The 576,716-nt window shown below is 38.8% G+C and overlaps 4 protein-coding genes and 3 non-coding genes across 13 annotated transcripts in view; 3 read left to right on the top strand and 4 right to left on the bottom strand.

Moving 5' to 3' along the window:
* LOC106081312 (phospholipid-transporting ATPase IF) overlaps positions 1–78,004 on the top strand; it is a 111,577-nt gene extending 33,573 nt beyond the window's left edge. For 2 of the 4 annotated variants that reach the window (XM_013243194.2, XM_013243193.2), the window contains exons 2-10: positions 28,794–29,004; positions 43,350–43,475; positions 49,545–50,506; positions 50,575–51,259; positions 53,964–54,102; positions 54,227–54,729; positions 57,682–58,495; positions 77,349–77,675; positions 77,733–78,004. In XM_013243194.2, the coding sequence (XP_013098648.2) occupies positions 28,794–29,004; positions 43,350–43,475; positions 49,545–50,506; positions 50,575–51,259; positions 53,964–54,102; positions 54,227–54,729; positions 57,682–58,495; positions 77,349–77,675; positions 77,733–77,955 (3,990 nt within the window). In that variant the 3' untranslated portion in view covers positions 77,956–78,004. Of the gene's footprint in view, positions 1–8,406; positions 8,994–28,793; positions 29,005–43,349; positions 43,476–49,544; positions 50,507–50,574; positions 51,260–53,963; positions 54,103–54,226; positions 54,730–57,681; positions 58,496–77,348; positions 77,676–77,732 lie in introns of those variants that run through there. The other 2 variants (XM_013243192.2, XM_013243195.2) reach the window with 2 other exon arrangements.
* A 37,573-nt stretch (positions 78,005–115,577) lies between these two features.
* Positions 115,578–485,317, bottom strand: LOC106081311 (otoferlin). The gene is made up of 26 exons (XM_013243188.2): positions 484,983–485,317; positions 472,647–472,873; positions 348,896–349,347; positions 298,501–298,559; positions 286,835–287,030; positions 254,554–254,624; positions 202,628–202,820; positions 177,594–177,990; positions 157,649–157,879; positions 154,176–154,359; positions 154,051–154,113; positions 148,244–148,328; positions 141,655–141,811; positions 141,309–141,591; positions 140,556–141,239; positions 140,042–140,239; positions 136,329–136,445; positions 135,897–136,250; positions 134,780–135,840; positions 130,921–131,299; positions 130,310–130,854; positions 129,908–130,154; positions 121,215–121,465; positions 120,904–121,142; positions 120,573–120,849; positions 115,578–116,607 (listed from the first exon to the last, which is right to left on the bottom strand). The coding sequence occupies exons 3-26, from the start codon at positions 348,972–348,974 to the stop codon at positions 116,427–116,429; spliced, it is 6,531 nt and encodes a 2,176-aa protein (XP_013098642.2). The 5' UTR covers positions 348,975–349,347; positions 472,647–472,873; positions 484,983–485,317; the 3' UTR covers positions 115,578–116,426.
* On the bottom strand, positions 249,171–249,243 carry Trnar-ccu (transfer RNA arginine (anticodon CCU)). The gene has a single exon. It is a non-coding gene; the product is annotated as a tRNA-Arg (tRNA).
* On the bottom strand, positions 249,648–249,720 carry Trnar-ccu (transfer RNA arginine (anticodon CCU)). The gene has a single exon. It is a non-coding gene; the product is annotated as a tRNA-Arg (tRNA).
* Positions 254,282–254,354, top strand: Trnar-ccu (transfer RNA arginine (anticodon CCU)). The gene has a single exon. It is a non-coding gene; the product is annotated as a tRNA-Arg (tRNA).
* Positions 485,318–510,685: 25,368 nt separating the features above from the next.
* LOC106081315 (TNF receptor-associated factor 3) lies at positions 510,686–522,974 on the top strand. Its single transcript, XM_013243203.2, has 6 exons — positions 510,686–511,012; positions 515,007–515,414; positions 515,472–515,620; positions 515,689–515,966; positions 522,469–522,584; positions 522,646–522,974. Exons 1-6 carry the CDS (start codon positions 510,881–510,883, stop codon positions 522,952–522,954), a joined length of 1,392 nt encoding a protein of 463 aa, XP_013098657.2. The 5' UTR covers positions 510,686–510,880; the 3' UTR covers positions 522,955–522,974.
* Positions 522,975–523,094: 120 nt separating this feature from the next.
* On the bottom strand, positions 523,095–571,694 carry LOC106081314 (annexin B11). Of its 4 annotated transcripts, none has more exons than XM_059367469.1 (9): positions 571,271–571,694; positions 550,735–550,795; positions 538,510–539,127; positions 538,245–538,406; positions 531,621–531,761; positions 531,309–531,549; positions 531,012–531,241; positions 523,774–523,983; positions 523,095–523,705 (listed from the first exon to the last, which is right to left on the bottom strand). In XM_059367469.1, the coding sequence occupies exons 2-9, from the start codon at positions 550,744–550,746 to the stop codon at positions 523,568–523,570; spliced, it is 1,752 nt and encodes a 583-aa protein (XP_059223452.1). In that variant the 5' UTR covers positions 550,747–550,795; positions 571,271–571,694; the 3' UTR covers positions 523,095–523,567. The 4 variants fall into 4 exon arrangements, with proteins under 4 accessions (XP_059223452.1, XP_059223454.1, XP_059223453.1 ...); XM_059367471.1 differs by having other exon boundaries at positions 571,595–571,670; XM_059367470.1 differs by lacking the exon at positions 538,245–538,406.
* Between the last annotated feature and the right edge of the window lie 5,022 nt (positions 571,695–576,716).

Genomic DNA, 576,716 nt, shown 5'->3' with positions numbered 1-576,716 from the left:
CGTTTTTACTTTTCCTTTTTTTAGGATTTGTATTTTTATTTTATATTTTGTAGTTTCACTTTTCGCGGTCAGTTCTAACTTTTTTTAGAGTTCTTTTCGCGAAGTGAACCACGATGGGCGCCAATTATTCTTAATGAAAGTATTAAACTTTATTCATTGAGTATGAGTTTAAAAACTGAGCTTACAATAATGCTGTTACTTAAAACTAAGCCACCACATTATGTTGCGCCGCTGTCGCTCTGCCAACGTTGCCATTGCATTTCTTGCTGACACAGTGGCCCGTGTAGAATATTGGGCTATTAACCTGTAGTGGGGTGTTGAATAAGCGGCTCGTGTTACTTGTGGGAATACGGGAGCATGAAGGTTTCCCATGAATGGTTGTAAGTAGTTGGTTTGGGTGCAATCAAATGAATAAGGTGTCTAGAATAAGGTGTCCAATGCGCTGACTTAGCAGCTCGTGTGGGGTTTTTGGTTGCCTTAGTGCAGCTAAACTGTGGGAATACGGGAACACGAGGGTTCCTCATGATAACTTATATGTAAACCACCTTTCGTCATAATTCGGTGCAAAATGCATAGTTTATGCCGCCATAGCAACTACTTCGAAATATGGTCCGATTTGAACCAAATTCGGCACGGACATTGACATTGGACATTGTAGAACAAAATATTGGTCTATTTTGGAAACTATATCCAAATATAGACCGATCTGGACCATATACGACACGGATTTCGAGAAGCCTAACATAATTCGCTGTGTCTAATTTCAGCGAAATCAGATTATAAATGCGCCTTTAATGGGGCCAATACTTAAAATCGAGAAATCGGTCTATATGGAAGCTATATTCAAATCTGAACCGATCTGGTCCTAATTTAAGAAGGATGTCGAAGGTCCCAACACAACTCACTCTTCCAAATTTTGGCGACATCGGACAATAAAAGGGCCTTCTATGGGTCCAAAACCTTTAATCGAGAGATCGGTCTATATGGCAGCTATATCCAAATCTGAACTGATCTAAGCTAAATTGCAGAAAGATCGCGAAGTTCCTAACACAACTCACTGTCCGAAATTTCGGTTAAATCGAATAATAAATGTGGCTTTTATGGGCCCAATACATTAAATTGAGAAATCAGTCTGTATGGCAGCTATATCCAAATCTGCGCCGATCTGGGCCGAATTGAAGAAAGATATCGAGTGGCCTAACACAACTTACTGTTCCAAATTTCAGCGAAATCGGATAATAAATGTGGCTTTTATGGCCCTAAGACCATAAATGAAATGAAATAAAATAAAATAAAATAAAATTAAATTAAATTAAATTAAATTAAATTAAATTAAATTAAATTAAATTAAATTAAATTAAATTAAATTAAATTAAATTAAATTAAATTAAATTAAATTAAATTAAATTAAATTAAATTAAATTAAATTAAATTAAATTAAATTAAATTAAATTAAATTAAATTAAATTAAATTAAATTAAATTAAATTAAATTAAATTAAATTAAATTAAATTAAATTAAATTAAATTAAATTAAATTAAATTAAATTAAATTAAATTAAATTAAATTAAATTAAATTAAATTAAATTAAATTAAATTAAATTAAATTAAATTAAATTAAATTAAATTAAATTAAATTAAATTAAATTGAACGAAACGAAATGAAATGAAACGAAATGAATTGAAATGCAATGAGATGAAACGAAATGAAATGAAATGCAATGAGATGAAGTAAAATATAATAGAATAAAATAAAATAAAATAAAATAAAATAAAATAAAACAAAATAAAATCAAATAAAATAAAATAAAATAAAATATAAAATATAAATAAAATAAAATAAAATAAAATTAAATAAAATCAAATAAATAAAATTAAATGAAATAAAATAAAATAAAATAAAATAAAATAAAATAAAATAAAATAAAATAAAATAAAATAAAATAAAATAAAATAAAATAAAATAAAATAAAATAAAATAAAATAAAATAAAATAAAATAAAATAAAATAAAATAAAATAAAACAAAATAAATAAAATTAAATGAAATGAAATAAAATAAAATAAAATAAAATTAAATTAAATAAAATTAAATTAAATTCAACGAAACGAAATGAAATGATATGAAATAAAATGAAATAGAATAAAATAAAATAAAATAAAATAAAATAAAATAAAATAAAATAAAATAAAATAAAATAAAATAAAATAAAATAAAATAAAATAAAATAAAAATAAATTAAATTGAACGAAACGAAATGAAATGAAACGAAATGAAATGAATTGAAATGAAATGAATTAAAGTAAAATATAAAACTATTTTATTATTTCATTTTATTAAATAAATATATATAACAAAATAAAATAAAAATAATTATTAATATAACAAAATAATATATTTTCCTTAAAGGAAGTTTATCATTTACCTAAAAGACTAAAATTTTCATTCGGCCTTGCGTTTGAAATTATGAAATCTTAACGAAGCGTTTGACAACAAAAACCCCATTCAACATTTTCATGTATTTTTCCACATGAAAATACAATTAAATCATTCACGGAGAAAACATGTGTCAATAATTCAATGAAAAATCCAAATCATTTAATAAACAAAGCAGTCACATAGAAAATTTCCAACTTGGGTAAGAGTGGGCGCCAAACAAGCACTCCTTTTGTAAAACAAAATAAATAAATAAAATGTGTTAAAATTTCAATCATACGAAAAATATTAAAAGGTACATTTTCAGCACTTAGCCTCGATTTATATAAAACCTTTGCCGCCATTCATGCTGTGAAAAAAAAAACCCTAAAAGAAAAACATTTGAAAATCATAGTGAATTACAATCAACAACATCAATGTGTGCTAATTAAAAGCCCATAAAAAATCATTTAAAGATATTAGCAAATAAATGAAATGAATAGCAGTAACATCCGCATCAAACCTATAAAGGCAACCGGGCATAGCGGCAGACGGACAGATAAATCGATCGCTGGAGGTTTCTGCTGCTCACTCCCCATATGTGTGCAAACAAACGGACCAACAAACCAAGCAAGCAAACAAAAAAAGTACTTCGCGTGTGAATTTGAATATCTAAAGTAAAATCGCACCATCTGTTTTTTTTGTTTTTGCTGTGGTTTTTAACAGATGGAAAGAGGAAGATCTTTGCTACACGGCTACCTACCACCATTGGCCCACATCTCTAGTCAGCCATTTCAATGAATAAGAGCTCTTGCTTGGCTAGTTTTCTTCTTGGAGGGAGCACATTTATTCTAACAAAGGCCTCGTTTCTTTGGGCTCCGTTGGTGGAGCCAAAAAAGTGGTTGAAGAAATGTGTCAATAAATAAAATAAATCGAGTGTGCAAATATTATACGATACCACTCGTCATACCAGCAACGATGACGCTAGTGTCTATGGGCTTGGGGGACCCAAAGTAGGGGATAGGGAAATGACAAGCCAACTTGACGACGAAGAAAATGACATAAACGTCGAAACGCCAAAAAAATGACTAGAGAAACTGTAAAATAATAACAATTGGCATGTAACGCTTTCGTGAAAAAAAACTACACAATGATCATGAGATATTGGAGTGGGTTTCAGCCTCTTTGTGAGAGACAAACAATTATTTAAACCGTAAGGCTATGTACAACAAGAAAAGTTTACAATAAAGCTATATATAACAAAAAAATGGTAGTCCCAAAAAAGTGTTAGCAAAAACAGATTTACGGAAGTTTCTTGAATGAAATATTGACCAGTAGGCATATGGAGTGCAAACGAGTGTCTCTCTTAGATAGATTGCAAATTGCACATTTTGCCCATGAACATTCCACTAAGGAAAAGGGGCAAACTTCTCACATATCAATAAGTGCAATCCGATTTTAGTTTTAAGCTCAATGATAAGGGGCCTCCTTTTTATAGCCGAGTTCGAACGACACCTCTTTGGAGAGAAGTTTTACATGGCATAGTACCTCACAAATGTTGCCAGCATTAGGAGGGGTAAACCACCGCTGAATATTTTTTTCAGATGGTCTCGCCAGGATTCGAACCCAGGCGTTCAGCGTCATAGGCGGACACGCTAACCTCTGCACTAAGGTGGCCTTAAGTATATTAAAAACAAATAAAAATAAAAAGTGTGCTAAGTTCGGCCGGGCCGAATCTTGGGAGCCCACCACCATGGATTCTGCTATAATAGGGGATCTATAACTGGTTATATACCGATTTTTACCATGTTTGACATAGTTGTTGAGAGTCATAACAGAACACTATATAATTTCAGTCAAATCGGATAAAAATAGCGGCTTCCAGGAGCTGAAGAAGTCAACTCGGGAGATCGGTTTATATGGGAGCTATATCAGGTTCTTGACCGATTTGGAGCGTACTGAGCACAGTTGTTGAAAATCATAACAGAACACTAAATGCAAAATTTCAGCTAATTGAGGTTTCCAGGCGCTCAAGGAGTCAAATCGGGAGATCGGTTTATATGGGAGCTATATCAGGTTCTTGACCGATTTAGGCCGTACTTGGTACAGCTGTTGGAGGGCATAACATAACAGGCTTCCAGGCGCTCAAGAAGTCAAATCGAAAGATCGGATTAAATGGGAGCTATATCCAAATCTGAGCCGATATGGCCCATTTGCAATCCCCAACGACCTACATCAAAATTAAGTATTTGTGCAAAATTTCAAGCAACTAGCTTTACGTGTTCGCTATCGTGATTTCGACAGACGGACGGACGGTCGGACATGGCTAGTTTGACTCAGAATGTCGAGACGATCAAGAATATATGTACTTTATGGGGTCCTATATCAATATTTCGAGGTGTTACAAACGGAATGACTAGATTAGTATACCCCACTCATGTGGTGGTGGGTATAAAAAGGCGTTAAGTTTAGCCGGGCCGAACTTTGGATACCCACCACCTCAGGTATATAAGTAAACCACCTTTCGATATAGTCCGGTGAAAAATGCATCATTTATGCCCCCATAGCAGTTATATCGAAATATTGGGTTGCCCAAAAAGTAATTGCGGATTTTTAATATAGTCGGCGTTGACAAATTTTTTCACAGCTTGTGACTCTGTAATTGCATTGTTTCTTCTGTCAGTTATCAGCTGTTACTTTTAGCTTGCTTTAGAAAAAAAGTGTAAAAAAAGTATATTTGATTAAAGTTCATTCTAAGTTTTATTAAAAATGCATTTAATTTTTTTTTAAAAAATCCGCAATTACTTTTTGGGCAACCCAATATGATCCGATTTAAACCAAATTCGGCACGGACATTGAGTGGTCTAATGAGTACAAGTCATTGCTCAATTTTGTAGAACAAAATATCGGTCTTTATGGTAGCTACATCCAAATGTAGGCCGATCTGAACCATATACGATGTCGAAAAGTCTAATATAAGTCACTGTGTCAAGTTGGGCTAAGACTTTAAATCGAGAGATCGGTCTATATGGCAGCTATATGCAAATCTGAGTCGATCTGGGCCAAATCGAAGAGGGACGTCGAGGTGACTTACACAACTTACTGTCCCAAATTTCGGCGACATTGGAAAATAAATGCGCCTTTTATGGACCCAATACCTTAAATCGCGAGATCGGACTATATGGCAGCTATATCCAAATTTGGACCGATTGGGGTTAAATTGAAGAAAGATAACGACTGGTCTAACATAACTTATTGTCCCAAATTTCAACAAAATCGGTCAATAAATGCGCCTTTTATGGGCCCAAGACATATAATCGAGAGATCGATCCATATGACAGCTATATTCAGATCTGAACCGATCTGGACGAAATTGGAAAAGTATATCGAAGGCCTTAACATAACTCACTGTCCCAAATTTCGGCGACATCGCAAAATAAATGCGCCTTTTAGGGGCCCAAAACCTTAAATCGAGAGATCGGTCTATATGACAGCTATATCAAAATCTGAACCGATCTGGGCCAAATAGAAGAAGAATTTCGATGAGCCTAACAAAACTCATTATCCCAAATTTGGGCGACATTGAACAATAAATGAGCCTTTAATGGGCTCAGACCTTCAATCGAGAGATCGGTCTATATGGCAGCTATATCCAAATCTGGACCGATCTGACCCAAATTGCAGAAAGATGTCTATGGGCCTAACACAACTCACTGTCCCAAATTTCGGCGACATCGGACAATAAATGAGTCTTTCATGGGCCCAAGACCTTAAATCGCGAGATCGATCTATATGGCAGCTATATCCAAATCTCGGCCGATCGGGGCCACATTGAAGAAAGATAGCGGCTGGCTTAACACAACTCATTGTCCCAAATTGAAGCGAAATCGGACAATAAATGCGCCTTTTATGGGTCCAAAACCTTAAATCGAGATATCGGTCTATATGGCAGCTATATCCAATTCTGGACCGATCTGGGCCAAATTGAAAAAGAATAAGCTAAGTTTTTAGGACCAGGCCCGAAGGACAACCAATGATAGATGGTAATAAGGAGGGGGCTGTGAGTATTCCAAATCTATGTGACCTAATCTGCTTGGTTAGTTCAATACCAGACATGAATCAACTTAGGGGCATGGCATAGGTGTATGTCTATAGTGGCATGGGGCAGTTTAATATCTGCACCCTCTTTTCAACCTAACCTAACCTTGTCTTGGCATAGGCGGAGCGATGAGGACCACGCCCACTATTGCACTGGAGACTATTCTAGATATCCGACCCATTGACATACAGTGTGAGGCAGCCGCTGCGGCTATGAGACTTAAGGCGATGGGAGAATGAATTGAGGATGGGAGCAGCTCATATTATCGGAAAGCTGGAAGGAAGGGAAGAGGTTTCCGATCGGATACCTGAGATGAACCCTGAAGTCGAGTGCGAGGTACTGCTGCCAGCGGCACAGTCTTGAACTGACGGAAACCTAGTATTGCCATTTGGAAGATCATGTTACAGGGATGGATCAAAGCTAGAGGACAGAGTGGGCCTGGGGGTTTACATTGAGAACCCAGGGACTGAGATCTGTTTTAGACTGCCTGACCATAATACGGTCCTGCAGGCGGAGATCCGGGCGATCACGGGATGCGTGAAGTGGTGTGGTGCTAACGCGAGGACGTCAAGTGTGAACATCTTTACCGACAGTAAAATTGCCATAAGGGCAATAACAACCAGGACGGTGCGGTCGCGAAAGTCTTGCAGTGTAAGAAGTACAATAGATTAACCCCTTATCTGAAGATTGCAAAATCCGCATCGTTTGGGTGCCGGGCTATAATGGAGTAAGGGGAAATAAAAGGGCAGACGATTTGGCGGCCAGAGGACTGCCGCCAATAAACTCAGTTAACCCAAAGCCGTTCGGGTCGACGCAGTCCGAGTTAAGGGAGTGGGCGACGAATGCGCATGCAACATTGTGGAACAGCGAAACGGTCGGTAGGACGGCGAAAATCCTAGGGGGGATTCCAGATCGTGAGAAGACGAGGCTATTACTGAAAGGAAGTAAGAAGGAGGTGAGTATAGCTATTGGTATCATAATGGGACACCTAGGACTACGAGCTTACTTATGTAAAATCGGTGCGGCAAGTGATACCATGTGTAGGGCATGCAGGGAAGATGATGAGACGATGGAGCATTTCCTTTGTCATTGCCTGGCTTTCGCGTCTAACAGATACCGGCACTTAGGTGGAAATACAATACCAGATACGAACCTCTTTTCAATCTAACCTAACCTAACCTTTGTGGCCTAATCTAAACATGTAGAGGTCTACTGCTATGCTTTCACTGGCAAGAACAGACATTGCGTCCGTCATGACAGGTCACCGTCTAATCGAAAAACATGCTGACAGACTGAAGATTGGCAGTAACGACTTTTGCAGAAGCTGTGAGCACATCGATGAAGAAGAGACTATAGAACACCTTTTGTGTGTGTATCCCGCACTGGCAGTCAGAAGGAGTCCCACTTTAGGTTCTCATTTCTTTGAGAACCTGTCTGATATAGCGGATGTGAATATTCGGTTTGTTGAGCTTTTTAAAGCGATCTGGTTGGTTCAATGGTAGGAACTAGAAGGCATCTGCCTTCTTCTGTTCCTGTAGTATCAGAATGGACGAAAACGTCAAATTGAGTCTGATGGCAGACTGCCACTAAAACCTAACCTAACCTAATGATCGAATGTCTACTCTCAATAGGTTGTTTTATCTATGGTATTTTCAACATTTGGTTGTAAGATGTTATCTGCAACCAACTTTGCGTTATGATTATCCAATTATTTTAAGTTGAAGCTGCTGTTGTTGCTGCTGCTATTGTGTTTTTGTTTCCTTGGTTGCCTTTTATAAACGTCGCATAAAACCTAAACTAAAGCAATTTAAGGCAATGCCTTATTTGTAATCAAAACCATGTCTTTGTAAATGTTATCAATTAAAGTTTACAACTACAAATTTTAGCCACTTTAAATGCGCTGAACATTTGAAAAACTTGTCTCTGTGAAAATAACCAAAACCAATACCACTTGATGCTGCAAAATTCCCCCCTGTAGTAGTGGTTTATCCAAATCGAGAAAATTCCTTTTTCAAAAGATTGAAATAAATAAATCGATCAAACAAATGATACGCATAACACGCCTACAAAATAAAGTGAAATTTTTTGCGGAAATAAAAATTTTATTTCAAAATAAAATTCAACTAAAAATCATTTCAATAAATTAAAAACGCATTTCGTATTTAAAAGAGAGAGAGAAAATAAAAAGAGAAAATGAAAAATTCAAATTAAATTTCGTTAATGCTGAAAAATTTATAATCCAGTGCGCTTGTGTGTGTGTGCCTGCCAGCGACACAGTGAGAGTGGAAACCAATCAATTTTTTTGAGTGTAGCTAAAAGTGGAAGCGAAAAATTCAAGTGAAACATGAATTTTATTGGTCGCCACGATCATTTGGGCGGTTATCGGCGTGTGAATAATACCACCTACGGCATACCGCTGTGGACCAAAGATGAAACTCCCAATTTTGTCAAAGAAAGTGTTTCATGGAAGTGGCATAAGGTAAAAACTTTGTTATTACTGTCATATTATGTAAGATAGTAATTTAAATAAATTAATTTTAAATTGTGACTAATTATGCCTTTGGGCCCCCAGGTAATTAACTTTGTAGGAAAGAAAGAGACATTAATGAATTATCATTTCATAACCCTGCTTTGAGCAGCTATGATGGAAAAATACTTTTGGTTAAACGGAAACAACGTAGACGAAAAGGCCAAAGGCAAGACCAAGTGGAGAAAGATATCTTCAAAACTAAGTGTTAGAAATTGGCAAATAAGCTTAATAGGCTCGAATGTGGAGAAGTGTCCACAAGTGAAGAAAGACATTTCCAAAACTAAAAGCGTGCTAAGTTCGGCCGGGCCGAATCTTACATACCCTCCACCATGGATCGCATTTGCCGCGAGTTCTTTTCGCGGCATCTCTTCTTAGGCAAAACAGGATATAAGAAAAGATTTGCTCTGCTATTAGAGCGATATCAAGATAATGGTCCGGTTTGGACCACAATTAAATTATATGTTGGAGACCTGTGTAAAATGTCAGCCATTTCGAATAAGAATTGCGCCCTTTGGGGGCTCAAGAAGTAAAATAGCTAATGCTAATTTTGCCCATGAACATTCCACTAAGGAACAGACGCAAACTTCTCACATATCAATGAGTGCAGTCCGATTCAAGTTTAAGCTCAGTGATATGGGACCTCCTTTGTACAGCCGAGTCCGAACGGCGTGCCGCAGTGCGACACCTCTTTGGAGAGAAGTTTTACATGGCATAGTAGCTCATAAATGTTGTCAGCATTAGGAGGGGAAAACCACCGCTGAAAATTTTTTCTGATGGTCTTACCAGGATTCGAACCCAGGCGTTCAGCGTCATAGGCGGACATGCTAACCTCTGCGCTACGGTGGCCTCCAGAAGTAAAATAGAGAGATCGATTTATATGGGAGCTGTATTGGGCTATAGACCGATTCAGACCATAATAAACACGTATGTTGATGGTCATGAGAGAATCTGTCGTACAAAATTTCAGGCAAATCGGATAATAATTGCGACCTCTAGAGGCTCAAGAAGTCAAGTTCCCAGATCGGTTTAAATGACAGCTATATCAGGTTATGAACCGATTTTAACCGTATTTGACACAGTAGTTGAAAGTAAGAATAAAATACGTCATGCAAAATTTCATCCAAACCGGATAGGAATTGCGCCCTCTAGAGGCTCAAGAAGTCAAGACCCAAGATCGGTTTATATGGTAGCTATATCAGGTTATTGACCGATTTGAACCATACTTGGTGCAGTTATTGGATATCATAACAAAACACGTTGTGCAAAATTTCATTTCAATCGGATAAGAATTGCGCCCTCTAGAGGCTCAAGAAGTCAAGACCCAAGATCGGTTTATATGACAGCTATATCAGGTTAATGATCGATTTGAACCATACTTGGCACAGTTGTTGGATATCGTAACAAAACACGTCGTGCAAAATTTCATTCCAATCGGATAAGAATTGCGCACTCTAGAGGCTCAAGAAGTCAAGACCCAAGATCTGTTTATATGGCAGCTATATCAGGTTAATGATCGATTTGAACCATACTTGGCACAATTGTTGGATATCATAACAAAACACGTCGTGCAAAATTTCATTCCAATCGGATAAGAATTGCGCACTCTAGAGGCTCAAGAAGTCAAGACCCAAGATCTGTTTATATGGCAGCTATATCAAAACATGGACCGATATGGCCCTTTTACAATACCAACCGACCTACACTAATAGGAAGTATTTGTGCCGAATTTCAAGCATCTAGCTTTACTTCTTCGGAATTTAGCGTGCTTTAGACAGACAGAGGACGGACGGACGGACAGACGGACAGACGGACGGACATGGCTAGATCGGCATAAAATGTGGCGACGATCAAGAATATATATACTTTATGGGATCTCAGATGAATATTTCGAGAAGTTACAAACAGAATGACGAAATTAGTATACCCTTCATCCTATGGTGGAGGATATAAAAAGCTTAATAGGCTCGAATGTGGAGAAGTCTAATTCGAAAAACTACCTAAAAATTAGCAAAATGCCTACATCGTCTTAGTATTGTAGGTCCGGAAGTTGACATTTCAATTCGTAACGATTTAATAGTTATATGTAGGTACCTCCACCATTCGGTGGTGGGTAAAAAAATCATTTAAATGTTCATTTCATCCCTTCGTTTCGAGTGATCACTTTAAACGCTGTTTTCATATTTCTCATGATGTATGTAATGAATACAAATCATTTGCGGTTACTGTGCAAAATGTAATAATAATAAACGTAATCAATTAACACTTGAATGCTCTTGGTGCTATTGTTGGCGCTTTTTTATATAGTTTTCAATTAAAAACACCCCATTCACTAGAAACACAATGTGCAAATATACAATACAATATGCTGTATAAGTGTGCTATGGGATAGTTGTAGAACAATAGTTGTGGAACATGGAACTTTTGTTTCTTTTCTTTATAAAGTCACTGTTTTTGTGACCGACGTAGGTTAGGTTGAATGGGTTGCCCACCAAAAGTGAGCTCACCCGGAGGCCACTTTGGCTCATTGTGATATCCTCGAAAGAAGGAGAAGAGACAGAAGATGTGAGACCAGGGCTGCAGGGTCGACTCCGGACATAACAGTAAAAATTGTTTCAACAAAAACAATTAAATTCAAAAGTTTTTTAAAACAAAACCAGTAAGGAAAAGCAAAAGTCGGGCCGTGCCGACTGTATAATACTCTACACCTACTCTTTAAATATTATGTGGGAGCTACATGCAATACTGAACCAATTATGATCGACCTCGGCGGATGTTTTCAGATGGGTTATTAAAGAATTTGTTTAAAATACCGATTAAATATATTTAAACTTCAATAACTACAGTTGACAAATGACAACATTATTGCAAATTAACCAAAATCTGACGTACATATATATGGGAGCTATATCTAAATCTGAACCGGTTTCGATCAAATCGATATTGTGGCAGTAGTCGAGGAAAGCGTTGTGCAACATTTTGGCAAGATTGGTCAATAAATGTGCTTGCAGTGGCTCTAGAAGTAAAAATCGGGCGATATACATATATGGCAGTTTTATCTAAAACTGATCCGATTTCCATGAAAATCTCCGGTAATGTCAAAAGTCTTAAGAAAATCCCTTCTGCAAAATTACGAGAGAATCGGTTAACAAATGAGCATTTTATTGCAATTTTTCTCAAAATCAGGCGAATATATATATGGAAGCTATATCTTAATCTGAACCGATTTATGGTAGTCGTCGAGGAAAACGTTGTGCAAAATTTTGGCAATATTGGTCAATAAATGCGCTTGCAATGGCTCTAGAAGTGAAAATCAGGCGATATACATATATGGCAGCTATATCTTAATCTGATCCGATTTCTGTGAAAATCACCAGTAATGTCGAATGTCATGAGAAAATACTTCCAGCCAAATAACGAGAGAATCGGTTAATAAATGAGCACTTTATTGCAATATTTCTCAAAATCGGGCGAATATATATATGGGAGCTATATCTAAATCTGAACCGATTTCGAGCAAACTTCTCAGATATTGTGGTAGACGTCGAGGAAAGCGTTGTGCAACGTTTTGGCAAGATTGGTGAATAAATGTGCTTGCAATGGCTCTAAAAGTGAAAATCAGGCGATATAACTATATGACAGCTATATCCAAATCTGAACCGATTTCTATGACAATCACCAGTAATGTTGAAAGTCAAGAGAAAATCCTTCCTGCCAAATTACGAGAGAATCGGATAACAAATGAGCACTTTATTTAAATTTTTCTCAAAATCGGGCGAATATATATATGGGAGCTATATCTAAATCTGAACCGATTTCGAGCAAACTTCTCAGATATTGTGGCAGACGTAGAGGAAAGCGTTGTGCAAAATTTTGGCAAGATTGGTCAATAAATGTGCTTGCAATGGCTCTAGAAGTGAAAATCGGGCGATATAACTATATGGCAGCTATATCTAAATCTGATCCGATTTCTATGAAAATCACCAGTAATGTCGAAAGTCAAGAGGAAATACTTCCTGCCAAATTACGAGAGAATCGGTTAACAAATGAACACTTTATTGCAATATTTCTCAAAATCGGGCGAATATATATATGGGAGCTATATCTAAATCTGAACCGATTTCGAGCAAACTTCACAGATAATGTGGTAGTTGTAGCGGAAAGCGTTGTACAAAGTTTTGGCAAGATTGGTCAATAAATGTGCTTGCAGTGGCTCTAGAAGTGAAAATCGGGCGATATAACTATATGACAGCTATATCCAAATCTGAATCGATTTCTATGAAAATCACCAGTAATGTTGAAAGTCAAGAGAAAATCCTTCCTGCCAAATTACCAGAGAATCGGATAACAAATGAGCACTTTATTGCAATTTTTCTCAAAATCGGACAAACATATATATGGGAGCTATATCTAAATCTGAACCGATTTCGAGCAAACTTCTCAGATATTGTGGTAGTTGTAGCGGAAAGCGTTGTACAAAATTTTGGCAAGATTGGCCAATAAATGTGCTTGCAATGGCTCTAGAAGTGAAAATCTGGCGATATAACTACATGGCAGTTATATCCAAATCTGAACCGATTTCTATGAAAATCACCAGTAATATCGAAAGTCAAGAGGAAATACTTGATGCCAAATAAGGAGAGAATCGGTTAACAAATGAGCACTTTATTACAATATTTCTCAAAAACGGACGAACATATATATGGGAGCTATATCTAAATCTGAACCGATTTCGAGCAAACTTCTCAGATATTGTGGTAGACGTCGAGGAAAGCGTTGTGCAAAATTTTGGCAAGATTGGTCAATAAATGTGCTTGCAATGGCTCTTGAAGTGAAACTCGGGCGATATAACTATATGGCAGCTATATCCAAATCTGAACCGATTTCCATGAAAATCACCAGTAATGTTGAAAGTCAAGAGGAAATACTTCCTGCCATATAACGAGAGAATCGGTTAAGAAATGAAAATTTTAGTGCATTATTACCGCAAATCGGACAAACATATATTGGATTGCCCAAAAAGTAATTGCGGATTTTTCATATAGTCGGCGTTGACAAATTTTTTCACAGCTTGTGACTCTGTAGTTGCATTCTTTCTTCTGTCTGTTATCAGCTGTTACTTTTAGCTTGCTTTAGAAAAAAAGTGTAAAAAAAGTATATTTGATTAAAGTTCATTTTCAGTTTTATTAAAAATGCATTTACTTTCTTTTAAAAAATCCGCAATTACTTTTTGGGCAACCCAATATATGGGAGCTATATCCAAATCTGAACCGATTTTTTCCAATTTCATTAGGCTTCGTCTCTAAGCCAGAAAAAATTTATCTGCCAAATTTGAAAACGATCGAATGGAAAATTGCGACCTGTAGTTTGAACACAAATTAACATGGACAGACAGACAGACGGACATATCTAAATCGAATCAGAAAGTGACTCTGAGTCGATCGGTATACTTATCAATAGGTCTATCTCTCTTCCTTCTGGGTGTTACAAACAAGTGCACCAAGTTGTAATACCCTGTACCATAGTAGTGGCGTAGGGTTGATGTAAGCCTCCCGATATCCAATAAATAAATAAATAAAGGCAATAAATCCGCTTTTTGTGAAACTTTTACTTGTATAAGAGTTTTCGGGACCTGAATATAGTGTGATCCAGACAAGCCATATAACTATGGATATGATAGTGGAGTGGACTAAAGTAAAAACGTGCTAAGTTCGGGCGGGCTGAATCTTATATACCCTCCACCATGGATTGCATCTGTCAAATTGTTTGAATGACATTTTCAAATAGAAAAAACAACAGTCTTAGGAAAACACCACCTCCAAAATTTTAGTCAAATCGAGTAATAATTGCTCTCCTCAGATGCTCAAAAAGTCAAACTAGGAAATCGAATCCTGGGTTCGAATCCTGGCGAGACCATCAGAGAAAAATTTCAGTGGTGGTTATCCCCTCCTAATGCTGGCAACATTTGTGAGGTACTATGCCATGTAAAACTTTTCTCCAAAGAGGTGTCGCACTGCAGCACGCCGTTCGGACTCGGCTATAAAAAGGAGGCCCCTCATCATTGAGCTTAAACTTGAATCGGACTGCACTCATTGATATGTGAGAAGTTTGCCCCTGTTCCTTAGTGGAATGTTCATGGGCAAAATTTGCATTTGCAGGAGATCGATTTATATGGCAGCTATATCAGGTTATATACCGTTTTAGACCATACTTGGAACAGCTGTTGGAAGTCATTCCAAAACGACATAAGCAAAATTTCAACCATATCGGATAAGTATTGCGCCCCCTGGAAGCCCAAGAAGTCTAATAGGGAGATCGGTTTATATGGCGGCTATATCAAGATATGGACGGATTTAGACCGTACTTGACACAAATGTTGGAAGTAAAAAAAAAAACACTTCATCCAAAATTTCAGCTAAACCAGATAAGAATTGCGCCCTCTAAAACCTGAAGAAGTCAAAAACCAACATTGGTTTATATAGCAGCTATAGCAGGTTATGAACCGATTTAAACCATACTTAGCACGGTGGTTGGAAGTCATAACGAAACACGTCATGCATCATTTCAGTCAAACCGGATAGAAATTGCGCCCTCTAGAGGCTCAAGAAGTATATTCGGGAGATCGGTTTACAAGGCGGCTATATCAGGTTATGGACTGATTTAGACTATAGTTGGCACAGATGTTGGGAGTCATACCAGAACACTTCATGCAAAAATTGCCTCCTCTAGAAGCTCAAGAAGTCAAGACCCAAGGTCGGTTTATATAGCAGCTATATTAGGTTATGGACCGATTTGAACCATACTTAGCACAGTTGTTGGAAGTCATGCCAAAACTACATTTGCAAAATTTCAACCATATTGGATAAGAATTGCGCCCTCTAGAAGCCCAAGAATTCTAATCGGGAGACCGGTTTATTTGGCGGCTATATCAGGATATGGACTGATTTAGACCATACTAGACATAGTTGTTGGAAGTCTGTGGCGGCTAGCAGAGAAACCCTCAAAAATAGAACGCACCACAATTATTTTTTATAAAAAGGAACTATTTTAATGTTTATTTTACGAAGTTTAAAAGATGACTGAAAAAACAGGCAATGCCAACTATGTTAAGAAATACTTTGGTAATTGAGGTGTCACCACAAGTCTAAACAAAACCCTTCATGCAAAATTTTTTCATTCGAAATGACATTTTTAGGCTCTAGTAGCCATAATTTTGGTCCGATCTTTACAAAATTTCCCACAAGATGTTCTTCCTAATGTTCCAACATGTGCACATAATTTGATCAAAATCGGTTCAGATTTAGATAGAGCTCCAATATACATGTTTCATCCGATATGACATTTTTAGGCTGTAGTTAATATAATTTGGTCCGATCTTTACAAAATTTGGCAAAATGTTTTGTATGTCCTTACCTACAAACGTTATGACCAAATTAGTATACCGCCTTCCTATGGTGGAGGGTATAATAAAATATAAAATCCATATGTATTTAACCCCGCTTCAAGTTGTAAATATGCAAATTCTTTGTTCAAGGAAATATTTGCTTAAATAATTAGAAACTATATACCAAAAAATATGGGCGACGTAAAAAGCGAAAACAAAATTGCAATTATTTGGCATTTAAATAATGACTAAAATTACAAGTGGACCGATAATAAGACTTTAAATGAAATGAACTGTGGCAAAAGCAAGCCAGCAAAAGTATACTCAAAACGAGTATAACATACATTTATGGCAAGTTCTTATTAAAGAAAATTTGGTGTCATTTATTTTTAACGCGCACCATGAATAAGGTCATAGAGCCAATAAATAAAAGCAAAACGAAAAACAAAATAAATTCAGTTTTGCAGAAAATTGATATTGTTCAAACATAAAATTTATGAAAGTCATTGTCATCATTTAGGTACTTGCAACTGATCAAATCTTTCGAGGCAATTACAAATAAAAAAGGCCGTGCCGAACTTTGAATACCCACCACCATGGATATCGCTAAAAATTCGCCTTTATTAGCTCAGTTCGTATTTAAATTATTTTTCAACAATAAAATCGGGAATTGGTGCGGCTATATATATATCACTGAGCTTAAATTTTAATCGGACTGCACACATTCATATGAGAGATATATCCCTTGGTCAAATTTCAGCCAAATCAGGGGAAAATTGACGCCTCTGGGAGTGCGAGAAGTCAAATCCGGGGATCAGTTTTTATGGGACCGTTATCAGTGTACAGACAGATTCGGATCATACTTGGAACGGACGCTGGAAGTCATAGTAATTATACGGGACCTTTATCAGTATATAGACGGATTTGGATCATACTTAGCACGCACGCTGGGAGTCACAGCAGAAGTATTTGTGTAAAATTTCAGCCAAATAAGATGAAAATTGAGGCTTCCAGGGGATCAAGAAATCATTTTCGGGAATCGGTTTATATGGGAGCTATACCAGTTTATTGACCGATTCGGATCTTACTCGGCAATGATGTTCTTGTATCTACAATGATGTTCTTGTGCCAAGTTTTAGCAAATCGGTGTTCAAGGATTTAAATCCGGGGATCGGTTTGTAAGGGGGCTGTATCAGTTTATAGACCGATTCGGATCATACTCGACACTGTTGGAAGTCAGAAACAGTTCGGATGATTCAGCCAAATCGGATGAAAATTGAGGTTTGTAGGCCTCAAGAAGTCAAAACTAGGGATCGGTTTATATGGGGCCTTTATCAGTATATAGAAATATTTGGACCATACTTGGCACGGAAGCTGAAAGTCATAGTCATTATTTAGTTCCTTTATCAGTATATAAACAGATTCGGATCGTACTTGGCACCGACGCTGGAAGTCAAAGCAGAAGTATTTGTAACAAATGTCAGCCAAATAAGATGAAAATTGAGGCTTCTAGGTGATCAAGAAGTTAATTCCGAGAATTGGTTTATATGGTGGCTATACCAGTTTATTGACCGATTCAGATCTTACTCGGCAATGATGTTCTTGTGCCAAATTTTAGCCAAATTGGGGTTCAAGGATTTAAATCTGGGGATCGTTTTATATGGGGGCTATATCAGTTTATAGACCGATTCGGAACATACTCGGCACTGTTGGAAGTCGAACCAAAGTCCTTGTGCCAAATTCCAGCCATTTAATTTCAAGAAGTCAAAACTGGGGATCGGTTTATATGAGGGCTATATCCTAAGCAGAACCGATATGGCTCATTTACAATACCCCACAACCTACATTGATAAGAAGTATCTGTGCAAAATCCTCATTTGTACGAATGCTATTGTGATTTCAACAGACAGACATAGCTAGATCGACTCAGAACGTCAAGGCCATCAAGAATGTAAAGGGCGATTTTTCAGCCATTATATTTTTGCCAACACTGGTTTAAAAAGCTCACGCACGTTTTGTGTTTTGTTTTACTGTCAAACATCTTCAGTTTGGTCTATAATTTGAACATGCATGCAGAAAAAGTCACAGTTTGGTGCGGTTTATTGGCTGGTGGTATCATTGGACCGTCCTTCTTCAAAGATGATGTGAATCGTAACGTAACTGTGAATGGTGAGCGATATCGACATGATATCCAATTTTGCCCAAAATGCAAGAGCTTGACATGCATGACATGAGGTTTCAACAAGGTGCCACATGCATTTTCGAGGTGTAACACACAGAACGACTAGATTCCCCCTTCCTAAGGTAATGGGTATAAAAACGTGTTAAGTTCGGCCGTGCCGTGAACTTTGAATACTCACCACAATGGATATATTAATCATCGTATTTTATTATCACTCCACTGCCATGTCCATAGTTATATTCAAATATGGGCTGGTCTGTATCGCATTTGATTCAAGTCCCGAGAACTCTTATACAAGTCGCAGTTTCAGCGACCGATCCTTGGAGACAAATTTCCAAGGATCGGTCTATATGGCAGCTATATCTAAATATGCTGCGATTTGGACCATACTTGGATTAGACGACAGTAGGCCTAAAACAACTCGCAGTTTAAAATTTTGGCGAAATCGTTACTTACTGTTTCAAATCCCAGCGCCATCGTGTCTTTTACGGGCTTTAGACCGTATGTCGATAGATCGGTCTATATGTCAGCTCTATCTAAATATGGTCCGATCTAGACCATATTCGATCGAATATAGGGAGGTTTAATGAAACTCATTGCTTCTGATTTCAGCGAAATCAGATAATAAATACGACCTGTATCGGCTTAAGACCCTAAATCGGCAGATCGGTCGATATGGCAGCTATATTTAAATATGGTTTGATCTAGACCATATCCGGGTCGAGTGTAGGGAACCTTAATGCATTTCATTGTGTCTGACTTCGGAGAAATCGGAAAATTAATGCGGCTTTTTCGGCTTAAGACCCTAAATCGGCAGATCGGTCTATATGATAGCTATATCTAGGTATGGTCCGATCAAGACCATATCCGGGTCGGATGACGGGAGGCTTAATGCAACCCATTGTGTCAGGTTTCAGCGAAATTGGGTAAAAATTACGGCTTTTATCGGCTTAAGACTCTAAATCGGCAGATCGGTCTGTATGTCAGCGATATCTAAATATGGTCCGATCTAGACCATGTCCGGGTCGGAGACGGGAGGCTTAATGAAACTCATTCTGTCTAATTTCAGCAAAATCGGATCCGGATCGAATGTAGGGAGCCTTAATGCATTTCATTGGGTCTGATTTCAGCGAAATCGGATATCAACTGCGGCTTTTATCGGCTTAAGACCCTTAATCGGCAAATCTGTTTATATGGGCAGTTATATTCCAATGTAGTCGGATTGGGCCATTCAATAACTTAATCTACGTATTGAAGATATACGGATGTGTGAAAATTGTCATCTCAATATCTTAATTTTTGAACGCTGTAGGGTGATTAAGACTTACGGACGGCCAGACGGACATACACACTGACATAGTTAAACCATCTTCAGGCCAAAACCGTTGAACTTTGCTTTTGAGCGTTGCGTTTCAAAATGCAACTCTGCATACGCGTAAAGTCGTGCTTTTAGGGGTCAAAGTTAAAACGCGGCACCGCCCGACTTTTGCCTTTCCTTACTGGTTTTCGTGCATTAAATGATAAAAGGTTGTTCTTAAGGCGCAGTTAGCCCTTGTATTGGGTTGCCCAAAAAGTAATTGCGGATTTTTTAAAAGAAAGTAAATGCATTTTTAATAAAACTTAGAATGAACTTTAATCAAATATACTTTTTTATACTTTTTTTCTAAAGCAAGCTAAAAGTAACAGCTGATAACTGACAGAAGAAAGAATGCAATTACAGAGTCACAAGCTGTGAAAAAATTTGTCAACGCCGACTATATGAAAAATCCGCAATTACTTTTTGGGCAACCCAATATTTAGTTGGGTAACCCTTTCGTGCTCTTCAACTTGGGGAAAGGTTTGCATTTAAACATTTTACCGAACATGGGATATATTTGGCCAAAACAATTGCACATTTTGTAATAACTCATCAGAATTTAAACTTTTTTTCCTCCCCAAAGCTATTTCGTCATCTTTCCAATAGTTTTTTAATGAGGTTTTCAACGATGATCTGAGAGGATCAGGACAGTAAACCTATGTTTTTCGTAGAACATGGTTTAACGCCCCGGGGGGCATGTTTTAGATCATTCTTATGCATAAAAACGAATTAAGCTGCCATATAGTGTTCCGCAAATGCTTTCATTGCATTTTCATTACACCTCTATTCATCTCGGTTCCTCGATGCAACTTTTCAAAACAGTTCCTTTGTTTTTAAAATACCAAAATACAACTATCCCTATTTCTTTTAATGACGGTAACCACGTTTGTGTTGTATTTCTAACTCGATGCCTCAGCTTCACAACAACAACTGCTTTGTTTATTAAAATTTTGTTTCTATTATCAAATTTCTAAAATTATTTGCCATGCTAAACTAAAACGTGATGAAGTCACTTAGAGTGTCATGCGTCAAACAAGCCCCCTTTTTTTGTTTTGTTCTTGTTTCGTTTTTTGGAATATTTTAAAAATAACATTTGCGGTTTCTTTTCTTGCTGACTTTATAGATTTTCTAATGTGTTGTGTATTTTGGGTAATTTAGAAAATTTATGACACTCTTGTTTTGTATTATAAATTGCCAATAATCGTAAAACGTGTTTAACGAATTCAAAAAAAAAGAACAAAAAAATAAAAACAAAAATGCCCAGAAAATTTAAACTTCGCATTGGAGCTTGGGCTTGAAAATTGTATTAATGCTAAATGCTAAACAAAACGCTGCGGGATATTTTGGGACTGAAGTAAAAAATAAAACAAAGTTTAAGGGTTTCGAAATCAACAAGGATAGTTTTACGAGGGTCGTAAATACACCCAAAGTATGAGGGTGAAGTCTACCTCGGATGTGTATTTCGATGCAAAATGTTTAGTAAACGTTTATTATTTGCCCCATAGTAGCATGGGGCAGATTAATATCTGCACCCTCTTTTCAACCTAACCTATCCTAATTATTTGGGAATGTACAGACAAACAATTCCGATCCATTTTGAACTGACCACCTATTGCTTAGAATGTCCGTGGAAATTGGTATCCTCAGCACTAAGACGATGCATTGCACAGTGGGATAAAAAAAATAATGTGAATATTAAATATGCCATTTATCATTGGATGGATATATTCTATAAAATTTGGTATCAGTAGAGTAGTCACCCAATGATGTGCAATTTCAAAACCTAGAACAGCGACAAACTGAAAAGAAATAACATTTAGAATCCTCCCATAAAGCCTACAACTTAACATTAAAAAAAGCAAAACAAACTCTCAACAGCCATCCCAACTTTGCCTTTAAGTCCGACTCGGACCACAAATGAATTGAATGTTGAAGACCATAGTAGAAGTCATTGGGTAATATTTCAGTCCGTTCGGATAAGAATCGCGCCTGGCAGGGGCTCTCAAGAAGCATAATCGGGAGATCGGTTTATATGGGAGCTGTATCAGGCTATAGATCGATTCAGACCATATTGGACTCATTTGTTGAAGGTCTTACAAAATTTCAGCCAAATCGGATAAGAATTGCGCCCTCTAGAGGAGTAAGAAGTAAAGATCTCAGATCGGTTTATATGGCAGGTATGTCAAGTCCTGTACCGATTAGGAATTCATAACAAAACATTTCATGCACAATTTTAGCCAAATCGAATGAGAATTACATCCTCTTGTGGGCCAAGAAGTCAAAATCCAAGATCGGTTTATATGGCAGCTATATCTGGTTATCAACCGATTGGAACCATACTTAGTGCAGTTGTTGGAAGTCATAAGAAAACATCTCGTGCAAAATTTCAGCCAAATCGGATGACCACACCTCTAGTGACTCAAGAATTCAAAATCCAACATCGATTTATTGGGTTGCCCAAAAAGTAATTGCGGATTTTTTAAAAGAAAGTAAATGCATTTTTAAGGTGTTCTGCAAAGATCGAAACAAATAGTAGTCTGATGGTGCAAGGTCAGGGCTATATGGTGGATGCATCAAAAGTTCCCAGCCAAGCTCACTCAGTTTTTGGCGAGTGACCAAAGATATGTGCGGTCTAGCGTTGTCCTGGTGGAATATGACACCTTTACGATTGACCAATTCTGGTCGCTTCTCCTTGATGGCTGTATTCAATTTGTCCAATTGTTGACAGTAAACATCCGAATTAATCGTTTGGTTCCTTGGAAGCAGCTCAAAATATACCACACCCTTCCAATCCCACCAAACAGACAGCATAACCTTCTTTTGGTGGATATCAGCCTTTGAAGTGGTTTGAGTTGGTTCACCATGCTTGGACAATGATCGTTTTCGACTAACGTTGTTGCAAACAATCCATTTTTCATCTTCAGTTATGATTCGTTTTAAAAACGGATCGAATTCATTGCGTTTAAGGTGCATATCACAAGCGCTGATTCGGTTTGTTAAATGAATTTCTTTCAATACATGTGGTACCCATATTAAAATTGACGCCAAACAAACAAATGTAAACAAAATTTCGCGCACTTTTTTCTAAAGCAAGCTAAAAGTAACAGCTGATAACTGACAGAAAAAGAATGCAATTACGGAGTCACAAGCCGTTGAAAAAATTTGTCAACGCCGACTATATGAAAAATCCGCAATTACTTTTTGGGCAACCCAATATATGGCAGCTTTACCAGGTTATGGACCGATTTCAACCATACATAGGACAGATGTTGGAAATCGTAACAGAACACTTCATGCAAAATTGTAGCCAAATCGGATGAGAATTAGGTTTTCTAGTGGCTCAAGATTTCAAAATCGGGTTTTATGGCAGCTATATCTGGTTATGAACCGATTTCAACCATACTTAGTAAACTAAGTTTTCTTCACTCAAAAAAAAAGTTTCTCAAACATTCTGGCAGGAGGCAAGGGTGGTATTTGTACCCAAGCCCGGCAAGGCAAGTTATGGGACACCAAAGGCCTACAGAGCCTAACATCCTTTCTACTCAAAAAGTAGAAAGGAGCCTTACATCCTTTCTACTCAAAACCATGGAACGTATTGTGGACACCATGATAAAGAGTAGGACATCCAGCGAACTTCTCACATACAAACAGCATGCCTATATCAAGGGAAGGTCGGTAGAGACTGCCCTGCACGAGGTTGTACATAAAATAGAAGAATCCTTTGATGCCAAAACCTACACCCTGGAGGAATGCATTGATATCGAGGGGGCTTTTAACAATATGCGGACCGACACACTGATCCAGTCCTTAGACCAGTAGAGGGTGGACCCGGTCCTAAGAGACAGAATAAACCATATGCTTAGGAACAAGTGGATAAATTGTGTGCCTCATGGCATAAATATAAGGGAGAAAGTGGCACAAGGCAAGCCACAGGGGGGTATTTTATTGCCACTCCTATAGGTGAGCAACCATAAATGACCTATTACGGATGCTGACTGAGAAGGGATTTGAGCCTGTCTGCTACGCAGATGATATTATAATACTTCTGAGCGGTAAGTATCCGAACCATCTATGCAGAAGGGCGGAAAGGGTCTTGCATGTGACATATGGCTGGGCTAGACCCAGAGGTCTCAATGTTAACCCAGAGAAGACTGAAATATGCCTATTCACGAGGAAGACGAAGGTGGGCCAATTTAACGCACCACGTTTCCTCAATAAGACGATTTCGATATCTGACAAGGTCAAATACTTAGGTGTGATCTTGGACAGGAAACTGAATTGTAAGTGTCACATTAAGAAGCGTACTGAGAAGGCTCACAGATGTTGGGCACTATTGAGACGGGCCATAGGCCCGAAATGGTGCCTGAATCCTAGGATAGTCCACTGGCTCTACAGGTGCGTGATTAGACCAATACTTACTTACGCCTCAGTAGTTTGGTGGACTGCTATGGAAAAAAAAGTGCAACATAAGGACCATACAACAGGTTCAGAGAACATGTTGTCTTGGCATGGACGGAGCGATGAGGTCCACGACCACTAGGGCACTGGAGACTATTCTAAACATACGACCCATTGACATTAAATGTGAGACAGCCACTGTGGCTATGAGACTTAAGGCGATGAGAGAATGGATTGAGGATGCGAGCAGCTCATACCGTCACGGTATAATCGAGGCGACGATAGGAAACCTGGAAGGAAGGAAAGAAGTTTCCAATCGGTTACCTGAGATGAACCTTAAGGTCGAGTGCGAGGCACTGGTGCCAGCAGTAGAGTGTTGGATTGACGGAACCCTAGTATCTGTAAGATCATGTTACACGGATGGATCAAAGCTAGAGAACAGAGCGGGGTCTACATTGAGAATCAGGAACTGAGATCTGTTTAAGACTGCCTGATCATAATACGGTCCTGCAGGCGGAGCTCCGGGCGATCACAGAATGCGTGAAGTAGTGTGGTGCTAACGCGAGGACGTCGAGTGTGAACATCTTTACGGACAGTAAACAGACCCTAAGGGCAATAACAATCAGGACGGTAAGGTCACGAACAGTCTTAGAATGTAAGAAGTAGATCAACGCCTTCTCTATAGATGGCAAAATCCGCATCGTTTGGGTGCCGGACCATAGCGGAGTAAGGGGGAATGAAAGGGCAGACAATTTGGGGGTGAAGGCCTGAGGACTGCCGCCAATAAACTTGGGTAACCCAAAGCCTTTTGGGTAGACGCACTCCGAGTTAAGAGCGTGGGCGATGAATGCGCATGCAACCCTGTGGAACAGCGAAACAGTCGGCAGGGCGGCGAAACTCATATGGGGGGATCCACATCGTAAGAAGACGAAACTATTACTGAAAGGAAGTAAAAAGGAAGTCAGTATAGGTATTGGTATAAAACGGGACACGTAGGATTACGAGCTCAGCTATGTAAAATCTGTGCTGCAAGTGATACCATGCGGGGGAAATGATGAGACGTTGGAACATTTCCTTTGTCATTGCCCGGATCTCGCGTCTAACAGATACCGGCACTAAGGTGGGGGCACAATACCAGACATGAACCAACTTAGGCGGTGGCATGGAAAATTATTAAGGATTTTGTAAGTAGCATGGAATTCCTAATTTAGATATTCTTTTTCGAGGTTACTTTTTTTTGTATTTAGAGCGCACAACAAGCCGATTACTGGCTTATGTGTATGTCCATAGTGGCATGGGGCGGATTAATATCTACACCCTCTTTTCAACCTAACTTAACCTAAAGCTGTTTTCATTTATTTTAGGGTTTTAGTAATAATTTAGTAATAATTATAACCAAGGATAGCGTCCTTGCAAAAAAGACGTAGTGTGTATATAAAGTGTATATATAAGTACACGTCGTCTTAAAATATAAAATGCATGAATCCTTAACAGAAAGTAATGAATACTAAAATCAAGCCCAAAGATATGCAGACATAAAAAACGGACTTAACGATATTAGTCCCTTTATTCAATAAAAAGAAGTAAAAGCGTGCTAAGTTCGGCCGCGCCGAATCGTGGGAACCCACCACCATGGATTCTGCTAAAAATGTTTACAAATCAAGTAAAAATGTGCTAAGTTCGGCCGGGCCGAATCTTGAGAACCCCGCACCCATATTTTAGATATGGGGGCTATATCTTGTTATAAACCGAATTGGACCGTACTTGGCACAGTTGTTGAGAGTCATAACAGAACACTATATGCAAAATTTCAGCCAAATCGGGAAAATCCAACATCGGTTTAATGGCAAGAAGTAAAATCGGGAGATCGGTTTATATAGGAGCTATATCATGTTCTTGATCGATTTGAACTGTACTCAGCACAGTTGTTGGGAGTCAAAATAGAATACCATGTGCAAAATTTCAGCCAAATCGAAGAAACATTTCGGCTTCCAGGGTCTCAGGAAGTCAAATCGGGAGATCGGTTTATGGGGGAGCTATATCGGGTTATAGACCGATTTTGACCGTACTTAGCTCCATTGTTGGGAGTCATAACAGAATACTTTGTGCAAAATTTCAGCCAAATCAGATAAAAATTGAGGCTTCCAAGGGATCAAGAAGTAAAATCGGGAGATATGAGAGTCTATGTGAGAGCTATATCAGTTTCTTGATCGATTTGGACTGTATTTAGCACAGTTGTTGGCAGTCATAACAGAACACTATGTGCAAACTTGCAGCCATAACGTATGAAAATTGTGGCTTCCATGGGCTCAAGAAGTCAAATTGGGAGATCTGTTTATATGGGAGCTATATCCAAATCTGAACCGATATGGCCCATTTTCAATCCCCAACGACCTACATCAATACTAAGTATCTGTTCAAAATTTCAAGAGTATAGAATTACGCCTTCGACTGAAACCTTTATTCCGGCAAACGGACGGACGGACATGGCTAGATCGACTCAGAACTTCGAGACGATCAAGAAGATATATTGCGTTGCCCAAAAAGTAATTGCGGATTTTTCATATAGTCGGCGTTGACAAATTTTTTCACAGCTTGTGACTCTGTAATTGCATTCTTTCTTCTGTCAGTTATCAGCTGTTACTTTTAGCTTGCTTTAGAAAAAAAAGTGTAAAAAAAGTACATTTGATTAAAGTTCATTCTAAGTTTTATTAAAAATGCATTTACTTTCTTTTAAAAAATCCGCAATTACTTTTTGGGCAACCCTATATATATACTTTATGGGGTCTTAGACGAATATTTCGAGGTGTTACAAACGGAATTACTAGATTACTATTCCCCTAATGGCATATATATCTTCTCAGACAGCCAGGCAGCCATTAAATCCCTGGACACTAAAACCACTCTCGACTGTCGCAGATCTCTTAACGAGATGGCTGAACAGTTCAAAATTCACCTGTTCTGGGTGCCGGGCCACAGAGATATCCCAGGGAATTGTAAAGTGGATGAGCTTGCGAGACTAGAAACTACCCTACGCATTCCAGGGATACTGGAATCTGTGGATATGCCTCTAGCGACATTTAAGCTATGTTTTCAGGACCAGGTCCGAAGGACAACGAATGATAGATGGTCACAAAGAGGGCGCTGTGAGCATTCTGAAACTATGTGACCTAATCTAGACTTGAAGAGGTCTACTGCTTTGCTGTCATTGGCTAGAACAGACGTCTCAATCATTGTGTCCTTCATGACAGGTCACTGTATAATCGTAAAACATTCTGACAGACTAAAGGTTGCCAGCAATGACTTTTTCAGAAGCTGTGAGGACATCGAAGAAGAAGAAGAGACTATAGAACACCTTCTGTGTGTGTGTGTTCCGCACTAGCAGTTAGAAGGAGTTCCACTTTAGGTTCTCATTTCTTTGAGAACCTGTCTGATTTAGCGGATGTAAACATTCGCAAGTTATTGGGCTTTTTAAAGTGATCTGAATGGTTCAACGGTAGGAACTAGAAGGCATCTTCCTTCTTCTGTTCCTGTGGTATCACAATGGACGAAAACGTCTAAGGAAGATAGCCACTTAAACCTTACCTAACCTAACCATGCCCCCATCCTATGGTGGTTGCTATAAAGAAAAATAGATTATTATTTTATATTTTAATAAACCATTGGACAAAAGTATTTTCAGTGTATCAGCTTTTATTTTACTTATTTTTCCCTCATAGTTGTTGAGGCACAAATGAAGGAATGAATATTTCTTAGCTCATGAAATGGTTCAATGATGGCAGGTCTAGAAAACAAAACAGTTTTAAGTTTCTTATAAAAGCAGCAATTTTTAGCAATTTCTACTCTTCTAAAAGCGGAACTCATAAATTCAGAATTTTTAAGTGTCATAAAATGACCAAAACAAAATCTTGAAAGCATGGACCATAACAATGAGGGAGACCAAATTATGCAAAGTCGCATAAACCCATAAAAAATTGCCTCGTTTTCAATTGCTTGGTGAAGAAAGAGAAATACAATATTTTAAAGTAATTACAATGATGTTTATGTTTATTTGCAAAGGGCCCATCCTAGGCTGGTCGGAGCTACTAATCCTAGCAAAGCAAAATTTTTTGACGCCTTCTCAAAATGATGACATTGTTTTGCGTAGCATGTTCATAGAAAATCATCACAAACACATTTGGCCTTTTATACAGCTCAAATGGATATTTTGTATGAAATTTTGTAAAAAGCTAAATCAAAAACTCAATTAAAATCATTTTAATAGCTACATAACTCCATTCACAGAATCGTATTGGATTCTAGACATATGTTATTGTGTGTTTATAATATTACGAGTATGTGTTTAGTTTATTTCAAAGAAATCCCATCTCATTAAGTTGTTAACTATAATTTTTTGTTTTTTTTTTTTTGCTTGATTTTATTTGTTTGCAGGGTTCGCGTGTCAGCACCATCAATGATTGGCTACAAATAAAAATCGGCGGCGATGAGGAGGTCAAAAAGAAAAAACGAAGACAACAGCTGAATCGCATTAAATCAACGAAATATACATTCATCACATTTCTGCCACAAAATTTGCTCGAGCAATTTCGTCGAATAGCAAATTTTTATTTTCTAATTATGACAATCATATCATTGCTAATTGGTGAGTAGTATTCATTTCTAACCGCATGTTGTACTCCAAAGCATTGTTATTTGTGCTAAAATGTTTAAATCGAGTTAAATATGAAAATAAATATTTACCATGTGATCGCAAGGGGTGCCTGTCACGAACAGCAGCTAAAACATTGAGCTAGGTTCATAGTTGGTGAAGGACTGAAAATTTATGATTTTTTGAATGAATGTTTTTTTTTACTTTTTTTATTTTTATAAAAAGCCCAGGATAAAATAAATGTTTAATGTTTTTAACCATCTCCTGGGATAGATAGTTTTCCTATAGTGTTGTAAGAACCTCAAATGGAGCTTCCAGGGCAAAAAAAAGTTAAAACAAGTAAAAGCGTGCTAAGTTCGGCCGGGGCCGAATCTTATATACCCTCCACCATGGATCGCATTTGTCGACTTCTTTTCCCTGCATCTCTTCTTAGGCAAAAAAAGGATATAAGAAAAGATTTGCTCTGCTATTAGAGCGATATGAAGATATGCTCCGGTTCGGACCACAATTAAATTATATGTTGGAGACCTATGTAAAATGTCAGCCAATTCGAATAAGAATTGCGCCCTTTAGGGGCTCAAAAAGTAAAATAGAGAGAACGATTTGTATGGGAGCTCTATCGGGCTATAGACCGATTCAGACCATAATAAACACGTATGTTGATGCTCATGAGAGAATCCGTCGTACAAAATTTCAGACAAATCGTATGCTAATTGCGACCTCTAGAGGCCCAAGAAGTCAAGATCCCAGATCGGTTTATATGAAAGCTATATCAGATTATGAACCGATTTGAACCTTATTTGACACAGTAGTTGAAAGTAAGAATAAAATACGTCTTGCTAAATTTCAGCCAAATCGGATAGGAATGGCGCCCTCTAGAAGCTCAAGAAGCCAAGTCCCCATATCAGTTTATATGACAGCTATATCAGGTTATGAACCGATTTGAACTATACTTGGCACGGTTATTGGGTATCATAACAAAACACGTCGTGCAAAATTTCATTCCAATCGGATAAGAATTGCGCACTCTAGAGGCTCAAGAAGTCAAGACCCAAGATCGGTTTGTATGACAGCTATATCAGGTTATGGACCGATTTGAACCATACTTGGCACGGTTATTGGACATCATAACAAAACATGTCGTGCAAACTTTCATCCCAATCGGATAAGAATTGCGCACTCTAGAGGCTCAAGAAGTCAAGACCCAAGATCGGTTTATATGGCAGCTACATCAAAACATGGACCGATATAGCCCATTTACAATACCAACCGACCTACACTAATAAGAAGTATTTGTGCAAAATTTCAAGCGACTAGCTTTACTCCTTCGGAAGTTAGCGTGCTTTCGACAGACAGACGGACGGACGAACAAACGGACAGACGGACGGACATGGCTAGATCGACATAAAATGCCGCGACGATCAAGAATATATATACTTTATGGGGTCTCAGGCGAATATTTCGAGTAGTTACAAACAGAATGACTATGGTGGAGGGTATAAAAATAAAAGTGGACCGGACAATATGGGATTCACATGGAAGGTATTCGTGAGAAGAATACCAATTTGATATCAACAGTTGAGTCCAAGAACTTAGGGGCTGCCCCGATCCCAAAACCCCTTCAAATAGGCTTATTGGACGATCATGACGATATTGGACTCAAATGAAAGTTATTCAGAGTAGATAACGAATATGGTCAGGAAGCAGCAGTAGGCTATATAATTTGTTGATATCGGAAGGGGGCTCACCCTCCTCCATTGCCCCGAAACACCACCCAAAATCAAAAGTGATCCAATAGGGATAATATGGGTATCAAATGAAAGATATTGGAGAGTAGAATACGAATATGGTATTAAAAATTTGTTTCAAGTAACCAGGGGGCCACAAACACACATATTCGACGTACATATCAATAAGGAACTTAAATGAAAGCTATTCGGGAGTAGACTACGAATATGACACACATTTTAGGTCCAAGAAATTGGAGGTCGTCCCACCCCAAAAAGACCCCCAAATGAGAATTTAATTCGATCATAGCTTGATAAAACTCAAATGAAAAACATTTGGGAACAGTTTACGAATACGACATTAAACCTTGTGTCCATGAGTCCAGCTGGTGCTTTACCTTCTAAAATCGCCTCCAATAGGTTATATGACACATTAAAACAATGGGGGATCAAGTGATAGACATTTCTGGGAGGAGTGCGTAATTCAAATTTGTGCTCAAATGACAGATGGGGTATGGCGCCAACCCTCCCATAGACGCCCTGCACCAAACGGCTGTATACACCAATCATGACAATATGGGGTTCAATAAAAGGTATTGGGGACATAAATATATGTAGGACGCCATACGCCCAAAATTATGACAATTCGTGCAGAGTAATAGGAGGATTTGCAAACCTTAACGTCAAGATGGCTGCCATATTTAGCTCATCGATAAGGGGTCTTCTTTCCCTAGGCAAGTCCAAACGACATGCTGCTGGACAAGACTTTTTTGTTCAAAAGTTTTACATGGTTTAATTACAAAAAACTTCGCGTATTTTCGACAGAGAGACGGACATGGCTAGATCGACATAAAATGTCGCGACGATCAAGAATATATATACTTTATGTGGTCTCAGACGAATATTTCGAGTAGTTACAAACAGAATAACGAAATTAGTATACCCCCCCTCCTATGGCGGAGGGTTTAAAAATTTGAGAAATAAATATCATAAGCCTTATAAATCCACAAATGATAATGAAAACATCCCACCAAAAACTCTCATTACCAAATAACCAGAAAGGTAAGCTCTTTCAAACACTAATAACTACTTATTTTTAGGCATCGCTTCTAATTACTTTTACATGGCGATGTCCTAGGAGAAAAGTCCTTCCGCGCAAGCATACCAATAGTTCATAAATAAGTACTTATGCCTAAGCATACAAGTTGTCAAAAAATAATGACATATTATCTAAGTTGAACATTGCTAAAAAATAACTACTTAGAGTCAATCATGTTCGTGCCTTTCCCCCCAGCATGTTCTTAATGCTCAGTTTCTTTGAAGAAGACAAATTTTATATGAATAATTCAAATTATAAATGAAATTAAAACTTTAACTTGTTCCGCATAGCATATAGCATATAAGCCGATATTGGGCCTTGACTTCTTGAGCCTCTAGAAGGCGCAATTTCTATCCGATTTTATTGAAATTTTGCACGTAGTGTGTTGAAATCACTGATATCACATCGGTCTATGTTTTGATATAGCTGCCATATAAACCGATCTTGGGTCTTGGCTTCTTGAACCTTTAGAGGGAGCAATTCTCGTCCGATTTTATTTAAATTTGGCACGTAGTGTTTTGGTATCACTTCCAACAACTACGCTAAGTATGGTTTACATCGGTCCATGTTTTGATATAGCTGCCATATAAACCGATATTGGGTCTTGACTTCTTGAGCCTCTAGAAGGCGCAATTTCTATCCGATTTTATTGAAATTTTTCACGTAGTGTGTTGGTATCACTTCCAAAAACTACGCTGTATGTATGATTTACATCGGTCCATGTTTTGATATAGCTGCCATATAAACCGATCTTGGGTCTTGGCTTCTTGAGCCTTTAGAGGGAGCAATTCTCGTCCGATTTTATTGAAATTTGGCACGTAGTGTTTTGGTATCACTTCCAACAACTACGCTAAGTATGGTTTAGAATGGTCTATGTTTTGATATAGCTGCCATATAAACCGATCTTGGGTCTTGACTTATTGAGCCTCTAGAGGGAGCAATTCTCATCCGATTTAGCTGAAATATTGCATGTGGTGTTTTGTTATGACTTCCAATAACTGTGCTAAGTATGGCGTAAAGCGGTATAGAACCTGATATAGCTGCCATATAAACTAATCTGGGATCTTGACTTCTTGAACCTCTAGAGGACGCAATTCTCATCCGATTTGGCTGAAATTTTGTACAACAGCTTCTCTCATGACCTTCAATATATAGTCTGAATCGATCAATAGCTTGATACAGCTCCCATATAAACCCATCTTGGCTTCTTGGGCCCCTACAAGGCGCAATTCCTATCCGAATGAAATGATATATTACACAATAACTTCTACAATGTTCAGCATTCATTTATGGTCCGAATCGGATTATAACTTGATATTGCTTGATATAGCATAACAGTTCTTATTCAATATTCTATGTTTGTCTAAAACGAGATACCGCGCATAGAACTCAACAATTGCGATCAATGGTGGAGGGTATATAAGATTCGGCCCGCCCGAACTTAGCACGCTCTTACTTGTTTCTATTATAACAAATAAGTGCTTATTCTTGATCTTCATCCAATGTGGTATGTAATGACATTTGTACTACCGGTAACACAGATGGTATTCCTGTTGCTAACTCGTTATATTTTAGCAGTTAGTAAATCTAAGGATAATGAGTTATCCATTATTGTACATGCCAAAAATAACGACATGTACTTACCAAGTTATTGCTGGGAAAAGACTTTATAATCACTATTCACGTGAGTTTACGTTCCTTAGTAAATTTCTTTATAAGCAATATTTGCTTGATTTTTATGATAAGATTGTAAGAAATCCAAAAAAATTTGGGATTTTGTTAAATCAATTGAATTTTCTAGAGATAACCCAAAAGTTATTTACTTGAATGGTAACTCTGCTAGTACGGCTTTTGAAATTGTTAATTTATTTGCGGATCATTTTAAATCGAACTTTGACCGGAGTGCAAACTCCGCTAGAGTTCTTGAATTCAGTTGAATCGTGCATTGACTATGGCTTTATACAATTGGATGTAGATGATGTCTATCAGGGTATTATGGAACTCAAAAACTGGATATTGATGTGTTTTCACCCATACTTTTAAAGAACCTAGCTCCTTGAATATGTTCACCATTACTTTACTTACTTTAATAGGATATTAAAGAACTTTTGTATCACTAGCCGAACGTAAAATAGCGTTCCAAGCGCCTCGATCTTCTGCGCTCATTCTAAAATCTCTGACGCCAAGTTTCGAGGTGTCTCCCACAACTGGATCTTTCCATCGGGCTTTTGGTCTTCCCGGTTTGCGTGTACCACCGTGTTTGCCTTCAAAAGACTTCTTTACTGGAGCTTCTTCATCCATTCTGACAACATGACCTAGCCAACGCAGCCGTTGTATTTTGATGCGTGTAACTATGCTATCGTCGTCATACAGCTGGTGGTTCATACGTCGCCTATATTCTCCATTGAAGCAAACTGGTCCACACACTTAACGAAGAATCTTTCTCTCAAATACTCCAAGTACTGCCTCTTCTGCTTTCACAAGTACCCATGCTTCAGAACCATATAACAGCACGGTTAGAATCAGTGTCTTGTATAGTGTAATCTTCGTCTGTCGAGACGTGGCCTTGTTAGAAACAACTGCTTACTTAGTCCAAAGTAGCATCTGTTTACCAGTATTATTCCTCGCTTGTATTCAAAACTGGTGTCGTTCGCTTCGGTTACGGCGGTGCCGAGGTAGATAAAGTTACTGACTATCTCAAAGTTGTGGTTCCCAACTTTCTCCATTTTCTTTATCTGCTCGGTTGTACAGGGTGTTTTGGGAGTTGAGACCATCCATTTCGTCTTATCTCCATTTACTGCCAGACCCATTTTCACTGACTCCCTTTCGATTCTTTCAAAGACTGTAGTTACTACTTCCGTTGACCGACCTATGATGTCAATGTCGTCGGCATAGGCGAGTAGCATGTGTTCTCTTGTGATTAGTGTGCCATATCTATTCACATCTGCATTTCGCCTAATCTTCTCCAAAAGGATATTAAAGTGATCACACGATAGGCGGTCTCCTTGTCTGAAACCTTGTTTGGGATTTAATGGTTCGGAGAGATTCTTTCCTATTCTTACTGAGGGACTAATTGGTCTATAACCTGATATAGCTTCCATATATTCGAATCCTGGCGAGTGGTTATCCTCTCGTAATGCTGGCGACATTTGTGAGATGCTATGCCATGTAAAAACTTCTCTCCAAAGAGTTTATATAATTTGTTCTATTTTTTTCAATTATTGTAGTGTTTCTTTTTTTCATTATCTAAAATATTGGTGAAGTGTTCTTAAGACATAATAAAAATACGTCATTTAATTAAAAAACCAAAACAGGTTGCCTAATAATAAATCGTTGCAATTTGTTATCAAAATGATAAAAATCCAAAACATTCGATGGTGTTGAACAGAAACTAACTAAAAAAACTGAATCAACTTTTCTATGTTTTTTGTTGTCCAAATGGAATTTTTCGATTCCTTATTTCTGTGTAAATTGGATATTTTTAGCATTAAGTAGAAATGGCACAGTGGTGTAAATTTTTCTTTTGTTCAATACAATGCTATGGGCTTGTGAATAGGAAATTTCAAGATAGGATGAGTTGCCTAACTCCATGGGCTTCATTAATAGTGTTTTTTGAAAGTCTAACAAACGCATCTTGTTGTAAATGAGTAGGATAGTTTAGGGTTAGGTCAAAGTGGTAGTCTGCCATCAGACTCACTTCGATGTTTTCGTCCATTATGATACCACAGGAACAGGAGAAGTAAGATGTCTTTTAGTTCCTACCGCTGAACAATCCAGATGGCTTTAAAAGCCCAACAACTTGCGAATGTTTACATCTGCAAAATCAGACAAGTTCTCAAAGAAATGATAACCTACAGTGGAACTTCTTCTGACTGTTAATGCGGGACACACACAGTATATGCACTATAGTCTCTTCTTCCTCGACGTGCACACAGTTTCGGCAAAAGTCGTTACTGGCAACCTTCTGTCTGTCAGCATGTTTTCCGATCTACAGTGATCTGTCATGAGCAAAGCAGTAGACCTCTTTAAATCTAGATAAGGCCACATAATTGTGGAATGCTCACAGATATTCGTGTGATACCGGCTGAAATGTTGGAACGAGTATGCCAAAATTGGACTGAGCGGATGGACCATTTGAGGCGCAGTCAAGGTCAACATTTGCCTGAAATAATCTTCAAACATTAAATTATACGGACCGTACTATTGACTCAAATAAAGGTTTCATGCATTTGGTAGGATTCATCATCCTTTTGGTAGGTTGACACAACATGCTGAAAAAACCCTAATTGTCCAAATCGTGTCTTCAAGTCACGATACTCTTTGAAATTAGTATGATTATTTTTTGACCAACTCGGACAATTAAATTTATTTAAATTTGGTATGGATGTCAATTATGTTTAGCAATTATACAACACGGCAATGTTGTCAGTACAATGACATACAAGTACAAACAAGACCGAAAATAAGCCACATAAAAAAAATTATATCCCACAAATTAAACGCACCGCTAAGACTTGAGCAATATCATCGTCATGGCCAGGAGAAAAACAAACTTGAAAAGCCTGGGAATGATCTTGTGTCCGAAAACTTTAAAAATAGATAAATTGTGAATTTAAAGTTTTCATTCTTACATTGCGCATGTAACGCATTTTTCAGTAGGGTTGTTACAAGCCTAAAAAAAAAGGACTGAGCTAAATTTTTATTCTATGCCTATCGGCCCATAAAATAACTTTTAAATCAATTACCCCTAATAGCCATAATTCTTCATCAATATGTTGTCACTGTCACTTAACTAATTTTCGAATACCTTTTTGCGTTCATTCAACCAAAATTCCAGTGTGTGTTTGTGATTTTTAACAAAAAACTAAAACTACAAGTGTCAATTAAGATTTTCTTGACCACTCAAGCGTAAAACTCTTTACCCAACCCCCTAAACAAATATTATCTTTACCTTAACTGGGTGGCATACTTATGCGCAGACCTCTCCCTTGTTTTATGTTTAATAGGCAATCGTTTGTGGCAGTACTTTGTGAATTGCTCACGGTCAAGGTTAGCTTGAAAATCTTCACTCACGGTTCAATGAATGTCTGATGTAGACTTGATTTTGCTTCCTAGAAATATTAAATGAAAACACAACAACTTTATTTTACATTTATGTGCAAATTTAATTTGAACATGAGAAGATGAGGAATATTAAAGCAAAACTTAAAAGACAGACGACGTCAATCTATAAATACAGGAGTGGCTGTGGAAAGTAGATATTTGCATGGTTTTTCTTCTACAAGTAGTGGATTATATAGCGATTTTGAACAGACATTTGACAGACTTTCTTTATGCAAATGCAAATTTTGCCCATGAACATTCCACTAAGGAACAGGGGCAAACTTCTCACATATCAATGTATCAATGAGTGCTGTCCGATTCAAGTTTAAGCTGAATTATAAGGGGCCTCTTTTTTAAAGCCGAGTCTGAACGGCGTGCCGCAGTGCGACTCCTCTTTGGAGAGAAGTTTTTACATGGCATAGTACCTCACAAATGTCGCCAGCATTAGGAGGGGAAAACCACCGCTGAAAATTTTTTCTGATGGTCTCGCCAGGATTCGAACCCAGACGTTCAGCGTCATAGGCGGACATGCTAACCTCTGCGCTACGGTGGCCTCTAGATTTTCTTTTTAGAAATGTCAAATAAACCTATATCAAATATACATTAAATTTTGTGAAAAAGTGCGTTTAGACTTTGAAAGTTGAGAACAAATCTAATACTATTATGTGGGGCAAAGTCTGAATGGCCCCTACATCCAAAAATGCAAGTTTAAATAAAAATTTACACAATTTGTAAATTAGGTACTAAAAAGGTGTGATGCGAACTCTCACCACATTTCGCGGGATAGTACCAACTTGTGGGGGTATCAAGTGGGGCCAAGCCCTTGCGGAATTCTTGCAGTGCCGCAGAATTTACATAGCTGAAGTCTATTGGAATGTGTTTTACACACGGGTCAAGGAATACAATAAGATGATCTGAACGGCAAAATGTACCCCTGAAAGCTTTTCTGCCGCCGCTAAGATGAAGAACTTTCTCTCAAAAACCTATGTCCAAACTGATACATTACACTCATAGAAAAAAGTTTGCTGAAAATAGCAAACACTTAGTAGTTCATTTTACTGCGATTGTAGCAGTAGTTCTGCTACAACAGCAGCAGTAGCAAAACAATAACAAAAAATGCGAGCGAACTCAGCCACATTTCGAAATGTATACCAATGGATGGATCAGGTAGCTTCTAGCTAATCGGAATAAGTAACAGGCAAACATAAAAAAAAAAATAGAGTAACAATTTTTTTCAGCAGATTTTTGTGCTTAAAACTGTAGATATTGTTTGCTGATTTAGCAGACCGAAATGGTTGCTTATACAGCACCCCTATGTATGCTGAAACGCCAGTCATGTCTACTCTCCCATTTTCAGAAGACAAAAACTGCTGTTTTAGCAAACATTTTTGCTGTTTTGTATGGCATGGGAAGGAGAGCAGAGACAACGGAGGACATGTTAAGACTTTTGATGAAGACGTATTTTCCACAGAATACGACGGGACTCACGGAGACACCGGAATCTAGGAATAATGAGGTGATCGAAGGCTGATCGTTATGGAAATTTTGATGAAGGAAGCCTTGGGGAACTTTCAACTAGAGTTGTGCACTTGACTCGTGAGTGGTCGTGTCACCCGTGAGTCACGTGATTCGTGGGTGAGATCCAAATCTAATCACATGATCGTGCGTAAGATTTATTGAATTAAAGTTCATCGTGCGTGAGCGCGAATCACTACCTACAACGCTAATCACGACCCACGAGAAAATCACGAACCACGAGATTCTTTTCTACTTTTGGAAAAGTCGCTATGTTCAATTGTTTCGCGAGTGAAATTTGAAAGCCATCAAAGTTTTTGTTTCCATGCCAAAACTCGTTTTTATACCCACCACCATAGAATGTGGGTGTACTAATCTAGTCATTCTGTTTGTAATACCTCAAAATATTGATCTGCGACCGCACAAACCAATTATTTTCTGGTTCGTCTCGACATTATGAGTCGATGCAGCCATGTCCGTTCGACAGCGGTCAAACGCGTAAAGCTAGCCCCTTCAAATTTTGCACAGATACTTAATATTGATGTAGGTCGTAGGAGATTGTAAATGGGCCATATCGGTTCAGATTTAGATATAGCTCCCATATAAACCTATCTCCCGATTTGACTTCTTCAGCTTTTACAAGCCGCTATTTTTGTCCGATTTGGCTGACATTTTGCTTAGTACGGTTTGAATCGGTCTATAACCTAATATAGCTCCCATATAAACTGATCTCCCGTAGCCATTCAACCAGAAATGAGCCTCATCGCTGAACACATGAATGAACACATTTCGAACCGAACACTGATTTTGGTAATAAAATTCAATGATTTGCAAGCGTTGCTCGTTAGTAAGTCTATTCATGATGAAATGTCAAAGCATACTGAGCATCTTTCTCTTTGACACCATGTCTGAAATCCCACGTGATCTGTCAAATACTAATGCATGAAAATCCTAACCTCAAAAAAATCACCCTTTATAAACCAACCATGACAATATGGGACTTAAATGAAAGGTATTAGAGAGTAGAATACGCATCCGATATCCAGTTGTGGGACCAAGTGTTTGGGAGACCACCCCAGGCCCTAAAACACCCCCAAATTGCACATATTTATCAACCATGGCAATAAGGGACTCACATGAAAGGGAGTAGAGCACGAAATTGAAATCCACTTTCGGAGCCAAGTCTATCCCTTCCTAAAAACACCCCCAAACAGCACATATTTACTGATCGTGGCAATATGGGACTCAGGTATTTGAGAGTAGAACACATATCTAATATCCAAATATGGGACCAAGTTTGGGGGAGGCACCCCTCCCCAAAACATCCACAAAGAAGACAAATTTACCAACCATAGCAGTATGGGGCTTAAATGAAAGGTATTTGAATAAAGCACGAATCTGACAACCACATTCGGGAAAAAGTATCTATGGGGCCAACCAATTCCAAGACACCCCCCAAGTACTTATTTTCTGACCATTGCAACATGGATCTCAAATAAAAGGTATTTTAAACTAGAACATGAATCTGATATATATTTTCAGGGCCAAGTCACTGAGTAGCCGCACGAACTTGATATCGAATTTTGGAGGCGAGTGTTTGGGGGACGCCTCATCTTATAAACACTCTTAAACCAATGGCAATATCGGGTTTAAATAAATGATATTTGAGAGTAGAGAACGATGCCGATACGTCTTCAGGGCTAAGTGTTTTAGGGACCACCCCAATCCTCAAAACACTCCTAAATCGGACATACTTTCCGAACAAGGCATTATGGGGCTCCAATAAAAGGTATTGTAGGTAAGTAGAGCTCGAAATTGATACTCACTTTCGGGATCGAGTTTCTGGGGGTACAAACCTTCCCCAAAGAGGACAAATTTACCGACCATGGCAACATGAGGCTCAAATGAAAGGTATTTGGGATTAGAAAACGAATTTGATATTCAATGTTGGGGCCAAGTGTTTGGGAGATGCCTCATCCCATAAACTCCCCTTAAACCAATGGCAACATGGGGTTTAAATAAATGATATTTGCGAGTAGAGCACAATGCTGATATTTTTTCAGTGCTAAGTTTCCGGGGGACATATATATTTACCGTACATGGGAATAGGGGGCTCAAATGTGAAGGTAATTGGCAGAAGAGCACGGAATGGATAACCACTTTCGGGACTACGATTCTAGGGGTTCACCCACCAACTACCACCCTGGCTGCCTTCCCTCTCCCAGAATCTCCATGAGAATATCAGGCTCAAATAAAGTCTTAAGAACGGGGTACATCTATTTTTCCCAGCACGGTATTTCACTTAAAGCTCTTTTGTTGTCGCAAATAAAAATTCAAAAGATAATTTTGTTCGATATATTGTAAAGGAAACAAGTAAAAAGGCATAAGGTTCGGCCGGGCCGAACTTTGCATACTCACCAACTCGGGTATATATCTAAACCACTTTTCATCAAAATACAGAGAAAATTGCATACTTTATGTCCCATAGCAGTTACATCGAAATATGATCCTAATAATAAGTACAAATCAATGTTCAATTATGTATAACAAAATATTGGTCTTTTCAGTAGCTATATCTAAAAATAAACCGATCTGAATCATATACGGATGTCGAAAAGCCTAACATAAGTCACTGAGTCAAATTTCAGTGAAATCGGATTATAAATGCGCCTGTTATGGGGCCAAGAATTTAAATCGAGATATCGGTCAATATGGCAGCTATATGCAAATCTTGATCGATCTAGACCAAATTGCAAAACTATGTGGAGGGGCTTAACTTAACTCTCTGTCCTAAATTTCGGCATTATCGGACAATAAATGCGCCTTTTATGGGGCCAAAATATTAAATCAAGAGATCGATCTATATGGCAGCTATATCCAAATCTGGACCGATCTGAGTGAAATTGAAGAAGAATGTCGAAGTGCCGAACACAACCCAAAACCTAAAACCGAGAGATCGGTCTATATGGCAGCTATATCCAAATCTTCACCGATCTGTGCCATAATGCAGAATTATGTCAAGGGGTTTAACTTAACTCAATGTCCCAAATTTTGGCGACATCGGACAATAAATGCTAATTTGGAAGATTGGTCTATATGGCAGCTATATCCAAATCTGGACCCATCTGGGCCAAATTGACGAAGGATGTCGAGTGTCCTAACACAACTCACTGTCCCAAATTTCAGCAAAATCGGATAATAAATGCGCCTTTTATGGGCCTAAGACCCTTAATCGGAGGATCGGTCTATATGACAGCTATATCCAAATCTGGACCGATCTAGGCCAAATTGACAAAGGATATCGAGTGTCTTAACACAACTCACTGTCCCAAATTTCAGCGACATCGGATAATAAATGTGGCTTTTATGGGCCTGAGACCCTAAATCGGAGGATCGGTCTATATGGCAGCTATATCCAAATCTGGTCCGATCTGGGCCACATTGACGAAGCATGTCGAGTGTCTTAACACAACTCACTGTCCCAAATTTCAGCAAAACCGGATAATAAATGTGGCTGTTATGAGCCTAAGACCCTAAATCGGAGGATCGGTCTAAATGGCAGCTATATCCAAATCTGGATCGATCTGGGCCAAATTGACGAGGGATGTCGAAGGGCTTAACACAACTTAATGCCCCAAATTTCAGGAAAATCGGATAATAAATGTGGCGTTTATTGGCCTAAGACCCTAAATCGGCGGATCGGTCTATATGGGGGCTATATCAAGATATAGTCCGATATAGCCCATCTTCGAACTTAACCTGCTTATGGACAAAAAAAAAAGAATCTGTGCAAAATTTCAGCTCAATATCTCTATTTTTGAAGACCGTAGCGTGATTTCAACAGACAGACGGACGGACATGTCTAGATCGTCTTAGATTTTTACGCTTTATAGGGTCGGAAATGGATATTTCGATGTGTTGCAAACGGAATGACAAAATTAAAATACCCCCATCCTTCGGTGGTGGGTATAAAAAGTATTTGTGCAAAGTTTTAGGAGCCTAGCTTTACTTCTTCGAAAGTCAGCGTGATTTTGATAGACGGACGGACGTACATGGCTAGATCATGACGATCAAGAGTATATATACCTTATGGGGTCTTAGAGGAATATTTCTAGGTGTTTCAAATGGATTGGCGAAATAAGTATACCCCCATTGTATGATGGATGGTATACTGAGAGGCATTTGAGACGAAAAAAATTTTAGACGACATTTGTTTCTTAATTTAAATGTGAATATACATTTTTGCGAAATTATTTCCCCCAAAGTTTAAATTTGCTTAAATGTCTATGCCAAAATGGCAATTCTTTATTTTCACCATACTCGTATTTCAGCTAATTGTTAAAACTGTCATAATTTTGGCAAAAGTATTTGATAAATGCGGCTTTTGTTTGCCCGAAGTAGACGTCATTAAAAAATTCCGCCAAAAAAACGATTTCAACAATTACACATTTAAAGAGAGTAAGTAGCCTGCCCACCTACCATTAGAACTGATTGAAATTCTAAACATCTACTGTGGAAAGGGTACTTAGGTGTAAAGGTGTATTATTATTATTTTGTTATATCAAACAAAGAAGCAACCATTTATGAATGCAAAAAACAAATCATTTGTCTATTAAACCAACAAATGGTCACAAAAAAAACAGTTTAAACAAAGGCTTTATATTTCCAACTCTGCGATGTGTGGCCCCTAAGTGGTCTATTGACTTAACCACCAATTGCCTTCATTCACTTCAGAAGCGAGGCACAACAAAAGTGTGCTATCATTGTGGTGATGAAGTTCCATTCATTGATAAAATGTTTTGGATTTATTAAACGTTTTTCCATTTAATTTTTTATTTATTTGATGTTTGTTTTGTATTTTCTATTTATACGCTTTTTTCTTTTGTTTTTTGCAGACAGTCCAGTATCGCCAATGACATCACTGCTGCCATTAGTTTTTGTAATTGCAGTAACGGCAGCTAAACAAGGCTATGAAGATATTCTACGTTATAAAACCGATAATATAGTTAATTGCTCACCGGGTAAGTTTGGCCGAAACAAATGCATTTATCTATTGCGTTGCCCAAAAAGTAATTGCGGATTTTTCATATAGTCGGCGTTGGCAAATTTTTTCAACGGCTTGTGACTCTGTAATTGCATTCCTTCTTCTGTCAGTTATCAGCTGTTACTTTTAGCTTGCTTTAGAAAAAAAGTGTAAAAAAGTATATTTGATTAAAGTTCATTCTAAGTTTTATTAAAAATGCATTTACTTTCTTTTAAATCCGCAATTACTTTTTGGGCAACCCAATATTTAAAAAACAAAATGAAAGCCAATGCTGGGAGATTGAGTCTATCGGTCAATTGTTCTTATAAAACCTTGAAAAATAACAACACAACACTTTTGCAAAAGATTTATAAAGTGCTAGCCACTTCTGTTGCAGCTTAAAGTACTTTCAATGTAGATTTGATTAGAATTTGATTCATCGACACTAATGTTCTACGAGTGGATGGAAATCGAAATGCAGTGTTGAAATGAAACATTTTTATACCCTCCACCATAGGATGGGGGGTATACTAATTTCGTCATTCTGTTCGTAACTACTCGAAATATTCGTCTGAGACCCCATAAAGTATATATATTCTTGATCGTCGCGACATTTTATGTCGATCTAGCCATGTCCGTCCGTCCGTCTGTCTGTCGAAAGCACGCTAACTTCCGAAAGAGTAAAGCTAGCCGCTTGAAATTTTGCACAAATACTTTTTATTAGTGTAGGTCGGTTGATATTTTAAATGGGCCATATCGGTCCATGTTTTGACATAGCTGCCATATAAACCGATCTTGGGTATTGACTTCTTGAGCCTCTAGAGGGCGCAATTCTCATCCGATTGGAATGAAATTTTGCACAACGTGTTTTGTTATGATACCGCAACAACTGTGCCAAGTATGATTCAAATCGGTCCATAACCTGATATAGCTGCCATACTAACCGATTTTGGGTCTTGACTTCTTGAACCTCTAGAGAGCGCAATTCTTATCCGATTTGAATGAAATTTTGCACGACGTGTTTTGTTATGATACCCAACAACTGTGCCAAGTATGATTCAAATCGGTTAATAACCTGATATAGCTGCTATACAAACCGATCTGGGATTTTGACTTCTTGAGCCTCTAGAGGTCGCAATTATTATCCGATTTGCCTGAAATTTTGTACAACGGATCCTCTCATGACCATCAACATACGTGTTTATTATGATCTGAATCGGTCTATAGCCCGATACAGCTCCCATATAAATAGATCTCTCTATTTTAATTCTTGAGCCCCCAAACCGGACCATATCTTGGTATCGCTCTAATAGCAGAGCAAATCTTTTCTTATATCCTTTTTTGCCTAAGAAGAGATGCCGGGAAAAGAACTCCACAAATGCGATCCATGGTGGAGGGTATATAAGATTCGGCCCGGCCGAACTTAGCACGCATTTACTTGCTCAAAATGTGTTTGCGCTTTCTTTAACTGGTCTAAAAATCTCATTGAGATTCCTTTGTCCGACCATAAACCATTTCATTCAATGCTTTCTATTCAAAGAATAGCACAGCAGACAACTCTCAAAAGTAAGATAAACTGTGTGATGTTGCTAAAAGCATTTTAACGGCTTCCCGTATCGCGATTTCTGATTCGCCATGAATCTTTATCAGCGGGACTCGCCAAACGGATCATGATTTTTTACATACCAACCCAATTAGAGTAGGTCGAGAGGTTAATAGAAACATATCTTGGGGCAAAGATTCCTGGAGATTGCATATAGTAAAGGCAAATCCACTGAAACAGCCCTTCACGGACTAGTCGGCTACATAGAGAGTTCTCCCGCTGTCAAGGAATATGCAATGGACACATTTCTTGACATCGAAGGTGCTTTCAATAATGTAAAACCGACGTCAATAATGAAGGAGTTGGAGTTTAAAGGCATCAACTCTACCGTAAGAAAGCTTAGCTTACTTACTAAAAGATGCATTACGACAGGCCTGGCATCAGTAGATCTGAAAAGATGGGTCAGTAGAGGAACACCTCAAGGAGATGTACTGTCTCCTCTACTTTAGAGTAAATTATTGTCTCTGGAAGAAAAAGTTGTAAAAGTGGTCGCGTGTGCCGACCTCGTGGCAATTGCGATTAGGGGAAAGTTTCTCAGCACTCTAAGAGATATACTTCAGAAAGCTCTACGTGCAACAGCGAAATGCGCTACAGAAAGTGCTCTAGGTGTAAATACGTGCAAGACAGAAGTAGTTCTTTTCAGCAGCAGATACAAGTTGCTCACAGTTGAACCTGTCTCATAGGGACGAGAGAATGCACCATTTACATAAAGCGCAAAATGCCTGGGTGTTTTGCTAGACAGGAAATTGAACTTCAAATCCAAAATTTTGGAAAGGGCAAGAAAGGCAACTCTTGGCCTATACACCTGCAAGAGAGCCATTGGCAAAAGTTGGGGGTTTAGACTGCGTGTCATGCATTGGGTATATACTGCAGTTGTCAGACCTATAATGCTATATGGTGTTGTGGTGTGGTGGACGACGCTTCAAAAGTCCACCTGCTGATCAATACTTAACTGGATCCAAAGGATGGCTTGTTTGTGCATCACAGCCGCACTGGGGACGACACCATCTGATGCACTGAATTTAATGCTACATCTCATGCCTCTGGACATTGTGGCTACCCAAATTGCAGCGACCACTGCCGTGAGGCTAAGAGTGCTTTCTCTTTGGTCATGTGGCGGCTACGGACATTGTGTTATCCTTAATACAAAATCCCATGTTCCATGCAGTGTGGATTACACCCTACCTGAGCCAATTTTTGATGAAAATAACTGTACCACTATTCCTGATAGAACCGATTGGAACTACTACATCCCAGGTAACAGCAGTTACATAGACTTCTATACGGATGGTTCCAAACTAAAAGACCAGGTGAGTTATGTGAGTCTAGAACTGGTCATATCGAAAAGGTTACCCGACGTCTGCAGTGTATATCAAGTAGAGATCCTTGCAATAAAAGAAGTGGAATGGCTACGATATAATGACATTACGACGATTGGCATAAATATCTTCTCAGACAGCCAGGCAGTCATTTAATCCCTGGAGAACGTATTTCTGAACACAAATTCACCTGTTCTGGGTGCCGGGCCACAGAGATATCCCAGGAATTGTAAAGCGGACGAGCTTGCACGACTAGGAACTACCCTACACATTCCAGGGTTACTGGAATCTGTGGGTATGCCTCTAGCGACATTTGGGCTAAGTTTTCAGGACCAGGCCCAAAGGACAACCAATGATAGATGGTCGCAAAGAGGGGGCTGTGAGCATTCCAAAACTATGTGGCCTAATCTAGACTTAAAGAGGTCTACCGATTTGCTGTTAGATTGGTTAGAACAGAAGTCTCAGTCCTTGTGTCCATCATGACAGGTCACTGTCTAATCGGAAAACATGCTGACAGACTGAAGATTGTCTGTAACGACTTTTACAGAAGCTGTGAGGACATCGAAGAAGAAGAAGAGACTATAGAACACCGTATGTCTCCCACACTGGCTGTCAGAAGGAGTTCCACTTAAGATTCTCATTTCTTTGAGAACCTGTCTGATTTAGCGGATGTGAGCATTCGCCAGTTGATGGGCTTTTTAAAGCGATCTGAATGGTTCAACGGTAGGAACTAAAAGGCAACTTCCGTCTTCTGTGAGCTTTCGCCAATTGATGGGCTTTTTAAAGCGATCTGAATGGTTCAACGGTAGGAACTAAAAGGCAATTTCCTTCTTCTGTGAGCATTCGCCAGTTGATGGGCTTTTAAAAGCGATCTGGATGGTTCAACGGTAGGAACTCGAAGGCATCTTCCTTCTTCTGTTCCTGTGGAATCACAATGGACGAAAACGTCAAAGTGAGTCTGATGACAGACTGCCGCTTAAACCTAATCTAACCTAGGTTGCAAAGCACACACTTGAATTTGAACGATTCAAGTGTGTGCATCAAGTCGTCTGAATTTGAAAGACGAATTTCTCCACAAGCGCAGTAGAAGACAAGTAAACTCTTACTTCCCTTATTCATATCCAACTATACCCAGCCACAATAAGATCAGTGCTGACACTTAGGCCGGTGGTAAGGTTTAAGGCTGTCGATGGAAATCAGTGTTGCCGTTTTTGGTAGGTTCCAACCAAAATTGGATGGCTTTTATTCTCTTTGAAGGTTGGTAGGCTGACCTCAATTTTTGGTAGGTTTTTCCAACACATAAATACCAAATTAATTACTGAAAAAATCGCCGGAGAATCAAATTTACTTCACTTCTTGTCGTTTCTGTGTGTTTCTTAGGAGTGCAGAATAAAATAATGGATGTCGCTACTTTGCGCCTTCTGCCACTCTCTTATGCTATCTGAGCTGTATACTGGCACGATCAGAAAATAAGTCCTGTTTGGGGGTGCTGGTACGGCCTATCAGATATTCCACCCCAATGGGGTTTTCGTATTGGTGCTCTACTGCTAAATATCTTTCACTTGAGCCTTATATTGCTATGGTCGATAAATATGTCCGGTACGGGGGTATGGGGGGCTGAGGCGGACCCCTATATATCAGATTTGATCTCTAGTCTCGAATACTTTTCGAAGATAAACTATATCGGAATATATTTTGATATAGCCCCCATATAGACCGATCTGCCGATTTAAGGTCTTAGTCCCATAAAAGACACATTTATTGTTGTGTTAGACCACTCGATATCCTTCTTCAATATGGCCCCTATCGGTCCAGATTGGGATATTGCTTTCATATAGACCGATCTCTCGTGTTAAGGTCTTGGGCCAAAATTTGGGACAGCGAGTTGTATTAGGCCCTTAGACATCCTTCTTCAAAATGGACCCTATCGGTCCAGATTTTGATATAGCTGCCATATAGACCGATCTCTCGATCTAAGGTTTTGGGCCTATCATAAAGACTCATTTATTGTCAGATTTCTCCGAAATTTGGGACATTGAGTTGTGTTAGGCTCTTCGACATCGGTCTGTCGGTCTAGATCGGTCCAAATTTAGATACAGCTGCCCTATAGACCGAACTCCCGATTTAAGGGTTTGGGCCCATAAAAGGCTCATTTAGTGTCAGATTTCGCCGAAATTTGCGACATTAAGTTGTGTGGCCTTCGACATTCTTCTTCAATTTGGCCCAGATCGGTCCAGATTTGAATATAGCTGCCATATAGACCGATCTCTCGAATTGAGGTCATGGGCCCATAAAAGACGCATTTATTGTTCGATCTCGCCGAAATTTGAGACAGTGAGTTGTGTTAGGGCTTTCGTAGTCAACATCCAACAACTTTTCATTTGATATGCATTTTGTCACGTTGAATATCCATGCCTGTTGTGGGGGTTTTTTGAGGTTAGGTAGGCCCGTTAGACACCTTGCACCAAATTCTTATAACAGATGTGTATCAACTTCCAAATATATTTCCATTGATACCCATTTTGTTCCAATCGGTAAATATGTGCTATTGAGTGGTTTTGAGGATGGGCATGCCCCTCAGACACCAAAAAATAACGTTTCATGTCAGATTTGTACTCTACTTTTAAATATCTTTCATATGATACCCATATTGCCCAAAGCGGTAAAAGTGTCCTGTTGGGTAGTGTTTTTGGGGGGTGTGGGACCCTCCCGACAATTAGGGGGACATTTTTATGCCAAGTTCATACTCTACTCTTTACTACCTTCCCTTTGATACCCATATTGTCTCAATCGGTAAACATTTCCGTTCGGGTGGGTTTTGGGATGGGGCGTCCCCCCAGGTTATTTAACCCCTAAACTTTATAGTTGGAATATCAAATTTCGTAAGACCGATGCACCCATCTCTGGCATTTTTGAAAATGGGGCTAATTCTGAACAGAGTTGCTCGAATTTTGGTTCGGATCCCATCAAAATTGATTCAGAACTTGATGTGGGGTCCATATAATGGCATTGCCCAATTCCCAATAGGGTATGTGTCCTACACATCGGCAACGCCCAACTTTTGCCTCTCTTTGCTTATTTTTCATAGTTTTTTCTGTTTGAGTACGTATTACAATAACATTTGTCTATTTGTTTCTTTTATCAGTGACCGTGATACGCAATGGCGTGGAGGAACACATCGAATCCCAAGAAGTGGCACCCGGCGACTTGGTTTTGGTGGAGCGCGACTGTGATGTACCCTGTGATCTGGTATTGATACGTTCCTCCGATCCTCATGGCAAATGTTTCATAACCACTGCCAATTTGGATGGTGAATCCAATTTGAAGACCCTCATGGTGCCCAGGGACTTGCCCATGGTGGATTTGGATAAAATGCACAAACTGGGTGTAATTGAATGTGAAAGTCCAAAGACTGATTTATATAGTTTTAATGGTAAAATTGAATTATCAGGTTCTGATGGTAGAGTACTACCGCTAACAGCGGAAAATGTTCTATTGCGAGGATCAAGAGTTAAGAACACCGAATGTGTGATCGGATGTGCCGTCTATACGGGTATGACCACAAAGCTGCAGCTAAATTCAAAGCTCACAAGAAATAAGACGGCCTCTAGTGAGGTGTATATCAATCGATTTTTGATCTTCATTCTGGTGACTTTGATTGTGATAGTCACGGTGTTATATTTCCTTAAACGTTACGATGAGCTCTTTGTCATACCTAATTTGGCCTACTTGGGTCCACCAGCCGATAGTTATAGTGTCAAACAATTCTTGCAGGATTATCTGTCATTTTTGATTCTCTTCAACTATTTGATACCCATTTCGCTGTATGTCACAATTGAAATGCACAGAGTATTAGGTGGTCTCTTCATGGAATGGGACACCCAGTTGTACGATGAGGCCACGGATCAGCCTTGCATTGTGAACACCTCGAATTTGAATGAGGAATTGGGACAGATTAACATTTTATTTTCGGATAAAACGGGTACCCTAACGAAAAATGAGATGATTTTCCAACAATGCTCCATAGCGGGTAGGAAGTTTTTGTATAAAAAGACCCGATTGCAGGAGGAGGGTACTGCCTATCAAGTGGACATTAATAAATTTAATGTAAGTGCAACTATTTTACAAAGGAAAATGTTCCAGATTATTATTTTTTTTTTTTACGTTTCTTGCAGAAAGACCAAAAAAACTTTTTCCAAGCCCTGGCCATTTGCCACACCGTACAAGTGGCCGGTGAAATGAACGGCAATGGCACCGCTGCAGCCGCCCCAAATGACAAGCCCAAATCTCCTGAGTCCATAGCAAAAGCCAGTCCTTCAGCTATCCCAGCTGCCCTCATGGGAGGTGTATTAGCCACAAAGTATTCCATATCAGATATCACCGAAGAAAGTCACAATTCTAGTCAACAAAGTGATGTGAATTCCTTGGAAACATCCTTATCAACTGATCCCAATGGTCTACCCATAGCCATGTCCACGCCTACACAAACCACCTCTGATGTCAATCCCTTATTGGATGACACCGAAAAGGTGGAAAGACGCAAACGGCCTCAAATTGTCAAGAGGAGTCCCAACTTTGCTCGAGCCACGCATTCGCGAGTACACCCAATGTCGATGCCAGCGCAAGGCTTTGAAATGGTTAATGGAGGTGATAGAACTGTGATATTTCCCTCATCGCTGCAAAGTATACCCACGGGACGACCATTGTCAATGCAATTTAAACGTTCTACCTCAGAAATGGATTTGCCCGAGTACGGAGGTGCTGCCAATGGCGCTGCAGGTGCGGGTGGTGCTTCTGGTATTTTAGGACATCGTCGTTCGCAGTCTTATGGAGCACCGGGCGCATACATAACACAAGCAGGTATGTTATTCTCTCCAAGGAGTTACACAAATATTCCCAAAGATAATAGAATGCGCTCTAGGTCATTAAATACCCAGAGATTTAAGAGTAAAAAAAGACTTTTAGATAATATTACCCTTAACCCCAAGTGGAAATTGAAACTATGCACCTGGTGTTTTGGTATGATTTCCAACAACTGTGCCATGAATGGTTCAGATCCGTTCACACCATGATATAGCTGCCATATAAACCGATCTTCCGATGTGAATTCTTGAGTCATATAAAATGGTGCTTCGATGTGACTTCGTGAATCCCTAGAAGCCGCAATTCTTGTCCGATGGACCCTCCCCCATACCCGCATTTTCAAAAACGCCAGATCTCGAAGAAGGATGCACCGATTTAAGCGAAATTTTGCATGCCACCTAATGGCCTCATGGTTCCCCAACAACACAAAATTGGTATAAAAATTTGGGGTGAAATAACCTGGGGGGGACGCCCCATCCCAAAACCCACTCGAACGGACATGTTTGCCGATTGGAACAATATGGGTATCAAATGAAAGGTAGTTAAGAGTAGAGTACGAAGATGGCATCAAAATTACACCCTAAGTGTCCGGAGGGTCCCCCAACCCCATAGACACCACCCAAAAGGACACTTTTACCGCTTTGGGCAATATGGGTATCAAATGAAAGGTATTTGAAAGTAGAGTACAAATCTGAAATTAAATTTTATTTCTTGGTGTCTGGGCCTCCCCAAAACCTCCCAGCCGGACATATTTACTGTTTGAGACAATATGGGTGTCAAATAAAAGGTGTTTGGAAGTTGAGTACACATCTGCTATAGGAATTTAGTCCAAGGTGCCTACGAAGCCTCCCCAACCCAAAAAACCCCAAAAACAGGGAATGAATGTCCAACGTCACAAAATGGGTATCAATTGAAAGGTTTTTAGGAGTTTACTACGAATCTGGTATACACATTTGGGACAGAGTCTGGGACCGGCCCACCCTCTAAATACCCTTTAATAGGACGTGTAGTTCTATCGGTATAATATGGGAATTTAAAGAAAGGTCTATGACAGAAGAGTTCGAATCTAATGTTGATATAAGGATTCAGAGTTCACTTTTTACCCCCAAAATGGGAAAGACACAGCAGAATTTCTGGATTTTTAAAAATGTGGTATCGCAAGTGGTAGCTTTGAAATATGATTTTGAATGTAGATAAGCAATATGCTTGACATTTGGGAGCTCAAAATGCTTGTTAATGGTGATATTATGGTGATGGTGATATTATTTCAGGGTCCGCCCCCTCCACTCCTTTTAAAACGGCCGTGTTTGCCTACTATGGCATTAAGGGGCTCACATGTTAGGTATTTGATTGTGGACAACGATTTAGATATCCAATGTTGAGGCCAAGTTCTTGGGTTCGTCACCCCTTGGTTAAACACCCCCTAAAACAATGGCTATTGAGGCACAAATATCAGCACTATGTTGTTATTTTTTTTTAGGACTAAGTGTGTGGGTGGCCGCCCCACTCTACATATTTGTGGCAAACGGGGGCTCAAATCTGATATTCGTTTTATGGCCAAGTGTTTCAGGGACGTCTCATCTCATTAACTCCCCCACAACCACACATATATATGTAGCTCAAATGTAGTTTTTGAGGAGTAGAATATGAATCTGATATTCACTTTCGAGGCAAAGGATTTGGCTACTCCAATACACCACCAAAAACAAAGAGAATGAGGCAAATCGAACATCCACAATTTAATAGGCGGACCCTCCCCCTACCCTTTTTTCAAAAACGCCAGATTTGGGAAATGGCTGTGGCGATTTAAGCGAAATTTAGTTGGTTTATAATATCTCAAAAACAGAAATTTGGTATCCTTATGTAGGGTTGGATATCTAAAGGGGCTGCGCCACCTCCAAAGCCCACCAAATGAAAATATAATCCAATAATGACAATATTGGATATATTCGTTATATTTATCGCCCATAGTAGCAAATTTCTCAAATGGAATGTATTTAGGAGTATAGCTTCAATATGATATCCCCATTGGGGCGAAATATCTTAAGGGCAGTACCAGCACCACCAAACAGGACTTATTTTCTATCCGTGCCAGTATAGGGCTCAGATAAAATAAAAGAGTGAAAGAAGGCGCAGTGGAGCGGGCCCTGTTCAGCTTGTATATAAACCCTCCACGACTACCTTAATATCTAAGATGCTTGCTCGAAATCCGTTTAGATTTAGATAAAGCCGTCATGTATAGGTTCCTCAGATTTTGGGTTTGAACATATTTGCTTGAAATTTGATATGGATTGTTTGATAACTTATCTGAAAACATCCGCCGTGCATCAAAATTGGTTCAGAATTAGATACAGATCCCACCTTGTATTGGGTTGCCCAAAAAGTAATTGCGGATTTTTCATGTAGTCGGCGTTAACAAATTTTTTCACAGCTTGTGACTCTGTAATTGCATTCTTTCTTCTGTCAGTTATCAGCTGTTACTTTTAGCTTTCTTTAGAAAAAAAAGTGTAAAAAAAGTATATTTGATTAAAGTTCATTCTAAGTTTTATTAAAAATGCATTTACTTTCTTTTAAAAAATCCGCAATTACTTTTTGGGCAACCCAATACTTATAGGACAGGTGTCAACGTCGTCAACGCCCGACTTTTGCCTTCCCTTACTGGTTTTAATTAATTTTATTGATATTTCAATTTTCGTTTTAGCTACACCCGGGGTTGTTTATCGCACTTCCAGCACAACTTCAAGAGAATCCTATGCAGCCCCAAATTTCCAAAGACAACCCACTATACTAATTCGAGCCGAGTCACAGAGGAGAAAAAATGAAATTAAACAGGTGGTGCAGTAAGTACAAAACATTTACTACCTTAAACTGTTTTACATTACGCCCTACACTAGCACTTACACTACCCTACATTATCTTCAAAACCTTTACTAAATGTTGTTTTGTTTTGTTTTGTATCTACAGCACCCTAGATTATCAAGCCTCCAGTCCCGATGAGAAAGCCCTCGTTGAGGCCTGCGCCCATTTGGGCTTAGTCTATATTGGTGATGATGATGAAATTCTCAAAGTACGTGTTGTACCTCCCCACATGGACTATAGTCGCCCGTTTAGTGTGGGCAAAGTGAACGAAATGAATTTCGATAGATTGCATGTGCTGGAATTCACCTCCGATCGCAAAAGGATGAGTGTCATTATCAAAGATGAGAATAATGTCAAATGGATTTATACCAAAGGTGCTGAAAGCTATGTTTTCCCCCTGTGTGGCAATCATGCGAGTGAAATGATTAACAAAACGGATGCTCATATCAGTGATTTTGCTCGTTTGGGTTTGCGAACATTGGCCATTGCGAGGCGTAAAATTGGCGAAGATGAATACAAACAGTTTTTGGTGGAATTAAATGAGGCTAACAGTTCATTGGAGAATCGTAAAGAGTTGAGCGCGAAATGTTATGCCAAAATCGAGAGTAGTAAGTATGCAATGAAAGTGAAGTTCTAAGGGAAAATTCTACTCAAATCTGAAAATTTTACAAAAAAAATAAATTCTTGAGACCATAATAATTATGTAAGCAGGGAAGATTTTAATATTGACAAGTAAAGACGCACTAAGTGGCAATTGATCGGTTTATATGGGAGCTACATCAGGCTATAAACCGTTTTGAACCGTACTAGACAAAATTGTGGGAAGTCGTAACAGCCAAATCGGACCACAATTTCGCCTTGTAAGGACTCATGAAGTCAAATCGGGAGGTTGGGTTATATGGGAGTTATATCAGGTTAAAGACCGATTTGGGCCGTACTTGGCACAGTTGTTGAAAGTCATAACAGAACACTCTGTGCCAATTGGATAAAAATTGCGGCTTCCAGGGGCTCTAGAAGTCAAATCGGGAGATCAGTTTATATGGGAGCCATATCAGATTATAAACCCATTTAGGCCGTACTTGGCATAGTTGTTGAAAGTCATAACAGAACACTCTGTGCAAAATTTTAGCCAAATCGAAAAAAAATTGCGGCTTCCAGGAGCTTAAGAACTCAAATCGGGAGATCGGTTTATATGGGAGCTATACAGGTTACAGACCGATTTGGACGTACTTGTCACAGTTGTTGGAAGTCATAACAGAATACTATGTGGAAAATTTTAGCCAAATCTGACAAAAATTGCAGCTTCCAGGGGCTCAAGAATTCAAATCGGGTGATCGATTTATATGGGAGTTATATCAGGTTATAAACCGATTTAAGCCGTACTTGGCGCAGTTGTTGAAAGTCATAACAGAACACTCTGTGCAAAATTCCAACCAAATCTGACAAGAATTGCGGCTTAAGAAGTCAAATCGGGAGATCGGTTTATATAGGAGGTAGTAGCCGAACCAGTTCCGCTCTGCTGCGCATTCTTTAAATCTCTGACATCTTTTTAGGGTGGGGACACTTTGCCCTGAATCTGAATATCGAATTTGTGCCATCGTAGCCTATGTCCGCCTATGACGCTGAACGCCTGCGTTCGAATCCTGGCGAGAACATCGGACGAATTTAAAGCAGTGGTTATCGCCTCTTAATGCTGGCGACAATTGCGTGGTACCATGCCATGCATGGCACATCAGACATTTCGACTCAAATATGGATATCAAATTCGTGCTACACTTCCAAACCCCTTTAATTTAAACCCCATATTGCCATAGTCGTTAAATATGCAGCATTTGGAGGTTGTTTTGGAACTGGACGGTCACCGGTACTTTGCCCTGAAAATAGATATTGCATTTATTCTTTACTCCGAAATACTGTTGATTTAAGCTTCATATTGCCATAGTCCGATATAAAGTTCCAAAATTGGATATCAAATTCGTTTTCTACTCTCAAATGCCTTTCATTTGAGTCCCATATTGTCATAATGCGCCAATTAACCTATTTGACGTATTTTTAGGAGGAAATGCGCCACCTAGACTTGAAGGCAAATTTAATTGTCATATTTGTAATCTATTCCCCAATACCTTTGAGTTCCATACAACCATGGTCGGCTAATATGCCCATTTGGGGGTGGGGCAACCTCCCATTGCTTGGACCTGCATTTTTATGCCATGTTTGTAACCTAATGCCGTTTACTTTTCATTTGAGTCCCATATGGACATGAACGTCTAATATATCTGTTTGGAGGGAGTTGGGGGCCCGCTAGGTACTTGGAACAAAATTGTAATACGATATTCGTTTTCTAGTCTTCAATACCTTTCATTTGATAACCATATTGTGCCCATCGGTCCACTTTTGGTTTTAGGTGGCGTTTTTGGGATAAGAACACTCCCTTACCTCCCGTACCATCCGGTATCAAAAAATTATGTAGCCTATGCTTCCTTCCAGACAAACCATCACAATCTGTGAAAATTTTAAGAAAATTGCTTCAGCCGAATCCCATATAGTCATAAAGGATTTTATGCCCATTTGGGGCGTTTTTGGAATCTGATTTTGTATGCCAAATTGGAAATCTACTCCCGAATACCTTTAATTTGAGCCCCATATTGAACGAACGTCCAATATATCTGTTTGGGGCTGGGGCCGCCCGATGGGTACTTAGACTCAAATTTCAATACCATATTCGTATTCTACTTTCCAATACCTGTGATTTGAAGCCCATATTGTCCCGATCGGTCCACATATTGGCCTTATCGGTCCACTTTTGATTTTGGGCGGTGTTTTTGGGGAAACAGGGAAGGATCCACCCCCTTCCGATATCAATAAATTATAAAGCATATTCCTCCTGTATTGTCATGATCGTCAAATAAACTTATTTTAAGGGGTTTTAAGGCTGGGGGGAACCCCCAGTTACTTCGAACCAATTTTCTTACGAAATTCGTACTCTACTCCTGAATACCTTTCATTTGAATTCCATATTGTCCCGATCGATCCACTTTTATTGTTGGCTAGTACTTTTGGGGTAAGGTCCGCCCCTCTCCCGATATCAAAAAATTATATGGACTTTGTTTCCTTCCAGACCAGCCTACACAATTTGTGAAAATTTCAAGGTAATCGGTTCAGTCATTTTTGAGTCTATTGGTTTCTGCCATCGCTGCTTGCTCCGCCATATGGTCTATCCCTTAATCAGTTCCTACGAAATCTGAAGTCGAAATTTGAGGATAAAAGTCTAGGAACCACATCATCCCGAAAAAACTTCCAAGCAGATTTGTGTATGAATCTTATTTCACAATGTTAGACTAAATGTATGCAAAACGTCCTACCGACAGAAAATTCCCCCAAATCACACGTTTGATACAAAGGAGCACCCACCCCTAAATCCCTAAGTTCGGAAATTTTAAATTTTGACAAAGTTATCAAAATGATTTGTTAAAAATTTTTCCAGGGCAATAAGATTTTGATGACTCATGCTACAAATTTTTTAACAGATAGTTTCAAATTCGTTTTTCCTTTCATTACAGATTTGGATCTTTTGGGTGCCACCGCTGTTGAAGATGCCCTGCAGGACGAAGTAGCCGATACTTTGATTTCCCTACAAAAGGCTGGCATTAAAATCTGGGTACTTACTGGAGACAAAGTTGAGACTGCCTTGAATATAGCCCTTTCGTGCGGTCATATACCCCAAAATGCCATAAAGTATTTCATTATCGATTGTAGCCGTAAGGAGGATATGTTGGTGCATCTTAATGCCTTAGATCGTGAGATTGTCTTTGGCATGGGTCACGATTGCGCCCTATTAATCGATGGCAAAAGCTTGGCAATAGCCTTGACTGAAACGCCGGATGAGTTTCGAGATGTCACCATTAAGTGTACAGCGGTACTCTGTTGTCGTCTGAGTCCTTTGCAAAAAAGTGAAGTGGTTTCTTTGATTAAAACTGCTCCTCAGAATTTCAACACCGCCGCTATAGGTGATGGCGCAAACGATGTCAGTATGATACAAGAGGCTCATGTGGGTATTGGTATTATGGGCAAAGAGGGAAGACAAGCAGCCAGATGTGCCGATTTTGCTTTTGCCAAATTTTGTATGCTGAAGCGTTTGTTACTTGTCCATGGCCATTATCATACAACACGATTGTCACTGTTGGTCTTGTACTTTTTCTACAAGAATATCTTTTTCATGGGTATTATGTTCCTATTTCAATTCCATACGCTGTTCTCCTCATCATCAGTATACGATTCCTTGTTTTTGACATTGTATAATGTTATATATACATCATTGCCGATCTTCTTTATATCGCTGACGGAGAAACCGTACACAGAGGAGACTTTGGCGAGGTAAGTTTTACGGAGTAGATTGCTAGCAGTGATAAAATTTAGTGAAAACAAGTTAAAGCGTGCCAAGTTCGGCCGGGCCGAATCTTATATACCCTCCACCATGGATCGCATTTGTCGAATTCCTTCCACGGTAACTTTTTATAGGCAAACAAAGAATAATGGACAAGAGTTGGTTATGACCCGATTCGGGCTTGGATATTGAAGACAATATTAGATGCCATTGCGCAAAATTTCAACCAAAATGGTGAAGCGAGAGCCGTTGCCCTTGTCTAGCGTTCGAAGCCATCAATACAACTTCCAACAGATGCACAAAATCATGTGTAATACGGAAGAGGTGTAATTTGCCACAGAAAAAATGTCTGTCATTACACAAAAATACATGCATTGGGAAAAAGTACAGCTAATAGACAGGGTTGTCGAGCGTGGTTAATGTAGTAGTTGTATCATAGATGAGTTTTCGCTATTAATACGATTCAAATACAACATACCAACGCACGGCCCTTGAAGCCATCACACCTAATATGGTTGAAAAGTCTTCTAGGCAAAGACGAAACGCGTCCCATAGTGGTTGGTGTGTGTTGTTATCTTTGGCTATCCTTTCCCATTTGTTTCTCCGGTCATTGAGCTCGTCTCGAAACAGAAACAAACAAAAATCGTAAAATTTAAAAAAAAATTGAAAAATTATCAAATTTTAATTCTAATTTTTTATACCCACCACCGATGGATGGGGGTATATTCATTTTGTTATTCCGTTTGCAACACATCGAAATATCCATTTCCGACCCTATAAAGTATATATATTCTTGATCAGCGTAAAAATCTAAGACGATCTAGACATGTCCGTCCGTCTGTCCGTCTGTCTGTTGAAATCACGCTACAGTATTTAAAAATAGAGATATTGAGCTGAAATTTTGCACAGATTCTTTTTTTGTCCATAAGCAGGTTAAGTTCGAAGATGGGCTATATCGGACTATGTCTTGATATAGCCCCCATATAGAACGATCCGCCGATTAAGGGTCTTAGGCCCATAAAAGCCACATTTATTATCCGATTTTGTTGAAATTTGGGGCAATGAGTTGTGTTAGGCCCTTCGACTTCCTTCGTTAAATTGGCCCAGATCGGTTCAGATTTGGATATAGCTGCCATATAGACCGATCCTCCGGTTTAGGGTCTTAGGCCCATAAAAGCCACATTTATTATCCGATTTTGATGAAATTCGGGACAGTGAATTGTGTAAGGCCCATCGACATCCTTCGTTAATTTGGCACAGATCGGTCCAGATTTGGATATAGCTGCCATATAGATCGATCCTCCGATTTATGGTGTAAGGCCCATAAAGGCCACATTCATTATCCGATTTTGCCGAAATTTGGGACAGTGAGTTGTGTTAGGCCCTTTGACATATTTCTTAAATTTGGTTCAGATCGGTTCAGATTTGGATATAGCTGCCATATAGACCGATCCTCCGGTTTAGGGTCTTAGGCCCACAAAAGCCACATTTATTTTCCGATTTTGCTGAAATTTGGGACAGTGAGTTGTGTTAGGCCCTTTGACATATTTCTTAAATTTGATGCAGATCGGTTGAGATTTGGATATAGCTGCCATTTAGACCGATTTCTTGATTTATGGTTTTGGACCCATAAAATGCTCATTTATTGTCCGATGTCGGCGAAATTTGGAACAGTGAGTTAAGTTAAGCCCCTTGACATACTTCTGCAATATCGCACAGATCGGTCCAGATTTGGATACAGCTTCTATATAGACCGATATCTAGGTTTTAGGTTTTGGGGCCATAAAAGACGCATTTATTGTCCGATGTCGTTGAAATTTGAGACAGTGAGTCTGGTTAGGCTCTTCGACGTCCTTCTTAAATTTTGCCCAGATCGGTCCAGATTTGAATATAGCTCCCATATAGACCGATCTCTGGATTTAAGGTTTAGGGCCCATAAAACAGGCATTTATTGTCCGATTTATGTTTAGATATAGCTAGTGTACTTTTAGTATTTGTTCCAAATCGGAAAATATTTTGATAAAGGGTGATTTTTTTTAAGTTAGGATTTTCATGCGTTAGTATTTGACAGATCACGTGGGATTTCAGACATGGTGTCAAAGAGAAAGATGCTCAGTATGCTTTGACATTTCATCATGAATAGACTTACTAACGAGCAACGCTTGCAAATCATTGAATTTTATTACCAAAATCAGTGTTCGGTTCGAAATCTGTTCATTCACCGTAACGTTGCGTCCAACAGCATCTTTGAAAAAATACGGTCCAATGATTCCACCAGCGTACAAACCACACCAAACAGTGCATTTTTCGGGGTGCATGGGCAGTTCTTGAACGGCTTCTGGTTGCTCTTCACTCCAAATGCGGCAATTTTGCTTATTTACGTAGCCATTCAACCAGAAATGAGCCTCATCGCTGAACGGTGAATGAACACATTTCGAACCGAACACTGATTTTGGTAATAAAATTCAATGATTTGCAAGCGTTGCTCGTTAGTAAGTCTATTCATGATGAAATGTCAAAGCATACTGAGCATCTTTCTCTTTGACACCATGTCTGAAATCCCACGTGATCTGTCAAATACTAATGCATGAAAATCCTAACCTCAAAAAAATCACCCTTTATATCTGATATGGGACATAAGGTATGAAATTTTCACCGAATTTTGATGAAAGGTGGTTTACATATATACCCGATGTGGTGGGTATATATACCCGAGGTGGTGGGTTTTAGAATAAAACGAATAAAAGAGTGCTAAGTTAGGCCAGGCTGAATCTTGGGAACCCACTACCATGGATTCTGTTAAAAATTAAAAAAAAATAAGTTTAGTTGAAGGGCATAATTTTATTATACCCTCCACCATAAGATGGGGGGTATACTAATTTCGTCATTCTGTTTGTAACTACTCGAAATATTCGTCTGAGACCCCATAAAGCATATATATTCTTGATCGTCGTGAAATTTTATGTCGATCTAGCCATGTCCGTCCGTCCGTCTGTCCGTCCGTCCGTCCGTCCGTCCGTCCGTCCGTCTGTCTGTCGAAAGCACGCTAACTTCCGAAGGAGTAAAGCTAGATGCTTGAAATTTTGCACAAATACTTCTTATTAGTGTAGGTCGGTTGGTATTGTAAATGGGCCATATCGGTCCATGTTTTGATATAGCTGCCATATAAACCGATCTTGGGTCTTGACTTCTTGAGCCTCTAGAGTGCGCAATTCTTATCCGATTGGGATGAAATTTTGCACGACGTGTTTTGTTATGACATCCAACAACTGTGATAAGTATGATTCAAATCGGTCCATAATCTGATATAGCTGCCATATAAACCGATCTTGGGTCTTGACTTCTTGAGCCTCTAGAATGCGCAATTCTTATCCGATTGGAATGAAATTTTGCACGACGTGTTTTGTTATTATACCCAACAACTGTGCTCAGTATGGTTCAAATCGGTGCATAACCTGATATAGCTGCCATGTACACCGATCTGGGGTCTTGCCTTCTTGAGCCTCTAGAGTACGCAATTCTTATCCGATTGGGATCAAATTTTGCACGACGTGTTTTGTTATGACATCCAACAACTGTGCCAAGTATGGTTCAAATCGGTCCATAACCTGATATAGCTGCCATATAAACCGATCTTGGGTCTTGACTTCTTGAGCCTCTAGAGTGCGCAATTCTTATCCGATTGGAATGAAATTTTGCACGACATGTTTTGTTACGATATGCAACAACTGTGCCAAGTATGGTTCAAATCGGTTAATAACCTGATATAGCTGCTATACAAACCGATCTGGGATTTTGACTTCTTGAGCCTCTAGAGGTCGCAATTATTATCCGATTTGCCTGAAATTTTGTACAACTGATCCTCTCATGGCCATCAACATACGTGTTTATTATGGTCTGAATCGGTCTATAGCCTGATATAGCTCCCATATAAATCGATCTCTTTATTTTACTTCTTGAGCCCACAAAGGGCGCAATTCTTATTCGAATTGGCTGACGTTTTACACAGGTCTCCAACAATGTCCGTGAAGATAAAGTTAACTTTAACTAGCAGAGACACAAACCCATTCAATTAGCAGCACACTGTTACGAGCTTAGCAGAGCTATGCTAACAATTTAACAGAAAAGATCTAGAAATAAAATCAGGAAAAATAATGAAAAAATTCATAAGAAACGACAACAAGAGCACTAAAAGGACCACAAACATTGCGAATTTTGTAAAAAACTATCTAACAAAGTAATAAATGCATAAGAAACAAATCTTCAACACCAAAAAGTCCAAAGCGAAAAGTAGAAAAACTAAGAGGGGTGCCGGGTATCCACTTATAGTGAAGGAAGCTCTTGATGCCTAGGATCTAAATCAAAAAGCAAAATATGCAAAAAGCCGCCAGTATTTGAAATAATTGGCATTTAAAGTTAAAGTTAGAATTAACAGAATGGCCCACTGTGCAAAAACTAAGAGGGGTGCATGGTACCCACTTATAGTGAAGGAAGCTCTTGATGCCTAGGATCTAAATCAAAAAGCAAAATATGCAAAAAGCCGCCAGTATTTGAGATAATTGCCATTTAAAGTTAAAGTTAGAATTAACAGAATGGCCCACTGTGCAAAAACTAAGAGGGGTTCAGGGTACCCACTTATAGTGAAGGAAGCTCTTGATGCCTAGGATCTAAATCAAAAAGCAAAATATGCAAAAAGCCGCCAGTATTTGAGATAATTGCCATTTAAAGTTAAAGTTAGAATTAACAGAATGGCCCACTGTGCAAAAACTAAGAGGGGTGCAGGGTACCCACTTATAGTGAAGGAAGCTCTTGATGCCTAGGATCTAAATCAAAAAGCAAAATATGCAAAAAGCCGCCAGTATTTGAGATAATTGCCATTTAAAGTTAAAGTTGGAATTAACAGAATGGCCCACTGTGCAAAAACTAAGAGGGGTTCAGGGTACCCACTTATAGTGAAGGAAGCTCTTGATGCCTAGGATCTAAATCAAAAAGCAAAATATGCAAAAAGCCGCCAGTATTTGAGATAATTGCCATTTAAAGTTAAAGTTAGAATTAACAGAATGGCCCACTGTGCAAAAACTAAGAGGGGTGCATGGTACCCACTTATAGTGAAGGAAGCTCTTGATGCCTAGGATCTAAATCAAAAAGCAAAATATGCAAAAAGCCGCCAGTATTTGAGATAATTGGCATTTAAAGTTAAAGTTAGAATTAACAGAATGGCCCACTGTGCAAAAACTAAGAGGGGTGCATGGTACCCACTTATAGTGAAGGAAGCTCTTGATGCCTAGGATTTGAATAAAAAAGCAGAAACATCACAGAATTTTCGAAGTGCTATAGCTTTCGTATTTTTTTTTTCTCAAACTAAATGCATACATGTGTTTTAGTAAATTTTTTTTTGTATCAAATATGTAAAATTTTTGTTTTTGTTTGTTGTGTTAATAACTGTGTTGTTCCATAGACAAATCAATGTAAAGACATTAGGAACTTTATTGGTTTAAAAACAAATTTAAAGTTTTGCGTGGATGTTGCCTGAGTTATATTTATGCATATTATGTATTTACATTTGTCGTACCATTTATTTGTCCATGGTTGTAGAAAGAAATTCTCCAATTCTTCCCATATATTCGCTACTATGCCCTAAGAATTCCTTTAAATTGGATTTTTCGTTCTGATTGTTTTCGTAATTTTTAGAGTTTTAATGAATAAATGTTTGTCGGATACCTGGCGGCATTTCATTTTCGTCTTTGCAATTACCATATTCATAAATCTGCATATATGTTCAATAAGAAAAATTGAATATATGATCGATATCCTTTAAATTGGGGTTTTTCCTTGTTGTTTTCTTTCTCGCTGTCATTTCCATGAATTGATGTGAAATGTCTACATCATTAGGGACATAAAAAAGGGGTTTGTCTAATTGTTACAAGATGTCAACGGTCATTCTGTATGTGATATTCAAACGATCAAGAGTAAAATTTGCAAGTGAAAAAATGGAAGAGCAAAAAGTGTTTTTTGGCTAAATTATTTTATTTAAATTTAAAAGAAACTAAGACCGTGTCTTTGAGAGACTTTACCAGTCGGAGTGATGATAATTCATTAATGGATGATTTTTTTGAAAAAGTTAAAAAGTGTAAACTGATATTTGGTAAAAGATCAATCCTTGCATGTTCCCGCCAGAAAAAGAGAGCTTATGCTCGTTTCCGAGCTGCGGTAAGTTTAATGTTTTTATTACAAGTGGAAATAGTTAAAAAAATAAATTTTGTGGAATGTTAGAAAATATTTTAATTTTGTTATGAGGTGTTTTTGGCCTTCCCAAAAGTTAGTCAGTGTATTTTGTAACTTGTTAACTATGTCAAAAAGTAGAAGTTTTCAAACATATACTGATCTGACTCGTTTGAATAACTGACTCAATTTTGTCATTTTCGTTTGTCTGTTTGTGTTTTTTTTTTGTCATTATGTTCCTGATAAAAGTTGCTTTACGATAGTCACTTTTCGGCCAGTTATGAACTCTATTAATTTTTAGTGAACTGGGTTTACATTTAAACAAAGTTATAATACTTGTCTCTTATTCAAAATGTAATTAAATTGTATTTTATCACAATTTTTGCTTTTTATCTAAACTTGTGTTCTACAATCTTAATCTGCACAAAAGATTTTACTCTTGATGTTTCAAAAATGTGTGAGAAATTTCACTGACATTAGATCACATTTCAATATAGGTGCTATATATATCTTAGGTTTAACCAGTTTTTTCGTATTTCCACAATCTTTTTCCCAAATATGTCAAAAATGCATTCTTAAAAAAAATTATTTGTAGCCCCAATAGATTAGTAATAAAATTGCATCAGGGAATTCATACGTTGTATATATTATTCATCCGAAAGGGTCTTCTACGTGTTTACAAGAGTTGTAGGTACATCCAGTGAAGTGGGTTTTTTGGCGGCTCCACCCGATTTTACGTTTCGGTGATACTAATTCATTAATTTATTTATATCTAAGACGATCTACACATGTCCGTCGTCTGTCCGTCCGTCTGTTCAAATCACGCTACAGTCTTCAAAAATAGAGATATTGAGCTGAAACTTTGCACAGATTCTTCTTTTGTCCATAAGCAGGTTAAGTTCGAAGATGGGCTATATCGGACTATATCTTGATATAGCCCCCATATAGACCGATCCGCCGACTTAGGGTCTTATGCCAATAAAAGCCACATTTATTATCCGATTTTGCTGAAACTTGGGACAGTGAGTTATGTTAAGCCCTTCGACATCCGTCTTCAATTTCACTAAGATCGGTTGATAGTTGGATATAGCTGCCATGTGGACCGATCTCGATTTAATGTTTTGGACCCATAAAAGTGGCATTTATTATCCAATGTTGCCGAAATTTGGGACAGAGAGTTAAGTTAAGCCACTCCATATATTTCTGCAATTTGGTCTAGATCGATGAAGATTTGCATATAGCTGCTATATAGACCGATATCTCGATTTAAAGTCTTGGTCCCAAAAAAGACGCATTTATAATCCGATTTAACCGAAATTTGACACATTGAATAATGTTAGGCTTTTCGACATCCATGTTGTATATGAAAAAAAAGACCAATATTTTGTTATACACAATTGAACAATGACTTGTTCTTATTAGTATTTGGTCCAAATCGGAACTTATTTCGATATTTAATTGCTATGGGACATAAGGTATACAATTTTCACCGGATTTGATTAAAGGTGGTTTAGATATATACCCGAGGTGGTGGGTATCCAAAGTTCGGCCCGGCCGAACTTAGCGCCTTTTTACTTGTTTTTTTTTTATTTTCTTGCCAGGATTCGAACGCAGGGGTATAGAGTCATCGGCGGACATGCTCATCTCTGCGCCACGGTGGCCTCCATTCGAATAAGCGTCCATAACGCAATTTTGTGCGATTGCTGATTTTAACAGAAATCAGTTTCCATTTCTATTTAGCCAGCATATATGTAAATATATCGATGCTTGCCTCAAAATTTCTGACAGATACAATTGCATATAACGGATTTATTACGATTTCAAAAAAAGGTATAACAAGATTTTTCCTTCCAGTTACGTTTTTTTATTTGTTTTGAAAAACAAATGTCGGATTAAGCTTGTCTCCAAAGTTCAGGTAGATACAATTGCAAATAACAAATTTATAACGATTTCAAAAAATGTGAAAGTCTAGTTTTTTCTTTTTCCTGTCAAGTAACAAAAAATTGAGTTAGGCCCTTTTCATATTAAGCCATCGATATATTGATCACCTCGAAAGGTTGGCTTTGTTTGGCTTTAGTCCGTACTTACTTATTTAAAATGTTATTTTTTATTTTTTTTTTCAATTTAATTTAAATTTAAACAAAGTATTACAATATTTTCCAGCATTCCGTTTGTTAAAATAAAGAAAAAAAAAACACCTACAGCTTGTTTAAGAAAATTATTCTTAAAATTGCAGGAATTTGGATGTGATTCCTTCAAAGAACTTCTTAAAAAAATTGAAAAATACTGCCAAATTAAAAACTTATTTTCTTATTATACTGAAATTTTATCAGTTATGCAATTAAACCAAGAAAAAAGCTTCGAATCAACTGCGGCCAAAAATCGCATAGTCGATAGGAAAAGCGAAAACCTGAACGTAAGTAAAAACATAGATTTCTATATATAAAATGTAAACTATACATATTTTTATCTTATAATTTTTGTATGCACATTGAATTCTAGGCTTTCCATTCTACTGAAGTTCATGGAAATCCTTTTAAATTAGATGATTTGGAAAAATTCGAAGAGAATTTAAGTACAATTAACGAAAATGTACATCAAAACAAAGACCTTTTGCTTGAAACGGCTGTTATGCCTGAGCTCGATTGCAAGCAGAAATCAGAAATCCCGTTTTATTTATCTACGGCAGCAAGTATCCAGATAGTTCATATGGAACCTCTATCCAGAGCTTTTACCGAACAACCTATAAAAGTTGATGAAAATACAGATGTTGTATGTTTGGATATTTCTGGAAACATTGCTGGTGAACAACAACCGCTGGACGATTCTCTGCTCTTCGATTCTTTACATTTTAATTCAATTCCATCGACAGCTGAAATTGATATTAATACATTAGAGAATATAGTTTTTGGAACTGGTGAATTTTATAATAATTCATCAATAAATTTCGACAACGAAATCGAGCTTTGTTCGACCAAAAAAACTATAGATATCACCACAAGGTCAGAAAGTAAACTGGATGAGCATAAAGTGGTCAGAAAAAGGCAAAAGTGTAGCAAAATGCCCAACAGAGAGGTTAAGTTGATAAAGAAGTCAAAAAAGGAGTTAAAGTGCGGGCCATACAAACCATACGGAGAATTGCATTTTTCAACAGACGATGAACAAGTCTTTAAAAGTTATTTTTATAAACAAAAATTAAAATTTTTGGAGGACTTAGTGCGCCAAAAGTTTAAAATTATCAATAACGTATGTTGCATTAATTTTTCTAACCACAATTGGTGCAAAAAACAATCGAAATTAAATTTGTACGCACGGTGTGTATACGAAAAAGATGGATGTAATAAATATAAATTTGAGATAAATAGCTGTAAAACACCTCTTTCAATATTAGTTTTCTCCACAAAAGAGGAAACAATTCATACAACAAAAATAAAAAAACATCAATTAAGAGGTGTTCGAAGATTATTGGCCAGACAAGAAATTAGAACTTTGAGGGCTTCAAATTGGCGCGACATAAAATTGTGTGCCCGATCAAAACATCTAACTAATGTAGGGAACAACCAAGAAATCTTATCAAAGGAAGCAGCAAGAAAGTTAAAAGCAGAGGAGATGCGATCACTTGATAGAGACAAAGATAATTTTGTTGACCTGGTTAAAATGAGTAGGGACAAAAATTGGAAAGATTTTATTCAATCAGTAAAACTTCCACAAGAAGTTTACCTCTATTCTAAGCAGCAGTTAGAAATGGCGTCCGTAAACAAAAAATATTTTTTAAAACTGAGCCGTAATACAATTTTTTTGGATGCAACTGGAAGTGTATTAAAAAAATTTGACAAAGAAACCAAACGGGTTTTTTTATATGCAATGGTATTACACATACCGAGCACCGGAAAACATCACGGAATATTATTTCCAATTGCAGAGGGGTTTATGTGTAGCCATTTCAGCGCAGATGTGGAGCGCTAGCTTTTGTCAATTAAGATTTTTTGCAAAGAAAATAATATTCCCTGGCCTCTTGCTCCTAGATTTTGCACCGACTGGAGTTTAGCCCTTATAAATGCTATTTTAGGTGTTTTTAACAGGGAAAAAAATATATGCACCATGGAGAGCTATTTAACAAATTGCTATTGGTCTTGTTGGAAGAAGCATAGACCTAAGTTTGTAATAGTCCAAATATGCTGTGCGCATTTCATGAAAATAGTCGTGCAAGATTTAAAAAAACTCCAAGTAGAAGATGAAGTTTTTCATTTCTTTAAATGGCAACTAAGCGTTGCAGTAAATACCAGTAATTTAAAGGAATTTTACGCTTGGCTACAGAATGTATTTATTATATGTGTTAATAAGAATTATACCGAAGAGGTAAAGCAATCTCATAATTCTTTAAAAAAAATTAAAAATTTGGTATCAAATACAGAATTTGTGGCAAGCGAAAAGAGTAATTTAAAAGTGCCGAACGCGTTGTTTAAACGGAGTCCTTTCTACAGAAGAGGAAAAATCATTTTAAAAAATGTAAGAGCTAGGAAAGATACCAAAGACGGACTTATTCCAAATAAGTTTTATTGTCCAAAACTTGCTGATGTTATGTTAGACAAATATGTTCCGTACGCACCACTTTGGACGAATTTAATGGGCAGTTTTGTAGACAAGACAAGGACAAGCGTTGCCAATAGCCCGGCTGAAGGTTATTTCAATTTGGTAAAAAATGTTAATTTAGATGGCGGCGCTAATATACGCGCAACAGAGTACGTCCGTAAATCCCTTACTTACGTGAGAGCAAAGCAAGCCGAAATAGATGAAGCGTTTTTAAAAGGGAAGATTATTCCTAAACAGACAGTTAAAAATAATATAGAATTGGAAGAGGACGTTTGGAAACGAACACCCAAAAAGAAAAAAGTAATTTTTAATAAAAAACTATGCTGCACTGTAATGACACAAAATTTTATTAATTTGCCTAGGAATATTAAACGTAAAAGGAGGTTTGTGGTTTTGAAGTTCCAAAATGTCCACGAAAAATTAGGCAATAATTTCCCATTAATTTCAGAATTAGATGTTGTTGAATTTAAAAGCATTGAAGGGCGAGAAGAGCTATACAATTCAATAGTAGACACATTTATTTCAATAACAATATTATCAATGGTACCTCCGAGGGCACACGCAACCACCTGTGAAGAAGGTTACAATTTTTTCTATGGTTCCGAAGAAACCACAATTCCGATCAACTCACATGAACAAATATTTATCCCAATTTTACATTGCTCTCACTTTACCTTGGTATATCTTAATGTCAATACGAAAGAATTCTCTTATTTGAACCCAGCACCAAGCATAGCAAACGAAGGAGATACTATATTTAAAACTTTCCAACAAAAAATTCAAGATTCGTCCTGGACGCGACTTGTTATAGAACACCCACATCAAAAAGATAATTTCAATTGTGGCGTCTTTATAAGTTACTTCGTGGAATCAATAGTAAACAAAACACAAATGGCGAGTTTAGACCCAAAACAATTTAGAAACCATATCAGAAATGTTCTCATAGAAAATGCAGACGATATGCAGCAAATTTGTTTGCATTGCGGTGCATCTTTACAACCTGAAAACATCTGTACTTCATGCAAGCGTCCAATATGTTCAGGATGTTTAGAATATTATTACACCGAACCCCAAATCAAACCGTTTCAATGTGAACTATGCCGACACTCAAAGAACTAGGTTACTTTAAAATGATAGATTTTAATGATTCCAATCAATATTGAAATAGCTGCGAAAAAACATAAACTAAGTAACATGGGTTCTGGCCATAGCTTAAGCATTAGAACTATTTAGAGGGATATATTTACAACCCTAAAAGCAATCGTTCTAGAAATCAGAGATCTCTAAATTTTTGGTGGGAGTCATTTTAAATGACTATATTACGTACTATAAATATTAATAATTTTAATTATGTGTTGATAAAAAATGTAGCAAAGCTAAATTTTCCACACATCTAATCTATAAAATTAGCTTTAATTATATTGTAATTTTAGAATTTCTGAGTATGTATTTAATTGGGAAACATCAACTTTTTGTTCATTTCTTGAATCAACGACAAATAGGCAAAATCATATATGTTATCTTTTTGGTGTTTAAAAAGTTTTCTAGTAATAAGCTACATTTAATAGTACCTTAAAATTAATAAACACTAATTTAACCGAAATTAATAAGCTTAAGTTGCTTTAAATTTTTATTAACAATCAAATGAACTATATGTGATAATATATATTAAATAGTATTTTAAATCATACCGGCCTTATAAGCACGAATAGAAAAAATGTTATACAAAATAACATACAGGGTGGCTGATGAATATTGCTACAATGATGAATATTGCTACATTTTTTTTTCGGTGTATGGAATACATTTTTCTTTTATTCATGTTAAATTAAATTATTAAATTAATTATTAAATTATTATTAATTAAATTAATTAATTAATTAATTAAATTAATTATTAAATTATTATTATTAAATAGAAAAAAAGTTATTACATTTTTTTTTGGTAGCGGCTTTCATCAGCCACCCTGTATATATGATATATAAGAAAATGTGATAAAATATTAATTTTTGTGGGTCATTCTGTTAATTCTAACTTTAACTTTAAATGGCAATTATCTCAAATACTGGCGGCTTTTTGCATATTTTGCTTTTTGATTTAGATCCTAGGCATCAAGAGCTTCCTTCACTATAAGTGGGTACCCTGCACCCCTCTTAGTTTTTGCACAGTGGGCCATTCTGTTAATTCTAACTTTAACTTTAAATGCCAATTATCTCAAATACTGGCGGCTTTTTGCATATTTTGCTTTTTGATTTAGATCCTAGGCATTAAGAACTTCCTTCACAATAAATGGGTATCCAGCACCCCTCTTAGTTTTTGCACAGTGGGCCATTCTGTTAATTCTAACTTTAACTTTAAATGCCAATTATCTCAAATACTGGCGGCTTTTTGCATATTTTGCTTTTTGATTTAGATCCTAGGCATCAAGAGCTTCCTTCACTATAAGTGGGTACCCTGCACCCCTCTTAGTTTTTGCACAGTGGGCCATTCTGTTAATTCTAACTTTAACTTTAAATGGCAATTATCTCAAATACTGGCGGCTTTTTGCATATTTTGCTTTTTGATTTAGATCCTAGGCATCAAGAGCTTCCTTCACTATAAGTGGGTACCCTGCACCCCTCTTAGTTTTTGCACAGTGGGCCATTCTGTTAATTCTAACTTTAACTTTAAATGGCAATTATCTCAAATACTGGCGGCTTTTTGCATATTTTGCTTTTTGATTTAGATCCTAGGCATCAAGAGCTTCCTTCACTATAAGTGGGTACCCTGAACCCCTCTTAGTTTTTGCACAGTGGGCCATTCTGTTAATTCTAACTTTAACTTTAAATGGCAATTATCTCAAATACTGGCGGCTTTTTGCATATTTTGCTTTTTGATTTAGATCCTAGGCATCAAGAGCTTCCTTCACTATAAGTGGGTACCATGCACCCCTCTTAGTTTTTGCACAGTGGGCCATTCTGTTAATTCTAACTTTAACTTTAAATGGCAATTATCTCAAATACTGGCGGCTTTTTGCATATTTTGCTTTTTGATTTAGATTCTAGGCATCAAGAGTTTCCTTCACTATAAGTGGGTACCCTGCACCCCTCTTAGTTTTTGCACAGTGGGCCATTCTGTTAATTCTAACTTTAACTTTAAATGCCAATTATCTCAAATACTGGCGGCTTTTTGCATATTTTGCTTTTTGATTTAGATTCTAGGCATCAAGAGTTTCCTTCACTATAAGTGGGTACCATGCACCCCTCTTAGTTTTTGCACAGTGGGCCATTCTGTTAATTCTAACTTTAACTTTAAATGCCAATTATCTCAAATACTGGCGGCTTTTTGCTTGCTTTTTGATTTAGATCCTAGGCATCAAGAGCTTCCTTCACTATAAGTGGGTACCCTGCACCCCTCTTAGTTTTTGCACAGTGGGCCATTCTGTTAATTCTAACTTTAACTTTAAATGGCAGTTATCTCAAATACTGGCGGCTTTTTGCATATTTTGCTTTTTGATTTAGATCCTAGGCATCAAGAGCTTCCTTCACTATAAGTGGGTACCCTGCACCCCTCTTAGTTTTTGCACAGTGGGCCATTCTGTTAATTCTAACTTTAACTTTAAATGGCAGTTATCTCAAATACTGGCGGCTTTTTGCATATTTTGCTTTTTGATTTAGATCCTAGGCATCAAGAGCTTCCTTCACTATAAGTGGGTACCCTGCACCCTCTTAGTTTTTGCACAGTGGGCCATTCTGTTAATTCTAACTTTAACTTTAAATGGCAGTTATCTCAAATACTGGCGGCTTTTTGCATATTTTGCTTTTTGATTTAGATTCTAGGCATCAAGAGCTTCCTTCACTATAAGTGGGTACCCTGCACCCCTCTTAGTTTTTGCACAGTGGGCCATTCTGTTAATTCTAACTTTAACTTTAAATGGCAATTATCTCAAATACTGGCGGCTTTTTGCATATTTTGCTTTTTGATTTAGATCCTAGGCATCAAGAGCTTCCTTCACTATAAGTGGATACCCGGCACCCCTCTTAGTTTTTCTACTTTTCGCTTTGGACTTTTTGGTGTTGAAGATTTGTTTCTTATGCATTTATTACTTTGTTAGATAGTTTTTTACAAAATTCGCAATGTTTGTGGTCCTTTTAGTGCTCTTGTTGTCGTTTCTTATGAATTTTTTCATTATTTTTCTTTATTTTATTTCTAGATCTTTTCTGTTAAATTGTTAGCATAGCTCTGCTAAGCTCGTAACAGTGTGCTGCTAATTGAATGGGTTTGTGTCTCTGCTAGTTAAAGTTAACTTTATCTTCACGGACATTCTCCAACATATAATTTAATTGTGGTCCAAACCGGACCATATCTTGATATCGCTCTAATAGCAGAGCAAATCTTTTCTTATATCCTTTTTTTGCCTAAGAAGAGATGCCGGGAAAAGAACTCGACATATGCGATCCATGGTGGAGGGTATATAAGATTCGGCCCGGCCGAACTTAGCACGCTTTTACTTGTTCTGCATACCAAACTTCTGTCAAACCAGCAAAAATGTAAGCTTCTAGAAATCAACCAAGGATGATCGAGAGGCTAGTTTTCATGGGAGCTATATCAGGTTCTTGACCGATTTAAACCGTATATGGCACAGTTGTTGGAAGTCATAACAGAATACTACATGCTAAATTTCAGCTCAATCGGACAAAACTTGCGGCTTGTAAGGGCTCAAGAAGTCAAATCGGTCTATAACCTGCGAGCTATATCAGGTTATAGACCAATTTAGACCGTACTTTTCACAGTTATTGGAAGTCGTAATAGAACACTGCATGCAAAATTTTAACCAAATCGGACAAAAATTGCGGCTTGTGAGGACTCAAGAAGTCAAATCGGAGATCGGTTTATATGGGAGCTATATCAGGTTGTTTACCGATTTGGATCGTACTTGGTGTAGTTGTTGGATATCATAACACAACACCATCTGCAAAATTTCAGCCTAATCGGACAAAAATTACGGCTTCCAATGACTTAAGTAGTCAAATCGACAAAAATTACGGCTTCCAATGACTTAAGTAGTCAAATCGGGAGATCGGTTTATATGAGAGTTATATCTAAATCTGATCCGATATAACCCTTTTGCAAACCCCACCGACCTACATCAATATTAAGCAGTTAGCTTTATGCGTTCGACCGCTATCGTGATTTCGACAGACGGACGGACGTACACACACGGCGAGATCGATTCAGAACGTCGAGACCATCAAGAATATATATGCTTTATAGAGTCTTAGACGAATATTTCGAGGTGTAACAAACGGAATGACTTGATTAGTATACCCCCATCCTGTAGCGGTGGGTAAAAAAATAAAATTATGGCGATAAGCCACCAGCATAGGCTGGTACACCTCCACCCTATGCTGGAGGGTATAAAAAGAGTGTTCGTAGCGGTTGGATCGCCCATAAGGTTTCCAGCATACACATTCCGCATGGTTAGAGATGGGTTTCCACCGGTAAATACCCAATGCTTGGGTATTTATAGGGTAAATACTAAATACCCAATACCCAATGCCTGGGTATTCATTGGGTAAATACCCAATAAATACCATTTTTTTGTATTTATTTGAGTATTTATAAATTTTCAGATATTTTCGTAATGAAGTAATTTTACAAAAAATGTTTTGATAATTTAGTATTCTCCGTATATAAACCTGACCTTCTGATCACATAACATCCGAACTTAGTTATATATAGCCGATATATAGACCGATCTCCAGACTTAATGTCTTAAGGCAATAAATTGGTCATTTTGCATCCGATTTCGATGAAATGGCACAGTGAGTACTGGTTAACCCCTACTTATTTCTGTGAAGTGTGGTCCAGATCGGACCACATTTGGATATACTTGACCTATAGACCGACCGCCCGATGTAGGATATTAAGGCCATAAAAGATCAATTTATTACCCAATTTCGATGAATACTGGTATAGTGAGTTCTGGTAGACCCCTACCCATTCCCGTTAAATGTGGTCCAGATTTGGATATAGCTGCCCTATGGACCGATCTGCCGATATAGAGTATTTAGCCTATAAAAAGGTAATTTTCATACGATTTCGATTAAATTTGGAACAGTGCGCTTTGGTACCCCCTTACATCTTTTTTTGAATATCGTCTAGATCGAACCATATTTGAATATATCTGCTATATAGATCGATTTCCCAATATAGAGTATTGAGCCTATAAAAGGAGCATTTTTCATCCGTTTTCAATGAAATTTGGCATAGTGAGCTTTGGTACCCCTCTACACCTTTTTGTTGAATATCATCCAGATCGGACCATATTTGGATATAGCTGCCGTATAGGCCGATCTCCCGATACGGAGTATTGAGCCTATAAAAGGAGCATTTTTCATCCGTTTTTAATTAAATTTGAAACAAAGAGTTTTGATTAACCTCTTGATAGAGGTGTGGCACTACGGCTCGCCATTGCAATTTTGCAAATTTTTGACAGTGAGATGAGTAAAACCACTCGGTATTATATTAAGATTTGGCTTAGATCGGTCCAGATTTGGATATAACCCGATCTCACGATTTAAGTTCCTGGGTCCATAAAAAGCGCATTTATTGTCCGATGTCGCTGAAATTTGGTACAGTGAGTTGTGTTAGGTCCCTCGATATCCTTCTCGAGGATGGACCAGATCGGTCCTTATAGAGCGATCTCTCGACTTAAGGTCTTGGCCATAAAAAAGCATAATTTTTATTCGATTTCGCTGAAATTTGGAACAATGAGTTGTGTTAAGGCCCTCGATACGCTTCTTGAGGGCGGCCCAGATCGGTCCAGATTTGGATATAGCTGCCATTTAGGCCGATCTCTCGATTTAAGGTCTTTGCCATAAAAAAAAGGAATGTTTTATCCGATTTCGCTGAAATTTGGGACAGTGAGTTGTGTTAGGTCCCTCAATATCCTTTTTGAAGACGGCCCAGATCGGTCCAGTTTTAGATATAGCTGTCATATAGACCTATCTCTCGACTTAAGGTTTTGGCCATAAAAAAACGTGTATTCTTTATCCAATTTCGCTGAAACTTGGCACAGTAACTTATGTGAGGCTTTTCAACATGCGTGTCCTATATGGTTCAGAACGATCTATATTTGGATATGCAAATTGCAAATTTTGCCCATGAACATTCCACTAAGGAACAGGGGCAAACTTCTCACATATCAAGGAGTGCAGTCCGATTGAAGTTTAAGCTCAATGATAAGGGGCCTCCTTTTTATAGCCGAGTCCGAACGGCGTGCCGCAGTGCGACACCTCTTTGGAAAGAAGTTTTACATGACAAAGTACCTCACAAATGTTGCCAGCATTAGGAGGGGAAAACCACCGATGAAAATTTTTTCTGATGGTCTTGCCAGTATTCGAACCCAGGCGTTCAGCGTCATAGACGGACATGCTAACCTCTGCGCTACGGTGGCCTCCGTAGATATAGCTGCCAAAAAAAAAAACCAATATTGAACTAAAATCTAACAGTGACTTGTATTTATTAGACCACTCAATGTCCATGCCGAATTTGGTCCAAATCGTATCAGATTTCGATAAGGCTGCTTTGCGTGCATAAATAATGCAATTTTCACTGGATTATAATAAAAGGTGGTTTACATAAATACTCGAGGTGGTGGATATCGAAAGTTCGGTCCGGCCAGGAACTTAATGCCTCTTTACTTGTTTTTACTAGCCTTACGAAGATTTTACAATTCATCAACGGTTGTGCACAAAATTGACAACAAACGTCTACATTTCAAAGACTAAATTTTTTAAATAGTTTTTGCTACATACCTTTTTAATTCGTTTTTAAATTTTGTTAAATGTGTTAAAATGTTATAAAATTTTTTTACTAGGAAATTAACATTCCATGTTATCAATGGTTGAGCATAAAATTGACAGCAGATGTTTACCTATGTAAATTTCCACATACATAGCTACCATGTTTTATTTGAATTATGAGTTCTGTTTTTAAATAAAGAATGTCTAACTTTTCTGATTTGTTTTCTTTTTATTTTTTCAGAGAACCTGAACTCTACAAAAAGAATACCAACAACAAACAACTACATTGGCCTTTCTTTTTGGCTTGGACTTTATATGCCATCTACCATTCGCTGATTTGTTTCTACTTTGCCTTCTTTATATTCTCCACCAATGATGTTATACTCAATGTTGGTCAAACTGCAGAATTTTCATGCTTTGGAACTTTGCTCATGCAATTGGTGGTGATTGTGGGAAATTTGAAATTATGGCTAGAATCAAAATATCTTAGCTATTGGTATATAGTAACCATAATAGGATCTATATTGGCGTTTATGGTAACCACAGTGATTTACAATGTGATCGACTTGTAAGTATGGCCGACAAAAATCTCTAAAATGATAATTAATGTAATTTCTTCTTACAGCCATTATGATACCGACATTTACTGGGCCTACAACAAACTACTGAGTTCCATACCTGTATGGCTATTCTGTATCTTGACCACTGTTGCCTGCCTACTGCCCGACTTTACATTCCGTATGGCCAAACGAGGCTTAAATTTGCCAAAGCGTAGCTTCTTCCCTGGCAAAGAACGTTTGCGATTGCTGCAATTGCAGCGTAACAAAACTCAATCGACACACTTATAGTTTACAACTAAAACCAAACTGATGAGGGAGCTGATATGGAGCAATATACAAAAATTATGGGTTTCAGAGTATTTTTCCTTGAGAAAGTTTTGGATTTCCTAAAAATCATTCTGCTGCTACCCCATCCAAACTAAGTATTGAATTTTATTTGTTATTTAGGTTTAAATTATGTCTAAGTAGCTTTTTAATAATGTTTAGTTGTATGATTTTATTTTCTTTTTGTTAATAATCCAAGTTAACAAAGTTGTCCAGTGCCAAAAAATAGTCCTTAAGTTTTTAGTGTTAAGTAATTATTTATTTTCTACCATGACACATGCAACAAACAAATGTAAATACTTTTAAATGAACAACAATCAAAACAAATAATAAAAACGTGTCAAGTTCGGCCGTGCCGAACTTTGGATACCCACCACCAAGGATATAATAATCATCCTTTTTTATTATAACTCCTCTACTATATCCGTAGTTATATAATAGGGACTGGTCTCGATCATATTTTATTCAGGTCTCGAGAACTCATATTCAAGTAGCAGACAATAAATCTGCTTTCTATGGGATTAAGATACCGAATTGGAAGTTCGGTGTATATAATATATGTATCTATATAGACTAATCGGACTCATATTTGGGTCGTATGTCGGAAGGCTTAAAACAACGCACTTTTTCAAATTTCAACGAAATCGGGTAATAAATAAAGCTGTTATGAGCTTCAGACCCTTAATCGGCATATCGGTCTGTATGACAGTTGTATCTAAACACAGCCCGATCTTTACCACAATTGGGTCAGATGGCGTGTGGCTTAAAACAACTCACTGATTCAAACTTCAGCGAAATCGGGTAATAAATGCAGCTTTTATGGGTTTCAGACCCCTTATCGGCAGATCGGTCTATATGGCAGCTATTGGGTTGCCCAAAAAGTAATTGCGGATTTTTCATATAGTAGGCGTTGACAAATTTTTTTACAGCTTGTGAGTCTGCAATTGCATTCTTTCTTCTGTCAGTTATCAGCTGTTACTTTTAGCTTGCTTTAGAAAAAAGTGTAAAAAAAGTATATTTGATTAAAGTTCATTCTAAGTTTTATTAAAAATGCATTTACTTTCTTTTAAAAAATCCGCAATTACTTTTTGGGCAACCCAATATATTTATATAAATATAGTCCGACCAAAACCATATTTAGGTTGGATGTCGGAAGGCCAAAAGCAACTCACTGTTTCAAATTTCAGCGAAATCGGGCAATAAATGCAGCTTTTATGGGCTTCACACCCCTATCTGTAGATCGGTCTATATGGCAGCTATATCTAAATATATTCCGATCTGAATCAAAATTTAGATCGAACGTCACGAGGTCCCAAACAACTCACTGTTTCAAATTCCAGCGAAATCGGATAGAAAGTAAAGACTTTATTGGCTTCAGACCCTTTATCGGGAGATCGGTCTATATGGCAGCTATATCCAAGTATAGTCCGATCTGAACCATATTTAGGTCAGATGTCAGGAGGCCTAAGGCTGTAACGACGAGTTTACCTCTGGTTGCTGGGGTGTAGCTCACCGGCGGCAGGGTCAGTCACAGAAATTTATTTGTGTCAGTGACAGAGAGAGAAAATGCCGTTTGTATTTATTTGGTAGGTAGCACTTAATCTAGGAGTTATCGGTTTAGACATAGGTTCTACGAGGAGATCTGTGACCTGGCGATGTCAATCGTGGAGACGTGATTCGCTCACGTCGTGGATATGCCTTTAAGTCACAGTGAGGGGGTCGCAGGTTGATGGCACGAGTGTGCGTTCACGGGTTCAGCAACTCTGACGTCAGTGGGACGAAAGCGGGGTGCTGGCTAAGTGGCTCTCGATGACGTCATTCACTCACGGCGTGGGTATGACACGAATTTACAGGGTAGTGATTGTAGACTCTTGGCACAAATGGGTGTTCGCGTGCTCAGCGGCTCTTAGGTCTGACGGACAAAGGCGAGGTGCTGGCTTTGGTTGTCTCGGGGACGCGATTCACTCCCGGCACGAATAAGGCACTAAGTCAAGGGGTGATGAATATAAACAGACGGCATGTGGACATATTTGCGGGCTCAGCGGCTCTTAGGTCTGAAGGACAAAGGCGAGGAGCTGGCTATGTGGGTTTCGGAGACGTGATTCACTCACGGCACGGATATGGCGCTAAGTCACGGGGTGATGGTCGAAGGCAGATGGCACGAGGGTGTATTCGCGGGCTCAGCGGCTCTTAGGTATGAAGGACAAAGGCGAGGTTCTGGTTATGTGGGTTCCGGAGACGTGATTCACTCACGGCATGGATAAGGCACTAAGTCACGAGGTGATGAACGTAGGCAGACGGCACGTGGGTGTATTCGCGGGCACAGTGGCTCTTAGGTTTGAAGGACAAAGGCGAGGTGCTGGTTATGTAGGTTCCGGAGACGTGATTCCCTCACGGCATGGATAAGGCACTAAGTCACGAGGTGATGAACGTAGGCAGACGGCACGTGGATGTATTCGCGGGCTCAGCAGCTCTTATGTCTTAAGGACAAAGACAATGTGCTGGCTATGCTGGTTTCGGAGACGTGATTCACTCGCGTCACGGATACGGCACTAAGTCACAAGGTGATGGCCGTTGGCAGATGGCACGTGGGTGTATTCGCGGGCTCATCAGGGGCTTCAGTAGCAGGATCACGCAGCCCATTTTCCAGACATTGGGAACTATAAGAGTGTTCAAAGACCGATATGAAACTATTTGAAAAGGGTGTAGAAAGGTCGATACCATCCAATTTTCAAAGAAATCTGTTAAAATATAAGTCATTTATGAAGTCAAGAAGTTCGATCGAGAGATCCATCAATGTAGAAGGTATATCTAAATATGCTCCGACCTGGACCATATTCGGGACGAATGTAAAAAGTACATACCCTTCCGTTCGCTCTCTCTCTCTTTCTCTCTACAGCGTATTCATAACAATTTCAGCGAAATCGGGTAAAAATGTAGCCTTTTAAAAGCTCAAAACCTTAAATCTGGAGATAGGTGGATATGGCAGCTTTATCACAATATGATCCGATCTGGACCATTTTCGAATAAAGGGAGATCGAACGCAAAAACATTGTGTCAAATTGTGAACAAATTGGGTAAAAATATTCGTTTTAGAAGCTGAAGATGTTAAATCAGGAGATCGATCAGGAGATAGATGCAGTTCGAAAATGGGCATCCTTTATCAAAGTAAACCTGTCTATGGATGGAAAAAAAAATCTATACCAAGTTTCATTTAAATTTCTTAATGTTGTTGGTTTAACCAGCTTAGACCAATGTGTTTTTTTATTTCTTGCTTCTATTTCAAAACAAATCAACAAAAATACTTTAAAGAGTCTCAAGATTTGTGGTGTGTTAAATGTATCAAGGGGCTGGCTGCAATGATCGCGATTTCGGCCTTTGCTATGCCACCAAAAGATTACATGCTTCCACCTACCCACTAATTAGTGAGCAGTGCAATGGTAGAAGCATGCCCTCTGAATGAAATGTTGGGTCTTGTTATTCAACCTCTTCTTAGAGCGCAGTAAGAGAAAGTTAAATTCTAACAGCCAACATCTCTTCAAAGAGACATCTAACATCAACAACACACGTAAATTTCTTAATTAAAAAAATTCTAAATTTTTTCATTTTAAAATTATTAGAATCCTGGCGTTGAGAATCATAGGAAGGCTATTTAACTTCTGCGCCAAGGAAGCCTCCAATGTAGTACAGACATTTTTTGTCCATAGGCACGTTGATTACGAAAATAGGATATACCGGGCAATATATTCTTTTACTTTTTATGGAACAAAACTTTCCTTGGAATATTTATTTTCGACAATTAAAGAGCTTTTAATAGTATATCGCTTGACTAACAGTTTAACAATAAAAGTGCCTTTATCTGAATCCCATATGATCTTTATTGGTCTACGAATTTAAGTTTGGATGTAATGTGTACTCCATTCTTAAAATACTTTATTTGAGCCCCATATTCTCATGATATCTGATTTAGGGGTGTTTTCGAAGGTGAGGTGGTCCCCCAGAAACTTGGCCCTGAAAAATTCGTATTCTACTCCCAAATACCTTTATTTGAGCCCCATATTGCGGTGGTCACTCAAAAATTGCTGTTTGTGGGGTATTTTGGGAAAGGGGTAGACCTAAAGAAAATTGGTCCCTTTCATTTAAGCTCCACATTGACATGGTCGGTAAATATGCCCGATTTAGGGGTGTTTTGGGGATTGGGGTGGTCCTCCAAACACTAAGCCCGGAAAATATATCAGCAACGTGCTCTATTCTCAAATATCTATATATGATTTATTTGAACCCCATATTACCATTGGCCTCAAAATTGGATATCAAATTCGTTTTCTAATCTCTTTAAACTCCTTATTGCAAAAGTCAGCAAATATTTCCGGTTTTAGCCCTAAAAACTATAAAAATTTATATATCGGATTCGTGTTCTACTCTAAAAACCGTCTTATTTGAGCCTCATATTGCAATAGTCAGCAAATACTTCCTATTTGGATGGTGTTGTAAGTAGGGTGACTTCATAGACACTTTTTCCGAATATTGATATCAGATTCGTGCTTTACTCCCAAATACCTTTCATTTGAGCCCCATATTGCTATGGTCGCAAATTTGTCCCCTTTGGGGGATGTTTTTGGGAAGAGGCGTATTCTACTCGTAAATACCTTTTATTTGGGTCCCATATTGCCATGGTCGGTAAATACGTTCGATTTAGGGGTGTTTTTGGGTGTTGGGGTGGTCCCCCTAACACGTGGTACGACAATCGGTATGCTTTCTACGTTTTCTTATATTAAATACCTTTTATTTGAGTCCCATATTGTCGTGATTGGTCTAAATATAAGTTTGGTAGGTTTTAGGGTGGGGCGGCCCCCCTAGGTACCCGATCCGAAATTTGGATACCAAATTTCTTTTTTTAGGGTACTATATGAGAGCACCCAAATTTCGCTTAAATCGCACCACTCATCTCTGAGATGTGACGTTTCTAAAAATTGGGTAAGGGGGAGGGTCCGCCCCCTTCAGATATCAAAAACGTAGTACCCTATTTTTATCACAGGATCATTATGCACCATCTGCGAAAATTTGTGGACCGATTTGGACCGTACTTGGAGCAGTTGTGGAAGGCCGCAATAGAACATCGCTTGCAAAATTTCAGCCAAATCGGACAAAAATTACGGCTTCCAGGGTCAAATTCGAAGATCGGTTTATATGGGAGCTATATCAGGTTCTTGACCGAATTGAACTGTACTGGCTCAGTTTTTGGAGGTCATAAAAGAGCACAACATGTAAAAGTTCAGCCTAATTGGACAAAAATAACGGCTTCCAGGGGCACAAGAAGTCAAATCGGAAGATCGATTATGTGGGAGCTATATCAGGTTATAAACCGATTTGTACCGTACTAAGCACAGTTGTTGAAGGTCATAACAGAACACTCTGAGCAAAATGTCTGCCAAATCGAATGAAAATTGAGGCTTCGAGGGGCTGAAGAAGTCAGATCGGTTTATATGGGATCTATATTAGGTTAAATACCTATTTAGACCATACTTGACACAGTTGTTGGAAGTCATAACAGAACACTATGTGCAAAATATCAGCCAAATCGGATAAAAATTGTGGCTTTCAGGGGCTCAAGAAGTCAAATCGGGAGATCGGTTTGTATGGGAGCTATATCAGGTTCTTGGCTGATTTGAACCGTTCTTGGCGCAGTTGTTGGAAGTCATAACAGAACACTATGTGCAAAATATTAGCCAAATCGGACAAAAATTGTGGCTTCCAGGGGCTCAAGAATTCAAATCAGGAGATCGGTTTATATGGGAGCTATATCCAAATCGCAACCTATATGGCACATTTGCAATGCCCAACGACCTACATCAACAAAATTTCAAGCGGCTACCTTTACGCGTTCGACCGCTATCGTGATTTCGACAGACGGACGGATGTCGAGTTGATCAAGAATTTATTGGGATGCCCAAAAAGTTATTGCGGATTTTTTAAAAGAAAGTAAATGCATTTTTAATAAAACTTAGAATGAACTTTAATCAAATATACTTTTTTTAAACTTTTTTTCTAAAGCAAGCTAAAAGTAACAGCTGATAACTGACAGAAGAAAGAATGCAATTACAGAGCCACAAGCTGTGAAAAAATTTGTCAACGCCAACTATATGAAAAATCCGCAATTACTTTTTGGGCAACCCAATATATACTTTATGGTGTCCTAGATCAATATTTCGAGGTGTTACAAATGGAATGACTAGATTAGTATACCCCCATCCTATGGTGGTGGGTATAAAAACAAAAGTTCCGACTACTGGTACGTGCCGAACTTAGGAGCACTTACCCCATGGTTTCTTGTTTTCATTGTGCCATTTTTTTAAATCTATAATTTACAACAGAATAATTGATACGGGGCTCACACAACTCCCCAATAGAAATCGATCAGTCTATAGATAGCAGGTTGGAAATTGGATACAGCGAAAAATTTGTTACGAAATTTACCACATTTCGAATTTATGATTTTTTATTTGCACTAGGTTATAATAACCTGTACCACAGTAATGGCGTAGGAAATAAAAAGCATCGGATTTTGCTTTACAAGTTGTTAAAAAATACATAATTGAAAATTTCTTCACTTTCATTTACCCCATACCTATAACTGTTTGTAAAAAATATTTATTTTATAAAATGTAAAGAAATCTTTCATAACATACCTTTCTTGTTTGTTGCAGGCCATTCTTGTGATTTTTTTCTTCAATTGGAGTCTGATTTTCAGCCAAAATCCGAGCATTTCATTCATTTAAACAGTTTATTAGTATTTCCTTTGCTTGTTGACTCACATTTAACAAGTCAATCACATTTCGAAATCACTTGGCTGTTATTTTGGAAACGGAAAGTATACCAATTGTTATGTTCAAGACATTCTCTACCGTTTAGCTCAATTCATTCTCATGTTTTTGCACAGTTTAACACACACTTGCATTAACACAACTTTGGATTCCACCACATGATTTCATATTTTCTTTTACTTTGTATTTTCATACGGCAAAAACAAAGCTCATTTTTGCATTCCCCTTTTGCATTACTTACAAATACTCTTAAAAACCTCTGTTTTTCTCTGTGTTTCTTTGGGTAGTCTCAATGGTAGCTACAAACTATCGGGTAAATACTTCTCTTTTGTGTTGCTGTTGTTTCTCTTTTTTCTTGCACACCAATGAACGGCGACTAACTTGCCAAACACAATGTTCGATCACCCCTTATTCGCATCGCTGTTTTTTTCACACCACGACACTCGCGATATACCGACTGTCCACAACGTACAAACGACAACTGAACAACCACTTGTCCGAACGAACTTCTCTGCCGGCAAGGGAATCAAAACGTCCGAGTAGTGCTTTACACCTTTCATTCACTCAAGAAGGGGTTTTAAGAACATTTATGTTTTGTGATTTTCTTTTAAAGAAAAACAAAGCAAGGAGGAAGGAAGGTACTGGCTTTTTAATAAGCAACACTTTTAGCATTATCTTAAGCATAAGAATTCTAACAACACGGTAACACACTATTGTAAACACTTTGTTATTTCCCTTATTTTAAAATTTTTAGCAGACTACCCATATGACTATTGGCAATGTCATAGTTTTTATTAATCCGTTATTAGGAAGCACACACACAAATTACACTACAAAGTTATACCAGTGGTGATTGTTGTTGCGCGCATTGCTTTTGCCAAAACTTCTATAGATTATTATCTTCCCTATTATTGATCATCATGTTTACACTTTTCGACCGACTGAACAAGTTGCAACATTTGCTGTTATTCAAGTACGCACGCATTCGAGACCCCGCATAAAGCACCGTTACTCAAAGTTACACTAAACACAATTAGTTTTGCTAATAGTATTTATGGTGGGGGGGGGGCCTTTCGTTGCTGTTGCTAACCGATTTTTTTCCGACTTAAGTTGTTCGCGCACCGACGACCGAAGAAAACTAGCATAAGTGGCCAGCGCCAAAATCCTCAAGACCATTCTTAGCATTCGAAATCAACAACAACAACAAAACTAAAAAACAATCTCCTTTGATTGAGAGAGGGAGGGTTGCCATGCCACAGTTTTAGGAAATGTTTTGTAAGATGTCTTTTTGGAAATCTACAAAATAAGAAAAATCGCCAAACCGAAGCAAAATAAATTAAAAAATAAATTAAAAAAAAAATTAATTAAATGAATTAAAATAAAATAAAAAAGTAAAATAAAATAAATTAAAATTAAATTAAATGAATTAAAATAAAATAAAATAAAATAAGTAAAATAAAATAAAATAAAATAAAATAAAATAAAAAAAAAAAATTAAATTAAATTAATTTATATTAAATGAATTAAAATAAAATAAAATAAAATAAATTAAAATAAAATAAAATTAATTTAAATTAATTTATATTAAATGAATTAAAATAAAATAAAATAAAATTAATTTAAATTAATTTATATTAAATGAATTAAAATAAAATAAAATAAAATAAAAAAAGTAAAATAAAATAAAATAAATTAAAGTTAAATTAAATGAATTAAAATAAAATAAAATAAGTAAAATAAAATAAAATAAAAAAAAATAAAATTAAATTAAATTAATTTATATTAATTGAATTAAAATAAAATAAAATAAAATAAAACAAAATAAAAGAAAAGAAAAGAAAATAAAATGAAAAAATGAAATAAAATAAAATAAAATAAAATAAAATAAAATAAAATAAAATAAAATAAAATAAAATAAAATAAAATAAAATAAAATAAAATAAAATAAAATAAAATAAAATAAATTAAAACACAATAAAATAAAATAAAATAAAATGAAATGAAATGAAACGAAATGAAATGGAATGGAATGGAATGAAATAAAATAAAATAACATAAAAAACTTTCACAAAGTGAATTGTGCGTGAAGCTTTTTTTTATCGAATCACCCTATTTGTAAGATTTTGTCTAATCTTAAATCAAAATCTCATGAAAATATGATGCAGGCAAATGGAGTTGTAAAAAAGTCATCTCCGATTATGTATATGTATATATGGTCGATGCATAGCCCGATATAGCTCCCATAAAAAACCGATTCCCCGATTTTACTTCTTGAAACCCTGGAACCCATACCTATAACTGTTTGTAAAAAATATTTATTTTATAAAATGTAAAGAAATCTTTCATAACATACCTTTCTTGTTTGTTGCAGGCCATTCTTGTGATTTTTTTCTTCAATTGGAGTCTGATTTTCAGCCAAAATCCGAGCATTTCATTCATTTAAACAGTTTATTAGTATTTCCTTTGCTTGTTGACTCAAATTTAACAAGTCAATCACATTTCGAAATCACTTGGCTGTTATTTTGGAAACGGAAAGTATACCAATTGTTATGTTCAAGACATTCTCTACCGTTTAGCTCAATTCATTCTCATGTTTTTGCACAGTTTAACACACACTTGTATTAACACAACTTTGGATTCCCCCACTTGATTTCATATTTTCTTTTACTTTGTATTTTCATACGGCAAAAACAAAGCTCATTTTTGCATTCCCCTTTTGCATTACTTACAAATTCTCTTAAAAACCTCTGTTATTCTCTGTGTTTCTTTGGGTTATCTCAATGGTAGCTACAAACTATCGGGTAAATACTTCTCTTTTGAGTTGCTGTTGTTTCTCTTCTTTCTTGCACACCAATGTACGGCGACTAACTTGCCAAACACAATGTTCGATCACCCCTTATTTGCTTCGCTGTTTTATTCACACCACGACACTCGCGATATACCGACTGTCCACACGTAGAAACGACAACCCGCGTTACAATGAACAACCACTTGTTCGAACGAACTTCTCTGCCGGCAAGGGAATCAAAACATCCGAGTAGTGCTTTACACCTTTCATTCACTCAAGAAGGGGTTTTAAGAACATTTATGTTTTGTGATTTTCTTTTAAAGAAAAACAAAGCAAGGAGGAAGGAAGGTACTGGCTTTTTAATAAGCAACACTTTTAGCATTATCTTAAGCATAAGAATTCTAACAACACGGTAACACACTATTGTAAACACTTTGTTATTTCCCTTATTTTAAAATTTTTAGCAGACTACCCATATGACTATTGGCAATGTCATAGTTTTTATTAATCCGTTATTAGGAAGCACACACACAAATTACACTACAAAGTTATACCCGTGGTGATTGTTGTTGCGCGCATTGCTTTTGCCAAAACTTCTATAGATTATTATCTTCCCTATTATTGATCATCATGTTCACACTTTTCGACCGACTGAACAAGTTGCAACATTTGCTGTTATTCAAGTACGCACGCATTCGAGACCCCGCATAAAGCACCGTTACTCAAAGTTACACTAAATGCAATACAATTAGTTTTGCTAATAGTATTTATGGTGGGGGGGGGGCCCTTCGTTGCTGTTGCTAACCGATTTTTTCCGACTTAAATTTTTCGCGCACCGACGACCGAAGAAAACTAACATAAGTGGCCAGCGCCAAAATCCTCAAGACCATTCTTAGCATTCGAAATCAACAACAACAACAAAACTAAAAAACAATCTCCTTTGATTGAGAGAGGGAGGGTTGCCATGCCACAGTTTTAGGAAATTTTTTGTAAGATGTCTTTTTGGAAATCTACAAAATAAGAAAAATCGCCAAACAGAAGCAAAATAAATTAAAAAAAAATTAATTAAATGAATTAAAATAAAATTAAATAAAATAAAAAAAGTAAAATAAAATAAAATAAAATAAAATAAAATAAAATAAATTAAAATTAAATTAAATGAATTAAAATAAAATAAAATAAGTAAAATAAAATAAAATAAAATAAAATAAAATAAAATAAAATTAAATAATATAAAATAAAAAAAAAAAATCATAAAGTGGATTGTGCGTGAAGCTTTTTTTTCATCGAATCACCCTATTTGTAAGATTTTATCTAATCTTAAATCAAAAATTCATGAAAATATGATACAGGCAAATGGAGTTGCAAAAAAGTCATCCCCTAATACGTATATGTATATATGGTCGACGCATAGCCCTATATAGCACCCATATAAACCGATACCCCGATTTTACTTCTTGAAACCCTAAAACCCGTGAGTGTTATCCGATTTGGATGAAATTTAGCACGTAGTGTTCAGTTTCGACTATAAGTTATCGCGCCTAATATGACCCAAATCAGTAATAACTTTAAATATCTCCTATATAAACCGCATTGCCGATTTGACATCTTAAGCCTCTGGATGCCACAATTATTATCCGATTTGGCTCAAATTTTAAACAAAGTGTTGTGTTATGCCTTTAATATTTGTGGTAAGTAAGGTCCAAATCGCAGCACTCCCGCCATATGATCTTGAGGAAGCCCTAATTGTTGTCCACTGTGTTTGAATTTTTGCGCTCAGTGTTTTCTTATGACTTGACAAGTATGGTCCACATCGATGTATAACGTGATATAGCTCCCATATAAAACGATATCCCGATTTAAGCGAAGCCTTAAGAACTTTCTGAAATTTTTAATGTAAAAAATACGTTGTGGAAATCTGTAGTGTAATCTATGGTGGTGGGTTCCCACGATTCGGCCTGGCCGAACATAGCACGTTTTTACTGCCTCCTAGGGTACACCCAATATCAACTTTTAACTGTATCGCAATTTTAAAAGCTTTAGACTAATCCGTAAAGAAAGCAACATTTGAAAAGTTATGTTGCCTAAATGTACGAATTTAAAACAAAAACCTCCAGTTGGCCGATATGTACTTTCAAGGTGTAACTGTATTGTAATTTTGGAATCTTTAGGTCCATCAGTAAATAAAGTACCATTGAATGTACATATTTAAAAACAAATCTTCTAGTTATCCGATACATACACCATGATGTACCTGTATCTCAAATTTTAGAGCTGTAGCCCAGTCTGCAAAGAAAGTACCATTTTGTACGTTTTAGTACCAAAATGAACGAATATCTTTAGCTCAATCCGCCAATTAAGTACCATTTTGTATGTTATAGCACATAAATGTACATATTTCAAAAAGGAAACGTTTCAGTCACCCGTTACATACAGCCCAGATGTACCTGTATCGCAAATTTCAATTTTGTTCATTTTAGTACCAAAATGAACAAATATCAAAAACAGCACTTAAATGCGATTTCAGCATTTCATATTTGGTACAACTTATCGTATTTTTGTCAATACCAGGTTCATATTAACCATTATTACATTTTAACCGTCTCGGTTCACTATAAAATTAAATAAGCTATTCGTACAATTTAGTACTTTTGGGTATCAAAATATATGATTGGTGAAAAAATCACTTAGTCAGCCAACATATCTTTCCTAGATGAACATACATTTTAAATTTCTGAGCTCTCGTTCAATCCGTAAAAAGGGTCGAAACAGTACCAAATACGGTGCTAAAATACCTCTTTATTTCGCAACAACAATCATTGAAGCCAAATTTTGAAGTTCTAGCTCTACCCGTTCGCCCTATGCATTGTTCTCGTATTTCGTATTTTTTTGGTCCTTTTTTGTACCTAAATGTTCAAAAGTCAAAAAACTCTTTTGCCCTTTCAATTTAGTTTTCTATACCTAGCTCTAGCTCAATTAACAAAAGAGGTAGCAAAATATATCAATGCGGTACTAAACGTACTACTTTTCCTACTTCCAGTACGAGTTTGGGAAATTGTTCTCACCAAATTTAATTTTTTCGAGACTATTTTAATTGAGCCCAAAATCATAAATACAGCCCTGTACTTTTGCGCTGGGTAAAAAGTTTCGATTTCGTACTTTTTTGCACTTAAACAAACGAATATCACAAAATCCCGTCTTATCTCGCGCCTCAGACCTAAACGAGATAGATAGATATAGAGATAGAAGCTAGCATCCCGGTAGTCTGCTTCGCCAACACCGTGGTGTGCGGCATGTGACACCGTCTTGTTAAAATCAAATGTCATGCAAGTCAAGCTTTGCATTTAACACTGGTTACCAAAAAGTTAGTAACTGAAAAATCACCCTTTTTGTGTCCTTCTTGTACCTACGTGAGAAATTTCAGAAATTTCAAAACGTACGAGTTGTGAATAGATTATTTAGTCACCCATCATATTTTTCTTAGTTGGACCTGTATGCCAAATTTAAGACCTCTAGCTCCATCTGCAAAGAAAGTACAAAATGGTACCAATTTTGGTACCAAAATGCATAAATTTTTCATAGATTATTTAGTCATCAATCATATATTTCTTAGTTGTTCCAAATGGTACCAAAATGTGCGAATGGTGTATATATAATTTATCCACTTCTCAATTGTACCTACACACCAATTTTCAGAAATATAGCTTCATCTGAACAGAATGGTACCAAAGTGTATGAATTTTTAATTTAACATTTAGTCACTCATCTTATTTTTCTTAGTTGTACCCAAACGCCAAATTTCAGACCTCAAGCTCTATCTGACCAGAAAGTACAAAAGGTACTAAAATGTTTGAATTTAGAATAGATTATTTAGTCCCCCATCATACATTTCTAGGGCATGTAGGTACGCCAAATTTCGGACTTCTAGCTCCATCTATAAGGAAAGTATCAAATAGTACCAATTTTGTTACAAAAACTCACGAACTGTGAGAAAATTATTTATTGGTCCATCATATATTTCTAAATTTTATCTACATGCCAAACATAGACCTCTGGCTCCATCTGAAAATAAAGTTCCAAATGGTAGCAATTTTGATACCAAAATGTACGAATTTTGAATAAATCGTTTATTCACCCATCATTTATTTCCAAGTTACCAAATTTCCAACCTACATGCCAAATTTCAGACCTCTATCTGTAAAGAAAGTACCAAATGGTATCAATTGCGTTACGAAACGTTCGTTTTCTTCCATTACCATTATTATTTTTCCATTTTTTTCTTTTCACCCTCATGCTTTGCATCATATGTCTTTTAAATCAAATTTTACAATTCTACCTCTATCCATCCGCTCTGTACAAAGTTCGCCTATTTCCCACATATTTGGCACCTAAATGTACAAATTTCCTGAGATTACAATAGTCACCCAAGTAAGGTTGCCGTAGTGTATCTAAGTTTAGCAGAGCTATACTGCTATATACAAAGAATGTACCAAATAGTACCAATTGCGGCACTAAGCGTACTATTTCTTCGACTTCTGGTATGATTTTCCAAAATTTTTGTCACCAAAACTTTTTTCTAAACGTTCTTTCATTTGAACACAAAATCATAATTCTAGCCCTATCCGTTCACACTGGGTAAAAGTCACCATTTCGTACATTTTAAAACCTAAACGTAAGAATATCACCAAAACCCGTCTTACCCCGCACACAAGGCCCAAGACCTACATTCTTACAATATTTAATGATTTTAGCTTTAACCGTTTGGGATGGGCGATGATCAGTCAGCCAGTCAATCACGCAGCTCCTTTATATATAAAAGATTTTTTTATTTTATATGGTTTTTTTCAGTTTAGCTTGTATAATTATATGTTCAATTTTATTTACTTAATTGTAGTTTATTTTATTTTATATTATTTTATTTTATACAATATTATTTTGTTTTATTTTATTTAATATTAATTTAAATTATTTTAATTCAGTTTGGCGATTTATCTTATTTTGTAGATTTCCAAAATGACATCTTGCTTAATATTTCCTAAAACTGTTGCATGGCAACCCTGATTGTTGTCTCTCTCAATCAAAGGAGATTGTTTCTTAGTTTTGTTGTTGTTGTTGATATTGGAGGCTAAGAATGGTTTTGAGGACTTTGGCGCTGACCACTTATGTTAGTTTTCTTACGGTCGTCGGTGCGCGAACAACTTAAGTCGGAAGTGATTCGGAAAGCCCCCAACCAAAAAAAAAAAAAATACTACTTGCAAAACTAATTGTGTTGATTTTGTGTAACTTTCATTAATAGTGCCTTTTGTTGGAGGGGGAGGGTGCTCGACTGCGTTCGTACTTAAATTAACAACAAATGTTGCATTATCGGTCGGTCGACAAATTGAAACATCATGATCAACAATAAAGGAGACAATATTCTAAAGTGTTGGCAAAAGCAATGCGCGCAACAACACTAACCACGGGTATAACTTTGTATTGTAATGTGTGTGTGTGTTTCTTTATAACGGATTAATAAAAACCATGACATTGCCAATAGTAATTTAGTTGGCTGAAAATTGTAAAAGGAAACCAAATAACCACCCATAAAGTGTAACCCATAAAGTGTTGCAAAGCCAGTGCCTTCCTTCCCCCTTTCTTCTTTTCCTTTTAAAAAAAACACATAATACATAAATGTTCTTAAACCCCTCTTCGGTTATTGGTGAAAAAGTGTAAATATGTTAGAAAGCCCTACTCGGTCGTTTTTATTTCTCTGCCGGCAGAGAAGTTTGTTTCGCGCATAGTGGTTGCTCGGTATATCGCGGGTTGTCGTTTGTGCGTATTGGACAGTCGGTATCGCGGGTGGTCATACGCGGTGTGGAAAAAGAAAAAAAGCAAACAAGGGCTGATCGAACATGGTGTTCAAGTGTGTTGTTGTTCATTAGTTTACAAGTAAAAAAGAGAAACCTGAGAACTAACATTGGGACTACACAAAGAAGCAAAAGAGAATAAAAAAGATTTTTAAGAGAATTGGTAAATAATGCAAAAGGGGAATTCATAAGAGTTTTGACCGTATGCAAAAGCAAATTAATAGAAAAAGTGAAAGAGGTTACGGAATGTGGGGAATCGAAAGTTGTGTAAGTGTGTGTGTTAAACATTGCAAATACATCAGACTGAACTGAATAGAATGATAAGAATGTCTTTAACATAACAATTGGTACAGTTTCCGCTTCCAAAATAAAAGCCAAATGATTTTAAAATGTGATTGACTTGTTAAGTGTGAATGAACGAGCGAAGGGAAAACTAATAAACTGTTAAAATAAATTAAATGCTCGGACTTTGGGTAAAAATCAGACTCCAATTCAAAGAAATCAAAAGAAAAGACTGCAACAAACAAGGAAGGTATGTAACGAAATATTTCTTTGCATTTTATAAAGTAAATATTATTTTTAAACAGGTATGGGTATGGGGTAAATGAAAAGAAAGGAATTTTCAATTATATATTTTTTTACAACTCTTTAGGCGAAATCCCATGAATTTTATTTCCTACGCCACTACTGTGGAACAGGGTATTATAACCTAGTCCAAAAAAAAATCATAAATTCAAAAAGTGGTAAATTTTAAAATTTTGTAGCATATTTTTCGCCGAATCCAGATGCTAACCTGCTATCTATAGACTGACGGATTTTTATTAGGGAGTTGTGTAAGCCCCGTATAAATTAGTCCATTGTAAATTATTGATTTAAAAAAAAGGCACAATGAAAACAAGAAACAATAGGGAAAGTGCTCCTTAGTTCGGCATGTACCAGTAGTCTGAACTTTTGTTTTTGAAACTCAAATAACTTACAATATGTAAAACATTCTATTAAAGAATGGTCAATAAACGTCCATACTATCTTCGGCTCACTTTGTGAACAGAAATATTTGAGCTGACATTACAGATTACAACACAAATTCGCTTTTAGTGAGGGAGGGATCCATCAAAAAATGCGAAAGTGCCTGTTTTTAAAAAAAAATTATTTAAATTTTTAGTCGCAAATAATTTTTAATGGAAAAGTAATAAGTGCGAAAGTGCCTGTTCTTAAAAAATGAATTTAAATTTTTAATCGCAAATAATTTTTGATGGTAAAGTACAATCAAAAAAACTTTTTAGTCATAAAAATTGTTAAAAAAAAAAAATAAAAATAGTTCTTCTGCATACTTCAGAAATCGAATTGGCAAATCGGTTTATAAGGAAGATGTTTCAATACATTGTCCGATGTAGCCTATCTTCGAAATAACCCTGCCTATGGACGAAATCTGTACTACGTTGGAGGCCTCCATGGCATAGAAGTTACTTCTCCGCCTATGAATTTCAATCTCCGGGTTCGAATCCTGGCGAGAAAATCCGTTCCGGAAATAATCACGCTGCAGCCTCTATAAATTATTGGGTTGCCTAAAAAGTAATTGCGGATTTTTTAAAAGAAAGTAAATGCAAGCTAAAAGTAACAGCTGATAAGTGACAGAAGAAAGAATGCAATTACAGAGTCACAAGCCGTTGAAAAAATTTGTCAACGCCGACTATATTACTTCTATATTACCGACAATTACTTTTTTGGCAACCCAATAAGAGCTGAAAGTTGGTACAAATTATTTTTTTTACCCAGTGTGAGATTCAGTTCGATTATACAGGCCCATTTTCGAACTGCATTTTTATATTTACAACCCCTTTGTAACCCACCACTTGGTTTACCTTCTTCAGTTCAAATAAAAGGAATACTCATAAATGGTATATTTTTTAACCGATTTCCCTGAAATTTGGATAATTGGGGTAATATTGACCGTTGAACATAGCTTTTATATGTACCGATCTCCAGATGACATCTTGTATCTAATTCTTGGCTCGGTCGAGCTCACGATTTTTTTTTTGTTATTCCCACCACCGAAGGATGGAAATATATTCCATTTGTCATTCCGTTTGCAACACATCGATACATCCATTTCCGACCCTATAAATTACATATATTCTTTATCGTCGTAAAAATCTAGAAGGATCTACCCCATGTCCATTCGTCTGTCTCTTGAAGTCACGTTACCGTCTTTAAAAATGGAGATATTGAGCTGAAACTTTGCACAAATTCCCCTTTTTTTGTCCATCGGCAGGTTAAGTTCGCAGATGGGCTATATGGACTATATCTTGACATAGCCCCCATATAGACCGATCTGCCGATTTAAGGTCTTAGGCCCATTAAAACCACATTTATTATCCGATTTGGCTGAAATTTGTGACAATGGGTTGTGTTAGGCCTCTTGACGTCCTTTTTTAATACGGTCCACATTGACCCACAATTGGATATAGACCGATCTCTAGATTTATGTCTTGGGCCCATAAAAGGCGAATCTATTAATTGATTTTGCTGAAATTAAGCACAATGAGTTGCGTTAGGTCTTTGGACATTCGTAACGTGTTTGGTTACGATCGGTCTATATTTCGATATGACTGTCATATAGACCGATCTCTCAATTTAAGTTCTAGGGCCAATAACAGTAATATTTATTGTCCGATTTCGCTGAAATTAGGTATAGAGAGTTGTGTTGTTCAATACGACCCAGAAGGGGTCCAGATTTGGATCTCCCGATTTTAAGCTTTAGGCCATAATATATGAATTTATTAACCGATTTCGCCGAAATTTTATACAAAGTGTATTATTAGGCCCTTCGACATCTGTACCGATAATGGTCAAGATCATGCTGTATTTGGATATAGCTGTCATATATACCGATTTCCTGAGTTCTTAGCCCCATAAAAGGTACATTTTTTAGCTGATGAATATGGAACAATTTGTTGTTTTAGATCCTTACATAGCCTTTCTGAATATGGTAGAGATCATACATTTTACACCGTATTATGACGAAAGGTGGTTAACATATAAAGTTAGATTTTTTATAGCTATAGGAAAGTTGTTTTTTTTTTAAACCACAAAATTCAGAAAAATGCATTTTATTTTTTTGAATCGATAGTACGGCCCATATTTAATGTTTGAAGATTATTTTATGTCAATGTTGACCGTGACTGCGCCTCAAGCTCTTGCATTTTGGGCAAAAAAAATTGGATATCATCTCATGGCAGCGCTCAACATTCACAGGTACGTTACGATTCGCATCATCTTTGAAGAAATACGGTACAATGATGCAACCAATCCATAAATTGCACCAAACTGTGACTTTTTCTGGATGCATTGATAATTCTTTCAATGCTTCTGGCTGATCTTCACTCAAAAATCCACAGTTCTGGTTATTTTGCGTACCAATTTGTTCCTATATACTAAATTTCAGACCTCTATCTCCATCTGTGAAGAAAATTCCTAAAAGTTCCAATTTTGTTACCAAAACGTACGAATTGTGAGAAAATTATTTAGTGACCCATCATATATCTCCATGTTGTACCTACGGACCAAATTTCAGACCTCTGTCTCCATCTGAAAAGAAAGTACCAAATGATACCAATATTGGTACGAAAACATACAAATTGTGAATAGATCATTTAGTCATCCATAATTTATTTCCAAGTCAACAAATTTCAACCTACACGCCAAATTTTAAACCTCTAGCTCCATCTGTAAAAAAAAGTACCAAATGGTACCAAAATGTTCGAATTTTAAATAAATCATTTAGTCTCCCATCATATATTTCTTAGTTGTACCTACATACCAAATTTCAGATCTCTAGCTCCATCTGTAAAGAAAGTACCAAATGGTATCAATTGCGATACTAAACGTTTGTTTTCTCGCCTGACCAGTCCTATTTTTCAATGTCTTTTAAGTCAAATTTGAGAATTCTACCTCTCTCGAAATGTACAAATTTCCAAATACCCTAATAGTTACACAATTTAGTTTGCTATAGTGTATCTAAGCTCAAAAATTCAGAGCTCTTGTTAAATTTACAAAGAAAGTACCAATTGATGACTAAACGTACTATTTCTCCGATTTCCTGTACGATTTACCAAAATTGTTGTCACCAAATCTTTTGTTTCGAGTCGTTCTTTAATTTGAACCCAAAATCAATTCAAGCCCTATCCTTTCGTCCTTAGTAAAAATTCACCATTTCGTCCTTTTTGGTACTTTTAGTACCTAAACGTACGAATATCATCAAATACCGCCTTATCCCGTGCCTATGACCCTAGACCTACATTCTTGCAAAATTTCATGATTCTAGCTTTAGCCGTTTGGGCTGGGCGATGATCTCTCAGTCAATCAGTCAGTCAGTCACGCAACTCTTTTATATTTATACGATTTTTTTATTTGATTGTTTTTTATTTTATATGTTTTTTTTCAGTTTATCTTATATAATTATTTATATTTTGTTTCTGTTTTGTTTTATTATTTAATTTTTACTCCAATATCCTTTACTTAATATTTCATTTCAATAAATTTTATTGTATATTATTTTATTCTATTTTGTTTTACCCTTTTATTTAATTTTATTTTATTTTATTTAATTTTTTTATATTATATTTTTTTATGTTATGTTATTTTATTTTATTTTGTTTTATTTTATTTTTTTTATTTTATTTTATTTCGTTTTATTTTTTTTATTTTATTTTATTTCATTTATTTTGTTTAATTTTATTTTTTGTTTAATTTTGTTTTATTTTATTTAATTTTAGTTTATTTTATTTAATTTTATTTTATTTATTTTATTTTATTTTATTTTATTTTATTTTGTTTTATTTTATTTTATTCTATTTTATTTTATTTTATTTTATTTTATTTTATTTTATTTTATTTTATTTTATTTTATTTTAATTTATTAATTTAATTAATTTTGTATTAATTTATTTTAGTTCTTTTGGCGATTTTTCTTAATTTGTTGATTTCCGAAATGACATCTTGCAAATGCAAATTACAAATTTGGCCCATGAACAGTCCACTAAGGAAAACATTGCAAAACATTTCCTAAAACTGGAGCATGGCAACCCTCATTGTTGTGTCTCTCCATCAAAGGAGATTGTTTCTTAGTTTTGTTGTTGTTTTTGTTGACTTTGGAGTCTAAGAATGGTCTTGAGGATTTTGTCGCTGACCACTTATGTTAGTTTCTTTCGGTCGTCGGTGCGCGAACAACTTAAGTCGGAAATAATTTGGTATGCAACAACGAAGAAACCACCCCCCCCCCCCCACGAAAAATACAAAAAACAAAAACTAATTATGTTGGATTTAGTGTAACTTTGATTAACGGTGCCTTATGCGGGGGTTCGAGTGCGTTCGTAATTAAATTACTAGAAATGTTCCAACATGTTCAGTCGTTCGAAAAGTTCAAGCATCAAGATCAATAATAGGGGAGATAATAATCTATAGAAGTTTTGGCAAAAGCAATGCGCGCAACAGCCTCACCGCGGTTATAACTTGTAGTGTTATGTGTGTGTGTTTCTTTATAACGGATTAATAAAAACCATATTACTATTGGCAAAGTAATATAGTCGGCTAAAAATTGTAAAAGGAAAACAAATAACTGAGCGTTTATAATAGTGTGTTACCGTGTTGTTATGCTTAAGGTAACGCGAAAAGTGTTGCTTATTAAAAAGCCAGTGCCTTCCTTCCCCCTTTCTTGTTTTCCTTTTAAAATATTCACAATACATAAATGTTCTTAAACCCCCCCTTCAGCACTGTAAAAGTGTAAATATGTTAGAAAGCCCTACACTCGGACATTTTTATTTCTCTGCCGGCAGAGAAGTTTGCTTCGCCCATAGTTGTTGTGCGGTATTCGCGGGTTGTCGTTTGTACGTAGTGGTCATTCAATATCGCGGGTGGTCATACGCGGTGTGGAGAAAGGCAGCAAAGTAAACAAGGGCTGATCGAACATTTTATGCAAGTGTGTTGTTGTTTATAAGTATACAAGAAAAAAAGAGAAAACTGTTAACTAACATTGAGATTACCAAAAGAAGCAAAAGAGAATAAAAAAGATTTTTAAGAGAATTGGTAAACAATGCAAAAGGGGAATGCATAAAAGAGTTTTGACCGTATGCAAAAGCAAATTAATAGAAAAAGTGAAAGAAGTTACGAAATGTGGGGAATCGAAAGTTGTGTAAGTGTGTGTGTGTGTGTTAAACATTGCAAATACATCAGACTGAATTGAATAGAATGAAGCAAAAGTCTTTAACATAACTATTGGTACAGTTTCCGCTTCCAAATAAAAGTCAAATGATTTTAAAATGAGATTGACTTGTTAAGTGTGAGCGAACGAGCACAAAAAAACATAAAGGCTGTTAAATGACTAGATTGCTCGGACTTTGGATAAAAATCAGACTCCAGTTGGAAACCTCAACTATTGACTGCAACGGAGAATAAAGGTACATAATTAAATATTTATCTACAAGATTTTAGAAAATAAATATTATATTCAAATGCATGTTTGAAGTTAGGTGAAAGCGAACGAAATAATTATAAATTTATGACACCTTGTAAGAAGCAATTCGACTAAATATTTGAATATAGGTAACTGAATTTTTGTAAAGCTGTTAGACCAGTTAAAAAAAATATAGACCAAAATATTAAAATGCACATTTGCCCTGTCGATTTTTATAAAAAATATAATGATTTTTTTTTCTACACAAGGGTATTGAAATATATCATTTTACCTGGGAAATGAAATTTTATAGAAAATTTCGTCGAATTTTGATTTACATAGAAGATTTAAAATATTTTAAAATTCATAAACAATTCGTATTTCATCAAAAATTATTCTCAAAATGTTTTTTTGTATTTTTGAAGAAAATTGTCCTACCTATATCAATTAAAATAAAAAAACATCAACGCACAGTGGTATCGAATCGAAAAAGCGTGTTAAAAATTTACGGTCTGAGAACGGGACATTTTAAAAATTTGTTTGGGCTGCAAAAAGTTTTCAAAAATATTTTTTTGCTGAATAGTGCCAAAAAAAAATTTCTACAAAAAAGTCCACTTGTGGTCTACAATATCTATCCAAGTCTAGGGGATTTTCCACTTTTTTTGAAATTTTGACCCAGAATACAAATACAAAGACTATGTATTTTTCGATTTTCAAAGACATTTGGGGTTTGATTTTAATTTTTATGCACGATTTGGATTGGTGATAAAACTTACAATGACTTTGTAGCTAAGAATGTCCAAATCCGATTTCGAGTTAATAGTTATACAGTTTGGATGTCAAAAAATAATAAAAAAAGTCTTTTGCATTTTTAGGTTCAAAAAAGTATTTTCATGGTTTAGTCTCTTTAGATAAAAAGTTTCTTAAATACCTTAGATTTTTCTTTTTGTTTTATAAGGGGGACATGTTAAAGATGTGCTTAAAGTAAAATTTACATAACATGTGTCAACTTCAACGGATGTTATATGTACTACAAAACAGGCAATAATTTATCAAAAAATTTTAAAGTTGCTCTCATTTCTCAAACCGCAGAGCCCAGACCCCCTCATTTGGGTTGCATATTTTATTTTACATGTCCCCTAAACACATGGAATAAACAAACTTGGTTAACCCAAAGCCTTTCGAGTCGACGCAGTCCGAGTTAAGGGCGTGAAATAGCCAAACGGCCGGTAAGACGGAGAAAATCCTAGCAGGAGATTTGGATCGTGAGAAGAGGACGCTATTACTGAAAGGAAGTATGAAGAAGGTCGCTATAGCTTTTGGTGTTATAACAGACAGGAACAGACGTCAAGTCATAGCATGTGTAGGGTATGTGGGGAAGGTGATGAGACTTTTCTAAAGACTACATTTTAATGATTTTTTTTAAGGACTAACTTTCAGCGAAGAACTCTCTAAAGACAACTTAACCTCGAGATTATTTTTAAAACCAAAATTTTAATTTAGCATAAACATTTTTAAAGTTTTTTTATTATGCTTATCTGTCCCGAACAACATTTTGCAAAAAATTTTTCTGTAGACAAATTTCAAAAAATATTTTTAAAGACAAAATTGTAACCCATTACGCCAGACCCTCGATTCCGTTGTCCGATTTTGACGAAATTTTATCTCTACATATAAAAGAGACGCATGATGGAATGATTGGCTGACTGACTGAGTAACGCCCAGCCCAAACGGCTAAAGCTAGAGTCATGAAATTTGGCACGCATGTGGGTCTTGGGTCGTAGGCGCGCCATAAGACGGGGTTTTGTGATATTCGTACGTTTAGTTACTAAAAACTACGAAATGGTGACTTTTTACCCAGCGCGAACGTCTCGAAAAAATAAGATTTGATGAAAAAAAAATCCCAAAATAGTACCGGAAGTGGCAAAAATGGTACGGTTAGTACCGTTATTGGTCCTTTTTGGTACCTTGTTTGTTAATTGAGCTAGAGCTTTTAATTTGGGAATTTAGATATGTCAACCTTAATTGGGATGCCAAAAGAGTTTTTGGGATTTTGGACATTTAGGAACAAAAAAGTACCAAAAAAGGTACGAAATAGGTGAACTTTGCATAGGGCGAAAGGCTACAGCTAAAACGAAATTTGGCTTAAATGATTGTTGTTGCGAAATAAAGGGGGTAGATAGATATCGTACCAGGAGTGGAATAAAAAGTACTTAAGTGCTGTAATTGGTACTATTTAGTACTTTCTTTATAGATTGAGCTACAGATCTGAACTTTGGAATACAGGCACATATTGGCAGTATGTACCGGAAGACTAGAAGATTTTGTTGATTTTCGCGCATTTTTGTACTAAAACGTACAGTATGGCAACTTCTTTATGGACTTGAAATTTTTATTTCCTAAGCCCCTTCACAAAAAAATCATTTTCTTAATATTTTATGTCCATTTAGCGAAGAAAGCTGAATTTAATGATTTTGGCATTTGCGGTCAATAGAAGTAGGATTTTAACCATAATTTTTTTTTGGAAACCATCAAATGCAATAAGACATTAAAACGGATTCCAAAAATCTCACTCCTAAGAATTTTGAGAAATTTTTTCGTTTGATTTTTGGGATATAAAAAATTGCTGTCTTTTGACTAGCCAATTTTCCCCCCAAAAAAATGAGGGGAAAATTTTTGTAACCGGTTTCAGTCGTCTATTTTACGCCAATCCAAATTTCATTACGATACCTCTTTCCTAACTCGAGCTAGAATTTTTCTAAGGCAGCTCTATTCTTGGGTATTTTTCGTCGTTAATGCGAACCTGGGCACACGGAGCAGCAGCAAGAGCCGTTGCCGTTGTCCAACGTTGGAAGCCATTAATACAACGTAGATCTTTCGATTTTGAAAAAATGTGGGGTGGGGTAACGATCATGACAATATGGGACTCTAATGAAAGGTATTCGGGAGTAGATTACGAATATGGTCAGGAAGTAGGAATAGGTTTTATAATTTATTGATAACGAAAGGGGGTGGACCCTCCACCGTTACCCCAAAAACCCCATACAAAATCAAAAGTCGACCGATAAGGACAATATGGGCATCAAATGAAAAGTATGCGGGTGTAGATATCGAATCTGGCATACATACTCATGTCGAAGTATAGGGGGTAACCCCGCCCCCACAAAAACGCCCAAAATGGGTACATTTCCCAATCACGGATATATGGGACTCGGTTTGTTTGTATAGACTGAAAAACGGCATAATCGATTTTCTCGAAGTGTCCGTATATTGTGTAGGTTGGTCATAGGGTCATAGGAAACATAGGTTATATAATTTTTCGGTATCGGAAGGGGGACGGGCCCTTCCCCCTATGCCAAAAACAGAACCCAAAATCAAACGTGGACCGATCGGGCCCATCAAATGAAAGGTATTGGAGAGTAGAATACGAATATGGTATTAAAAGTTGAGTCTAAGTACCCATCGGGCCGCCCAACTCCAAAACTGCTCCAAACAGACATATTATACGTTCATTTCAATATGAGGCTCAAATGAAAGGTATTCGGGAGTAGATTTCGAATCTGGCATACAAATCAGATCAAAGTAAAAGGGGGTCACGCCACTCCTCAAAACCGTCAGTGCAAAGTGCCGGTGGCCGCTCCAGCCCCAAAATACCCTCTAACGGTTCATATTTACCGGCCATATGGGCAATATGGGGCTCAAATCAAAGGGATTTGCAAGTGCCGAACGAAATTGATATCCATATTTGAGTCGAAATGTCTGAGGTGCCACCCTCCCCTAACGAGAACATTACCCTAGGAAGAACATTACCACCAGGAACCGAGAAGGGGCAAATTCTCACACATCAATGAGTGCTTTCCGATTCAACGTTAAACTCAATGATAAGGGCCCTTTTTTTTATAGCCGAACCCGAACGACGTCTCGCAGTGCGATACCTCTTTGCTGAAAAATTTTTAAATGACCATGCATGGCATTGTACCTCGCAAATGTCCCCAACATTAAGAGGGGATAAACACCGCTTTGTCCAATGTTCTCGCCAGGATTCGAACTCGTTACAATGGTAGACAAAAGGCTACAATGGCACGAATTCGATATCCGCATTTAGGGCGAAGTGTCCCCACCCTAAAAAGATATTAGAGAGTTAAAGAAGGTGCAGCGGAGCGGGCCCGGTTCGGCTAGTAGCTCCCATAAATACCGATCTCCCCCTGAAAGCCGCCATTTTCGTTCGATTTGCCTAAAAATTTGTACATAGTGTTCTGTTCTGATTTTCAATAACTGTTTTTAGTACGGTACAAATCGGTTCATAATCTGATATAGCTCCCATATAGACCGATCTTACGATTTGGTTTCTCGAGCCCCTGGAAGCAGCAATTTTTGTTCGATTTGGCAAAAAATTTTGCACAAAGTGCAAATCGGTATGTAATCTGTTATAGCTCCCATATAAACCGATTTGGTTTCTCGAGCCCCTGGAATCAGCAATTTTTGTTCGATTTGGCTAAAAATTTCGCACAAAGTGCTCTGGTGTGACATGTAACAAATGTGCCAAGTACGCTTCAAATCGGTATGTAAGCTGATATAACGCCCATATAAACCCATCTCCTGATTTGACTTCTTGAGCCCCTGTAAGCCGCAATTGTTGTCCGATTTGGCAAAAATTTTGCACATAGGGTTCTGTTATGCCTTCCAACGACTGTACCAAGTACGGTCCAAATGGGTCCATAACCTGATATAGCTCCCATATAGACCGATCTTACGATTTGATTTCTCGAGCCCCTGGAAGCAGCAATTTTTGTTCGATTTGGCAAAAAATTTTGCACAAAGTGCAAATCGGTATGTAATCTGTTATAGCTCCCATATAAACCGATTTGGCTTCGTGAGCACCTGGAACCCGCAAATTTATCTCATTTGGCTGCAATTTTGCACATAGTGTTCGGTTACGACTTCCAGCGACTGTACTAAGCACGGTCCAAATCGGTCTATAACCGGATATAGCTCCCATATAAACTGATCTCCTGATTTGACTTCTTGAACGCCTGGAAGCAGCAATTTTTGTCCGATTTGGCAAAAATTTTGCACATAGGGTTCTGTTATGCCTTCCAACGACTGTACCAAGTACGGTCCAAATGGGTCCATAATCTGATATAGCTCCTACATAGACCTATCTCCCGCTTTGACTTCTTGAGGTCTTACAAGCCGCAATTTTTTCCGATTTGGCTAAAAATGTGCAGGTAGCGTTCTAGTATGGCTTTCAACAACTGTGCCAAGTACGGTACAAATTGGTCCAGAACCTGATATAGCTCCCATATCTCTCGATGTGACTTCTTGAGCCCCAGGAAGCCGCTATCTTTGTCCGATTTGGCTAAAATTTTGTGGAAAGTTTTCTGTTATGACCTCCAATAACTGTATTTACTACAGTCCAAATCGGTCTATAACCTGGTATAGTTCCTGTATAAACCGATTTTTCGATTTGACTTCGTAAGCGCCTGAAAGCCGCAATCTTTGTCCGATTTCCAACGACTGTACGAAGTACGGTTCGAATGGGTGTATAACCTGATATAGCTCCCATATTAATCGATTTCTCGATTTGACTTCTTGAGTCCCTGCAAGCCGCCATGTTTGTCCGATTTGGCTGAAATTTTGCACATGGGGTTCTGTTACGATATATCTGATGTAGCTCCCATATAAACCGATCTCCCGATTTGACTTCTTCAGCCCCTGGAAACGGCAATCTTTGTCCGATATGGCTAAAAATGTGCAGGTAGTGTTCTGGTATGGCTTTCAACAACTGTGCCAAGTACGGTCCAAAACCTGATTTAGCTCCCATATAAACCGATATCTCGATTTGACTTTTTGAGCCCTTACAAGCCGTAATTTTAAAAGGCAAATTTGTCCATGAATAGAGGAAAGCAATGTTTTTCGACGCCTGAAGAAGCAGTTGATGCGTTCATAATGCATGTTTTGGAGATACCTCAATCAGAGTGGCAAAAGTGCTTCGAAAATTGGTTCAAGCGCATGCAAAAGTGTATAAATCTTAACGGGCAATATTTTGAAAAACAATAAAGCGATTTTAGATGATTGCAAATTCTTAAGGAACTGCGGCAGACTTCTCACAAATCAATGGGTGTTGTCCCATTCAAGTTTAAGCTCAATGATAAGGGACCTGCTTTTTATAGCCGAGTCCGAACGGGGTGGCGCAGAGCGACAACTCTTTGGGGAGAAGTTTTTACATGGCAAAGTAACTCGCAAATGTCGCCATCATTAGGAGGGCATAACCACCGCTAACAAATTTTCTAATGTTTCTGTCGGGATTCGAACCCAGGCCTTTAGCGCATAGGCGGACAAGCTAACCTCTGCGCTATGGTGGCTTATTCTATGCTTGGGTATATTTCTATGCATTCGTCGTTAATGGATTAAGTTAGTCTGCCCACATTTGTCTATTTGATGTAGGTCGTGGCTGTTGCAAATGGGTCAGATTGATTTCAGCTTATAGTACTAAAAAAAAATCAAAATACTTAGAAATTATTTTGTTCTACATTTGTGAATACGGACGTTCAAACTGTTCGAAAATTGAGCTTATTCAAAAAACTGGTACAATATTTAATATTTTTATACCCTACACGACTACTGTGGCACAAGGAAGAGAGATAGACCATCCACCTGTCTGTCTGTCCATCGGTCTGTTCGTCTTGAAAATCGAAACGTTTTTTTGTTTTGCTGCTCATAAAAATAATACTTTACTTTACTTTAATTGGCTATGACAGAATATTTGTTCCACTAACCGAACGTAGAATGGCGTTCCAAGCGCCTCGATCTTCTGCGCTCATTCTAAAATCTCTGAAACCAAGTTTCGAGGTGTCTCCCACAACTTGATCTTTCCATCGGGCTTTTGGTCTTCCCGGTTTGCGTGTACCACCGTGTTTGCCTTCAAAAGACTTCTTTGCTGGAGCTTTCTCATCCTTTCTGACAACATGACCTAGCCAACGCAGCCGTTGTATTTTGATGCGTGTAACTATGCTATCGTCGTCATACAGCTCGTGGTTCACCTATATTCTCCATTAACGTAAACTGGTCCACATATTTTACGAAGAATCTTTCTCTAAAACACTCCAAGCACTGCCTCATCTGCTTTCACAAGTACCCATGCTTCAGAACCATATAACAGCACGGCTAGTATCAGTGTCTTGTAAAGTGTAATCTTCGTCTGTTGTTTCTAAACTGCTTACTTAGTCCAAAGTAGAATCTGTTTGCCAGTATTATTCTACGCTTTATCTCAAAACTGGTGTCATTCGTTTCGGTTACGGCGGTGCCGAGGTAGTTAAAGTTACTGACTTTCTCAAAGTTGTGGTTCCCAACTTTCTCCATTTTCTTTATCTGCTCGGTTGTGCAAGGCTTTTTGGGAGTTGAAACCATCCATTTCATCTTATCTCCATTTACTGCCAGACCCATTTTCACTCGACTCTCTTTCGATTCTTTCAAAGGCTGCAGTTACTACTTCCGATGACCGACCTATGATATCGATATCGATATCGTCGGCATAGGCGAGTAGCATGTGCACTCTTATGATTAGTGTGCCATATCTATTCACATCTGCACCTCGTATAATCTTCTCCAACAGGATATTAAAGAGATCACACGATAGGCTGTCTCCTTGTCTGAAACCTCGTTTGGTATTAAATAATACTTTAGTGTAATATTGAAGTGAAGTTCGAAAATGTTGAAGAAAATTCTTTACAAAAAGACTTCTTTTAATTACATTTTGTTCTGCAATATTTGTTTTTATTGAAAAAAGTGAATATAACAACATATATATTTTTGTTTAATAAATTAAGTATTTGGTTCAATTATGAAACTAATTAAGATAATCTAATAAATATAGAATTATTAGATAAAGTGAAAAGATTTTGTATTGATCTCGAATATTCATACTTAAGATCAATACATATTTGAGCAAATGAACCAATCATTGAGATTCTTGTTGTATTTTGTGTGTAATTGTAATAGTTAGTATACCAATTATTGATAATCATATTAAATAACAATAAACTTTAATATTTAAATGCAAAAAATAGTTTGTGACTTAATTTCCCATGCAAAAATTGTTTGTTTTTTTAAGTAATTTACTTTATACATATTTATAATACATATACAATTTAATGTGTTTTTTTTTTGTATTTATTTTAAATATTTCTCTCAATGTTGTGGCACAAATATAACTTTTGTTTTTAGTTTGGATTTTAAGTATTGTATATCATTAGTTTTGTTTTTCCAGATAATAATAGTAAGTTCGATAATAATTTTTTTATTGTTTCATTTCAAGAAATCAATAAGTTCGCACAACTACAATTTTTAATTTTGATTGTTTTTATTTATTTTTTAATACATTGTATAGATTCTTTAGAGTTTAACTGAGTGGGATTCGATAGAACAATTGGTTCTTTTGGAATATGCATAAGTTTTGGTGAAATTAGAATGCTATATAAGAATTTCTTTTCAGGTGGGAAATATGTAAATACAATAGAGTTGTAAAAAAAATAGTTTTTGATTTGCATACACAGTATTGGTAAAATGTCTTATGTAAAGAAGATTTGTGAAGTTGTAATATATGCCTATAAATTATTTAATTTAATATATTGAAAAAGAACATACAATTTGAATTGTTGCACAATGTTGCCTTATGATTTGACAAAGGGGACTTGTAGTTTTAATGCACGAAATAACCAATAAACTTGAAAAAAATCTCTTATATAAAAACATTTTATAATGGTTGCCTATTACGGCTGGTCAATGAATTATATTCTACGTTGTTTCACCCACCCGAGAGTGAGTCGAGCTAATGACCATATTTTTAATCCATCTATGTAGGTTAGGTTAGGTTTAAGTGGCAATCTGACATCAGACTCAGAAGAAGGAACAGGAACAGAAGAAGGAAGATACCTTCTAGTTCTTACCGTTGAACCATCCAGATCGCTTTAAAAATCCCAACAATTTGCGAATGTTCACATCCGCTAAATCAGACAGGCTCTCAAAGAAATGAGAAGCTAATAACCATATTTTGAATCCATCTATGTAGGTTAGATTTAAGTGGCAGTCTACCATTCTGTTCCTGTGGTATCACAATGGACGTTTTCGTCCATTGTGATATCACAGGAACAGAAGAAGGAATATGCCTTCTAGTTCTTACCGTTGAACCATCCAGATCGCTTTAAAAAGCCCAACAACGAATGTTCAAATCCGCTAAATCAGTCAGGTTCTCCAAGAAATAAGAAGCTAATGACCATATTTTTAATCCATTTATGTAGGTTAGGTTTAAGTGACAATCTGCCATCAGATTCACTTAGACGTTTTCGTCCATTGTGATATCACAGGAACAGAAGAAGGAAGATGCTTTCTTGTTCTTACCGTTGAACCATCCATATCGCTTTAAAAAGCCCAACAACTTGCGAATGTTCACATCCGCTAAATCAGACAGGTTCTCAAAGAAATGAGAACCTAAAGTGGAACTCCTTCTAACTGCTAGTGCGGGACACACACACAGAAGGTGTTCTTTAGTCTCTTCTTCTCCGATGTCCTCACAGCTTCTGCAAAAGTCGTTGCTGGCAACCTTCAGTCTGTTAGCACGATTTCCGATTAGACAATGACCAAGTCATAACGGACACAGTGACCAGTCATGACGGAGCCAATGGCAGCAAAGCGGTAGACCTCTTCAAGTTTAGATTAGACCACATCTATTATTCGTTGTACTTCGGGCCTGGTCCTGAAAACTTAGCATACATATCGCCAGAGGCATACCCACAGATTGCAGTTTCCTTGGCATGTAGGTACATTACTACACATTTCTGCGAAAAATAAATCTATTTTTTTCAATCAACGTCAATGTCAATATCGCACAGTGGGCCAAATGGCGAAAACTTTAGAAATAAGTCCACAATTTTTTACCTTTTGATCTGAGCATTAAGAAATGTTCCTGTCGGATTATAGAGAAGGACATAGGCTTTCAGGAAAATGTCGTTGTCGTCTTATACCTTTAATATAGGGTGAGATACAGAGTGTCAAAGTTGAGCGCTTTCCACTTCTCCAACATTCAAGGGGCTATAACTTTTGATCTACTAACCCGATTTGCATAACTAAGGACACTGCATAAAGAGATTGGCGATATTTTAGAAAATGAATAGTGTATCATGCCTTTTCATACCGTTAAAGAGGCATCGTTTTCAATATGAAAAAATTTTTTGTCAAAAATTTGCAAATTTTTCCACTAAAAATACTCCTACTTACTTCATGTTTTCGTAAACTTTGGCCACGGAATAACTATGAGCATCACGCAGGCCGAAACTTTAAGCTCCAATCTTTGTGGAGTTCTTCGTTACCACAAAAAGCTTAGCTGAGAGCTACCGGGCCACGGGATAACTATGAGCATCACGCAGGCCGAAACTTTAAACTCCAATCTTTGTGGAGTTCTTCGTTATCAAGAAAAGCATAGCTGAGAGCTACCAGGCGTCCACAAGTTGCGGATAGTGGAATGCTTCAAACGGAGTAGCTGCAACTACAGTCGCTGACAATCAGCGGTATCGGGTGGAGAGTTTCAGTGAGAGGCTGAGTTGCACCGGCTCTTGCTTAAATACTGAGTACCTATGATGCTCTATACGACAAGGCGAGTTATTGGCGCCTCTAGGTTAGGTTGAAAAGAGGGTGCAGATATTAATCCGCCCCATACCACTATGGACATACACCTAAGCCAGTAATCGGCTTGTTGTGCGCTCTAAAAACTATAATATAACCTCTAAACAGAAAATTTTAACTTAGGAATTCCTTGCTTTTAACTAACCAATGGCCATCATGTTACCGCGGCCATCGGTCGTATAGACCGGAACGAGCTTACTCGCCTATAAGATCTTGACGAGGATCGCCACCTTCACATGCAAGTGTGGCTATAACAACAACTAAAGCATGATCATTTCTTAACATTTTCATTAAATGGAGTAATTAAATGCCTCATTCACTCATTTCGATATCAAACCACCTCATTATCTCAAGACCAATATGGCCAAAGAGGACCAACTTCTCTCCATATAGACCAATTTCTCCCCAAAGAGTTGTCGCTCTGCGAAATGCCGTTCGGACTCGGCTATAAAAGGGAGGCCCCTTTACATTCCACTTAATCTTGAAACGGAACAGCTATCTGTTTTTTTTGATGGAATGTTCATGGGCAAATTTGTAATGTGGCCAAATTGTTGTCTCAATATAAAAAGTTTCACACTGGCAAAAAGTTTCACCATGTATTTTTTTCTTTAATCGGCTATGACAGAACATTTGCGCTCGATGCATGCTTCTTCTAAATATAGGTGTCTCCCACCTCTTGATTTTTCCATCGGGCTTTTGGTCGTCCTGGTTTTCGTGTACCACCGTGATCGCTTTCAAAACACTTCTTTGCTGGAGCTTATTCATCCATTCTGACAACATGATCTAGCCAATGCAACCGTTGTATTGTGATACCTATAACTATGCTATCGTCGCCATACAGCTCATATACCTCGTGATTCATTCGACGCCTATATTCTCCATCAACATAAACTGGTCCTCATATTTAACGAAGAATCTTTCTCTTAAACACTCCATGCACTACCTCGTCTGTTTTTCCCAAGTACCTATGCCTCGGAACCATATAACAACAAGGGTTGTATCAGTATCTTGTAATGTATAATCTTCGTATATCGGGAGTTGGCCTTGTTTCTGAACTGTTCATACATTTTACAAAGAATCTTTCTCTCAAACACTACAAGCACCGCCTCGTCTACTTTTACAAGTACCTATGCCTCGAAACCATATAACAACAAGGGTTGTATCAGTATCTTGTAAAGAATAATCTTCGCCTGTCGAGAGTGGGGCTTGTTTCTAATCTGTTCATATATTTTACAAAGAATTTTTCTATCAAACACTCTATGTACTGCCTCGTCTGTTTTCACAAGTACCCGCGCCTCGGAACCTTATAAAAACAAGGTTAGTATCAGTATCTTGTAAAGTATAATCTTGGTCTGTCGGGAGTTGGCCTTGTTTCTGAACATGTATTTTCCGAAGAATCTTTCACTCAAACCCTTCAAATACCGCCTCGTCTGCTTTCACAAGTACCTATACCTCGGAGCCATATAACAATAAGGGTGGCATCAGTATCTTGGAAACTATAGTCCTTGTCTGCCGAAAGTTGGCCTTGTTTTAAACTGTATATTGGAAAGTTTAATCCTTGTCTGCGGAAAGTTGGTCTTGTTTTAAATTGTTTGCTCAATCCAAAGTATTTAGCATCTGTTTGCCACCAACCACCATATCGCAGAGGTTAGCATGTCCGCCCATGAAGCTGATCGCCTGGGTTCAAATCCTGGCGAGAATATCAGAAAAATATTTTCAGCAGTGGTTATCCCCTCCTAATGCTGGCGACATTTGTGGAAACTGTACCACTTGGTGTGGCAGCCAGGTGTCGCACTGCGTCATGCCATTCGGACTCGGCTATAAAAAGCAGGCCCCCATATCACTGGACTTAAACTTAAATCGGACAGCACTCATTAATATGTTATAATTCCTTAATGGAATGTTAATGGGCAAATTGCCATTTTGCATCTGTTTGTTAGTATTATTCTTCGCTTTATTTCAAAACTGGTGTTATTTGCTTCGGCGGTGCTAAGGTAGTTAAAGTTGCTGACTATCTCATGGTAGTGGTTGTCAACTTTCTCCACTTTGAGATACCATCCTTTTTGTCTTATCGCCATTTATTGCCAGACCCATTTTCATTGATTCATTCTTTCAAAGGCTGCAGTTACTACATCGGGTGACCGACCCAAGATATCGATGTTGTCGCCATATGCGAGTAGCTTGTACTCTGTTGTGAGTAGTGTGCCATATCTATTCACATCTGCAACTCGTATAACTTTCTACAGCAGGATATTAAAGAGATCACACGATAAGCTGTCTCCTTATATGATACCTTGCTATTGAATGATTCAGAGAGATTTTTTCTTATTATAACTGAGGAAAGTGTATCAGCAAGTGCCATTCTGCAGTAATATTATTTCTGCAGGGATACCAAACTCAGATATGGCTTGAAATACCTACGTATAGGGCTATCGAAAGTGGCTTTGTAGTCAGCAAAGAGATGGTAGGTGTTTAATTGTCCTTCTCAGGTCTTTTCCTGGAGTTGGCGCAGTGTGAATATCTGGTCTAGGGTGGATTTACCAGGTCTAAAGCCGCATTGATAGGGCCAAACTATCTCATTGACTTTAGGTTTACATCTTTCACACACTACGCTCGAAAGTATCTTGTGTGCGATGGGGAGGAGACTTATTCCTCTGTGATTCGCATATTCCGTCTTGTCTTATTTCCTGTGTACGGGACATAGTATGCTGAGGTTCCAATCATAGGGAATGCTTTTATTTAGCCAGTTCGCGCAGACAAGCTCATGCATACGCTTTATCATCGGTCTTAAATAGTTCAGCGGCCAACCCATCGGCTTCTGCTGCTTTGTTGTTCTTCAGTCGGGTCACAGCTACTTGGATCTCATTCTGACTAGGGGGTAAACATACACCATCATCAAGGATTGGTTCTGCGGCATCCTCTTCGCTGCCATCATCGGAAACTAGCAGCTGGGTAAAATGTCTTTCCATATCCTCAGCGAACTAACTGTATCAGCTACCAGGTTTCCTTCTTTGCCACTGCAGGAGGATGTGCCTGTACCGGTTTGATTCTTTGGTAGAATTTTCAGACTTCATTCTGACTCCTGTAGATCTCAATTCATTTACACTCACGACTTTCGGCTTCCTTTTTTTTTTTACTGCGGAATAGAGATTTCTCCTCTCTTTAGGAGAATTTCCGGACTTCCTTCTGTCTCCTGTACATTTTAATTGGCTACACTCATGCCTTTCCATTTCCTTTTTCTTTTTGCGGAAAAGACGTTTAGCCCCTTCTTTTCTTCCCATACCTCTCCTTCACCTGGCGCGTTGCTCTGCATGCCGCAACCATGGGAATCTACGGAGAGGTTTCTGGTACCCAAGTACGAATTTCGAAGCATTTTCCTTAGGAGTGGGCAATGGATTGCCACTGCGCCGTTATATCAACGGAACAATAAGTGCTTTCATCAAGCATTTGGGTCAGTCGAATGGAGTATGTCATTGCCATCTGTTGTACTTGCAGCTTTTCAATATCTAGCTTTCGTGCAGTGTCAGATGTAACTTTTCTCGCCATACTCAAAAGGAGTGCCAGCTTTTGCTGCAACAAGTTAATGATCCGAATCTATATTCGCTCCACGGATCGATCGTACATCTGATACGCTGGATGAATGCCTTCCTTCTATCACAACGTGATCAATTTGATTTCTGCTTCTTGGGGTCAACAATTTGGCTTTGAAAAACTTTTTACGTTGATATCTGGTGCTGCTTACCACCATGTTCCTTGCCACGGCGAAGTCCATTAGCCTCAATCCATTATCGGAACTTTCTTAGTGTAGGCAAAATTTTCAGACTGCTGGACAAAAGATGTTTTCCTTCCATATCTTAGCATTAAAATCTCACAGAACGATTTTAATATCATGGGCGGGACAGTGGACATATTCTCTTTCTAGGCGCTCGTAGGAAATATCTTTGGTCTGCTCGCCTTCTGTAGGGGTATGGCGCACATAAAGCTGATGTTAAAGAATTTGGCCTTTATGCGGATTGAGGTTAGCCTCCCATCGACCGTAGTCAAGCTGGAGACAAGGTGTTTCAGTCTTCGATTCACCACAAATGCACAGCCAAATTTATGTCTCGTCTCATGGCAACTATAATTTAGGACGTCACCTCTCGGTGTTGTAGAGCCATTCCCGTACGGCAGTAATGTCTGCCCTGTATTTCTCCATACATCCGACAGTGAGTATACGGCACCCTCTATAAAGAGTGTGGTCATTCCAAGGGAGACATCAACATAGGGGGAATCCGTTTCTATTCTTCTTCATTTTTTCATAGTAACGTCGTAAAGTTTTCCAAGTGATGGACTATTAACCCTACGCCCCAACCCATCATTTTAGAACACTACCTTTCACGGATGTTAAAGAAAGTTACAGGCGATTTTGAGCTAATGAAACTTTATTAAATATAAGATTCCCATGCTAGTTAAGTGTCGGCGTAGTTACTCCCGTTACACCCACTGCTGGAAATGCAAGGGGAAGAGCCACCACCCCTTGTTATGCGGGAAAACATTACGGTGTTTTGCTCCTACTTGGGAGAATTATTGTATCATTCGAAATTGGTCATTTATGTTCATACCCAGCGAACATAAATAGAACCATTAGAACCTAAGGTTGTAAATTGTAAAATTTTTTGTCTAACTGATGTCATTAGAATTCTTGCCCACAAATAGTACATTGACAGCCATAACGCCTAGTCCTTTTAGTCTCAAGTAGTCAAGCAAATAATTTTTTGAATCATTCAAAATTCCGCCTGTTTCAGAAGTTGACAGTGCTTTGTACCATCAGTGTCTCTTGAACTTCCTGTACAGTAAGCACGCAGACTTTCTGTACAGTAAGCACGCAGACTTTCTGTACAGTAAGCATGCGGTGGGAGACCTCCGTTTAGCATGTCCGCATATGACACCAAACGCCTGGGTTCAAATCCCGGCATGAACATCAGAAATGTTGGCTACATTTGTGAGGTATCTGCCATGTTAAATAAAATTCAATTTTAGGTTTATTGTGAACTTCCAATAAGTTCAGAATTTCAGCGTCCTTACGACGAATAATAATTGTCGATATCCTGTGAGTACGCCAATTGATCAATCAAATATTAACCAAATATTGAGCGATTAATGTTCTGTGCCGTAGCATCAGAAAACATAATGTGGTTTGCTACTTGTTGTAGCTGGTGTTTATATCGGTAACGAAAAAAAAACATAGGGAATGAACATATATAAAGTGTGAAAACAATCTTTGTCCTCAACAGTTGGCAACACTGTGTTAAAAAGAGTTTGTGTTCAATTCAACCGCTTACATTGCTACCTTAATAAGTGTAATAAGTTTTTGATAAATGTGTAATCTAAAAATATCTATAATTTGAGCAATATGTATCTTGCTGAAAGACTACACACTAGTCTCCTTTTTTGTTATTTTCTGTCACGCACACTCTCATGCATATAATCTAAAACTCATCAATATACTATTTGCACTATTTGTTTCAATCATCCAAAGATCACTTTTTGTTTAGTTAAGGTACCCTGAAACCCTTACAATCTCATTGTTGTTCATAACGACAAGTGTTACATTTGTATATTCTATAATACATAAATAGATTCTTAACCTTAATCTAGGCTGTAAAGTATTAAATTCCTTAACTAAACTTAGGCCTACAAACACAAACACTCTTAACAAAATCAGGTACAACCCTCTTGTTTCTTTTCTTGTTCAATCAATTTTTTTTTTTGGTTTAATAAATTTTGTAGTAGATTTTGAAGAAAAATGCGCCCCATTTTTGTTTCCTAACTCTGTAGTTTGGTTTATGCTCAGGCATAAGATCTTTTTAGGCACCCAATATGCGTTTGACCGAATAACCGGGTACAGAGTATACAAACAAAATGAAGAACAATACAATGCCACATAGCAGCAAACCCTTCAATATGGCCCATTTGTAGTTGTGCCAGACAATGTAGCGAATTGATTTCAATGGATTTACAAACCACATGAACGAAGCATCTGGACGACTGAAAGTAGAAAGAGATATAAAGAAAAAAATTAAATATCAACAAAAATTTTATTATAAAATCTGGGTATGAATATCGATTAATTTTGTAATTGTTATTAGTCTTTTCTATCTAGACCCCCAACTGAAATATCTTCCAACGTGACGATTAATGACGAGAGCTTCTTTACAAATCTAAAGATAAGATCTAAGCTTCAAATAAAATTTTGGTGTGCTAAATTTTGCCTGACAGCAATGAAATATGGAAAATTGCCTAAGGATCCAAACCGATCCACATTAGTCCTGGCCAAACTAAAAGGTGTTTCTAGTAAATAGTTCCTTTCCATATTTTTATATAAGATTTATGTGATGTGATTCTCGTAATTATTTCCGATTTTCCATATTTTTATACCCACCACCATACGATAGGGTGTATATTCATTTGCAACACATCAAAATATTACACGAATATAAAATGAATTCGTGTTTGTTTGTTTTTTGGTATGTCTGTTCCGTATAGGCTCAAAAATGCCTGAACCGATTTTCGTGGAATTTTCGCAGATGGTGTATAATGTTTCCGTGGTGAAAATACGACATTTTTTGATAACTGAAGGGGGACGGACAATCCCCCTTACTCTAAAAATGCCAGATCTCTGTTTTAGTAACCTAAAACCAAAAATTTGGTATCAAAACTCGGATGGAGTACCTAGGGGGGCCGCCCACCCCCAAAAACCACCAAATATAGTAAGAGACCAATCGCAACAACATGGGACTCAAATGAAAGGTATTGGAGAGTGGAAAACGAATCTGATATGCAAATATGAGGTCAAGTGTTTGGGGGCCGCCACACCCCAAAAACCCCTAAATCTAGCATACTTACCGAATATGGGGCTCAAATAAAAAGTTTTTAAGAGCAGAGCACAAAATTGATATCAACTTTCGGGACCAAGTTTCCGGGGGTCCTCCCCTTCCCCTAAACAGCCAACAAACTGGAGTTATTTACTGACCATGGCAATATGGGGCTCAAATAAAAGGTATTTGGGATTAGAATACGAATCTGATATCCAAATGTAGAATCAAGTATTTGGGGGGCGCCCCTGTCCCAAAACAACCCCAAAAGATGAAAAATTTAGCAACAATTACAATATGTGACTCAAATGAGACGTCCTTGGGAGTAGAGCACGAATACCAACATTTGGTAGAAAATGTCTATATGGCGGTCCCACACCCATAGTAATATGGAGCTCAAATAAAAGGTATTTTAGAGTAGAATACGAATCTGATATATATTTTCATGGGCAAGTTACCGAGTGTCCTCCACGACCCCCAATCGGACATGTTTGTCGACTACGCAAATATGGGATTTCACGGTATTTGGGAGTAGCATACGAATCTGATATCAACATTCGGCACTTACTGTCCAGGGGACGTCCCCCCAATAACAACCCCCAAATAGGACGTATTTGATTCTCAAAGAGAGTGGAGCACGATGTTAATAGCTTTGAAAGTCCAGCCACAAAGCAGCCATAATTGCTGATTATTGCAATAAGGGGCTTAAATGAAAGGTATTTGAGATTGGAAAACGAATTTGATATCCATTTTTGGGGCCAAGTATTTAAGGCATGCCTCATCCCATATACTCCCCTTAAACCAATGGTAATCTGGTGTTCAAACAAATTATATTTGAGAGCAGAACAGGATGCTAATAGTTTTTTAGGACTAAGTATTTGTGGGACCATCCCACTCCCAAAACACTCATAAATCGTACATATTTACCGACCAAGGCAATATTAAGGCGTAAAGACCAAGTTTCTAGGGGTCAACATCACCCCCTAACCCATAAACTACCACCCCGTGGGCCTTCCGACTCCCAAAACTCCCATGAGAGTATCGGGCTCAAATGAAGTTTTTTTTTTATGGAGTACAACTTACATTCAAACTTAGATGACTCCTAGGCCTCCGAGCGAATTCATTGACCTATGAAGGTCATATGGGATTCAAATTAAGGTATTTGTATTGCTACACTCTTAATTAAGCGATATACATATACCATTTTCGTTGCTTGGTATTTCAGATATTTCTTGTTGGTGTAGGTCGTTCCTAATTGTGACTGGGCCATATCGGTTCAGATTTAGATATTGCTCCCAATTAAATCGATCTCCCTTTTGACTTCTTGCACTCGTACAAGTCGCAATTTTTGTCCGATTTGGCTAATGCACGAAGAGTAACGACGTGTAACGACTTCCAACAACTGTGCCCTGTACGGTTCTGATGGGTCTATTACTTGATATAGCTCCCATATAATGCGATTTCCAGATGTGACATCTAGAGCCCCTGGAAGCCGCAATTCTTGTCCGATTTGGTAAAAATTTTGAACAACTGTGCCAAGTAGGTCGAAATCGGTCTTTAACCTGGTATAGCTTCTATTTGACTTCTTAAGCGCCTGGAAGCCGCAACTGTTATCCCATAGCGCTGATATTTCGCGCGAAGTATTTTTCCAATATTTCTATAAACTGTGCCAAGTACGGCCCAAATCGGTCTTTAACCTGTAGCTTCCATCAAAACCGATCTTCCTTCTATACTGGTTCGGTTCCTAGAAGCTTTAATTATTGCCTGATTTGGCAAAAACTTGGTACGTAGATTAAAATTATGCCCTTAAATTTAAATTTATTTTGTGAAAATTCCAAGCAGAATCCATAGTGGTATGTTCCCAAGATTCCGCCCTGACGAACTTGCCACATTTTTATGTGTTTTTTAGAACCCCAACATTCGACCCAGATATGGTTCCATTGGGACGTTATTTGGATATAGCTGCCATATAAAACAATTTTCCGATTTACGACCTTAAGCCAATTACAGTCGCATTTATTATCAAATTTGGCTGAAATTTTAAAATAATTAGTTTTTTTAGGATTTCCGCCAACCGATTTGAATATGGCTCGCACTGGACCATATTTAGATATAACTTCCATATAGATCAATTTGCCGAAATAGGGTCTTCAGCCCATTAAAGGTGAATTAATTAACCGTTTTCATTGAAATTTATTTATTTCTTGGTTCCAGCATATATAAATATATGCTCTAAAGCATTGGCTATTATGGCCATCAGCTTACTCTGCCGATTTGGTGTACTAAACCCACAAAAGTCGAATTGATTATCCGATTTAACTGAAATTTGAAAAAGTTAGTTCCACTAATCCTCCCCTCGAACCATATTTGGTTATAGCTGCCATATAAACTGGTCTGCCTATTTAGAGATCTTAAGACCACAAAAGCCACATTAATTACTTGGTTTCGCTGAAATATGCAACAGTAAGTTCCTTTATTCCTCCCGAAGTAGAAACCGAATATGATCCAGATCGGATTATATTTGGATATATCATGTCTAAGTGACCTGATAAGTATACCGATCGGCTTAGAATCACTTCCTGATTCGAATTAGCTATGTCCATCTGTCTTTCCATGTATTCTTTTGATCAAGGTACAGGTCGCATTTGTTGTCCGATTGTCATCAAACTCGGTTCAGATTTCGATATGCCTTCCATATATCCCACTATATGAAAAATCCGCAACTACTTTTTGGGCAACCCAATATATCTTTTATCTGATATAGACTTTTGAGGCTGTAGAAGCCAAAATTGTGTTCATATCTTAACAAAGTTTTGCGTTAGGTGGTTTATTTGACGTCCCAGTATGTGTTCAAAATTTCATAAAAATCAGTCCAGATTTTGATATAGCATCCATAAATACCTTTCATACTATAAGGCCTTTAAGACTGCAGTAGCCACAATTTAGATTCTATCGTAAGAAAATCCTAAAAGATTCAATTCGATATTTCAATAGGTATGCAAAATAAAAGCTTGAATAGATTTCGATGTCTGACTAGATATGTACGTAGACCCGTTGGTGTAGGATATCATATAGTCGGCTCTGCCTGACTTTTGCCTTTACTTAGTGGTTTTTCAATTAAAATATCGTTTAACTTACTTTGGCTTTTCAAGAGCATCCGGTTCACTGCGACCAAAACCAGCAGGATTTTGTTCTGCTTCTTCCTTAGTTAATAAATGAAATTCAGCTTCCACCTTTCCAGTTAATTCCATCTCTTCATTTTGTTTCTTAATGTAAAATGGCCACCATCCACGTACACGTTTTTGTTTGAAAATATTTACAGTTGGCATGTTGTCGGTTTTCAACATATCCAGAGTACATAATTTAGAAGATTTAGCACCTCGGGGAAAGCGGTTTAAATCCATTGATATGGCCCCTGAAGAAAAATATTCAATAAATAACCTACTTAAAGGGAAAAAATTTTCCTTACCCAAGAAGTCATCGGCAGAGAAATGATCAGCATCCCATACTTGTAGTTCCAAACGAGCTGGTATCTTAACCTCAGTTTCATCCCAACTAAATAGGGACTCTCGTCGAGACAAAACAATGCGTTCTTCCGCAGCCAAGTATTCAAAGGGGTAGATGAAACGCCAATTAAAATTACCCTCACCGGTCAAAGAACGATAATGAATATCTGTCGATTGACAATCTTGGGGACCCTTAAGCCAACTATCAAGTTGAAGAAATTAATATTAAAGATTTTTTTTCAAGTTCTTGCAAAAAATAATGTTTTATACTCACCCCTTGACATAGATATCGGACATTTTTTCACCCGTAAAGAAGGCATCATCCTCTAGTACCACATCATCAGTATTCCATATGACCACACGCAATTCATAGGCCTTGGGTTTTCTTGGTGATATATCAACGGCTGGTCCCGGCAGCGGCATATCCATGGGAAACATATCAACCCACATTTCCAGTTTGCCCTGTTCTATGCCGGGCTTATCAGGATTATAGATGGGACGACTTTCAATATGTTCAGGAACAATCTTTAAAATGGGGTAGTTCAATTCCAAACGCATGTTAATATATGATTTTATAATTGCCTTAACAAAAATTTCGAAAATATTTACAAAAAGTTCAAGTGGAATCCGAGAGTTATAAAAAGAACACCAAATTTTGAGTTTGTTTTCCAAAAATTGTCATATGGGTCATTTTAGCAAAAGTTCTCTTGCAATCATAGCTCAAAAGGAGAAAATGATATAATATTGAGGGAGACCTTTACATAGGCAAATAGTTCGGAATAACAATTCAAGCATACTCAAAAAATACAAACAATTACAATATAAAGAGATTTTTTTGCCATAGCTTGAATTTTGTTCGAAAACACTTATAATGAAATGTCAGTTTAATGTAAAAGAAAATTTCCTCATTGCCGTACAACCAAGATAGGTCTTAAAGCGGTACAAATGGAACGAGAACCAGGAATAGTCCGTTTTTGAATTGGGATGATTTTCGAACCACAAAATGTCCACCAAAGACAAAATACATGTAGACTTAATGCACTGTTGTAGTTTTATACAAGATTAGAGTTTTTCAGGTTTAAAGAAAAACACAAATAAGATAAGACATAAACCAATTTTTTAAAATATTAATCTTAAGATGTTATGTGTTAAACATATTAAAAAAGCCGAAAATATATGGTGGCATTTTAAACTACCAATTAATTTAAAATGAACAAACTCTCGTTGAGTTCGGCAATAATGAATCACATATGGCCTTTGTAGGAGTTTTGGATTGGCAGAAACTTCATCAAGTTTTTGAACGATTCGAACTCAGTATGCAAAATTTCACACAAATAGGATGAAGATTGTGCCCTCCAGGTGCCAAAACATCGGATATCACGACATTTCAACGTGCTTTTCCTTATAAATAATACTTCAATGGAAATTTGTGTAAAATTATTTTTTTGAAGAAATTTCCTTCTCTTTTGAAACTTAATCGTTTTCTCCATCGACACGATTGTCTTATTTAATTTCATAGGGAGCTGAAACGGAATCTGTAATTAAAAGCCGATTCGCCGAAAAGATCTCAAATTTCTTAAGCGATGTTGCGAAATGTATGTCTTAAACTTTTCATCAAAATGTAAACTTTCCATCGTTTGGGTGAACTGACGGGTGTGCATTTAAAAGTCTTTCGGCTTGCTTGTCCAACGTAGGCGTGTTATTTCATTATTTCAATAACCCTTATTAGCTTATACAGCTCATCACACCGATATTCTCCGTATCATATTCCTCTCATATTTTTCAAAGAAGTTTTTTCTCGAATAATTCAAGCACTAACTTATCTGCTTATAAAGTGTCCATGATCCTGCTTTATATTTATAAACGGGTAGTTCAAGCGCCTGGTAGAACGTTATTTTTGTCGTTCGACAAGTGGGGCGAAGCCACCTTGGTCCGCCTTACTAAGTGCAAAGTAGCATGTATTGGTTAACAAGAAGAAGCGTGCTAAGTTCGGCCGGACCATCCATCCATCATGGATTCTGCCTAAAATTTATTATTACAATATTATAAATTATTTTGTACTAATCAAATAGGGTATTGATAGAGGCCTCTATGGTCTATGTTATGGGGTTTTAAGGGGCTTCTATTTATTTATGATCCTATCGGGGTAGATTTTGTTTTAAGTATTGTAGGAGTGTAGTTCACGTACCAAATTTCAGCCAATTCGGCAAAACTAAGTCTTCTAGGAGCTCAAGAAGTCAATTCCGGAGCACGATCTATGTGGTAGCCATTCCTTCATAGGAAAAAGGTGTGATGATAATAGCAGACACTGTGTACTGACTTTAAATAGTTAATTTTGTATCTATTACAGCAGTAGTTCTGCTGTTATAATAATTGCGCCCTCTAGAGGCTCACGAAGTGATCGGGATCGGTCTATATGGCAGCTATACCAAAATATAGACCGATTTGGCCCATTTTAATCCCAATCGACCTACACTAATAAAAAGTATTTATGCAAAATTTCAAGCTCTAAGCTTCAATGTTTCGAGGTATTACAAAAGGAATGATTAGGTTAGTATGCTTCGCATCCTATGGTGGTGAATATATAAAATGTTCTAATGGTCTCACGCCATAACCTTCAAACATTGAGATATTGAATTGAAAATTCCCACAGACCCGTCTTTCTTCCATACGCAGGTTTAGTTCCGAAACGGACAAATTTGTACTTAGTTTGCTATAGTTGCCATGGTTATATTAGTTAAGATTTAAGTGGCAGACCGCCTCAGACTCAATTAGACGTTTTCTTCCATTGTGATACCAAAGGAATAGGAGAAGGACAATGCCTTCTAGTTTCTACCGTTGAACTATTCAGATCGCTTTAAAAAGCCCAATAACTTGCGAATGTTCACATTCGCTAAATAAGACATGTTCTCAAAGATATGAAAGGAAGAAAAGTCGTTATGGACAACCTTCAGTCTGTCAGCATGTGTTCTGATCAGACAGTGACCTGTCATGACGGACTCAATGACTGAGACGTATGTTCTAGCCAATGACAACAAAGCGGTAGACCTCTTCAAATCTAGATTAGGCCACATAATTTTCGAATGCTCAGGACCAGACCACATATTTTGGGAATTTACACAACCCGACATTATGACCGTCTATCAACCGTTGCCCTTTGGGCCAGATCCTAAAGATTTTGCTTACATGTCGCCAGAGACGTACCCACAGATTTCCGTTTCCCTGGAATGTGTAAGGTAGTTCCTAGTCTCGCTATACAATTCCCTGGGATATTTGTGTGGTCCCGAACCCAGTGCAGCTGAATTTTGAACTGTTCAGTCATCTCGTTGACAGTGCCTGGGATATCAGGCATCAAGGATAATACAGTGTCCGTGGGCGCCGTATGACCAAAGGAAAACTTCTTTAGCCTCACAGTAGTGGTCGCAGCAATTTGTCTAGCCACGATATAAAGGTATTTTCAAATATCAAACATCCTGTTAGCGCATCGTGCAATATCGTTAACATACAATGAAAACAGCTTTGAATTCTGTATTTCTTCTCTATTCCATACTGCCGAGTGTGTATTTCGGCAGATCGATTCTATAATTCTTGCAAACTTCAATGATATTCCCATTTCGTATTATTTAAATATCAGCAGATTTCTCAATATTTTATCGCATGCAGCACGAAAATCTACAAAAACGCATAAACTTTCCTCTTCTCTGCAAATTTGATATTAATGATCGATGCTAAGTTGTATATGATTACAGTTGTGAAGAGTTCTTTATTCGAAATACCGCTTGGTACTCTTCATCATTTCTTCCTCTTCAGTCCATTGAACTTACTGCTCATTGAGAATGCCTATGAATATTTTGGCCATCGAATTATTCAAGGATATAACTCTTTAATTAGTTGCTTCCTCCAAACTATTTTTTTTTTATTTTTTATGTATTGGAAAGAACACAGTTTTATTAAATTCTTCACCTATGTTAGCTTCATTATACAGTTTGTTATATATTGCTGTGAGTTGTACCAACAATTGTTCTGTTACGTTTAAAAAGAATTCCTATTGGATATTGTACTCTCCTCCTCCTTCTACCGATATATCTCGATCGAGCATATGATTTGTTACCAATGTAGGCGCTAATGTACGTTCATTGATGTTTGTTCTTCTCTCAATAGATTCATAAAATGTTGTTTTAGTGAGTCCGCCGAAAGAGTACTACTTACGGGATGCTCTTGATTATTTATTAATCTTACTATACCCCACCATTCTTTGCCATTTGAAATATAATCGGGCTTTCCCGTAATTTTCTGATCAAATTGTTGGTTTGCTTCACAAACTTCCTTAAATTTCTTTTTTGCTTTTAAATGAATTTGCTTATCGGTTTCCAGTTGAGGTTTATAAAATTTCGCTAGAAATTGAAAAAACTTTTTTCTTGCCCATCATAGGTATATGTATTTGGTGTATGCTGCTGGGATGCCCATTGTTCACCTGCCGAAGCTATAATTATGTTAGTAAGATATTTGAGGCGGGTTATGCGCCACCAAAGGCCTACAGACCTATAAGCCTTACGTCCTTTCTACTCAAATCCATGGCACGTATTGTGGATACCATGATAAAGAGTAGGGCATTCAGCGAACTGCTCAAATACAAACAGCATTCCTATGTCAAGGCAAGGTCGGTTGAGACTGCCCTGTGCATAAAATAAAAGAATCCTTTCATGCCAAGACGTACACATTGGCGGTTTGCATTGGCATCGAGGGGGCGTTTAACAATGTGCGGACTGGAACATTGATCCAATCCTTAGACCAATACCGGGAAGACCGGGTCCTTAGAGACTGGATAAGCCATATGCTAAGGAACAGGTGGATAAATTGCGGGTCCCATGACATAAATATATGGGAGAAAGTGGAACAGGACACGCCTCAGGAGGGCATTTTATCGCTACTTCTTTGGGTAACCACCATAAATAACCTATTATGGATGGTGACTGAGGAGGGATTTGAGCCCGTCTGTTATTCTGTTATGCAGATGAGATTATAATACTTCTAAGGGGTAAAGTTCCGAACCAGCTATGCAGAAGGGCCGAAAAGGTCTAGCATATGACTGGGCTAGACCCAGGGATCTCAATGTTAACCCAGGGAAGACTGAAATATGTCTGTTCGCGAGGAAGACAAAGGCGGGCTAATTTGACGCACCACGTTTCCTCAACCAGACGATTTCGATATCTGACAAGGTCAAATATTTAGAAATATTCTTGGATCGAAAACTTAATTGAAAGTGTCACATTCGGGAGCGTATTGAAAAGGCTCACAGATGTTGGGCACTATGAAGACGGGTCGTAGGCTCGAAATGGGGCTTGAATCCGAGGATAGTCTACTGGCTCTACAGGAGCGTGATTAGACCACTACTTTCATACGCTTCAGTAGTTTGGTGGACTGTTATGGAGAAAAAGTCCAACATAAGAACCATACAACAGGTTCTGAAAACATGTTGTCTTGGCATAAGCAAAGCGATGAGGACCACGCCCACTAGGGTACTGGAGACTATTCTAGATATCCCACCCTTAGACATACAGATTAAGTGTGAGGCAGCCGCAGCGGATATGAGATTGAAGGCGATGGACGAATGGATTGAGGATGGGAGCAGCTCATACCATCGCGGTATAATTGAGGCGACGATAGGAAACCTGGAAGGAAGGGAAGAGGTTCCGACCGGATACCTGAGATGAATCCTGAAGTCGAGAGCGAGGCACTACTGTCATCGGCACAGTCTTGGATTGACGTAACCCTAGTATTGCCATCTGTAAGATCATGTTACACGGATGGATCAAAGCTAGAGAACAGAGTGGGCCTGGGGGTCTACATTGAGAACCCTGGGACTGAGGTCTGTTTTAGACTGACTGACCTAATACGGTCCTGCAAGCGGAGATCCGGGAGATCACGGAATGAATGAGGTGGTATCGTGCTAACGCGAGGACATCGAATGTGAACATCTTTACGGACAGGCCTTGGGGCAATAACAAGAAGGATGGACGCCTTCTCTGAGGATGGCACAATCCGCGTCGTTTGAGTGCAGGGCCATAATCGAATAAGAGTTAATGAAAGGGCAGACGATTTGGCGGTGAAGGCCAGAGAACTTCCGTGGATAAACTTGGTTAACCCTAAACTTTTCGGGTAGACGCAGTCAGAGTTAAGAACGTGGGCGCTGAATGCGCATGTAACAGCGAAGCAGTCGGTAAAAACAATGAAAATTTTCCCCATGAACATTCCACTAAGGAACAGAGACAAATTTTTCACATATCAATGAGTGCAGTCCGATTCAAGTTAAAGCTCAATGATAAGGGGTCTCCTTTTTATAGCCGAGTCCGTACGGCGTTCCGCAGTGCGACACCTCTTTGGAGAGAAGTTTTACATGGCATAGTACCTCACAAATGCTGCCAACATTAAGAGGAGAAAATCACCGCTGAAAATTTGCTGTGATGGTCTCGCCAGGATTCAAACCCAGGCGTTCAGCGTCATCGACGGACATGCTAACCTACGCGCTACGGTGGCCGGCGAAAATCGTATGGGGTGATCCGGACCGTGAGAAGACAAGGCTATAATTGGAAGGAAGTATGAAGGAGGTCAGTATAGCTCTCGGTATCATAACGGGCAGTAGAGGGTATCATTCGTAGAGGGGACCATTCCAGGCTATAGCATCCTAACGAGCTCACTTATGTAAAATCGGTGCAGCAAGTAATAGATGTGTAGGCCATGTGGGGAAGATGATGAGACGTTGGAACATTTCCTATGTCAGTACACAATGCCAGACATGAGCCAACTTAGGGGCGTGATATTGAAAACAATTTGGTATTTTGTAAGTAGCACCGATTTGCTAACTTAGATTTCCTTTTCTTTTTTAGTATTTAGAGCGCACAACAAGCCGATTACTGGCTTAAATATATGTCCATAGTGGCATGAGGCAAATTAATATCCGCCTGCAGTGTGAGTTTTAAGAGAATTATTTAGATTGAGTCCAAGTTTGTTCTGCTATTATAACTTGCTAGATTCCTTTCAGTACAATTTTGGTAGCAAATTTAGTTTATTCTCGTGCGCCAAGGGCTTATATAGGTTTAATGTTAGGTTAGGTTTAATTGGCAGAGTGCCATTAGATTCACTTAGACCTTTTTTGTCGATTGTGATACCAAAGGAACAGAAGCAGGAAGATGTCTTTTAGTTCGTTCCGTTGAATCATCCAGATCGCTTTAAAAAGCCCAACAACTTGCGAATGTTCACATCCGCTAAATCAGACAGGTTCTCAAAGAAATGAGAACCTCAAGTGGAACTCCTTCTGTTGCCAGTGCGGGACTTACACAGCAGATGTTCTATAGTCTCTTCTTCGAAGTCCTCACAGCTTCTGCAAAAGTCGTTGCTGGCAACCTTCAGTCTGTCAGCATGTGACCATTGACCTGTCAGGACGGATTCAATGACAACAAACCGGTAGACCTCTCCAAGTCTAAACCAGGCCACATAATTTGGGAATTCTCACAACCCCCCATAGATGACCATAAAATCTATCATCCGTTGCCCTTCGTACCTGCCCCTGAAGACTTAGCGTACATGTCGCTAGAGGCATAATCACAGATTGCAGTTGCCCTGGAATGTGAAAAGTAGCTTCTGCTCTTGCAAGCTCGTCCGCTCTACAATTCCCTGAGATATCTCTGTTGCTCGGCACCCAGAACTGGTGAATTTTGAACTGTTCAGACATCTCGTTGAGAGATCTGCGACAGACAAGTGCGTGTCTTGAAATCAGAAATACGTTCTCCAGGGCTTTAATGACTGCCTGACTGTCTGAGATGTTATTTTCGTTTAATGTTAAGGATATTTGCAAATGGTCAGACCAAATTTTTTCTTCAACACAAAATTTTTCCGCATATGGGAGGATATTGACAAATGTCGAACATATATCGTTCACAAATGTGCTGATACTGCTCATGTACGTAAAATTACATTCCTCATCACCTGTCGTATGACCATTGAGCGCAATAGTGTTTTGTTGGTTCCAAAAATGCAATATATGTCCGACCATTACTATTTACCTCCATACTTTCTTTATCCAGTGTAGGCTTGGAAGGATTCCTTATACAGATCCACAATATCATGTTGTATTTCGCCAATTGTAATATTTACATTCCCCACCAATAATAAATTTTCGCATCTTTTTTCTGCAATAAACGCTTTTACATGGAAGAAGACTTTAAGGTTTTCCCCACTGAGGTACAATATTGTCAATTTCCTAATCTTCAGTAACATTTTTACCTATATTGAAATATTTTTGTCTTAAAACAAAAAGACGCAAAGTTAAGGTACTAATATACTACTGTTAAAGAAAAAAGTCTTAAAAATCAAGTAAAAAATCTTCCAACGCAGGAAAATTTTTCTTAAAACTTGGAAAATTGGGAATTTTTTATTTTAATTTAAATGATAAAAAATTATTTTCTTGGTTTATGCCAAATCTTATGCTGTATACATAAAACAAAATTTATTCACATATAAAAGACATATACATATCAAAAATTACAAAAAATATAAACAAATATGAAAGCCCATGTGTCATAATTAATATCTACATCTGTATCTTTCTCGGTTGTACCTCGAATGATTCACCTGTAGATGTCTCATCATTTCCAACATTTGAGCTAGGAATTGAAAAAAAAAACATAAGTATAGAGAAATTTCAATACATCGAGATTGCAAAAATGTGTGTTGCCAGATTGAAAACCAAAATGAACATTGAAAAGAGAGCATTACCATTATGGAAGAAAAAGATTTGAAGATTTTTTTTTTAAGTTTTTGTTTTTCTTTAAATTAGTTTTTGTTGTTGTTTGTTTTTTCTTTGCAAAGTAGCAGAATAATGTAAACATCCAGGAAATAGGAGATATAAAAAAAAGAGAAGACCACATAGACCACAGAATCACGTCGAGGGGACGTAACGTAACCCACCTTACAACCGACATTTGGTATTTCACTCCAGCGATGTAGGACAGCTAAAGCCAAATGCTCATCGCGGTTACGGCAAGTACTGGGACCATTCCAGGCTATAACCTCCTCATCGGAGAAGGTCATACAGTACTTGCCTATAGCCACGCGATCTTGAAAATAATGTGGGGTATCCAACTTATTTTCTTTACACAATTTCGATAGAATTTGTGTAGGTTTCATGGGATCACGCCATTGATTATAACCACAACTGTAGGTTAACGGATCAATTGATTTTTGGGGATTTTTGTTTTTGTTTTTTTTTGGGTGGGGGAGTTGGTAGGGATTAGAAAGAAATTATTATATAGTTGATCAACAATAAATGAGAATGAGAAACTGGATTCTGTTTTAGAACCCTATACTTACTCTTCATAGCGCAGTGCCAGACCACAGGTGGCCCTATGTTTGCTGTAGAAACGATTTTCCAAATCAATGCGTGTCTCGCCTATCAAATCATCTGAGCCCACCAAATCCCAATCGAATATCTGCACTGTCAGCATTGAGTCTTGGGGGAAAGTGGCCTCTACTTCAAAACACTTGCCAAATACCGGATTCAATTGCTTGCTGACATAGTTATCTTTGTCCGATATGCGTTTACTGCCCAAATGCAAAACCACATAAGGGTCTGCTTTGCCATTCAAATCCATGGGATGCAAATCGGTTGCCTTTATGATATAGACACGAACCAGCACATGTATGGGTTCGTTTGCGGGCAAATTCGCTATGGGGTAATCTATACCCTTGGGCGGTGGCAGGCGATAAACTTTGATGGCTCCCTTAAAGAAGCCCACTGTGCGATTATCATCCTCTGTGGAGTCGCCCGTTTTTTTGCCCCGATACAGGGCAAACGAGTGCAGCCAATCGCGAAAATTGTTGAACTCTGATTGGGCCTCCAGTTCGCCAGGATAGATCTGAAAGTGAGGAGCACGACGTGCCACACTTCGAATTCGTTTAGACGAATTCGTTTGTCCACTTACCTGACACAAAGCTGTGGAATTGTTACTGAACGATTTCGAGGGTTTTGATGAATTCGACGATGATATATTTTCATCATTTTTGTTGCTGCTACGTCCCAGCGAGGTCATAGCTTTGGGACTTAATTTCTGAACAAATTTTGAGCCAAAGTTTTTTGCATTTGGTGGTTGTAGTTGCGTATTGGGCGTTAGATATTTATCAGTGGCTATAAGGGCTTTCTCGGCTTTCGTACTATCGATTAATCGCTCATAGGACCAAAAATATTTTGTCCACCAATCGCGACTACATTCATCATCGGGATCTAGTTGTTCGCCAACAATGGAATTTTCTTTGTTCATGCTGCGCGGTGATGATTTCTTTTTCGATGTTTGTTTTTTGACCCTGCAAAGATGGGGAAGAGGAGAAAATACGACATATAAGGCAAAACAGCAAAACATTTTCCCAAGCACTATAATTTTTGTGTGAATAGTGTAGGCATAGCCATGAAGCGCAATTGCTTTTGCGCTGAATTTGTAATTGTCTAAGTGAAGCATACATTGGGTTTTCCAATAAGGACTTGACAACTTTTTTCTTTAAATAGAACGCAAACCATTTGAGATAATTCAAAAATTTTGCTCTCGGCTTGAAGTACAATCAAAACATTTATGAGTGGAACTCGACATCGTTCATGTGGCCACCACGGGCACGTTTGCATCTATCAGTACGTTTGATCCAATTTTCAATGACTCGGCCACTCATTTCAGCCGAAACGGTCGCTGTTTCCCATTCAATCTCGGCTCCAACGTCGTCGGCTTATTGGCATAGACCAATGACTTGCCAAAGCCCCCAGAGAAACCCATTAAGGAAAGGCAGAAGTCGGGCGGAGCTGATTACTGTACAAAGTGGGAGCTATAGCTAATTCTGAACCAATTTTGATGGACCTTGGCGAATGTTTTCAAATGGGTTATTAAACAATCCATATCAAATTACGAGCAAAGCAAATATGTTCAAACTGTAATAACTGTCGTTTTTTGTTTGTTTCTCTTTCGCGACGAGCTCAATGATCGAAGATTTTCTTTGCAAGCGGAAAAGGAAAGCCAGAGATAACAACACACACCAACCCCTAAAGAACGCGTTTCGTCTTTGGTTAGAAGACTTTTCAACCATATTAGGTGTGATGGCTTCAAGGGCCGTGCGTTGGTATGTTGTATTTGAATCGTATTAATTGTGAAAACTCCTCTATGATACTATTACCACAATAACCACGCTCGACAACCCTGTCTATTAGCTGTACTTTTTCCCAATGCATGTGTTTTTGTGTAATGTCAGACTTTTTACCTGCGACAATTACACTACTTCCGTGATAAACATGGTTCTTTGCATCTGTGCGAACATATATCTGAATGCGCTTGCAGTGGCTCTAGAAGTGAAAATCGCGCGATATACATCTATGGCAGCTATATCTAAATCTGAACCGATTTCTATGAAATTCACCAGTAATATTAAGAGCCATAAGAAAATCCTTCCTGCAAAAATTCATGAGAATCAGTTAGCAAACGAGCACTTTATTGCAGTATTTCTCAAAATCGGACCAACATATATATGGCAGCTATATCTAAATCTAAACCGATTTCGAGCAAACTTCTTAAATATTGTGGTAGTCGTCGAGGAAAGCCTTGTACACAATATTGGCAAGATTGGTCAGTAAATGCGCGTGCAGTGGATCTAGGAATACAAATCGGGCGATATGGGAGCTATATCTATCGATTCTATGAAATTCCCTAGTAATGTCGAAAATCAAGAGAAAATCCTTTGTGCCAAATTTCGATAGAGTCGGTTAATAAATAACCACAATATTGCAATATTAGTCCAAATCGGATTAACATATATATGGGAGCTATATCCAATTTCAATACGCTTCTTCTCTAGGCCAAAAACATGCTTGTACTAAATTTGAGCACGATCAGATGAAATTTGCGAGCTGTACTTTTTTCACAAATTAACATGGACAGACAGATGGGCGGACAGATAGGCAGACGGACAGATGGGCGGACGGACATGGCGAGGATAGGTCAAGTTAGATTTAAGTGGCAGACTGCCATCAGACTCACTTAGACGTTTTCGTCCGTTGTGATACCAGAAGATGAACAGAAGAAAAAATATGTCTTCTATTTCCTACCGTTGACAACAACTTGAGAATCTTTACATCCGCTAAATCAGATAAGTTCTCAAAGAAATGAGAACCTTAAGTGGAACTTCTTTTGACTGCCAGTGCGGGACAAACATACTGAAGGTGTTCTATAGTCTATTTTTCTTCGATGTCCTCACATCTTCGGCAAAAGTCATTACTGGCATCCTTAAGTCTATCAGCTTGTTTTCCGATCAGACAGTGACCTGTCATGATGGACACAATGTTTGAGACGCCTGTTCTAGCCAGTGACAGCAAAACGGTTGACCTCTTCAAGTCAACATGAGGCCACATAATTTTGGAATGTTCACGGCCCCCTATTTGCGACCATCTATCATTCGTGTCCTTCGGGCCTGGTCCTAAAAACTTAGCTTACATGTCGCCAGAGGCATACTCACAGATTCCAGTTTCCCTGGAATGTGTAAGGTGGTTGCTATTCTCGCAAGCTCGTCTGCTTTACAATTCCCTGGGATATCTCTGTGGTCCGGCACCCAGAACAGGTGAATTTTGAACTGTTCAGTCATCTCGTTGAATTTTGAACTGTTCAGCCATCTCGCGTCAGTCGTGGGCGCTTTTTGAGTTCAGAAATACATTCTCCAGGGATTTAATGGCTGCCTGGCTGTGGAAAGATATTTATGTAAATCGTCGTGATGACATTATATCTTAGCCATTCCACCACTTCCTTAATTGCAAGGATCTCCGCTTGATACACACTGCAGTGGTCGGGTAACCTTTTCAATATGAACAGTTCTAAATCTTAAGATCACACGATAAAGCCCACCTGGTCGTCTAGTTTAGAAGCATCCGTATAGAAGTCTATGTAACTTTTATTGCCAGGGATATCGTAGTTCCAATCGGTACTATCAGGAATAGTGGTACAATACTTTTTGTCAAAAAGCGGCTCAGGTATGATGCAATCCACACTGCCTGGAACATCGGACATTTTACCAAGGATAACACAGTAGCCGTAGCCGTCACATGACCGAAGAGAGAGCTCACGGCAGTGATCGCTGCAATTTGTCTAGCTATAATGTCCAAAGGCATTAGATGTAGCATTAAATTCAGTGCATCAGATGGTGTCGTTCTCAGTGCGGCTGTGATGCACAAACAAGCCATCCTTTGGATCCGGTTGAGTATTGAACAGTAGGTGGACGTTTGAAGCACCGTCCACCAGACCACAACACCATATCACATTTATAGGCCTGACGACTGCAGTATATACCCAGTGCATGACACGCAATCTAAACCTCCAACTGTGCCAAGGGCTCTGTTGCAGGTGTATAGGGCAAGAGTTGACTGTCATGCCCTTTCCAAAATTGGATTTGAAGTTCAATTTCCTGTCCAGCAAAACACCCATGTGTTTTGCGCTTTCTGTAAATGGAACATTCTCTCCTCCCAAGGAGATAGGAGCTACTGTAGGCAACTAGTATCTCCTGCTGAAAAGGACTCCTTCTGTCTTGCACGGATTTACTCCGCTTGTTGAAAATGTTTGAAAATTATGAAATTATCTTTAATTTTAGTAACTTTTTTTAGCTTCCTAAAGCTTGCTAATCTTAAATTTATTAATTCTTTTTTAAGCTTCCCAAACCTTTAGCATTTTTTCTTTACTGAAATATCTCTTTATTTAAGTATTTCGTATTAAAAATGAAGGAAAATAAAAGATTTATCGCCGACATTTGAAGTTTCTCACTTACATTTTTGTAACACAAGCTGCTCCATACATGGTGAATTGATCACACGACGAACGTCGATTGCCATAGAAATCCTTCATATTGGCCTGCTGCAAAGAATCCATCATTGGTTGCATACCAAAACCATCCACCAAATTATGATAACTCTCCTCGGTAAAGGGCGCCGACAAAATTATTTGACCTCCCATGGTTCTGTACTTCGTTATGTCCTCCTTGGGTGGGGGCTTATACAAATAACGATGTATCGATGTTATCTGATGTGTGCCCACCAAAGTATAGCGCCCAAAAGAACGACAATCCACACAACGTATGGTAATGGGCGGAGCATACATTTCTTCCAAGGGCAATTCCAATTCTATGGACTTTAGCATATTAGGAAAATTGGGATTCTTCTTAGCATTCTGTATGATATTTGAACTTAAAATTTTTCCCGAACACTCCACATCTATGCGAGGTTTATCCACCGACATGAAATGAACTCTCTTCAGATCACGTAAGCCCCAAAAGAGAACTTCCAAACGAAATCTGGACAAATGAGGACGAACTTCTTTGGGCACCGGAAATATGGTATCTTGAGGCGGTAAATTGTTGCGTTCATTGTTTGTTTCGTTCGTAATGGGATTTTTGGGTTCCGTTAGACGAGGCATATCTGGAGAACCCAGTTCTAGCATTTCGAATGCGGCCAATAATTCACCAGCATTATCTGGTCCCCTTGCAATATCAAACCATTCCAAGGTGGGAGTCACATAGGCATTCTCTCTAAGCTTAACACGAGGTTTGGCCATAGCTCTGCCTATAAATTCAGATTTACCCACTTTGTCCTGATCATAGATCTCTATAATAATGGTGGGAGGATTTTTCTTTATTTCATCTTTGGTGCCATAAACTAGGATCTCATCGAAAACCAAAAGTTCATCCCAGGTGGGACTAAGAGTTTCTTCGATGACTTGAGTGGTCTTGGCGTATTCGGTGATATAAACGGTGGCATAGGGATCACTTAGGCCCGAAGCATCAGAGCCAATTAAAGAACGGGCCTGATATATATGAGCTCTTAGCTGGAATGTCTGAAAGAAGGAAAATTGTTAAGAAGATATTGAAAAGTGTTTTAAGCCATCCTTACAGATTTCTCAAGATAATGTATATTATTGGGAGCCATGGCCCCTGGTCTTTCGGCATTTCTTAGCTCATGCGACAGATCATAGCCTATGGGTAGGCCTTCAAAGAAATGTTGCTTGTGGCCCACTGTACCCAACCACATGTATATGGAGAGCTTAGCTTGTATAAACCAACTGGCCGAACCGGAAGCTTGTCTTCCCGGTAAGCGCAGAAAAAGAGTCTGAATTTTTCCACAATGTACTCCGGCCTCTTCTTCGATGGGGGAATAAATCAAATCACGAGCCGACATGCGATGATAACAATAGCGTTTGCCATTGGCCACAAGCCATAGGAATATATCGGGTAAAGAATGTTGAGGCTGTAAAAAGGAAGAAATGAAGGAGTGATAGAGAGTTTTTGTTTTTTTTTTTTTTTTAATTTATTTTTACCAACTTACATCATCAATTAAAAACTTTAACTTGGGCATATAAGTTTGAGCCTGCTTATAGCGTTCCTTTAAGGAGTTCTTAGTTACCAAAGCTCTCAGATTGCGGGCCAAGTTTCCCAAACTTTCCTACAGAAGGGGAGAGAGAGAGAGATATTAACAAGTGAAGCGTGTTAAGTTCGGCTGGGCTAAATCTCAAATAGCCTCCACCATGGATAGCAGTTGTCAACGATTTTTCTTAATCAAAGAATATGGGAGGTCGAAACAGGAAATCTAAAGCTTCTAGGATAATAATTGTTTCTTGGTTTGTATGAGATCTTATCAGGTTATGGAGGCGTCTCGGCAAACCGTGTTGGTAATGTGTCGGGACTATAGACTGCTCTCAACGAAATTTGTAATTCAAAATATCATAAATGTTAACTATTGGGTTGCCCAAAAAGTAATTGCGGATTTTTTAAAAGAAAGTAAATACATTTTTAATAAAACTTAGAATGAACTTTAATCAAATATACTTTTTTTACACTTTTTTTCTAAAGCAAGCTAAAAGCTGATAACTGACAGAAGAAAGAATGCAATTACAGAGTCACAAGCTGTGAAAAAATTTGTCAACGCCGACTATATGAAAAATCCGCAATTACTTTTTGGGCAACCCAATAAAACAACAGTTTTTGTTTTCTGAAAACGAGAAAGCTGACATGACTGTTATTTCAGCAAACAAAGGGCTGCAGTTTTAACAAACAACATTAGTTGTCGCTCAGCTGAGTGTCGGTCCGTGTCAAGCAGTAGTCCTTTTTGCGACACATACATGACCTCGTGTGGACTTCATCGCGTCCCCCGTCGAAACAGTTCCGTCTTATTCATGTATCATGAGAAAACTTCTCAGTTAAAAATCTGGAGATCGGACCCGGAAGTGTTCAATCGCCTATTCTGCAACCTTATCAAGACAGCTTTCTTGATAAGCATTACCATGTGGGCGCTTATATGGCCAATTGCGTAGTGCCCACTTATAACTTCCTTAATAGTACTCATTGACCTCTTATCGCTGGTCAGCAGTTCCTAGGTCTTCCTGTAGGCCAGAGGGTTCTGGCAGTTCGACATAGAACACAGACAGAATTCCAACCTACTGCCGCTTCCGCATGTCCATCCCCTGTTCTATGTTCTCTAGTTGACAAATGGCACTAATACAAGACTTTTGACTGGTTCACTTGCAGTGGAAGAACCCTTCCTGGCTTATTCGAAAGCCTTCCTATTTCCCGGCATATCATTGGAAGCCAAATTAGCGCTGTGCCATAAGTTCAGAGTTAACTCAGGGTCTCCAAACACTCCGGCACTCATTTCAACCTTAATATGCTCGAATCCAAGGTCTTGATGGCCGCTATACTGTCCACATGAATACTGAGTTTCGAAGGCGGTAAATCCCGTTCGAGGATTTTATTTGCTGCAATTGTAATGGCACAGATCTCTGACTAAAAGACAGTACAGGATCACCCACATACCGATGTCGAATATCGCTTAGTACAGACTGCTATTGTAGTGGCACAGATCACTGAATCTCTAACTGCAAGGCAGTACAGACGTACGGCAGGATCACCGACATACCGATGTCGAGTATCGCTTAGCACAGACGTTTTATCATTATACCTATGTCGAGTATCGCTCAGTAGACCACCAATATCGTTTCTGACTCCATATTGGGAATCCTGAAAATCCTATCTCGAATCGCTCTCGGTGCCAGGTGTTCTCAGACACCATTCGGTCTACCCACCATATCCCAAGTATCCAGAATGGTACTGTGACCGTACCCGTTCTCCTTCAGCATGCGAAGTTCCCTCAACCTAAGCGCAACCTTGGAGGCATAGTTTGGACGATAGAGCTCAATTGATTGCATATCCAGCATTGCTTGCAAACCTTCCTGCGAAGTGGACCTGATTCTTACGCAGGCCAGTGTTTGCACCTTTCATAGCTCCCTGGTACGAATCCTTTTGTCCACAGTCTTCCAGCGTACTTATGACCCATGTGTTAGCGTCGGTCTCACAGTGACAGTATACATCCAGTAAATGATCGTCAATCCCATGGCAGCCGGTTTATGTACCGGATTGACCCGATTGATTCCTTCATTGGCAAGGGCTGTCGCCGTCGTCGAATTACAAAGTAGAAATCACACTCCTCCGTATTCCTTTTCCAAAGCAGTTTCGTATCGAGGACTAGGTTTAGATCTTTAGGGTACACCTCAAAGCCCACTTGGTCGTCTAGTTTGGAACCATCATATAGAAGTCTTCTGTTACCAGGGATATCGTTGTTCTATCGGTTCTATCAGGAATGGCGGTACAGTACTTTTTATCAAAAAGCGGTTTAGGTAGGATGTAATCCACACTGCCTTGTATTGTAGATAACACAGTGTCCGTAGGTCGCTTAGCCTCGCGGAAGTGGGCGCATCAATTTGTCAAGCCACAATGTCCAGAGGCATTAGACGTAGCATTAAATTCAGTGCATCAGAATATATCGTCCTTAATGCGGCTGTGATGCACAAACAAGCCATTCTTTGGATTATTGGTCTGACTACTGCAGTATATGTCCAATGCATGACGCGCGGTCTAAATCCCCAACATTTGCTAATGGCTCTCTTGCTGGTGCATAGGGCAAGAGTTGCATTTCTTGCCCTTTCCAAAATATTTCTGTAAATGGAACCTTCTCTCTTCCAAAGAGGACAGGTTCCACTGTAGGCAACTTGTGTCTACTGCTGAAAAGAACTACTTCTGTCTTGTACGGATTTATACGTAGAACACACTTTGCTGTTGCACGTAGAGCTTCTTGAAGTATATCTCTTAGAGTGCTGAGTGCAGCATACGCGACCACTTTTACAACTTTTTCTTTCAGAGCCAATAATATATATTATTAATGGATATATTCCAAAGTAAAGGCGACAGTACACCTCCTTGAGGTATTCTGCTGCTGACTCATCTTTTTAGATCCACAGATCCCAAACCTGTTGTAATGCATCTTTTAGTAAGTAAGTTCTTAATAAGCTTTCTTACGGTAGAGATGATGCCTAGAAACTCCAACTCCTTCATGATTGACGTCGGTTTTACATTATTGAAAGCACCTTCTGCGGGATAGTAAGGCGACAACCACAGCGGAAATTTTTTCTGAGGTTCATATCTGAATTTGAACTCAGGCGTTTAACGTCGAAGGCGGACATACTTTCCTCTGCGCCACGGTGGCCTCCAAAGTGGTTTTCCTGCATAGGTATCTATAATTCCACGATTCAAAACCATGCCATGAAATGCCTTCAGAAAACTTCGTTCAGGTTCTCCTGCACAAGGCTACTGTGGAATCCAGCATCCTTGCAAAAAAGCAAAAATTTAAATCTAACATCGTCTTTTTCTGGACCTATATCAGATTGCATCAGAAATCATTCTGCAAAATTATAGACAAGTCGGCTTTCTCTAGAAGTAAAAAAAGTAAATAAAATTGGGAGATCGGTTTATATTGCAAAAAGCGAATTGGAGTATTCTTGTTTGGAGTAACTCTCGTTTGAAAATTAGAATGCTTTCGACAGACGCGTATACGGATGTACTGACTTGGCTTTAACGGCTTAAAATGTCTTGGTGATCAAAAATATTCACTATGGGGTCTTAGACTTATATTTCGAGGTATTACACCATCCTAAGGTGGAGTGTATAATAACAGAAGAGTGGAGTAGGAGTATTTTCTTGATTACTTACAATTTCCCTTGTACACAATTTCATGCGTTCTTTGTCCAACTTCGTTTTTCCACTGCCTGGTCCCACTCCATTGGCCTTGGTTATTGTTTGATAACGCACACAGGCTGATGCCAATTCCTCCAAAGTTGAACGCAATCGTACTTCAGCTTTAGGATCTTCGTTTTCTATCATGTGACCGGTTTCATGTAAACCATCCTCCTAGATTTAAAAAAAAAGTATAAAAAAACAAATCAAAAAATCTTGTTCACTAGAAAAATTGGGTTTTCTTAGTGGAAAATATTGCCAATAAAAATATTTTCTCTTTGAATTAAAATTTATTACAATTTTCTCTATAAAATTTTATAATTTGCTCTTTAGAGAATATTTTATTGACATTTTATTTGTAGATAAAAAACACAAACTTGAATATTATATTCAGTTCTTCGGAGAACTAAATGCATTGTAGTTTTGTTTATTCAAGTTTTATAGAATGTGGGTTGATTAGAAATGGATATGAATTTCTTGTCATACTTACAAATTTCTCCGCCATTTTTGTCAACATATTGCTGTTATACATTCTTCTTCTCAAATCAGGCAAAGTACATCTAACATCCATGCATGGCTTATAATCCCAATAGGGCAGATAATAATGATTCTTGTCATGTGAAATAGGTTTACAAGAATTTGTGGTACTGCTAAATGATGTGGTATCGACGGCTTCCAATAGGCAACCATCCTCACTATCCTCGGCCAATGTGGTGAAACTTTCATTATGACCATCTATGGAATTGCCTGCGTTGCCCATGCTCAACTCAAAGAATACAGTGCGATCGCTTATTTTCTTATCAATCATGGAGGCTTCTATAATGGAACCAAACAAAAAGAACTCTTCATTGCGTGAGTAAGAGGACTCTGATATCAATTGGGTGGGTTCAAGTTCAACATTTTTCTCGGTGGTCAATTCGATGTTTTCGGTTATCTCAGTGCGAATGGCTATCAGGAGGCGGGCCCTATAACTGACACCTTCACCCAAGCCTGTATTCAAATTGGAATGTTGATCTAGTAGAGTGTAATCCCGAGTAGAGCCATACAAATGTATAAAGGAGGGACCAAAGGTGGGTAGGAAACCTTTTTCACCATCATTCGAAATTTGTTTGAGATCTATGTAATGGGTGCCAATAATTGCAGGTTTCATGGGATCAGCATCTCTCAATTGTATCTGTATTGAAGTTTAAGAAGTATTAGATGTAGTATTAGATAATAAAAGCTTCTTGTGTATGCTACAAACCTTTATTCTTTGACACAGAGGAGGAAACATTTCCGTAAACACCAACTGTTCATTCCACACAGGAGCATAGGCATTTTTCTTCACTGTGGTTTTGCCCGATAGGCCAGCAAATGAGACCTGTACATAGGGACTAACCAAATCTTTGGATTCTCCTGTTAAAGCCTTTTTCACATTGGCCATTATGGAGGAGTTCATGCGTGGCAAACCATCAGCACGATAGATTTTCACAATAAATTTAGCTCGTTGTCTTTCAATAGGAACACCATCGGGTAGTAAGAGGTTGCTATAAACCATTACAATACTGTTAGAAGAAGTCTACAAAGTGGTCTTGATAGAACAAACTTACGCTTCAATATCATCTGGATCCTTTTCTGACTTTTGAGGTACCTTAACGGTATCACCTTTTCCTATAATGCCAATATCACATTTGAGATACCCTTTGGGGCCGCTATAAAAATCATCTGGATCGGTGAGTAAGGCCCATTTATGATAAAATTGATGATCTGTTGAACATATCATCAAAAATTTATTAGTGTTTTAATATTTTAGGACTAAATTGCTACAAATATAACATTTAATAAGAACGCAAGCAAAGAATACAAGAATAAAAGAGAAGAAAACATTTATGAAATGGAAGAATAAGATAAGTGCTAAACATGTGGAGAATGGGAATAACATAAATTCTGTATGTTTGGGTATCATATAGGGTAAGCCATATTAAAAGAGGACTTTTCTTAATATTCTCAAAAAATTCCGAATGCAATTTATGTCTTACTGTTAGGTAATATAACTTCCTGTTTCATGATCTTAAATCGCTAATACAAGCTTTGTTTAGTTTGCTATTTCGCTCCGCAAAAATATTCTGAAACTCAGGCATTGATATTATATGCCTCTCAAAAACATAGCTTAGACCTTCGATATCTGATAGTCTGGTCAACTTTGTTCGCACCTGAAAGAGGAAGTCGCTAAGGTGGTTTTGCCATTTATGTGAGGTGTAACCTGAAAGCTAGGTCTAAGTTAAAGTCTGAATTCGGGGACCAGATAGAAAACGTATTTGTTGAACTATCTCAAAATTTTGAGAAAGTTTTGTTGATTAGTAGATACTACCGTCCGAATGATACGATTGACATATATAGGTTTTGGGCTTCATGATGTACTGAAGTCCGTAACATAATGATGTTATAGTCTGGGAACTGTAAGTCAAACATCCTTATTGACTCGACTCTGTCTGATGCTATGTTGGCGCTTGGCCTGTTCGTCACCAATAATACAAGCCCTACACATTTTACATCAACCGTCATTACACTCTTAGGTTTATTCTTTGTCAATAATTCTTGCATGATGAGATTTCTGTTCCATGTTTCTCTAAATGTTATCTGATTTATCTCGCCTACGATTTTGCTCTGTGGGAGGAAAAGAAGGACATATCTTATCGTGACTACTGGAATTTGAATTATGAACATTTAGTTGGTATGATTTACCAGGTGAACTGGGATGAGATATTTACGCTATTTACTGTCGATAAGCAGACGGCTTTCACAACGGATAACATTTTACTTTTTAACGAAATAACAGTTCCAAGAAGGATTAAAAGGGCTTCAGCCAACACAAAGCCATGGTTCATTTCAAGAATCAACGCACTTTATCTCTTCGGCACTATCGTGAACTATGTCCGACCGTCTGACCGACCTGCAGTTCATAGCCTGTTGTACGTAGAACTTATAGTTGAGGTCATCAGCAGAAATCTTATGTGAAATCTCTCGCCTTTTCTCTGGGCAATATCCCTTCAAACAAACTCCAACTTCGCTTTGGGCTAAATATCACCTTAAACTGTCCCCATGCCTTTGGTAAGTAAGTAGGATCGCTCTGAAAATCCGTTGCAATCATGCCAGAATAGCTTCACGAGACTCCTGTAGTAACGCCGGCATGATTCCGGCCGATTGACCGGAAAGCGCGAATTGCCCAGACTATCTTCTTCTCAACGACAATTTCACAGCCAAAATCTTTTATAGAATTAGCCTCACTGGGTATAAAGTTATATTTATCGCCGACCTCCTTCTGGCTTCCAGGAACATGCGTATCCATCAGGACTTCATAGAAAGAGCATAGAAAAATTGTCCCCATTCCCAAATCCAACGTTGATTATCGGTCGATATCATGGTTTTCGAGAACATCATCGGAATATCTTCACCACGAGTCCTTGTTGTCAGAAAATCAGGCCGGCTTCCGTTCTGGTAATATTTGTATAACTGCGGCACGGTGGCCTCCACAGGATAACGTTCGATAATGGGCTGAGTTAAATAGATTTCGCCGCGCCAAAAAAATGTTAGGAGCTCCAGATTTGAAAATAAAAAAATTCTCAAAGCCACATGGTTGTCCCCAAATCAAGAAGTAAGGAAGCAAATTGATCAGGTTGTGTTACATGTACCATCAATGCGAGGAGCGAGTATAGAGTAGTATCATTGCCTTGTTGAAGCAATCGCTCGCAACCATTTGAACAAGGCGTGAAAAGTACAATCTGACACTTCGTGGAAGCTAGACATTAAAAAGCTGCAAACACAACAGATTGCAACGTCATATTCCACTCGATTGATCCAACTGCTTGAGGAAAGCAATCCATTGCCCGCTCCATGGAAAATGCCGCGAAATTCGTACTTGGGTACAAGAAGACTCCCCCAAGAAATCCATTGTCGTACCGACAGTGTCGAAGTGCTACTGAAGTCAAGAATACGGCGCAAACACTGCAATGTCTTGCAAAGCGGTAGTTGAAGGAGAGGTATCGGGAGTAAAATAGGGAGGAGAAACGTCTATTCCGCAGAAAAGAAAATAAATGGAAAGACAAGAGTGAGAGCGAATTGAGATATAAAGGAGTTAGAATGAAGTTTGGAGCGTTCACCAAAGAATCAGGCATTAAACCGATGGCTTTGGAGCAGGCACATCCTCCTGCAGAGATAAAGAAGGACATATGGTAACTGACACAGATAGCATGCTGAGGATATGGATGGAACATTTTATCCAACTGTTAGTGTCCGACGATGCCGGCGAAGAGGATATCGTAGAACTAATCCCTGATAATGGTATAGAATTTTTACCTCCTAGTCAGAATGTGGTCCAAGTAGCAGTAAAGCGACTGAAGAACAACAAGGCTGCAGGAGCCGATGTTTTATTCGCTGAACTGTTTAAGACCGGCGACGGCACGCTGATAAAGCGTATGTAACAGCTGGTCTGCGCGATCTGGCTAGAAGGATACATACCAAGGATTGAAAACTCAGCATACTATGCCTCCTACATAAAAAAGAAGACAAGATGGTATGTGCCAACTACAGAGGAATGAGTCTCCTTCACATCGCATACAACATACTCTCGAGTGTACTGTGTGAAAGAATAAAACCTAAAGTCAATGAGATAATTGGGCCCTATCAATGCGGCCTTAGAGCTGTTAAATCCACCCTAGACCAGATATTTACACTATGCCAAATCCTGGAAAATACCCGACAAGGACAGGTCAACTATAACCATATCTTCGTTGACTACAAAGCCGCTTTCGACAGCCCTATATGTTCAGAAGTATTTAAAGCCATGTCTGAGTTTGGAATCCCTGCAAAATTAATAACACTCTGCAGAATGGCACTTGTTGACACACGTTCCTCATTAAGAACGGGAAAGAATCTCTATGAACCTTTCAACACCAAACGAGGTTTCAGACAAGTTGAATGCTTATTGTGTGATCTCTTTAATATCTTGCTGGAGAAGATTATACAAGATGCTGATGTGAATAGATATAGCACAATACTCACAAGACAACACATGCATGGGCGACATACCGACGTAACCGATATCATGGGACGGTCACCGGAAGTAGTAATCAGCAACCTTTGAAAAACTAGAAAAACAATCAGTGAACATGGGTCTGGCAGTAAATGGAGATAAAACGAAATGGATGGTATCAACTCCCAAAACGCCCTGTACAACCGATCAGATAAAGAAAATGGAGAAAGTTGGGAACCACCTTTTTTTTCTACCTCAGCAACGCCGTTACTGAAACGAATGACAAGTTTTGAAATAATGCGAAGTATAAATCTGGCAAACAGTTGCTACATTGGATGAAGCAAGCAGTTTACAACAAGGCAACTTTCGACCGACGAAGATTACACTATACACGATACTAATACTACCCGTGTTGTAACATGTTTATAAGGCATGGGTACTTGTAAAACAGACGAGTTGATGCTTATTGGAGTGTTTGAGAGAAAAATTCTTCTTAAGATTTATGGACCAGCTTCCATCGATAGAAAATATTGGTGTCGTATGAACCACGAACTGTATGAGCTGTATGAGGATGTTAGCATAGCTAATGTATGAAAAATGGAGGCCATCGTAGCGCAGAGTTTAGCCTGTCCGCCTATGACGCTGAACGCCTGGGTTCGAATCCTGGCGAGACCATCAGACAAATTTTTAGCATTAGGAGGGAACCTAATGCTGGCAACATTTGTGAGGTGCTTTGCCATGTAAAACTTCGCATTGCGGCACGCCGTTCGGACTCGGCTATAAAAAGGAGGCCCTTTATCATTGGGCTTAAACTTGAATCGGACTGCACTCATTGATTTGTGAGAAGTTTGTCCCTGTTCCTTAGTGGAATGTTCATGGGCAAAATTTGCAATTTGCAATGTATGAAAATACAACGGTTGCATTGGTCCAGCAAAAGAATCTTTTGAAGGCGATCACGATGGAGTGCTATTCTACGTTCGGCTAATGGGACAAATGTTCTGTCATAGCCAATTAAAGTAAAGTAGGTGATGATGACTCATAGTGTAAGTGTGGATTGCTGTCTGACCAATAATGCATATTTTGCTTATTGACGAAGTCATTCAACTAGAAATGAGCTTCATCGCTGAAGATGACTCTTCGATGAGAACCATGAGGCCACTGACTGCGAATTTCTCTAGTAAATTTGATTAATTTCGACTCGTAGGCTCGTATATCGTTCCATCATGAAATGGCAAACCTTACTGTTCATAAAAATATGAACATAATCTATACCTTAGAATAATCTTAATGTAGAGTAATAAAATATCTTAAGCATACTTTTCTCATCAAAGTAGTTCAGTTCAATTGGGTCATTTATCTCCATTTTTCAATAGAAATCAGTTATCTTTTTACAGTTTATGGTTTCTTTAATGCATATCTAATGTAGCTATGAAGTAAATGTGTTTACAAACGATAATTGTTTAAGGTCTTCCTGCCGCACATATGGAAGATGCTAAAATAGTTTATGACCCACTTATCACTTAAAGGGGTCTCTGTAGTTTGGTACTGTTTACTATTCGTCTAATGAGGAAGATAAGAATTTTTCGCTTAGGATAGTTTAAGAATTGGTTGGTAAGATAGTATATAAGCTGGATAAAATGGAATAATAAAATAGATTTGAAAATACAACCAAACCGTAGGGGTGGTTTCATTCATGTTTTTCAGAAATGTCAAAAGGGCGGCAAAAAATATAGGCTCGTTTGCTGTCCCTATCGGTCTACTTTTGTAGCAGCCCTGAAAAAACCCCTTTATAAGCATAGATTAAACATAGCGTCACATTTAGACGTCAGGCATACAACCAGTCTTCTGAGACTGGTTGTATGCATGACGTCTAAGCTTAACCTCCTTGGGGGAGCTTAACCTCCTTGGGGGAGATTAATGCAAGGTCATGCAACTTCTATTGCAGACTATAACAAAAGCTTAACATATTTCATTAAAGGAAACTGAAAGCTGATATTCTTTGCTAAAGTGTCTTAACCTTTACACTTTTTATATAAAAAAACTTTCTATCCCCATCCAAATTACAAAAATTCCAAAACCCTTAAATTCCATATTCTTTTAAATATTCCTTAGCAACACTATCGTAATTTCTGTTAAACTTCAACATAATCACAAACTAAGTTCTTCAAAGCCTCTCTTCACCGTTATCGCATTGTTTTCGATTAAAACTATTAACAAGTTTTAGGTTATTATGGCTTTCTCTATTAATACCCATTTAAGGAAATGAATAGCTTAGTGAAAAACAAGAAGTGGATTTGTTTTGGGTCATGGCTTTTTTGGTGGGTGGTAGGGTGAGTGAGCGCTGTGTTGATGGTGTCGGTGTCGCAACCATCTATTGGTTGTTACCTTTTTGGGTCCAGACCGTTGCTACATCCAATTTGAAATTGCCAATTAATTTATTTGGCCTTAGAACACTTCGACTTTGTAAGACCTTTTTGTTTTTTGGGGGGAGGGGGTCAGAGTTTTCAGTGAGTTTATGTTTGGGTGTACAAAAGTTTTTTATGTTGTTTATTACAATTAAATTTTTGTAAAATTTTGTTAAACAGGTCAGACATTGTTTTTGTTTTATTGGGGGCGCATGTTTTTTTTTTTTGTATTTTTGTTTGTTGAGTGCGTTCAACATCAGGAAGTTTTGTGTTTTTGTTTGTGGTTTGGGTATAGTTGCGGAAAAGTTTGTAGACATTTTTTTGTGTTTCATTTGTTTTTGGGAAGAAGAAAAAGTTGCCAGAATGGGGTAAAAGAGAAAAAAGAAGAGGAAAGAAAAAGAAGTAATGTAAAGGAAACAACATTCATTAACAAATTATACATTTTACATACAAGAAATTCTTAAGTTAGATTCAGTGAGAAATAAAAAAAAAAAAACCTTAAAAAGTTCTTAAAGTAAACATTTTGTTTTTTTTTAACAAAAAAAAGGGTAAACAACTCAAAACATATATTTACACATGGTTATTTTTGTTAAACATTCCTTTTAGAAAAAATTTTTTGTTGGAAATGGGTGTGACATTTTAGCGGTAGTATTTTTGAGTTATTTTTTTTTATTTAGGACATAAACTTCTAACACAAAAGTTTTAACATTAACATAAATTTAAGACAGGCTTAATTTTTATTGAATATATATATATATGTACCCGCAGCATCATACACAGTAGATAGATCAATTTTGAAAGAACCAACTAGAGTTCCGGCTCTTAAAAATTTTCGGGATTGCAAAACCTATAGTTATGTATTAAAATTTAAATAAAATATAATTTGTTTTAAAGTAAATGGTACAAGAAATGAGAAGATTTGGTTTTACAGATATAAAAAAAGAAACATTTTTAAATATTGGGTTGCCCAAAAAGTAATTGCGGATTTTTTAAAAGAAAGTAAATGCATTTTTAATAAAACTTAGAATGAACTTTAATCAAATATACTTTTTTACACTTTTTTCTAAAGCAAGCTAAAAGTAACAGCTGATAACTGACAGAAGAAAGAATGCAATTACAGAGTCACAAGCTGTGAAAAATTTTGTCAACGACGACTATATGAAAAATCCGCAATTACTTTTTGGGCAATCCAATATTTATATCATAAAAACAAGTAAAGTTCGTCTGGGCCGAATTTTATATACTCTCCAACATGGATCGCATTTGTCAAGTTCTTTGCCCGGTATCTCTTTATATGCAAACACAAGATAATGGATAAGAATTGCTATGCTATTTGATCTATATCAGGTTATGAAGCGATTGGGGCCATGCTTGGCAAATCGTATAAGAATTACGCTATCTAGAGGAACAAGAAGTAAAATCGAAAAACCGGTTTATATGGGAGCCAGGGACGTAGCCAGGATTTTATTTTAGGAGCCCACCCCACATATTTCCAAAATCGAAAAATTCCCAAATTTCTTCTGTTACTGTGAAATTAGTATAGATACCTCAATTATTTTATAGAAAACTAGCTGAACCGGGCCCGCTCCGCTGTGTCTTCTTTTACTTCATATGGAAAAAAATTATGCATTGAGTTAAAAAGCCTTTAGCGAAATACCATGCTACGAAAATATATATGTATATCGCTTGACTAACAGTATACGAATATTGCCTTTATCTAAATCCTATATGGTCTTTATTGGTCTATGAATTCGCTCGGGTCATTAACGTTTGAATGTTTGATATACTCTATTCTCAAAAGTCTTTATTTCAGCCGGATATTATCATGATGTCCGATTTTGGGGTTTTCGGGGGTGAGGTGGTCCCCTAGACACTTGGCCCTGACTAACAGTATAAGAATATAAATGACTTTATCTGAATCCTATATGGTCTTTATTGATCTATGAATTCGCTCGGGTCATTAACGTTTGGGTGTTTGATATACTCTATTCTCAAAAGTCTTTATTTCAGCCGGATATTGTCATGATGTCCGATTTTGGGGTTTTTCGGAGGTCCCCTAAACATTTGGCCCTGAAAAAATATCAGCATCGTGCTCAAATACCATTTATTTAAACCCCATATTGCCATTGGTTTAAGGGGAGTTTATGAGATGAGGCGTCTTCAAACACTTGGCCTCAAAATTTGTTCTCTTTGGGAGGTGTTTTGGAAAAGGGGCTGTGCCTCAAATACATGGCCCCTCACTTTGATATCAGATTCGTTTTCTATCCTCAAATACCGTTTGATTGACCCCCACATTGACGTGATCGTAAATATGCTAGATTTAGGGGTGTTTTTTGGGGAGTGGGGTGGTCTTCCGAACACTTAGCCCTGAAAATATATCAGCATTGTTATCTACTCTCAAATATCATTTATTTGAACTCCATATTGGCATTAGCCTCAAAATTGGATATCAAATTAGTTTTGCAATTATTATTGCAAAAATCAACAAATATGGGCCCTAAAAACTATCAATATCGAGATCCACTCCCTTTAACACCCAAATTGTCATGGTGAGCAAATCCGTCCCAATTGGGGGTTGTTATGGTGGTGGGACGTCCCCTATGCAGTTGGTCCCGAATTTTAATATCAGATTCGTGGTTTACTCCCAAATACCTTTCATTTGAGCACCATATTGCTATAATCGTAAATTTGTCCTCCTTTGGGGGTGTTTTTGGGAGGGGAGGCCCCCTAAACACTTTGTATTCGTATTCTACACTCAAATACCTTTTATCTAAGCTCCATATTGCCATGTTCAGTAAAAAAGTCCTGTTTGGGGGGTGTTTTGGGGAAGGGGTGGACCCCCAGGGGCTTGGTTCCAAATTTGAATATCAGATTCGTATTTTATTCGCAAATACCTTTTTTGAGTCCCATATTGCCATGGTCGGTAAATTTATTTATGGGTGTTTTGGGGGTTGGGGTGGTCCCCACTTGGACCGACAATTAGATATCAGATACGTTTTCTTATCTTAAATACCTTTCATTTGAGTCCCATATTGTCATGACTGGTGTCTATATATATTTGGTGTGTTTTGTGGTGGGGCGCACCACCTAGGTGTATGTCCATAGTGGCATGGGACGGATTAATATCTGCACCCTCTTTCCAACCTAACCTAACCTAAGCCTATAACAGGCGCATTTATTATCCGATTTTGCTGAAATTCGGCATAGTGAGTTTTATTATGCCCGCCGATATCCGTACCAACAATGGTCCAGATGGGAACATATTTGGATATAGCTGTCATATAGACCGATCTGGCGATTTAGGGTCTTAGGACTATAACAGGCACATTTATTACCTGACTTCGTTGAAATTGGGAATAGTGAATTGTATCTTGATTCATAACATCTGTCCCGAATATGATCCAGATCGGGCTATATTTAGTTATGGCTGTCATAGGGACCGATTTTCAGCTTCAGGGCTTAACAATCATAGAAGGCGCATTTATTCTCAGATTTTACTGAAATTTGAAACAGTGATTTTATTGCTGGCAGTTCTCTGGCCTGCACTGCCAAACCGTTTGCTTTCTCATTCCTATTGTAGTTACTACGCCATGGCCCGGCACCCAAACGATGCGGATCGTGCCCTCTTCAGAGAAGGCGTTAATCTCATTCTCAAACAGCAGGACTGTTTGTGACTTTATCGTCCTGGCTGTTTTTGCCCTTATGGATATCTAACTGTCGGCAAATATGTTCACACTCGACGTCCATGCGTTAGCACCACACCACCACACGCATTCCGTGATCTCCGCCTGTTGGACCGTACTATGGTCACGCAGTAAAAAACGGATCTCAGTCCTTGAGTTCTTAGTGTAGACCCCCAGGCCCGTTCAGTCCTCTAGCTTTGATCCATCCGTGTAGCATGATCTTCCAGATGACAATACTTGGGTTTCGTCAGTCCAATACTGTTCTACTGGCAGCAGTACCTAGCACTCGACCTTAAGTGTCGTCTCAGGTATACGATCAGAAACCTCTTCCCTTACTTCCAAGTTTCCTATCGTCGCCATTATCGAGGCCGCCATGGTATGACCTGCTCCCATTCTCAATCCATTCTCCTATTGTCTAAAGTCTCATTGCCGCATCGGCTGCCGCACACTTAATCTGTATGTCAATGGGTAGGCCTATGCTGCCTATGCCAAGACAACATGTTCTCTGAACCTGTTGTATGGTGCTTATGTTGCTATTTTTCTCCATAGCAGTCCATAAAACTTCTAAGGCGTAAGTATGTATTTGTCTAATCATGTTCCTGTAGAGCCATTGAACTATCCTGGGATTCAGGCTCCATTTTGAGCTTACGGCCCGTCTACATAGTGCCCAACATCTCTGAGACTTCTCAGTACGCCCCTGAATGTGACACTTCCAATTAAGTTTCCTATCCAAGATCACTCCCAAGTATTTGTCCTTGTCAGATATCAAAATTGGTTTGTTGAGCATACGTAGTGCGTCAAATTGGCCCGCCTTTGTCTTCCTCGTGAACAGGCATATTTCAGTCTTCTCTGGGTTTACATTGAGACCCTTGGGTCTAGCCCAGTAATATACCATATGCAAGACCTTTTCAGCCCTTCTGCATAGCTGATTCGGATCCTTTCCTCGAGGAAGTATTGTAACATCGTCTGCATAGCAGACGGGTTCAAATCCCTCCTCAGTCAGCATTCGAATCGAACTGTTACTTGTACGGAACTTTTCAACACCTGAACCAAATATGATTAAGATCGGACTATGTTTGGACATTAATATGGATGTTATAACAAATGTTGATAATTAATATATTTTCAAAATTTATTATGACACTATAAATGCGTTTTTACTTAGTGAAGTTGTTTGTAACACCCAGAAGGAGGACAGATAGATCCATTGATAAGTATACCGATGGACTCAGAATCACTTTCTGATTCGATTTAACTATGTCCGTCTGTCCATGTTAATTTGTGTACCTGTACGGTCGCAGTTTTCATCCGATCATCTTAAAATTTGGTAGAAGAATGTTTTTCCGCCTAGAGACGAGGCCTATCGAATTAAAAAAAATCGGTTTAGATTGTGATATAGCTCCTATATATATATGTTCGTCCGATTTTCAGTAATAATGCAATAAAATGTTTATTTGTTAACCGATTCCCACGAATTTTAGCAGGAAAGATTTTCTCTTGACTCTCGACATTACTGGTAATTTTTATGGAAATCGGTTCAGATTAAGATGTAGCGCTCATATATATATCGCCCGATTACAACTTCTAGGGTCACAGCAATCTCATTTATTGACCAATCTTGCCAAAATTTTGCACAACGCTTTCCTCGACGTCTACCACAATATTTGAGAAGTTTGCACCAAATCGGTTCAGATTTCGATATAGCTCTCATGTATATGTTCGTCTAAAGTTTTTGGGTAATATGCAATAATGTTGCCATTTTTCAACCGTTTTTATTACAGTTTGAACATATTTGCTCGAAATTTGATAACATCCGCCGATGTCCTTCAAAACTGGTTTAGAATTGGATATAGCTCCCACATTGTACTTATAGGGTAGGTGTGGGGCATTATACAGTCGGCACCGCCCAACTTTTGCCCCTCCTTACTGGTTTATAATTTTACCTTTCCTCCTCAAGCCTCATGTTGATCAACCACTTCAAGAATTTAATTCTTAGAAGAAAATCCTTAGGTTGTTAAACCAACATAACAACAATAGAGTAAATTAAGTGAGAGGTGTTTGCGTGGTAGTGGCAAAAGTAATTATTAAATGTAAAAAGAGCAACTACAGCATTTACATCGTCGCACACACTTGCGAGCGTGTTGCAGGGATAACAAAAGTTTTACGTCATTAGCTGGGGATTAGCGGCCTCCATCAATTAGTTAATTAGATGTTGTTAATTGTCTGTCTGTGATGTTACAATGGTAGGATGGGTTGGAAACCCATTGAAGTGATGCTTCGTTGAAAATTGGCTTTGGCTGTGATTGAGGCTTTACATAAATAGCAAACAGAAACACTTTCGATGAAACACACTTTTTCCCAGAAATGATAAATAAAAGATTTTTTAAAAAGCAAACCATATGTGAGGGGAAAGCTATAAGATAAAGTTTCAGAAAATAGTTGTTCTCGACAATCTAAAACAAGTTTTCAATGGAAAATTTTGTTGAAGTCGATTGATTTTCATTTTAAAAAGAATTAATTAACTAAGTCATGTAAAACTGTTCAGTTAACTTGTTGTATATTTCATAGCTAAGTTTTAGATACAATATCGAAAGAAAACAATGGTAAATTTAAGGATTAAAACTAGTTGAATTTTCTTAAATGTTCATTATAAGTTTGAATCCCTTTCCAAACTGCAGCTATATCAATCACAAATGTCTATACAATATGTTTAACCTTGACTTTCGTTTTTTTTTATTGTTTTTACCAACATGCAAACATAATTAATTACCTATGCCTAAGGGATTTCATTTACAGGAAATATGAATCTTAAATCTCTTGATACCATATTAGAAATTCAATACACACAAATTGGGTAAGAACTTTTTTACGCCTAGGTTTACTTACCGATAAAGTAATGATTTTATCAAATAACATAACAGGAGGCATATGAAAATCGAAAACAAAATACTTTAAGGGAAGGAAGAGAAGAAGTTATTTAAGTATTGATGATATTCTATCAGATGACTTACTTCGTTGTAATAGGGACAGTTAGTGCTCTCTTTAACACTGGTATACTTTTTTTGATCTCCCACTTGTATACACACCACCGGATCCATGTTAAGACCTGGCAGTTGTCGCGCTTCAATGATGGTTATGCAAACTTGAAAGTCTTGCGATTTAAGATGATCTTCGGTGCGGGTCATTTGTTTCATCCTGAAAAAGATATGAAAATTATATTAAAGCTAATTTTCTTATCTAAAGTTTAAAGCGTGTTTGTAATACCCAACAACACCATTGTGGTACAGGGTGTTACAACTTAGTGCTTTTAGTTGTAACACCCAAAAGGAAGAGATATAAGCATACTGATCGACTCAGAATCACTTTCTGATTCGATTTAGCTAGAACTACTCGTTGACACACACTTCCCGGGAAACTCTGCAACGAACAACGTCAACGAATTTATTGGACGAAAGATTTTCATTAGCCAATTTCCATTTTTAATCGATTATAGAAGATAGGAGTCATTGGTAGATCTTTAGGCTGTCCAAATATCCTCAATGTTTGTATTCCATATTTCCTTTTCAAAAACATTTTGTCTATGCAAATCTGGCAATCTGTCACTGGTATGCATTCGGCGGAGGAAATTGTGTCTGAGCCAAAATGATGAGGTATCACCGTTTAAATTACAGACTGTATCTTACAGGCTGCCTCCTTGGCTAAGGTAGATATACTCTCTGCTTGTATCAGCATGTCTTATATACCTATGGAATGGAAGGACACAAAGGCAATTCTCATTCCAAAATAAAAACCGTACCATACGAAAGCGAAAGTTTTCCACCCTATTAATATGTCTTCTCCTAATGCTGGCAACATTTGTGAGGTACTATGCCCTAGTAAAACTTCACTCCAAAGAGGTGTCGCATTGCGGCACACCGTTCGGACTCGGCTATAAAAAGGAGGCCCCTTATCATTGAGCTTAAACTTGAATCGGACAGCACTCATTGATATGTGAGAAGTTTGCCCCTGTTTCTTAGTGGAATGTTCATGGGCTAAATTTGCATTTTGCAAATCTGTCATCCCTCATGCTGAAGACTGCAGAGAAGTCGCTGAAGACTGTGGATATCATCTGTCTCGGCGACATCATGCATATAGTAAGGGCAGGTCCACTGAAACAGCCTTTCACGACCTAATCGCCTACATAGAGGGTTCTCTCGCTGTCAAGGAATATACAATAAACGCATTTCTTGACATTGAAGATGCTTTCAATAAAGTAATACCGACGTTAATCGTGAAGTAGCTGGAGTTTCTAGTCATCAACGCTACCTTAAGAAAGTAAGGTTAGGTTAGGTTGAAAAGAGGATGTGGATGGGGCAGATAAACGTCATGTCTCTATGGACATATTGGGTTGCCCAAAAAGTAACTGCGGATTTTAATATATAGTCGGTGTTGACAAATTTTTTCACAGCTTGTGACTCTGTAATTGCGTTCTTTCTTCTGTCAGTTATCAGCTGTTACTTTTAGCTTGCTTTAGAAAAAAAGTGTAAAAAAAAGTATAAAAAAAAACCCGCAATTACTTTTTGGGCAACCCAATACATCTAACCCAGTAATCGGCTTGTTGTGCGCTCTAAACCCTAAGAAAGTTTATTAATAACTTACTTTCTAAAAAATGCATTACAGCAGGCTTGGGATATGTGGATCTGAAAAGATGGGTCAACAGAGGAACGCCTCAAGGAAGTGTACTGTGTCCTCTACTTTGGAATATAGTCACTAACAATATATTATTATCGTGTATGCTGATGAAGTGCCAATTGCGATTAGGGGATAGTTTTCCAGCACTCTAAGAGATATACTTCGGGAAGCTCTACGTGCAACAGCACCGAAAGTGGTCTTGGTATAGATCCGTGCACGACATAAGAAGTTCTTTCTTCAGCAGGAGATACAAGTTGCCTTCAGTGGCACCTGTCTCCTTGGGAGGAATGTTTCATTTATTGAAAGCGCAAAATACCTGGGTGTTTAGTTGTGGATGAAATTGAACATCAAATCCAACATTTTGGAAAGGGTAAGAAAGCAAATCTTGCCCCATACACCTGCAAGAGAGCTATTGGCAGAAGTCATGCGTCATGCATTGGGTATATACCTATTATGCTATATGCTGTTGTGGTCTGCTGGACGGCGCTTCAAAAATCCACCTACTGTTCAGTACTTAACCGGATCCAAATGATGGATTGTTTGTGCATCACAGCCGCACTGAGGACGACACCATTCGATATTGCTACATCTTATGGCTCTGGACACTGTGGCGTGCCGCAATGCGACACCTCTTTGGAGATAAGTTTTACATGGCATAGTACCTCACAAATGTTGCCAGCATTGGGAGGGGAAAACCGCCGCTAAAAATTTAATTTTTTTTTATGATGGTCTCGCCAGGATTCGAACCCAGGCGTTCAGTGTCATAGGCGGACATGCTAACGTCTGCGCTACGGTGGCCTCCAGTGGTACAGTACTTTTTATCAAACAGCGGCTCAGGTAGAGTGTAATCCACACTGCCTGGAACATCGGATATTGTATCAAGGATAACACAGTGTCCGCAGCCGCCACATAACGAATGAGAAGGCTCGCTTAACCTTAGGGCAGTGGTCGCTGTAATTTGGCTAACCACAATGTCCAGAGCCATAAGTTGTATCATCAAATGAAGTGCCTAAGATGGTGTCGTCCTCAGTGGGGATGTGATGCACAAGTAAGCCATCCTTTGGATCCGGTCGAGTATTGAGTGGTAGGTGAACTTTGACAGCGCCGTCCACCAGGCCACAGCACCATATAGCATTATAGGTCTGATAACTGCAGTATATACTCAACGTATGACACGTGGTCTAAACCTCCAACTTTTGCCAATGGCTCTCTTGCAGGTGTATAGGGCAAGAGTTGCCTTTCTTGCCCTTTCCGGTTTTTTGAGCTTTCTGTAGATGGAATATTTTCTCCTCTCAAGGAGACAGGTTCCATTGTAGGCAACTTGTATCTCCTGCTGAAAAGAACTATTACTTCTGTCTTGCACGGATTTATACCTACCTAAAAAAGAAGACCCCTCCCAATGCTGGTGACATTTGTGAGGTTTTATGCCATGTAAAAAGTACTCCTCAAAGAGGTGTTACTCTGCGGCAATCCGTTCGGACTCGGCTTTATAAAGGAGGCCCTTTATCATTGAGCTTGAAACTTGAATCGGACTGCACTTATTAATATGTGAGAAGTCGGCCCCTGTTCCTTAGTGGAAAGTTCATGGGCAAAATTTGCAAATTTTGCTTTTAGAATTTTGAACACTGAATTAAGACCACTCCATGTCCGTGCCAAGTTTGCTCCAAAACGGATCATATTTCGATATATCTTCTATGCGTTCATAAATGATGCATTGTTCACCGTATTATGACGAAAGGTGAGGTGCTAGGTATCTAAAGTTTAAGTTCTGGCCGAGTTTAAAGCCTTTTATACTTTTTTTTGCTTAACTTACATTTTACCCTGGTCAACTTGCTGCATCTCTTCCACATCGCTTGATTGATTCGAAATTGCACTTTCGGCTCCAGGCGTTGTTAATGTGGCTCCTGTTGTCGTTGTGTGCATCATGACATTGCCGCGTCTCAAGCCATCGATGCCATCATTTCCAGCGGACGAGGCCACATTCGTGATGCCACCGGCAGCAGCATTGGCAGCAGCCATTTCACTGTCAAATATTAAAGGCGATCTGTATTCCCATAAGAATAACAAAAAAAAAAAAAATGAGGGGAAAAAGAGAAAAAACGAAGAAAAGAAAAGAGAATATAAACAATAGCTTTAAGAATATATAAATATTTTCTTATTGTTTTGTTCTGCAAAATTTTGTTATTCTATTGTAATGAGGTATAAATGTTTTTGTGCACTTTTGTTTATATACCAAAAATTACCATGGCCACAACATCATCATTCATGAAACAATTATGGTAATTAGTGAAAATATGAAATTAGTAGCAAAGCTTGTAATGAAATTATGCCATAAAAGCAAAAGCAGACTTTGGTTTTCTTGCCTTAAATACAAGGGGGGAAAAATTAAATTTGCTTTAAAAATAGTCGTATACTTTATAAAGAGGAAGTATTTTGTAACTATGTATTAGAAAAGTTTTAGGTACTAGGAAATTAATACTGGTTAGCTTGGGTTATGTCAGGTTTTCGAATAACGACTTGACAACATATTTTTATTGAATAAAACGCAGTCCGTTTATGATATTTCAAAAATTTTGTTATCGCCCTGAAATACAATCAAAACTTTAATGAATGTCAATACGTTGGACCCAATTTTCGATGACTCGGCCACACATTTCATCCGAAACGGTCGCTATTTCCCGTTCAATGTTAGCTCTGAGCTCTTGCAACATCGTCGGATTGTTGGCATAGACCAATAACTAGACGTAGCCCCAAAGAAAATAATCTAGAGGCGTCAAATTGCCCAAACGAGGCAACCAATCGACTAGGCCATTTCTTGACATGATACGCTTATCAAACTTGTTCTTCAATAAATCAATTTTAAAGTGTGCTGTATAGCTTATGGTACCGTCCTATTGAAACCTCTTGTCATTCAGGTCCATATCTCCCAATTCAGGCCAAAATTAATGAGAGAGCATGGTGCGGTAGCGTTGTCCATTTACGGTAACATGACGATTGGCATCGTCGACGAAGAAGTATGGCCCAATGACGCCGCCAGTATGCAAACCACATCAAACAGTTATTTTTTGTGGATGAAGTGACGCATATTTTGCTTATTGACAAAGCCATTAAGCCAAATATGAGCTTTGTCACAGAAGATGATTTTGCGCTCTTAAAGTAGCACTCATAGACTCCGAATTTCGGTAGTAAATTTTTATGATTTGCAAACGTTGTTCTTTAGTGGACTTTTTCATGATGAAAATGTTGTGTTTAATGAAGAAATTTACTGTGATAGTTGGATGTTTTGTTTAAGATTGCGTTCACAAATTAAATTCAAAGTTGTCAAGCCCCTATTGGCAAACCCTTTACTAACGCTACGCGTGCATTATTACGATGCAACGAATTGTAATACTAAAATTAGCTTTTTTTTGATGGGCTAGCGTAAGTAGGTGCTTCATCTTCTGCATAAAACGTTGCACTCTTATATGGAAGCATTGTTTTTGTGTGTTTTGATATAACCCTCAGTGGGATTGCAAAAAAATGTGTGGAAATGGGTCTACCATTTATGTTCCCGGCGTGAACATCAACAAAATATTTAGCGGTGGTTATCGCCTTACTAATACTGGATACATTTGTAAGGTATCCTGTCATATTAAACTTCTCTACCAAGTGGTGTCGCTATGCGGCACGCCGTTCGGACTCGGCATAAAACTTAAACTTTAATTGGACTGCTCTCATAGATATGAGAGAAGTATCCCCTGTTTCTTAATGGAATGTTCATGGGAAATTTAGATAAGTAAATATATCTTCAGATTATTAAATGGTTATATCTAAAGTGTTAACTTGATTATGTGCTAAATTTCCGGATCCAATAAGGCCCGAAAGCCCATTTGTTGACCTTCAAACTATCTACCTCGGCCCTAAAAAGTGTTGTGCGGGCTGCCAAAAGCGCATTCATGGTTCAATTTCAACTTAACTGAGCCCGGATGGAATCTCTACACTGATGATGAAGAATGGGTATGTTCTGGGAGTGGAGTACCTGACAAAGTTCCTCAATTTGTCACTGAACACTTTTAGCACCCGCTACTAAAGTCTAGAAATAACTCGAGCAATAGAAATTCATACAGACCAATGTCCCTTCCCTTATCAGTAGTCAGTATACTGAGTGGATTACTTTCCCGAGCCTCTTTGCAGAATTTCCATTTGCTGAGCATCAGCATGGATTCCGTAGATTGCGTAGCACTACAACTGCTTTGCACGCCATAAAGGTGCATTTTTGTCCTTATTCTGTTGAACTGACGACCCTTTGATGTTTTAGACCAGTGATGGGCACACTAACACTGTTGAAAAGTCCAAAATTGTGTTTGTGTGAGCATCATCAAACATCAACTTTAATTTAGTTGATGTTTGACGATGGCTGTGAGCATCATCATTAGCCGAACGAAGCCACACGAAGTTGTATGCACTGTCCGTGTGCTTCTGCATGCCCGCGGTCATAGGAGTGTATATGCCGATGTTTATGCTGCCCATCTATGTTTTAGGTTCTTCGACATCCAATCGCATCATATTGTGATTTTGATGTAATATGGACGAAATTAGCTATAAGGGTAACAAAAGACCAACCTCTGCGCCACGGTGGCTTCTATGATTAAGTGGCCACATATATCGATTTCCCAATTTATGGTCTGGAGCCTCTAAATTGCGCCTTTTTTACCCTATTTCAATGTCATTTTATACCCACTAACATAAGAAAGAGGTATATTCACAAAGTCATTCCATTTGCGACACACCGAAATATCCATTTCCGACCCTACAAGGCTTTCCCCTCCTAATGCTGGCAACATTTGTGAGGTACTATGCCATGTAAAACTTCTCTCCAAAGAGGTGTCGCACTGCGGCACGCCGTTCGGACTCGGCTATAAAAAGGTTTAAACATTTCAGTTTGATCTCTAATTTAACCATGAATCGTCTTACAAACGAGCCACTCTTTCCAATTATTGAATTTTATTATCAAAATGCGTGCTCTGGTAAGAAAGTTTATCGCGCGCTTCTTCCATTTTACGGCGAAGCTCATTTTTGGCTCAATGAGTACGTAAATAAGCAGAATTGTCGATTTTGTAGTGAAGATCAGCCAGAAGCATTGCAAGAGCTACCAATGCATCCAGAAAAAGTCACAGTTTGGGGCGGTTTATGAGCTGGCGGCATCATTGGACCGTGCTTCTTCAAAAATTATGCAAATCGTAACGTAACTGCGAATGGTGAGCGCTATCGTGAGATGATATCCAAATCTTTTTTTTAGCTCAAAATACAAGAGCTTGACTTGCATGACATATGGTTTAAACATAATGGTGCCACATGCCACACAACACCCGTGACTTCTTATAGTCATTTTTGGCTCAATGAGTACGTAAATAAGCAGAATTGTCGATTTTGTAGTGATCAGCCAGAAGCATTGCAAGAGCTACCAATGCATTCAGAAAAAGTCACAGTTTGATGCGGTTTATGTGCAGGTGGCATCATTGGACCGTGCTTCTTCAAAAATTATGCAAATCTTAACGTAACTGCGAATGGTGAGCCCTATCGTGAGATGATATCCAACTCTTTTTATACCCTCCACCATGAGATGGGGGGTATACTAATTTCGTCATTCTGTTTGTAACTACTCGAAATATTCGTCTGAGACCCCATAAAGTATATATATTCTTGATCGTCGCGACATTTTATGTCGATCTAGCCATGTCCGTCCGTCTGTCCGTCAGTCTGTCTGTCGAAAGCACGCTATCTTCCGAAGGAGTAAAGCTAGCCGCTTGAAATTTTGCACAAATACGTCTTATTAGTGTAGGTCGGTTAGTATTGTAAATGGGCCACATCGGTCCATGTTTTGATATAGCTGCCATATAAACCGATCTTGGGTCTTGACTTCTTGAGCCTCTAGAGTGCGCAATTCTTATCCGATTGGAATGAAATTTTGCACGACGTGTTTTGTTATTATATCCAACAACTACGGCAAGTATGGTTCAAATCGGTTCATAACCTGATATAGCTGCCATATAAACCGATCTTGGGTCTTGACTTCTTGAGCCTCTAGAGTGCGCAATTCTTATCCGATTGGAATGAAATTTTGCACGACGTGTTTTGTTATGATATCCAACAACTGTGCCAAGTATGGTTCAAATCGGCCCATAACCTGATATAGCTGACATATAAACCGATCTGGGATCTTGACTTCTTGACCCTCTAGAGTGCGCAATTCTTATCCGATTGGAATGAAATTTTGCACGACGTGTTTTGTTATGATATCCAACAACTGTGCCAAGTATGGTTCAAATCGGCCCATAACCTGATATAGCTGCCATACTAACCGATTTTGGGTCTTGACTTCTTGAGCCTCTAGAGTGCGCAATTCTTATCCGATTGGAATGAAATTTTGCACAACGTGTTTTGTTATGATATCCAATAAATGTGCCAAGTATGGTTCAAATCGGTCCATAACCTTATATAGCTGCCATATAAACAGATCTTGGGTCTTGACTTCTTGACCCTCTAGAGTGCGCAATTCTTATCCGATTGGAATGAAATTTTGCACGACGTGTTTTGTTATGATATCCAACAACTGTGCCAAGTATGGTTCAAATCGGCCCATAACCTGATATAGCTGACATATAAACCGATCTGGGATCTTGACTTCTTGAGCCTCTAGAGGTCGCAATTATTATCCGATTTGCCTGAAATTATGTACTACGGATCCTCTCATGACCATCAACATACGTGTCTATTATGATCTGAATCGGTCTATAGCCCGATACAGCTCCCATATAAATCGATAGCTCTTTTTTACTTCTTGAGCCCCCAAAGGGCGCAATTCTTATTCGAATTGGCTGACATTTTACACAGGTCTCCAACATGTGATAATATAATAATAGCAGAGCAAATCTTTTCTTATATCCTTTTTTACCTAAGAGAGATGCCGGGAGAAGAACTCGGCAAATGCGATCCATGGTGGAAGGTATGTAAGATTCGGCCCGGCCGAACTTAGCACGCTTTTACTTGTTTACCCTATTTCAGTGGCATTTTTATTCCCACCAACATAAGAAAGAGGTATATTCACTAAGTCATTCCATTTGCGACACATCGAAACATCAAACATCTTCAGTTTGGTCTATAATTTAACAATGAATCGTCTTACAAACGAGCAACTCTTGCCAAGTATTGCATTTTATTATCAAAATGGGTGCTCTGTTAAGAAAGTTCATCGCGCGCTTCTTCCATTTTACGACGAAGCTCATTTTTGGTAGGGTGCATTCCACACTGCCTGGAACATCAGATATTATATCAAGGTAACACAGTGTCCGTAGCCGCCACATGCCCAATGATAAAGCTCGCACGGCAGTGGTCGCTTCAATTCGTGTAACCACAATGGAGTAGTTGGACTTTTGAAGTGCCGTCCACCAGACCGCAACACCTTATAGCGTTATAAGTCTGACAACTGCAGTATATACCCAATGCATGACACGCGGTCTAAACCCCCAACTTTTGCCAATGGCCCTCTTGCAGATGTATAGGGCAAGAGTTGCCTTTCTTGCCCTTTCTAAAATGTTGGATTTGAAGTTCAATTTCCTAATCAACAAAACACCCAGGTATTTTGCACTTCCTGTAAATGGAGCATTCTCTCCTCTCAAGGAGACTGGTTCCACTGTAGGCAACTTGTATCTCCTGCTGAAAAAACTAATTCTGTCTTGCACCGATTTATAATGAACGGGGCAAACTTTTGACACATTAATGAGTGCAGTCCAATTCAAGTTTAAGCTCAATGATAACGGCCGCAGTGCGACACCTCTTTGGAGAGAAGTATTTAAATGACATAGTACCCCACAAATGTTGGCAGTATTAGGAGAGGAAAACCAGGACTGAAAATTTTTTTCTGATGGTCCCGCCAGGCTTCGAACTCAGGCGTACAGCGTCATGGGCGGACATGCTAAACTCTGCGCTTCGGTGTCATCCAAGAGCTACCAATGCATCCAGAAAAAGTCACAGTTTGGTGCGGTTTATGTGCTGGTGGCATCATTGGACCGTGCTTCTTCAAAAATTATGCAAATCGTAACGTAACTGCGAATGGTGAGCCCTATCGTGAGATGATATCCAACTCTTTTTTTAGCTCAAAATGCAAGAGCTTGACTTGCATGACATATGGTTTAAACATAACGGTGCCACATGCCACACAGCACCCGTGACTTCTTATAGTCATAACAAATACGGTCCATCTATGTCTGTAGCTATTTCCCGTATATTTGAAAATGTCATTCAAAGAACGCGTCAAATGTGATCCATGGTGGTGGGCATATAAGATTTGGCGCGGCCGAACATAACGTGCTTTTGCTTGTTATTCTTAAATTTGTTTTTCAAAAAACCCACTTTATTTCAATCCTCTTAATTGGGATAAATTAGCATTTGTCGTCAATGTTAAAACATCAATGAAAGCCTTAATCAATGAACAGCAACCAATTAATTGCCATATTGGGTTTTCCCGCCCACAATAAATCTGCAGAGATTTTGGGCGGCATTTTAGCTTGATTATGTGAAAGTGTGGGATGTTGTGATTCAATCAACACTTAGTAGAATAGGATTGGTATCCTGTGGCTGTTCAAAATTTAATTTTCAGAGTGATAGATGATTCATAATTGGAATTTCTCAGAAAAATATTTCTTGCCACAAATGTTAGAACCTAAGGACAAATCAAATTCTTAAAAATAATTAGGGCCACAATTCAACACCAATAGATACCAACTATTTTAGCCAAAAAGTTCCTGTATTCGTCTTGTGTTTTCTTTGGTTATGCTTTGAATAACTGTCTATTTACACAATATTTGCCAAATATCAATAAGATATTCACAATAAATTGTTTTGTGCATGAATTAGTTTTTGAACACACCAAAAAGAAGTGCTAGCAGCCCGATAACAAAGAAAATTGTGTCCAAACTTAAAAGTTTCGAGCCAAAAATGCCAAATATGCCCAAAATGCCAGTTTAAGAAAACAGATTTTTGGTGGAAGAATTGTTACTTGACATTGAATGTTTACTTGAGACTATTCCTTGGGTGACAAAATTAATAAATTTAAAGAGTAAAGCTAGGCGCTTGAAACTTTGCACAAATTCTTTCTATAGGTGTAAATCGCTTGGGATTATAAATGTGCCACATCGGTCCATATTTACATATAGCGCTCATATAAACCCTTCTGCCGATTATACTTTTTGAGCCTCTAGAGGGAGTAATTTTTATCCGATGCCATCGTTTGCCCAGTGACTTTTTCTATGACCTGCAACATACTTGCCAAATATGGTCTGAGTCGGTGTATTACCAGATATAGCTCCCATATAAACCTATCTACTTCTTGAGCCTCTAGAGGGCGTAATTCTTATCCGAGTTGGCTAAAAATTTTTACTATGACGTTTTCTATGACATAAAGTGAATTTGATAAGCATGGTTCAAATCGGTTCAAAACCTGATATAGTTCCCATATAAACCGATTTCCTCTTCATGAGGCTCAGGAGGGAGTAATTCTTATCCGAGTTGGCAAAAATTTGTACTATGACATTTTCTATAACATAAAGTGGATGTGCTAAGTATGGTCCAAATCGGTTCAAAACCTAATACATTTCCCATATTAAACGATCTCTCGATTATACATCTTGAGCCTCTAGAGGGCGTAATTCTTATCCGATTTGGTTTAAACTTTCTACTATGATGTTTTTTTATGATATTAAACGGATGTGCTAAGTATGGTCCAAATCGGTTCAAAACCTGATATATCTCCCATATTAACCGATCTCTCGATTATACATCTTGAGCCTCTAGAGGGCGTAATTCTTATCCGATTTAGTTTAAACTTGGTACTATGATGTTTTTTATGACATTAAACGGATGTGCTAAGTTTGGTCTTAATCGGTTCAAAACCTGATATATCTCCCATATTAACCGAGCTCTCGATTATACATCTTGAGCCTCTAGAGGGCGTAATTCTTATTCGATTTGGTTTAAACTTTGTACTATGATGTTTTTTATGATATTAAACGGATGTGCAAAGTATGTTCCAAATCCGTTCAAAACCTGATATATCTCCCATATTAACCGATCTCTCGATTATACATCTTGAGTCTCTAGAGGGCGTAATTCTTATCCGATTTAGTTTCAACTTTGTACTATGATGTTTTTTATGACATTAAACGGATGTGCTAAGTTTGGTCTTAATCGGTTCAAAACCTGATATATCTCTTATATAAACTGGTCTCCCGATTAAAATATCTTAAGCCTCTAGAGGGCGTATTTTTTATCGGATTTGACTGAAATTTTGCTCACAGACTGCTTCTATGACCTTAAACACTTTTGCCGAATATGGTTTAAGTCGGTGTATAACCAAATATAGCTCCCATATTAATCGATCTCCCGATTTTACTTCTTGAGCCTGTAGAGAGCGTAATTCTTATCCGATTTGGCTGAAATTTCGCACAGTGACCTTTGCTATACGTGCCAAGTATGGTCCGAATATATCCGAATTCTGATATAGCTCTTATGTAAACCAATCTCCCGATCTTAACCATACTTCCTTCGGTTCCTTACTGTAACTCAATGTTCCATTCAAAAACTTGACCTGCGTATTATACAAATTCGGATCTGTGCAAAAATTCAGCTCAATATCTCAATTTATGAAGGCTGTAGCGTAATTAAAATAGACGGACGGACAGACACACGGACATTGCTAAATTGTCCTAGAATTTTACAAGGATCAGGAGTTTAGAGGGTGCTTTTTCAAGAGCTATAGGAAAGCTTTTCAAAAAAAAAAAAATACACATAAAATTCAGAAAAATACATGAAATCTTTCTTTGAATCGATAATACGGTCCATGCAATTCAATGTCGTCACTTGCGCCTCAAATGGTCCATCCGCTTAGTCCAATTTTGGCATACTCTAAATAAGAAAAGAACCTCTCCGAACTGTTCAATATCATATGAGGTTTCAGACAGGCGATAGGCTGTCTTATCGTGTGAATTTTAAATATCCTGCTGGAGAAGAGTATACGATATGCAGGTGTGAATAGGCATGACACACTACTCACAAGAGAACATATGTTACTCGACATCGAAATTATGGATCGGTCATAGGAAGAAGCAACTGCAGCTATTGAAAACAACAAAAGCAAGTTTAGCAGTAAACGGAGATAAGACAAAGTGTATGATATCAACTTCCACAAAGCCCTGTTAACCCGAGCTGATAAAGAAAATGTAGTAAGTTGGAAACTACAGGTGTAAAAAAGTCCGCAACTTTATCTACCTTGGCACCGCCGTGACCGAAACAAATGACACCAGTTTTGAAACAAAACGAAGGATAATATTTGCTAACAGATGTTAATTTGGAATAAGCAAGCAGCTGAAGAGCAAAGCCACCACTCGACAGACGAAAATTATTCTATACATGACACTTATACTATCAATGCTGTTGTATGGCTTCGAAGCTTACGTACTGTATACCCGTGCTGTTGTATGGCTCCGAAGCTTGCGTACTGTACTTGGAGTGTTTGGGAGAAAAATCCTTCATAAAATATATATACCAGTTTGCGTTAATGGCAGTATGGGCATTGCACACTGTTCTCTCTCAGTGTATTCGTTGGACAAAAATAGTTAGAGTTAACATAGAGCTCTTGAGTCTCCAGAGGTAGCAATTATTACCCGATATGTCTGAAATTTGCATGATGACATATGTTAAGACTCTCAATAACTACCATAAGTATGGTACAAATCGGTCTATAAGTGGATGCACCCATATAAACCGATTTTCAGATTTAGCATCTTAAGCCTTCAGATGATACAATTATTATCCGATTTGGATGACTTCAAATGACTTCTGCTATGATTTTCAAAAACTGCGTCAAGTTTGGTTCAAATCGGCAAATAACCTGATATAACTCCCATATAAAACAAATCTCTTGATTTTGAGTTCTTAAACCTATAGAAGGCGGTTACTTCAACTTTATCCCTGAATTGTGTTTTCCGTTTTACTGTGTTTTTGTTAAGTTATGGGTTTTGGTGTATACAGGGGACTATAGTAGAATTTTCCGGCGAACATTTTCGTAGAATATTTGAATATGCTAGAATCCCAATTTAAAAAGAATTTTTGAAACAAGTTTTCAAAAAGGGCCGAATAATCACTTTTACAAACTATTCCAAAATATTGAATTGGTGCAAGTTTGTTTTTGATTCAGGACACTTCACTGAAGAACACTGAAAAAGAATTAGGGCGGCCCAAGTCGGTCCTTTTTAGATCCGCTCTGCTAAAAATTTTAATTTTAACAGTTATTACTTTATTTTTGCCTCTTATTTAAAACTAGCGGTACTAACCATACCCATATTTTGGTACCCCAGTCAAAAAAATACATTTTGCTTGCATAAACAAAAATTAAAATTTTTGGGAAAAAATATATGGCTTGCATTTGTTAGAAAATCTCCGTACGAAATCATCGATTAGTTAATGAGAACCTCTAATATTAATATGCATATGTTTTTTTAATATTCTTCTTTGAAGGGCTTCTTAAAGATTAGTAAAAAAATTCATAAATATTTTAATTTCGATTTTTTGCATTTTTGGCCATCGGGGCAACATCGTGCCTCGTTTGAACCACTAGCTGTATGACGACAATAGCATAGTTAAACGCCTCAAAATACAAGGATTGCGTTGGCTAGGTCATGTTGTCAGAATGGATGAAGAAGTTCCAGCAAATAAGTCTTTTGAAGGCAAACACGGTGGTACATGGAAACCGGGAAGACCAAAAGTCCGATGGAAAGATCAAGTGGAGATTTTAGAAATAGCGCAGGAGATGGAGGCGTTTGGAACGCTATTCCACATTCGGCTAATGGAACAAGTGTTCTGTTATGGCCAATTGAAGTAAGTAGGATTTAGGGAAGTTTTAGTCGTTGGCGTTCTCTCACATCAATGAATGCAGTCCAATGAATGTTTAAGCTCAATGATTTGGTCCTCCTTTTTATTGCCGAGTCCGACCGGCGTGATATGGGTCCTTGTTTTTATTACCGAGTCTTAACGGCGTGCCGCATAGCGACACTACTTGGTAGAGAAGTTTTAACATGGCAGGATACCTCACAAATGTAGCCAGCATTATCAAGGAGAAAAGCACCGTTGAAAAATTTCCTGATGTCGAAGCCGGGATTTGAACCCAGACGATCGTGTCATAGGGAAACATGCTAACTTCATACTTTATTTCCAATTACCTTCTATTTTAGTGCTATATTATACAGATCGGTTTTTGTGCCCGTTTTTGGAGGTTTTGTGGTGGGGCGTCTACTTTGGCACTTGATCCCAAATTTTAATCATTGATTTGTGTTTTTTGAATACTCTTAGGATAGAAACAAAAAGTAGTTTAAACTTTTCGCCACCTCATGTATGTTTTGAATACTTTGGCTATTACAGAAAAATGTTTCTCCCTAGCCGAGCGTAAAATACATATCCAAGCGCTTCGATCTTCTGCGCCTCTTTACCAATCTCTGACACACAGTTATAAGATTTTCCTCTCCACTTGGTTACTCCTTCGGAATTTTGGTCTTCCCCTTTTAAATATTCTATTATGTTCGGCTTTAAAGGACTTTTTTACTGGAGCTTCTTCATCCATTCTTACAACCGTCGTATTTTGATGCGTTTCGCTTTACTATAGTCGTCATACAGCGCATACAGTTCGTGATTCATACCACGCCGGTACTCTCCATTTGCACCATATATTTTATGAAGGACTTTTCTCTCAAACACTCCAAGTACCACTTCATTAGCTAAATCTTTTGAATATATCGCAAAATATAAAACCCCTTTGTCATCGAACAAAGCTTTTTAAATAGAAGATCTGTCAACTCTGGATCTTTTGGGGTTTTCTTTTTCTGAACTACTATTGGCATCTTAACTTTCACCCTTTAGATTGCGAGTTAATTGCACAACTTATCATCACACGATAATCCCATTCGATGTTATTCACAACAACAACTTTTTTGTTTTCATTGCTAAGTGTTAATTTGTCTCGATACGCCCTCGACCATACGTAAGCTATGAAAGAAATGTTGCTGATGTTTGCTATGCTATTAGCTCCACTATCTGCTGGGCAGATGGACATTACTGTTCCCCATGCACTGTAGGATGAGCGCCTCTATTTCTGGAATTGCACAATTGCTTTCAAGCAATTACCTTACGGCATGAAGCCAATGGAGGTGTTACTAAAAATGTTTGTCCTCGTGATTGTTTGTGCCTTGGCTTTTTCATACTTTAACAATGTTTTCACATTCATGCCCACACGTTATAGCCGGCAGGAACTAGGGGCCAATGTCAATAAAATTGATAGAATTTTAAATGACCTTAAATAACGGCAACACGAATCACATTAAAAATTATGGAAATTTTTCAATTTACATAGTGAAAACAGTTGCAGATTTCAGCAAAACAAAATTACACCTTCAGGAGAGAACATTTAGAGAAGCTTTAATTATTAATTTTTTATACCAAAATAAACGTTGCGTTTTATTTTGCTCCAAAAGTTTTAACATACTTCTACTTGTTTAAAGTTATCGCGTTACAAACATTGTCATTGAAATGTATATCGTTTTCTTTTTGCTGTATTGAATTTCAAGAACAATTGAGTCTTAAGGGCATAGCAGAGTTACTTTCTCGTTACAAATGCTGTTCATGGAGAAAATTTCAGTTGAACTTTCTACTATTACCAAATTTCCCATGAACATTCCACGAAGGAACAGGGGATACTTCCTCTTGAATGTTTTATCGTTGTTAAATTTCCGTAAATTTGACTATGCAAATATTTTGCCGACCTTCAAATATTAAAATCCAACCATATTCCATTTGCTAATATGGCATTGAAAAATCTATTATTTTTCATTGTTTTATAACATTAAATTTTATTTGCAATAAACAGGTTTTTTTCACAAATTTTATGTGAAGAAAATTGCTTACTAACGGATTTGCCGTATCCCCTTCTATTAATTGCCGATTGCAGATGACATATGGTCCTTTTCATCTGATAAACTGAAGGATTCCGTAGCAAATGGACATATAAATAATATTTTGACGTTTTTCTGCACTAACATTTATCAGAAAACCAATCAGATACAGTCGAAACCACATAACTGTTGTTGTTTTTGTCAATCCGGTACGCACAACCGGCTGCCATGGGATTGACCACATAACTGTAATACGCTTTAGTGAAATACCCCGCTTAAGTGAAACTTAATGAAAAGAATCGTTCAATTTTGTTGTTAGTTAATGCCAACGAGTTCGCTTAAGCGAAAATCGCTTAACTGAAAATACCGCTAAACTGAAAAAGTTTTTACACCCCATATTTTGTTTTTATATGAAACTGAAAACGCTTAAGTGAAAAAGTTATCGGTATGGAAAACTATCTGAAATTAAAAAAAATTGCGTTATCAATAAAATGAGCAAAAACATATTTTAATATGTAGCTTATGTTTAACTCTGACTCTTAAAAAGTTCTACTGAGCATTGCTCCTTTTCAACTTGAACATTCGCTTGCATTTATGCTTAACCGGAAACTAATTGCACTTATCCGAAATACGCTAAAGTGAAACTTAATGAAAAGAATCGTTCAATTTTGTTGTTAGTCAATGCCAATGAGTTCGCTTAAGCGAAAATCGCTTAACTGAAAATACCGCTAAACTGAAAAAGTTTTTACACCCCATATTTTGTTTTTATATGAAACTGAAAACGCTTAAGTGAAAAAGTTATCGGTATGGAAAATATGTAGCTTATGGTTAACTCTGACTCTTAAAAAGTTCTCTGAGCATTGCTCCTTTTCAACGTGAAAATTCGTTTGCATTTATGCTTATATCGCTTAACCGGAAACTAATTGCACTTATCCGAACTACGCTAAAGTGGAAATTACGGATAAGTGAAAACGAATCGATGTATTTTAAGCATTTCACTTATCCGGTTTCAATGTTCATATTAAAAAGTAAAAATCATGTAAAAACATTTTAAATTCGGATGGGCCGAATCTTTGTCAAGTTTAAACGGTTAAACGGTTTTCTTTATAGGCAGAAACTAAACAATTAAAATCGTGCTAAGTTCGGCCGAATCTTGAGTACCCACCACCATGGATTTGTTTTTATATGAAACTGGATTCCACTAAAAATGTACCCTTACTAACTGAGTTTGTATTTGTAATTATTTTGGTCTCAAGAAGTTATATCGGGGTATCGGTACTTAACGGGGGCCTAAACCATATTGACCGATTAGGTTTAAACTTGGCACCGATGTTGTAAGTCATAAGATCTTAAGGTTTTTGGTCGAGGTTATGGTCTTAGGGTCAAATTTCAACCAAATCAGAAGAAAATGTTGGCTTCTAGGGAATCAAGAAGTCAAAACCAGGGATCGTTTTATATGGGGGCTGTATCAGTTTATAGACCGTGTAGGATCGTACTTGGCATGGATGTTGAAAATCATAACACATGTTTTTGTTCCAAATTTCAGCCAAATCGGATGAAAATTGAGTCTTCGACGCACTCAAGAAGACAAAACCAGGGACCGGTTTATATGGGGGCTATATCAGTTTATAGACCGACTAGGATCGTACTTGGCATGAATATTGAAAGTCATAACACAAGTCTTTGTTCCAAATTTCAGCCAAATTGGATGAAAGTTGAGGCTTTTAGAGACTCAAGAAGTCAAACCCAGAGATCGGTTTATATGGGAGCTATATCCAAATCCGATATAACCCATTTGTAATTCCCAACGACCTACATCAATAAAAGTATCTGTGCAAAATTTCAAACCATACTTTGTACATTTGCTGAAGGTCACAAGGTAAAGCCATCGTGCAAAATTGTTGCAAATCGGATAAGAATTGCGCTCTCAAGGTTCAAAAAGTTGAATCCGGAGATCGGCTGTATGGGAGCTATTCCAACCAACCTACAGTTATAAGAAGTATTTAGCAAAATTTCGGGCGCCTAACTTTGCTCCTTCGAAAGTTAGCGTGCTTTGGACAGACTGGCGGACTGGCAGACAGAAGGAAACTGGTAGATCGACCTAAAATGTCATGACGTATAAGAATATAAATACTTTGTAGGGATTAGTCGGAGTAATGCGAAATTTCACAACGGCTAAGATATAATGTCATAACGACGATTGGCATAAATATCATCTCAGAAAGCCAGACAGCCATTAACTCCCTGGGGACCGTATTCCTAAACACAAAAACTGTCGCAGATCTCTCAACGAGGTGGCTCAATAGCTCAAAATTAACCTGTTCTGCTGTGAACATTCCAAAACTATGTGTCCTAATCTAGACCTGAAGATGTCTACCGATTTGCTGTTACTGGCTAGAACAGATGTCCCAGTTATTGTGTCCGTCATGACAGGTCATTGTCTAATCGGAAAACATGTTGACAGACTGAAGGTTGGCAGCAACGACTTTTGCAAAAACTGTGAGGACATCGAAGAAGAAGAGACTATAGAACACCTTCTGTATGTATGTGTGTCCCGCACTGGCAGTCAGAAGGAGTTCCACTTTAGGTTTTCATTTTTTTGAAAACCTTTCCTTTGGGAAATGCTACCTTTACTACCCTTTCCCTTGAGGAAAGGTACTTTTACTAGCACTTCCGTTGGGAAGAGTAGTTTTATTACCTTTGGAAAGGGTGCTTTTTACATGTTTCTTTGGAAAAGTGTACTTTTATAACCCTTTTCCTTGAAAAAATGCTACTTTTTCTACCCTGTTCCTTGGGAAGGGTTACTTTTACAAACCATTCTTTTGGGAAGAGTGGTTTAATTTCCCTTTCCCTGTGGAAATGTTACTTCTTTTTAACTGCGATTTTCCTTTAAAAAGGATGCTTTTACTGCCCTTTCCTTTCCTTTCCTCCCCTACCCTTCTCCAAGGGTACTTTTACTTTTCCCTTGAGGAAGGGTATTTTTACCTTTTCCTTTGGTAAGGTTAGTTTTAGCATTCTTTCCCTTCGGAGATGATTCTTTCCTTTGGGAAAAGGAAGTTTTAAAAGTCTTTCCTTTAGGAAAGGGTAGTCTTAGCAGGGTAGTCTTCCTTGGGAAAGCTTAGTTTTACTAGACTTTCCTATGAGGAAGAATACATTGTGTAGTCTTTCTTTTGGGGAAACGAAGCCTTTTACCACCATTTTCGTTTGGAAAGGGTACTTTTGCTGCCTTTTTAATTGGAGAATGGTATTTTTACTTCCCTTTTCCTTGCGGAAAGGTACTTTTACTACTTTTTTGATGGGTGAATCGTCCTTTACCTAACCTTTTCCTTGAGAAAGTGTACTTTTACTACCCTTTCTCTTGGGGAAGGGTTATTGTTATAGTCTTTCTGTTCAAAAATTGTACATTTAGTAATATTTCCCTTCGGAGATGGTACTTTTAGTACTATTTACCTTAGGGAATGGTACCTTTAGTACTATCATGCTTCGTAAATGGTACTTTTAGTACTATTTTCCTTCAGAAATTATATTTTTAGTACTTTTGCCCTTCGGAAATGGTACTTTTAGTACTTTTTCCCTTCGGAAATGGTACTTTTAGTACTTTTTCCCTTGGGGAAAGGGATAAAGGTTGTATTGTATTCCTTTCCTTTGAGAAGATTGGTATTGTACCCTTTTCCTTGGATATGGGTACATTTAATACCCCTATCATTTGGTACTTTTAGTACCCTTTTTTGAGGAATGGTACTTTCCCCAAGGGAAAGTGCCTTCGCTATAAGGACACTTTAACTACTATTACCTTTTGGCAAAGGTACTTTTGCTTCTCTTTCCCTTCGGAAATGGTACTTTTAGTACTATTTCCCTTGGGAAAAGGGATAAAGGTTGTATTATATTCCTTTCCTTTGAGAAGATTGGTATTGTACCCTTTTCCTTGGATTTGGGTACATTTAACACCCCTATCATTTGGCACTTTTATTAACCTTTTTTGAGGAATGGTACTTTCCCCAAGGAAAAGGGTACTTTTATCACGCCTTCCCTTGAAGAAGGGTACTTTAACTACCCTTTCCCTTGGCGAAGTTTACTTTTAGTACCCTTTCCCTTGCCGAAGGTTACTTGAACTACCCTTTACCTTGGGGAAGGGTACCTTTAATACCCTGTCCCTTAGGGAATGACACGTTTACTACCCTTTTTCTTGGGGAAGGTTGCTTTTTCTACCCTTGACCTTAGGGAAGGGTACTTTTGCTAACCTTTTCTTTGGGAAAGGGTAGTTTAAGTATTCTTTTCCTTCGCAAATAATTCTTTTACGAAAATGGTACTTTTAGTAAACTTTTCCTTCGAAAGGGTACATTAAATACTTCCTCGTTTCAGAAAGGGTACCTTTAGCAGTCTCATCTTTGGGAAGGACTAGTTTTCATATACTTCCCTTTGGGGAAGGTTAGTTTTAGTAGACTTTCCTTTGGGGAAGGGTAGCTTTAATAGACTTTCCTTTTGGGGAAGGGTACTTTTGGTAGTCCTTACCTTTGGGAAGGGTACTTTGTTTAGTCTTTCCCTTGGGGAGGGGTACTATTTTTTCCTTCCCTTGGAGAAGGGTACACTGTGTAGTAGTTCCTTTGAGGAAAGGTGCTTTGTGTAGTTTTTCCCTTGAAGAAGTGTACTTTGTGTAGTCTTTCCCTTGGAGAAGTGTACTTTGTGTAGTCTTTCCCTTGGGAAACTATACTTTCAGAATTCTTTCCCTTCGGGGAGGGTACTTTTATTAGCCTTTTTCTTGGGATAGGGTAGTTGTAGTAGTCTTTCGCTATGGAAATGATACTTTTAGTAGTCTTTCAATTCAGAATGGATATTTTTAGCAGTCTTTCGCTTCGGAAAGGGTATTTTTAGATTACCTTCCTTCGGAGGGTGCACTTTTAGAAGCCTTTTGCTTCTCAAAGTGTATGTTTAGAAGTCTTTACCTTTAGCAAGGCTACTTTTAGAAGCCTTTTCTTTCGGAAAGGGTACTTTTAGAAGTATTTTCTTTCTCTGGGAAATTTTGCGGAAGGGGGTTTTCCTGCTCTTTACTTTCGAAAAGGGTACTTTTAGCAGCCTTTCCCTGGGGAAAGTTTAGTTTAGTTTGCCTCTTCCTGGGGAAAGGTTAATTTAAGTAGCCTCTCCTTTGGGAAAGGGTGTTAAGGTTGGCTTTCCCTTGGAAAGGGTTGCTTAGTTGGCTTTCCCTTGGGATAGGGATTTTTTAAGTTGCATTTTCGTTAGGGAAGTCTAGTTTTAGAGGTCTTTCTCCTTGGAAAGCGTTGTTTTAGAAGTCCTTGCTTTAGGAAAGGGTGTTTTACTACTATTTCCCTTCGAAAAAATGTTTTCCTACTCTTTCCCTTCAAAAAGAGTTCTTTTGCAGTCTTTCACATCAGAAATTGTACTTTAGTAGTTCTTTCAATAGGAAATGATACATTTAGTGGCCTTTACCTGGGGAAATATAGTTTACGTAACCTTTTTCTTGGGAAGTGAAAGTTTAAGTAGCCTTTCTTTAAGGGAAGTATGCCCTTCACAAAGGGTGTTTTAAGAAGTAATTCCCTTTGGAAAGGATGTATTTTTGCTTGGTAAAGGGAAGTTGCCCATGGGCAAGAGTTATTTTAAAATCTCTTGGGAAAGGTTCGTTTTGGAAACCTTTCTTTTCTGGAAAGTTTATTTTAGTACCCTTTCCCTTCGGAGAGGGTATTTTTTTCGTAGAGGGTACTCTTAGTAGCCTTTCCCTTAGTGAATTTCCCTTTAAGTAGGCTTTCTTTCTGAAATAATAGTTTATGTTGCCTTTACATTCGGGAACAGATCTCTTAGAAACATTCCGGGGTTGCATCTGGTGTTTTTTAAAATATTGGCAGTGGGAAGGATCCCCCCTTCGGATAACTAAAAATTGAAAAGCCTTTTATTCCATCCAAACCATTTGACACATGTTGTAAATAGTTCAAGAAAATATGCACAAATTTGGACCAACTAAACTTCAAGAATTAATTTGCCATTTTAGTAAGCTCAGATTAGTAGTTGGGCACTTGTGGGATTGTTTTTCACCGGACTCTTTGGTTTGTCAAGACTATCTTAAAATTACCATTTTAATTATCTGTCTTTATTTTTGTTATTCCATTTAGCTAAGTTAGTAATTAAAGTCCGTGATAACTTTGTGGTATCAGATGTATTTGTGGAAGGCTGAGTGGAGCATATATCATGCCGTCCCAGAATAATTAATTCTTAAATTTCACTCCCTGCGATGATTCAAGACAAAAGCAAAAACAAAATCTATTGAGCTGACAGGTTGTCTTTTTCCGAACTAAAAAATTATATTTCACCTTTGGGCCAAATGTTAAGACAAACGACAGCAAAGAAAACTGACTTTTTCTTATTCTTATTTTATTTTCCCTCTCTTTTGCAACGTTCAAGTTATGGTTTGCTCCTACAAATAACAATCAATTTGTTGTGGGGTTTTTTCCTGAGCAACTTTAACCCTTGACATGTTGCATTGCTTTATTTCATTCTGTTTTTGCACAGTTTGTTTTTTTATTGATTTTGCCATCTTATTTTATTAATCATTCCAGAAGTAAACCATACCTAAACATTTATTTAGGTAAAGCAATAACACAAAGTAAAGAAGCATATGGGAATGTCTTGTTTTTCCCATGAAATTAAAGCTGTGAAGAAATTTTATTAAATTCAAGGTTAACTTTGTTGTTTTTTCTTTCGCTTCTTCTTTTTCTTCATAAAATCATTTTCTTGTTTGTATGTGTGTTGGTATTCTCCTCAAAACCGACTTACCTGCCCTCATCCTCAGTACTGCTATCACGTGTCTGTGAATTATTGCGACTTCTGCCCAAACGCATGAGGCTACGCACTGCTCTCATTGTTATGCGTTTCTCTTTGACGACTGGACTACCGCCTGGGGTACCAGCATCACTGGTCGCCCCTCCAATAGAGCTGCTACGGGATGCAATGTCACTACGTTGGCGACCCGTTATGGGAATGGGTTGTGTTGATGATGTGCCACCACCACCACCACCACCCCCCATGACAGCCGTTGAGGTGGTGGCCGATGTTGAAGAGGATTGTGCATGGGACTGGCTGCTCGAGATGACCCGTTTTAAAAGCCTTCGTTTCGATGATTCACTGCCGCTAGAGGCGGCACCACTTCCGGAGGCTATAGTGCCGCTCGAATCTATTAAAAAAAAGAATATTTAAAAAAAATTTGCTTATAAAATCAAAGTTGCAAGATAGGCAAAAAAACAGATTTGAAAAAATTTTATAAAAACAAATTGAGGTTTGTTGATATGTTCTCTAACGTCAATTTTTTTTAAAATTAAATTTTTCGACTAATTTCGGCAAAATGTACAGTTCTTCAACTAAAATTGTGAGTTTTGAACAGCTTTCGGTAAAAGTCTTATATTTTTCATGGATAGATAGATTTTTTACAATATAAGGTCCATTTCCTACAAGGACACCTAGTTTAGGAGCTATGTATGTATAGTCGTCTCATATTATCATATTGAAATTTAGATTTTTTGGTAACTTTAAGACTCATTTAGCTTTAAACATATTAAGTTTTCAAAGTGAAATTAAGATTTTAATGGATTTTCGAAAAACTTTTAATTTTTTTTTTTAAAACTCTCAAATTAAGGCCCATTTCCTTGTGCGACACATAGTTCAAAAGATACGGCTATTTTAAGTTTTCATACTGAAATTCCGGTTTTTTATGTTCCTGTAGGACGCATGGCTTAGGTGATACACTGCTTTTGAATTTTCAAACTGAAACTTTGATTTCAAGTGATTACCAATTAAAATTTTAATTTTTTGATGAAGTCACGTATTATGGTTTATTTCCCTCAAAAGCGCATAGCTTGGATTTGTGGTGAATTTTGATGGAGTCAAGAATTAAGGACCATTAGCAACTAGGACGTATAGTTTGGAGATACAAACACTTAAAGGTTTCAAAGTGAAATTTCGATTTTTAATGGATTTTCGACGAAACTTTGAATTTTTGATGGAGTTACGAATTATGGCCCATTTACCTCTAGGACGCATAGTTTAGGAGATACAGCCAATTTAAAGTTTTCATAGTGAAATTTCGATTTTTGATGGGTTTTCGGTCAAATTTTGAATTTTTGGAGGGAGTCACGAATTAAAGCCCATTTTCCTCTAGGGCACATAGTTAAGGAGATATAGCCAATTTAAATTTTTCATAGTGAAATTTCGATTTTTGATGGGTTTTCGGCCGAATTTTGAATTTTTAGAGGAGGTCACGCATTTTAAGTTTTCAAAGTGAAATTTCGATTTTTAATGGATTTTCGATGAAACTTTCGATTCTTGATCGAGTTACGAATAAAGGCCCATTTACCTCTAGGACGCATAGTTAAGGAGATACAGTCATTTCATGTTTTCATACTAAATCATCGATTTTTAATAGATTTTCGATGAAATTTTGCTCTTTTGATGGAGTCATGAGTTGAGGACCATTACCCTCTAGTTAAGGAGATGTAGCCAATTTAAGATTTTTAAATTGAAAATTTTTTGTACATTTTGTAAATTTTCGATGAAATTTTGAACTTTAGAGTCATGAATTGAGGTCAATTTCCCTCTATAATGCATTGTTTAGAAGATAACACATTTTTAATTGAAATTTCGATCTTAAATAGATTTTCGAGGAAATTTGTATCCTAGAGGACGAACAAGGGTTCATTTTCCTCTGCGGAGTATAGTTTAGGAGATACAGCTGTTTTAAATCTTTAAAGTGAAATTTTGATTTTTAATGAATTTTCAATAAAATTTAAAATCGTTTGATGTTCTCAAAAATTAAGGCCCATTACACTCTAAGCCACTAAGTTTAGGAGGGAAAGCCATTTAAAGTTGTCTAACTGAAATTTAGATTTTTAATAGGTTTTCGATGAAATTTGGAATTTATTGATTAAGTCACGGATTAAGACCCGTTTCCCTATAGAACTCTAAGTTTAGTCGATGCTGCCAATTTTAAATTTTAAAAGTAAATATTTGAATTTTGGTGGATTTTCGATTAAATGCAAAATTTTTTGATGGAGTCGCGAATTAAGGCCGTAGAACTCATAGTTTAGGAGATACAGCCAGTTTAGCATTTTCAGAATAAAAATTCCATTTTTAATGGGTTTTCAATAAAAATTTCAATATTTTGATTTAGTTACGAATTAAGGCGATGTTTTCCTCTAGGATACATAACTTAGGAAATAGAGCCAAATTTAAGTTTTCAAAGAGAAGATGTGATTTATAATAGATTTTCGATTAAATTTTGAATTTTTTGATTGAGGTACGAATTAAGTCCCAATTCTCGCTAGGACGCATGGTTTAGGAGATACGGAGGCCCTAGGACTAGTTGCTAAGGAGATATAGTCAGGTTAGCATATTCAGAATAAAAAGTGGTTAGTGGTTTTTCAATAAAAATATTTTTTTTGATTAAGTCATGCGTTGCGCTGCATTTTCCTCTAGGATGCATAACTTAGGAGATACAGCCAATTTAAAGTTTTTATAGTGAAAATTCGTATTGTAGTGGACTTTCGTTTAATTTTGGCGGTTTCGATGAATTTTGGTCTGCAGACGCGGTTTGACGCCAAGAACTCGAATCTGAAATCCGTCTTTGGGGCAAACATACCTGGAGACCCTTGGGGCCAAAACCATCCACCCCTCCACGTTTGGCTGAGCTCAATGGATTCGTTCAGCATTGTAATTGGAAACTATGTTTACTAGATGACGGTATAAATGCTAATGCTAAATTCATTGAGAAGATAATTGAAAATGAACTGCTAAATCAAACGACAAAGTTGGTTTAACCAGACATGCAGAGATGCTGTCAGATCGAAAGAGGTGGCATGCAGGAAATGGGCTGGGATAAAAATGCCAATACTGAGCTGCTGATCAAGCACGCAAGATTTTCGTGTGCCAAAGTGCTTAGGCGCAAAAAATTTCTTTTCGAATCGCCCCTACGTACCACGGTTCTTGCTTCTACATGAGGAAGTAAGAGCTTTTGGTCGTTCGTGAAAATGGTAAAGGGTATTTCTTTAGCTATCCCAACTCTTGTTAAGGATGATCAAACGTTCACTGACCCGGTTGATAAGGCTAACCTGTTATCTGATATATTTACAGGGAACTCTTCCCTGCCGGATAGCAATCAATCACACCCCTTAATTGAAAATGTCATTCCCCAGATTTTTTTCTAAATCTTGGAATTAAAGGGGCTCTTGAGAATCTAGTCGTAAATAAATCCCCGAGCCCTTATGGCATATCAACACTTTGTCGTGTTCTTCGACGCTTGCTAGTCCATTAGGCAACCTTGGAAGGTTGCCCAAAAAGGGTGAGGCGAACAACCCTGCCAATTACCGGCCAATTGCAATATGCTCCGCTCTCTCTATGGTTATGGAGAACATGATTAATCACCATCTTGTGAGCTATTTAGAGTTTAATGGCCTTCTTAGCGACCAACAGTACGGGTTCCGCAGAAATTGCTCTACGGGCGACCTCATGGCATTTCTGTCGGAACTTTGGGAATTTGGAGAGAGTAAGTTTGAGGCTCTGGATATCTCCAAGGCATTTGATAGGGTCTGGCACTATCAAAACTTGTCGCAATTGGTTTTCGGTGTTCGATTTATTTAGAGCTTTCTCAGAGATCGCACTCTACGAGTCATTATAGATGGGCTCTCATCCAATGAGCATAAATTGACGGCAGGTGTATTCCAGGGCTCTGTCCTATCTCCTTCTCATTTTCTTATTTTCATCAACAATCTGTTGAGCCGGATATCGAATCCGATCTACTCATTTGCGGATGACAGTAATCTCCGTCATTCGTACTCATACGACCATAGGCCTAGTCTGCTCGAGAGTGAGGACAAAAGGGCGTGTTATGGACGATACACTCTGCCAGGATTTGCTGGCCATTTCTGAGTGGGGTTGAATGAATCGAGTAGATTTTGATGCACAGAAGACTCAGTGCTGCTTGTTGTTACACAAACGATTCGCTGACCCATTACGATCATCTTTGTCTATCAACGGTGTAGATGTTGAGCAATCAGAAGCTCTTGATGTTCTGGACATGAAAATACAAAGTGATGTCCGTTGGGCTAAACATGTATTTGAAGTGTCGAAAGTTGCATTCATGTGTTTAGGTTTCCTTAAACAGTGTAAGAATTACTTACATCTACACCACTTTCATAAGACCGAAAGTGGAGTACAACTCAGATGTATGGGCTGTAGCGCTTCAAAATCATCCCAGGAGATACTGGGCCGCGTACAGAGGAAAGCGATGGCGTTGATTGTGGACAATAGGGCATCCAACTCTATTGCCTCCCTTGAACATTGTTTGGCGTTGTTCTATCGGTACTTTCATGGTGTGTGAATGGGCTTAATCGGATCATCTTTGGATATAGCTGCCTTATAGATCGACAGGGTTGGACTAAGCTCCCAGAAATTCGAACCAAATGTGGTCTAGATCCGATCATTTTTGAATTGACCGGTCTTTCGATTTTGGATCTTGCCCAAAAACTGGCAATAATCGATGACTTTTTCGTTCGGTTATTTTTTACAACTTTGGATGAACTTAATTCAATTCTTGGCGATGAAGCTCCATCAAGGACCACTGTTTATCTATAGTATAGTGAATTTAGGATATATAGAAGCAACATTTCCTTAACTATCTCTACATTGTAGATATAGACATTTTGAATTTCAATCCAATTAAAAGGTTTCTACTGAAATTTCAATAATGTATGTATTTTCCATGAAATTTTTGATGAATTCACTAATTAGGGTCCATTTCCCTCTAGGATAGCCAATTTTAAGTTTTCATGCTGAAATTCCGGTGTTTGGGCGGTATTGATTAAATTGTTGATGGTTTCACAAAATAAGTTCTGTTTTTTTGTAGCACGCATGTAGCACGCTAGGTTTTTACACTGAAATTTCGATTGTGGATGGATTTTCGTTGAAATTTTGAATTTTGTTGATGGTGTCACAAAATTAGACCCATTTTTTAATTTTAAGTTTGTCAGTAGTCTCGAATTAAGGCCCTTTTCTCGTTCCAGTTCCCATTAAAAATTGTATAGAATAGCCGCAAAGAGAGCATACCACTGGGATGATATTATTTGGTTGAAACGGTTGTAAGTCATTAGCATATTTCTAGGCGCAAATGTTTGGTTTGAAGGCAAACAACCGCAGCCATATCCATTAAAATCGTCTATAAACAAATACTCGTACATCATAGCAACGGTTATGGCTGAAGGGTATTTAAGTACGAGTTGGAGAGATAGTCGCATGCCATACCGTTATAGGTGTTGCTAAGACCTTAAATCAACGAGCGGGAAAAAGAGATTAGACATTAGCTTCACACCACAGAAGCCAATAACAACTCGTGTCAATGTTTCATGGTGCTATAAAATGAAATTTGATGAGATTTCAGGTGAAATGGTTCAAATGTGAAATGGAGGAAGTAGAGGAAATAGGAGAAATCAGAAATGTTATGGCGTCGCTGATGCTGCTATGAAAGGACAAGGCATAACATTTTTTGTTATTAATGAGTTAAGTGTCGCATATGCTTGGCATCCGAATTTATTTAAGCTTAGGAAACCTTTTCAAAATATTCCCAGAACACCAGAATGTGTAGGGAAGAGTAGGAATAAATGTGTTCAAACCACCCCCTCAATGTCATGGGAGCAGACGGAGTCAGCGTCAGGTCATTTGAGAATTTCAATCTTAGCTTTAATCAAATTTATTAAAGCATGAATGAATAGGCAAAGAATTTCAAGAATTTATATGAAAATTCGTTCATTTAATTTAAAGCATTTTTTTCATATCCCCTATGCAGGGGTGATGAACATCAAAAGCAACAATTTCTTAATGAAATTGCAGGCCAAGATTTTAATTGTTAAGCATAATATGCTTTTTTAACTTTTTAAATCTGATGGACACCCCAGCGGCGGACTGTCATGCATGACACGAAACACGAAATTGAAATCGGTTTTGCAACTCAGGGTTTACACAATGGAAAAATGTGTAGAAAATTTGTATCATCTGCATAGTAGTCCATTCAGAAAGGCCAGTAATTGAAAAATAATTGAGTGCCGTGCTTCCAAAAATACATGGACTTAATCGAATAATAAAATGATTCTAAGTCTTTCGGTATACTTATAGGCAGATCCTCTCTCTCTCTCTCTGCTGTTCTCATAATTTGGATACCCCTTATCACAAAAATGGTGTAGCTTTTTAAATACCATTTTCCATGTTCCTCTTGCTTGTTGTTTTCATCTTTCATGAATTTTCATTGCTTTATAAAAATTTTCATTATTAGCATTTGTTTCCTTTCCCGAAGAAGAAACTCAACCATCTTGAGATAAATATTAGCCAAGTATTTGTTATATTTATGCATTTTTTAACCTTATGCAAATTAGTCTCATCTAGGAGAATTGTAGACAGGAAAAGGATTTTACCAAAACATTTATTTTAATTTCCCAAAAAATGTCTAATTAAAAGCTCGTTACAAGGGACGAAGAATACCTTCAAGGCAATTTAGGAAGGGGTAGCTAAGAATTGTTGCTTTTGGATATTTCTCGATTAACATCAACAAAGTGTGGGGAAAAGATTTGGATAGCATAATAATTGTCTATCATAGAAGAAAGTTAATGTTTTAATGTTAAAGGAAGGAATGTTAAAGGGTAACAGTTGTTTTTTAAACGGTCATTGCGATTTTTGCGCCTTAGGTTAGGTTAAGTTGAAAAAGAGGTTGCGGATATTAATCAGCCCATGCGGACATACTCCTAAGCCTGTAATGTAAATTGCGCCTAAAAATATGCTTTATTTTTTGTATTAAATTCTCAAGAGCCTAATTGAAAGCTATGATTTTTTTTTCATTCAAGTAACGAAAGCAACAACTGTAAAATTGAAATGTAAGTCATAAACAAAACAAATATATTATTTTCAGTGTTGCCACTTGTTTCTTAAGAACAAAATAATTTAAAAGTAAAGCCATATCAAGCTTCCTTCACGTCGCACAATTTCCTGATCAACATTCCTTAAATTTAATGCCTCAACATCCATCTATTGCCCTAATATTTTTTTTACCAATCAAATATTATAGCCATTATGATTTCCCCCCTAGAGCTGCATCAACATGCGTAAAACAGTAAAATATATGGCATACACTTTTGGGCTTAAGGGCAGCACGTGCCTTCTTTTTGGTTGCATTGTAAAAGTGAATGAGTTTGGAGTATATAATAATTGGTTTTCGTTTTTGTTTGACGATACATGGAAATAAAATACAGAAGTGTTATGAAACTTTGCATTTTAAAACTGACATATTGGTATTAAATTCTATTTTTAAAGCTAATCGTTTAAATTAAAAAAAGACTAAGTGTGTATTCCTTGAAATTATGTGTTTTCGTACCAATATTAAATTTAGCAACTCAAATTCATAGCAACATGAATCATAGCATACTTTTAGGCTTAATTTCATTCTGCAAATATTTGTGATAAGTGTATCAAGCATTTTGTTTAGTTTCCTGAATTTCAATTGGCAAAAAATACCAATTTAAAATTTTTGTGTATGTTAGGTAACCCGCCCAAAAAGTCCTTAAATTGGGTCATTGAAATATTTGCAATACAAAATATCCATCAAACACGCAGTAAACTTTTGGTATGCAATATTTAGAAGCATAACAGCAAAAATTGGGCTTAAAAAATTTTGGGGATAAAAAAAAATGGATGCCTTTTTTTTAATTCATGGGTTTCAAAGTGCGCCATAAAATTTTGCATGAGTTTATGGAGTTTGGTAAAAATTTTAGGACTTAAAAATTTTCCTTAAACACGACTTCTAATTGGGACTCAAACCACAAGAATTATTAAGCAAGAGAACAGATCGTGCTTAGATTTAGTCAGCATGATGAACCGATACAGACCGTGTTTGGCATGCAGGTTAAAGGTCATAGGAGAAGTTATTGTGTAAAGTTTCAGCCAAATAGGACAAGAATTGCGCTCTTTAGTGGCTCAAGTAGCCCAATCAGGAGATAGGCTTTTAGGGGAGCTATATCAGGTTTTAGACCGATTAAACCACTCTTGGCATGGATGTTGGAGGAGGTCATACGAGAAGTCTTTGTGCAAATTTTGAGCGCCCACTGGGGCTCAAGAATTCATATTGATGGATCGGTTAATATGGGGGCTACATTAAAATCTGACCGAACAATCTTCGACGACTTATATAAATAAAAACTACCTGTGCAACATCTTGATTAGTCCAACCGTTACTGTTATTTCCCAGATGGAGGGATAGACGGACATGGCTAGAGGGATAGACGGGCATGGCTACTCAGCATGTCTGGACGATCAAGAATAAAATAGCAAATAAATATTTCATGGTGTAACAAACGCCATGACTTTATAAGTAAACATCCATCTTCCATCTTCCACCCATCTTTTATTTTAAGTAATGTTTTACAAGGTTTTCCTTAAAATATTGTATACAGTAAGGGTGTTTGGTATCTTCGCCCTAGATGCTGAGAAAGGCGGTCCTCTGTAGTGTCTACGAGGAGGGGTAGGATACTTTCGAGCATATGTTGTGCCACTGACCTACAATAACGGGGTGAAGGCATAGAATTACAAGTTAACATCTTTTTATAACTAAACCACGAAATAATTCCGTCTGCATCACTTCGAATCACTTGCTGATCATTAGATCAGAAACCACATGAAGTATACATATTCCTAATCGCCTTGATATTCTAAGTCGATCTAGCAATTATCGTATGACCATCGAAGCGATTAAACCCCTACCCAAGGGAAAGGGTACTTAAAATACCCATACTCACAGAAAGGGGTACTAAATGAAACCCTACCCGAGGAAAAGGGTACTAAAAGTATCCTTTCTCAAGAGAAAGAGTACGACAAGCACACCTAGACAAAGAAAAAGGTACTACCCAAGGGGAAAGGTACTAAAAATACCCCTACTTAAGGGAAAGGGTAACCCAACCTAAGAGAAAGGGTACTGAAAGTACCCCGACACAAGGGCAAAAGTACTAAAAGTATACCTACCCAAGGAGAGGTGTACTAAAAGCAACCCTACCCAAACGCAAAGGTACTAAAAGTATCCCTACCAAAAGGAAAAATTATACAATGTACTTCTACCCAAAGGATAGAATACTAAAACTATCTCTAACCAGAGAAAGGAGTACTAAAAGTACCCTTATCCAAAGGAAAGGGTACTAAAACTATCCCAGCTCAATCCAAAGGAAAGAGTTCGAAAACTATCTCAGCTCAATCGATTGAGTACATGAACTACCTCAACCTAAGCGAAAGATTACTAACACTACATTAAGCCAAGGGAAAGAATACTTAAACCACCTCTACCTTAGGGCGAAGGTATTAAAACTACCCCTACCTAAGGGCAAGGGTGTAAAAACTATTCCTATTCAAGGGAAAGGGTGCTAAAACTATCCCTGCCTATGGAAAAGAGTACTAAAACTAGCCCTACCCAAGAGTAAGGGTGCTAGAACTACCCCAACTCAATCGAAAGAGTATATGAACTACCTCAACCAAAGCCAAAGAGTACTAAAGCTACCCCTCCCAAAGTAAAGGGTACTAAAACTTTCCCTAGCCAAGGGGAAGTTTTCTAAACTACCCCTACTCTAGGGACAGGGTACTTTAACTACCCTAAAGGGTAGGGGTGCTAAAACTACCCCAACTCAATCGAAAGAGTGTATGAACTACCTCAACCTAAACGAAAGAGTACTAAAGCTACCCCTTCCAAAGTAAAGGGCACTAAAACTTTCCCCACCCAAGGGAAAGTGTTCTAAACTACCCCTACTCTAGGGAAAGGGTACTTTAACTATCCCATACTTAGGGAATATGGTAGCCAAGCGAAAGTGTACCAAAACTTTCCCGACCCAAGGGAGAGGTTACTTAAACTAACCCTTAGCAAAGCAAAGGATACTAAAACTAACCCAAGCGAGAAGGTACAAATACTACCCTAACACAAGCAGAAGAGTGCGAAAATTAGCCCTACCGAAAGGAAAAGGTACGGCAACTAGCCTAACCGAAGGGAAAGGGTACTTAAGCAATCCCTACTCAAGGGAGAGGGAACTTAAGATGTAAGGGCACCAAAACTACCACAACTTAAGGCAAAAGGTGTTAGAACTACCCTATCTATGAGGGAAAGGTAGCGAAATACCCCTGCGCAAAGGTAATGTGAACCTTTCCCACGGAAAAGTGTACTAAAACTACCCTTTCCCGAGGAAAAGGGTACTAAAACTACCTTTTCACAAGGAAAAGAGTACCAAAATGAACCTTTCCCACCGAAAAGGGTACTAAAACTACCCTTTTTTTAAGGAAAATTTTACTAAAACTTCCCCTTTCCAAGGAAAAGGTTACTAAAACAAACCCTTTTCAAGGAAAAGGGTACTTCAACTATCCTTTACTAAGGAAAAGGGTGCTACAACAACTCTTTCCCAAGGAAATTGGCGCTAACTAAAAGAAAGAAAAGGGTACTAAAGTTACCCTTTCCAAGCGAAGAGTACTAAATCTACGCTTTTCCAAGAAAATCGGAGCTAAAACTACCCTTTACCAACGAAAAGGGTGCTAAAACTAGTCCCATCTTAGGGAAAAGGTACTGAAACTACCCTTATCCAACGGAAAGGTTGCTATAATTACTTTTACCCAAAGTATGTAAGAAGGAGTTTCATGCACTCATAACTTTAGAACAATAATTTTAGTTTGAACAATATTTTGCTGATATGGTAACATGTCTATTATAAAGGGTGATTTTTTTGAGGTTAGGATTTTCATGCATTAGTATTTGACAGATCACGTGGGATTTCAGACATGGTGTCAAAGAGAAAGATGCTCAGTATGCTTTGACATTTCATCATGAATAGACTTACTAACGAGCAACGCTTGCAAATCATTGAATTTTATTACCAAAATCAGTGTTCGGTTCGAAATGTGTTCAAATTTTGACAAATTTTGTTCAGCGATGAGGCTCATTTCTGGTTGAATGGCTACGTAAATAAGCAAAATTGCCGCATTTGGAGTGAAGAGCAACCAGAAGCCGTTCAAGAACTGCCCATGCATCCCGAAAAATGCACTGTTTGGTGTGGTTTGTACGCTGGTGGAATCATTGGACCGTATTTTTTCAAAGATGCTGTTGGACGCAACGTTACGGTGAATGAACACATTTCGAACCGAACACTGATTTTGGTAATAAAATTCAATGATTTGCAAGCGTTGCTCGTTAGTAAGTCTATTCATGATGAAATGTCAAAGCATACTGAGCATCTTTCTCTTTGACACCATGTCTGAAATCCCACGTGATCTGTCAAATACTAATGCATGAAAATCCTAACCTCAAAAAAATCACCCTTTAGTAACGAGTAACGTTCGTTCCCGATGATTTATGTTCTACATCAGTACGATATAGGCATCCTTCTCATGTGATTTTGTATGCGCATAAGGGGATTCTGTTCCTAGCATTTGGGCTGATGTGGTTTCTTTACACAATTAATTTCCTTTGTCTTTAAGTTACAATAAACACTATTTTCTTTTTATTGTAGGTATGCTGAAGATACATCGGTTCCCGAAATAGGTAAGTCGTTTATAAAGAAACGAACAGACATTTATGGGTTTACTGATTACATGAACATGCTATTAAAGAACAGGAACATCATATGATGTGTAGTTTTATTCAAGTTTTAGCTCAATGATAAGGGACCTCCTTTTTTATGTCGATTTTGAACAGCTTGCGCTTAGCGACAACACTTATAAGAGAAGCATTTTGTAAGGTGATAACCACCGCTGGGTTGGGGATTTGTCGGGATTTGGATGATGAATGTAAGAAATAGTGCTCCGATAAATCCCATATTTAATGTGGCCCCAATTAATTTATATGTCGGGATATACAACTCATCAGTGTATAGGAAAGAAATCATCGAAGAAACCATGAAATTAATGTTTTAATTTTCACTATCAATTTTGTTTCCATATTTTCTTCTTCTCACTTTTATTTCTTTCATGGTACTAGAAACTGCATTATTGTTCAAAATCCAGCCTCACCTTCGATTTTCTACTTAATGAATTCAATATACCTGAAGAGCAGCATAGTTACACCAACACATACACTCGTAGATTAAGTACTAAATTATTCATATCTGTATGTCTACAAAAAAGTTTTCATTCTCCTCAGAGAATGGGAAAACAGTTCATAGAATCAATCCAAACTTCACTAAATAGAATTGCTAATGCTTTGCTGTTTCTGATGCTCAAATCGATGATGCTGGAAACATACAAGAAACTAAAGATGTTAGTATGGACTTGAAAACGGAAATGAATTCGAATTTTTAATAACACCAAGGAAATTCAAAGCAAAGTTTCAAGAATTTCCAAAAAGTTTTCCGTCCTAGTACTGCAAAGAAAAAAATTTAAATTTTTTAATGTAAATTCTGGCATGGCTGACTGACTAGGCAGCAGTACGTTCCGTGTGCAAATTTAAATTTTTGTAATTTGGCTTGACTCTTCGCTCAAGTTGAAATAAAACAAAATATCTAAGCTTTTGACAGCTAGACATCATAAAAGGCCAAGCTCATTTAACCACCTAAAAAAACTCCTTTTAAAGCTGATGTAAATACTTGATGATTTTTTCAATTCCCCTCTTAAACTCCATTTTATAAAATTTGCTTCTGAGAAAACCTCTCCAAATATAACCGTAAAAAATAAATAATCACAATAGAAACACGAATAAAAGCAAAAGGACAATGCAAGGATTGCCTGTGGCATCAAAGAGACCCTTTAATTTGCAATGAAAATTTTAAGCCAACACAAAAACATTTATGAAGTAAATTCTCCGAATGAAAGGTGTCTTGCTGGTATATGAAAAAAAATTTTTAAAGCTAAGCATACATAAAGCAAAGATTTTCTCACACTCAATCGAAGCATACTTTTGGGCGCCAACCACTTTGTAATGCCACTTGCTACCAAGTACAGTAGAGTACTTATTTATGTACTTTTAATTATCAGTAGACTATGAAGGAGTACGACAACAAGAAAGACAACATAATCACCTAAATGAAGTGTAAAAAAGCCAAAAACGAAAATTAGTTCACAATTTGCCCAATCTACAAACGTTGGGTTGTCAACGAACAGCAATTAAATAAATTACAGATAAACATAGACTGTTTAGTCGACTTTCAATGGAGAGTAGAAACACACAGAGTACCTAGAAACTTGAAACATCATTATGGGTTTAAGAATAAACCAAGCATCTACCGAAAGCTTATTTAAATGTGGTTTAAACAACAACCACTTTGGCTTTTATGGTAACGGTGAATTTCATAAGAAATTGGTTTTAACCGCTAAAACTTAGCAGCATTGAACTGAGAGGGGATACAAATTCACAAAAACGAAAATAATAATACTGCTGAAGTTATTCAATTGGCCTTACAGCCACCATGCAAATAATTTTCGATTTCTATTCTACTAAAAAGCAAAATTTATAAAATGCTGGTAAAATAAAAACTGTAGCATAACGTTGGAAGTTTGTGTTTAGTTAAACTAAAGCATAACTTTAGGCGGGATGAAACAGTTGAATGAACATTGAGTGAACGTTTTATTTATTTTCATTAATATTCGAAGGAAAACTAAGTAAATTCATAAAGAGTTTCTTTTTAGGAGGCGAATACTAATTTTTTAAAGTTTTCAAGAAAATTTTCCTATGTCAGGTAAGTGTAGCATATGCTATACGTCAAACGGCAAATAGAAAAGGTCTTGGAGAAAACGTTCAATTAGGAAAAGACTTAAAGCGGACTATTAATAGGGAAAACTTAGATTAGCGAATTCGCAATGCCATATTTTCTCGAGAGAAGGATTTTGAAAACCCACAAAATCGAGGGATCTTAGGTTGGAAAATGAACTAACAGATGCTAAGCCCTACATAGTTAGACGTGGAACCCAAAATGAGGTATTAAATCAGGCAAATCCAACCAATTTTCAGCCACGTAAATCGACCAATTTTGATTTACGCCTCAGTAGAATGTTGGGCAGCGAAACAGAAGAGGTGTAACATAAGCACTTAAAAACAGTTTCAGATCTTTGAACCGTAAGTATACAGCTTAAGAATAAAACGGCCACTACGGCTATGACACCTAAGGCGAAGCAAGCTGTAGCTCATACCGTCAGAGATGACGAGGTGCCACACAGTGGGCCAAACGTCATAAAAATTGGAAACAAGTCCACAACTTTCATACCCTCCACCATAGGATGGGGGTATACTAATTTCGTCATTCCATTTGTAACTCCTCGAAATATTCGTTTTAGACTCCATAAATGATATAAATTCTTGATCGTCGTGACATTATAAGTCGATGTAGCCATGTCCGTCCGTCTGTCTATCTGTCGAAATCACGATAGCGGTCGAACGCGTAGAACTAGCCACTTGAAATTTTGCACAGATACTTTATATTGATGTAGGTCGTTGGGGATTGCAAATGGGTCTTATCGGTTCAGATTTGGGTATAGCTCCCATATAAACCGATCTCCCGATTTGACTTCTTGAGCCCATGGAAGCCACAATTTTTGTCCGATTTAGCTGAAATTTTGCATGCGGTGTTCTGTTACGGCTTTCAACAACTGTGCTTTGTAAGGTCCATATCGCTCAAGAACCTGATATAGTTCCCATATAAACCGATCTCCTGATTTGACTTCTTGAGCCCCTGGTAGCCGCAATTTTTATCCGATTTGGCTAAAATTTTTGACATAGTGTTCTGTTATGACTGCCAACACTTGTGCCCAGATCGTTTAAAATCGGTTTATAATCTGACATACCTCCCATATGAACCGATCTCCCGATTTGATTTCTTGAGTCCCTGAAAGCCTTAATTTTCATCCGATTTCGCATACGTTGTTCTATTATGACTTCCAACAACTTTGCCAAGTACCGTCCAAATCGATCAAGAACCTGATATAACTCCCATATAAACCGATCTCCAGATTTGATTTCTTGAGCCCTTACAAGACGCAATTTTTGTCCAATTTACCAGAAATTTTGTACATAGTGTTATGTTAAGACTTCCAACAACTGTACCAAGTACGGCCCGAATCGGTCTACACCCTGATATAGCTCCCATATAATCCGATCTCCCGATTTGACTTCTTGAGCCCCTGGAAGCCGCAATTTTTGCCCGAGTTGTCTGACATTTTGCACAAAGTGTTCCGTTATGACTTCCAACAACTGTGTCAAGTACGGTACAAATCGATCTTTAACCTGATATAGCTCCCATATAAGCAGATCATCTGATTTGACTTCTTGAGCCCCTGGAAGTCTCAATTTTCATCCGATTTGTCTGAAATTTTGCATGTAGTGTTCTGTTATCGGTTTATAACCTGATATATCACCCATATAATCCGATCTCCCGATTTTAATTCTTGAACCCCTTGAAGCCGCAATTTTCATCCGATTTGGCTGAAATGTTGGAAGTCATAACACATAGTGTTATGACTTCCAACAACTGTGTCAAGTACGGTTGAAATCGGTCTATAACCTGATATAGCTCCCATATTTTAGCAGAATCCATGGTGGTGGGTTCCCAAGATACGGTCCGGCCGAACTAAGCATGCTTTTACCTATTTTTATCTGTTTACGTGACATTTTTTATCTGAATCTTGGCACAGATATAGCATAGGGAGTCTACGTTCGTCCGTCCGTCCGTCCGTCTGTCGAAATCACGATAGCGTTCGAACAAATAAAGATCCGCTTGCAATTTTGCACAGATACTTCTTATCTATGTAGGTCGCTGGGGATTTCAAATGGGCCATATCGATTTATATGTAGCCCCCATACAAGCTGACCGCCGGATTTGACTAAATGAGCCCCTAAAAGCCTCAGTTTTCATTCGATTTGGCTTAAACTTGTCACAAATACTTCTGTTATATCTTCCATCATCCGTGCCGAGTTTGATCCACATCGGTCGACAAATTTCTCGGATTTGAATTTTTCAGTTCCTAGAGCCTCAATTTTCATCTTATTTAGCTACTGGTCCTGACTTGGCACGGAATGACTTCTTATTATTCCCGTACGTAAAAAATTAAATGCGAGGTCAATGTTTTTCGACACCTGAAGAAGTGGTTGATGCGTTCAGAATGCTTATTTTGGAGATACCTCAATCAGAGGGGCAAAAGAGCTTCGCCAATTGGTTCAAACGCATGCAAAAGTGTATAGATCTAAATCGGGAATATTTTAAAAAACAATAAAGCGATTTTCGATGATTAATATTTGTTTTTGTTCTCCAATCCCGAAATATAAAAGGCAACCCTCGTATATATACCTTTTTTGGGTCTCAGATCAATGTTTCCATCTTTTACAAACGGAATGACGAAATTTATATATCCCCATCCTGCAGTGGAGGGATGTGTCAAATTTCAGTGAAATCGGATTCTAAATGCGCCCTTTATGAGGCCATGACTTTAAATCGAGATATCGATATATATGGCAGCTATATCCAAATCTGAACCGATTTGGGCCAAGTTTCAGAAAGCTGTCGAAGAACCTAACACAACTCAATGTCCCAAATTTTGGCGAAATCGGATAATAAATGCGCCTTTTATGGCCCCACAACTATAAATCGGGAGATAAGTCTATATGGCAGCTATATCCAAATCTGAACCGATCTAGACCAAATTGAAGAAGGATATTGAAGGGCCTAACACAACTTACTGTCCCTAATTTCAGCGTTATTGGACAATAAATGCGCCTTTTATGGCCCCAAAACCATAAATCGGCGGATCAGTCTATATGGCAGCTATATCCAAATCTGAACCGATCTGAACCAAATTGAAGAAAAATATCTAAGAGCATAACACAACTCACTGCCCCAAATTTCGGCGACATCAGACAATAAATGCGCCTTTTATGGCCCCAACACCTTAAATCGAGAGATCGGTCTATATGACAGCTATATTCAAATCTGGACCGATCTGGGCAAAATTAAAGGTAGATATCGAAGGGCCTAACACATCTCACTGTTCCAAATTTCGGCGTTATCGCACAATAAATGCGCCTTTTATGGGCTCAAAACCTTAAATCGAGAGATCTGCCTATATGGCAGCTATATTCAAATCTGGACCAACCTGGGCGAAATTAAAGAAGGATGTCGAAAAGCCCAGCAAAACTCAGTATCCCAAATTTCGGCGACATCGGACTATAAATGTGGCTTTTTTGGGCCTAAGACCCTAAATCGTCGGATCGGTCTATATGGCAGTTATGTCAAAATCCGGACCGATCTGGGCCAAATTGAAGAGAGATATCGAAGGGCCCAACACAACTCACTGTCATAAATTTCAGCAAAATCGGATAATAAATGTGGCTTTTATGGGCTTAAGACCCTAAATCGTCGGATCGGTCTATATGGCAGCTATATCCAAATCTGGACCGATCTGGACCAAATTGAAGATGGATATTGAAGGGCCTTACACAACTCACTGTCCACAATTTCAGCAAAATCGGATAATAAATGTGGCTTTTATGGGCCTAAGACCCTAAATCGGCGGATCGGTCTATGTGGGGGCTATGGCTATCAGGCTATGCTCATGGACAAAAAAAGATTCTGTGCAAAATTTCACCTCAATATCTCCATTTTTAAAGACTGTAGCGTGATATCAACAGACAGACGGTCAGACGGACGGACATGTGTAGCTCGTCTAAGATTTTTACGCTGATCAAGAATATATATATTTTATAGGGTCGGAAATGGATATTTCAATATGTTGCAAACGGAATGACAAAATGAATATACCCCCATACTTTGGGGGTGGGTATTAAAATGGAACACAAATGCACAACCATTAACACAAGCGCTTGTATTACGATTTCTTCTACCATGATTCATGAAGAGTGGCAAATAATGCCACTTTAAGATTTCTTTAAAAATCTTTTGTTGTGACATTCTTGATTTTTTTCATGTATGTTTTCTTGACTATAATAACATGATTTTTGTTTTTTGTTTTTTTTTCTGCATTCACTCAGGCAGCAAAACAAAAACATTGAATTCCTCTTCATCGTATTTATAAACGATTATATTTCAATTCCTTAACAAAAAAATATGCTTGTATTTACATCATTTGCACATAAACACACACACACACACATATGTGTATAACCTAAAGGCTTTTCTTCATTTGCCTCAAGCCATCCTTTCAATTATTTTCATTTTTCCAAAAATGTTTGGTTCTTGTTTTTTACTTGCATTTGTCATAGATAGCTATTCTATATCAAAGCTTTGCTGATGTTTGGCAAAAATTCCTGGAATTTCTTTATTTTCATCTTCACAATGTTATTGCTTGTCGCCAAATTGTCTGTTGTTGTGCGTTTCGTATAATCCTTGTGTTGTGCTATGTGAAGAAGTAGCATTGAGAGCATTAATACTTGGCAGTTGTCACAGTTCCCCCTTCAAATGGCATGACAACATTTACCTATGCGTATTACAACTTGCGAATATTTAAAGACATTCAATGAATAAGGAGTACCTATACTTAAGTTTAACTAAGCTCCTATTTGCCATTGAGTACAATTATGTTGCTGGGATTTAATACAAAATAGTGGCTCATATTTCATGGGTTACGGGGCTCAAACAGAAGTTATGGTGTAGTTAGGATGCCAATTGGTAGCACAGCAGACAACTAACTATCTGAGTACGACCGCTTTCCATAATGAGATGGCCTGAGGTAGGAAAACATTTCTTAATTAAAGTAAACGATGAACTGTGTAAGCCAAGCATCAGGCAATGTCAAGTGATTTAAGGCAATATGGGAATAGGTACTTATATCGTAAAGTAGAAGCTTAATCATACAGAAATCAAATTTACATAGGAAATTGTTTGAAGTCTATCGAATTCCTGTTTTAGTGTCAGAAGTTTTAAACTCATTTCTTTTACAAGCTCGAAATTATTAACAAGCAATAACGCATTAAGTTCGGCGTTGCCAGACTTTGGATACCCAACACTATGGATATATTTGGTTGCCCAAAAAGTAATTGCTGATTTTTTAAAAGAAAGTAAATGCATTTTTAATAAAACTTAGAATGATCTTTAATCAAATACACTTTTTTTCTAAAGCAAGCTAAAAGTAACAGCTGATAATTGACAGAAGAAAGAATGCAATTACAGAGTCACAAGCTGTGAAAAAATTTGTCAACGCCGACTATATGAAAAATCCGCAATTACTTTTTGGGCAACCCAATATTTAATTACAACTCTACTATGCAAATAAAGTTTGCACCGTAAAATAACAGGGAGTTATTTACAGGGGCAAACTTCACATAAATCGATGAGTGCTGTCCAATTCAAGTTTATGCTCAATGACAAGGGGCCTTCTTTTAAAGCCGACACCACTTGGAGAACAGTTTTTGCATGGCATGTGTCGCCAATATCGTCAGCTTTAGAAGTGGATAACAATCGCTGAATTTTTTTCTGTTGTTTTCTCCACGATTCGAACCCAGGCGTTCAGGGTCATATGCGGACATGCTCACCCCTGCGCTACGGTAGCCTGCAGTAAATCTACTACGGTTTATATGGCAGCTATATCAGGTTAGTTGTTGTTGGAAGTTGTGACGAAACACGTCATGCACAATTTCAGCAAAATCGGATAAGAATTGCGCCTTCTAGAGGCTCAAGAAGTCAAGACCCCAGATCGGTTTACATAACAGCTGTATCAAGTTATGGACCGATTCGAACCATACTTTGCACAGTTGATGGCAGTGATACCAAAACACCACGTGAAAAATTTCAGTCAAATTGTACTAAAATTGCGCCCACTATTGGCTCAAGAAGTCAAGACCCAAGATCGGTTTAAATGGCAGCTATATCGAAACATGGACCGATATGGCCCATTTACAATCCCAACCGGCCTACGCCTATAAGAAGTATTTGTGCAAAATTTCAAGCGGCTAGTTTTATTCCTTCGAAAGTTAGCGTGCTTTCCACAGACAGACCGACGGTCGGACAGATGGAGGGACGGACGGACATGGCTAGATCGACATAAAATGTCATGACGATCAAGAACATATATACTTTATGGGATCTGAGACGAATATTTCGAGGAGTTACAAACAGAATGACGAAATTAGTATACCCCCATCCTATGGTGTAGGGTATAAAAAGCGATTCAATTAAAAAAATGATTAATAAATACATTTTGTAATTAAAAATTCACGATCATTACTGAAAAAAATCCGAATTCAATAATTTTTTTAATTGAAATCATATTTATTTTCAAATAAATTTTTAAATAGAAAAATTTTCGATTTTTTTTTTCTTTGTAGAATAGGGTATTCTGAACTGGTCATTCTGTTTGTAACACATCGAAATATTGCTCTGTTTGGCTTATAATTCAACCGGTAATACATCATCAGGGCCTGGCGACTTAAAGGAGTCGAAACTTCTTATCGCCTGAAGGATTTTCGGCTCAGACACAATTTCCATAATAACTTCCGACGAGTGCAAACCAGTGATAACCTCTTCTGGCGCCAGGTTGTCCGTTGGAGAATTTCCCGAGAAATGTGTATCAACAAGTAGTTCTGTCTTCTGAATATACCCCACCGTTATAGGTCTAGAGGACAGAATCTTCCTTAGCCTAGAGGCCTCAGATGTATACTCCACGAAGCTGCAGAATTCCACCCAGGAATTCTTTCTCAGCTCGCCCTTATAGTTTGTTATAGATGTCCCAATCGTGTTGTGCTCTTATGGCTTTCGCCCTGTTGAAGAGTTTTCTGCAGTTCTATCTTAGATCATATATTGGATAAGCAGCTCAATCCTTTCGTTGACATCTGAACTTCCCCATATCTGGTGATGTGCAGATGTGCACAGATACTCAACTTAAGGTTTGAAGGCGGCATCTCGGAATCGTGTGCCATATATAGGGAAGCCAGCCAGTAATGAGATTTATTTATTTCTAGGCTGGCTACTACGGAATCTTCAGTACTTAGCGACGGAAGAAGAAAAACATTTAGACTACTCTTTGCATACAGGTTCTGTGTCTCCCATTGAGTAGTTCAAATCCCGGAATTCTTAGTACTCGGACAATTCCACCCATGGTTCCTGGATAAAAACCACGCCAAATCCCCCTGCCATCAGGAGGACCTTTATTGCCGCCGAAGCGGCCTTACAATCGTAGAGATTTATATGCAGAAACCATACCATAGTCAGGATTCAGAACTTCCACCACTGTTACGTTAGCCTCGTCTTCTGATTCCGCCAGGAGTTAATCCTTACAAGATTCATTAGATCTTATCATGATGAGCTTCCGTACGCATCCTGGGGCAGGTGAGAAAGCAGTGGAACCACTCCTTCTCAGGACACTGGACACTTGCGGTGTGGTGGTGCTTTTTTGTTTCATGTTTTACATTTTCATAACGAAAATTACTTTTGCAGTGTATATTTTGCAGATATCACCCCCTAAGTGTAGGAAGTCTGTAGGATCGATCCGCGCTCGGCTTTCTCATCGACATCCCCATCTTCAGCCTCAATCATAACGTCGCCCCCAGCTACGTCATCCCATAACGTCGCCTCATCCCTATTGACTTTATCCGATATCTCCTCCAACTCTCTACTCACTTCCGGCGTCACCCCAACCGAATATTCCTGGTGTTCATGCGGAAGACAAAAGTCGATATAGTCGCATAAACCCCAAATTTCAGGTTACCCGTCCACCAAAGCTTAAAGCGTCGGTTTCCCTTTCTTCGCCCACCCTGATTGCAAAAGAGGTATGCTCGCGGGCCGACCATATCGCTGCTGGCTTGTACTCCCTTAACCCGTCCTGCAGAGGTTGGAGACGTACATGACTCGGGCTATAGCCACGCAGCCCGAATGCCGTCGAAGAGATTGGGTGATATGCGTCTAGCGGCGAAAATATCGCATCAACCTGTCCAGAGCAGGAAGGTTGATCATCATTAGCGTGTAAGAAGGGAAGGCTGTGTGACGAGCAAAGTCGCTTCGCTCGTTTTCTGCCCACATATTCAGTGTCATGTAGCTTTATCTCTTTGAAGAATGAATTATTCCATTGAATTATTAAAGTATTATTGAAGTTATATTGAATTATTGCACTTAGTCCGTTTTGCCGCGAAGCTGAGCTAAGCGGAGTTAAGCTATTCTGTTGAAGCATCGACCCTTTTTGCATGGTAACAACGAAACACCAGTGGTGTTTTGTCAACGGGAATGTAGGCAACAACACAAGAGTTAGTTTCAGCATGTTCAATATGGACAACAACTAAACACAGGCCTTAGCGATAGAGTGAATTGTGTTAAACAAGTTACAGTTCGGTATAAAATGAGCAAGACCAGCTTAAAAAGAGACAGTCAAGTGTGAAGTGAGAATCTTTAGTGTGCTGAGCCTGTAAAAAAACATAGTCCCCAGCGTTTTGCCCATTGTCCACTAGACAAAGCAGCCGCTGAGCCAGTGAACACGCGATTCGCCACCCCGTAATCTAGAGTCGACCCACGCCATCAGAGACCAACGTACCCATCACCTCGCCTTTATCTTTCAGACATAAGAGCCGCTCAGCCCGCGAATACACCCACGTGCCATCTGTCTGCGCCGAATACCCCATGATTTAGTGCCGTATCGACGCCGTGAGCTAACCACGTCTCCGAGACCAACGTAGCCAGCACCCCGCCTTTGTCCTTCAGACCTAAAGGCCGCTGAGCCCGCAAATACACCCACGTGCCGTCTGTCCACGACCATCACCCCGTGAGTTAGCGCAGTATCCATGCCGTGAGTGAATCACGTCTCCAAAATCGACATAGCCAGCACCTCGCCTTTGTCCTTTAGACATAAGAGCCGCTGAGCCCTCGAATAGACCCACACGACATCTGTCCACGACCATCACCCCGTGATTTAGTGCCGTATCTGCGCCGTGAGTGAACCACGCTGCCGAGACCAACGTTGTCAGCACCCCGCCTTCGTTCTTCAGACATAAGTGCCGCTAAGCCCGCGAATATACCCACTCGCCATCTGTCCATGACCATTACCACGTGATTTGGTGTCGTATTCTCGCCGTGAGTGAACCACGTCTCCGAGACCAATGTAGCCAGCACCCCGCCTTTGTCCTTCAGAAATAAGAGCCGCTGAGCCCCCGAATACACCCACGCGCCATCTGCCCATGACCATCACCCCGTGAATTGGTGTCATATCCAAACCGTGAGTGAACCACGTCTACAAGACCAACGTAGCCAGCACCCCGTCTTTGTCCTTCAAAAATTAGAGCCACTGAGCCCGCGATCACGCACTTGTGACATTTGTCTACGACCGCTACCCCGTGACGCATACACCCCGTGAGCGAATCACTTCTTCGAGGTACCCATAGCCTGCACCCCGCCTATATTCTTCAGACATAAGAGACGCTGAGCACTCGAACCCACACTCGTGTCATCGGCCTTCGACCACCACACCGTGACTTGGTGCCATATCCACGCCGTGGGATATCCAGCCCGCAGATTTCCGACTAGGACTTAAGTCTGACCCGATAACGTCTAGACTAAGTACTACTTACTAAATAAAACCTATTGAAACAAATATAAACTGCATTTTCTCTGTCTTTCACTGACACAAAATAATTTCTGTGACTGATCCTGCCCTCGGTGACCTGCACCCCAGCACCCAGAGGTAAACTCGTCGTTACAAATGGTATAAATCATCGATCTCAATTTCTATTTGCTCGCTTTAAAATCCTTTATTTGTCTGTCTAGCCGCTGTGCCTATTTTTCGCACACAACTGTACATTTTATGCATGTATATAGCAAGCCTCGCACACATTTTCTAAAATTTGTAAAGTTTTAGTTGAATCAATTAGTGAAGACGTAAGGTGGTGTTTTCATTCTTCTTTAAAATATCAATAAGACAGCAATACAGTTCACACATTGCTTTCATAAATTCATTAAATTTATATACATGGAATCTCTACCTTTAACATTTTAAGTTTTGGCTAATTAAAAAAATATACAATATTAAGTGGAGTTTTGCTTGTTTTCCACATTGTTTTATGTTATTTAAAAATTTAATGATATTTTTTAACAAACACTTTTAAGATTTCAAAATTTATAATGTAGAATATTGATATTTATCTCCTCCTTGTTTATAAAAATTTCTTTTTTGTTGTTTTTTTTTACATTCATTAAAACATTTACAATGCCTTTGGAAATTCAACTTACACCTGACGGTTCTTCTATTTAAAATCGCAGGAATTTCTCCTCTTGAACTAGCATATCCAGAGCCAGAGGCTCTACCATATTCATTAATATTTTTATTGGACTTCATTTTAAAAACAAATTTATTTCACTCTAACTACAATATATATTTTGCTATATTAACACATTCTTTTTTTAATTTTTCATAAAAAATATATATTTTCTTAAACACCTTGTACTTTCTTTAATAAATATTTTATTTTTGACTGTATGCATTATGCCTTTTAGTAAATCAAAATTCCATCCTTCTTTTAGATCTTAATTTTTCACTTTTCAGTTCTCCTTTGAATACTGACAACAAGTTAACAAGATTTCAATTAATCATTCACTTTGCACTTCCCTAGAAAGAACAAACAGATAGACTACTACGATTTCAATTAATTTCCGCGAATGCCTAAAAGTATGCTAGGCTTTTTGGTAACGCGTACACTTGACTACGATTGAATGGAGCACATACAAGCGAATGATATGGCTTTTATACTACTACCACTACAGCTATTTGCCACTATCTATCTTCTTTTATTTTTCAATTGCTACGATAGGATTTGGGTGCGCTTTTTTTTATTTTACTTTTCATTTGTTCACCTTTATTAAGAGTGCGCTCCAGGTTCGCTATGTTCTGTTCGATGTCAAGTAGCATCTGTTGATCATCGTCCAAACTTTGTGTGCTGCAACTTATGTTGTGCTGCTGCTGTATGGAGCGTACCAAATTGGTTGGCTCAAAGTTACCCGCAGCATCATCGGGAGATACATATTTAGCTTCGAATATAACAAGGACCTGTTGAGAATAAAATACAAGAAGAAGAAAAACAAAACAAAAGAGCATGAGTACCACAATATAAAACAACACAGCGTGTATGAAATAAAACAAAAGAGCATGAAATTATGAACATAGTTGCCAAGGCAATTTATGGTATATATGGTATGTAAGGATGATGGATGGATTCGAAACCATAGGCGGACATGCTAACCTCTGGCCTCCAAGTAGTTTTCTTAATATTTTATGACCGTTAAGCGAAGAAAAGTGGATATTAATTATTATTACCTATTAACTCCGAAAAAATGTCCTAATTTTAAAGATGCAATCCAAAGAATTAACAAACAGATGATAATTTTCTTAACTTTTTAAAGAATTATTTATTTTGGTGAAAAAAATCAAATATTATTATATTTTAATCACTTTATCTGCCTTTCGACTCTCCGATACCGCCACCCACGTCGGAGCTGCAACGATTGGTGGGGAAAGCAAAACAGACGGGCATGTACTAACAGGGTGCGGTGCGAACTCTCGTGGGGTAGTATCACGAGGCCAAGCCCTGGCAGAATTCTTGAATGCTAACGACCTAATAACACTTAATATTGGTAACACCGCTACCATTTTTAATAGTATTTGGGAGGGGATTTACGATCTGACGATATGTTCGGAAAATCTAATCAATGAGGCTCAGAATTGGAGGGTCTCAATAGAGCACTTCTTCGCTACATTAGGTTAAGAATAGCAAGGCCAGCTCCGAATCCCATAAACTTCCGGAAAAAGTTGATAGCCAACTGGACAAAATTCGGAAGAAGAAGACTTGGACAAGATAGTTTAGATTGTTCAAGCATAGAAGATATTGATGAAAATAGCAACAGCATTACGACGGCAAAAGTGGGATCTTTTGAACATAGTTGTCCTCTTAATCGTCACCCCCAAAAAGAAAAAAAAAGTCTGGCATTACAAAAAAAACCCATGCATTGGGAAAAGTACAGCTAATAGACAGGGTTGTCGAGCGTGGTTAATGTTGTAATTGTACCATAGAGGCGTTTTCGCAATTAATACGATTCAAATGCAACATACCAACGCATGGCCCTTGAAGCCATCACACCTAATATGGTTGAGAAGTCCAAAGACGGAACGCCTCCCATAGTGATTGGTGTGTGTTGCTATCTCTGGTTTTCCTTTTCCATTTAAAAAGAAAAATCTCCAATCATTATTGAGCTCATCTCGAGAAACAAACAAAAAAAACCCTGAATGACCAGAAAGATTCGCAACATTGGGAAAGAGGTCCGCAGATTTTATAACTGAGCACGTCGTAAAAAAGCGGAAGAATATTGGGATGTGTATTACACATGGCACAAGTAGATAAGATTACCAGAGCGGCAAAACGTGCTTCCTGGAATTTATTCTGCGACAAGGTCGATAGCGTTAATGACGTCGCCAAGATGAAAAAGTTTCTCTCAAAAACCCATGTCCAAACTGAAACGTTAATAGACGATATGGGAGTGGGAGCAGAAGCAATGGAGGACATTTTCCACAGGATACGACGGGACTCACGGAGACACCGGAATCTTGGAAAAATGACGTTGAGCGAAGGTTTATAATCACGGAATTTATGGTGAAGGAATCCTTGAGGAGCTTCAAACCATATAAGTCACCCGGACCCGATGGAATATTTCCGGCGTTACTACAGAAAGAGGCAGACTATCTGGCGCCTCGCCTGGCCAAAATTTCCATAGAGTGCCTGGGACTTGCATATACTCCTAAAGACTGTCAGGAGGCAAGGGTGGTGTTTATACCCAAGCCCGGCAAAGCAAGTTATGCGACACCAAAGGCCTACAGACCCATAAGCCTTAAATCCTTTCTACTCAAAATCATGGAACGTATTGTGGACACCATGAAAAAGAGTATGACATCCAGCGAACTGCTCAAATACAAACAGCATGAATTGTCAAGGGAAGGTCGGTGGAGACTGCCCTGCACGAGGTTGTGCATAAAATAGAAGAATCCTTCGATGACAAAACGTACACCCTGGCGGTATGCATTGACATCGTGGGGGCTTTTAACAATGTGCGGGCCGACACACTGATCCAATCGTTAGACCAGTACAGGGTGGACCCGGTCCTTAGAGACTGGATAACCCATATGCTAAGGAACAGGTGGATAAATTGTGTGTCCCATGGCATAAATATAAGGGAGAAAATGGCACAAGGCACGCCACGGGTGGGGGCATTTTAACGCCTTTTATATGGGTGACCACCATAAATGACCTATTACGGATGCTGACTTAGGAAGAATTTGAACCCGTCTGATACATACGATGTTATAATACTTCTAGGTGGTAAGGATCCGAACGAGCTATGCAAAAGGGCCTCCAAAAAATGGCACAAGGCACGCCACGGCTGGGGGCATTTTAACGCCTTTTATATGGGTGACCACCATAAATGACCTATTACGGATGCTGACTTAGGAAGAATTTGAACGCGTCTGCTACGTAGACGATGTTATAATACTTCTAAGAGGTAAGGATCCGAACGAGCTATGCAGAAGAGCCGAAAGGGTCTTGCATATGGCATATGACTGGGCTAGACCCAGAGATCTCAATGTTAAACCAGAGTAGACTGAAATGTACCTTTCTCGAGGAAAACGAAGGTGCGCCAATTTAACGCACCACGTTTCCTCAATAGGACTACTTCGATATCTGACAAGGTCAAATATATAGGTGTGATCTTAGACAGGAAACTGAATTGGAAGTGTCACATTCAGGAGCGTACTGAGAAGGCTCACAGATGTTGGGTATTATATAGACGGGCCATAGACTCGAAATGGGGACTGAATCCGAGGATGGTCCACTGACACTACAGGAGCGTGATTAGACCAATACTTACTTGCATATCAGTAGTTTGGTGAACTGCTATGGAGAAAAAGTGCAACATAAAGACCATACAACAGGTTCAGAGAAGATGTTGTCTTGGCATAGGCGGAGCGATGAGGACCACGCCCACTAGGGCACTGAAGACTATTTAAGATATCCGACCCATTAAAATACAAATTAGTGTGGTGCAGCCACTTCGGCTATTAGACTTAAGGCGATAGGAGAATGGGTTGAGGATGGGAGCAGCTCATACCATGGCGGTATAATCAAGGCGACGATAGGAAACCTGAAAGGAAGGGAGGATGTTTCCGATCGGATACCTTGGACAACACTTGAGGTCCTTCTTGGACTGACGGAACTGTAGTATTGCCGTCTGGAAGATCGGATGGATCAAACCAAGAGAACAGAGTGGTGCTGTGGGTCTACATTGAAAACCCAGGCACTGAGATTTGTTTTAGACTGCCAGATTATAATACAGTCCTGCAGGCGGGGATCCGGGCGATCACGGAATGTGTGAGGTGGTGTGGTGTTAACGCGAGGACGTCGAGTGTGATCATCTTTACGGACAGTAAAATGGCCATAAAGGCAATATCAATCAGGACGGCAAGGTCACGAACAGTCTTGTAGTGTGAAAAGGAGATTAAGGCTTTCTCTGAGGATGGCACAATCCTCATCGCTTGGGTGCCGGGCCATAACAAAGTAAGGGGGAATGAATGGGCAGACCAATTGGCAGTGAAGGTCAGAGAAATATCATCCATAAATTTGGTTAACCCGAAGCCTTTCGGGTCGATGCAGTTTGATTAAGGGGGTGGGCGACAAACGCCCTGTGGAACAGCGAAACAGTCGGAAGGACGGCGAAAATCCTATGGGGTGATCTGGATCGTGAGAGGACGAGGCTATTACTGAATGGAAGTAAGAAGGAGGTCAGTTTAGCCTATGGCGTCATAACGGGACACATAGGACGACGATCTCATTAATGCAAAATCGGTATGTAGGGCATGCGGGGAAGATGATGAGACGTTGGAGCATTTCCTATGTCATTGCCCGGCTTTCACGTCTAACACATGCCGGCACTTAGGGGGAACACAATACCAGTGGGGATTTTATAAGTAGCTCGGAATTCTTAACTTAGATTTTCTTTTTCGAAGTTACTTTTTTAGTATTTTGAGCTCACAACAAGCCGAATACTGGGTTAGGTCTATGCCCATAGTGATATGAAACTGATTAATAGCATACCCTCTTCCTAAACTAACCTAAGACATTTAATCAGCAGATTTGTCTTTATGGTAGCTTTATCTTTATCTTCCAAAACCGATATCCGAACCCGATATCCGAACCCGATACCCGAACCCGATATCCGAACCCAATATCCGAACCGATATTCGAACCTATTATAGTAATCGGTTCGGATATCGGATAGCCCATAAGCACATAAAAAGAGGATTTTGTACTCGTTTTGCTGAAATGTGGAACAGTGAGTGGGGCTGGTCCAACCGTTAATAGTCCACCTTAGACTTTGGATATAGCTGCGGTCAAGTCCGATCTGCCGCTAATAAAAAAAAATTTTAATTTTTTTTTTCTGAAATTAGAGTCTATAACGTGTATACGGCTTCTCGGTATGTGAACCAAATATGTCCAGGTCGACCCAATATGGATATTTTATAGTTGTTAATATGATAACCAATATGTCTGTTTTGATGGGTACTTAAAGCGTTTTTACTTGTTCCGAACTTAAAGCGTTTTTACTTGTTCCATTTTTTTTTATTTTATTTTGCTTTATTTTATTTGATTCTTTTGTATTTTATTTATTTTATATATTTTTTAATTTTTTTTGTTTATATTGCGACAAAATTCTGTGAAAAAAAATTTAGAAAGCCAAATTTCGAAGAATTTTCCCTTGAGATAAACATGGAAAACTCGAACGATTCTAGGACAAGAAGTGATTTTAGTTCAAAACTCCAACATTTTCGGACACATAGGTAACTCTGATCCCAAAATACATCACAGACCCTTGACAAGAGGGATTTGTAAAAGGTAAAATGCCTGAATAGTAATGTTTTACATTGAAGGTAACCCAGTAGTCTTACAATTGGGTGGGGCCAGGGGATGGGGTTGAATCAACAGTTTGTTTACATTGCGCACAACAAGTGTTTGTCTTGTGCTCTTTCCCCAGGACATCCTTGTACAGTGTCTCTTTTTCGCTCTCTCGTGTTATGTGGAGTTAAGGTATGCCTTCTCTTAAAACCTAGCATCGTTTAATGGACTCCACAGGCTGCCAGTTGTGTTGTCGTTTTGTGCTAACATGCTCCAAGTTGTAACATCGTCTATTTTAATTTTTGCCGGGATAAGGTCATTGTAAAATGTATGTTGTTTTGCTTTCCTTGACTTTTTCATTAACGGAAGGAAATTTGTTTACATACTCACTCGGCTTTAACTCCTAAAGGCCGTATTACAGATGCAATAGCAATGGCATGTGGGAGTAGTGGTCGTGAAAGAGGAGTTGCGGCATGGAAGTATACTTTTTGTCCTCACATATTTCTTCCGGGTTTATTGGTTGGCTGAATGTTGAGGTCGCTTGTAAAGCAACAGGTTAGATGTTAATGATAATTTGTCATAGTTCAGGCTAATTGTGATTCCTGCCTTCTATGGGACTTAGTGTTTGCTCGCTGGTATATTTTGGGACCAAAGGCCATTTTCATGATTTTATTTATAGCGGAAGGTAAACATAGGATAGAAATGTTGGGTCTTATATTTCGTCTACTAAAGGAACAAGGGGAGAGATTTTAGTGAGATTTTTTTTGATTTTACTTTTGATAAAAACAATTTTCAATTCTATTAAATTGTAATATCCATGGTCAAATGGGAAGAATTGTTATCGACTCCGACGCACAGTGGTATGGAACCGAAAAAAATCTGCCACTTGAGAACGGGTAGAGATAACTCTTTGCAACGTTGAATGGTTAGAGCTTAGGTGTTATAGATATCAAGGGTGGTTCGGGCTGCCAAATCTAAAAAAAAATCCTAATTTAAAAAAGAAATTAAAATACAAGTATGATGAAGAATGAAATTATATTAAAATCGAAATCAAAAATACAAGTCGTAGAAGAAATATAGATGTCGAATTTAAATCAACACTCTATAGAAGAAATAGGCACACTGTGGTTCCCCTTTAAAGGAAATATAAATTTGATTATTTTTCCTCATGATGCCCCATTTTTCAGTGCAAATGCCCCACTGTGGCCAACTGGGAAATAGTGCGCTAAAACCACTTACAGGATATATAAAATGAACCACGTTCTTTACGAATCTATCCAATTGGGATCTCTAAGTATTAAAGAAACCAAGATATTGGCCATTTGTCGCAAAATTGGGTAATTTTTCCTTATGATGCCCCATTTTTCAGTGTAAATGGCCCACAGTGGCCAACCGGAAATAGTGGGCTAAAACCAAATGGATCACGTTTTTGACAAATCTATCCAATTTCTCTAAGTACTAAAGAAAGCAAGATATTGGCCATTTGTCGCAAAATTGGGTAATTTTTCCTTATGATGCCCCATTTTTCAGAGTAAATGGCCCACTGTGGCCAACTGGGAAGTAGTGGGCTAAAACCGTTTACAGGAAATATAAAATGGACCACGTTATTTACGAATCTATTCAAATTGAATCTCTTAGTACTAAAGAAACCAAGATAATGGGCATTTTCCGCAAAATTTGGTAATTTTTCCTTATGATGCCCCATTTTTCAGTGTAAATGGCCCACGGTGGCCAACTGGTAAGTAGTGGCCTAAAATCGTTTACAGGAAATATAAAATGGACCTCGCTCTTTCTGAATTTATCCAACTTGGAGTTCTAAGTGTTAAAGAAACCAAGATATTGGGTATTTTTAGCAAAATTTGGTAATTTTTCTTTATGGTGCCCCATTTTTCAGTGTAAATGGCCCACTGTGGCCAACTGGGAAATAGTGCGCTAAAACCACTTACAGGATATATAAAATGAACCACGTTCTTTACGAATCTATCCAATTTCTCTAAGAACTAAAGAAAGCAAGATATTGGCCATTTGTCACAAAATTGGGTAATTTTTCCTTATGATGACCCATTTTTCAGAGTAAATGGCCCACTGTGGCCAACTGAGAAGTTGTGGGCTAAAACCGTTTACAGAAAATATAAAAATATAATTTGGCAATTTTTACTTATGATGCTCCATTTTTCAGAGTAAATGGCCCACTGTGGTTAACTGGAGTTCTAAGTATTAAAGAAACCAAGATAGTGGCCATTTTTAGCAAAAGTTAGTCATTTTTCCTTATGATGTCCCATTTTTCAGAGTTAATGGCCCACTGTGGCCAACTGGGAAATAGTGGACTGAAACCGTTTACAGGAAATATAGTATGGACCCCGCTCTTTCCGAATCTAAACAATTTGGAGCCCTAATTATAAAGAAACCAACATATTGGCTATTTTTAGTAAAATTTGGTAATTTTTTCTTATGATGTCCCATTTTTCAGAGTAAATGGCCCACTGTGGTTAAATGGAAAATAGTGGGCTATAACTATTTACAGGAAATATTGCATGGATCTCGTTCTCTCTGAATTTATCCAGTTTGGAGTTCTAAGTGTTAAAGAAACCAAGATATTGGTAATTTTTAGCAAAATTTGGTAATTTCCTTACGATGCTCGATTTTTCAGAGGTAATGGCCCACTGTGGTTGAATGGAAAATAGCGGGCTATAACCGTTTACAGGAAATATTGCATGTACCTCGCTTTTTCCGAATCTATTCAATTTGGAATCTTAGGTATTAAAGAAACCAGGATATTGGCCGTTTTTAAAAAAATTTGGTGTTTTTCCTTATAATGCCCCATTTTTCAGAGAAATTGGCGCACTATGGTCAACTGGAAAACAGTGGGCTAAAACCCTTTACAGATAAAATAAAATGGACTACGCTCTTTCTGAAACTATCCAATGTAGAGCTCTAAGCATTAAAAAAGCCAAAATATTGGCAATTTTCGGCAAAATTTGGTAATTTTTTTTGATGCCTCATTTTTCAGAGTAAATGGCCCTCTGTGGTCAACTGGGAAACAGTGGGCTTAAACCCTTTACAGAAAGTATAAAATGGACCACCAATCTGTCCAAATTGGAGCCCTAGGTATTAAAAAACCCATGATATTGAAAATTTTTGGCAAATTTTGGTACTTTTTCTTATGATTTCCAATTTTTCAGAGTAAATCGTCCACTGTGGCGAACTGGGAAATGATGGGCTAAAAGCCTTCACAGGATATATTAAATGGACCAAATGGCCTTTAGTTTTAAATAAATTAAGACATTGGACATTTTCAGAAAAATTTTGTAATTTTCCCATATGTTGGTCCATTTTTCAGAGTTAACGGCCCACTTAGTCCAACTGGGTAATAGTGCGCTAAAACCGTTTACAGGAAATATGAAATGGACCACGGTCTTTCCGAATCCATACAATTTGGTGCCCTAAGTATTAAATAAGCCATAAAATTGAAAATTTTTAGCTAAATTTGGTAATTCTTCCTTATGATGCCCCATTTTTCAGAGTAAATGGCCCACTGTGGCGAACTCTAAAACAGTGGGCTATAACCATTTACAGAAAATATAAAATGAACAACGCACTTTCCGAATCTATCCAGGTTGGGCCCTAGGTAAAAAGGAAACCATGATATTAGAGATTTTTGGCAAAAGTTGGTAATTTTTCCTTATGAGCACCTTTTTTCAGAGTACATGTCCCACTGTGGCCAACCTGGAAATTGTGGTCTAAAAGCCTTTGCCGGAAATATAAAATACACCTGACTCTTTCTGAAGTGCAATCGGGAGTTCGGTTTTTGATCGATTCAGTCAAATCGGATAAGATTTGCGCCCTCTAGAGGCTTAGGAAGTATAATCAGGAGATACGGTTTATGCGAGAGTTATATCAGACTCTGGACCGATTCGGAACATACTTAACGCAGTTGTTAGAAGTCAAAACAAAACACCTCATGCAAAATTTCAGGCAGTTCAGATAAGAATTGCGGCCTATAGAGACTCAAGAAGTCAAAATCCAAAATCTTCATTATGATGCCCCATTTTTCAGAGTAAATGGCCCACTGTGACCTTTTCTGAAACAGTGGGCCAAAACCGTTTCCAGAAAATATAAAATGAGGCACGCGCTTTCCGAATATATCCATTTTGGAGCCCTAGGTAAAAAAGAAACCAAGATATTAGAGATTTTTGGAAAAAGCTGGTAATTTTTCCTTATAGTGCACCTTTTTCAGAGTACATGTCACACTGTGGCCAACTGGGAAATTGTGGTCTAAAACCCTTTGCAGGAAATATAAAATAGACCAGACTCTTTCTGAAGTTCAATCAAGAGATCGATTTTTGATCGATTCATGCCGTCCTAAGCACATTTGTTGAAAATTATAGAAGAAATCATTGTAAAAAATTTCACCCAAATCGGATAAGATTTGCGGCCTCTAGAGGCTTAGGAAGTATAATCAGGAGAAACGGTTTATGTGGGAGTTATATCAGGCTTTGGACCGATACAAAACATACTTAGTACAGTTGTTAGAAGTCAAAACAAAACACCTCATGCAAAATTTCAGGCAGGTCAGATAAGAATTGCGGTCTGTAGAGGCTCAAGAAGTCAAAATCCGAGATCGGTTTATACGGTAGCTATATCAAAACATGGTATATTTGCAATCCCAACTGAGCTACACTGTTAGGAAATATTTGAAAAATATTTCAAGCACTTAGCTTTTCTCTTCCGAAAGTAAGCATGCTTTCGACTGGCGGATTCACTTTGATTTTGGGCGGTACTTTTGGCGCGTTTTTGGGCTTTTCATGGCTCCCTAGATACTTCGATCCAATTTTTAATATCTTATTCATACTCTACTCCCAAATACTTTTAATTGCAGTCCTATATTGTCCACAACAGTTCACTTTTGATTTTGAGCCCTTCCTTTGGGGCGTTTTTGTATCGGTGGCGGCCTCCTAGATACTCCAAGTATCTCCCAATTGTTTATATCATATTAGTATTGAGCTCTCAAATACCTTTCATTTGAGTCCCATAGTGTCCCAGTCGGTAAATATGTCTTGGTGGGTGGTTTTGAGGGTGGGAAGGCCCTTTCAGATACCAGGGAATACATTTTTATGTCCGATTTGTACTCTACTTTTAACTAACTTTAATTTGATACCCATATTGTCCAAAGAGGTAAAAGTGTCCTGTTGGGTGGTGTTTTTTGGGGGTGGGAGATCCCTCGACTCTTAATGTGACATTTTTCTGCCAAGTTCATACTCTACTCTTAAATTCCTTTAATTCGATACTCATACTGTCCCAATCGGTAAACATGTCCCTTCGGGTGGGTTTTGGGATGGGGCGTCCCCCCAGGTTACTTGACCTCAAAGTTTTATACCAATTTCGTGTCCTGTTTTTTATTTTTAATTCCTTTTTTTTTGGGTAGGAGAGGGGGAGGGGGATTGCACTCCGACACATCCTTTGATTTGAGCACAATATATATTCGGCCGTCCTATATGACAGTTTGGTGTTGTTTTTATTGGGAGGAGATATTTCAGTCCTTTATGGTTGCGATATAAATGTCCTGCTGAACGGCAGGACGGCTGGACGTGACCCAATTTCTTGAATCCTTATGTAAATATTAGATTCGATCTCTACTGACATAGACCTTTCTTTATTTAGTGGGTAGGCCGGTCCCAGACTCTATGCAAAATAGTATACCAGATTCTTAGTCACATCCCAAAGACCTTTCATTTGATATAAATTTTTTTGACGTTGGACATTCATGCCCGATTAAGAGGTTATTGGGGTTGGGGAGGCCCCGTAGGCATCTTGGACTAAATTCATATAACAGATGAGTGGTCAAATTCCGAACATAAAAAAATTTTGATGGCATATTGGCCTCATTGGTGAAAAAGTCCAGTTGGGGGTTTTTGGGGGGTGGGGGATCCCCTGAACAATTTGGGCGAAATTTCTATACCAAGTTCGTGCTTTACTCTTAAATTCCTTTCATTTGATACCCATATTGTCCCAATCGGTAAACATGTTCGTTCGGGTGGGTTTTGGGATGGGGCGTCTCCCCAAGTTATTTGACCTCAAGATTTTATACCAATTTCGTATTTTTGGGGTACTACAAGGTGGCATATAAAATTTTGCTTAAATCGGTGCATCCATCTCCGATATCTGGCGTTTTTGAAAATTGGTGTAAGGGGTAGGGTCCTTCCCCCTTCGAATATCAAAAAATTTAGTACCTATTGCCAATAGGCCACATCGGTTCATATTTAGATATTGCTCCCACATGCCACTATGGACATACACCTAAACCAGTAATCGACTTGTTGTGCGCTCTAAGAACTATAAAGTAACCTCTAAAAAGAAAATTTTAAGTTAGGAATTCCGTGCTACTTACAAAATCCTTAATTGTTTTCAATACCACTTTCCTAAGTTGGTTCATGCGTGGCATTGTGTCTCCACCTAAGTGCCGGTATCTGTTAGACGCGAAAGCCGGGCAATGGCAAAGGAAATACCCTAACGTCTCATCATCTTCCCCGCATGCCCTACACATGCTATCACTTGCCGCACCGATTTTACATAAGTGAGCTCGTAGTCCTATGTGTCCCGTTCTGATACCAATAGCTATACTGACCTCCTTCTTGTTTCCTTTCAGTTAAAGTCTCGTCTTCTCACGATCTGGATCCCCCCATAGAATTTTCGCCGTCCCACCGACCGTTTCGCTGTTCCACAATGTTGCATGCGTCTTCGTCGCCTACTTCCTTAACTCGGATTGCGTCGACCAGAAAGGCTTCGGGTTATCCAAGTTTATTGACGGCAGTCCTCTGGCCTCCACCGCCAAATCGTCTGCCCTTTCAATGCCCGGCACCCAAGCGATGCGGATTTTTCCATCCTCAGAGAAGCCGCTAATCTCCTTCTTACACTGCAAGACTGTTCGTGACCTTACCGTCCTGGTTGTTATTGCCCTTATGGCAATTTTGCTGTCGATAAAGATGTTCACAGTCGAAGACCTCGCCTTAGCACCACACCACTTCACGCATTCCGTGATCGCCCGGGTCTCCGCCTGCAGGACCATATTATGGTCAGGCAGTCTTAAACAGATCTCAGTCCCTGGGGTCTCAATGTAAACCCCCAGGCCCACTCTGTCCTCTAGCTTTGATGCATCCGTGTAACATGATCTTCCAGATGGCAATACTAGGGTTCCATCAATCAAAGACTGTGCCGATGGCAGCAGTATCTCGCACTCGACTTGAAGGTTCATCTCAGGTATCCGATCGGAAAACTCTTCCCTTCCTTCCGGGTTTCCTATCGTCGCCTCGATTATACCGCGATGGTATGAGCTGCTCCCATATTCAATCCATTCTCCCATCGCCTTAAGTCTCATAGCCGCAGTGGCTGCCTCACACTTAATTTGTATGTCAATGGTTCGGGTATCTAGAATAGTCTCCAGTCCCTAGTGGGCGTGGCCCTCATCGCTCCGCCTATGCCAAGACAACATGTTCTCTGAACCTGTTGTATGGTCCTTATGTTGCACTTTTTCTGCATAGCAATCCACCAAACTGCTGAGGCGTAAGTAAGTATTGGTCTAATCACGCTCCTGTAGAGGCAGTGGACCATCCTCGGATTCAGACCCCATTTCGAGTCTATGGCCCGTCTATAAAATACCCAACATCTGTGAGCCTTCTCAGTATGCTCCTGAATGTGACACTTCCAATTCAGTTTCCTGTCCATGATCATGTCTAAGTATTTGACCTTGTCAGATATCGAAATCGTCTTATTGAGGAAACGTTTTGCGTTAAATTGGCCCACCTTCGTCTTCCTCGTGAAAAGGCATATTTCGGTCTTCTAAGGGTTAACATTGAGACCTCTGGGTCTAGCCCAGTTATATCCCATATGCAAGACCCTTTCGGCCCTTTTGCATAGTTTGTTCGGATCTTTACCCCTTAGAAGTATTGTAACATCGTCTGCGTAGCAGACGGGTTCATATCCCGTCTCAGTCAGCATCCATAATGGGTCATTTATGGTGGTCAACCATAGGAGTGGCACTTTCTCCCTTATATTTATGCCATGGGACACTCAATTTATCCACCTGTTCCTTAGCATATGGTTTATCCAGTCTCTAAGGACCGGGTCCACCCGGTACTGGTCTAAGGATTGAATCAATGTTTCGGTCCGCAAATTGTTAAAAGCCCCCTCGATGTCAATGTATACCGCCAGGGTGTACATTTTGGCATCGAAGGATTCTTTTATTTTATGCACAACCTTGTGCAGGGAAGTCTCCTACGACCTGCCCTTGACATAGGCATGCTGTTTGTATTTAAACAGTTCGCTGGATGTGCTCTTTATCGTGGTGTCTACAATACGTTCCATGATTTTGATTAGAAAGGACGTAAGGCTTAAGGAAGAATTATTCCACAACTACGTGTAAGGCAGTCTCCACCGAAATTCCCTTGTCATATGCATGCTGTTTGTATTTGAGCAGTTCGCTGGATGTCCTAATTTTCATCATGGTGTCCACAATACGTTCCATGGTTTTGAGTAGAAAGGACGTATAGCTAATAGGTCTGTAGGCCTTTGGTGTCGCATAACTTGCCTTGATGGGCTTGGGTATAAATACCACCCTCGCCTCCTGCCAGGCTTTCGGAGTATATCCAAGTCCTAGGCACGCTGTGAACATTTTGGCCAGACTGCCAGATAGACTGCCTCCTTCTGTAGTAACGCCGGAAATATTCCATCAGGTCCGGGTGACTTAAATGGTTTGAAACTCCTCAAGGATTACTTCACCATAAATTCCGTTATTATAAAACTTCGATCAACGTCATTATTCCAAGATTCCGGTATCTCCGTGAGTCCCGTCGTATCCTGTGGAAATGGGTTTTCATCGAAAGCATGTCCTCCGTTGTCTGCCGTTGTTTTCACTCCCATGTCGTCTACTTAAGCTTCAGTTTGGACATGGGTTTTTGAGAGAAAATTGATTAGTTCCAGAGATTTTTTTCAATGAACCAATTTTTTCGACTGTATCCCCAGTTATCTTGTTGAAAAAAAAAATCTTCTTGAAATCACAGTTCAGCTTACCCGTAATATTTCTCTTACATTAACACAACCATTGCTCTCCTCTGCTGGTGCTCTCTGCTCTTAAATCAACATATCGAGTCTGAAAAAAGGTACATTTGCTGGTAATACTACAGCAGCATTAACAAATCGAAATGCTCTGAGTGCTGCTCCATACCAAATACAGTTGGAGGCACATGGCACAAATCAGAACAGAAGTCAACAATAACTTCGAACCCCAAAAAATCCAGCACCAGCTGGCTGCCTTTTCTATACTCCTCGTGTTGTTTGCCCCTTCGGCTGGTACAACAGTACACGACAAGGAGTCTATTTTGTTGGCAGCAGCTGTTGGGGAAACATTTAACGATGGCCCTGTGTCTCAATATAAATGTCACGAATGCTCTTAAGCGTCTGCCTTGTTTCCTTGTTTGTTAGCCTGTCTGTCTGGCATTTTAAGTCACCGACAAATTGGCCATGGCCAAGACCATGTAAGCACAAATTGACACATACACATACACCTATAGCAGCAAGTTTACACGACTAAGAGTGTTTAGGTTGTTAAGCTAAGGGTCTGCTCATTTGTGACATTTTGCTGCTGTGATTAAGAAACAAAGACTACATCGTTGATTGCAACATTGTATCTGCTGGTAAACGTAGTAGGAAAAGTCATGCTCCCATTTTAGTTGTTAATGATCCAAGAAACGAACTAAAATTCCCATTTTTCTTTTGTGCAATGACTGCTACGCTTGGATAAGTTAAATATTTTGTAATGAAACCTACAAATCATTGAAGTGAACACACTCAATTTTTCCTGAACTTAAAAGGGAATTTTTGAAGATATTCTTTGGCATTAGCTATACTGATTTTATGGCTTATGGTTTGGTTGGGGTGAATCTTACACCATGGATTGCGATTGGCCAATTCTTCGGATGACATCAATCGATATGAACTCATTTATAACACATTTAAATGTACTATGAAGTCAGACAAGAAGTTCACATAAAATTCGAATAAAAGCTGAAATTTGCAAGGTATGGTGGACAGTGCTTCAAAAGTCCACCTACTGTTTAATACTCTAGCAGATCCAAAGGATGGTTTGTTTGTGCATCACAGCCGCACCCAGGACGACACATCTGATGCATTGACTTTAATGCTACATTTAATGCCTCTAGACATTGTGGCTAGGCAAATTGCAGCTACCACTGCCGTGAGGTTAAGGGTACTTTCTCTTTGGTCATGTGGCGGATACGGACAATGTGTTATCCTTAATACAATGTCCGATGTTCCAGGCAACCAACTTGAGCCGCTTTTTGATTAAAATTACTGTACCTTTATTCCTGATAGAACCGATTGGATCTATAATATGCCTGGTAAGAGAAGTTACAAAGACTTCTATGCGGATGGTTCTAAACTAGACGACCAGTTGGGCTTTGGGGTGTACTCTAAAGATCTAGAACGTGTCATATCGAAAAGGTTACCCGACCATTGCAGTGTGTATCAAGCGGAGATCCTTGGAAGGAAATGGTGGAATGGCTAAGATATAATGTCAGACAGCCAGGTAGCCATTAAATCGCTGGAAAACGTATTTCTGAACTCAAAAATCTCCCTCGACTGTCGCAGATCTCTTAAAGAGATGGCTGAACAGTTCAAAATTTACCTGTTCTGGGTGCCGGGCCACAGAGATATCCCAGGGAATTGTAAAGTGGACGAGTTTGCGAGACAAGGAATCTGTGGGCATGGCTCTAGTGACATGAAACATGAAAGCTTAGTTTTCAGAACCCGTCTCGAAGGACAACGAATTATAAATAGTCACAAAAAGGGGGCTGTGAGCAAAACTATGTGGCTTAATCTAGACTTGAAGAGGTCTAAGACTTCATTCCACCACGATTGACATAAATATCTCTTGAGATAGCCGGGCAGCCATATTATCCCTGGAGAACGTGTTTCTGAACTCAAAAACAAGCTTCGACTGTCGCAGATCTCTCAACGAGATGGCTGAACAGTTCAAAGTTCACCTGTTCTGAGTGCCCGGCCACAGAGATATCCCAGGGAGTTTTAAAGCGGACGAGCTTGCTAGAGTAGGAACTACTCTACACATTCCAGGGATACTGGAATCCGTAAGTATGCCTCTAGTGACATGTCAGCTAAGTTTTATAGGACCAGGCCCGAAGGACAACGAATGATAGATGGTCACAAAGAGGAGGCTGTAAGCATTCCAAAACTATGTGGCCTCATCTAGACTTGAAGAGGTCTACTGTTTTGCTGTCATGGTCTAGAACAGATGTCACAGTCATTGTGTCCGTCATGATAGGTCACTGTCTAATCGGAAAACATGCTGACAGACTGATGATTGCCAGCAACGACTTTTGCAGAAGTTGTGACGACATCGAAGAGGAAGAGACTATAGAACATCTTCTGTGTGTGTGTGTGTGTCCCGCACTGGCAGTCAGAAGGAGTACCACTTCAGGTAACCATTTCTTTAAGAACCTGTCCGATTTAGCGGATGTGAATATTCGCAAGTTATTGGGCTTTTTAAAGCGATATGGATGGTTCAACGGTAGGAACTAGAAGGCATCTTCCTTCTTCTGTTCCTGTGGTATCACAATTGACGAAAACGTCTAAGTGAGTCTGATGGCACTTAAACCTAACCCAACCAAGAAGTCAATTCGAAAAATGGCTAAATTGAGAGCTTTATTAGATAATGAACCACTGTAACTGGGATGAATGCACCTAGTTCAGCTAAGTCGGATAAGACAATATTCGAAATTGGCTGCTCGATTTACGTAGGAGTTATGGGGTGTATTGCGAGCATTGTCTACCGCCAACGACCCACCATACAGGAAACTCAGAAATTCCAACTGGATCCGCTATGCGAAGAACGTTGAAACACAACTTCAGCCCATAAGCACCTCGTTTACTGATAGAAAGGAGCTGGAATTGGCAGCGAATCTGCTGACAGCAATCATGTTGAGTAGTTATGGGAAGAGGCCACCGTGGCGCAGAGATTAGCATGTCCGCCTTTGACGCTGAACGCCTAAGTTCGAAACCTGGCGGGACCATCATGAAAAATTTTTACTCGGTGGTTATCTCCTCCTAATGCTGGCGACATTTGTGAGGTACTCTACCATTTGGTGTGGCAGCCATTTAAAATCTCCTCCACAAAGAGGTGTCGCACTGTGGCACGCCGTTCGGTCTCGGCTATAAAAAGCAGTACCGTTATCATTGAGCTTCAACTTGAATTGGACAGCACTCAGTGGTATGTGAAAAGTTTGCCCCTTTAATGGAATGTTCATGGGCAAATTTGCAGTTATGAGGAGAACTGCCCTATAACATAACCGGGCCCTATAACATAACCGGCACACAAACCCAAGCTGCGTGCGGACTGGAACCCGTACAGGGAGTCCCTAAACAAGTACAAGAGCGAGGTTTAATTGTTTTCGTAATTCGATAGAGGGAGTGAATGAGTCCTCCAGGCTCCGCAGATTGCTCCCCAGGATTCGGAAAACTCTTGGAAGCATTCTAAGAAATGACAGAATTTGGACGGAATACAACATTGAGACGCTGGAGCTACTGGCTGATATGCATTTCCCTGGATGCTCGGATTTGGCAGCTGGGCCAATGCCGAGTCACTGCCCGTGGGTGAGGACATGATACCCTACAAGTCAACGGATCGTTTACTGCCTGCTATGCTGCAAAGGGCAGGATTGATTGTCCTACGACTCCTTGAGATGATTTTTAGGAGCTGCGTTTTGGTGGGCTATGTACCGACTAGGTGGTGGGTGGTTAGGGTGGTTTTTATCCCGAATGCGAGGAAATCAAGACATTCTCTACTTAAAGACTACAATCCGTCATTGGCTCATCCTTCATTTTGAAGAGGTTCAGAAACTAATCCTCATATGATTTAAAAACCGTTTTGATCCCTCATTGGTAGGCGGCTATCAGCATGCGTACATAGAGTGTCGGTCGGTTCACAATGCCCTTCATGATGTGGTTGGCTACATCGAGGGGAATTTTGGTATGGGCGGCTTCACTTTGAAAGCATTCTTAGACATGTAAGGTGTTTTTTTAAAATGCGCTCTGGTGGACATGAAGGTCCCCCTCTTTTGTCAAATTGGGTTGATACAATGGTGAAAGGCCGGATTATCAACGCACCATATGCAGAGGGCTCGATAAGGAAGATTGTGACTTGAAGAACTCTGCATGGAGGGTTTTATCTCTCCTACGGTGGCTTTTGGTGATCAATGGGATTCTGAGGTCTTTCGAGAGTGAGAGGGTGAAGGTGAAGGTGCCTACGCGGATGACGTCGTCATCATGGCGGTTGGCCATTTACTCTCTACTATTACAACCTTCATTCAGGGAGTTTTGAGAAAGCTGTCCGGATTGGCGACGGCCAACGGGGCAGATAGACTAAACTGGTAAATTTCACCAGGAGAAGGATGCTGGGACCTGCCATGGCTGGCATTAAACAAAATAAGCTTGTTGCTGTTTTTGCACATTTGAATACCTACACGATATTTCTTTATCGCGTATATGATATCAAGCAAAGTATGTGCCTTAGAAATTCTTGTTGTGTTTTCTTGTACATGGCAGCTATTTGTGCTTTGCTCTAATGATTTTTGTCATTTGACATACCAGCATTTTTGTACTGAAACATTGAAAATTGTCACTTTCCGAGTTTGCCATGCGCACTCGTCCGAGATGCTCAATTTAAAGACTGTCCTTTGCTTATATGCAAGCGTATGGGTCTGCTTGGGAGTTTTTTTTTATGTACCTACAAAGTAAAGAGCAATAGAGCGAGTAAAGAGCAATAGAGCTAGTAGGAGAGACACAAGAGTATATATATTGGTCCAGAACACGAAAATCATTTGCGGCTGTCGAAGCACTTTTGCAACTAAAGAGTTTTTGCTTTTACAAAAAAGGAAGGTCCTTTTACCGCAGACGAAGCTGCTAAAGGGTTTACAACAAACAAAGTTAATTATGTTCAATAATACTACGTTTATGGCTGACGTTTCATATGTTGAAGCGAAACGTTGCGAGGTTACAATAAAAGCAAAACTTCGTTATAAAAAAATTTTTTGTTTGTCATAAAAATTTTCCTAACGTTTTATTCTTGCGTGTAGTTTCGTGGGCAAAGAAAACTTCACCGGTAGAAGGCGCTGAATGCCATTTTCGATCTAATGCCCTTGTACTCATATGTTGGTTTTGTGACAATAACCATATGAGACTCAGGAAGTCAGGTAAATAGCGTATCTCGAACTTAGGCCATTCTTCTGTTCTGTGGGGAAATGGTAGTGGGTGGCGGCAAGCTATATACGGCGCGACTGATTATATATACCAGGGAAGTTCTTCCTTGTTAATGGGTTGAAAGTCGTTTTCCCGAAGAACGATCTCTGGGTTGTTGGGGTATACACGGATGGGTCTAAACTGTCTTCATTAAATTCCTTGGAATCAGACAATCCTATAGGCTTCTGGATAAGTGCAGCTGCTTTCAGGCGGAGGCTTTCGCGATGCTGAAGGCACTGAAGACATTTTTGATACGGGAGCGGCGCACAGTGTTGCCTCTTCATACATTCGTTGGACAAAAATAGTTAGAGTTAAGATAGAGCTCTAAAATTTTAAATACATGTATATTTGACTTAAATTAAGAAAAACATTAAGTATGGACCAAATCGGGCTATATCCTGATATAGCTCCCATATAAACCGATCTCCCGATTTGACTTCTTGAGCTCCTGGAGGTCGCAGTTGTTATCCGATTTCGCTGAAATTTTGCACAAAGGCTACTGTTATGACTTTCAACATCCATGGTAAGTATGGACCAAATCGGGCTATATCCTGATATAGCTCCCATATAAACCGATCTCCCGATTTGACTTCTTGAGCTCCTGGAGGTCGCAGTTGTTATCCGATTTCGCTGAAATTTTGCACAAAGGCTACTGTTATGACTTTCAACATCCATGGTAAGTATGGTTCAAATCGGACTATGTCCTGATATAGCTCCCATATAAACCGATCTCCCGATTTGACTTCTTGAGCTCCTGGAGGTCGCAGTTGTTATCCGATTTCGCTGAAATTTTGCACAAAGGCTACTGTTATGACTTTCAACATCCATGGTAAGTATGGTTCAAATCGGACTATGTCCTGATATAGCTCCCATATAATCCGATCTCCCGATTTGACTTCTTGAACCAATGTAAAGCGAAATTTTTTTCAAATTTATTTTATTTAATTTTTTATTTCATATTTCTTATAAAACAACATAAAACATAATAACACTTCAAAAAAGGTATCAACATTTCTTTGTATTGTTTTCAATCTTGCTCAATATAATATTGAATATCATTTAAGTTTTCGGAGATATTTCTATTCTTTTGACTTAAAACACTAATGGATGGCTCTGAGTGTAAAATCATATATACAAACAAATCTTTATTAGTTTTTTCTCTGTCGCACTTTCGTGTATGCTCTAGTCTTGCCTTTCTGATTATTTTATGGCATGACTCCATTGCCTCCTCTGACAAAATTCCAATAGGAATTGAGAAATATTTTATGAATCCTATTCCATGGACAAGTACTTTGTGCACCGTAGCTGGCATGAAATACCAAGCATACTTGCTTAAATACAAATCCCTTGTTTCCTTCAAGAGCGTATCGAAATTTTCTATATTTATTTTTGATCCACTTGAAATAGTTCGCAGTATTATTGAAAAGTTTCGTATTAAATTGTTATCAACTCCAGTTATTTTCGATGCAATTTCAATATTTGAGAAAAATGTTCTGGCGCTATTTCCATCGTTTGTTGTGCCATAACCATTTTTAACTTTATCTACTATTAATCCTAATTGTTCTTTAATTTTTTTTTGAATCTGTGACTTAGTTTCAGAAACTACTTGTTTCTCCTGTTCTTTTGAAACCCTCCATTTTCTCACTTTTAACTTATACGCAATATGGAGTATACATTCAAAAAACTTAATTCTAGCATGCAGCGTCGAGAGTCCATATTTATAATGCTCTTCATTTACATCGCGTTCAGACACTGCAGTTGAGTTCATTTCGGTAGGCTTCGCCCCACAAATACAACAATTTGAACTGCTTTTATTATTCGTAAGAACATTTAAGACAGCGCCATCTATCATAGTTAGCTTCATAGAAAAACTAACATTTACGTTTTTTTCTTCATGGTGAAAGCTGTTCAAGCTTTCGATTTGAAGTGAAATATTCCGTTCCACATCTCTCACCAAATCAGGGTTTTCTTTCATAAACATGAATTTTATTGGTCGACAATATCTGGGTGAGGAATGGCGATCGTTTTCCCATAATGTTGTGGAGGTTTTAGGATCAAAAAATCGCAATGGTACCAGAGATGCCACAAATATAAACTCATCATTAATTCTTGGGTTCGAAAATTTTTGTTTATATACGCTGTGGTTCGAACTTCCATCGAACCCCCATTTACATTCTAATGTAATATCTTTTTTGGGGCACAAGTTATGGGAGTCCATCAAGCTTTTTGCGGTTTGATTTAATAGAGACTGCAATGGAATTTCTGCAGAGCTCTCTGTTACCTCGATATCATGTGGTATAAGTTCTTGTTTAGATTTGAATAAAGCCTTATACGATGGGAAACAATCCTTATGAAATGAATTTACTAAATTTCTCATCATATTGTATGTTCTATAGGACAAATCCATATCAACGTACAAGCCCAAAGCCTCTTTAACTGATATGGTGCTTTGATTACTCAGGATAGTTAGCTTTTCCGCAGCTTTTTTAATTAATTCTGATGAATTCGATGTAACTAACTCATCCACTCGCCTTCTCTTTGTTCTATTGCACGATTCTTCAAAGGACTTTCGTGGTCTTCCTCTACTGCCACTAGTACTTGGTTCCTAATTTTAAATATTTTTGGTCATAGTGGTGATAAGCTTTAAAAAAAATGTTTTAATTACCTCAAAGAAATCATTTACGCCCAGACGCATGTCGGTATCCAGCCAAATATTATTGGATGATTCAAACCTTAGTTTCATACGGGAACATTTAACCCATTTTTTGTTGAACTTCTTTAAAGTTGATTTTATTTTTTCTTTGTCTTGTTCATTCAGTAACTTGTTGCCATTGCTTTCGATTTTGTTTATTATTACTTTGTTTACATGCGTTGGGTTTACTGCTTTAACAGACAACCAAATATTATACAACTCACGCACTTTCATTTTAGCTTTAATATAATATAACACTATATACGCAAATGGTGCAAGTTGGTGCAGCTGAAATTTAGCCTTTTTGATTCAGGACACTTCACTGAAGAACGCTGAAAAAGAGTTAGCGTGGTCCCAGTTGGACTTTTTTAGATCCACTCTGCTGAAAATTTCACTTTTGACAGTAATTGCTTTATTTTTGCCTCTTATTTAAAAGTAACGGTACTAACCATATGTTCATGTCAGTGACACCTTACGTTGACAAATGTGCTGTCAATTATGTCCTCTTTAAGATCTTATTCTATTTTGGTACCCCAATAAATAAAAAATCAATTTTGTTTACATAAACAGAAATTTTAATTTTTGGGAAAAAATATGCATCATCCATTTGTTAAAAAACCTTCGTACGAAAACGCCCATTAGATGACGAGGAACTTCAAATATAATTATTTTTTTTTAAATTCTTCATATTTGAAGTGTTTTCTAAAAGATTAGTAAAAGATTTCATAAAAATTTTCATTTCCGATTTTTGCATTTTTGTCCACCGGGGCAACACTGTGCGGCGGCCCGATCAGACTAATGGCTCTGGCGTCGGACCGTGGGAGATCGAAACTGCTTAGAAGATGCAAAGAGCTTCTTCGAACCATTGGAAAGGCTGTTTTAGCCCTGCTGGGTCCCAAGCCATCAAGGTGTGGTGGGGAACTAAACGGCCGACGAGCTGGCTATGAACAAAGCGGTCGCTGATTGCCGCAAATCTTGCTATGGAGTCAAAGAGCCCTCAACTGTTCGAATTTCTTGGTAGGGTGGACGCCTTCTACTATAACTGCGCGAATAAGGTAGTCAAATGTCAAATGTCAAATGTAGGTAGTCAAAGGTCCTGTGGTCAAGTATTTCGCTAAACAGGACGTCGCGCAATGATAGAAAATCGTAAAAAACTAGTAAAAAATATGCCGTGTGAGAGCGGGTAGATATATCTCTTTGAAATTAGAAGTGGTTAGATCTGAGGTATTTGCGAGATCGTGTGTGTTTTGTACCACTCAGAATTGGCCGTCTTACATTGTTCAAGCGGAATAGCCGCTACATGACCACTTTTGCCGAAGAAACAGGCGACCATTTGCTTCGATGTGCTTCATCCACGACCAACTGTCGTCTTCAACGACCCACATGGTGTATTGTTGTTTTGTTTCGACTGATACCTATATATCTACGATTGGTCACCTGTGACGATCTTCTAAACGTGTTTCGAAGTAACACGATCGTATTTTCTTACCCTCCATCATAGGATGGGGTATACTCATTTCGTCATTCAGTTTGTAACACCCCGAAATATGCATATAAGACTCCATAAAGTATGTAAATTCTTGATCGTCATGACATTTTAAGTCGATCTAGCCATTTCCGTCCGTCCGTCTTACAAATACGTGCTATCTTTGGAAGGAGTAAAGCTAGGCGCTTGAAATTTTGCACAAATACTTCTGATTAGTGTAAGTCAGATGGGATTTTAAATTGGCCAAATTGATCCATGCTTCAGTATAGCTGCCGGATAAACCGATCTTGGGTCTTGACTTCTTGAGTGCGCAAGTCTTAACCGATTTGGCTGACATTTTGCACGTGGTGTTTTGGTATCACTTCCAACAACTGTGCTGAGTATGGTTCAAATCGTTTCATAATCTGATACCACTGCCATTAAAACCGATCGCCCGATAAGACTTCGTAAGCTTCTAGAGAGCGCAATTCTTACCCGATTTGGATGAAATTTTGCACATATCGTTGACGATTTAATTCCAATATGTGTACCAAGTATGGTCTTAATAGGTTGATAACCTGATAAAACTGTCATATGAACCGATCTCCCACTCTGGGCCAATGTAGGGCTCAATTTTTAATCGATTTGCCTGAAATTTAGGAGTTGGTAGTTTTCTATGACTTCTAACGGCCATGAAAAGTACGGTCCATATCGGTCAATAACTTGATGTTGCTCAAATTTATATTGACAGGACATGTTTATCGATGTTCTGCAATATGGATATCAAATGGCCTTAAGTATATGGATGGCGGCCCCTTCCCCCGAAAACCCCCATATATACAGACATTTTCATCGATACTGAATGAGGATACAGGCCACCCCGTTTTTCTGTCCGCCCGTCTGTCCATCCGTCTGTCTATACTTTTACTATGTCCAACTAACTAAGATATTGAGCGAAATTTTATTATAGATCTTTTTTTTTAATATACGCTTTTTTTTACTTTGAAGATGGACTTAGTATGGTAGATCAAGACCCATCTTCGATTTATCTGTTTGAACTAATTTTTCATATTTGTTAAGGAGCTACAAACGTAAAGACAAACGTATTACACCTACAGCGAAGAGCGTTTGAGACAGGGATTTATCTGCTTAAAAAACAAGTAAAAAGTGATTTAGTTCGGCCGGCAGAAATTTGGATATCCACAACCTCGATTATATATGTTAGTCATCTTTCGTCAAAATCCGGATAAAAATTCATCATTTATGAAACTATTGCAACCATGTTTAAATATGGTCCGACTTGGATTAAACTCGGCACGGACGTCGAGTTTTGCCAAGCATAGACCAATCAGAACCATATAAGACACGTATGTCGAAAAACCTATAACCAAATTTCAGCAAAATCTAATAATAAAAGCCCCTTTTATGGACCCAAGACCTTAAAACGGAAGATAGCTCTATATGAAGGTTATATCCAAATATAAACCGATGGGAGGCATATTCAATGCGGATGTCGTAGGGCATCGCTCACTGCGTCACATATCAGCGAAATCGGGTGATAAACGCTGCTTTTATGCGTCAAAGGATTAAATTTAGGATATCGTTATATATGTGGCATCTATATTCAACTATAGACCGATCTGAACCATATATGAAACGGATGTTAGAAAGCCTAATATAGATCCTTCTGCCAAATTTCAGCAAAATCGGGAAGCAAATGCACCTTTTATGGGCCCAAGACCCTAAATCGAGAGATCAGTCTATATGGCAGCTACATCCAAATATAAACCGATCTGATCCATATAGGGATCGGATGTCGAAAAGCCCAACATAGGTCACTATGCCAAAGTTGAGCGAAATCTGATAATAAATAAGGATTTTATGGGCTCATGACCTTAAACCGGGAGATCGATCTATAGGGTGGCTATGGCGAAATAAAGGCCGATGGTGGTCAAATTGAACACATATGTTGATGGGTCTAACACAGCCGACTGTGCAAAATTTCAGCGAAATCGGATAATAAATGCTCCTTTTATGGGCCCAAGACCTTAAATCGGGAGATCGGTATATATGGCACCTATATCCAAGTATAGAACGATTTGGACTATATAGAAACCAGATATCAGAAAGCCTTATACAGGTTCTTCTGCCAAATTTCAGCGAAATCTGGTAATACATGCGCCTTTTATGGGCCCCAGATCTTAAATCGGGAGATCAGTCTTTGTGGCATCTATATACAAATATAGCCCGATCTTGACCAAACTCAGTACGAATGTCGACGAGCCTAACACAAAACATTGTGGTTAATTTCAGGGAAATAAATGTGGCTTAATATGCCTAAAACCTTAAATCGGATGATCGGTCTATATGGGGGCTATATCCAGATGTAGTCGGATATAACCCATCTTTGAACTTGACCTGCCTTTAGACAAAAAAAAAAAAAAAATAATGTATACAAGTGTTTGGCTAATTATATTAATTTTTAAATCCTGTAGCGTGATTTCAACAGACAGACGGACGGACAGATATGGCTAGATCGTTTTAGATTTTTATGACGATCAAGAATATATATACTGTTTTAGGGTCTGAACTTGATATTTCGATGTGTTGCAAACGGAATGACACCATTCCTTAATGGTGGGTATAAAAAAGAATATTTTCTCCTGGATGTGCCAAATAAATTGGCAATTAAACGCTTTAATTTTTGAATCCTAATTAAAATCAATAACATCCTAATAACAGTAAAATTTTTGTACCAGACAGTTACGTATTATCAACAGACCATAATTAATTTGGGTAAAAAATAATCACCATACATTGCCCCTTAATATCTCAATATGTTAAATTCATATATCCCATGTTTACAATGAAGGATATATTCCTTTAACTTCATCATGAAGCTGTTAATTTGAAAAAGTTTACAAAACCTTCAAAGTAAAATGTAATGAAAACTCCACATAGACATATCGATCAAACTAACGTTGCAATTAAAATTTCCAACCATTTATAAACATAAACTGTGGTGGATCTAAATTTTTCCTCCTATTTTTATGGCTTCCCTGCCCCCACAAATTTCATGGCATTTGAAAGAAAAAGAAAATATTAAACTTTGTTAATCATATAAAGTTGAGACCTTAATGTTCAAAGTTGCTTTTGTTGTTGCTGCTCCTTTTTGATTCCCAATGCCGCATTTGTTTGATGTTCTAAATCGGTGGCATGGGCATTGGTAGCTCTGCAACGTCATGATAATCCTTGGAGAGTTGCCATTAGTGTCAGTCATTTAACAGGCGCAACAGTGCACAACATTATCTTCATTACCTTAGCGAAATAACCTCGTTATGATGTCAACGGCAGGAGAAATTTCCGCCTTTCAGTTTCATTCATGACAAACATTGTGCCCAAGTTATTTTTCCATTGGCTGGCATGGAGTTTTCTTTTTGAAGTTTAAATTTAACAATAAACACATGGGTCAAACTTTTAGGAGAAGGCCGTCAACATAGAATTGGTGATAGCTACCAAAAAATGTGCCGCTAAATAATAAATGAAGCTATGCCTTTGGGCTTACTTGGAAAATATGACAAGGAATTGTTTTTTTTAGCCTGACATTGAAGTTAAGTAATGGGTAGATAAAATTGCTGGAGAATGAAATAACAGATATATTAAAAGGGCCACGTTAAGACAGTGTGTATAAAAAAAACAAATAAAAGAGCTCGATAGATTTAGAATAGTTCTCTAGTCTGTTCCTCTGAGCTAAATGCTGGAGAACATTTAGGTTAGATAGGTTGGTGGAAGATTTCTTTGGGGAAGGGGCCCTGCTCTAATTCTTGACCTTTGTGGTTTTCATGATTTTAAAAAACAACATCGTGTCTCGTAGATGAATGAAGTCACCGAGTTAAACGAAATTGGTACAGTTATGGTAACCATTTAAATGAATTTAAAAAAAGAGTGCTAAATTCGGCCGGGCCTAATCTTATATGCCCTCCACCATGCATCGCATTTGTCGAGTTCTTTCCCGGTATCTCTTTTAAGACAAGCAAAGAATAAAAGAAAAAAATTGCTATGCTAATTGAATTGAATGTTACCGACCACAGTAGAGTCTATGTGTATATTTTCAGGCAAATCGAATAAGAATTTTGCCTTTTAGGGGCTCAAGAAGGAAAACAGGGAGATCAGTTTACATTGGAGCTGTATCAGGCTAAAGATAGATTCAGAGCATATTTTAAACGTATGTTGGAGGTCATGGATGAAGCTGTTGTACACAATTTTAGCCAAATCGAATAATAATTACGCCCTCTTGAAGCTCAAGAAGACAAGATTCCAGATCGATGGATCTGGACCGCTTTGAACCATATTTGGCACAGTTGTTGGAAGTCATAACAAAACAGCTCATGCAAAATTTTAGCCAAATCGGATAGGAATTGCGCCTTCAAGTGGCTCAAGAAGTCAAGACCCCAGATCGGTTTATATGGCAGCTATATCAGGTTATGGACCCATTTAAGCCATACTTGGCACAGTTGTTGGAAATCAAAACGAAATACGTCATGAAAAATTTCAGCCAAATAGGATAAAAATTGCGCGCTCTAGAGGCTCAAGAAGTCAAGACCCCAGATCGATTTATATGACAGCTATGTCAGGTTATAGATCGATATGAACCAAACTTGGCAAATCAAGATCCCAGATCGGTTTATATGACAGCTATATCAGGTTGTGAACCGATTTAAACCATAATTGGTACAATTGTTGGACGTCATAACGAAACACCACATGCAACATTTCAGCGAAATCGGATAAGAATTGCGCTCTCTAGAGGCTCAAGAAGTCAAGACCCCAGATCGGTTTATACGACAGCTATGTCAGGTTATGGACCGATCTGAACCATAATTGGCACAGTTGTTGGAAACTATAATAAAACACCTCATGCAAAATGTCAGCCAAATTGGATAAGAATTGTGCGCTCTAGTGGTTCAAGAAGTCAAGACCCCAGATCGGTTTATATGGAAGCTATATCAAAACATGGACCGATATTGTCCATTTAAAATCCCAACCGACCTACACTAATAAAAAATATTTGTGCAAAATTTCAAGCGGATAGCTTTACTCCTTCGAAAATTAGCGTGCTTTCGACAGACAGACGGACGGACGGACAGACATGGCTAGATCGACTTAAAATGTCACGATGATTAAGAATATATTGGGTTGCCCAAAAAGTAATTGCGGATTTTTCATATAGTCGTCGTTGATAAATTTTTTCACAGCTTGTGACTCTGTAATTGCATTCTTTCTTCTGTCAGTTATCAGCTGTTACTTTTAGCTTGCTTTAGAAATAAAGTGTTAAAAAAGTATATTTGATTAAAGTTCATTCTAAGCTTTATTAAAAATGCATATACTTTCTTTTAAAAAATCCGCAATTACTTTTTGGGCAACCTTACATTATGGGATCTTAGACAAATATTTCGAGGAGTTGCGAAATTAGTATACCCCCATCCTATGGTGGAGGGTATAACAACTAAAACAAGTAAAAGCGTGCTAAGTTCGGCCGGGCCGAATCTTATATACCCTCCACCATGGATCGCATTTGTCGAGTTCTTTTCCCGGCATCTCTTCTTGGGCAAAAAAGGATATAAGAAAAGAGTTGCTCTGCCATTAAAACGATATCAAGATATGGTCCGGTTCGGACCACAATTAAATTATGTGTTGGAGACCTGTGTAAAATTTCAGCCAATTCGTATAAGAATTGCGCCCATTGGGGCTCACGAAGTAAAATAGAGAGAACGATTTATATGGGATCTGTATCGGGCTATAGACCGATTCAGACCATAATAAACACGTTTGTTGATGGTCATGAGAGGATCCGTCGTACAAAATTTCAGGCATATCGGATAATAATTGCGACCTCTAGAGGTCAAGAAGTCAAGATCCCAGATCGGTTTATATGGCAGCTATATCAGGTTATGAACCGATTTGAACCTTATTTGACACAGTTGTTGAAAGTAAAAATAAAATACGTCATGCAAAATTTTAGCCAAATCGGATAGGAATTGCGCCCTCTAGAAGCTCAAGAAGTCAAATCCCCAGATCTGTTTATACGACAGCTATATCAGGTTATGGGCCGATTTCAACCATACTTGGCACAGTTGTTGGATATCATAACGATATACTTCGTGCAAAATTTCATTCAAATAGGATAAGAATTTTGCCCTCTAGAGGCTCAAGAAGTCAAGACCCAAGATCGGATTATATGGCAGCTATATCAGGTTATGGACCGATTTGAACCATACTTGGCACAGTTGTTGGATATCATAACAAAACACGTCGTGCAAAATTTCATTCTGATCGGATAAGAATTGCGCACGCTAAGGCTCAAGAAGTCAAGACCCAAGATCGGTTTATACGGCAGCTATATAAGGTTATGAACCGATTTGAACTATACTTGGCACAGTTGTTGGATATCATAGCAAAACACGTCGTGCAAAATTTCATTCCAATCGGATAAGAATTGCACACTCTAGAGGCTCCAGAAGTCAAGACCCAAGATCGGTTTATATGGCAGCTATATCAAAACATGGACCGATATGGCCCATTTACAATACCAACTGACCTACACTAATAAGAAGTATTTGTGCAAAATTTCAAGCAGCTAGTTTTACTCCTTCGGAAGTTAGCGTGCTTTCGACAGACAGACGGACGGACGGACGGACAGACGGACGGACATGGCTAGATCGACATAAAATTTCACGACGATCAAGAATATATATACTTTAAGGGGTCTCAGACGAATATTTCGAGTAGTTACAAACAGAATGACGAAATTAGTATACCCCCCATCTTATGGTGGAGGGTATAAAAACATTAAGTTCGGGCGTGCCGAACTTTGGATACCCACCAACTCGATTATATATGTAAACCACCTTTCGTTAAAATCCGGTGAAAAAATTCATAAAAGGCAGCTATATCCAAATCTGAACCGATCTGGACAATATAGTACACAGATTTCGAATAGCCGATCATAAGTCACTGTGTCAAATTTCAGCGAAATCAAATAATAAATGCGTCTTTTATAGGACTAAAACTTTAAATCCAGAGATCGGGCTATATGGCAGCTATATGCAAAACCGGGACCGATCTGAGCCAATTTAAAAAGGTCTTAACACAACTTACTGTCCCAAATTTTAGCGAAATTGGACAATTAGTGCGCTATTTAAGGCCCCAAGACCTTAAATCTACAGATCGGTATATATTGCAGCTATATCCAAATCTGGACCGATCTTGACCAAATTAAAAAATTATATCGAAGGGCTTAAAACAACGCACTGTCCCCAATTTGAGCGAAATCGGGCAATAAATGTATGGCCCCAAGACCTTAAATCTAGAGATCAGATTTAATGGCAGCTATATCCAAATCCGAAATTGAAAATTTAATGTCGAAGCGTTTAACACAACTCGCCGAACTTTGGATACCCACCAACTCGATTATATATGTAAACCACCTTTCGTTAAAATCCGGTGAAAAAATTCATAAAAGGCAGCTATATCCAAATCTGAACCGATCTGGACAATATAGTACACAGATTTCGAATAGCCGATCATAAGTCACTGTGTCAAATTTCAGCGAAATCAAATAATAAATGCGTCTTTTATAGGACTAAAACTTTAAATCCAGAGATCGGGCTATATGGCAGCTATATGCAAAACCGGGACCGATCTGAGCCAATTTAAAAAGGTCTTAACACAACTTACTGTCCCAAATTTTAGCGAAATTGGACAATTAGTGCGCTATTTAAGGCCCCAAGACCTTAAATCTACAGATCGGTATATATTGCAGCTATATCCAAATCTGGACCGATCTTGACCAAATTAAAAAATTATATCGAAGGGCTTAAAACAACGCACTGTCCCCAATTTGAGCGAAATCGGGCAATAAATGTATGGCCCCAAGACCTTAAATCTAGAGATCAGATTTAATGGCAGCTATATCCAAATCCGAAATTGAAAATTTAATGTCGAAGCGTTTAACACAACTCGCTGTCTCAAATGCGCCTTTTATGGGCCCAAGACCTTATATCGTGAGATCAGATTATATGGCTGCTATATCCAAATCTGGATCGATCTGAGTCAAATCGAGAAAAGATGTTGAAGGGCCTAACACAACTCACTGTCCCAAATTTCGGCAAAATCGGGCAATAAATGCGCATTTTATGGGCCCAAGAGTTTAAATCGAGTGATCGGTACATATGGCAGCTATATCCAAATCTGAACCGATCGTGGCCGAATTGAAGAAGAATGTTCGGCGAAATCGCAACGAAACGCATGACGAAAGTCTTTAACAAGCAAAACCAAGAGTTAGCCGTGGAGAAATGGGAGATTTTCCACAGGGAGGAGAAGGAGGAAGGAACTCTACTTGTGGTGGGTATTGATCAAATCTCCGTGACAAGTTTGGCTTAAACTAAAGAAATGGCGGACTACGGGGCATGGCCGTCTTTTTCAAGATTGGGAAGGATAGGTAAATATCCTTATGTTGAGCCATCAGGCGGTGCAGTGGCGGGACACTCAACAGCGCCTAATGGACAGGAGGCCGACGACGAGATCATCACTGAGGATAACCAAAGATCCTTATACCAAAACATCAGGCAGTGCAGGGGCGAGAGACCCAACTTTACTTGCTAGCTGCAAGATCAGACGCTCGCCGCCAGCCGCCCCTAACCTGGGAACAGACGCCGATGTTGGCCATTGGTTATTTGAAGGCGCCAATAACTCACCTTGTCATCTCGAGTATCATTTTCACTCAGTATTTAATTAAGAGCCAGTGCCACCTGACACCTCACTGAGACTCTCCTCTCGAAAATCGCTGACTGCCCGCGGCCGCATTTGCAGCTACTCCGCATAAAAACGGAGCTTTCCACCTTGCGCAACCTGTGGACGCGCCCGGTAGCTTTCAGCTAAGCTTCCCGTGATAACGATGGGCACCACACAAGTTGGAGCTCAAAGTTCCAGCCTGTGTGGTGCTTATACTCATCCGTATCGGCCGGGCCGACGACGGAACTATCAACGTTTTTTTCAAGATTTGGAAGTCTAGGATGGATAAAGATCCTAATGCTGAAGCATCAGGGAGTGCAATGCCACCTAACGCACAAGGAGCCGACGATAAGACCATAACCTACTCCCATGATGTTCAATTACTCTGTCCGTCCGTCCGCCTGTCGAAAGCACGCTAACTTTCGAAGGAGTAAAGCTAGCCGCTTGAAATTTTTTTGCACGAATACATCTTATTAGTGTAGGTCGTCTGGGATTGTAAATTGGCTATATCGGTCCACGTTTTGATATAGCTGGCATATAAACCGATCTGGTGTCTTGATTTCTTGAGCCCCTAGAGGGCGCAATTACTATCCGATTTGGCTGAAATCTTGCTTGAAGTGTTCTGTTATGACTTCCAACAACTGTGCTGAGTATGGTTGAAATCGGTCCATAACCTGATATAGCTGCCATATAAAGCGATCTGGGGTCTTGACTTCTTGAGCCGCTAGAAGGCGCAATTATTATCCGATTGAGCTGAAATTTTGCATGAGGTGTTTTATTATGACTTCCAACAACTGTGTTAAGAATAGTTCAATTCGGTCCATAACCTGATATAACTGCCATATAAAGCGATATGGGGTCTTGACTTCTTGAGCCACTAGAGGGCGCAATTATTATCCGATTTAGCTAAAATTGTACATGAGGTGTTTCGTTATGACATTCAACAACTGTGCTAAGAATAGTTCAAATCGGTCCATAACCTGATATAGCTGGCATATAAAGCGATATGGGGTGTTGACTTCTTGAGCCACTAGAGGGCGCAATTATTATCCGATTTAGATGAAATTTTGCATGAGGTGTTTCGTTATGACATTCAACAACTCTGCTAAGTATGGCGCAAATCGGTTCATAACCTAATATAGCTGTCATATAAACCGATTTGGGGTCTTGACTTCTTGAGCCACTAGAGGGCGCAATTATTATCCGATTTGGCTGAAATTTTGTACAACGGCTTCTCCTATGACCTTTAACATACGTGTCGAATATGGTATGAATCGGTTTGTAGCCTAATACAGCTCCCCTATAAACCGATCTGCCTATTTTACTTCTTCAGCCCCTTAAGTGCGCAATTCTTACTAGATTTGGCTGATATTTTACACAATGACTTCTACTATTCTTTTATCCTTTGTTTGCCTAAAAAGAGATACCGAGCTCGACAAATGCGATCCATGGTGGAGGGTATATAAGATTTGGCCCGGCCACTTTTACTTGTTTTATTCTAACTTTTACCAAATATTTTCCACACATAATATAATCCTCATATTTCTTCTCTCTCTCTCTTTTCAGGTAAGAAATTTGAACAAATATTGGCATAGCATCAGCTAAGAATGTGTTAGCGAAAAAAATTATTATTCTAAATATTTTTATACTTCATCGCCGAGCACAAAATGGCACGTAAGTCAGCCCATAAAAAAATCTGTTAAGTCACTTATGTAGAAAATCCCTTAGAACTACTGCTCATGCCACTTTAGCCTAGTGTTAAGAATCTGTGAAGTCATTCCGCAAACACAAAATGCGCTCTATTCAATTTCAGTTAGTCTGACTGTGGAGGAATTTTTAAGCAAAGGAATTTTTGGGAGGCACAAATTGGTAGATTTAAAATTCTGCTCATACATCCGTAAAGGAAATGCCAGGTAGATGGAAAGGGGAAGAGAAATCAAATCAGTTCTTGCTGGGGCGATGTCTGCATAGATAAGCAGCATTAATGTTGGTCTGAAAAATGTTTTCCCTCCCACATGGTAGAGATGAAGAGAAGCATTTATGAAATATTCAACAGCAAAATGAGGTTTAACGCAAAAGATTCAGAAGCACCAGAAAAGTTAAAGCTTAACGATTCCAGGATTCTATTAAAAAGTCTTAGAATGGATGTATTTGTCTTGGAATGTTAGAGAAACTTAGGTTCATGGTTATCTTTATTTAGATCTTTAATTTTGGGATTTGCTCTCCTTTTTCTGTTAGAAGATTTATCTCGGTTTTCTACTTCATTCGGAAGCAATAAAATGCATATTTGGGTCATTAAGAAAACATATTTGTAATCTAAAGGTAAAAATGTTATCCTTACACTGGTTTTGTATCTTTACTTCTTTCTGTTTTGTCACGGTAAGGCTTAAAGCACTCTTGGGCTATATGGTTAACAAAAGACAGAACAACTAAATATCAATAATAATGTCTCAGAGGCAAACATATTTTCTGTTTATTTGGGCATTAAGAATAACATTCGTCCGACAAAAGAATAAAACATGGATTGTGACAAAGAGAGGCTAAGAATATAAGACTACACACAAAGGGGTCACTACAGGTGAGGGAAGAGCTTTTGGGATTTACGAGTATGTGGACAGCCACAAGTAAACACGTGCCAGCTCAGCTTGAAAATCTTGTGTGCGAGAAACATAGAAAAATCATTCCAAACCAGGAAAGTAGGGTCTTAAAGGCAGGGTTGCCGTTTAAAGAAAAAATAAATGTGGACCAAAGAGACTTAAAAAAAATGCGATTTTTTTTAACACATATTTGAGCTTTTTTTTCTGTAAAATTAAAAATTCTATAAAATTTTCTATGAAAATTAAAATTTTTATGAAATTTTCCATTAAAATCAAATGTTGATCAAGATTATGCTGAAAATCTAAATGGTGGAATTTTCATAAAATTAACATTTTGACAATATCCAGATATTAATTTTATAGTTCGACCTGTGCGGTTTAGTCAGATTTGTTTTGATTGAAACTTCTAGCTTCAAGTCTCAGTCAAAATAATCAGATTTTGCAAAATCTTGTAAAGGGTACATTTTTAGCTATTATCTTTTTGGCAACACTGGTTTAAACGCACGTTACGTGTTTTGTTTCATCGTCAAACATATTCAGTTTGGTCTTTAATTTAACCATAACTCGTCTTATAATCCAACAACGCTTTCAAATTATTGAATTTTATCATCAAAATGTTAAGAAAGTTCATGGCGCGCTTTTTCTTCTTCAGTGACAAAGCTCATTTTTGGCTCAATAGGTACGTAAATAAGCAGAATTGTCGATCTTGGAGTGAAGATCAGCCAGAAGCATTGCAAGAGCTACCAATGCATTCATAAAAAGTCACAGTTTGGTGCGGTTCATGGGCTGGTGGCATCATTGGACCGTACTTCTTCAAAGATGATCTCCATTTTTTTTTGCCCAAAATGCAAAAAGCTTGACATGCATGAAATGTAGTTTCAACAAAATAGTGCCACATGCCACACAGCACAAGCGACTTATTGAGTGGCGAGTTCGGTTAACATTTTATTGCACGTTCGGGACCGGTCAATTGCCGCTTACATCAGCGGTTTATTGCCTTTAGACTATTTTTGTGGGACTAAGTTAAAGCTCATGTCTACACAGACAAGTCAGTTCCAATTAATGCATTGGAAGCCAACATTGAAGCATTTATTGGTGTAATACTGGCCACAATGTTTATTTGTTGTGCATTTATTTGTAACGTCTCACAGTGGGAGAAAATCGAAAAAACTAAAAAAATATGCCCTCTTTGAAATTTGGAATAGTTAGAGCTGAGGTGTTATCGAGATCGTGTGCAAAATTGCACTAGGTGGGCTGGACAGGTCCCTAAAGTTGGTCACCTTGGTACTTCGAAAAATTGTTCGGGCCGACCCCGAAGATCCTAGGCCAAAAAAAGCCACACTTATTGTCCGATTTTACCAAAGTTTAGGATGGTGAATTGTGTCAGGCCCTTCGACATCCTTCTGCAATTTGCCCAGGATCGATCCAGATTTGAATATACCTGCCATATAGACCGATCTCTCGAGTGAAAGTTTTGAGCCCATAAAGGGCGCATTTATTGCCCGATGTCGCCAAAATTTGGAACAGTGAGTGATGTTAGGCCCCTCGACATTTTTCTACAATTTGGTCCAGATCGGTTCAGGTTTGGATATAGCTGCCATAAAGACCGATATCTCGAGTTAAGGTCTTGACCCATAAAAGGCGGATTTATTGTCCGATTATTGTGGTTCGATTTCGTCCGATTTTGAAAATGAGTTGAGTGAGGACCTTCGACATCCTTCTTCAATTTGGGGAAGATCTGTCCAGATTTGAATATAGCTGCCATATAGACCGACTTATTTATTTTCCGATTTCGCAGAAATTTGGGACAGGGAGTTGTGTTAGTCCCTTCGACACCCCTCTTCAATTTGGTCCCCTGGGCTGGAAGGCATTTATCCAAAAATGCTGCAAGAGGCCTTTGACCTTCTGTGTCACGAATACGTACAAGTATTCAGGGCATGTGTAAGATTTGCCTATGTTCCCAAATCTTGATGGAAAGTTAAGGTGGTTTTTATACTGAAGGCAAGTAAGCTGCAACACAGTTTGGCGAATGACTTTAGAGCGATTAGTCTCTCCTCTTTCCTTGTCAAGACTTGGATCTTCATATCAGAAGGAAGTTGGGGATGTCTTACTTTTCACGCTGCCAACATGCCTATATTAATGGCAGATTCGTCGGCTCGGCATTGCATGATGTAGTACATCATCTTAAGAGACATATCGATGGCGGCATTTCTGGATATTGAAGGAGCCTTTAACAACGTAAGCTCCTCTGCCATAGATGCGTCACTTAGGGATGCAGGTCTGGGGACAGTGTGATCGCTTGAATAATGAATATGCTATGGGTCAGAAATATATCGGCCACTATGTATGAGCGTGAATGTCACTAGAGGAAAACCTCAGGGAGGGGTGATATCACCTCTGCTCTGGATCCTCGTGATGGACGGTGTTCTTAAAAGACAGGGGAAGTTGGGTGTTAGAATATGTGCGTACGCAGATGATCTGGTTATTCTCGCCACAGGGAAGTTTTTCGACACGGTTTCGGAAGATTTTGATGGTGCACTTGGCTGCATTGCTACTTGGCAGAGGATTGTGGCCTGGGTGTGAATGCGGGGAAGACAAAATTGGTCCTGTTTACGCGTAGGCGGAGAAAACCGTCCTTTAGACTACGCATGCTGCCGGGGATGACACCCCGCAAAGTTTTTGGGGGTGATTGCAGACAGCAAATTAGATTGAAGGCTGAACATGGGTTCGAGAATTAGAAAGGCGTTTGCAGCATTGTATTCGTGTCAGAAGCTCGTAGAGAGTAAGTGGGATTTAAGGCCCAGGCTTATGCACTGGTTGTTCTCGGCGGTGGTGAGGCCAGTCCTGGCATATGGCTGCCACGACTGATGGAAGGTGACGGATTTTACGTCACTTGCACGAAACGTTAACAGGGTGAATAGAGTCGCACTAAGATTTGTGTCTGGGTCTGTGGGAACCACCGCGACTGGATCATTAGAGGTTTTATTAGGAACTCAGCCTATGGACTTGTTTATATAGTAGGTAGCGGAGTGGACTCTTCTCAGATTGTCTCAGCTTGTCTTGATTCGGGGATCACCGGCAAGAAATTTGCGAATATAATAATAATATCTTGGCAGTCTCTCAGACAGATTTCAGAATGAACGTGATGGATAAAGGACTGCGGATAAAGTTACCTATCCTGGCGGAGTGGCAGAAAAGGGCGGGTTAGGTTTCAGGCATTCACGTTTTTAAAGATGGTGCGAAAGTGGAAAATGGAACGATACCGATATCAATGCATCTTTCAAGCAGAGCTGTATGCGATGGCTATAGCAGCGGAATTTGTATTGTCTATGAATATCTAGGGATCAGAAATTCATATCTTCAGCTACAGTCAAGCAACATTGAAGGCGTAAAATAATACGTGTGTGAGATCAAAGGTCCTGGGCCGCTGTCGCGAGTTAATGGTGCGTCTACAGGAATGCCATGCATTGATCCTATGCTGGATGCCGGGGCACAAGGACATAAAGGGAATTTAGAAAGCCGATGTACTTGGTAAGTCTGGAGTGAATATCCCCCTTGTATCGGTAATGGATGTGTATCCTTCCCTCTCGCAAATACTTTATGGTAAACATCTGTCTCGCATATGCATTAGAAATGATGATATCTGCCGCTGGTGTCATGATAAAGATGCTATAGAGAGAACTTTTCATTTCCTATATCAATTCCCAATTCCAATGGAGGCCACCGTAGCGCAGAGACTAGCATGTCCGCCTATGACGCTGAACGCCTATGTTCGAAACCTGGCGAGACCATCAAAAAAGAAAAAAATTCAGCGGTGGTTTTCCCCTCCTAATGCTGGCAACATTTGTGAGGTACTATGCCATGTAAAACTTCCCTCCAAAAGAGGTGTCGCACTGCGGCACGCCGTTCGGACTCAGCTATAAAAGGGAGGCCCCTTATCATTGAGCTTAAACTTGAATAGAGCTGCACTCATTGAAATGTGAGAAGTTTACCCCTGTTCCTTAGTGGAATGTTCATGGGCAAATTTTGCATTTGCATATCAAGTACCTGCATTATCCCAACGTAGAAATAGGATACTTGGTCCTTTTTTTTCTTTCAGGCATTAGATGAACTCAGAGGCGTTAACCCAGCTAAATACAAGGCCTTCATCGAAGCGGCAAAGTGGTACGAGGAAGTACGTTGAATTCTGTCTTCTAGGCAAGTCTAACTGCTGAGAGAAGAGCAATAGTTTATGAGGAATCACAATGGGTCACAAGATGGCCTACCTAAAAATCTGGGAGTCATCCTCTTCTAACCTAACCTGACTTAATATGTTTACACTCGAAGTCTTCGTATTGACACTACACTATCTCATACATTCCGTGATCGTACCTCTGGCTCCTCAATGTCCAGAATTACATCAAAACAAAACTGGTCTGGTGGCAACAGTATCCATACCGATCCAAAATCTCTTCCCGTCAGGTTTCCTTTTGCTATCTCGAATATCCCACGATGGTACGCTTGTATCAATGCTAACTTATAACTCTCTTTAGTATGGTGGACGGCGTAAGAGAGACTTCAGACGAGGGGATGGAAACTCGCCTTAAGTCTTTTTATTGTATCATACTCATGTAAAGCCAGTGGATCATCTTTGAAGGTAGGCCCCATCTACACGCGTCTATGGCGCGCCTACATAGTTGTTGTTGTTGTTGTAGCAGTGTGTTATACACTGAGGCGGCAGCCCCTGCCGATGAAGAGCTCCATCGGGTCAATCCGGTACGTACAACCGGCTGCGTTGGGTTTGCGCCTACATAGTGCCTAACATCTGTGAGCTTTTTTAGTACTCCACTGAATGTGACACTTCCGGTTCAGTTTCAAGACCATTCCCAAGTATTTGATCATGTCAGATATCCTAAATTTTCTTTTGAGAAAACAAGGGGATGAAGTTGACGTACCTTCGTCTTCCTAGTGAACAGGGAAAGTCCAGTCTTCTCAGGAATTACTTTTAGAATCTTAGGAAAACCTGTTGTCAAGGCATTTTGGTCTCTCTGCATATTTGATCGGACTCCTGGCCGTAAGAAACATTATAACGTTATCTAAGTAACAGACTGGTGCAAATCCCTCTTCAGTTTGGACTCGTAGTAGGCTATTTATGGTCACCCTTAGGAGTGGCCATAAAATGCTCTCCACGAATACACACGACCAGTGTATACATCTTGGCATTGCAGGATCCTTCTGCTGGCCGGCCTCCACCGAGCATTCCTATTGTATCAATTTTCAGAAATTACTACCCTTTATTATATTGTCCGCTACATATGATCCATGATTTTGAGTAACGACCGTAGGCTAGTTTATAAATTTTTTTCTTAATCCCAAGTTGGCAACTCTGTTCATATCTTTGTATTCCCAATATCTCACAAAACACATTAATCTAGCATTCATATCATATATCCTTTGAACTGTTCACTGCACTCTCAACTCGCCTTGAGTTTTCTTTAATAATCGCAGCATTAAATTTCCTCAAGTATTTGTAGGTGGTCTTTCTTTGATTGTTCAAAAACTTTTTCAATTTCTTGCAATTGTGAGGCGGACACACAAAAATTTTGCAGTTACTTTATTTTTCTTTTCCACCCCCCATTAAGAAACCTTTTTACAGACAATTTAACGCGTGAAAAGGGTAGAGAGAAAAGTTTTTGTACAACAACGGTGTTTTGATTAATTCTAGACCAAGTTGTCAAATAAATAAAACATTCTGATAACGAACTCATCAGGTTGATTTAGTCCCCTTTTGACAGTGGCAAAAAAACTCCCACATTATGTGGGAGTATTTTTTTGCTATTTTCATTTAACCTTTTTGTGTTGGTGGCGGGGAGTTGGCCCGAGAAGATGAGTAAGTAAAATTCCATTTTTTTAAAAGGGACAAATGTTGTACATTTTTTTGCTAAGGTAAATATCTAAAGAATTTTTGAGTATTAAAAAAAAAATGAAAATTAATCTCATCTTAAAGTCTGTCGAGTGCAATTTCTTTCTGGGGGATTAAATATTAAAGAGAATCTGTCAGAATATTTCTTAGATGAAAACATGAAAATGCGATTTTTCTTTTTGCTTTATATCAAAAAAAGGTAGCTCAACAGAAGTTGAACAATCATAATTATTAGAAATAAAAAATATAGAATAGAAATTCGTATTGGCCTTGAAAAAAAAAACAAAACTAAATGTATTTTCAAGGACACTCACAATCGGTTTTAGCAAGGCAATGGGAAGAGTTGGACGTCGAAGGACTTAACACAGCGAAATATGTCAAATTCTGGACTATACTGGGTACGAAAACCATTCACTTCTGCTTTCTGCCATTCACTTCTGCTTACTAACAAACATAGCGAAAAGTTTAAAACTATCACCTATTTCAAATTGCAACGAAATCGGGTAACAACTAAAGCTTTTATGGCCTTCAAACCCTTAATCGGCAGATCGGTCTATATGGCAGCATTAATTAAGTATAGGCCGATCTGAACCTTTGAATAGGAAAGCTTTAAAAACTCACTGCTTCAAATTTCAGAAAAATCGGGTAATAAATGCAGCTTTTATGGGTTTCAGAACCTAAATCGGCAGATCGGTCTATATGGCAGCTATATCTGGACTTAGTCCGATCTAAACCATATGTGAGTCGAATGGATGGCTAATAACAACTCACTATTTCAAATCAGGTAATAAATGCATTATGTCCTTCAGACCCTTAATCGACAGATCAGTCTATATGGCAGCTATATCTAAATATGATCCGATATAGACGATATTCAGATCGGATGTCGGGAATCTTAAAGCTACTCACTGTTTCAAATTTCAGCGAATTCGGATAATAAATAAAGCTTTTACGGGCTTCAGACCCTTTATCGTCAGATCGGTCTATATGGCAGCTATATCTTAATATAGTCCGATCTGAACGATATTTGGGATCTATGTTGGGAGGCGTAAAAATTCTCACTGTGTCAAATTTCAGCGAAATCGGTTAAAAAGTAAAGCTTTAATGGGCTTCAGACCCTTAATCGGGAGATCGGTCTATATGACAGCTATATCAAAATATAGTCCAATCTGAACCGTATTTGGGTCAGATGTCGGGAGGCCTAAAACTACTCACTGTTTCAAATTTCTGCTAAATCAAATAATAAATAAAGCTTTTATGGGTTTCAGATCCTTAATCGGCAGATCGGCCTATATGACATCTATATCTAAATATGGTCCGATCTGAACCATATTAGGATCGGATGTCGGGTGGCTTAAAATAACTCACTACTTCAAATTTCAACAAAGTCGAGTAAGACCCTTTTTTACAGATCGGTCTATATAGTAATGCAAATGCAAAATTTGCCCATGAACATTCCACTAAGGAACAGGGGCAAACTTCTCACATATCAATGAGTACAGTCCCATTCAAGTTTAAGCTCAATGGTAAGGGAACTCCATATAAGGATCGGATTTCGTGAGGTTTAAAATACTTCAATATTTAATATTTCAGAGAAATCGGGTAATAACTTAAGCTTTTAAGGGCTTCAGATCCTTTATCGGCCGATCAGTCTATATGTAGAGATGGGCGACGGGTAAATACCCAAAAGGTGTTTGTCCAGTAAATTGGGTAAATACCCGGATATATACCCATTTATACCCTAAAGCTGGGTATTTATAATTTTAACCAATCTCGGGATATCGGTCAATATGACAGCTATATCCAATTGTTGTCCGATCTGGACGATATTCAACAAACAGATGTAGAGGTCTATCAGTACGCACTGTTTCAAATTTCATTCAAATCGGATGAAAAGTTCTCCTTTTATGGGCTGAATACTTTATATCGGGAGATCGGTCTATATGGCAGCTATATCCAAACATGGTCCGATCTGGAGATATTCATCAAAAAGGTTAAGTGGGGTACCGGAACTCTCTCTGCCAAATTTCATCGAAAAAGGACGAAGAAAAGCTACATTTATAGGCTCACTACACAATATTGGGAGATCGGTATATATGGCAGCTATATTCAAATTTGGTCCGATATGTGACACATTTAACAGGAATTGGTAGGGGTCTACCAGAACACCCTGTGCCGAATTTCATCGAATTGGGGTAATAAATGGATCTTTTATGGCCTCATTACCCTATATCGGGAGATCGGGTGGTCGGTCTATAGGGCAACTATATTCACATATAGTCCGATTTGAACCGCACTTCACAGAAAATGGATAGGGGTTTAGCAGAACTCATTGTGCCAAATTTCATCGAAATCGGATGAAAAAATTACCAATTACGCTCAAGACTTTAAATCTGGAGATCGGCCTATATAGCGGCTATATATAACTAAAATCCGATTTTATGAGATCAGTAGCTCAGTTTTTTATACAAAGAATACGAAATGATCAAAACTTGTTTTACAATTTTTTTATCTCTAAGATATGTGCAAAATTATAAATACCCAAATAAATACCCAACCAGTAAGGGAGGGCAAAAGTCGGGCGGTGCCGACTGTATAATACCCTACACCTACCCTATAAGTACAATGTGGGACCTATATCCAATTCTGAACCAATTTTGATGGACCTCGGCTCACAAATGACATCATTATGGAAAATTACCCAAAATCTGACGAACATATATATGGGAGCTATATCTAATTCTGAACCGACTTCGAGCAAACTTCTCAGATAGTGTGGTAGTCGTCGAGGAAAGCATTGTACAAAATTTTGAGAACATTGGTTAAACAATGCGCTTGTTGCAGTGGCTCTTGGTGTGAAAATCTGGCGATATACATGTATGACAGCTATATCTCAATCTGGGCCGTTTTCTATGAAATTCACCAGAAATATTGAGAGTCATAAGAAAATCATTCCTGCAAAATTTCGACAGAATCGGTTAACAAATGAGCACTTTTTTGCAATATTTCTTAAAATCGGACGAACATATATATGATAGCTATACCTTAATCTGAACCGATTTCGAGCAAACTCCTCAGATACTGTGGCAGTCGTTGAGGAAAGCGTTTTACAAAATTTTGGCAAGATGGGTCAATAAATGCGCTTGCTGTGACTCTAGAAGTTGAAATCGGGCGATATATATATATATGAGAGCTATATCTAAATCTCAACCGATTTCGATGAAATCCAACTGTAATATCGAGAGTCAAAAGAAAATCGTTCCTGCCAAATTTCGAGAGAATCGGTTTACAAATGACTATTTCATTGAATTATTACTGAAAATCGGATGAAAATATATATGGGAGCTATATCCAGATCTGCACCGATTTTTTTCCTATTTCAAAAGGCTACGTCTCTGGGCAAAAAAACATGCCTGTACCAAATTTGAAGACGAACGGATGAAAACTGCGACCTGTACTTTGTACACAAATTAACATGGACAGATGGACAGAAAAGTGATTCTGAGTCGATCGGTATACCTATCAATGGGTCTATATTTCTTCCTTTTGGGTGTTACAAACTAATTCACTAAGTTATAATACCCTGTACCACAGTAGTGGTGTTGGGTATAAAAATGGTATTTACCGAATAAATACCCAAGGTGTTGGGTATTTACCCGGTAGAAACCCATCACTAACTATATGGCATCTGTATCTATATATACTGCGATCTGAACTATAATCGAATCGCATGTCGGGAGGCTTAACCAACTCACTGTTTAAAGTTTTAGCGAAACCGGATAATAAATAAAGCTTTCATGGGCTTCAGACCCTTTATCGGTAGATGACCGATCTACCGATATAGCTGCTATATCCAAATGTGGTCCCATTTCGTCCGTTCAAGAACTTAACCTGCGTGCAGCAAAATGGCGTATCTGTGCCAAATTTCAGCTCAATATCAACATTTTTGAGGCTGTAGAGTGATTACAACAAACGGACGGACAGACACACGGACATCGTTAAATCGCCTTAGAATTTTACGACGATCCGGAGGAGATTAACGCCTTATCTGAGGATGGCAAAATTCGGGATGAAAGGGCAGACGATTTGGCGGTCAAGGCCAGAGGACTGCCGTCAATAAACTTGGTTAATCCGAAGCCTTTCGGGTCGACGCCGTCAGAGTTAAAGGAGTGGGCGACGAATGCGCATGCAACATTGTGGAAGAGCGAAACGGTCGGTAGGAAGGCGAAAATCCTATAGCGGGATCCAGATCGTGAGAAGACGAGGCTATTAGTGAAAGGAAGCAATAAGGAGGTCAGTATAGCTATTGGTATCATAACGGGATACCTAGGACGACGAGCTCACTTATGTATAATCGGTACGGCAACTGATAGCATATGTAGGGCATGCGGGGAAGATGATAAGACGTTGGAGTATTTCCTATGTCATTGCCCGGCTTTCGCATCTAACAGATACCGGCACTTGAGTGGGGGCACCATATCAGACAGACATGAAGCAACTTAGGGTAGTGACATGTATTAAGGATTTTGTAAGTAGCAAGAAGTTCCTAACTTAGATTTCATTTTTCGTGGTTTCTTTTTTAGTATTCAAGCGCATAACAAGCTGATTACTGGCTTTGGTGTATATCAATAGTGGCATGGAGCGGATTAATATCCGCACCCTCTTTTAAACCTAACCTAACCATAAACTTAGCTTTCATCTTAAGCGCTTTAGAATCTTTTATTTGTGTGTTTATTCGCTTTCCCGATTTGTTTGCACAATAATTTTGTACTTTTTGAGATCACAGATCAATATTTCGAGGTTTTTCAAACGGAGTGACTAGACTAATAAACCCCTCATCCCATGGTGGTGGGTATAATTGCAGAACAAATGTTGATAATTGGGTAACAATGTCTTAGAGTTCATTTAAGTTCGATATTGTACAGATCGGTGTTTGAGGGATTTCTTTAGCCAGGGTGGCTCGCCCAAAGAAATCCCTCAAACACCGATCTTTACAATATCGAACTTAAATGTACTCTAAGACATTGTTACCTAATTATCAACATTTGTTCTGCAATTATACCCACCATCATGGGATGAGGGGTATATTAATCTAGTCACCCCGTTTGAAAACCCTCGAAATATGGATATGTGATCTCAAAAAGTACAAAATTATTGTGCAAAGAAATCGGGACAGCGAATAGAAATCTAAGAACTTATCTTTAGAAAGGAAAATCTATGAAAACTCGAAAAATGGTAGCATGTACCTACTTTCGATATTTTTTATTTTAACAAAAAAGGAAATTTTTTTCATTATTGAATACGCTCATTATATTCATGCATGATTATTTCATTGACGTGTCCAGTAGTTTAAACGTTATAGCTTCCAGAAGTATAAATAGGTCACTAGTGGTCATCTTCAATACTTTCTATTTTGCCCTGAAAGACTATGAACTCGTCTATTAATGTCTAGAACATTTTGTACTGATGAGTTCAATACACAAAACACAAGTTGTGAACTTCATGCATTTTTATTTTTTACCTTTTGAACGGCATCAGTATGTCATAGCTTTAGTCTGAGTTCAATTTGCATTTAGTCTCATTTTATTATTTTTTTAATTTATTTAATTATTTTCTTTTTTTTTTTTTTTTGAAAATTAAGTCAACAAAATTGGAGCTGTATTGAAAATATTGTTTTCTTACATATTTTACCCCAGATGGGACTCGAACCCACAATCCCCGGCTTAGGAGGCCGATGCCGTATCCATTGGGCCACTGGGGCGGTTGTTGTAGCCAAGCAATATAAATGAGTTTTATGGCTAATGTGGGAAACAGTACGATAAAATATCGATAACCTTGTAATAACTCTAATTAAAGTGGAAAAAAGTCAATTCCATTTTAATTGCTATTTATATGCCACCACCACAGGCAATCTGAATTATTCATAGTTAATTCTGTGATATTAAAATATCAAAGTGTATAATCCCATTAAATTTGCTTGGTGATGACATTATGAAATCCTGGCATTTAATGTCATTTTAATGGACTATGCAGGAAATACTCATCAAGGCCTCTTTAATTAACTGTTATTGTTCATTAAATTCCATTTAATTGTTATTTCCTGTAGTTTTGTTCTGGGTTTAACTCACATTTTTATTTTGCGCCACAAAAAAATGTCATCAACTTTACCCCAGATGGGACTCGAACCCACAATCCCCGGCTTAGGAGGCCGATGCCGTATCCATTGGGCCACTGGGGCTGGTGCCAAAACGGCAGCGAATTTTCAAACAGTTATAACCGTGCTATGAGAAAGTTCTAGTTCCATTTCTTTTTGGCCATATTTAAAAATAGGGCCATAATAAGAACATGCGAAGAGAAAGTCCAACAACTTGTGCTCTCTACCAACAGAATAAAACAAACAAAAAACAGAGACAATAACGAAAAAAAAGAATAGAATATGAAACATCTGTTCTTTGTTTTCATGCATTCGTAGACAATGAGCTATACAAAATTGTATCTCTGAGAAACACACACATAATCAACCCACAATGCGTTTCAGGTATCTATGCGGCAATGTTTATATTTGATTTAGCCAAACGCTAGGAGAACGTAAATTCATCAAATAGAATATTATTAAAAAGAAATAAAACATAAAAAAAACACAATTATCTACCTATGCATAGAGTCAATCGGCTTCACACCCTCCCAACTCCGTTTATTATCTCCACTATTGGCATTTCTTGTTAACCCATTTCGTATTGTATCTGTCAGATAGTATCTGCCACTGAGAAGTCGTTTGAAATCTACAAAAACACGTGTATGCTACCGCCTCTGTCGGTATTTGGCGTATTATAAAGTTTTGCGCATGTTTTTTTTCTTTTCGCTCTTTGTTTTGCTACACACTTTCTTCTTTGGCATTTTTTATAAGAGAGAGAGAGAGAGATAGAGAGTGTGGCACAATTAAAAGTTCTTAATGTTTGAGAGCAGTGGCTTTTGCCAAACAAAAAAGCACGCACTCGCCAACTCTCTTGTCAGGGTAGTAAGTATTTGCAAACTTAAAGTTTGCAATGTCAGAGATGGGAATGCCACTTTTATATGTAGGTTACATCATGAAATGCTTAAAAAATCAAATTTAAATACATACTTTCGGATTGGTATATAAGAAGGCGAGCGGAGCACAGTGAACTAATAAAAATATTTATTGTTTTTCGGAATGCATAGAGTCATTATGATTTTTTCACAGTTAATACACAAAATGGTGCTCAGAATAATGAAAATAAGAAATGTATCATGTTAAAAAAAGCGTTCCAAATGGCCAAAATAAAGTAAAAAACTCACTAAAATGAGCCTTTTAAGTAAACTAGCTGTTTCCCAAATGTTTATGGTAAGGATGTAGAAACATTTTGTAGTTAGCTAACTGCATGGGGCTCCATGAAAGTATTAAGAGCTTTGGAATTTGAGAAATTTGAGGGAGTTGTTTTTTTGTTTACAAATTTTCAATTTTGGGACGTCGTTTACATAGATTAGGTTAGGTTGAAAAGTGGGTGCAGACATTAATCCGCCCCATGGCACTTTGGACATACACCTAAAGCAGTAAACTGCTTGTTGTGCGCTCTGAATACAGAAAAAAGGAGACCTCGAAAAAGAAAATCTAAGTTAGGAATTCACTGCTAGGGTTGCCCAAAAAGTAATTGCGGATTTTTCATATAGTCGGCGTTGACAAATTTTTTCACAGCTTGTGACTCTGTAATTGCATTCTTTCTTCTGTCAGTTATCAGCTGTTACTTTTAGCTTGCTTTAGAAAAAAAGTGTAAAAAAAGTATATTTGATTAAAGTTCATTCTAAGTTTTATTAAAAATGCATTTACTTTCTTTTAAAAAATCCGCAATTACTTTTTGGGCAACCCAATACTCACAAAATCCTTAATTGTTTTCCATATCACTCCCCTTAGTTAGTGCATGTCTGGTATCGTGTCCCCACCTATGTTAGGTTAGGTTGAAAAGTGGGTGCAGATATTAATCCGCCCCATGCCACTATGGACATACACCTAAGCCAGCTTGTTGTGCGCTCTAAAAACTATAAAGCAACCTCTAAAAAGATAACTTTAAGTTAGGAATTCCGTGCTACTTACAAAATCCTAAATTGTTTTCACTACCACTCCCCTAAGTTGGTCCATGTCTAATATCGTGGCCCCACCTAAGTACCGGTGTGTGTTAGCCGCAAAAGCCAGGCAATGGTATAGGAAATACTCCAACGTCTCATCATCTTCCCCACATGCCCTTTGTCTTTTGTCCCAATATGACACCAATAGCTATACTGACCTCATTTTTATTTCCTTTCAGTAATAACCTCGTCCTCTCACGATCCGGATCTCCCCATAGAATTTTCGCCGTCCTACAGACTGTTTCGCTGTTCCACAGTTTGCCACCCACGCCCTTAAATAGGACTGCGTCTTTCTTTCTTTTAAAAAATCCGCAATAACTTTTTGGGCAATATTTTAGCAGTTCGCTGGATGTCCTACTCTTTATCATGGTGTCCACAATACGTTCCATGGTTTTGTGTAGAAGGGTTTGAGAAGAAGGTTTATAGGTCTGTAGGCCTTTAATGTCGCATAACTTGCCTTTCCTGCCGGAGTTTCGGATTATATGCTAGTCCAGGCATGCTGTGAAAATTTTGGTCAAGTGGGGCCCCCATCAATAGTAACATCGGGAATATTTCATCAGGTTAGGGTAACTTAAATGTTTGGAAGCTCCACAAGGATTCCTTCCCCATAAATTCTGTAATATTAAGCCTTCGATCAACATCATTATTCCAAGATTCCGATGTCTCCGTGAGTTCCGTCGTATCACGAGGAAAATGCGTTTTTATCAAAAGACTCAACTTGTCCTCCGTTGTTTTCCGCTCTCACTCCCATGTCGTCTACCAACGTATCAGTTAAGACATGGGTTTGTAAGAGAAACTTTTTCATCATGGCGATAGCGTCCTTAACGCTATCGACCTGGTCGCAGAAAAGCTTCCAGGACTGTATTCCTTGGGCCGTGTCTAATACACATCGCAATAGTCTTCCTCTTTTTTAAGACGTGCTCTGTTAAAAGTTCTGCGGACCTCTTTCCCAATGTTGCGAATCTTCTTGGTCATCCAGGGTTTTTGTTGGGTTGATTTCGTTTCTGAAGATGCTAACTATCTTCGAAAGTCCCCATCAGGGAAGTCGTAATACTGTTGACATTGTCGTCAATGTCTTCAATCTAAATTAACTTGTCCAAGTCTTCTTCTGAGTAGTCTTCCGAATTTTGGCCAGTTTCTTTTGAACTTTTACGTAAGCTTATCGGATTCGGCCCTGGCTGTGCTGTTCTATTGGGTTGCCCAAAAAGTAATTGCGGATTTTTTAAAAGAAAGTAAATGCATTTTTTAATAATACTTAGAAAACTTAGAATGAACTTTAATCAAATATACTTTTTTTACACTTTTTTCTAAAGCAAGCTAAAAGTAACAGCTGATAACTGACATAAGAAAGAATGCAATTACAGAGTCACAAGCTGTGAAAAAATTTGTCAACGCCGACTATATGAAAATTCCGCAATTACTTTTTGGGCAATAAACCTAATGTAGCGATGGTCTGAGAAGGAATGCTCCATGGAGACTCTCAAATCCTGAACCATCGATTAGATTTACCGAACATATTGTCAATTGTATTGATGTGACTATAGTGGAAAGAGATTGAATTGCAGATAAAATTTCACCTAAGTTTTGTGTGCATACAAGGTTTCATTCAAATTTTGCCTTTAGAGAAAATATCACTGAAATTTTATTTTTTCTTCCAAAAATACTGTGCTATTTTGTCTTTAGAGAAAATTTCACTAAAATTTTGCCTTTGAAGAAAATTTCATTGAAATTTTGTCTTTAGAGAACATTACATTAAAATTTTAAATTTAGAGAATATATCATTGAAATTTTTAATTTTGAGAAAATTTTATAGAAATTTTGAATTTGAATATAGTTTATGTAGACTTTAAACCACCACTCGGCATTGGCCCTTCCAATGTTGATTATGATTGCCTTCTCTGTTTCTAAAAGCACTTGCCATCATATGAGAAAACTTTTAAACATAAACTTTCGGTATTTCCTTGTTTTGTATGTTGAGCTAAAGTCTTCTCTTCATATCATTTTTGCAAAGGTCAAGCATTTTCTCTTATACTTATACCAAAAATTCTTTTGTACATACAGACATGTTTTGAAACAGAGGTTCGTTCATACATTCGATAGTTCTTCCATTACCAACAGCTTGGACTTTCTTTTTTCTCTTTTGGTATCATTACACTCTAAGAATCTCTTAAGAATGCGTCATACGTAGAACAACATTTGCGTGTTGTTTCTTTCATTGGGGGTTTATTTTTATTTTGCTTAGCATTTGAAGAATATCTTTTGTATGGCAAATACGAAACGTTTGTTTGTATAGCAAATAGCCGGGAGGTGTGTGGTGTTTACACATTTATAGCTACATATTGAAACACATGTATGAACGTGTATGTGTTCTTATTATTTTGGTTTGTTGGATGTTTGTCATCGTCACTGCAATAATAACAACAAAGTAGTCTGTCTGGCTTATCTGTTGTTTGCCGCCTGCTTTTTGTTTTTTGGTGTTGTTGTACATTGTTGCCGGTTTGTCGCATGGTGTGGTGGGTAAACACAAGCTATGCGAGATATTCTTAAAATAGAACTTGTGATGATTTTCGATGACTGTTGTGTGTGTGGTGAGCGGGCAAGAAAGCACTCACTGGCAAAGCTTTTTCATAGCGTATTTAGTTGGTAAATATCCAACAGCCCCAGTGGCCCAATGGATACGGCATCGGCCTCCTAAGCCGGGGATTGTGGGTTCGAGTCCCATCTGGGGTAAAGTTAGAATGCGTTTTATTTTTTTTTGTTGCTTTGTATTTTTTTTTTATTTTTTAATTGACAAATGAGTATGGATTAATGGGTATGAATAATAGATAAAGGCTTTTCGTGAATACATTGGGGGGGAAAAATAAAATGACTTGAAATGAAGCCAGCAGTGTTTTAGGTTTGATTTACCGAGAATTAGTGTAACACTTACCGGTAGTGATCGACTTGTTGCTATGTCCACCATATAATCCTCAACATGCACAAATCCCGTTTGTATAAGACCTGAAAGATCAACAAATATTTTTTTTTTACAAAATGATAAAAAATACCTTATAAAAAAAATTATATATTTTTTTCGGTATCTGAAAATGTTGTTTAAAACTAGAAACATTCATTTTAATTGAGTTTTACCTTGTTAACGAATAATTGGTAGTGAAATACCCAAACAAAATAGAGGTGTTTTAGAAGACTAATGAAAAATTGAAGACAACATTTGTATTTTCACCTAAACTAAGATAAAATGTCATTATTTTTATTATTTTTGAACTATTGGTATGCTTGTGCGGAAGGACTGTCCTCCTAGGACATCGCCATGTAAAAGTAATTTGAAATGATGCCTAAAAATAAGTAGTTATTAGTTTTTGAATCAGGTTACCTTTCTGGTTATTTGGTAATAAGAGTTTTTGCAGGGTTATTATATTTTTCCAATAATTATTCCTTTTATACCCACCATCACACACTTTTGCCAAATAGAAAAATCTTGGATGTAATGGTGGTGGGACTTTTGAACGGATACAGATTCAAATTGCAAATTTTGCCCATGAACATTCCACTAAGGAACAGGGGCAAACTTCTTACATATCAATGAGTGCAGTCCGATTCAAGTTTTAAGTTCAATGGTAAGGGGCCTCTTTTTTTATAGCCGAGTCCGAACGGCTGGCGCAGTGCGACACCTCTTTGGAGAGAAGTTTTACATGGCAAAGTATCTCACAAATGTTGCCAACATTAGGAGGGGAAAACCACCGATGAAAACTATTTCTGGTCTAGCCAGGATTTTAACCCAGGCGTTCAGCGTCATAGGCGGACATGCTAACCTCTGCGCTACGGTGGCCTCCATGTTTTAAAATCTTGACTTCTTGAGCCTATAAAGGGCTCAATTCCTATCCGATTTGGCTGAAATTTTGCAAGGTGTGTTTCTTTGTAACTTCCAACAACTGTTCTACGTATGGTCCAAATCGGTCCACAACCTGACATAGCTGCCACATAAACCGATCTTGACTTCTTCAGCCTCTAGATGGCGCAATTCTTATCTGATTTTGCTAAAATTTTGCATTTTGTAACGACTTTCAACAACTGTGCCAAATATGGTTTAAATCGGTCGATATCCTGATATAGCTACCATACATAAAATTGAATTTGTGTTTCTTTGTTTGTTCCGTATAGACTCAAAAACGGCTGAACCGATTACCTTGAAATTTTCACAGATTGTATAGGTTGGTCTGGAAGGAAACATAGGCTATATAATTTTTATACCCACCACCGAAGGGTATATTAATTTTGTCCCTCCGTTTGCAACACATCGAAATATCCATTTCCGACCCTATAAAGTATATATATTCTTGATCACCGTAAAAATCTAAGACGATCTAGACATGTCCGTCCACCTGTCCGTCCATCTGTCTGTCGAAATCACGCTACAGTCTTTAAAAATCGAGATATTGAGCTCAAACTTTGCACAGATTCCTTTTTTTGTCCAAAAGCAGGTTAAATTCGAAGATGGGCTATATCGGACGATATCTTGATATAGCTCCCGTATAGACTGATCCGCCGATTTAGGATCTTAGGCCCATAAAAGCCACATTTATTATCCGATATTGCCAAAATTTGCGACAGTGATTTGTGTTAGGCCCTTCAACATCCTTCTTCAATTTGGCTGAGATCGGTTCAGATTTGGATATAGCTGCTATATGGGCCGATCTCTCGATTTAAGGTTTTGGCCTCATAAAAAGAGCATTTATTGTCTGATGTCGCCGAAATTTGGGATAGTGAGTTGTATTAGGCCCATTTATTTCACTTTGGCTCAGATCGGTCCAGATTTGGATAAAGCTGCCATATAGACCGATCTGTAGATTTAAGGTTTTGGGGCCATAAAAGTCGCATTTATTGTCCGATTTCGCCGAAATTTGGGACAGTGAGTTGTGTTAGGCTCTTCGACATTTTTGTGAAACTTGGCCCACATCGGTCCAGATTTCGATATAGCTGCCATTTTCGACATTCGTGTCGCATTAGGTCAAAACGGTTTATTTTTAGATATAGCTATTTGAAATTATGTTATACACAATTGAACACAGTGACTTGTACTTATTATTGTATTTGGTCCAAATCGGAACATATTTCGCTATAGCTGCTATGGGGCATAAGGTATGCATTTTTCACCGGATTTTGATGAAAGGTGGTTTGCATATATACCCGAGGTGTTGGGTGTCTAAAGTTCGGCCCCGTCGAACTTAACCCTCGTGATTTTTTAGCTATTATCTTTTTGGCAACACTGGTTTAAACAGCTCACGCACTTTTCGTGTTTTGTTTCACTTCCAAACATCTTCAGTTTGGTGTCTAATTTCGTCTTACAAACAAACAGCGTTTGCAAATTATTGAATTTTATTATCAAAATGCGTGCGCTGTTAAGAAAGTTCATCGCGCTCATTTTTCATTTCATCCGAAGCTTATTTTTGGCTCAATGGGTACATTAATAAGCAGAATTTTCGATTTTGGAGTGAAGCTCTTGCAATGCTTCTGGCTGATAGAAGCATTCCAAGAGCTACCAATGCATCCAGAAAAAGTCACTGTTTGCTCTTAAAAAATCACCCTTTAAAAGTTTACGCATCGCCGCATTGCATCATTGCGAGGGAGATCGATAGTCAATCGCCTACCATTAATGGTGGGTAAAAAAATATTACTAATGACCTTTTTATACACACCACGATAGAATGCGGAGATGGCATTCTTGTCTTTCTGATTCTGATCGAAATATTCATCTGAGTTCCTTGACATTAAAAGTCGATCGACTTCAAACAAGCGTACAAATTACAAAGTACTGTCCTAATCGGTTTATAACCTGATATAACTCCCATATAGACCAATATAACCCCTATGTAAAACGGTCTACCGATTAGAGATCGTGAAACCGTGAAAGCCGTAAATGTTATTGGATTTGGCTGAAAATTTAATCGGTGTGTTCTGCTACGATTTAAAACATCGCGCCAAGTACGGTCCAAATCATTCCATAACTTGATATAGCTCTGATATGACTGTCATCATGCTTGAGAAGTATAGTCCAGAGTGGTGTATATCGTGAAATAGCTCTCTTATAAACCGATACCCTGCTTAGTCTTTTACGCTTCCAAAATTTCATAGAAACTTTGTACGTACAGTACAAAATGTGCCCTTCAACTTAGTTCATTTTTGTAAATTTTTAGTAAAATCTATGGTGGTAGAATCCCATGATAGGGCCCGGCCAAAGTGCTAAGTTTACTTGTTTTCGTTACACCCTCATACATGCCCAATCTCTTGACAAATTGTTCAATCATTTACACAGAACGTGGGAATAATGAAACATCAACATATTCATCTCTTGGCAAGTATCTACCTATTGAAAGTACAGCACTTCAACACCCACACATCCACAAAGGGGACATCCTTGCATCATTTACCTTATCATCATCTGCAACTACAACCAAAATGTCTAACTAACCACCGGCATATATGGAGAAATTTGACAATTTTAGGTCAAGTTCAACATGGTAGTTTGGATGAAGTGTTGCATTAGGATTTGTTGCAATACAAATTTCGCCTTAGGCTAACATCATAAAAGCCCTAATAGGAAATCTAAACAAAACCACTAAATATTTGGCAAATAAAATGCAAGGTCATAGCTGTATGTAGTATTCTTGGGTAGAAATACTGATTTACAAAGTTGGTTATGGAAACTTTAGGACTTTGACGAGTTATCATTGAATACCATTCGAGTAGTTTACGAGAAATCGTTCAAGTGGAAATTTTGTGATGTTTTAGTTAGGTTAGATTAGGTTGAAAGAGGGGCGGCCACTCATTGACTTGGCTTTGAAAATATTTATCAGATTCGTGTTCTATTCTAAAATACCTCTTATTTGAGCCTCATATTGCAGTGGTCAGTAAACACTACTGGAGTGACTCCATAGACACTTTTCCCGAACATTGATATTGGATTCGTGCTTTATTTTCAAAGACCTTTCATTTGAGTCCCATATTGCTATGGTCTTAAATTTGTCGTCTTTGGGGTATGTTTTCGGGCGGCCCCCCAAACACTTGGTCCCACAAAGTGTTGAGATTCGTATTCTACACTCAAATACCTTTTATTTAAGCCCCATATTGCCATGGTCAGTAAATAAGTCCTGTATGGGGGGTGTTTTGGGGAAGGGGTGGACCCCCAGAAACTTGGTCCCACATTTGGATATCGTATTTTACTCTCAAATACCTTTCATTTGAGTCCCATATTGCCATGGTCGGTAAATTTGTCCGATTTAGGGGTGTTTTGAGGGTTGGGGTGGTCCCCCAAACACTTGGTCCGACAATTGGATATCAGATACGTTTTCTAATCTAAAATACCTTTCATTTGAGTCCCATATTGTCGTGATTGGTGTGTATATATATTTGGTAGGTTTTGGGGTGGGGCGCCCCCCACCCCCCTATGTACCCCATTCAAAATTTGAATACCAAATTTTTATTCGTAGGTTACTATAAGAGAGCACACAAAATTTCGCTTAAATCGCACCACCCATCTCCGAGATCTGGCGTTTCTGAAAATTAGGGTAAGGGGGAGGGTCCGCTCCCCCTTCAGATATCAAAATTTGTCGAAATTTTCTATGAAAATTAAAACTTTAACGAAATTTTGTAAGAAAATTCAAAATTTTGACGAAATCTTATATATAAAAATCAATTTGTGTTTGTAGGTTTGTTTGTGTGTTCCTTATAGACTCAGAAACGGCTGAAGCGATTTTCTTGAAAATTTCTCTGATGATGATGAAGTACCCTACTTTCACCACGGGATCATTACGTTGTGAAAGTAGGGTACTTCATCATCATCAGTGAAAATTTCAAGAAATTTCAAGAAAATTTTTTATTTGCACAGATGATTTCGCCAAAATTAGTTTTTCATAAAAAATTTCGTTGTATATGCAATTTCGAAGAGAATTTGTTTTAGATTTAATTTTCATAAAAATTTGTGACAAAATTTGATTTTCCAAAAAAAATTTGGAAGGCATTTGGTTTGACGAGCTAGATCGACAATCCAATATCTTTGCTGTAAGTTTTGAGTCCTACATTGTGCTGTCCTGTATAAGTTACCCCTTAAGCGACTGTTGAGGCAGCTTTCCTAACGAATTTTATGTCAAATATGCCAAATACCAAAAAGAAGGGTCTCAGGTTCGTCACAAATCTCTCCCTGGCTAGTTTTGCCAAATCCGGTGTATCTACTTCCAGACCTAGCGGTTTCGATAATCGGGCATTGATGACATTTACTTCCCCCGCCTGCCAACACACATTGACCTTGTTTCAAGGGGTGTTTGTATTTTCCTTTGTTTTGTTATTCTATTGCTTTCCGACGAACTTCTCTCTACATAAATTTAACATGACCCATAATTGTAGATAATCCAAAGCAGAAATTGCCACGAATAAGCTTTTTACCTTATCCCCTTCTCAAGCGAATGCTCGCACTTATCATATAATCACAGCATGTCAGATATGCGCTATTTTGGGATTTCTGACAGCACTTCAACAACACTTTCATGTTGTGAAGTGCATTTGCCTCGCTTAGCTGCTAGTGTGTTTATTTTTGACGATGTGTGTATGTGTGTGTGGGTGCGTGTGTGTGTTTGGGTGGACTTTTAAAAATAATCACGTTTCAAGGATGCTGTTGATGGCAGGAACCTTGTTTCCGCTAAAATAAGCTTAACAAGCTGAAAGAGAGACATCGAAAATATGAATGAATGAGATGTATGAAACATGTTGCTAAACATGTTGCAATGGTGAAACCTCTTTGTCAGAGATATGTTGCATTGGAGATGTGAAACCTTATTGCCAGATATATGTTGCATGGGAGTACAGGGTTGCCAAGAGGAAAATTGTAGACAAACTTTTCTATGAAAATTAAATTTTTCTTAAAAATTAAATTTTCTAAGAAATTTTCTATGATAACCAAATTTTGACGAAATTTTCTATGAAAATTGAATTTCGAGGAAATTTTCTATGGAAATCGAATTTTGATAAAATTTTTTGCGAAAGTCGAATTTTGATGAAATTTTCTATGCAAATCAAATTTCGACGAAATTTTCTACGAAAACCAAATTTCGACAAAATTTTCTATAAAATCGAATTTCGAATCCTCTTGTCAGAGATATGTTGCATTGGAGATGTGAAACCTTATTGCCAGATATATGTTGCATGGGAGTACAGGGTTGCCAAGAAAAAAATTTAGACAAACTTTTCTATGAAAATTGAATTTTTCTTAAAAATTAAATTTTCGAAGCAATTTTCTATGAAAACCAAATTTCGACGAAATTTTCTATGAAAATTGAATTTCAAGAAAATTTTCTATGAAAATCGAATTTTGATTAAATTTTCTGCGAAAGTCGAATTTTGATGAAATTTTCTATGCAAATCAAATTTCGACGAAATTTTCTATGAAAACCGAATTTCGACAAAATTTTCTACAAAATCGAATTTCGACAAAATTTTCTATGATATCGAATTCTGACAAAATTTGTTGGAAAATGAAATGAAATTTTTTTATGAAAGTTAAATTTTGACATTTTATTACTAATTCAAATTTCGACAACATTTTCTATGAAAAACAAATTTTGCTGTGAAAATCAAATTTCGACAATTTTTTTTTTTTTTGTAAGTCAAATTTCGACGGAATATTTTTTGAAAATTAAACTGCGACGAAGTTTTCTAAGAAAATTAAATTTCGACGAAATTTTCTTGAATATGACGAAAATGGTTAAAAAAATTACTTTTTAATGAAATTTTCTATGACAATCAAACTTCGGCGAAATTTTCTATGAAAATCTAATATCGACGAAATTTTCTAAGTCAAATTTTCACAATATTTTCTATGGAAATCAAATTTCGACAAAGTTTTCTATGAAAATCAAATTTCGACAAAATTTTCGAAAATTAAATTTCGACTGAATTTTCTATGAAAACCAGATGTTGACAAAATTTTCTATCAACATTAAATGTTGACCAAATTTTCTATAAGAATAATTAAGGCAAATTTGAAATCGAAAATCAAATTTTGAAGAAATTTTCTATAAAAATCAAATTTTGACGAAGACTTCTATAAAAAAAAAAATTTGACGAAATTTTCTATTAAATTGAATTTTGACGAAAATTTTAATAAAAATTAAATTTCGTCGAAATTTTCTATAAAAATAAAATTTGGACGAAATTTTCTTTGAAAATCTAATTTTGATCAAATTTTCTATGAAATTGAACTTGGACGAAACTTGTTATGATAATCAAGTTTCAACTATTCTTTACGAAATTTTCTATGAAAATCCATTCTACATTCCTTTGCGCTTCATTCCATTTGTCTTCTTGACAAAATTTTCTATAAAAATCAAATTTACACAAAAATTTTTATGAAAATCAAATTTTAATTTTTTGATATCTGGATGGGGGCGGACCCTCCCCCTTACCCCAAAAGTACTATCCAAAAATAAAAGAGGACCTATCGGAACAATATGGGATTCAAATGAAACGTATTCAGAGAGGTACTCAAGGTAGAGTACGAATTTCATAATAAGAGTTGGGTTCAAGTACCTGGGGGGCCGCCCAAGTTCCAAAACCCCTTAAAATAGGTTTATTTGACGATCATGACAATATGGGACTCAAATGAAAGATATTTGGGAGTAGATTACGAATATGGTCAGGAAGTAGGAAAAGGCTTTATAATTTATTGATAACGGAAGGGGGCGGACCCTCCACCGTTACCGCCAAAAACACCACCCAAAATTAAAAGTGAACCGATAAGGACGATATGGGCATCAAATGAAAAGCATGCGGGAGTAGATAACGAATCTGGCATACAAATTCATGTCGAAGTATAGGGGGTTACCCCACCCACACAAAAACGCCCAAAATGGGCACATTAGCCGATCATGGATGTATGGGACTCGGTTCGTTTGTTCCGTATAGACTGATAAACGGCAGAACCGATTTTCTCGAAATTTTCGCATATTGTGTAGGTTGGTCTGGAACGAAACATGGGCATTATAATTTTTCGGTATCTGAAGGGGGACGGACCCTCCCCCTTATGCAAAAACAAAAAAACCCAAAATCAAAAATGGACCGATAGGGGCAATATAGGTATCAAATAAAAGGTATTGGAGAGTAGAATACGAATATGGTATTAAAATTTGAATCTAAGTAAGTTTGTCTAGAAGGAAATATAGGCTATATAATTTTTAGATATCGGGTGGAGGCGTTCAAGTCCAGGTGGCGCTTTTCCTCTTAAACATACGTCAAATTGGTTATTTGACCCATTGTGAAAATATGGGGCTCAAATGAAAGGTATTTGGGAGTAGAAATCGAATTTGATATTCAATTTTGGAGCCAAGTGTTTTGGGATATGCCCTAAAGCACCCCCTAAACTGAACTTCATTTCCGTTGGGAATAAATATATCTATTTTTTGATATCTATTTTCAGTGCAAAGTGCCGGTGGCCGTCCTAGCCCCAAACCGCTCTCCAAACGGTTCATATTTACCGGCCATGGCAATATGGGGCTCAAATTAAAGTGAAGTGGAAGTGCAGCACGATTTTGATATCCATATTTGAGTCGAAATGTCTGAGGTGCCATTCCTCCCCTAATGAGAACATTACCCTAAGGAAGAACATTACCACCAAAAACCAAGAAGGGGCAAATTCGTACACATCATTTAGTGCTTTCGGATTCAAACTCAATTTTCCGAACGGCGTCCCGCACTGCGACACCCTTTTGTGGAAAATTTTTTAAATGACCATGCATGGCATTGTACCTCGCAAATGTCGGCAACATTAAGAGGAGATAAACACCGCTTTGTCCGATGTTCTCGAGGATTCGAACGCGTTCAGCGTCATAGGCTACAATGGCTCGAATTCGATATCCACATTCAGGGCGAAGTGTTTCCACCCAAAAAGGTTATTAGAGAGTTAAAGAAGGCGGAGCGGAGCGGCCCCGGTTCGTCTAGTTTTCTATAAAAATCGAATTTTGACAAATTTTTGTATCAACATTTGACGAAAAATGTAATGAAAATCAGATTTCGATAAAATTTTTATGAAAGTCAAATTTCGACGAAATTTCCTATGCAAATAAAATTTTGACGAAATTTTCAATGGAAATCAAATTTTGACAAAATTTTCTTCCAAAACAAATTTCGTTTAAATTTTAAATGAAACTTTGAAAATTTGAGTTTCTTGGAAAATTTCGTCGAAACTATCATAGAAAATATCAGTGAAATTCTCTGCGAATAGCTAACTAAACAAACTGTTGCCCTTGATTTCATACTCGGCAAGATTCCTTAAAAACTACCAAAGCATCACGAACTTTCCACTTGAATGATTTCACGTAAACTACTCGAATTGTATTCAGCAGTGTTCTAAAGTTTCGATAACCTTTTTTGTGTTTAATTTAAATTCTAAATTTGTATTTCTTACCCAGGAATACCATATGCAGTTGTAACCTTGAATTTTATTTGCCATATATTTGGTTGGTTTGTTTGGTTTTAGCATTAGGGCTTTTATGAGGTTAGCTAGCCTAAGGTGAAATTGGTATTGAAACAAATCCAAATGCAACACTTCATGCAATCTATCATGGTGAACTTGACCTAAAATTGTAAAATTTCTCCATATATGCCGGTGGTTAAATGGAACTCTTAGTTGTAGATGATGATGTGATGATGATGATGTGATGATGTGATGATGATGTGTTGATGATGATGATGAGAATAATGATGCAAGGATGCACCATTCGTTGATGTGGGGGAGTTGAAGTGTTGTTCTTCAATAGACAGGTACTAGAGATGAATATGTTGATGTTTCATTATTTCCCACGTTCTATGTAAATAATTGTGCACTTTGTCAATGGGTAGTGGCATATATGAGGGTGTAACGAAAAAAATCGGATTTCACTATTAATCTTATATACCGAAATCAAAGGTAATTAAACAGTGTGTCTGTCCTTCCAGCCATCAGTTGGAGGTTTTTAAGCTGCAGCATTTAATATAAATGATGTCAAGCTGAAATTTAGCATAAATGCATCGTTTTTCCAAATTCAGCTTTAATTCATAAGTGAGACAACTCGAGCCATAGTTGAATATATCTGCTGTATCTCTTCCAATCTCCCTATCGGACTTTGAAACTTTTGAAGAAACTTTTTGAAGAAAAAGAAATTTTCCATGCAAATGAAATTTTGTCAAAATTTTCTATAAAAATAAAAAATTTTACGAAGTTTCCCAATGAAATCAAATTTCGCAAAATGAAAATCAATTTTTTAACAAAAATTTCTATGAATATCAAATTTGAAAAAAAATTCTATGAAAATCAAATTTTGACAAAATTTGCTTTGAAAATAAAATTTTATTTATATTCCATTGCAGGATATTGTCCGACTATAGACCATTTCGTGCAAATGCTTTCAAAAGCAAGCCAAAATGTGTGTTTGTGCCAAAAAGCATTTGACTGGCTCTCCGTATCGCGATTGCTGAATCGCCGTGAATCTTCATCAGCGAATTCGTTAAATGGATCATGGTGCTTTACATACCAGCCCAACTCGAGAAGGTTGTAAAGCACCCATCTGAATTTGAACACGGCTCTTAACGACGACTTGATTCACAAGCGTAATACAAAATCAAATTTTGACAAACATTCTATAGGTTAGGTTAGGTTAGGTTGAAAATAGGGTACAGATATTAACCTGCCCCATGCCAATATAGACATACACCTAAGCCAGTAATTGGTTTGATGTGTGCTCTAAAAACTAAAAAGTAACCTCGAAAAAGAAAAATCTATGTTAGGAATTCCGTGCTACTTACAAAATCGTTAATTGTTTTCCATGCCACTTCCCTAAGTTGATTCATATCTGGTATAGAGTGCCCACCTAAGTGCCGGCATCTGTTAGACGCGAAAACCGGGCAATGACAAAGGCAATGCTCCAACGTCTCATCATGTTGTTGTTGTAGCAGTGATGTACACTGGGGAAGCAGCGCTTGCCGATGAAGGATTACATCGGGTCAATCCGGTACGTACAACCGGCTGCCATGGGTAGGACGTCTCATCATCTTCCCCGCATGCCCTACACATGCTATAACTTGGCGCACCGATTTTACATAAATGAGCTTCCTGTGTGTCCCGTTTTGATACCAATAGCTATTCTGACCTCCTTCTTACTTCTTTTCAGTAATAGCCTCGTCTTCTCACGACCTGGATTCCCCCATAGGATTTTCGTCGTCCTACTGACTGTTTCGCTATTACACAGGGTTGCATGCGCATTCACCGCCAACGGCCTTAACTCGGACAGCGTCAACCTGAAAGTCTTCGGGTTAACCAAGTTTATTGACGGCAGTCCTCTGGCTTTCACCGCCAAATTGTCTGCCCTTTTATTTCCCCTTACTACGTTATGGCCCGGCACTCAAGCGATGGGGATTTTGCCATCCTCAGAGAAGGCGTTAATCTCCTTCTTACAATGCACGACTGTGCCGTCAATTGGCCTTCACCGCCAAATCATCTGTAACTCATTCCCCCTTACTCTAGTATGGCCCGGCACCCAAACGATGCAGATTTTGCCATCCTCAAAGAAGGCGGTAATCTCCTTCTTACACTGCAAGACTGTTCGTGATCTTACCGTCCTGGTTGTTATTGCCCTAATGGCAATTTCACTGCCCGTAAAGAAGTTCAAACACGACGTCCTCGCGTTGGCACCACACGACCTCATGTAATCCGTGATCGTCCGGATCTCCGCCTGCCGTATTATGGTCAGGCAGTCTAAAACAGATTTCAGACCCTGGGTTCTCAATCTAAACCCCCAGGCCCACTCTGTCCTCTAGATTTGATCCATCCGTGCAACATGATCTTCCAGACGGCAATACTAGGGTTCCGTCAACCCAAACCTGTGCCGCTGGCAGCATTGCCTCGCACTCGACCTAAAGGTTCATCTCAGATATCCGATCGGAAACCTATTCCCTTCCTTCCAGGTTTCCTATCGTCGTCTCGATTATACCGAGATGAGAGAAGCAGCTAAAGCTCCCATCCACAATCCATTCTCCCATCGCCTTAAGTCTCATAGCCGCAGTGGCTGCCTTACACTTAATATGCATGTCAATGGGGTCGAATATCTAGGATAGTCTTCAGTGCCCTAGTGGGCGTGGTCCTCACCGCTCCGCCTATGCCAAGACAACATGTTCTCTAAACCTGTGGTATGGTCCTTATGTTGCACTTTTTCTCCATAGCAGTCCACCAAACTACTGAGGCGTAAGTAAGTATTGGTCTAATCATGCTCCTATAGAGCCAGTGGACAATCCTCGGATTCAGGCCCCATTTTCGAGCGTATGGCCCGTCCACATGGCGCTAACATCTGTGAGCCTTCTCAGTACGCTCCTGAATGTGAAACTTCCAATTCAGTTTCCTGCTTATTGAGGAAACATGATGCGTTTAATTGGCCCACCTTTGTCTTCCTCGTAAACAGGCATATTTCAGTCCTCTCTGGTTTAACATTGAGACCCCTGGGTCTAGCCCAGTCAGATGCCATATGCAAGACCCTTTTGGTTCTTCTGCATAGCTGGATGGGATCATTGCCCCTTAGAAGTATTTTAACATCGTATCCGTAGCAGACGGGCTCAATCCCTCCTCAGCCAGCATACATAATAGGTCATTTATGGTGATCATTCATAGGAGTGGCGATAAAATGCCCCCCTGTGGCGTGCCCTGTGCCACTTTCTCCCTTATATTTATGCCATGGGACACACAATTTATCCACCTGTTCCTTAACATATGGAACTATGCACTATAAAGGCTAGCTCGATTCCGAGGACAGTTCGCTGGGTCTACAAGATCGTGATTACACCTAAGCTTCGATAGTATAGTGGATGGCGATAAAGAGGTTCAGTGAACCTGTCGGCATAGAGGGGAGAGTGATCCAGTGATCCCTTTCCTACTACGATAGTGGAGACGATGTTAGTAATCCGACTCATGAACATAAGGTCTAAGTACGAGACAGGTACTGCGGCTATGACACTTAAGGCAATGAAATAGCGGATAAAGGGTAGTAGCAGTTTATTTCACTGCGCGGTAATCGAAGCAGTGATAGTAAAACCTGAAAAAGTTTTCGGTTTCGTTACCTGAGACATCACTTAAGGTTGAGTGTTGGATACTGGTGCCAGAGCTAAAGTCTCAGTCTGACTGAACTTTGAAATGTCATCTAGAAGTTCATGCTTCACGGAAGGATTAACCATAGCTGGAAGTATAAGTCTGACGACCCATAGAGCGAGTTCTGATTTCGGCTTCCTCATCATAACGCGGTCTAGCAGGCGGAAATCCAGGCGATTGTGTAATGCGGCAAAAAAGTGCCTGTTCGATGACGTCGAGGTTGAATATATTTAAGGACAGTTGGTTGGTCATCAGGGCCATAGCAACCAGGACGGTAAAGTCGCGAACTGTCTTAGAGTGAAACGTGTAAAGGCGTGCTGAGTGTGGGCGGGTTGAATCTTATATACCCTCCACCATGGATCGCACGGATCTTTGCCCTGTATGTAGGAAAACAAAGTATAATGGAAAAGAGTTGCCATGCTATGGTACCTATATGAGGATGGAGACCAATTCGGGCCACACTCAGTTTGGATGCTGGAGACCATCGTTTTACAGTCAAATAGGATAAGATTTGTGCCCTATAGGAGCTCAAGAAGTAAAATAGTATAATCGGTATATATGGGAGCTATATAAGGTTATGGTCCGATTCAGACCATATTTGATACGTATGTTGAAGATGCTAGAAGAAGTTGTTGTATATAATTTCAGCCAAATCGGTCAAAAACTGCGCCCAGTAAGGGGCACAAGAAGTGCAATCAGGAGATCGCACTTCTGGGAGCTATATCTGGTTTTGACCGATTAAGGTCATACCTTGAACGTATGTTTCAGATCGCAGAAGAAGTCATTAGGCCAATTTTCAGCCAAATCGGGTAAGAATTGCGCGCTCTAAAGGCTTATGAAGTGTAATCGGGAGATAGGTTTATAGGGGAGCTAAATCAGGTTTTTGGAGCCATGCGGACCGTACTTGGCACATCTGTCGAATGTCACACAATTTTCACACAATTTTAGCCAAATCGGATAGGAATTGTGTTCTCTAGAGGCTCAAGAGTATAAACGAGAAATCGGACCGTACTTGGCACATCTGTCGAATGTCATACAAAATTTTAGCCAAATCGGATAGAAATTGCGTTCTCTAGAGGCTCAAGAAGTATAATCGATAAATCGGTTTATTTGGGAACTGTATCAAAACATGACCCATTTATACATCCTAACCGACCTACACACATAGGAAGAATTTATAAAAAAATTCAAGCGCCTAGCTTTGCTTCTTCGAAGATAACACGCTCGACAGACAGATGTACATGGCTAGATCTATTTAAAATGTCAATGCGATCAAGTATAAATATAAAGGGTGATTTTTTTAGCTATTTTCTCTTTGGAAAAACTGGTTTAAACAGCTCACGCAGGTTTCGTGTTTTGTTTCACTGTCAAACATCTTCAGTTTGGTCTATAATTTAACCATGAAGCGTTTTACAAACGAACAACGCTTGCAAATTTTATTATCAAAATGCGTGCTCTGTTAAGAAAGTTCATCGCGTTCATCATTTTTCAATCATAAATTTTTGGGTCAATGGGCACGTAAATAAGCAGAATTGTCAATTTCGGAGTGAATTTCAGCCAGAAGCATTGCAAGAGCTAACAATGCATCCAGAAAACGTCACAGTTTGGTGCGGTTTATAGGCTGGTGACATCATTGGACCGTACTTCATCAAAGATGATGCGAGTCGTCACGTAACTGTGAATGGTGAGCGCTACCGTGAGATGATATTCAATTTTTTTTTGCCCAAAATGCAAGAGCTTGACTTGCACGACATGTGGTTTCAACAAGACGGTGGCACATGCCCCACAGTACGCGTAACAATGGACTTATGAGAGGCGAGTTCGGTGAACATTTTATTTTCCGTTCGGGACTGGTCAATTTGCCGCCTAGATTGCGCGATTTAACACCTTAAGACTATTTTTTGTAGGGCTATGCTAAAGCCCGCTTCAATTGAAGCATTGGAAGACAACATTGAAATGTATGAAGAGTATGCCAAAATTGGACCAAGCGGATGGACCATTTGAGGCGCGGTCACGGTCAACATTTGTATGAAATTATCTTCAAGCATTAAAATATATGGACCCTACTAAAAGATGGACCCTAAAAAAGATTTCATGCAATTTTCTAAATTTTATTTTTTTTTTTTTTTGAAAAACTTTCCTATAGCTCTTAAAAATCACCCTTTATATGTATTATATGGGGTCTAGGACCAATATTTCGATTTGTTTAAAACTAAATGACGAAGCTAGTTCAACCCGATCATTATGTGCTCAACCATAGCGGAGTAAGGGCAAACGAAACCGGAGTAAGGGCAAACCAAAGGACTACCATCATTAAACTTGCGAAGCTTTTCGTCACAAAACAAGGCTTACTCTGAGGGGTGAGAAGTAGATTGGCAATGGACATAAAGAACACAAACGCAGAATAGTTGCATTGAGTGATGGCGTGTTTAGGACATATGATTAAAGTTAACGAAACGTTGAAGCATTTCTATGTCATTATTCGGCATCGTGGCAAACAGATAAAACACTTAAGTGTCGACACGATACCAGACATGAACCGACTTAGGGGCATAGAATTGGGAAAAATTAGGCCTTACATCAGTAGCATGGAGTTTCTGGTTATCTCTTATTATTGGGTTGCCCAAAAAGTAATTGCGGATTTTTCATATAGTCGGCGTTGACAAATTTTTTCACAGCTTGTGACTCTGTAATTGCATTCTTTCTTCTGTCAGTTATCAGCTGTTACTTTTAGCTGGCTTTAGAAAAAAAGTGTAAAAAAAGTATATTTGATTAAAGTTTATTCTAAGTTTTATTAAAAATGCATTTACTTTCTTTTAAAAAATCCGCAATTACTTTTTGGGCAACCCAATACTTAGAGAGTACAACAAGCCAATTGCTTTCAAAAGTGTATGCCATTGGTAATGGCACGCTGCGGGTTAAAATGCGAACCCTCTTGTCAGCCTTCCCTAACCTCAATTTTATTGCGACCTTGTGCAATGTTAAAGGTCTCTGGCGACACCTGATGCGTAATCATTGCTTTAAAAACTTAAATAAAGAAAATCTATCCCTTTGTTAATGTCGTCTTGCAAAGTGTTGAATTTTTAATATGGGTCTTCTCAGTGACACTGAACAAAATGCCCCCTTCATTACTTTATTTGAGCTTGGCAACCTAAGTTAATTGTTTACTGCTCACCAGCAGCCTGAGTTGGGATCTTTATATTTCGGTTCATCCTAAATCAATACTTACATATACACACACACACACACACAAGGACCCAAGTGAGTACATATTTGCTACAAAATTTGAAAAATTCTTGGAAATTTATTATACATTACCTCTATGGCCCACAGTAAATGGCATTTAACCAGCTGTGGATTTCATTTACACATTGGCATTACACAAACGAGGTTAGTATGATTGTTACTGAAAATTTTAATTAGGGAGGAAATTTCTTTGACCTCTTTTACTGAAATTTTGTCTTTAGAGGAAATTGCACTAAAATTTTGTCCTTAGAGAAAATTTTACTGAAATTTTGTGATGAAGAACATTTCATGAAATTTTGTCTTAAGAGAAAATTTGACTGATATTTTGTCTTAAGAGAAAATTTCACAGATATTTTGTCTTTAGAGAAAATTTCACTGAAATTTTGTCTTTAGAGAAAATTTCACAGAAATTTTGTCTTTAGAAACTGAAATTTTTTTTTAGAGAAAATTTTGCAGAAATTTTGTCTTAAGAGAAAATTGCACTGAAATTTTGTCTTTAGTGAAAATTTCACTGAAATTTTGTCTTTAGGGAAAATTTTACTGAAATTTTGTCTTTAGGGAAAATTTCACTAAAATTTTTTTTTAGAGAAAATTTTACAGAAATTTTGTCTTTAGAGAAAATTGCACTGAAATTTTGTCTTTAGGGAAAATTTTACTGAAATTTTGTGATGAAGAACATTTCATGAAATTTTATCTTAAGAGAAAATTTGACTGAAATTTTGTCTTTAGAGAAAATTTTACAGAAATTTTGTCTTTAGAGAAAATTTTACAGAAATTTTGTCTTTAGAAAAGATTGCACTGAAATTTTATCTTTAGAGAAAATTGCACTGAAATTTTGTCTTTAGAGAAAATTTCACTGAAATTTTGTCTTTAGGGAAAATTTCACTGAAATTTTGTCTTTAGGGAAAATTTCACTGAAATTTTGTCTTTAGGGAAAATTTCACTGAAATTTTGTCTTTAGGCAAAATTTCACTGAAATTTTGTCTTTAGGCAAAATTTCACTGAAATTTTGTTTTTAGGGAAAATTTCACTGAAATTTTGTCTTTAGGGAAAATTTCACTGAAATTTTGTCTTTAGGGAAAATTTCACTGAAATTTTGTCTTTAGGGAAAATTTCACTGAAATTTTGTCTTTAGGGAAATTTCACTGAAATTTTGTCTTTAGGGAAAATTTCACTGAAATTTTGTCTTTAGGGAAAATTTCACTGAAATTTTGTCTTTAGGGGAAATTTCACTGAAATTTTGTCTTTAGGGGAAATTTCACTGAAATTTTGTCTTTAGGGAAAATTTCACTCAAATTTTGTCTTTAGGGAAAATTTCACTCAAATTTTGTCTTTAGGGAAAATTTCACTCAAATTTTGTCTTTAGGGAAAATTTCACTCAAATTTTGTCTTTAGGGAAAATTTCACTGAAATTTTGTCTTTAGGGAAAATTTCACTGAAATTTTGTCTTTAGGGAAATTTCACTCAAATTTTGTCTTTAGGGAAAATTTCACTGAAATTTTGTCTTTAGGGAAAATTTCACTGAAATTTTGTCTTTAGGGAAAATTTTACTGAAATTTTGTCTTTAGAGAAAATTTCACTGAAATTTTGTCTTTAGAGAAAATTTCACTGAAATTTTGTCTTTAGGGAAAATTGCACTGAAATTTTGTCTTTAGGGAAAATTTCACTGAAATTTTGTCTTTAGGGAAATTTCTCTGAAATTTTGTCTTTAGAGAAAATTTCTCTGAAATTTTGTCTTTAGAGAAAATTTCTCTGAAATTTTGTCTTTAGAGAAAATTTCTCTGAAATTTTGTCTTTAGAGAAAATTTCTCTGAAATTTTGTCTTTAGAGAAAATTTCTCTGAAATTTTGTCTTTAGAGAAAATTTCTCTGAAATTTTGTCTTTAGAGAAAATTTCCCTGAAATTTTGCCTTTAGAGAAAATTTTACTAAAATTTTGTCCTTAGAGAAAATTTCACAGATGTTGGGCACTAAGAAGACTGCCTGTAGGCTCGAAATGGGACCTGAATTCGAGGATAGTCCACTGGCTCTACAGGAGCGTGATTAGACCAATACTTTCTTACGCTTCAGCAGTTTGGTGGACTGCCATGGAGAAAAATTGCAAGGACCGTACAACGTGTTCAGATAACATGTTGTCTTGGCATAGGTGGAGCTATGAGGGCCACGACCACTAGGGCACTGGAGACTATTCTCGATATCCGACCCATTGACATACAGATTAAGTGTGAGGCAGCTAATGCGGCTATGAGACTTAAGGCGATGGGAGCAGCTCATACCATCGCGGTATACTCGAGGTACCCTATCACCTGGAAGGAATGGAAGAGGTTTTCGATCGGATACCTGAGATGAAGCTTGAGGTCGAGTGCGAGACACTGCTGCCAGCGGTGTCATAGCCTTGCACTGACGGAACCCTAGTATTGCCATCTGGAAGTTCATGTTACACGGATTGATCAAAGCTAGAGGACAGATTGGGCCTGGGGGTCTACATCGAGAACCCAGTGTCTGAGATCTGCTGTAAACCGTCTGACCATAATACGATTCTGCAGGCAGAGATCTCGACGATCAAAGAATGAGTGAGATAGTGTGATGTCACGAGGAGACGTCGAGTGTGAACATCTTAAAGGACAGTGAACTGGCCATCAGGGCAGTAACAACCAGGACGGTAAGTTCACGAACGGTCTTGGAGTGTAAGAAGGAGATGAACGCCTTCTCTGACAATGGCACAATCCGCATCTTTTGGATGCCGGCCCATAGCGAAGTAAGGAGAAATAAGAAAGCAGATGATTTTGCAGTGAAGACTAGAGGACTGCCGTCAATGAACTTGGTTAACCCGAAGCCTTTCGGGTCGACGCAGTCCGTGTTAAAGGTGTGGAACAGTGAAACGGTCGGTTGGATGGCGAAAATCGTATGGTGAGATCCGGATGGTGAGAAGGCAAGGCTAAGGATTTTGTGAGTAGCACGGAATTTCTTACTAAGATTTTATTTTTATACCCTCCACCATAAGATGGTGGTATATGGGTAACTTCCAGCAGGCGGAGATCCGGGGGATCACGGAATGCGTGAGGTGGTGTGGTGTTAACGCGAGGTTGTCGAGTGTGAATATCTTTACAGGCAGTAAATTGGACATCGGGGTTATAACAATCAGGACGGTAAGGTCGAGAGCAGTCTTGGAGTGTATGAGGGATATTAATAACTACTGTCAGGAGATTGCTGTCTACTGTCTGTAGGAAGATGAATATCACATACGAGGCTTTTTCTGTATGGGGGTAAGAAGAAGATTAGTTGAGCTCTCGGTATCATAACGGGACACATAGGACTACGAGCTTACTTGTACAAAAAAGGAGTGGTAATAGCATGTCTGGAGCCTGTGGTATGATAATGAGACGATGGACCATGTCCTATGTCATTGCCTGTCTTTCGCGGCTAACAGACACCTTCACTTAGGTTGGGACACAAAACCAGACAAGAACTGAGTTAGGAACATGGTGTGGAATCCAAGTAAAAACGAGCCAAGTTCGGCCAGGTAGAATTTTTGAAACCCACCACCATGGATTCTGCATAAAATTGACACAAAATAAAACCACACAAAATAGAACCAAACAAGGATAATCGAGAGATCGGTTTATATGGGAGCTACATCAAGTTAAAGACCTATTTGCACCGTACTTGGAAGTTGTTACCGAACACTACATGCAAAATTTTAGCTAAATCGGACAAAAATTGCGGCTTCCAGGGGCTTAGGATGGGAAATCGGAAGATCGACTTATATGGGAGCAATGGCAAGATAAATACCGTAATTGGAACAATTGTAACAGAACAGAATACTACATGCAAACATTCAGTCCGATCGGGTAACAATTGCGGCTTCTAGAGGCTAAACATGTCAAATCAGGACATCGGTTTATATGGGAGCTATAACCAAATCGGACCTACATCAATTTAGCCAAATCGGAAGATCATGCTATATGGGAGCTATGTCATGTTATAGACCGATTGTTGGACGTTGTAACAGAACACTACATGCAAAATTTTAGCCAAATCGGATAACAATTGCGGCTTTTATCTGCTATGGTGATTTCGACAAACGGACGGACAGGTTATATCGACTCAAAATGTTCAGAAAATAAAGAATCAATCAACACTGATTTAAACCGCTCACGCACATTTCATGTTTTGTTTCACTGTTAAACATCTTAAGTTTGGTGTATAATTTAACCATGAATCGTCTTACAAACAAACAATGCTTGAAAATTATTGAATTTTTCTATCAAAATGAGTGCTTCTTTCATTGAGCGACGAAGCTTATTTTTGGCTTATTGGGTAGGTAAATAAGCAGAATTGTAGATTTTAGAGTGAAGACCAGTCAGAAGCATTGAAAGAACTTCCAATGCATCCAGAAATAGTCACAGTTTGGTGCGGTTTATGAGCTGGTGGCATCATTGGACCGTACTTCTTCGAAGATGATGCGAATCGTAATGTAACTTTGAATGGTGAGCGCTATCGTGAGATGATATCTTTCTTTCAGCCAGAAGCATTGCAAGAGCTACCAATGCATCCAGAAAAAGTCACAATTTGGTGCGATTAATGGGTTGGTGGCATCATTGGACCGTACTTCTTCAAATATGATGCTAATCGTAATTGTGAATGGTGAGCTCTATCGTGAGATGATATCCAAATTTTTTTTACCCAGAGCGCAAGACCTTGACTTGCATGACATGTGGTTTCAACTAGATGGTGCCACATCCTATACAGCTCGCAAAACGATGGACTTATTGAGAGGCGAGTTCGGTGAACATTTGATATCACGTTCGCAACCGGTCAATTGGCCGGTCCCAATCGGCTTAAAACCTGATATAGCTACCATATAAACATAACTCACGATAAAAACTTTATGAGCCTCTCGATGGTGCAATTCTGATCCGATTTTTCTGCAATTTTGCCTTTAACATACGTGCCAAGTATGGCCTTAGTCGGTTCAAAATCTGATATAGGCTTCATATCTTGAGCCTATAAAGGGCGCAATTCTTATCTGATTTGGCTGAAATTTTGCACAGTGACTTCTCCTATGATCTTTGATTAACGTGCGAAATATGGTCTGAAATGGTTCATAGTCTGACATAGCTCCCAACTAAACCATTCTCCCTCTTATACTTCTAGATGCCCTATAGGATGCATATCTTTGCCGATTTGGCGTCGTAGGCTACAATGGCACGAAGTCGATATCCGCATTCAGTGCGAAATGTTCCCACCCCAAAAAGACATTAGAGAGTTAAAGAAGGCGCAGCGGAGCGGGGCCGGTTCGGCTAGTATGCCATATGCAAGACCCTTTCGGTCCTTCTGCATAGCTCGTTCGGATCCTTACCCCTTAGAAGTATTATAAAATCGTCTGTGTAGCCGATTACTGCCATAGTGGCATAAGGCGGATTACTATTGGCACCACCATTTCAACCTTACCTGACATAATCTTTTCTTAAGAGAATTTTGGTTTTTTAGAAAATTTCACTGTAATTTTGTCCTAAGTTTCTTAAGGAAACTTATATTTCGTCAAAATACAAAAAAATCAACGAATTTTTTTATTTCCTTGACTATCTGTGCCGATAAATCTACCCCATTTTGCTGTATTGGATTTCAGAGTTTTTGGTAATATTTAACCTTGCACTTGTACGGCATAGTGCATTATAAATTCCCCAAATACTGTTCGTTGGTAAAGTTTTCAAGTACACACTGCCAATCCTCCCAGTGCGTGGCACACATAAAAATGCATCTTTGTTACACAGCAGCTGTTTTCTGCTGTTGTTTCATGATGGGGCTTTGCTTATTTTCTCTCGTTTGTTATTTTTAAATTTCACCTTTGTTTTTGAGGTTGTAAACATTGCTTTCTAGCGTTTTTGCGTGTTTCGTTTCTTCTTAGCTTTGTGCCAGCTAGTACATTCCATTCATGTATTTGCTTGTGGGTCAAGGGTTCATGAAGTATAAATAAACAAAAAAAAAAAAAAAAAACAGCAGTAAAGGTTTTTCCCTCCATCTGAGTTTGAGTCTTCTTAATGCACGAGGGTTGACCCAGAGAAAAACAGAGAATTATACGTTAATGACGATGATGATGATGATGCGTTCTGTTGGTTTTCACTTTTTCAGTTTGTAAATATTTACTTTTTTTTAGCCCCTACAGGTCCTTTGGGAAATGTTGAGCCACTGTTTTCGTCTATTGTGCAAAAAAAGCAACATTACGAGCTAAGGGCAACATTAGGTGTTTTTACAAAGTCCATTAAATCCAAATGAATTTTATAAAAATGAGGTTTCCCTTTTGTGTTGAATTTCGTTTTACAGGGATTTTTCTTTCTAGCAAAGGGAAATATTGAAATGTTTTGTTTTTCCGGACGATATAAATTGACCTTAGGAAATGTTCTTTGAGATATTTAAAGTGATTTTTTTTTCGTCAGAGAGTAGGACATCTAAGGGAAAAGCTGAAAACGGTCTACAAAATTTAATGGCGTCTATTTAGGGAAGTTAAATTAAACAAGTAAAAGCGTGCTAAGCTCGGCCGGGCCAAATCCTATATACCCTCTGCCATGAATCGCATTTGTCGAGTTCTTTTTCCTATGTCTCTTTTTAGGCAAACAAAGGATAAAGCAAAAGAATTGCTATGCTATTGAAGATATATCAAGCTATGATCCCATCCGCACCATAATTAAGGTGAATGTTGGAGACCATAGTACAAGTCATTGTGTAAAATTTCAGCCCATTCTTATAAGAATTCCGCCCTTTGGGGACTCAAGAAGTAAAATAAAGTGATCGGTTTATATGGGAGCTGTATCAGGTTATAGACCGCTTTACTACAACAAACAATCCCATGACAGCCGGTTGTATGTACCGGATTGACCCGATGAATTCCTTCATCGGCAAGGGCTGCCGCCTCAGTGTACCACACACTGTTACTACAACAACATAGACCGCTGTAGACCATATTTGAAACCCATGTTGAAGGTCATGGGAGAAGCCGTAGTACAAAATTTCAACCAAATCAGTAATAATTGCGCCCTCTAGAGGCTCAAGAAGTCAAGATCCCAGAACGGTTTGTATGATAGCTATATAAGGTTATGGGTCGGCTTGAATTATATTTGGCACAGTTGTTGGAAGTCATAACAAAATATGTCATGCAAAATTTCATCCAAATCGTATAAGAATTGCGCTCTGTAGTTGCTCAAGAAGTCAAAATCCCAGATCGGTTTGTATGACAGCTATATCAGGTTATGCACCGATTTGAACCATACTTAGCACAGTTGTTGGAAGTCATAAGAAACTACCTAATGCAAAATTTCAACCAAATCGGATAAGAATTTCACCCACTAGTGGGTGAGGAAGTCAAGATTCATGATCGGTTTATATGGGAGCTATATCAGGTTATGGACCAATTTCGACCAACCATACTTAGCACAGTTGATAGAAATCATAACGAAACACATTGTTCAAAATTTCAGCCAAATCCGATAAGATTTGTGCCCTCTAGAGGCTCCAGAAGTCAAGAACCCTGATCAGTTTATATGACAGCTATATCAGGTTATGGATCGATTCCAATCAAGATTCAAGATCGGTTTATATGGCAGCTATATCAGGTTATGGACCGATTTCAACCATACTTAGCACAGTTGTTAGAAGTCATAACGAAACACGTTGTTCAAAATTTCAGCCGAATCCGATAAGAATTGTGCCCTCTAGAGGCTCAAGAAGTCAAGACACCAGATCGGTTTATATGACATCTATATCAAGTTATGGATCGATTTCAACCATACTTCGCACAGTTATTGAAAGTCATAGCACAACAATTCATTCAAAATTTCAGCCAAATCGGAAAAAAATTTCGCCCTCCAGTGGCTCATGAAGTCAAGACCCCAGATCAGTTTATATGACAGCTACATCAGGTTATGGATCGATTTCAACCATACTTCGCACAGTTATTGAAAGTCATAGCAAAACCATTCATGCAAAATTTCAGCCAAATCGGAAAAGAATTTCGCCCTCCAGTGGCTCAAGAAGTCAAGACCCAAGATCGGTTAATATAGCAGCTATATCAAAACATGGACCGATATGGTCCATTTAAAATCCCAACCGACCTACACTAATAAAAAGTATTTGTGCAAAAGTTCAACCGGTTAGCTTACCTCCTTCGAAAGTAAGCGTGCTTTCGAGCGACAGACGGACTGACATGGCTCGATTGGCTTAAAAAGTCATAATGATCAAGAATATTTAATAAGCGTGCTTTCGTAAGACAGACGGACGGACGGACGGACAGACGGACGGACGGACAGACGGACCGACATGGCTCGATCGACTTAAAAAGTCATAACGATCAAGAATATATAGTAAGCATGCTTTCGAAAGACAGACGGACGGACGAACATACGGATGGACATACGGACGGACGGACAGATAGACGGAGGGACAGATAGATGAAGGGTATAGAAAGGCAAAGACGTCGAAATTAAAATTTGCTTACTTTTAAAATTAAGAATACTGAATGAAGGCAATACCATTACTGAAATTTGTTTTCTGAGGTTCTATCCTGGATTTGAACTATGCGTTCTGATGGGTAAAACAAATAGCTGAACGATCAAAGTGAAATATACGACGGCCACGCACAGTGTTGCCTCTTAGGTTATTCGTTCAACTAAAACAGTTAGAGTTAACATAGAGCTAGAATTTTGCACAGAGGTAGGTAAGGTAAGGTTGAGTGGGTTGTTCACCAGGAGGCCGGGTTCACTCGGAGGCTAGTCTGGCCTCCACTGGCACAGAGGTATATTTGAGTGTAATATAGAAAAAAGTGGAGTACGATCCAAATCGGTCGACAACCCATATAAACCGATCTCCCGATTTAATTAATTGGGCCTTCAGAGGTCGCAAATATGACCCGATTTGTCTGCATTTTTGCATCACATCTGTTAAGAGTCTCAAAAACTATTTCGGGAATGGTCCAAATCGTTCTATAAGCTGATGTAGCTCTCATAAAAACCCATCCCCCGATTTAACATCTTGAGCCTCCAGAGAGTGCAATTTTATATTATTATTGTTGTTGATTACAGTTCTTTTACTTTACGTTTACTTTAACTTACGACTGTATCCCTGAATTGTGTTTCCGTTTAACTGATTTCCGGTGTTTATGTTAAATTTTTGGCGTGAGAATTTTTCGGCCAACATTTCCACAACATTTCCATTTCCACTTTTATATCAAAACTTTTTTTCGGCGACGAAGCTCATTTTTGGCTCAATACGTACGTAAATAAGCAGATTTGTCGATTTTGGATTGAGATCAGCCAGAAGCATTGCAAGAGCTACCAATGCATCCAGAAAAGTCACAGTTTGGTGTGGTTTATGGGCTGGTGGCATCATTGGACCGTACTTCTTCAAATGCTATACGAATCGTAACGAAACTGTGAATGGTGAGCGCTACCGTGAGATGATATGCAAGTTTTGTTTTCCAAAATCTAAGGGCTTGGCTTGCATGACATGTGGTTTCAATTTAACTTTTTGGGCCCCTAAACGAAGCCGTGGCAGCCAGCAAGCGTAACAATGGACTTATTGAAAGGCGAGTACGGTGAACATTTTATTTCACTTTCGGGACCGGTCAATTGTGCGATTTAATGACCTTAGACTATTTTTGGTGGGGCCATGTTAAAGCTCGTATCTATACAGACAAGCCCGCATCAATTGAAAGACAACATTGAGGAATTTATTCGTGAGATACCGGCCGAAATGTTGGAAAGAGTATGCCAAAATTGGACTAAGCGAAGGACCATTTGAGGCGCAGTCAGGGCCAACATTTGCATGAAATAATCTTGAAACATTAAATAATACCGATTCAAATAACGAATTCATGCATTTTTCTGAATTCTATGGGTGTTTTTTTAACTTTCATTTAGCTTTTAAAAATCACCCTTAATATACTTTATAGGGACGGAAATTGATGTATCGATGTATTTGCAAATGGAATGACAAAATGAATAAACCTCCATTATTTGATGGTGGGTATAAAACTCCTAATAAATCCCATTTTTTCAAACCTATTTCTTAAATTTTGGGAATTTTTGTCAGCATTTTGGGATGCTGGTTGCAAATTGCAACTTTGTGTATGAACACTCCATTAGGCAACAGGGACAAACTTCACATAAATCAATGATACAAGTTTAAGTGCCATGATAAGGGACCTACATTTTATAGCCGAGTTCGAACGGCGTGCGACAGCACTTTGAGGAGAAGTTTTAACATGGCATAGTACCTCACAAATATCGCCAGCATTGGTAAAGAATAACCCCCGTTGTAAATTTTTATAATGTTCTCGCTAGAATTCGAACCCAGGTGGACATGGATACCTCTGCGCTACGATGGCCTTTAATGCTGGTTATGTACAGAAAAAAATTATGTTTTTTGTCTTCACGAGAAATCGAAGACAATTCATTTTGCTTTAAATAAAGGAGATTCTTTTGATATGGATTTTACAACTACAACCTTTTTGTAAGGAAAATTGTTTAATTAGTAACTAAACACTTGTTGAAGCTTACAAAAAAATGCCTTCTATTAAGGTTTGAAAATACTTGACAAATATCCACACAATGTCATCTTAACATGAAACAACCATCAGTTTGGCGTCTCGCCAACCTCAAGGTTTGAACATTTTCCTAACTAATGAGTTGTTCCGTACCCAGTTTTTTGTAGGCCAACGAAAGTGTGAAGAGTTTAGCAAAAAAATAAATGCATGCAAATGTCAAGTTTTCTTGATGCGATGATGTTGACGTGAAAGTTAAAAATGCTTTTTCTTACAACTAATTTGCATGAAAATAATTTTTAGTTAAATATTTCACTTAAAAACGACAAGGGCAGACCTGGTGTTGTATTCTATCACAAACCCATTGGGGAACAGGTACATACTCGTACATTTTATTTTAAGGGTAAAATATAGTGGTTATGACCTTGAAGGGTACAAAATGGAAGAGGGTTTTAATGAAAATTCAAGTTTTCTCGTGAGCTATTGAAGAAAATCGTTCTTTCATTAGCTACCATTTGAAATATCTTTGAGATATTTTCTTAAACATCTTTTAGTAAATAAATATAAAAATATTTTGAAGCTTTCTTTTTATGCTTTATTCCTTTACAAAATACTTTGCAAATCCCAACAAATCTAATGTTGTATTTGTTGGTTGGTTTGTGTTTTCGTTTTGGTATGGCCGACATTGAGTTTTTCCTTAGATATTCTCTTTAAGAACTTTATCCAACTATCCTTGAATTCTTGTATCAAATGATGTAAGTCATAAAATAGTAATCCTATTATGCCGCCTACATACAACGATCCTCCTCTCAAATCCATGGCACTGAAAAATGTCCCCAAAGACATAATCCAACCGCCAAACGCTTGAAATGTCATAGAAACAGAGACAGAGAGAGAGTGTGTCTACACACATTTGCAGCATTAAAAATTCCCTTTTGGCTTGCTGCCTGCAAAAGATGCATTAAACCATACGCTTTGAGCTCATTCTTTTTTTTTAGTGCATTTTCACATCAGAATTCTTACATGGTCAATTGTATGGATAGATGCACATAGTGATACATTTGTACACTGAACAAATGTTTCGCCCAAATTTTTAAGGCTCGAGCCAAAGATAAGCAAACTTAATTTTAAGGTGAACGGCCAACATAGGATAACTGTTAGCAACACACGGGCTAGAACATTGAGCTCCGCATTGTGTGGCGTTCATCTTTAAATTTTTTGATCACGGGAAGCTTAGCCGAAAGCTACCGAGCACGTCCACAGGTTGCGCCCTCGGGCAGTCAATGATTTTGATCAGTTGGGATGTTTTCTACGAGCGCCTACAGAGAGAATACGACCGATGCCCAGCACATGACATTAAAATCATTTTGGGAGATTAAAATGCGAAGTTAGGTTAGGTTTAAGTGGCAGTCTACCATCAGACTCACTTAGGCGTTTTCGTCCATTGTGATACCACAGAATTGGAAGAAGGAAGATGCCTTCTAGTTCCTAGCGTTGAACCATCCAGATCGCTTTAAAAAGCTCAATAACGAAAGTTCATATCCTCTAAACCAGACAGATTCTCAAAGAAGTGAGAACCTAAAGTGGAACTCATTCTGATTGCTAGTGCGGGACGCACACACAGTAGGTGTTCTATAGTCTTTTCTTCTTCAACGTCCCCACAGCTTCTGCAAAAGTCGTAACTGGCAACCTTTAGTCTGTCAGCATGTTATTCGATTAGAAAGTGACCTGTCATGACAGACACAATGGCTGAGATGTCTGTTCTAGCTCATGACAGCAAAGCAATAGGCCTCTTCAAGTCTAGATAAGGCCACATAGTTTTGGAATGCTTACAGTCTCCTCTTTGTGACCATCTATCATTCGTTGTCCTTCGGGCCTGGTCCTATAAAACTTTGCTTACATGTCGCTAGAGGCATACTTACGGATTCCAGTATCCCTGGAATGTGTAGAGTAGTTCCTAGTCTCGCAAGCTCGTCCGCTTTAAAACTCCCTGGGTTATCTCTGTGGCCCGGCACCCAGAACAGGTGAATTTTGAACTGTTCAACCATCTCGTTGTGAGATCAGCGACAGTCGAAGGCGGTTTTTGAGTTCTGAAATACGTTCTCCAGGGATTATATGGCTGCCCGGCAATCTCAAGAGATATTTATGTCAATCGTTGTAATGACATTATATCTTACCCATTCTACCACTTCCTTAATTGCAAGAATCTCCACTTGATACACCCTGCAGTGGGCAAGTAATCTCTTCGATATGACCAGTTCTAGATATTTAGAGTACAACCCAAAGCCCACCTGGTCGTTTAGTTTGAAACCATCCGTATAAAAGTCTATGTAACTTCTGTTACCAGGGATATCGTATTTCCAATCGGTTCTATCTGCAGTATATGCCTAATGCATGACGCGCGGTCTAAACCCCCAACTTTTGCCAATGGCTCTCTTGCAGGTATATAGGGCAAGAGTTTTCTTTCTTGCCCTTTCCAAAATGTTGGATTTGAAGTTCAATTTACTGTCCAGCAAAACACCCAGGTTTTTTCGCTTTCTATACATGAAAAATTCTCTCCACCCAAGGAGACAGGTTCAACTGTAGGCAACTTGTATCTCCGGCTGAAAAGAACTTGTTCTGTCTTGGGCGGATTTATTCCTAGACAACTTTCTGTAGCCCACTTTGCTGTTGCACATAGAGCTTCCTGAAAAATATCTCTTAGAGTGCTGGGAAACTTTCCCTTAACCGCAATTGCCAGGTCATTAGCATACGCCACCGCTTTTACACCTTTTTCTTCCAGAGACAATGATATATTGTTAATGGCTATATTTCAAAGTAGAGGTGACAGTACAACTCCTTGAGGTGATACTCTGCAGACCCATTTTTTTTAGATCCACAGATCCCAAGCCCGCCGAAATGCATTTTTTAGTAAGTTATTAATATGCTTTCTTACGATAGAGTTGATGCCTAGAACCTCCAACTCCTTCATGATTGATGTCGGTTTTAAATTATTGAAAGTACCTTGAATGTCAAGAAATGCTGCCAACCTCTCAAGAGTCTTCACCATAAAGGATGACAGACTTATAGGACGAAAATCTTTCTCCTCGGTGTGGAAAAATTTACGTGATTTCGGAATCATATATGACATTCTGATACAAGCATAGTATATCTCCCTTAGCCAGGGAAACAGTCTATGAGACACAGCTTGTAATTCAACCGGTTATACATTATCAGGGCGTGGTGACTTAAAGGCGTCAAAACTTCTAATCGCCCAAAGGATTTTCGGCCCTGACACAAATTTCCTAATAGCTTCTGATGAATGCATACCAGTGACAACCTCTTCTGGCGCCACATTGTCCATTGGAGGATTTCCCGGGAAATATATATCAACGAGTAGTTCTAGGTTTCCTCAGTAAATATCGTCTATACACCCTCTGCTTCGCATCCGTTTGAGCATGGCGAGAAAAGTTCGTACTTTTCTGACACTGCACGCAAGTTGGACATTGAAAAATTGCAAACACAACAGATGTCAACAGCACACTCCACTCGACTGTCCCAATTACTAGACGAAAGCACTGCTTGTCCCGATGATGAAAGGGCGCAGTGTCAATCCGTTCCCTGCTATATCAAAATGTCGCGAAATCCGTACTTGGATACCAGAAGCTTCTCCTAAGAAACCCATGGCACGACCAAGAGTGCTACTGAAGCCAAAGAAAGCAAATAAGAAGGCGTGAGTGTGAGCTTCTGGCCCAATTTTCCACGAAACTTGCCAGAGGTGTAGCCGACCTGAAGAACACCTCAGCCCCGAATAAAGTCTCTGGCCATATACCTATGCTTGATCCTCGATTCGAAATTGTACTGTAAAAAATTTAAGGAGTGAATGAAAAGAAATTCCACACTCCTAATAAAAAGCCTGCTGACAATAGCAGACAATGTCTGTAGACTGTTTGTAGTTAATATTTCTGGCATTACAGCAGTAATTCAGGTGTCAGAGCATAATGTTTGCAGTTTCAGACCAGCAGGCTGCCTGCTGAAAATATCTGCGGCTTTATTTGCTTTCATTGCTACTATTATTTGTCTGTAGAGCAGTAATGCTTGTTAAGTATTTGCAGATTTTGTAGTTAACATTGCAGATTTTGTTTGCTGAAATAGCAGACGAAAGTGTTTGCTTAAGAAGCAGGCTATTGTTCGCTGAAACAGCCGTCATGTCTGCTTTTCCTTCTTCAGCAGGCAAAGAATGATGTTTTAGCAAACTTTTTTGTTATTTGGAACAACAAATTTCGTTGAGGATGGAATTTTTAAATAAAAAAATTGGTGCACTTAGAGGAATTTATTAGTAAACGCAGCACAAATGTTTGTTGTATCAGCAGAAAATCTGCTGAAAATTTCGCAGCAGTAATTTTTTGCTAAAACAGATGACATTTTCTGCTGTTATCATAATAACCCTACCAACACGGCTTCGTTAAGGGGAAGTCGACTTTGACCGACCTTTTGGAACTGACGTGTCATGCATATGATGGTTTTCCAAATAGATTTTTAACAGACGTAATTCACACTGATTTTAGTAAGGCTTTCGATACTGTGGTGCATGATTTATAACTAATTAAGCTTGATATGATGAGTTTCCCATCTGTTTTTTTTGAAATGGAAAGCTTCTTATTTACAAGACCGTGCACAGAAAGTTAACTTTAATAATATTCTATTCAAGGATATTGCTGCTTATTCTGGTGTTCCACATTGCAGCCATTTAGGTCCATTGCTGTTCGTTCTTTACTTGAATGATCGTCCATCAGTTATTCAGTCTTCAAGGATTTTAATGTTCGTAGATAATTTGAATCTGTTTTGTAATTTGGATTTTCCAGATCGGTGGTCCAAGTGATTTGATGATGCTTATATGACCAAGCGTTTATTTAGAAGCTTAGTACAGGCTACATTCGAGTACGGTTTGCTCTACACTTTCTTCTTTTATCTCATCTGTACATAGCTACTCATTTGTTTCTTAAACTTTCCATCACTGGTTTATCGCAAAGAACCAAAGCTGGCCTTATTTGAGAGAGCTTTGCATAACAAACCACTTCATATTCCGCGTAACACAAATTAGGGGGAAATTCCTGAGCCTGACAGAAAACTTACAAGGAGGCAGGAGTCGATGGGTTGCACTCTAAGCTATTATCCATTGCGCTTTTGCCACGATGCGTTTTTTTGTACTTTCCTTATTTCAAAATTTAAGTTTATTACATCCTTTGTCAATTGAAATACAATTTGAAAAAAAAAATTCACTTTAGACTTACCTTGCATCAGCATCAGATATTGACCAACACATTTACTGCTACTGGATATGGTGCCGGTGGCAGGACTACCACCCATCCATCCACCCGAGGCATGACTTAAACTCGTTCTGATGAGAGTTTTTGTCGTCTGCGCTCGTAACTCGACAATCAGAGGTTCTTCATCGGTGGCTGGTCTGGCCAAAGGCCATATAAACGACTGTAAGAGATGAAGGCAAGTGTGATATTTTTATTAAAGTCTGTAGGTTGAGTATGGGGTTGGAAATGGGAATGGGGATAGGGATATGGACCGCAAGCAGTATAAAAGTCCCATATATGTTTTCTAATTTTAGCTTACATCTTTAATTTATGAAAGTGTTGTATGTTTGTGTGTGTGTATGTGTGATGGTTGGTCACTTAAATAATAATGTTGCTTGCAAGTTTTATGACTTACATGAAATATTGTATGTACATAAATTTATTACAGCAACAAAAGGGTCACTATGTGGGCATGATGATATATGACAAAATGACTTTGCGACTTATTTAAGTGAGTAATAAATTAAGTTTTGGATCATAGGTTGAGCAAATGGTTTTTGTTAGTGCCATCAAAGTGATTTCTTTACTTTACCTTAACTATTATAAATATATAAAATCAAGAACATTGACGCTATCGTGATTTCCACAGGCGGACGGACGGATGGACGAACGAACATATCTAACGATATAACGAATAAGAATTGCGCCCTCTAGTGGCTCAAGAAGTCAAGATCCCAGATCAGTTTATAGGGCAGATCTATCAGGTTATGGACCGATGTGAACCATACTTAGCACAGTGTTTGGAAGTCCTAACGGAACATGTCGTGCAAAATTCCAGCTAAATCGGATAGGAATTGCGACCTCTAGAGGCTCCAGAAGTCAAGACCCCGGATCGGTTTATATGGCAGCTGTATCAGGTTATATACCGATTTCAACCAAAATTAGCACAGTTATTGGATTTCATACTAAAACGATATGCGTAAAATTTCAGCTTAATCGGATAAATATTGCGCCCTTTAGAAGCCCAAAAAGTCAAGATCCAGATCGGTTTATATGGCAGCCATATCAAAACATGGACCGATATGACCCACTTACAATCCCAACCGACCTACACTAATAGGAAGCAATTGTGCAAAATTTTAAGCGTATAGCTTTACTTCTACGAAAGTTTGCGTGCCTTCGACAGACAGACGGACGAACATAGCTAGATCGACTTAAAATGTCATGACGACCAAGAATATATACGGGTCTTAGACGAATATTTCGAGGAGTTTCAAACAGAATGACAAAATTATTATACCCCCAGGTGGAGGGTATAAAAAAAACTCGAAGAAATGAGGAACCGCCCCAACCACCTAAACCAGTCCCCAAATCGTAATATTACCTGATCATGACTATAAGGGGTTCAAAGAAAAGCCATTTGAGAGTAGATTACGAATATGAAAATAAAATTTAGGTCCAAGTATCTGTGTGGGGCTCTTACCCCTAAAACCAACTCATATTGGTTAAGTGACCAATCATGGCTTTTTGGGTATTAAGTGATATGTATTTTAAGTAAAGTGCGAATCTAACATACAAACCTACACAAACTTCAATTTTCCCAAGTTGTGGAGGTTGGTCTGATAGGACCCATAGTTGTTAACACCGGAAGTGTTAACAACGTATTTGGACGTGTTCACCTCCTTGATTAGGAGCGAAGCACTACCTAAAACTCTTTCCGATCTATGGGTCACGGCACCCGGTTGAAAACGCAACCCCATGCCGAGCTTATGCATTACCCGCGATTTGGTTACAAACCACAGCCACCACGTTGCTCCCCACTGGGGCCTCACTGGGGCCTCACCATTGCCAGGCTGAAGCCGAAGTTCCAAAGGCTCCTGACACCCATGGTACCAGATTAAAGTCTCCGGTCAGACTATGTAGCCTTAAAAGTCTACTACCAGTTGAACCCCAAACAGTTCTGGACTGGTCACCTGGATGAAAAGGAATCGCCCTAAGTTGACCTTTAGCCAGCATACGAAAGTACGCACCAAAACAACATACATCAGGACGATATACACAAACACAAACAGGACACGGCAGCCTTCACGGGCTTCGCCACACATGTCCACTTCAACATGGGACTCACGATCAACCACCACCCTCACAGATGACGGAACATAACCACAAAAGCTACGGGAAACAACGATGGGCAAACGCCATGTGCCATGTTATGCGCAGCACCAAATCACTCGGTCGCGCCAGTACAGCAGCACCTCGTTATGGATAACTAGCGTGTATTCATGCCTTCACTAAGTCTTGCCCGTTTCCTAAGAAATACTTCCTGGGAAAAGGTTGCCAGCCTTGCAACAGTCGTCTCGATTTCAAGGGTCCCACTGAAATCCCACACCGCCTCGCTAATGCCCATCGCGCCTAAATCTCTAATTTCTGCATAGTACGGGCATTCCGTCAGTACATGCCTCCAGTCCTCAGGTTTCCCACAGTAGCACAGATCAGTCGCGGAAAAGTTCCTCTTGACGCAAAAATGCATTAAAGGAACCATGTCCCATCAGGCTGGGCTTCAGCCTAAGGCCTAAGCCAAAGTCCGGGCGGTCTTGTACGAAAGTCGCGTCACTAATAAATTCGAAAGTCACCCCACCATTGTCACTGTTCGTCCATCTAGTTTTCCACCTATCATCATGACGCTCCAAAAGGAGTGCTTTGAGCCGACTAACATCGCCATCTGCAAGCTCAGAAGCGGCGAGCCAATTCTCACGCACCAATGGAATTCCCTTTTTCATACTATGCAGAAGCGGGGACGCGCCAAGCAATACCTGTAGCGCATCTGTCGAAACAGTCCTACACACAGGCAAGCAGGCCAGCATTGCCACCCTCTGACAGGAGAGGATCTTCTTGCGCCCTAAGACTGTCGCAGCAATTCCGTGCCATACAGGCGCTCCATAAGTTGCGCAAGCAACAAATAGACCACCATATATGGACCGAACAGCGCGACGACTAAGATCCCAATCACTTCACGTTTAACCATTCCGGTTACTCCATTCATCTTCTCCTTCACCCGGTCCAAATGGACCAGGAAACCAATTCTCTCTGAAACAGTTACTCCCAGATATTTTACGAGCGCTACGTTCCTGATGCAAGCTCCACCAGATCGAATCGTGGGTGGACGATTCCGCGACAAGATGCCCTTGAGCAACATTGTCACGGCTTTGTCCTACGCGACGTCAACACCAACACGATCGCCCCATTCGCGCACACTGCCCATGGCAAGCTCACCGCAAGTTTTCAGAGCAAGTCTGGAATCTCCTTCAGTGAGATAAAAAAAGACATGTCTGGCTTTCGTCATATTCTCTTTCCATGAATACTGTTGAATGCTATTGCTTTGAAATGATGTGTTGCGATGACATTTTTATACCCTCCACCATAGGATGGGGGTGTACTAATTTGGTCATTCTTTTTGTAACTCCTCGAAATATTCGTCTAAGACCCCATAATTCTTGATCGTCATGGCATTTTAAGTCGAACTAGCCAGGTCCATCCGTCCGTCTGTCTGTCGAAAGCACGCTAACTTTCGAAGGAGTAAAGCTAACCGCTTGAAATTTTGCACAAATTCTTTTTATTAGGTCGGTTGGTATTGTAAATGGGCCAAATCGGTCCATGTTTTGATATAGCTGCCATATAGATCTTGGGTCTTGACTTCTAGAGCCTCTAAAGGGCGCAATTCTTATCCGATCTTTTTGAAATTTTGCACGTAGTGTTTTGGTATCACTTCCAACAACTGTGCCAAGTATGGGCCATATCAGTCCATGTTTTGATATAGCTGCTATATAAACCGATCTTGGGTCTTGAATTCTTGAGCCTCTAGAGGGCGCAATTCTCTTCCGATTTAACTGAAATTTTGCTCGTAGTATTTCGGTAGCACTTCAAACTACTACGATAAGTATGGTTTTAATCGGTTCACGTTTTGACATAGCTGCCATATAAACCGATCTTGGGTCTTGATTTCTTGAGCCTCTAGAGGGCGCAATTCTTATCCGATTTTATTGAAATTTTGCACGTAGTGTTTTGGTAGCACTTCCAACTATTACACTAAGTATGGTTTCAATCGGTCCATGTTTTGATATAGCTGCTATATAAGCCGATCATGGGTCTTAAATTCTTGAGCCTCTAAAAGGCGCAATTCTCGTCCGATTTAACTGAAATTTTGCACGTAGTATTTCGGTAGCACTTCCAACTGCTACGCTAAGTATGGTTTAAATCGGTTCACGTTTTGATATAGCTGCCATATAAACCGATCTTGGGTCTTGACTTCTTGAGCCTCTAGAGGGCGCAATTCTTATCCGATTTAACTGAAATTTTGCCCGTAGTGTTTTGGTATCACTTTCAACAACTACTCTAAGTATGGTTTTAATCGGTTCACGTTTTGATATAGCTGCCATATAAACCGTTCTTGGGTCTTGACTTCTTAAGCCTCTAGAGGGCGCCATTCTCGTCCGATTTTATTAAAATTTTGTACGTAGTATTTGCACTTCCAACTACTACGCTAAGTATGGTTTTAATCGGTTCACGTTTTGAAATAGCTGCTATATAAACCGTTTTTGGGTCTTGACTTCTTGAGCCTCTAGAGGGCGCATCTCTCGTCCGATTTAACGGAAACTTTACACGTTGTGTTTTGGTATCACTTTCAACAACTGTGGTAAGTATGATTCAAATCGGTCTATAACCTGATATAGCTGCCATATAAACCGATCTTGGGTCTTGACTTCTTGAGCCTCTAGAGGGCGCAATTCTCGTCCGATTTAACGGAAACTTTGCACGTAGTGTTTTGGTATCACTTTCAACAACTGTGGTAAGTATGATTCAAATCGGTTCATAATCTGATATAGCTGCCATATAAACCGATCTGGGATCTTGACTTCTTGAACCTCTAGAGGGCGCAATTCTCATTCGATTTGGCTAAAATTTTGTACAACGGCTGCTCTCATGACCTTCGACATAGAAACATATCTTAGGGCAAGGATCCCTGGAGATCGCCCGTTTCGGCAGCCTGAGTCCACCGTCACTGACTGATTGGAATTTTCGTTTTTGTCTTTCCAAATTTGGCTACTTTATAATATTCTCACTTTTCTTGTTACATTTTTCTTCAGTATTCTTTACGCATTTTCCCCATCTTGCCAACATTCCATACCAACATTCTCAACTCTTTGTATTTATTGGGCTTACAACATCAATATGAGATGGCTATAGAGCACAAAATAACATTTTCCCTGGGGTAGCAATGTAAAGTCACGGTGAGACATGAGTAATGGGAAAGGACATTTAACGCGTCACAACGTTTTGCTATTTCACCGGAGAAGTTTTAAGAAAGTATGTGGCGACAAAAATGAAATTTAAAGAACAAAAAGGATTCAAAATATGTAAGAGATAAAGAGAAGATGTGTGAAATAAAATAATTTCTTTGTTTTAATTTAATTATTGTAGTTTAGCTTGATTATGTTTTAATGGAATGATTATTTAAATTTCCTTTTTTGCTTACCCCAGTTAAGAATATTTAATTTTAATTGTTAACCAGCACCTGCTCGTATTTGCCCTTTTTTCAGGAGTGTCCATTGGCATTAATTAAAATTTATAATTTCACTCCCCCAATAAACAAAGAGAACATTATTTTTCCATAAAATACCAATTTAACTAACTTTGAAGCACTTTGTTTTCCACTTAACCTCCCACCAAAAAATGTATGAAAATATTTGCAATTAGCCAAACTTTCTTCAACACTGGCTAAAGAGGATTTCATTTTCTAACCCAATCATATTCCCCAAATGGCTCATTTGAGCCATTTGCTTTTGGGGGGGAGGGAACAACAATTTATGCTGGTCAGCTAGTGCTTCGTTTCATTCTATTTCAATGACTGACCGGCTTGACTTAAATGCATGTTGCAATGGAAGAATAATGACCAGTAATTTGCCGCAACCATGGCCAGGAATAATTTTGCTTCACTATGCTTTTCGGATTATTGCGAACAAATGTTTGTGTTTATATCCATGGAAAGGATTCAGCCGGATACACATTCGGGCATACTTAAATGAGTACAATGAGGACATCTCAATTCCCAGTCGAGGTGGTGGAAGTCCATGAATGCAAATACTGTTGTGGAGGAAAGTGTTGCCATAGTATTTTTTTGGAAATCGGTTGCAAATTTGAATTACAAAAGCCTTTTTGGGTTTCTAGGCAAAGGGATTTGATGTGGTTCTTATTCAGGAACCATGGGGGTGTGGAGGAATGGTTCGTGGACTCAGGATTCCGGGATTTAAACTAATCAAGGATACGGGGAATGAAAGACACTGAGCCTGTATTATTGCAAAGAGTAGTCTACATTTGTTTCCTCTTCCGTCGCTAAGCGTTGAAGATAAAGAAGTAGCCAGTAAATAAGTCTCATTACTAGCTGTATTGGGTTGCCCAAAAAGTAATTGCGGATTTTTCATACAGTCGGCGTTGACAAAATTTTTTCCAGCTTGTGACTCTGTAATTGCATTCTTTCTTCTGTCAGTTATCAGCTGTTACTTTTAGCTTGCTTTAGGAAAAAGTGTAAAAAACTATATTTGATTAAAGTTCATTCTAAGTTTTATTAAAAATGCATTTACTTTCTTTTAAAAAATCCGCAATTACTTTTTGGGCAACCCAATACTTTACCAGATAAGGGGAAGTTCGGAAGTCAACGAAAGGGATGAGCTGCTGGCGAATCGCAATAAAGGGAATAAACCGACCTTTATTACCAGGAACAGACAGGAGGTACTACATATTACCTCTGTATCGGAAGATATAAGCGGAAAAATGTGCGACTGGGAAGTATTGGATGACCACAGCTTCTCTGATCATCGTTATATTAGTTTTAGCCTTGGAGAAAATAATGCAAAAGTGGTCCCTCGGCTAAACAGAAGAATGGCAGATTGAAATAAATTTCGCCACAAATTCTGCACGTCTATCCCTTCTAGACCAGAAAAGGAAGTGGCAACTACGCAGGATGTGGACATAATGGTCAAGCGGATCATGAAGGCCGTGAGTGGCTCGCTTGTATCAGAATGTCCTAGTGCCAAGCTAAGGGACAAACAGCGACCGGTGGACCCCAGAACTGGTTGGTCTAAGGAAGGACTCCAGAAAACTCAACAGGGCGAAAGCCACAAGAGCACCACACGATTGGGACATCTATTAGGCTGTGGGCGAGCTGAGAAAGGCTCAGAACAAATCCTGGGTAGAATTCTGCAGCTATGTGGAGAGTAAATCTGGGCCCTCTAGGCTAAAGAAGATTGAAACCGATTATGGTGGGGTATATTCAGAAGACAGAGAATGTATGGACAATGTCTAGCGAGGAAACACTAGAACCAATCGTTGATACATATTTCCCGGGAAATTCTCCAATAGACAATGTGGCGCCAGAAGAGTTTGGGAGTTCATTAGGAATATTGTGTCTGAGCCGAAAATCCTTTGGGCGATAAGAAGTTTCGACTCCTTGAAGTCGCCAGGCTCTGACGATATATCACCGGTTGAATTACGAGCTGTGTCTGATAGACTGGTTCCGTGGCTTAGGGCGATATACTCTGCTTGTATGCTTGACACGAAGGTCATTTTCATTCCGAAAGCGGGAAATCCCTACCATACGAAGGCGAAAGGTTTTTGTCCTATAAGTGTGTCTTCCTTTACGTTGAAGACTTTTGAGAGTCCCTGCAGTCCCTGATTCTGTCTTCGAGACCTATTGAGACAATATTACGGTGGGGTATATTCAGTAGTCAGAGAATGTATGGACAATGTCTTGTGAGAAAACACTATAACTACATGCTGACACACATTTCCCGGAACATTCTCCAACGGACAATGTGGCGCCAGAAGAGGTTGTCACTGGTATGCACTCGTCGGAGGTTTTTAGTGAAATTGTGTCTGAGCCGAAAATCGTTCAGTTGAGATAAAGTTTTGACTCCCTAAGTCGTCAGGCCCTGACCGGTTGAATTACAAGCTGTGTCCGACAGACTGGCTCCCTGGTTTAGGCAGATATAATCTGCTTGTATCAGCATGTCACACATACCTGTGGGATAGAGGGAAACGAAGCCAATTTTCATTCCGAAAGTAGGGAAATATTACTATTAGTCTGTCATTCTTTATGCTGAAGACACTTGAGATATAGATAGAAACATATATTAGGGCAAAGATCTATGAAGATCGCCTGTCGCATGCATATAGTAAAGGAAAATCCACTGAAACAGCACGTCACGACCTAGTTGGCTACATAGAGATAGTTCTTTTCAGCAGGAGATACAAGATGCCTACAGCGGCACTTGTCTCCCTGGGAGGATAGAATGTTCCATTTACAAAAAGCGCAAAATGCATGGGGGTGAAACAGCACTTCACGACCTAGTTGGCTACATGGAGATAGTTCTTTTCAGCAGGAGATACAAGATGCCTACAGCGGCACTTGTCTCCCTGGGAGGAGAGAATGTTCCATTTACAAAAAGCGCAAAATGCATGGGGGTGTCAAGTCCAACATTTTGGAAAGGGCGAGAAAGGCAACTCTTGCGTCATACGCCTGCAAGAGAGCCATTGGCAAAGTTGAGGGTTTAGACCGCGTGTCATGCATTGGCTATATATACTGCAGTTGTCAGACCTATAATGCTATATGGTGTTGTGGTCTGGTGGACGACGCTTCAAAAGTCCACCTATTGTTCAATACTTAACCGGATCCAAAGGATGGTTTGTTTGTGCATCACAGCTGCACTGAGGACAACACCTAACCTATATATTGTCAAAGTCCCTGTGGCCAAGTGTTTCGCGAAACAGAACGTCGCTTATCCTAGGGTTGAGAAAGCGTGATTGCTTAAAGAAGTCCTGACTGGTTATTGCAACGTCAGGTCTTTGACATCGCGCTGGGTGCAGAGAATGACAGAATTCTGCAGGATTTGCGTTGATAAGGAGGAGTTGGAGACGGTCGAGGACCTCTATTGTCACTGCCTCGCAATTGCGAGGAGAGGACTCAGGAAAATGGAAGAAATTCTGGCCGATCTAGCCATGTCCGTCCGTCTGTAGAGGCACGTTAATTTTCGAAGGAATAAAGCTACCGCTTGAAATTATGCACGAATACTTCCTATAAGGTCGATCGGGATTGCAAATGGGCTATATCGCTCCGATTCGATCTCGGATCTTGATTTCTTGAGCCTCTAGAGGGCGTAAGTCTTATCCGATTTGTCTGAATTTTGGCACGAGATGTTTCTTTTTGGCTTTCAATTACGGTGGTATGAATGGTTGAAATCGGTTAATAACCTTTTAAAGCTGCCATATAAACCGATCTCGGATCTTGAATTCTTGAGCCTTTATAGGGCGCAAGTATTTTCCGATTTGGCTAAAATTGTTCATGAAATGTTTTGTTTTGACTTCCAACATCTATGATAAGTATGGTCCAAATTGTTTCATAACCTGATATAGCTCCCATATAAACCGATCTCGGATCTTGATTTCTTGAACCCATCGGGCGCAATTCTTAACCGATTTGACTGAAATTTAATACAGCGACGTCTTCTATGGCCTTAAACATACGTGCTAGATGTGGTCTATGGTAAATATGCGTTCTAGATATGGTTCATTGCCTGACGCAGTTCCCATATTAACCTATCTCCCGATTTTATTTCTTGAGCCCCTTTAGGGCGCAGTTCTTATCCGATTTCGCTGAATTTTCGCGTAATGACTTTTAATATGGTCTTCGACATCCAAACGAAATACGGTCCGAATCGGCCCATAACTTCATATAGCTCCAATAGCATAGCAATTCTTATCCATTATCCTTCGTTTTCCTAAGAAATAGATAGCGTGCAAAGGGCAAATGTGATCCATGATGGAGGATATCTAAGATTTCGCCCGCCTGAACTTAGAACGCTTTTAATATAATTATACCAAAGGATGGGGGTATATTCATTTTGTCATTCCGTTTGCAACACATCGAAATATCCATTTCCGACCCAGTCTGTGCGATCTCAGATATTGCGCTGAAACTTTGATTAGGTTTTTTCTTTGTCCATATGCAGGTTAAGTTCGAAGATGGGCTATATCGGACTATATCTTGATATATCCCCCATATAGACCGATCTGCCGATTTAAGCTCCAAGGCCTATAATAGCCATAGTTAATCTCCAATTTTGCTGAAATTTGAGACAGTGAGTTGTGTTAGGCGACGCGACATTATTTTTTAGTCTGGCCTAGATCGATCCAGATTTTTATATAGCTATATACACGGATCTCTCGATTTTAGGTCTCGGTCCCATAAAAGTCGCATTTATTGTCCGATTTTGCTGAAATTCAATTGTGTTAGGCCCCTCGTTATCTTGCTTGAAGATGATCCAGATTTGGATATAGCTGCCATATAAACCGATCTCTTGATTTAAGGTCTTCGCCCCGTAAAAAGTGTATTTATTATCAGATTACGCTGAAATTTGATATAGTGACTTGTGTAAGGCTTTTCAACATCCGTGTCCCATACGGTTAAGATAAGTCTATATTTAGATTTTGTTGCCAGAAAGACCGATATTGAACCCAAATTGAACAGTAACTTGTTGTTATTAGATCACTCAATGTCCGTGCCGAATTTGGTCCAAATCGGACCATATTTGGATATAGCTGCTATGGGTCCATAAATAGTGAACTTTTTTTGGCTTTTTCGACATCCGTGTCCTATATGGTTCCGATAAGTCTTTATTTGAATATAGTTGCCAAAAAACCAATACTGAACCAAAATTGAACAGCCCCTTGTACTTATTAGACCACTTAATGTCCGTACCGAATTTGGTCCATATTGGACCATATTTGGATATAACTGCTATGGGTCTATAAATAATGCACTTTGCGGCGGTTTATGACAAAAGGTGGTTTACATCTATACTCGAGGTGGTGGGTATCCAAAGTTTGGCCGGCCAAACTTAATGCCCTTTTACTTTTTTTCGTTTTGTCTATGGGTTAGTTTCGTTCGGGCCCTTACACTTGGCGTTAAATCAGATTCTTACATTACGACTCAATACCTTTCATCTGATACCCATATTGACCCAAACGATGAACTTGCCCGTTTGGGTGGGGCGCTCCCCCAGGTTGCTCAACCCCAATTTCTTTATGTTGTTGGTTGATTATCATAAGATTGCAAATAAATTTTCCTTCAGTCGGTGCTCCTACCTTCTAGAAGAAGCAATTTACAAAAAGTGGTAAGGGGAAGCGTCCGTATCCTCCAACCTCTACCCCCTACCGCCAATTTAATCTTTAAAGATTTCATTAAAAATTATTTATTTCGTCCAATTTCAGATTTCTTAACAAATATTCCCAACTTTTGAGGCATATTTTATCTTATTTTTTTTTTCTGGCAATTCTGCTTTTCTTCGCTCTCATTCAAATATTCATGGCTGACACTGACCATGACAGTGATAAGTGTAAATGTGCAATGGCGCGAGTACCAAGGCTTGTTGGCTGACTGCAGCTCGCCAGTGCTTGGATAATGAATGATGGAAAGGATTTTCTGTTAAGGATAATGGGGTCTTGGTCACATGACACAAAAGAGCTCGCCCATTGAACCGAATCATGAACCATGAGGTGTCACCTCAATGTAGCGTTTCATTTCAACGTCCTTTACTTACCTGGTTGACATCAATTTGGTTTGAAGATGAACTTAATTCCGATGTGATATGGGAGACACCTGAAACAACAAGAACAACAAAATTAACAAAATAAGAGGAGCTATTATAACGTAATGTTTTATTTAAATTGATTATGTGCTCCTTAAAGAGCGGTGTGTAGGGTGGTAATTTGCTATTTGCTTTGGCTTAAATGCTTGTGCAGTGATAAAATGTTCATGAAATGTGCATAAATGTTTATATTTAATCTTAATGTAATGTGTGTTTTTGTTCCATTGTGTTTTCGTCTTGGGATATGGAAAAATTATGCATAATGTTGTTGGTATGCCGAAAGACCTGAGATGTTGTTAAAGAACACTGAAAAAAGTACCTAAAGTATATCTAAATCTGAAATTTAGCAGAGGCTTTGAGGTAGATTATGACTTATAAAAAATTTCCTGCTAACCTGCTGAAAATTATAGTAACTACGTTTCTGTAAGTGTAAATCGGACGATATATCTATATAAGGGATCTATATCAAAATCTGAACCGATTTTTACCAAAGTTCATAGCATTCGTCTCCGGGCTATGTGTAAAAGATTCTGCGATACTTGGGTAACATATGGGATATCCACCATGTTTGCAAAGAGACAACAGACGGACAAACGGTACAGAAAGGAAATGCGGACAGACAGACATGGTTAAGCAAAATTAGGGCAAACAAGTAAGAATGTGCTAAGTTTGGCCGAACCGAATTTTGAGAATCCACGACCATAGATTCTGCTTCAAATTTACACATATGAACTTACTTGAAGAACATGTGTATACTCTATGTACCAAATATCTGTCAAATAAGTAAAAACAAGTAAGAAGCCGTTAAATTCGGCCGGGCCGAACTTTGGATACCCACCACCTCGGCTATATATGTAAACCACCTTTCGTCAAAATCCGGTGCAAAACTCATACCTTATGCCCCATAGCAGAAATATGTGGAGGGGCTTAACTTAACTCTTCGTCCCAAATATCGGCAACATCGGACAATAAATGCGCTTTTTATGGCCCCAAAACCTAAAACCGAGAGATCGGTCTATATGGCAGCTATATCCAAATCTGGACCGATCAGTGCGATAATGCAGAAGTATGTCAAGGGGCTTAACTTAACTCACTGTCCCAAATTTCGGCGACATCGGACAATAAATGAGTGTTTTATGGGCCTAACACCCCAAATCGGATGATCGGTCTATATGGCAGCTATATCAAAATCTAGACCGATCTGATGGAGGATGTCGAAGGGCCTAACACAACTCAATGTCCAACATTTCAGCAAAATCGGATAATAAATGTAGCTTTTATGGGCCTAAGACCCTAAATCGGCCCATCGGTCTATATGGGGGGTATATCAAGATATAGTCCGATATAGCCCATCTTCGAACCTAACCTGCTTATGGACAAAAAAGGAATCTGTGCAAAGTTTCAGCTCAATATCTCTATTTTTAAAGGCTGAAGCGTGATTTCAACAGACAGACGGACAGACTGACGGACATGTCTAGATCGTCTTAGATTTTTACGCTGATCAAGAATATATATACTTTATAGGGTCGGAAATGGATATTTCGATGTGTTGCAAACGGAATGACAAAATGAATATACCCCCATCCTTCGGTGGTGGCTATAAAAATTATGCTTCTAGGGGCCGTAGTAGACTTATCGGGAGATCGGTTTATAGGGTTGCTATTGCAGCTTATAGACCGATTTAAACCGTTCTTGATACGGTCGTAACAGAACACTACGTTCAAAAATTCAGCCAGATCGGGCAAATATTGCGGTTTTCCGAGGCTCTGGATGTCAAATCGGAAGACCGATTTATATGGAAGTTATATTAGGTTATGTTTCGATTTGGACCATACTTGACACGACTATCCCGAATCGTAATAAAACACTCCCTGCAAATTACTGGATGACATTAAGGCTTCTTGAAGTAAAATCCAGGGATCGGTTTCCGTTCGGCATAAAAAAGGAAGCCCCTTTCATTGAGATTAAACTTTAGTCGGACTGCATTCATTGATATGAGAGAAGTATCCCCTATTCCTTAATGGCATGTTCAAGGGAAAATTTAGTAGGGCATGTGAAATTTCAGCCAAATCGGATGAGAAATTGAGACCTTTAAAGGCTCAAGTTTGTTAAAACCGGAGATCGGTTTATACAGGGGCTGCACTTCAATAAGACACATCTGTGCAAAATTTCAATTGAATATCTTCACTGTTATAAGTTTCAGGGAAATCGGTTAATAAATGCGTTTTTTAGGGCGTAAGAACCTAAATCTGCAGTTCGGTCTATTGAGCAGCGTAACGTCGCACAGTGGGCCAAATGGCAAAAAAATTGGAAATAAGTCTACAACTTTTTATCTGTTGATTTTAGCCATACAAAATGTTCTAGACATTTGTAGAGGAGGACATAGGCTTTCAGAAAAGTGCTGTTGTTGGTCCATATCTTTAATACAGGGTGAGCTACAGGGTGTGAAAGTTGACCACTTTTGACTTCTCCAAGCTTCTGGGGGCCATAACTTTTGATCTACTCAACCGATTTACATGATTTAGGACTCTAGAGAAAGAGCTTGACAAGATCTAAAAAACTTATGCATAAAGTACCATGCCATCGTGTACTGTTAAGGAGTTATGAATTGTTTAATTTTAAAATATGAAAATTTGGCCTTGGTTTTTTTCAGTGTTTTTTAAATAACTCCGTCAATTTTAAAGCTATAAACTTCATACTTCACACAAATTATGCCAGCATATGTGTGCATAAAATACAAAAGGAATCACGTGAATATCTTTGGCGGTTTAAAAATGGCATCGTTTTCAATATGAAAAATATTTTTTTTGTCAAAAAATTGCAAAATTTTTCAAAAAAGATACTCCCATTTCCTTTAAGTTTTCGCAAACTTTGGCCATCAAAGCATTATCATTTCTTTCCATTTTCACAAAGTCGAGGTATTAAGAAAAGTTTTAAGTGCTAATTTGGCTAATTTCGATATCAAACAACACCGTTATCTTAAGACCAAAATGGCCAATTTTTTTACTAAACTTCAAAAGTTTCTCACTGGAAAAAAAGTTCCACGGGGATTTTTTCGCTTTTTTTGAACTTAAATGAAAGCTTAAAATGTTCCCAACATTTTAAGGTATGTCTCGCCATATCCTAGCCATAAATGAGATCGTAGCGATCAAAATACTGAAAAAAGTCAATTTTCAAGTAGTGCTATATTCATTGCTAAAAAACAAGTATTACGTCACATTTTATTGCAAAGATGTTAAATAAACTTTTATTTGGTAACACTTCTTCTACAAAACACAAAAAGAATCATGGAAATATCTCTATTCTATTCCATTTTATGGAACCGGCAATAAAAAAGTCAATTTTTCAAAAAAGTCGAATTTCCCAAATTTTGTTTTTGTTGTCCTAATTGCACATGACACACTATAGCCATATTTACGCAACATACCTTATCGTAAAGGAAATTTTCATACCTTTCCAACGATGTATAAAACATTTCTCAACTCGGATTCTATCTACTCTAAAATTCATTTACACTTCATTAAACTCTATATAAAAATGTCTATTTGTGAAATGGAACCTTATATGGGGCCTACACTAAAACATTGATAGATTTGCCCAGGGTTTACAATACAAATGTGTTAGAATAAAAAAAGGTCTCCTGCCAAAGTTTAAAAAAATTGGAATAAAAATATGTGTTTTAGAGCGAAAACACTTCGCATCGGCGTGCGTTTGTATAGTACCTACATCTATTTTTAATGTAAGCTGATGATTTTTGAATAAAAAGTAACCTAGAAATATACCTGCATATATATATATATTTGTGTTAAGATTTGATGCAGACAAATGTTACCTGTTTCGCTATGTCGAATTCCCAGGAAATCCACCGTATCAATGAATGTGAAAAAACCTACCCATAAAAAATTCATTGTCATTTTTTTTAACCAAATTCGAGTCCAGGTAAATAATTATAGAAGAGTAAGTAAAAAGAGGCACTTTGGACCCCTTTTTACGATTGCGTCTGATACCTGAAATGGGTCATTAATTGTGAATATATTGCATAAATATTTGAACAAAATCCAAATTTTCTTCATTATATTTTGTAGAGGCGTAAAGGACATTTATAAGTTATGGAAGTCATACTGAAGTATTCCACTCTTTCGAAAATTGTATGGGACATCAAAAATGATTCCAAATCATACACGGAGTCATTTAAGGAACTTGTTTACACTTTGGACCACATATATGGAATAAGGCTAAATAAAGACGCTTTAGACAAACTTGAAAAATTCTACAAATCATTTGAGAGAAGGTTGCCAGAATGTTCATTCGCAAAAATCAAGTTTTTCAAAATGTATGAGAAGTGGCTGAAATCGGATCTACTTATTGAAATTAAACCGCTGATTCCCGGCCGGCCTAGCAAAGCATACGACGAAGTTACGGAGAAAACCAAAAAGAAAAAACAAGAGGAACTATTGGCGGCACATCCGCCAAATTTAATAAAAGATACGTTCAAAACAGCATTGTTAAAAACACAACCAAAAAATGTTGGACGAATTGTCGATGTTTTACCATTAGCATCTCCGAAAAGGGTAAAGAGAATGGTAGAAAGTATTCCAACTCCAAAATCGACTACAGAATTCACGGAGGAAGATGCACTGGCCCTGATTTTGAACCTAGGCCTCTCAAGAAACAAATACTCAACAATGAGGAAGGCTCTTCGTGAAAAAGGATGGGGTTGTTTACCCTCAAAACATAAATTGTACAACACCAGGACGAAAATGGTGCCATCAAATATATACGTGGACGAATTAAAAGCAAGAGTGAAACTTGCTGATCTTGTTGAAAATACAGCTGTTAGAATTATTTCTAATTTTACTGAAGAACAGTTGAACACATGTAATAATTCCGAAGTGGTTTTGATCAGCAAATGGGGTTGTGATGGATCATCTGGATTTTCCGAATATAAGCAACAAACAGAAATAGATACCAACTTCGCATCAATTTTCATGGCATCATTAGTACCATTGAGAATGAGATTGTACAAGGACCAATCTTCATCATCGAAAGAAAATGCATTTCAAGATATATGGATAAATAGAACACCTGGGTCAAAATATTTATGTCGCCCAATTCGGTTTGAGTATACAAAGGAAGACCGGAACACAACACGATCTTTGGTGAACGAAATAAAGGAAGAAATTGCTGCATTACCCATGATTGTTATAAACCAATTGGGAAGAAATATAAAAGTTTCGTTTCAACTACAACTCACTATGATCGATGGAAAGGTGGCAAACGCATTAACTGGCGTTATGTCCAATTGGAGATGCAATATTTGTGGCAAGAAGAATGGGCAATTCGAGGACAAGTCTGATGAAAATTTAGTAAACGAAAATGCGCTCAATTTCGGTATTTCGCCCCTGCACTGTAGAATTCGATTCATGGAGTATTGTTTGCATTTATCGTATGACCTTAAATATCGGACTAGCCCTGGAAACCGCGATGTCTCTGCTAGAAACAACCAAGATCTTCACAAAATGAGGCAGGAAGAGAAGAATCGAATCCAGTTGGAGTTTAAACAAAAGGGACTTATAATAGATAAACCTCTTTACGGATACGGAAGCACAAATGATGGCAACTCGGCAAGGCGGTTTTTTGAGGACCCCGTATCGACATCTAAAATAACCGGTCTTGATGAACACTTGCTAAGACGATTCAAAGTGATTTTGGCTGTAATCAATAGCAAAAAGATGATAAATTCAACCAAATTTGAAGCTTATAGTAATGACACAAAAAACATTTTATCTGATTTATATTCGTGGAAAGCTTTAACACCGACAGTACATAAAGTCTTACATCATGGCAAGGAAATTGTGGAATACAACATACTTCCGTTAGGAGAACTTACAGAAGAAGCTCAGGAATCCCGTAATAGAGATGTTAAACAGTTCCGGCTTTTCAATACCCGAAAGAGCACCAAATTTAACCAAAATTATGATTTACTTCAATATTTATTGTTATCGTCTGATCCGGTACTATACAGCATCAGAACTAAATGGCTACCAAAAATATGTGACGATATAGATAAGGACGATCCCGATGCCATTCAAATTAAAGAGCTTTTAAATTTTGATACCTTAGATTATTTGGTAGAGAATAAAATCAAATAATACAAAACTAAAATGCTTTTTTATTTTGGGAGTAGCTAATATACATATAAACGCACGCCGATGCGAAGTGTTTTCGCTCTAAAACACATATTTTTATTCCAATTTTTTTAAACTTTGGCAGGAGACCTTTTTTTATTCTAACACATTTGTATTGTAAACCCTGGGCAAATCTATCAATGTTTTAGTGTAGGCCCCATATAAGGTTCCATTTCACAAATAGACATTTTTATATAGAGTTTAATGAAGTGTAAATGAATTTTAGAGTAGATAGAATCCGAGTTGAGAAATGTTTTATACATTGTTGGAAAGGTATGAAAATTTCCTTTACGATAAGGTATGTTGCGTAAATATGGCTATAGTGTGTCATGTGCAATTAGGACAACAAAAACAAAATTTGGGAAATTCGACTTTTTTGAAAAATTGACTTTTTTATTGCCGGTTCCATAAAATGGAATAGAATAGAGATATTTCCATGATTCTTTTTGTGTTTTGTAGAAGAAGTGTTACCAAATAAAAGTTTATTTAACATCTTTGCAATAAAATGTGACGTAATACTTGTTTTTTAGCAATGAATATAGCACTACTTGAAAATTGACTTTTTTCAGTATTTTGATCGCTACGATCTCATTTATGGCTAGGATATGGCGAGACATACCTTAAAATGTTGGGAACATTTTAAGCTTTCATTTAAGTTCAAAAAAAGCGAAAAAATCCCCGTGGAACTTTTTTTCCAGTGAGAAACTTTTGAAGTTTAGTAAAAAAATTGGCCATTTTGGTCTTAAGATAACGGTGTTGTTTGATATCGAAATTAGCCAAATTAGCACTTAAAACTTTTCTTAATACCTCGACTTTGTGAAAATGGAAAGAAATGATAATGCTTTGATGGCCAAAGTTTGCGAAAACTTAAAGGAAATGGGAGTATCTTTTTTGAAAAATTTTGCAATTTTTTGACAAAAAAAATATTTTTCATATTGAAAACGATGCCATTTTTAAACCGCCAAAGATATTCACGTGATTCCTTTTGTATTTTATGCACACATATGCTGGCATAATTTGTGTGAAGTATGAAGTTTATAGCTTTAAAATTGACGGAGTTATTTAAAAAACACTGAAAAAAACCAAGGCCAAATTTTCATATTTTAAAATTAAACAATTCATAACTCCTTAACAGTACACGATGGCATGGTACTTTATGCATAAGTTTTTTAGATCTTGTCAAGCTCTTTCTCTAGAGTCCTAAATCATGTAAATCGGTTGAGTAGATCAAAAGTTATGGCCCCCAGAAGCTTGGAGAAGTCAAAAGTGGTCAACTTTCACACCCTGTAGCTCACCCTGTATTAAAGATATGGACCAACAACAGCACTTTTCTGAAAGCCTATGTCCTCCTCTACAAATGTCTAGAACATTTTGTATGGCTAAAATCAACAGATAAAAAGTTGTAGACTTATTTCCAATTTTTTTGCCATTTGGCCCACTGTGCGTCGTATGTGAACTTTACCCATCTGCTACGCAGACGATGTTATAATACTTCAAAGGAGTAAGGATCTGAACCATCTATGCAGAGGGACCGAATGGTTCTTGGAGATGGCGTACGACTGGGCCAGACCTAGGGGTCGCAATGGTAACCCAGAGAAGACTGAAATATGCCTGTTCACAAGGAAGACGATGCACCACGTTTACCCAATAGAACGATTTCGATATCTGACAATGTTAATACTTAGGAGTGATCTTGGACACGAAACTGAATTGGAAGTGTCATATTCAGGAACGTACCGAAAAGGTTCACAGATCTTGGGCACTATGTAGACCTACGAGCCTACAGTCCGAAATGGGGCCTAAATCCGAGGATAGTCCATTGACTCTGCAGCAGCGTGATTAGACCTATACTTACTAACGACTCAGTTGTTTGGTGTACTACGATGGAGAAAGAGTGCAATGTATGGAAACAATAACAGGTTCAGAGAACATGTTGTCTTGGCATATGCGGTGCGATGAGGACCTCGCTCACTAGGGCACTGGAGACTATTCAAGATATCCGACCCATAGACATACAGATTAAGTGTGTGTCATCCACTGCGGCTATAAGACTTGAGGCGATGGGATAATGGAAAGGAGATAACACCAGGTCATACCATCGCGGTATAATCGAGGTGACGATAGAAAACCTGGAATTGAAGAGGTATTCGATCGGATACCTAATGCGACACTTCAGGTCGAATGTGAGGCACTGCTGCCAGCAGCGCAGTCTTGGATTATTGGAACTCTGGTATTGCCATCTGGAAGATAATGTTACACAGATAGATCAAAGCTAGAGAACAGAGTGAGCCTTGGGGATCTACATTAAGAATCCAGCGACGGAGGTCCGTTTTTGATTGTCTGACCGTAATACGGTGCAGACGAATATCCGGTCGATCACGGAGTGCGTGAGGTGGTGTGGTGTTAACGCGAGTACATCGAGTGTGGACATCTTTACGGACTGTAAACTGGGATGACATGATCCCCATCTTATGGGTGCGCGGCCATAGCGGATTAAGTGGGAGTTAAAGAGCAAACGATTTGACGATGAAGACCATAGGACTGCCGTCAACAAGCTTGGTTATCCCTGAGCCTTACGGGTAGACTCAGTCCCATTTAAGACCGTGGACGACAATACGGTCGGTAGGACGACAAGAATTATATGGGTAGATCCACATCGCGAGAAGACGAAGATATTACTGAAAGGAAGTAAGAAGAGGAGCGGTGTAGCTTTCGGTGTCTTAATGAGACACATAAGACTGCGAACTCATCTGTGCAAAATTGGTTTGGCAAGTGATAGCATGTGGAGAGTATGATGAGACATTGGAGCATTTCCTATGTCATTGCCCGGCTATGTAGGTGTCTGTTAGCCGCGAATAACAGACACCTACACTTAGCTGGTGACACAGTATCAGACATAGACCAACTAAGGGGTGTGGCATGGAGAACAACTATGAATTTTGTAAGTTGCACGGATTTCTTGCGCACAACAAACCGATTACTGGCTTAGGTGTATGTCGAAAGTGTCATGGGGCAGATTGATATCCGCACCTTCTTTTCAACCTAACCTAACCTAATATATATCGATCTCTGATGATTCGATGTTAGAGCCTTCAGCACCTCCTTTGGACGTGTAGCGAGACAGTCCAATTGGGCGGTAGTTCCTGCATAAACAGTTCAAACTCATGTTTCTTCAGCCACAAGATAAGCAATGTCCTCTTCCGCTAAACACTCGACCACAAGGTTTTCGTCACCCAGCAAACCATGGCGTCCATCTAAAACTCATGAAAGCGTTCTAGGATACTCGCATAGGCAAGGGCTTACTGAATCAGTAGTACCTTTGGTGCTCATCAGATGGGTTAAATTAGTAAGGGCTCGTCAAAGTGATGATGATGAGCACTCTGCTAGTGATGCATTTGTACTCCTTGCCTTTCCGCATCGTATCAACCGTATGAAGTCGTCTATCCTCCTATTCGCTTCGATTTAGCCAATCAAATCATAGCGGGCACTCCATGCTGATAGCTACCCAGTGAAGAAAACTAGTATGGTCTGCTTAAATCAGGCCTGACAGCAGCCCTTCAAAGCGGTAATAGAAGGACGGTATGCCTTCTAAAACGAAGCTTCTAAGAGGACTAGCTTGCAAATTCTTAAAGTTTCCCAAAAGTTTCTAAAGCACCCCATAAAATATATGAGACCCATGCGAGTGTCTATTGATCTTCTGATGTTTTTAACCAGTAATTCTGTCCTTCTTTAGGCCATGAACTTATTATGAAAGTCAAATATTAACCTGGTTCTGCCACTCAATGCAAAAAAGATATAAACATAGAATTCGTAGACCACACCTTGCGGATGTTAAACCTTCTATCTAAAAAGGTGTTGCGCTGCGGCATGCGGTTCGGACTCGGCTATAAAAAGGTCCCTTATCATTGAGATTAAACTTGAATCGGACATCACTCATTGATATATGAAAAGTTCTCCACATTTCCTTAATGGTAGCCTCCTCATAATCTGATATAGCTCCATATAAACCGATCGCTAGCCGTTAGACGACGCAATTATTATCCGTTTTGGCTAAGTATATAAGCTGATATAGCTCCCATATAAACCAATCTCCCGATTATACTTCTTGAGCCCTTTTACTTTACTTTAATTGACTATTACAGAATATTTCTTCCACTAGCCGAACATAAAATAGCGTTCCAAGCGCCTCGATCTTCTGCGCTCATTCTAAAATCTCCGACACCAAGTTTCGAGGTGTCTCCCACAACTTGATCTTTCCATCGGGCTTTTGGTCTTCCCGGTTTGCGTGTACCACCGTGTTTGCCTTCAAAAGACTTTTTTGCTGGAGCTTCTTCATCCATTCCGACAACATGATCTAGCCAATACAATCGTTGTATTTTGATACGTATAACTATGCTATCGTCGTCATACAGCTCATACAGCTCGTGGTTCATACGTCGCCTATATTCTCCGTTAACGCAAACTGGTCCATATATTTTACGAAGAATCTTTCTCTCAAATACTCCAAGCACTGCCTCGTCTGCTTTAACAAGTACCCATGCTTCAGAACCATATAACAACACGGGTAGTATCAGTGTCTTGTTTAGTGTAATCGTCGTCTGTCGAGAGGTGGCCTTGTTTCTAATCTGCTTACTTAGTCCGAAGTAGCATCTGTTTGCCAGTATTATTCTTCGCTTTATCTCAAAACTGGTGTCATTCGTTTCGGTTACGGCGATGCCGAGGTAGATAAAGTTAATGACTATCTCAAAGTTGTGGTTCCCAACTTTCTCCATGTTCTTTATCTGCTCGGTTGTGCATGGCTTTTTGGGAGTGGAAACCATCCATTTCGTCTTATCTCCATTTACTGCCAGACCCATTTTCACTGACTCTCTTTCGATTCTTTCAAAAGCTGCAGTTACTACTTCCGGTGGCTGACCTATGATTTCAATATCGTCGGCATAGGCGAGTAGCAGGTGCTCTCTTGTGATTAGTGTGCCATATCTATTCACTTCTGCATCTCGTATAATCTTCTCCAGCAGAATATTAAAGAGATCACACGATAGGCTGTCTCCTTGTCTGAAACCTCGTTTGGTATTAAATGGTTCGGAGAGATTCATTCCTATTCTTACTGAGGAATGCGTATCAGCAAGTGTCATCCTGCATAGTCTTATTAATTTTGCAGGGATACCAAACTCAGACATGGCTTGAAATACCTTTGAACGTAAAGGAGTATCGAAGGCGGCTATGTAGTAAACAAAGAGGTGGTAGGTGTTGATTTGTCCTTCTCGGGTCTTTTCCAGGATTTGGCACAGTGTGAATATCTGATCTAGGGTGGATTTACCTGGTCTAAAGCCGCATTGATAGGGCCCAATTATCTCATTGACTTTAGGTTTTAATCTTTCACACAGTACGCTCGAGAGTATCTTGTATGCGATGGGGAGGAGATTTATTCCTCTGTAGTTGGCACATTCCGTCTTGTCTCCTTTCTTGTGTATGGGACATAGTATGCTGAGGTTCCAATCATCGGGTATGCGTTATTCTAGCCAGATTGCGCAGATAAGCCTTATACGCCTTATCAGCGTGTCGCCTCCGGTCTTAAATAGTACAGCGGGTAACCCGTCGGATCCTGCTACCTTGTTGTTCTTGAGTCGGGTTACTGCTACTTGGACCTCATTCTGACTAGGAGGTAAACATTCTATACCATCATCAGGGATTGGTTCTGCGGTAACCTCTTCGCCGGCAACATCGGACACTAGCAGTTGGGTAAAATTTCCTTTCCATTTCCTCAACATATTGTCTGTGTCAGTTACCAGATTTCCTTCTTTGTCTCTGCAGGAGGATGTGCCTGCACCAAAGCCATCGGTTTGATGTTTAATTCTTAGGTAGAATTTCCGGACTTCATTCTGACTGCTGTACATCTCAATTCGCTCACACTCACGTCTTTCCATTTCCTTTTTCTTTCTGCAGAATAGACGTTTCTCCTCTCTCCTTTTCTCCCGATACCTCTCCTTCCTCTGGCACGTTGCTTCTGATTGCAGAGTTGCTCTATATGCCGCATTCTTGGCTTCAGTAGCATCTCCACACTCTTGGTCGTACCATGGGTTTCTTGGAGGAGGCTTCCGGTACCCAAGTACGGATTTCGCGGCATTTTCCATGGAGTGGGCAATAGTTTGCCACTGCGCCATTTTATCATCGGAACAAGGAGTGCTTTCATCAAGCAATTGGGTCAGTCGAGTGGAGTATGCCGCTGCCATTTGTTGTGTTTGCAGCTTTTCAATGTCCAGCTTCCGAGCAATGTCAGATCGTACTTTCCTCGCCATGTTGAAACGGGTGCGAAACTTTGCTGCAACAAGGTAATAATCCGAATCTATATTCGCTCCACGGATCGATCGTACATCTAACACGCTGGATGAATGCCTTCCATCTATCACAACGTGATCAATTTGGTTTCTCGTGTTTTGATCGGGTGACAGCCATGTGGCTTTGTGGATATTTTTATGTTGAAATCTGGTGCTACTAACTACAATGTTTTTTGCCACGGCGAAATCTATCAGCCTCAACCCACTACTGGACGTTATCTCGTGGAGGCTAAACTTTCCGACTGTTGGTCCAAAAATGTCTTCCTTCCCTATTTTCGCATTAAAATCTCCCAGAAGGATTTTAATATCATGGGCGGGGCATCGGTCATAATCTCTCTCTAGGCGCTCGTAGAAAATATCCTTGGTCTGCTCATCTTTGTCTTCCGTCGGGGCATGGGCACAAATAAGGCTGCGACAAATGCGATCCATGGTGGAGGGTATATAAGATTCGGCCCGACCCAACTTAGCACATTTTTACTTGACGGCATTTTTTGGTATTGGAAAAAAAGGATGGAAAGGCCTGTTTCATGAACCCTTCCTTCACATGAGTTCATATGATGAACACATGTTACTTTCTAAAAGGTAGTGGGGGATTCTATCCACCACTTTTTCCCTTTATTTCAATCTACCCAAAAACCTTTACTCAATCTGCGTAGAATTCGTAATTTTCTGTTACCATATTTTATTTATTTTGTTTCTTCCTTAACGCAACCCCCCCATCAAGCTTATCACAAATCACGGCTATGCTCAACACTCAATTCAATGGATTTTCATTTCAAAATTATCACCTGTCAATATGTGGGGAAAAAACCCCAGCAACATCATTGAAAATCGATATGCCCATAAAATAAAATTGCAATTTTTATTACATACAAAAAGCGATACGATTGCCTTTGTGTGGTGATACATATCATCATAATGAAGGATTTTTATGCTCAATCAAAAAAAACTGTGATAATCTAACAATGGCATTACCCCACCACATTTAAAGGCCTGATTTTAAAGACTTTGAAAAATTAGTTGTTAACCTTCAGTGATGGTAGAAAGGTCATATGAAAGTGTTACAATTGTTATGTTCACTTTATAGGGGTTTATAGTCTTTGTACTCGTTTTCTGGTGGTATGAGCAAATTTGTAGTTGGTTTCATACATCCTCTAAGGACCTATAAATCCTTTGGGCTTTCAGTGTTCTGGCTTCCGTTTTTTCTTGCATTTCATGTGATGTCAGCATATTTTTGCTTGGGTACATTTTTGTTTATTTGTAAATATTCAACAATATCAAAAAGACAATAACAAAAAAATGAGAATATTTTATGGATATTCTTCTCTATTTATCTTTTTTCCCATATTGAAATATGCAATTTGTTATTTTGGTAGAATATGTTGAGGCTTTATGTTGTTTTTATGTTTTTTTTTTGTAGATCATATCAAAGTTTTTAATGAAGTGAAAGTGATTGACAAAATATAAAATTTATCTATTGGTTTTTATGCCCTACACCATACAATATGAGGTATGGCAATTTCATTATTTAGTTTGTAACCGCTCAAATATTTGATCTAAGACCCTTTACTATTGGGTTGCCCAAAAAGTAATTAAGGATTTTTCATATAGTCGGCGTTGACAAAAGTAAAAAAAGTATATTTGATTAAAGTTCATTCTAAGCTTTATTAAAAATGCATTTACTTTCTTTTAAAAAATCCGCAATTACTTTTTGGGCAACCCAATAATTAAAGATTTTCCTAAAAGCCATGTCTGTCCGTCTGTCCATCTAGTAAATAAATTTCCCATGATCATTTCACTAAAGAACGGGGAATACTTCTCTCTTGTCAATGAGTGCAGTCCGATTAAAGTTTGAGCTCAGTGATAAGGGACCTCTATTTATATGCCGAGTCCGAATGGCGTACCGCATACCGACACCACTTGGTAAAGAAGTTTTATCATGGCAGAATACCTCACAAATGTATCCAGCATTAGTAAGTGAGTAGGGTTAGGTTAGGTAAGAGTGGCAGTCCTTTACAGACTCACTTCGACAGTCCTTTGTGATACCACAGTTGCGACAGACCAAGGCTTCGTGCGGGAATCGAATCCACGACCCCTGCACTGGGTCAAGCACGCATCCAACTGACTACCGGGGCGCTAAGTGGATAACCATCGCTGAAAAATTTTCTGGTGTTCACGCCGGGATTGGAACCCAGGCGTTCGGTGTCACAGGCGGACATACAATAGTAAATTCTGCGCCGAGGTGGTGACAGATGGCCTGATAGACCGTCTCCAGTGGTCTATAAGGCTCACTTAAAAATTTTTAAGCCATAGTGAAACCATAGTTTCGAAAGATTAAAACCCCTTGTTGAGAATCGAACTCAAAATCCCCCACTGGTCATTTGAGCTTGCAACCAACTCTGTCAGCAGGTTTGTTAGTAGTTAAGTTTTGTCGCCTAAATTTTTTTAATTTGGATCGAGACTGCGATTTAATCAAATGAATCGACGTAGTTTCTATGAAAAAGATCTTACGATGCGATGCGTATTCATGAGCTCCTAGAGGGCATCATGCCGAACCGATTTGTGTAAAATTTTGTCCATGAAACGGTTCAAGAAGAAACGAAACTGTGAGACTTCTGAAGGTAACTGGATTGCGCAGTGTCTTTGAAGGTAAGCCTTCAAGCCTAGGTTATGTTTAAGTAACAGTCTGCAATCAGACTCACTTAGAATGACCTCCTAGGTCATGATCCGACTTGTTTAAAAGTTTCAAAAAGGAGAGAAACTGTGAGACATCGGAAGGTATGAGGATTGCGCAAAGTTTCTTTTAAGGCTTACAGCATGCCTAGGTTAGGTTTAAGTGACAGTCTGCAATCAGACTCACTTAGAAGTTTTCCTCCATTGTGATACCACAGGAACTGGAGAAGGACGATGCTTTCTAAATCCTACCGTTGAACTATCCAGGTCAATTTAAAAAGTCCGACAATGTTCACATCCGTTAATGGAGACTAGTTCTCAAAGAAATGAGAACCTGGAGTGGAACTCCTTCTGACAGCTGGTGCGGGACACACAGCAGATGTTCTAAAGTCCCTTCCAAGACGTCCTTACATTTTGTGCAAAAGTCGTTGCCGACAACCTTCAAACTTTCAGCATGTTTTTCGATCAGATTTGTACCTGTCATGAGAGAGACACAATGACTGAGACGTCAGCGACAGCAAAGCGGTAGACCACTTCAAGTCCAGAGTAGGCCATATAGTTTTGAAATGCCCACAGTCCCCTCTTTCTTAACATCTATTGGGTTGCCCAAAAAGTAATTGCGGGTATTTTAAAAGAAAGTAAAAGCATTTTTAATAAAACTTAGAATGAACTTTAATCAAATATACTTTTTTTACACTTTTTTTCTAAAGCAAGCTAAAAGTAACAGCTGATAACTGACAGAAGAAAGAATGCAATTACAGAGTCACAAGCTGTGAAAAAATTTGTCAACGCAGACTATATCAAAAATCCGCAATTACTTTTTGGGCAACCCAATATTATTAGTTGTCCTTCGGCCCGGGTCCTGAAAACTCAGCTTACATGTCACTAGAGGAATACCCACAGATTCAAGTTTCCCTGGAATGTGTAAAGTAGTTTCTAGTATCGCAAGCTCTTCCGCTCTACAATTCCCTGGGATATCTCTGTGGCTCGACACCCAGAACAGGTGAATTTTGAACTGTTCAGCCATATCGTTAAGAGATCTGCGACAGTCAAGGGCGGTTTTTGTATTCAGAAGATATTTATGCCAATCTTCGTTATGATATAATATTTTAGCCATTCCACCATTTCCTTAATTGCAAGAATCTCCGCTTGATACACAATGCAGTGGTCGGGTATCCTTTTCGATATGAACAGTTCTGGATCTTTAGAGTACAACCCAAATTCCACCTGGGCGTGTAGTTTAGAATCATCCTTATAGAAGCCTTTGTCTTAAGCTATGTAAAATCCCCACTGCCTGCAACATCGGACATTATATCAAAGATAACACAGTGTCCGTAGCAGCCATATGACCACAGGGAAGACTTCCTTGGCCTCAAAGCAATGGTCGCAACAATTGGTTCAGCCACAATGTCCAGGGGCATTAGATGTAGCATTAAATTCAGTGCATCAGATGATGTCGTCCTCAGTGCGGCTTTGATGCATAAACAAGTCATCCTTTGGATCCGGTTAACTATTGAACAGTAGGTGGACTTTTGAAGCACCGTCCACCAGACCACAACACCATATAGCATTATAGGTCTGCCAGCTGCAGTATTTACCCAGTGCATAACACGAGGTCTAAACTCCCAACCTTTGCCAATGGCTCTCCTGCAGGGATATAGAACAAGAGTTGCCTTTCTTATCCTTCCCAAAATATTGGGTTTGAAGTTCAGTTTTCTGCCCAGCAAAACACCCAAGTATTTTGCGCTTTCAATAAATAGAACATTCTCTCCTTCCAAGGAGACTGGTGCTGGTAACTTGTATATCCTGCTAAAAAGAAGATTTTTCGTCTTAGACATATTTACACCACTTTTAGTAGCCCACTTCGCCACAGTACACGGGGCTGCCTAAAGTATATTTCTAACACAGCAATTGCCACGTTATGTGCATACGCCACCACTTTTACACCTTTTTTCTTCCAGAGGTAATAGTAATGGGTGGTTTTTTTTAAGAGCAATGGGAAAGTTTTTCAAAATTCAGAAAAGTGCATGAGATCTTTATTTGTATCCATAGTACTGTTCATATAATTTAATATTTGAAGATTATTTCATGCTAATGTTGACGATGATTGTTCCTCAAACGTTCCACAAAAAATAGTCTAAAGGTGTAAAATCACACGATATAGGCGCTTGCCGTTCACAGATATTCACTCCTAAATCGAAAATTTCGCTCATTTATGTATCCAATGAGCCTCGTCGTAAAATTGAAAAAGCGCGCGAGGAACTTTCTTAACAGAGCACATATTTTGATAATGAGATTCAAATATTTGTAATGCGATTCTTGGTTAAATTATAGACCTAGCTGAAGATGTTTGACAGTGAAACAACACACGAAGGTGTTTAAACCAGTGTTGCCAAAGAAGAAAATTACAAAAAAATCACCCTTTATATGGTTAATGGGCTATATTCCAAAATTGAGGAAACAGTACACCTACTTGAGGTGGTTCTCTGCTGACCCTTCTTTGTTGATTTACAGATGCCAAGCCTGCTGTAATCCATTTTTAAGTTGGTAATGAATTTTTTACGGTACTATTTATGCCTAGAAACTCTTGCTTACTCATCATCGTCGTACAGCGGGAGATAATCAAAAAAAAAAAAAAATAGTTAAAAATATGCCGTGTGAGAAAGGGAAGAGATATCTCTTTTAAATTTAGAATATTTAGAGATGAGGTGTTTTTGGCGAGATCGTGTGCAAAACTTCATGGCCCCATGTTGTCCGGACTTCAAGGGCCTACCAAACACACGTAGGCCCCTGAAGTTGGTCACCTCGGCATTTTGAAAAATTGTTCGGCTGTAAAATCTTTATTTGTGGTTTGATTTTCAAAATTCTTTTTTGCTGTTGCTCAAAAATCCCCACAAAAAAGTCCGCTTGAGGTCTACATCTATCTCCACTGGTTTCGGGGATATATGACTTAAATTTTTGTTTGTTTTGCAATTTGAACCGAGACCTGTATTTTGCAATTTTCGAAGCCATTTGTGGTCGGTGACACAATTTACAACACCATTTGGGGCAAAAAGTGTTATTATCTGATTTTTCATTTAAAAGCCATTAGCACTCGTTCTTTATGAGAATTTGTCTATTACAGTGAAGAGCACACAATTGCAATTATGTACAAGCTCATGGCCTTGCTTTGGATTATTTTCTTGTATACGTATACAGTAATGTGCAATCGTGTGAGTTTTATTGCCCAATGGTCTATACGCTCAAAAACTCACCCTTTCTCTCTAGTAGGATAAACACAAGAGAATAGTTTTAGTGACCTTTTTGTGAACTCTTTAATCGTCAACAGGTATCCTCTTGCCAGCAGAACTACATATTCCCTGCCAAGGTTAATTTGTGTTATGGAAGCTCAATTGGAGATGTCCCCCTTGAGCAAAATTGGGAGATAGGTTTATATGAGAGCTGTATCAAGCTATTGATCGATTCGGACCATATTAGACACGTATGTTGAAGGTTGAAGCCGTTGTACAAAATTTCTGCCAAATCGGATGAGAATTGCGCCCTCTATAGGCTTAAGAAGTCAAGATCCCAGATCGTTTTATATGGCAGCTATATCAGGTTATGTACCGATTTGCTCCATATTTAGCACACTTATTGGAAGTTATACCAAAGCACCTCATGCAAACTTTCAGCCAAATCGGATGAGAATTGCGCGCTCTATTGGCTAAAGAAGTCAAGATCAAAGATTGGTTTATATGAAAGCTATACCAGATTATGAACTGATTTGAATCATACTTAACACAGTTGTTGGAAGTAATACCAAAACAGTACGTGCAAAATTTCAGACAAATCGAGAATTGTCCCCTTTCGAGGCTCAAGAAGTCAAGACCCAAGATCGGTCTATAGGGCAGCTATATCAAAACATAGACCGATTTGGCCCATTTACAAACCCAACCGACATACACTAATAAAAAGTATTTGTGTAAAATTTCAAGCGGCTAGCTTCACTCCTTCGAAATATTGCGTGCTTTCGACAGACAGACGGACGGACATAGCTAGTTCGACTTAAAATGTCACGACGGTCAAGAATATATATACTTTATGGGGTCTCAGATGCATATTTCGAGGTGTTACAAACAGAATGACGAAATTAGTATACCCCCATCCTATGGTGGAGGGTATAAAAAGAGACAGAGTGTGGTATGCAGGAAGTGAAAATCCTGTGGATCAGAATCCTCACGCACCTGAGTCTCACAAAGAGCTATTGGGTTGCCCAAAAAGTAATTGCGGGTTTTTCATATAGTCGGCGTTGACAAATTTTTTCACAGCTTGTGACTCTGTAATTGCATTCTTTCTTTTGTCAGTTATCAGCTGTTACTTTTAGCTTGCTTTAGAAAAAAAGTGTAAAAAAAGTATATTTGATTAAAGTTCATTCTAAGTTTTATTAAAAATGCATTTACTTTCTTTTAAAAAATCCGCAATTACTTTTTGGGCAACCCAATAGAATGTTAGGACGGTGAAAATGAGTATGTCCATGCACCGCAAAGAAATTCGCCCTCAACCCTCGTACACTGGCCGAATGTATTTTAAAATCACCCATCATTTAGACAATCAGAAGGAAAAGAGAATAAATGCAAACACTTTGTGTAATAAAGAAAACAAACTAGTTTCAGCGAAGTTAGAATTATGAAAAAGAAAACTCTACTTCTATGATCTTAAAGTTTACAGAGAAAATATAGAAACCTCAACATCACAAAACCGCAACCAACAAAACGAATGATTGTGTTTTTGCTTCAGCAGTGGCTTTTGTCAAAAACCAATTCCACCTCATCTATGTAACGCTGTCTTGTAAGTGTAACACAAAATACTAAGATAGTATCGCTACTGAGTTCATATGGACTACTATGCAAAAACATAAAAAAGTTGTCAACTTGTTCGTATATCAGATGTGCCTTGTGACTATGAAGAAGTTTCGGCAAAAGTGGCAAAAATGGTAAAATGTCAAGGAAATTGAAAATATTTTCATCCTTTATACTGTCTCTATCACACAATCGTAACATTTTCTGTAGTTGTATATTGGGTTGCCCAAAAAGTAATTGCTGATTTTTCATATAGTCGGCGTTGACAAATTTTTTCACAGCTTGTGACTCTGTAATTGCATTCTTTCTTCTGTCAGTTACCAGCTGTTACTTTTAGCTTGCTTAAGAAAAAAAGTATATTTGATTAAAGTTCATTCTAAGTTTTATTAAAAATGCATTTACTTTCTTTTAAAAAATCCGCAATTACTTTTTGGGCAACCCAATAGTTTTCTTGTTTATTTCTCAATGTTGTTGTTAGAAATGTATAGAAATTTCTACACTTGACTTGTAGTTTATGTGGTACCGTAATTTATTTGTATTTTCTGTATTGATGTATTAGTATTTTTGAAAGCACATCCATCTGCCACAACGGCAAGAAGTGAAATGTGTTGTATCAAAAGATTGATGCAAGGATATGGAATATCAACAAAACGGATACTATAGGGCTCCTCGGAATATTCTTGACAATATTCTTTGCAATTGGAAGGATGAAGCAATTCATACAGACGAAACTGTGACTTATTATGGGATATTCCATGACAGTTTAAATATATTTTTATATCCACCACCTTAGGATATTGGGTATATTCATTTAGTCATACCGTTTGCAACACATCAAGGTATCAATATCCGATCCGATTTCTGCTGTAATCACTCTACAGCTTTAAAAAAATGAGATATTGACATATTGCACACATCCGTATTTCTTAAACACACACGTTAAAAGTCATACTAAAACGATATATTCAAAATTTCAGCCAATTCTGATTTGCACCCTCTAGAAGCTCAAGAAATCAAGAGTCAATATCGGTGTATATGGCAGCTATATAAAAAAATTAACCGATATGGCCCATTTATAATCCCAACTGACCTACATTAATAAGAAGTATTTGTGCAAAATTCCAAGCGTCTAGCTTTACTCCTTCGTAAGTTAGCGTGCTTTCAACAGAAGGACGGACAGACATGGCTAGATCAACTTAAAATGTCACGGCGATCAAGAATATATGTACTTTATGGGGTCTTAGACGAATATTTCGAGGTGTTACAAATGGAATGACGAAATTAGTATACCTATGGTGGAGGATGTTAAAACATTAAATTTCCTCTAAAAAAATCCAAAAATAATGTTCCACTGTGCAAAGCACCTTAAGATGAAAGCTTTGGTTCTTGCCTCCCAGGCTTTTTACAGTGGTAACAAATTCCTGTAGCAACAAAAGCTGTACACTTTTGACCGAAGCTCGTGTATAAACCTTAATGGCGTTTCCCAAGAAAGACTGCAACATAAAAACCCCATGGAATGACCCACATTTGGTTAGTTCTCTATAGACAACAACTATTTTATTAGTTTCTCTGTATGTTGCCTTGAAGATAGAATTATTAGTTATGACACAAAGATTCATTTATACGAGGGCTACTACTTAAGTTGCTACCTATTAATGAATAAAAAATATTTTTATCATAATAAATAAGTTAAATTTTTTTCAAAGTATCCTCCCAAAAGATTTATAAACTTTTGCATGCATTCGAACCAATTGAAGAAGCACTTTTTCACTTCGATTGGGACACCTCCATTTTCTGGCGTCAAAAATCATTGATCACGCATTTTTATCTAAGTGAGCGGGAAAAGACAAAAGTCATTGGCTGCCAAGTCTGGGCTGTACGGCGGATGATCCATCAATTCGATGTTTTTGTCGGTCAAAATTACTCCGGCGATGTGTGAGACCTTGCATTGTCATGGTGAACGATGATTCGTCTTCTCTTGTTCGTTTTTCGATTTTCTCCCAAGACTTCAAGCAATTAAATTGTGGTGTTCCACTCAGAATTGACCTACTACGCACAGTGGGGGAAAATCGAAAAAAACCAGTAAAAATATGCCATTTGAGAACAGATAGATTTGCAAATGCAAATTTGCCCAAGAACATTGCATTTAGGAACAGGGGAAAATTTTTCACATATTCAATGAGCCATGTCTTGGTTTGGTATCCCTGTAAAATTAATAAGACCACTGGATGGCTAAAAGTAAGAATAAGAAAGAACCTCTCCGAACTATTCATTACCAAACGAGATTTCAGACAAGGAGAGAGATGATCTCTTTTGTGAACTCTTTAATATCCTGCTGGAGAAGATTATTCGAAATGCAGATGTGAAGCTATTGGGTTGCCCAAAAATTAATTGCGGATTTTTTAAAAGAAAGTAAATACATTTTTAATAAAACTTTGAATGAACTTTAATCAAATATACTTTTTTACACTTTTTTTCTAAAGCAATCTAAAAATAACAGCTGATAACTGACAGAAGAAAGAGTGCAATTACAGAGTCACAAGCTGTGAAAAAATTTGTCAACGCCGACTATATGAAAAATCCGTAATTACTTTTTGGGCAACCCAATAGTTGCCTACGCCGACGACATCGATATCATAGGTCGGTCCCCTGGAGTAGTAACTGCACCCTTTGAAAGAATCGAAACAGAGTCGGTAAAAACGGGTCTAGCAGCAAATGGAGATAAGACAAAATGGATGGTTTCAACTGAGAAACATTATCTCCAACGGCACTGCCGAAACCGAATAGAATGACAGCAGTTTTGAGCTAAAGCGAAGAATAAAACTGGCAAACAGATGCTACTTTGGATTAAGTACTCAGTTTAGAACCAAGCCCACCTCTCGACTTCGTCTGTTGATGCTGATACTACCCGCGTTGTTATATGGTTCTGAGGCATGGGTACTGGTGAAAGCAGACGAGGCAGAGCTTGGAGTGTTTGAGAGAAAGATTTTTCGTTAAATATATGGAACAATTTGCGCTAAGGGAGAATATAGACGAAGCATGAACCACCAGCTGTATAGCATAGTTACACGCATCAAAATACAACGGTTGCGTTGGCTAGATCATGTCAGAATGGATGAAGAAGGGAGACACCTCGAAACTTGGTGTCAGAAATATAAAATGAGCGCAGAAGATCGAGGCGCTTGGAACGCTATTTTACGTTCGGCTACAGGAACAAATATTCTGTTATAGCCGAGTAAGTAATTTTTAAACTTTTTAAAACTTTCTCCTTGGTGAAAAATATTTTCACTCATATTAAGAATTTTTATATTAAATGGTAGATTAACAAATCTAAAATGTAGGTCAACATATCGTTGAAAGTTAGAAAATTTACTTTGGGCAAGACAACACAAAAAGGAGTGTCTTTAAATTTGTAGTGTTTTTAAATTAAGATGCTTAGTTTAAAGAAAAAGTATTTTTGAAAAACCAATAATTGGACAGTCATCTATGAAGTAAAATAGGAATCAATCAGCGATCAAAATTTTAAATGAATGGTCATGTCCGTTAGTAAATAGGAAATTGAATAAAAAGACAGCATCTTTATTTTAAAATGTTGATTCTTTGGCTCTTTCTTATTGCTATAGCCATACGAATAAGGAAAATCTTAAATTTTGAGCCAAATTTTTTTCAGTGTGGTGAAAGAAATGCTGAAAGATACCTCTATCTCACATGCCGATTTTCCATTATAAGTTCACACACGGCATCAATGTTCTCTGGTACAACAGTCATTTTTGGATTACCTTCATAGAATTCGACTTTGAGTAAGCGTTGACCTCGACTGAATTCATTATATTAGTTTTTCACAGTGCTATAGGATGGTACTTCATCACCATACAAAGGTTGAAGTTCATCAATGCACTCTTGTTTTATGTCAAACTAGCTGGACCGGGCCCGCTCCGCTATACCTTCTTTTACTTTATATGGATCAAAATGTTCCTTGGAATATTTATTTTCGACAATTAAAGATGCTTGACAAACAGTTCAACAATATAATTATCTGAATCCCATATGATCTTTATTGGTCTACGAATTTAAGTTTGAATGTAAGGTGTACTCCATTCTTAAAATACTTCATTTCAGCCCGATATTCTAATGTCTGATTTAGGGGTGTTTTCTGGGGTGTGGTGGTCTCCCAGACACTTGGCCCTGAAAAAATATCAGCATCGTGCTCTTCTCTCAAATACCATTTATTTAAATCCAATATTGCCATTGATTTTGAGTGGAGTTTACAGGATGAGGCGTCCCCCAAACAAATGGTCCCAAAATTGGTTATCAAATTCGTTTTCTAATCTTAAATACCTTTCATTTGAGCCACATATTGGGATGGTCGAAAAATTTTTACCCTTTGGAGCGTGTTTAAGTCTATGGTCCTATATTTGGATATCAAATTCGTATTCTACTCCCAAATACCTTTATTTAAGTCCCATATTGCGATGGTCAGTAAAAAATTGCTATTTGTGGGGTATTTTGGGAAAGGGGTGGACCCCCAGAAAATTGGTCCCGAAAGTGGGTATCAATTCCTGCTCTACGCCCAATTCCTTTCATTTAGGCCCCACATTGACTTGGCCGGTAAATATACCCGATTTAGGGGTGTTTTGGGGAGTGGGGTGGTCCCCCAATCACTAAAAACTGAATATATATGAGCAATGTGCGCTATTCTCATATATTTGAAACCCATATTGGGTATCAAAATTGGGTATCAAATTCGTTTTCTTATCTCAAATACCATTCACTTAAACCCCGTATTGCAAAAGCCATCAAATATGTCCGGCTTGGGGTATGAGCCCCAAAAACTATGTATATCGAGCTTCACTCTCTTGAAGACCCAAATTGTCTTGGTGAGCATATACGTCGTGTTTGGGAGTTGTAATGGTGCTGGGACGTCTGGGTAGTAGGTGCCGAATGTTGATGTCAGATTCATGGTCTACTCCCAAATACCCCTCATTTGAGCCCCATTTTTCCATAGTCGGCAAACCGGTTTGGGGGGTGTTTTGAGGGATGGGGCGGCCGTTCAGTGACTTGGCTTTGAAAATATATATCAGATTCGTGTTCTACTCTAAAATACCTCTTATTTCACCCTATATGGTCGCATATTTGTCCTCCCCTCCAACACGTGGTCCCACATCTGGATATCAGATTCGTATTCTTCACTCAAATACCTTTTATTTAAGCCCCATATTGCCGTGGTCAGTACATAAGTCCTGTTTGGGGAAGGGGTGGACCCCCAGAAACTTTGTCTCAAATTTGGATATCCGATTCGTATTTTACTCGCACAAACCTTTCATTTGAGTCCCATATTACCATGGTCGGTAAATATGTCCGATTTAGGGGGGTTTTGGGGTGGTCCCCCTAAACACTTGGTCCGACAATTGGATATCAGATACGTTTTCTTATCTTAAATACCTTTCATATGAGTCCCATATTGTCGTGATTGGGGTATATAAATATTTGGTCGGTTTTGGGGTGCGGTAACCCCCATCGAAATTTGGGTACCAAATTTTTGTTTGTAGGTTGTTTAAGGGAGCACACAAAATTTCGCTTAAATCGCACCACCCATCTCCGAGATCTGGCTTTTCTGAAAATTAGGGTAAGGGGGAAGGTCCGCTTCCCCTTCAGATAACAAAAAATTTTGTACCCTATTTTCAGCACGAGATCATTATGCACCATCAGTGAAAATTTCAAGAAAATCGGTTCAGCCGTTTTTGAGTCTATAAGGAACACACAAACAATCAAACATACAAACATACAAACAAACACAAATTGATTTTTATATGTAAAGATAAATTTTTTGAAGTTACTGTAAACACTGCAAATGATGGTCGCACATAAGAATGTTCCGAGTCCGATTGTGCTAGAAAATGTCAAAATTTCCAATGGAAATATCAGATTGCATCTGAAAACACTTGGTGTTGCCATGGTCAGTAACTTATATTGCAGCCCTCGTACACCTACACATACTACTTCATTGCCTTGAGGCGAGTTACAGAGAAATGGGTTTGCTAAGTTTCGCAATAATAGTTGCAAATATTATTTGAATTAATGTAATGGAAGGGAATTCAGACGGACGACTTAACGATGAAATTACAATAAAGAGCATGACTAGCAGGAGATTTGGTCGTTACACGATTTCTACGTTATGATAATGACTTGGAAATTATTTTTTAAGGAGTACGTTTAAGAGAAAATAAACTGACTTCTTAAGAGTTTTGTGTGTGTGTGTGTTTTGTTGCAAAACATATTTTTGTAAATGTAATGTAAGATTACTTTTCAAATTCCTGTGTTTGTCTGAAAGAAAAGAAAGACGACCTTTGTTATGGCCAATGTTACATGACTTTGGCTTGGTGACTTTTTGCCAGGACATACTGAAGGCATATGTTCTTTTTCAAATCAGAAAGCAAACGTAATATTTATACTTTATTCCTTCTAATGAAAGAGAAACTTTCTAAATTAGATTGAAATTGACCTGGGACTATAGAAATGTATTAAACTTCATATAGAGGTTGTAGCAAAACAAATGTATGACATTGAATTTCTTGAGAAATGAAAAATGCTGCTTAGCAGGCGGACAGGGATCTGGTGAGTTGAGTTGAAAACATAACCAGGCAAAGGCCAAATCACGTACTTGTGTAAGATTGAAATAAAGTTTTCCATTACAAACTTATGGAAAGAGTTAAAGTTTCATCAAAATAAATTATGTTTGATGACACAAGTCCGAAAGATAAACTTTTAAAACTTTCCAGAATAAATAAAATGTTATGGTGTTACTTTTAGTTGAAAAATGTTTGAAACCAGTTTGGATTTTTGCAAACCTTAATTATGCTATGGAAGAAAATTCATTTTTGAAGAGTCTTAAGAGTGAGAAAAGAGTAACTTTGAATTACCATCTGGAAGTAACCCAAATAGAAGGATTAGTTTTCCCCCTTCAGGAAAGGCTGGTAATAATTTATTATATCACTGCAAAAAATCATTTGTGAAAAATTTTAAATCTCCAGCGTCTCAGTGAAAGTATTTTTGGTCTTTGCTTCAGTAAAAATCCCTCTCTCATCTCAAACGTGAACACCCCACGGTTTTACCTGAGGTAGCCAACTTGAATATTCACTAAGTTCACCTAAATCGCATTTGTCGAGTTCGTTGCGTGAAATCTCTTTTTAGGCGAACAATAAATAATGGGTAAGAATTGTTATGCTTTTGTAGATATATCAAATTATAGTCCGATTTGGACCATAATTGAATGCAATGTGATGTCATTGGGTAATACTTCAGTCCATTTGGATAAGAATTGCGCCTTGTAGGGGTTCAAGAAGCATAATAGGGAGATTGGAGATCGATTAAGACCATATTGAACACGTATGTTGAAGGTCATGGGAGAAGCCGTTGTACAAAATTTACAAAAGCTGGTAAGAATTGCGCCCTCTGGAGGCTTGAGAAGTCAAAATTCCAGATCGGTATATATGGCAGCTATGTCAGGTTATGTACCGATTTAAACCATATTAAGCACAGTTGTTGGAAGTCATAACGAAACATCTCATGCAAACTTTCAGCCAAATCAGATGAAAACTGCGCCCTCTATTGGCTCAAAAAGTCAAGATTTAAGATCGGTTTATATGGCAGCTATATCAGGTTATGAACCAATTTGAACCATACATACCGCAGTGTTTGCAAGTCATACAAAAATGGAGTATGGAACATTTCAACCAAATTGGACAACATTTGCGCCCTCTAGTGGCTCAAGAAGTCAAGATCCAAGATCTATTTATATGGTAGCTATATCACATTATGAAATGAAAGATGTGAACCCGTCTTCTACGGGCATGATGTTCTAAGACTTCTTAGGGGTAAGGATCGGAATCCGTTATGACCAATACTTTCTTACCCATCAATAGGTTCAAAGAACATGTAGTCTTGGCATAGGCAGAGCGATGAGGACAACGCCCACTAGGGCACTGGAAACAATTCTAGATATCCGACCCATAGACGTACAGATTAGGTGTGAGATAGCCACTGCGGCCATGAGACTTAAGGCGTAGTGAGAATGAAGAGAGGATACGGCAGATCATACCATCGCGGTATAATCGAGGTGACGATAGGAAACCTACAACAAATTTAAGAGGTTATCGGATACCTGAGACGACAGTTGAGGTTGAGTGGGACACTTTGCTGCCAGCGGCAAAGTTTTGGATTGACGGAACTTTGGTATTGCCATCTGGAAGATAACGCCAAAGGACCTAGGACCTAGGGGTCTATATTGAGATCCCAGAGGCTGAGACTTATTTTCAAGAGCCTGATCACAAAACGGCCCAGCAGGCGAAAATACGGGTGATCCCGGAATGCGTGAGGTGGTGTGGAGCTAACGCGAAGATGTCGAGTGTGGACATCATTACGGACATTTAACTGGCCATAAGGGCAATAATCACCGAACGGTAAGGTCACGATCAGTCTTGAAGTGTAAGAAAGAGAAGGAGGATGACACGTTCCGCATCGTTTGGGTGCCGGGCCATAGCGCAGTAAGGGGAAATGGTAAATGGTAAAGCAGATAATTTGGCAGTGTCGGTAAATACCCAATATATGCCTGTAATTTTTGATGATCATCCGACCCGACAATTTTGATGAAATTTGGCACAGTGAGTAATGGTAGACCGCTACCCATTTCTGTGTAGTGTGGTCCAGATCGGACAACATTTAGATATAGCTGCCCAATTGACCGACCGCCCGATCTCCCGATATAGAGTATAAAGTCCATAAAATATCCATTTATTATCCGATTTCGATGAAAATTGGCGCGTTCTGGTAGACCACTACTCATTCCTGTCAGAAGTGTATAAAAGGAGCACTTTTCATTCGATTTTAATGAAATTTGGCACATTTAGTCCTCGTAGACCCATACACCTATATTGAATATGGTCCAGATCGGAACATATTTGAATATAGCCGCCATTGGATATATGACAGTTATATCCAAATATGATTCGGCCCGAATCACATTAAACAAGAATATGAAGGAGTATACCAGAACTCAATGTGCCAAATTTTATCGAAATCGGATGAAAAATGCCCATTTTATAAGCTCAATACACTATATCGGGAGATCAGTCTATACGACAGCTATATTCGAATATGGTCCGACCTGGACTAAATCTGACGGAAATAGGTAGTGGTCTCCCGGAGCTCACTGTGGCAATTTTCATCGAAATCGGATAATAAATGGATATTTTATGGCCTTAATACTCTATATCCGGAGATTGGACGGCCGGTCTATAGGGCAACTATATCCAAATATAGTCCGATCTGGACCGCACTTCACAGAAATGGGTCTACCAGAACTCACTGTGGCAAATTTCATCGTAAACGAATGAAAAATTACTAATTTATTGCCTCAAGACTTTAAGTCTCGAGATCGGTCTATATAGCGGCTGTATATAACAAAATTGCGATTTAATGGTACCAGAAGGTCAGGTTTATGTACAAAGAACAAAAATTGTTTCGAAAATATTTTTATACCCACGATATCTGCAAAATTATATATATCCAGCATTTGGGTATATACCCGGGTATTTACCCATTTACCTGGTAAATACCATTTGGGTATTTACCCATCGCCCATCTCTAGGTTAACCCGAAGCCTTTCGGGCCGGCGCGGTCCGAGTCAAAGGCGTGGGTGACGAACCCTTTTGTAACTCTGTGGAACAGCAAAACTGTCTGTAGGACGACGATGGAGAGATCCGGATCATGAGAAAACTCGCCTATTACTGAAAGGAAGTACGCAGGAGGTTAGTATAGGTTTCGATATCATACCGGTACACATATAACTACGAGCTCACTTCTGCAAAATCGGTGCGGGAAGTGATAGCATATGTAAGGGATTTGGGAAATAAGTTGAAACATTATAACATTTCCTATGTCATTGCCTGGCTTTAGCGGTTAACAGACACCGGCACTTTGATGGGGACACAATACCAGATGAGGGATTAAAGGTTACTATTTAGTTTTTGGAGTACAACACAAGCCGATTGTTTGCTTAGGTGTAGTCTATAGTGGCATGGCCAGATTAATACCCTCACCCTCTTTCAAACCTTATCTAGCCTAACCTATTCGGCTTTGGATTAACCAAGCAGTTGGAGAACAAAGCCTTCACACGACAGACGAAGATTACGCAATACAACACACTGATATTACCCGTGTTGTTATATGGTTCCGAAGCAAAAGTATTTGCAAATCAGACGAAGTAGTACTTGGAGTATTTAAGAGAGAGATTCTTCGTAAAAGTTATGAACCAGCCTGTATTGAAGAAGCATACTAGGGCGGTTTAAACCACAGGCTTTGTGACGATATTTGGATAGTTAAATAGAGGTTTATTAGAGGTTACTTTGTAGTTTTTAGAGCGCACAACAAGTCGATTACAGGCTTAGGTATATGTCCATAGTGCCATGAGGCGGATTAATATCTCTCTTTTCAACAAACAAACAACTATCGCTTTGACTATGTCATATTGTTAGAATGATTGATGAAGCTCCGGAGAAGCGAATAAGTCTTTTGAAGGTAAACATTATGGTACACACAGAGGAGAAGAAAAAACTTTGATATAGATAAAAAGGATAGATAAAAAGGAGGGAGACATCTTGGAACTAAGAGCCGGAAATCGGGAAACAAGTGCAGAATATCGAGGAGCTTGGAAATCTATTCTGAGTTCGCCAAGTGGAACAAATTTTCTCTTATGGCCAGTAATGCAAGCTAAAATACCCAGTTAACATAGCGTGCACCGGTGGGCGAGTTGCAAGCGTGATTGGTTTATCAATGTCTGCTTTGTAAGTCTGAGTTTCACCTTGGGCTCTAATCTGTGCCTCTTAGTCTCCGCTCGGCTTTTGTTTTTCCTTACCTGATTTTATATATTTTAATATTTTATAAGGCTAATAATTAAACTAAAATCAATTTTCTTTTTTTCAGAATACAGTGTGGCATTACACACATCACTCTTGGGAGTTACGAACAACAATAGGTAAGAAATTATACTATTATTCTACAAAATCATTCATTCACTCAATAATATTGATTTAACCTGACACAACCCCCTGCTCCGTTTATTTATATTTTTCATTTACATTTCCTAATGAAATTGCACACATATCAATTGCCAACAATATTTATATTCCTCCGTTTAGTATTCCTTACAAGAAATCTCTTTTTAACGTGCCAGACTCACAGACGAATTCACAAAATTAGAATGCTTATCTGTTGGGTGTTACAAATTGATTTCCCATTCGCTACATTTGCCAATTTTCAAATAAAGCTATCGATTGATTGAGAAATGGATTTGAAATGTCATTTACTGAATTGAAAATCTCTCTTTGAGGGGGTAGCTACACCAATTGAATTAGGCGAAAAGCATGTCAGCAACTTAAGATTATTGCCTGCCTTACGATTATGATGCTAAAGGGAAAGATATTGAGTGTTAAAAGGAAATTTGTACAAAGCATAAACAATTTGTTTCTTATTAATTTTAGAAGCAGGGTTAGCAGGGTTAGGCCGTGCTAAATTCACCTCACCATAGACCTTATATCTCAAGTTCTTTGCCTGGTATCGTTTTATAGGCAAATAAAGGATAATGGATAATAATGGCTACTCTATTAGAGCTAAAAACAACATTTCTATAAAATATTCTCTGAAGCAAAATTTCCCTGAAATATACTTCAAAGACAAAATGTTGTTAAAATTTTCGGTGAAGGCAAAATTTCTGACAAGTTTTCTCTAAAGAGGAAAATTCCAGGAAATTTTCTGAAATGAAATACCGCGCCTCTAAGTTGGCTCCTATGAGGTATTTTGTCCCCACCTTTGTACCACTGTCTGTTGCCCGCGAAAGTCGGGCAATGATATAGGAAATACTCCAACGTCTCGTAATTTACTCCACATGCGCTTCACATGCTATCCCTTGCCGAAGTGAGCTTGCAGTCCTTTTAGCTATACCGACTTCTTTTCCATAATAGCAGCGTCTTCTCACTATCCGAATCTCCCCATAGTATTTTCGCCATCCAACCGACCGTTTCACAATTCCACAGAGTTACATGCGAGTTCGTAGCCCATGCTCATAACTTGGACTGGTTCGACCCGAAAGGCTTCGGGTTAATCAAGTTTGTTGACGGCAGTCCTCTGGTCTTCACCCAAAAATCGTCCGCTTTTTTATTCCCCCATACTCCCCTATGGCCCGGCACCCAAACCATGCGGATTGTGACATTCTCGGAGAGGGCATTAAACTCCATACACTCCAAGACTATTCGTGACTTTACCTTTCTGGTAGTTATTGCCCTTATGGCCAGTTTACTGTCCGTAAATATGATCACACTCGACGTCCTCGCATGAAAACCGCACCACCTGACGCATTGCGGATCTCCGCCTGCAGGACCGTATTATGGGAAGGCAGTCTAAAACAGATCTCAGTCCCTGGGTTCTCAATGTAGACCACCAGGACCACTCTGTTCTCTTGCTTTGATACATCCGTGTAACATGATCTGCCAGATGGCAATACTAAGTCACAAGTGTAGGAGGTCTCTGAGGGGTGGGCTTAGCACCCCTCAGAAAAGATTGAGCTCCCCACAGACTTTTAAAAATTTTATTGTTTTTGATTAAATTTGCTAATTTTATTGCTATTCAAGGGGTTTTAGGCCACCCAGGAAACTCTGCTGGCTTCGCTAAGGTTCCATCAATCCAAGACTGTGCCACAGGCAGCAGTGCCTTGCACTAGACCTCAAGTGTCGTCTCAGATCCAAGACTGTGCCACAGGCAGCAGTGCCTTGCACTAGACCTCAAGTGTCGTCTCAGATCCAAGACTGTGCCACAGGCAGCAGTGCCTTGCACTGGACCTCAAGTGTCGTCTCAGATATCCGATCGGAAATCTTTTCCATTCTTTTCAGGTTTACTTTCGTCGTCTCGATTATACCGCTATGGTATGGCCTGCTCCTGTCCTCCATCCATTCGCCCATTGCCTTAAGTCTCAAAGCCGCAATGGCTGCCTCACACTTAATATGTATGTCAATGGGTCGGATATCTAGAATAGTCTCCTGTGCCCTAGAGGGTGTAGTTTAGGTCGCTACGCCTATGCCAAGACAACATGTTCTCTGACCTTAGTGTTTTATCTTCATGTTGCACTTTTTTTTCCATCGCGTCCACCAAACTACTGAGGCGTAAGTCCGAGATCACGCCTAAGTATTTGACCTTGTCAGATATCCAAAAATCGTGAACAGGCAGATTTCAGTCTTTTCTGGGTTAACATAGAGGTTAGGTCTAGCCCAATCGTGTTCCATTTGCAAGACTCTTTCGGCCCTTCTGAATAGCTGGTTCGGATCCTTTCCCCTAAGAAACATTATTACGTCGTCTGCATAGCAAACGGTTTCGAATTCCTCCTCGGTTAACATCCGTAATAAGTCATTTATGGTGGGCACCCATAGGAGTGGCGATAAAATGCCCAACTGTTGCGTGCCCTGTGCCACTTTCTCTATATTTATGTCATGGGATCGACAATTTATCCATCTGTTCCTTAGCATATGGGTTATCCAGTCTCTAAGGACCGGGTCCACCCGGTTCTGGTCTAAGGATTGGATTAGTGTATTGGTCCGCACATTGTTAAAAGCCCACTCGATGTCAATGCACACCGCCAATATGTACGTCTTGGAATCGAGGGATTCTTCTATTTTATGCACAACCTCGTGCAGGGCAGTCTCCACCGACCTTCCCTTGACATAGGCATGCTGTTTGTATTTCAGCAGTTCGCTGGATGTCCCACCCTTTATCATGAGTTCCATGGTCTACAATGGGTTTCATGGTTTTGAGTAGGAAGAACGTAAGTCTTATAGGCCTGTAGACCTTTGGTGTCGCATAACTTGCCTAGTCGGGCTTGGGTATAAATACCACCCTTGCTTCCTGCTAGGCTTTCGGAGTATATGCAAGTCCTTGGCACGCCGTGAAAGAACAGGCCAGATGGGGCGCCAGATAGCTCCCTTCCTTCTGTAGCATCGCCGAAAATATTCCATCTGGTCCGGGTGACTTAAATGGTTTGAAGCTCCTCGAGTCTTCCTTTACCATAGATTCTGTAATGATAAGCCTTCGATCAATAATATTATTCCCAGATTCTGGTGTCTCCGTAAGTCTTGTCGTATCCTGTGGAATAAGGGTTTTCAGCAAAAGCCGCAACATTTCCTCCGTTGTCTCTCCTCTCACTCCCGTGTCGTCTACTAAAGTTTCAGTTCGGACATGGTTTTCTTAAAGAGAAAATTTTTCATCTTGGAGGCGTCATTAACGCTATCGACCTGTTCGCAGAAAAGCTTCCATGAGACGCGTTTTGCCGGTCTGATAATCTTATTGTATTCCTTGAGCGGTGTGTAATACACATCCCAATATAACGGCCCAATTTCCCGGCGCAAGCAGTGGTACTCGCAGACGAGCGTGATGGGATTCGTTGTATGGACCCCACTTACCCCAGAGTCAGCGAGCGGAATATAGGAATTTGTAGCTGAAACACTTGGAGCAATGTAACTTAGGCACCGGCTTAGGCTAGCTGTGGTCTGCCGTTAAATCACTCTCGAACCCCGGTAGACGGGATGACAGGACCTCAGTCACTTTTGACGAAATAACCGTGAGTGATCCGAAGAGATGCGCCTGATTATTCAACCGTAAATTTTTTGTGCATCCCCAGAGTGACAGCGCAAGGAGGAGAGCCATTCGCCGTATTCGTGGTCTTCGAGCCGATGAACAGCCATCACAATTTACCATGGGCGAAGTTACGAATGCCATCCGTGGCGCCAAATCATCTAAGGCGTTGGGCCCCGACGGAATCTCTCTGGATTCACCTGGAGTTGAGTACCTTACTACCGTTCTCAACCTGTTTTTGAACACTGTTATAGTTCCCTATGTTTGGAAAATGGGTAGAGTGATCACTCTACCAAAGCCTGGAAAGGACCCGAGTTTGGGGAAGTCGTACAGACCGATCTCCCTTCTCTCACCGGCAGCAAAGACACTTGAGGCATTACTTCTCCCGAGCCTCGTAGTAGAATTTCTATTCGCCGAGTATCAACATGGATTTCGAAGACTGCATAACCCAACACAAATTTCGAAGACTGCATAAGCCATCACCGCACATATTTGTCGTGGTTTCAATCAGTCCAGGCCATGTGATAGATCGGTCCTCGTGGCACTGGACCTATCGAAGGCATTCGACATGGTCAGTCATACCAAAATATTTGAGGACATCGCCAACACGTCCTTCCAGCCACGCCTGAAACGCTGAAACGCGTATTATATGTGCGGTCGCCAGTCATTTGTGGAATTAAGGGATAAGAATTCAAAACACCGTAGAGTGAAACAGGGAGTTCCCCAAGGTGGGGTGATATCTCCGGCACTGTTTAACCTCTACCTATCCTCCATTCCACCGTCTCCAGACGCCATAGAGATCGTATCATATGCGGACGATTGAACGATCATGGCATCTGGCCCCTCACCCATTGTTGACATCTGCGTTAGGTTGGATGACTACCTCAACGAACTTGCCTCATATTTCGCTGCAAAAAATCTGAGGATATCTGCCACCAAATCTTCAGCCACATTGTTCACTACAAATACGCGTGAGGTGAATACTGAGCTGACTGTGATGGTCGATGGAGAATTGATCATCAAGTGTCCCAAAATACTTGGCGTCACATTTGACACCTCTTACACATTCTCCCCACATGCCACAGCAATTTGCGATAAAGTCAAAAGTAGAAACAAAGTCCTCAAGTCACTTGCCGGCAGAACTTGGGATGCAGACAAAGAAACCTTGTTGACCTCGTACAAAGCAATTGCAGCGCCAGTGTGCTCTCGTCTGCTTTGTGACACACAGTGAAATAATATTCAGATCTGTCAGAATGCCGCCCTCCGCACTGCGATGGTCTGTCTTCTCAGTTCTCATGTGGACCACCTCCATCAGGAGACAAAGATCCTAGCAGTGCAAAGACATTCTACATGCTGTCTAAGCAACGCCTTTTGGGCTGTTATCACAGAGACCATCCAAATCATCATCCTGTGGATGGATATCTATCTGCCCAGAAGCCTTAAGGTAGATCTACATAATCTGGAACGTGAGGTTCACAAGAGAGAATCTCTAGATCAAGCGGCATATCAAGCAGGTCTAGGCAACATTCATGCAGCCACGGTAGCAGATGCGGTAAATGGCTACCAGGTGAATGTAGTCCTTGGAGAACGACCGCCTCCCATTGCACCTGAAAAAAATTGACCTCCCTCGGCAAACCAGAGTAGTTCTGGCTCAATTACGTTCCGGCAGATGCAGCCGCCTCAACTCCTACAGAGCAAGAATTGATGCCGACGTGCAAGATGTATGTCTCGATTGTAACCAGGGACCGCACGATACACCTCACCTGTTTAATTGCTTAGCCAGACCCACTCGACTCAGACCCAGATCTCTGTGGACGCACCCCATCTTAGTCACAGAGTTCCAGGGTCTTGATACTCAACAGAATCAAGCAGACGAATGATAGAACACAATAAACTGCTACAACAACAACAACACATCCCAGTATACTGGGTTGCCCAAAAAGTAACTGCGGATTTTTCATATAGTCGGCGTTGTTTTAAGGACATGCTCTGTTATAAATTCTGCGGACCTTTTTCCCAATTTTTGGGAATCGCTCCGGTCATCGAGGGTTTTTCTTGGGCTGATTTCCTTTCTTGAAGGGGAAAACTTTCTTCGAAAGACTCCATAGTGCAAACGTATTCCTGTTCATAAAATTTGCTCTTAAATAAAATTTCGAAGAAAATTTCTTTCAAGAACAAATTTCGAGAAAATTTTTTTCTAAAGACAACATTTCCAAGAAATTTTTCGTTAGAATAATAATTTCAGGAAACTTTCTTCAGAGTTTGTGAGAAATTTTCTCTCAAATCAAGGATTTTCAAGGATTTTTTTCTAATGACAAATTTTGAAAAAAAAAAAAATTAATTTCCAAAAAAAAAAATTTTTAATTAAAAAATTTAAAGAACTTTTTCTCTAAAGAATAAATTTCAATGAAATTTCCTTTACATGACATTCCCGTTGCTTATCTTCAGGGATTCATCACACTAAGTGTGATAAGAAATCATTTGGTTATTATTAAACTTCAATTTTTTTGCCCAAGAATGTTAAGTATTGCTGCGTGACGGTCATGCAATCATGACATTGCCACAAAGGAATTTTTTGAATTGTCCTTCACAAATCAACAGAATAAATTTCTCTAAAGGGCTTGGTGTAGTGGCAGAGGCGAAATACTTCAACACTCATTGCTACCAATTATTTTGCAAATGCTCAGCATGTATTCAATTGTTGAACTGTGGCCGATGATAACATTTGTTTGGCACTTAGTTTTGCTTAAATTAAAATTCTTCAAAGTTAACATTTCCATTATTATCGTGATGATGATGATGATTATCATCATCATCATCATCATCATCTTCATTGTTGTAGTCTTGCTCTTTGCTCGCTTTGACTAACTGGCCAAGTGATGAATGCTGTGCCGTATTGCCTCAATGAATCCATTTTTCGTCCTTTTTGTGGTACGTGCTTATCTTCTGTTTGGGGCATGCCACACAATTTTCGTTTTTTGTGTATTTCCTCCTCTTTGGTTATTTTAAATGGAACAAAGGGAAATGCTTGGAAAAAGTTAATCACAAGCCTGAATGACTGACTGGCAGACAGACATATACAATGTGATTGTCAAGGAATCCTGCTCTTGTTACAGTAAGCTAACCTTCTAGTACTCATTCTTCCACATTCCCTTGCGTACGTTAACAGAGAGCCTATACTTCCTGTCCTGCCCAAAAAAGAAAAAGTTCCTAAATTACACTCCATGGCATTGGAGTAGGACATTCCAGTTGTGCATCTATTGCTTTGCTAACCAGATCTGGGAATAGCAAAGTCTGCTAGTCGCAGAAGTTATTCATTCATATGTATACACGCAGGCCTTAACAAGAAAAATAAAACAATTTATAAATGGAAATTTTCAAACTGCTACAAAAAGAAACAAGTAAAAGCGTGATAAGTTCGAAGGGGCTAGAGCTTGGGAACCCACCACCATGGATTCTATTAAAAATTTTTATACAAAATAAATTTTATTTAAGGGCCTAATTTTATTCTACATATCAATCTTCTGTTAAACCAGCAACAATTAAAGCTTCTAGGAACCGATCAAGGATGACCGAGAAACCGGTCTACATGGGAGCTATATCAGGTTATAGATCGATTTAGACCGTATTTGGCACAGTCGTTGGAAGTGGTAACAGAACACCGAAAGCAAAATTTCAGCCAAATCGGATAAAAATTGCGGCTTGTAAGGGCTAAAAAGTCAAATCCGGAGATCGGTTAATATGGGAGCTGTATCAGGTTATAGAACGATGTGGACCGTACTCCGCACAGCTGTTGGAAGTCATAACACAACACTACATGCAAAATTTCAGCCAAATCGGACAAAAATTGCGGCTTATAAGGGTTCAAGAAGTCTAATCGGGAGATCGGTTTATATGGGAGCTATGTCAGGTTATAGGCCGATGTGAGCCGTACTACGCACAGTTGTTGAAAATCATAGCAAAACACTACGTGCTAAATTTTAGCCACATCTGACAAAAATTGCGGTTTCCAGGTGCTCAAGAAGTCGAATCGGGAGATCGGTTTATATGGGAGCTACATAAGGTTATAGACCGATGTGGGCCGTACTCCGCACAGTCGTTGAAAATCATAGCAAAACACTACGTGCTCAATTTCTGCCACATCTAACAAAAATTGCGGCTTGTAGGGGCAAAAGAAATCACGTCGGAAGATCGGTTTATATGGGAGCTATATCAGGTTATAGACCGATGTGGGCCGTACTCCGCACAGTCGTTGAAAATCATAGCAAAACATTACGTGCTCAATTTCAGTCACATCTGACAAAAATTTCGGCTTGTAAGGGCTCAAGAAGTCAAATCGATAGATCGGTTTATATGGGAGTTATATCAAGTTATGCACCGATGTGGACCGTACTCCGCACATTTGTTGAAAATCACAGCAAAACACTACGTGTTCAATTTTAGCCACATCTGACAAAAATTGCGGTTTCCAGGGGCTCAAGAAGTCAAATCGGGAGATCGGTTTATATGGGTGCTATATCAGGTTATACACCGATGTGGACCGTACTCCCCACAGTTGTTGGAAGTCATAACAGAACACTGCATGCAAAATTTCAGCCAAATCGTCCAAAAATTGCGGTTTCCAGGGGCTCAAGAATTGCTTAAATGCTTAAATAAGAATTGCTCCGTTTAGAGTGTCAAGAAGTATATTCTGGGGATCGGTTAATATAAGAGTTATATCAGGTTTTAGACCGCTTAGAATCGAATTCAGTACACCTGTTAGAGGTCATAGGAAAATAGGTTCTCGTGCAATATTTCAGCCAAATCGAATAAGAATAGCGTCCTCTATACGCTCAAGAAGTATATTTGGGAGATCGGTTTCTATGGGAGCTATATCACGTTCTGAACCGATTAAAACCATATTTGGAGGTCATAGGCAAAATTTCAGAAAAATCGGCTCAGAATTGCGCCCTCTAGAAGCTCAAAAAGTCAAGATCCAAGATCTATATCTATATGAGCTGATTTATGAGCTGATTTAGACCGCACTTGACACAGTTGTCGGAAGTAATACCAAAACGATATGTTCAAAATTTCATCTAAATCGGATCAGAACTGCGCCGTCTAGAAGCTCAAGAAATCAAGACCCCAGATCGGTTTATATGGCAGCTATATCAGGTTATGGACTGATTTTTGGATGTCATACAAACGGGATGACGAAACAAGTATACCCCCATCCTGGGATGGATGATATAAATATATTTAGTAGAATAAAAGTTATGGGGTTTTGGCAGATGGATTTCGATACTAAGCCACTGTGCGGCGTCAACAGATGAAACAACGGGAAATTAACTGGTAGCACCATCTGAACTCAAAACTCCACTAAATAAATATAGTTTTACCAATATATACCTCACAGTCTAATTTATTTTAGCTTATGTTAATATGTCCCTGGTTTTTATACCCTCCTCCATAGGATGGGGGTATACTAATTTAGTCATTCTGTTTGTAACTACTCGAAATATCAGTCTGAGAACCCGTTAAGTATATATATATTCTCGATCGTCGTGACATTTTATGTCGATCTAGCCATGTCCGTCCGTCTGTCCGCCCGTCTGTCTGTCGAAAGCACGCTAACTTTCGAAAGAGTAAAACTAGCCGCTTGAAATTTTGCACAAATACTTTTTATTAGTGTAGGTCGGTTGGGATTGTAAATGGGCCATATGGGTCCATGTTTTGATATAGCTGCCATATCAACCGATTTTGGGTCTTGACTTCTTGGGCCTCTAGAGGGCGCAATTCTTATCTGATTTAGCTGAAATTTTGCGAGACGTGTTTTGTTATGATATCCAACAACTGTGTCAAGTATGGTTCACATCGGTCCATAACCTGATATAGCTGCCATATAAAGCGATCTTGGGTCTTGACTTCTTGTGCCTCTAGAGCGCGCAGTTCTTATCCGAATGAAATAAAATTTTGAACGACGTGTTTTGGTTTGATATCCAATAACTGTGCTAAGTATGGTTCAAATCGGTCTATAACCTGATATAGCTGCCATATAAACCGATCTGGGGTCTTGACTTCTTGAGCCTCTAGAGGGCGCAATTCTTATCCGGTTGGAATGAAATTTTGAACGACGTGTTTTGTTATGATACTCAACAAATGTGTCAAGTATGGTTCAAATCGGTCTATAACCTGGTATAGCTGCCATATCAACCGATTTTGGGTCTTGACTTCTTGAGCCTCTAGAGGGCGCAGTTCTTATCCGATTGGAATGAAATTTTGCACGACGTGCTTTGTAATGATATCCAACACCTGTGGCTGGTATGATTCAAATCGGTCCATAACCTCATATAGCTGTCATATAAACCGATCTGGGGTCATATAAACCGATCGGGTCTTCTTGAGCCTCTAGAGGGCGCAATTCTTATCCGGTTGGAATGAAATTTTGCACGAAGTGTTCCGCTATGACTTTCAACAACTGTGGCTGGTATGGTTCAAATCGGTCCATAACCTCATATAGCTGCCATATAAACCGATCTTGAATCTGGACTTCTTGAGGCGCCAGAGGGCGCAATTTTTATCCGATTTCAATGAAATTTTGCACGAACCTGCGATCTTGACTTCTTGAACATCTAGAGGTCGCAATTATTATCCGATTTGTCTGACGGGTTTTGTACGACGGATCCCCTCATGACCATCTATTGGGTTGCCCAAAAAGTAATTGCGGATTTTTCATATAGTCGGCGTTGAAAAATTTTTTCACTGCTTGTGACTCTGTAATTGCATTCTTTCTTCTGTCAGTTATCAGCTGTTACTTTTAGCTTGCTTTAGAAAAATAGTGTAAAAAAAGTATATTTGATTAAAGTTCATTCTAAGTTTTATTAAAAATGCATTTAATTTCTTTTAAAAAAATCCGCAATTATTTTTTGGGCAACCCAATACATACGTTTTTATTATGGTCTAAATCGGTCTATTGCCTAATACAGCTCCCATATAAATCAATCTCTCTATTTTGCGTCTTGAGCCCCTAAAGGGCTCAATTCTTATTCGAATTGGCTGACATTTTAGACAGGTCTCTAACATATAATGCTATTGTGGTCCGAACCTGACCATATATTGATATCGCTCTAATAGCAGAGCAAATCTTTTCTTTTATCCTTTTTTTGCCCAAGAAGAGATGCTGGGAAAGAACTCGACAAATGCGATCCATGGTGGAGGGTATATAAGATTCGGCCCAGCCGAACTTAGCACGCTTTTACTTGTTTTTTTTTTGCATTTTAAGTTTAAGGCCAATGATGATTCATTATTATTCTCATAATGTGACTTGCCTATGAATTTTTGGTTTGATGGTATGAAAAAGTTTGAATTTGAAAGTTTCTCTAAATCCTCTTACATTATATTTCTTTTGTTTTTTTTTTGCACCTCCAGGAAGCACTGTTCCACCAGTGAGTCTGAGGGAAAGTTAAAAAAAAGCGTTAAAATAACGGAAATGTGACCAACCCATGTGAAAATATATTTTGATAACATAGGACGTTAACAAACAACAATAGAAACAGTATATGTAAATGATTCCATTTCCTTTTGTTACAATTTTTGCGACAGACAGACAGACAGACGATATTGCTGCCATTCCGATTGTAATGTCAAACAGGTGGTGACAGCGTATGAAAAAGCTCCCATACCAGCAAAGAACTCACGTCCTACTGTCTTGTAGGCAGTCCAAAATCATAGAAGAATAGAACGAATATGAAAAAATATGTGTCGCAGCGCAAAACGTGCTTTGACAGAGTTGTTTATGGCCGAGGCTGTGTGCGAATATAAAATGAAATTGTGCGTATGATTTTTATGGTTTAATCATTTCATCGTTAGGCCATGATGTATAGGCGCAATTTCCGGGTTATTTTTGGCTTTGTGGTAACTCTCGCAATTTACCACCTACTACCGCTGCTCACACTAACGCTACTTTATTCTATTGTGGTGTGGCAGCTGACAGTGCCAATGACAATGTTAGCGCTAAAAAAAAAACAGTGAATGAAGCCTATCCTGTAATCCCTTCACAACACAGAAAAGTAGATGACATGGTTAATGATGATGTTGTTGCTGTTTTGACGGAGCAAACTGATGTCCTAGAGAGATAGTCTTTTTTTGTTGGCTCATTGGCTTAAAGCAGATAATAAAGATGTTTGTGGAAGGATTAGATTTGCTTGTTTAGCTTCAGCTTCAGCATCCAACAGGACTCGCAGGAAATTAGATTACTGTCACTGGTGTATATTTCATTTAGATTAGACATTGTATTTCCCTTTTCTTTTGTGAATGTGCGTGAAGCACTAATGAGGATGAGAATCATATAATCGAGGCAAAAGAAAATGTAAAGAATGTTGGCGTATTATTTGTTCAATCATAAGTAATGGCGAAAAAAGATTTAGTATTGCACAGTGTAGAAAATCCGAAAATAATCGGAACCTTGAACTTGAAACTTAAATTTGGGAAAGGTTGGTTAAACTTACATCATTACTATGGGTATTTTAGAATATTCTTTTATCCTAGGGTAAACATGGTTGCAAATCCAAATTTGCCTATAAACATTTTATTAAGGAACAGAGACAAGCTTCTCGCAGGGAAAAAATGGCTAACTCGTCATAACTAGAGACCGGATTTTATGCAAAAGTATATTTTAAACAGATGAACCTATTGAAGTCCCGATTTTACACAATTTTTTTTATGGCCAAAAATCTTTCTAAGCTTTTAGGTTTTGCATACCCATATGCTAAAAAATATGCAAATTGCCTTATCCACGTTTAAGAGCATTATAGAACTGAATGTGTAAAGCTAACCAGCTTAAATTTTGATCAAATAATCAGTATTAATGACTGTCACAATAGGCTATATAAGGGGGCAGACCGTTTCTTCTGCCCCAAAAAATCACCCATACTCAAAAGTGTACCGATGGCACAATATGGGTCTCAACTAATAGGTATTTGGGCGTAGAATACGAAAATAATCACAAAAAGGTGTTCTATAGTCACTTCTTCTTCGATGTCCTAACAGCTTCTGCAAAAGTCGTTTGCTGGCAACCTTCAGTCTGTCAGCATGTTTTCCGATTAGACAGTGACCTGTAATGACGGACACAATGACTGAGACGTCTGTTCTAGCCCATGACAATAAAGCGGTAGGTCTCTTCAAGTCTAGATAAGGCGACATAGTTTTGGAGTGCTTACAACCTCCTCTTTTTGACCATCTATCATTCGTAGTCCTTCTGGCATGATCCTGAAAACTTAGCTTACATGTCGCTGGAGGCATACCCACAGATTCCAGTATCCCTGGAATGCGTAAGAGAGTTCCTACACTCGTAAGCTCGTCCGTTTTACAATTCCTTGATATATCTTCAGAAATTTCACCACTGCTGTGTTAGCCTTGTCCTCTGATTCCGCCAGGAGTTTATCCTTACAAGATTCGTTAGGCCGTGTCATGATGAGCTTCCGTACGCATCCAGGGGCAGATGAGGAAGGTGTGGAACCACTTTTCTCGGGACACTGGACAATTGCTGTGTGGACGATTCCTCCTTAGATGCTTCACTGGCTACTGCTGTCGAAGTATTTTCTGAGTCCCGTGCTTCCCCGCTACCGCACATCTTGGGCCCAGTTCTATAGCTATTAAGAAATCACCCTTTACACTCTGTCCATGCAGTACCTTCTGCACAGTTATCGCAGGGACCATCCAAATATCATCATCTTGTGGATAAACATCCGCCGCCCAGAAGCCTTAAGGTACATCTACGTCAGTGGCAGGTAAATACACACACACTATTACACATAGTTGTGTACGTGCACAAGATCATAAGTCCATGGGCTTTGAAACTTTACGCAAAACTAGCACATGTGCCCCACACTGATCTACATGATCTAGAGCGTGAGATTCAGCGCTACAAGAAAAAACCTCTAGATCAAGCAACATACCAAACGGGTCACGACAACATTCATGCAGACACGGTACCAGATGCGGCGAAAAGCTATCTGGAGAATGCAGTCCTAGGAGATCGACCGCCTCCATTTGTAGCTGCAGAAATTGATCTCCCTCGGAAAACCAGAGTAACTCTGGCTCAATTATGAACCATAAAATTAAGCCGCCTCAACTCCTACAGAGCAAGGCTCGTTCAAGATGTGTGTCCTGGTTGTTACCTGGAACCAAACTACGCAACTCACCTGTTTAACTGCCCAGCCAGATCCACTCGACCCAGATTTAGAGCCGTCTGGACGCACCACACCTTAGTCGCAGAGTTCCTGCATCTAGATATTCAATAGAATCAAGCCGACGAAAAATAGTGCATAAACACTGCTCAATGTTTGTGGGTTCGATTCCCACCATAGGCCTTGGCCTGTTGCCACTGTGGTATCACAATGGACTTCAATTTGCCTAAAGAGGGCCTAGCCATGCATTTTTGAATTTGACAGGTTGAATTGATACCCAAAGAAAATCAGACGGAAGTGCCAGGTATTTCTAGGGGTTGGACAAGTGCCTCATACATCCATTTGCGCTTGCTGGTCTACCGAAAGCAGAAGAATGTGTATCTGCTGAAAAAGCGCTCCACTCTTTCAAGCACTCTGGGAAGATCGAATCAGACTACATCAATTGAGACTCTTAGCAGTATTCAGCCGAGGAACATGAGCTAGTATGAAGCAAGGTAAGCGGCCCATAAGTACTTTAAGACGACTGAGGCTTTCAAAGTGGATGAGACAACCTGAAGTTCACAGGTTGAATTGATACCCAAAGAAAATCAGGCGGAAGTGCCGGGTATTCCTAGGGGTTGAACTGGTACCTCATCTATCTTTGCGCAAGCAGGTAGGTGGATCAGGTCTATCGAAAGCAGAAGCATGTGTATCTGCCGAAAAAGCGCTCCACGCTTTCAAGTACTCTATGAAGAACGAATTAGGCTACAGTAATTGAGTAATTGAGACTCTTGGCAGTAGTCTGCCGAGGAAGACGAACAAATACGAGGGAAGCGTAAGCGACCCATAAGAACTTAAGGACGACTGAGGTTTCCAAAAGGATGTCTCATCCATTTTGGAAGAGGAACATGATCGCTGAAAAAGAAAGGAGAACACCTTCTAACTAGAGACATCGATATCCGAAGTGAATCATGCAAAATCTTACCAAATCAGCTGTATGATCAGATTTTGACACAGGTGTTGAACCCTGGAGATTCTAGCAATGCAAACTATGAACTAGGGAGGGAGCATTTTGATAATGCGATTCACAACAGCAAGCTGTATTGATATCCAAAAAATATCGGGCGAAAGAGCAGTATGTGTTGTTAGTGATTGATACTTCCCCCTTTGCAGAAGCTGGTGTAAACACCTGGTCTACCGAAAAGGAAAACAATTCATCGTAACGCTACCCGCTTACAAATACTTTTAGGAGGTGGTGTCAGTTTCACGCAATGGAGACTGTAAACTTTAGCGCAAGTAGAGTTTAAGCCTTCAGGGACGAGAGAAAGATGGTCGGTAATCTAATCAGCCACCTTCTTACACCTAAGAAGTCATGAGGCACATATATAGGACTAGCTTGCCATCGGCATCAGCAGTGCAATCGGCGAAATTTCAAACTTCTGTTCAATGAAGCATATACAAATTATATGCTGGAATTATAGTGGCAACATCTGAATGCTGTTGTTGTCAGCAGCAGTTTGTATTGATATCCAAAAAACAATCGTTGTTCGCATTCTAACTCCGGCACTAGCTCGGCTAGGTGGGAAAGAAGTACCTCACCCAGCTTCATCAAAGTTGTGGAAAATTTGTTTACACGAAATGCATGCAAAATCATGGCTTCGATATTAGGAAATAAAAGGTCTTCCACGAAAATCAGATAGACCAATCAACTCCTTTTAAAGTGGTTGCTGATATATTAAGCATAATAAGTTGGCTAAGGCTGACTTTTCAAGATGAGGAAAACTATGATCATTGAAGATGGACTTCCAGGAGCACCCACCGCAGCCTAACAAAGATGAAAACAATGTCGATACAATCTCAGACATCCAGGAAGACTGTTTGCAGAGGGACCACAGTTTGACGTTATCCAGATGAACCTTACCGAAGTTCATTGACTTGGAGAGAATCTTTAACAATGTGAGCACCGACATCTTGATCCAATTTCCAACAGATAAGATAAGTCTTATGTGAGTCACATGAATGGCATAGGCTACACCACATTGGACGGTTTATTGCCACTCCCATTGGTGACGAACGAAGTTATATTTGAAGCTGTACGTTAAGCAAACGATTTTGCAATAATGCTAAAGGTTAGAAATTTGAGCTAAGCAAAAACCCGTTTTGGGCTAAACCTGACGTTTGAAGAAGAATGTTGGCTAATTCCACAACCAAATGATTTTGATATCCATAAGTTTAAGTATTTGTGATTTTGGATTATAAACTGAATGGAAGTGCCACATCCAAGAGCCTTCTAAAAAGGTTCATAGATGTGGAGCACTTAGTAGACTGGCTATAGGGTCGAAAGAGGCCTGAGCGCATTTAGTGGTAGACGGAGATTGAAACAAAGATCTATCTAAAGATATGTTTAGTATCAAAAATTTTCTATTTTTTGCAATTCACTCTACTGTGCATTGTTAATTTTAGCATAATGGTTGGATAAGTAAACTTTGTTAAAATCTCTTGTTATCAGATGAAACCCCTTTTGAGTTTAATCCTATTTCCTTTTGGGCTTCAAGTGACATTCTTATTTCCCTCTCAAAACTTACGATTATACAAATTATGTTCCCAAAAATTTCTTTTGTCGCTTTGCTAAACCTACAACAACTTATCCATAACACACTTTTCAACATTTCGAAGGACTAAGAAAGTCATTAATATATCCTTCATATTTTATGAACTATGCCCCTGTAATAAAAGGCAATTCTTCTTGTCGTAGCCATCAAATGATAGTGAGTGGCAGCAAACATTTTGCCAACAGAAGCTGAAACTTTTGTTCATTTCTTTCTTTCTCTTGGCTTTTTTTTTTTTTTTTGAAGAACTTTAACTAAAGGCCAAATTCTTGACATATTTCATTGAAAATAGTTTTTGCATTAAAATAAGAGCATAGCTCTGAGTACATTCTCTGTTTTCAAGTGTCATGAACTGTCGAGGGTTTGTCGATGTTATGAACACTACTTTCATCACGGCGCACTAGATGTGCAGAAAATGCCGTCAGCATAAATCTTCCCAGATGTAAGAAAACTATTTTGTGTTGTTTTTTTTTTTGTTATATGATTACTCTTTTTCCTTCTTTTATGTGAGGGTTTATTTAGTTTGAAGGTCGGCCAGATATCAGGGGCATTGAGTGGAAAAGTAGACTAATTCCATTAAAGGTGAATTATTTAAAAGTGAATAACATTGTTCGATCTTAAATATCAATTTTAAAGAATTTTCAAAGATATTGTAAATTTTTTGTTATTGAATTTTGAGGCCCATTTCCCACTTAAATGCATAGTTAAGGAGATACAGCCATTGAGTTTTCCAAGTGAAATTTCGAATTTTAATGGACTTTCAATGGATTTTTGAATATTTGGTTGGAGTCATGAATTAAGGCCCATTTCCCCATTTTAAGTCTTCCAAATGAAACTTCAATGTCTAATTGATTTTTGAAATTTTTGATTCAGTCACGAATTAATGCCTATTTCTCTCTAGGACGCATAGTTAAGGAGATACAGCCATTTTTAGTTTTCCAATTGAAATTTCGATTTTTGACGGATTCTCGATGGATTCTTGAAATTTTTGATTCAGTCACGAATTAATGTCCATTTCCCTCTACGACGCATAGTTTAGGAGATACAGCCAGTTTAAGTTTTCCAAGTAAAATTTCGATTTTTAATGGATTAATGCCCATTTCTCTCTCGGAAGCATAGTTTAGGAGATATGGCCAATTTTAAGTGAAATTCGATTTTTGATTAAATTTTGAATTTTTGATGAAGATAAGAATTAATGTCTGTTTCAATCTAGGGTGCAATTTTTAAAAGTTTTCAAAGTGAAAGTTAAATTTGGTGGACATTTGATAAAACTTTTAATATTTTGATTATTTTAAAGTTACTTACTTTACTTTACTTTTAATGGCTAATACTGAGGCGTAAGTATTGGTCTAATAACGCTCCTGTAGAGCCAGTGGACTATCCTCGAATTCAGGCCCCATTTCGAGGCTACGGCCCGTCTACATAGCGCCCAACATCTGTGAGCCTTCTCGGTACGGTCCTAAATGTGACACTTCCAATTCAGTTTCCTGTCCAAGATCACACCTAAGTATATGGAAATCGTTTTATTGAGAAAACGTGGTGCGTCAAATTGGCCCACCTCCGTCTTCCTCGTGAACAGGCATATTTCAGTCTTCTCTGGGTTAATATTGAGACCCCTGGATCTAGCCCAGTCATATGCCATATCCAAGATCCTTTCGGCCCTTCTGCATAGCTGGTTCGGTTCCTAAACCCTAAGAACTATTCTGACATTGTCTGCATAACAGACGGTTTCAAGTCCCTCCTCAGTCAGCATCCGTAATAGGTCATTTATGGTAGTCACCCAAAAGAGTGGCGATAAAATGCCCCCCTGTGGCGTGCCCTGTGCTACTTTCTCCCTTAATTTATATCATGGGTCCCGCAATTTATCCCTGAGCATATGGTTTATCCAGTCTCTAAGCCCTTGGTCCACCCGGTACTGGTCTAAGGACTGGATCAGAGTGTCGGTCCGCACATTATTACAAGCCCCCGCAATGTAAATGCAAACCGCCAATGTGTACATCTTGGCATCGAAGGATTCTTCTATTTTATGCACAACCTCGTGCAGGGCAGTCTCCACCAACCTTCCTTTGACATAGGCATGCTGTCTGTATGTAAGCAGTTCGCTGGATGTCCTACTCTTTTTCGTGGTGTCCACAATACGTTCCATGGTTTTGAGTAGAAAGGACGTAATGTTTATAGGCCTGTAAGCCTTTGGTGTCGCATAACTTATCTTGCCGGGCTTGGGTATAAATACCAACCTCATCCCCTGCCAGGCTTTCGGAGTATATGCAAGTCCTAGGCACGCTGTGAAAATATTGGCCAGGTGGGGCGCCAGATGGTCTGCCTCCTTCTGTAGTAACGCCGGAAATATTCCATCAGGTCCGGGTGACTTAAATGGTTTCAAGCTCTTCAAGGCTTCCTTGAGCATAAATTCCGTTATGATAAACCTTCGATCAACCTCATTATTCCCAGATTCTGGTGTCTTCGTAAGTCCCATCGTATCCTGTGAAAATTGGGTTTTCATCAAAAGCCTCAACAACATGTTCTTCGTTGCCTCTGCTCTCACTCCCATGTCGTCTACTAAAGTTTCAATGTGGACATGGGTATTTGGGAAAAATTTTTTCATCTTGGCGGCGTCATTAACGCTTTCGACCTGGTCGCTTTTATTTTAAGTTTTCGAACTAAAATTTCGATTTTTAATGGATTTTTGATGAAATTTCAAATTTTTTGATGGAGTCACTATTGGAGGCCCGTCTTCCCCTTAGAGGTGTATTAAAGTTAAAGATTTAGAGCCAATTTAAGTTTTTAAATACCATAATTATATGAAGTTTTTTCCTTCTTTCTTCTTGAAAGAACAATTTTCTTAGAAATAACATTTTCATTTAAAAATAATTTTTAACTTACCTCGAAATTCCACTTTGGCTATCAAATTCGATTTCGCTTTCGGCACTTGAAACTGTATCACTTTAATGGTCAACGACATTGTGAGGCTGTTGTTCTTTTTTGGTGTTTGGGTTGATTATTTGGTTGTGATTTGTTTGTTATTGCTTTTGATTTTGTTACTGGTTTGGTGTGTTGGTGTGCTGCTACTAAACAACTAAAAAAGGATTTGCTACAAATGTTGCTGCACAATATTTGTGTTTTATGTTTTCGTTTAATTTCGAATAAAGGTCCTGATAGCTGGCTGACTGTTCGGCTTGGCTTTGGGTTATACCACTGTCGCTGGTGTGGCTGTGAAAACTTTTTGTGATATTTGTAAAATATTGCTTTTTATTATTTGTTGGGTTGTTCCATTTGATGGCATTATTGTGTTTTAAACTGTCTCTCACAAGGCTTATTCAGTTCAAAACGATGGCCTGAAACAATGGCGAAAGAGAAAAACAGCAAAATGTACAAATTAGTTGATAAAAAGGATATTGAAGATAAAAGTTGAATGGAAATGACTTTCTTTGTTTTTTATTTAGTTTCCTCGAACGTCACTAGCATTCCCTGGCGTATGGCAAAATCTCAGTTCCATAAATCATGAATGTTGGGTAAATCTTGATTTTAGTTTTCTGGTTTTTTTTGTTCCATCAGAAAAGCTTTAACATCATATTCAGCATCTGTGGTTCTTAGATTTCCCTGCCTTTTACTTTTGTCGTGTTTTCTCATTTGTAATCAAATCGTTCTGTTGCCTATTTTCAAAATCTGTTTCAATTTGATTCCATTTTGTGTGTGATGGGCGACAATGGAAAGCTATAAAACTTGCATATTGTTTTGAGGATTTGAGCTCCAAATCGGATTAGAATGTTTCAATGGGGAACAATAAAATTGGGATTTTTGTTACTCTTTTACCTTTTTTAGAAGAATATTGAAGGAAAATAAACAGGGTGAAATAAATATTTGGACGTTATAGAGTGCTAAATGGATTTTAACGTTTGGGAGGGTATAAGTAAAATTTGCAAATTTTGCCCATGAACATTCCACTAAGGAACAGGGACAAACTTCTCACATATCAATGAGTGTAGTCCGATTCAAGTTTAAGCTCAATGATAAGGGACCTCCTCTTTATAGCCGAGTCCGAACGGCGTGCCGCAGTGCGACACCTCTTTGTAGAGAAGTTTTACATGGCTTAGTACCTCACAAATGTTCCCAACATTAGGAGGGGAAAACCACCGCTGAAAATGTTTTTTGATGGTCTCGCCAGGATTCGAACCCAGGCGTTCAGCGTTATAGGCGGTCATGCTAACCTCTGCGCTACGGTGGAGGGTATAAGTAGATCTCACAAATTTAAGTTTTTGCAAATATTTAAATTTACAATCCACTTCGAAGAGTCTCTTCAATAATAGGTTAGGTTAGTTAGGTTTAAGTGGCAGTCTGCCATCAGACCCAATTAGACGTTTTCGTCCATTGTGATACGCAGAAACAGAAGGAGGAAGATGCCTTCTAGTTCCTACCTTTGAACCATCCAGATCGCTTTAAAAACCGGAATAACTTGCGAATGTTCACATCCGTTAAATCAGTCAGGTTTTCAAAGAAATGAGAACCTAAAGTGAAACTCCTTCCGACTGCGGACTAGCAGACACACACACAGAAGGTGTACCATAGTCTCTTCTTCTTCGATGTCCTCACAGCTTCCGCAAAAGTCGTTGCTGGCAACCTTCAGTCTGTCAACATATTTTCCGATTAGACAGTGACCTGTCATAACGAACACAATGACTGTTCTAGCCAATAACAGCATAGCAGTAGACCTCTTCAAGTCTAGATTAGGCCACATAGTTTTGGAATGCTCATAGCGCGGGACACACACACAGAAGGTGTTCTTTAGTCTCTTCTTCTTCTTCTTTGATGTCCTCACAGCTTCTGCAAAAGTCATTGCTGGCAACGTTCAATCTGTCAGCATGTTTTACGATTAGACAGTGACCTGTCATGAAGGACACAATGACTGAGACGTCTGTTCTAGCAAATGAGAGCAAAGCAGTAGACCTCTTCAAGTCTAAATTAGGCCACATAGTTTTAGAATGCTCACAGCGCCCTCTTTGTGACCATCTTTCATTCGTTGTCCTTCGGTCCTGGTCCTGAAAACATAGCTTAAATGTCGCTAGAGGCATATTCACAGATTCCAGTATCCCTGGAATTTGTAGGGTTGTTCCTAGTCTCACAAGCTCGGCCGTCACTAGAGGCATATCCACAGAATCCAGTATCCCTGAAATTTGTAGGGTATCTCCTAGTCTCGTAAGCTCGCCCGCTTTACACTTCCCTGGGATATCTCTGTGGCCCGGCACCTAGAACAGGTGAATGTTGAACTGTTCAGTCATCTCGTTGAGAGATCTGCGACAGTCGAGGGCGGTTTTTGTATTCCCCTGGGATTAAATGGCTGCCTGGCTGTCTGAGAAGATATTTATGCCAATCGTCGTAATGACATTATATCTTTGCCATTCCACCACTTGCTTAATTGCAAGGATCTCTGCTTGATACACACTGCAGTGGTCGGGTAACCTTTTCGATATGACCAGTTGTAGATCTTTAGAGTACAACCCAGCCCATCTGGTCGTTTAGTTTGGAACCATCCGTATAGAAGTCTACGTAATTTCTGTTACCAGGGATATGGTAGTTCCAATCAGTTCTATCAGGAACAGTTGTACAGTAACTTTTTATTAAAAAGCGGCTCAGGTAAGATGTAATCCACACCGACTGGAACATCGGATATTGTATCAAGTATAACACAGTGTCCGTAGCCGCCACATGACCAATGAGAAAGCTCCCTTAACCTCACGGCAGTGGTCGCTGCAATTTGTCTAGCCACAATAGCCAGAGGCATTAGATGTAGCATTAAATTCAATGCATCAGATGGTGTCATCCTCAGTGCGGCTCTGATGTACAAACACAGCCATCCATCCTTTGAATCCGGTTAAGTTTTGAGCAGTAGGTGGACTTTTGAAACGCAGTCCACCAGACCACAACACCATATAGCATTATTGGTCTGACAACTGCAGTATATACCCAATGACTGATGGCTCTCTTGCAGGAGCCAGTGGCTCTCTTGCAGGTGTATAGGGCAAGAGGTGCCTTTCTTGCCATGTTGGATTTGCAGTTCAATTTCCTGTCCAGCAAAACGGGTATGTTGCGCTTTCTGTAAATGGAACATTCTCTCCACCCAAGGAGACAGGTTCCACTATGGGCAACTTGTTTCTCCTGCTAAAAAGAAAGAACTACTTCTACCTTGCACTGATTTATACCTAGACCACTTTCGGTAGCCCACTTTCATGTTGCACGTAGAGCTTCTTGAAGTATGTCTTATAGAGTGGCATGTTAGGTCTATTTAATTCTCTTGGTTTTGGTGGTGGATTGGAGTAGCCCAACCCTTTGCCCCGAAAGTGGATATTAGATTCATACTCTTCTCCCAAACTCCACATTTGAGCTAGATATTGCTATAGTCGGTATAAATATGTAGTTTGGGGGGAGTTTATGAGGTAAGGCGTCCCTGAAACACTTGGCCATAAAACAGATATCAGATTTGAGCTCCTTTTTGCCATAATCTACGAATATGCCCAGTTTGGGGGGTTTGAGGGGGCCCTAAAAAAGCCAGAAACGCGCAATACTCTCAAATTTCTTTTATTTGAGCCCCAAATGCCATTGGTTTAGGAGGAGTTTATGGGGTCAGACAACCTCCAAACACTTGACCTTAAAATTTGATATGAAATTAGTTTGAAGGGAGTTTAGGAGGCGGACCATGGAATAATATCAGCATCGTGCTAGAGCACGATTTTGTTTGAGCCTCATAATATCAAGCGTATGCGATAGATATTCCGGCCTTTGCGTCTGGGTCAGATCCTTACAAATTAATTTTTTTTATTGGTTATCTACTTTTAAAATCATATTGCAAAGCTACCACTTGGGATACCACATTTTTAAAGATCCGCAAGTCCTCCTGTCTGTCTGTCCCAATTTGGGGGTGAAAGGTGTACTCCACTACCAAAGACCTTTTATTGCTGTCCTATTCTATCCTGATCGGCCTTCATATGTAATTTTTAATTCCTTTTTTTTTTTTTTGGTAGGATAGGGGGAGAGGGATTGCCCTCTGACACATCCTTTCATTTGAATAAAATTCATTCTCGGTCGTTCTAAATGACAGTTTGGTGTAGTTTTTATTGGGAGGAGGGGGCCTTTCCCCTCGAGGCAAAGACCCAAAGGAAATTTATTTGAGTTCTTTATAGGGGCGATCTACATGTGCTGCTGAACAGCAGGATGTGATCCAGATACTTGAATTCTTATATCAACATTAGATTCGAACTCTGCTAACATAGACCTTTCTTTTAATTAACATATTATCCCGCTCAAACTACGCATACTATTGAAGGGTATTTAGTGGGTGGGCTGGTCCCAGATTCGGTTCCAAATGTGTATACCAGCTTCGTAGCCAAGTCCCAAAGACCTTTCATTAAATACCCATTTTGTGACGTTAGGCGTTCTTTCCCCTTTTGGGGCTGGGGAGACCCCGTAGACGCCATGGATCAAATTCTTATAACAGATGTGTACTAAACTTCCAAGCACCTTTCATTTGATACCCATATTGTCCCAATAGGTAAATATGTTCTGCTGGGCGTTTTTGGGGGTGGCGAGGCCCCTCAGACCCCTAGAAATAAATGTTTATGTCGGATTTGTACTCTACTTTTAAGTACCTTTGATTTGATACCCATATTGCTTAAAGCGTTAAAAGTGTCCTGGTATTTTTGGGAGTGTGGGACCCTCCCGACGCTCAGAGTGACATTTGTTTTGCCAAGTTCGTTCTCTACTCTTTACTACCTTTCATTTGATACCCATATTGTCCCAATCGGTAAACATATCCGTTCGGGTGGGTTTTGAGGTGGGGCGTCCCCCCAAGTTATTTAACCCCAAAATTGTACACCAATTTCGTGTTTTTGAGGTACCATAAGGTGGCGGGCAAGATCTCACGTTTTTGAAAATGGGAGTATGGGGAAGGGTCCGCCCCCATCGGATATCAAAAAATGTAATACCCTATTTTCAAGGGGGGCCATCTGTGGAAATTTCGTGAAAATCGGTTCAGCCGTTTTTGAGTCTATACGGAACAGACAAACAAACTAACAGACAAACAAAAAGTCAATCTGTTTGCCTGTTTGTTTGTTGTCTGTCTGTTTGTTTGTTTATTTGTATAGATTCGAAAACGGCTGAACCGATTTTCTTGTAATTTTTATAGATTGTGTAGGATGGTCTGAAAAAAAAAGCGGACCCTCCCCCTTACCCCAAAAGCAACACCAAAAAATTAAATTGCACCGATCGGGACAATATGGGATTCAAATGAAAGCTATTCGGAAGTAGACTATTATTTTTATAATAAACATAGGGTCCAGGTTCCTAGGGGGCCGCCCCGATCCAAAACTCCCTCAAATATGCATATTTGACGATAAGGATAATATAGGACTCAAATGAAAGGTATTAAGGAGTAAATTACGAATATGATCTGGAAGAGAAAGAGGCTATAGAATTTGGTTATATCGTTAGGGAGCGGATCATCCCCCTTACCGCAAAAGTGCTACACTAAATTAAAAATGGACTGATGGGGACTATATGGGACTCAAATGAAAGATAATAGGGAGTGGATTACGAATATGGTAAAGAAAAAGCAATGGGCTATAAAATTTGTTGATATCGCAAGTGGGCGGACCATCCCCATCACCCCAAAAGCATCACACAAAAATAAAAGTGGACCGATCGGGACTACATGGGACTCAAATGAAAGGTATTCGAGTGTAGAGTACTAACTTGATATTAAAAATTAGGTCCACATACCTATGGGCTGTCCCGACCCCAAAACCCCCTTGAATAGGCATATTGGACGATATTGACAATATAGGACTCAAATGAAAGGTATTATGGAGTAGATTACAAATATGGTCTGGAATGAGGCAATAGGCTAAGGTGTTTGTTGACATCGTGAGGAGGCGGACCCTTCCCCTTAGCTCAAAAGCACCACCCAAAAAATAAAAGTTGACCGATTGGGACTATATGGGACTCAAATGAAAGGTATTAGGGAGTAGATTACGAATATGGTCTGCCACTAGCAATAGACTATAGAATTTGTTGATATCGTAGGGGAGCGGACCATCCCCCTTACCCCAAAAGCACCACTCAAAAATAAAAGTTGACCGATCGGGACAATATCGTGCTCAAATTAAAGTATTCGGGAGTAGAGTATTCATTTGATAATAAACATTGGGTCCCGGCTCCTGGGGCCGCCCCGACCCCAAAACTCCCTCAAATATGCATTTTGGACGATAATGACAATATGGGACTTAAATAAAAAGCATTAGGGAGTAGATTACGAGTATGGTCTGGAAGGAGCAAAAGGCTATAGAATTTTTTGATATCGCAAGGGGGCGGACCCTCCCCCTTACCCCAAAAGCACCACGGAAAAATAAAAGTGGGCTGATTGCTACAAAATGGGACTAAAATAAAAGGTATTAGGGAGTAGATTACGAATATGGTCTGGAAGGAGCAATAGGCTAAAGAATTTGTTGATATCATAAGGGGGTGGACCTTCCCCCTTACCCCAAAACCACCACGCAAAAATATGAGTGGACCGATCGGGACAATATGGGATTCAAATGAAAGGTATAAGGGAATAGATTACTTATATGGTCTGGAAGCAGCAACAGGCTATATTTGTTGATTTGTTGATACCGTAAGGGGGACGACCATCCCTGTCCCCAAAAGCAACACTTAAAAATAAAAGTGGACCGATCGGGACAATATAGAACTCAAATGAAAGGTATTAGTGAGTAGATTACGAATGTGGTCTGAAAGGAGCAATAGGCTATAGTATTTGTTGATATCGTAAGGGGATGAACCCTCCCCCTTACCACAAAAATACCAGGCAAAAATAAAAGTAGACCGATGGGGACAATATGGGACTCATAGGAGAGGTATAACGGAGTTGATTACGAATATGATCTGGAAGGAGCATTAGGCTATAGAATTTTTTGATATCGGAAGGGGGAAGTCATGACAATATCGAACTCCGAACCCCCAGCCCAAATGGGAATATTTGCCAATCATGGCTATATAGGGTACAAATAAAGTCTATGGAGTTTGAGAGTAGATAAACAAATTGTTCTAACATATATCCATATGTTTTTTACATATTTTTCGCGTGGTGTTAATGAAGCCGCAGCCGAGCGGGCCGGGTTCAGCTAGTCCTAATATATATTTCGGTTTTAACAAAAATTTCGATGTAATTAATTTTTTTTTAAAGTAGAAATTTAATGAAGTCCCATGGTTTGATTAAAGCTAGTTTTCCATTTCAGACAATTTCTCTTCAATTTAAAATATTTTTGCAACACAAATATACTTTCCTCAATTATATACGTACACATCTACATATTCGATAAATCCTACATTCATGTGTTGTTAACTTTCTGTCTCTCTTTCATACAAATCTTTTCCGAAAAAGGATTATAACCATTTGAGTATGTAAAAGTTGCATTGCTGTGGCAGTTCTTTCTTATGGCGAATTGCTTTTTGTCAGCAAAATGTGATGGATGAGTGTGTTATGAAAATCTTTTACTTTTCTGATTTATTATTCGGGATGAATTTATGAATGTTTCTGTGACGACAATTATTTTTTGGAACCTCCCGTCCTGCAGACAGACAAGGACCTACTTGGTATAATTTTAATGTGATACATTTTGTTTAAGACATTAAAGAGAGACCCTTCCCCCTGCCGTGCAAACACTTGGTTTAATTTTCTAACAAAATTAATTACCAATTTGCCATGTGATTGCGTGTGTGTATGTGTTTGGTTCCAAATAGGTACTTTATTTTAGTTTTGTCCATAAAAGCATGTTCATTGTAGCACTTTTATTAATACTCACACACTCTCAAGTCTATTGTCTTTAAGAATTTATGAAACTCATAAAATGTTAATGGCAGCATCACCGCTGTGTTACCTTTCTACTGACAGAATATTTCCCATGGTCTGACAGTGTTCATTAACGAGTGCCTTCTTTACCCCCCTTTTCAATTTGAATGAACTACAGCTTTTGAAGTTATTAGTGTGCACTTAAATGAGTTCTATTCAAAATTTCCTTTGATGGCACACACACATCTTCAATTTTTAGTTTGCTTCAGAACTACTTTTCAAAAGCTTTTTGGAAAAATCTTTCAAAATTTTTGGCGAAAATTTACAATGAAGTGCTATTTCTTCGCCACATAGAAGTTAATATGTGAATATCAAGCATTTCTAATGGTGGGAAATTTGTTGTTATTAAATTTTATGGTGAAGGCAAAAAACCAAACTGTAATCAACACGTTTCAAAATTGCATTTAATTGTAATTTTCTCACAGTATGAATGGGCTAAAAATTTTCATACAACATATATATGACGATAAAAAAAAACTCAAGCTTTTATTATTATACACTTACATCCTGGCCTATTATACATCTAAGGGAGATGGTTGGCTACTGCAGCAGCGATTGGTGTATCACCCGATTAGTGTATGACAGCTTTCAGAGGTTTTCAAGTAGGTTAGTCGGTTATTGGAATGAACTTTAGGGCTGGATATCTCACTTCCTCACAATCATTAATAATTTTTGGCAGAACAACCTCATTTATGTTACCTTAAGTGCCGGGGGATTCCCCACCCATTAAAATACCACCCAACAGGACACTTTTACCGCTTTGGGCAATATGGGTTTCAAACGAAAGGTATTTAAAAATTGAGTTCAAATTGGTCAAAAAAATGTATTCCTTGGTGTCTGAGGGGCCTCCCTACCCCCCGAAACCCCCCAGCAGGAATTATTTACCGATTGGGACAATGTAGATATTCCACCTCCCAAAAATCCCTCAACATCACATATTTACCGATTGGGGCAATATGGGTATCAAATGAAAGTTGTTTGGAAGTGGAATACACATATATTATAAAAATTTGGTCCAAGGTGTCTACGGGGCCTCTCCAACCCCAAACACTCTCAAAAAGGGGATATATGGCCAACGTCTCAAAATGGGTATAAATTCAAATGTCTTTGAGGGTTGACCATGAATCTAATATAGACATTTGGGATAGAGTCTGGGACCGGCCCACCAACCTAATACGCTTCAAAAATCGATTGCGATAATATGGTAATTAAATGAAAAGTCTATGACAATATAGTCGAATCTAATGTCGATATAAGGATTCAAGTATATCGGTCACGTCCTGTCGCCCTGCCGTTCAGCCGGACATGTAGATCTCGACATTAAAGGACTTAAATAAATTGTTCTTTGGGTGTAAACGTCGGGGGGACCGACCCTCTCCTCCCAATAAAAACTACACCAAAATGTCATGTAGGACGACCGAGGCTATATTGTATTCGAATGAAAAGACGTGTCAGAGAGCAATCGCCCTCCCCGCATTCTACCCAAAAAAAAAAAGAAATTAAAAATAATATATGATGGCCGACAAGGAGAGTACATTTTTTACCCCCAAATTGGTATAAACGGGATGATCACCGGATCTTTAAAAATATGGTATCCCAAGTGGTAGCATTGAAATTTATTTTTGAATGCAGATAGCCAATAAAAAGAAGTTTATTTGTGTGGATTAGAACGACGCCCGTAGTCCTAAATATCTTGATCGCCACCGTCAAAATGCTTGACATTATGGGACTCAAAGAAAATCGTGCTCTAGCACGATTCTGATTTATTTCAAGATCCGCCCCGTAAACTCCCTTCAAACCAGCCATATTTGCTTAGTATGTTAATAAGGGGTTCACATAGTAGGTATTTGATAGTAGAAAACGTATTTGATAACCAATTCCCCTATTTGATAACCAATTCCCCCCTAAACTCCCTTCAAACCAGCCATATTTGCTTAGTATGTTAATAAGGGGCTCACATAGTAGGTATTTGATAATAGAAAACGTATTTGATAACCAATTCTGAGGCAAAGTGTTCGGGGATAGTCTCAACCCAATAACTCCCCCTAAACCAACTGCAATTGTGTCTCAAATAAAATAAATTTAAGAGTAGACTACGAAACTGATGTCCCTACATACCCCTAAAAATTGGACTTATTTGTGGATTATGGCAAAAAGGGGCTCAAATCTGATATCTGTTTTATGGCCAAGTGTTTCAGAATCTCATTAAGTCCCCCTAAACCGACTATAGCAGTATGTAGCTCAAATGTGGTTTTTGGGGCAAAGGGTTTGGCTACTCCAATCCACCACCAAAACCAAGAGAATGAAGTAAATCCAACATTCAAACTTTAATGGGCGGACCCTCTCTTTAAACTATTTTCAAGAACGCCAGATCTCGGAGATCGGTGGGGCGATAAATTCGAAATTTAGTTCGTTTATAATAACTCAAAAAAGAGAAATTTGGTATACTTATTTAAATTGGATTTCTAGGGCGGGCGCCCACCTCCGAAGCACGCCAAATGGAAATTTAAACCAAAAATGAAAATATTTGGCTTAAATGAAAGCTATTTGAGACTATAGCACTAATCTAGAGCAAAAGCACCCCCATACCGGACATATTTACCGACCAAAGCAACATTAGGCTCAAATGAAAGGTAGTAGAGTAGAGCACCAGCATGATTTCCACATTCGGGCGAAATATCTGAAAAGCCGTACCACCACTCCCAAACACAACGTTTTTCCTGACCGTGCCAGTATAGGGCTTAGATAAAATAAGAGAGTGAAGGCGCAGTGAAGCGGGCCTGTCCAGCTATGTATCTATATAAATGTCCACGTATATGCCAAGGCCACCGTAGCGCCGAGAATAGCATGTCCGCCTATGACGCTGAACGCCTGGGTTCGAATCCTGGCGAGACCATCAGAAAAAATTTTCAGCGGTGGTTTTCCCCTCCTGATGCTGGCGACATTTGTGGGGTACTTGCCATGTTAAACTTCTCTCCAAAGAGGTGTCGCACTGCGGCTCGCCGTTCGGACTCGTTCATTGAGCTTTAACTTGAATCGGACTGCACTCATTGATATGTGAGAAGTTTGCCACTGTTCCTTAGTGGAATGTTCATGGGCAAAATTTGCAATTTGTATGCCAAGGTTAGCTTGTCCGCCTATGACGGTGCTTCAGCGGTGGTTTTCTCTTCCTAATGCTGTCAACATTGGTGAGGTACTATGCCATGTAAAACTTTCCTCCAAAGTGACGTCACACTGCGGCATGCCGTTCGAACTCGACTATAAAAAGGAGGCCCCTTATCATTGAGCTTAAACGTATATCGGACTGCACTTATCGATATGTGAGAAGTTTGCCCCTGTTCCTTAGTGGAATGTTCATGGGCCAAATTTGCAATATGCCGATGTTGATCATATTCGGTTCAGGTGCCGAGAAGTTTTATACAAGTCAAGTTTAAAATTTAACGGAAATCAGGTTATAAATGAGGACCTTATGGCTTATGATCACATATCCCTCCATTTGTCAGCTATATGCAAATATGGTCAAATATGGACCATACGCCGTTCGGATACCGGATGGCCTAGTGCAAGTCCATGTTCCAAATTTATAGGAAAATTTGGTTCGGGCAAAAGGAAAATTTAGTCCAACTCGTTGTTTAGCGAAATGGGGAAATAGTGCTTTTTATCAGATTAAGACTCTAAATCGGCATATCAGGCTATATGACAGCTGTATCTGAATGTAATCCGATCTGTAAATAATAAAATTTGCTCTATATTCTGTTTTTTACCCTCCATCATAAGATGGGGTATGCTAGTATCGTCATTCCGAAATATTTTTCTACGACCGCACAACGTACATATTCTTGATCGCCATGACTTTTTAAATCGATCTTCCCATGACCGTCCGTCTGTCGAAAACACGTCAATTTTCGAGGAAGTAAAGCTAGGCACTTGACATTTTTGCACAAATATTATTATTATTGGGTTGCCCAAAAAGTAATTGCGGATTTTTCATATAGTCGGCGTTGACAAAATTTTTCACAGCTTGCTACTCTGTAATTGCATTCATTCTTCTGTCAGTTATCAGCTGTTACTTTTAGCTTGCTTTAGAAAAAAAAGTGTTTAAAAAAAGTATATTTGATTAAAGTTCATTCTAAGTTTTATTAAAAATGCATATACTTTCTTTTAAAAAATCCGCAATTACTTTTTGGGCAACCCAATAGTTTTGGTCGGTTGGGATTGTAAATGGGCCGCATCGGTTGATAATAAGATATAGCTCCCATCTAAACCGATTTCCCGATTATAATTCTTGAACATCTAGATAGCGAAATTCTTATTCGTTTTGGTTGAAATTTTGTATTGTTACATTTTCTGGCGAGCCACCGTGGTGCATAGGTGAGCATGCCAGCCTATTGTGCCCTATCGCCTGTGGTCAAATCCTGCTGGCGATGTTACCTTGAAACATTTTTTAGCAGTGGTTATTTCCTCACCAAATGCCAGCATCATTTGTAAGTACTTCAACCTTGTACAACTTCTCAACAAAGAGATGTCACTTTTCAGTGACACGCCGTTCGGACTAGGCATAAAACAGTAGGTCCCCCTATCATTGAGCTTAAATTTGAAACAGGCAGATGTGACAAGTATGGTCCGAATCGGTCCATAACCTGATACAGCTCCCATATAAACCGATCTCCTGATTTTACTTCGTGAACCTCTAGCAGGCGTTATTCTTATCCGATTTGGTTAAAATTTTGCACAAAAACTTCTACCAATTCAAGTATGGCCCGATTCGGTTCATAACTTGATATAGCTTCAATATCATAGCAATTTTTATTCATTATCCTTTGTGCGCATATAAAGGGATACCGGGCAAAGAGTTTGACAAAAGCGAGCCATGCTTTTATATGTTTCTTCTTTTATGTTGTATTCTAACTTAAAACTCTATTAATTTTTTTTTGGATAATAATTTATCACTTCTTTGGACTTGGTTTATTTCCCACCATTTTAGCCACTTTAAAAGATTTATTGTACCACTTTGGCTTGGGCTTTTAAATGTGTAGCTCTTTGTGGCTATTCCTGCAGTTAGTAGTGATATATTTTCTTGGCCCCATGTAAACGAGTACCACTATGATTGCAATCATGACTTTCGTATTGTTCCCACCGCAAGTCATTGGATGTGTGAGTTGTTGTTTTTGATTCCGTAACGTACATTGTTACAAAAAAGTTTTAACTTTACAAAGCATATTTTCGTGTTGTTAGTCAATGTTGCGTGGTACACGTGTTCCAAGGGATTCGCCAAAATCATTGAAGTGTGCAAGGTGGTGGTTGTTGTTGGCCACAACAAAGACTTTAACTTAGACTTAGGGTTGCCGCGGTAATGGAATGGTTTATGTGAGAGCTGTATTGTAAACAGAGATTATTATTATCACGAGATAACTTTAGAGTTAACTATCTAATAATCGTTATCAAAAACATATGGGATAACCGATTTCTATAAAAAATAAAAGACTTCATCTTAAACTCAAAACAAGATTCGGTCGGGCCGAATCTTGTATACCATCCCCCATTGTTCGCATTTGTCAAGTTCTTTGCACAAATTCCATGGATTTTTAAACCCACCACCATACGATTAGGGGATATATTCATTTAATCATTCGGTTTGCAACGCATCGGAATATCTATTTCTCACCCTACAAAGTATACATGTATATCCTGGATCATCGTAAAATTGTAATCAGATTCGTATTTTGTCTATTCGCAAAATCGGTTTATACGGGAGTTATATCATGTTCTTTACCGATTTGGATCGTACTTAGCACAGTTGTTGGAAGTCAAAACGGAACACTATGTGTAAAATTTCAGCCAAATCGGAGAAAAATTGCGGCTTCTAGGGGCTCAAGAAGTCAAGTCGGGAGATCGGTTTATATGGGAGCTATAACAGGTTATAGACCGATTTAGACCGTATTCGGCACAGTTGTTGAAAATCATAACAGAACACTACAAGCTAAATTTCAGCCAAATTGGACAAAAATTGCGGCTTCCAGGGGCTCAAGAAGTCAAATCGGGCGATCGGTTTATATGGGAGCTATATCAGGTTATAAACCGATTTGGACCGTGCTTGGCGGAGTTGTTGGAAGTCATAACAGAACACCACATGCAAAATTTCAGCCAAATCGCATGAAAATTGTGGCCTCCAAGGGCTCAAGATGTCAAATCGGGAGATCGGTTTATATGGGAGCTATATCAGGTTATAAACCGATTTGGACCGTACTTGGCGGAGTTATTGGAAGTCATAACAGAACACCACATATAATATTTCAGCCAAATCGGACAAAAATTGCGGCTTCCAGGGGCTAAAGAAATCAAATCCGGAAATCGGTATATATGGGAGCTATATCGGGTTATAGACCGATTTGGACCGTACCTTGCACAGTTGTTAGAAGTCAAAACGAAATACTACATGCAAAATTTCAGCCAAATCAGACGAAAATTGCGGCTTCCGGGGGCTCAAGAAATCAAATCGTGAGATCGGTTTATATGGGAGCTATATCCAAATCTGAACCGATATGGCCCATTTGCATTCCCCCAAAAACCTACATCAATATTAAGAATCTTTGCAAAATTTCAAGCGCCTAGCTCTACGCGTTCGACCGCAATCGTGATTTCGACAGACGGACGGATGGACATAGTTAAATCGACTTTACGGGGTTCTATATCAATATTTCGAGGTGTTACAAACGGAATAACTAGATTATTATATCCCCAACCTATGGTGGTGGGTATAAAAGGGAGCATTTGCTGTCTGATTTCGCTGAAATTGGAGATCGCGAGTTGCACTAGGTCCACCGATAACTAAATGGCCCATATCGGGCCATAATTAGATATTGGCCATATGGGCCGAGCTACCGATTTTGAATCTTAAGGCAGTAATTTGGTCTAGGCTTCTTGTTGTCCGAACTGAATATGGTCCAAATAGGACAACATTTCTATATACAGCTGCCGTATAGCCCGATATGCCGATTTAGGATCGTAATCTCATAAAAATCCGTATTTCCCTATTTCGCTAAATTGTAGAACAGTGAGTTGGACTAAATTTCCCATATGGCGGAACCAAATCGGAAAGGCGGAAAGGTACCCGCTCCTGATCTCTGATTATAACACAACACAATAAACAATCTGGGTGGTACCACACGATTGGAACATCTATAAAGCTGAGCTATGAAATTTTAAGCGCGAGCTAAGAAAGGCTCAGAAAAATTCCTGGGTAGAATTCTGCAGCTCCGTGGAGGATACATCTGAGGCCTTTAGGCTATGGAAGATTCTGTCCTCGAAACCTATTACGGTGGGATACATTCAGAAGTAAGAGAATGTATGGACAATGTTTAGCGAGAAAACACAAGAACTACTCGTTGACACACATTTCCCGCGAAATTCTCCAAAGGACAATGTGGGGCCCAAATAGGTTCAGTGCATTCGTCGGAGGTTATTAGGGAAATTGTGTCTGACCGGAAAATGCTTTGGGCGATAAGAAGTTTCGACTCCTTTAAGTCGCCGGGCCCGGATGATGCGTCACCGGTTGAATTAAAAGCTGTGTGTGATAGACTGGTTCCTTGGCTTAGGGAGATATACTCTGCTTGTATCAGCATGTAATATATATAACTGCGGGATGGAGGGACACGAAGCTCATTTTCATTCCGAAAGCAGGAAAACCCTTCCACACGAAGGCGAAAGATTTTCGTCCTATTAGTCTGTCATCCTTTATGCTGAAGACTTCTTGAGAGGTTAATAGAAACATATCTTGGGGCAAAGATCCCTGGAGATCGCCTGTCGCGGCAGCAGCATGCATATAGTTAAGACAAATCCACTGAAACAGCCCTTCACAACCTAGTCGGCTACTTAGAGGGTTCTCTCGCTGTCAAGGAATATACAATGGTAACATTTCTTGACATTGAAGGTGCTTTCAATGATGTAAAACCGACATAATTTCATGAAGGATTTGGAGTTTCTAGGCATCAACTCAACTCGACTCTAAAGGATGCATTACGTCAGACTTGGGATTTGTGGATCTAAAAAGGTGGGTCAGTAGAGGAACTCCCCAAGGAGATGTACTGTCTCCTCTTCTTTGGAATAGAGCCATTAACAATATATTATAGTCTCTCGAAGAAAAAGGCGTAAAAGTGGTCGCAGCATATGCGTGGCAATTACGGTTAGGGGAGAGTTTTCCAGCAATTAAGGAAGTGGTGGAATGGCTAAGATATAATGTCATTACGACGATAGGCATAAATATCTTCTTCGACTACCAGGCAGCCATTAAATCCCTGCAGAACGTAGTTCTGAGCACAAAAACCGCCCTCGACTGTCGCATATCTCTCATCGCTATCGCTAAGTAGTTCAAAATTCACCTGTTCTGGGTGCCGGACCACAGAGATATCCCAGGGAATTGTAAAGCAGACAAGCTTGCGAGACAAGGAACTACCCTACACATTCCACGGATACTGGAATCTGTGTTTATGCTTCTAGCGACATGTTACCTAAGCTTTCAGGACCAGGCCCGAAGGACAACGAATGAAAGATGGTCACAAAGAGGGAGCTGTGAGCATTCCAAAACTATGTGGCCTAATCTAGACTTGAAGAGGTCTACTGCTTTGAAACATTAAGGCTGAAAACATTTTAAAATATTTTCAGCCGTTTTACGATTTTTCCAACTTTACCCATATCTCGGCAACTCTATTACCACAAACTCAGTCATTTGTTATGAAAACAAAGAAAAAACATTTTAAATGAATTTAAATGTGTTCCAGCACAAAATACTTATGGTCTGTAAAACAGAAGGATTACAAGTTTAACTAATTAAGGAGCAACATGCAAAGGACAGACGGACTGGCGCTTTGTGGTCATATGTGGAATTTACACCCTCATAAGGTAAATAGATTGAAAAAAATAATGAAATGAGAAATATTAACAACAAAAAACCACAAGGATTTTACCTTGAGGTACAATTTAGGTTAAGGCAAAAACTTCAAAACCAAACCTCAACAGAAAGGTTTATGATATGTCAAACTGTCAAACCGTTTTCCCCATTTAAAAGTATACCCCATGTAAATATGACAGCAGAAAAAGCACTTACATAAGAGAGAAGGTATTTTCAAAACGCTCATGTGTAGATGGGAATATTGTGATAAGGGAAAACTCGCCGTCGTCGTTTATTTATAAACAAAGGTTAACACTTAAGTAATTGTACTTAAGTTACGGTGGTATCCATGTCCATAACATTATGCCATGCTTGTCAAACAAATACCCTGTTTTAATAAGAAAACCACTAAGATATTGGTTTCTAGGGTAGAGTTTGTACAAGTATTGCTTAAGGTTAATATACAACCTCTGAAGATAAAAGATTTGCTTATATCAGAATCAGAGACAAAGAATTTAAATCGCCCATACACTCATTACTTAACAATTATAAAGTTTTAAAGTCCAAAGGCAAAATTTTTTTCGACTCCGACTCCCGAGTGGGAAATACTACAGCCTTCAAAAATTGAGATATTGAGCTAAAATTTTGCACAGATATGTGTTTAATACAGTTCTTCAACGGGCCTAATCGGATCGTATTGTGATGTATGGTCGAGATCGGTACATTATTTTAGGATATATCTGCCATACAGACCGATCTGCGGATTCAGGATCTTAAGACAAGAACAACTGCCTTTATTGCCCGATTTAGCTGAATTTCGGAACAGAGAGTTGGACAAGGACACTTGATATCTGAACCGAGTACGTTCCACATCGGATCACATTTGGATTTAGCTGCCATTTGGTTTTGCCGACTAATGGTCTTCAAAGCCGCATTAATTATCCGATTTTGACATAATTTGGAGCAGTGAGTTGCAATAGAGCATCCTACGTCTGGACGGAGTATGGTCGTGATAAGACCATATTTGGATATTGCTGCCATAGAGACCGATCTGCGGATTCAGGGTCTTAAGCCCATATAAGTCGCATTTATTATTCGATTTCGCTGAAATTTGGAATAGTGAGTTGCAATAGGGCAGCCGATTTCTGAACATGATATGGTCCACATTTGAATTAGGGTCGTAAAAGGCGCATTTATTATCTCATTTCGCTATAATTGGAAAAGTGAGTTGAATTAGGCCAACCGATATTTAAACCGAGTATAGTCAACATCAGAACTTATTAAGATATAGTTGATATAAAAGCCGCTCTGTTGATTTAAGTTCTTAAGCACATAAAAAGTTCATTTAGTTTCCTATTTGGCTGCAATTTGTAACAGTGAGTTGCAATAGGGCTACCGATATCTGAACAGAATAAGGTCGAGATCAGACCATTGTTTGATATAGTCGCCATTTAGACAGATCTGCGGATTCAGGGTTTTAAGCCCATAAAAACTGTATTTTTTATTCGATTTCGCTACAATTTGGAACAGTGAGGCCAACCGATATTTGAACCGAGTATAGTCAACAGCTGAACTTCTTATGATAAAGCTGTCATAAAGACCATTTTGCTGATTTAAGTTCTTAAGCGCATAAAAGGCGCATTTGGTTTCCAATTTGGAACAGGGAGTTGAAAATTTGGAACAGAGAGCTGCAATAGGGTACCCAGTAACTGAACAGAGCATGGTCGAGATCAGACCATATTTGGATATAGCTGCTATACAGACTGATCTGTGGATTCATGGTCTTAAGCCGCATTTATTATTCGATTTCGCTAAAATTTGAAACATTAGGTCAACCGATATTTGAACCGTGTATAGTCAACAGCAAAACTTATTTATATATAGCTGCCATATAGACCGTTCTGCTGATTTAAGGTCTTAAGCATATAGAAAGAGCATTAAGAAACCGATTTGGCTGAAATTTAAAACAATGAATTGTGCTAAGCCACCAAATATCCGAATTTTTTGAAAATTTTAAAAAATTCTATTTTTAGATTTTCAGAAAGCAGCAAAGGCAACACAGTTTTCAAAAAATTTGGCGTTTTTATTAAAAATATTTTTAATTTTAAACCCTATCACCATAGGATAGGGGAATATTCATTAAGTCATTCTGTTTGCAACACATCAAAATTTTCATTTCCGAATCTATAGAGTACACAGAAAAAAGTAATTTTGAAAAACAACAACTTTTGTCTAAAAAGCGACGACGAAATTTGTTAATTTTCCTGCAACAATTTATTTTGAATTCTTACTTACATCGATGTAGGTCGTTGTGGATTGCAAATGGGCCATATCGGTTCAGATTTGGATATAGACCCCACATAAATCGATTCCTCGATTTGATTTCTTGAGCCCCTAAAAGACTCAATTTTCATCCGATTTGTCTGATATTTTTAAAAAAGACCTGTGTTATAACTTTCCACATCCATATCACGTATGATCAGAATCGGTCTATAAACAGGTATAGCCACCATATTAACCGAATCCCAGATGTGACTTGTTGAGCTCTTAGAAGCATAAATTTTCTTTCGATTTGGACAAAATTTGGAACAAAGGCTTGAGTTATGACTTCCAACATAACGTGCCAAGTAAAGGGTGATTTTTTTGAGGTTAGGATTTTCATGCATTAGTATTTGACAGATCACGTGGGATTTCAGACATGGTGTCAAAGAGAAAGATGCTCAGTATGCTTTGACATTTCATCATGAATAGACTTACTAACGAGCAACGCTTGCAAATCATTGAATTTTATTACCAAAATCAGTGTTCGGTTCGAAATGTGTTCATTCACCGTAACGTTGCGTCCAACAGCATCTTTGAAAAAATACGGTCCAATGATTCCACCAGCGTACAAACCACACCAAACAGTGCATTTTTCGGGATGCATGGGCAGTTCTTGAACGGCTTCTGGTTGCTCTTCACTCCAAATGCGGCAATTTTGCTTATTTACGTAGCCATTCAACCAGAAATGAGCCTCATCGCTGAACAAAATTTGTCAAAATTTGAACACATTTCGAACCGAACACTGATTTTGGTAATAAAATTCAATGATTTGCAAGCGTTGCTCGTTAGTAAGTCTATTCATGATGAAATGTCAAAGCATACTGAGCATCTTTCTCTTTGACACCATGTCTGAAATCCCACGTGATCTGTCAAATACTAATGCATGAAAATCCTAACCTCAAAAAAATCACCCTTTATTATCTGAAGTGGTTTATAAATTTTCATACGGATTGGCTGAAATCTAGAACAATGACTTGTGTTATGACTTCCAACATTCATGCCAAGTATGATCCGAATCGGTTTATAAACAGATATAGCCCCCATATAAACCGATCCCCGGATTTGACTTCTTGAGCCTTTAGAAGTCTCAATTTTCATCCGATTTGGCTGAAATTTGGAACAAAAGCTTGTGTAATGACTCTCAACATGTTTGCCTAGTATGATCCGAATCGGTCTATAATCTGAAATATCACCCATATAAACCGATCCCCGGAATTGACTTCTTGAGCCCCTAGAAGCTTCAATATTGATCCGATTTAGATGAAATTTGAAACAAAGGCTTGTGTTACGACTTTCAAAATCCATGCCAAGTATAGTCCGAATCGAATCGGTCTATAAACAGATATAGCCCTCATATAAACCGAGCCCCGGATTTCTTGAGTCCTTAGAAGCCGCAATTTTTGTCTAACTTGGCTGAAATTTTTTTTTTTTAAATGGGGGCTAAATAAGATAATGGAACGATTTGGCCCATACTTGGCACAATTGTTGGTAGTCACAACAGGACATCGTAAGAATTGCCAAATCGTACAAGAATTGCGGCTTCCAGGGACTCAAGAAGTCAAATCGGGAGATCGGTTTATATGGGAGCTATATAAGGGTATAGACCGATTTGGACCGTACTTGGCACAGTTGTTGGAAGCCATTACGTAACACTACATACAAAATTTCAGCCACATCGGACAAAAATTTGGCTTGTAAGGGTTCAAGAAGTCATATTGCGCGATCGGTTTATATTGGGGCTAGATCAGGTTATAGACCGATTTGAACCGTACTTGGCACAGTTGTTGAAAGTCATTACAGAACACTACACGCTAAATTTCAACAACACTACATGCAATCCCCAACGAGCTTCATCGATATTAAGTATCTGTGCAAAGTTTGAAGCCGCTAGCTTTACGGGTTCGTCCTCTATCGAGATTTTGGCAGATAGACGAACGGAAGTGGCTAGGTCGTGTCAGAACGTCCAGACGATCAAGAATATATATAGTTTATGGGATCTTAGATTAATACTTCGAGGTGTTACAAACGGAATGACTAGATTAGTATACCCCTAACCAATGGTGATGGGTACATTTTGGGTAGATTTTGTCCTTTGGTTATTATACCCACCACCATAGGATGGGGTATACTAATCTAGTCATTCTGTTTGTAACACCTCGAAATATTCGTCTTAGACCCACAAAGTATATATATCCTGGATGGTCTCGACATTCTGATTTGATCTAGCCATATCCGTCCGTCCATCTGTCGCAATCATGAAAGAGGTCGAACGCGTAAAGCTAGCAGCTTGAAATTTTGCACATGTACTTAGTAATGATGTAGGTCGTTGGGGGGTTGCAAATAAGCCATATCGGCTCAGATTTAGATATAGCTCCCATATAACCCGATCTAACGATTTTACTTCTTGAGCCCCTGGATGCTGCAATTCTTGTCCGATTTGGCTAAAATTTTGCATGTAGTGTTCTGCTATGACTTCCAATAACTGTGCTTAGTACGGTTCGAATTGGTCTATAACCTGATATAGCTCCCATATAAACCGATCGCTCGATTTGACTTCTCGAGTCCTTACAAGTCGAAATTTTTGTCCGATTTGGCTGAGATTTGGTATAGGATGTTTTGCTACGACTTCCAAAAATTGTGCCAAGTACGGTCTGAATCGATCCATAACCTAATACAGCTCCCACATAAACCGATCTTCCAATTTGACTTCTTGAGGCCTTAAAAGCCAAAATTTGTGTTTGATTTGGCTGAAATTTTGCATGTGGTGTTATGACTTCCAACAACTTTTTTCAGTACAGCCTAAATCGGTCAATAACCTGGCATAGCTTCCATTGGAACCGGTATCTCGATCAACCTTGTTCGATTCTTAAAAATATGTAGAAGAAAATAAAAGTATGCCCTTCAACTAAATTTATTTTGTATAAATTCGTAGCATAATCCATGGTGGTGGGTTCCCAAGATTCGGCCCGACCGAATTAGCACTTTTTTATACCCCCCACCTAGGATGTGGGTATACTAATTTCGTCATTCTGTTTGTAACACCTCGAAATATGCGTCTAAGACCCCATAAAGTAAATATATTCTTGATCGTCGTGACATTTTAAATCGATCTAGATATGTCCTTCCGTCCGTCCGTATGTCCGTCTATCTGTCGAAAGCTCGCTAACTTTCGAAGGAGTAAAGCTAGCCGCTTGAAATTTTGCACGAATACTTTTTATTAGTGTAGGTCGGTTGGGATTGTAAATGGGCCAAATCAGTCCATGTTTTGATATAGCTGCCATATAAACCGATCTTGGATCTTGACTTCTTGAGCCTCTAGAGGGCGCAATTCTCATCCGATTTGACTGAAATTTTGAACGTGGTGTTTTGGTATCACTTCCAATAACTGCGCTATGCATCGTTCAAATCGGTCCATGTTTTGATATAGCTGCCATATAAACCGATCTGGGGTCTTGACTTCTTGAGCCTATATAGGGCGCAATTCTCATTCGATTTGACTGAAATTTTGCACGTGGTGTTTTGGTTTCACTTCCAATAACTGCGGTAAGTATGGTTTAAATCGGAACATAACCTGATATAGCTGCCATATAAACCGATCTGGGATTTTGACTTCTTGAGCCTCTAAAGGGCTCAATTCTCATCAGATTTGGCAGAAATTTTGTACAACGGCTTCTCTCAAGACCTTAAACATACGTGTCTAATATGGTCTGAATCGATCCATAGCTTGATAAAGCTCCCATATAAACCTATCTTCCTAATTTGCTTCTTGAACCCCTACAAAGCGCAATTCTTATCCGAATGAACTGAAGTATTACACAATGACTTCTACAATGTTCAGCATTGATTTATTGTCCGAATCGGACTATAACTTGATATAGCTCCAATAGCATAACAGTTCTTTTTCAATATTATTTGTTTGCCTAAAAAGAGACACCGCGCATAGAACTCGACAAATGCGATCCTTGGTGGTGGGATCCCAAGATTCGGTCCGGCCGAACTTAGCACGCTTTCATTGTATTGGGTTGCCCAAAAAGTAATTGCGGATTTTTCATATAGACGGCGTTGACAATTTTTTTCACAGCTTGTGACTCTGTAATTGCATTCTTTCTTCTGTCAGTTATCAGCTGTTACTTTTAGCTTGCTTTAGAAAAAAGTGTAAAAAAGTATATTTGGTTAAAGTTCATTCTCAGTTTTATTAAAAATGCATTTACTTTCTTTTAAAAAATCCGCAATTACTTTTTGGGCAACCCAATATTTATCAAAAGTAGTATTAGATTCGGTAGTGTAGGGTATTATATGGTCGGCTGCGCCCGACTTTAGCCTTTCCTTGCTGTTTTTTGTTTAACTCTGTGAAATATACCAAATTGTTGGTTCACAATTTTTTTTAAATAAATAATGTTTCTCAGTTATAAAACGCTCTATATTTACTTTCTTCTATTTTATGTATTTTATGCCCTCATGTCTGTTTCATAAAAATTGCACACTAAATATTTGTTTTAGTTATTTCCCTGTTGACTGTGTGTGTGTGTGTGTTTTTTTTATTACCATAAATGTGCATTCAATAACGCTACATTAAACGCTTAACGCCTCTGCGCTAGTCTCGGCTTTAAATTCCCATCACATCGTCATCGTAAATTTTCATTGACCACAGTGTGAAATATTGACCATTTAATTTTCACATAACCAACATTTTAACACGTTAACAAAAACAGTTGCGATAAACAAGAGAGAGAGAGAGGAAAACATTTTATAAAAGTTTATTAAAAAGTGCCTCACACACTGCAGACATACAAATACACATAATGCGGTTGTTTTGGCAAGCAGCCTATGTGACATTGTTGGAATTTATTACCCTAGGGGTGGCAGGTTCTCTTGAATCACAAAAACTCAACAATAAAGTTGTCTTTGTAGCTCACTCTACGCCCATACACAGAAGTATAAAAACGCACTTTTTCTCTAGAAATCCCAAAGTTATTTGTCTCCTTTTTTATGATATTTCACTCAACATAATTGGACATAAACAGTTTTATCGGCTTTTCAGTACAAAACTAAGAAATTTCACATAGGTGTCTTGGCCAGAGACCCATGTTCGGTCCTATATGGCAGAGACATTATCGTGAAAGAGTCTTAGTGTAGGTGTGTGTATGTATGTATGGAAGTGCATATAATGACATATAAATATACATATTTTCATTGCCTTAACAGTCTAGAAAATAATTGAGGTTTTTTAGCCCTTCCTGCTGTTATATACCCTACATTAGGGCTTTTTAGAAAAAAATTATATATTAACATAAATCTTAAAAATCTTTAATAATTTAACATAAATTATATTTTGGCATTGTATTTTCTTATTTTATATTTACTTTTGTAGCTATTGAAATACTTTCAAAATTGGCCTTTAATAGAGGCCATTCGTTGAAGGTTAAAAAATTTTATGCGAAAAGCCTATGTTATAGCGTATCGAGCACTCGTATGATTGCTGCTTTTACTTTCGGCCAACATTTCTCATATTGCATGGACTGAAAAAAGCATTTTCCATTTTGGTTACGCCACAAAAGTATTCATTTAAATGAAAATGCAAAACCTGGTCAAGAGTAGTACAGTGTAACAAACATAAGGTCAAATTTTTATACCCACCACCGTAGGGGGTATATTAATTAAGTCATTCCGTTTGCAACACATTGAAATATCAATTTTCGGCCCTACTAGGACGCTTTAATGATGTTCGTGGGTCTGTCCGTCTGTCCATCCGTCTGTTGTAATCACTCTAGAGCCTCTCTTGAACGGTCCAAATCGGACCATATTTGGATATAACTATCATATAGACCGATCTCCCGATAAAGGGTCTGAAGCCCATAAAAGCTTTATTTATTACCTGATTTCGCTGGAATTTGCAACAGTGGGTTATTTCAAACCTCCCGATATTTGACGTAAATATGGATCATAGGGACTGTTTTTAGATATAGCTGCCATATAGGCCGATCTCCCGACAAAGGGTCTGAAGGCCATAAAAGCTTTATTTTTTATCCGAGTTCGCTAAAATTTTAAACAGTGAGTTATTTCTAGCCTCCTGATACCCGACTTAGATATGGTTGAGATCGGACTATATTTAGATATAGTTGCCATATAGACCGATCTGCCGATAAGGGGTCTGAAGCCCATAAAAGCTTTATTTTTTAACCGATTTCGCTAAAATTTTAAACAGTGAGTTATTTCTAAACTCCTGATACCCGACCAAAATATGGTTGAAATCGGACTATATTTAGATATAGCTGCCATATAGACCGATCTCCCGATTAAGGGTCTGAAGGCCATAAAAGCTTTATTTTTTATCCGATTTGACTGAAATTTGGAATAGTGCGCAGTCTTAAGCCTCCCAACATCCGTCCCAAATGTGGTTCAGATCTGACTATATTAAGATATAGCTGCCACATAGACCGATCTGCCGGTAAGGGGTCTGAAGCCCATAAAAGCTTTATTTTTTAACCGATTTCGCTAAAATTTTAAATAGTGAGTAATTTCTAATATGGTTCAGATCGGACTATATTGAGATATAGCTGCCATATAGACCGATCTGCCGATAAGGGGTTTGAAGCCAATAAAAGCTTTATTTATTACTCGATTTCTCTGAAATTTGAAATAGTGAGCAGGTTAAAACCTCCCAACATCCGACCTAAATATGGTTAAGATCGATCTATATTTAGATATAGCTGTAATATAGGCCGATCTGCCGATAAGGGGACTGAACCCCATTAAAGCTCTATTTTCTACCCGATTTCGCTGAAATTTGAAACGGTGAGTTTTTCTGAACCTCGCGATATCCAACCTTAGTATGATTCAGATCGGTTTATATTGGATATATCTCAAAAAAAAGACCAGTATTTTGTTCTACAAACTTGAATAGTGAAATATATATTTGACCACTCAATGTTCGTGCCTGAATTTTGGGTGCTTAAGTTATCCAATTTTAAGCGGATTGTGACGAAATGATATTTAGATATATACCCGAGTTGGTGGTTATCCAAGGTTCAACCCGGCCGAACTTAATGCCTTTGTACTTCTTTTTAGTTTAGTTATTTCTAAGATAAAATTTGATGTCTTGAACATGCCAAGGTGTAATTTTTTAACCAATTGACTGCATTTTGCATGTAAAGAACTGTCACGACTTCCGAAAGGCTAGGTTAGGTTGAACAGGTGTTACGGTTGTTAATCCGCCCATGCTACTGTGGACATCCTATTAAACTAGCCGCTTGGAATTTCGCACAGATACTTACTATTGATGTAGGTCATTGGGGATATCAAATAGGCCATATCGGTTTAGATTTCGATATAGCTTCCATATAAACCGATCCCTAATTTGAATTCTTGAGTCCCTGTAAGCCGTAACTTTTGTCCGATTTGGCTGAAATTTTGCACATACTGTTTTGTTATGACTTCCAACAACTCCGCCAAAATCGGTCCAAATCGGTCTATAACCTGATATAACTGCCATATAAACCGATCTTCCGATTTGACTTCTTGAGCCCCTGGAAGCCGCGATTTTTGTCCCATTTGGCTGTTATGACTTCCAACAACTGTGACAAGTACAATCAAAATCGGTCTATAACCTGATATAGCTCAAATATTTTAGCAGAATCCATGGTGGTTCCCAAGATTCAGCCCGGCAGAACTTAGCTAGCTTTTACTTGTTGAAACTAACTGTTTTGTTAAGTGTATTTGTTATATACACAACCAGACCTTTTATTACGAGCTTTTTTGTCCCAAACAGCGTATATGTTCGGTTGATGGTCCTGTTAAAGCGCTTTGTCCCTAAGCTTAATCTCAAATACATACTATGCTGTCAAAGACTTTCCATTCAAGTCCAATTGTATCCCGTAGCCTTCTCCCTAGGACCGTTTATTTCATGTCTATTTTGCCCATATATGCCCGCTTTGGTCGGCCCCCAAGAAACCCTTGGACCAAATATTTTATATGAGAGTTGTTTTTACTTCCAAATACCTTTAATTTATACCTATAGGTGGCACCATACTTTTATATACTTTGCTATTTGTTACCCATATTGTCCCAATCGGTATATACGTCCTGTTGGGGGGTTTTTTGTGGTGGGGAGACCCATCAGACACCAAGGAATATATTTGTATATCAGATTTTTACTCTACTTTTAAATACTTTTCATGTTATACCCATATTGCTTAAGGCGCTAAATGGTTTTTTTTTTTGGGCTGAGGGACCGCTTGGCAGCAAATTTTTGTAAAAAGTTCGAACTTTACTCTTAAATACCTTTCATTTGATATCTATACTGTCGCAATTGGAAAACATGTCCGTTTGGATGGGTTTTTTTGGGGCATTGACCCAGATTATTTGACCCCAAAGTTTTATACCAATTTTGTGCTATTGAGTTTCAATAAGGGGGCATACAAAATTTGCTCACATCGGTGCATCCATCTCTGAGATCTAGGGTTTTTTAAAGTTGGGGAAAGGGGTAAGATTCAGGGATCAGATTCGCACTTTACTGTCGTAGTCCTACCCTTCAAGTCCCATATTGTCCCGATGGAAATAAATGTCATATTGACATATAGTCCCCAGACTCTTTGTTGGCTCAAAATGTCAAGATCCGAGATCGATGTATATGGCAGTTATATCAAGTTTTGAATCGATTTGCACCAAACTAAGCACAGTTGTTGGAGTTATAAGAAAACATTTCATAAAAAATTTCGGCCAGACATGATAAGAATTGCGCCCTCTAGCGGCTTAAGAATTCGTGATCCAGGATCGGTTTTTACGACAAAACTAGCTGACCCGGGCCCGCTCCGCTGCGCCTTCTTTTACTTTATATGGAACAAAAGTTTCCTTAGAATATTTATTTTCGCCAATTTAAGATCTTTTAGTGAAGTACCATGCAAACTTGACTAACAGTTTAATTGAATTCCACATGATCTTTATTGGTCTACGAATTTAAGTTTGGATGTAAGGTGTACTCCATTCTTAAAATACTTCTTTGCAGCCCGATATTCTCATGACGTCTGATTTAGTGGTGTTTTCGGGGGAGAGGTTGTCCCCCAGATACTTGGCCCTGAAAAAATATCGGCATCGTGCTCTTCGCTGAAATACCATTTATTTAAATCCCATATTGCCTTTGGCTTAAGAGGAGTTTACAGGATGAGGCGTCCCTCAAACACATGGCCCCAAAATCGGTTATCAAATTCGTTTTCTAATCTCAAATACCTTTCATTTGAGCCACATATTGGCATGGTCGAAAAGGGGTGATGCCCTAAATACATGGTCCTACATTTGGATGTCAAATTCTATTCTATTCTACTCCCAAATACCATTATTTGAGCCCCATATTGCGATGATCAGTAAAAAATTGCTATTTGTGGGGTATTTTGGCAAAGGGGTAAACCCCTAGAAAATTGGTCCCGAAAATAAGTATCAATTCTTGCTCTACCCCCAATACCTTTCATTTAAGCTCCACATTGACTTGGTCGGTAAATATGCCCGGTTTAGGGGTATTTTGTAGGTTGGGGTGGTTCCCCAAACACTAAGCCCGGAAAATATATCAGCAACGTGCTCTATTCTCATATTTCTATATATCATTTATTTGAACCCCATATTTCCATTGCCCTTAAAATTGAATATCAAATTTGTTTTCGAAACTCATTTAAACTCCTTATTGCAAAAGTCAGCAAATATGTCCGGTTTGGGGTTTTGGCCCCAAAAACTATGAATATTTAGTTCCACTCTCTTTAAGACCCAAATTGTCTTGGTGAGCAAATATGTCCTATTTGGGGGTTGTTATGATGGTGGGACGTCCGCTAGACAGTTGACCAACTAATGTTGATATCAGATGCGTGGTCTACTTCCACATAACTTTGATTTGAGCCCCATATTTCCATAGTCGGCAAACATGACCGGCTTGGGGGGTGTTTTGGGGGATGGGCGGTCACTCAGTGATTTGGCCTTGAAAATATATATCGAATTTGTGTTCCACTCTAAAAACCCTTTTATTTGAGCCTCATATTGCAAAAGTCAGCGAATACTTACTATTTGGGTGGTGTTGTGGGGGTGGGGTGGCCCCATAGACACTTTTCCCAAATATTGATGTCAGATTCGTGCTTTACTCCCGAAGACCTTTCATTTGAGCCCCATATTGCTATGGTCGTAAATTTGTCCCCTTTGGGGGATGTTTTTGGTGAGAGGCGGCCCCCCAAACACTTGATCCCATATTTGGATATCAGATTCGTATTCTACATTCAAATACCTTCTATTTAAGCCTCATATTCCCATGGTCAGTAAATAAGTCCAGTTTGGGGGGTGTTTTGGGGAAGGGGGGAACCCCCAGAAACGTTGTCCCACATTTAGATATCAGATTCGTATTCTACTCGCAAATACCTTTCATTTGAGTCCCATATTGCCATGGTCGGTAAATATATCCGATCTAGGGGTGTTTTGGGGCTTGGGGTGGTCCCCTTGACACTTTGTCCGACGATTGGATTTCAGATACGTTTTGTACTCTTACAAACAAACAAACAAACAAACCTACAAACAAACAGAAATTTATTTTTATACCCTCCACCATAAGATAGGGGGTATACTAATTTCGTCATTCTGTTTGTAACTACTCGAAATATTCGTCTGAGACCCCATAAAGTATATATATTCTTGATCGTCATGGCATTTTATGTCGATCTAGCCATGTCCGTCCGTCTGTCCGTCCGTCCGTCCGTCCGTCTGTCTGTCGAAAGCACGCTAACTTCCGAAGGAGTAAAGCTAGCCGCTTGAAATTTTGCACAAATACTTCTTATTAGTGTAGGTCGGTTGGTATTGTAAATGGGCCATATCGGTCCATGTTTTGATATAGCTACCATATAAACCGATCTTGGGTCTTGACTTCTTGAGCCTCTAGAGTGCGCAATTCTTATCCGATTGGAATGAAATTTTGAACGACGTGTTTTGTTGTGATATCCAACAACTGCGCGAAGTGTAGTTCAAATCGGACCATAACCTGATATAGCTGCCATATAAACCGATATTGGGTCTTGACTTCTTGAGCCTCTAGCGTGCGCAATTCTTATCCGATCAGAATGAAATTTTGCACGACGCGTTTTGTTATTATATCCAACAACTGTGCCAAGTATGGTTTAAAGCGGTCCATAACCTGATATAGCTGTCATATAAACCGATCTTGGGTCTTGACTTCTTGAGCCTCTAGAGTGCGCAATTCTTATCCGATTAAAATGAAATTTTGCACGACGTGTTTTGTTATTATATCCAACAACTGTGCCAAGTATGGTTCAAATCGGCCCATAACCTGATATAGCTGCCATATAAACCGATCTTGGGTCTTGACTTCTTGAGCCTCTAGAGTGCGCAATTCTTATCCGAATGGAATGGAATTTCGCACGACGTGTTTTGCTATGATACCCAACAACTGTGCCAAGTATGGTTTAAATCGGTCCATAACCTGATAAAGCTGCCATATAAACCGATCTTGGGTCTTGACTTCTTGAGCCTCTAGAGGGCACAATTCTTATCCGATTTGAATGAATTTTTGCACGAAGTGTTTCGTTATGATATCCAACAACGGTGCCAAGTATGGTTGAAATCGGTCCATAACCTGATATAGCTGTCATATAAACAGATCTGGGGATTTGACTTCTTGAGCTTCTAGAGGGCGCAATTCCTATCCGATTTGGCTGAAATTTTGCATGACGTATTTTATTTTTACTTTCAACAACTGTGTCAAATAAGGTTCAAATCGGTTCATAACCTGATATAGCTGCCATATAAACCCATCTGGGATCTTGACTTCTTGAGTCCTAGAGGTCGCAGTTATTATCCGATATGCCTGAAATTTTGTACGACGGATCCTCTCATGACCATCAACAAACGTGTTTATTATGGTCTGAATCGGTCTATAGCCCGATACAGATCCCATATAAATCGTTCTCTCTATTTTACTTCGTGAGCCCCAATGGGCGCAATTCTTATACGAATTGGCTGACATTTTACACAGGTCTCCAACATATAATTTAATTGTGGTCCGAACCGGACCATATCTTGATATCGTTTTAATAGCAGAGCAACTCTTTTCTTATATCCTTTTTTGCCTAAGAAGAGATGCCGGGAAAGGAACTCGACAAATGCGATCCATGGTGGAGGGTATATAAGATTCGGCCCGGCCGAACTTAGCACGCTTTTACTTGTTATATATAAGATTTTTCTATATTATTATGCTTCAATATTTTAACCAATCAATTATTTTTTGCTTATAATACTTTTAAATTTTTTCTTTCTGTGTATGCGTATGTACGATCCCAAAGTGCATCATACATATGTGATTTCGTGTAACTACATTCTTTTCACACAAGTGGTTACACTCAGTTGGTCGCATTTTATTTTTTGCATATTTATATGCAGTTAATCCTTAAATTCGACATAAAATATTCCACATACGTATGTTTGATGGCATGCTACCCTCTACCATAGGATGGAGTTATACTAATTTCCTCATTCCCTTTGTAACTCGTCGAAATATTGATCTGAGACCCATCAAGGTATATACGTTCTTGATCGTTTAGATTTTGCCATGTCCGTCCGTCTGTCTTTCGAAAACACGCAAACTTTTGAAGCAGTAAAGCCAAATGCTTGAAATTTTACACAAATGCTTCTTATAGTCCAAATCGGTCCATGTTTTTACATAGCTGCCTCTAGAGGTCGTAGTTATTATCTGATGTGGCACATTGGGTTTTGTTATGATTTCTAACTACTGTGCTAAGTATATTCTAAATTGGTTCATTACCTCATATAGCTCCCATATAAGCCGATCTTCAGATTTGACTTCTTGAGCTTCCACAAGGCGCAATTATCAAAAATTATCCAATGAACTTGTCAAAAGCCATCCATAGTGGAGGGTATATTATATTCGGCCAGGTCGAACGCTTTTACTTATTATTTTGGTTTTTATTTGCTGTCAGTGACCAACTGATGGCTGCGCTCTTTATCCTTTGACATATGTAAAAAGGAAACATGCCTAAAGTTCAACCTTACGTGTGCTAGTGGCCTTGCAAGAGGATATGGACATGGTATGAGTTTCGAATGTGAGATAGGCAATCGAAACTTTTGTCACATATTTCAATGTCTTTCATATACATGATGAAGGACAAAAATGATGGTTAAGAGACAGTAGAACGCATCTACAGGATACGGAATTGAATTAAATTTTAAACAACATATTCCCGCACATCGAACCGAGGAAGAGGCTTAACAAGAATATTGATTGAAAGTTAAAAATGAAATATTTTTGTAGTAAGTGAGGTAAGTGTGGAATGAAATTGGGGACTGTTTTACTTTTACTTTTATTTTTTGTTTTTCTGTCAGCCAACACGCAGGGGATGTCCCCTATGAATGCAGTGGTGCATTGCGTTGGCGAGAGGAAATTAGGAATTGGAGGGGGGGAAAAGGATGTAGTGCTTATTGACATTTGTCTAAAATCTTTGGATGTCAAAGTGGGTGGGAAAAACATTAGCCGGAAGTGAATTCCACATACGAACGGTTCGGGCGAAATAAGAATTCTCTCTATAATGCATTGTGCGGTCCGCTGGCCAATCAATTACAAACGGGTATGAGTTCCTGGAATGTCTAGTATCCCTGACATACATCCTTACATCAGGAATAAGAAGACGAATATCAGACGAACACACCATTAAAGTGCTGATAGAACACCGCCAAACAACCCACATTGCGACGATGATGAAGGGAGGCATTAGAGTAGGATACCCCACTGTCCCCAATCAACGCCATGGCTCTACTCTGTACACGGTCCAGTAGCTTCAGAAATGATTTTGAAGCCCCAGTCCATACATATGAGTTGTACTCCATTTTCGCCCTTAGGAAAGTGGTGTAGATGTTAAGAAGATCAGACGGAGTGAAGTAATTCTTACAACGGTTAAGGTAGCCTAAACACTTTAATGCTTCTTTCGACACTTCAAATACATGTTTAGGCCAACGGACATCACTTTGTATTGTCATGCCCAGAACATCAAGAGCTTCTGATTGATCAACATCTACACTGTTAATAGACAAAGATGATCGTAATGGGTCAGCAAATCGTTTGTGTGACAACAAGCAGCACTGAGTCTTCCGTACATTAAAATCTACTCGATTCATTCGACCCCACTGAGAAATGGCCAACAAATCCTGGCAGAGAGTATTGTCCACAACCCTCCTCTTGGCCTCAATCTCTCGAAGACTCGGCCTTTGGTCGAAGTAGTACGAATAACTGAGATTACTACGCAAATGAGTAGATCGGATTCGATGTCTGACTCAACAGATCGTTGATTAAAAAAAAGATTAAGAGAAGGAGAAAGAACAGAGCCCTGGGGTACATCTGCGGTCAATTTATGCTCGTTGGATGAGAACCCATCTATAATAGTGCGATCTCTGAGAAAGCTCGAAATAAATCGAATGAAGCCACTACCGACACCAAATACGACAAGCTTTGGTAGTGTCTTGGAGATATCCAGAGCCACAACCTTACTCTCACCCAACTGGTGGATTGAGCGACTTCAACGTTCCGACAGAAATGCCACAAGGTCGCCCGTAGAGCGATTTCTGCCGAACCCATACCGCTGGACGCTATGAAGTCCATTAGACTCTAAATACTTCACAAGAAGGTGATTTTTCCCCTCCTAATGCTGGCAACATTTGTGAAGTAATATGCCATGAACAACTTCTTTCCAAATAGGTGTCGCACTGCGGCACGCCATTCGGACTCGGCTATAAAAAGTAGGCCTTTTTCATTGAGCTTAAGCTTGAATCGGACCGCACTCATTGATATGTGAGAAGTTTGCCCCGGCTCCCTAATGGAATGTTCATGGGCAAAATTTGCAATTTGCATGCATCCAAATTCGGTACGGACATTGAGTGGTCTAATAAATATAAGTCACTGTTCAATTTTGTTCAAGAATCGAAAGAGAGTCAGCGAAAATGGGTCGAAAATGGATGGTTTTAACTCCAAAAAGCCTTGCACAGCCGAGCAGATAAAGAAAACGGAGAAAGTTGGGAACCACAACTTTGGGATTGTCAGCAACTTTATCTACATCGGCAATGCCGTAATCGAAACGAATGACACCAGTTTTGAGATTAAGCGAAGAATAATACTGGCGAACAGATGCTACTTTGGACTAAGTAAGCAGTTTAGAAACAAGGCCACCTCTCGACAGACGAAGATACTACCTGTGCTGTTATATGATTCCGAAGCATGGGTACTTGTGAAAGCAGATGAGGCAGTGCTTGGAGTATTTGAGAGAAAGATTCTGCGTAAAATATATGGACCAGTTTGCGTTAATGAAGAATATAGGCGACGTATAAACCACGAGCTGTATGACGACTATACCATAGTTACACGCATCAAAATACAACGGCTGCGTTGGCTAGGTCATGTTATCAGAATGGATGAGGAAGCTCCAGCAAAGAAGTCTTTTGAAGGCAAACATGGTGGTACACGCAAACCCGAAAGACCAAAAGCCCGATGGAAAGATCAAGTTTTGGGAGACACCTCAAAACTTGGTGTCAGAGATTTCAGAATGAGCGAAGAAGATCGAGGTGCTTGGAACGCTATTCTACGTTCGGCTAGTGGAAGAAATATTCTGTCATAGCCAATTAAAGTAAAGTCCTTTTCTCTTTCAGACGGAGGACGAAGAAGTTACAAACATTTTTAAGTTTGAAATAAAATTTTGAATTTTTGTATAATGAACATTCCAAGAATTTTTGAGTTCCGCACCCGAGTGTGGCGTATATAACACTCGTTTGACCTCATTCCAGAGACTATTACCAGTTAGGGCAGGTTCCATAGACCTTTCACTTCTTGACACTAGTTGTACAAGATTACAAGCTCTAGTTCTATTGGGTCAAATCCAAATGATTCATATTGGTGACATTGTTCGTTGTTGTTATCCATCAAAATAAGCCTCATTTTGTCATGGTCTTTATTATATCCTACACAACTACTGTTGTACAGGGTACTATAACTTAGTGAATTTGTTTGTAATACCCAAAAGGAAAAGAGATAAACCCACTGATAAGTATGCCAATTGACTCAGAATCACTTTCTGATTCGATTTATCTATGTCCGTCTGTCTGGCTGCCCGTCTGTCCATGTTAGTTTGTGTGCAAAGTACAGGTCGCAGTTTTCATCCGATCGTCTTCAAAATTGGTACAGGCATGTTTTTCGGTCTAGAGACGAAGCCTATAGAAACAGGAAGAAATCGGTTCAGAATTGGATATAACTCCCATATATATATATTATATCCAAATCTGAACCGATTTCTTCCTGTTTCTATAGGCTTCGTCTCTAGACCGAAAAACATGCCTGTGCCAAATTTGAAGACGATTGGATGAAAACTGCGACCTGTACTTTGCACACAAACAAGTATGGACGATTTTTTCCAGTTCGTCCGCTTTGAAGTAATATTGCAATAAAAGGGTCTTTAGTTAACCGATTCTCTCGAAATTTGGCAGGAAGGATAACCTCTTGACTCTCGACATTACTGGTGAATTTCATGGAAATCGATTCAGATTTAGATATAGCTGTCATATATATATCGCCCGATTTTAACTTCTAGAGACACAGCAAGCGCATTTATTGACCAATCTTGCCAAAACATTGCAAAACGATTTCCTCGACGACTTCCACAATGTCTGTAAAGTTTGCTAGAAATCGGTTCAGATTTAGATATAGCTCCCATATATACGTTCGTCCGATTTTCAGTAATATTGCAATAAAAGCGTCTTTTGTTAACCAATTCTTTCGAAATTTGACAGGAAGGATTTTCTCTTGACTCTCGACATTACTGGTGAATTTCATGGAAATCGATTCAGATTTAGATATAGCTCTCTTATATACATATCGCTCGATTTTAACTTCTAGAGACACAGCAAGCGCATTTATTGACCCATCTTGCCAAAACATTGCAAAACGATTTCCTCGACGACTTCCACAATGTCTGTAAAGTTTGCTAGAAATCGGTTCAGATTTAGATATAGCTACCATATATACGTTCGTCCGATTTGCAGTAATAATACAATAAAGGGTCTTTTGTTAACCGATTCTCTCGAAATTTGGCAGGAAGGACGTTTTTATGCCTCTCGACATTACAGGTGAATTTCATGGAAATCGATTCAGATTTAGATATAGCTCTCATATATATATATCGCCGATTTTATCTTCTAGAATCACAGCAAGCGCATTTATTGACCCATCTTGCCAAAATTTTGCAAAACGATTTCCTCGACGACTTCCACAATGTCTGTAAAGTTTGCTAGAAATCGGTTCAGATTTAGATATAGCTCCCATATATACGTTCGTCCGATTTGCAGTAATATTGCAGAAAAAAAGTCTTTTGTCAACCAATTCTCTCGAAATTTGGCAGGAAGGATTTTCTCTTGACTCTCGACATTACTGGTGAATTTCATGGAAATCGATTCAGATTTAGATATAGCTGTCATATATATATCGCCCGATTTTAACTTCTAGAGACACAGCAAGCGCATTTATTGACCCATCTTGCCAAAACATTGCAAAACGATTTCCTCGACGACTTCCACAATGTCTGTAAAGTTTGCTGGAAATCGGTTCAGATTTAGATATAGCTCCCATATATACGTTCGTCCGATTTGCAGTAATATTGCAGAAAAAAGGTCTTTTGTCAACCAATTCTCTCGAAATTTGGCAGGAAGGATTTTCTCTTGACTCTCGACATTACTGGTGAATTTCATGGAAATCGATTAAGATTTAGATATAGCTCTCATATATACATATCGCCCGATTTTAACTTCTAGAATCTCAGCAAGCGCATTTATTGACCCATCTTGCCAAAATTTTGCAAAACGCTTTCCTCGACGACTGCCACAGTATCTGCGATGTTTGCTCGAAATCGGTTCAGATATAGGTATAGCTCTCATGTATATGTTCTTCCGATTTTGAGAAATATTGCAAAAAAAGCGAATTTTTTAACCGATTCTCTCGAAATTTTGGAGGAAGAATTTTCTCTTGACTCTCGACAATACTGGTGAGATTCATGGAAATCGATTCAGATTTAAATATAGCTCTCATAAATATATCGCCCGATTTTAACTTCTAGAATCACCCACCTTGACAAAATTTTGCAAAACGCTTTCCTCGACGACTGCCACAGTATCTGCGAAGTTTGCTCGAAATCGGTTCAGATATACCTATAGCTCTCATATATATGTTCTTCAGATTTTGGGTAATTTGCCATAATGTTGCCATTTGTCAACCGTAATTTTTACAGTTTCACCATATTTGTTCGCCGAGGTCCATCAAAATAGGTTCAGAACCTACCACATTGTACTTATAGGGTACGTGTAGGGCATTATACAGTCGGCACCGCCCGACTTTTGCCCCTCCTTACTGGTTTTAAGTTTCTTAATGTTTCATGTCATCGTCATAACAATGTCATACTGTATGTCAATTGCTTGGCATATATGCGACTTTATTGCCATAAACACATACAAGCCCCAGGTATATGTGCAAATTAATATATTTGCTCATATATTCGTACATATCTATATATATTTTAATTATTTATAAAATCCTAAACTGAACGTACACGTATGGCTCTCAACAAAGCCATTAACTTTCCCTTCAATGGTAAATGTGGCGAACGTGAAAACTTCCCCCAGTTCTCTCTCTCTCTCTCTCTTCATAGTAGATATCCTTGTGGCGGAGCCATACCATGCTCCTGTTGATATTCAACACTACAGGTTTCGAAAATGGGAGTGGATGACAAAAAACGAGTTGATATTTGTCACTCAACCTCGAAGCACGCATTTATTTGAGTATTCGCCACCATGGACGATGGCATGTCACTTGGAGTTTTCAGAAGCAGAAATGTTATCAAGCGAGTTTAGTATGACACCGCAACATGTGTATTGTGGTTAAGGACCTACAAGAGATTCCAAATCATTGTGTGTGGTGGAGGATGAAAGAACCTCTTCGCACCATGAATACGCATGTTACAAAATATTTTGAATGCTGAGCCTTAGGTTAAACTGTTTTTGATATATTGGTTAAGGCTGCTGGGAACAAACTCGCCTCGCTGCCAGCAACGGTTGTGGTGACAGTGTAGGTGAATGTGATGTTACAGGGAAAGAACGTGAAGTGAATATTTCCAACATAATTTTGGGCAAATACTGTAATACTCTGGCGTATATTTTTGAGAAATTGTATTCCTAAAGGAAGGAAGTAGGTATCAATATCATCATGGCTGGCATGACTTAACAGGCGAAAATATTTATTTAGTATTTAAATTTTTGACGGAAAGCGAATAAAAGCGAAACGTCTTTGGAGAATTTTAAATGAAAGTTGAAACATTGGAATTTTAAAGCTAAAATTATGGAGAAACTTTAGACTTTTAAAGGTTTTTTGCTATACCATTCTTTGAATAGAAAGCATTAAGCACCAGTGTAAAGGCGGATAATATACTGCAATGGAATCTCTACTTTAAAAATAAATTTTATGGAAAACAGGTTTATTTCATCCTTGATTTTACTCCTTAATGAATGCTTTCCATTACTTTGACAACCAACATTCGGTAAATTGATACTCGTACTAATTTCAGTGGAAATCCATCATTTGTAATTACACCATCAAATGTAATATCCATTAGTTGCATTTGAATTTTTGATTACTATTTAAAAATTTTATGCACGCATCTGTATTTGTGGTTGGTTTTTGGCACCCGGTACCAATACCAACAACTCTTTAATTTGCATAGGTAATGTATCCTTCTTTAATTCACTTTTAAATTTTGATTTTCATGTTATCCGCTTATGTGGTGGCGTTTCATTCAATTCAAATGAAACCACATAATTTCGTATTTAATTGCAATTTGGGGTTCTCAAATTGAATCAAGGCTTATTTCACTGTAATTGAAAAATATATACCGAACAACGACCAACCAGCAAACAAACAGATTGCAGTTATTCTAAACTTAAATTGCTTGAATCGCTAAATAACATTGAGTTTTTCTTTCCCTTTTCAGGTAAGTCAGTACAACATTACTACTATGGAGCTACGTAATTCGTAAGTATTCTTGGAACCAAATGTGGGCAAAAGATTATTTGCGAATGAAATTTTTAAAATTTCCAATGGAAGACAACAAATGTTCAAAGAAATGTCGCATGAAGACAAAATTTCGCTGAAATGATCTCTTTTGACAAAATTCAAATATTGAGTTTTCCACAAAGAAGATTTGAAGAAAATATTTGTTAAGACGAAATTGTAATGAAAATCGCTGAACTAGGGTTTGCCTACTTATTTGGCAGCTGCAGAACTTTTACGCCATTCTTCTAAAATTTCTGGCACTAGTTTCCAGATAATCATTGAGTTTAATCTTGTGAGAAGTTTGCCAACTTTTCAGGATTTTTGTATACCCACCACCTTAGGATAGAGGGTATACTGATCCAGTCATTTCCTTTGTTACACCTAGAAATATTGATCTTGGACCCCATAAAGTATATTCTTGATCGTCTCAACATTCTGAGTCGATCTGGCCATGTCCGCACGTCTGACCATCTGTCGAAATCACAATAGTGCTCGACCGAATGAAGATATTAGCTTGAAATTTTACACATATACTAGTTGTTGAGATAGATCTTTGGGGATTGGATGTAGCTCGCATATAAACCGATCTCCTGATTTGACTTCTTGACGAAAACGTCTATTTTGATACCACAGGAACAGACTGATGGCAGAGTGCCACTTAAACCTAACGTAACCTACTGAAAGGAAGTAAGAGAAGGTCAATATAGCTCTTGGTATCATAACGAAACACATAGGACTACGAGCTAACTTATGTAAAGTAGGTGCAGCAAATGGTAGCATGTGGAGGGCATGCGGGTAAGATAATGAGACCTTGGAGCATTTCCTTTGTTATTGCCCGGCTTTCGCGTCTAACATATACCGCCACTTAGGTGGGGACACTATACCAGACATGAACCAACTTAGGGGCATGTTATGGAAATCAATTAAGTATTATGTAAGTCGCACGGAATTCCTAACTTAGATTTCCTTTTCCAAGGTTACTTTTTAGTATTAAGAGTGCACAAAAAGCCGAATTCTGGTTAAAGAGTATGCCCATAGTGTCATGGGCGGATTAATATCCGCATTCTCTTTTCAACCTAACTTCCGTGCCAAGTATGGCCCAAATCAGTCATATTAGCTGCTATAGCTCCATATAAACCGATCTCCCGTTTTGACATCTTACGCCTCTGGAAGCCTCAAGTGTTATCCAATGGTATTAGGCATTAGGTGAAGCAGTAATTGCAGTACATCAAGTGATGTCGTCCTTGGTGCGGCTTTGATACACAAACGTCATCCATCCGTTGGATCCGACTGAGTATTGCACAGTAGGTAGACTTTTCAAGTGTCGGCCACCAAACCACAATAGCATATAAGATATTCAGTTACAATTTTGTTCCATATCCAATTTAAAAAAAATTTGAATTTTGTTCCACATTTTTGTTGATAGTGCTATCATATTCCACTGATTCAGTTTATACTCGATCAAAAGTTTAAGTGTTGCACTTTATTTTTCCGAATAGACTTAAAAACGGCTGAGCCCATTTTCATGAAATTTTCAACGATGTTAGAGTTTAGCTCACGGTGAAAAAAGATTACTTCGTTTTGTGATACCCGCGAGGGGGCGGGTTCCCTAATCATAATTTTCAAAAACGCCAGGTTTCGAAGATGGGTGCATCGGTTTAAGTGAAATTTCGTATGCCTTTTTGTTGTAACCCAAAAACACAAAATTGGGGTCAAAAGATTGAGTACTCAACAAAATTTATTATTCAAAACAGCCAAAACATTGGCTTAAATAACAGTTTTTATATGCTGAAAAAGGGAAATCAGGCATTACTGCTGTTTCGCCAAACACAGTGCTGCTGTTTTAGCAAACATTTCGTATTGCTATTTCAGCTAACAAAACTTGCTGTTTTAACACTAGAAAGACAAACCGATCATTATTTCTACCTCATTTGTAATGTCATATTAGTAATCTACTCCCGAATACCTTTCATTTGAGTTCCATATTGATATGATCGTATAATATGCCTATTTGGAGAGTTTTGCGGTCGGGGAGGCTCCTTAGGTACTTGAACGCATTTTTTAATGTCATTTTCTACTCTACTCCCAAATATCTTTCATTTGAGTCTCATATTGTTCCGATCGTTTGGCGTTTTGATGCTAAGGGAGAGCGTCCACCCCCATCTAATAAGAAAAAGTTCTACAGCAGAGTCGGGATAGAGTGAAATAATAATTGTTAGGCCAGTTCACTCTAACCAGTTTGAGAAAAAAAATCCTTAAATTAGTTCGTTTTTAATGCAATGATTAACATTTATTCAATTTGGAGTGGACACAAAAAAATCTTTTATATATGTTTGTTTTTAAGGTTTTATAGTTTTCTCGATATCGTTGTCGCTGAATTTATGTAAAACTAAAATATTTTCATAATACGTGGTGTAATCCTCTACCCATTTAATTGGCTTTTCTAAAATGTTCACTGCTTCCTTGACAGATATCGCCTCTTCTGACACATCAAAACCACTAGCCTGCTCATTTTCATTTGAAAAAAGAATTATCTTCTCCTCCAGGACTGGAGGATAAAATAAGTATATTTGATTAAAGTTCATTCTAAGTTTTATTAAAAATGCATTTACTTTCTTTTAAAAAATCCGCAATTACTTTTTGGGCAACCCAATAATATTTATGTTATTACACTGATTAATTTCGTCGTCGGTATATGTGATCTAAAAAGTGGTTTACATTTTGATAAAGTACATACACAAGAACTTTAGCGACGTTTCTCAAAAGATCTCTTATCTCATCAATTTCAATTGGACGTTCTTGCAGCAAATTCTCCCTCAATACATTTGAAGGTATGTCTTCTTCCTCATCACCGCCAATAGATGTATTGAAACAGTCCCCTAAAATTGAATGCCAGCACTTTTCTATAACATTTGGGGTAAGATCTTGCCATGCCAACATTAATAAAGAAACTGAGTCTTTCAGTGAAAGGTTTTTCAAAAATTCTGCAGCATTTTCCTTCCCAACCACACTTCGAAGAAGATACTTTTTATAATTGGGTCTTGTAATGCGCATAACATTCTGATCCATGGCTTAGTGGTGTTACATTTGGCGGCATATAGACAGCGAATATTGAACCATCGTTTGTTTTCAACACATTCTCGGGAGGGTGACATGGAGCATTATCCAGAAATAAAATGGCCTATGTAGAGCAACCTTTTGCTTGAACCCAAGACATTTTGCTTAGACATTGATTATTTATTTTTACATTAGTTAATCATACATAACTAGGGAACGAATGAATTGTGAGACCAATCATTAACAACAGATGATGTCATCCTAGCATTTTTAGAACTTTTATAGTCAACTGGAACATTGAAAGATTTAAACATCGGGGTTTTTTTGCGTGTCCAATGGTTAGAGGCTTAACTTTATGAAAACCAGTGGCGTATGTGCAAGTCATGAATGTAGTTCTTGCCTTTTCAATTATTTGTCCAGGTGCTATTTTATCTTCGGTGGAGTCGTACGTCTTGTTTGGCAACATTTTCCAAAAGAGAGCTGACTCATCAGTGTCATAAATTTGATCTTTGGATAGTCCCAACTCTCTATACGGAACAAACAAACCAAGTTCCAAAAACGGTAGAACCGATTTTCTCGAAATTTTCGCATATTGTGTGCGTTGGTCTGGAAGGAAACATAGGCTATATTATCGGAAGGGGGACGGATCTTCCCCCTTATGCCTAAAACACCACCCAAAATCAAACGTGGACCGATCGGGACAATTTTGGTATCAATTGAAAGGTATTGGAGAGTAGAATACGAATATTGTATTAAAATTTGAGTCTAAGTACCCATCGGGCCGAACCAAACACAAAACTCCCCCAAACAGACATATTGGACGTTCATGTCAATATGGGGCTCAAATGAATGGTATTCGGGAGTAGATTTTGAATCAAGCATACAAAATCAGATCGATGTATAGGGGGCCATGCCACCCCTCATAAACGCTATTAGTCTCATTGTGACAATATGAAACTTAACTGAACTGATTTTCTTAAAATTGTCATAGATTGTGAACGTTTGTTTGGAAGGAAACATGGAAGGATATATAATTTTTAGATATCGGATGGATTGAAATTATTGAAATTTCCTCCAATGTCAATACATGCTTCTACAAAAACTTTTTATGAATTTCATTTGTTCAGGAAACTTATGTAATTCTTAAATCATTAAATCTCCGACTTTTGCAAATCCATTAAAGTCTTTTGAATTCAATATTTAAACAAAAAAGCCACATAGAAAACAGCAAAATACCATTTAATATTGTTGCATGTATTTTATGGGCATTTCGTGACTCTCCCACAGCGATGAAAAGTCAATCGCTGCTGGTGTATTGATTCAGGATAACCACCATGAAAATATATACATTTATTTATGTATTTACTCCAAAGGACGTGACTGTAATCCGGAAAACAACACTCACACACACACACACATGTTAAGGTCTTGCTCTCTTTCGTTTTGCTGTGTCTTATCAACATAATCACTGGCGAAACTTGATAATACGTTTAACAATAATAAATCGATTATGTTGATAGCGAACGCCAGATATGGGCAAATATTTATTTAAAGATAAACAATTAAGGGAAGACACATTTTGGTCGGTGTCCACTATATAATATCCGACACCACTGTATCCTTCCAATAATACTACAATTAAGTAAATGCTAGATCAAGTGCAGTTTGGTAAAGATCACATCGAAATGTTGGCTACGTTAGCCATAAAAATGCATATCAGACGAATGATAAAAATGAGAGCTATACCCAAATCTGGTCATTCTGATGAAAATTTGTACACAAATCAACCCCAACAGGACCAAAGCTGCGGCTACTTCGATGAAAAATTTAAGCACTAATTATAACCACCACCGTAGAATAGTGGGTATATGCATTTAGTCATTCCGTTTGCAACACATCGAAATATCAATTTCCGACGCTACAAAGTATAATATTTCGGATCGTCGTAAAATTCTAAGACGATTTAACGATGTCCGTGTGTCTGTCCGTCTATCCGTCTGTCCGTCCGTCTGTTGTAATCACTCTAGAGCCTTCAAAAATTGAGATATTGAGCTGAAATTTGGCACAGAAACGTCTTTTTGATGCACGCTGGTTAAATTATTGAACGGGCCAAATCGGACCATATATAGACCGATTTTCCGATAAAGGGTCTAATGTCCATAAAAGCTTTGATTTTCATCCGATTTTGCTGAAATTTGAAACATCGATAAGATGTCGCTGAACACCTTGACAGGGTTCATAACCGTACATTGTGCCATAGGCCGTACATTGGCGGCGCCCATGTCAATACCACACAATGTGGTTTTTGAGGAAAATGGTACCGAGATCTTCTTTGATGGCTTTTAAATGGAATCAGACTGAATGCTCTGGCTCTATTTCGACTCACTCAATATCGGTATATCTCTGAGACTACCGTACTAGTATACGGTTCATCAGGCTAAGGTCTGTGTCATTACGGTTGACGACCTAAAAAAAAAGGATTTATGTGGGCAGTAGTAGGCGGGGTGCGTCGGTCGAACCAGCCACTGCTCCTGCCTTCGTGCCATATGTCGAGCTACTGAACATAGTTGATGAAATGGTCGCCGGCGATATGGGACTCCGTGGATGGTTGCCGGACCGCTTAGGTGTTCTGGCCTGTCATCAACTGGAGAAGGGTGCAGGAGCAATTGCCTCTCGATAAGATGTCGCTGAAGACCTTGACAGAGTTCATAACCGTACATTGTGCCATAGGCCGCATGGCGGTGCGCATGTCAATACCGCACAATGTTGTTTTTGAGGAAAATGGTACCGAGATGGCTCTTAGATGGAGTCAGAGACTGAATGGGGCTTCAATATCGGTATGTCTCTGAGACTACCGTACCAGTATACGGTTCATCAGGCAGAGGTCTGTATCATTACGATTGCCGACCTCAAAACCTAGAATTTATGTGGGCAGTATGGCGGCCTTCAAGGCCTTGAGTTCGAAGAAGGTGGGGTCGAAATTTGTGCCTGATTGCTTGGAGTCCCTGTATAGGCCGTGGGTCCACGATGCGACGCTGATATGGGTTGCTGGACATGAAAGGATTCCTGGAAATGAGGGAGTGGAAGAATACGCTAGGCGAAGTTCGTCTGCGCCGGGCGAACCAACCACCTCTTTTGCCTACGTGCGATTTGTGGAGCTACTGAACATATTGAATGAAATGTTTGACAGCGATATAGGACTCCGTGGATGGTGTTCTGACCTGTCATCAACCGCAGAAGGACGCAGGAGCTACTGGCTTTCGATAAGATGTCGCTGAGACACACACTGAGAGGATTCATAAACGGACACTGCGCCATAGGCCGCATGTGCCCGGTTGCATTTGCATTTACTTTACAATACCGCACAATGACTTCCGAAGAAGTTATCTTCATGAGGATGGAGAGGAGACTTTCGAGCACTTGCTCTGCTCATGTCCGGGTCTACAGGGACGCAAGCTCTCGTATCTGGGGAGGCGTTTCTTCGGCGATTTATATGATATTGCGAACGTGCCTTTGAATAGTCCCTTGGGATTCGTTGACGGGGCGGGAAGGTTCTAATGGATATCTTTATATAGCCCCCATATAGACCGATCCGCCGATTTAGGGTCTTAGACCCCTAATAGCCACATTTTTTATACGATTTTGCTGAAATTTGGGACAGTGAGTTGTGTTAGGCCCTTCGACATCCTCCTTCAATTTGGCCCAGATCGGTCCAGATCTGGATATAGCTGCCATACAGAGCGATCCGCCGATTTAGGGTCTTAGGCCCATAATAGCCACATTTATTATTCGATTTAGCTGAATTTTGGGACAGCGAGTTGTGTTAGGCCCTTCGATATCCTTCGTCAATTTGGTCCAGATCGATCCAGATTTGGATATAGTTGCCATATAGACCGATCCTCCGATTTAGGGTCTTAGGCCCATAAAAGCCACATTTATTATTCGATTTAGCTGAAATTTGGGACAGCGAGTTGTGTTAGGCCCTTCGACATCCTTCGTCAATTTGGTCCAGATCGGTCCAGATTTGGATATAGTTGCCATATAGACCGATCAGCCGATTTAGGGTCTTAGGCCCATAAAAGCCACATTTATTATCAGATTTTGCTGAAATTTGGGACAGTGAGTTAAGTTAATCCCCTAAAAATGTTTCTGCAATATGGCACAGATCGGTCTAGATTTGGATTAGCTGCCATATAGACCGATCTCTCTATTTTAAATTTTGGGGCCATAAAAGGCGCATTTATTATCCGATGTCTCCGAAATTTGGGACTGTGAGTAGTCTTACGACCTTCTTCTTCAATTTGGCCCAGATCGGTCCAGATTTGAATATAGCTGCCATATGGACCGATCTCTAGATTTAGGGTTTTGGTTCAATGAAAGGCGCATTGATTGTCCGATGTCGCCAAAATTTCGAACAGTGAGTTGTGTTGGGCCCTTCGAAGTTCTTTTTCAATTTGGCTTAGATCGCTCCAGATTTAGATATAGCTGTCATATAGACCGATATCTCGATTGATGGTTTTGGGGGCCAAAAAAGGCGCATTTATAATCCGATTTCATCGAAATTTGAGTTGTGTTAGGCTCTTCGAGTTTTTTCAGCAACTTGGTCCAAAGCGGTGCAGATTTCGATTTAGCTGCCATATAGACTTGGCCACATAAAGGGCGCATTTATAATCCGATTTCACTGAAATTTGACACTGTGACTTATGTTAGGCTTTTCGACATCCGTTTTGTATATGGTTCAAATTGAACAATGGCTTCTACTTATAAGTAGGTTGCCCAAAAAGTAATTGTAATTTTTCACGGTATTTTAACGAAAGGTGGTTTACATATATGCCCGAGTTGGTGGGTATCCTTTTTACTTGTTTCAATTATAATAGAAACAGAGAACCCCTATGTTTTGCAGCCAAACAATATCCGATTGTGTGGATTATTTGAAATTTTTAATAAAATTTTTTTTTGCAAAGTTAAAATTTTGTGAATTTTTTAAAATTCCGACTTTTTGTTTATTTTTAATTTTTTTTTTTTAATTTTTATCGTTTTTATGAAGCACCTTAATTTCCTTTAATAGATTGATATACAAATAAGCCTTAATGATTTAATATCCCATTAACAGAGTGTCCCTGGGTTGCCTGCGATGAAACGATATGCATTCAACATGTCTCTGGGATTTGTTTACTGTGTTGACATTAGCCTAAAGGGACATTAAAATTCAATTCCATAGAATTTTAAAACAATAAAAAGCCATTCATACATTTTTATGTGATTTTGATACAATCGTTTGTGTAAATTTCTAAGATTAGCAATCAATTACAGGGAAATGTGTTTTCATTTGGTTTATGGCCAAATGTTCAGCTCTTTAATGTGTTAGCAAAACCTTACTTTAATAGAATCTAACACATTTGAATCCTCAGGCTTTTGGCCAAACTAAAGTATTCGTCAACTTCAGCATCCATGTTGGCTTCCTTTTTTTTGTATTTTGCCACCAAGAGGAAAACACAGGCTACACAATTGGGAATGACAAAGGAGAGTTAGTCAGAATATACCCTTAACAATTTTTTCACATGAAAGTGGAGCTTTTCGTGAAGGACACCAAACCCTCTTGTGCACAAAAAAGTATGAGTGGGATCATGGTCGTAAATAATTTTGAATTTTTCCCCATGTACACAATGAGGGTTTTGGGTTGGGTTTTTTGCTGTCAGAGGTCTTCTTACAAATAATGTTTATTAACCTTAAGGCATTCGTTTTTATTTTGTGGAAATATTTTTTGGGAAACTAAAATTTCAGTATTTTGTGTAAAAAAAGTTCATTTTGTTGCCTTGGCACAACCCCACAGCATTGTAATGGTGAGAAGTGCGTTTGCAAAGTAAAACATTACTACATAATTTTGTTTGCTATTTGTTGTTCATAAATGCTGCATCAGATTCTTGACTTAAGGGTCAGCGGTATATATTAAGGCTGGATTAGTGCAAAAACTAAATTTGTTATTACATGGAATCAGAAGTTTAAGATGTCATTTGTGTATCTTTTAATGGATATTTAAAGAAAAAAAATTCTCGAAACTTGAGAAGAAATTTTGGAATGATAAAAAATACAAAAAAATATATAATTTTGCTGAAAAAAATTTTATATATCACTAGCTGGTCCGTGACAGGACCAAAGATCTCAAGATGTCAAATCGGGAAATGGGTTCATAGGGAAGATGTATCCAAATCAGAAACGATTTGTAATCCACAAACGACCTACATAAATAAGAAGTATCTGTGGAAAATTTCAATCGGCTACACAGACAGACGGACATACGGAAGATGATCAAGAATTTATATACCATACCTTAAGGGATGGCAGATCAATATTTCGAGGTATAACACGAACGACTAGAAACGTATACCCCTATGGTGGTGGGTATAACAAGGGGGCAAATTTCTGACAATGTGTGCGGTCCGATTCAAGGTTTAAGCTCAATGATAAGGGACCTCAATTTAACAAGCCGATACCGAACGGCGTGCCGCAGTGCGACACCTCATTGGGGAGAAATTTAAACATGGCTCCCATACCATTTTCAAGTAGTGCAGATCCTCACAACTGTAGCCAGCATAAGGAGGGGATTACCATTGCAAAACATGTTTCTTCAGATGTTCATGCCAAGATTCGAAACCAAGCGTACGGCATTATAGGTGGACATGCGCGACGGCGGCCACCCCAAATTGGGTATCAGATTCATTTTCTACTCTCAAATACCTTTCATTTGGGTCCTTTAGCGTAGTTAGAAATTTCTTCTGGGGGGAGCTACAGCCCAACAAAAAAAAAAAAAAAAAAACAAGTAAAATGGCCGAGCCGATCTTTGTATACTTACCACCTTGGGTATATATGTTGAAGAAGAATATCAAAATCGGACAATAAATATGGCTTTTATGGACTTTAGACCTTAAATCGAAGGATCGGTCTATATGGCAGCTATATCCAAATTAGGACCTATGTGAGCCAAATTGAAGAAGAATGTCAAAGGGTCTAACACAACTCACTATCCCAAATTTCTGCAAAATCGGACAATAAATGCACCTTTTATGGGCCCAAGACCTTAAATCGAGAGATCGCTCTATATGGCAGCTAAATCCAACTCTGGACAGATCTAGGCCAAACTGGAGAAAAATGTCGAGTGGCCTAACACAACTCATTATCCCAAATTTCACAAAAATCGGACAATAAATGTGGCTTTTATGGGCCGAAGACCTAAATCAGCGGATCGGTCTTTATAGGGGGGCTATATCAAGATATAGTCCGATATAGCCCATCTTCGAACTCTTTTAAGTAGAAAAGACGTAAGGCTTATAGGTCTGTAGGCCTTTGGTGTCGCATAACTTACCTTGCCGGGCTTGGGTATAAATAACACTCTTGCCTCCTGCCAAGCTTTCGCAGCACGCTATGAAAATATTGGCCAGATGGGGCGCCAGATAGTCTGTAGTAACGCCGGAAATATTCCATCAGGTCCGGGTGACTTATATGGTTTGAATCTCCTCAAGGATTCCCTCACTATAAATTCAGTAATTATAAACCTTCGACCAACGTCATTATTGCAAGATTCCGGTGTCTCCGTGAGTCCCTTCGTATACTGTGGAAAATGGGTTTTCATCAAAATCCTCAACATGTCCTCCCATGTCGTCTACCAAAGTTTCTGTTTGGACATGAATTTTTAGAGAGACATTTTTTTATTTTGGCGGCGTCATTAACGTTTTCGACCTGTTCGCAGAAAAGCTTCCAGGAGGCACGTTTAGCCGCTATTGTGTACCTAGAGCCGTGTGTAATACTCATCCCAATAAACTTCCACTTTTTTACGAAGTGCTCTGTTAAAATGTCTTCGGACCTCTTTCCCAATTTCGAATTTCCCCGTCATCCAGGGTTTTTCTTGGAAGGTCCCCACCAGTGCTGTAGTAATCCTATTGACATTTTCGTCAATGTCTTCTGTGCTTGGACAATCTAAATCTATCTTGCCCAAGTTTTCTTCTGAGTAGCCTTTCGAATTTTGACCAGTTGGTTTTCAACTTATTCCGGAAGGTTATCGGATTCGGCACTGGTCGTGCTATTCTAAACCTAATGTAGCGATGGTCATAGAAAGAGTGTTCCATGCAGACCACCTTATCCTGAACCTCATCGATTTGATTTTTGGAATATCGTCACATCTAATACCTCCTCCCTAATCCTTTTAACATTATTAAGGGTTATTAGTTCGTTAGTATTTAAGAACTCAGCCATCGGCACCCTGTTAATTGGGTTGCATTGAGACTCCTGTCGCTACGCTGCCTAGTGTTTCAATATTTGGATCTTTACCTATCCCAGTATTCTGAACCTTGAAGTCGGTGATAGGTCCGTCGTCGGGTCCTTGTTAGTTAGGCTGTGTTGGGTCTCTCGCCACTGCACTGCCTGATATTTTAGTATTAGGATATTTGCTTCTTCTAGTCCTTCCAATATTGAGGGAGTCTGTGATTGGCTCTTCGTCCCCCCCTGTTTGTTGGGCGGTATTGAGTCAACTGCCATTGCAAGGCCTGATGTCCCAATATGGGGATTTCTGCCTATCCTAGTCTTCCCAATCTTGAAAAAGACAGCCTTACTCCCGTAGTGCTTCATGCCCTTAGTCTTAGCCAGACTCGCCACGGAGTCTTGATCAATGCCAACCACAAGGAGAGTTCCATCCTCCTTCTCCTGCCTGTGAAAGATCTTCCACTTCTCTGCGACCAAACCTTGGTTTTGCTTGTCCAAGAATCCCAACATGCGTTCCGTCGCATATTTACTGTTTCGACTTTGTATATCTCCGCAGGAGACTGATTCTTTTTCCAGCTCCCGTAGAAGTGCGTGGAATATCAGTTCTGTCCCTTCCAACATTCTGCACTTTCGCCCGATTGCGTTGCCAGTACATATGTGTATGGTTGACCTTTTTCTACCCTCCACCATAGGAAGAGGGTATATATAATTCGTCATTCCGCTTGTAACACCTCGAAATATGCATCTAAGACTACGATTGACTGACATTTTTAGTCAATCTGGCCATGTCCGTCCATCCCTCTGTCTGCCGAAAGCACGATAACTTTCGAAGGAGTAACGCTAGCCACTTGAAATTTTGCACATATACTTCTTATTAGCGTAGGTTGGTTGGGATTATCCATGATATAGCTGTCATATAAACCGACTTTGGGTCTTGACTTCTTGGGCTTCTAGAGGGCGCAATTCTTATCCGATTTGGCTGAAATTTTGTGTGAGTTTTTTGATGACTTCCAACTATTGTGCTGAGTATGATTGAAATCGGTTCATAACCTGATATAGCTGCCATATAAACTAATCTCCAGATTAGACTTCTTGAGTTTCTAGAGGGCGTAATTCTTATCCGATTTTTCTGCACTTATAGTTGTGGTATGACTTCCAACAACTATGCCAAGTATGGCCTAAATCAGTCCATAACGTGATATAGCCCCCAAATAAACCGATCTCCCGATTAAACTTCTTGGGCTTCTAGAGGGCGCTATTCTTCTCCATTATGGTTGAAATTTTGCATATGTCATTTTGGTTTGACTTCCAGCAAATGTGCCAAGTATGGTCTAAATCGGTTAATAACCTGATATAGCTGTCATATAAAGCGATCTCCCAATCTTACCTTCTGAGCATCTGAAGGGCGCAATTATTAGTCGATTTGCCTGAAATTTTGGAGGTGGTGTTTTCTATGGCTTCTAACAACCATGACAAAGCAGTCCATATGGGTCAGTAACTTGACATAGCTCATAGATATTTAAAAAATTCATTCAAAGAACTTGACAAATGCGATCCTTGGTGGAGGGTATAAAAGATTCGGCCCTGCCGAACTAAGAACGTGTTTACTTGTTTATTTTACCGTTTTATTTTTTGCTTGTTTGGCTCCAGGTCGTGAAAGCAATCATTAATAAACTTGTGTTTGTGTTTTGTTCCCTAGAAATACAACATTTCGAAAACCGGTGATTTTCTTCTCAAGGGATTTTCACTAAAAATTGTTTATATTTCTACACTAATGTACAAAAAAATAAAAAAAAATTCTAATCACATTTACATTATTCTTAACAATTCCAATAACTTTCTTCCGACAATGTTAAAGTTATACATTTTCATTTTCTATTGTTTGTAATTATGTACCAAGCTTTTAAAAATCTGTGCACAGTGGTTAGTGTCCGTTCTTCAGTAGGTTAATTATATGTAACATTTCTGGGTTATATCTACTTTTATAATTGTTCCTTTGTATACAAATTGTTACGTCCTTTAGGTTTGGGATGTGTCCTGTCAGAGGGCAATGTACCGTCATTTGCAAATGCCATTTGTTGCTCTATAGCAGTGGCAGGCAAATACACACATACTATTGCATATATTTGTGTACGTGTTCCAGAACATAAGACCATGGGCTTGCAAATATTACGCACACTAGCACATGTGCCCAACACTGCTCTATAGGTTTGTCAGATGGTTCGATTTGTGGGTTGAACCAGTAGGATACCGTAGAGCAGAGGTTAGCATATCCGTCTATGACGCTGAACTCCTGTGTTCAGATCCTGTTTGTCTGTGTCCGATCCGCTTGTATATCTGGCAATTTTTTTTTTTGTGGTCAATAAAAAAACTTTCATTTTAGTGATAATCATACTCGTGGTCAAGAAGCCTGTATCTCTCGCCTTTGGGAGATTCATGAAATATATTTGCTTAAACTAGTATTAAAAGTTTTGCTAATATTTTATTTTCAAAGAAAAATTAGTTTAAATTTAGTTATACGATTTAGAAAATATTTCATCAAATTTTGATCTGTATGTAAATCACCATGATCCTTTTGACATCGTTCGCTCGTGAGAATTCTTGGTCGAATTTGAAATCGCTATACGTATAGAGCTGGCGAAATATCGATGGCACTATCGATACTATCGATATTTATTTTTTTTTACTGAATATCGATTGATATTTTCCCGATGGATACTATCGCAAAAAATCAATTTTTTTGCAAAATTAAACAAAAATATGCAATCCGACACTGAATGCATCCTTTAAGATAGATTGCGCCTATAGAGGGCGAAATTTTCATCCGATTAGGTTAACAATTTGTACAATGATTTCTCTAAAGACATCCAAATGTCTGTATTAATCTTGTTTTTATTTGGTCTGTGCATTGATGTTGCTCCTATATAAATCGATCTGTTGACTTGTACTTCTCATTTTCGTTTGATATATATGCGATGGGATATTAACGATAGTATCGATATTTTTTATTAAAACTATCGAAAATATCGAATGGTGCGATTATCGATAGTTTGCCAGCTCTAGATACGCATAGCCAATCAAATGCTTTAAGCAACACAACACTTTTGATGACTTTTCAATGTTTTTATACCCTCCACCATAGGATGGGAGTATACTAATTTCGTTATTCGTCGAAATATGCGTCTGAGACTCCACAAAGTATATATATTCTTGATCGTCATGTCATTTGAAGTCGATCTAGCCATGTCCGTCCGTCGGTCTGCCTGTCGAAAGAACGCTATCTTTCGAAGGAGTAAAGCTAGCCGCTTGAAATTTTGCACAAATACTTTTTATTAGTCAAGGTCGGTTAGGATTGTAAATGGGCCAAATCGGTCCATGTTTTGATATAATAGATGCCATATAAACCGACCTTGGGTCTTGACTTCTTGAGCCTCTAGAGGGCGCAATTCTTATCCGCTTTGACAGAAATTTGCACGTGGTGTTTTGGTATCACTTCCAACAACTGCGCTAAATATGGTTCAAATAGGTCCATAACCTGATATAGCTGCCATATAAACCGATCTTGGGTCTTGACGTCTAGGACCTCTAGATTTGGCTGAAATTTTTAACGTAGTGTTTTGGTATTACTTCCAACAACTGTGCGAAGTAAGATTCAAATCGGTTCTTAACCTGGTATAGCTGTCATATAAACCGATCTTGGATCTTGACTTCTTGAGCCAATAGAGCGCGCAATTCTCATCCGATTTGGCTTAAATTTTGCATCAGGTGTTTTGTTATGACTTTCAATAATTATGCGAAGTAAGGTGCAAATCGGTACATAACCTGATATAGCTGCCATATAATAAAGGGCGCAATTGTCATCTGATTTGGCCGCAATTTTGTACAACGGCTTCTCTCTTGACCTTCAACATACGTATCTAATATGGTCTGAATCGATCAATAGCTTGATTGATTTTGCTTCTTGAGCCCTTGCATGGAGCAATTCCTATCCGAATGAACTGACATATTAGACAATGACTTCTACAATGTTCAGCATTCATTTATGGTCCGAATCGGATTCAATTATTCAATATTCTTTGTTTGTCTAATATTCTCATGATAACTGATTTAGGGGTGTTTCTCGGGGGTGAGATGGTCCCCCAGACACTTGGATATCGGATCCGAATTCTACACTCAAATACCTTTTATTTAAGCCCCATATTCCCATTAGCAGTAAATAAGTCCTGTTTGAGGGTTGTTTTGGGGAAGGGGTGGACCCCCAGAAACGTGGTCCCACATTTGGATATTAGATTCGTATTCTACTCGTAAATACCTTTTATTAAATTCCCATATTGCCATGGTGGGTAAATATGTCCGATTTAGGTTTGTTTCGGGGGTTGGGGTGGTCACCCTAACACTTAGTCCGACGATTGCATATCTGATACGTTTTCTTATCCTAAATACCTTTCATTTAAATCCCATATTGTCGTGATTGGTCCAAATATATGTTTGATCGATTTTAGGGTGGGGCGGACCCCCTTGGTACCCCATCCGAAATTTGGATACCAAATTTTTAGTTTTTGAGAAGGTTACTATATAAGAGCACACAAAATTTCGCTTAAATCGTACCACCTATCTCCGAGATCTGGCGTTTTTGAAAATTGTGGTAAGGGGGAGGGACCGCCCCCCTTCAGATATCAAAAAATGTAGTACCCTATTTTCACCACAGGATCATTATGCACCATCTGTGAAAAATCTAAAGTATTCCACTTAAAGTTGAAGATAAATTCGAAATGTGAATATTCTAACGGCCGGTTGCAAAAGTTTAAAAAGCGAGATGAAATTCACAAGCCTAAGGCTGAAGGAGAAAAAGCCTCATCTGACTATGTAGTTGCCAAAAAGTTTGTGGAAAATTTAAGTCATTTCAAATGAAAAACTAGGTTGAAAAGAGATGGCGGATATTAATCCGCCCCATGCCACTGTGAATATACAGCTAAGGAAAAACTAATCAATAAGACAAATTTATCATGGAGATGAAACTATATTTGAAGTGTTTGCAATAAAGGAGTGTGTTATGCGGTGATGAAGGAGTAATATATGGGCAAAGGTGAGGCTAACTGCATTATTGTGTGCTAATGCTGATGGCCAGAATCTTTCATAGGTTTTAAAAAATATCCCATTTTTTTTAAAGCCATTAAAAAACCTTATATAACGCAGTAAATATTTTTTAGAACGGGTTTGTTCCCAAACCTTAAAAGATACCTTTAACAAAATTGGTTTAAAAGATAGAATCCGTCTGCAAATATTGTAGACAACTGCCCATTTTGCAGACGGAAAATAAATTCAATTCTGTTGATGGACTAGTGTTGCAATATGAAGCTTAAATGTCTTTATCAAAGAAATTATCGACTCGTGTTTTAGATATAGAAATGGCATATAACATAGATGTGACAATGCAACAGATGTATTAAATGTGCAAACGATTTTACAATAGAAGATATGAAAAGATCGCTCAGGTGTAATAATGCTTCTCAATTTGCTACTTTTTTCGATGGTGATATGACATATTCCACAAATAATAAGGAAAATAGTTCAGATGTAAATGATATTCAAAGAAATTTTAATATCTTTAAAAGAAGCAATACATGGATCCACAAAATTTTTTTGGACTTTTTGGAGAGTCCTGGCTTCTCTGGCATTTCAGACCAAGGTAAATGTTATAAAAAATACTGTAAAAAATGGTTACTTCATTATCCGCGATAATCGATTATTCGTATTGCCTAAAGTCCCAAGCATCCTGGATAATCGAGGTCCAATTGTATTTTATCTTTTCCTTGTCTCTCTTCAAATACACTTTACCTTAGACTTTTTCTCAAAACCAAAATTGTTCTATCATTGTCAGGAAAATCATGTTGTCATTGCCATAGAATTGCTGCCTTTTAACCTCAGGGCATTGTGTTTCCATAAGACTTTGTTAAATGGATTGTAGACGGAAAATGTTTATTGAGATGTCCTCAATGGCCTTGTCTGTTGAAAAAGAACAAAAAACAATGGCTAAAGAGAGTGACTACAATGTTAGAGCAATGTCTAACAAGATAGTGACATGGAGAACAAGGTTGATAACCAATGTTTTCAATGGCCTATTATATGCAACAACAACAAAATTATTGGTAATGGAGAAGGATCACATTTTAAAACTGCACAATCATTAAAATGTGAAGTTTTTTCTGAAGAGACTTAAAGTCTTATTTTGTGGTAACTTTCAGAGCATTTTAAGGAATTTGGTTCAACATTATTTAAAGCTACTTCTGTATAAAAAAGACTTACAATATTAAGAGAATTAAGAGAAAATCCGGAGAAGTCGTCTGTATCATATTCTTCGTAACCTTGAAAATCCTAAAGATTGACAGGGAATTTTTTGATTAAAAAGATTTTTTTCGATAGTATTTTAAAATTTTACAGACATTTATGATGTTGAACTTTAAATGGACTAAAAAACGATTTTTGCTTTTATAAACAGCATGTTAATGACAATGTAACTCACTACCGTATACATCTCTTATCAATACATCAACCTAAAGAGTCAAGACATAATTCAAAAGCTACAAGTTTTGATTATTTTGCAGTGATAGAGCGACTACAATGTGTTAATGGAACTACACCTTCAGGGCTTTCGTGATACAATTTCAACGGAAATCCATTCAACTCGAAGTATTTGACAGCACAAAAGTCTTTTAAACACTTGCCAACATTACCCCGCCCTCAAATTGTTCTTCTTAAATATTTGCTTAGACCTTAAATGAAGACGCTTTGCTACAATATCGAAATTTATGAGCATTTAGTTTTTTTCGAGTTAATTTCTTTTTATTGTTACTTTATTGCGTTGGCTTCCTCAACTTGTTAAAATATATCCGCGTTTCCTTTGTTCCTTCTCAGAAGCAGGCGTTCTGAAAGGGCGGATGAGTTGTCATATTCATAAAATGACCATTAATGGTAATTTAATTGTTAAACTTCTCTGTCTAAATACACACTGTGTGGCCCTATATTTTGTGGTAATCGTTGTTTACACCCTCCAAAATTATGGGCTATATGAAATTGTGGGTTATTGCCGTAGCCACAGGATATAAAAGCCTTGCACAAGTATTTATTACTTACGACACGCAATGGCTTAGAGAGGAATGTCAAAGGGGAGTAAATGTTGATAAATCAAAAATATTTACAACAAGTAAAAGCATGCTAAGTTTGACCGTGCCGAATCTGATAAACCCTTTGCCGTGGGTCGCAATTGACAATTTCTTTGTCCGGTATCTCCTTATAGGCAAACAGAGGATAATGGATAAGAAATGCTATAATAGAAGAGCTATATCGGCTTACGGAGTGATTCGGACCATACTTGAATTGAATGTTGGGGACCAGAGAAGATGCCACTTTGCAAAATTTCAACAAAATCGGATAAGATTTTTTTTGTCAGTCAGCCAACACGCAGGGGATGTCCCCTATGAATGCAGTGCATTGCGTTGGCGAGAAGAAATTAGGAATTGGAGGGGAGTGCTTATTGACATTTGTCTTCACTCCCTGGATGTCAAAGTGGGTGGGAAAAACATTAGCCGGAAGTCGATTCCACATACCAACGGTTCGGGTGAATTAAGAATTCTCTCTATAATGCATTGTGCGGTCCGCTGGCCAATCAATTACAAACGCGTGTCAGTTCCTTGAATGTCTTGTATCCCTGACATACATCCTTACATCAGGAATAAGAAGACTAATATCAGACGAACACACAGCATGAAAGTACCGATAGAACAGCGCCAAACAACCCACATTCCGACGATGATAAAGGGAGGCAATAGAGTTGGATACCCCACTGTCCCCAATCAACCCCATCGCTCTCCTCTGTACACAGTCCAGTAGCTCCAGGGATGATTTTGAAGCTCCAGCCCATACAAGTGAGTTGTACTCCTCTTTCGGCCTTATGAAAGTGGTATGGATTTTAGAATGATCAGACGGAGTGAAGTAATTCTTACACCGTTTAAGGAAGCCTAAACACTTGAATGCTTCTTTCGACACTTCGAATACATGTTTAGCCCAACTGACATTATTATATATATTTGTATTTTCATGACCAGAGCATCAAGAAATTCTGATTGCTCAGCATCTACTCCGTTAATAGATAAAGATGATCGTAATGGGTCAGCGAATCGTTTGTGTGACAACAAGCTAGATGCTCAAGAAGTAAATTAGGACTGACGGTTTTCTTTGGGAACTATATCAGGTTTTGGGCCGATTTGAACCATACAAGGCTCGTAAGTTGGAGGTCGTTGGAGAAGTCATTGTTCAAAATTGAGCTAGAGGCTCAAGAAGTAAAATCTTGACATCTGTTTATATAGGAGCTATATCTTAATATGGACCGATATGACCCATTTGGAATCCCAACCAAACTACCCTAATAGAAAGTGTTTGTGCAAAATTTCAAGCGCCTAACTTTTCTTCTTCGAAAGTTAGCGTGCTTTTCACAGAGAGACAGACGGACGGACATGGCTAGATCAAGTTAAAATGTCAATATGATCAAGAATATTTATACTTCAGGCGGACTAAGATCAATATTTCGAAGTGTTACAAACGGAATAGCGAATTTAGTATACCCCCATCCTATGGGGGTAAGCACGGCTCACCCCAATTTAATTTTTTTTAAAGGCAAAATTTCAATTAATGTTTTTTTTTTTTAAACGTCAATGCAATATTTCTATTTCCAGTTACATAAGGATTTGAAATTTTGTTTGATTTCGAGCATCACCTCACTGTGGTTTGATTTCATTCTTAACATTTAATTGCTATTCTATAGAACTTTTATTTCATTTGAATTAAATTGCTATGGTTTCTATTAGAATGCTTCATGATTTTCCCAAGCGATCGTTAACTTTACACGTGTTAATCATATATCCCAATTGGTTTAGAATAACCAATATCTGCTATTCTAATTGGATTTTTTTATTATTATGTGCGAAAATTACATTCAAAGCAAAGATAACGAAGAAAATTTCGAAAATGTATTTTTTCATTTTCCCAAAAGAGCAGTGTTATCTTCTTTCGCCATAACGCATGCAGCAACAATTGAAATATTCATGATGACATGGCATGCCGCCATGGCATGCCGCCATGGCATGCCTCCATGGATAGACAAAGGTTTCAATAACCTTTTTGCTACTTGAGCTGCGTTGCTTTTTTGCTATATGAGCCGAGCTGAACTGCTTTGGTTTCGTATATTCATGTGCAAAAACTTTTTCCCTCCAAAAATTGTTTTCTTTTAAAAACGCCTTAAATTGGTTTTCCTGCAATTTTAGGAGAAAAAACGGTTAGAGTCAAATTTGAAAGTATATAATTTATGTGAGGGTCTTATGGGAATATCTAGATTGAAGATTTTTGGCTCTTAAATTGTTCATCTTTTTTTTGGCCGTTATTAATAAACAAAAAGGAAGTAAAACAAGTCTTGTAAGCATCAAAATTACATTTGCCCCATAATCACATGAGCTGAGTTAAATGAGATTCTTGTCTTGTGAAAATATTATTTTTGTTTTTTTTCCCCCGACTCCCTCAATTTTGCCAAGTCCTTCAAAGAAATGATTTCAATGTTTTTTGCCAAAGAACATAACTTGCAGCATTCCACGGCATAAAAGTTGGTAATTAAGTTGATGTTGTATACAGTTAACGCCTTTTGGGCGTTGAACAGCAACTGGGCTCATTTAAGGTATTTTTAGGTTGGCCATAAATAGCTCTGCCGATTAATTTTCCTTAAATAAAGTTAAGCGTATAAATATGGGGAAACCTCTCATTCATTAAATTCTCCTCATTATTAATTCATTTTGTGATTTATTGGGGCTTTTTACCTTTTTATGCCTCTCTCTGTATATACGCTGGTTGATTCCTGTGGACTTCTTAAATGTGCAAACACATGTATGTCCTTGCTGTGTTACAAGCACTCATAACTGCATGAATTATGTTCATATTTTCCCCATTATTTGGTGTTTGTAATCGTCCATATTTTTCAATTAAACATAAATGGCATAATGTACGATTTGAGTGTTATTTTTTCATACGTCTTACAAATTTTAATTAAGGCGGTCGGTTTTTGGGTATGTATAACAAAAAAGGCACCACTCAAGGTCAATATACATAAGGGCAAGCTTTATCAAATATTAAAGTCCGCTTTTATGTCAAGGGTAGACACAAAAGGTTGAGTTTTGGATCGTTAATGTTGCAATTAAGCATTCAAAACTCTGGGATATGCAAATGCAGATTTTCCCGTAAACCTACCATTAACCCGAATTGCCCTGTATCTTTAGGATAAATTTCTAATTTAACGATTTTTCATGGCTTACTATTTGGACATTAACTTTTCCAAAACCACCAATTACCTCATATTTGAGAGAGGCGCTTCTCACATGTTAAAAACATGCAAAATTATGTTAAAATGTCAAACCGTGGCAATTTTATAGTAAAAACTAGCTGAACCGGGCCCGCTCCGCAGTGCCTTCCTTCTTTCACTTTACATGGAACAAAAATATCCTTTGAATATTTATTTTCGACAATTAAAGAGCTTTTAGTGAAATACCATGTTACGAAAATAGTATATAAGTGCCTTTATCTGAATTCCATATGATCTTTATTGGTCTACGAATCCGCTCGGAGGGTTTATTGTCATTAAAGTTTGGATCTCTTAAAGCCCACTCTTTCCCACTCCACTTTTTCAGCCCGGTATTCTCATGATGTTCGATTAAGGGGTGTTTTCGGAGGTGAAGTCGTCCCCCAGATACTTAGCTCTGAAAAAATATCAGCATCGTGCTCTACTCTCAAATACCATTTATGTAAACCCCATATTACATATGGATTAAGGGGAGTTTATGGGATAAGGCGTCCTCCAAACACTTGACCCCAAAATTGGTTATCAAATTCGTTTTCTAATCTCAAATGCCTTTCATTTGACCCACATATTGCCATTATTGGTAAATTTGTACTTCTTGAGGAGTGTTTTAGGAAAGGGGCGGTTCCCCAAATACATGGTCCCACATTTGGATATCTGATTCGTATTCTACTCCCAATATTGTAATGGTCAGTAAATAATTGTTCTTTGTGGGGTTCTTTGGGAAAGGGGTAGACCTCCAGAATATTGGTCCTGAAATTGGGTATAAATTTCGTGCTTTTAGTCGGTAAATATGCCCGTTTTAGGTATGTTTTGTAGAGAGGGATGGTCCCCCAAAACACTTTGCTTGAAGATATATCAGGATCGTGCTCTACTCTCAAAAATCATTTATTTGAATCCCATGTTGCTATTGGTCTCAAAATTGGATATAAAATTAGTTTCTAATCTCTAATAACTTTCATTTAAACCCCTTTTTGCAAAAGTCAGCAAAAATGTCCAGTTTGGGGTATGGGCCCTAAAAACTATAAGTATCGGGTTAAACTCTCGTTAAAACCAAAATTGTCTTAGTGAGCAAATACGTCCTATTTATGGGTTGTTTTAGGGGTGGGACGTCCCCTAGACAGTTGGTTTTTAGGGTTGTGTTGGTCCCCAAAACATTTGGTCCGCCAATTGGATTCAAGATACGTTTTCTTCTCTTAAATACCTTCCATTTGAGTTCCATATTGTCATGACTGGTCTACATACACATTTGGTAGGTTTTGGGGTGGGGTGTCCCCTTAGGTTCCCCATCCGGTATTGGAATACCAAATTTTTGTTTTTAGGTCACGTAATTTCGCTTACATCGCAATAACCATCTCAGAGATGTGTCATTTCTGAAAATTAAAGTATGAGGGAGGGTCCGCCACACCCTTCAGATATCAAAAAATGTGGGAACCTATTTTCACAATGTACCATCTGTAAAAATGTCAAGAAAATTGGTTTAACCGTTTTTAAGTCTATACGGCCGCTTTTCAGCGCCCGATAATGCTATGTTGGATAGGAGTACTCTCAATTTTGAAATTTCTGCCTAATTTAAGTTGAAAATGTATTCCAATTTCAAATACCTCTTATTTAAATCCCACATTGCAATGGTCTGTAAAAGTCCTTCTTGGTGTGTAGTGGACCCCCAGAGAATTGGTCCCAAAAGTGAAAGAGTAAGGGGGAGGGTCAGAATTTCGTGCTCTACTCCCAAAGACCTTTCATTTAAGATCTATATTGCCATTGTCCGGAAATATATGCAATTTAAGGGGTTTTTTGAATGTGGGGTGACCCACGAAACGCAAGTCCCACAATTGGATATTAGATTCGTTTTCTGCTCTCAAATACCTTAAATTTGATTCCTACATTGTAGGCTGGTTTTGGGGATGGGCGACCTTCCTAGGCACCCCACCCCTGATTCTGATACCAAATTTTTGTTTTTATGTTACTCCAAGATATGATGTTTTTGACAATTAGGGTAAGGGCAGAAGGTCCCTACCTCCCCCTTTCACGTATCAAAAAATTAAGTACGCTATTTTCACCACGGGTCCATAATGCACCGTCTGTAAAAATTTCAAGAAAATTAGTTCAGCCTTTTTTGAGCCTATATGGATCACACAAACAAACAAACAAATCGACGAATAAACCAAAATTCATTTTTATATATATAGATAGAAGATAGCTGAGCCCGGCCCGCATCGCTGCGCCTTCATTTTCACGGCAAGTGGGTATTTTGCCGAACAGGAAATTGAACTTTCAATCTATCGTATTTTGCCAATGACACTCTTGCGCTAAATATCTGCAACAGAGTCATTGGCAAAAGTTGGGGGTTTAAACCGCGTGTCATGCACTGGGTATATATTGCAGTGGCCAGACCTATAATGATATATGGTGTTGTGGTCTTGTGGACGGCGCTTCAAACGTCCACCTACTGTTCAATACTCTTACTTTACTTTACTTTAATTGGCTATGACAGAATATTTGTTCTATTAGCCAAACGTAGAATAGCGTTCCAAGCGCCTCGATCTTCTGCGCTGATTCTAAAATCTCTGACACCAAGTTTCGAGGTGTCTCCCACCACTTGATTTTTCCATCGGGCTTTTGGTCTTCCCGGTTTGCGTGTGCTACCGTCTTTGCCTTCAAAAGACTTCTTTGCTGGAGTTTCTTCATCCATTCTGACAACATGACCTAGCCAATGCAGCCGTTATATTTTGAGACGTGTAACTATGCTATCGTCGCCATACAGCTCATACAGCTCGTGGTTCATACGTCGCCTATATTCTCCATTAACGAAAACTGGTACATAAATTTTACGAAGAATCTTTCTCTCAAATACTCCAAGCACTGCCTCATCTGCTTTCACAACTACCCATGCTTCAGAACCATATAACAACACGGGTAGCATCAGTGTCCTATATAGTGTAATCTTCGTCTGTCGAGAGGTGGTCTTGTTTCTAAACTGCCTACTTAGTCCAAAGTGGCATCTGTTAGCCAGTATTATTCTTCGCTTTATCTCAAAACTGGTGTCATTCGTTTTGATTACGGCGGTGCCGAGGTAGATAAAGTTACTACCTCTCAAAGTTGTGGTTCCAAATTTTCTCCATTTTCTTTATCTGCCCATTTGTGCAAGGCTTTTTGGGAGTTGAAACCATCCATTTCGTCGTATCTCCATTTATTGCCAGACTCATTCTCAGTTTTTTTCACTTCAATACTCAACCGGTTCTAAAATATGGCTTGTTTGTGCATATTTACCGCTTTGTTGTTACTGGCTAGAACAGACTTCGCAGTCATTTTCTCTGTCATGACAGCTCATTGCGTAAAACATGCTTACACACTGAAAGTTGCCAGTAATGTCTTTTGCAAAAGATGTGAGGGCATCGAAGAAGACGAGACTATAGAACACCTTCTGTGTTTGTGTCCCGCTCTGACAGTCAATACCAGTAATGAATTGCTGCGCAAACAGACAAGAAATTCGTGTGCCAGAGTACTTAGACGCGAAAAGTTCCTCCACGAACAGCGTCTTCGTGCCAAAGTTCTTACTTCTCCAAGGGAAAGTAAAAGGTTTTGGTCGTTTGTGCAAAGAGTGAAGGGCAACTCATTGGCTATCCCGACTTTCATTAAATATGAACAGATATTCACTGAGTCGGTTGATAAGGCTAACCCGCTGGCTGAGGTGTTTACGGGAAAATTTTCTCTGCCGGAAATCGATCAACCACTCCCCGTTATTGAAGACGTAGCTAGTTCTATGCCTCAAACACGTGGAGTCAAAAGTGTTCTTGCAGATCTCGATGCAATTAAATCCCCAGCTCCGGATGGCATATCGTCACCTGTTTTATGCAATTATTCTTCGCAACTCGCTCGTGCTTTTCGCAATCTTTTCAACCTTGCTTACCGTGCGGGTGTTTTCCCGGCGCGTTGGAAGATTGCAAACCTGCAGCCCATCCCCAAAAAGAATGAGGCGACCAACCCTGCGTATTACCGATCAATAGCGTTATGCTCTGCGCTTTCCCAGGTTATGCAGAGCATGATCAAATACCATCTTATGAGATACTTGGAGTCCTATGTTCTTCTTAGCGACCGACAATATGGGTTGCGCAGAAATCGCTCCACGGGTGACCTTTTGGCATTTCTGCCTGAACATTGGATTCGCTCTATTCACCAGTTCGGTGAGAGTAAGGTCGTGGCTCTTGATATCACCAAGGCGTTTGATAGGGTCTGGCATGGTTATATCTTCGCTCGATTTATATCGAATTTTCTCAGAGATCGCACTATAACAGTTGTTGTAGATTGGTTCTCATCTGACGAATATAGATTGACCGCAGGAGTTACTACAAGCTTCTATCCTTTCTCGTGCTCTTTTTCTTATTTTCATTGACAATCGACTGGATCTGACTTTGAATCCGATCTATTCATTCGCGTATGATAGCATACCATGTCATTCATTTTCATTCGACCATAGGCCGAGTCTTTGAGAGATTGAAGACAGGAGGCGGATTATGGACGTAACACTCTGCCAGAATTTGCTGGCCATTTCTGAGTGGGGTGAGTGGTGATCTTTGTTGTCTCGCAAACGATTCACTGGCACATTACAATCGTCAATATCTATCTACGGTGTAGATATCAAGCAGTCAGAGGCTCTTGATGTTCTGGGCATGAAGATTCAATGTGATGTTCGTTGGTCAAAACATATATTCGAAGTGTCAAAAGAAGTATTCAAGTGTATGGGCTTTCTTGAGCGGTGAAAGAAATATTTCACTCCCGCTGATCTTCTTTATATTTACATTACGTACATCAGGCCGAAGATGAAATATAGGTCGCATATATGGGCCGGAGCTCCAAAATCATTTTTGGAGCTGCTTGACCGTGTTCAGAGGCGGGCGTTGGTCGTTGAGGATGGCAGGGTATCCAACTCTATTGTTTCCCTGGAACATCATCGAAACGTGGGTTGTGTGGCGCTGTTCTATCCTTTCCTCTATCTGATTTCTGACTTGAGGTTGTTTGTCAGAAATACAAGATTTTCTAGAAGCGCGCACCGGTTTGTAATCGATTGGGCAGCTGATAGGACTATGCACTACCCAGAGAATTCTTTTTTCGCAAGGATGGTTCGTATGTGGAATCGACTTCCGGCGTATGTTTTTCCCGCTACTTACAACATCCGCTACTTGGAACATAAGCTGTGCCCTGTGTTTCTACAGCGGTGATTTAAAAAAAAGTGCAGTTTGATCCGGCGCATCCTTTCAATACTGATGGTCCGTCTGTCGATTTTTTTGCAATCATAAATGAAATCGCACATTTTATCTAATTATCACAAAATTTGTCATATACCACTTTTTAGTGCAAAGACAAGCGCTATGAAGTTTGACAAAAATCGGCTGAGATTTAGCTCCCATATACGTAATTTTTCCGATTTACACCTATAAGGTAGTAGTTGCTACAATTTTCAACCGACTTTCACGAAATTTGCTGGGGAATGTTTTAGTACCCCTCTGAATTAGCCATGTCGAACTTAATGCATTTCTATTTGTTTATGTTACAATGGGCGAAACTCTAAAAGGTCCAAAACAAGAACTTGTTTTGTTGCGTCAAACTTAATGGACAACTATCTTGATGAAATATGTTAATGTTATATAAAGAAAATTGTTTATTGCTCATATAGCCACACACAAAAATGCAATCTGATGTTTCCTTCAAATTGGTTTTTTTGGTTTTGTCTTAAGCTGAAAATGAAACTGACACTAATAGGTTTTTTTTTTACCACAAACATACAACTGCTTGTACTTGCGTTTCATATGGGGTTTTTCCCAAAATTTGTTTTTTTTTTTTGTAAAGCTTTCATTGCAATGGTCATGGCTGACCACTAGCCTAAGCTTACATTTATGTGTCGGACTAAACGTAGCACTTTTCTTGATGCTACTATTGCCACGTGACTAACATAGAAATTGTGTTGCTTGCCGGTGTCCAAGGAATTGACACTTCCTTTGTGCCAGCATAAAATGTCTTGGCCCCAGTCAAATGGGCTTCCATTTTCAAGTTGTAATAAAAACTAGAAATAAAAGCCACATTTGACTCAATCTGCCTCTCACATTTGCTAAAACTTTGTATGTTTCGTTTTCTCGCAGGACAATAACTACACCCAGCCAGGAGGATTTAATGACCTGGTTTTGTTTCTCTAAATAAAAGCCTGTAACTGTTGCGGAAGTACGGTCATTATGTCAAAGATTATTTCATTTTACGATCCTAAACACATAGCCCACTAGGAATTGGCAGCTGGATGGATCACATCCACTTGCCTGATACTCAGCATGTAAGCTAGAGATACTACCGCAGCGGGAGGAGGCAAGTGTGAGCCTTTCGAAATTCTTGGCATACATACCAAAGATGCGTGCGAGCATGAGAATGCCACACTACATTCCATTAAAGCTTAAGTGTTTTTTTAAGGTTGTAGCCAACTACTGTACAGTGCAGTAGTTGGCAGCGAGTGTAACGGTGTTAAAGACTACTGCCTGCCTGGCTTCCTTCCACTTCCTATGAATTTGCTCCTGCAAATGAAATTGTATTAAACTTAAGCACGTTGGCTTGGTTTCAAGGAGAACTCCACCTCAAGGTTTTGCCTACCCTGTTGTGCTGCTCAATGTTAATTCGAACAATTGTTCGATTATAATCAGTTGTTTATGTTTTAACACGCATAAGCTTATGGCCCCATATCCTTATGAACTTGTGTGAATGAGGTTTACCTCGCTAGCGAAAGTTTTTTTTTCTTATGTTTGTGTTTTCTGTTTGAAAATGGCGATTACGATAAGGATATCATTAGGTGGAGATGAATTTATTTTGTTTTGTCCTTAATGCCCACTTTATCCAATCAAATTTTGCCAATTATTTGAATAGCTTCCCATGGGTGAGAACATTGGCTGTTATTGCCATTTGATATGGGGAATAGCCATTACAAGTCCTTAATTGTTATAGTCGCACAAAATCAATTCAAATTGATTTGTATTGTACGAAAACAGCTGTTGTTCGGAAATAATCTAATTTTGGCACGATATTTCCGAGAATTTCAGGGAAAACATGCAAGCATTATCTCTACATGTAATCAATACAATAATATTGAATAGGAAATTGAATGAAAATTTAACTTGTAATTAAATGATTGAAACTTTAATTTGAAATAATTAAAAACAAGCTAAAATGCTGTAGGTTAGGCTGGGTCGATTTTTGAATGTACACTCTGCGTATTTTCGAAATTACACCATAAATTATACTGCGGTGTTATTTTATGGTTCCTAAGCATTATATTTTCGAAAGAGAACAATCAGTTCCTGTTATGTTTAGTATAGAAGAACAAGTAAAAGTGCATTGAATTCGATCGGACCGAATCTTATATACCCACCAGAGAACAGCGGCAAGCCACCTTAAAAATAAGTGCACATGGTAGACATGCAGAGAATGGCAAGCGCACACCTTATACCAGCCAACTTTTGTTGACATTTACGACTCTCAATGACCAAAGCATCAAATACTTCTTTAAATTCGTTGAGTTTTTATAAATGTTTTTGCTGTTGACCATAAAATGATTGCTGGTCGGTCGTATTTTACATTTTGAGAAATACTCACGAGGGCTAACATTGACCGTATCTGAATAAAAGACACACACACACACAGCTACTGTTCAAAGTTATGAGATCTGAAATTAATTTGCGTGAAATTAAAGAAAAAAAATGGAAGTCACTTTGGAACAAACGGAGACAGACAGCACGTACGTAACTAATAAAAACAATTCTCATCCACAAATAAAAAACGAAGTGCAAAAAACAGCAGAGTGTGTCTGTGCCACTCAACAACATTTGATGTCTCATTCATCTGCTTGCTTTTGGCTTGATATAACACTCATCTGAGTGGTGCTAATTAGCAAAAAACTCACGCTATCCGACGACCAAATTGAACAACACATCCACATGCATAAATTACTAAGACGTTCGGGTATCTCTCACTATACTGTATATGTGCGTGTGTTTCTAGCTTACATTGGTTTTAGGTGGCATGTGTAACAGACAATTGCTTTGGCCAAAATGGTTGTTTGGTGCCTAGAAATGGGTCTCATGCAGTTCTCTGATACTCATCGCCATAGATCGCCTTTAATAAAAAACATATAGAAGATATATCTGCACATACAGAGAGAGAGAGAGAGAGAGAGAGAGAGAGAGTGTACATGTCATGACTATTAGAAGTTATAAAAAATGTCACGTTCAGAATGTCAGCCAATTAATAGCGCCCATTATAGGCCCAAGAAGTAACATCGAGCGAACGATTTAAATAGAAGCTATATCAGATTATAAAGCTATTTGTACCATTTTTACAACGGCTGTTGGAATCCATAGCAAAACTTTAAGTGCAACATTTCAGTCGGGTGGTAATTGCGCTTTCTAGAGGCTAAAAAAGTCATATCTAAAGATCGGTTTATATGGCAGCTATATCGCATTATTACTCGGCCGACACGAAATAACAGTGATCACCACACAGGCTGGAACTTTGAGCTCCGACTTGTGTGGTGTCCATCGTTATAGCGGGAATATTAGCTGAAAGCTTCCGGGCGCTTTCACAGGTTGCAGATGGTGGAATGGTCTGTTTTTATGCAGAGTAGCTGCAAATGCGGCCGCGGGCAGTCAGCGTTTTTCGAGAGGAGAGTCTCAGTGAGGAGTCAGGTGGCACTGGCTCTCAATGAAATACTGAGTGCCAATGATACTCGTAATGACAAGGCGAGTTATTGGCACTTTCAAATAACCAATGGTCAACATCAGCGTCTGTTCCCGGTTTAGGGGCGTCTAGGGGCCAGCGTCGGATTATGGAGTAAGCGGCTCGCCACAACGAGGGATATATGTGCAATCCCCCAGTGCTCCAACCGCATGGGTTGTTACCCCCCATAGAAAACTATGAGTAACAAAGGAATAGTAAAAACGGAAGATTACAAACGCAGATAATAAAGTGATGGCAAGTCTCTTTCTGCAGCGTATTTCGCCTGCACGTGACAGCATTTTGAGGAAGGAAGAGGCAGGTTTTCGGCGAGGACGCTCTTGCGTTGATTACAATAACTCACTGCGTATAATCAGGAGGCCACCGTAGCGCAGAGATTAGCATGACCGCCTATGACTCTAAACGCCTGGGATCGAATCCTGGCGAGACCATCAGAAAAAAATTTCAGCGGTGGTTTCCCCTCCTAATGCTAGCAACATTTGTGAGGTACTATGCCATGTAAAACTTCTCTATAAAAAGGAGTCCCCTTGTTATTGAACTTAAACTTGAATCGGACTGCACTCATTGATATGTGAGAAGTTTGCACCTGTTCCTTAGTGGAATGTTCATGGGCACAACTTGCATTGTGTAATCATTGAACAGTCTGCAGAACTTAATAAACACCAATACCTTTTATTCATAGACTTCAAGCGTGCTTTTGACACAGTTTCGAGAACTCCAATGTAAAGCATGCTGTTGAGGAAGGGCAATCTTAAGAAGATCGTGACTTTAACTAGGGAGCTATATAGAAATGCTGAAGTTTTATTCAGCTACAATGGAAAAGAGAGCCAACCTTCCTGCATCGATAAAGGAGTGAAGCAGGGCTGCATCCTATCGCCGACGCTATTTTTAAATATATTAGACTCCGTAATAGTAGCTACAAATGCTGAGGCACCCTTTGGCACACGGTGGGGCATAAACGACTTCCTTGACGACATCGACTATGCGGATGCCATATACCTCTTTGCGTATCGCTTTGAGCACATAAAGGCGAAATTGGAACGATTGAATGAAAATGCTGCCAAAGTTGGCCTGAGGATAAACATAGCAAAGACCAAATCGATGAGGATAGGAACATCAAATCTGACACCGCTCATTATAGACGACCATATCATTGAAGACATGGACAACTCCTCCTATCTTGGCAGTAAAATAACAACGGACGGAGAACAGTAAGCAGACATACGCATACGTATCAACAAGGCTAGAAGCGCCTTTCTTAAACTCAACAATAATACAAAAGTCAGTCAATCTTCAATTGTATTGTGAAATCTAGTTTATTATACGGCAGTACAACTTCGAATTTTTTGGTCAAATCAATACTTCAAATGAGGAATGGGAACAAACACTTCCCACTTCACTGTCCTACGCCGATCGCGCGAAGATATAGCGAGAAATGTCCTAGACTGGAACCCGCAAGTACAGCGAAGGAGATGACGCCCGAAAAACACATGGGTCCGCTGTACGAAAAGAGAGTTAAAATCAATCCATATATCGTTGAATCAAGTCAAGGCTTTGGCCAACGATAAAGCTAGATGGAGAGAGCTTGTTGATGGCCTATGTTCACACTGAGCAGTTTACTATCGGTCAGATATTATTGTTATATATTTAATATACTCCAATCTTCTTCTTATATATAAAAATCAATTTGTATTTGTTTGTTTGGTCCGTATTGGACCAAATTTGGAATTTGTATGTAGGTTGGTCTGAAAGGATACATAGGCTTTATAAATTTTTGATATTAGAATGGGGGCGGACCCTCCCCCTTACCCCAAAAGTACTACCGAAAAATAAAAGTATACCGAACGGGACAGTATGGGACTCAAATGAAAGATATTCAGGAGTAGAGGACGAATTTCATATTAAAAATTCTGTCCAAGTGACTGGGGGCCGCCCCAACCGCAAAAACCCCTAAAATAGTTTTATTGGACGATCATAACAATATGGGACTTAAATGAAAGATATTCGGGAGTAGATTGTGAATATGGGCAGGAGGGAGGAACAGTCTCTTTGTTGATATCGCAAGAGGCGGACCCTCCACCATTAAAAAACACCACTCACCCAAAATCAAAAGTGGACCGATAATGACAATATGGGTATCAAATAAAAGGTATTGAAGAGTAGAATGCGAATATTGGTATTAAAATTGTCCAAGTACTCAGGAAGTCGCCCTAACACGAAAACACCTCAAAGCAAACGAATTGAACGTTCATATCAATATGGGGCTCAAATAAAACGTATTGGACGTAGATTACGAATCTGGCATACAAAATCAGATTGAAGTATAGGGGGTCCCACCAGCACCCGGAAAACGCCCCAAATGGTCATATTAACCAATTATGACTATATGGGACTTGGTTTGTTTGAAACCATTTTCTTTAAATGTTCACAGATTGTGTAGGTTGGTTTGAAAGGAAACATAGACAATATAATTTTTTGATATCGGATGAGGGCGGACCCTCTCCCATATCCCAAAAGCACCATCTAAAAAGTGGACAAATAGGCACAATACGGGTATCAAATAAAAAGGTATTAGAGACTAGAAAACGAATATCGTATTATGGTTGCCCAAAAAGTAATTGCGGATTTTTCATATAGTCGGCGTTGACAAATTTTTTCACAGCTTGTGACTCTGTAATTGCATTCTTTCTTCTGTCAGTTATCAGCTGTTACTTTTAGCTTGCTTTAGAAAAAAAGTGTAAAAAAGTATATTTGATTAAAGTTCATTCTAAGTTTTATTAAAAATGCATTTACTTTCTTTTAAAAAATCCGCAATTACTTTTTGGGCAACCTAATATTTGGATGTTGCAAACGTTACGGCAAGATGAATTAGAATTTTTCAATCAATAAACTTTTAAATTGAAAACGTTTTTAAAGAAAACTCTATCAACATTAAATTTGTTTGAGATTCCAGTGCAGGATATTGTCCGGCTTTAGACCATTTACTTGTTTACTAATATTCATCATACATTAAATGGACCGTACTATAGGTTCAAAAAAAGATTTCATGCATTTTTCTTAATTTGATTTTTTTTTTTTGAAAAACTTTTCTAAAAATTTTCTTTAAAAATCACTCTTGATATGTATTGTCCGGCTTTATACCATTTACTTGTTTACTAATATTCATCATTTTTCTGGAAGAGATAACCTCCTATTCATACCATCATATTTTTTCCCCCATTTCTCTCTCAACGAAAGGCGACAATCATTAAAATTTCTTCTCATTACAATCTTCACAACTTGAGTTCATTCTCTTATTTTGTGCTGAAGACTGACCAGAACTGGATTAGTTTAATGGTCCGACTGGTTTAATGAATTTGTGATTTGTTGGCCATAAATGAGGTATGTGAGTGTGTGCGTTTACTTTTATTGCTGCCATTTCTCTTTCTGGTCTTTTTGTGAGTGTGTGTTTTCTCTCTATGTCTCTTTGATGAAGGAGCACATGGTCGGTCTGCCCCTTAGCTGAGCTTTGGTATGCCTTGAAGTAACTTCTGGCCATGCTTCGTCGAAGATTAATTAAGTTTTGCCTTTTGATTTGTAATAGAATTACAGAGAAGAGCTGCCACAATCATCCGCAAATGCTAATTAGTTTAGAAATTACTGTGAATTAAGCGCATAAAAAAAAATGGTGAAGCTTTTGTTTTTTTGCAAAACAGTAGGATTGTATGGGAAAAATAATTTATTTTGAGGATAAGGTTTTTGTATGAAATTATGAACCTAAGAAGATTCTTCAGGTGGTTTTAAAGCAACTAATTGTTATAAGGATGCTTGCCAAAAATGTGGGGCAAATAAGTAGGGCATACAGTTGCCGCTCAGAGTCTTCTATAGTTATTTATTGGTTGCCCAAAAAGTAATTGCGGATTTTTTAAAAGAAAGTAAATGCATTTTTAATCAAACTTAGAATTAACTTTAATCAAATATATAATTGCCATTTTGTTCGATAACCTTTTGCCATCTTCCTGACAAATTTAGTATTCCACGCTCATAGAACTTCTGGCCTTTATCTGCAAAAAAACTGAACCAAGTGCGATTTTATAGCCTCATCATTGCCGAAAGTTTTAGCATTTAAGGAGTTCTGCAAAGATCGAAATAAATGGTAGTCTAAGGGTGCAATGTCAGGGCTATATGGTGGATGCATCAAAAGTTCCCAGCCAAGCTCACTCAGTTTTTGGCGAGTGACCAAAGATGTGTGCGGTCTAGCGTTGTCCTGGTGGAATATGACACCTTTACGATTGACCAATTCTGGTCGCTTCTCCTTGATGGCTGTATTCAATTTGTCCAATTGTTGACAGTAAACATCCGAATTAATCGTTTGGTTCCTTGGAAGCAGCTCAAAATATACCACACCCTTCCAATCCCACCAAACAGACAGCATAACCTTCTTTTGGTGGATATCAGCCTTTGAAGTGGTTTGAGCTGGTTCACCATGCTTGGACCATGATCGTTTTCGACTAACGTTGTTGTAAACAATCCATTTTTCATCTCCAGTTATGATTCGTTTTAAAAACGGATCGAATTCATTGCGTTTAAGGTGCATATCACAAGTGTTGATTCGGTTTGTTAAATGAATTTCTTTCGCTACATGTGGTACCCAAATATCAAGATTTTCACCAGTCCAAGACTTTTTATGTGATAATGAACGGTTGATTTTGGTATATTTAACTTCTCTCCTATCTCACGCTCAATTACATGACGATCCAATTCGATTAATCCTTTGATTTGGTCATCATCAACTTCATTTGACCGACCAGAACGTGGCTCATCTTTAGGTGAAAAATCTCCAGAACGGAATTTGCGAAACCAATTTTGAAACTGTCTTCCTTTTAAGGCTTTATCACCATACACATCTCGTAACTTTTTAGCAACCTGCTCCGCGTCTTTTCCTTTACGGAAATAATAAAGTAAAATATGTCGAAAATGCTCCTTTGTGGGCTCCATATTAAAATTGACACCAAACAAACAAATGTAAACAAAATTTCGCGCACTTTTTTCTAAAGCAAGCTAAAGTAACAGCTGATAACTGACAGAAGAAAGAATGCAATTACAGAGTCACAAGGCGTTGAAAAAATTTGTCAACGCCGACTATATGAAAAATCCGCAATTACTTTTTGGGCAACCATATGTCTCACCATGGACTTGTTAGTATTTTGGCCATGAGAATATCTTGACAAGAGTTGTAGCCCAGTACAATATGTAGCCTTGAATTTGGACAGCATTCAATCATGTGAAAAACGTTCCCTCCCATTCCTTAATGGGACTTAGTTTTTCTATGATTAATGTGCTGACATTTTCAATACTGATTTCATATATGTATCTTATAGTCAACATTTAAAGAAATTATAGAATGTAATTTTTATATTTAAATGGAAGCAATTTCTCAAGATTGAATGTTGCTGAAAGTAAAAGAAGAATTTAATTTATTGTGACTAATGGAAACATTTGAATATCTAACTCTAAATATTTATCTTTGTGGTATTGTCTCTTGTGGTTAAATCTTCCTTGACTCTCTGTTTATTCAGCAGTTTATTGTACAGCTTACAAAATATACTCCATAAAATAGGCCATGTGTGGGTATGAAGCAATTTATTTTCAACCACAATTGTTTTCCTCTGCACATTTAAAGTAAATATTGATTGCAAGGAAAACTAAATAAAAATATTTTCATTGAAAATAAAATATCAATGGCCTGGTATTGAAAACAAATGATGGCTAAAAAAAAAACATAAGTTATTCATGCAAGTTTATGCAATTTCAGCTTACTCAACGATTAGTTTGGCATAACAAATGACATATTGTACAACTACATATAATTTATTTGAGAATTTAATATTTTTCACAGAGAAATTTGCCCAACCATATATGAATATGGTTGGGATGACGACAACCCGCTAAACAGAAAGAAAAATATATATTGGGTTGCCCAAAAAGTAATTGCGGATTTTTCATATAGTCGACGTTGACTAATTTTTTCACAGCTTGTGACTCTGTAATTGCATTCTTTCTTCTGTCAGTTATCAGCTGTTACTTTTAGCTTGCTTTAGAAAAAAAGTGTACAAAAAGTATATTTGATTAAAGTTCATTCTAAGTTTTATTAAAAATGCATTTACTTTCTTTTAAAAAATCCGCAATTACTTTTTGGGCAACCCAATATTATATTCAAAAATATGTGCATGCTTATTAGGCTTTAAACAATAGTTAATTTTTAATTGGCTTAAGTAGTTTTTTCTGATTTTGTTATACTCTTCATCATAGGATGGGGGTATACCGATTTCGTCATTCCGTTTGTAACACCTTCAAATATTCATTCTAGATCCCATCAAGTATACATATATATTCATGATTGTCGATCATGTCCGTCCGTCCGTCTGTCTGTAGAAAGTGCGCTAACTTTCGAAGGAGCAAAGCTAGATGCTTGGAATTTTGCACAAATACTTCTGATAAGTGTAGGTCGGTTGGAATTGTAAGTCGGCCATATTGATCTATGTTTTGATATAGCTGCCTTATAAACCAATCATGGATCTTGATTTCTTGAGCCACAAGACGACGCAATTCTTATCCGATTTGTTATGACTTTCAATAACGGTGGTTCAAATCGGTTCATAACCTGATAAAACTGCCATATAAGTTTTTGCCCATGAACATTCCACTAAGGAACAGGGCCAAACTTCTCACATATCAATGAGTGCAGTCCAATTCAAGTTTTAAGCTCAATGATAAGGGGCCTCCTTTTTATAGCCGAGTCCGAACGGCGTGCCGCAGTGCGACACCTCTTTGAATAGAAGTTTTACATGGCATAGTACCTTCCAAATGTTGCCAGCATTAGGAAGGGGAAAACCACCGCTGAAAATTTTTTCTGATGGTCTCGCCAGGATTCGAACCCAGGCGTTCAGCGTCATAGGCGGACATGCTAAACCCTGCGCTACGGTGGCCTCCAACTGCCATATAAACCGATACAGAATCTTGACTTCTTGAGACTCTAGGGGGCGCAATTATTATTTGGTTGAAATTTTGCATAAAGTGTTTTGTTTTGTCTTGCAACAACTATGCCTAGTACAGCCTAAATCGGTTCATAACTTGATACAGCTCCCTTGTAAACCGATCTCCCGATTATACTTCTTAAGCCTTTAGAGGGCGTAATTCTTATCCAATTAGGCTAAAATTTTGTACAACGGGCATGATATTCAACATATGTATCAAATATGGTCTGAATCGGTCTATAGCCTGATACAGCTCCCGTATAAACCGATATCCCAATTTTACTTCTTGAGCCCCTAAAGAGCGCAAATCTTATTCGAATTGGCTGAAATTTTTTACACAATGACTCTCACTATGGTCTTCAACATTGAATTTTTTATGGTCCTAATCGGACCACAACTTGATATAGCTTCAATAGCACAGCAATTCTTATCCATTATTTTTTGATTCTGATCGTTACCTTGTTGCAGCAAAGGTTCGCACTCGTCTTAGTGTGGCGTACGATCTGACACTGCATGGAAGCTCGATATTGAAAAGCCGCAAACACAACAGATGGCAATCGCATATTCCACTCGATTGACCCAGCCGCTTGAACCGATGATATTAGGGCGCAGTGACAAACCATTGCCCACTCCAAGGAAAATGTCGCGAAATCTGTACTTGGATACAGAAATCAACCCCAAAAAACCCATGGTACTACTAAGAGTGTCGAAATGCTACTGAAGCCAAGAATGCGGCATACAGAGCAACCCTGCAATCTGTAGCAATGCGCCAGATGAAGGAGAGGTATCGGGAGAAAAGGAGAGAGGAGAAACGTCTATTCCGCAAAAAAAAAGGAAATAGAAAGACGTTAGTGTGAGCGAATTGAGATGTAAAGGAGTCACTCTGAAGACCGGAAATTCTATCAAAGTATTAAACATCAAACCTATGGCTTTGGTGCAGGCACATCCTCCTGCAGAGACAAAGAAGGAAATCTGGTAACTGGCACAGATAACATGCTGAGGATATGGAATGAACGTTTTGCCCAACTGCTAGTGTCCGACGTTGGCGGCAAAGAGGATACCCCAGAACTAATCCCTAATAATGGTATAGAATGTTTACCTCCTAGTCAGAATGAGATCCAAGTAGCTGTGGCTTGCCTGAAGAAAAACAAAGCAGCAGGAGCCGACGGTTTACCCGCTGAACTATTTAAGACCGCAGGTGATACATATGCTTCAGCTTATCTTCGCGATCTGGCTAGAAGAACGCATATCCATTGATTGGAACCCAGAATACTATGTCTCACACACAAGAAAAGAGACAAGATGGAATACAACATACTCTCTGCGTACTTTGTGAAAGATTAAAACCTAAAGTCAATGAGATAATTGGGTGCTATCAATGCGGCTTTAGACCTGGTAAATTCACCTTGGACCAGATATTCACTCTGCGCCAAATCCTGGAAAAGACCCGAGAAGGACAAATCAACACCTACCATCTCTTTGTTGACTACAAAGCCGATTTCGACAGCCCCTTACGTTCAAAGGTATTTCAAGCCATATCTGAGTTTGGTATCCCTGCAAAATTAATAAGACTCTGCAGGATGACACTTGCTGAAACACGTTCCTTAGTAAAAATAGGAAAGAATCTCTCCGAACCCTTCAGTACTAAACGAGATTTCAGACAAAGTGACAGGTTGTCGTGTGATCTCTTTAATATCCTGCTAGGGAAGATTATACGAGATGCAGATTTGAATTGATTTGGCACACTAATCACAAGAGAATACATACTACTCGCCTATGCCGAGAACATCGACATAAAAGGTCGGTCACCGGAAGTAGTAATTGCAGCCTTTGAAAGAATCGTAAGAGAGTCAGTGAAAATGGGTCAGGCAGTAAATAGAGATAAGACAAAATGGATGGTTTCAACTCCTAAAACGCCTTGTACAACTGATCAGATAAAGAAAATGGAGAAAGAAACCACAACTTTGAGATAGTCAGCAACTTTATCTACCTCGGCACCGCCGTAACCGAAACGAATGACAGCTTTTTTGAGATAAAGCCAAGATTAATACTGGCAAACAGTTGCTACTTTTTATTAAGTAAGCAGTTTAGAAACAAGGCCACCTCTCGACAGACGAAGATTACACTATACAGGACACTGATGCTACCCTTGTTGTTATATGGTTCTGAGGCATGGATACTTGTGAAAGCCGACGAGATAGTACTTGGAGTATTTGAGAGAAAGATTCTTCATAAAATATATGGACCAGTTTGCGTTAATGGAGGATTTAGGTGTCGTATGAATCACGAGCCGTATGACGTTGATGACATGGTTACACGTATCGAAATACAATGACTGCGTTGGCTAAGTCAGTTTATCAGAATGGATGAAGAAGCTCCAGGAAAGAAGTCCTTTGAAGGCAAATACGGTGGTACACGCAAACCGGGACGACCAAAAGCCCGATGGAAAGATCAGCTCTCCACCCCACAACATACCCAAATTGGACATACTTACCGACCTTAGCAATATGGGACTGAAATGAAAAGGAATTTGTAAGTAGAATACGAATCTGATATCCAAATATAGAACCAAGTTTCTGGAGGTCCACCCCTTCTCCAAAACACCTTTTTTACTGACCATGGCAATATCGGGCTCAATTAAAAGGTATTTGCGTGTAGAATACGAATCTGATATCCAAATGTGGGACCAAGTTTATGGGGGGGGGGGCTGCTCTTCCTCAAAAACACCCTTCAAAGAGGAAAAATTTTCGACCATAGCAATATGGGTCTCCAATGAAAGAACTTTTGGAGTAAACCACGAATCTGACGACAATATTCGGGAACAAGTGTCTATGGGGCCATACCCACCCCCTAATACCACCCAAATTGGACGTATTGACTGACCATCGCAATATGGGGCTTAAATAAGAGGTATTTTAGAGTAGAACACAAATCTGATATATTGGGTTGCCCAAAAAGTAATTGCGGATTTGTCATATAGTCGGCGTTGACAAATTTTTTTACAGCTTGTGACTCTGTAATCGCATTCTTTCTTCGGTCAGTTATCAGCTGTTACTTTTAGCTTGCTTTAGAAAAAAGATATAAAAAAAGTATATTTGATTAAAGTTCATTCTAAGTTTTATTAAAAATGCATTTACTTTCTTTTAAAAAATCCGCAATTACTTTTTGGGCAATTATATTTTCAAAACACCCCCAAACCGGATATGTTTGCCGACTATGCAAATATGGGGCTCCAATGAAAGATATTTGGGAGTAGACCACGAATCTGACAACAACATTCGGGACCAACTGTCTAGGGGACGTCCCGCCCCCATAATAACTCCCAAGTTGGACGTATTCACCATGACAATTTGATTCTTAAAGAGATTGGAGCTCAATGTTGACAGTTTTTAGGGCCTATATTCAAAACCGGACATATTTGCCGACTTCTGCAATAAGGGGCTTAAATATAAGGTATTTGAGAAAAGAAAACGAATTTAATCTCCAATTTTGAGGCCAATGGCAATATTCGGCTAATACATTTTCAGGGCTATGTGCTTGGGGACCACCATACTCCCCAAAACACCTCCAAATCGGACATATTTAGGTAAGATTGAAAAAGAGTAAATATTTACTGACCATGTCATGGTGGGTTTCAAATGAAAGGTATTGGGGACTAGAGCACGAAATTGATGCCCACTTTCGGAACCAATTTTCGAGGAGTCTGTCCCTTCCCCAAAACACCCCACAAACAGCAATTATTTACTGACCATCGCAATATAGAGCTTAAATATATGTTTTTGGTAGTAGACTATGAATGAAATATTCAAATGTGGGACCATGTATTTGGGGGACCGCCCCTTCCCTAAAACACTCCCCAAAGAGTACAAAATATACCGACCATGGCAATATGTGGGTCAAATGAAAGGTATTTGAGAATAGAAAACTAATTTGATAACAATTGTGGGGCCCTTACACCAAAAGCATTATGGGGTTTAAATGAATGGTATTTGAGAGTAGAGCCCGATGCCGAAATTGTTTTCAGTGCTAAGTTTCGGGGGAACCACCTCATCCCCGAAAACACCCCCAAATCCGACATAAATATTTAGCGATCATGGCTATATGGGGCTCAAATGAAAGGTATTCTACTCCCAGAGCACGAAAATCATATCCACTTTCGGGAGTACACACCACCCCCTTAAACCCACCAACCACTACTCTGGGGGCCTTTTCACTCCCAAAATCCCCACGGGAATATCGAGCTCGAATTAAAGGCTTTTAAGAATGGAGTACATCTAACATCCAAACTTAAACGAACCTTAACCGAGCGAATCCATAGACCAATAAAGATAAAATAGGGGATTCAGATATAGGTATGTATATTGTTATACTGTTAGTGAAGTTATATTCATATACTACACTCGCAGCATGGTATAAATGCAAATTTTGCCCATGAACATTCCACTAAGGAACAGGGGCAAATTTCTCACATATCAGTGAGTGCAGTCCGATTCAAGTTTAAGCTCAATGATAAGGGACCTCCTTTTTGTAGTCGAGTCCGAACGGCGAGCCGCAGTGCGACACCTCTAAGGAGATTAGTTTCACATGACATAGTACCTCACAAACGTTGCCAGGATTAGGAGGGGAAAACCATCGCTGAACATTTTTTCTGATGGTCTCGCCAGGATTCGAACCCAGGCGTTCAGCGTCATAGCGGACATTCCAACCTCTGCGCTACGGTGGCCTCAGCATGGTATTTCACTAAAAGCTCTATGTCTTTGTTGAAAATAAATATTCAAAGGGTAATTTTATTCCATATAAAGTAAAAGAAGGCGCAGCGGAACAGGCCCGGTTCAGCTAATTTATCCATATAAGTACCAACTACCAATGTGTGGCCCTTGAAGCCTCCACACCTTACCTGGTTGAATACGTCCCTTTACGACACACTGTGAATGGTGTTTTCCTTTTTCGTAGAAAAAATTCTTCGATCATTAAGCTCGTCTCGAAGGAAAAATAATCGAAAAATTTATTTCAATGTTTCTTCTAATGAGTCTTCAACATCATCCTCTTTTTTTTATTGGGGTGGTTTTAAAAATTGTTATATATTTCTATTAAGTTGATTTAACCTCTTTCACTATTACCACATCCTTATTCGAATGAATTGGAGATAAATTTATGATATTAATGTATGCATGTTCTTCTTAATCCTATAATGAAATTTGTCCCAACTAAGGCAGAGCTTTCTTACCAAAGCCGATGCCAATGTCCTAGGACAAAAAACCTTTTAAATTATTTATGGTTAATTAATTAGGCTCAGATGCAGGATGCGATTAAAGAGGATGTAGGTGGTTTTTGTCTATCGCTTATGAAATGTTCACAAATTGAGATAATTAAGAGTGGACCTTTAGTACAAGCTTTTCTGTATGTTTGGATGTTTGTGTTTATTTCACATCCTTTCCACAATTATGACAGTGTAAACCAAGTGGAATGAAGGAAACTGAAAAATTTACATTCAACAGAAATTTTCATTAACTTCCAAGTGGCAATTTAAAGGCACAAAGAGTTCCAGTGATATAATGAAGCATACTCTCAGCAGGCAGAAAAAAGCCAAAAGCTGTCTGCAGTAAGGATAATGACGATATATACACAGCAAGGGGTGTTATAATGAAAAAAGGTTTAAGTGCAGGCCAAGTGGTACTTTGTGGGCTAACAAAGATAATTTGGTATTTATTATTTTGTACAGTAAAGCTCAATAATGGCAGCACGGAACTTAAAATGAAATGTAAAGAACTGAAGTTTAAAAATTAAAATTAGTAAAGGTCATCTTTAATGTTTCAATTTTCCAAAACATTATCCTTCTTCAATTCATATCAGAGTATTAAAGAGGCATTTTATGCTCAACCTAATTACCTTTGATTATAAGTTTTATACGACTTACTCGTACTGAAGTTGAAGTTGAATGTTGCAAGAAAAATATTTTATTTTAATGTTTATGACTTTATTCTTTTAATTGACTTTATTTTATTGCTTTGCGTAATCACTGCATGCACGTTGCTAGGCTAAATCTCTTTCATCTTCTCCTTGGTCGACGTCGTGCACAACTTGAGCCTCTCCTTGATTATGTTTTTCTTTTTTTATTGCCTGCAAGAAACTTTGGAATCACACTTTCTCGTTAAATTGAATACTCTTTCACCTGAGACGTAAGTTCTATATTCATTTGCTTTGTCCTTCTACACTAGGCTGACGTATCGTAATGTGAGACCATTACATAATTCATCTACCTATGTATCCTTGGTGGCCATGGTATTGCTTTTTAAGGGAAATATCAATGATAACACCATTTCCAAACAAAATGGGATATTTTAAAATAGAAAACTCGCTCATACAATCAAACTAGTAAAGAAAACATTAAACATAAGTCACTGTGTCAAATTTCAGTTAAATCGGATTATAAATGCGCCTTTTTTGGGGCCAAGACTTCAAATCGAGATATTGGTCTATATGGCAGCTATATTCAAATCTTCATCGATCTAGACCAAATTGCAGCAGTATGTAGAGGGGCTTAACTTAACTCTCTGTCCCAATTTTCGGCAACATCGGACAATAAATTCGCCTTTTATGGGCCCAAAAAACATTAAATTGAGAGATCGGTCTATATGGCAGCTATATCCAAATCTGGACCGATCTGAGTGAAATTGAATAAGGATATCGAAGGGCCTAACACAACTCACTGGCCCAAATTTCGGCGACATCGGACAAAACCTAAAACCGAGAGATCGGTCTAACTGGCAGCTATATCCAAATCTGGACCGATCTGTGCCATATTGATTGAAGTAGTATGTCAAGGGGCTTAACTTTACTCACTGTCCCAAATTTCGGCGACATTGGACAATAAATGCGCCTTTTATGGGCCCAAACCTTAAATCGAGAGATCGGTCTATATGGCAGATATATCCAAATCTGATCCGATCAGGTCCGAATTGAAGAAAAATGTCGAAGGGTCTAAGACAACTAACTGTCACAAATTTCAGAAAAATCTGATAATAAATGTGGCTCTTATGGGCGTAAGACCCTAAATCGAAGGATCGGTCTATATGACAGCTATATCCAAATCTGGACCGATCTGGATCAAATTGACGAAGGATGCCGAAGGGCCTAACACAACCGACTGTCTCAAATTTCAACAAAATCGGATAATAAATGTGGCTTTTATGGGCCTAAGACCCTAAATCGGAGGATCGGTCTATATGGCAGCTATATCCAAATCTGATCCGATCAGAGCCAAATTAATGAAGGATGTCGAAGGCCCTAACGCAACTCACTGTCTCAAATTTTAGCAAAATCGGATCATAAATGTGGCTTTTATGGGCTTAAGACCCTAAATCGGAGGATCGGTCTATATGGCAGCTATAACCAAATCTGGACCGATCCGGGCCAAAGTAATGAAAAATGTCGAAGGGCCTAACACAACTCACTGTCTCAAATTTCAGCAAAATCGGTTAATAAATGTGGCTTTTATTGGCCTAAGACCCTAAATCGGAGGATCGGTCTATATGGCAGCTATATCCAAATTTGGACCGATCTGAGCCAAATTGACGAGGGATGTCGAGGGGCCCAACGCAACTCACTGTCTCAAATTTCAGCAAAATCGGATAATATATATGGCTTTTATTGGCCAAGGAAACTAAATCGGGAGGATCGGTCTATAAGGGGGCTATATCAAGATATAGTCCGATATAGCCCATCATCGAACTTAACTTGCTTATGGTCAAAAAAAGAATCTGTGCAAAGTTTCAGCTCAATATCTCTATTTTTAAAGACTGTAGCTTGATTTCAACAAACAGTCGGACGGACGGACGGACATATCTAGATCGTCTTAGATTTTTACGCTGATCAAAAATATATATACTTTATAGGGTCGGAAATGGATATTTCGATGTGTTGCAAACGGAATGACAAAATGAATATACCCCGATCCTTCGGTGGTGGGTATAAAAAGAATTAAAAACATTTGATTCAGATTTATGTACGCTGAACACCATACTTTAGACAGAAATTTTTTTCCGCTGGCGGAACGTAGCTCTTCGATCTTCTGCGCTTATTCTAAAATCTCTGGCACCAAGTCTCGAGGTGTCTCCCACCACTTGATGTTTCCGTCGGGCTTTTTGTAATCCCGGTTTGCATGTACCACAGTGTTTGCGGTCATAAACCTTATTTGCTGAAGCTTCTTCATCCATTCTGACAACATGACCTAGCCAACGCAGCCTTGTAGTTTGATACGCGTAACTTGGCTAACGTCGCCATACAGATCATACAGTTCGTGGTTCTAACGAAGCCGATACTCTCCATCAATGCAAACTGGTCCATAAATTTTACGAAGAATCTGTCTCTCAAATACTCCAAGTACTGACTCATCTGCTTTCACAAGTACCCATGCCTCAGAACCATATAACAACACGAGTAGTATCAGTGTCTTGTAGAGTGTAATCTTCGTTTATCGAGAGGTGGCCTTGTTTCTAAACTGATTACTTAATCCAAAGTAGAATATGTATGCCAGTATTATTCTAAGCTCTATCTCAAAGCTGGTGTCTTTCGTTTCGGTTACCGAGTGCCGAGCTAGATAAAGTTACTGACTATCTCAAAATTTTGGTTCCCAACATTCTCCATTTTCTTTATCTGATCGTTTGTACAAGGCGTTTTGGGAATTGAAACCATCCATTTTGTCTTATCTCTCTGACGATTGTTTCGAAGGCTGCAACTACTACTTCCGGTGACCGACCTATTATGTCGATGTTGTCGTCATAGGCGAGTATTATGTGATTAGTGTGCCAAATTTATTCAAATCTGCATCTCGTAAAATCTTCCCTTGCAGGATATTAAATAGATCACACGACAACCTGTCACCTTGTCTGAAACCTGAATGGTTCGGAGAATTTTTTTCCTACTTTCTCTGAGGGACGTGTCTGAGCAAGTGTCATCCTGCAGAGTCTTATTAATTTTGCAGGGATACCATACTCAGACATGGCTTGAAATACCTTTGAACATAAAGGAGTATCGAAATCGGCTTTGTAGTCACCAAAGAGATGGTAGGTGTTGATTTGTCTTTTTCGGGTCTTTTCCAGGATTTGGCGCAGAGTGAAAATCTGGTCTAAGGTGGATTTACCAGGTCTAAAGCCGCATTGATAGAGCCCAATTATCTCATTGACTTAAGGTTTTAATCTTTCACACAATACGTTAGAGAGTATCTTGTATGCGATGAAGAGGAGACTTATTCCTCTGTAGTTGGCACATTCCATCTTGTCTCCTTTCTTGTGTACGGGACATAGTATGCTGAGGTTCCAATCATCGGGTATGCGTTATTCTAGCCAGATTGCGCAGATAAGCTGATGCATACGCCTTATCAGCGTGTCCCCTCAGTCTTAAATAGTTCAGCGGGCAACTCGTCGGCTCCTGCTGCCTTGTTGTACTTTAGTCGGGTAACCGCTACTTGGACCTCATTCTGACTAGGAGGTAAACATTCTATACCATCATCAGAGATTGGTTCTGCGGTATCCTTTTCGCCGCCAACATCGGACACTAGCAGTTGGGTAAAATGTTCTTTCCATATCCTCCGCATGCTATCTGTGTCAGTTACCAGATTTCCTTCTTTGTCTCTGCAGGGGGGATGCGCCTGCACCAAAGCCATCGGATTGATGTTTAATTCTTTGGTAGGATTTCCGAACTTTATTCTGACTCCTGTACATCTCAATTCGCTCACACTCACGTCTTTCCATTTCCTTTTTCTTTCTGCGGACTAGACGTTTCTATTCTCTTCTTTTCTCCCGGTTCCTTTCCTTCATTTGACGCTTTGCTACTGATTGTAGGTTTGCTCTATATGCCGCATTCTTGACTATAGTAGCATCTCGACACTTATGGTCGTACCATGGTTTTCTTGGGGGAGGCTTCCGGTACCCAAGTACCATGGACTCCGCTAAAAATGTGCCTCTATTAACTCGGTTCATATTTACATTATTTTATAGCAATCAAATCGGGAATTGGTTGCGGCTGCCATGGTCTCAAGAAGTCATATCGGGGGATCGGTATTTCGACGGCCTATATCGTTATATACAATAGATCGATTCCGATCATTCTTGGCAGGGTCGCTGGAATTTGCCGCGGAAGTCTTTGAGTCGAATTTTGACCAAATCAGGTGAAAATGTTAGGCTCTAAGAGCTCAAATAGTCAAATCCGGAAATCGGTTTATATGGGGAGTATGCCCATTTATTGGCCCGTTCATATCATACTCGGCAATGACGTTGGAAGTCAGAACTGATGTCTTTGTTTTAAATTTCAGCGAGATTAGATAAAAACGGAGGCTTCTAGAGGCTCAGGAAGTCAAATCTGAGGATCGGTTTTATGTGTGATATATCACCAAGACCAATTCGTATCATAATCTGCACAGAACCCAAGTTCTTGTGCTAAATTTCAACCAAATTGGATGAAAACTGAGGCTTTTATGGTCTCAAGAAGTCAAAACGGGGAATCGACTTAGATGAGAGCTATAACCAATTCGGGGGGACAAGCTGTCAAGATTGGAAAAACTAGGATAGGCAAAGATCGTCACATTGAGACATTAGGCCATGCAGTGTCAGGTGACTGATATACCCTTAATTTAGGAGCCATAAAATTTTTATACCCTCCACCATAGGATGGGGGTATACTAATTTCGTCATTCTGTTTGAAACACATCGAAATATGTGCCTAAGACCCCGTAAAGTATATATACTCTTAATCGTCGTGACATTTTAAGTCGAACTAGCCATGTCCGTCCGTCTGTCTGTCCGTCCGTCCGTCTGTCTGTCCGTCCGTCGTCTGTCTGTCTGTCTGTCTGTCCGTCCGTCTTTCTGTCGAAAGCACACTTACCTCCGAAGGAGTAAAGCTAGCCGCTTCAAATTTTGCACAAATACTTTTTATTAGTGTAGGTCGGTTGGGATTGTAAATGGGCCAAATCGGTCCATGATATAGGTGCGATATAAACCGATTTTGGGTCTTGACTTCTTGAGCTTCTAGAGGGCGCAATTCTCGTCCGATTTGACTGAAATTTTGCACGTGGTGTTTTGGTATCACTTCCAACAACTACGTATAACTTCCAACAACTAAGTGTGATTCAAATCGTTCCGTGTTTTGATATAGCTGCCTTATAAATCGATCTTGGGTCTTGACTTCTTGAACCTCTAGAGGGCGCAATTCTCGTCCGATTTGACTAAAATTTTGCACGTAGTGTTTTGGTATTACTTCCAACAACTGTGTTAAGTATGATTCAAATCGGTTCATAATCATATAAACCGATTATTAACCGGTCATATAAACCGATCTTGGATCTTTACTTCGGTCATATAAACCGATCTTGGATCTTTACTTCTTGAGGTAATAGAGCGTGCAATTCTCATCCGATTTGGCTGAAATTTTGCATGGGGTGTTTTGTTGTGACTTCCAATAACTGTGCAAAGTATGACGCCAATCGGTACATAACCTGATATTGCTGTCATATAAACCGATCTGGGATCTTGACTTCTTGAGCCTCTAGAGGGCACAATTGTCATCCGATTTGGCAGAAATTTTGTTCAACTGCTTCTCTCATGACTTTCAACATACGTGTCTAATATGGTCTGAATCGATTAATAGCTTGATACAACTCCCATACAAAGCTATCTCCAAAATTTGCTTCTTGAGCCCCTACAAGGCGCAATTCTTATCCAATTGACCTGAGATATTACACAGTGACTTCTACAATGTTCAGCATTCATTTATGATCCGAATCGGACTATAACTTGATATAACTCCAATAGCATAATAGTTCTTATTAAATATTCTTTGTTTGCCTAAAAAGAGATACCGCGCATACAGCTCGACAAATGCGATCCATGGTGGAGGGTATATAAGATTCGGCCCGGCCAAACTTAGCACGCTCTTACTTCTTCTAAATACCGAGGTGACCAATTTTATGGGCATACCAAAAGGCGCTCGGAAAACATAGTGCGCTGAAATTTTGCACACCAGCTTTCTTACAGCTTTCTAAGATATATCTCTACCCGTTCTCACACAGCATATATTTTACTGTTTTTTTCGACTTTCTCCCACTGTGCAAAGTTTACGTTTTATTCCTAAAACGTTACTGGTTTATTTCTCTTTCAATTGGGAAGACTTTGAGATAAACCTTTATTCGAATTTGACTTCCAATACATTTGGTAGGTGCTATGTATTCATAAAAGGTGGAGCGAGCTTTGCTTGAGCAATACCATTGCACTTTCCCCGACCCAGGTCATCATATTTTTATCAACACCACCATAGGATGGGGGTATACTTATCTAGTTATTTCGTTTGTAACACCTTGAAATATTGATCTGCGATCACATAAAGTATTTATATTCTAAACCCTCTCGACATTCTGAGTCGATCTAGCCATGTCAGTCTGTCCGTCCGTCCGTTTGTCTAAATCACTATAGCGGCGAATGCGTAAAGCTAGCCGCTTGAAATTTTGCACAGATACTAAGTATTGACGTAGGTCATTGGGGATTACAAACGGGCCATATCGGTTCAGATTAAGACATATTGGGTTGCCCAAAAAGTAATTGCGGATTTTTTAAAAGAAAGTAAATGCATTTTTAATAAAACTTAGAATGAACTTTAATCAAATATATTTTTTTTACACTTTTTTTCTAAAGCAAGCTAAAAGTAACACCTGATAACTGACAGAAGAAAGAATGCAATTACAGAGTGACAAGCTGTGAAAAAATTTATCAACACCGACTACATGAAAAATCCGCAATTACTTTTTGGGCAACCCAATAGCTCCCATATAAACCGATCTTCCATATAAACCCATCTCACGATTTGACTTCTTGAGCCCCTGAAAGCCACATTTTTTGTCGGATTTGGCTGAAATTTTGCGTGTAGTTTTTCGTTACAGCTTCCACCAACTGTGCTAAGTAAGGTCCAAATCGGTCTACAACCTGGTATAGCACCCATATAAACCGATCTGCCAACTTGACTGTTTGAGTCCTTACAAGCCGCAATTTTTATTCGATTATGTGAAAATTGTGCATGTAGTGTTCTGTTATGACTTCCAACAACTGTACTTAGTACGGCTCAAATCGGTCTATAACCTGGTATGGCTGCCATACAAACCGATCTTCCGATTTGACTTTATGAGCCCCTAGAAGCCCCTGTTTTTGGCCGATTTGGCTGATACGGTGTTCTGTTATGACTTCCAACAACTGTGCCAATTGCGGTTCAAATCAGACAATAACCTGATATAGCTCCCATGTAAATCGGTCTCTCGATTATCCTTGTTCGGTTCTTAGAAGCTTTAATATTTGCTGGTTTGACGGAAGATTCGGCGCTGCGAAACTTAGCAGGGTTTTATTTTTTTCTGTTTAAATTATAATTGAAACATCTCGCCTTATAACATTCAATTTTGCTCATTTAAAAGGTTATAGGTTTCATTTATTTGTTGCGTTATTTTATCATTTTTGTTATAATTGAAAGCCACAATTTAAAAATTCGTAGAATTTATGACTAATCGGATTCCCAAAAAATTGTTTCCTATTAAAAAACGTACAAAAAATAGAATTCCCCCTCTTTCAGAAATTTAAAGTTCAAAGATAAATTTGTAAAGTACCAGTCTAACCTTAGTAACAGACTTACCTGCTGGCTGTTAAGCAAAGCAGCGCAATAACCCAATAAGTCTGCTTTGAACCCACATTTGCTTTTATACTCCATTTTCAACATAATCTCTACTTGATTTTGTTTGCTTTTCAATGTTTGCTTTAATTTTTGATACAAACAAAATTCCTCCACATTTTTGCCTTTGCAATTGAGTCATGTGTCCAATATCATGCATTTCATTGGAAAATCTTTTGTTCAGAAAAAAGAAAAGTTTCCATTGCTGGTATATAACAATTTGCAAATGGTGTAAACTTTTCTGTTTTTGTTTTCTTGTTGTTTAGTAAAGCCTTGTTGGTTGTCTCTCTCTTTTTACGTGAAAAACAACAACTTTTATTACATTTTCCTTTCTTTTGAAATTATAATGGCTACACGATGTACATCTATACTCATCCCTATAAATGTGTGTGTGTGTGTGAATTTGAAAGGAAACATGTGTATACATACATACAGACGCATAATTTTATAGTATCCTGTTGCGAATTTATTCACCAGTACTTCAAATGCTCTTCTGTGGTTGTCATAGAGGTATGCTACCTAACCTAAGCAAGTATGAACTTGAGTTGCCACAACAGCAATATTTGGCCACCATAATTGTCGTGAATTTTTTTTGAAACCTTTTTCACTGGATTTAAATAAATTGAACTTTAGTCTATAACCGAAGGATGGGGGTATATTCATTTTTTATAATATACGAAATATCTTTTTCTTGATCGTCGTAAAAAACTAAGACGATCTACTCATGTCCGTCCGTCGCACAGTGGCGCGTACGGATAAAACAGGTGGCAAAAATCAACATTTCCATGTGCGCCTACGAATTTTTTCTTATATAAAACTTTCCAACGATTTCAAAAATGGAACGTATAGAAAAACCAGATTTTTAGTTTAGGATCAGTCCATGTTTTGGTATAGCTGCCATATATTCCGATATAGGATCTTGACTTCTTGAGCCTCTTGAGGGCGTAGTTCTTATCCGATTTGGCTGGAATTTGACACCAAGTATTTTATTTTGACTTCCAACACCTCTGCCATGTATGGTTCATAATCTGATATAGCTCCCACGGAAACCGATTTCGGATCTTGTCATCTTGAGCCGATAGATGGCGTAATTATTATCCGATTTGACTGAAATTTTGCCCGAAGTGTTTTAGTTTGACCATCATCAACTGTGCCAATTATGGTCCAAGTTGGCTCACAACCTGATATAGCTCGCATATAAACCGATTTTGGATCTTGACTTCTTGAGCCGATCCGATTTGGCCAAAATTTTGCACAAAGTGTTTTGGTTTGACAATCATGAACTGTTCAAAGTATGGTCCAAATCGGTGCATATGGTACTATAGTTCCCATATTATCCGATCTGCCGATTATAGTTCTTTAGCCGATAGAGGGCGCAATTATTATATATATATAGTTATACAACTGGACCGTACTTGGCACAGTTGTTGAGAGTCATAACAGAACACTATTTGCGAAATTTCACCCAAATCGTATAAAAATCGCGGCTGAAAAGGGCTCAAGAAGTCAAATCGTAATATCGGAGCTATATCAGGTTATAGACCGATTTGGATGGTACTTAGCACAGTTGGTGGAAGTCACAACAGAACACTATGTGCATAATTTCAGCCAAATCGCACAAAAATTGTGGCTTCCATGGGCTGAAGAAATTAAATCTTGAGATCGGTTTATATGGGAGCTATATCAGATTCTTGGCCTATTTGGACCGTACTTGGCACAGTTGTTGGAAGTCACAACAGGACACCACTTGCATAATTTTAGCCAAATCGCACAAAAATTGTGGCTTCCATGGGCTCTGGAAATCAAATCGGGAGATCGGTTTATATGGGAGCTATATCTAAACCAGAACCGATATAGCCCATTTGCAATCCCCAACGCAGATGCAAATTTTGCTCATGAACATTCCACTAAGGAACAGGGGCAACGACCATCGACCTACCTCAATACAATGTATCTGTGCAAAATTTCAAGCGGGTAGCTCTACGCTACACTCTATTGATCTAGGACATTCCATCGTCTCGAAATTCTGATTCGAACTAGCCATGTCCGTCCGTCTGTCGAAATCACGATAGCGGTTGAACGCATAAAGCTAACCGCTTGAAATTTTGCACATATACTACTTATTGATGTAGGTCGTTGGAGATTGCAAATGGGCCATATCGGTTTTGATTTGGATATAGCCCCCATATAAACCGATCCCCGGATTTGGCGCCTTAAGGCCAATATTCATCAGATTTGCCTGAAATTTGGAACAAAGATTTGTGTTATGACTTCCATGCCCAGTATGATCGCCGACCGATCGCCGGATTTGATTTCTTGAGCCCCTAGAAGCCCAAATTGTCATCCGATTTGGCTGAAATTTAGAACAAAGACTTGTGTTAAAACATACATGCCAAGTATGATCTGAATCAGTTTATTAACAGATATAGCCACCATATAATCCGATCCCCGGATTAGGCTTTTTGAGCCCTTAGAATACTCAATTTTCAACCGATTTGGCCTAAATTTGCAAACAAGACTTGAGTTATGACTTACAATACCCATAGCAAGTACGATCCTGGTCGGTCTATATACAAATATGGCCCCCTTATAAACTGATCTCCGAATATGACTTCTTTCGCCCTGAGTAGGCTCAATTTTCATTCGATTTGGCTGAAAATTGGGACAACGATTTGTGTTATTACTTCTAACGTCCATTCTTAGTATGATCCGAATCGATCTATAAACAGATGTAGCCCTCTTTTAAATCGATCTCCGGATTTGACTTCTTCAGCTCTGAGTAGTCAAAATTTTCACCTCATTTTACTGAAGTTTTGTCTAAAACTCTATGTTATGATTTATAATATCAGTGCCAAGTTTACCATATCGGTCAATATGGTGATATAGTCCCCCTAAGTACCGATATCCCGATATGACTTCTTGAGACCAAAATAATTCAAATACAAACTCAAAGGGTATATTTTTAGAGGTATCAATGGTGGCGGGCTCCCAAGATTCGGCCCGGCCGAACTTAGCACGTTTATACATGATATACCCTCCACCATAGGATGGGGGTATACTAATTTCGTCATTCCGTTTGTAACTTCTCGAAATATTCCTCTGAGACCCCATAAAGTATAAATATTCTTGTTCGTCATGTCATTTTAAGTCGATCTAGCCATGTCCGTCCGTCTGTCTGTCGAAAGCACGTTTAAATTTGGCGCTTGAAATTTTGCACAAATATTTTTTTTAAGAGTAGGTAGGTTGGGATTGTAAATGGGCCATATCGGTCCATGTTTTGATATAGCTGCCATATAAACCGATCTTGGAATTTGACTTCATGAGTCATTAGAGGACACAATTTTTATCCGATTTGGCTGAAATATTGCATGAGGTGTTTTGTTATGACTTCCAACAACTACAGGGTGGCTGATGAAAGCCGCTACCAAAAAAAAATGTAATAACTTTTTTTCTATTTAATAATAATAATTTAATAATTAATTTAATTAATTAATTAATTAATTTAATTAATAATAATTTAATAATTAATTTAATAATTTAATTTAACATGAATAAAAGAAAAATGTATTCCATACACCGAAAAAAAAATGTAGCAATATTCATCATTGTAGCAATATTCATCAGCCACCCTGTATGTTAAGTATGGTTCAAATTGGTACATAATCTGATATAGCTGCCTTATAAACCGATATTTAATCTTGACTTCATGAGCCACTAGAGAGCGCAATTCTTATCTGACTTCCAATAACTGTGCCAAATATGGTTCTAATTGGTCCATAATGTGATACAACTGCCATATAATTCGATCTCCCTATTTTACTTCTTGATCCACTAAAGGTCGCAATTCTATTTCGAATTGGCTGCAATTTTACACAATGACTTCTACAATAGCCTCCAACATTCAATTCAATAATGGTCCGGATCGGACCATAACTTGATACTGCTCTAATAGCATAGCACTTCTTTTCTTGTATCCTTTGATTGCATTAAAAGGGATACCGGGTAAAGAACTCGACAAGTGCGAAAAATTGTTCCTTTATCAATGCATGTGTTTCCATAATGGCAGATTTTTTTGTCTACACAATTACACTACTCCCATGGTATACACATGATGTTGTGCATCTGTTGGAAGTTGTTTGATGACTTCGAACGCTATACATTATGTTATTTTATTTTATTTTATTTTATTTTATTTTATTTTATTTTATTTTATTTTATTTTATTTTATTTTATTTTATTTTATTTTATTTTATATTATATTATTTTATTTTATTTTATTTTATTTTATTTTATTTTATTTTATTTTATTTTATGTTATTTTATTTTATTTTATTTTATTTTATTTTATTTTATTTTATTTTATTTTATTTTATTTTATTTTATTTTATTTTATTCTATTTTATTTTATTTTATTTCATTTTATTTTATTTTATTTTATTTTATTTTATTTTATTTTATTTTATTTTATTTTATTTCATTTTATTTTATTTTATTTTATTTTATTTTATTTTATTTTATTTTATTTTAATTTATCATATTTTATTTTATTTTATTTTATTTTGTTATATTTTATCTTATTTTATTTTATTTTATTTTATTTTATTTTATTTTATTTTATTTTATTTTATTTTATTTTATTTTATTTTATTTTATTTTGTTATATTTTATCTTATTTTATTTTATTTTATTTTATTTTTATTTATTTATTTTGTTTTATTTTACTTTACTTTATTCTATTTTATTTTATTTTTATTTTGTTTTTTTTTTTTTTATTTTATTTTTATTTATTTCATTTCTGTTACATATTTTTATATGAATACGGGAACTCTGTTTTATGTTTCCATGTGTTGGTTTTAAAATATTATTACAAACATCTAAGAATTCATGCATTTTTTTTCTACTCCACAAGAAGCACCAAAAGATTTTTGCTTTAAATTAGTCAAATTTAGAAAACGTTGGGTTAGTGGTTGCCAATGGGTAAGGGTGTTTGTGTGTTAAGGCTGTTTCCTGGTGTTCATTGTAATATTTTTTAATAAGAAGCCATAAAGCTGTTGCCAAATTTTAGATCTTTGGATTTGTAAAACAGACTAAGGCTTCCGTTTTCAATGTTCATAGTCTTGTCAATTGTCTACTACTTAGCCACTGAATGAAGATGGAGCATGCTACCTTCCCCCTCCTCCCTAAATTCCCATAAAAATTTAGTATGCTCCTGCTGTCTCTTTGAGCAAACCCAAATGAAGTGTGTCCTTAAGAGAGTATTGAATATTTAATGTATTACCAGGGTCAGAGCCTTGCCACATTCGGCATACCTCTATGCCAAGTCTCAACCCCGGTGGGCCTGGAGCAGGGACAGGAGGGCTGAAACAGTAGCAGGTGAATATTCCATGTTTGTGTTATTTTTCAAAATAACAAATGTAATTTCTGTTATTAAGTGTCTCACACGCAAACAACAGGGCTTCTCATGAGCCAACAACCACCCCCCCTCCCATTCTGCCAAGGCTGTTCACACCATGCTAAAGATCTTAAAGATAGGATATGTTTGTGGGGCGTGCTCGTCGAAGAGGAAGATGTTTCATGGTGATGTTGTGTGGCGGCTTGTAATTTGTCGTTTTCTGCTGTCTGTTGGCATGTTTGGTAATGTATTCTGTTTTATTATGCTTTTTATCATTAGTTGGTATCTGATAATTCCTATTTTATGCTAAAACTAGCAACACTAGCATTAAGAATGGCATTTCCATTAGAGTTTGTTTCAATTCCTTTGGGATAAGGAGGAGTTTGGAAAAAACATAGTTTCTGAGGTGGGGGAAATTTTTGTTAATTTAGACATCACAGTAGTTCGTGTTGTATAAGGGAAAATAATTAGAATAGATTAACAACCTATCTAAGATAAAAAAAAACACACACAAGCCTACTTACACAAACTCTTCCCCTCAAAGGTAGGTTTTGTCAATGTAAAATCGAGACCATTTTTGTTATGTATGTGTTGAAGAATGGCTCACAGTTTTCCGTGAGTAAAACTAAGAGCGATAATGTCTATTCTAAATTAAAAAGGCGAAGAAACGGGGAAAAATAAGAATGGACCCGCTAATACTGCAAACATTTTGTGGACCATGATGTGCGAATCTGCAACTGGAATCTCCATAACATGCATAGTAAAGATTTGAGTTATGCCTTAGTGCAGAAACGGGGCGGAAGGCGTCATTGAGTTCCTTGAAATAAGGAAATCATACTGGCTTCTGGACAGGTGAAGCGTCTTTCAAGCGAAGGTCTTCGTAAACCTGAAAGCACGAAGACGATGTTGATATAAGAACGGCTGTCCTATCGGATGCATGGGGACAGTAAAGCTATGCAAAGGCTCCGGTGTCCAACGTTTCGAGGTCGAAACTGTTTAGAAGAAACAAGGAGTTTCTTAGAATCATGGGGAACATTATAATGCTCGGACGCCAGGCATAAAGGTGTGGCAGTGAACTAGGGCACTAACGAGCTATTCAAAAATGGATCCCATATGAGAGCCGATCTTGAATCAGGGAGCCCGTCCGAGCTTGTTTGTAAGATGGACGCTTTCTATATATGCTGGCAGCTCGAGTTAGACGTGGGCTAGTGTTGTGGATTGCAAGTTGGCTAAGACCCTGTGGCATAATATTTGACGATCCTCACCTATACTAAGACCTTGAACCCCTGCTGGAAGTCCTCACTTAAACTTCAGCGTCAAGTGTTTAAAGCTTCACTGTAGTAGGACTTGTGTCGGGCCTTTGGTAAAGCGAAAGAGTTGGAGATGGTCGAGACGAGAAACGTGTGTATCGCATCCGAGAAGAAGATACCAAGGATCCTTATTTTCTGCCAGCAGGATAGGGTAGAATTCATATCCAAGTCCGGCCGGCAAGGCAGGAAAGACCAATGAACTATCCTTCTTACAACATTTTTTTTTAGAAAAACTAGGCATAGTATCACGTAGGAATTACTCCAGTTCATACAACGAGCCTATATTAAAGCCAATTGACTACAATTCAAAAGGTGCTGAAGAGAAAAGTGTCATTTTTCGCAGAAATAAAAACATCAAAAAACTTAAAAAAGAAGGATTTTTAGGATTCGCCTTCCCGGGAGGGAAAAGTTTGAGGCGGATGTTGTGCTTGAGGAGGAAGAAACCTCGGACTTCACAGACATTACAGTTCCAGGCTGCAGAATGGAGTCCGGATGTGGACAGAATTTAATGTATATGCCGAGACACCCGACAACGTTATATCGGTGAGACTGCCGGACGAGTGAACGTTGTTTTATGCAAAGCCTATGTCATTGCGATAGCCGCAAATCAAATCCTGGGCGGCTGGCGGAGTTTTCTGGTGGTCTTCACCGATCTTGCAGATGTATCTCTGAGAAGTCTCCTTATGTATGTAGATAGGACCGAAGTGGGCGCGATAAAATCCTCGACACCCGGTCATGCATAAGTAGAGGAGTAGAACCACTGTTTGACACTCAACGGTTAGACACTCAGGTGAACGTGAACCGAAGCTCTAGGAATGCATATACATGTAGGGGTGTCGAATTATTGCTTGCCCCCGACTATTTTCTTGTATTTCTTCTTATGTTTCATATATTTCACACTTTTTATACCCTCCACCATAGGAAGGGGGTATACTAACATCCTCATTTCATCAAAACTAATGGAAATAAGATCTGAGATACCGCGAAATATAGATATTCTTGATCGTCTTGACACTCTAAATCAATTTAGCTATGTGCATCCGTCTATTCGTCTGTCCATCTGTTCGTGCGTTCATCTATCTGTCTGTCTGCCAAAAGCAATTTCGAATGAATAAAGCAAGGTGCTTGAAAACTTCTTAATAATGCAAATAATTTGACAAATGCAATCCATAGTGGAGGGTATATAAGATTCGACCCGGTCAAACTGGGCACGCTTTCACTTGTTGTTTATCTTTTCACCCGCACTTATTATACCCACCAAGTTAGCCGCTTGAAATTTTGCACAGATATATCTTATTGATGAGGAGACCACCGTAGCGAAGAAGTTAGTATGTCCACTCATGACGCTGAATGCATGGGTTCGAATCCAGGCAAGAACATCAGGAAAAATTCCCAGCGATGGTTATCTCCTGGCAACATTTGTGAGGTACTATGCCATGTTAAAACTTCTCCCAACTTATTAATGTAGTTCGTTGTGGATTGCAAATGGGCCCTATGGGATCAGATTTAGATATAGCTCCTGGATCCCCTGGAAGCCCAAATTTTTGTCCGATTCTATGCTGTTACGACTTCCAAGTACGGTTGAAATCGGTCTATAACCTGACAAAGCTTCCATAGAACCCCATATCCGGATTTGAAACCTTGAATCCCTGCAGTCCATAGTTTTGTCAGATTAGGCTTTAATTTTCATGTAGTATTCGGTTATGACTTTTAATAACTGTGCCAAGTACGGTTGCAATCGGTCTTTAACCTAATATAGCTTCTATATAAACCGATCTCTCGATTTTATATCTGAATCCCCTGGACGCCATAAGTTGTATCCGATTTGGATAAAATTTTGCCCATGGTGTTCCGTTACGACTTCCATCGATTTTGTAAAATACGGTCCAAATCGGTCTTTAACATGATGAAGCTGCTATATTAACCGATCTCTCGATTGTCTGGTTTGGAAAAAATACTCCACTCTACTCTACTCTACTCTACTCTACTCTACTCTACTCTACTCTACTCTACTCTACTCTACTCTACTCTACTCTACTCTACTCTACTCTACTCTACTCTACTCTACTCTACTCTACTCTACTCTACTCTACTCTACTCTACTCTACTCTACTCTACTCTACTCTACTCTACTCTACTCTACTCTACTCTACTCTACTCTACTCTACTCTACTCTACTCTACTCTACTCTACTCTACTCTACTCTACTCTACTCTACTCTACTCTACTCTACTCTACTCTACTCTACTCTACTCTACTCTACTCTACTCTACTCTACTCTACTCTACTCTACTCTACTCTACTCTACTCTACTCTACTCTACTCTACTCTACTCTACTCTACTCTACTCTACTCTACTCTACTCTACTCTACTCTACTCTACTCTACTCTACTCTACTCTACTCTACTCTACTCTACTCTACTCTACTCTACTCTACTCTACTCTACTCTACTCTACTCTACTCTACTCTACTCTACTCTACTCTACTCTACTCTACTCTACTCTACTCTACTCTACTCTACTCTACTCTACTCTACTCTACTCTACTCTACTCTACTCTACTCTACTCTACTCTACTCTACTCTACTCTACTCTACTCTACTCTACTCTACTCTACTCTACTCTACTCTACTCTACTCTATACCCGTCTCCTTGCAAGCATGGATGAACTTACGCCAGAGCTTATGGCAGCCCCGGTCGGAACCATCCTGTTCCTTCAACAAATCTCAGGAGACATACCAGAGGTACGTTCGCAAGTTCACCCAGATTCACCCTTTGCACTCCCGCAACTATCCACCGAGTCCCAGCTCGCCACCGACGCCGCCCTGGCCATCCCATCTAATGTGTTCAGTAGCTCGACAAATGGCACATTGGGAAGACCGATGACTGGTCCGCCCGGCGCATACGAACCTCCCCTGCGCACCAGTCCGCCCTCTCATTTGCTGGAATTTCCTCATGCCCAGGAACCCATGTCAGCGTCACATCGTGTGCCCGGAGCCTATCGAGGGACTGCAAACAATCCGCCACACATCTCGACCTCACCGTCCTCGCTCCTAAGGCCTTGAGCGCCGCCATACTGTCCACATAAATTCTAAGTTTCGAAGGCGATAAGTCCCTTACCAGAATTTCTCTTGCGACCACTGTAATGGCACAGACCTTTGCCTGAAAGACCTTACACTCGTCCGGCAGTCTCAGAGAAAATCTGATATTGAATGCATAAGTGTAAACCCCATCTTCATCTTGGAGCCATCTGTGTAGATCGAGGTCTCATGCTCCTCAAGTACATCATTCGCCCTCCATTTGTCCCTCTCAAGAAAATCGAATCGCGAATGCCCTCACTCCAGTTGACACTGGTGCCCGGTAGTCGGAGATTCTCCTCCGTCTACCCTCCGCATCCATAACACCCAGAATCGAACTATGGCCGCAACCATCCTCCTTCAGCATACCGAGCTCCGTCAGCTCCGAATATAGACCACAATGGGCTGCATATCCAGCATCGCCTCCAGGTCTGCCTGCGGTGCGGATCTTACTGCCCCTGTTATGCCGACGTAGGCCTGTCTCTGGACCTTCTCGAACTTCCTCGCACGCGTCCGGCATTCCACCATACCAGTGCTCCATAGGCCAGTACTGGTCTCACTATGGTCGTATATGTCCATTAAATTATCTTGGCAGTTACCCCCACTTCCCACCGAACATCCTCCTGCAGGAGTAAAAAGCACACAGTGCCTTACGGCTTCTTTCCTGGTGTTCCTATTCCAGGACAGTTTCGAACCGAGGATTATGCCTAGGTACTTTGTCTCCTTCGACAGCCTGAACTCCCGTATCTTATATCTACGCGTAAAGAGCACCATCTCCGTCTTCCCTGGGTTTATCCTCAACCCATTTCTGGTAGCCCATCGCAACAACCTCCTTAGTGACCCTTCCGTGATCTCGCTGATCGTCGAGAGAAACCTGCCTCGGACTAGCAGCACTACGTCATCTGCATAAGCGATAATCCTCGTACCGTCCCCACCGAGATTCTTCAGGATTTCATTAATCACGAGATTCCATAGAATTAGAGAGAACGCCCCTCCTGGGGCGTTCCTCTGTTCATCTGTCTTCTGACCACACTATCTCCCAGGTTCACATTAATAATCCAGCCATAAAGCATAATTTTGGTGCACTGGGAGAATAGGATGAATCTCCATCCGGTTACCTGAGACGAAATTCGAGTTCGAGTGCGAGGCTCTGCTGCCAGCGGCAAAGTCTTGAATAGACAACACTCCAGTTTTGCCACCAGGAAGATCTTGCTGCACAGAGGGATCAAAAATAGAGGGCAGAGCAGTCTGGGGGGGCTACATTGAGAATCCAGGGACTGAGGTCTTTTTTCGACTGCCTGTCCATAATGCGGAGGCCACCGTAGCGCAGAGGTTAGCATGTCCGCCTATGATGCTTAACGCCTAGGTTCGAATCCTGGCAAAATCAGCAGAAAAATTTTTCAGTGGTGGTTTTCCCCTTCTAATGCTGGCAACATTTGTGAGGTACTATGCCATGTAAAACTTCTGTCCAAAGAGGTGTCGCACTGCGGCATGCCGTGCGGCATGCTATAAAAAGGAGGCCCCTTATCATTGAGCTTAAACTTGAATCGGACTACACTCATTGATATGTGAGAAGTTTGCTCCTGTATGGGCAATGTTAATGGGCAAATGTTAATGGGCAAAATTTGAATTTTTGTCCATAATGCGGTCCTGCATGGGGAGATCGGGGCGAACACGGAATGCGTGAATTGATGTGGTGTTAACGAGTACGTCGAGTGTGAACACCTGGAGCGACAGTAAAATGGCAATTTGACAGTGAAGGACAGATAACTGCCGTCAATAAACTTGGTTAAGCCGAAGCCTTTTAGGTCGACGCAGTTAAAGGCGTGGGCGAGGATAACTGCCGTCAATAAACTTGGTTAAGCCGAAGCCTTTTAGGTCGACACAGTTAAAGGCGTGGGCGAGGAACCTCTATTATGGAAAAGTGTAGGTAACCCCCCTCCCAAAAAAACGCTGGCTGCGTCCCTGCCACATCCTTTGAGCGAGGGTCAAAAATTCACACTCGAAAGTGTCTCAATGATATCCCTTCATGTGTTTAGAATGAATTTCCTGAATTGATGGGTGGGTATTGCCCCCACTTTACTAATTACAAGGAAAACTTTAACCAGTAGTCTTTGACGACCCAACATTTGGGCAACTACTCATCAGTCTCCTTTACGACCATAAACTTTAACAAAGTTAACAAGCGCCTACAAATACAGAGCTAGCTACTCCATTGAACGTGCCAACTCAATTTAATTAAAATTTTTAATTGTGAAAATACAAAACAAGGACAATATACCGCTATTGTCTTTCTTATTCTTGTTGTATTACACTGAAACTATGAACTATGAATGCCATAATTATGTATCTGCCTCAACCGAAAGGGAATTTTAACTGTAAATTGTTGTTGCATAAACTTCCGCCAGCGCCAGAAGCCAATTATAACTTTTTTTGTTTTGTTTTGTTTTGTTTTAAAACATAATTTTTGTGGTTAGGACTCTTGTTTGACTTTCCCCGGTGGCTGGTGGATGCTGATTAGCCAGCTTCTGTGGCGAGAAATCTTTATCATGTTCATGCGATTTGAATTTACCGGTATTATTGCAAAAGTTAATTTCACATTTACATGGAATTATTTTGTAAAATTTCTTATTGCGTTTAAACTTTAAGGAGTAAATCAAAAATTTTCTCTAAGGGAATAGTTGATTCTAAGCTTTTGATGATTCAAGTTGAAGTAATTACAAAGGATTAGGTGTGGCTTGTTGTTTAGGGGTATTTTGAGGACTTTGTTTTGTGAAATTAAGCAGGTGATAGAGATGTTCTTAAGGTTTGAAAGTTTCGATGGTTTTTAGTTCATTTGTTGCTCAAGGATTCCAATCATATCAAAAAAACCAGAAGGGAAAGGCAAAAGTCGGACTGTATAATACCCTACATTTACCCTATAAGTACAATGTGGGAGCTATTTCCAATTCTGAACTAATTTTGATGGACCTCGGTGGATGTTTTCAGATGAGTTATTAAACCATCCGTATCGAATTTCGAGCAAATATGTTCAAACTATAACAACTATAGTTGACAAATGACAACATTATTGCAAATTGCTAGAAATCTGAGGAGCATATATATGGGGAGCTGGGAGAAGCAATGATCCTAAAATATCAGACCCAACACAGCATAACAAACAGGAACCTGACGACGAACCCATCACCGACTTAAAGATTTGGAATACTGGTGTAGGTAAAGATCCAAATATTGAAACACTAGGCAGCGCAGCGACAGGAGACTCAATGCAACCCAACGAACAGGGAGCCGATGATTGTACCATCACCTACTCCCAAGAAGCCCATTTACCTAAAATTTGGAAGGCTAAGATAGGCAAAGATCCTAGTATTGAAACATCAGGCCGAACAGGGAATGGAAACCCAATACAGCTTAACGAACAGGGACCCGGCGATGGAACCATTACCGACTTTATAAAAAATATCGGAAGACTAGACTAGGCAAATAACCTAAAACGATGACATCAGGCAGTGCAATGACAGGAAAGTCAATGCAGTGCAAAGAACAGGGAGCAGATTATGAGATTATCACCTACTCCCAAGATGCCCATTTACTGGAGGATCAATGATTGAGATTATCCAGATAAACCTTCACCGAAGCCAGACTGCTACACACGCTCTGATGGAGAAAATCAGCAAGGGCAAGATTCATATTACCCTAATTAAGGATCCATGGACGATCCGGAACAAAGTTTCTGAACTGAACCATATCAACTATCAATTATTCTATGCTAACACTGGTACTTGGCCGATATTCTGCGTTATTTGTCATAAAAATTTGAATTATTTATTGAGACAGGGAGACGGTGGAGCACACCTGGCATCCCCTTATCTGCCTTTCAACTCTCCGACACCGCCACCCACTTCGGAGCTGCAACGTTTGGTGAGAAAAGCAAAACAGACAGGAAACGAGGTACTAATAGGGTGCGATGTGAACTCTCACCACATTTCGTGGGGTAGTACCAATACTAATAAGCGGGGCCAAGCCCCGGCAGAGTTCTTGAATACTAACGACCTAATAACACTTAATATTGGTAACACCACTAACTTTTTTAATAGGATTAGGGAGGAGGTATTGGATATGACGATGTGATGTTCGGAAAACCTAATCGATGAGGTTCAGTATCGGATGGTCTCTATGGCACACTCTTTCTCTGACCATCGCTACATTAGGTTTAGAATAGCACGGCCAGCGCTGAATCCGATAAGCCTCCGGAATAAGTTGAAAACCAACTGGACAAAATTCGGAAGTCTACTCAGAAGAAAACTTGGGCAAGATAATTTAGATTGTCCAAGCTTAGAAGACATTAACGAAAATGTCAACTGCATAGGTGGGTTCCTTCGAAGATAGTTGTCCTCTTCGGGAAAGGAAATCAGCCTAAGAAAAACCCTGGATGAGATTCGCAATATTGGGAAAGAGGTTTGGGTGCCGCGCCCCCTAGAGGATGCCCATATTAATCCGCCCCATGCCACTATGGACATATACCTAAGCCAGTAATCGGTTTGTTGTGCGCTCTAAGTTGGTTCATGTTTGATATTGTGTCTCCACCTAAGTGCCGATATCTGTTAGACGCGAAAGCCGGGCAATGATAAAGGAAATGCTCCAAAGTCTCATCATCTTCCCCGCATGCCCTACACATGCCATCACTTGCCGCACCGATTTTACATAAGTGAGCTCGTAGTCCTATGCGTCCCGTTATGATACCAAAAGCTATTCTAACCTCCTTCTTGCTTCCTTTCAGTAATAGCCTCGTCTGCTCACAATCTGGATCTCCCAATAGGATTTTCGCCGTCCTACCGACCGTTTCGCTGTTCCACAATGTGGCATGCGAATTCGTCGCCCACTCCCTTTCCTCGGACTGCCTCGACCCAAAAAACTTCAGGTTAACCAAGTTTATTGACGGCAGTCCTCTGGCCTTCACCGCCAAATCTTCTGCCCTTTCATTTCCCCTTTCTACGTTATGGCCTGGCACCCAAACGATGCAGATTTTGCCATCCTCTGAGAAGGCTTTAATCTCCTTCTTACACTGCAAGACTGTTCGTGACCTTACTGTCCTGGTTGTTATTGCCCTTATGGCAATTTTACTGTCGGTAAAGATGTTCACACTCGACGTCCTCGCGTTAGCACCACACCGCTTCACGCATTCCGTGATCGCCCGGATCTCCGCCTGCAGGACCGTATTATGGTCAGGCAGTCTAAAACAGATCTCATTCCCTGGGCCCCCAGGCCCACTCTGTCCTCTAGCTTTGATCCATTAGTGTAATAAAGGGTGATTTTTTTGAGGTTAGGATTTTCATGCATTAGTATTTTACAGATCACGTGGGATTTCAGACATGGTGTCAAAGAGAAAGATGCTCAGTATGCTTTGACATTTCATCATGAATAGACTTACTAACGAGCAACGCTTGCAAATCATTGAATTTTATTACCAAAATCAGTGTTCGGTTCGAAATGTGTTCATTCACCGTAACGTTGCGTCCAACAGCATCTTTGAAAAAATACGGTCCAATGATTCCACCAGCGTACAAACCACACCAAACAGTGCATTTTTCGGGATGCATGGGCAGTTCTTGAACGGCTTATGGTTGCTCTTCACTCCAAATGCGGCAATTTTGCTTATTTACGTAGCCATTCAACCAGAAATGAGCCTCATCGCTGAACAAAATTTGTCAAAATTTGAACACATTTCGAACCGAACACTGATTTTGGTAATAAAATTCAATGATTTGCAAGCGTTGCTCGTTAGTAAGTCTATTCATGATGAAATGTCAAAGCATACTGAGCATCTTTCTCTTTGACACCATGTCTGAAATCCCACGTGATCTGTCAAATACTAATGCATGAAAATCCTAACCTCAAAAAAATCACCCTTTATAATCTTCCAGATGGCAAATACAAGGGTTCCGTCAATCCAAGACTGCCGATGGCAGCAGTGCCTCGCAGCCGATTTCAAGGTTCATCCGATCGGAAACCTCTTCCCTTCCTTGCAGGTTTCCTATCGTCGCCTCAATTATACCGCGATGGTATGAGCTGCTCCCATCCTCAATCCATTCTCCCATCGCCTTAAGTCTCATAGCCGCAGAGGCTGCCTCACACTTAATCTGTATGTCAATGGGTCGAATATCTGGAATAGTCTCCAGTGCCCTTGTGGGCGTGGTACTTATCTCTCCGCCTATGCCTAGACAACATGTTCTCTGAAGCTGAAGGAAAGAGGTTTCCGATCTCAGGTATCCGATCGGAAACCTCTTCCCTTCCTTCCAGGTTTCCTCTCGTAGCCTCGATTATACCGCGATGGTATGAGCTGCTCCCATCCTCAATCCATTCTCCCATCGCCTTGAGTCTCATAGCCGCAGTGGCTGCCTCACACTTAATCTGTATGTCAATGGGTCGGATATCTAGAATAGTCTCCAGTGCCCTAGTGGGCGTGGTCCTCATCGCTCCGCCTATGCCAAGACAACATGTTCTCTGAACCTGTTGAATGGTCCTTATGTTACACTTTTTCTCCATAGAAGTCCACAAAACTACAGAGGCGTAAGTAAGTATTGATCTAATCACGCTCCTGTAGAACCAGTGGACTATCCCCAGATTCAGGCCCCAGTTGGAGCCTACCGGCCGTCTTTATAGTGCCCAACATTTGTAAGTCTTCTCAGTACGCTCCTGAATGCGACATTTCCAATTCAGTTTCCTATCCAAGATCACACCTAAGTATTTGACCTTGTTAGATATCGAAGTCGCCTTATTGTTTATATACCATGAACACCTATAGCCCTCAAGAGTTTTAGGAAGACCTAAACAATGACAAAAAAAATTAAAAACTTACATTCTATTATAATACTGAGCTACTTTAAGGAACTTATATTTGGTGTGATTTAAAATCGGACAGTCTTCTTCTTCATCTAATATTCTTGTTAAGTTACTCAAGCGGAAATTGTCTTTTCGGACGTAGAAAAATGCCAGATTCAATGTCAACACAGAAATGCAAAATTAACAATTGTTGGCATTGTTGTCGCATTAAAAATTGCCAAAGATTTTCTGTGTCTTCTTCTTACCCCTGGTCATTGGCCCATGGCCAAATTACAATACCCCAAACCACATTTTATGAGTTAACTGAAGTCTCTGTTGATTTGGGGAAATATTAAAGAAAAATAAGATTTATGTCCTTTTGAATTGAATTGAATGAAAAATCTGTTAAATATGTAAGTCATCTGCGGGGGTGTTACAAGATGGAACATGACCAACAGACCACCACACTCCACCTCATGGCTGGGTTGAAACACCAATAATGCCTTTTCAATGTCAAATCACCTGCTGTGCTCTCTGAATGGAATGTTGAAACGAGTCTACATTCCATTTGTATGCCAACCCCACATAAGTTGTTTGCCTTTTGTTTGGAAACCATCTAAACCAAAAGGCGGAAAATATTTTGAATTGCTTTGCTTTCCGTAAAAGTAAAATTAAAATTTTAGCTTTGGTAACTGTGGCAAATTCTCTACATTCCATTACCACAGTTCTCCACTCACACTTTGTAAGTTAAAATCGTTACACTATTTTAATCAAACATTGTTTGTGCATTAGAACAAAGGCCATTAACCACAATTATCTTCAGAAATTACACATTTCTGTTATAAATTCCCAGAATACTCGTAGAAGAATGCGCCCTTTGGCAAAAGTTCTCTGCATTCCAACGTTCCCTGATAATTATTTCATTCATTCATTGAATGGTAATTATACATACCATATCATTTGCATATAGTAATCATTATAATGAACAATGATGCGTATGATTAATAATGATTTCTAAAACACATGGACGTATGGGCAATCTAGAAGAAAAATATTGCAATATATTGCGTACATCAATGTGGAAAAAGTATGAACTAAAAAGAAGATTTTTCGAACATCTTCCAACTCAAGATCATATTCAATGCTTTCTATTCAAGAATAGCATAGCAAAGAACTTATAAAAGTTGAACAAGAGTGTGTTGTTATTCAAAACACTTTGACTGGCTAGTGTATCATGATTTCTGTTACGCCATGTATTGTAGGTTAGATTTAAGTGGTAGTCTTATACTTAAACTTTTTCGTCCATTCAAACAAAAGAAGGAATATGCCTTCTAGTTCTTACCGTTGAACCATCCTGATCGCTTTAAAAAGCCCAGTAACTGGCGAATGTTCACATTCGCGAAATCAGACAGGTTCTCAAAGAAATGAGAACTTAAAGAGGAACTCCTTTTGACTGCTAGTGCGGGAAACACACGCAGTAGGCGTTCTATTGTGTCCTTTTCTTCGATGTTCTCACAGCGTTGCTGGCAATCTTCAGTCTGTCAGCATTTTTTCCGATTAGACATTGTCCTGTCATGACGGACACAATGACTGAGACGTCTGTTCTAGCCACTGACAGCAAAGCGGTAGTCCTCTTCAAGTCTAGATTAATGTTGTCCTCTTCAAGTCCAGTCATAGTTTTGGAATTCTCACAGCCCCCTCTTTGTTACCATCTATCATTCGTTGCCCTTCGGGCCTGGTCCTGATTCATTTTCCAGGGATACAGATTCCAGTATCCCTGGAATATGAAGGGTAGTTCCTAGTCTCGCATGCTTGTCCGCTTTACAATTCCCTGGGATATCTCTGTGGCCCGACACGCAGAACAAGTGAATTTTGAACTGTTCGTTGAGAAATCTGCCACAGTCGAGGGCGGTTTTTTTGTTCAGAAATACGTTCTCCAAAGATTTATGTGCTGCCTGGCTATCTGAGTTATACCACATTGAGTGCCAAGCGATTTTGAGGAAAACCTTCCCAGGAGGCTATTTTACACTTAATAAAACCTTAAAAAATCATCTGAGACCCCTGCATGCTTTTGCAAAAATATTCGGTAAAGGATTCTTTATTTAAAAATCCAAACACATATCACTCAGTGTCGTATATAAAAGAACTACAGACTCTAAGTTAAACCCCATGACGGGTCAGATGTCGCACGGAAACGTACGACGCACACGAGTGTCGTGTTTAACGCAGATGTCTGCAATCACGGCCCAAACCTGCTAGGCCCAAGGTTCAAGGGTGTATACAATGCATCTACCAACACCCCCACACGTGGTAACCCACACATGAGTACCAATTTGATCCCACGTATTTAGATGTGTTCACCTCCTTTGTTAGGAGTGGAGCACTACCTAAAACACCTTCCGATCTATGGGTCACGGCACCCGGTTGAAAACGCAACTCTACGCCGAGCTTATGCTCTACCCGCGATTTGGGTACAAACTGCAGCCACCACGTTGCTCCCCACTAGGGCTTCACCCTTGCCACTCTGGAACCGAAGTTCCAGAGGCTCCTGACACCCGTGGTACTAGATTAAAAACTCCGGTCAGACTTCGTAGCCTTAAAAGACTACTACCAGTTGAACCCCAAACAGTTCTGGACTGGTCACCTAGAAGAAAGGAATCGCCCTAAGCCGACCTAGAGCCAGCATACGAAAATATGCACCAAAACAACATACATCAGGGCGATATACACAAACAGGTCACGGCAGACCTCACCGGCTACGCCACACATATCCCCTCCAACATGGGACTCATAATCAACGCGGCCACCCTTACGGATGACCGAAAACGACCACGAAAGCGACGGGAAAACAACGACGGGCAAACGCCGCAGCATCAACATGGGTAAGGCAGGTGCCAGGCCATGTCATGCGCAACACCAAATCACTCGGTCGCACCAGTGCAGCCACACCTCGTCAGGGATAACTAGCGTGTATTCATGCCTCCACTAAGTCTTGTCCGTCTCCAAAGAAATACTTCCCGAGAAAAGGTGGCCAGCCTTGCAACAGTCGCCTTGTCTTCAAGGGCCCTACTAAAATCCCACACCGCCTGGCTATCGCGCCTAAATCTCTGTCTGCATAGTACGGGCGTTCTGCCCTTAGGTCTCACACTGTCGCTCAGTTCAGTCGCAGACAAGTTCCTCTGATGCAAAAATGTATAAAGGAGCCATGTCCCGTCTGTATAAAGCCTAGACTGAGGTCGAAGCCAAAGTCCGGGCGTTCTAATACGAACGTCGCATCACGAATAAATTCGTAAGATCCCCGACCTTTGTCGCTGTTCGTCCAACTACTTCTCCACCTATCATGCCTTGTGCCGCCTAACAATCCCATCTACCAGCTCAGAAGCTGTGAGCCAATCCTCACGCACTAATGGAATTGCCTTTTTCACACGGTACAGAACGCCCATGTAACTCACGAGTAAATCAAGCGGGGGCGCGCCCAACAATACCTGTAGTGCATCTGTCGAAACAGTGCTACACACAGGCAAGCAAGCCAGCATTGCCAACCTCTGACAAGAGAGGATATTCTTCCGTCCTAAGACTGTCGCGCTCCATAAGTTGCACAAGCAACAAATAGACCACTATATATGGACCGAACACCGCAACGACTAAGACCCTAATCACTTCTCAGAACACGCTTCACCATTCCGGCTATTCCAGTCATCTTTTCCTTCACCCTATCCAAATGGACCAGGAAACCCATTTTCTCTGAAACAGTCACTCCTTGATATTTTACAAGCTCTACGTTCCGATGCTAGATCTACCAGATCGAATCGTGGGTGGACGAATAGAGAATAGAGAGCAATAAATTTGATCTCTAGCCCAAACAGGTTCGAAAAATCACAAACAAATTTTGACAAAATGTTATACAGAAATTAAATTTTGATAACATTTTCCGTCGAAATGTAAATTTGGCAATGTTTGCAAATGAAATTACATTTGTTTATCATTCCAATACTCATATTAATGCCTTTTTCAGAAACATCCAAATTTAGTTAGGAATTGATGGGATATTTAAATAAATAAAATGAAATAAATAAATAAATAAACACATTCACTGGCAACCAATTAGGTAACATAAAATCCTTCCTGTATATTTCTTCCTGGCTATGGCAAATAAATCACAAGGATAATTTATTTCTTAAATTGACAAATTTTATTGCCCATTAAAGAAATATGGCTTTATTTCTTTTGAATTCAAATGTTAAAATATCGTCTTTACACATGTATGGAAATGTGAAACGTGTAACCTTGCTTTTGCAGTTCAAGGGTTTAGTTTTCTCTTGGCAGATTTTACCCCCTTTTGAAGCAGAACTTAGAGCTACAGATTGTGAGCCACTTCGGTTGGCTAAGGCCCATCAATGTGAGTGCTGAGACCACAAAACCCTTTGGTGTTGTAGACTAAAGTCTGAAAAGGATATTAAGTAATAAATATTAAATGGGTTTCTCTAAACATTTGCCACGCCCCACCCCTTTGAAAAATTCAAATTAATGGCTTGGACTATCTCCCTGCCATGGTATATTATGATGGTCATTCATGTTCTCAAGTGTGGCAGAAAAGGTGTGCTTCCATTTCTGCCTTTGTGAAAATAATTACTGTATCGACTTTTAAAGCGTTGCCATGGGGCTCGCGTTAATTAGCTAAAACAGACTTTTCAATCCATCATCATTTCCAGCAATGACACATTTAGAATTGTGGAAATAATGGCAGACGCTTGATTAACTGCCATTGCAAAAAGGAAAATGTCTCTTGTGTTTCATTTGTCGAACCGACTGTTGAATGTTCAAAGTTTTGAAATTTTCATTTCTTAACGCATAATGACCAATAATAACTCGTCCAGATAGTTAATGGCATGCTTTTAGTTCAAATGATTTTGTTATTGATAAAGTGCTGATTCGTTTGATGCGAACAAAAGAAATTTTTATAGAGACAAAGCAACAAAATGTGAAAGAGGACTTGCAAGAAATTAGGGCGATTAAGGATTAAACATTAACCGCCTTTTACACAAAACTTTTCAAATTTTAAAATTTTGCCCATGAACATTCCACTAAGGAACGGGGGGAAACTTCTCTCATATCAATGAGTGCAGTCCGATTCAAGTTTAAGCCCAATGATAAGGGGCCTCCTTTTTATAGCCGAGTCCGAACGGCTCCTCTTTGAAGAGAAGTTTTACATGGCATAGTACCTCACAAATGTTGCCAGCATTAGGAGGGGAAAACCACCCCTGAAGTTTTTTGTGTTGGTCTCGCCAGGATTCGAACCCAGGAAACCTCCGAAACTTTACGAACCCTTAAAATAGGTTTATTTGCCAGTTCTTTAAAGGAAATATGTCAAAAAAACTGATTAAAAATCTACATTAAGTTTTGTGTAAAGGGTTGAAGAAAATATTTTGAATAAATATCTCACATATCGTCAAACTTTGAATCCCATACTACAATTGTCGAAGAAAATATGGTCCAATTTTTTTTTAAAAATTTTTGGAAAAAAGATATTTTTATTGGAAAATGTTTTAAGATTTCATAACTACAAGAAATTTTTGTCAAAATTTTATATCTATAGGAAATTTTGTCAAATTTTATTTCTGTAGAAAATTGTATTCAAAATTCATTACTACTGAATTTTCCATAAATTTCCCATTCCATTAAGAAACAGAAAATGTATTCTTGTTTGAACCGTTGAGTGGAGCGGACGTTTTGTTATCTCACCCGCAAGAATTTTCCTGTAACTAGTAATAGGTCATTATTTTTGGAAGAAAAATTTAAGTCACTCAAGAATGGAGGTATCCATTAGGCGGTTGATGTTCTGCGTCTGTTTTCAGTGCAGAGCGCAGATCTAGAGCCCTGGAGTAGGCTTAGAATGGACTTCAAAGACCAAACAGCTGCGGTGGTGGTATCAAGTCGTAGCATGTTGTCTGCTACTGAAACCTCGATTGGTGGAGCGGCTGTTCCAGGCTCCACTAGCTGACAGACGACTGGCCAGCAGGGGCTTTATACAAAGACACCCGGTTCGAGTCGTAAGGACAAGGCCAAACCTATTCTTTCTTCTCATGCCTATAATTTGCCTAGGCCATCGGCCTTTCCCGGCAAACAAACGCGCTCTTTAAGAGGTTGGATTAATAGAAGATGCATAGCTCTCAGATTTACTGAGAGGCTTGGTGCGAATGATTCTAAGACTCTCTCTAATATGGAGAGAGTCTCGCTCAATTGGGCTCGGGGATTCGCTGCACAGCTGACCCAAAGACTATAGATTTGGATTCGGAAACTGCACTGCAGTCAGCCAAAAGGCTGCGGTCACCTGGGGGCATCCCATGCCTAAAAAAATTAGGGCGGAATTTCCTGGGTCTCCTTTAGTTTGTGAAGATGCAGGCTGGTATCAGGGCCAATGCAGGCTAATTGCCTTCGGGAATCAACGCTCAAGCTGAGATCTGGCCAGGTGTAGCACTAGATTTAGTCAGGAAGGAAGATATTCCTTCTCAATGTATGGCGCATTCTTAAATACCAAGGATTCCCTCACATCCTGAATCCATACTTGGAAGACTAGAGGGAATGTAACTCTAATCTTTCATCCAACGACTGGATGATTAGTAGATTGGATGAATCTGATGGTGGCCGGAGACATGCAATATTCGTATTTAACTCCGCCTCTCACGCAGAGCTCAACAAGTCTGAAGGGGTTGTATCCTACGGACTCAACAAGTTCAAACTGAAGGTCTATAGAAGCGGTGGGGTTAGGGAATCAGGAGACGACTCAGCAGTTGTTGCTGAACTCTTGCCTAAGGAACTATCGATGACATCGCTAAGGTCTGGCGGAATGCAGGAGACTGAAAATCCTACTGCCATGATCGACACAGGAGGGGATGGCATCGAAACTGGACCCGACAACCCTGTATGGGTGGGCCTTTCGGTTGGACTAGGCTCAAAGTGTGCCCTAGCGGGGAAGCATGGAACTCAAAATGTACTTCGATAGCAGCAGTTAGTGAAACATCTAACGAGGAATCATCCACACCGCAAGTGTCCAGTGTTCTGAGCAAGAATGGATCCACAGCTGTCTCACCTGCCCCTGGCTGCGTACGGAAGCTAATCATGACCAGATCTAAAGAATCTCGTGAGGGTGAACTCCTGGTGGCATCAGAAGAAGAGGCTAACACAACAGTGGTGAAAGTTCTGAATTTCCACCATTGTAAGGCCGCTTTGGCGGCACATGAGGTCCTTCTGATGGCAGGGGATTTGACGTGGTTCTTATCAAGCAACCATGGGAGTGTGGAGGAATGGTTCGAGAACACATCTCATTACTGGTTGGCTTCCATATATATGGCATACGATTCAGAGATGCCGCCTTAGTGGACTAAGAATTCCGGAATTTAAACCACTCAAAGGTACGGGAATGGGAGACGCAGAGCCTATATTCTTGCAAAGAGTAGTCCAAATGTGTTTCTTTTTCCGTCGCTATGCACTGAAGATTTAGTAGTAGCCAGCTTTGAAATAAACAAGTCTCATTATTGGCTGGCTTCCTCATATATGGCAAACGATTCAGAGATGCGAACCTTAAGTCGCTTCTGTAGGGAAGAAAAGCCTCATTGTAGGAAGTGATGCTAAAGCACATCACCAGATATGGGGAAGTAGCGAAAGATACAAGTGGAAGAATATGAAACAGGGATGTATTGAATGACCACAACTTCTCTGATCATCGTTATATTAGTTTCAGCCTTGGAGAAAATACTGCATAAGTGGTACCTCGGCTAAACAGCAGAAAGCCGGATTTGGATAAATTTCGGCACACGTTTTGCACATTTATCCCTTCTAAACCAGAAAAGGAAGTGGAAACTGTGGAGGTTATAGACATGGTGGTCAAGCTGATCACGAAGTCCCTAAATGACTCGCTGGTGTCAGCATGTCCTAGTGCCAAGGCAAGGGGCAAACAGCGACCGCCATGGTGGACCCTTCAACAGGGCGAAGACACAAAAGCTAAGAAAATATAAGGGCGAGCTGAGACAGTCTCAAAACAAATCCTGTGTAGAATTCTGCTGTTACGTGGAGAATACATCTGAGGCCTCTATGCTAATAAAGATTCTATCCTCGAGTCCTATTACGATGTGGTATATTCAGAAGTCAGAGAATGTATGGACAATGTCTAGTGAGGAAAGACTAGAACTTCTTGTTGATACACATTTCCCGGGAAATTCTCCAACGGACAACGTGGCGCCAGAAGAGGTTTCACTGGCAGGCATTCGTAGAAAGTTATTAGAGAAATTGCGTCTGTGCCGAAAATCCTTTGGGCAATTCTGGTTCTAGATCTTGACCCACCTGGCTTTGGGGTATACTCCTCACGGCAGTGGTCGTTGCAATTTGTCTAGCCACAATGTCCAGAGGCATAAGATGTAGTATTAAATTCAGTGCATCAGATGGAGTCGTCCTCAGTGCGCCAGTTATGCACAAACAAGCCATCCTTTGGATCCGGTTGAGTATTGAACAGTAGGTGGACTTTTAAAGCACCGTCCACCAGACCATAACACCATATAGCATTATAGGTCTAATAACTGCAGTATATACCCAATGCATGAATACTCTTGAGAGGTTGATAGAAACATATCTTAGGGCAAAGATGCGTGGAGATCGCCTGTCGCGTCAGCAGCATTCATATAGTAGAGGCAAATTGATCGAAGCAGCCATTCACGAAAGTTTTCCAACTCTCTATGAAATATACTTCAAGAAGCTCTACATGCAACAGCGAAGTGGGCTACTGAAAGTGGTCTAGATATAAATCCGTGCAAGACAGAAAATACTTCTTTTCAGCAGGAGATACAAGTTGCCTACAGTGGCAGCTGTCTCCTTGAGAGTAGAGAATGTTCCATTTACAGAGAATAACTGGGTGTTTTGTTGGACAGGAAATTGAACTTGAAATCCAATATTTTGGAAATGGCAAGAAAGGCAACTCTTGCCCTATTCACCTCCAAGAGAACCATCGGCATAAATTGGGGGTTTAGACCGCGAGACACGCATTGTGTATATACTGCAGTTGTTAGACCCATAATGCTATATGGTGTTATGGTCTGGTGGACGGCGCTTCAAAAATCCACCTACTGCTCAATACCTCACCGGCTCCAAAGGATGGCTTGTTTGTGCATCACAGCCGCACTGAGGACGACACCATCTGATGCAATGAAGTTAATGCTACATCTTATGCCTCTGGCCATTTTGGCTAGACAAATTGCAGCGACCACTGCCGTGAGGAGTATACCCCAAAGCCAGGTGGGTCAAGATCTAGAACTGGTCCAATTGAGAAGGTTACCCGACCACTGCAGAGTGTATCAAGCGGAGATCCTCCACGGAGCTGTGGAATGGCTAAGATATATTATGTCATTACAATGATTGGCTTAAAAATATCTTCTCAGACAGCCAGGCAGCCATTAAATACCTGAAGGACGTATTTCTGAACACAAAAACCACCCTCGACTGTCACAGATCTCTCAACGAGATGGCTAAACAGTTCAAAATTCTCCTGTTCTGGGTGCCGGGCCACAGAGATATCCCTGGGAATTGTAAAGCGGAAGACTTTGCGCGACTTGAAACTACCCTACATATTTCAGGGATACTGGAATCTGTGGGTATGCCTCTAGCGACATGTAAGCTAAGTTTTCAGGACCAGGCTTGAAGGACAAGGAATGGTAGATGGTCACAAAGAGGGGGGCTGTGACCATTCCAAAACTATTTGGCCTAATCTTGACTTGAAGAGGTCTACCGCTTTGCTGTCACTGGCTAGAACAGACGAATCAGTCATTGTGTCCGCCATGAGAGGTCACTATCTAATCGAAAAACATGCTGAAGGACTGAAGGTTGCCAGCAACGACTTTTGCAGAAGCTGTGAGGACATCGCAAAAGAAGAGACTATATAAGAGACTGTGTGTGTCCCACACTAGCAGTCAGAAGGAGTTCCTTTTCAGGTTCTCATTTCATTGAGAACCTGTCTGATTTAGCGGATGTGAACATTCGCTAGTTATTGGGCTTTTTAAATCGATTTGGTTGGTTCAACAGTAGGAACTAGAAGACATTTTCCTTCTTCTGTTGCTGTGGTATCACAATGGACGAAAACGTCTAAGTGAATCTGATGGCAGACTGCAATTTAAACCCAACCTAAGCTAATAGGTTTCGAGGACAGAATTTTCCTTGGCCTAGAGGCCTCAGATGTGTCCTCCAGGGAGCTGCGGAATTATTCCCAGGATTCTTTCCGAGCCTTTCTCAGCATTCAATAGGAAGTTTAGTCAAAATTTCATTTCCATAGGAAATTTTTTTGCAGAATTTCATCCTGCAGTACATTTTATCAAAATTTATTTTATTAAAAATTTCATATCATTATTTTGAGAAATTTTTCATTTCCATGGGAATTTTTGTCAAAATTTCGTTTCAATAGGAATTTTTGTTAAAATTTCATCAATTTTATTAATATCAACATTTTTTATGATTCTTTGTTATTTTAATGGATTTTTTTTTTTAATTTTTTTCATACAAATTTTTCTATGCAATTAGTTTTCTAAGTCAAATCTTTTCCATTCTTTAATGTGATTGTTGCTTATTTGCGCACAAAAAGCACCAATGAAATGTCTCTTCGCAACCCATCCCAATTGCCAATACCAACAGACCTTGTTACTCCAAGGATGTTTTGTCTATTGCCTCAAGTTCCTTAATTGCTATTCTCAATTTGCCCCCTCCGCATCAAAGTAAATATTTGTGGTAATTATTTTTTGCTGTTTCTCATGAGCAAACAAATCACCACAAAGCTGATAAACAGAACAGACAACGTGGACGACATGGTCGATACTTATTTGGACAGGGGGTATAAAAAATGATTTAAGCCTGTAGAGGCATATCAGCAAATTCATTATTCATTTTCACTGTAGGAGTAGCCTGATGTGTGACAGTGTGTGAAATACCATGGGAATTAGCCATAGACACCACGACACTTTGGTCATTTCCCAGTTATGACACGAAACTGTGATTATTTGTTATAAAGAAGAGGCAAGGCAAAAGAAAATTGCTTTTGCAGCAAGACAAGCTGTGATCTAGGGAGCAAGTGTAGTTTCCCAAAGAGGATGCTACAACTTCCTTTCTATGGCCTGCTGCCGAAAAGAAAGAAGTTCCCAAATGTTTGGACAAACTCATTTGCTTTAATGGCATTTTGAAGTAACTGTTGTGCTTCATTTTGGCAGCATGCCTCTATGCCCCTGCAAGTACAACCTCCATTTACATGCGACTCACATAATCAGCGAGTAATCTTGATTTTCATAGCCCAGTTGTTTCGTTAGTGTGGCTTTGACAAAAATCAATAACCTTGCTTACAATTGGGGGTCTTTTTGATTAGGATGTGCTGGAATGTCATGTAATAAGACTCGATTAATGATGTCTATGCTAAATGAAGTTTCTATTATTCTGTCCTTCTGCCAGAAGTTCACCAAAATTGACATTAATAGCTCTTACATTGAGAACTCTTCACAGATGAGCTCTTTCAAGCAATTATTCCAATGAAATGGATCTACAAGTAATGAAAAATCAACTCTTGACTGATAGTGAAGCAAATGTGGATATGACAAAGAGAATGGAATAAAGTTAATGGATCGCAATGCGTCCATGGTAGTTGAGGTGGAGGGAAAGATTTCATAGAAGCAAACTCAAGGTAAGATGATGAAAGTAACAGAGTAGCTCAGCCTTGCCGAATCTTATATACCCTCCAACATGGATCGCATTTGTTAAGTCCTCTGGATCCTTATTTCTGCAACCTCTAGAGGACGCAATTCTGATCCGATTTAGCTGAAGTTTTGCACAAATCGTTTTGATTTCCCGCAACTGTTCCAATTACAGTACAAATCGGTGTATAATATGTTACAGCCACCGTATTAACCGATCTTCAGATTTGACTTCTTGAGCCTCTCGAAGGTTCAATTACCACCATATTTGGCTGAAATGGTTGAAATTTTGCCCAATGCACTTCACCTATGACTTCCGACATACGTGCTAAATAGGGACTGAATCGGTCTTTAACCTGATATAAAGGGTGATTTTTAAGAGCTAGGAAAAGTTAAAAAAAAAACATTTAAAATTAAGAAAAACGCATGAAATCTTTATTTGAATCGATAATACGTTCCATATAACTGAATGATTAAGGATTATTTCATGCAAATGGTCACAGTGTCTGGTCCGTTCGCCTAGTCCAATTTTGGAATAAAACATCGAATAAATGCTTCAATGTTGTCTTCCGATGCATCATCAATTGAAGCGGGCTTGTCTGTATAGACATGAGCTTTAACATAGCCCCACAAAAAATAGTCTAAAGGCGTAAAATCGCACGATCTAGACGGCCAATTGACCCAAAATGTGAATAAAATTTTCACTAACGTGAAATAAAATTTTCACCGAACTCGCCTCTCAATAAGTCCATTGTTACCCGTGCTGTGTGGCATGTGGAACCGTCTTGTTGAAACCACATGTCATGCAAGTCAAGCTCTTGCATTTTGGGCAAAAAAAACTAGGATATCATCTCACGATAGATCTCACCATTCACAGTTACGTTAGGATTCGCATCAATTTTGAAGAAGTGCGGTCCAATGTTGCCACCAGACCATAAACCGCACCAAACTGTGACTGGATGCATTGGCAGCTCTTACAATGCTTCTGGCTGATCTTTACTCAAAAGTCGACAATTCTGCGCACCCATTGAGCCAAAAAGGGTTTTGTTGCTGAACAAAATTTTAACGCGATGAACTGCCTTAACAGATCACGCATTTTGATAATAAAGTTCAATAATTTGTAAGCGTTGTTCGTTTGTAAGACGATTCATGGTTAAATTAAAGACCAAACTGAAGATGTCTGAAAGTGAAACAAAGCACGAATCGTGCGTGTGCTGTTTAAACCAGTGTTACCAAAAAGATAATAGCTAAAAAATCACCCTTTATATGCATAGTGAAGCCCAATTATATGCTAGAAAATCAAACTCCAAACTCCACCTTGTTGAGAAATTTGCGACAGTCTAGGGTGGTTTTAGTGTTCATAAATACGTTCTCCAGGGATTTAGTGGCTGCCTAGCTGTCTAAGAAGATATTTATGCCAATCGTCGTTATGACATTATATCTTAGCCATTCCTCTACATCCTTAAATGCAAGGATGTCCGCTTGATACACACAGCTGTGGTAGGGTAACCTTTTTCGATATGACTAGTCCTATATCTATAGAGTACACCCCAAAGCGCACCTGGTCGTTAAGTTTGGGGCCATCCGTATAGAAGTCTATGTAACTTCTATTACCAGGAATATCTTAGTTCCAATCGGTTCTATGAGGAAGAGTGGTGCAGTACGTTTTAACAAAAAGCGGCTCATGAAGGGTGTAATCCAGACTGCTTGGAACATCGGACAATGTATCAATGATAAAACAGTGGTCGTAGCCGCCAAATGAGTAGCCTCACGGCAGTGGTCGCAGCAATTTGCCTAGCCACAATTTCCAGAGTCATTAGAGGTTGTATTACATTCAGTGTATCAAATAGTGTCATCCTCAGTGCGGCTGTGATGCAAAAACAAGCCATCCTTTGGATCCGGTTGAGTATTGAACAGTAGGTGGACTTTTAAAGCGCCGTCCACTAGACCACAACACCATAAAGCATTATAGATCTGACAACTGCAATATATAAACAGAGCACGACACGCGGTTTAAACCCCCAACTTTTGCTAATGGCTTTCTTTCAGGTGTATAGGGCAATTTTTGTCCGATTTGCCGGAAAATTTGCATGTAGTGTTCTGTTTAGACTTCTAACAGCCTTTAACCTGATATAGCTTCCATATAAACCGATCTCCCGATTTGACTTCTTGAGCCCTTACAAGCCGCACGTTTTGTCCGATTTGACTGAAGTTTTGCATGTAGGGTTATGTTAAGAATGCCAACAACTGTATGGTCAGAATCGGTCAATAAGCTTATATGGCTCCCATATACCCCGATCTCCCGTTTTGACTTCTTGAGCCCTTAAAAGCCGCAATTTTTGTCCGATTTGGATGAAATTTTGCATGTGGTGTTCCGTTATGACTTCCAACAACTATGCCTAGTACGTTTCATTTCGCTCTATAACCTGATATAGCTCCCTTATACCCCGATCTCCCGTATTGACTTCTTGAGCCCTTAAAAGCCGCAATTTTTGTCCGATTTGGATGAAATTGTGCATGTGGTGTTCCGTTATGACTGTGCCTAGTACGGTCCAAATGGCTCTATAACCTGATATAGCTCCCATATAAACCGATCTCCCGATTTGATTTCTTGAGCCTTTACAAGCCGCAATTTTTGTCCAATTTCGCTGATATTGTGCATGTGGTATACTGTTATGACTTCCAACAACTATGCTAAGTACGGTCCGAATCGGTCTATAACCTGATATAGCTCCCATATAAACCGATCTCCCGATTTGACTTCTTAAGTTCATTACCCGTTTTGTCAAGTAGTTGATGATACAATTGAAGTATTCTTATACCCTCCACCATAGGATGCGGGTATACTAGTTTCGTCATTCTGTTTGTAACACCTCGAAATATGAGTCTAAGACCCCATGAAGTATATATGTTCTTGATCGTCATGACATTCTAAGTCGATCTAGCGATGTCCCTCCATCTGTCTGCCCATCCGTCTGTCTGTCAACATCACGCTAACTTTCGAAGGAATAAAGCTAGGCGCTTGAAATTTTGCACAAATACTTTTTATTACTGTAGGTCAATTGGGATTGTAAATGGGCCAAATCGGTCCACGTTTTGATATAGCTGCCATATAAACCGATCTTGGGTCTTGACTTATTGAGCCTCTAGAGGGCGCAATTCTCGTCCGATTTGACTGAAATTTTGCCCGAGGTGTTTTGCTATTACTTCCAACAACTGTGCTAAGCATGGTCTAAATCGGTTCATAACCTGATATAGCTGTCATATAAACGGATCTTGGATCTTGACTTCTTGAGCCAATAGAGCGCGCAATTCTCATCCGATTTGGTTGAAATTTTGCATGAGGTGTTTTGTTATGACTTCCAATAACTGTGCTAAGTATGGCGTAAATCGGTATAGAACCTAATATAGCTGCCATATAAACAGATCTGGGGTCTTGACTTCTTGAGCCTCTAGAGGGCGCAATTCTCATCCGATTTAACTGAAATTTTGCACGTGGTGTTTTGGTATCACTTTCAACAACTGTGCTAAGTATGATTCAAATCGGTTCATAATCTGGTATAGCTGTCATATAAACGGATCTTGGATCTTGACTTCTTGAGCCAATAGAGCGCGCAATTCTCATCCGATTTGGTTGAAATTTTGCATGAGGTGTTTTGTTATGACTTCCAATAACTGTGCTTAGTATGGCGTAAATCGGTATAGAACCTAATATGGCTGCCATATAAACAGATCTGGGATCTTGACTTCTTGAGCCTCTAGAGGGTGCAATTCTCATCCGATTTGGCACAAATTTTGTGCAACGGCTTATATGATGACCTCTAACATTCGTGTCTAATGTCGTATGAATCGATCAATAGTTTGATACAGCTCCCATATAAACCGATCTCCCGATTATGCTTCTTGAGCCCCTACAAGGCGCAATTCTTATCCGAATGGATAATAATGTTCAGCATTCAATTCATTTATGGTCCGAATCGGACTATAACTCGATATAGCTCCACTAACATAACAGTTATTATTCATTTTTTGCCTTAAAAAATATACCGCGCAAAGAACTCGACAAATGCGATCCATGGTGGAGGGTATATAAGTTTCGGCCCGGCCGAACTTAGCACGCTCTTACATGTTTTTCGTAGCGCCGAAATTTTTCATTATTATAAAGCGGTATGACACGCAATGGTCCCTATGACCGCCAATTTCATTTTGGGCTTTATAACAGGTTTTCTATTGCTCCCATATATTGGTATTTCCATTTTTTCAGTATTAATAAAATTTTTATTGGAAATATTGTTAGAATTTCTATCTACAGGGAATTTTTTCAACATGTCGACTGTTTCCTCTCTTAGTCTGTTCTTACTTGTTATATAAGATTTTATTAACATTTATTCAAACTTTTTCTATACGATTTTTTAATTAAATTTCATTTCTATAGGAAATTTTATTAGAATTTCTATCTATAGCGAATCTTTTCAAAAATGTAGCTTCTACAGGATTTTTATCAAAATTTTTGTTCCTATGCGAGTTTTGGGGCAAATTAAATTTCTCTATTTTGTAAGAATTTAATTTTCTGCTAATTTCGTTTCCTTTTCTCTTGGTAAATGGAAATTTTTTGTCAGTTTCACTTTAGCCCTCGTTCGTCCTTATATTCATTAAAATCGTTTAATTTCTAAGATAATCTCATAAATTATTTGATTTGCTCTTTCATTTCTCTTCCAATGAATTTGTCGATTAAAAAGTAAATGATGGGAATAATATTTTATGCATACCTTTTAATCTTTTTAATAGCATTTTCCCATTTTTTTTTTGAACTCACAATCAATTAATTAATTACTTCAATTATAAATGACAAGAACATTACCAACAACAAGTCAAAACAAACATTGGCTTACCTGAGGCGGCAATACATAGGAATGTGTATCGTATGCACCAAGCAATCACCACTAAATGTTTATCATTTCATTATTCCGCATCGTTATTGTTTTTTTGTTGTTGTTGTTTGTGTTTTTTTATTTTGTTGTTCTCGTTTTGCATTGATTGCAAATATCCGATTCACAACAACAAAGGCTTCACCGAAATCATTTCACACACTCACTCGCACACACACACAAAATATTGCCTGAAAAACAAAGGAGAGCACATCACATATTCGTTAGATTTTCAATTAAGTGGGCGGTAGATTCACTCAACGGTGTTTGTTGTGACTGTGTGTGAAAATGGGTGTGTCTCATGTTTGCAACAGAGTCCTTGTCTTGCATCATCATACACGAGAATGAGCATCCATAACATTGTCCTTTTGTTTTGTTCCTTTCGTTTCCCCATTTACAGTTATTGTTCTTTTATGCAAAACGCGGCAAGGCATAATCACACACACACACACCCACTCGCAGTCACATACTCAAATCCATATTTCATTTGAAGTATTACCCATATTTCGGCATTTCTAATAAATGGAAAACATATCTCAAAAATTGGAAATTTGCCCTCAAGCATATTTCATTAAGGAAATGTCGGGGGGTTTCTCTCATAGTAATGAGTGCATTTTCATTAATATGAGAGACACCTCTTCTGGAAGAAATTTAACCTAGCTGCAAGATCAACAAATGTCGCAAGCATATGTGAGGGAGTTGGGTTAAGATAGTTTGTAGCCCCGGTCTTCTTCCTAAACCCCAGTAGCGACAGACCAGGCCTCTTGTGGATATAGAACCTGTGATCCGCGCATCGGTAATCCCCAACTGGGTGCCGGGACCACGAAATGAGGAGGAAAGAGGAAACTATTCTCGTCCGATTTGGCTGAAATTTTGCACATTGTGTTTTGGTATCACTTCCGACAACTGTGCCAGGTATGGTCTAAATCAGATAATAATCTGATATTGCTGCCATATAAACCGACCTTGGGTCTTGACTTCTAGAGCTTCCGATTTGGCTGAAATTTTGCATGACGTGTTCCGGTATGACTCCCAACAACTGCGCCAAGTATAGTCTAAATCAGTCCATAATCTGATATAGCCGCCGCATAAACCGATCTCCCGATTAGACTTCTTGAGGTTCTAGAGGTCGCAATTCCTATCCGATTTGACTGAAATTTTGAATGACGTGTTTCATTATAACTTCCAACAACTGTGCTAAATATGGTCTAAATCGGTACATAACCTTATATAGCTGACATAAACCGATGTCCTGATTAGACTTCTTGGATTTCTAGGGGATGCAATTCTTATCCAACGTGGTTGAAATTTTGCATATGTCGTTTTGGTATGACTTCCAACAACTGTTTTAACTATGGTTTAAATCGCTATATAACCTGACATAGCTCCCATATAAACCGATCTCCCAGTTTGACTTTTTGACTTCTGGAGAGCGCAATTATTACTCTATATGCCTGAAATTTTGGAGGTGATGTTTTTCTATGACTGATGTTTCTCTGTTTAAAAATGTCATTCAAAGAACATCACAAGTGCGTTCCATGGTGGAGGCTATGTAAGATTCGGCCCGGAAGAACTTAGCACACTTTTACTTGTTTCCCCTATGAAAGCCAAATTTTGGTGAAATTCCTTATTAGGTCTAAACTTTGAATGTCAGGTTCGAAATCCACCTTCAAATAACTTTCATTTAAGTTCCACATTGCTCATATCACTTAATTTTCGGAAGGGGAGCTCCCCCTTTTACTTGACCTCAAATTTTAATACAAGATTTGTTGTTGTTGTAGAAGTGTGTTGTGTTCTATCTTTTGTCTGCTTGATTTTGTTGAATGTCCAGATCCAGGAACTATGCGACTACGATGGCGTGCATGCAGAGGGATCTAGGTCTGAGATGAGTGGGTCTGGCTGGGCAGTTAAACATGTGAAGTGTATAGTGTTGTCCCTGGTCGCAATTGGGACATACATCTTCCACATCGGCATCAATCCTTGCTCTGTAGGAGTTGAGGCTGCTGCATCTGACGAATCGAAATTCAACCAAAACTACTCTGGTTTGCCGGGGGGAGGTAAATTTCTTCAGGTGCCACATTCAGGACCACATTCACCCGGTAGCTATTCACCGCATCTGCTACCTTGTCTGCATGAATATTGTCCAGGCCCGCTTGATACGCCGCTGGATATAGAGGTTCTCTCTTGTAGCGCTTGACCACACGCTGTAGATCATGTAGATCTACCTTAAGGCTTCTGGGTGGTGAATACCTTTCCACAAGATGATGATCTGGATGATTTCTGCTATTACAGCCAAGAAGGTATTGCTTAGACAGCATGTAGTTATGTCTTCGCACGGGTAGGATCTTTGTCTGCTGATGGAGGTGGTCCACATGAAAACTGAGGAGACAACCCGAAGCAGTTTGAAGGGCGGCATTCGGACAGATCTGTATACAACAGCGTGTCACAAAGCTGACGGGACCACACTGGCTCTGCGTAACTTACCACAGATCGGCCAATTGCTTTGTACGTGGTCAATAAGGTTTCTTTGTCTGCACCCCAACTCTGCCGGCAAATGACTTGAGGACCTCACTTCTACTTTTGGCTTATCCTAAATTGCTGCGGCATGTGTGGAGAATTTGTAAGAGCTGTCAAATGTGACACCAAGTATTTTGAGACACTTGATGGTCGTTATTGTCACTCCGTCGACTATCACTTTCAGCTCCCTACGCACCTCATGCGTATATGTAGTGAACAATGTGGCTGAAGATTTGGTTGCAGATATCTTTAGATTTTTTGCTGCGAAATATGAGGCAAATTCGTTGAGGTGGACGTTCAACCTATTGCAGATGTGAACAATGGGTAGGGGGCCTGATGCCATGATCATACAATCGTCTGCATATGATGCGATCTCTATGCTGTCTGGAGAGGGTGGAATGAAGAATAGGTAGAGGTTAAACGGTACCGGAGATATCACCCCACCTTGAGAAACTCCCCGTTCCACTCTAAGATGTTTCAATTTTTTATCCCTAAATTGTACAAATGACTGGCAACCACATAGATAATTCGGAACCCAGCGTTTCAAGCCTGGCTGGTGGGACGTATTGGCGATGTGCTCAAATATTGTAGTTTGGTATGGCTGACTTTCGATAGGTGGAGTGCCACGAGGACCGTCCTATCACATGGCCTGGTCTGATTGAAGCGACGGCAAATGTGTGTGGTGATGACATGCAGAGCAGTTGCTGTGCTATGCAGTCTTCAAAATCCATGCTGATGCTCGCCGAATGAAAATTCTCCAACGAGGCTCGGAAGGAGTAGTCCCTCAAGCATCTTGGCTACTGGTGAGAGTAGGAAGATCGGTCTGTACAACTCCCCCTTACTCGGATCCTTTCCAGGTTTCAGTAAAGGGATCACTCTGCCCATTTTCCAGACATCGGGAACTATAAGAGTGTTCGAAGACAGGTTGAGGACAGTCGTAACATACTCGACACCACGTTGATCCAGATTCTTCAGCATCAGTGTAGAGATTCTGTCGGGTGCCAACGCCTTGGATGACTTGGCGCTACGGATGAGATTCGTAACTTCGTCCACGATGAATTGTGATGACTGCTCTTCGGCCCGGGAACCACGGATACGAGGAATGACCCTCCTCCTAGCCCTGTTACTCTCGGGATGCACAATAAATTGATGGTTGAACAACTTGGCCCAACTCTTCGGATTAGTCACGGTTACGTCGCCAAAGGTTACCAAGGTCCTATTGTCCCGTCTAACGGGGTTCGAGAGTGACTTAAAAGTAGACCACAACTTGCCTAAACCGGTACCTAATTTACATTGCTCCAAGTGTTCCCGCCCCAACTTCCGCTTATGTTCGTAGACTACTCTGTTAATTTCCAGATTCAGCTCGCTGATTCTGGGGTTAGTGGGGTCCGTGCAACAAACCCCTTAACGCTCGTCTGCTAGGACCACTGTCTGCACCAGCAAATTGGGCCGCACTTGGGGCATTCGACCGGCTGGTATAAAGCGAGCGGCTGCTGCGTTACTTATGTATCGGAATTTCCTCTCGGCAACTAGCACATTAGAGAAGGGTGTCAGTTCACTGAAGCGGCGATTGGTATACTGTCTGAACCCGACCCAAATGGCCTTCTTTTGATTGATAAACGTTCGGCGATAAGAGGTTATGAAGTCTGGTGCTCGGTCGATGACGGCTTGCCAGGTTACGTCACTGAGGAGGCCGTTACGTTACGTTACTGCCTGAGGCCGACCCAAATGGCCTTCTTTTGATTGATAAACGTTCGGCGATAAGAGGTTATGAAGTCGGTTGCTCGGTCGATGACGGCTTGCCATGTTACGTCACTGAGGAGATCCGAGGATACAACGGAAATGTCTGGCAAACTGCTACACCTCCACGTAATCCTAGTGGTCGGTGTAGCAGTTTGTTCACCATGCGAAACGTGGAGCTTTCAATTTGAACTGCCAACCCTATGTTCCGCTGGTCGTTACCTAGGGGAGAATGCCATGTTACGTGATGCGCATTAAACGCTTCTAGTATAGGACGATTATGGCCAGATAGAAGCCTACTTATGTTGGGCTTGTAATCCTGGCCATTAATTGGTACACAGCTACCAACCAGTCGGTATATACACGTTGTATAGCTCTATCCGGTACCGGACCTGACAGCTATCCCTCTACATTCCATGTAGGAGTCACTAGCACCAGGCGCTATCGAGATGGGTCTATGCTGCACCGAATGGTGTATCACGAAGGTCAATCCCCCAACTCCATTCCTTGAGCGATCCTTACGTAGCACATTGCATCCGTGACAACTGTGCAAGCTGCCGGTGTTGGTCTGCTTTGTCTCCTGGATCGCTGCAACCAATAGGTTCTTCCGACTCATACAATCCACAATCTCGTCGATCATGCCACAGAGACCGTTGCAATTCAATGTTACATTTCCCGGCACGGGTCTGCAATATTGGGACTGGGATGCAGCTGTGGGGGTCACATAGTCCGACGACGAGGACGCAGAAGGCGTCGATGACGATGCTTGTGAACCACTGCTGTCTATGTTCATACAGCACCTTGCAACATATTCAGTGTGACTTTACACCCGTAGTGATGTAAGGCCAGAGCAAGATCGAAAATGTGGCAACTCCGATTACACCTCACTGACACCGACCGATGATGGAGGCGGTTCTGACAAACCGAACAGAACCAGGGTCCGGGGTTCTTTTCAATCCCGGCACGGGCCAGAAGCTTGCGGATAAGGCACTCCGGGATGTGCCTCTCCCATGACGAAAAAACGACGACCATGTAGACTGAGGCGGCAGCCCTTTCGAATAAAGGATTCCATAGGGCCAATCCGGTGCGAACAACCAGCTGCCATGGGGTTGCAAGATTCTTGTTTTCGGGTAGCTATAAGGATTGAATCAAAAATTCTCCATTTCAGAGTTGTGGAATTTTGAAACTTTTAGTCAATTTTATACCCTCCGACATAGGAGGGGGTATAATAAATTTGGCACTCCGTTTGTTACATATCGAATTATTGATCTAAAGTGTATATATAGACTTGATCGATTTGACATTTTAAGACGATTTTGCCATGTCCGTCTGTCCGTATGTAGAAAGCACGCTAACTTTCGAAGGAGTAAAGATAAGCACTTGAAATTGTTCACGAATATTTCCTATTTATGAAGGTCGGTTGGAAGTGTAAATGGGCTATATCGATCCATGTTTTGATATAGCTGCCATATCCTGGATCTTGACTTCATAGCCTCTATAGGACGCAATTATTTTCCGCCTTGGCTGAAATTTTGCCTAAAGTATTTTGTTTTGACTTCCAACAACTATGCTATGTATGGTCGGAATTGCTTTATAACCTGATATAGCTCCCATATACACTGCTCTCGCGATTAAACTTCACCTCTAGAGGATGCAATTCTTATCGGATTTTGCTGACATTTTGGAGTAAGACTTCCCCTACGACCTTCAACATATGAGCTCAATATGGTCTAAATCGGTCCATAACCTGATATAGCTCCCATATAAACCAATATCCCGATTTTACTTCTTTGGCCCATATAGGGGGCAATTATTGCCTGATATGGTCTCCCATATTCAAATCAACTTTGGTCCAAATTGGTTGATAACTTTATATAGCACCAATACCATTGCAATTCTTATCCATTATCCTTTGACAAATGCGATCCACGGTGGTGGGTACCCAAGATTCGGCCCAGCCGATTTTAGCCTGTTTTTTGTTGTTGACAACACTGTTCCATAACCCACAATCATTTGAAATGTTTATTAACAATCGCACACATACACACTCGCACTCTCATTCGCTTAGCCTGCGGCTGGGTTAAGAGCATACTTCTGTATTGTGAATATCAAATATTTTTATCGCATAAAAATGAATGCCCGAACTCTTATTTTTCTTAGTATATTTACATCGTCCACATGGGAGCTGTGAGAAAAGGAAACAAATCTAAAGATATGAATAATAAAATACCCATAAGAGGCCACGAAACCGCCCGCCCTTCATAAATTTATCAAAATTTCTTTCAATTTATTTTTGTCTTAAACAACTCGCGGTTCTTGCAACAGAGGCCTTGTAATGAAATGGTGCAAGCTAAGTTTTAGCAGGATTTACAAGGGGGTTTTTATTATGCTCTTAACAAAGTTTCAACTTTTTTTTTGCTGGTTGTCAAATATGCCAATACTGCTAAAATAAAAGTTTTGTTGGTGGAAAACTTTAAGGAGAATTTAATAATGCTAAAAAATTTTCAAAATGTTGAAAAAAAAAACAAGTAAGAAGGTATTAAGTTCTGCCATGAATTGCATTTGCCACGTCCTTTGGGCGGTTATTGGCCAGAAACCGAAAAAGGATAAGATGAGGTCATAAAAAAGTCCTCGTGCAAAATTTCAGCCAAATCTTATAAGAGTTGCGCCCTCAAGAGGCTTAAGAATGATTATATGGAAATCGTTTTATGTGGGAGCTATAGATCGTGGATCGCTTTGGCCCATTTACAATCTCAACCGACTTACATAGGTTTACAAAGCTTTGGTGTAACGGCAATATAAAAAAATGCATAGAAACGCAATCATTAAAAAATGAATGCATTTGAAAGCAACAGCATTACCCGTTGAATGAAGGAAAGTCAAAAGCAACGAAAATATGAATGCGTTTAAAAAGCAGCGAATGATAGCAACGTGTTCTCTGATGCATTCCGCCAATGTGTACTTCTTGGCATCAAAGGATTCTTTTATTTTATTTATTTTATGCACAACCTCATGCAGTACAGACTTCACCGACCTTCCCTTCACAAAGGCATTCTAGTTAAATTTTCGCTGGATGTCCTACTCTTTATCATCGTATCCCCAATACGTTCCTTGGCTTTGAGTAGAAAGGATGTAAGGCTTATAGGTCTGTAGGCCTTTGGTGTCGCGTATCTTGCCTTGTCGAGCTTGGGTATAAATATCACCCTTGCCACTAGGACAGGCTTTCGTAGTATATGCAAGTCCTAGGCACCCTGTTAAAATAGTGACCAAATAGGGCGGCACTAAGTCGGCCTCCTTCTGTAGTAACGCCGAAAATATTCCATCAGTTGCGGGTGACTTAAATGGTTTGACGCTCCTCAAGGCTTGCTTTCTTATAAATTGTCTAGTGATAAGCCTTCTGTCAATCTTACAAATGTCACCAGCATTATGAGAGGGTTTCTCGCCATGATTCAAACACAGGACAAAGCGGTGTTTATCCCCTCTTAATGTTGGCGACATTTGCGAGATACAATGCTATGCATGGTCATTTAAAAAAATTTCCCCCATAACCCATTTTTTTTTTTCAAATAACCCATTTGACGTATCTTTAGGACGAAAAGCGCCACCTAGACTTGAACGCAAATTTTAATGTCATATTCGTAATCTACTTCCTAGTACCTTTCATTTGAGTCCCATATAGTTATGGTCGGCTAATATGCCCATTTGGGGGTATTTGGGGGTTGGGCGACCTCTCATTACTTGGATCTAATTTTATACCATATTTGTAATCTAATGCCCAATGCTTTTCATTTAAGTCCCATATTCACATGAACTTCGAATATATCTGTTTAGAGGAGCTTTGGGGTTGGGGGGGGGGGGGGGGGTCAGCCGGGTACTTGGACCCAAATTTTAATACCATATTCGTTTTCTGGTCTCCAATGCCTTTCATTTGATACCCTTATTGTGCCCATCGGACCACTTTCGGATATGGGTGGACTTCCACCCCAAATCTAAAAATTAATAGCCTATGCTTCCTTCCAGACAAACGTACACAATCTATGAAAATTTTAAGAAAATCGATTCAGCCAAGTATCATATAGTCATAATGGGTCTAATTGGGTTTTTGAGAGGTGGCGTGACTCCCTATACTTCGATCTAATTTTGTATGCCAAATTCGAAATCTACTCCCGAATACCTCTCATTTGAGCCCCATATTGAAATGAACGTCCAATATGTCTGTTTGGGGGGTTTTGTGACCAATTGGTACTTAGACTAAAATTTTAATACCATATTCGTGTTCTACTCTCCAATACCTTTCATTTGATACCTTTATTGTCCCGATTGGTCGCCATTTGATATTGGGTTTTGTTTTTGACATAGGGGGAGGGTCCGTCCCCCTTCCGACACCGACAAATATTTCCTTCCAGACCAACCTACACAATATGGGAACATTTTAAGAAAACCAGTTCTGCAATTTTTCAGTCTATACAGAACAAACAAACCGAGTCCCATATATCCGTGATTGACTAATGTGCCCATTTCGGGCATTTTTGTGAGGGTGGGGTGACCCCCCCTATATTTCGACATAAATTTGTATGCCAGATTCATTATCTACTCCCGCATAGTTTTCATTTGATACCCATATTGTCCTTATCGACTCACTTTTGGGTTTGAGTGATATTTTTCGGGTAACGGTGGAGGGTCCGCCCCCTTCCGTTATTAATAAATTATAAAGCCTATTCCTACTTCCTGACCATATATGTAATCTACTCCCGAATACCTTTCATTTGAGTCCCATGTTGTCATGATCGTCAAATAAACCTATTTTTAGGGGTTATGGGGGAGGCCACCGTAGCGCAGAGGTTAGCATGTCCGTCTATGACGCTAAACGCCTGAGTTTGAATCCTGGCGAGACAATCAGAAAAAATTGTCAGCTGTGGTTTTCCCCTCCTAATGCTGGCAACTTTTGTGAGGTACTATGCCATGTAAAACTTCTCTTCAAAGAGGTGTCGCACTGCGGCACGCCGTTCGGACTCGGCTATAAAAAGGAGGTCCCTGATCATGAGCTTAAAACTTGAATCGGACTGCACTCATTGATATGTGAGAAGTTTGCCCCTGTTCCATAGTGGAATGTTCACGGGCAAAATTTGCAAGGGGTTATGGGGCTGGGGCGGCCCCCAGGTACTTGGACCCAACTTTTATTATGAAATTTGTACTCTACTCTTGAATACCTTTCATTTGAATCCCATTTTGTCCCGATCGGTCCACTTTTATTTTTGGGTAGTACTTTTGGGGTAAGAGTCCGAGGATTTCACATCCCAGGGTACCACACTCTGTTTCTTTTTATTTCGCACAGAGCGTGTTATATGTACGTAATGACGTAGTGTTCCAAAGACGACTACACCTAGACTCACGGTATCCTGAATTTAACTCCCTTTGTGTTAAATTCGGGATTGGATCACATAGACTGCACTTCGGATTTTTCTGTAGAACTCCAAACTCAGAAAGGGAGGCTTCCATGAACGACTTTGACGCCCTTTCTGATTCCATTACAATTAATTTGGAGGATTTTCCGGGCAGTGAAATTGTTGTCGCTGGGGATTTCAATGTCCATAACTCAACCTTGCTTTCCCATTCGAGTCATAGAACTCCTGAGGGCCAATACGTTGAGCTTTTCGCTGCGCACAATGGTTTGGCGCAACTAGTGAACGATCCGACACATATCGCATATTGGACATAGGCGCCAAAATAATACTCTTGACCTTTTTTTAACTTCACTCCCTGAAAAGTATCAAGTTAATACTCTTGCACCTCTTGGTAACTTTGATCACTGCATTGTTTCAGGATTTTTCGTATTCTGCTCTTCGTAGTGCTTCCTCCCCAGTCCCAAAGCGGTCAATATTTTTATACGAAAAAGCGCGTTGGGTTGAGCTCAATGGATTCTTTCAGCATTTTAATTGGATGACGATATAAATGCTACTGCTGAAATGATTGAGAAGATAATTTTAAATGGAATGAAGACATTTATTCCAAGTATAACTATAACGGCTAAATCAGACGACAAAAGTTGGTTTAACCAGACATGCAGAGATGCTGTCAGATCTAAAGAGGTTGCATTCAGGAACTGGCGCTTGGATAAAAATGCCAATACTGAACTGCTACGCAAACAGGCAAGATCTTCGTGTACCAATGTGCTTAGGCGCGAAAATTTTCTTTACGAACAGCGTCTGCGTACTAAGGTTCTTGCTTCTACACGAGGAAGTAAGAGCTTTTGGTCGCTCGTGAAAAGAGTAAAGGGTAGTTCTTCATCTATTCCAACTCTTGTTAAGGATGATCAAACGTTCACTGACCCGGTTGATAAGGCTAACCTGTTGGCTGATATATATTCGAATCTTCGAGAGATTGAGGACAAGAGGCGGGTTATGGACGATACATTTTGCCAGGATTTGCTGGCCATTTCTGAGTGGCGTCGAATGAATCGAGTAGACTTTAATGCACGGAAGACTCAGTGCTATTTGTTGTCACATAAACGATTCGCTGACCCATTACGATGATCTTTGTCTATTAACAGTGAAGATGTTGAGCAATCAGAAGCTCTTGATGTTCTGGGCATGAAAATACAAAGTGATGTCCGTTGGGCTAAACATGTATTTGAAGTGTCGACAGAAGCATTCAAGTGTTTAGGCTTCCTTAAACGGTGTAAGAATTACTTCACTCCGTTTGATCTTTTTAACATCTACACCACTTTCATAAGGCCGAAAATGGAGTACAACTGACATGTATGGGCTGAAGCTTCAAAATCATCCCTGAAGCTACTGGACCGTGTACAGAGGAGAGCAATGGCGTTAATTGGTGCCAGTGGGGTATCCAACTCTATTGCCTCCCTTCATCATCGTCGCAATGTGGGTTGTTTGTCGTTGTTCTATCGGTACTTACATGATGTGTGTTCTTCTGATATTCGTCTTCTTATTCCTGATGTAAGGATGTATGTCAGGGATACTAGACATTCCAGGAACTCACACCCGTTTGTAATTGATTGGCCAGCGGACCGCGCAATGCATTATAGAGAGAATTCTTATTTCACCCGAACCGTTCGCTTGTGGAACCGACTTCCGGCTAATGTTTTCCCACCCACTTTGTCGTCCAAAGATTTAAGACAAATGTCAATAAGCACTACATCCTTCTTCCCCCCTCCAATTCCTTATTTCCTCTCGCCAACGCAATGCACTGCATTCATAGGGGACATCCCCTGCGTGTTGGCCGACAGAAAAAAAAACAAAAAATTTCGTAAGTTTTTTTTTAGTGAAAATTTAGGTTTAGAGATAATTTCCTGGAAATTTTGCCTTTAGTTAAAACACATTTCAAACCCCTATATGCCATTGTTAACTGTATATGTTGGGTTGCCCAAAAAGTAAATGCGGATTTTTTAAAAGAAAGTAAATGCATTTTTAATAAAACTTTGAATGAACTTTAATCAAATATACTTTTTTTCTAAAGCAAGCTAAAAGTAACAGCTGATAACTGACAGAAGAAAGAATGCAATTACAGAGTCACAAGCTGTGAAAAAATTTGTCAACGCCGACTATATGAAAAATCCGCAATTACTTTTTGGGCAACCCTATATTATTCATATTTGACCTACTATTGTCCATATTCTTTTGTTGTTTTTCCATTATTCTAATAATGTGGTTTTTATTACAGCTCCCTTGAAAGGATATGGTAAGGTAAGTCACACCGACCTTGAACTATTGTTTGATTGTTTCCCACATTATATTAAATCACAGTACTATCAAATGCAATTGTTTCCCAAAAGCAATGAAACTCATGTTTTTATAACTTAATATAAAAAATAATACTCCATTTGTATTTATCATAGTTTCATGATTCCATTTGATCTCACTTAGTATCCATTTTATTCGATATTTCACACAAAAACCACATTAACGCTCAACCCTCATGTAGGGGGGCAGGATAAATTATTCATCAGATTTAGGCTAAGCATTGATTACAAAAAATTGATATTGAAACCAACAGCAACACTTTGTACTCTGCCAACTCCATTACCTGATGTGGTGGGCGGCGACACCATGGGGTAGGCCAACACACAAATGTTTTGATTGTTGTAACACTCCGCTCGACACACTCTCACTGCCTATGCCAAATTCTTTGGGGAACTGGAGTTAATTTCACTATTTGCGCTGTTGTGCATGTAAAACACGGCGTTAAACATTTTGATTTATGCCTTCACGTTTATTGCCAATCGAATATTAACGAGTTGGGCATGGATGCTGGGTACAGCTGAGGCACATAAAACTCGCACTTATGTTTAGCGGATTATTTCGTTTCCGTCAAAGATCACTTACTTGGTGTTTTGCCAAATCAATTGGAAACAAACAACACAATTTGAACTTATTTCACTTTCCAAACCCTTGGGGATATTTTTTTGTCTTTTCTTATTAATTTCAAAGATGAGAATTTAAGCCCATCACTTCAAACAAACTTCGTAATTTTTTTAACTAGGAATCCCTTTAATCCTTTTGTATGTAATAAAACCCTCTCGCACAAACACTCTCACATCTTAGCACCACTTCACTTAGCTTTCATGTATATTATTTTCAAAGCTTTAATTATTGCTTAACAAATTGCAATTAATTTTTTTTTATAATGCCTTGCCTTCTTTTATCTCGCTTAATATATTCCCATGCACTTTGGTTTTTTTTTTGTTTCTTGTTAAATTAAATTTTTTTTCTCGAGTGTATTCTAAGGCTCGCTTAGAAGTTCTTCCGTTTGTTATTTTCTAGGAAACGCGTTTCCCGCAATGTCTCACTTGCAACTGAACTGCTCAACTTGATATCCTTTGCTTAAATAAAACAATCGCATTCCGACAATAGTAACACAACAGCACCGAAGAAGAGTCTCGCAAACAGTCTTTGCCGCCCTCAATGCGATAGTCAACACCAACCAGTGCTTCCTGTGTATGCGGGTATGCCACAGTACGAGTATTGTTGTCATTCTATACTACTACACGTGCTTTTTGTTTTTGTTTATAGAGTCCTTTTTGAGTAACACCAGCACAATCAGTATTGCGAATGTGTTTGTCGCTTGTATACGCGCTAAAATATTTATTTTGATTTCATGTGTAGTGCAAAGCTCTCCTCTGCCACTTGCATGGGGAGTTGTGTTGGGGTGAAAGCTTTACTCATACTTTTGTTATAGGTGGAATTGAGGCAAACAAGAGTTGCCAGCTATTTTAAGGAAAATGTTGTATTCGAAGAAACAAAAACAAAAACTCAGGGCAAACATTTGAAAAATGAAAATGCAAGTTTGCAAATTCATTCGTTAAGTAAAAAGCTGTCCAAAACAAATTTGAACTCAATGAACTACATTTTTTGAAATTTGAAGGGGGAGCGGACCCTCCCCCTTACCCTAATTTTCAGAAACGCCAGATCTCAGAGATGGGTGGTGCGATTTAAACGATATTTTGTGTGCTCTCTTATAGTATCCTAAAAACAAAAATTTGGTATCCACATTCTGGATGGGGTACCTAGGGGGGCCGCCCCAACCCAAAACTTACCAATCACGACAATATGGGACTCAAATGAAAGGTATTAAGGATAAGCAAACGTATCTGATATCGTATCGAACCAAGTATTTGGGGAACCACCCCAACCCCCAAAACACCCCTAAATCGGACATATTTACCGACCATCGCAATATGGGACTCAAATGAATGGTATTTGCTAGTAAAATACGAATCTGATATCCAAATGTGGGACCAAGTTTCGGGGGTCCACCCCTTCCCCAAAACACCCCCCAAACAGGACTTATTTACTGGCCATCGCAATATGGGGCTTAAATACAAAGTATTTGAGTGTAGAATACGAATGTGATATCCAGATGCTGGGCCAAGTGTTTGGGGGCCGCCCATCCCCGAGAACATCCCCCAAAGAGGGCAAATTTACGGCCATAGCAATATGGGGCTCAAATGAAAGGTCTTTGGAAGTAAAGCAAGAATCTGATATCAATATTTGGGAAAAGTGTCTATGGGGCCACCCCACCCCCATAACACCATCCAAATAGGAAGATTTGCTGACCATTGCAATTTGAGGCTCAAATAGGAGGGTGTTTAGAGTAGAACACGAATCTGATATACATTTTCAAAGCCAAGTAACTGAGAGGACGCCCCATCCCCCAAAATGCCCCCCAAACCGAATATGTTTGCCGACCATGGAGAAATGGGGCTCAAATGAAAGGTATTTGGGAGTAGATCCTGATTGTGATATCAACATTTGGGATCAACTGACTAGGGGACGTCACACCACCATAATAACCCCAAAATAGGACATATTTGGATCTTAAAGAGAGTGGAGCTCGCTATTGTCAGTTATTAGGGCCCATACCTCTTAAATCAAAGGTATTTGAGATTAGAAAAAGAAATTGATATCCAATTTTTAGACCAATGGGTTCAAATAAATGATATTTAAGAGTATTTCACGATGCTGATAATTTTTAGGGCTAAGAACTTCTTAAAATTGAATCGGACAGCACTCATTGATTTGTGAGAAGTTTGCCCCAGTTCCTTAATGGAATGTTCATGGGCAAATTTGCATTTGCAAGAGCTTCTGGGTGTGAAATGACAGGTATTAGGGAGTAGAGCGCAAAATTTATACCCACTTTCGGAACCAGATTTCTTTCCCATATGGGGCTCAAATAAAGTTATTTGGAAGTAAAATACGAATCTGATATCCAAATGTATGTGTGGGGCGGTGCCACAGAGAAAAAGAGTAAAAATTTACCGACCATGGTAATATGTGGCTTAAACGAAAGCTATTTGAGATTGGAGAACTAATTTCATAACCAATTGTTGGAGCCAAGTGTTTGGGGACGCTTCATCCCAAAAACTCCCCTTAAACCAATGACAATGTGGGGGTTTAAATAAATGGTTTTTGGGAGTAGAGCCCGATGCTGATATATTTTTCAGGGTTAAGTGTCTGGGGAACCACCCCATCCCCCAAAAACACCCCAAAAATCTGACATATATATTTACCGACTCAAATGGTATTTGGGAGAAGAGTACGAAATTGATATTCACTTTCGGGACCACGTTTTTGGGTTTCACACTAAACCCTTAACCCACCAACCTCCACACTGGGTGCCTTCCCACTCCCAAAATCCCCATGAGAATATCGGGCTCTTTTAAGAAACAGGGCTGCATACCTAGGAATAATTAGAGTGGAATAGTCAATGGACTCTCATGTCCTTGCGGAATTTCCTGGGTCTCCTCCATTTTGCGACGATGGTATCGATGCAGGCTGGTATCGAGGCCGATACAAACTAATAGCCTTCGGCGATTAACGCTCAATTGAAATGTATCGTTGTGCGCTAAAAAAGATTGGATAGATCTGGCCAGGTGCAGCACTAGATTTAGACAAGAAGGGATATATTCCTTCCCGACCAATAGCGCACGCTTGCATGCCAATGATTCCCTCAGATCCTAAATCGATGCTTGGAAGACTAATGGAATGTAATCCAAATCTTTCAACCACCGACTGGAAGATTGGTAGATTGGATGAGGCTGATGGTGACCGGAGACATGCAGTATTCTTACTTAACTCCGGCTGTCCGCAGACCGCAACAAGGTAGAAGGAGTTGTATCCTACGGATTCAACAAGTTGAAACTGAAGGTCTATAGAAGCGGTGGGTTGGGGAATCAGGAGACGACTCGACAGTTGTTGCTGAACACTTGCCTGAGGAACTATGGCTAAAGTCTGAAAATCCTCCTGCCACAACCGAGACAGGAGGGAAAGACGTCGAATCTGTACCCGACAAGCCATGTGTGGGTGGATTATTTGATTCTATTGGGCTCAAGATGTGCGCCATCGGGGAAGTACGGGACTCAGGAAATACTTCTACGGCAGCAGCTAGTGAAGCATCTAAGGGGGAAACGTCCACGCCGCAAGTGTCCAGTGCCCGGAGGAAGGGTGGTTCCACAGCTTCCTCACCTGCCCCTGGATGCATACGGAAGCTCATCGTGACAAGACCTAACGAATCTTATGACGATGAACTCCTGGCGGAATCAGAGAACAAGGCTAACACAACAGAGGTGGAAGTTTTGAATCCTATGGTCCTATGACTATGGTCCGGTTTCTACAGATAAATCTCCACCATTTTAAGGCCGCTTCGACAGCAGTTAAGGTCCACATGATGGCAGGTGGACTTGACGTGGATCTTAACCAGGAACCATGGGGGGTAGAGGAATGGTTCGTGGACTAAGAACTCCGGGATCTAAACTTCTCAAGGGTACGGAGAATGGGAGACACAGAGCCTAATGTCATAACGACGATTGGCATACAAATCTTTTCAGACAGCCTGGCAGCCATTAAGTCCCTAGAGAACGTATTGCTGAACACAAAAACCGCCCTCGACTGTCGCAGATTTCTCAACGTGATGGCTGAACAGTTCAAAATTCACCTGTTCTGGGCGCCGGAGCACAGATGTATCCCAAGGAATTGTAATGCGGATAAGCTTGCAAGACTAGGAACTACCCTACACTTTCCAGGGATACGGGAATCTGTGGGTATGCCTCTAGCGACATGTAAGCTAAGATTTCAGGTTGAGGCCCGAAGGACAACCATTTATCAGGTCACAAAGAGGGGGCTGTAAGCACTTCAAAACTATGTGGCCCAATCTTGACTTGAAGAGGTCGACCGCTTTGCTGTCACAGGCTAGAACAGACGTCTCAGTCATTGCGTCCGTCACTGTCTAATCGGAAAACATGCTGACAGACTGAAGGTTGCTAGCAACGACTTTTGCGGAAGCTGTGAGGACATCGTAGAAGAAGCGAATATATAACACCTTCTATGTGTGTGTCCCGCACTAGCAGTCAGAACGAGTTCCACTTTAGGTTCTCATTTCTTTGATATCCTGTCTGATTTAACGGATGTGAACATACGCAAGTTGTTGGGCGTTTTAAAGCGATCTGGATGGTTCAAGGGTATGAACTAGAAAGCATCTTCCTACTTCTGTTCCTGTCGTATCACAATGGACCTAAACGTCTTAATGAGTCTGATGGCAGACTGCTACTTAAACCTAACCCAACCTATATGTTATGTAGAACGATCTTGTGATTTACGATTTTAAAGCCGCATATTTAACTCGATTTGGGTGAAACGTGAAACAAGGAGTTGTTTTAAGCCTTCCTTCGTCACACCTAAATATGGTTAAGATCGGACGAGAGTTAGATATAGCTGCCATATAGACCGATCTGCTGATTGAGGGTCTTAAGCCCATAAAAGCCGCAGTTATTATTTCATTTCGCTAAAATTTTACATAGTGAGTTGTTTTAAGTCTATCCATATCCGACTCAAATATGGTTCAGATCGCTCTTTATTGAGATATAACTGCCATATGGACCGATCTTGTAACGACGTTTCTGAAGTTTTTAGTAAGAGGATTTTAATTGAGACAGAGGGTCTTTTAGTAAATTGGTTTCCTGTTCTCTGTGGTATGGAGGGAAAAAGGGCAATATTTAATTTGACAACCATGATTGCTACATACTTTTGCCCCACAGTGTGCACTTGCAGATATTGTCTATGTTGGACGCATAACAAGAAATCGATATTAGCAGGCCTATTTCATTATTATGCTTTACACTTGCTGGATACTACAGATAGTTATGTACATACATATCTCTGCTCTTCTTTAATGCTCTCTTTGAAGTTTGGCTTTGTCTCTGCCTTCGCCTCTGCTGTTGCCTCTGTCTACATTTGTTTCAATATCATCTTCTGTCTACCTTTTTTTTTCTTTTGCGGAACCAGTCTTTTCTATTGAGCCCATTTGAATGAATATTTCCAACAAACAGATTGGTTTACATTGTTTGGACAAATCAGAAGAATAGTTTCTTCTCATATTTTGCGAAAATCATATTTTTAGACAATTGTGTTAAATTACAGTTTCCTTTATAGAAATAATCGAATTCGATTAGTTGATGTTTAAAGTTTCAAAGTCACCGGTTATTTTTTTTGTTTTGTGTACGGGATAAATTTCGGCAAAGCGGTACCGTACTTAGTACAATTAAAAGAAGCCATTTTGAATTTCCGAAAAAAGTGAGGTGTCGTAGGTTTCCTAAAGGAATTTTGCATACAAATAATTCTATTTTGTTCGAGTCCTCAAAGTGAACATAACTAGCTGGAAATTCTGCCTCTGAATTGAGGAAAAAGTGTAGTGATCCAAGTGACATACAAATATATATTTTATTTTGTGACTCCGCCTCTTTCTATAGCCTTTTAGGCTAACGTGAGGAATTGAAACGAGAGAAACGTATACTCCTATATTTTTGTTCAGAAGGTAATTGAAATTTGGCAACGTTGCCTAGATTTGATGTGCGATATTAAGACAAGTGAAAATTTTTTAATAGGCCCATTGCAAAAACGGTGACACGTGACTGCCTTGGATTAAGGCACCGACAAAGTGGACTGTTGAAGTGGTAGTTTCGTCCAGACGGTGCAATACTTTACCCAGGTCGCGGCTACCCACAGGGCAGTGGCGGCTTGGGGATTTTTTTTAAGGAAAGCTAGAAATTTTGGTGACTACCTGCTTTTCATCTACAAGAAGTATCACCTTTGACACCATAACCTAATCAATGTACCGTTTTACTTCGTACTGATTGCCCCAGAAAACCACGTGCATTTTTGCTAAAGATGTCGGAAGCCACAATTTTTCTGCCCAATTAAAGTCATCACCGAGGTTTCATTTTAATGTGCCAAACATCAGAGGAACTATGCATCTAATATGTTCATAATAATACATTTTCCCGAAACCGTCAAATTTATATCCACTCAATCCGATGTCACTTTAACCTGCTTTGTCACCCCAAAATCGACCAACCAAGAAGTTTTGGGAAGAATAAATTCGATAAAATGTCATTAAAACCCATATTGTCGAAGTGCATTTAGAAGAAAGAATACCACTTGGTGAAATTTCATAACTCTTCGTTAGTCAATTCGCAGCTTGGATAGGCACATATCTCCTGCCTGGATTAAAGCACACGTTTCTTCCAATATACCTACAATTTACGTAACTATGAAATAAGTTTATTAAAAAATATTTTAATAAACTTATTTCATAGTTACGTAAATTGTAGGTATATTGGAAGAAACGTGTGCTTTAATCCAGGCAGGAGATATGTGCCTATCCAAGCTGCGAATTGACTAACGAAGAGTTATGAAATTTCACCAAGTGGTATTCTTTCTTCTAAATGCACTTCGACAATATGGGTTTTAATGACATTTTATCGAATTTATTCTTCCCAAAACTTCTTGGTTGGTCGATTTTGGGGTGACAAAGCAGGTTAAAGTGACATCGGATTGAGTGGATATAAATTTGACGGTTTCGGGAAAATGTATTATTATGAACATATTAGATGCATAGTTCCTCTGATGTTTGGCACATTAAAATGAAACCTCGGTGATGACTTTAATTGGGCAGAAAAATTGTGGCTTCCGACATCTTTAGCAAAAATGCACGTGGTTTTCTGGGGCAATCAGTACGAAGTAAAACGGTACATTGATTAGGTTATGGTGTCAAAGGTGATACTTCTTGTAGATGAAAAGCAGGTAGTCACCAAAATTTCTAGCTTTCCTTAAAAAAAATCCCCAAGCCGCCACTGCCCTGTGGGTAGCCGCGACCTGGGTAAAGTATTGCACCGTCTGGACGAAACTACCACTTCAACAGTCCACTTTGTCGGTGCCTTAATCCAAGGCAGTCACGTGTCACCGTTTTTGCAATGGGCCTATTAAAAAATTTTCACTTGTCTTAATATCGCACATCAAATCTAGGCAACGTTGCCAAATTTCAATTACCTTCTGAACAAAAATATAGGAGTATACGTTTCTCTCGTTTCAATTCCTCACGTTAGCCTAAAAGGCTATAGAAAGAGGCGGAGTCACAAAATAAAATATATATTTGTATGTCACTTGGATCACTACACTTTTTCCTCAATTCAGAGGCAGAATTTCCAGCTAGTTATGTTCACTTTGAGGACTCGAACAAAATAGAATTATTTGTATGCAAAATTCCTTTAGGAAACCTACGACACCTCACTTTTTTCGGAAATTCAAAATGGCTTCTTTTAATTGTACTAAGTACGGTACCGCTTTGCCGAAATTTATCCCGTACACAAAACAAAAAAAATAACCGGTGACTTTGAAACTTTAAACATCAACTAATCGAATTCGATTATTTCTATAAAGGAAACTGTAATTTAACACAATTGTCTAAAAATATGATTTTCGCAAAATATGAGAAGAAACTATTCTTCTGATTTGTCCAAACAATGTAAACCAATCTGTTTGTTGGAAATATTCATTCAAATGGGCTCAATAGAAAAGACTGGTTCCGCAAAAGAAAAAAAAAGGTAGACAGAAGATGATATTGAAACAAATGTAGACAGAGGCAACAGCAGAGGCGAAGGCAGAGACAAAGCCAAACTTCAAAGAGAGCATTAAAGAAGAGCAGAGATATGTATGTACATAACTATCTGTAGTATCCAGCAAGTGTAAAGCATAATAATGAAATAGGCCTGCTAATATCGATTTCTTGTTATGCGTCCAACATAGACAATATCTGCAAGTGCACACTGTGGGGCAAAAGTATGTAGCAATCATGGTTGTCAAATTAAATATTGCCCTTTTTCCCTCCATACCACAGAGAACAGGAAACCAATTTACTAAAAGACCCTCTGTCTCAATTAAAATCCTCTTACTAAAAACTTCAGAAACGTCGTTACAAAACCGGGTTATTTACGAGAATTATCGACGGTAAATAAACGGGAAAACAAGACGTTTACAATTTGATATCCTTGGCATGGAAGGTACCAACCAATTTACCATCGATATCCTCCAATAGATAATAGTGACTTCCAAGCCTTTCGCGAACTTTCGCCTTGACGAAAAGAGGTGCAAGCTTTGAATTAAAATTCTTTTCAAAACTGCTCTGAGTAAAGTTTCGTCTGAAAACGACTTGCCCTACCTCAAAAGACGCTGGCCTCGTCCGCAGATTGTACTGCTGTTGATTCCTCTTAAAGGCCTCCTTAATCCTCTTCTGAAGGTCAGTCCTTATCAGCTGTAATTGATCATCACGGCATAAAGTGGACGTGGGTTCATTAAGCATGTCCAGGTTCCTAAGCAACTTATATGTGGACCCATGTGTCACCATATCGAAGCCGAATAGGGCGTGATAAGGCGTGCAATTGATCGATTGGTGGATCGAGTTGCGCAAGGCGCAACTAATAGCGCTAAGGTTCTGGTCCCATTCCTTATGGTCGTTCCTAAGGAATGTTCTAATGCCGGCAATAAGGGAGCGGTTAACCCTCTCCGAGGCGTTCGCCTGCGGAGAATATAACGCCGTATAGAGGTGATTGATACCACAGCTAGTGAAAAAGGCATTCAAGTCATTAGCTTTGAACTGACTACCATTATCACTAACTATGGTCTCTGGAATGCCATACATGTGGAAAATGTGTGACAGAAGGTAGTCTTTAATGGCCGCCGACGTGAATTTCCGTAGAGGACATAGCCAATGATATTTGCTCAAATGGTCAAGAACTATCAAAATGCCTATGTACCCCGATTTACTTCTCGGATAAGGACCCAGAAGGTCTATATATAAGCGCTGGAATGGACGAACGGACACTACCTGATTCACCATGGGAGGTTTCATCACCGTATTAGGTGACTTGGTCGTCTTACAAACCTCACAATGCCTGACATAGTCCCTAATATCCCGTACCATTCCAGGCCAATAGAAATTTCTCTTCACCAAGTCAAGCGTCTTGGCCATTCCGCCATGTACCGTCACACAATCGTGGGCCCTTGACATAACATCATTACGCAACCGATACGGAATCCAGAGCTTCCAAGCCTGTTGTTCCTGCCCCTCCACGCCTGAGTAGTGCTCGGTCCTATAATATACGTAATTATCGACCACACGAATATCGGGAAACTTTGCCTGATTCTGCTCGACCTTTATTATCAAATCCTTATAGTCCTCGTCCTTAAAATGCGGAGAACCCAAGTCGATCTCTGGTGCCACTATGTCGATGCTAGCAACCTCCTCGTATGGAATCCTGGATAACGCGTCAGGAACCACATGATCCTTCCCCTTCCTATGGCTGATGCTGAATTTGTATGGCTGGAGTTTGAATACCCAACGGGCCAGTCTGCCACTCAAGTCAGGTTGACGCATCAGCCACAAGAGGCTGGAATGATCTGTGACTACCTCGAACTCCTGGAGTTCCAGGTAGCACCTAAACTTCCGAATCGCTTCAACGGCAGCCAAGCATTCGCGTTCGGTAACGCTATAGTTACGCTGGGCCGTTGAAAGCTTCTTGCTCATGAAAGCAATAGGCCTCTCCTGTCCGTTCTCGTCCAACTGCACGAGGACTGCGCCAATGCCAAAATCACTCGCGTCGCAGTGGAGGTAAAACTTTTTACTGAAATCGGGATTCGATAGAACCGGGGCGGTAGTCAGAATTCTTTTAAGCCTTTCAAAAGCCGTCTGTGCCTCCGAAGTCCAGACAAACTTCTTCTTGCTCTTGAGAACTTCCGTAATCGGAAATGTCTCACTAGAAAAATTCTGAACAAATCGCCTGTACCAACCGGTAAGTCCTAAGAATCCACGGACTTGCCGTAGGTTCTTCGGAACCGGCCAATTGGTTATTGCCAGCACCTTCTCCGGGTCCGTGGTGATACCCCCGTTGCCGATAACGTACCCCAGATAGCCGACCTTTGTCACGCAGAACCTACTCTTGGGCACATTCAAAGTAAGATTAGTCTTTCTGAAACGGGAAGCTATTCTTACCAGGACGTCAATATGCGAAGGGAAATCTTCAGACACGATGACGAGATCGTCCAAATACCCAAATACACAGTGGCGCAAGTCAGGAGGGATAATCTCGTCCATTAGCCTACACATCGTTTGAGGGGCATTACAGAGCCCGAAAGGCATTACCACAAACTGATACAGTGGCCTTCCCGGGACTGTAAAAGCCGTTAAATGCTTCGATGTGTTGTCTAGGCTAATCTGCCAGAAGGCGTCCTTCAAATCTAATTTTGAAATTAGATTCGCCTTCGGCAATCGCGCGAAAATTCCTTCGATATTAGGCAAAGGGTATGCGTCCTTTTTCGTAACGGAGTTCAACCTCCTTGCGTCCAAGCATAACCTGACCTTATTCGGTTTAACAACTAGTCGCATTGGAGAGCTCCAAGCTGAGGTTGAAGGTTCAATCACTCCCAGTTTGAGCATCCGGTCTATCTCCTCAAACATTAACTTCTCGACCGCGGGCGATACGGGATAGAACCTCTGTTTGACTGGAGAAGCATCTCCCACATCAATTTTGTGTCGTATCAGAGATGTTCTACCCAAGCCCTGGGTTTCGAAATCGGGAAACATTCCTATAACCGACTTCAAATGTTCCTTCTCGGCATCAGACAAAGGAAATAGGTCCTGATCACCTGGCATGGGGTCTGTATCCGTTCCGTTTTCGTTAAGAAATGGCTTGAAATCCGACAGAGCCTTCGAAAAACTATCCGATGCTAACATATCAACAGAACCAACGATATCGGGTATCAAATCGAATGCCCTCCAGAAATCGATTCCTAGAATCAGCCTCTGTGATATCGATGGGATAATAAAAAGCCTCAGTGGTCTAAACTTATTCTTGAAACATATAGTAACATCAAGCCAGCCAAAAACTGGTTGAGTGTTGCCATCTGCGGTTCTAGCATAGGACTTACATTTCGTGAATGTGGAGTACCTGGAAAAATCATTAGCAGCAAGGTTAGACCCAATGCAGCTAATGCTGGCCCCAGTATCCAACAGGCCATACTCGTCAAGGTCTAAAAATGAAACTTTCGCATAATATCGCATGTCCCTAGAATCGGGTATTATAGCCGAAACCAAGAGTTTCTTACACAATCTCCGTATTCTATAAAAAGATCTCAGACGTTGGGTGGACCTTTTAGGAAGTCGCCGACTCGTCTGAAATTCCGAGGTAATCCCAAAAATCTCATTCCGTCTTTGCATATAACGAGCATATCGAACGTGCAATGGAAGTCTTGGATAGAGTACATCGGATCTACCTTTGTGGCAGTATGTCTCCAACTCTCGCGGTCTTCTCAATATGGTGATCCTTCCATCATCGCTCGTAAAATCAGTCTCAGGTGAAAAATCAATGTCAAGTCTGGGTAAATTTCCATCAGTCTGGGTTGAAATATCAGTTCGGGTCGAAAAAGTCGAATCCACTCTATGGATTAATCCATTGGTGGACCCGTTCCGTTCGGGTTTTTTGAATTGACTGACTTCCGGGCTTTACATTCGACACAGTTCGGTTTGTAGACATTTTTGGCTCCGCAGCCATAGCAGAAAATATTCCTGTCTTGCAGGCAATCCTGCCAGTGATGGCCAACCCCATCACAATTCCAGCACTTCGATAGATTTTTCGTCTTGTAAAGGGCGTCTACATTCGGTAATGCATCATCTTGCCTTTCCCCGTCCTCCGCAAGGTCTATATCAGCGACATATTTCCTTGGAATGGCATTACCGCCAACAGGACGAGACGACAAGTTCTTCCTCACATACTCGTCACTGAGAAAATGCTCCCTTGTCTGTACCAATTGTCTAAGATGAGAAATCGAATGTATCCTAACATACAACAAGTCTTGCCGAACTTCTGGCCGGAGATTCCTCACCAGAATTTCAATAAGCTCTTCATCTATCATGGGGACAGGCAACCTATCCATAATGGCAGAAATTGCCTCGAAAAAGGTATCGAATGCCTCGTTGGGACGTTGCCTTCGATTTCGAATCTCCTCCCTAATGTCATAAGACGTCTTGAAATCTCGGTACTGGGCCCGAATGGCCTGGCAGAAATCATCCCAATTCAAGCTAGAAGTCTGCTTGTGGTACCGCCAGTACCAATCTTTGGCTTTCCCAATCAATAGGGTATTCAAGTTCCTCAATATCACAGTGAAATCTCCATCAAAATTGTCCCTGGTCAATGACCTGACTCGGTATAAAAACTCCTCGATACTAATCCCATTGGGTGATCCATCAAATCGTAAACCCCAACTCTGTATAATGGATGTAGCCTTATCAGAAGATATGTGGGAGTTCACAGATGCATTAGGTGAACGATTATGTATGCCATTATCGGGTTGGCCGCGAGTTGACTGAGGGCGATCATCCTGACGCACCGCATCACGGTCAATATGCCTAGTTGAATCCGTATCGGGATTCTGCACCGACCTATGAGAATCAGTCGCATCAATAGCACGGTTTGCGTCCGGTAACAAATTAAGGTCTCGGAGAAGGCGAGACAGATTCATCTGTATCATACGATTAACCTCGTTGTAATCAACAGCACCCGTAGCCCTTTGATCCGTAGCAGTGGGAAAATTAGCATGAGGATTGTCCTGTCTATCAATATCCGGGGTGGGAGGATTGACACCCCACGAGCCCGAATCCAAACCGTGTGGCAGATCTTGAAACAAGTCGCGATTCACGCTACGAGTTTTGTAACGTTTGGTCATCGCCCCCCTCCCTTTACCCCTCTGGGTGGGTCTCCCGTCATTCAGAACCCCACGAGAAGCATCCAAAGACCTCTGCGACATATCCAAAGTCCTCAACTCGCTAAGCTGGCAAGGTCTTTTACAAACAGGACAATCTAATGAGGAAGCTAAATGCTCTTCGATACAAGTCCTGTGAAAGGGGTGAGAACACACATTGATCAAGAGGCAGTCTTGGCCTTCGGCCATCAAAAGATTACAAAGACTACAAGTCGACGACTCACCTCCTATAGGAGCCTTCGAAGATGCGGGCATAGTCAGTGGAGGTGGTGTACGCTCCAGAGACATTGTGAAATCTAAAACCCGCAAATCAAAAAAAAAAAATCAATTGCGAGATATAAGTAATAGGAAAAGAAAATTCGTTCAGTTGATAGATAACGAGCAAAAAAAAAGCTAAACCTAAACAGACGTTAAGCCTATTTTTATATATATAGAGGAGTTTCTAAATCAATCGGAAAGTTTTCTTTCTCGAGATGAGACCACATTAAAAAAGGAGTACAAAACACTTATAGGAAAATCTCCGGATACAAAACTGGTTTATGGAGCAGGCATAAAATTAAGATCTCCACTATACTAAACACACCAGCATATTTTCCTTCTGCTGTCAAGTAAGGGTCGAGAAAATGCTCATATACTGGCAAATTCCACGAAATCCAACTAACCTAACAGGTGCTGATTCCTAAGTTCCGTATAGTTAAAATTATAATTTCACAACCGCTATAAATTCATTGAAATTTCCTTGACTACTGTCCTTGAAATCAATAAAAAGGTAATCAAATGATAAGCGGTTGGTCAATCCGAAAAACAAAATCAGATTACCAATAATCCAGAAAATCTTTGATAACTATTTAAGGATAAAAATTCAAATAGGCATATCAATTTCCTCGAACTTTTTTTTTTTACAAATGAAATCTACGAGCATTATTTATATATATTTTTAGAGCCAAAAAGATACGACCATCTTTTCGGGCCCCACGTTGGGCGCCAAATTCTGTAATGTTCTCGAATATAATTCCGAGATGCCTGTTCTGAAAATTTGAGATTTTGTGCATCATAGAATTCAAAGAGACTTAGGACTGCGGGAGCCTTTCTTCGCTAGCACTAGTCGGGTGGGGGGTTCGGGTCCTTTCCTCTTTAAACCACGTATTCATTACTTGAATTAAAATTACTACAGACTCCCTTTTTATTTAATCAAAATACCATCAAAATTAAAAAAATCGACTAAAAAAAAATATTAGAAATTATTAAGGTTTGCATGTACTATGAGATATTTTCCTATGGTGCTTCTAAAACACTCTCCCAGGTCTTGTTGGGAGAAAGTGCTTCACAACCCACGCCAACCTACGTTCTTTAGAGCACGACATTTTCATAAAGAACCCCTAATTTTGCCTATGTGACTCCTTTTTACGATCTCATCTCTCGAAAAGAAAACATCTGAACCAGTTTACCACATCATATTAGATCCAACAACAAATTTATTCAGGGCATTATAAATTTTCATAATAAAAAAAAATAAGGTTCTTAAATTCTAATAAAATCTACCGCTAAAGTGATAATTATTAGTTCAATTAAATTCATGGAAAAAAAAAAAAAAAGAAAATTTTATCTCTTGCCTTATAGTAAATAACCTGTCATATTACGTATTTCAGAAATACTACATTATAAAACAGTGATTTTATGAGTTTAAATCTAGATATGTTAAAGTAGCCCTCAAGGGGTTAAAAAATCAATTTTCAATAATTGCTTTGATCAAACTGAAGAGAAAAAAAAATGTCTAGAGACAAGATATGCAAAACAAAAAAATAATTGTGGGTGATAGACTTCAAAAAAAACAAAGCTGAGCTTATTGTGGATGTTAGACATGAAAACAAAATAAAGGCAGCGCAAAATGATGTTCATCATCCATTACATTCTCTCAGATATGATCCACAGACCAGCTAATGATCATCATGTTGCTCTCTCTCTATCTCTCTTACTTAAACTTCATAGGCTAAGCAGAGAAAAGTAAATCGATGCAAGTGATTGGGGAATTAAAAGAAAGGTTTTACATATTTTCTTTCTTACTTACTTTTTTTTTTCTCTTCAGTTTGATCAAAGCAATTATTGAAAATTGATTTTTTAACCCCTTGAGGGCTACTTTAACATATCTAGATTTAAACTCATAAAATCACTGTTTTATAATGTAGTATTTCTGAAATACGTAATATGACAGGTTATTTACTATAAGGCAAGAGATAAAATTTTCTTTTTTTTTTTTTTTCCATGAATTTAATTGAACTAATAATTATCACTTTAGCGGTAGATTTTATTAGAATTTAAGAACCTTATTTTTTTTTATTATGAAAATTTATAATGCCCTGAATAAATTTGTTGTTGGATCTAATATGATGTGGTAAACTGGTTCAGATGTTTTCTTTTCGAGAGATGAGATCGTAAAAAGGAGTCACATAGGCAAAATTAGGGGTTCTTTATGAAAATGTCGTGCTCTAAAGAACGTAGGTTGGCGTGGGTTGTGAAGCACTTTCTCCCAACAAGACCTGGGAGAGTGTTTTAGAAGCACCATAGGAAAATATCTCATAGTACATGCAAACCTTAATAATTTCTAATATTTTTTTTTAGTCGATTTTTTTAATTTTGATGGTATTTTGATTAAATAAAAAGGGAGTCTGTAGTAATTTTAATTCAAGTAATGAATACGTGGTTTAAAGAGGAAAGGACCCGAACCCCCCACCCGACTAGTGCTAGCGAAGAAAGGCTCCCGCAGTCCTAAGTCTCTTTGAATTCTATGATGCACAAAATCTCAAATTTTCAGAACAGGCATCTCGGAATTATATTCGTGAACATTACAATCTGCCGATTTAGGCTCTTAAGACCATAAAAAATGCATTTATAACCCGATTTCGCTTGAAGTTTTTCTCAACGACTTTCGATATAGCTGTCATATAGACGGATCTCTCAGTTCAGGGTCTTAATCCCATAAAAAGCGGATTTGTTGCCCAATTTCGCTGAAACTGTGACTTGTATAAGAGTTCTCGGAACCTGAATCAAAAGCAGACCAGTCCCTATTTACATATTACTATGGATATGGGAGTGGAGTTGTTATAAAAGAGGATGGTTAATTTATCTATGTTGGTGGGTATCAAAAGTTCGAAACGGTCGAACTTAGCACGTTTTTATTTGTTATACCCTCCACCATAGGATGGGGGTATACTAATTTCGTTATTCTGTTTGTAACACCTCGAAATATGCGTCTAGGACCCCATAAAGTATATATATTCTTGATCGTCATGTCATTTTAAGTCGATCTAGCCATGTCCGTCCGTCCGTCTGTCTGTCGAAAGCACGCTAACTTTCGAGGGAGTAAAGCTAGATGCTTGAAATTTTGCACAAATATTTTTTATTAGTGTAGGTCGGTTGGTATTGTAAATGGGCCAAATCGGTCCATGTTTTGATATAGCTGCCATATAAACCGATCTTGGCTCTTGACTTCTTGAGCCTCTAGAGGGCGCAGTACTCGTCCGATTTTATTGAAATTTTGCACGTAGTGTTTTGGTATCACTTCCAATAACTATGCTAAGTATGGTTCAAATCGGGCTATGTTTTGATTTAGCTGCCATATAAACCGATCTTGGGTATTGACTTCTGGAGCCTCTAGAAGGCGCAATTCCTATCCGATTTTATTGAAATTTTGCACGTACTGTTTTGGTATCACTTCCAACAACTATGCTAAGTATAGTTTACATCGGTCTATGTTTTGATACAGCTGCCATATAAACTGATCTTGGGTCTTGACTTCTTGAGCCTCTAGAGGGCGCAATTTTCGTCCGATTTTATTGAAATTATGCACGTAGTGTTTTGGTAGCACTTCCAACAACTACGCTAAATATGGTTTAAATCGGTCCATGTTTTGATATAACTGCCGATCTTGGGTCTTGACTTCTGGAGCCTCTAGAGGGCGCAATTTTCCTCCGATTTAACTGAAATTTTGCACGTAGTGTTTTGGTAGCACTTCCAACAACTACGCTAAGTATGGTCCACATCGATCCATGTTTTGGTATAGCTGCCATGTAAACCGATCTTGGGTCTTGACTTTTTGAGCCTCTAGAGGGCGCAATTTTCGTCCGATTTAACTGAAATTTTGCACCTGATGTTTTGGTATCACCTTGAACAACTGTGCTAAGTATGATTCAAATCGTTTCATAATCTGGTATAACTGTCATATAAACCGATCTTGGATCTTGACTTCTTGAGCAAATAGAGCGCGCAATTCTCATCCGATTTGGCTGAAATTTTGCTTGAGGTGTTTTGTTACGACTTCCAATAACTATGCTAAGTATGTCGTAAATCGGTATAGAAGCTAATATAGCTACCATATAAACCGATCTAGGGTCTTCACATCTTGAGCCTCTAGAAGGCGCAATTCTCATCCGATTTGGCAGAAATTTTGTACAACGGCTACTCTCATGACCTTCAACATACGTGTCTAATATAGTCTGAATCGATCAATAGCTTGATAAAGCTCCCATATAAACCTATCTCCCGATTTTGCTTCTTGTGTCCCTACAAGGCGCAATTCTTATCCGAATGAACTGAAATATTACACAATGACTTCTACAATGTTCAGCATTCAATTATGGTCCGAATTGGACTATAATTTGATATAGCTCCAATAGCATAACAGTTCTTATTTAATATTCTATGTTTGTCTAAAAAGAGATACCTCACATAGAACTCGACAAATGCGATCAATGGTGGAGGGTATATAAGATTCGGCCCGACCGAACTTAGCACGCTCTTACATGTTTTTATTTTCAAACTATTTAAATCTTCTATTTGAAAGAATTTTAATTTTTTTTTATGAAAGTTTAAAACCTCTAAAAGACTTAGATTATCCCTTTAGCCTTGACTTTGATCAACTAACTTCACTATAGATGGCAACTCTCTTTTGATGGAGGGAGTATTAAACAAACATTGCATAAGTCATTGTCAATGACATTCGTAGAAAAGCTCTTTTGGCCGCAACATGGCTTTTAGTACCAAATACTATAAGTACGGCGATGATTTACGTCAGCAAGTAACACGTTGACCCAAGGTGAAGTACTAAAACTACAGGCAAAAAGCCGTAGAGCTGCGAATGTCTCTCTCTATATCGCACTCTCACTTTCATTAGAGAAATACTCTCAGCGCAGTATATTTTGGCGGCAAGCTAAAACCAAAATAAACGCCAGAATGTCTTAAGCAAAACAAAAACCGATAATAAAGGCAAACAAACAATAATCCTCCCAATAACCCACATTATGGTCGACAAACACAGGAAGGTGTTGACTGTTTCAGCAGGTCATGATGTCTGAGCACTTCCTGACCCTTAAAGGAAACATGAAACTGTGTCATTACGTGTGTAAGAGAGGGAGAGAGACCGTGTGTGTGTGTGTGTGTCTATGGAAAAATGTTGTTGAAATTTAATGGTGATTTTTCCCATTTCTTTTTATTTTCTAATGGCCACAAAAAAAAGAAGGAAGCCAAAATGAAAATAGGTTTTGCTTGCTTTTCTAAATATAATGTTATGTGTTATTTTTTACCATAACCACACCAAACTCACATACATACGTGCTGACATCGCACTCACTCGACACACACACACACACATGTTTATGGCTCTAAAAAACATGATGTTTGTTTGATGGAAGGTGTGCGAATGTGTGGTTGCAGGTCGGTAGGAGGGTCGGCATGCTTGAAGTATCCATGTTCGACACCAAGTCCTTTGTGTATCGTTTAAGGCCGTCATCGTCATTCATTGATGTGTTGATGATGGCTCTATTGTTGTCACTTGCTTGGTTCCTATCCACATCGTTTGCTGGTACTTGTTTGATGGAAAATGACACTTTTTCAATATGAAGTTGTTTTTTTTACATTCACTTCAGTTATTATAGTGTCTGTTGCTTTTTTATGCGTGTGCTCAAATATTCCATTATTGATGCATGAGCATATGAACTTAGATGAGAGTCCGATACGCCATGGCAAATAAAACAAACATTTGAGTTGAAAAAATTTCCCGGTTTAAATTAATGGGCCACACAGAAGGAAAATTGTCAAAAATCTATTAGGTAATTATTGTGGCCTCTAAGGGCTCTATCAAATAAGTCCCCATGAAATAACCCCCTAAAATCAAAAATGAAATAAGTCCCCAAAATCTTCTTATATATAAAATTCACTTTGTGTTTGTTTGTTCCGTATAGACTTAAAAACGGAATATTTCAAAGATTGCGTATTTTGGTCTGGAAGGAAACATAGGCTATATAACTTTTTGATATCGTAAGGGGGGCGGACCCTCCCCCTTATCCCAAAAGTACTACCAAAAAATAAAAATGGACCGTTCGGGACAATATGGAATACAAATGAAAAATATTCAAGAGTAGAGTACGAATTACGTAATAAAAGTTGGGTCCAAGTACCTGGGTGGCCGCCCCATCCCCAAAACCCCTTAGAATAGGTCTATTTGACGGTCATATCGATTATGACAATATGGGACTCAAATGAAAGGTATTCGGGAGTAGATTACGAATATGGTTAGGAAGGAGGAATAGGCTTATAATTTATTGATAACTAAAGGGGGCGGACCCTCCACCGTTACCCCAAAAACACCACCCAAAATCATAAGTGGACCGATAAGGACAATATGGGTATCAAATCAGAAGTATGCGGGAGTAGATAACGAATCTGGCATACAAACTCATGTTGAAGTATAGGGGGTCACCCCACCTCCCACAAAAATGCCAAAAATGGGCACATTAGCCAATCACGGACATATGGGACTCGGTTTGTTTGTTCCCTATAGACTGAAAAATGGCAGAACCGATTTTCTCGAAATTTTCGCATATTGTGTAGGTTAGTGTGGAAGGAAACACAGGCTATATAGTTTTTCGGGATCGGAAGGGGGACGGACCCTCCCCCTTATGCCAAACACACAACCCAAAATCAAAAGTGGGCCGATCGGGACAACATGGGTATAAGCTGAAAGGTATTGTGGAGTAGAATACGAATATGGTATTAAAATTTGAGTCTAAGTACCCATCGGGCCGCCCCAACCCCAAAACTCTCCCAAACAGACATATTGGAAGTTCATTTCAATATGGGGCACAAATGAAAGGTAATCGGGGGTAGATTTCGAATCTGGCATAAAAAATCAGATCGAAGTATAGAGAGTCACGCCACCCCTCAAAACCGCCATTAGACCCATTATGACTATATGATACTTGGCTGAACCGATTTTCTTAAGATTTTCATAGATTGTGTACGTTTGTCTGAAAGAAAACATGCAAATGCAAATTTTTGAACATTTTGAACATTCTGAAAGGAAACATAGTCTATATAATTTTTAGATATCGGGTGCAGGCGGACCCTCCCACTTACCCCAAAAATGCCATCCATATCCGAAAGTGGTCCGATGGGCACAATAAGGGTATCAAATGAAAGGTATTGGAAACCAGAAAATGAATATGGTATTAAAATTTGGGTCCAAGTACCCAGCGGGGAAGAACATTTCCACCAGGAATCGAGAAGGGGCAAATTCTCACACATCAATGAGTGCTTTCCGACTCAAGTTCAAACTCAATAAAAAAAGACGTTTTTTTATAGCCGGGTTCGAACGGCGTCCCGCAGTGCAACACCTCTTTGGAGAAAATTTTTTAAATGACTATGCATGGCATTGCTCCTCGCAAATGTTGCCAACATTCAGAGGGCATAAACACCGTTTTGTCCGATGTTCTCGCCAGAATTTGAACGCGTTCAGCGTCATAGTCTACAATAGCACGAATACGATATCCACATTCAGGGCAAAGATATTGGAGAGTTAAAGAAGGCGCAGGGGAGCGGGCACGGTTCGGCTAGTGCTCTATAAAAGGTAACAACAACTATATTTGGGGAGTTATTTAGTTTTTTGGGGATTTATTTTCTATTCGTTTTTGGGGAGTAATTTCATTATGAAATAACTCCCCAATCCCAAAAATGAAACAAATCCCCTTACAAAGTTTTTGGGGATTTATTTCGTTTTGTTATAACAAGCAATACTTCGTTAAGCGGATAGATCCTCGCTTTACGACGATTTGTGCAGTGAGTTGCTGTACTCGACAGATCAAACAAGTAAAAGCGTGCTAAGTTCGACCTCCGAATCTCGGGAACCCACCACCATGGACTTTGCTTAAAATTTAAACAAAAGAAATTTAGTTGAAGGGCATAATTCTATTCTACAGAGCAAACTTCTGTCAAACCAGTAAAAACTAAAGCTTCTAGGAACAGAATAAGGATGATCCTGAGAGCGGTTTACAGGGAGCTATATCAGATTATAGACTGATGGGACCGTATTTGGCACAGTTGTTCGACGTTGTAATAGAACACCGCTTGCCAAATTTAAGACAAATCGGATAAAAATTGTGGCTTGTAAGGACTCCAAAAGTCAAATTGGGACTTCAATCGGTTTATATTGAAGCTATATCAGATAATATACCGATTCGAACCGAATTTGGCACAGTTGCTGAAAGTCATAACAAAACACTACATGTTTAATTTGAGCCAAATCGCGGCTTGTAAGCGCTGAAGAAATCAAATCGGGAGATCGGTTTATTTGGGAGCTATATCAGTTTACGGGCCGTTTCAGACCGTACTTGGCACAGTTGTTGGAAGTCGTAACCGAACACTACGTGGAAAGTTTCAGCCAAATCGGACTAAAATTGCGGCTTGTAATGACTCAAGTAGTCAAATCGGGAGACCGGTTTATATGGGCGCTATGTCAGGTTATAGACCGATTTCGACGGTACTTAACACAGTTGTTAGAATTCATAACAGAACACTACGTGCAAAATGTCAGCCAAATCGGACAAAAATTTCGGCTTGTAAGGGCTCAAAAAGACAAATCGAAAAATCGGTTTATGTAGGAGCTATATCGGGTTATAGACCGATTTGAACCATACTTGGCACAGTTGTTGATATCCTTAACAGAACACATCGTAGAAAATGTCAGCCAAATCGGACAAAAATTGCGACTTGTAAGGGTTTAAGGGAGATCGGTTTATATGGGAGCTATGTTAGGTTATAGACCGATTTGGACGGTACTTAACACAGTTGTTGGAAGTCATAACAGAACACTTCGTGCAAAATTTCAGCCAAATTGGACAAAAATTGCGACTTGTAAGGGCTCAAGAAGTCAAATCGGGAGATCGGTTTATATGGGAGCTATGTTAGGTTATAGGCCGATTTGGACGGTACTTAACACAGTTGTTGGAAGTCATAACAGAACACTTCGTTCAAAATTTCAGCCAAATTGGACAAATATTTTAAGGGCTCAAGAAGTCAAATCGGGAGATTGGTTTATATGGAACCTATTTCTAAATCTGAACCGATGTGGTCCATTTGCAATTCCCAAAAATCTACATCAATATTAAGTATCTGTGCAAAATTTCAAGCAGCTAGCTTTACGCGCTCGTGATTTCGACACAACGGCGAACGGCGGGTTTTGGGATCGGTCCGCCCCTTTCCGACATGAAACTATAATATAGACTATTGTTCCTTCCTGACCACTCCCCATAATCTGTGAAAATATCAAGAAAATGTGTTCACCCGTTTTTGAGTCTATATGCAACAAATAAATTTACATAATCACAAATAAACCAACAAACATACAAACAAACACAAATTAATTTTCTTATGTATAGAAGATAACTGAACCTGGCCCGCTTGGCTGCGCCTTCGAGTACATGAAGAAGAAAAACATGTTTTTTTTATTACCGTATGTATATCCCCAGAACAATTTGTTTATCTACTCTCGAATACCAAACCGCTTTATTTGTATCCCATATAGCCATGATTGGCCAAAATTTTCCCATTTGGGTAGGGGTTTTGGAGTCCTATATTGTAAAGGTCGCCTAAATTGCCCATTTGAGTGGATTTTCGGGTCGGTGCGGCTCCCTTGGTATTTGGACCAAATTTTTAGTATCAAATTCGTACTCTATTCTCGAATACCTTTTATTTGAGTCCCATATTGTCCCCATCGTTCAACTTTTATATTTGGGTGGTGCTTTTGGATAAGGGTTAAAGTCCGCCCCTTTCCGATATCAGCGTACTGCACCTTCCAGACCATATTCGTAATCTACTCCCTAATGCTTTTCATGTGAGTCCCATATTGCAATTATCGTCCAATATGCCTATTTGAGTTGTTTTTGGGGCGGAGCGCCCCTAGGTACCTGCGACCAACATTTATTAACAAATTATTACTCTACTCTCAAATACCTTTATTTTGAGTCCCATATTGTCCCGATCGGTCCACTTTTGGTTTTGGGTGGCGTTTTTGGAGCAAGGGGGAGGGACGCCCCTATCCGATATCTAAAAATTATGTAGCCTATGCTTCCTGCCGGACAAACTTACACAATCTGTGAAAATTTTAAGAAAATCGGTTCAGCCGCATTTGATTCTACGGAACAAACAAAAAATCCGATTTCCATATAGCCATGATTTGTCATATGCCCATTTAAGGACTTTTTAGGGAGGTAGAGTGACCCTCTATACTTCGAACTGATTTTGTATACCATATTCGTAATCTACTCCCGAATACCTTTCATTTGAGGCCCATATTGACATTAACGTCCAATCTGTCTGTTTGGGGGAATTTCGGGGTTGGGCCCGATGGGTACTTAGACTCAAATTTTAATACCATATTCGTATTCTATTTTCCAATACCTCTCGGTCCACTTTAGGTTTTGTTTGGTGTTTTTGGGTAACGTTGGGTCCGCCCCCTTCCGAAATCAGCAAATTATAAAGCCTTTTTTTCCTTACTGTCCATAATCGCAATCTGCTCGCCTTTCATTTGAGTCCCAATTTGTCATGATCGTCCAAAAAACCTATTTTAGGGGGTTTTGGGGGTGGGGGGTAGGGGCGCCCCCCCCCCAAGTTACTTGGACCCAATTTTTAATATGAAATTCGTACTCTACTCCTCAATACCTTTCTTTTAAGCCCCATATTGTCCCGATAGGTCCACTTCTATTTTCGGGTAGTACTTTTGGGGTAAGGGGGAGGGTCCGCCCCCTTCCGATATCAAAAAATTATAAAGCCTATGTAATATGCAAATTTTGCCCATGAACATTCCACTAAGAAACAGGGGCAAACTTCTCACATATCAGTGACTGCAGTCCGATTCAAGTTTAAGCTCAATGATAAGGGGCTTCCTTCTTATAGCCGAGTCCGAACGGCGTGCCGCAGTGCGACACCTCTTTGAAGAGAAGTTTTACATGGCATAGTACCTCACAAATGTTGCCAGCATTAGGAGGAGGAAACCCACCGCTGAAATTTTTTTTCTGATGGTCTCGCCAGGATTCGAAGCCAGGCGTTCAGCGTCATAGGCGGACATGCTAACCTCTGCGCTACGGTGGCCCAATAGATAAGATAGCTGCCAAAAAGACCAATATTTTGAACAGTGATTTTTATTTATTAGACCACTGAATGTCTGTGCCGAATTTGGGTGCTTAAGATAAAAAATTTTCACGGGATTGTGACGACATATATACCCGAGGTGGTGGGCATCCAAAGTTCGGCCGGGCCGATTGAAACCACTATGTGCTCTTTGTTCTAAACTTTCCCATATAGAAGAACACCTCTCCTATTCTCTTAAACAAGAGTGTTTTTTTTCTTTGTTTTGAAGATATTGCTACTAAAGAGAAGCCTCTTTCAGGCTACCAACTTGCAAACAATTTTTATCACATTCACAATAAGGGCAGCGGCACAAAGACAACAACAAGAACATAGGCAAAAACTGATAACAGGGGACAAATTTTGATATGAACTGATATTTACTGAGCAAATTTTTATTTATGTATTTTTTTTTTCTTTCATGTGTTTCATAGTAAACGCATATTCGCTTTAATATTCTTTTCATAACAATTAGTATTGTTACTGCCATTAAGCAGATTAAAACCAGGCAGCTCGTCGAACTAAAGCAAAGACATCTAATATGGAGAGAAAATAAAAAAAAATAAATTATTACTAATGGTGAAGTGAAAAAACAAAAAAAAACACCCCTAAAAAGATAAAAAAAATAAAAACCTATAAATAGTAAATCTAAAAATTACAAATTATTGAAAAAAACGAATTTCGAGCCAATGCAAAAAATTCAATCCTTTTCAAACTAACTTGAATCTATCATGGACAGCCTACAAAAACAATTCTAAGTTATCAATTGTGATCGTTATCATTACGTATACTGACCACATCTAAAAAAGTGTTGCCTTAGTCTTTATTTAGAAAATTGTATTCAACTTTTTTGACGCTACCTGTTGAAACACCTTGAGAGATATAATGAATGGTACCTCTATAAATAATGGTGACTCAGCCACCCCGCCCTCATCACCTGGCTCTACGACAGTGGTAAAATATGAAAAATCTTCCTGCCTTTTCTGCAATGAATGGTTCGATTCACAAACATTTACGGTATGTGTGTTCAAGCCAACTCAACCTTCGACATCGTTGTTGCTTACTTGGCTTCACTGAATTTTTGTTTCCTTCTGAGTCGACGGAGCTAATCTTATCATTTGTGTGGTTGTTGTTGTTGTTATCCAATATATAATTGTTCAATGTAACCCAGTAATTCATTAAATGCCACAGTGTTATCGGTCAAAGTCAACTCGTCTCAATGCTTAGTACGTGCAGAAAAATAATTTGGAAATAATAAAAATGAGGCGACAAAAGCTTACACTTACCAATTCAGAATTTTTGTAAGTAAATCGGCAAATGAATGAGGCTTCTATGGTCGCAAGAATTTAATCCCACAGATCGGTTCATATAAGTGCTATATCTACATGTCCAAACTAAAATATTTGACGTACTAAACTAAACAATGCAAAATTTGTCAACCTCTTGTGGAAAAATTTCTATTTCTTCCTGCGTTACAAAGGGAAAATAATCTTAAAAATATATTTTCAACCTAGAAGACATATATTTTCCTACTGATGAGTTAAGTGCGGTTCCAAACGAAATCACGATCTAGGAAACAATTCAAATACTATTACAAAGCAAAAGCCCATCTTTTACCTAACTAAAAAAGGGCTTTTAAATCCACCAACGAAGAATGGGGTTCATTCATTTTGTCATTCCGTTTGCAACACATCAAAATATCCATTTCCGACCCTATAAAGTATATATTGGGTTGCCCAATAAGTAATTGTCGGTAATATAGTAGTAATATAGTCGGCGTTGACAAATTTTTTCAACGGCTTGTGACTCTGTAATTGCATTCTTTCTTCTGTCAGTTATCAGCTGTTACTTTTAGCTTGCTTTAGAAAAAAAGTGCGCGAAATTTTGTTTACATTTGTTTGTTTGGCGTCAATTTTAATATGGGTACCACATGTACTGAAAGAAATTCATTTAACAAACCGAATTAACGCTTGTGATATGCACCTTAAACGCAATGAATTCGATCCGTTTTTAAAACGAATCATAACTGGAGATGAAAAATGGATTGTTTACAACAACGTTAGTCGAAAACGATCATGGTCCAAGCATGGTGAACCAGCTCAAACCACTTCAAAGGCTGATATCCACCAAAAGAAGGTTATGCTGTCTGTTTGGGGGGATTGGAAGGGTGTGGTATATTTTGAGCTGCTTCCAAGGAACCAAACGATTAATTCGGATGTTTACTGTCAACAATTGGACAAATTGAATACAGCCATCAAGGAGAAGCGACCAGAATTGGTCAATCGTAAAGGTGTCATATTCCACCAGGACAACGCTAGACCGCACACATCTTTGGTCACTCGCCAAAAACTGAGTGAGCTTGGCTGTGAACTTTTAATGCATCCACCATATAGCCCTGACCTTGCACCATCAGACTACCATTTATTTCGATCTTTGCAGAACTCCTTAAATGGTAAAACTTTCGGCAATGATGAGGCTATAAAATCGCACTTGGTTCAGTTTTTTGCAGATAAAGGCCAGAAGTTCTATGAGCGTGGAATACTAAATTTGCCAGGAAGATGGCAAAAGGTTATCGAACAAAATGGCAATTATATATTTGATTAAAGTTCATTCTAAGTTTTATTAAAAATGCATTTACTTTCTTTTAAAAAATCCGCAATTACTTTTTAGGCAACCCAATATATTCTTGATTCTCTCTTCTGAGTCGATCTACACATGTCCGTCCGTCCGTCTGTCGAATTCACGATAGCGGTCAAAGGCGTAAGCTAACCGCTTGAAATTTTGCACATATACTTAATATTGGGCATTACTAATGGGCCAAACTGGTTGAGATTTAGATATAGCTCCCATATAAACCAATCTCCCGATTTGTCTTCTTGAGCCGCTGAAAACTTCTAATAATTGTGCCGAATACGGTCCGAATCAGTCTATAACCTGATACAGCTCCCATATAAACCAGTCTCCCGATTTGTATTCTTGAGCCCCTGGAAGCAGCAATTTTTGTTTGATTTGGCTGAAATTTTCCGTGCGGTGTACTGTTATGACCAATAACTATGTCAAGTACCGTCCAAATCGATCTATAATCTGATATAGCTCCAATTAAAACCGATCTCCCGATTTGACTTCTAGAGCTCTTACAAGGCGCAATTTTTGTCCGATTAGGCTGAAATTTTGCATTTAGTGTTCTCTTACGACTTCTAATAATTGTGCCGAATACGGTCCGAATCTGTCTATAACCTAATATAGTTCCCTTATAAACCGATGTCCCGATATGACTTCTTGAGGGTATCAAAAGGCCGGCTTCGCCCTACTTTAGCCCATCGTTACTTGTTTATGTTGAAATCTGTTGCTGCTAACTATCATGTTCTTTGCCGCGGCGAAATCTTTTTGCCTCAACCCATTGTCGGACGTTATCTCGTGGAGGATAAATTTTCGACAGTTGGACCAAAGACTAAGTTCTCCCAGAACGATTTTAATATCATGGGCGGGGCAGCGGTCGTATTCTTTCTCTAGGTGCTCGTAAATAATATCCTTGGACTGCTCGTAAATGTCTTCCGTCTATAACCTAATATAGCTTCCATATAAACCGATGTCCCGATTTGACTTTTTGAGCCACTGGAAGCCGCATTTATTGTTCGAATTGGCTGAAATTTTCCGTGCAGTGTTCTGTTATGACCAATAACTATGTCAAGTACCGTCCAAATCGGTCTATAACCTGATATAGCTCCCATTAAAACCGATCTCCCAATTTGACTTTTTCCATTATGACTTCCAACAACTGTGCCAAATACGGTCCGAATCGGTCTATAACCTGATATAGCTCCCATATAAACTGATGTCCGGATTTGACTTCTTGAGCCCCTGGAAACTGCATTTTTTCCGATTTGGCTGAAATTTTGAATGTTGTCTTCCATTATGACTTCCAACAACTGTGCCGAATGCGGTCCGAATCAGTTTACAACCTGATATAGCTTCCATATAAACCGATCTCCCGATTTGAATTCTTGAGCCCCTGGAAGCCGCAATTTTTGTCCGAATTGGCTGAAATTTTGCAAATCGTGTTCCATTATGACTTCCAACAACTGTGCCGACTACGGTCCGAATCAGTCTATAACCTGATATAGCTCACATATAAACTTATATCCCGTTTTGTCAGATTTTTCTGAAATTTTGCATCCCCGATATTCGTGAAGGGTCTTATATCCATAAATTGGATTTTATTACCCGTTTTTGCTGAAATTGGAACAAAGAGTTTTATTACACACCTGACAATTCTTGCTGAATATGTTGATATGGGTCGTGAGATCGCTGAAGGAGTGAGTTTAATTAGATGCCCCGATATACTTGTCAAAAATTATATTGATTGAACCATACTTGGATATTGCTGCCATATGAATTTCCCAATTTTCAGTCTTAAATACATAAGGCAGTTCATGAGAGACATATGTGTCTGATCGAACACATTTGGATTGGACCATATTTAAATATAGTTGCCATAAGGACCCATTCCGACTAGGGATCTTTTGACCATAAAAGGCGTACTTTTAATTTAACTTCGAAGAAGATCACTGCCAAGTGCAGATCGGACCATTTTTGGATAAAGCTATCTGCACTGCACTATCGTCTTCTTAAAAAACCTTTGAAATTGGCACATTTCATTCGGGGATCTGTAGGGTTCTCAAGCACCGTGAGGTAATCATTGAATTCATCTTATCGGAATAGTTTTCCATTGCGATTATTTTAGTTATTTAATGTTCACCCCCAATGTTTATCCCTTAAATAAACTCCAAGCATGCAATAGGTCTTATCTGTGTAGCATACCGGTATACCTGTAAAACATGGCATTTTACAAATGATAAGATAAGCTCTCATGAATTGAATTTCAGACACTTGTTAGGAAATATCTGTTGTCGAATGGTTGATTATGGTGATGGTTGAAAACAAGTGCAAAAAAAAACTGAAAATAACAAACCAAAAGAGAACTAAAAAAATCACTTTCAAATGCTTTTAGGAGCACTTAATTCACTGTGGCCAAGTGCTGGAACAGTGTCCCAATACCTGCAATGTGTTTGTGCCACGCATTCGCATGCGTGCTCATCTCAAAGAGTGTCCACGTAATAAACGTCGCAGTACTAGTTTAGAGCGTGTCGATCACCAGATCGATACTCGTGTTCAGGTGTTGGAAAATGAAATCAACACCTTGCGTTCAGTGTTAAATGAGGAAATTCGACAGCGTTTACATTTAATCACCGATGTGGGTAATCTACGTAAACAGAATCAAATCATCGATGATTGGCAACACTCCACAAATCAAAATGTGAAAGCTCTACAGTTACGTTTGGATGAGGAAAACAATCAAAGGACATTTGAGGTGGAACAATGTCAGCAGGATTTTCGTTGCAGCTTTGATACCATACAGGTATGAAAGAAATGTTGCCGCAATAAGTTTAAGATTGATTTAAAACTTTTCTTTTAGGCCCTTAAAACTGAAATACGACATGAGATTGACGATCTGGAGAAGCATATCAATCAAATGTCTTTGGATCTTACCCAACATCAGAATCATTTAAATGATAATATTATGAAGTTAGAGGAGACGGTATTGTTGCATGAGAAGATTAATAGGTTTTGTATTGTTCTTTTTTTTCTAATAGAAAATGAATTAGTCCTAACCTTTTTCTTTTTGCTAACAGAGATAAATTCATAGAAGTTGAAAACTTTTTACAAGCCATCAATGTGGATTTAAATACTAAACTTTCTTCTGGCAATGATGGGGGCAAATATGCCGCCCTGGATGTCGAGGTGAAGAGCATGAAACATATGGTCTGCGAAACCGAGGAACGTTGTGACAAATTGGAAACCTTGGTTGGTCAGATTGATCGCAGTTTACATCATACCATGCAGCTGGTGAATGATTGTGAAAATCATATTGCCACCCAACAACGTTTGACCAGTTATATTAACTGCAGAGGTAGGAAAGAGGAATCATGACATCGAACTCATGGCTTTTTTTCATTAATAGTTTCTCAACTACTAAGCACAGCTGATTTCATTCTCGCTATTATCCCTTAAACATTTCAAATCATTCCACAACTTGGCTCCTTTTGTAATTTATGATGGGAGCTTTATGAAATCTAAATGACATTCTTCAAATGCCTCATACTTCACTATGTGGCATTTTCATCATCACAGTTTATACAACACAACTATGCTGTAGAATGCTTTACAAAATATTTCCATGAAATATCCATCTAGAAGCCATGCTGGAATGTCTAACAGAAATTGCATACTGGTAATTTTGTAAGCTTAAAAATGTTGCTTCAATAATTTTAAATTCAAGTTAGTGAATATTTCTGAAGTTAGTGTGATGGCGTGCTAAAAAATGACCCCAATTTTCCAATTCTGTGGTTTGATAAAAAATATCAAGCAATGCACAGAAACAAGTATTCCAGGAAAAAGCCAACTACCAAATCTTTAGGTGAAACAGTTAAAACTCAACGGATTTAAGCATTGAATTGAAGAGATAATTTCATTCAGTAGGTTTGTAGAGACTTTTTCACAGATAGGTTAGGTTAGGATTAAGTGGCAGTCTTTTCGTTAATTGTGATACCACAGGAACAGAAGAAGGAAGATGCCTTATAGTTCCTATCGTTGAACTATACAGATCGCTTTAAAAAGCCCTATAACTTGCGAATGTTCACATCCGCTAAATCAGACAGGTTCTCAACAAAATGAGAATCTAAAGTGGAACTCTTTCTGACTGCTAGTGTGGGACAAACACCCAGAAGGTGTTCTACAGTCTCTTCTTTTAAGAAGTCCTCACAGCTTCTGCAAAAGTAGTTACTGGCAACCTTCAGTCTCTCACCATATTTTCCGATTAGACAGTGACCTACCATGACGAACACATTGGCTGAGACGTCTGTTCTAGCCAGTGACATCAAAGCGGTAGAACTCTTCAAGTCTTGATGAGACCATATAGTTTTGAAATGCTCACAGCCAACTCTTTGTGACCATCTACCATTCGTTGTCCTTCGGCCTTGGTCCTGAAAACTTAGCTTACATGTCGCTGGAGGGACAGATTCCAGTTTTCCTGGAATGTGTAGGGTAGTTCCTAGTATCGCAAGCTCGTCCGCTTAACAATTCCCTGGGATATCTCTGTGGCCCGGCACCCAGAACAAGTGAATTTTGTTCAGCAATCTCGTTAAGAGATCTGCGACAGTCGAGAGCGGAGAACTTATTTCCCTGGGGAACGTATTTCTGAACACATAAACCGCCCTCGACTGTCGCAGATCTCTTAACGAGACGGCGGAACTGTTCAAAATTCACCTGTTCTGGGTGTCAGGCCACCGAGATATACCAGGGAATTAATTGTAAATTTCAGGGATACTGGAATCTGTGGGTTTGCCTCTAGCGACATGAAAGTTAAGTTTTCAGATCCAGGCGCGAAGGACAACGAATGATAGATGGTCACAAAAAAAGGTGGCTGTGAGCATTCCAAAATTATATGGCCTAATCTAAACTTGATGAGTTCTACGGCTTTGCTGTCACTTGGTAGAACAGACGTCTAGCCTATGTGTCCGTCATGACAGGTGACTACTGTCTAATCGGAAAACATGCTGGCAGACCGAAGGTTGCCAGTAACGACTTTTGCAGAAGCTGTGAGGACATCGAAGAGAAAGAGACTATAGAACAACTTCTGTGTGTGTGTCCCGCACCGGAAAGGCTGTCTGAAAAGATATTTATGCCAATTGTCTTTATGACATTATATCTTAGCCATTTCTGCACTTCCATAATTGCAAGGATCTCCGCTTGATACACACTGTAGTGTTCGGGTAACCTTTTCGATATGACCAGTTCTTGATCTTTAGAGTAAAGCCCACCTTGTTGTTTAGTTTGGAACCACCCGTACAAAAGCCTATATAACTTCTTTTACCAGTGGTATCGTAGTTCCAGTCGATTCTGTCAGGAATAGTGGTGAAGTGGTTTTTTTTAAAAAAAGTGGCTCAGGTAGTGTGTAGTCCACACTGCCTGGAACATCGGACATTGTATCAAGGATAACACAGTATTCGGTGCCGCCACAAGACCAAAGAGAAAGCTCCCTTAGCCTCGCGGCAGTGGTCGCAGCAATTCGTCTAGCCATTAGATGTAGCATTAAATTCAGTACATCAGATGATGTCGTCCTCAGTGTGGCTGTGATGCACAAACAAGTCATCCTTTGGATTGGGTTGACTATTGAAACGTAGGGGGACCTATGAATCGCCGTCCACCAGATCACAACACCATATAGCATTGTGGGTCTGACAACTACAGCATATACACAATGCATGACGCATCTAAACCCCCAACTTTTGCCAATGGCTCTCTTGCAGGTGTATAGGGCAACATCGGATATTGTATCAAGGATAACACATTGTTCGTAGCCGTCACATGACCAATGAGAAAGCTCCCTTGTCCTCACGGGAATGGTCGCAGCAATTCGGCTAGCCATTAGATGTAGCATTAAATTCAGTACATCAGATGATGTCGTCCTCAGTGTGGCTGAGATGCACAAACAAGCCTTCCTTTGGATCTGATTGACTATTGAACCTTAGGTGGACTTTTGATGCGTCGTCCACTTGACCACAACACCATATAGCATTATGGGTCTGACAACTGCAGTATATAGGCAACGCATGACGCGCGGTCTAAACCCCCAACTTTTGCCAATGGCTCTATTGCAGGTGTATAGAGCAAAAGTAGTCTTTCTTGCCCCTTCCAAAATATTGGATTTGGAAGTTCAATTTCCCGTCCAGCAAAACGCCCAGGATTTATTCCAAAGTAGAGGAGACAGTACACCTCCACTGCTGACACATTTTTTCAGATCCACAGATGCCTAGCCTACCGCAATGCATTTTTTAGTAAATAAGTTATTAACAAACTTTCTTACGGTAGAGTTGATGCCTTGAAACTCCAATTCCTTCATCATTGATGTTGGTTTTACATTATTGAAAGTACCTTCAATGTCAAGAAATGCTACCATTGTATATTCCTTGTCAGCGAGAGAATCCTCTACGTAGCCGACTAGGTCGTGAAGGGCTGTTTCAGTGCATGCTGCTGCCGTGACAGGCTTTCTCCAAAGATCTTTGCCCTAAGATATGTTTCTATCAATCTCTCAAGAGGCTTTAGCATAAAGGATGACAGACTAATAGGACGAAAATCTTTCGCCTTTGTGTGGTAGGGTGTTCCTGTTTTCGGAATGAAATGACCTTCGTGTCCCTCCATCCCACAAGTATATACAACATGGTGTACAAGAAGAGTATATCGCCCTAAACCAATGAGCCATTCTATCAGACACAGTTTTTAGTTCAACCGGTGATACATCATCAGGGCCTGACGACTTAAAGGAGTCGAATCTTCTGATCGCCCAAAAGATTTTCAAAAACTGTGCCAAATATGGTTCAAATGCTGCTATATAAACCGATCTGGGATCTTGACTTCTTTAGCCTCTAGAAGGCGAAATTTGGCTATAATTTTTTACAACAGCTTGTTGTACTATGACCTTCAACATATGTGTCAAATATGGTCTAAAGCGGTTTATTACCTGATACAGCTCCCATATAAACCGATCTCCCTATTTTACTTCTTGAGCCCCTAAAGGCCGCAATTCTTATTCGAATTGGCTGAAATTTCAGTTTAATTATGTTCCATCACTTTTTTTTTTAATTTGGCTAAAAAGAGATACCGGGAAAAGAACTCGACAAATGCGATCCATGGTGGAAGGTATATAAGATTCGGCCCGGCCGAACTTAGCACGCTTTTACTTGTTTATTATTTTGAGTTTTTTCGTTTCTATCCCACTGCGTGACATGCAGAACTCTACACCTTCCATTAATGAACAGCAGGGATACTTTTTATTAATTTTGTCATTCCGTTTGCAACACATCGAAATATCCATTTCCGACCCTATAAGACCTAAGACGATCTAGACATGTCCGTCCGTCTGTCTGTTAAAATCACGCAACAGTCTTTAAAAATAAAGATATTGTGCTGAAAATTTGCACAGATTCTTTTTTTTCCATAAGCAGGTTACATCGGACTATATCTAGATATAGCCCCCATATAGACCGATCCGCTGATTTAGGGTCTTAGGCCCATAAAACCCACATTTATTATCCGATTTTTCTGAAATTTGGGACAGTGAATTGTGTTAGGCCTTTCAACATCCTTCATCAATTTGGCCCAAATCGGTCCAGATTTGGATATAGCTGCGATATAGACCAATCCGCCGATTTAAGGTCTTAGGCCCATAAAAACCACATTTATTATACGATTTTGCTGAGATTTGTGACAGTGAGTTGTGTTAGGCCCTTCGACATCCTTCACCAATTTGGCCCAGTTCGGTCCAGATTTGGATATAGCTGCCATATAGACCGATTTCTCGATTTAAGGTTTTGAACCCATAAAAGTCGCATTTATTGTCCTATGTCACCGAAATTTAGGACCGTGAGTTACGTTAAGCCCCTCGACATATTTCTACAATATGGCACAGATCGGTCCAGATTTGTATATCGCTGCTATATAGACCAATCTCTCAGTTTTAGATTTTGGAGCCATGTCCAATGTCGCCGAAATTTGGGACATTGAGTTGTGTTAGGACCTTCGACGTCCTTCTTTAATTTGGCCCAGTTCGGTCCAGATTTGAATATAACTGCCATATAGAGATGTCTCTTGATTTAAGGTTTTGGGCCCATAAAAGGCGCATTTACTGTCCTTTTTCGCCGAAATTTGGGACAGTGTTTTGTGTTAGGGCCTTCGACGTCCTTCTTTAATTTGGCCCAGATCGGTCCAGATTTGAATATAACTGCCATATAAAGCTGTCTCTTGATTTAAGGTTTTGCGCCCATAAAAGGAGCATTTTTTGTCCTATGTCACCGAAATTTAGGACCGTGAGTTACGTTAAGCCCCTCGACATATTTCTACAATATGGCACAAATCGGTCCAGATTTGGATATAGCTGCCTTATAGACCAATCTCTCAGGTTTAGGTGTTGGGGCCATAAAAGGCGCATTTATTGTCCAATGTCGCCGATATTTGGGACAGTGAGTTGTGTTAGGACCTTCGACGTCCTTCTTTAATTTGACCCAAATCGGTCCAGATTTGAATATAGCTGCCATATAGACCGATCTCTCGGTTTTTGGTTTTGGGCCATAAAAGGCGCATTTATTGTCCGATGTCGCCGATTTTTGGGGCAGTGAGTTGTGTTAGGACCGTCGACGTCCTTCTTTAAATTGGCCCAGATTGGTCCAGATTTGGATATAGCTGACATATAGACCGATCCGACGATTAGGGGGCTTAGGCCTATAAAAGCCACATTTATTATCCGATTTAGCTGAAATTTCGGACAGTGAGTTGTGTTAGGCCCTTCGATATCTCTCTTCAAATTGGCCCAGATCGGTACAAATTTGAATAAAGCTGCCATATAGACCGATCCGCCAATTTAGGGTCTTAGGCCCATAAAAGCCACATTTATTATCCGGTTTTTCTGAGATTTGTGACAGGGAGTTGTCTTAGGCCCTTCAACATCTTCCTTCAATTTGGCCCTGATCGGTTCAGATTTGGATATAGCTGCCATATAGACCGATTTCTTGATTTAAGGTTTTGGGCCAATAAAAGGCGCTTTTATTGTCCGATGTCGCCGAAATTTAGGACATTGAGTTATGTTAAGCCCCTCGATATACTTCTGCAATATGGCACAGATCGGTCCAGATTTGGATATAGCTGCCATATAGACCGATCTCTTGTTTTAAGGTTTTGGGCCCATATAATGCGCTTTTATTGTCCGATTTCGCCCAAATTTGGGACAGTGAGTTGTGTTAGACCCTTCAACATTTTTCTGCAACTTGGCCCAAATCGGTCAAGATTTGGATATAGCTGCCATGTAGACCGATATCTCGATTTAAAGTCTTGGCCCCATAAAAGGCGCATTTATAATCCGATTTCACTGAAATTTGACACAGTGTCTAAGGTTAGGCTTTTCGACATCCGTATCGTATATCGGTTTATTTTTAGATATAACTACTGTACTCATTAGTATTTGGTCCAAATCGTAACATATTTCAATATAACTGCTATGGGACATAGGTATGCAATTTTCAGCGGATTTTTATGAAAGGTGGTTTACATATATACCTTAGGTGGTGTGCATCCAAACGTCTTTTTACTTGTTTTCCTATCAATGAGTGTTGTCAGATACGATATTTTTAGCTTAATGATAGAGGACCGGAGTGAAAGCACTTAGTAGAGAAGTTTAAATTGGCTAAATTACCCACAATTAGATTTGTTTTTTGATAAAGCCGTCACCGCTCGGAATCTCTATGGCACAGTGGTTTTAGTGACCATTGGAATAAAACACATTCTCATTATCCATACCCAAAAATTCGTTTTCTCTCCTTTTTTAAAATTATTACAAAATTTCCCTAATTATAATATTGAAGGCCATTTGGTATGGAGAATCAAAAATTTCTCCAAAAAGCTGGAAGAGGCCAGACAATACGATACCATACTCCATAGTGCCATGTTTTCCAATAAGCCTTTTGGCTATGCTTTAAGAGTAAGTAAAGCTTTAATGTTCATATTCCTAGATATAATCCAATTTCTAAATATTTCTCCAGCTGGACATTTACCTTAACGGCAAAGGTACTTGGAAGGGACGCAATATGATTGCCTGTTTAAATGTCATAGCCGGCGAATATGATCCACTACTGCCTTGGCCCTGCCGCCTGCAAGCCGATGTCATAATTCGTGATCAAACTCTAAACCAACTGGAACCCGATGATTATGTGAAGACGGTGTTGGTGCGCAAGAAGAGTGATGATTACATACAGACCAAACAGTTCTTTCACATATCCCATAGCATTTTAACCCAGAGTAGATATGTGAAAAATGATTCCATTTTTGTGGAGGTGAAGATTGTCAAGTGATAGCAAGTTTTGTATTAGTTTAACATTTATTTAATGTTTTCATATTTTTTATATATAAAGTATTTGTGTAATATTTATGTAGTTGTATATTTAAAATGGACATTATGAGAATAATTACAACAACAAAAAAGTCAGAAAAGCACTTTTATAACAGTTTTAAACTGTAGTTGTTTTATATTTTTGCATTTTATTTTCAATTAAATATTTAGCGAAAAAAGTCACTGTCAGAGATTTCTTTGTATTCATGGGGTTTTAAATGGTAAAATTACATTAAATGCATTTTTTGTAGTTTGTTCTTGGTTTTCCTGGCATAACCTCAAGGTTTGAACAGGAAACTTGTGTTGTGTTATTGCATAGCAATGTGTTTGTGGTCAGTTTTGATTTTTTTTAAATTTCTTGATAATTTTTTCAAATCCGAATTTAATTTTTTCTTAAATATTTTTTGTTTGTAAAACATAGTAGCAAATATGATTGGTTTTGTCTAATACTCAAAAAGGGTTTGTTAAATTTTTTAAAAATAGAAAATATTCGAATTAATTATAATTGCAGTTATAGTTGTAGAAAAGTTCCCTCCCTTCTTCTTCTTCATAGTTTAAGAAGTTCTGCTTAGTGTTTAAGAATTCGAACGCTGCTCTCCCACCAATGCATACAAGGCATGCTTGTAGTGCCCCGATGTGTCACCCTTAATCCAGCTCTTCAAACTCTTGCCATACATGCGTTCATAGGCAACCTTAATGTCACCCATGTCGATCTGAAAAATTCAAAAAAAAAAATTTATTTCATAAGAAAATTTTTAGTTATTTCTCAAAACCCATTTACCTCGCATCTGGTAATGATAACTCGTATCAACTGCTTGTCATTGGTTCCAATACCAGCCATACTTTTGTGTAGACGAGAAGCAAAATATTCTGCCTTGTTGTTAACACAACGACAAATTGCAATGAGTCCCTCCATGATGTCTCCAGAAAATTCCTTCTTAATGGCCTTTTCCAGTGAGTGTCCAGTCATATGCTCATATTCATGGAAGATCTGAAAAAAGAAATTCAAGTTTAAGGATTTGTAAAAAAAAACTTTAAGTTGTTAAGTTCACACGTTGAGTTTGCTAAAACCCTCCACCGTAGGATTGGGGCATATTAACATCGTCATTCCCTACATGAGATCCCATGTATGGTCCTAATGTTGCACTTTTTGTCCATACTTGTTTGGTGGACTGCTATGGAGAAAGAGTTCAGAGAACATGTTGTTTTGCATCGGCGGAGCGATGAAGACCGCTACCACCGGGACACTGGAGACTATTCTAGATATTTGACCCATTGACATACAGATTAAATGTAAGGCAGCCACTGCAGTATGAGAGAATGGATTGAGAATGGGAGCAGCTCATACCATCGCGGAATCGAAGCGACGATAAGAAACCTGGAAGGAAGGGATGAGGTTTCCCATCGGATACCTTAGACGGCACTTGTGGTCGAGTGAGAGGCATTGCTGCCAGCGACACCGTCTTTGATTGACGGAACCCTAGTATTGCCATCTGGAAGATCATGTTACAAGGATGGATCAAAGCTAGAGGACAGAGTGGTCCTGGAGGTTTACATTGAGAACCCAGGGACTGACATCTGTTATAGACTGCCTGATCATAATACGGTCCTGCAGGCGGAGATCCGGGCGATCACGGAATGCTAACGCGAGGACGACGAGTGTGAACATCTTTACCGACAGTAAAATGGTCATAAGGGCAATAAGAACCAGGATGGTAAGGCCACGAACAGTCTTACAGTGTCTGAAGGAGATTAACGCATTCTCTGAGGATAGGAAAATCCGCATCGTTTGGGTGCCGGGCCATAACGCAGTAAGGGGGAATGAAAGGGCAGATGATTTGCCGGTCTGAGAACTGCCGTTGATAAACTTGGTTAAGCCGAAGCCTTTCGGGTCGACGCAGTACGATTTATGGGCGTGGGCGACAAACAGCGAAACAGTCGGTACAAATGCAAAGTTTGCCCATGAACATTCCACTAACGAACAGGGACAAACTTCTCACATATCAATGAGTGCAGTCCGATTCAATTTTAAGCTCAATGATAAGGGCCCTCCTTTTTATAGCCGAATCCGAACGGTGTGATGCAGTGCGACACCTCTTTAGAGAGAAGTTTTACATGGCATAGTACCTCACAAATGTTGCCAGCATTAGGAGGAGAAAACCACCGCTGGAAATTTTTTTGATGGTTTCGCCAGGATTCGAAGCCAGGTGTTCAGCGTCATAGGCGGACATGCTAACCTCTGCGCTACGGTGTCCTCGAAATGGTAGGACGTCGAAAATCCTATTGGGTGATCCGGGTCGTGAGAGGACGAGGCTTTTACTCAAAGGATGTAAGAAGGAGGTCATTACAGCTTCTGGTGTCATAGCCGGACACATAGCACTACGAGCTCACTTAAGCAAAATCGGTGCGGCAAGTGATAGCATGTGTAGGGCATGCGGGGAAAATGATAAGACGTTGGACCATTTCTTATGTTATTGAGCGGCTAATAGACACCGATACTTAGGTGGTGACATAATACCAGACATGAGCCAACTTAGGAGAGTGGTATGAAAACAATTAAGGTTTTTTTAAGTAGCACGGAATTTCTAACTTAAAGTTTTCTTTTTCGAGGTTAGTTTTTAGAGCGTCCAACAAGCCCACTACTGGCTTAGGTGTATGTCCATAGAGGCATGGGGCGGATTAATATTTGCACCCTCTCTTCAACCTAACGTAATCCCATAACTGACTCCATCGAGGAGCAACCAATGAATAACGAAGTCTCTTAGTCAAGCAGAATATTCTTCTTCCAGTATTCTGAAAGTGTTTTATCTCCAATCAGTCTCCAGGTAACCTGACACTTTCCTCGGTCTATCTTTCACATCTACAGTATCCAGTATGGAACTGTGGCCGTATCCGTCCTCCTTGATCGTGCCTAGCTTCTCCAGCCTGAGCGCAATTACGCCAGTACGTGAGTTTGTTTAACACACTGGTTCTTAACCCTCTATCCGAAGCTTTGCGTCGATTTAAGCGAAATTTTATTTGTATTCTTATAGTCACCCAAAAACGCAAATCATACATCCGAATATGGTGTCAATCAACTTGGTTGGAATAATAAGAGACGCATCACCCTCAGGTTTATCGAAAGGCTTAGTGCGAATGATTCTAAGACTTACTGATAAGGAGAGAGACTCCCTTAATTGGGTTCGGAGATTCGCTGAACGGCCCATACCAAAGGCTATACGGCTAAATTCGGAAATGGCACCGCAGTCAGCCAAACGGCTGCGCTCAGCTGGGGGCATTCCATGCCCAAAAGAGCTAAGGCGAACAATAGTAGTGTCGCTGAGGACTGTCGTGGTGATGGTAGTTGTCGACAAGGGAAAACAACAGGGTTGCATACTTAGAAACAATTGAAGTGGAATAGTCAATGGACTGTCATCTGTATACTCCGATGTACTTGCGGAATTAGCTGTGCCTCCTCCAGTCTGCCTTCGGGGATCAACGCTCAATTGAGATGTGATGAAGTGGAATAGTCAATGGACTGTAGTCTGTATACTCCGATGTACTTACGGAATTACCAGTGCCTCCTCCAGTCTGCCTTCGGGGATCAACGCTCAATTGAGATGTATTGTTGCGCCCTAAAAAAGATTGGCGAGATCTGGCCAGGTGCAGCACTGGCCAATGGCACACACTTGGATACCAAGGATTCCCTCAGATCCTGAATCCATACTTGGGAGACTAAGGGGACTGTAATCCCAATCTTTCAACCACCGACTGGAAGAATGGATGAGGCTGATGGCGACCGGAGTATTCGTACCAAAGGCTGTCTCATAGAACTCTACAAGTCTAATGTGTCTTACGGAGTCAACAAATTGAAGCAGAAGGTCTATAGAAGCGGTGAGGTTGGAGAATCAGGAGATGAATCAGCAGTTGTTGCTGAGCACTTGTCTGAGGAACTATCACCACATCCCTTAAAGTCTGGAGGATTGCAGGAGACTGAAAGTCCTGTTGTTGCGATCGGAATAGGAGAGGAGGGCGTCGAAATGGGACCAGACAATCCTTGTGTGGGTGAGTCGACAGCAGCAGCTAAGGAGGAATCGTCCACACCACAAGTGTCCTGTGTTTTGAGGAAGAGTGGTTCCACTGCTCCTGGATGCGCAAGGAAACTCATAATGACACGATCGAAGGAATCTTCAGCATGAGCACCTGGTGGACTCAGAAGACAAGGAACTATCACCACATCCCTTAAAGTCTGCAGAATTGCAGGCGACTGAAAGTCCTCTTGTTACGATCGGAATAGGAGAGGAGGGCGTCGAAACGGGACCCGACAATCCCTGTGTGGGTGAGTCGACAGCAGCAGCTAAGGAGGAATCGTCCACACCACAAGTGTCCTGTGTTCTGAGGAAGAGCGGTTCCACTGCTCCTGGATGCGCAAGGAAACTCATAATGACTAGATCGAAGGAATCTTGAGCATGAGCACCTGGTGGACTCAGAAGACAAGGCTCATTCAACAGTGGTGGAAATTCTGAATCCTGACCATTGTAAAGCCGTCCCGCGACTCAAAAGGTCCTTCTGATGGCAGAAGGTTTTGACGTTGCTCTTATACAGGAGCCATGGGTGTGTGGAAGAATGGATCGTGGACTATGAATTCCTGGATTTTAATTGGGATAACTATGAGCACTACACAGGCTGGACATTTGAGCTCCGAACTGTGTGGTGTTCATGACGAGAATCTTAGCTGCGAGATTCCAGGCTCGTACACAGGTTGCGGATAGTAAAATGCTCCATAAGGAATAGCTGCAATTGCAGTCGCGGACAGTCAGCGGCATGGAGCGGAGAGTCTCAGTGAAAGGCCGGGTGGCGCCAGCTCTTGCATAAATACTGAGTACCTATGATGCTCGATATGACTAGGCGAGTTGTTGGCGCCTTTAAAAAACCAATGGCCATGATGTTCCCGCGGCGGTTGGTCCTTTGGACCGGAACGAGCTTGCTCACCAATAGGAGCTAGATGAGGATCGCCACCTCCTCATATAGACATGTGGCTACAACAACAACTAGATATAATTTTTGTATCGGAAGATTTCAACGCAAGAATATGCTACTGGGAAGTGTTGTATGACCACAGCTACTCTTATCATAGTTATATTAGATTCAGCCTTGGAGATAAATTTCGATACAAATTCTGCAAGTCTATCTTCTAGACCTTAAAAGAAAGTGGAAACTGCGGAGGATATAGACATTATGGTCAAGAGGATCACGACGGTCCTGAATGACTCGTTAGTGTCAGCATGTCCTAGTGCCAAGCCAAGGGGCAAACAGTGACCGCCATAGTGGCCCCATAGCTGGTTGGTCTAAGGAAGGACTGCAGAAAACTCTTCGACAGAGCAAAAGCCCCGAGAGCACCACACAATAGGGACATCTATAAGACTGAGCTAAGAAAATATAAGAGCGAGCTGAGAAAGGCTCAGAACAAATCCTGGGTAGAACTCTGCAGCTCCGTGGAGGATACATCTGTGGCCTCTTGGCTAAGGAAGATTCTGTCCTCGAGACCTATTGCGGTGGGGTATATTCAGAAGTCAGAGAATGTATGGACAATGTCTAGTGAGGAAACACTTGAACTACTCGTTGATACATATTTCCCGGGAAATGCTCCAATGGACAACGTGGCGGCAGAAGAGGTTGTCACTGGTAAGCATTCGTCGGAGGATGTAAAGGAAATTGTGTCTGAGCCGAAATTCCTTCGGGCGATAAGAAGTTTTGATTTCTTTAAGTCGCCAGATCCTGATGATGTATCACTGGGTGAATTACAAGCTGTGTTTTATAGACTGGTTCCTTAGCTTAGGCAGATATACTCTGCATGTATCAGAATGTCATAAATACTTGTGGGATGGAGGGACACGAAGATCATTTCCATTCCGAAAACAGGAAAACCTTACCTCACAAAGGAGAAAGATTTTCGTTCTATTAGGGCAAAAAACCCTCGACATCGGCTGTTTCGGCAGCATCATGCATATAGTAAAGGCAAATCCACTGAAATATCCCTTCACGACCTAGTCGGCTAGATACACGGTTTTCACGCTGTCAAGGAATATGCAATGGTAGCATATCTTGACATTAAAAGTACTTTCAAAAATGTAAAAGCGATATCAATAATGAATGAGCTGGAGTTTCTAGGTATCAACACTACCGCAAGAAAGTTTATTAATAACTTACTTACTAAAAGATGCCTACCGTAGTAGGCTTAGGATCTGTAGGTCTAAAAAGATGGGTCAGCAGAGAACTTTCTGGAGGAGGTGTACTGTCTCCTCTAATTAAGAACATAGCCATTAACAATATTCTATTGCATCTGGAAGAAAAAGGTGTAAAAGTGGTGGCGCATGCAGATGACGTGGCTATTGCGGTTAGGGGAAGTTTCCCAATATCTTAGAGATATGCTTCAGAAAGCTAGTCTAGGCATAAATCCGTGCTAGACAGAAGTAATTCTTTTCAGGAGAAGCTACAAGTTACAAGTTGCATCTATCTCCTTGGGAGGAGAGAATGTTGAATTTACTGAAGCGCAAAATACTTTAGTGTTTTGCTGGACAGGAAATTGAACTTGAAATCCAACATTTTGGAAAGGGCAAGAAAGGCAACTCTTGCCCTAACAACTGCAAGAAAGCCATTGGCAAAAGTTGGGGTTTAAAACGCGTATCATGTATATACTGCAGGTGTCAGACCTATAATGCTATATGGTGTTGTGGTCTGGTGGACGGTACTTCAAAAGTCCACCTACTGTTCAATACTCAGTCGGATCCATGGGATCCATGAGGAGCACACCATATGATGAACAGAATTTGATGCTACCACCACAGCTTGGGGGAGCTTTACCTTTGGTCTTGCGGCGTCTACGGGCTCTGTGTTATCCTTGATGTGAACTACTCATTGTCTGAGCCGTGTTTAGCTGGACCGGTAATTGAACTTTAAATCCAACATTTTGGAAAGGGCAAGGCAATTCTTGCCCTAACAACTGCAAGAAAGCCATTGGCAAAAGTTGGGGGTTTAAAACGCGTATCATGTATATACTGCAGGTGTCAGACCTATAATGCTATATGGTGTTGTGGTCTGGTGGACGGCGCTTCAAAAGTCCACCTACTGTTCAATACTCAGTCGGATCCATGGGATTCATGAGGAGCACACCATATGATGCACAGAATTTGATGCTACCACCACAGCTTGGGGGAGCTTTACCTTTGGTCTTGTGGCGTCTACGGGCTCTGTGTTATCCTTGATGTGAACTACTCATTGTCTGAGCCGTGTTTTGCTGGACAGGAAATTGAACTTTAAATCCAACATTTTGGAAACGGCAAGAAAGGCAACTCTTGCCCTAACAACTGCAAGAGAGCCATTGGCAAAAGTTGGGGGTTTAAAACGCGTATCATGCACTGGGTATATACTGCAGGTGTCAGACCTATAATGCTATATGGTGTTGTGGTCTGGTGGACTGCGTTTCAAAAGTCCACCTACTGTTGAATACTCAATCGGATCCATGGGATCCATGAGGAGTACACCATATAATGAACAGAACAGGGTGGATCAGACGAGCTTGCGAGACTAGGAACTACCTTACACATTCCAGGGGAACTGTATTTGTGGGCATGCCTCCAGTGACGTGGAGGCTGAGTCTTAAGCATTAGTCCCTAAAGGCAACGAATGGGGTCGTAGGCGTTACAAACGGAATGACTTGAATACCTCCCATCCTATGTTGGTAGGTATAAAAAGAGTAGAGAATAGCCATAGACCTACTTCCCGGTTTTTGTCCGTCTGTCTATCTTTTTCTCCGTGGATTCTTATAAAAAAGGTGCAGTTCGCATTTGTTATCCGGCTAACATAAAATTTTCACTTGTCGCTACAGATTTTGGAAAAACCATTCATGTTTAGATATAGCTTCCATATAAATCTTTCATCCGATATGCCCTTAATTGGTCTAACCCTTGTAAAAGTTCGCATGGGCTATTTTAGGCTAGTACTTGTATTTTATTAAAATGTACCCTATTAACTTCTTACCAATTTCAATTGTTGATAATTACGCTGGCACAAAATCATATTGAACATGCTCTCATCGGTGCCAACACGCAATTCACCAGCCTTAAGCAATTCCCGAGCATCACTCTGAGCAGCTGCGGGGTCAGTCAGACCACTTTCGTTGCGTGCAGCAGCACAAAGGGAAACCAGCAAACGTTTGAAATTTCCGGAAGTCTCAGATTTTAGTTCAGATTCCAAATGGGCACCATACACTGTTAAAAAAAAAAACAATTAGATATACATTTTAGTACATAAACAAAAAAAAAAAAAACATCTTACATCGCAAATATTGATTTTTAATGGTATGAATCTCTTGATTCGATAGAGTGCATAGAATTTCAATAAGAACATCCTCATCAGTGCCCAGACCAGCCATGGCATCATTCAACTCATGACAATAATAATCCACAATGGGACGCAAAAGACCAACCAAAAGCTTTTCGAAATTGCCACTGGTCTCGGAGCGTATGTCCTCAATAAGATCTTTGCCGAAATGGGTTTTATATTGACGTTGGATTTCCTTGAAAGAAACAAAAAAAGAGAGAAACAATTCAATGCTGAATTTTATGGTTACTTTATTTTCGCATTTACTTGTCTTTGCTCATTGGTTCTACGGCAGATGATGTTGATGAGCGCATCCTCATCAGTGCCAAAACCTTTCATGGCCTTACGCAAATCATGGGCATCTTTAACGGGATCAAAATTTTGGGCTGGAAACACGGTAGGAGTACCCTGTAAATATTTAAAATCAAAAAATTAGTCCAATTTAGTTTTTTGGAAAATGTCTTATAATGGGAGTATACAACTAAGGAGGATTGATACCAGATATACGAAATTACCAAATTTTAAATACGTAGTAAAAGTGATAATTAGTAGATTAGCTTAGGCATAGTGTAAAAAAACCACTGGTTACGAATCTATTGGGGTTCCAAATGGTTTCTGTTCATATTTAGCATAAAAAGTTTAAAGGGTATACAAAAATTTAATATGGGGCAATGTTTAAGGTTCTAGCACAGTACTCATATGCATAATAACAGTAAAGATTCTTCCCTGAACATTTCAACTGATCCTTGAACTTCATTGTTTATGTAACAGAAATTTCAATGATGTATTTTTGGCTTTTAAAGGCTCGGACAACGAGAAATGTTTTTATGGAATTTATCAACTTTTCAAGTTTTTTTGCCTCTTAGGGCGAGATCATTAAATTTTACAATTTTTGTTTGTATATCTTTCGAGACGAGCTCAATGTGATGGCTTGAAGGGCCGTGCGTTGGTATGTTATATTTGATTCGTATTAATAGCGAAAAGGCATCTATGATACAATTACCACATTAACCACGCTCGACAACCCTGTCTATTAGCTGTACTTTTGCCCAATGCATGTATTTTTGTGTAATGACAGACATTCTTTCTGTGACAAATTACACTTCTTTCGTACTACACATGATTTTGTTCATCTGTTGGAAGTTGTATTGATGGCTTCGAACGCTAAGACAACGGCAATGGCTCTAGCTGTTGCTCCGTGTGCCCAGGTTCGAATGCTGGCCGGGGTCTGCCGAATTTTTAATGTTTCAAGTTTTTTGCCTCTTAGGGCGAAATCATTAAATTTTACAATTTTTGTTTGTTTCTCTTTCGAGACGAGCTCAATGTCGGAGATGCAAATGGAAAAGGAAAGCCAAAGATAACAACACACACCAACCACTATGGGACGCGTTTCGTCTTTGGTAAACGACTTTTTTTCAACCCATAGTGATTGGTGTGTGTTGCTATCTTTGGCTTTCCTTTTCCATTTGCATCTCCGATCATTGAGCTCGTCTCGAAAGAGGACCAAACAAAAATTGTAAAATTTAGTGATCTCGCCCTAAGAGGCAAAAAACTTGAAAAATTAAAAATTCGGCAGAGCCCGGCCAGGATTCGAACCTGGGAACAGGGAGCAACAGCGATAGCCATTGCCGTTGTCTTTGCGTTCGAAGCCATCAATACAACTTCCAACAGATGAACAACATCATGTGTAGTACGGAAGAAGTGTAATTTGTCACAGAAAGAATGTCTGTCATTACACAAAAATACATGCATTGGGAAAAGTACAGCTAATAGACATGGTTGTCGAGCTTGGTTAATGTGGTATTTGTATCATAGATGCGTTTTCGCTATTAATACGAATCAAATACAACATACCAACGCACGGCCCTTGAATCCATCACATTGAGCTCGTCTCGAAAGAGATACAAACAAAAAATTTATCAACCCTAGTATCAGTGTTTCTTATATAGGAAAAAAATTGTAAGGCAAGAGGTGGCTATGTTCCTGAAGAGCCTCTGCCCAAAAAGTAATTGCGGATTTTTCATATAGTCGGCGTTGACAAATTTTTTCACAGCTTGTGATTCTGTAATTGCATTCTTTCTTCTGTCAGTTATCAGCTGTTACTTTTAGCTTGCTTTAGAAAAAAAGTGTAAAAAATGTATATTTGATTAAAGTTCATTCTAAGTTTTATTAAAAATGCATTTACTATCTTTAAAAAAATCTGCAATTACTTTTTGGGCAACCCAATATTAACCAAAATATTGATCTAGGATCTCATAAAGTATATATAATCTTGATCCTCGCGACATTCTGAGTCGAACTAGCCATGTCCGTCCATCCGTGTGTCGAAATCACGATAGCGGTCGATCGCGTAAAGATGGCCACTTTAAATTTTGCACAGATACTTGATATTAATGTAAATCGTTGTGGATTGCAAATGGGCCACATTGGTTTATATTTGGATATAGCTCCCATACAAACCGATCTCCCGATTTGACTTCTTGGGGCCCTGAAAGACTCAATTTTCCGTCTTCCAGGAAATTTTGGTTGAAATTTTGCACATCGTGTTCAGTTATGACTCTCAATAACTGTGTCAAGCACAGTCCGATTCGGTCTATAACCTGATATAGCTCCCATATAAACTGATCTCCCGATTTGACTTCTTGGGACCCTGGAAGCAGCAATTTTCGTCCGATTTGGATAAAGGTCCGAATCGGTCCATTACCTGATATAGCTCCCCTATAAACCGATCTCGCGATTTGACTTCTTGAGCCCCTGGAAGCCGCAATTTTTGTTCGATATGAATGAAATTTTGCACAAGGTGTTCTGTTATGACTTCCAACAAATATGCCAAATAGGGTCCGAATCAATCAGAGCGTACCAAATGATGAAACCATCAACTTTGTCTAATAATCATTTATTGCCAGACTGACGTTCTTTTTACCTATTCAAAGTCTGCTATTCTCGATGACCAAGCCACTTATCAATAACGCCAGCATAGGCGAGTATCAATGTGTTCTTCTGCGTAATCTTTTCCAGGAGGTAAAATCGGCTAAAAAGATGTGTCGATATTTCTTTCTTGGGTCTTCCCAAGGATATGGCATAGTTTGAATGGTATATGGTGGATTTGCTAGGTCTTTAGCCTCATTGATAAGTTCCAATTATCTCTTTGGCTACAGATTTGAATGTGCCGTAGAGTGCGACCAAAAGCACTTTGTAAGCAAAAGGCAGGACACTCATTCTTCTGTATTTGGCACATAGTGTCTCATTTTTGTGTGCGAGCTACAGTATGTGGAAATTACAATCATCGGGTATGAATTTTTTTACCTAAATTCGTCGATGAGCTGATTCAAATGCGTCATAAGCATGTAACATCCGGTTTTAAGAGGTTAAGCTGGTAACTCATCAGCTTCTACAGCCTTGTTTTGTACCACTTTGTTATGTTCTGTTATTCGTCTGCTTGATTCTGTTGAGTGTCCAGATCCAGGAACTCTGCGATTAAGATGGGGTGCGTCCAGAGGGATCTGACTCGTGAGTAGAGTGGGTCTGGCTGGGCAGTTAAACAGGTGAAGTGTGTCGTGTGGTTCCTGGTCGCAATCGGGACATACATCTTGCATATCTGCATTAATCCTTGCTCTGTAGGAATTGAGCCAAAACTACTCTGATTTGTCGGAGGAGGTCAATTTCTTCAGGTACATTGGGAGGAGGTCGTTCTCCAAGGACCACATTTGCCTGATAGCTATTTACAGCATCTGCTACCGTGTCTGCATGAAAGTTGTCTAGACCCGCATGAGATGCCGCTTGACATAGAGGTTCTCTCTCTTAGCGCTGAACCTCACGCTCTAGACCATGTAGATCTACCTTAAGGCTTCTAGGAGGTGGATACCTATCCACAAGATGATGATTTGGATGGTCTCTGCGATGTAGTTATGTCTTCGCAATGATAAGTTCTTTTTCTCGGGATGGAGGTGGTCGCCATGAGAATTGAGGCAGATCTGAATATTAATCCACTGCGTGTCACAGAGCTGACGAGATCACACTGGTGCTGCATAAATTGCCACAGACCGGCTAATTGCTTTGTCAACAAGGTTTCTTTGTCAGCTCCCCAAGTGATGCCGGCAAGTGACTTGAGGACCTTGTTTCTACTTTTGACTTTATTGCAAATTGCTGTGGCATATGGGGAGAATGGGAAAGAGAGAAAGGGACACTTGGTGGTCGGAATCATTCATCGACCATCGCAGTCAAAGATTGCATAGAGGACGACCGAGCAACCTTGCATAAAACAAGTGACGATATGGCATCTGGGCCTGTCGAGATCTGCAAAAACCTCTTTATCTCCACTTGTTCGAAGATATATCTAAGGCATGGAATTAGCTACGTCGTCAATAACGGGAATTCATCTCACCTTGGTATTCACCTCACGCGTATTTGTAGTGAACAATGCGGCTGAAGATTTGGTACAATCGTCGGAATATTAAACGACCCCTATGCCGTCTGGAGGGGGTGCCATGGAGTATAGGTAGAGGTTAAACAGCGCCGGTGATTTCTGTGGACCCCATATTGTCGGTCGCTAAGAAGACCATTGGACTCTATTTATCTCACAAGATGGTAATTAACAATGCTCTCCATAACCTTGAAAAGCGCGGAGCGTAACGCTATTGGTCGGTAATTCGCAGGGTCGGTTGCCTTCCACTTTTTGAGGATAGGCTGCACGTTCGCAGCCGCACGATAAACAAAGATTGCAAAGATTGCGTAAAGGAGGAGCGAGCGTTGAAGAACATTTGCATAAAACAAATGACGATATGCCATCTGGGCCCGAGGATTTATTTACGTCGAATTCTGCAAGAACCCTTTTGACTCCATGTGTTGGAAAATATATCTGAAGCAGGGAACTAGGTACGTCTTCAATAACGGGGAGTGGTTGATCGCTTTCCAGCATGGAAGAATTGCCCCCAAACATATCAGCTAGAGATTGGCCTTATCAACCGCGTCAGTGAATATCTGGTTGTCTTTAATGAGAGTCGGGAAAGCTGATGATTTGCCCTTCACTCTTTTGCATAGATTTGGGTCAAAAACCATGTTGAGGCCAAAACTCCCGTTCCTTATTTCGGGCGGTTATTTTTCTCGAAGCCAACAGCCTGATATGGTTGGTCGAGTTGGTCAGTAAAAAACTCATTACCATGTTGGAGCCAAAATTCACGTCCTTTATTTCAGGAGTTTATTTTTCTCGAAGATAACACCTTGACATGGTACTCTGGGCATTCGAGTTGGTCAGTAAAAGACTCATTCGACTTTCGGGCAGGGAAAAACCAGCAGATTAACCTTATTAACCGGGTCTGTGAATATCTGGTCGTCTTTAATGAGAGTCGGGATAGCCGATGATTTACCCTGCACTATTTTGCATTGATTTGGGGAAAAAACCATATTGCGGTCAAAATTCACGTTCTTTATTTCGGGCGGTTATTTTTCTCGAAGCCAATACCCTGATATGGTACTCTAAGCATTCGAGTTGGTCAGTAAAAAACTCATTGCCATGTTTGGGCCATAATTCACGTCCTTTATTTCGGGAGGTTATTTTTCTCGAAGCTAACACTCTGATATAGTACTCTAGGCATTCGAGTTGGTCAGTAAAAGACTTGTCTTTAATGAGAGCCGGGATAGCCGATGATTTGACCTTCACTCTTTTGCATAGATTTGGGGCAAAACCCATGTTGGGACCAAAATTCACATCCTTTATTTCGGGAGGTTATTTTTCTCGAAGCTAACACCCTGATGTAGTACTCTAGGCATTCGAGTTGGTCAGTAAATGACCCATTCGGCTTTCGGGCAGGGAAAAACCAGCAGATTAACCTTATCAACCGAGTCAGTGAATGTCTGGTCGTCTTCAATGAGAGTCGGGATGGCCGATGATTTGCCCTTCACTCTTTTGAATAGATTTTGGGGAAAAACATGTTGGATCCAAAATTCACGTCCTTTATTTCGGGAGGTTATTTTTCTCGAAGCCAACACTCTAGACATTCGAGTTGGTCAGTAAAAGACTCATTGCCATGTTGGGTCCAAAATTCACGTCCTTTTTTTTCGAGAGGTTATTTTCTCGAAGCCAACAGTCTGATATGGTACTCTAGGCTTTCGAGTTGGTCAGTATGGTTTAAATCGGTTCAAAGCCTGATATATCTGCCATATAAACCGATCATTGGTCGTAACTTCTTCTTTAGCGTTTAGAGGGCGCAATTCTCATGCGATTTGGCTGAAATTTTGCATGAGGTGCTTTGTTATGTCTTCCTACAACTGTGCTAATTCAGCTGCCAAATAAACCGATCTGGGATCTAGACTTCTTGAGCCACTAGAAAGCGCAATTCTCATCAGATTTTGGTAGAAATTTTGTACAATGACTTCTCCCCCGCCCTTCAACATACGTGTGCAATATGTTCTGAATCGATCTATAGCTTTATACAGCTCCCATATAAACCGACCTCCTGATTTTACTTCGCAATTCTTATGCGAATGGACTGAAATATTACACAAAGACTTCTACAATATTCAGCATTCAATTCATTTATGATCTAAATCGGACTATAAATTGTTTTTTTTTTTAATTTTTCGGTGTTTTTTTATAATACAAGAAACGATAACAGTTGTTTGTTCTACGATTAAACATATCCGACTCATAAATAAAATTATAAAAAAATATGACTAATATCGTTTTAATTGCACGCAAGGGAAGAGGGAATTTACACTACATGCAATCATACAAACAAACACAATTAGAAATAAAACAACAACAAAACCAACAAAAAAATAATTTTTGCTAGCCATAAATACATTTAGAAGCTTACACTCATAATTCAAAAGTTCCAGTACTGAAGGGGGGAATTTTTTATATACACATAAAAAAAGACGCAAAGTACATACATGCTGCTGTTTTTGAACCGCATAAAAAGTTTCTAAAGAATTCACATCATCTAAAGTGTTTTCCGAATCAAATGTTTCATTAATTTCATCATAAATATCTTCCTTATCATCAACATCAACCTCCTCATTAACATCGTTAACAAATTCAGAAAATCCAATATTCTTTTTGGTGCCAAAGTGGAATAAAACGAAGAAAACACCAGATTGAAGAAAAAAAAAAATACCCAAAATACCCTTGAAATACTTAGCCAGGGAAGACACTAACCTCTCTGCGTACAACGCTATGATGTTGTATGGGATGACCCTGCCTTTGGGCCAATTCCTCAAAACAATGCTGTATATTGCCAGCCGGCGACTCTAGGCCTACCGAAGTTCTGACAGGTGTATAACCATGATTGGGATTATAGGCCGAGGGATGACTGACAGCCGGTTGACCATAGTGGGGATTGTGATAATGAGATGGTGAGCCCGTCGATGTTGGATAAGGTGCCTGATGGGGGTTATGGGGATATGAGGAGCCGGGATAGGGTGCTGATTGATTACCTTGCGGTGGATAGGGTGTGGCTTGGGCATATTGTCCTGCCGTGGGATAGGGAGCCGTATTATTAGTAGGATATGGTGTTGCATTATTAGTGGGATAGGGAGCAGAGTTAGTAGTTGGATAGGGCGCTTGCTGATGCACATGCTGATGTGATGGCAATGATTGGTAGTGTAAATTCGAATGTTGTGGTGAGTGGTGTTGTTGCTGTTGTTGTTGTTGCTGCTGATGGGGATGCTGTGTGGGTGCTACCCAACCAGCCCCAAATGGTACACCGACTGGCATGCCCGGCTGTTGGTAACCATGTTGCGATGGCGAGCCATGTGGCTGTGGCATACCGGAACCCTACAAAAACACAGAAGAGTTCATTGTAATCAGCCAATTGTGTGTTACATATGTGAGTTGAGAGTTGAGGTTGGGAATAATGGGAATTAGTGGAATTGAAATTTGAATTTTGTTTTGGCCAGAAAAAAAGAAGCTGTTATGAATGCTGAAAATATGAAAAGGCACATACAAAAACAAACAACATAGACAAACAACATGAAAAAATTCAACCAATGTTTTGGAAAGGGTTGAAAAAAAAACGGAAGAGAGAATAGGCATTGTGATATTATGGGCCAATAACCGTCGAAATATAGGAGAGACTTCAGATGTCCGCTGCAAAACATGTCAATCCGATTTATATTGGATCTGTAAATGGATTTTGAAACACATCGTCCTTTAAGCACATAGATCTGGAATCATTTTCTAATACTTGTACAACTATTTGAAGGTGTTATTGATGAATATTTCATTATTCGCAAACTGTTGTATTGTTATGCATGAAAATATGGTATGTTTTCTCTATTTAGTGTTGTTCAAACCAGGCTGCTCAGTCAAGTTATTTTCATATGCATTAAATAAGAACAATTAATTTCATATTTTTCGCCTTTTTACAACAAAAGCTTGTTTAGGAGCACAATCTTCCTTGGAAAAATTCGTTTGACCTATTATAATAAAAATCCAGCAGCCTTCCAAGGTCATACTGATGAGCCACAAGTTTGTTTTTTAAATGCATCCGAAAGAGAATCACATTAGACGTTAACATTTTATAGCAGTTAATATGTGGAAACTGTTATACAAAAAATTTTGCCCATGAACATTCTACTAAGGAACAGGGGCAAACTTCTCACATATCAATGAGTGCAGTCCGATCCAAGTTTTAAGCTCAATGATAAGGGGCCTCCTTTTTACAGTCGGGTCCGAACGTCGTGCCGCATTGCGACACCTCTTTGGGGAGAAGTTTTACGTGGCTTAGTACCTCAAAAATATTGCCAGCATTAGGAGGGATACCCCCGCTGAAAATTTTTTCTGATGATTTCGCTAGGATTCGAACCCAGGCGTTCAGCGTCATAGGCGGACATGCTAGCCTCTGCGCTACGGTGGTTTACTGTTTTATATTAACATGTAATTATCCCGAATATGTTGTATTTGTATATAAAAAAATACATGGTTTACAGTTGAACCTCGATTATCGGGTTCGCTCGGTAACGAGTTTAGCACGAAAGAATCGAAAGCACGTTTAATAGAGGTTTTTTCTTCATTTTCATTATTTATGTATTGTTATTGAGTCCTCTTAAATTGGTAATAGGTAATTTTTTAAAATACCTATTAATAAATAATAAATTTTTAAAATAAAATAAGTCTCTGAAATTTCAGGACTAATACACAGATAGAAAAAATATGTTCCAAAATCATGCGCCAACGTTGTCATTAGCATATGCGAGCGTTGTTGGAAATATTGTCAACAAGCGTGAATGCAATAACCGTTGTGCATATCATCCCGTCGAAATGTGTATGAATACCAAGCCTAAGTTTGAACAAGTAAGAGCGTGCTAAGTTCGGCCGAGCCGAATCTCATATACCCTCCACCATGGATCGCATTTGTCGAGTTCTATGCGCAGTATCTCTCCGTAGGCAAACAAAGAATATTGAATAAGAATTGTTGTGCTATTGGAACTATATCAGGTTATAGTCCGATTTGGACCATAAATGAATGCTGAACATTGTAGAAGTCATTGTGTAATATTTCAGTTCATTCGGATAAGAATTGCGCCTTGTAGGGGCTCAAGAAGCAAAATCGGGAAATAGGTTTATATGGGAGCTGTATCAAGCTATTGATCGATTCAGACCATATTAGACACGCATGTTGAAGGTCATGAGAAGAGGCTCAAGAAATCAAGATCCCAGATCGGTTTATATGGCAGCTATATCAAGTTATGTGCCCTCTAGAGGCTCAAGAAGTCTAAACCCAAGATCGGTTTATATGGCTGCTATAAAAAAACATGGACCGATTTGAACCATACTTAGCGCAGTTGTTTGAAGTGATACCAAAACACTACGTGCAACATTTTGGTCAAATCGGACATGAATTGCGCCCTCTAGAGGCTCAATAAGTCAAGACCCTATATCGGTTTATATGGCAGCTATATAAAAACATGGATCGATTTGGCCCATTTACAATGCCAACCGACCTACATTAATAAAAAGTATTTGTGCAAAATTTCAAGCGGCTAGCTTTACTCCTTCGAAAGTTAGCGAGCTTTCAACAGACAGACGGACGGACATGGCTAGATCGACTTAAAATGTCATGACGATCAAGAATATATATACTTTATGGGGTCTCGGACGTATATTTCAAGGTGTTACAAACAGAATGACGAAGTTAGTATACCCCCATCCTATGATGGAGGGTATAATGACTCTTAAAACCTTGTATGTGTATAGCCGACCGTGGTGCAATGTGGTAAGGCTTTTGTAAACACACAATGAGATTGGTAGAACACAGGTTCGATACTCAACGGCACATAAAATCAGTTTGTAATCTTTAAATAAACTGTGCACTAGAGGTTGTCAGAATGTGAACGTATGTGGACGTTTTGTTCAACATAACTGTTGTTAGTTTATAAATATTTGTTGTTGATCTAATAGCATCTGTGTGTTGATTCACTTTTATGAACGAATGTGGCCACTTTGTCAACGCCGTGCTTGATTTTTTCCATGGGTGTATTGTTTTCCAGAAATTCTAATAGAATACCGTATGCTTAAACTAATGGGGGATTGCTGGGTCTTTTGACTCCGACGCCGGAAAGATTTCTCGACTCAGCGCAAAAAAATTTTATACTCTTCACCATAGGATGGGGGTATATAAATTCATTCTGTTTGTAACTCCTCGAAATATTCTTCTAAGGCCCTAAAAAGTATTGGGTTGCCCAAAAAGTAATTGCGGATTTTTTAAAAGAAAGTAAGAAATATATAAATTCATTCTGTTTGTAACTCCTCGAAATATTCTTCTAAGGCCCTATAAAGTATTGGGTTGCCCAAAAAGTAATTGCGGATTTTTTAAAAGAAAGTAAATGCATTTTTAATAAAACTTAGAATGAACTTTAATCAAATATACTTTTTTTACACTTTTTTTCTAAAGCTAAGCTGATAATTGACAGAAGAAAGAATGCAATTATAGAGTCACAAGCTGTGAAAAAATTTTTCAACGCCGACTATATGAAAAATCCGCAATTACTTTTTGGGCAACCCAATATATACATTCTTGATCGTTACGACATTTTAAGTCGATCTAGCCATGTCCGTCCGTCTGTCTGTCGAAAGCACACTAATTTTCTAAGAAGTACAGCCAGCCGCTTGAAATTTTGCAAAAATACTTCTTATTAGTGTAGGTCGGTTGGGATTGTAAATGGGCCATATTATAGGTCCATGTTTTGATATAGCTGCCATTTAAAAAAAAGGCTCCTATCGATTAGCCAAAAGAAAGGCTCCAAAAATACGAAACAACTGCATTTTGGAGCACCCAAAACATCGATTTGATGAGTCATCCGCAGTATAGTCCTGAATTGGCACTGAATGACTTCTTTTTATTCCCGTACCTAAAAAATAAACTGAGAGGTCAACGTTTTACTACACCTGAAGAAACGGTTGATGCGTTCAGAATGTATGTTCTGGAGATAATTTAAACAGAGTGGCAAAAATGCTTCGATAATTAGTTCAAACGCATGCTAAATTGTATAGATCTTAATGGGGAATATTTTGAAAAACAATAAAACGATTTTCGATGATTAATGTTTGTTTTTGTTTTCTCGAATCCCGAAATATAAAAGGCAACCCTCGTATCATGATTTCCAACACATCAAAATCGATCCATAACCTGTCATATAACCCGATCTTGAATCTTGACTTCTTGAGCCAGTTGAGGGCACTATTCTTATCCGATTTAGCTGAAATTTAGAATGATGCGTTTTGTTATAGCTTCCAACAACTGTGCCAAATATGATTCAAATCGGTCCATAACCTGATATAGCTGCCATTAAAACCGTTTTGGGATCTTGACTTCTTAAGCCTCTAGTGGGGGCAATTATTATCTGATTTGGATGAAATTTTTTACAAGGGATTCTCCCATGACTTCCAACTTACTTGTCCTGATTTGGTCTGAATCGGTATATAGCCTAATACAGTATCCCATATAAACCGATCTCCCTATTTTAATTCTTGTGCCCCTACAGAGCGCAATTTTATGCGTTTTGGCTGAATTTTTTTACACAGAGACTTCTACTATGGTCTCCAAGTTTTATTCAATTATGGTAACTTGATATAGCTCCAATAGCATAGCAATTATTTTCTTTCATCCTTTGTCTGCTTAAAGCGAGGTAGCGGGACAAGAACTCGGCAAATGCGATCCATGGTGGAGGGTATATAAGATTCGGCCAGGCCGAACTTAGTACGCTTTTACTTGTTTAAATTTAAAATAAAAAGTTCGAAAATGGTATAGACTATTTTTTATATAAAAACCATTAAATGGAAGAAGACTCTAAAAAAGTTTCCAGAAATCTCACTCTTAAGATTTTTGAGAAAAAATTTTGTTTAATTTTTTTAGCTTTAAAAAATTGCCGACTCTTGACAAGCCAAATTTCCCCCCAAAATATGACCTTCTATAAGGGGACAATTTTTTTGACTAGTTCCATTTGTTTACTTTACTTCAAGTTAAATCTTATAAGGTAACCTCTTTCCTAGCTTGAGCTAGAATTTTTCTAAGACAGTTCTATTCTTAGGTATTTTTCTACCCATTCGCCGTTAATGGGTTAAGTCAGTACACCCATATTCATCCATCCGTTCAACTGATAGCCGAAATCACGATAGCGTTCGAACGAATGAGACTATCCGCGTGACATTTTTCATAAATACTTAAATAGACTTTAGTTTACAATACTAATAAATTTAACAGATATCTTTTTGGGCTCTTTTATTTTGATCTTTAAAACCTTTTCGTGATTTTTCGAACATCTTCTAGCACGAGCTCATATTCAATGCTTTCTATTCAAAGTATAGCATCGCAAAGAACTTATAAAAGTTGAGCAAGTGTGTGTTATTATTCAAAACACTTTGACTGGCTTGATGGATCATGATTTCTGATACCCCATGCAACTTCATCAGGAATATGATCCTGCACAAGATCATATTCAATGATTTCTATTCAAAGTATAGCATAGCAAAGAACTTATAAAAGTTGAGCAAGTGTGTGTTATTATTCAAAACACTTTGACTGGCTTGGTGGATCATGATTTCTATTACACCATGTAACTTCATCAGGACCTTTGTCAAATTGATTAAGATGCCCTACTACATACCCAAAGACTGTTGAGTATGGTATAACGCGCGCTTTTGTTTTGATCAATCAATTTGACATAGGTGCTAATCAAGTTACATGACGTAACAGAAATCATGATACACCAGCCAGTCAAAGTGTTTTGAATAACAAGACACACTTACACACAACTTTAATAATATCTTTGCTATCCTATTCTTTAAATAGAAGGCATGTGCTATGAATAGGATCTCGTGCTGGAAGATGTTCGAAAATTCACGCAATCCAAAAATACTTGAGAATTTTTTCGTACTGCACAGTTGTTTGAACTCATATCAAAACACAGCATACAAAATTTCTGACAAATTTCAGCCATTGAAGCCCCTGGAAGCCGCAATTTTTGTCCAATATGGCTAAAATTTTGCACATAGTGTTCTGTCATGACATCCAACAACTGTGCTAAGTAAGGTTTAAATCGGTCTATAACCTTATATAGCTAACATATAAACCGATTTCCCGACTTGACTTCTTGAGCCCTCACAAGTCGCATTTTTTGTCCGATATGGCTAAAATTTGTCACATGGTGTTCTGTTAGGACTTCCAACAACTATGATAAATACGGTCCAAATCGGTTTATAACCTGATATAGCTTCCATATAAATGGGTCTCTCGATTATCCCTTTTAGGTTCCTTTTTTACTTCTTATCCATTATCCTTTGTTTTCCTACAAAGAGATTAGACTAGGCAAAGAACTTGACAAATGCGATCCATGGTAGAGGGTATATAAGATTCGATCCGGCCGAATTTAGCACTCTTACATGTTAAAGTTTTTGTTTTATTTTCAAGCCAAAATCGTACTATTACAGCGTAGTATAACAGTGCTGAAGACTGTTCATATGATATGTGACTACCATAACTTGTTTATATCAACAATTCTTTTAGTTAAAACTATGAAATATTTACAACAGTTCTGTATTATCTGCCCTATTCTATTTTTATTGCTTTAATCATTTTTAAATTAATTTAATTAAAACCCAAGTCATTTCATTATGAAATTCCCATTAACTGATAACTGGAAACAGAACGCATGTACTGTTTGTGGATGCTCAATTTTTTTTTGTTTTAATGACTCACAACATCCACGAAACGCAGACCAACTGACGTCTTTAAGTTTCCTATTGGGCTGAGTATTGACGTAAAAGCCATAGTTATGAACAAATGATTCATCACATCAAATTAACTGAAGTCCATTAGCACACAGCTTTACGTCCGAATAGAATCAAAAATTATTTAAAAATTTGATTCCACAACCGCTCTACAAAAAATAATCGTGTTTTTGATGTTTTCTATCACAGTGAGCTGTTATAAATCATATTGTAAATATCTTGGATATGCTTAATGTCTTTGCTTAGGACTGAATTGTTCTATGTAGGTGATATAAAACTTACCGGAAAAAGTTTTTAAAATTGCATATATTTTAGGATGAAAACGCTATTTCTAGGAGATAAGATTGGATTTACGATTTGGATTCAAATAGGTTTGTCTGTACAAAAAATAAACGTTTTTTTTTTAGTTTAATTATGATTTTCATTTCAAGCGTTGCACAGTGGGATGGGAAAAATAAGTGGAAATAAGTCTACCATTTTTGAACAGATAAAAATATCATCTATAAATGATTATTGCTGGGGTGTTAACAAGTTGATGTGCAAAATTTCAGTGTCCCAAAAGGCTCGGGGGCCCGCCGGCCTTAAAAATGGGTTACTTGGCCCTACAAAATTTTGCTCGGGCTGCAGTGGCGCGTTTCAGGTCTGATTTTTAAAATTTTTTATTTACTGAAAATTGCTCGAAAAACCCTACATAAACATGCTTTGATTTTGATAGTGTTCATAAAATTCGACTTAAATTTTTTTCTTTTTGCAATTTTTGAAGAGGCTGATCCCTTATTTTGTTACTTTTGAGGGCATTTCTCAACTGATTGATTTAGAATTTATCGATTGATTTAGAAAGCTTCTAAAATAAAGTATATTTTTACTATGATCCGATCCTACAGTCAAAAATTATGCGACTTACAAATCAAATCAGGAAGCTCTACATGCAACAGCGAAGTGGGCTACCGAAAGTGGTTTAGGTATAAATCCGTGCAAGACGGAAGTTGTTCTTTTTAGCAGGAAATGCAAGTTGCTTACAGTGGTACCTGCCTCCTTGGGTGGAGTGAATGTTCCATTGAACTTCAAATCCAACATTTTGGAAAGGGCAAGAAAGGCAACTCTTTACCTATACACCTGCAAGTGAGCCAAAGGCAAAAGTTGGGGGTTTAGACCGTGTGTCATTTCATTGGGTATATGCTGCAGTTGTCAGACATATAATGCTGTATGGTGTTGTGGTCTGGTGGACGGTGCTTCAAAAATCCACCTACTGTTTAATACTTAACCGAATCCAAAGGATGGCTTGTTTGTGCATCACAGCCGCACTGAGGACGACACCAGCTGATGCACTGAATTTAATGCTACATGTAATGGCCAGACAAATTGCTGCGACCACTGCCGTAAGGTTAAGGGAGCTTTCTCAATGGGCATGTGGCGGCTACGGACACTGTATTATTTTTGATATAATGTCCGAAGTTCCTGACAGTGTGAATTACACCCTACCTAAGCCACTTTTTGATAAAAAGTACTGTACCACTATTCCTGATAGAACTGATTCGAACAACGATATCCCTAGCAATAGAAGTTACATAGACTTCTATACGAATGGTTTCAAACTAAACGACCCCGTAGGCTTTGGGGTGTACTCTAAAGATCTAGAACTGGTCATATCGAAAAGGTTAACCGGCCACTGCAATGTGTATCAAGCGGAGATCCTTGCAATTAAGGAAAATAAATATCTCCTCAGACAGCTAGACAGCCATTAAATCCCTGGAGAACGTATTTCTGAACACAAAAACCGCCCTCGACTGTCACAGATCTCTCAACGAGATGGCTGAACAGTATTTGAGGCGCTGTCACGCTCAACATTTGGTTGAAATAATCTTCAAACATTAAGTTATATGGACCGTACTATCGATTCATAGAGATGGGTTTCTAACGGGTAAACCGGGTAAATACCCAATAAATACCTGTTTTTGGTTTTTATAATTTTGCCGATATCTTGGACATGGAAATACTTTCCAAACAATATTTGGTGATGTCCTATACTTTGTATATAAACCCGATCTTCTGATCTCATAAAATAGGATTTTAGTTTTGTATAGCCGCTATATAGACCGATTGGTCATTTTTCATCCAGCACAGTGAGTTCTGGTAGACCCCCACCCATTTTTGTGAAGTGTGGTTTTGATCGGACTATATTTGGATAAAGTTTCCCTTAGATCGACCGCCCGATCTCCCGATATATGGTATTGAGGCCATAAAAGATCCATTCTTTACCCGAATTCGATAAAATTTGTCACAGTATGTTCTATATGAATATAGCTGCCATATAGACCTATCTCCCGATATAGTGTAATGAGTCTATAAAAGGAGAATTTTTCATCCGATTTCAATGAAATTTGGCACAGCGAGTTCTGGTATGCCTCGTTCAAATCGGATCATATTTGGATAAAGCTGCCATATAGACCGATCTACCGATATGGAGGTCGGGCCCATTAGGTCCAAGTAATGGGCCCATCCCCAAATGGCCATATTGGCCAACCATGGCTATTTGGGACTCAAATGAAAGTTAATAGGGAGTAGATTACATATTTTACATTAAAATTTGCATTCAAGTCTATTTAAAGGGATTTGGAAGTGCAGCACTAATTTGATATCCATATTTGAGTCGAAATGTCTGAGGTGCCATCCCTCCCCTAATGAGAACATTACCCTATGAAAGAAGATTACCACCGGGAACCGAGAGGGAGCAAATTCTCACACATTAATGAGTGCTTTCCGATAAAAGCTTGCAATGATAAGGGACCTTTTTTATAGCCGAGTCCGAACGGCGTACCGAGGTGCGACACCTGTTTGGGGAAAAATTTCTTAAATGACCATGCATAACATTGTGTCTCGCAAATGTCGCCAACATAAAGAGGGGATAAACACCGCTTTGTCCGTTGTTCTCGCCAGGATTCGAACGCCTTTAGCGTCATAGGCTACAATGGCACGAATTCGATATCAGCATTCAGTGCGAAGTGTCCCCACCCTAAAAAATTATTAGAGAGTTAAAGAAGGCGCAGCGGAGCTGGCCCGGTTTGGCTAGTATAAAATAAAGCTCACAATGTCGTTGAAAGTTAGGAAATTGACTTTGGGAGAAAACAACAGTGTACCATAGCAAAGACGCAAAATTGCTATACAAATAGGAGCATATTTAAATCTTTAGTTTCTTTAGGTTAAGATGTTAAGTTTAAAAAAAAGAAATTTTCAAAAAAATTGTAATTGGATAATCATCTATGAAGTAAAATAAAAATCGATCAGTGATTACAATTTGAAACGCATGATCATGTCCGTTGGTAACTTGAAAATTTAATTTAAAGATAAAATATTTACGTGCTTTTTCGGTCATCTTTTAGCTTGAGATCGTATTCAAAGCTTTCTATTCAAAGAATAGCATAACAAAGAACTTATTAAAGTTGAGCAAGTGCGTTGTATTATTCAAAACATTTTGACTGGCTTGGTGGATCATGATTTCTGATACGTCATGTATCTTCATCAACACCTTTGTCAAATTGATTAAGGAGCCGTATATATCCAAAGACTATTGAGTACGATGTAGATCACGCTTTTGCTTTGAAACAGGGCTCTTACTCTGCTTAGCGCAGTAAGAGAGAAGAAAGCCTTACTTTCCACTATTCCGATACAAACTAATCGTTGATGATTAGTCATAACATCAACATTGCCAAACTCTTTTTGTTGAACATTCTTTGAACATCCTTTGAATGTCAACGAAAGTGCTTTTTATACCCTCCACCATAGGATGGGGGTATACTAATTTCGTCATTCTGTTTGTAACACCTTGAAATATGCGTCCGAGACCCCATAAAGTACATATATTCTTGGTCGTCATGTCATTTTAAGTCGATCTAGCCATGTCCGTCCGTCTGTCTGTCGAAAGCACGCTAACTTTCAAAGGAGTAAAACTAGCCGCTTGAAAATTTGCACAAATACTTTTTATTAGTGTAGGTCGGTTGGCATTGTAAATGAGCAAAATCGGTCCATGTTTTGATATAGCTGCCATATTAACCGATCTTGGGTCTTGACTTCTTGAGCCTCTAGAGTGCGCAATTCTTATCCGATTTTCCTGAAATTTGGTACGACGGATTCTCTCATGACCATCAACATATGTGTTTATTATGGTCTAAATCGGTCTATAGCCCGATACAGCTCCCATATAAATCGATCTCTCTATTTAACTTCTTGAGCCCCCAAAGGGCGCAATTCTTATTCGAATTGGCTGACATTTTACACAGGTCTCCAACATATAATTTAATTGTGGTCCAAACCGGACCATATCTTGATATCGCTCTAATAGCAGAGCAAATCTTTTCTTATATCCTGTTTTGCCTAATAAGAGAGGTGCCGGGAAACGAACTCGACAAATGCGATCCATGGTGGAGGGTATATAAGATTTGGCCCGGCCAAATGCGATTCATGGTGGAGGGTATATAAGATTCGGCCCGGCCAAACTTAGCACTCTTTTACTTGTTTGACCTACAGTACTGCGACCGGGCGGTTTGTTTTGGTTTTTCAGTTTGCACTCTTTTATTTTGATCTGTTTCAAACAAAAGCATGCTCTTCACCGTACTTTGGCTATGCAGGGCAGCTTAATCAATTTGGCAGAAGTGCTGATGAAGATACATGAGGTATCAGAAATCATGATCCACCAAGCCAGTCAAAGTGTTTTGAATAATAGCACACACTTGCTCAACTTTAATAAGTTTTTTGATATGCTTTCTGTGAAAAGAAAGCATCGAATATAATCTCGAGCTAAAAGATGTTCGAAAAATCACGAAAAGATTTTGAGGATCACAATAATAAACGGAAACAGATAGCATCTTTATTTTAAAGTTTTGGTTCTTTTATTAATTTTTATTGCTAAAATCCTACGAATATAAACGAATCTTAAATCTTCGACCAACTTTTTTTTAGTGCTAGTTGTGGAATTTTTCAGAAAAAAACCATATATTTGTAATAATTTACCAATTTTTTTTGCAATATTTTAAATTTACCCCTCAATTATTGGTGTTCAATACCTTACTCAATAGTTTCCATGCATAATTTAAAATCACAAAATATTATTAGTCAACTATTTAAATAAATAAAAAAAATGCAATTTGGCATACTTACAAATGGATACATTTTGTTGTTGTTACTTAATGACCAAGTAAGGGGAGATTCCAAAATATATCTGCAACAAGTAAAAGAAATACAAAAACAAAAAATAAATAAACATTTGGTTCTCACGTTTATCTCGTTTCAATTGATTGTCTAATGAATGTCAATAGCTTGTTAAAAAATAATTAATCGATAAGCATTTATTTGAACAAGTGTTCCTAAGTCTGCCGACAAATAATTCCCTGTAGCTGATATCACGTTTTTTGAACATTTATTTTAATACCCAAAACCAAAGAAACGTTCGCCGGCTAATAGTTTAGTAATGTTGAATGGGGGCGGGGTGTCATGCTATACAAATTCCCCACACTCTGTGCTTAAAGTGTTTGCCCACTGTGGGGAATTTTACTCAATTACAGTGGTAGTGATTTTCAAACCGGTTGTAATGAACAATGTTCGCTATGCAGGCTTTAATGTTGTTGCTGTATTGGCACATAATGTTATGACGTCACGTTATTACGTTTCGCAATGAGATGACCCCCCCCCTGTGTGCTTAATGCAAAAGCAAACACATGTTAGTGCTTTGAACCTCTATTTACATGCGTATGACGTGGCGTGAACAGCAAACGAAAAAGAAACATTTGTTTCATGGAGGCGACTTGATACAGAGTTGCCAACAAAACATTTTTCATTAACTTGCCGACTTTTTAGGTAAACTATTCCGTCATCTTTTAGACAATAGACAAGCATTGAAGGACAAAAATAAAAGGCAGAAAAGGTTTCAAGTGCAATTCTGTTTGTTTGCCATGAGTTTGTAACGCCGCACAGTGGGCCAAACGGGGAAAGAATCGGAATAATATAACTTTTTACCTGTTGATCTGAGCGATGAAAAATATTCTAGACATTTGTAGAGGAGGTCATAGGCTTACGGGAAAATGACATTATTGATCTATATCTTTAATACAGGGTGAGATAAAGGGTTCCAAAATGTACCACTTTTCCCTTCTCCAACCTTCAAGGGGCTATAACTTTTGATCTACTGATGCAATTAACATGTTTTATAACTCAAGACCTTAAATCGAGAGACCGGTCTATATGCCACCTATATTCAAATCTGGACCGATGTGGGCCGAATTGAAGAAGAATTTCGAAGGGCCTAACACAATTCACTGTCCCCAATTTCGGCGACATCGGACAATAAATGCGCCTTTTGTGGGCCCAAAACCTCAAATCGAGAGATCGGTCTCTTTGGAAGCTATTTACAAATTTGGACCGATATGATTCAAATTGAAGAAGGATGTCAAAGGGCCTAACTCAGTTCATTGTCCCAAATTTTGGCGAAATCGGACAATAAATACGCCTTCTATGAACCCAATGCCTTAAATCGAAAGATCGGTCTATATGAAGGAAGCTCTCAATGCCCACAATTCAAATCAAAAAGTAGAATATCCAAAAAGACCAAAGTATTTGAGATATTTGGCATTTAAAGTTAAATTTAAAATAAACAAAATGACCTACTGTGCAAAAACTAAGAGTGATGCGGGGTACCCACATTTAGTTAAGGAAGCTCCCTATGTCTGTAATCTAAAACATAACGCAAAATATTCACAAAGACCACAGTATTTGAGGTATTTGGCATCAAAGTTAAAGTTCGAATTAAAAGAATAGCCCACGGTGCAATCTCAGAGGGATGCGGGGCTCACTTATAGTAAAGGAAACTCTCAATGGCCACTATCCAAATCAGAAAGCAGAATATCCAAAAAGACCAAAGTATTTGAGATACACTGATAGAAAAATGACGGTACATTGCCAATACCGCCTGGTATTATATAGTTCGCGTCATGGTAAAGATTTTTTAATGCCATTTGGTGTCAATTCAATACCAAACAAAGTGTTGTGGAGCTTTGTACTTAAAATATTGAGGCCATTATAAAATATTTGTTAAATAAAATCTTTTTAAGATAAAAATCAATTTGCGTTATTTGTAGGATTGTTTGTGTGTTCCTTATAGACTGATATAGGCTGAACCGATCAGCCGTTTCTGAGATTTTGAAATTTACACTGATGGTGCACAATGATCCCATGGTGAAAATAGGGTACTACATTTTTTGATATCTGAAGGTGGAGGGGACCGATTTCGATGTTAGCGAAATTTGGAAACCAAACAAATATTTGGTATCCAAATTTTTGAGGGCGTACCTAGGGAGGGTGGGGGAGGCGTCCCACCCCAAAACCTACCAAATATATATATACAGCAATCACCACAATATGGGACTCAAATGAAAGGTATTTAAGATTAGAAAACTTAACTGATATCCAATTGTCGGACCAAGTGTTTGGGTCCGACCCCCACCCCAACCCCAAAAACCCTTCTAAATCGGACATACCATGGCAATGTGGGACTCAAATAAAAGGTTTGTGCGAGTGAAATACGAATCCGATATCCAAATTTGGGAAAAAGTTTCTGGGGGTCCACCCCTTCCCCAAAACACCCCCCCCCCCAAACAGAACTTATTTACTGACCATGGCAATATGGGGCTTAAATAAAAGGTAGTTGAGTGTAGAATTCGAACCTGATACACAGATGTGGGACCACGTGTTTGACCATCCCCGAGAACGTCCCCCAAAGGCAACAAATTAACGACCATAGCAATATGGGGCTCAAATGAAAGGTCTTTGGAAGTAAAGCATAAATCTGATATCAATGTTCGAGAAAAGTGTTTATGGGGCCACCCCATAACACCACCCAAATAGGAAGTATTTGCTCACCATTGCAATATGAGACTCAAATGAGAGGTATTTTAAAGTAGAACACGAATCTGACATATATTTTCAAAGCCAAGTCACTGAACGGCCGCATGCCCCAAAACACCTCCCAATTTTTGCCTACTGTGGAAAAATGTGTCTCAAATGAAGGATATTTGGGAGTAGACCATGAATCTGACATCAACATTCGGGACCAACTGTCTAGGGGACGTCTCACCACCATAACAACCCCCAAGTAGGACTTATTTGCTCACAAAGGCAATTTGGGTCTTCAAAACAGTGGAGCTCGATATTCATAGTTTTTAGGGCCCGTACCCCAAACCGGACATATTTGCTGGCTTTTTCAATAAGGGGTTTAAGTGAATGGCAAAATGGGGTTCAAATATATGAGAATACAGATGCTGATATAAAGGGTGATTTTTTTGAGGTTAGGATTTTCATGCATTAGTATTTGACAGATCACGTGGGATTTCAGACATGGTGTCAAAGAGAAAGATGCTCAGTATGCTTTGACATTTCATCATGAATAGACTTACTAACGAGCAACGCTTGCAAATCATTGAATTTTATTACCAAAATCAGTGTTCGGTTCGAAATGTGTTCATTCACCGTAACGTTGCGTCCAACAGCATCTTTGAAAAAATACGGTCCAATGATTCCACCAGCGTACAAACCACACCAAACAGTGCATTTTTCGGGATGCATGGGCAGTTCTTGAACGGCTTCTGGTTGCTCTTCACTCCAAATGCGGCAATTTTGCTTATTTACGTAGCCATTCAACCAGAAATGAGGCTCATCGCTGAACAAAATTTGTCAAAATTTGAACACATTTCGAACCGAACACTGATTTTGGTAATAAAATTCAATGATTTGCAAGCGTTGCTCGTTAGTAAGTCTATTCATGATGAAATGTCAAAGCATACTGAGCATCTTTCTCTTTGACACCATGTCTGAAATCCCACGTGATCTGTCAAATACTAATGCATGAAAATCCTAACCTCAAAAAAATCACCCTTTATTTTCAGGGCTTAGTGATTGGGGGATCACCCCACTCCCCAAAACACCCCTAAATCGGGCATATTTACCGAACAAGTCAATGTGGGGCTTAAATAGGATAGGAATTGGGGTAGAGCAAGAATTGATACCCACTTTCGGGACCAATTTTCTGGGGGTACCCTTTCCCAAAATACCCCACAAACAGCTATTTTTTTTACAGCAATAGGGGGCTTAAATAAAGGTATTTGGGAGTAGAATACAAATTTGATATCTAAATGTAGGACCATGGATTTACGACATCACCCCTTCTCCAAAACACCCCCCAAGGGTAAAAATTTTTCGACCATGCCAGTATGAGGCTCAAATAAGATTAGAAAACGAAGTTGATAACCAATTTTGGGACCATGTGTTTGGGGGACGTCTCATCCTGTAAACTCCAAATGGCAATATGGGGTTTAAATAAATGGTATTTGAGAGAAGAGCACGATGTAGATATTTTTCAAGGCCAAGTGTCTGGGGTACCACCTCACCCCCGAAAACACCCCTAAATCAGACATCATGAGAATATAGAACTCAAATAAAGTATTTTAAGAACGAAGTACACCTAAAATTCGTAGACCAACTAAGATCATATGGTATTCAGATAATTATATTGTTAAACTGTTTGTCAAGCGATATACTTTTTTCGTAGCATGGTATTTCACTAAAAGCTCTTTAATTGTCGAAAATAAATATTCCAAGGAAAATTTTGCTCCATATAAAGGCGTAGCGGAGCGGGCCCGGTCCAGCTAGTATTTTAGTACAAATTGAATACATAAAGACCTTCTCAAATACTCGAAAGCTGTGCAAATGGAAATAGGACAAATTCTAAGGACATTCTACATCAAAAATGTGATAGTCTCTTGTGTGGAACTTCCGGGAATCAATTTATTGAAATCAATTGCAGGAATACAAAGAATTGAAGTTGGTCATGGTGTAACATTACCTTTTGTAATTATTAACATAAATGATCGAAATAAAATTACATAAAAATTATTTTCAATGGAATAATTTTTTTGGTTCATTAGGGGGTGGAATAATCAATAACGTTTTGGTACTAGAACCAACAACGGTCTGGTATTAAAACTAACAGCAGATTGATATTAAAATCAATACCAGTTCGGTAATAAAACTCGTACCAAACGGTACTAATCATTTTATGTTTCATCCATAACATCCGGTATTGTTTTTGTACCATACGGTGTTGCTTTTGTATCAATACCGTTTGGTATTGAAATGAGCACGTATGGTATCACTTTTTGTGTTGTTCACTTTTATCGTACAAACATATGGGTACAATGCCATGTAATGGTGGCCATTCATGTTTAAAGAGTTCAATTTATTAATGGGGAAAAAAAAGAAAATTTTCAAATTTAAACATTCTTGCCAAAGTAAAAAGAAATATGTATTTCGAAAACGGAAGATTATTGTTTTTACAATCTTGTGAAATTTAATGGGGCATTTCTCTTTTGTTGTTCAAGCTGCAATGCAGCTTAGTCATAAATTCAATTTAAACAACATTCTGCACATTTCATATTCCTGCAAACAAACAAACTTTTTGGCAAATATTCAATCAACCTTTGTAGGAATTCTTCTATTCTATTCTTTCTCTTCATTTGTTTGTAGATAGGCCTCTTGGTTTTATTTTTGTTGAGTTTGTTTGTTCACATGCGACAGCTAAGAAATGTTCATTGCAATTACGCTGTCTTTCAAAGTCCGTACACAGAGAGACATTTTTTGGGCGGAATCGTGACAGCGAGCAATAAAAATGCGATGTGATGTGAATTGGCGCGGTGACATCAAGCTGACACACAGAGCAGAAGTCAACATTTTAGGCAATCATAGAACAAAGACAGTTTAGTAAAGGAATTGTGTGGAGGAAAATGGTTTGTTTCATTCCTATACCAATGTACCAAATGTTTAACTATACACACATTTCCCAAGAAAACTAAGCATTTAGATGACAAAAATTCACTTTTGCTCAACATGACCACCTTTGCCTTGACCTACAGTCTGAGTCGATCAAAAAACAAGTTGCAAGTGACAAAAATGTGTAATCAGCCGGTATTTTGGCCTATTCCCGTATAACGGCTTTCTTTTACGTATCCATACTGGCATATTTTTAAGTTCTTATCTTGCTCTCTAAAAGTGCTCAAATAGAAAATTCCATCAGATTGGCATTTGGCGATTGTACACCCTCTGTCTGGTTGAAATGAAGTACGGAACATGATTTTAAGCCATACATGGGAGCGGACCCTCCCCCTTACCCCAAAAGTAGGACCAAAAAATAAAAGAATACCGATCAGGACAATATGGGACTCAAATGAAAGGTATTCAAGAGTAGAATAAGAATTTAATATTAAAAATTGGGTCCATATAAGTGGGGGGCCGTCCCAACCCCAAAACACCATAAAATATGTTTATTGGACGAGCATGATAATGCGGGACTCAAATGAAACGTATTCGGGACAAGTTTACGAATATAGTCAGAAAGAAGAAAATCAAAAGTGGACCGATAAGGTCAATATGGATATCAAGTGAAAGGTATTGAAGAGTATAATATGAATATGTTATTAAAATTGGGTCCAAGTAGTACCTAGGAAATCGCCGTAACCCCAAAACTTCTAAAAGCAGACAAATTTAACGTCCGTATCAATATGAGGCTCAAGTTAATGGAATTCGGGAGTAAATTACGAATCTGGCATACAAAATCTAATCGAAGTGTAGCGATGTAACCCCACTCCCCAAAAACGCCCCAAATCGGCATATGACCCATAACTGTATGAGCCTCGGATCCATTTTCCTAAAATTTTCACAGATTGTGTAAGTTTTTGTGAATGGAAACATAGATTATATATCATTTAGAAATCGGATAAAAGCGGGCCCTCCCCCTTACCACAAAAATGCCAACCAAAACCAAAATTGGGCTGATAGGGACAATATTGGTATCAAATGAAAGGTATTGGAGACCCAAACCCCAAAACTCCTCTAAACAGATTTATTCGACATTCCTATTAATATGGGATTCAAATGAAAAGTATCAAGCAGTAGATTACAAATATGTCATAACAATCAAGTCCAAGAGGAGGTCGCCTCACTGCCAAATACCCCCCAATTGGTATATCAGCCGACCATGGCTATATGGGATTCAAATGAAAGATATTTGTGAGTAGATTACGAATATGACATTAAAATTTGCGTTCAAATCTAGGTGGCGCTTTTCCTCCTCAAAATACATCAAATAGGTTAATTGACCCATTATGGCAATATGGGACTCAAATGAAAGGTATTGAAGAGAAGAATAACGAATTTGATATCCAATTTCGGAGCCAAGTGTTTGGGGGCACGCCTTAAATCACCCCCTTAACTTAACTTCATTTCCGACTATAGCAATATGGATTTAAAAATTTCAACAGAGGAGATAACCACCGCACTAAATTTTGCATGATGCACTCGCCAGAATTCGAACGCAGGCGTTCAGAGACATAGGCGGACATAGGCTACAATGGCACGAAATCGATATCCATATTCAGGGCGAAGTGTCCCCATCCTAAAAAGATATTAGAGAGTTCAAGAAGGCGCAGCGGAGCGTGCCCGGCTCAGCTAGTCTTATTCAAATTCAATTTGTGTTTGTTTGTTTGTTCCGTATAGACTCAAAAACGGCTGAACCGATTACCTTGAAATTTTCAAAGATTGTGTAGGTTGGTCTGGAAGGAAACATAGACTACATAGAGGGGGGAGGACCCTCCCCCTTACCCCAAAAATACTACCCAAAAATAAAAGTGGACCGATCGGGACAATATGGGATTGAAATGAAAGGTATTCAAGAGTAGAGTACGAATTTCATTATAAAAGTTGCATCCAAGTACCTGGGGGCCGTCCCAGCCCCAAAACCCCTTAAAATAGGTTTGTTTGACGATCATGACAATATGGGACTCAAATGAAAGGTATTCGGGAGTAGATTACGAATATGGTCAGAATTGGGAATAGGTTTTATAATTTATTAATAAAGGAAGGGGGCGCACCCTGAAATCTAAAGTGGAGCGGACCCGGAAATCTAAAGTGGACTTATAAGGACAATATGGGTATCAAAAGAAAAGTATACGGGAGTAGATAACGTATCTGGCACACAGATTCATGTCGAAAATGGTCACAATATCCCATCACGGATATATGGGACTCGGTTTGTTTGTTCCGTGTAGACAGAAAAAAGGAAAAATGGATATTCTCGAAATGTTCGCTTATTGTGTCGATTGGCCTGGAAGGAAACATAGACTATATAATTCTTCGGTATCGGAAGGGGGACGGACCCTCCCCCTTATGCTAAAAATACAACTAAAAATCAAAAGTGGACCCATCGAGACAATATATTGGGTTGCCCAAAAAGTATTTGCGGATTTTTCATATAGTCGGCGTTGACAAATTTTTTCACAGATTGTGACTCTGTAATTGCATTCTTTCTTATGTCAGTTATCAGCTGTTACTTTTAGCTTGCTTTAGAAAAAAAGTGTATTTGATTAAAGATCATTCTAAGTTTTATTAAAAATGCATTTACTTTCTTTTAAAAAATCCGCAATTACTTTTTGGACAACCCAATATGTATCAAATGAAAGGTATTGGAGAGAAAAATACGAATATGGTACTAAAAGTATGGTATTGCTAAGTACCCATCGAGCCTCCCCAACCCCAATACTTCCCCAAACAAACATATTGAACGTTAATTTCAATATGGGGCTCAAATGAGAGGTATTTGGGAGTAGATTTCGAATCTGGCACACAAAATCAGATCGAAGTATAGGGGATCACGCCAACCCTTAAAAACGCCATTAGACCCATTGTGATCATATGATACATGGCTGAACCGATTTTCATAGAATGTTTACGTTTGTCTGGAAGGAAATATGGGCTATATAACTTTTAGATATCGGAGTGCTATAGGAGGTGAAGCAGAGCGGGCCCATTTCGGCTAGTAATATATAAAACAGAACAGTAAGTAGTAGATAATATTTCCAGCTAGCTTACGTTGCTATCTTATTCAAATAAGTGAACAAAAAAGCATACATACATATGTATATTTATTTAGTCTGATTGTACTGTGTTTTATTTACGCACCAGCCTTCTATGTACCACACAAATATATTTGTATTCCAAAATGATTCACATTCTATTGTAATCATCATTACTATGAACTTCTGGTAAAACTAAATTTCTTGGAATCTATCAATCTGGACAGTCTGTGAGGTACCAAGAATAACAAAGTCACTGATAAAAGTAAATTTTTATTCACTACCAACAAATGTGTGTATCTAGGTATTGTTCCTTTTGTTCACATCTCACCGAGTCTATGCAACGTTGTGAAATGATTAAATAAACATTGAAATAAACATGCGATTCATCTGCTTTGCTGCCAAATTAGAAAAATAAGCAAAAAACAGCATTCACCACCAACACATGTTGCTTGGATAAATGCCAAAAGTATAGACGGCAAAAAAGAGAGATGTTCAAATGCAAGAAATTAGAAAAAAAAATTCATTACCCGTGATGCAAGCATGCGAAAATCTAATAATTCTAATAACACGATTTCAAATGACAACTACCACTTGTTTGCTTTCAGGTGTTTTTGTTCATTATATATCCTTTAATAAGAAAGTGCGATTGAGATCCATGACAGCTAACAATATCGTTTATTGATTTCGAATTAATATTGAGTAGGTGGTTCAATATCAATCATGTGATAAAGAATTATACTATACAAAAAAGAAAAGTATTGCTCAACACTACATATTGTAATATTTCAGTATTGGAATAGGCATGGGATATGCAACCACTTCACATAGTTCCATGTGTAATATAATGTAAAATTTTCCAATTGAAAGCAAAGTCAAAAAATTATAATGGACATATATCGTTATCGTTATAAGCATTCAATACTTTGAATACATTCATAAACTTCACCCTTTTATTTTAAAATTTTTTACTTAAAAAAAGTAATGTAAAAATAATTTTTAAAATTTTTAAAATATTTCGAAACAAAATATTCACCCGTGCTGCAAAACAATAATATTTTCATTTTTAGCAAACTATTTCACCTACACGCAAAACAATAAAATGACGTGTTCATGCTAATGAGCCTGATGAATAATCTGTATACAAACTTCACAAAACAAGATATCAACAATTTGCATGACTTAATATTTGTGCAAGTGATGTATGACGATTTAACAACGCAATGGGTTTTTTCCGAAAATTCTGTCTGTTTTTAAAAACTAAAAATCTATATTTTATTTTTATTATTAGGCTACAGTCTATCCATATAAAATAATATCGAATTCTAACAATAATGTCTGCCCCACCTATATTGATATGCCTGTCACTTGGTGGAGACGGAAACTCCTCGTTTTTTGTCATATTTATTTTGCAAACAAACTTCTGGGTCGGAAAATAACAGCCCACACTACTACTTTGTAATCAGATATACAAACATGGTTATCCAAATGATGATGTAATAACGCAGTTACATATTTGGTGTGGGGGTGTTGAGTTTCACTTAAGGTTAGTTATAGTCGAAATGCGTGCTTGTTCTTTGATGACGTTCAAAGTTCTAGTTAGGCCAAGGCCCATCCTAGCTTTATGTCAAGTTGAGAAATAGTGAAATAACGGTGACAAAGTTCACCTTAACTTATGGCCAAATATTTTTTGTTTTTTTTTTGTTATGAAATTTATTGTTAATTAAAATAATTGTAACCTTCCAAGGTAACAATTAGTAATCTCAAGGTCATATTGATTAGATTTAATTTGTGTTGTAAGAGTTTGTTTACACAAGCTCAGCTGAGGCAATATTAAGCTGTATTAAACTAATTATATCGTAGTGATCAATTTGCTTTAGAGGAGAATTGGATTTTGTTTTTGTTAAAGTGAATGAATCTATAGCAAAGATAGAACAAAAAATATTTTTATGAAATATTCCTTACAAAAAACATTTTTCACATTTCACATTTCTGTAAAATTGTGTCTTAAGACAAAATTTCCAAAAAAAAATTTCTCTGAAGACAAAATTTCTATGAAATTTTCTTCTAAGACAAAATTTCTATGAAATTTTCTTCTAAGACAAAATTTCTATGAAATTTTCTCTAAAGACAAAATTTCCAAAAAATTTCTCTGAAGACGAAATTTCTATGAAATTTTCTCTAAAGACAAAATTTCTATGAAATTTTCTCTAAAGACAAAATTTCTATAAAATTTTCTCTAAAGACAAAATTTCTATGAAATTTTCTCTAAAGACAAAATAACTATGAAATTTTGCTCTAGTAAATACAAAATTTCCCATGAACATTCCATTTAAGAACCGGGGATACTTCTCCATGTCAATGAGTGCAGCCCCATTATTGTTTAAGGTCAATGATAAGGGACCTCATTGTCCGAATGGCGTGCCGCATAGCAACACCACTTGGTAGAGGAATTTTACCATGGCAGGATACCTATCATGAACATAGCAGGATATCTTACAAATGTAGTAAGGGGATAACCATCACTGTAAATTATTCTTATGTTTACTGGCCTCTCTAAAGAAAAAACTTCTATGAAATTTTCTCTGAAGACAAATATATTTAAGACGATATATTTAAAAATCTCCTGTTATCTTCAGATCCAGATTTAATGGTGGTTCTGCTACAGAACTTTAACATTCAATAATTTCAAAGAATTTCAGAATTTGATTTACCTTTTAGATTTAGAAAGCAATACAGAGGATTACTTTCAAGAAATAAAAAAGTTTGATAACACAATAATAAATGTTTATAGTCTCCTAAGGAATGTATCATAAAATTAAGTTTTACATGTGTTTTATAAATAAAGATAAAATGTTACCCTCATTTTTTTTCTGTCAGCCAACACGCAGGGATTGTCTCCTATGAATGCAGTGCATTGGGTTGGCGAGAGGAAATTAGGAATTGGAGGGGTGAAAAGGATGTAGTGCTTATTGACATTTGTCTTAAATCTTTGGATGTCTAAGTGGATGGGAAAAACATTAGCCGGAAATCGATTCCACATACGAACGGTTCGGGCGAAATAATTCTCTCTATAATGCATTTAGCGGCCCGCTGGCCAATCAATTACAAACGGGTGTGAGTTCCTGGAATGTCTAGTATCCCTGACATACATCCTTACATCAGGAATAAGAAGACGAATATCAGAAGAACACACACCATGTAAGTACCGATAGAACAGCGCCAAACAAGCCACATTGCAACGATGATGAAGGGAGGCAAAAGAGTTGGAAACCCCACTGTCCCCAATCAACGCCATCGTTCTCCTCTGTACACGGTCCAGTTAGGCTCCGGGAATGATTTTGAAGCTCCAGCCCATACATGTAAGTTGTACTCCATTTTCGGCCTTATGAAAGTGGTGTAGATGTTAAGAAGATCAGACGGAGTGAAGTAATTCCGTTTAAGGAAGCCTAAACATTTGAATGCTTCTTTCGACACTTCGTATACATATTTAGCCCAACGGACATCACTTTGTATTGTCATGCCCAGAACATCAAGAGCTTCTGATTGCTCAACATCTACACCGTTAATAGACAAAGATGATCGTAATGGGTCAGCGAATCGTTTGTGTGACTACAAGCAGCATTGAGTCTTCCGTGCATTAAAATCTATTCGATTCATTCAACTCCACTCAAAAATGGCCAGCAAACCCTGGCAGAGTGTATCGTTCATAAACCGCCTCTTCTCCTCAATCTCTCGAAGACTTGGCCTATGGTGGAATGAGTACGAATGACAGAGATTACTGTCATTCGCAAATGAGTAGATCGGATTCCATGTCTGACTCACCGAATGTTGATGAAAATTAGAAAAAGAGAAGGAGAGAGAACAGAGCCCTGGGGTACATTTTATGTGTTAATACCAATTTTCTAGTATTAGGCATTTCAGGAGAATTTAAGGTATTTGAATATGTGAAGGATATTGCACATTGCCAATTTTGCCCATGAACATTCCATTAAGGAACAGCAGCAAACTTCTCACATATCAATGAGTGCAGTCCGATTCAAGTTTTAAGCTCAATGATAAGAGTCCTTCTTTTTATAGCCGAGTCCGAACGGTGTTTCGCAGTTCGACACCTCTTTGGAGAGAAGTTTTACATGGCATAGTACCTCACAAATGTTGCCGGAATGAAGGATATACTTGGGCCAAATTTGGCATCAGTCAGTATTTTGATATTGCAATTCACAAATTAGAGGAAAAAACCCACCTTTCGACTTTTATTTAAATGTTATACACCATTACCCTCTGCCGCATAGTTGACAAAATCATAGAGGTGTGCACATTAGGTAGCGATTTTGGCGCATGGTAGAAAATATTTTATATACAAATTATACATCGTTGAAAAGGTCTAGATTTGTAGAAGACAAGAAAGAGTTTGATAGCATAAACAAGTAAGAGCTTGGTAAGTTCGACCGTGCCGAATCTTATATACCCTCCACCATGGATAGCATTTGTTGAGTTCTTTGCACGGTATCTCTTTTTAGGCAAACAAAGAATAATGAATAAGAACTGTTATGCTATTGGAGCTATATCAATTCCGATTCGGACCATAAATGAATTGAATGCTGAACATTGTAGAAGTCATTGTGCAATATTTCAGTCGGTTAAGAATTGCGCCTTGTAGGAGCTCAAGAAGCAAGAAGCAAATTTCAGCCTGATTTGGCTGAAATTTGGAACTCACAGTTGCTTTGACCAACAGTCATCCACTCCGATTAGGACCCATGTTTGATCTTATTTGGATATAGCAGCCGTCTAGTCCGATCTGCTGATTAAGGATCTTACGCTAACAAAAGCCTCGTTCATCAACCGCTTTCTCTGACATTTGAATCATTAACTTGTACATGGCTTCTTGCTACCTAAACCAAATATGTCCATATCAATCCAATATGGAAAGAGTAGTGTGGTCCCACCACCATCAGTTAATGCGTTTAAATTGTTTTGAAATTAGGGTAAGGAGAAAGGTGCATCCTCTCCATATATCAAAATATTTTCCCTATTTTCATCTACAAACCCAAAATCGTTTCACTCGTTTTATAGTTTTTAGGGAAAAAATAACACTTAAAATATTGACTCCTTAACATTGTCTGCTGGGCGTTGGATTTTTCAAGCGTACGTATGAAGAGTGATGCAAAAATATCCGGGAAATAAGAGGGCAGATGCAGAGTAACTTTAACCCTTCACAGACAGACAGACTGAGAGTTTTAATCGAATAAGGAACATTTCTGAATTGAGGAAGAAATGCCCAATCTTTTAATAGCCTATACCAAAAGTAAAAACTATTGTAGTTCAGAGAGCTTTAAAATGTTTAAAAAAAATCTTTCGCATTATTAATGTAGAGACTGCAATAATTAAAATGTTGTCTAAACTGGGATGTTAATACATCCATGCGAAAAAAATATTTGAATATAAATTTCGCAACACTACATTTGTTGATATGGATATTTGTGCGATATACAGTGGCACAGAAAAGTCTACATACCCCACTCAGAAAATACCTTTTACAAAATAAAATTTTTCGGGGAAAAAGTTTTTCTACCAAATGTCTATCGTTGGTAAAATTGGACTCCAATATTTGTGCGATATACAGTGGCACAAAAAAGTCTACATACCCCACTCAGAAAATACCTTTTACAAAATAAAATTTTTCGGGGAAAAAGTTTTTCTACCAAATGTCTATCGTTGGTAAAATTGGACTCCAGTATTATAATTTGGTAAAATTTTTGGTATTATATCTTATCCTCACGACGTTGCTGCAAGTTTACGTAATTGCTATTTATGAAAAGGTATGTAGACACATCTGTGCTACTGTACATATCAATAATGTATGGCGTACATTATACGATATTATAATTTGTTCACGTACAATTACCTAGGTAGACAGAAATGAGAAATAAGCACAAAATAGCCAGACAACCAAACTCAACGTCATTTCCATTGCTTTTGCATTTGCAAACTAATAAATTGCTAGCTGCTGTTGTTGAGTCACTCTTTGGGAAATGTTTTGGTATATTCTACACATTGTTTTAATTTTACTGCAAATCCATGAACCTATGTTACAACAGTTAAAGTTCTGTTGTCTTGTAATTTTTCCACTGAAGTCAAATTTCTTTGCGGTTCACCCTAATATACCATCATCTCTTTTTTTTACATCAACTAACAACATTCAATTATGTTCATCGTAATGTTTTCCAAGAATGTCTGTAAGCAATTATCTTCAAATATTTGATAATCAACCTACATACTTCTTTTACATGTGGTTTTATTCGAAGAGTAAATACGCAAAATATTTATATTTTCCGTAGTCTCTTCTCCTCTCATAGGTTATTTGTGGATCAGGCACATTTGTACATATTGCTTGAAAGTGCAAGCCAAATTACTCGGTAAATAAATTTGATCCAACAATTTTTTGTTCCAACAATACAGACAAAAGGGAATGGAAAATAATAGCCCAAAAGTCTGCAGGCATGTTTTTGTGCTTCCAAAAAAATCTATTCTATGACTCATTCCTAGACCAAATTGTCTAGATGCTGTCTTGCCTTGTATAGTATAACTAGTAGTGCAGATAGGCGGGTGTTTCTAAATTTGTTATTACTAAACATAAACAAAAAACCCAAAAATAAGGGATGATGAAGTAATCTTGGAGCCAATCAATTGTAGACCTTACACATCATCATACCTAATTTTTTTTTTTTGGATGATGATGTAAGATTCTTATCCAGACTTTAAATCACCGTTTATGACATGGGCCAGGAAGAAAAGATTATTCAAGTTTTTGTACAAAGCACGCATAAAAAAGATCGAAAGTGTTTTGAAAGTAGACAGATGGATAAGACCTGGGGGGAACGTTTGAACGTTTACCTAGGGAAGAGTGAAATCTGCCTGTTTACTAGCAAGATGAAGGTTGGACAAAGTGACAGGTTGTTTGGGCTTTCACTGTTAACAGATTCTGACACTTGGATGTCGATTAGTATGGGAAATGCTTAGGAATTATGAATGGAAAAATGCCATACCATCTTAGGCATGGATGTCAAGAGTGTCAAAACAGTAAACCCTTCTACATACATATAGTCGAAGACAAATGCAACATTTGATAAAAACTGTGGATCGAAAAAATTTACCAAAGAAAATTTTCAAATCCTTGAAAAAGGCTATACATATTGTTTCCATAAAATATTTTTCAATAAAATATATTGACCCAATAAGTATCGACCCCGACCCAATAATGAACTATTAGGTCGGGGCGGCCCCCTAGGTACGTGGACCTAATATTTATTATCAAAATAATACTCTACACCCGAATACCTTTCATAGGAGTCCCATTTTGCCCCGATCGGTCCACTTTCATTTTTGGTTGGTGCTTTTGGAGTAAGGGGGAGGGTACGCCCCCTTGCGATATCAACATATTCTATAGCCTATTTCTCCTTCCAGACGATATTCGTAATCTACTCTACCTTTCATTTGAGTCCCATATTGTTCCGATCGGTCCACTTTTACTTTTAGATGGTGCTTATGGGGTAAGAGCGAGGGTTCGCCCCCTTACGATATCTACAAATTCTATAGCCTATTTCTCCTTTCAGACCATATTAGTAATATTCTCCCTATCACCTTTTGTTTGAATCCCATAGTGTCCGGATCGGTCCAGGTGGTGCTTATGGGGTGAGAGGAAGGGTCCGCCCCCTTACGATATCAAAAAATTCTTAAGCTATTGCTCCTTCCATACCATATTCATAATCTACTCCTTAATACCTTTCATTTGAGTCCCATAGTAACCCGATTGTTCCAGATGGTGCTTATGAGGTAAGGGGGAGTGTACGCCCCCTTACGATATCAACAAATTCTATAGTCTATTTCTCCTTCCAGACCATATTGGTAATCTATTCCCTAATACTTTTTATTTGAGTCCCATATTGTCCCGATCGGTCCACTTTTAGTTTTGGGTGATGAGTGTTCCGATCGGTCCAGGTATTGCTTATGGGGTAAGAGGGAGGGTCCGCCCCCCCTACGATATCAAAAAATTCTTAAGTCTTTTGCTCCTTCCAGACCATATTCGTAATCTACTCCCTAATACCTTTCATTTGATTCCTATATTGTCAATATCGTCCAATATGTCTATTTGAGGGGGATTTTGGGTTCGGGGCGGATCCCTAGGTATCTGAGCCCAATTTTTAATAACGAGTTACCAATCTTTTCTCAAATACCTTTCGTGGGAGTCACATGCTGACCGATCGGTCTGCTTTTAGTTTTGGGTGGTGCTTTAGAGTGTAAGGGGAGGGTCCGCCCCCTTCCGATATAAAAAATTGTATAGCCTATGTTTCCTTCCAGACCAACCTATAATATATATGAACATTTCAAGGTAATCGGTTCAGCCATTTTTGAGTCTATACGGAACAAACAAACGAACAACCAGACAACCAAACTCAAATACATTTTTATACCCACCACTACAGCATGGAGTATACTAATCTAGTCATTCCGTTTGTAACACCTCGAAATATTGATCTGCGACCCCATAAGGTATATATATTTAAGATTTTATCGACATTCTGATTCGATCTAGTCATGTCCGTCCGTCTGTCGAAATCACGAAAGCGGTCGAACGCGTAAAGCTAGCCACTTAAAATTTTGCGCAGATACGATATACTGATGTAGGTCGTTGGGGATTACAAATGGGCCATATCGGTTCAGATTTAGATATAGCTCCCATATAAACCGATCTCCCGATTTGACTTCTTGAGCCCTTGCTAGCCGCAATTTTTGTTCGATTTGGCCTTAATTTTGCACATAGTATTCTCTTATGATCTCCAACAACTATGTTAAGTGCGGTTCAAATCGGTCTACAACCTGGTATAGCTCCCATATAAACTGATCTCCCGATTTGACTTCTTGAGCACATGGAAGCCTCAATTTTCATCTGATTTGTCTTAAATTTGCACAAAGTGTGCTCTTATGACCTCCAACAACTGTGTTAAATGCGGTCCAAATCGAATTCACTCAGGGTTTAATACTATTCTAAAAAGACTTTCTTTCCGCTCGATATTCTCATGATGTCCGATTTAGAAGTGTTTTCGGGGGTGAGATGGTCCCCTAGACACTTGGCCCCAAAATTGGTTATCAAATTAGTTCTCTAATCCCAAATACCTTTCGTTTGAGGCAAATACTGGCATGGTCGGCAAATTTTTACCCTTTGGGGTGTTTATGGGGAAAGCGAGGTGCCCCAAATACATGGTCGCACTTTTGGATATTCGTATTCTACTCCCAAATACCTTTATTTGAGCCCCAGAAAATTGGTCTCCAAATTTCATGCTCTACTTCCAATACTTTTCATATGAGCCTCACATTGATATGGTATATGTAAATATGGCCGAAACTCGTATTCTACTCATAAATATCTCTTATTTGAGTCCCATATTGCCATGGTGGGTAAATATGTCCGATTTGGGTGTTTTGGGGGTTGGGGTGCTCCCCCAAACACTTGGTCCGACAATTGGATAGCAGATACGTTTTCTAATCTTAAATAACTTTCCTTTGAGACCCATATTGTCATGATTGGTCTATATATATATTTGGTAGGTTTTGGGGTTGGGGCGGCCCCCATCCGAAATTTGGATACAAAATTTTTTTTTTGGATTACTTTAAGAGAGCACGCAAAATTTCGCTAAAATCGCAACACCCGTCACCGAGATCTGGCGTTTCTGAAATTTAGGGTAAGGGGGAGGGTCCGCCCCCCTTCCCCTTCACATATCAAAAACTGTATTTTCACCACGGGGTCATTATGCACCAAAATTTCAAGAAAATCGGTTCAGCCGTTTTTGAATCTTTAAGGAACACACAAACAAACAAGCAAACCTACAAACAAACACAAATTGATTTTTATATATAAGATTTTGTCAACATTTCATTTCCATAGAAAATTTTGTCAAAATTTTATTTCTATAGAAAATTTTGTCAAAATTTTATTTCTATAGAAAATTTTGTCAAAATTTTATTTCTATAGAAAATTTTGTCAAAATTTTATTTCTATAGAAAATTTTGTCAAAATTTTATTTCTATAGAAAATTTTGCCAAAATTTTATTTCTATAGAAAATTTTGTCAAAATTTTATTTCTATAGAAAATTTTGTCAAAATTTTATTTCTATAGAAAATTTTGTCAAAATTTTATTTCTATCCAAAATTTTGTCAAACTTTTATTTCTATCCAAAATTTTGTCAAACTTTTATTTCTATTGAAAATTCTGTCAAAATTTTATTCCTATAGAAAATTTTGTCAAAATTTTATTTCTATAGAAAATTTTGTCAAAATTTTATTTCTATAGAAAATTTTGTCAAAATTTTATTTGTATAGAAAATTTTGTCAAAATTTTATTTCTATAGAAAATTTTGTCAAAATTTTATTTCTATAGAAAATTTTGTTAAAATTTTATTTCTATAGAAAATTTTGTTAAAATTTTATTCCTATCTGTCATCCGCCATATCCGCATCGGTGCATGGGGTCCGCCTTACCATTTCGGGGGTCGTGAGTTCGAAGCCTACCTGAGGTTGAGCTGATTTAAGACTGCCGCTATAACCTTACCTAATCTGGGTTACCATTGAGCTTAAACTAAAATCGGATAGCACTCATTGATATGTGAGAATTTTGCCGCCTGTTGTTTAAAAAAATGTTTGTGGGCAAATTTGCAACTAAGGTTACTTTACGGTTGTTTTTTTTTTCAAATCTCCGACACTAGCGCCATCTATTTTTACCTCCAGCTTGTTCGTAACCTAAATGGGGTTAAATGCAAATTTTGCCCATGAACATTCCGCTAAGGAACAAGAGCAAACTTCTCACATATCAATGAGAAAAGTCCGATTCAAGTTTAAGTTCAATGATGAGGGGCCTCCTTTTTAAAGCCAAGTCCGAACGGCGTGCCGCAGTGCGACACCTCTTTGGAGAGAAGTTTTACATGGCATAGTACCTCACAAATGTTGCCAGCGTTAGGAGGGGAAAACAAACGCTGAAAATTTTTTCAAAGGGTCTCGTCAGGATTGGAACCTAGGCGTTCAGTGTCATAGGCGGACATGCTCACCTCTGCGCTACGGTGGGCTCTAATCTAAATGGGGTTATAAATTAATTTTCATTTAAGTACCATATTTAATTTTGTCAAACCCCTATAGTCCATGGATCAATTTTGACAAAATGTCGCCATGGAAGGCTTAGAGATTATTTTTTACCCTTAGCCCCTTAAATGTCACCCATGGTGTTTGATTAACTCACAACACTTTACTTCCAAAATGCCGGCACTTGAATCTGCAATTCATACCTCATCTTTTCAAAACGACTTTAATTTTTATACAATTAAAAAAAAAAAAAACTTTCTCCCCTCCCCTTAAAAGTCTTCAGCTATGAACGTGACTTAAACACACTAGACACCAAACCAAATGTGTCGACTAAAAATTCCGACCCCTATGAATAAACACAAAGATGGGCTCACACGCCACCATACAAAAAAACGACGATTGAATAATTTACGCATATGAAAGCCGGTCGAGAGACATTATCCAAGAGAAACCAGTTTTCTATTCATTATCGTCATAAAGAAAAAAAATTTAAGCTGTTTTGGTTGTTGCTTTGGTGGATCCCAAGCCAATGAATTGTAAAATGGTCTGGGTGGGGGAACCACCATAAGTCAATATTGTTGTTGGTTGGGTTGGTATAAAACGTAAAAACTTACTGTAAACTACCACTCGTAGATGTTTAATAGATTTTTTTTTTTGGTTTTTAGTTGATTCGGTTTATTTTCCTAGAGTAACTGCAACGTAAGCAATAGCTATTTACTCTTTGTGGGGGACTTTTGTGATATATTAGATGTTGTTTCGTTTTTCTTTGAAATCAACTTTTACTCCTTTTCTTTCTCTATTCGTTTTCAAGCATCCACAATCACTAAAAAACTTTGTGTTATTTGTTGGGGTTTTTTTTATTTCTGCTTCTTTTGGTTTCTTTTTTTCTGGTTTATTTCTTTTTTTATTATTTGCCGGCTACTTTAAGGCACACTCACACAGTTAAAAACAATTGGTATATGTTTTTTATAAAAACAAAAACGTTTTGTGCCGTCAACACGAAACAATCACTTTGAAGAGAAACGAGCAACTAAATTTTGAAAGCCTCCACAGTTGATGAAACTGCTGCGGGAAATCAATGAGAATGAGTAAAAGAGTGAGAGAGTAGCCACAATCAGGGATGGAAAATACAACTTTTGATATGGTACTAAAAAAGTACCTTTTGGACCAAAAGAGTACTTTTTAGTTTTTCATAAAGAATTCAAAAATATGCTAGTGAAAATTTTTAAATTTTGCCTATGGACATCGTATCAAGTCTAAGCTCAGTGATAAGGAGCCTCCTTTTTTACGACCGATTCCGAACGGTTTGTCGTAGTAGAGAACTTTACAGGGCTGATTAGTAATCAGTTATTACCTAAAGTAGTTACCTCTCGTGTTGCCAGCACTTGAAGGGGAAACCACCACTGAAACAATTATTCTGTTCTCACCGGGGTTTGAACCCCGGCGTTCAGCTTTAAATGCAGACTTGCTAAACTCTGAGTTACGGAACTACTTGCCTGTAAAGATAACAGGCGTTAAGTTCCGGCCGGGCCGAACTTTGAATACCCACCACCTCGGGTATATATGGAAATTACCTTTCGTCAAAATCCGGTGAAAAATTCATACCTTATGCCCCATAGCAGATATAGCGAAATATGTTTCGATTTGGACCAAATACTAAAAAGCGCAAATCATTGTTCAATTGTGTATAACAAAATATTCGACTTTTTAGTAGCCATAGCTAAAAAACTAATCGATCTGAACCATATATAATGTCGAAAAGCCTAACAAAAGTCACTGAGTCAAATTTCAGTGAAATCGGATTAAAAATGCATCTTTTATGGGGCCAAGACTTTAAATCGAGATATCGATCTACATGGCTGCTATATCCAAATCTGGACCGATTTGGGCCAAATTGCAAAAAAAAAAAATTCGAAGGGACCCAACACAATTCACTGTCCCAAATTTCAGCGATATCGATATTGGCGCCTTCCTTGGCCCCAAAACCCTAAATCGAGGGATCGGTCTATATGGCAGCTATATTCAAATCTGGACCGATTTGGGCCAAATTGAAGAAGGACGTCGAAGAGCCGAACTCAATTCACTGTCTCAAATTTCAGCGGCATCGTAATATAAATGCGCCCTTTATGGTCCCAAAACCTAAAACCGAGAGATCGGTCTATATGGCAGCGATATACAAATCTGGACCGATCTGTGCCATATTGCAGAACTATGTCAAGGAGCTTAACTTAACTCACTGTCCCAAATTTCGGCGATATCCGACGATAAAAGCGCCTTTTATGGGGCCAAAACTCTAAATGGAGAGATCGGTCTATATGGCAGCTATACTCAAATCTAAACCGATCCGCGCCAAAATGACGAAGAATGTTGAAGGGTCTAAGGTAACTCACTGTCCCAAATTTCAGCAAAATCGGATAATAAATGTGGCTTTAATGGGCCTAAGACCCTAAATCGTAGGATCGGTCTATATGGCAGCTATACCCAAATTTGAACCGATTTGAACCAAATTCATAAAGAATGTCGAAGGGCCTAATGTCGACTCACTGTCTCAAATTTCAGTAAAATCGGATAATAAGTGTGGCTTTTATGGGCCTAAGACCCTAAATCGGAGGATCGGTCTATATGGCAGCTATATCCAAATTTGGACCGATGTGGGCCAAATTAACGAAGGACAACTCACTGTCCTAATTGCAGCAAAATCGGATTTATGGGCCTAAGACCCCAAATCGGCCGATCGGTCTATATGGGGGCTATATCAAGGTATAGTCCGATATAGCCCATCTTCGAACTTTGCCTTCTTATGGACCAAAAAAAATCTATGCAAAGTTTCAGCTCAATATTTCTATTTTTAAAGACTGTAGCGTGATTTCAACAGACAGACGGACAGACATGTCTAGACCGTCTTAGATTTTTACGCTGATCAAGAATATATACACTTTATAGGGTCGAAAATGGATATTTTGATGTGTTGCAAACGGAATGACAAAATGAATATACCCCCATCCTACGGTGGTGGGTATAAAAAGGATTGAAAAAACATAGAAAATAGTCCAAAAATTCTTTATGCTTGAAAAGGTACGAATTTGATACGGGGGTACTGCAGTATTCCATGGGCCAAAGAAAGAACTGAAAAAAGTACTATAGTACTGACTATTCCATCCCTGGCCACAACAGGTGCTCTCAATTGTATTAGAGAAACCGTTTGCATGTGCTACATGGTTGGTTGAAAAAGTAGCATTTTTCGGTTAAGAAATTTAAACGTTTTTTGTATAGGGAGTGAGTTTTACAAAGTTCAGCTACAGAGGGCAGCTGTATCCGTGAATTTTGATAGACACCTGTTAGAAAACGAATGCAATTTGCTTAAAATTTAAAAACAAAAAATTAATTTTGAAAAACAACCTGACCTAAATTTCATATCCACCACCGAAGGATGCGGGTATATTCATTTTGTCATTCCGTTAGCAACACATCGAAATATCCATTTCCGACCCCATGAGGTATTTATATTTTTGATCGTCGTAAAAATCTAAGATGATCTAGCCATGTCCGCCTGTCTGTAGAAATCACGCTACAATCTTTAAAAATAGAGATATTGAGCTGAAACTTTGCACAGATTCTTTTTTTGTCCGTAGGCAGTTTAAGTTCGAAGATGGACTACATCGGACTAAGTTTTGATATAGCCCCCATATAGACCGATCCGCCGATTTTGTTGAAATTTAAGACAGGCCACTCGACATCCTTCTTCAATTTAGCTCCGAACGGTCCAGATTTGGATATAGCTGCCATATAGATCGATCTCTCGATTTAAGGTTTTGGGCCCATAAAGAGCGCATTTATTGTCTGATTTAATTAGGGACAATAAGTTGTGTTAGGCCACTCGACATCCTTGGGCGGCCCCTATCGGTCCAGATTTGGATATAGCCCCCATATAGACAGATCTGCCCATTTAAGATCATAGACCCATAAGAGCCTCATTTATTATCCGATTTTGCTGAAGTTTGGGACAGTGAGTTATGTTAGACCAATTTATTCTACATAGGTTCAGATTTGAATATATCTCCCATATAGACCGATCTCTCGATTTAAAATCTTAATCTCATTTAAAATCTGGACCCCATAAAAGGCAGCGTCGTTGCAATTGTTTGGGGAACCACCCCACTCCCCAAAACACCCCTTAATCGGGCATATTTTCAGACTATGCCAATGTGGGGCTCAAATGAAAGGCATTAGGGTGTAGAACACGAAATTGATACCCACTTTCGGGACCAATTTTCTGGGGGTTTACCTCTTTCTCAAAACACCCCCAAAGGGTACAAATTTACCGACCATGTCATTATGTGTCTCAAATGAAAGGCGTTTGAGATTAGAAAACGAATTTGATAACCAATATTGGGGCCAAGTGTTTGGGGAAAGCCTCATCCCATAGAACCCCTTGAACCAATGGCAAAATTGGGTTGAAATGAATGTTATTTGAAAGAAGAGAGATTTGAAAGAAAGACCCTAAATCGGCGGATCGGTATTTATGGGGGCTATATCAAGATATAGTCCGATATAGCCCATCTTCGAACATAATCTGCTTATGGACAAAAAAAGAATCTGTGCATTTCAGCTCAATATCTCTATTTTTAAAGACTGTAGCGTGATTTCAACAGACAGACGGACAGGTCGGACGTACATGGCTAGATCGTCTTAGATTTTTACGATATATTTTTTGTAGGGTCGGAAATAGATATTTCGATGTGTTGCAAACAGAATGACAAAATGAATTTCCCCCATCCTTCGGTGGGGAAATTACAAGAACAGAGATAACATATCAAGCATCAATACGACGCCACCGTATCTGCTAATCCATGTTAGCACCATGTCGCGGAACTGAAGTATATTCAGGCATTCCGCACAATTCGTCACGCACTGCGACCTTATTCTCCTAGATCCTACGGCCTTGGTGGACGCCATATATCCCGATTACGAAGTAATCGCTTCCAACTTCTCCCTCTCGGGAAAGCGAATCCCAAAATCTTTTTTCGAATCGGTCTCGGTTCCAGGTAGTCTGAAACTCTCCTCTATCTGCCCACTGCATCCATAAGTGAAGGCCAAGTCTTATTCTGTCTTCTTCAGCATGCCATATTTCTTCAGCCTAAGCACAAACTTGAGGGCACAATTCCGAACTCGGCACGCTAGAACTTTGAGCTTCGATTTGTGTGGTGTTCATCGTTAGCTTGGACGTCCACAATTTGCAATGTGATCATTCTCACCCCCTTCCTGTTGAGTTCTAACAAGAATTCGTTTACCAATAGGTTTCAGAGAATTGCTACGAACGTCCCTCCCTGAGGGGTTCCCCTTATCATCCGCCTTCTGACCACACTATATCCGATGTCCGCGTTGATAATACTGTCCCGTAGCATACAGTCGGTACACCGGGATAAATTCGGGATGACCCCCGTGCATGGTGGTGAATTGTAGCTCAGCTCCTAGTTGTTAAATGCTCCTCAATATTCGGGAGGGCCACCATCGCGTCCGCCTTCGGTAGGAGAGACAGCTCGACTTCTCGCACCACTTCGTAGAGGGCCGTCTTCCGACCTGCACTTGAGGTATGCATGTTTTGCCCTTGATGAATATATAGACCGATTTGGAGCATATTCGCCGTGGATGTCGATGGTCTTAACACAAATCATTGTGTCAAATTTAAGCCAAATAGGGAAATAAATATAGCCTTTAAGACCCCATCATTTCTTGATCCTCGTGACATTCCAAGTCGATTTAGCCATGTTCGTCCGTCTGTCCATCCGACTGTATGTCTGTCGAAAGCACGCCGGACTAAAGCCAGGCAATATTCGTCCATGTTTCATTGTAGCTGTCATATTAACCGATCACTAAATTTGACTTCTTGAGCCAAATCTTATCCGATTTGGCTGAAATTTTGAATGAGGCGTTTTGCTTTGACTTTCAATAACTTTGTCGAATATGATCTAAATCGGTTTTTATACCCTCCACCATAGGATGGGGGTATACTATTTTCGTAATTCTGTTTGTAACACCTCGAGATATGAGTCTGAGACC

The sequence above is a fragment of the Stomoxys calcitrans genome, chromosome 4 (genome assembly GCF_963082655.1).
Source record: "Stomoxys calcitrans chromosome 4, idStoCalc2.1, whole genome shotgun sequence".
NCBI classification, from domain to species: Eukaryota; Metazoa; Arthropoda; class Insecta; order Diptera; family Muscidae; genus Stomoxys; species Stomoxys calcitrans.
Note: the sequence above shows the minus strand (reverse complement) of the source record. Positions and strands in the feature narration are given on the sequence as shown.

Coding starts and splice junctions, on each gene's coding strand:
- LOC106081314 (XM_059367469.1), bottom strand. Junction 538,407..538,509: donor ATAGCGTTGTACGCAGAGAG/GTTAGTGTCTTC, acceptor GGCACCAAAAAG/AATATTGGATTTTCTGAATT. Junction 531,242..531,308: donor TAAAAATCAATATTTGCGAT/GTAAGATGTTTT, acceptor TTTTTTTAACAG/TGTATGGTGCCCATTTGGAA.
- LOC106081311 (XM_013243188.2), bottom strand. CDS start 348,974: ATGTCGTTGACCATTAAAGTGATACAGTTTCAAGTGCCGAAAGCGAAA. Junction 136,446..140,041: donor AATTGTGTACAAGGGAAATT/GTAAGTAATCAA, acceptor CCCCTTCTGTAG/GAAAGTTTGGGAAACTTGGC. Junction 130,855..130,920: donor ATTCCACAGCTTTGTGTCAG/GTAAGTGGACAA, acceptor CCTCACTTTCAG/ATCTATCCTGGCGAACTGGA.
- LOC106081315 (XM_013243203.2), top strand. CDS start 510,881: ATGAATGGTACCTCTATAAATAATGGTGACTCAGCCACCCCGCCCTCA. Junction 515,415..515,471: donor GCAGCTTTGATACCATACAG/GTATGAAAGAAA, acceptor CTTTTCTTTTAG/GCCCTTAAAACTGAAATACG. Junction 515,621..515,688: donor TTGCATGAGAAGATTAATAG/GTTTTGTATTGT, acceptor TTTTGCTAACAG/AGATAAATTCATAGAAGTTG.